The 576,716-nt window shown below is 36.3% G+C and overlaps 1 protein-coding gene across 1 annotated transcript; it reads right to left on the minus strand.

Annotated features, from left to right (window-relative positions):
* Positions 1-186,072: 186,072 nt before the first annotated feature.
* On the minus strand, positions 186,073-434,638 carry DIAPH2 (diaphanous related formin 2). Its single transcript, XM_086470539.1, has 28 exons — positions 434,467-434,638; positions 415,596-415,628; positions 413,034-413,210; positions 411,419-411,523; positions 407,135-407,155; positions 400,287-400,426; positions 399,814-399,888; positions 399,658-399,727; positions 398,307-398,443; positions 397,042-397,150; positions 394,131-394,241; positions 392,176-392,294; positions 391,333-391,449; positions 390,123-390,241; positions 388,737-388,801; positions 386,806-386,910; positions 383,731-384,318; positions 377,519-377,633; positions 349,242-349,343; positions 347,815-347,909; positions 341,741-341,842; positions 333,651-333,890; positions 325,447-325,576; positions 311,209-311,333; positions 287,028-287,192; positions 268,492-268,627; positions 251,334-251,429; positions 186,073-186,744 (listed from the first exon to the last, which is right to left on the minus strand). The coding sequence occupies exons 1-28, from the start codon at positions 434,584-434,586 to the stop codon at positions 186,680-186,682; spliced, it is 3,582 nt and encodes a 1,193-aa protein (XP_086326665.1). The 5' UTR covers positions 434,587-434,638; the 3' UTR covers positions 186,073-186,679.
* Between the last annotated feature and the right edge of the window lie 142,078 nt (positions 434,639-576,716).

The following is a 576,716-nucleotide window of genomic DNA, read 5'->3' on the forward strand; positions in this document are numbered from 1 at the left end:
CAGTAGTTTGCCTAAAGACAAAGACAAAAAGATGAGACAACATTACAGCAGTCATCAGAAAATAAAACTATTGAAAAGAGGAATGGAATGATCTGTTCTTCAGGTCACAATAAATAAGCAATACATTTAAACTGTAGTAAGGAAGACCCAAACTGGATATTAGGGGGGAAAACCCATCCTAATAGCAAGGCTAACCAAAAGGTCTGCTTGGGATAGTTGCATAGTTCCTTGAATAGAAACCTGGTTGAGAATCTCTCTGAAATGACATGGATGTGTCAATCCTGTTTTAACAAAGAGAGCTGCATTAAATGACCTCTTCATGTCCTTTCTAGTGTAGTACTATACAATTAGAAAGGAAGTCAACAGACGTCTAGTTCAGTGGTTTATTTCACTCCCACCTTTAGTCTTGTGTTCAGTTTCTAACTTTATATTACTAGAAAATACTTGATTTTCTCTCCCACTCAGAAGAAAATACACAGCATTGTGATTACCTGAAATATAACAGAGTAACTAAATAGTGAAGGTGTAAAGAATTTATGATAGTGTTTATACTCAGTCACATGACCACATTCACGTTGCTCTTGCATTCAACACTTCACAGATACTGCTATAGCATCTGCTAGAAACCAGCTTTCTGTACTCTCTAAATTCAAAATACTAATTAGAGAACAATAATCTAGCTTTTTGACAGATATTATGCCTTTGCCTTCTGGACAACATCGTACTAGTCATGATAAAAATGATACTTCTCAGTGGGAAAAAAAAAATCATGTAAAACTTAAGACCCAGTGGCCATCTAAATTTAAATTCCTTGCTTTCTTACATTAAGTTCAAGGAGTGGGAATGACTGTTTAGCAAAATACACAGTAAGAATGCAGCTTTTGGGTTTTTGCCTTTCTAGCCACGTATATTGAAGAGAATAACATTCTGTACAAAACAGAATTCAGTTTAAATGGATACATATAAACAAAGTTATTTGTTCTCAATAAAAGAATGGGTTTAATCCAAATAGGTTGGTTTCGTTTTCAGTTCTCCCTATATTTCAGGTCAAGGTATCTCAGAGGCCAAAATTCTTTACAGAATTAGTTAACTGTAAATATATTATCTTACTCTCTTGGTATAAATCAGGGATATAATGAAACATCAGCTACTACATAAAGTGGCTGGCAGGAAAGTTCATCTCATATTTACATCTTTGTATGTGCTGATCCACAATTGCACAAAGAATTCTATTGACTTTATCACTGCAAAGCTACAGATAGAAGTATGCAGCAAATCTCATAATTCTCAGAATAAATACTTTATATATTTTCCAAACTGTTAGTCTTTTCCCAAATCTTCCAAACTTGGAAAATACATAAAACATTTATTATGAGAATCTTGAAAGAACTGGAATACAAGCCAAAGGATATAATAATCTCATTCGTAAACCTTTAAAGATACTACATTCTGAAAACAGTTTTTCTTACTTTATCACTGAGGAAAAAAGAGAATGATACTGGAAGAAACAGAAAACATTAAGTGTTCTTCTATTTTTAGCCCCATATTTTGAAAACAAATACTTTTAACTGGCTCTAATACAAAGATGCTAGTCTTTATGATATTAAAGTCATGTTGTACATCTGGCTATTCATTATAAAACAAACATTGCTGCCCTCCTATTTGGAATGCTTAAAGAAGACAACACAGAATGTCCATATGAGATTTGTTCTCCAAAAAAACAAATGAGCAACATGAGTAAGTGTGCACAAACAGAAATAAGAGTCTGTAATCCACATTTTATTACACCATGAGCTTCAAGAATTTAATTTAATAACAAATGTTAGAATAATAACAGCTTTGGTACTTGAACTTCAGCAAACTCTTTTATGTGAACTACCACCCATTATCCTGTTACTGAAGTAATACATACTTCAAAGTAGACGTGAAGGCACTGAAAGGCACTGGAGTTTGGACAAATTATATTCACGGGTACATGGGGATGATAGGGACTTGAATTCCATCCTAGCAGCAGGAACATTGAGTCTGGAATGAGAAGTAATTCTGTCATAAGAGCTAATCTGCGGTTAGAGCACATGGTTTATACAGAGGCCCTAGGATAATTTATCAATGACTGCATCTGGTTTTATATACAGGTAGGTACAATACCATTGTTATCAACCATTGGTTTATGTACCTTCAATTATCTGATATCTTTTTCTGGATTCCAAGAACTAATCACAATATCTGGTCATGGCCATATTAAGTATCATGAGGTACCAGGCACATGGCCTCAGCATTTAATCAGCTCCAAATAGTCCACCTTGCAGCAATGTCTCATTCTACTGGGCAAGTGAATGGCTCAAGGTATGTTTGAATCTGTCTGAACTGGTCACACAACAGGCAAGTCAGTTGCCTTGAAAATATTTTATGGCTCAGTGACAACACGCATCTGACTGGCACAGAGAGAAGAAACAGTCTTAAAAGTACAGAGAAAGCTTTAACTTGCAATCAGAAGAGGTAAAATGGAATTTGAAAGAAAATTGAGGCCGGTTCCCAAAGCTTCTTCGCATTGCCTATGAAGCAGGCCCACCTTCTTCCATAGTTAGCAGCCTGTTGTAGCACTTGCACTCTTGCCTTTCTTGTGCCAGGAAAAGTATTTATGGGACAACTCCTCCCCTCCCAATAACTTGCATCAGGGAGCAAACCAAGTTTAAAGGTAGCCCAGTGAAAAGCACCACTTGCCTTCCCTCCTCTGCCCATGAAGGCAGAGGCTCACCTAATTCAGACAAAGTCCAGACTGGTTCTTCAGCATAACATTTGGCGCTACCGCAATAAGGAGACACAGAATTAGACACCAGTGGCTGAAAGCAGGGAAGGACTGCTTCCTTCGGTAGCAGCACGTCAGCTATACCTGGGCCATCATATTCCTGTGGACAGGCTTTACTGATAAAAGCCTCACAGCTCCACTTCCAGCAAATATACTTTGTAGAATGTTAAATCATATAAAGGAGAAATTATCATTCTGTACATAAATAAAACCAAGACTTTGTACTTTTGCAAAGGTTCTTCAAAAACAGCAACTCTGAGGCAATGAATATCCATTCACTTTTCCAATGACCTTAGTATCTCCTTGTCTACCAGCTATATGCTTATTCATTATACATTACTTGATTTGTTATTTTCCTTTATACCATTTCCTATTTCAGCCTCCTCATTAATTTTTATACACTTTTGTTTTCATTTGTACACTTTTCATCACTTCAATTTCCTAATATTTCAGCAGTCCAATTAGCTACTTCCATATCTTAATCACACTGAGACTCCTTATTCAGCTATAAATATAATTTTATTACTGCTGTTTTAATGACTAACTGTTATAATAACTATTTTATATAAAATAATTTCTCTTAAAACTTTCCCCATTTCCTTCACTTGTCTGTAATTCTTTCCATCTCTCATCATATTTTATATTTTGTCCAGTAGAAGTTACATCATCCTAAAATGTTTCCTGTACTAAAAACTAATTACCTGTGGAGGGGGTAAACTTTCACTTTGTTTCACCATAAACATAAAGATCAAATATTGAAACAGTTCCTCCACATTTATCAGACTGCCCTAAAGTTGCTAAATGCAACCCAAAATTTGAGACAGATACTATCTCCACATCAAAAGGCATACTCTTTCAATAAATATGAAAGTATAGCCCAGATAGGCATTATGAATATAGCACACAGCTCTGTTGTTGTGAATATCAACATATATTAAAAAATCATGTGTTACTAATACATGAAACCATTAATTCTGAACTGGGAATCCAGCATCATTCTCATCTTCAATTTCTGTAATAGCATATACTTGCAGTGCAATAGATAATATTTACCTCCAGCTTCTAAAATCTTGATCATTTCAGGCAGATCATTAACTCTGCAAGACCTGAGATACTGATGCTTCTAACTATCACATAAACCAGAATGAAAGTCTCCAAGTCAAAGTAAATTGATCTGATTCTGCTCAAAGTATTAAAATCATTTGCATTCTAATTCTTCACATTGTGAGCTACAAGATTTGTCTGTGGTATAGAGGTAGAGATGATAGCAGTCTTCTGTAAGAAAAGCATTCACAAATGCTTATGTCATGTTATACTGTGTACAGAACTTTGATGCAATATGAATCCAAACAATATTTTAGGTCATTCTCATGAAGTTCATTCAAATTCAACAATTAAAATCTATTTTTTTTAATTTCTCTTCAACTGCTATACTTTTTAATGCTATTTTGTTTCTGTGAAGGAAGAATTAAAAGCATTAAAAGAAGTGCAAAGTTACGCCTTTTTGATAGGCTGTGTCTACATAGTGAAATTCACATATAAAGCCTCATCATACTGAACTTCTTACAAGGGGGGTTAGGACTTTTTTGGTTTTGCTTTGGCTTTTTTAACCTGGTTCATTTTTTTCACAGTCCACTAGTTCTCTCTGGTGAGGGAGGCTGTAGTTGTACAGTATCACACTTTTAGAAGTTTATGCCCTGCAACAGACTTAACCTAAGCTCTTCTGACCCTGCACTATTACGACCTACTGCTAGGCTGTCTCTGCTTGTTAAAAAAAAAAAATCTTCCTTTAGAAATGCTTTTTTAGTTCCTCTTGTTATTTTGCTGTCTTTCACTTGAAGAATTCAGAGAATACTGAGTAAGGATGCATTAGAGGCCTGTTTTTATAGGGGGAAATCTTTATGCTTCTTGTTACCCAAAATGGAGAGCTAAATCATGTTATTATATAATACACTGCATCAGTTTAAGACAAGCTAGGCGGACATTAGACTTACTGTTGGATTTTAGACTCAGAAGCATAGACTTTATAAACCAGATCTACCTGTATTAATATCACTGTCAATTTCTACCAGCTGAACATGTGATTGTGTTTTACAAAACTTAAATTCAGTTGCTGATCCCAAAGGATATCAGAAAAATGGTTTTGTCAAGTGTGTATGGTTCCTAAAATCATATCCAGTAGGTCATATCACAGATTTAAGATAAAAATTGATAAGGTAATGTTCTATTTGATCATTTTCTCATTTTCCTTATGAGGAAAGGCTGAGAGACCTGGGGCTCTTTAGCCTGGAGGTGAGAAGACTGAGAGGGGACCTTATCAACACTTACGAATATCTGAAGGGGGATGTCAAGAGGATGGGGCCAGACTCTTTTCAGTGGTGCCCAGAGACAGGACAAGGGGCAATGATCACAAACCAGGGCACAGGAAGTTCCATCTGAACACGAGGAAAAACTTCTTTACCCTGAGGGTGACAGAGTCCTGGAACAGGCTGCCCAGGGAGGTTGTGGAGTCTCCTTCTCTGGAGACATTCAAAACCCACCTGGACGTGTTCCTGTGTGACCTACTCTGGGTGGTCCTACTCTGGCAGAGGGGTTGGACTAGATGATCTCCAGAGATCCCTTCCAACCCCTGCCATTCTGTGATTTGCTGTCTGCCAGAAATTCACTTGCTGTAGGTCCACCACAGTCCAGATACTTTGGACTCCTTGTACAAGAGCTGTGCTGTAACTCTTTCTGTCCACAGCAGTCATTTTGAAATTTTTGAAGTTCTAAAGATCACTAGGAAGAGCAGCTTTTGCACTGACTGGGACATCACAAGAAACATCCACATTCTAGATGCTAGGTAGAGTAAAAGACTATGTCCAGAAAAATCTGAATGTATGAAAGACCTAGGTTCAACTGTGAAAAAAAAAAAACCACAAAATTAACAACTCCAGAATGGTTAACTAATATTTGGGGTTTTTTTCTTCTTTTCCTGTAAGCTGTGAAAGTATTCATCCTCCAAATCCATCCCCCTATGGAATTTCAACATGCATTCTAACAGTACTCATTAAAAACTTACTACTGATTACTGTTTTCCCCATAAGCAATGAGTGTCTGTGCTTGCATTTTGTTCCTATTTCATGATTATAACTATGCAATAATGGTTATATGTCACATCATACAAAGATAGAAGAATTGTTTAAGAAACAGAGTTAAAAGAGACACTCCTCCGCTGCTTACAGAGTACCCTTGTCTCTCTGTATATGTTCCTGAGATGATACTATGATTTAGGAGTTGAATATATGATTGTAATCTTAGATCAACAGGAGTACAATTTAAAACTGAAACAATGGAAATATATTAATATTGATTTAGGAATGAAACACTGACAATGCTGACATATTTACTGAGAAAGGCAGCAAGAATTGCTAGAAGGAGTGAAAATAGATAAAAGCTTGTTTCTCAAATTTCTCTATTTCTAAAGGGAATGAACTTTATCTGTATCCTAAATCTACTCCTCTACCAAATACAAAGTATTTCATACATTTAGAATAACAAAAATTATAACAGAGATCATTCCACTCACAAAGTAAAACTTACAAAGCTATGGGAAGTTATTTGGTCTATTCACAGAGTCCTTCCTGACTCTTCCCAAGGTCAGCTCTGCAAGCCGTATCATTAACCTTTTCTATTATTCTTGCCATGGATTCCCTAAACAACATCCACTATTTTAAGATAGTAAGATTGTTATGGCATGTTCTTCTAGGGAACTAAAATTCTTTGTCATCAGACCATACTGCTGTGGATCCTTAGAGTTGCTATCATGGGTTTGGGTGCCAGGCTACAGACCGTAGGGGTGATGTCTATTTGAAGTAAACATTCATAACACATGATGGCAACAAAAAATAATCACAACAAAGTTGTTACAGCAGTATCTTATTTCTCACTGCAAAGAGTCGTTTCCTGCATGAGATTGTCTTCCAGTCTTTACAAGATAACAAACAATAACTGTTCAGTACTGGTTAGGTGGAAAGAAAAAGATTATAGAAATTTCTAGGCCAAGCCTAGGTAAATATGACCCTTGTATTTCCACTACAGATACCTAGACAATTCCAGCTGTTGAAATTACTGTTAAATATATTTACAGTCTTTGTACAATAAAAAGCTTTATTACTTTTACTACAGGCAGAAGAAAAAAGGCTTTAAATCTTTAGTTCTGAAGCAGTATCTCCTGTCTTAAAAGCAATGAAGCCTTTCAAGGGAAAAAAACAGCATACTCTAAAAAAAGGTGGTTTATGATGTTGTATCTTTGTTGCGATTTTGGTTCATATATTTTTATTAAGTGTAACCTTTATATGTAAATGAAATGATTATCTAACACAAAGTACTGTTTTCATAAAGTAAGAATAGGTTTTACGTCCTAAAAGATAAAGCAGTATAAACCAGTCAGGCAGCTCAGCATGTATTTGATGGCTGTGAAATGAACTATTTGATTTCCTATTACAGCCTTAACACTCTGCACTGTACCATAGCCACCAAACCCATGTGATTAGCCAACTAACCTTTCAAGTTAGTCAAGTAATATAAAGCAAGTCTGCATTTCTAATAGGTAGAATAGCTCATTTAAAAATCTAAGCTTGGAAATAACCCTTACATCATGAAATTTAGAGAGAGAAATAGAGATCACACTGTGAAAACACAGAGAGCGATGAATGTACTCAGCGTAAAAAAAAAGGCTTCTAAATCAAATGTGCTTAGTTTATATGTAAAATATTTTTTTTTCCCTCTCCCTCCCCTTCCAGTGCAGCAGGCCACACCTAGGAATAGAAAGGAAAATTTAAACCTTCTGCTTCCCACACACTGGACCATGAGGTGGAACACAGAACCCTGCTCCCCAGCTGACAGACAGATCTAAGGATGCATCACACTCTTTCATGAATCAGGACACAAGATTTCTGCAATGGCAATCTGTCTGACAACACTAGCGTTGATTCTAAGAAGGGCTTCGTAGAGTCAAGGGAAATAAAGGGAGTCAAGTTTTACATTTTAATTCTGCCTATGGCTCTCACACTATGAAGAAAACAATTAAAGCCATCAGTTCAATCAATAGGTAGCATGAAAGTCTTTTGAAGGAGAGGAGAGGAAAATTTTTAAGATTTGTTTTTCTAATAGTTATCATAACAAAATAAAGCCTAGCAAACATGGCATAAGCCTTCCTCACTTAAATTTGAAAGCAGGATAGAGGTCACCATATACTGTATGTCTATCCTCTTCTAGACAAAAACCTGATCAATACTGGATTTACTGAGAGATGTATAGAAAATGATAAAATTACCTGAAAAATCTAAAAAGCTTGCATATCTTTATTTTTCTCTAAAATTCCTCTTTGGTTCAGCTACATACAGAAGGATAAAGTCTAATTCACTATGGGATCACCTGGAAAGCCTGTGGAATTGTCTCATTTTAACAGGAGTGAAAGTGGCTAACAGCCAAAAAATTCAGACTACTCCAATCCCAGCTGGCAAATTAAAACAGACACTGAACAGCTTTTTGGGTAAGCAGCTGTCGTAACAATTTTTATTAATAAATTGATGAATAGAATTGTTTTGCTCCTAAGCAAGGTTTCTTATTCCTAAATCAATAACTTCTCAAAAAAAAAAAAAAAAAAAGTGATTTTTTTTTCCCCACCGAAAGCCTAGCTACTTGTCATAGAAATCTGAATCCTTACAGTCCATCTATTGGTTACGTCTTGTTAAGCAGGTATACAGTACTGAGCACAATGACTCCTCATTAGATGCCATAAACGCTACAACAACAACAACAAAATTTCTACACAGTGTAAAAACAATCACTACTTCAGCCCTTGTATTTTTTCTGGTTTTACATTTTGTTGTCTTGGACATCCCTTTAATTTATCATTGTGAGAGAATCTGTCAATAGAGGGAGTTATGAAAACAGGATAGGATTGGAGAAAAAAAAAAAAAGATTTTTACCTTGGGTGATTAAATTCTCACTGACATTAACATATGACAACCTGTTAGAATGATTTGTAAGTCTTTACAGTTTTATAAATAGCTTTATCTCTTCATTCCACATGAGGAAAAAGCAAAGTATTATTTATTGTACCTTTCTACCACCACAACATGGAATATTTCAAAGACTTATTTTAAGTTTTGTGGAAGTCTCTTGATGTTAAAGGACTGCAGATACAAGACGATGAAACCTCCTTTATATCTTCTGGCCCCCTGCTGAACATGTTGTTACACACTATTTTGTAAAAGAACTAGTTGTAATCCACACAAAGGAATGCTTTCCTTTTATTGTCATGCAGCTGTAAAGCCAAACCAAGCCATCTTAATTTCATTAAATCATACTGAATTACTTAGAAATGATGAGAATGACTTGTAATATCTAATGTTTGCTCTACAAACAGACTGAATATTTATAATATTTAGATTATACTATGTTATTTATTCTTTTTAAAATGACATATTTGGTTTTGTTTTCTTACTAGAGCATAAGGCACATTATATTAATTAGACTATTTACATGATTTCCTAACTTGGAGCAGTGAAAGTTGCCTTTAGCTAGCAAATAATTGGAATTACAATTGCTGGATATATCACAAGTTTTTTAATTATATCAAGCTTCATCAAGCTCTGATAGGACATTAATAGTTACTTCCCTTCACTGTCAGTGTTTTTTCTCCCCACTAAGCCATTCCAGTGTACTCAAAGCCATAGAACAGAAATACATGACAAGAAACAGTAATCTGCAAATTTTATTCCCCAGACTTCAGGTTTACTGGTACATCCCTTTGGGAGCATAATGACAGAGCTTGTCTTTCATAAAGACATAGGAAATGGATTGTAGTGTAAAAGTTACCATAAGGTTTTGGATAAGCAACCAGTTTTGTTAGAAATAAAAGTGAAGTATGAAAAATACAGAAAAGCTAAAGTAGCAGAAATGTGTTTTAGTACTGTAGAAAATTCTTGCCAACATGAATATTGTTTTTTCTTTGCTTTTGGAAATCAGAAGGGAGTAAGAAGCTCATTAATTCAACATTTCATTTCTAAAACACAGGAAAAACTCAATCAAACACCGCAGTTTTTATGACAAGCAAAGAATCATAAACCATCTCTGATAAGGTGGATGCAACGTAGGTTCATATCAGGCTTGATTTTAATTCATTAATAGGCATTACATAGTTTTAATAAAGCTGTGAATAACCTGTCTTTTTTCCAGTTTAGCAGTGTTACTCCAAGAACTTTAGACAAAAAACTTGAGACCACTATAAAGTGCTTCAGAGGCAGAAAAAAAGCCTGGTTCCAAATGACCACCATAATGAAAGAAAGGGATACACAGACATTACATTTCCAAGCAAAATGCTCCGTGATGTGAAAAGATTCTCTTGTACCTACCTACTTCAAACATTTAGCTATTTCTACAGCAAACAGCAAGCACATATGAAATTTAAGTTAAAATGGGTATCTTACCTCTCTGGACAGAAAAGGCAGAGCAGGAAGCCAGTGTCATCATCCTTTCACTTATCAGAAAGTGCTGTAGGCTAAACACCTTTAGATTGATGAAATATTTAGCCATGTGGGCACTTTTTAGGATTTTTTGCCTATTTCTCATTGTTGGATTTTTTTCAGGTAATAAAAAAAATTGTAAAATGTAATAATTACACACTAATGATTAAAAACTAACCCTTGAAGTTATTTCTTGGTTTAGAACATCATAATCCTGATTCCTTTAAAAAGCTGCAAATAGAAACACCCCTTCCTAAAGTATTATCTGCTGACTATCTGCTAATACCTCTGTATCATCAGAAAATCCAGAGTTCATGGCCTGCTCTGGTGAGACCCCACCTGCAGAGTTGTGTTCAGCTCTGGGGCCCCAAATATAAGAAAGGCACAGACCTGCTTAAGCAGGTCCAGAGGAGGGTAATGAAAACGATCAGGGGGCTGGAGCACCTCCCCTGTGAGGACAGGCTGAGAGAGTTGGGGTTGTTCAGCCTGGAGAAGAGAAGGCTCTGGGGAGACCTTATAGCATCCTCCCAGTGCTTAAAGGAGGCCTGCAGGAAAGGTGGGGAGGGACTCTTCATCAGGGAGGGTAGTGACAGGACAAGGAGTAATGGTTTCCAACTGAAAGAGGTGAGATTTAGATTAGGAAGAAATTCATTACTGTGAGGGTGATGAGGCACTGGCACAGGTTGCCCAGTGAAGCTGTGGCTGCCCCCTCCCTGGCAGTGTTCAAGGCCAGGTTGGACGGGGCTTGGAGCAACCTGCTCTAGTGGAAGGTGTCCCTGCCCATGGCACGGGGTTGGAACTAGAGGATCTTTAAGGTGCCTTCCAGCCGAAATGACTCTACGATTCAGTGCTCACCATCTCCAATTTTATACTCCCACTCTCTATATATCCCATCAGAACCTTTTCTCACTTAAAATCTTTTATATCACACAATGCCCTACCTAGCCCCTATGGTTTGCGCTGATTATAGACGAGGAAAAAGTATAGAAGAAATAGTTGCGGTTTGTTTTTTTTTAAAAAGAAGGGCACAGGCAGAGTGGTTAATCTTTGGTCAAAATTTTGTCTCTAGCAGCATCAGAAAACAACATCCACTGTTGGACCTGAATGTCTATGAACAATCTTTTAAATACTGAGAAATACGAATACACTTATGCAGTTAGTACTGAATGTTCAGAAGTTTTCTATTTCTCAGATGCCAGGAAGCTGCTTAAGATTGGCATTGGGCTGGACTATTTCAGAAAATCCATGAAACATGAGAAAAATTGAGCAAAACTCCAGTAAACATTTTAAAGACTTCTGTTTGGTGAACCGAAAATTTACTTCACCTCTCAGGAGTTATTGTGCCAAATCTGAAGATTAATTTCAATTATAGGGTGAAATTGACATTTTTATTTCTGCTTCAAGTTGCAACACATTGTTGAAGATGAAGCGGTTTCCAAAGCCTTCATTGCAGTTTTAAGGAGAAAAATAACTGCTGAAGTTTTTAATGTTTGTTGCCCATTATTTAAGGGAGTGGCTTAGGAGGAGTCAACAAAACAGGGACCTAGCTATGAGGAAGGTCACCAATTAGGATGAGATACAAACTCAGGCATGTGAATGCATAGGAGCAAAACTCATTTTTAGCCCTCCCAGCCCACAGTACATCCATATCTGTCCATTTTGATGCAATAAATCCCTTCTAAAGAGCAGAACTTGATTTTGAACAATATACTATAAAAATCTGAATGTTCCAAGCAGACAGTCTTACAAATTTTCTTCCTTCTGCTGCAGTAACATTGATGTTCTTTTTTTATCTTCATCCTTTGACTTGACTATTCTGTATCTCTGTCACTAACACCATGTTAAGGAAAAGCTCTGCAAGACAGTACAGAAACTAAAAGGGATTCATGGAAGACAAATGACAACATAATCTTAAACTAGAAAAACACTGCTAAGGATGAGTGTGAATGTGCAATTCAAATTCTATTGCCCAAGCAGCACAATGTGACATAACTTTGAGACAGGTGACTTAGAGACACTGGTGTTCAAATGAGATACAGTTAAACATATATGTAACTTTATATTTTTATGGCTGTAGCTCCAGGAGCAGGATAAAGTGCAGACACATTGCCCATGACAGACTCCAGACCCCAGCCACTGCTACTATAAGACCATCCCTGGTGTGCTGTGAATCCCTTCTCAACTTTAACTTCTTACCCAAAGTGCTTGGTAGGAGCTATTGAAAATATTTGCACTCATCAAGCCGCTCAAGTGTAACACCTTCCAGAGCACTTTGGGAGATGAAATAATTTGCCACAGGAGATTTCTCAAACCTCAGCCTTTGACCAAAAATTTAAAAAAGACATAAAATAAAATTACACTTCAAGGGAAGTGTTAAAAAACAACAACAACAAACCCCTCAACTCAGCACTATGATCAGAATCTTTGCAGTCTATTTCAGCCAGTGGTGGACTGAAAGTTAAGGCTAGGAGTTGGGTAACCTGACATCTCTTTCAGCCAATGTTCACGGACAGTTCATACAGTTGCTCCTCTCATGGACACCCCCCAATGCTCACTGGTGCTCAGACAAGGCCCGCATTTCAAAGATTATTTGAGGCACACTGGCAACATATGCATCAGAGGAAGTTATTTTCTCTGGCTTGCAGATGGGAAAGCTTACATACAGAAAGGCTGTAGCTTAAAATTTTAAGGCACCTGTAAACCGTCAGTGGCCGATCAGGGTGCCCTTTACCCAGACGCCACACAAGCATACCCTGATGACTAGGCGCCATGTCACCAGGCACCACACTGCCTGCACCTTGCTCGGCAGTGCCGGCACCCAGGCAGCACCCACCACAGGCATCAAAGGGACTTTGCATCTCACAGGCTGTATTTTATCAGTACAGACTTTCAAGTAGGTTGGCCCAATAAATGAAGCAAAGACATAGCTGATGAAATAAATGTAAAAGGGCTAAGCAGACACTAACCTCTGCCCCTCTGCCTGCACCAGGGCCTCCAGCCTTCCTTTCATCTGGCAGCCTTCAGTAGTTGCCGTGCCACAAAAACTGTCAGGCAGCCTCCCCCAGGTTCCCTGGGGAGCTCTCCCCCTTCCCACTCCCCCTGTGGCTGGGACCGGCTGCCAGCAATCCTCTCTTCCACATGGCAGCGGCCCCTGCCCTGCCCCTGCCTGCAGGCACTATCTTCCAGAAGCTTCCTGCACCCTGTGGCAGGGAGTGGGGCCTGCCTCAGGGCTGCAACGGGAGCTGGCCCGCAGAAAGAAGCCACCCTTCACAGTTGTGTCAGTTTCTGTGCTGAGGGCAGGAGTGCTTCTCATGGCTCTTGATGTAGGGGGTTGTGTTTAACCATGGAGCAGAAGTCTGGGATAGGAGTTGCATGCATGTGGGGTCAGTGAGTTCTCAATTGTCCGGATTTTGCCCTCATAGTGATGGATATCAAAGGAAAGGCTTCACTTTCCTGTGGCAATTTGAAGATTTGTGCCCTTAGTCTGAGCTCAAAGGGAGAAAAGTGGGAATAAACACTTGACCGTTTGACTCCAGAAGGTCAATCAGCAGAGAGAACAGACTTTTCACTCCAGGCAGTTTGCTGTAGACACCAGCCATTTCTTATCATATTGAGTCAATCAGCAATTTCTTTGTTTTTAAGGATTACAGACACTGATTAAAACAAAGCTCTGCTCTTTTTCTGACAGTCTCGCTGCACAGCCATGAAAGCATTGCCACAGAAGTATTTCTGTGAAACATCATCTTCCCACAAGTGCAACCTCATTTAAATATCAAGGCAAGAGCCCAAAATCTGTGCCCAGCTTTTCACAACGCACGTGGAAGAATCTAGCACAGGATATTTTAAAAAGGCTGAGCAGAGAAAAATGAGGCCTGCTTTCCTTGTTTCCAGCTCAAAACAGGATGATACAATACTGCTTATGTCTTTATCAGAGATTTTTTTTAAAAAAAAAGTATTTTAAATTATTGTATTATGTTATATTCTTTCCACTGAGAAATCAAAACTGACAATACACATGCTCACCCATCTACATGTTTTATCCTAATTAAGTGAACTATGCTGTATTCTATGCATTAATCTTGCTTCAAACAGGCTTTGGGGGAACTACGACCTTTGTTTCTCTTATCATTGGGAAGAAAATCAATGTATTTTCTGCCTTCATGCCTGCATGCATACATGCAATGAAGTTAAGCACAGAGTATTCAGATGGAATCACTCCACTATGAGATTAAAGACATAAATTCAAGATACTAATAATTTTGATAAATAAAATTAAGTAAATAAATAACGAAAAAATCAATAAACAATACACCTGTCATAGGATGCCACTGACCTAAACTCATAAGTGTTACCAAAAAAATCAACATTTTTGTAAGTGTGACATTTCAGTTTGAAAGTTTTATCCTGAACACGCTGATTAACAGCATAAAAAATCTTAAGAGACAATAAACTTTTTGGACCCATTTCAATAAATACACCACAAAGAAACTAGAGGGAGAACTGAGCCTCAGGTAGGGAGGTCACAAGGAACTGTATTTGAATGATGCAAGAATAAGAAAGTGTTTTAGTAGGGATATCTGTAAAAGAGCAACTCAGCAGCTAATGAATTGTCTAGGCTTTAGGAGGAAAAATTTCAGTGTACCAGAAACTTTCCCACTTTTACTAAAGAGTCTATATGCAACATGAAATGTCACCAAGTTTCTCTGTGCCCCAGACCACATCTGGAAAACAAACACAATACTCCACTACCACAACAAGAGGTTGTTAGGAAGGGCAGGGTTATTAAATTAATGGGGCCAGATTTAGGGAGGCAGAAGAATAAGGAATGGACATGCGAAAAGAGAAAAGTCTAACTAGAATTTTTAAGTATAACAATTTAGAACATGAGTAAGCAATAAAACATAGGGGGAAGAAATATATTAAGTAGGGAGACAAAGTTTATTTTGACTGGCATGTTCCTCCGGCTGTGAGAAGAAATAAATCTGATTTGTCCAGAATTAGTCCTGCTATACTGTAGGTTTTGCCCCTGCTGCCAGTCTGATGTTCCTTCACTGATATAATTAAAGAGGTGTTGTAGGCCCTACTTGCTTCCATACTGGGAATAAGGAATAATTGCTGATACAAGCTAACAGCTGGAAATATGTAAACTAAACATAGACTACGCTACTGAAATCACAGATCCTTTTAAAGAAAAAGGCCCATCTGTCAATCAAAACATAAACCCACATGCCATATAGCCCTTAACTAAAAGTTAGGAGGAATAATCAGGGCTGTATGTTATTTTGGGAGGGTAATGGATTAGAAAGATACACTGTTTTAAATCAGTCATCAGCTAAAGGAGTGGCAATGCTTTAATAATGCCAGGATTGGTTTTGTAAGTGAATAGACCAGCAAAAAGCTGGCTGGGTGCACTAGTAATCTTCAAAGCTTGATTGCTTTTTCTGATAGCTTTAGAAAATTAGTGGATGAAAGCATGTGTAATATATCTGGTCTGAGTAAAACACTTGATGTAGTGTCTTACAAAATCTTTACTTGCAAAATTAATTCAAATTGGCTTGGGCATGGAGTACTGTCGCTTGGATTTAAAAATGGCTGGCTGAGTGCAAATAAAGGGTAATGAAAAATGGCAATGTATCAAGTTGGTGGGAGGTGTCTGGTGGAGCTCTGCAGGGATCACTGTTTGGTCCTGTTTATTTAACATCTTCATTAACAATCTGGAAGAGGGAGTGAAACAGCATGTTAATTAAACTGACACATAATAATAAATCAGGAGTTTCTTCTACTACCAGCAGAAATACTTCACAAAAATGCAGCATACTAGCAAGGTTTCAAGAAAGGTTAAAGGTGTCAATAACGATGACTTAGCTGAGATGTTACAATTGCATTTTTCCTTTTAAATAAAATAGTCCAAAATATACACAAAGTGGGAGTCAGAAGCCTACTAACAGTCTACTAATTTACAGCATCATTGTACAGTGTATATAAGCTAAAATAACTGGAAACTTCCACTGAAAGAAACACTTTATTTTTCCCTTAACATTTGCAGTGCATTAGATTCAGTGATAAAGACTGAGTCAGTTCAGTTCACTAATCTGATGGAAAACTAGTGTTTGGGGAGAGAGTTGTTAAATCAGTTTTAGTGGTTTCTACATGAGATTGACTGCTAAATAGAATGTAGAGGAGGAAACAGAGGGACAAGAGGAATTGGTGATAGGACTGCATCTTTTAGTATGATTCACAGTTAAATTGGATTGGATATAACATAAACCACGCCCTTAAGTGTAGTTTTATAGTTTCATACGACAGCCAAAATTCAGCATTTTAGAGTACTGCACAATGGCAAGACAGTAGTCTACTGTTACAACATGCTGCATTTAGTTATAAGTACTTCTAAAAAAACTCAGATAAGTAAACATGAAGTTGTTCACTGAACAGTGAAAAAATTGATCAAAGACTACAGTGAGTTACAGAAAAGAGTTCTCAAAAACAGGCTGGAATGCTAGTTGCAGACACCTATTTCTGTTTTACAAATGCACATAATATAAAGACGGATCTTAAATAATGGTGGTGTTATCTCCTTGCTTTGAATGATTTACAGCAGCTTTTCTAGGCTGGCCCTTGGGCTGCAGTACTGCACTGAATTGTAAATGTAGACTCATTTTTAAAGGCCAGTTTGATGCTGCTTCCTAAAAGGTAAGAAGAACAAGGAGAACTTTTAAGGTCTCGCTTACCACACCCAGTTTAAATTGTGCTGGGAACTCCTGAAGTCCCACAAAACTGGGAGAGTAGTTTAAAGCTATTAGAGTCTCATGGTGTAAAGAGGCTTCCTACACTAGCAGGGAAGGATTGTAAAACAATTAAGGAAACGAAAGCAAAGCTTTGCAGTCCGCACACTAAATGCTTTGCCTTGTTATCTTGTTGTTGCAGCTTTTGGAGGGCAAAGCCCTGTAGTCAGACAGGAATGGATAGACAAACAACTCCATCTGTCCAATGGAACTCTGCTCCAGAATGCAGCTCTGGGAGATTCCTTGTCTTCATTGAATTGATTTTGTCATGCTTTCTGTTTAAAATGAGCATTAATCTAATATGTTGTCCTGGTTTTGGCTGGGAGAGAGTTAATTTTCTTCACAGTAGCTGGTATGGGGCTGTGTTTTGGATTTGTGCTGAAAATGGTGTTGATCCCACAGGGATGGTTTAGTTATAGCTGAGCAGTGCTGACACAGAGTCAAGGCCCTTTCTGCTCCTCACCCCAGCCCACCTGTGAGCAGGCTGGGGGTGCACAAGGAGCTGGGAGGGGACACAGCCAGGACAGCTGACCCCAGCTGACCAAAGGGATATCCCAGACCATATGACGTCACACTCGGCATATAAAGCTAGGGGAATAAGAAGGAAGAGGGGGGACATTCGGAGTGATGGTGTTTGTCTTCCCAAGTCATGGTTATGTGTGATGGAGCCCTGCTCTCCTGGAGATGGCTGCACACCTGCCTGCTGATGGGAAGTGGGGAATGAATTCCTTGTTTTGCTTTGCTTGTGCCCGTGGCTTTTGCTTTACTTATTAAACTGTCTTTATCTCAACGTATGAGTTTTCTCACATTTACTCTTACGATTCTCTCCCCTTGCTGCAGCGGGAGTGAGGAAGTGGCTGTGTGGGGCTTAGCTGCTGGCTGGGGTTAAACCACAACATACGGGAACCAGATAATAGGACGCATTGTTTTGATGTCACATTCGTTAGGTAGGTAAATTTCTACTCATGACCTAGACACTGACCCATCATTCAGAGGTGTAAAACACAAGTTCTCTGAAGCCAGTAGTTACACTGATGTACATGAGAACATTGAAACCCAAATTAATTTGCCAATATATAATAAAATATGATGTATCTATAAAAGCATTCAGTGTGCTTTAGCTGCAGTAGGGAGAAATTCTCTTAGCAGCTGTTATGTAATATGCCTAAACCTCTCTTGCAAGGTTATTGTGAAAAACCACAAAAACATCAAAAGGTTGTTCAGGTGTCAGCTACTGTGTTACACTTTTCTCAACTAATTTATTCTCCGTGGTCTTGACCTGAACACTACAATCCATTAATGGCCCTAGTTTTGTTTAGTTGTACTTTTAATCCTATCTTTTTAAGGATTTCTTTTCTCTTGTTGTTTGGTTGTGGTTTGGTTTTTATTTTTTTAACTCCAGTAATTTGTGAAGCAGCTGCATTGGTCATGAACTACTTGCATTTTATTATACCTACAATGATTCTTAAACAGAAAGAATCTGCTCATGGGAGCGCTAATCCTTCCATTATAGAAATAATTAAGCTCTTTTATTTGCAAGATGAAAATCTTTAGGGAACATATGAAAACTATCAAAGAGCAATTTTTTTTTTTTTTTTTTAAAGAGGAAAAACTATGATATAAACAGACCTGCTAGTGTCTATTAAACTGTGGCATATGGAAAAGCATACAAACACTTACATACAACTTTCTCAGTAGTTCTTCCATTTGTCTCAGGAAAATGCAATTTTCTACAGAACTTTCTTTACAAAATTATGGTGACAAGTTCTCAAAAGATCTTTTCTAAGTCTTTTCAATATTAATATGCTTCCATTCTTTTGTGGTAAATGTTAATCTAAATATTGTAATTCTATCTTTCTATTCTGTAATTATCTATAAACTGTACTTGTTTGCAAAACACACTCTTCCCCAGTTAAATAAAGCTACTTGTATAGATTATTTACTTTCTTTAGTTTTTGTTGTAATGGTTCATTTTAATATATAGCAACTTCTGTTCCTAACCTCTCCTATATTACTTGGTTCTGTATACTGCATTGTATTTACACATCTAACACATGACGACTCAAATATTTTTGAATACTTACTGACATAAAAGTGCTGTCCAATCATCAGCTTTTGACTCATAAAAGATAAGAGGAATATGGGGATATTCCTTGACTGGTCATGCCTGGTGAGGATGCCAAAGGCTAAGGGAACAGCTGAGGTTACTGAATTGTGATGGAGGAATGTTTAGAGGACAAAACCCAGAAAACCATGAGAAAGCATTTTTCTTTTTTTTTCTGCTCACAAGTTGCTTTATATGTGTCTGAGGAGGCAGGTTGCACTGTGCTGGTTTTACATTACACTTGATGCAGCCCTGCTTTCCTGGAGAAGGCTAAACACGTGCCTGCCAATGGGAAGCAGTGAATCAATTCCCTAATTCGCTTTGCTTGCACACGCAGCTTTTGCTTTATCTATTAATCTGTTTTTACCTCAACCCACAAGTTTTCTCACTTTTACCCTTCCAGTTCTCTCCCCATCCCACCCTGAGTGACTGAGCGAGAGGCTGTGTGGGGCTTAGGTTCCTGGCTGGGGTTAAACCACAACAGGCAGGAAGGGAAGTGAAGGAAGGCCTGGTCACTTGCAACAGGATTTTGTAAATGGAGAGAAAAAAATGAAGCAAGTCCAGGTAAGAGGAACAGAGCAGAGGAGATGTCGTCATGGATTAGTAATGCCATGACAAAAGGCTTTGAAAAAATCCCTCACTAAACACTTCTAAAGAAATTAAGTCTCTTGGGGATATAGGTCAGGTTTTACAGTGGAGGAACATTGTTCAGAGAGATCTGTATAGGATCCTATACTTAGAAATTAACTGGAAATAAAACTTTACTAAGTTGTTTCTAATATATTTGTGTTAAAAAATATTTTAAATGCGATTTTATTGCAGGTTTGAGAAAGTAGAAATAAAATGGCAGATAAAATACGATGCTGAGAGACATAAAAACAACGAACAGTGAGAAAAAACTCTCAATTTGCATGTATAGTGTTGGGCTCTGACCAAGCTGTTTCCACTTAGAAATATGCTGCTGGAATTATAACAGACAATTCTACAAAAACCATCAGCTCAGTGGCAAACACAAAGCAATTGAATGTTAACTATTACTGGGAAATGAATAGAGAACTGAAAAATCATTGTTTCAGCACAGAATTCCATTATATGCCTTTGAGTCCTTTATGCATTACAGGTCATTCATATAGTAAAAGTAAAATAGTAAACAGTGAAAGTAGTAGCAGTATAGAAAAGTAAACACGTGGAATGATTTCCATACAGTAAACTGACTAGGGTTTTTTTGTGGTGAGCAAAAAGACCACTAGGTTTTTATCAAGGCCTGTAAAAGTCATGAGGGGCATGGGATCAGTCAATAAGGGGTTATATTCCACCATCTTTTGGAACGCAAGAACTAGAGGGCATCAGAAAAACCTAACATCTGACAGGTTCAAAAACAAGCAAAAAAAAGAAATCCTTAATGTAGCACAGCTCTTAGTATAACACGTAATTTAACGATGAAACTTGTTGCTTCTAGATTCAGTGAATGCTAAGACAATGGGAGTTATACTACTGACTAGAAAAGCGTATCAAACAAAAACTCTACCAGCACTGTGAAATAGAGACGTTCCTTTGAAAAAGATTGCTAGAAGACGGTAGAGTACCACAGTATGCTGCGTTACTAGTAAATATACTTCTCCACATACTTGTTATTGGCCACTGCTTAGGGGCTAAACAATGAAACATTAATATTATATAGGTTGTTAGGGGTTTTTTTATATTTCCTTGTTATCTGCATATTTCACCAGTGAAGTATTTTAAACTGTTAAAGACTTCAAATGCAATAGGAAAAAAAAAATCTGTTCAGTAAACAAGTACAACAGCACTGGAAACTTTATTTACTTGATTTTGTGTTTACCTTTTTTCTGAATTAGAGAATGACGGAGATCCAGATGTGAGGTTGTTGATCATGGCAGTTAACACGCAATTCTGCTGTTGTTCTCTGAAGACCTTTTTTTTGTATTCTAACCTGCAGAGCATCCAACATCTCATTTAACACATGCTTATTAAATATAATTATTTTCTCTATATATGTCAGACTTGTATTCAAATGTTGATTTGGTTGTTGGAAGTCAAGTTAAACTTCAGCTTGCTGAGTTACAAACTGGAAAAAAATAGGATATGATTCTACAAATACTGACCTAACAGGTTTTAAATCCTTCCACAGGAAGGATTCACCAGTTCTGTTAAATGCATGTAAGCTGCTGCATTCCGCTTTTGCAGTTCCATGTATAATCTATTTACAGGCTGAAAAGATAAAAAGGGATGCAAACAAGTATTTCTGAAATCGCATTTTGAGAATATCGTTTAGACTGGTCTCTTCTCACAGGTAATTGATGATAGAACAAGAGGGAACGGACTCAAGCTACACGAGCTAGGTTTAGGCTAGACTTTAGGAAAAAAATTTTCACTGAAAGAGTTGTCAGGCGTTGGAACAGGCTGCCCAGGGAGGTGGTTGAGTCACCATCCCTTAATGTGCTTAAAGGTCATTTAAATGTGGTGCTTGGAGATATGGTTTAGGGGTGTACTTGGTAGAATAGGGTTGATGGTTGGCCTTGGTGATCTCAAAGGTCTTTTCCGACCTGAATGATTCTATGATTCTATTCAAACAGCTGTAGGTGATTATAATAGACTAGTTTGAGAAAGTTACCATCTTGTCAAGTAGACTAAGTGATTGCTTCTATATTCCTCTTTAGTTCTTATGTGTCAGAGTTCCACAGAAATAATCAGATGATGACAAATTATCTATCTAGAAAAATTAAAAGGTCGAATTAGTCCTTTGGTGAACCATTACAGAGAATCAAGGTCTCCAGTTACCCTTAGGAATAAGGGAATCTCAATGCCTTACCCGGTGCATGCAGAACAAAGATAAATTGCTTTTAATAAAGACTGAGAGCCTAGTAGAAACCTGAGGAGCACCACATGCAAGAGTGTAGGACCAGAAGTACCGATTCTGAAGTCACAAGTCCACTGTCATGTCTAAGGCAGATGTGCTTTCATCTGTGTAACAACAGAGCTTGTGTGGCTTTTGAGGATTCCCTCTTCCCTCTTCTTAAAGGTCTTTTTATGGGTTTGCTTTTTTTTTTTTATGATCATCATCATATGGACAATGAGAATCCCGATGAGCATACGAATCATGCACGGCAAATCTGGAGTTATATCTGAAACGAATCTGTGGCATGAAACTTTAAAGGTGTTTTGTCTTACAGCACACAACTATTTGTGATACTTGTCAGTTTGGGGAGAAGAGTTTCCTAAAGTAAATGATAAGCAATCAGACAAGATCAGTGCTTTTGTTGAGGAGCAACTTGCAGCAAGCTTTTCTGTGCTTTAACTGATTTCCAAGACACAAAGATGATTGTATCAGACTTAAAATGCAGATGAGAGACTTTCAAAACGGATACCTGCAGAAACGATAGTAGCTACTCTTTATTTCCATCATGAGCTAAACAGTCTTGACTGTTATACAGAATACTTTGTCAACCCTGACATAACTGAAGATAAAGAAATAAAAAAGTCCTAGAATTCTTTCTATTACTTTAATATATTATAGCCCTGTACACATCCTATGCAGCTCTTGAGAAGGGTACACTGAGGAAATGACTGAATTCTAATACACTCAGCATATGTGACAGGCTTTTACAAAACATCATTATCTTACCAGCCAGAATATTTAAACAATTCATGGCAAACTAATGCAATTTGTGCTGTTATATTCAGTGTTATGGTATGTCAATCTGTGAAAGCAGCTACCAGGGATACCTGCAGTGCTCTGGAGAAAGTGCCCCCAAATGCAGAGTTTCCAAGGTACCATAAGAAGAAACTGCTATATTTAATCTAATTTAAATATGTTCTAATAAACAGTAAATTGGAAGAAACTGACATAAAAAGATAGTCTAGTGTAAAACCACAACCCATTAGCTTTAGGCAAAATTCAATATCAAGCAGCACCCAATAGGCAATGGGTTGGCAATCTTAAATTAGCTGGAATAGCCTTAAGTACTTCACTTCCCTTGGATACTCAGCCAAATAGATATCTGACAGGGAAGAAGACACGAAGACACCTCTTCCAAGTCCCTATGGACAGTACATACTTCAAAACCCTGAAAAGACATCTTCATCTCTCTACAGATTTTTTTTTTAATGGGGTGCAGATTCCTAAAGAAAAGATGAATGCATTCTTCCTTCCCCACATCTAAAGAAGGATGGATTTGACCGAGAGGTTCAACTGTTCAATTTCTAGTGTCTACACATGCTGCTCATAAGATGTACTAATGTCTGGCTTGTTAAATTAACCGCTAAAAACAGTCAATGTTTTATATCAGCAAAATCTATTTTAAAAAAGTGTATTGAAAAAATCCTATTTAAAAAAGGTGTAAAGCTGAATAGAATGTCTCTGAATATTTATCTTTCCTTCTTTCAGTCTCTGAAGCTACACTTGAAATGTAGCAAACAGTCATCTTGTATTCCTGCTGCTGAGGTCAGGCAGAATCTCCACGAAATTCAACATAATGCAAAACCAATTAGTAAAAGTGGGATGTTATTTTTGTAAGCACTAATACAGAATACAATTGACTGTCAGATACAAAAGAGGATAGTGATTTGTAGAGATAAATATGGCTAATAATACAGTGGCTAAACAGAAGATAACGTAGTTGTCTAAGAACTGAATTTGGTATCTAGACTTTCTGGAATCATAGACTCTAAAGCGGATATAATCCTTTCGCCCTTTTATCCGCCTGAATTTAATAGACTAAGTTTAGTATTGTGCAGTTTATTGTGATGCAAAATCATAACAGGAAGCTTTCAAAAAACCCACAGGTATGCCACATATATCACCAAATCCTATTTGTTGTCATATGCATTTAGAATTGAATATTTTACCATAATTTTTTCTGCATTTCAAGGAATACTGCATGCTGCAGCTGTTGCCAATGTTGTGATGCTCATTTTTTTCCTTAATCTCCAGTTTCTGTGGCATGAACAAGTTGCTGCCATCCTTGCCATCCCATGTCATTCTTCTCATACAGACAACAAAAAATTCCATATGCCTTTCCTTTACATATTCTTAAAAAGACATTTATGTCAGTGAGCATCCTTTCAATCTTCCATCTTAATCTCCAATATCATGCTGCTGGTTCCATTTTTAGTATCTGTCCCAAGTAATTTTTGATAATTTGATCAAGGATGCTACTTGGTTTGAGAACAGTTTTATCCAAAGAGTATAGCAGAAAAAATTGTGTCCAAATACTGTGATAAAATCAGGTGCACATGCACACAGTAATGAAAATGTTTGAAAAGTCTGCACTATTGTGACTTTCTAAGTGAGGATCATTACATGTGTCACGTAAATGAATCCTCAAGTTTTTCTCCTGACTCTTAAAGAAAACTTGAATTCTAAGAATTTTTCAGGTACCTGCAGTTTTTAAACACGTGCTAATGTTTTCTGTCTGCTAGACAGCATTATGTAAAGAAAAAATAATGTAACCAGAAAAAGAGGTGAAACTCTTGAGTTGGACATAATATTGTGACAAGCATGTATTTCACTCTGTTATGCACCCTTCTTGATAGGCATTCATGAAACATTAGTCAATAGAAATAAAATATATTTTCATTAGATGATGAAGTGAAGCAAGATCTTTGTCAGGTAAACAGGTCATCACTGTGTCTATTCTGCCTGGAGCATTTTACAGGGAAAAGTCTAAATACAAGATTTTGAAATGTCATAATTACAGGAGGAAGAGGAACATAGAATGAAGCTCAAAGAAACCTTGCATGTCTGTTAAATGATTGCTGTTTATTTCTTTGTCTGTGTTACTGGTTAAGTAGCATCTGCTAAACAAGAAATTGAGAATTTGGGGCATAGTAATTAAAATTCTGAATGAAATATGCACACATAAAGTATTTTATATTGTGCTGCCTGCAGACATATAGACACGAGCATGAAGGAAAAAGGTGAGTTGATTTGGAATTCCCTATCCCTATGAAAAAACCCTAGTTCCTGCATAGTTGTTGCCCAACTGAGATTTTGCCAACTTCAAAACTTTGTAGAAAACCAAGAAGTTCCAGTCATGAACTAACATCCAGATGAGCCACTATACTTCTGCACTGAGAATCAGTACTCTCACTTAACTAGTCTTACCACACCCACATAAGCAAAAGACATAACGAATCTTTGATTTTAGGGCAAGAATAGGCATAAATCATTCTGTTTCAAGTGAATCAGCTTTGTGGGGATTTTGTTGCTGATGTTAAAAAAGAAAGCACAACTGTTACATAGTTGCTGAAATACTGCTGGTAATGTGGGAATTTGCCTTAGTAAATAAACTTTGAGAAGTACACCTGCCCTTAGATTTATTTATTTTGGGGTTTTGTGTGTGGTTTTTTACATGGCAGCAGTGTAATATTTGTTGTCAGTTAAGCAGCTTCCCTCAGGAGAAGTCCACAGTCAGCAAAGCAATGAAGCAGTTGTGTGCAGCTCTAAGTCAGACAGCTAAGACTCAAACAGTGGACACACACATTCCCCTATTGTTTGGTATTAGACAAGTATTAGTTCTATGCATTGCCAATGCCGATGCTTCTAACCCCTGTGAATCAGCTGTTCGAAGTCTCTACAATTCCCTAGTGACCAAGGTAACTTTGGCACTGCAGTAGGTCTGAATCACTGTGTTGACATCATGTGCCCAGATTTTAAGCACTGTGCTCTGACAGCTTGGAGATGCCACAACAGTCTCTCTGGTACTGGGTTTTGTCATCATTTATAACATAAGATTTCTTAAGCATTGTGAAAATCTGCAATGTCCTTAGAATTCACAAGAGAAAATGAATGTGGATTCCATCTCTTCTCACGTGCAGGGTCATCACTGTGGTCACTGTGGACTTAATGTGGTTTCAGCGAAGATGCTCCTGCCTAGATAGGACAAATGTGCTGACTCCCGTATCTAATCCATCTGGAACAGTGAAGTCAACAAAATCTACTCCATGCATGTTTATACTGAAAACATCTATATACAACGAGAATAGAGTAGTAGAGTGCCTTTCTGTGTAATCAGACCTCAGTATAGACTTTTCACAGAATCACAGAATCACAGAATGTTAGGGGTTGGAAGGGACCTCAAAAGATCATCTAGTCCAACCCCCCTTCCAGAGCAGGACCACCTGGAGTAGGTCACACAGGAATGCGTCCAGGTGGGTTTTGAATGTCTCCAGAGAAGGAGACTCCACAACCTCTCTGGGTAGCCTGTTCCAGGGCTCTGTCACCTTCACAGTGAAAGAGTTTTTCCTTATGTTCATGTGGAACCTCCTGTGCTCCAGCTTGCACCCATTGCCCCTTGTCCTATCATTGATCATCACTGAGAAGAGCCTGGCTCCATCCTCCTGACACTCGTCCTTTATGTGTTTATAAACACTAATGAGGTCACCCCTCAGTCTCCTCTTCTCCAGGCTAAAGAGACCCAGCTCCCTCAGCCTTTCATCGTAAGGGAGATGCTCCAACCCCTTAATCATCTTTGTGGCTCTGCACTGGACTCTTTGAAGCAGTTCCCTGTCCTTCTTGACCTGAGGGGCCCAGAACTGGACACACTATTCCAGATGCAATAAAAACTCCACAGACCTATATATTTAACCTAGGACTGGTTTTGTTATTATTTTACATGTTGGTTTTATTTTTTTCACTTCTATGTCTCCTGTGACTTTATGTAACATAATTCCTTTAAAGCATCATCCAAATGAATAAGCAGTATAAAAGTATACCATTGCCTCAAGACTTCAGTTCTCTTATAATTCATTTGAATTGCCCCTGTGCTTTCCCACTTTTCAGAATTTATGGACTTGGGCTCACTGAGTAGCTTTAAAGAATTTAGTACTTTATAAGTTAATGTCCCTACGCAAGAGATATGAAACAAAATGATCTGCCAAAAATCTATATACATTCCATGTATTAAATATCTAGAAAGATGTTGAAAGTGGTATCAAATGGGGAAGTTACTTAAAAATGAAAAAAACTTCTATAATAGCCAAGTACTAAATGAGCAAGAAGAAGCTTAAACCTACATTAAAGCTCATGGAAAAGACAATGGGAGAGAAGCTTGGACTGTACTTGCTCAAATTGTACATGTTGGATAAAAAAAACCCTTTTATGACTACCTTTGGGAACAGAAAATATCAGCAATACTAAAATGCAAATAAATATTGCTAACTGTCCCCAAATTTTTTCTGAAGATGTCATCCCTGAAACTGACATAATGTTGTAATATCTGAGCATTTAATTAGAAATTGTACTCTTAACATAAAACAAGGTACTATACTGTCAATTGGACCTTTTAATAGGTAAACTGGGAGCATAAAACCATTTAGATTTATGAATCAGGTGTATGAACAATGACAGAAGTTAAAGTAAATAGAATTTTCATTAGAAGAGGGTTGAGTAATGAATATTATGAAGAGTATTCCCAACTAGCCTAAAGCCACCCAGTGTACAACAGAGACTTTCCCACTCCAGAAAGTTTTTGTTACATTCCTTGCTTATAAATGTCAGATTAGCATGCATATCCTAACATTTAGATGAGCAATGCAATTTATCTTTTAACTTTTGTGCCCTGAAAACTCCCAGGATAATATTTTTAAATTAATTGCAAGTATGAGAAGTTATTTCTGGAAACACAGAGAAGACAGTATTTCCACACCACTTCATGAGAGAAAGGTATTGAAGCACTTTCAGAGTTCTAGTCCATTGGTAAAATATTTAACAAGAATTAAGCTGCAGGTTCCTACTACAAAGGTCCTCTGAAGAAAACCAGAAACTGAGTGGAATTCCTCTGTAAGATAGCTGCTGTGAGAATTTTTGGAATCTGTCTGTGCAACCTTAAAAATGTTTATCTTGCAATAAAAAGCTCTAAAGTAATATCACTGTTACAATTTTATGAATTATACATTGCTATCATGGGCTTGTCTGAAAATACTGGAATTGCTTCTTTTAGCTAAATATCTGTCTTGAAGTTACACTAAAAGTTCAGCCCAACTATTGAGTTTTTAAATGTTTGACAGGTACTCTTACAAGAGTGCATCTCCAACTGCCTTGCCTGCTAAGTAATGTGTGAACTTCTGTTACTATTTTGGACTAGGAAATATTCTAGGCTACTTGGAAGATTTAATAATTTGATAAATAGAGACAAGTACACTCTGTAACCTCGATAAACATGATTAGTAAGAAAAATATTAGCAAATGAGAGCACAGGATTTTTTTTCCCCCTCTTGAAATTAGCAATTCATATCTTTTTCTGGAAAAATTTTCTGTTTTGATTGATGAGAATGCTTTTTCAACATAATTATGCCAAACCCCCTTAAATAACAATTAAACAATAAAAATCAGATTTAAAAGCAAATTCAAAGTGTGATTTAAATGGGCTTTAAGGGAAATTTCAAAGCTATTAAATTTCTGATTCCAAATAAATTGTTTGTTTGTAATTCCAGTCTCATTTGCTTTCTGCTTATCTGAATGAGAGACTGAAGTATCTTTTAAATGTATTGAGCTGCCTTTTTATCAAAGTACGTGGAAAGACACTATATTTATTCTCTGATACAATTCAGAACAGGAGGCTAAATTTTCAAAAATGATCACTTTGTTTCTTATTTTCTTTTTCCCCTCAAGCTTATTTTAATTAGTTTTAATCTATTTGATTGATAGTGTAACTGAGAAGATATAAATAATTTTGTTTTAGGAAGAAATTCAGCCTCTCAGTCTTTTTCAATAACAAAATTTATCTTCTGTAGAAATAGCAAATATTTTAATCTTATCAAGCAAGTGACTTGGAGTGAAAGAGAAGCCAGGTAACTAAAAGCCTGAAGTTCAAAAAAATTGCTATGTTGGAAATGCCCCCAAAATCAGAAAATGTGAATGCTACATTTATGGATTTAATTAAAGTAACATAGTTAAACACATAGCTAGATGTTTCTGACTTAGCATTCCAGAGAACCAGAGAGATGCAAAGACTAGAAATAATACCCTTATTTATTCTAAAAATCTTTGGCAGTAAGAAAGGGTCACTTTTCTGGTTTCACTTGTGGACCAGAAGATTGGGTTTTTTTTGTATGAGGGGATAAAGTTAAGGAGCTGAGGATGTGAAAATGTAACATTCACAAAATTTTAATATGATAAACTCCTTAGTTTATCTTTCTATGGTAGAATGATAAGAAAAATTAACATAGTCCGGCAGGGTGCAGGTCAATGAATTAATTTCTACAATGGGAAAATGAAACAGAGTTTTTTCAGAAAGTATATGCCTTCCCCAAGGCAAATGGTAAGAATAATAGTAATACATTTTTTGGTCTGAGAATTTCATTAGAAAAAGAAGGTTGTGTTTATCTGAAGAGTACACAGGGAAAGAAAAATCATGAAAAATTTCGTCTTTACAGCGAATGAACAGGAGGGCATCGTGACCAGAAGAATAATATGCAAGAATAACTTGGATTTAAGATGAAGAACATCCAGAAAGAAAGTTATTATTTGCATTAATATTGGAACAGTAAATTCAATTTCAGGGATTCTGAACTAGCAATAAATTTAATAAAAACAATACTCAAGGATGAGTAAAAATATAACTACAAATGGAAATATTAAAAACATTTTAGCCACACAGTTCAAATTGGCAGACGTTAGGTCTCAGAGAAAAACAAAGACTTTATCCAATGAAAACATGTCTGCGGAAGTATGGGAATTCAGTTTATTGTGACTTTCCAAACAAAAAACCTGTATAGACATTCCCAGGAGGAATACATTCATGTCCTTCTATAGGAATCTGTATTTGTAAATATTAATTTTGAACAACTGGTTTGAACTGATCTTACTAAAATCTCCAAGTTTTTTTTTAAAAAATTATATTGAACATGATTTTTTTTATAATTCAAAAATCTGTTTATTAATATGAATTTAAAACATTGCTACTGATATGGTTAACAGTATAGATGTTCCATGACACATAATCTTTATCGGTGCACTATGTGTGATACTTGTTGCTTAGAATGCTGAGTACTATCCTATCAAACATAACAGTTGCCCGTCATAAAGATGCATGTGAGCTAACTTAGCTGCGCTATGTAGCTCACATAGCATCACTTCAAAACATTAGTGGGCTGCTTTATCCAGAGCACAAGTTCTGAGGATATGATAAGGGGAAGATGAAAACTGTGCTTTCTAAATTTTGCCTAACATATGCAGCTGATCAATAATTTGTCTTGAAACCTTTTATATACCAGGCAAGTTTGAGCTTGGTTACAGGCTGTCATATACAAAGCTGCTGTGATATCTGTTCTGTACTGTGTAGCTTGGCTGTACAAGCAATGGAGGGTTTTTTGTCCTCGATATTTTCATTTGTATAGTTCCCAACATGCAGCAGTAAAATGGTCAATAGAAGTTCCTCTGGTCCTAAACATGGCAATGGCAGCTTATTATGTCTTATCGTTTATAAAAAGGAAGGCACCAGAGTTTCATAAATATGAGAAATTACTTTTATTTAGTGTATGTCATATTTAGTGTGTTACAACATTTCCACAATGATAACATTTTTATGTTTAATAACTGAAAAAAGCTGGTGACTGACACCTTAAAAGCTTGGAGAAGGCTCATTCACTTGTAGAAAATGGATTCATTTTTATTAAGTTAAAAAAAAAATATTGATCTAACAGTGATCTTATAATATCCTATAACACCCACACTGCTAAGTCAGTATCATGCTTATATACTTTTAAAAGGCCTTACAGTAATTAAATAAATTCAAACATAACATTAATGTAAATTACCAAGTGATTAAATTATATCCTAACAATTGGTTGTAAATAATTCTTTTTTTCCTTGCACTAAAATACATTTTAGAGACTTGTTTAGAACACGCATACTCTAACCTTGGCTCAGGCTCATACTAGGTCAAAAAGTACAAATATAATTAAGGGGATCCTATTCAGCTACCAAAATCTCATGGAAGAAAAATAAGTAAATAAAGGAATGGAAGGAAATTGTCTGGGAAAACTTGGAAACCAGTCTCTGAAAGCGCAATTGCAGAAACTGTAGGTGCCAGTTATTTCTCTGTAGTGAAACCTGGAAAATATTTACAAACGCTATTTGACTTTGCATCCAGATACTCAGTTCTCAGAAGTATTGGAATTGTTTGGTCAAGGAATATAAATAGTATTATACTCTTTACATGACCAAAGTACAATAGGCAAAATCTCAATTCTATAATAGAATGTATCTGGTTTTTATTCCACTTATCATAATGGAACCGATTATTTACCAAGGATTATATAATTTCAATTTAATTTTCTACTTTTTTCCTTTAGAGTAAAATTCTTTAACATTACCCAAACAAATCAGCAGAAAGAAGGTTGAATACATTCTATTTTTGTTCCCAGAGGCTTTCTGGAAGACTTTGGTTTCAACAAACCAGTCTTTAGTGTTTTGGACTACATGTTTCCTCAGCAATGGACCAGTAATGGAAGACATTTGCATTCCACCTGAAGGAATATGTTAAGACTTGAACTATATTCAAAATATTATCTCTGGAATGCCTGATACCCAAAAGGCAAACTGTTTTCTAGAGTATGTGGTGACATCTCTAGATCTAAAGTAATAGGGAAAAAAAAAGGCCAATCCAGATATGTATTTTCTCATGTCCCTTGCTACCTCCATTGCTCCATAGACAGAAATCATAATTATTCTCTTATTCTGTAGAGTCTTACTGACCCACAAAATCTTCAGTAGCTAGTAGATTCAGTGTTACTCAAGCAACTAAGTTTTTTGTATGTCAAATGCTGTGGAAAGACAGATGTGAAGATGTTTGTCTTTCACTAAGGCAAACTTTGACATAACTTTTGAAGGAAATTGAAGCTGTCACTGTCTTTTTACTACTTATTCTACATAACCACACAAAGCAAACCAAGCTTGTTTTTAATCACTTAGAAGAAAGGCTATCTGAGGTATTAGGAAACAGAAGGGACCCTTTTAGCTGTAAATAAGTTATAAACAAACCCCAAGGTGGAAGGTCTGATTTAGCTTTACAGCTACAATGTTTTGTAAGGATCTAGTTTTCATGTATGTGAAACACTTTCTTATGCTTTATTTATGTCCATGCAACTATAAGCTGGTGGTGTCTAGGTCTTCATTTTCAAAGTGACCTCTCTTTTGACTGTGTTTGTCTTAGGGGCAGGAGGAAGCAAGGAGCTTATATTAAAGTTCTTTAAACTTCGTCTTTAAACTTCCTTGTTACACTAGTGATTACTGTATCTTGCTCTATCATTCAGTTTTAAATGCAGCTTTCTAGCAAGGACATTAATAGTACACAGTTTGGTATGCAAACAATCGAAGTCAAATGACAAGACACAAAGAAGGGTCAGAATTACTCACTATATGAAACTATGAACTGAAATCCCACAAAATTGTTTATCTTGCAAAAAATGAATCCATGCTGTGAGATGTTTTTGTACATTACAGTCAGTTAGGTTTTGTCAGCACCAACAAAATCAACATAAAAATAGAACTTTTGAAGGTGGAGAGATTTCAGAGCAGTATGTGTTGACTTACCAACTGCTTCTGTTATACAGCCAAACTTGATGGATCCACATTCTCTAAAGGAAGCTCTGAAAACAACAGCATAAGTCTCATTGCTTTCCTTTTTTTCCCCCCTCCTCTCGCACACATAGGAGGAAGATCGAATAGTACACTTTAATATGGGCTGGAGTATCTCTTGATATACATTTATAATTTACAGGAATTTAAATACTTCCGAGTAAAGGTATACAGTGTTACCTGATTGAAAATAGTGACCGTATTCCACTGGTTGGTGGAATTCCACTGGTCAGTTGGCCTTTGGACTTCAGAAGAACTTCTCTAGATTTTCTTGGCTAGAAGATACACCTAAACTATTGGAAGTACTCCTTCTTATATCTGTTGTTTTGACCTGACCTTGCAAAGAAGTTTAAAAAGCAAGTATGTATCTCTTCTTCAAAGTATGTATCTCTTCTTCAACTTTTGTACCATTAAAAAAAAAAAAAACCAAAAAAAACCCAACCAAACCCAAGAACAACTCCCAACAAAAAAAAGGGAACACAAAAAAACCCAAGCCAAAACCACTGAAGTCAGTATTTGGTACTTGCAAGTGTGTTATGTTGGAGAATTTCTGAAGATGATACAGACATAAGATTAAAAAAATGCAATTAATGAAATGAAGGTGCACTAACATTTCAGCTGTCATTTTCATACATGATTTATATTTTGCCCACTAGTCAGATGATGGATCAGTCAAACTCTCTTAGCCTGAAGCATGAAAAAGTGGAAAAGGTGTATGTCCTCTGGCTTAGAGCTTTCCCTGGGGTAACTTGGAAAGTGTTTTCTACAGTCTTAACAAAAAGTAGAGTGGGAAAAAAAAAGTAGTTTATCACAGAATCACAGAATGGTAGGGGTTAGAAGGAACCTCTGGAGATCATCTAGTCCAACACCCCTGCTAAAGCAAGTTCACCTACAGCAGGTTGCACAGGACTGCGTCCAGGCAGGTTTTGAGTATCTCCAGAGAAGGAGACTCCATAGCCTCCCTGGGCAGCCTGTTCCAGTGTTCTGTCAAAGACACTGAGGCAGAAATAAAGACAGAATTTAAAAACGTATATTATAAAGACAGAATTAAGAAAAAAAATAGTTGAAAGAGAAATTTTTAATTTCTGTAAATATTTTGTAAACTTAGTGAAAGAATCATATTTATAATAAGGCACTAGAACTCAGAATTGCGGTAAACAGCAGTTTTACCTCTAAACATGAACATAGTCTGATATGGTAGGATTGCTTAATTGCTATGTTTCTGACCTTGTTTGATTAGTTTCCAGCCTGTAAGGTATTGATTTGAAAATGGAAGAAAAACTACCTTGTGTTTGATAGGGAAATATACTGATTGAAGCCTAGCACCAACAAACCTCAGCATGACCTGTTGAAATGACCAAAAAGAAAAAGAACTTAAGAAAAAAAAAAAAAATAGAGAGAGAAAGATGGGAAAGGTCATATTAGCACAAAACTTTCTTCTATTCCCTTCATGAATAAAGTTTTCTGAACTTACACACTGCAACATAGAAATCAAGCCAAGTAAGGCCATTTACTTAGGTTAAAGACAAATATTTTTTATCCTAACAAGCATACACATGTGCTCCTACTTGCTGAATATCAAAGCACCCAGCACAGAATGTCAGGAAAGGACAATGATGATTTTCTCCCATAAGAGTACCTATAGTGAAAATCTGTGCAAGTTTCAGGTAAAAAGAAAAACTTTTGACATGGTGAGCCTTCTAACAACACATATCTAATCCAAAACTCAGACTTATTAAACCAAGGGAGTGGAAAATATTCACATCTATTGCTGGAAGGAATACTGTGCAGTGCTTTCTGTACATCCAATGACTCTCAAAGTCCTATGGAGAAGAATTGATTGAACCAGAAACTTTTCCTCATTTAGATCGAAGCTAAAGAGGGCAGTAAAAAATATATTAAAACCCCAAAAAACCCCAAACCAAACAAAAAAAAAACCATCAACAAAACCAAAAAAAAAAAAAAAAAAAAAAAAAACCAAACAAAAACCCCCAACTTAATGCAATGGAAACAAAGAAACAGAACTTCTAAAAGCATCAAATGAAAATCAGTCTGTTTTCTACACTATCTCTGAGAGTCTGGATCCAGCAAGCAAATCGTTAATATCATTCAATTTTTGGTGCAAAGGTGCATTATGTTATTTGCTATAAAAGGCTTCTCTGACACCTACTACACTAAAAAAATGCATAGGGAAGAATTCTGCAGCTCTGTCAAAAACATGCATTGAAGTTACAGTTTGCGTCTTACGCGCAAACAGGAAACATATCTTCATTACCAGATGAGTTCATAGAGATTCATTTTTTATGCACTGTAACTTTAATTAGAAAGAGTTTTCTTTAATGAATTTAAATATCGACTATGCAGGAGTGAGATTGTTTTGGACTTATATCAAATGCAGATTTAGCTGCTTCCTCATATCTTTGGGGATTCTGAAATTTTAAACTAGTCTGAAATTTCTTTAGAAGTCTTTAAGTGTATTTTTGTAACACTATTAACAGAGTGTCTGTAATTACTGGGTGCTTCCAGTGTAATTATGAAAATGTTCCTGTTACACAGTATTAATTTCTTCCAGTGCTTCTAAGTCTGTGCACTGATGTGTAACACATTCTAACACAATCCACAAATGCAACTAGAAGTGGGCTGAAAATATGTATGCATTACAGAGAGATCAGTGAGGAAGTTTAACTGCATGCTTTCTCCAGCTTAAAAAAAATATCCAGTCTACGCAATTGCTGTTTTTATTTGTACAGTAGTCTCCACTATACTTTCCTAACCTTCCCAGCATCTGCTGTTGGAAGACGTGGCAAAGGTTCATCTATGTTTAATGATACATAGAATCTAGCAACAGCACAATATTGTACTAGTTCCTGTAGAGATTTGGGAAATACGTTTGTATCAATTATGAATTTGATACAAATATAAATACCCGGGTTTGGGGTAGCCTTTCTCTCTAGCTCTTATCTAAAGCTTCATTATTTCTTATTCCCAGAGGCAAAATAACATGCCTATGATGCTTGGCATGTTTCTGAAAAAAGCCACCATCAAACCACCTAAAGAAGTTGTTTACTTACATCCTGAGTTTCAGCACTGAAAGAATTGTCAAGCTTGTGATTGTTTATTCTGTTTTAGGAAGAGAAGATTGAGTGGAAATGCACACCAGCCTTAATGAATAACTCAAATAAGACTTCTGTCGTAATCATCATGGGAGTTTTTACCCTTCCCATATAGAAAAGGAAAAAATGGGCTTTTTTCATTTCAGTTTAGGAAGAAAATAGGTAAGAGTAAATACAACTCTGTCAAAAGAAGCCATGTATTAGAGACTATTACAACCATCAGAAATTGACTCTTGACCCTAATTTCTAGAGAAATTAGCAAAAAGAAAGCAAAAAAAAGGCAGAAAAAAATTACTTTATATTTTTCTGTATTTATAGAGATAGATATGTCACCAGTGAAGATTTTTAAATTCACAGTATTCAACTGGGTAGAAAATTATCACTGTAATACCAACCATTCACTTGGATTGTGCAGATCCTAATATTCCAAACCTGTTCAGCAATTTTGCAAATGCACTTGTACTTGTTTATATTTGAGCAAATGTGCAAGACAGTTACTCCTGAGTCACGTACTAAATACGAGACAATGACAGAATGATTCGATGGAGTGTTCTAAGGAAGAACCTGACTTCTCAGTAAGTAGTGCGACTACATTATTGCTCTCAAAATTATTATTAGATCTAAGCAAATATGACAAAAGAAGTTCTGCAATCAGTTCTCTCCAGCAGTATTTACACAACTTTAAGACTCAGTTTTCTTAAAAATTTGACTAAGCAACTTTTATGGAACAGTCACACACTTAGAAATGAGTGCATTACCATGTCTTCATAAGTCATTGCCTATCAAACAAGCTTCGTTAATAAAGTATATAGATACTGAGTAACAATTTCAAATCAAAATCCATTGATTTGAACTGTCTTCATGGTGACTTTAAACATTTTATTTTGCGACTGTAGGCAATGTGGTCTGTTACAGTTACTATAGAAAATCACTCATTAAAGTACAGGAACATGGTAGATTTATATTGCATGCTGATATGCCTGCTAGAATGAAATCATGTTGGAATATTAACATAGGGAGATTTTAATATAAAAGCTGTAAGTATTGCACAAGATATAGCTAGAGAAATCATACAAAAAGGGATGACTGTGAGCTGAGGCTGATGGACTCTTATTTCACCCTGTATACTGGTAGAACTGCTAAATAAAGTATTCAGCTGGCACCTGAGAACTTCTGCCCCATCAGAAAGTTCTGAGAAGTTTTCATGCACTCACTTAATGTACTTTTCTGATCAGGGTGAGGTGGGGAGTATAAACCAGATTGTTATAACTAATTAGACCAAATCTATACTATGGGGCAGAGCTGCTCCACTGTGCACAGCATAGCCTTAGTTCCTCAGTGCTCCCTGTCAGGAAGAGACATGTGTCCACCATTCTGGCACTTGAGCAGGAGGGAGCAGGGAAGTGCTCCAGCTGGCTCTCTGACAGGAATGATCAAAGAGCTGGGCATTGTGCGTATGCACTGCAAGTGGACACTGGTAGAATGAACACCCTGGAACCAGAACAGAATGGCAATGCAGGCTGCCATAGTAAAAGCTGTGAATTTTGAAAAACAATAACTATTATTATCTTTCATAAAACTCCAGAAAAGTAATCAGTTTAGGAAAAATATATTTTGAATTTTTGTCAGCTCTCCATAACAGTTTTATTGATTTGAACTCTGGTTTGCAGAGCTGACATTTCTATTCATAGGCAGAGGCACAGCAGCACAGATTCCGCTCTGTTCTGAAGACAAGCTTGTATTTTACAGAAACACTTTTAACCCAACCCCCAAATCAACTGATACTATCTATAAAACCAAGAATACCTCCTTATCTTTGGAAGAGTTTAATTAGTAGGAAATGCTACATTTTAAAAAGATAATATATAATTAATAACTCCATAAAGGTGGACAAAGAAGAAAGACACAGTAGTCTTTGTATATCCTTATAAGCATTTAACACCCTATTTATCTAAAATTAACAATCAAATTGTGTAGTAATAAGTGGGAGAAAAGCTCAAACGATATCATCAACTGTATTTTTATTCTCTCATTCTCTCAAGGAAAGATTGTTTCACTGACTGTCTATGGCTTCTTGCTGTGTCTGAATTTTTTTTTTTTAATTAAGAGCTACACTGTCATGCCTAAGAAATATGTTTGCCAAGGATTCTTTTCTTGCCGTTCCCAAGTATGTTGACAAAGAACAATTTCTTAATATATAAAAGATTTATAAATTTGAGATATCTTGTCTAGGGAAAGTATTTAGAAGGGAAAGGCAAGGAAGATGGATTGTTTTCCCTTTAACGAACATTGCAAAAGTTCAAAGATTCCAGATTTAGTAAAGATCCTGTTGAACTACAAGATGCCTTTTGGGCTACCAACAAATGACAGAGACATATTCACAGTGAGGAAAAGAAAACAAGGGTTATGTTGACTTTCAGCCTTACTGTATCACATCCCTGGTATATAATTTTGGGAATAATTCAGCAACAATTCTTTAATTGTTGAAGTTATTTGCTAGTGGAATAAATATACAAGCAGAGTTTCTTCAAAGTGTTTTGAACAAAGACCCCAGAGGTGTTTGTTCTTGGTATGGATTGACAGAATATAACCCAGAAAACAGAAATCAAACAGAAAAATTATGGTTAAATCTGGCATCTGAAGTGGCATATTGGTAGTGCAGGCTTCAAAAGAGCAAGTCTTCTTGTGTCACTTGTGATCTCAGGGTGATATATAAGCTATGGCTAGATACAAGATACACATCATCTGGAAAAGAAGCCAAGCTGTACCTATATTTATTGCTTACAACTGAGTAAGGAATTTATGGAATTCCCCAAGCAGCCAGTGGTTTTGGTTTTTTCATTATAAGAAACCTGTGGACATTTCTGTAGTAGGTATAGTGAAGATGTCAGCTTAGGAGTAGTATTCAGACTCTTAAAAACTGTCAATAGATAGTAGCTGATGACTCTCTTCCAAAGACACGTTTGTTATTAAGAAGCAAATGGGACATATACAGATTTCAGGGTTTTCAGTGACAGGTTGAAAAACTATAGCAATTTTATTTGTATTTCTCTTTCTTTGTTTTAAATAGAAGGTCTCATTGCCTCAGCCAGTCGACAAGGCAAGAAAAGTAATTTCAATAAAACTAGGGGGAATGTTTTTAAAATTTGAAACACAGCCAGTCTGAAATCACGCACTTGATTTGATTCTGGTCCTTTATGCAAGCAAAGTTGAAGGCAAACTTATCAAAACTTGGTGATTTGATAAGTTAAAAAAAAATATTTGGATAATTTATTGCCAAATCTGATTAAGTCAGACTATTGCACTTTGAAGATGAAGACTAAAGATTTAAGAGTGGTATAAATGCATAACTCACAACTCCGTTAAAAAACCAACTACAAAAATAAACAAACAAAAAATTCCAATCACCATCTTTCACTTCACTCACAAAACTTACTATTATCTGTAATGTGAGCCTTTACACCCCATTACTATACTGCTTAGATTTATTTATTGTATGTAATGTTTCGTATTTTGATCTAGATTTAAGTTTCTCTCTAGTTTTCACAGACCGTGCCATAGCAAATGGACAAGCATGAAGACCCTGGCACTCTCTCCAAACATCTCTCTGAAATGGTGAGGACAAAATCAGTACCAAAGAACGGGATCAAATGAAGCAGAGGTTTCTCAGTTAAGACTTCATCTCTGCTCCTTCAGCACATGAGGATGGTGACACTGTCTGCAGTTTCCTATCACAGAACTACAAGGAGATAATGAAAATCTACTTTAGGCATTACAATTCTTTTTTTCCACGCCTTTTACAGACATCTGGGTCAGTAGAAATTCAGTGTTCTTGGAGAATTCCTATTTTCTACTTTGGGAAACAAATAAAGCCACCACCTGAATTTAAGTCAGAAATAATACAAATTCAACATTGTACCCTAAATTTTTGCTGAAATGGCATTGTCAGTCATGGAAGCTGTTCGTATTCAATTTCAGAAATACTGTGTTAATGGAGGGTTTGCTTTACATACAGTGAACTTATACATTTTAAGATAAGGGAACATTAAATCCCACATTTTATTACTGAGAAAAGTTTAAAGTAAAATATACTTTGAACTAATTAATATAATCTTTTAATGGCTAAATCCTACTGTTTTAGCCTGAATAATTATTACCCATTTAGTTTATGTACAGTTCTGTGAAGGGACTTCATAATAAGAGAATTATAGAGAAAGAAGCTGGAGTGAGTTCATTCTCTTTTTGAAACATAACTTTTTGTGCCTATCTGGTTTTCTTTCTCTGTCTCCCCTTTTTTATTTCTTTCATTTTATTTGCACCCTACCTTCCACATTCCTTTTTTATTAAGTTCTGCCCCAGCCCTTCCTTCACAGGTATCATAAGAGTTCAACTTGCAGGGCATAACTATACCATTATTGCCATTAGTGGCAACATGTCTAGAGAGAAAAGACCTGAAGATCTACCATAAAATATCCACATTTTAATTCTAGCCTGTTATTAATAAATTATATTAATTTTTACAACAAAAACAAGGTTGTTTTCACAGAAGCATTTCCCAACTCACCAGAGACATGGCACTATGATTCTCAGTCAGTACCACTATGTCTACATGTATGAATTGTTGAATAAATCTCTTGGACTTTGGAAAGCTGCTTTCTCCCCTCAAGCACAAAGAAAATACTTTCCATACAGACAAAACAAGACAATGAAGTAAAAAAAAACCAAACAAAACACACCAACAAAACAAACGCCTTCCAAGGATCTGATCAAGAACAAAGTGAAGAGGATTTAAACTATTAACATTTTCTTTCCAAAAGATTAATTTTAGACCTTGCTTTCTTTAAAGAGCCAGAATCATTGATATTCCAGAAGCCTCAAATATAAGTATTTGGTAAGGTAAAGTGGAAATACTGTGATACATGGAAAACAAATAATTTTTTTTAAAGTTTATTATTTTTATATATATATGTAAATTTAACAACAAGGAAGATCAGCAAGCTTGAGGGAAAAAGAGAGAGAGAGAACACATGCACATGTGCACAGGTAAGTAATGTATTGTCAAAAATCAGCTTTAGCAAACAGCAAAATTTTCCTTTTATTTCCCTTATTCAGTATTTTATTTAATCCTTTATTTTCATTTCATTGGCTAGTCTAGAACTTCAGCAACATACAATCACATATGGGACAGAGGTCCGCTACTTTGGCTGATACTGGATACCACAAGGACATTTAAACTGCCAGTTCCAAAACACATAATCTTCATTCACGCCATGATTTACTCTACCTGACATGTTATGTTGATATACTGTTGATGGAATCTATAAACAGAGTTCTAAATTTCTTTTTATTGGGGTCTGTCTGTTCAGCTTCAGTTCATGAACAGCTCTGGTGTTCAAATTGCTGTATTTACACAATTTGGGGCAGAGGAGGGAAAAACTTTCATTTTTCAGGAAATACTATCAAGGTTTGCTGTGCAGTAAATAAAAGACAGAAGGTAAGAACATTAACTAGAGTTGCAAATTCCTTCTCAATACATAGCTCAAGACAGATTAGTTTACTTTGTCACCAAGTTAAATGAGTTTAAAACCTTAAACTAGTAGTTAAAAAAGCAAAATTTAAAAAATGGCTTTAGAATTCCAATTCAGTAACTAAATGTGTGCAGGCTACCTAAAAAAAGTTTAGCTAAAAGTCCTTTTTGTCTGCTTAGTCTTCTTTTCCCAGTTTTTCTTGTTTCTAACCTTACTACAGCATCAGTATCTATTCAGCAGTTAATATTAATCTGAAAATTTCCACAAAGCTGCAACAAACAGAAAGGTGTTATATAAGACAAAAGAACAAAAGAAACCCAAATTCCTTATGGTTTCATCAAACCATTCAGGAAATGTACAAGTCTGATAGTTTCTTTAATTAACTTCAGTGAAGTTAAAGAAGTGGAGATTTTCATCCCCTTTTACTTATTTGACACTAACAGAATACACTGACTTTCTGAGCCTAGTAACCTAAGTAAAATCCTTCACCGAAACTAAAAATTCCTAAAAAATAAATATAAGTTCCTGTTGTTAGTGGGACCTGCAGTTTTTCCCTTCATGTGTGTCCTCTGTACTGAAAGCTTTAATAGAAATACATATTAATGAAATGAAACAGTCTTAGAATATCATTTTATACAGTTTATCTTTCCCATTACCACCTTACTGTTATAAGACTATCTGCAATTCTGATGGTGGGCTTTTTCTTCTCAAATATCTTATCTCCTTTTGAATGGCAACTGGGCCAAAACCAGATCTGTTCAAGGTCTCGGTTGAATCTCTACTCCGAGACTCTTGATTTAAAATTACTTTTTTTTTTTTTTCACATTAAAATCCATATGATGCGAGTCACAGGAATATTACAGAATGCTTCTATACACACACACTCACACACAAAAGTATTTATGAGATCAGAATATTTACTGCTCTCCTTTTTGATGGATTTATGAGAATTGTGTTCAGCAGGAATCCTATTGTTAAGGGCATGGTTGTACAAAAGCACCTTGGCAGTTCTCTAACTGTAAAACAACTTTTAAATTACATTGGTAGAAATAGCCCCACTGGGAACACTGTTCTGATGAAGGATTGGCCAAACAATACAATGCTACCATTTGTTTGGTTGTTTATTTTTTTTTCCAGAATCTTGCTCAACATGACTTGAGAATCGGCCTGATACTCATTCTACTTCTGTTTGGGGTTTTTTTTTTATATATAGAAAAAGAAGCAAAGATCTGGCACTCAGTTAAAACTCTACAATTGGAAGAAAGACTAAGCTAACTTTATTGCTTTGCTCAATAGATTTTTACAGTATACACACTACAGGAATAATGACATTAAAGCTTGCCTGTATTGCCCAATATTCCTCATTATATAATCGTTTGTATTAGTTAATTTTTTTATTGCCCATTTAAACAGAAATATTGTATGTCAGTTTTCTACTTTGAGTTTCAGGGGAAATTTCTAGTCTATTTCAAGATTTTTCCTGAATTCAAAACCAACCAACCAACCAAAAAAACCCACACCAAACCAAAAAACTAAACAAAACAACAACAAAACCCTAAAAAACTCCTGAACTTCCTGCAAATCTTTTTAAGAACCTGTAATTTGCTCATGCTTTGACAAGAGATTTGGCTAGTACCATCTTCACATCAATCTCATCCTTTACATCATATAGTGGAAATAATGGAAATCAACCGAAAAATGGACCAAGTTATAAATCTTGTGAAAATGATTGGTTGTGTTCATTCAGGACAGTTTTGACAGACCTTTGCAGTTAACAAGAAACTCAGACCACGCATATAATTTCACTGAAGATGCAATTTTTGCTGAGCATCATAGAGCCCAGAACTGCATGGTAGCCTCCCCTGGATGCTAAAGGCTCATCCAGGTTCATGGTGCAACTAAGGACAGTAAACTTTCTCACTGATGTTCTCAACATTGTCCTACTGTTTGTCAGGAGTCATAAGTGAGGAAGCTGCTTAATTTAAATGCTAACTGAATGGAAAATGGACTAAGTAGATGGGAACAAGGTTCCTGGGGAGCTGATAGGACCTCCACGGTCAAAAGAACACTTGGAAGAAAGAAGCTAGGAGGTTCAGGTTGAAAGAATGCATTATTTGTCAACTGCAATATTTGTCCATTCTCAGAAACGTATGCAATTCTCCACTGAAAAGCATATTCTTTTAGGATTGATATTCTTTTAGGATTGATCTAAATTGGAAATCACAACCTGCTTCTGTTGATCATTTGCTCTGTTTAAGTGATGGTGTGGTTTATTCAGTTTCGTATTTGCTCATAACTTACATAACACAAATGTGACAAAAAATCCCATACATGGTATTAAAAATGTTAAGTTTGCAAAACACATTCTTGGAACTGGAAAGTATAGTATTACATGATCACATGCTTTCTCCTCTCCCTCTCCATAAGAGCGCTGTCCCCTTTGGCCATTTATTGCATAAGATAGACCTGCTCTAGGCTTGCATTACTTGTTCATTTTGTCTCTAAGATTTCCTTTTCATTTATAGAACCAGTCGGAAGACATACAGTAAATAATATGGGGTATTATGGGGGAAAAACTGTCACATGGTTACAGCACTTGAGAATGGCTCTGGGAAACTGGATTCTGTGAGACTTTTCTATGTAAATTTCTTCATAGGAAATCAGTAGTTCTAGTTCTTTTTTTCCCCCAGACTGTTGACTTCATATTTTTGGTTTCTGTGAAAACTCAGAGCATTGATTTAAACACATAAAATCCAAGTTTTCTGAAACTAGCAAAAGCTTTTGACCTCAAAGTTGGGGTTTGGTTTTTTTTTTTTTTTTACTTTCTTATCTGTGAAACAGGAATAGTACACTTCCATCACACAAGAGCATTATGAAAGCACATAAATCAAATTAATGTTTGATAAACACCTATACATCGTATTTATGAGAACTACATAACAGACAATCAAGTAATTAACATTTCCTTCCTCAGATCAAAGCCCTAGTGCTATACAGTAAGCCAGTCGGATGAACAACAATTAACAATAAGGATTAAATGAAATATTGAACCTCTGTTCATTGGGTGAATTAAATTGTCTTGGTGTACAAAAAAAAAGCACAGAGTTTATGTTAAAAATAGCATATGTTTGTGTTACAGCACCATATCAGAATCCACTCGCACAAGGAAGCCCAAACAAGGTTGTACTGGCAACATTAATTTTACTTTGTAATAACTTTTAAGTGCTTGCCTTTACACTTTTAATTATATATTGCAATTTTTTTCTGGGTCCAAAATTGCAATTACTTTCAGTAATCACTCATCGTTTTTTTTTCTGTAGTTTAAGCAGTACCCAGTTGCTATTCAACAACTGTGATCTCAAATTTGTTTCATTTGTATGCTTTCTCAGAACAAAATCAGTGCTATTCTAGCTTAATTACCTAAAAGGTGTTTACATGGCAAATCGTTTCCTCTCTCCTCACATTTTTCTTCTGGTGGCACTGGACATGTGCACAGAGCAGTAGAAACAATTGATTAACGTGGCGATAGTTTCTAACAAGATATAATCAGGAAGAGTTACTGTAACAATGAGATACTGCCTTCCACCCATCAAATGCAATTTCATGCTGCCCAAGAACAGGCAGTATGAAATAAAGCTGGGAATTTCACTGGAAAATACGTAGTCCAGTATACTGATACTAGAACAAGAGTTTTCTTTATCTGAACAGTAATGTTTTTATAAACATGCACGTAACATTCTCACACAAAAGAATAGCACATGTTTTTAAACAGGCAATTAAAGTTCGTGATTCATAACACCACTTAAATCCTCACTAAGCCCTAGTTGTCCAGAATTTATTTGGGAAACTCAGATCATCTTCTACCTCACACAGAGTGCAATTTATTTTCCACAAAATTAAAGAAGCAAGGGAAAGAAAATGTGTCATTATATTTCCAGTCCTTTAGTACCAGAGCTGCCTCAATCTACTTCAGTTGAACTATTGAATAGCTTTATCAGCAGTACATGATGATGGCTTCCTGTAGATCTGGTTTCCTGTATACCATTCTGTGTGAATGCAGTATACATCAATCATCTTACCTTTAACCCACAGCCTGCCTGCATCCTGTACCAAGGAAAGAGAGATTTATGGCAATAATGCAGAGGAGACACTGAGCCAGCTGAGCATTTGGGGATTTTACAGTGTTGGAGAGTTTGGGGCACTTTTGTGTGCCTATTTGTTTTCCTCAACATTTCAGTTAAAATGTTTATTCTTAGATAAAATAAAATATGGATATAATTATATTTTCTCTGAAAAGCATAAAGATTTTAATCATAACATTATACAACATTATGAAAGCATACCAGTTATCTTTTTTAATTAACGTCCTAAAGTGCAGTTCATTTTTCTTTAGCACATCACAGGAAAGTTTGCCACGTATCATATAACTTGCTGAGGAATAAAACCTTCCTTGGTGTTATCACATCTATTCCATGCAGTGTTCTGAAAGTATTTTTCTCTAGTCCATACAAATTATAAACTATCCATATTAAGTGAAACTGTATTTCACAATACCATAAATAAACAGAGGAGTGGTGGATGGCTTGATTAAGAGGCATTCAAATAGCTGTAATCATGAAACCCATGAAGGTGGTTAGATGCACAGATCACAGATACCAACAGTATCAAATGTAGTAGGAGGTATGTGCTAGAAGGAAAACTTAAACCTGTTAGGTAGGAGACATTCCTGTTACTATGATCATGTCCAAAACATGGAAACAGAGGGGTAGATTGTATGTGACCAAAACAAAAAAATAAAGGCAAGATAGGGCAGCGTTGTGGAAACTTTTGGAATATAAGGTATCTGTATAGGACAAATTGGCTTCATACAAACCCAATTAGAGCAAAGCTTCTGGCACTTTAAACTGCAGACCAAGACAGAGATAGCAATTGTACAGAGACCAGAAGATGCATGAAAATGGGCTGTTGCGTTTACCAGACCACCAGAAAATTTCCGTCTAGGAGTTCATGAGGAACTGCTGGTGTAAATTTGGAACAATTTCAGTGTAGCAGCAAAGCTGGATTTTGATCTTGCTTAGTCAGTAAGACAATTTAAATATCCACCAATAAAGCAACAGGAATATAAATAAAATAGATCATAAAAGTGGAAGGAAATTTCACAATAAAGAAATATGCAAATAGTATCCTTGGGAGCAGTGCTATTTAAGTTACAGAGAACAGATGTATCCATAAATGGGTTTTGTTTTGGTTTGGGGTTTTTTTATTTATAAAGCATATAATGGCATGTTTCAGAAACTCCAAGAATAGTTATTGCCATTATACTTGCTGTTTTTTCAGAAGCCAAAATTTATATATGTGCAAATTTTGATTCACAGTAATCCTTGTACCACTCACCAATTTACTAATCTGCTGTTGACCTAGAACCAGATGTTCCCACTTTGAATTATTCTAGACCCAGCTCTCTCTGCTCCACCAAAGAATTTATCATTTTATGCTGTGATGTATTTTGTTCTTAAGTTAACATTAGGCTTGGGGTATAGCTATAGCTAAGGTTTATAATGAGAAAGATCAGAGTTTAGCTGCAAAATCCAGGAATGCTAAATACAGTTCTGTAGTCTCACAGAAAGCTTTATAACACCTGGCTTTCCTCATATGCTATGACAAGAGACATTGAGTCAACAAATATTGGCTCTTCCCTCTGGAACAGCACTTATTTACCGTGAATAAGTCTGGCGTAAAAGTCTCTTCTCACCAGCAATTACATGCCATGCTTTTGTTGGCATCTCCTCCTCATCCTGGAAGTGGGATGGAGTGAGTCAGACTTATAGCTTTTGAATAGATAACAGCGGGCAAATTAGATATGCACAGTACTATAGGTTATAGTTTAATCCATCCATGGATAATTTGTGGACTTCCTATGAAAGAGGAGAGACAGGGCTTGACAACAGAAGGTGAGCTCTCATACAGACATGAAAGAGACTAAAGGTGGAGCTAACAGCAACTACACTAGTGATTCATAGTCCTAATATAGGAGGAGAAAAGAAGATTAAGTTCTGCAGAACAAAATTGATGGACCTTAGATCTATGAAATGAAGAAATCCATATATAAAATTTAAAGATGGTTTCCTGTCACATATTTTAAGTATTGTGGCTTGATGGTGTAAATTAGTTAAATTAAAATCCGTGTCCTGAAAATGTCAGATTATATGCACTATATACTCAGCAAATCTTGTCACTGTCTACTTTTCCTCCATCTGATGCAAAGCCTTAAAAATATGTATATGCTGAAATGCACAGACATATTTTAAAACCTACACAGAATTTGCTACCAAACAAGGGTCATAGAGTCTGGAAGGAAAACCTTGGCACGTTTTTAAAATCTCTTTTGATGTTTCTGTATCTACTAAATTCATTTACAAAGAAAGGACTAACATAGCATGTAAGTAACCCTTACTCTAAACATCTCTCCTAGAAAGAGATGCCCCAGAACTCCTTTTGAAGTAGCAATTTTAAGACATTTCGTTTGGTTCTTTTTATAAATCATATAAGAACATAAGACAGTAAACAATCTCTAGTAAATATTATTCTGAAGAAATATATTGAATATAATGAGCTGCTTATTAATTATTATCTCCCATCTGAGTTGAAATGTAATCATTCTTTTTTACTTCCACTTTCTTGTGAACAGCAGCAAAGAAAAGACAAGCAACTAATACTCTGAGCAAGAAACCTAAGAAAACTTGGCCTTTTGTGAGTTTATGTATCACTCCTGATTCATTCAACTCCCTCACATCTCTACAACCTCTCCCTTTACAATTCCTCAATCTTCAGCTGCCTCAGTTCTCTCTCTCTTCTTTTTCCTAAACTCTCATCCTGTTCCACGTATACTACCAATTCCTTTTTAGCCTGTGGAGTGGCATATACTACGTTTTATTTTGCAGCCTGATGTACATTGACTGGTTAGCTGGCTGCTACTTCTTGATTCTTGGAGAAGCATTACTTCTAAATTAATGGCAAGCAAAACAAATATCTTTGGAGTCTGCACATTTCTGAAACAATGTTATGCAGACCTTCATAGGACCCCATGCCTTAGATCTATGCCTTCTTGTCAAATGTGGCTGAAATCAGCGAACACAAATAAATGTTAATGGTGGGCAGGAGGATAGAAAGAGAAGAGGAACAAATAAGAGTGATCAGGAAAGTAAGGAAATGACTGCATAAGGTATAGAAAATCAAGTCAAAAAATAACTTTTTTTTTTTTCTGAAAACACACATATAGTGCTGTCTGATTCTCCAGTAATGTAAACCTACTCAAGCACATACTAAAATAGAATGAAAAGGAAAGCATTGCTTGGTATTTGTTTTCCTGTATTCATTTTTTTCATGATTCCCCACACTTCAAAATTGCTAAATGGAAAGTAACCTTCCCCCCATCTCCCTCTTCCATCTAAAGACTTCTTTCAGGCAAGTATTTGAATTTAACATCAAATCCCTTCCACTGTGATGCTCACTTGAGTCACACAAGTAGGACTCAAGTATATGCTGAAAGGTATGTTTCTAAGTAAAATGAGTCATTCTCTAAGTTAGGATGACATTGTCAGTTCTTCCGAGTTCATACTTTGGTCAGATATTATAAATCTTGAAGCCTAGTAAAAGAAAAAAATCAGTCCTGAAATAAAAGTAGCAAGAGGTATTTGAAGTCAGCTGAAAATCTGCCATTGACTTCTATGTAGATCAATGTTTACAAATTCACATTGAGATGCTTTTTCAGGGAGAATTATAGAGATAATATATTTTTCTTCATGCTTATATTCTTGATAAGGGTTTTCAACTGAAGTTACAATCAAATCCAATAGACTAGCTAGCTTATAAAAGGCACTTATACATTTTCAGAACTATGAATTCTGACTGAATACCAGATGCTAAATCAGGAAAAATGCCTCTTTAATGATTGCCAGTTGAACAAGAGATCTGTTCAAAGTGGTTCAAATGGCTCATCTGCAGACTGGCTGCTCATTCTATTTGATACTACCACTGTATTTCTAAAATTTACAGCACTTTTCTACTTACTAAAATTCTAGCAGCGTATATTGCTAGCTCATGAACTATCAGAATTAACACCCACTTATGCTATTAAACTTTAAGAATAGAAACATTATCTTGCCTTAATGTGAGTGAAAATTAAATAATATGCAAACAAACAACATGTCATTTGAATACTGAAATAATATTTTAATATTTCCTTGCTGATATGCAAAGCTAGAAGGACTGTATTTTGGTTAAAAGCATTTTGGTATATTCAGGGAGCACTGAAGAAGATGAGAACTAATTATCTTAATAGTGCTGTGGCACTGACTGAGGGCAACTGAAAAGCCTGGCAGGACAGAGAGGCGGAAATGTAAATTTTCCCAAATCTGAGAGACACAAACTTCCTCCTTCTACACAAGGGTGGTTAAGTAGCCCAACAATCAGACGCAAGGCAGTCTCATCAGATTTGTGAGGTAAATCCATCATTCAGTCTTATTGCTGGATTCACACCATATGACCGTTAGTGCGTAAGTGTAAGCTGAACTAAGCAGCCAGCAAGAGCCACGAAATCTTACAGCAGTCACTATCAGAATATGTCTCTTTCTTCCTTTTTTGTCTCCCATGACTACCTCATCTGCCCGGAGATATTATAACAAATGTAATTGCATGCATGTATTTCAAAAATAATTTTTGAAAGAGGCTTGCTGTAGATAAACCAAGAAACAAGGCCTCCTATCTCTTATGTTGGTTATCTATAATTTTAAGAAAGACTCATCTAAAGATTAATAAATACTTTTAAAACAATAAGGTTCCAAAATACTTATATGAAGACAGTTTTACCACAGCTTTTATAAATGGGAAAACTGCAAGACATCATCTAACAACAGACTGTATAAAATATATGCAACCTTTGTTGAACATTTACCCTAAACTGACTTTTCTAAGGCCAAACAGTTAGTGAGAACTAAGAATAAAAAGAAGCATGAAATCCATCAGTCCAAAATAACCACATCAAAGAAAAATTTTAATATTACCACCCCAAAATTGTAAATTCTGACAAAAATACTTTGGAAGCATCAAACCAAAATAATTATTTTGGTTCAAAAAGAAGTTTACTGGAAGGAAAAGAGAAAAAAAATGTTTTAGAAATGCTCAAACATTGAAATTATCTTATTTTTTCCCTATTAGAAAATCTAAGTGCTCTTCATTTCCTCTAATTGGTAGTGTCCACCAAAATAGCTAGTAACTGATATTCTAGACTTGATAAACTAAATCCCAAAATTTGTGGTGGGAAGGTGTATATAGCATATTACTGTGGAATTTAACTGGGAACTTGTGCTCTGTAAACAAACATTCAGCAAGCCTAACTTATTTCCATCTAGACTGGAAGACAGTTTCATAAGCTATCTTTACCCATTTTATTACACACCCATTTTATTATGCACCCATTTTATTACACTCAAATGATAATGCATCAATTCTCTATTTCTGAAACTCAGTTTCAAACTACACACTTCAAAGTGACAGGAGAGGAAAAGGAACAATGTATTTTCTTTACATGAATTGGCTAGAGGCACAGTGGGCAGTAGGCTTCATCCCCTCAAAAGACAAGGTGCAGCTTTTTTATTTGCGACTTACACAAAGAACGACGATATTCTGAGACAGTAAGCATGTGGCATTTTTTGTCCATGCATTACAAAACTGTACCTGTATATCAATAGTTCAACATTGGCAACAGAAAAAATTGCTTAATCTTACCTTGAAAACAGTCCTTTTCTTCAAAGTTAATAGTAAGAAAATGAGGATATTTGCTTTTGGAGTTTCTGTAACTTGTGAAAGTCTATACTCAGACTATTAATTAAAATTTAAAAAAAAATGAAGACATGGTAACAGAAAAAAGACCTGAAAATATTTTTCAGTGCTTTGGTAGTAGCTGGTCTACAGTGAATTAACTGAATTTATTCTATATATTTAACAGCTTCTAATTCACTCTATTTCAGTTTTCTCTGTTCTCTAAATGCAGATTGCTGGATGGTATAAAAGGGAACTAATTAGCTATAAATACCAAACAGCGCCCAAATAAAAAGGTTCATTATTAACATACAGTGAACAGCTGTGCCGTTTGATAAATTGCATTTGTTTCTAACAGTGCTTCTATCCAAACATTTTCTAGATTGGAGAAGGCTTTTATTTTACATGACTGTCTTCCATGAGAACCAAATCTGTTCTATGCATGAAGGGCCATGAAAGGCCAAAGAGGAAAGTGGCTATATTTTTCTAAGGCAAGAATAAAGTTTGTATTAGATTGCATTAATAATAATTTATTCACTAACAACAACAAAAATAGTACTAGAATTGAAAGAATTAGTGTAGGAAGTGATCATTATATTGTGATAGGGACTAAAAATGTTGTGAGATGCCTTTTCACGTCTTATTGTCACAATTAAAAAAAATATGACTGACTTTACCACACTCACTAGATTTAGAGCGATTGAAAAATATTAGATCAATGACTGCAGAGTGTGAGACTGTCATACTTCCTCTGTTGAAATGTTGTAATTCTGAATTAGACGAGAATGTATGAAAAAAAAAAAATCTCAAGAACTAAGTTTTTCAGGAATATCGCATACCTATCCTTTGTTTTCAGAAGTGGTTGATCATGTAGAAACCTGATGCTAACCTGAAATGAATAAAATACAAACTGTTCCATCAATAAAATGTGGAAGCTTAAACCAACATAAAAGAAGCTATCAGAGCTTTAATTTCCTATGCTCACTGATATCCTTGACTCCTAGAAGTTTCATCATGGATGTCTTACTAATGAGATCTAACTTACACTACCGAAATTGCACCTCAAATCCAGACATTATATACGAAATCACATAAACAGATTTTGAAATACACTGGAGTCACAGATCCAATTAGCTGCCAGATGTTCTGAGTCATAATCACTCTGCCCATTTCAAATCCACCACCAGTATCAAAACTTATTAAAGATTAGTTTCAATCCTATTTGATAAACTGTTTGAAGACTTGCTTTTTGTGGTGTAGGCATTAAACTGTCTGGAATTGAACAGAGTATTACAGATTGTGTCACCAAATAGGGACCAGATTTTCAAGTCTTTCAGCTACAGCTACTGGCCTGAACTATGAAATGGAGATGCAGAGACCTCTCTGCTTGGCTGTAAGTCAAATTTATATACATCCAATCATAATGTTTTCTGTCTTTCATGCCAAATTGACTTTGTACATCAGCAGAGTCAATTCTAAATAAAGGGTTGTTAATTTAAAGCTACAATTTCAACACAGAATATAGTGATTTACCTGTAATATTCTGTTAATATGAGCAGTTTGTTCATCCTCACAGTGCAATCCACACATACCCATGATCACTGATACGCTAGGCAATGCTTCTCTAATTTATAGGAAAAAAAAAGATCCTGCAAGACTGTGTTAGAAAATTAAAACAAAATAAAAAGTCATCATATTCACTTGGACTTCAGCTGTCATAACAGATCCTAAATTTGGGACTTATTCATATGGAAGTTTTCTATTTCTTTTGTACCAGACTGAGCATTTTCAAGTTATGGGAATTATTCTCAGAAAAGGAAAGCCCTAGTTGCTGGATTTTTCTTAACAAAAATTGGTATTAGACTTTTTAAAGTATCCTTAAGTTACATAAATATGAATGTACAAAATACAACCTCTTATACATTATTGCCCTCTGGTATTTGTAGTAAGCATATATATCAATATAAGGATAGAATTTCAAGGTAATAGAGATTAGCAAAACACGTAAATTATAAAGGAATTCTTGTATGCCTGTTTTAACAGATATTTTTTACAATTTTTTTCATTGACAGAGAAAAGATTCCATCATTCCATTAGCATTCACATGATTTACCCACACAGCTCTCCCATGTGAGACTGAAGGAATTTAACCTTGAGAAAAGATACGGTAAAGGTTAATACCATCCATATGTGGGATTTTACTGTAATGCCCTTACAAAAACAAACTGTGGAGGTCAAACCAACGAACCAGGAACTGCAAAAACAATACCTCAATTTTCTGCTTGTAGCTATTTTCTTTCCTGCCAAAAATTGCCATTCAGGTCCTTGGGAGGGGGGGGGTGGGGGAGGCCGAGAAAAAAACCCGCAGTTTTAAGAAAGTATGTCAAACTTCAAACCCCCTAAATTGTAATACTGCAAAGGAAGACAAAAGCAGTGCAGCAATCCAGAAGATACAACATTTTTAAGATACTTTTTTGCCAACAGTACCCTCAAAATTCTCATATTGAAGATGTTTCTTTTTTCATTTTTTTGTCCCATATTTTTCCAGTTATTACATTATATCTATATGCGACATTACAATTTTAAGACTGGTTCATGACACTCATTTCCCTTTATCAACATTAACACTTTTCTAGGGGCCCCAACATGTACAAATGCCTATGGAACCGAGTAAGCTGTGATTACAGTTATTACTGAAATAATTTCAGATACAACTGAAAATGTTAGTTATGGTTCTAGAAGCGTGCTATGAAGTTATCCTGTTCTTAGGTTGGTATTTGATTTTTGAAACCTAGCAGAGGGAAAAAGAGCTCTCTAATAAGTGACCTTTCTCTTTCAAATGATCTGCAAAGCCTGAACCTGAAAACATTCAGGACACAGTATGAGGTCCACCTTTTAATTTATATGTTTAATTTCTCATTATATTATTACTCAGCTTTCAGAATTGTAGGCCTGAAATAGAATCCTAAAACTTTTCAAGCAAGCTGTAGCTCTTTGACTGGTTTATGTATTCTTGCACCACTAATGAAAGGTCCAGGAGATAGCACTTTGCTCGCAATTTGATATGGGAATGAAAATAGAATTTCAGCCCTTGAACCAAGCTGCATTTATGTGCAGTGTTGACAGAGAAACATATGTAGACAGGACATAAGGAGTCACGAGGAACAACTGCCAACTAGGCGGATATGTTTTACCTTCTTGACCCCTCAATAGCACAATAGGTTAGGCAGAAACTAAGCAAGAGAAAATTTTGCCCAGGGCAAAACCTATTTGAAAAGCTCAGAATACAAAAGGAAAACCAAATTTTTTCTGCATTCCTAGTCACAATTATTAGAGGTGGACAAGAAAGGGAAGAATAAAATAGATCTGCTTATGAGGCATGGCATAAAAAAAGCATAATATCTTCTACATGACACTGATAGCATCAGCATTTACAAGAAGTTTTCAGTCCAACCCGCCCTCCTGCAAGTAGTGCTATATCAACAGTAATTCTGCATCTACTTGCATTTCAGTAGAAACATAAACCAATATATTTTTAAGTGTAAAACTTAACTAGTACCAGCCACTTAGAATAGCTATCTTTAGTTAATTCTGAAAGAAAACAAGCACACAGACCCCAACCTTAGATATATCCCCTTTTTTAAAACAGGACTAAGACTGTGTTGCTCAAAACAGCGGCAGGTTTGGGGATGAAGCGGGCTTCTAAATGTCATGAAGAGGTGGCTTCATGGGAGAATAAGCTTGCAAATTAGTCTTCACTTTAGAAGTTAATTCCTCTTTCTTCATCTTCTAGATCTAAGACTATTAAACTCTGCAACATGCTACACTTGCTACTTGTTATTTCAGTTACTTGAGCATGGCATGAAATAAAAAGCTGCAAAGGAGCAGCATTGCTACATCACAGAGTTTTTTTTATTGAAATATATATTTCTTAAGACACTAAGTATATTCCAGATTGTATTTTGAAATTAAATTAAGAAAGATATTCAGTGCCTGGGAAAATCCTGGGGTTTGTATTTACAAATAAAACCCCAGTAAAAGTACTAATGTGTATGTTTGAAATAATTACTACATATGTAATAACAATACATAAAAACAACATATATAATAACAATATGTATAATAACAACAATATATAGCTATATTCAATACGGTATCACCAAAGTCACAGACAAGTTGTTGACACTTGCAGAGTACATGCTGTTATCAAGTTCTGAAGCAGTGAAACAAGAGTGTTTCTGACTTGACAGAAGGAAAAACTGTTTCAGCATGAGGACAGTTGGGCATTGGCTCAGGTTGCAGTGCAGTTCCCTTCCTGGCAGATTTTCAGGACATGGCTCAGTAAAGCCCCATGCAACCTAGTCTGATCTCATAGCTGGTGCTGCTTGGAGGAGGAGGCAGGTCTCTTTAACTAGAGACCTCCTGGGATTCCTTCCTACCCAAATTATCTTATGATTTTTCTGTTAAATGTGATAAAGATAAGTAGCCTGGAAAATGACGCATATATTAAATTCTTGTATTCAGTAAATAAAAGTGATGTCTAAAGATGAAAGGAGAAATGGGAAAACCAGAAGGACTGAGATATAGACAGTTTTTAAGTAGGAAAAACCCAAGATTGAAGTATGTAAAAATTATTAGATGCCACAAACTTAAATCTTTCACATCTCTGTATAAAAGTCTGTGTATATTTTATAAATCTGACATTTACAAAGTGATAAATACTGGAGGCAGTCTAATCTAAATGTCTTCCTGGTAGTGGATTACATGAAGATATGACAGATCTTTAAAAAAACCCCAAACAAACAAAAAACCCACCAAAAAAACTCATAAAAAAACCCAACCTAGATCTACTCTGTATGTATTTTTTCTACAGAAGACATGGGGAAAGGTTACATTGGCAATATAGGATTAGGGGGATACATTGATAAAGGGATACATTGCAATGCAATCATTGCAAGAATGTTCCTTTCCATTACTGGAATGATACAATGCTAGCCATTTTTAATATCATTCAGCAGCTCTATTAAAAAAAAAATGATATAAAATTTAGAACAACATGATAGAAATGTTCCTATTGATGGTGACTTGTGTTCCTTTCTTTTTGGACTGTCACAAGAATAAGAGAAATACAGCTGCGTCTCAAAACCCATCAAAGAGAAAATTTTCAAGTGCTTTTGGAAATGTAAGCCATATTTGAAATGCAATGTAATCTATTAGAAATTTATCTCTTACAATAAAACAAATAAGTGGAAAATACAGGTCAACACATGAAGAGATGCTTTTACAGCCCTCTGAGCATGTGAGTTGTTTCTACTGCAAATATTTCCATTACCTCAGTACATATGGATCACTTACAAACACACAGTGCTGTGCAAAATTGGATCTTATGCAGTTTAAGAACTTTGGATAATGATATATCAAGTGGAATGAACGGATCCTGTTATAAAATAGCTGCCTATTTAATTAGCTGTGTTCTGAACATTTGGTGTATTTGTATTTTAGTTAAGACAGTAGCCTCTGTAGAATCAAAAGTACCTTTGTTTTAAATGACACTCATGGACTAGAACATTCCTTGCTTATCTGTGGATCAGAGAGATATTTAGTATACGAGCTCCGGTGAAATAAATGTGAGGACTGGCACTATTTCCTTCTTTACTAACCTAATGCAAGAAAATGCCCACCATAATTCATCACGCTGGGAAAAATCAGTGCAAGAGTTAGAGGACTCAGGACAAATAAGCTTGTCTACATAGAAATTACATCTTTATAGCCCTCTAGGATTACCGTTTAAGACAAGGCTGGTGTCCTGTATCTCCATGAAATACAATTTTCCTCTACTACTAACACCATTTCTAAAATATTTCCAATCCAATTTACACTGTACAAACTTCATGCACAATGTATGACAATTATACGTATATGTAACTTTTAAAATAACCAAAGTTTCTTTTACGTAATTGCAAGACCTGTTAAAACTTTTATTCGTTCAAGGGTTTCCTTCTGGATTGTTATTTTTTTAATATTAGTGTTATTTTTGCTAAAATAATTCTTCTTGGCATTTTAATAAAAATCGTAAAGATGGCGCTTGAGTAGTTTTGTGTTCCATGTAGAATATCCTGCAATTCTTTAAAAGAATTTTACAGTTTAAGAGACTGACAGTATATATGTCAATGGTTCATAAAATAATGCTTTTAAGAAAAATCAGAAATCCATAGAACAAAAATAAGAGCATCCTCAAGTGAAACGAAAAAGCAATAAATTAAAAGCTTTTTACAAGTCATTCTTTTTATATTCTATTTCTTAGTCAGTAAATCAGCAATCCATGGATTTTCACCTGTAAAATACTGCTGCAGGAAATTGCTCAATATGAATTATAAAGAGAACAGTTTAGTTAATTAAAAGTTTTGACTAAGTAACAAGTTACTTAGACAACTAAATCCTAATTTCAAAATAATTTGTCCACTTAGCCTGTCTTATGAAAAATTAATGTGAAAAGACTCATGTAGACTTTAAATCCCTTCGGCAGATACGCTTTTGTTGACTTTAAATGTGTTTTACCCAAACTCATTTGATTTTTTAAACTAAATAATACTGTATTCAAAGGCTTTTAAAGATTATGTTACCATATTCTGAACTGTTCCATGGCTACTGTAAAAGAGAACATGTGGCAAGACACAGCCTAATGACAGCATCTAATTAATAATGGTGTATCCAGAATCTTGTTAAACAACAGTAGAGTCCTCCATTTCTTGAATTCTCTACAAATATGAAGTCTGAAAATCAGTTTTTCTCCAGTACAAAGAGTCACTTTCATTAATGCAACCATCATACAAAGCTTACTTAGTAGAAAAGTGGAAAAGTGTAAACAACTCTTTGCATTCAGATTTAAATGTATAGTATGATAAAACCCAAATATTTTATTCCGCTTCTTCCCCTCTGGCAGAAATTTTATATTGTATGTAGTAAACTTTTGTATAGATTTTATGCTCAGTAGTTTTGTAATATACAGTCAGCTTTTAAAAGGAAGAAATGGTGTGAAATCAAATCTTTTCATAATTATAGACAGCAACTTAAACTGTCCAGTAAACCAGAAAAATCAGTGAACAACAATGGCCAAAGTTCACTTCAGAACCAAACTGTCTGTGAAATTGCAATGCTGGGGGTTTGATCAGTCAACGAATCTGTATCTACTCTACTGCTCCACTAAGAAAGAAATTCTAAAAGTAGTCTAGAAATACAGATAATTATTTGCATTTTAGATATTTATCCAAAAATTGATAACCAAACCTTGGTAAACAGATAACTAACTACCTTTGCAATTTTTAAAGAAAGTGAAATATAACTTCTCATAGAAACATCTATCTAATCTATAATTAGCGGTTTAGTTATAAATACCTATCCTATAAAATAGAAAAGTCACCCACAAATAAGACATCTCCCAAAATCTTGTCTCTTTTTTGTGTATATCAGATGATCAGGTAAGACATGTTACCTCTCCTTACAAATCTTGCCTCATTTATTTTTTAAAGCTCTGGATTGCCTTCTAGATAGAGCCTCCATATGCTTCAGGAGATGTCATTAAATACTCATTTTAGTTCTCTACCATATCAGTCAATTTACCGTTTTGTTTAAAGCAACATTTGACACATTTATGCTAATGATAAATCCTTTTTTTCCCCCAGACACTACTTACTGCTGCCAGCCACAAGAAGGGAAGGAGGATCATAGTTGGTAGCTCTAGGGAAGAGCTTAGGAAGTCAGAGGTCTAGTGAATTTGGCTACCTGGCAGAGTAGGTGCAAGCCAGGATGACGAGGGTGGCTGCAAGACACAAAACCATTACAATACCATAAGAATGTAAGCATGTCCATATCTAATGAGTTTGCTATTGCATGCGTTTAGAACCATGATGTTACTGTGGAATTAAAATAGTGCCATCCCTCCTTTAAGTGGACTTTTTGTTGCTATTGTTATGGTCTACATTAGCTTTACTCTAGACTTCCACTTGCATCTTGTAAGGACTCGATCCTGGTGTGACAGAAATGTCACAGGATTCTATTGCCCTCCATTAGCCCTCTCCCCTGTAACTGTCCCAGTCTTAGGCTCACCAGTTTTTAATAAGTTTTTCACTAGTCCCCCTATCTGTTTGTATCCTAAGTGAGAATGTGTATCTTCCAGCTCATTTTTATGCAGTATATGACACTCTCAAATTTTTGTCAAAAGAAACATAATTGGCTTACTTCCTTTGATTTAACTGAAAACTGCAAAACAGTGCTTGGAGCCAGCATCTTCCTTCTGGAAGAGATGCACTGCTTAGAATGAAATGCTGTGCAAGCCTTCTCCAGTTGTTCTTCACAGTTCCTGAAAGCTTCACTGTTCTAATTCTCAATCAAAGTATTTCTTGGTTTGTTATTCTTCTTGCAATGTATGATGTTTCAGTTGGATTGCAGAATTATTCTTAAATAAAAAAAGTCTCAAACAGGAAGGCTCAACATTTCAGACTTACTATGTATCAGGAACAGCAACAAAGAGAGCAAATATTATTTGAAAACTGCATGTTCTTACATTTGTATATGTATATTTGTAAAACAGATATGAAACCAAGGAAATTGTCATCTATACAGAACTGATTGAAACAAATTGATTTTCTAAAATTAACTTTTGAAGAATTTTCATTATGACCTTACTGACTAAGTGTAGGGATTTTCTGAATCATTAATAGGAAGGGTACTTGAAATTTGAATTACATTTTTACAGACACAAGGCAAAAACAGAAGCCAGAAAAATAAGACAGAAAAATGAAAAAGACATAAAATTAAGTCAGAGGAAATAGCAAGACACTATGCACAATCTGTAAAAATATGCAATGTATGTGTTTAATTCCTCGAGTAGGAAGGAGAAATTTTTTTGTGACATTCAGTGAAATCTAGCAGTTCGTTATACAAAAAAACCCTGCTAGGTCATTCCATATCTGGGCAATGGTCCCATTAAAAAGAAATCATCTTTATGGTGTCTCTATTTAACTCATTTGTAGCAACCTGGGTTCTAACACGGTTCATAAGGGAGAGCTGTAAAACGAGGAAAAACACAGCACAAATTACTCCACAAAATCAGAATTTACAGTAGTATGCATGACCTAGGGGTTAAGGTGTGAGTGTATGGCTTAGAAAACAGAGCCAACCTCAGAGAGGTTTGCATGCACCCAAAGTTGAAACACAAAGGAGCAAATATCCATAAAATTTCCATGGAAATTTTAGGGTTTGTTTCTTTTTTTTTTTCCCCTTAAAAATGTAAAACGACTATAAAGAAAACACTTCACCATAGGAAACCTTTCAAAGCAGGAAACAATTCTCATTTTGCCACCTTAAAAACATGAAGAGTTCAATCATACTGAAACAGAACAGGAAAAACAATCACAGTTGATCCACATTAATATCAAACAATACAGGATAAAAACCCCCTAATAATCTCTCACAAAACAGTGACTCACTCCTCTCTTTATGATGTCCTCCATGCCAAGGTCACAAGTACAATAAGACTCCTATTCCATCCCTTGACTGTCTCCTGATCATTTTAAAGCTTGTTAATCTCATTGTTTGTGAGAAAACAAACATCTACAATAGTTGGGTCTTTGCTTGAAACCTGTTTGATTTTCTTTGACCTAAGCTTAAGTTAATGAAGGTCTGCAAGGAATCATCAAAACAAGTTTCTGTGAATACTGGCATAAATTGAAATGGCCTCTCTTTGTTTCAGGAATGTCCCAGATATAATAAAAGCATTTGTGCTACAACTGCATTACACAAGAACACACATAATATCTCAGACATATCTAACCAGTTAATCTTTATTTTTAACAGATAGAAGGCATCGGCATAAAAGCTGAATTTCTGCCACAGTTTTTCTTTTAAAACACTCTGAAACTAGAGGAGACCACAGTAGAAAGTCCCTATCATGTCTCAGTGCCTACAGATTACCTTTGAGAAGAACAACATCCTACACTCTACATTAGTTTTTCACTATATTCACTGACGCTAACAGAACTAAAACATGCTGATTAAGATACATGATTACAAACAAAGCATATTCTTCTTTGCCAAATTAGGCTCCAAAGATAAAGTTTAAAAATACAGAGTCAGAAATAAGTACTATATAACAAATGTACTACTGAAGTGACATGATTAATTAATATTACTTGTATAAAGTTATTTATTTAAATGTATTTATTTAAAATATTTAGCCAGGAATTTACCATCAGGATTAAAAGAATTACACTTAGCGTACAGCAACAGCATGCTACCATTTCCAGTATCTAAAGGCTAATGGTTTACATTAGGGATAAAACTAAGCACAGTGGATACTATCGAGCAAGAAGCACATGGATGTCACTGAAAAGGAAGTGTTTATTCTGAATGTTATGAGAACTTCCTCACATGTGAAGAAAATAAGGCAAAGAATATAATTCATATGAGAGACCAAAGGCAACGTTGGGAAATTACTCCAAGACAATAGTTCAATACATGGGGACACAATGCAAAGCCTTCTGGCAAGCGCCAAATGGATGACGAAGGTGACACAAAATGCAGTATCTTAGCTAGGTACCTTGGTCTTAAATGAAAACTTCCACCCTGAAAAAGATAATTTCATCAATGAAACCTTTTTCATCATGGTATGTTTGCACCCCACTCTGTGCCACTCTACTGGCTAATCCCAGTATGCAAAGAAACAGAGCAAGTCATGGAAAGCCAACAGAAAGTTTGGCAAGAGCTGGCAAGCCCTCTTAAAAGGTGAATAATGTTCAGCCTGGTGTTTGCCTCAGTGTTCAGAGGATTAAAGGCATGAGTTTCTGGCTCCTTTTCTGCACTCTGGAGAAAGACTTCATATCCGCTGTGATTAAAATGTAAGTACATCATGGGTGTTATGTTCCTGAATAACTTAGGTTTTGTTGTAATGGTTTGCTTACTTATCAGTTTTGAGTAGATAAGAAAAAATTTAGTATAGATATTCTTATATCGAGAGAAAAAAAATCAATATCCTTTCGTTATGGCCTCAGATTATTTCTTTTCAAACAAATCTTACTTGCAATTGTCTGTACCTGGTTTATAGACACATCCTGTATTACCCAGGAATTCCCTTCTAAGATTTTTCATATGTTGTTCAAGAACACTGTCACTGCTTACTCCATAAACTACATCCTTCCCTCTCAAGTCACTATTAGGACATTAAGAATGAGTATGTAGAGTACATACTGTGCTATTAGACAAAACCTTTTTTAAATAAAAACACAGATAGGTTCTCATCAATATCCAAATATTCACCTTGGGTTTTTAGCTGATATCCTGTTGAACAATAATATTCTGCACTTTCAACTATATAGTACAGACTATGTCCTCCAGAAGTATTATACATGAGTGTACTGTCATTGGATGTTTTACATCATCTGGAATAACATTCGGTGACAATTCCTTCACATTAATATAAAAGCAGTTTCTATGGGCTACCCATGCAAGGAAATAAATATGTAAATGTAAACTTTATCTTTCCCCGAGAAATTTACAAAATATCAGCTTTGGCTCAGGGAATGCCTGAATAACTGATTACTGGATGCTTAGAGAGTATTTACAGGGACTCCCACCAGCTGTGGTCCTGTATGTTGTTCCCCCTGTACTCATTGCTGTCCACTGCAGTCTGGAGTCAGAGGAGCAGTGCTTATGCAGGCGGACTTTTGGCTACTTTTCTGTTCAAACATTAATAAACTCATTAACAAGCAGTAGGACAAAAGTGATAAGGGCAGTGAAGTAATGCTGAAGCTCCTTTTGAAAGTGATGATAATTGGAAATACTATTCAGGAACTAAGACAATAATAATTTATACAATAATATAAAACTGAAAACCATAATAAATGTTTAAGTCTTGGATAAGAAATAGCTCAGATTCAGTTGTATCTTCATACAATTCATATTTGTAATGGTATTTTTTCAGACTGGAAACTTTAGACAATGAAGAGAGGGTGAAACTTGTACACAGTGGAAGAGAAAAGGGAATACTTTCAATACGTGCTACCAAATGCAACAATATGATTTGTAGATAACTGGTAATGATGGAGTCTGAAGTCCTGTGAGCAACATATTGCTGCAAAAGGTCAATCAATCAATTTGGACATATATAAATAAAGCTTGAAACTGTTTCTGTTCATTTGGCTACAGTCTCTTAGAACTGCAAGTAAATTGAAAGCGTGGCAAATTCAGCTCTCACGCTGAAGTCAGCAGGAGTTTTACAGTAGCTTGGAAACAAAGGATCAGCCTCCATCTTCTCAAAATGTTTTTGCAAAACATGCAAAGTACAATTCCACTAGAATATTCCCTATAAATATTTTCATTTTCATACAAGCCAATAAGTGTTTCTGATCCAAATGTGTTATGATGCCAGTCTGTAAGGTTTGCACTTTACTTTTCAACTAGCATACAATTTTGCAGTTTAGAGTTTACAATTGCAGTTTACGAAAAAGTTAACCTCTTGAAGTTAATTCAATTGCAAATTCAAGTACACTATGTTCAGTAACTTTTCTGTTGCATGTCATGTACTTTGTATATAGTAAAACTAAGATTCACAATATACCTTTTGTATTTTTTCTTTGTTGGCATATACAGAATAACCCACTTCCGCACAGATTGCCCGTGTAGAATTCAAAGAATAAGAAAGATGGAGACCTGTACTCTTCCTCTATTGCTTTTGTTTAACAAATGATTTCAAAATAAGATAATAAATATTATGTATCTCTCTGCTGAGAAAATCTCTTCTTCATTACAGTTAAGCTATGTAACTCTTTTTAGCACAGTTTTTTTGTAACCTAAATAATGACCCAACTTATTTCACCAGCACCACACTAGGGCATGATGAACACACACCACTTTTTTTTAATATAGCAGACAAATCCCCATTTAAACATAGGTATAAATTATTAAGCAGCACTTGTATAGCATATCATTTTCTGAGAGTGGTTCCAAATGATATATATCACTTATTTTAACAGTTTGGGGTTTTTCTGCCAATTCTGTTTCCCTTGCCTGTGTTCATGTAATCATAACACAATACTGTATTCAGACAGCTTAAAAATTCTATATTCATCTGCTACAACAGGTAACACTATGAAAAGAATGACTTTGGCATTTGTATTTAACACATTTCTAAGCATAAAACTTAATTATCCTATATGGAGATACTTGTCATTTATTAATAAAAGCAATACCATTTATATACATAATTCTGGACATGTTTCAGCCTAGCTTTAAGAAAATTTCACCTATTTCAATCGTTTAAATTCTGTTTTATCTCACAATGTCACCTAGAAGAATTGAGAGAGTAGTAAGAAATAGAGTAGGGAGCTCATAAGAACAAATTGGATTTCTAATTTAAAACTGGAATCAGAACCATTATTCAGTGCTGTATTATTTTATTCTTTTGGAAAAGGGCAAAACCTTTCAGCTTCTAAGTTATATATAGTTTTCTACTTGCCCTCCCTACTGACAAATAGATTAGTTGAGGCAATTTCTCTCCATTAAAGCTTTTGCACTTGACACTATAATGCAGCCACTGTTCAAATTACTCTTTAGGGGAGCACTTTTTAATTCAAGGTAACAGAAGGATTTGCATTTGTCACTTCAGCTAAACATAGCTGTTCTTCCCTTCCTATGTCCCATGTAACTCTCTCTGTCTGATTCCAGCTCAGTCAAGAAAACAAATCATTGTTACGGATTTTTCCTATAACTAAATTAAAATACACATTTGTGCAAACATTTTACAAGAGCTGTGTACGTAGAAATAAAAACTACACACAAGAAATTTATTTTAAGGTTTGATTAAAGAAGCATCAAATGATGTCAACTGTAATGACAGACTAGGCAGCACGAACCGTGTACAGAGCATGAACCAGACATGGGCAGGAGAATAACCATTAGAATGATAAGAAAGATGTTCTTTTCTTAAGAGCTGCCCAACTGCAGATTAGCATCTGTAAAAGCCAGACCCATAATATAATACATAATACACAGTGAGCTTGAAAAGAATTACCCTTAGAATTATATTGTTTTAAAAAAAGGTTTTAAAATAAAAACATAAAGATGACAGAATGACTGTCATTGATATACACAAATATCCTACAAGTACATATATGTTCATGTAAGTATTAACACCAGAACTCATACTCTCCCTCATGGCATACTGGATGACTTAACTGTGCCAACCCTGGGCAAATGACCCAATTGTGGCCTCTGAAAAAGGGTTATTATTAAGATTGACTATGAAAATATGACTTAGCCTCTAAAGATTAGCTGCCAAAACCTTATTTGTTTGAATTTGTTTTCTCTCAGTTCTTACTCAGAGTAGTCATTTCCTTTCTGTTAGCTAGTAGCAGTTGGAGAGAGGTAGTTGACCTGGAACTTCTTGCTGGTAGCAAATAGTGGATTGACCATGCTTGAAAAAATACTTTTCAAGGTTTCTTTAAAAGCAAACAAAAATGAAATATGCGATACTCTCACTAAAACTATATGCCACAAAGTAGAAACAAAATAATGACTTTATCGGTAATGAATTCCATTATTAGTTGTTAGACACATGGAAATGAGCATTTTCATACAAAAATCTTGTGTTAATAGTGACTCCAAAAATGAATATCATCCTAGGCCAATGAAATACATATAACGATTGCACAGTAAATATACAAATAGAAAATTGTACCTGCTATACGACACCTAGTTTAGCAACCAGGCTGCTAATCTAGAATTTGAGATACTTCGCATACTCCACAGGTTTCCTCTCCTTGCTCAGCATCTAACTTAGGTTCAGATGCTGAACATAAATGGGTAAACAATTTTTGATTATTTCAACACATATTTGGCATTGTCGACTTAGTTCTTCATCTTTTTATGACTCTCATTCTCTGTGAAGTAGGGATAATAACCCCATCCTAGGAAACAGAGGTCACAGAAGCACCTAGGATCAGCAGTTTCTCGCTATAGACCACAGTACAGCTATGTGAAATATGATTTCTTGATTGCGATTCAGAAGACGTACCTTATCCCAAAAGAACTGACTCCATGTTTTCCAGTTTCTCCATAAAAAGAGATATCCAAATGTGAGATCAGAGATTCTATCCAGTTTCTTTCAAAAGGCCATCCAAGTTAAGAAAATTAACAATGTTTTTGTGTATCAGTCTTAAATACTAACTACAAGTACACGTTGTCCACAAACCTGGTTCCTATTTCCTTCTCTGCCAGAAGAATCTTATTCCACTTGACATAGGGGTGTATATTGAATAACAAGGTCAAGCTTGAATTCTACTTTTGCATTAAATCATTTTTTTGAGATTTTTGTTAAAATAAATCACTGAATAAGTTCATCACATACTACAATAAGCAGGATTATGTCTTTTGTCTCTCATACAAAACTGATTACAGTGTTGATTTGTAAGAAATAATAAAGAAAACAAGTTTTGCACACCCTAAAATTACTTGTGTGGGAGTGCAATTATTATACGAGATATCACACATATCCCACACTGCATTGCTGTTTACCAGTGCTATTAAGAACAGGTATAAAGGGAAATGTAGAATTAAAAAAAAAAAAAAAAAGAAAAGAAAAAGAAAAAGAAAATATATTACAGTAATTTCATCTATATGCCAGAAAGAAAACACAATGTTTAAAACACTTGAAGCTTTTCTGGTATGTACAAGAAACTGCAAAGTGAACAAGGAAATATCTTAGAAAAAAGTCACATACTCAATAATTACAGGTACTTTATGTAATTTCATTCAAATGTCATATGTAAGATATGAAATATACACAGGCTTATTGGATGAGTGCTTTCTATACCATACCTCTTTTTTTGTTTCCTAGCCCTCTTAGCTATTTCATTAGTATATCAATAGTTGGGAAACTACATTTCTGAAGGAAAATAATACTTATATCAGATTTTTAAGCAAAATGAATTTTTCTTTTAAATGAATTTTCCTTTCATAAAATGTTAAAAGACAAAATTAAATTCTAGTATCATAGCTGAAAGGGTGGCACTTATTTATCATGGAACACAGCAAAGCACATCTACAATGAGCATTTAACTACTAATTTATTATTAAAAAATTATAAAAAAAATCAGAAACCAACAGCAAACTGTTGAATCTTAAGTGGAATTGAATTCCTAAGTTTCAATTTCTTTTAAAACTGTACAAAATATTATTATAAACAGCTTGTTAGGAAGGTTCTGGAATAAACACATTGTAGTATCTCTTTCCAAAATAATGTAAATTAAACTTAGCCTAGAAGCAGGAACAATGAACATTTCAGACAAAAGATATTATATAATTTAATTGTTTACTTGCCAATTTAATCAGATTTTGGAACAAGCAGTTTCATTACACTATTAACTCTCAGGGATTTTGATGATACAGAAGTTCAAAGAGTATTACAAAGCAAGAGACATTAGAAAAGAGATACTGAGAGAGTCTACTAGCAATTCATAGGATATCAGAATGTAATTGGTGTTTACCTTATGCCAGTCAATTTTTTAGGATAAAATTTTGTAATGTTCTTTCTTAAAAGTACTGTTATGTGTTTGCCTTCAATTTAAGTGTGTTTTGGAACCCCAGCTTTTGATAACTATATGCTTTCATATTTACTTCAGCCTTCATTTTACTAGAGATGGTAAATTAAGTTTTTTCTGAATTTTTCTTACATATTACACCCCACCTTCTAATCATACTAGTAGCTCCTCTTTGCACTTATTCTAGCTTGAGTAATTTATTTCAAAAGCTCATGATTAGAATGGTGAATAGAAGTTCATCTGAGTTCATCCCAACATATATCCAAATAAAGAATTTATAGTGTCAGTATCATCCTAATATCCAGGCACATCATAATATTTAATGCTGAGTTGGAAAATATTAACTCTATTTTATAACAAAGGCACAGCAAGGTCAAATGGCAGATTAGACAAAGGGCACAAGCTCTGAAATTATGCAGTACATTACATCACAAATTTTCAGGGTGATGCCTACTCTTTGGAGTGGAGTCCTAAACACTGGCTGAAATGTGCACTTTCCCTTTACAGGTCACAAACATCTCAGAATAGGATTTAAAAGACACCACAGTATGATACTGTCAGGACCTACCCATTGGATCAGCCCTGAGGACAGGATGAGTCTCAGATCCTGCCCCTGGGCATCTTTTATGACTGCAGAATTCTACCCAGAAGCCTCTTTAAAGACAGAGTATAGCCTTGGAGAAATAAGCTATACAGATTCAAGAAAAGACGAGGGAAAATGGTGGTAGTAGCAGTGTAGTTATGGGGGATAGAGACAATTTTGAGCTCTGCCTTACTGAAAAAGGTCCAAGACTTTACTTCCCACTTCCCAAGAGGGGCCACTCTCTTCCTCTCACTGATATAGGGCAAGTGTAAAATACATTCAGACAGAAAAATAACAGTGGGGGAATTTAAACTCTGTACCCTATGAACCCTATATTTAATTCTTTGCTACCAAAACTTGGATCTCTGAAATCCCAAGGTACAGTCTAAACATGGTATTCTCATTCTCTGCTGTTGGGAATTTCAGCTACAAAATATGTAGAACTCAGTGGGAGTCTTGAGCCAGGAAGACTGGTTTGGATTCTTATCTATACATTGAACAGCATCAGAAAGAAGAAATTTAGGGGATTATCAAATGCTTTGAGTCAATGTAGTTCACTTTAGTCAATGTAACTTTGAATGTTTAACACAACAGAGGAAATTTATAATACAAATATAAAGTGAAAGTTACAGGTGCCTTGGTCTTCTGAAATAAGACTTTCATCCTCAAGAAGAAGGACAAGACAGGAGAGTTCCAGTAAGCTGTGAGTGATTACATCTTTCATAAAAAGGTACTTCTAGCAGGAAACAATTCATTGTCCTTTACACAAAAACAGTGGCTTGTGTAGCCACTGAAAACAGCCCAGTCAAAGGTCAGATAGATCCTCAATGTTAAGAAACACCCATGTTCTTACAAAATAACTGTGATCTTTCAGTGTGGAACATTCATTCAGCCTTGATCCTGAATCTTTTTCCGTTTAATATATCCCATTGTGAAAATGAAACTGTTATATCAATAGCAATAAGCCACAAGATTTGTTAATGACAACAGACAAAAAGATGTCCAGGCATAAATACCCCAAACAGTAAAACATTTCAGGAACAATAGAGAAAACAAAAAAAAAACCCAGAAGCCTGGGTTTTTCCCAGAGCTTACTGAGAATCTCAAGGCAGTGGACAGTAGTGCAATGCACTAGATGGTTGATGTTATTGCTTTTGAGGTGATAGGTTTAAGATACCATTTTATTTTTTCCAACACACTGCAGTGGGTATTTTCCAACCATTTGTCTCATAAACTTTTGAAGGTCTTCTTTGATATTTACACAGGTAGAATGAAGGCCTGCTGTGGAGTTCAGGTAGGTATCAATGAAATTAATCATGTCCTTTAAAGGTACTGTCCTTTACACAATGGTATGCATGGAGAATTGCACAAGATATGAAAGAGCTGTTTACAGCAAGCAGTCCTGCAGACTGCAGCCATTACTTGCAGGTTTCACAGACTGTATTTGCAATACATGGATCTGACCACACAATACAAAAGACTAAAATCTGTGCTACCTTATTTTAAGCACATTCAATAAAGTGAAATTAATTACCATTAAGAAATAACAGATAACTCTATCAGTCAATTACAAAAGAAAACCTTCTAATGAAATCTAATTTATAAAGATTTCTGGGAAATAAATAAGACCATTTCCAAGTGGTAAACTTCACTATTGTTATATTCTTTTGCTAATTGCTTTTGCTTTGTTTTAAATTGTTTTGATTTTTCAATTTCAATTAGTATCCTCAGCAAGTGTGAACTCAGACAGCCATTGAACTCAGACAGCCTTGTTGTTTTCTTTCTCTGCTCCAACAAGAACATTTCTACATTTTTATTTTGAGAATGCTACTCAAACAAATTACTGGATTATTTAAGTGAAAGGCTGCTGACGAAAGTGATATTCTTTCCCCCAAGCAGAAACTCTACACATTGACACTATGAAGTGGTATAAATCCATTCAAATTGAAGGAGTTAGGCCTTTTTGTACCAACTGAAAATCTGTATTCCTGTAAAGCAAAGCAAAATTTTCCCCCTGGTCTTTGTCTTTATTGATAACTCAAAGTTATATATAAAATCTATAAGAGAAACATTCCCTAGGACCTTTTTCCTTTTTCCTTCTGTATTCCAAATAGTAGTTCCTTCTGCTCAAAGATTCTCCTGCTTATGCACCCTCAGGTTAAAGCCAACAAACCACACTTAGGATGATCAATCTCAGAAAATAAATTTAGTGTTTATGTTTGTTAATGGTATAGATCAATAGAAGCAGCATATTATAAATCCAAGAAGAAAATAGAAATAAAGCTTAAATACCACTAAAATCCATCAAGCCTTTGATCTACAAGCCATTTATCAGAAACAGTGGCTGTTATAACCCACATGTGAAATCCTATATGAGAAATTTTACAACACCGTGTACATGACTTTAAGAAAGTAAAGGAAAAAAAAAATAAATTTAAGCTTTGACTAGAATTTAACAGGCTTCATAATAATTTCCTAAATTTTTATCCAGAACAGGCAGTAATTCCCTCCCTTTAACAAAAGAAATATGGATTTTTTTAAATGGTATGGAAACATCAGCTGAAGAAAATAACACTGTCAACATCATTCTTAATCACAGTTTGGAAACAGACTATGGCAAAAGAACGCCATTTCTGAAATAACTAACACCTGTTTGCATCTTCTGCAAATATAGATACAGCTCAGTCTTTCTTGAAGTGAGAACTGAAGCTGCAGCACTAGAAGGTACAGCTAACAGCCAAAATAAAGAAGTAGGTCATAAGCTGTAGTGGAATCCTTTTCCAGTAGATATTCTTCATAGCACCCCTTAGAAGTCAAGTAATCAGCATATGTCTCGTGGCATAGAGATGCACATGAAGTAGACGACCTTTGTTTTGAAGTCTGTATTTGTTAGCTTGGCATGCAAAATATTTTATGTGTCAAGAAAGACAGGAGACATACCAATAAATATTTTGTGTTGTAGCCATTCTTTAGGTTCTTAGTTATGAAATTAATTAACACTGTTGAATCTGAGACAGTTTACTGCTCCATATTTGTAAACACGTTAAATTAATTTGGAGATGTAAGATTTTTAGTAATGATTGCATTCTATTTAAAAGCACAGGATCTGTGAGAGAAAATTTTCAACCTTTATATGCAATGAACAGTCTTTAGTGGTAACAGGTAATTTTGACTTTGATCAAAAAGCTCAAAACCCTGTGCTGATGGGAGCAATTTTTAGACGTAATAGTGATGATGGGAGACCACAGCTCACAGTTTTAAGACGTGTTAAACACAAGCCTTACAGCAATCCAGTAGCAAACGTTCTACTAACTTTCCAGTTTTACCACATCACATCCATTCAGCCCCCAATGAACATGTATTCCTTCCACCTTATTTTATAAATACAGTACTGTACTTTAATGATCTCTCCTAAAACATTGTTTGATACACTCATTTGTGTTCTAATACCTACTGTCAGATGGTGTTGATCTAAGATACTCAGTAGTGACTTCTGAAACATGCATTCATGAGTAACACCTCAAAGTAGTAAACAATCCGTTCTTTCATATCCAGACATTTTATCGTGTAAACAAGAGAATATCTTATACTTTCACCAAAATAATCTGCAATTCACATACAGAACACATGAGAATAAGCATGTACTCTTACAAGATTTTGCTGAGGCCAAGGCAAGAGAGAATTAGTTCCTTCAGTCAAACTTCACTTCTTGATTTATCTAGAAATCTTTGGCCTGGAAGTTGAGAAGAAGATGGAACAATTTTGTTTTTGATAACATTCTTCCTGTGACCCTTGTCGTCTGCTTAGTAATTACAGTGGCCTTGACAAATATGAGTTAAGCAGTGTTGCCATGCCAACATATGTCCTCCTCTTTTCAAATATTCTACTGATAACAGAGATGTTGAGCTTGGAATATACTTCCCACTAGTCATACTATTGCAGGGTTTCTTTTGACTTCAAAATTATGTTAAATGCTATGGATTTCACTTCATATTATCAAGTATAAGTATTAATAATAAATGTATTTCCGCTTCTCATACAATTTTTTTCTGAGGCAGAAGAGCATGAAGTAGAGAAATTATGTGATCCACATTGCTGATATTCAGTAATAAAACAACCATTCATGTTTACTGATATTCCAATGTGAAGGATGATCATTCATTTTTCTGGTAAAAAAATGTCAGTACTAAGTAAGTGGTACACCAGGAGTTTGTATTCAGATGATCTTTATCCAGACAAAAAATGAGCAAAAAATAAAAAACATGTTTGAATCTTCAATAGTTGATTTAAATTTCTGAATTGAATCTTGCCAGTATAGCCTTGTAGCCCAGTGAATATGATATTGCTAGTCCTTGTGACATGCCACTAGCTCTGTATTAAGCTAACAAATCAGGCCTTGGGACTTGTCAGACTTTTTCTGGACTTGTCTGGTCCTGCATGGAGACTTTTAGCATGTTTATCTGCGGAAAAACAACTATGAAAAACATGGCTTTTACTTACTTTGTTTTAGCTTTTTCTTAGCATTATAACATTGCATGGTTTAATGCTTATTGTCACATATATTACTGAAGCAAATATATAGTAATAATGAACAGTTACTGTGCAGACTGAGATACTTATGACCCTAGAACAAAATGCCAGAAACAGGAGAACAGGCATGGGATGACAGCAGTGGCCTTGAAAGTACAATCACGGGATAATTCCAGAGACTTCAGAGCTACAAGCAGCTCAGTTGACTCAGTGGTCAATTAATGATCATCAAAAAATGCAACTGGACAAAACCAGTTTTAGGAATAAGTAGAAAAAAGCAAGTGTCCAATATATGCAAAACAAACCATATGTAGTAAATTTGGATGTGACACGGAACTCCACATCAATGCAGAAATAACAAGATATAGAACATATTAGTAAGTACAGTAAAACGACCATGTGCAGAACCTACAGTAACAAGGAAAAAAGCATCAACACCATAGTTCTCCCAGCAAAGGTCATAGGATGCTAATGATTTTCTATACTCTGTGCCCATAAAGAATGCCCTTGACCTTAGGACATTGAGATAAAGTGGAAGGCACTGGAATGTTTATGTGTACTAATTTTAAATGCCTATAATTTGAACGATTAGTATTATCATATCTCAACTAATGATGTTTGTAGTGTTAAGATTTCAATTAGGCTAATAATAAAATTTTGCCTTTGCACATAAAGAGTGTTTCTGTTTTCCTGTTACAAGATTCTGCTTGTGAAATTGATGGAGAATTCATGCAGCATATTCCATAACTTGGATGCAACAAACAGATAACACTAGCAAAGGCTATTGATTATTTTAAAAACCTCTTGGATAGGCAGAAAATTCAAACATGTTTTATATATTATGTAGTATAATGTAGGCCTAAACCTCATTTCTAGTCCTTTCCTGTTCTTTTTTTTTTAATAAAATATTAACACTGTAGAATTAATTACTGTAGAACTACAGTAGAATAACCTGCATGAGCTGTTGTTTTGAAAAAACAGTACTTCCTGTAGCTGCAGTAGCAGTGTTCTAACCAGCATTACCAATAATAAAAGAATACATGAGAAATTTGAAGAGTGTTTCTACAGGCTAAAATAGATCAATCTTGACTAGGTATGCACCTATACATGTAAATAAATCAGTCTGATTTTCAGGCAGGCTTTAAGTAAAATGAGATTAACATAATGCAAAAATAATTCATTTATTCACAAGAAGACACAATTATCATACAATCAGCATTCAAGAATCCAAATAAATCAGCATCTTCATATTTATATTTAAACAAAGAAATCCATCTGCCAATGATAGAAGAGTCAAATACAATTAATTTATTATAGAACAAAAGATATCATTCTGACTATCTGAAAATCAGGTACAAGGAAAGCAACAGAACTAATAAAGACTCTAATGCATGCTTTGATTGTGTCAGATAGAAATTGCATTACATAAGCCAAACAAAACTAAATGACAGGTTGTTCCACACACCGTGGACCCACGGGAAGCCTGCTTTCATAGAGATTCCTGTCTTGTGGTAAGATATGTTGATCTCTAACAAGTTCTAAATAAAGCTTTTCTGCACTGTCGTAGCATAGCAGTAAAGGAATTGGAGCACTTTTGGTTCATGACAGCCCTCTCCCATGTAGATTCTCTGGTGCTATACAAACATAACTGATACTACAGACTTTCTGTAACCTACATGACTAACAGGATCTCTCTTCTCTATGTAACTACTGCTTTTCACTAAACCTGTAGGAATCGAATGTGTTTAAGACTGTAGACACTCTTGTGATATTCACCCATGGACTAAAATGTGAGGGGTGGTTGCAGAAGCACACACATATACAAATAAAACAATCAACCAAACCTAATTTCCTTAGAATAACAAGGCTAAAATACATAAACAGTTACAGGTTTTGGCTGCTTTGGTTACATTTGGTAAAAGTGAATATGAGTGAAAAATATTTGGTAAAATTTTCATTCATTTCAGAGAGAAACAACTGGTCAAAGACTATAGAGACTGTAATGAAATCTCTGTGAATGAGAATAGACAAATGAGCTAGAATACAAACAAGGCAAACTGTAAGCAGAACTCAGCATTATGTTCAGGAAAGAAAACTGTTTTCTTCCTGTAGAACTTTGACAGTAGATGAGTTGCCCAATATGGAGCTGAAGGAGCTGGATCGTATGTATCCTATGAGTTGGGAAAAAAACTGTGATTTTCATAAATGCAAATAATTGTGTTAATCACATTTCTTAGCTGTTGGGAAATATTAAGTGTGGACTTAGTTGAAATCAAGTCAAATTTATAACAGGCTGGGTACAGTCCAAAGCAATTTGTGTGGGCCATCATCTTTTTACCCCAATGTCCCTTCAGACAAGGCCATGATTGTGCAGTCATGTGATTGGGAAGTACTGAGACTGTTCACACTTAGGTACTGTCTTATCAGGTGATGGAGAAAGCATTCCCCCTGCCCTGCCCATAAGGCCTCAGTTGACTCCATAATAGGGAATGCCTTGCTGTGACCAGAAGCATCTTTGGGATTTGTATCATGGGTAGCATTTTGTGTTCAGAACAAACTGACAATTTATGCAGACAAGAAAAACTCTACTCCTCTTAACTGCTTTTCAAGAAAGTATAAATCTACCTCTCCCCTATAGCAGAGATGCAGTTTCATTGCTGTTTTATACTGAAATAACTGTAGGATGCACTCACATAAACATCTACAACAATGCTACTAACTTCAGTGTAAAGAAGCAGTGGCTTTGTCATCGTTCTGTAGCAATATTATAAAAAAATCGTATTTGAAAGGCAAGGAACTCAGAAGGAAGGGGGAGTCTGAAGATTTAATAAAACAGTTTCACTCTGAAATAAAATGCCATATAAACTGATACAGTAATCCTGAAAACAGTCTAAAGAAGTAATCACAGCTGAATCTCCAATCGTCTGTTTTAAAGTGGTAATAATATTCTCTGGGAATGAATACACTAGACAAATATTTCCAGAGTGAATGTCAGGATGTTCCACCATATATTCTCACCAATAAGCTTGTGCTTGTTAATGCAGAAAACATTCACATATATTATAGCTGATATGTCTGCAGTGAGATGTATATATTCCTAGGTATCTCCCGGTATTATTCCAGTTCAATAAAAGGCTACATCTAGATATGTTCCATAAAACTGGAGTTCACAGAGGAATAAGCACATTAAACTAAGAAAGTTCAGTTTAGGACAAAAATATTTTACATATTTTCTTAAAGGTCCTGGGAGGGTTTGAAAAGCCTAGTTCATGCCTGATGTATTTTCGTTATAAGTTTGATTCAAAGTGTTCATGTTTCCATAATGTAAAATACCTCAGGTTTCCATAATGTAAAATACCAGCCAAATTCAATCAGAGAGCCTATTCTAATTTCTGCTTTGCTAGATAATACCAAAGAGGTGGTCCACAGGATAAAATCCTTCACAACTGCATCATATGGCTGGGGGCCAAGTAAAAGAAAACGTAAGCTTCAGGCTTCAATAAAAAATTGAATGGATTTTGAGGCAAACATAGAAGAATTTAATGAAAGATTAAAAAAGATTAATATAGTTTCTAAAAAAAGTCCAAATGACCGCTTTTTGTGGAAATTACAAAAAATGTCAATAGAAGGCAAAAATATCAAACAAAGCAGTTACTTCTGTATCACCATGCACTGTCCTGAGGAGTACCTATCGACTGAAACCCATCATTGCCTTAGGAAATAATGCATATAAATGTTGACCATGGCTAACAGTCAAGAGGCATTTTTGCACATATTTTCTTACGCAGTAGTTGGTAAGTTTTATGTTTAATACATAAATGACCAATAGATTCTTATGGTTACCACTGCATATTTCATGACAGTTCTGAAAATGTTTGATTTCAGATTAATATCAAGTAATATAAAACGAATAGTTTTATAAATTTGGAAACTCTGCAAATACAATTTCACATAACTGAATTCTTCAGAACAGTTGGAGTATTTTGGAATAAGATGTAAGGGAAGAATCTAAGCAGTCTATCAGTTCCTTTCCCCTGTGAAGACTGGGAACTAATAACTTCTTCAACTTCCACACTGTTGTTGGATTTATCAACGGGAGAAAGCTCTCATCTTGAGGATGAGTGCTAAAGCTTTCCAGTCAAAATGAAAGCCTGAAGTTCATACAGGAAACTAATTGGCAGAAAACAGTCATTACAATCCAAGAGGACAATAATTATATTCAGACAAAAACTATTGCTTACAAAGGTAGTTGCCCTCTTTACTCTTTTCCATCTCTGAATTCTTATAGCTTATTTTCAGTTTTGCAATCTAGTTTGAGAACTATTCAATGATACAGGGAATCACAGGTAAGGATTTAAGATTTTTAAGGAATCTCTGTACATTTAATATGCAGAATGAATACATTATTCTGTACAGTATCCTAGTTTCCTCATTTGCCATCATCTCCTGATGTTGTGCTCTTGCCCTCACAAAAGCAACCAGCTACACTGCAATACAGAAATCTGTATTGAATTCCCTGGTATATTTCCTAAACATATGCTAGATTTCAGTGCATATTTTATTTTACAAAGCTTTATGGAATAAGAAGTTGACACTACTGATTTCCATCTGCCATTTCAAACAATAGTTAGATTTCAACACTAAGTAACTAAAATTTTCCAAAAAAAAAAATGTTTAGAAAGTATTAATTCAAGTTGCTAATTCCCTCATAGGCTCTGCCATTTTCAGTGTACTAGACTCCCAGAAAAATAACAACCAAACTTGTTTGGAAATGTTCAGCCAGCTTCAGTAATATGCTACAAACACAGGAGGAGATGCAGAGTTGCATACTGGCACCTGCATCTGAAGACTTATCCTAAAAAATAAGCTGCCTAGACACTTTCCAACTGACCACATCACAGAGCACTGAGTAGAAGGAAGAACACAATGGTGAACATTTACCTCTATCCCAGGTTGTTTCACCTAATCCTGATATAAGGCTATGGAGTTAATACTTACAATTTCAAATTTGAAAATTCTGTTTAAAAAAAAATCAATTTGTTCTACCTGTGCGTCTCAGTGGCACTAGGCTCAAACAACGAGAAGAGTCGGTCACATATTTCTATGCCATGGCTGACATACGTATTAATGGCTTACTCTGACAACAGATAAGTGAAAACTGTCATGATACTGCTACTTCATAACTAAGTTTCAACTTGCTTTTTCTTAATTATCTGAATTTACCTGGTATGCAAATACAGTCTCAAGTCTTGAGTATGTCTTTATGATACAAAGTGCAAAATTCTGCCATTGTCTCACAACAACGTCTGTCCATCCTATTTAGTAATTATCGATGTCTCTCAGCTGATCTGGAAGTCCACAGGACCACTCAGAGATTCAGAGAGCTTCAGATCAATTTGGTTCTAACAAATGACTTAAAAACCCATAGACACTGTATATTTATGATTTATTGAAATCCAGATAAAGACATCAGGAGAGGGACAGTTTGGGACCTTGAGGTTTTATGGTCATCCAAGCATTTATCTATATTATAAACCTGTATTAAGTTTTTCCTCAAAGAAACTACTCTTCAGTAAGTGTAAGTAATGAAGTGCTCTTTATATTTCTAAGATACAGATATTAGCCTACCTTACTTCACATGGCTGACTTTCTTCCCTATTTTCATCCTTAATGATGTCTTCACCAAATGGCAAGAAGTATCTCTTTATTCTTCTTCCATTTCTAAGTTTTCAAAAACATATATAGGTATTAGAATTTTTTTTTTTAATTTCCCATTTGGTATGCTTCCCATTTCATGCACATAGACTTTTCACCTCGCTACAAGAGTTTACAGTACAGTTGTATGAATTAGATGATCATATATATGTAATGTACATCATTACATTATGAAGTGTGGCCAGTACCATCTTTACATCACTGAATGAGCTGGATTAGCAACACCGCCCCCCTCCAACAATTATATACCCTATTTGTTAGAGGCACTTCTCACCACATATGAAAATTACATGTCTATCAGTCAAAACAGGTATGAGTGTTGTACTGTCACAAAACTACCAGGGCAAGTTATTTTTTATTTTTTATATTGAAATACTAATGTTTATTTTTTGTAAATATTTTAATTTTGGTATTACTGCATAGCAATGGGAGCTAAAATATTTGTTGTTACAACAATAAAATAGAAATTATGATAATTACTGTAGTTTGTCATAGTGTTCTCTATAAAATAATTAGTATTTTTTGTCTTTAAGAGTCTGATATTTCTGATAGTAGCTTTCATGATATCTATGTACTTCTTTGGAAATGTTGTGTGCTTTGAATATTATTAAAATACTTATTAGTCAATCTGAAATGCTGAACTAATTCCAGTTAGTGCAAGATAGACTAAAAAAAACCATTTTGTAGGCAACTGGGAGACAACTCTGGGCATGCTTTTTTTTCAGCCAGCTGAGTCTGACACCAGGGTATTTCATTTGATTCTCCTGAGAGAAAAAGACCCAGCTGTGCTTCTCATACAGCACTTTCTGCCAGATGATCCAAAAGACTGGCAATTCCAGAGAGACGGAATGCTTTACATTTTCCTTGACTATGAAGTGTTAAAGTTATACCGTGTCTATTCCAGCACAAGGTGTATCTTGTTATTGCCACTCATTCGGTATTTATTACTAAGAAAGAATTGCACCATAGTTCAAAAAGCAGTATTAGAGAGTCAGAAAATTCCCATAATTTTATTTGGTTTTCTCTGCTTTTCTCTAGTCTAAATGGTAATTAGCATCGTGCACGAGAAAGAGGCAGATAGTTCAACTAGCTTCGCTATCACACTATATTGCTGAACAAAAGAAATAGACTCCATTCTTCCTCCATCTCCCTATTAAATTTTTTCTTTAAAACAGTGGACAAAAAGAACATAGGTTCCTTATTAATCATGACAATATTCATCTGAATTTGCAGTCTTCATTTCATGTACTAAAAATAGGTGAGATTGTGGCCATTCTTTTCAAAAGTTGAATCTATTTGAAACTAATATTGTGCAGGTGAATCAGAGGGGCAAAAAATGTTTGGATAAAACCAATTAAGGAAAAAAAGCCTTGTCAAATGAGGATTTTAAATGAAAAGAAATTAAGTGAATTCAAACTTTCCATCTGAATCTAAATGAAAAAATGCTTTTTAAGAACCGTTTAGAAAAGAAAACAAGGGACTATATTCTTAAAACTGGTATTGGTGGCATGTCTTTTCTATCAGTTCACTCCATAAAGCTATTTCACAGACAGTAAGAGACTCGGCCTCAGTGCAGACCTCTGCCTGCACAGATCTGAGCTCACACTTACTATTTCTGGAGAAAGTGCCCTAGGTGGACTACTGGGGCATGCTTTTCTTATTATCTTATACAGAGTTATTCCACCCTGCATAAATCTTTAAGACTTGGAGCAGATACTGATAGCTACGTGCCCCATTTTCCCAGGTGAGTTACGAAGTTTGTGACTTATTTCCTCTCTGTCTTGGAGATTACATAAATATTTTATACAAATATGTTTGCTGGCTCCAGCTATAAAAATTCAGAAAAATCCATTTGAAATTACTTACAACTTCTTTAACTGGGTAGTGGAATATACACATAAAAATCCGCTCTCCGCCTGGTTCAGAGAGGGGATTTGGAAAAGGATTTTATAGACAATGACTCTCTAGCCTCCTAAGAACTGAACTTAGGTTGCTCACATCTTGGTGAGAGCTCTTACTGCTGATCTTCCAGGGAAAGAGAAAGGATACCTCTTTTTCTAATAACACTCTGTCCCTAAAGCAAAAAAGTAGCTTTCAAAAAGCTACTTTTCTGAACAATTTCAGAAATCGTTCAGGGATTTTGGCCTGTATAGTTTTGAAAGAATGGAAAGATATACTCAATTTTTAAGGTTTCTCCCAGGTTCTAGAAAATAAAAAAGACCTTTGATTTAGTTTGTCACTCTAAAGCATCACAGTTTATCATAAGATACAGTACTGCGCAACTTTTTCCTGATTTCTCTGTGTTCTATTTGTTTCTGACTCTTCCTTTTTTTTGGTTTTGATCTGCCTAGAATTTCTTCTGGGGGCCAAAATGAGAAGCGCAGATGTATGTATTCAGAGGTAAGAGTAACAACTGCAGCACTCTATAAATCAACTGGAAGTGATACGAATTAGGAAGTCAGTCAGTCTGCTACTCTATAATCATTATTGGCCCATATAGGCATCCAGTGCCATATTAGACACCCCGTGGTATCTCAGTCACAGGAACAGGTCTGGAAGATGTGAAATAGCACGTATAAGAAAGCCATGCCTTTTGAGGGCAGGAGGTGGTGGACACTAGACAGCTATATTCAGGCACTGATTTCTTCCCTTTCTATCCTTATACCTCAGCCTTGACACTAAAGAATATAAGAAAATAATCACTAGAAAAATAAAACAGCAATATTTATTAAAAATGAGGACAATTAATACTAGATGGTTAAGCACCAAATTTGCAGCAAAGTCCAAATTTCTAAACCATGTTCCAGAGGAATAAGGAAAATAAATATCTGCATATAGAACTTGAAAACACATGTTCTCGTTAATATTAAAGTAGCACAGTTGGTGTGTGTACATGTATATATATAAGATAGCAGGCTTATTTCTCATATCCTGGGTTTATATGTTAATTATATGGATAGACTTGCATACTATTTTGACATTATGAAGTAAAACATTCCCTTACCTGCACTGGCTTTAGGAACCATATGTTTTTATTTACAGTCCAATGTGAATCTGTAAGTTCCATATGCGCCATGTTTGTAAATATGAATTTATGTTTGGAGAGCAAGTACTCACTTGCAAAGTTTAAAGCAACATATCAGAAGCCTAGAATTTCATTATTTAGAACGGAAATGTAGTAGTTATAATCATGAAGATTATCACGGTCTCAGTATTGACTATTGTCACAGGTAGCTGTGTCAAAGCTCTAGAAACCTTTACCACGTATGTGGCTAGCAGGATGGTGTGCATCACATAAAAAAGAAGGCTGAATAGCTGCATCTCTAGATTATCCTATTGGAATTGAGAAAGAGTTTTGATTGTACCAAAAAGATCTTTTCTAAGAGCATTTTTTTCTATCAATTCCCTTCAGCTCAATATGAAGCTAAGGTATAACATATGCTGTATGCATCATATGTTTGCTTCCATACCCATGCATATTGTCACTTTGTGTTATTCCAGGAGTCTCTTGAACACATGGGAAGCAGAGTTTCAGTGGGTTGGAAATTTATGCTTCAGTAAATGCATTGTCAATTTGGTGACCATCTGTAACTCACAGAATTTTGTTTTATGCTGTGGCAATGAATAAAGTAGATTTTAGATTTCAGAACCGACCCAATAATATTCTGGAAGCCTTATATTTCCTAGGTTTTATAAAACCCAAGTATTAAGCCTTCCATGAGTTCTTTTACTTTAGGTGCACACATGCCAACAGTACAGTTGTAAGTAATTTACAGTTCCTACAACAGAAATATTAACATTTGCAGACCAGTGTGCAGACCAACACAGACAATAAAAGAAAGCAAACTTTCTAGGAGCACCAGGACTAAGCAGCTAATTGGCTTCATATTACACTCTGGAGAAAATAAAATTTTCAGTGGTGGTTAGTTAGTAGACAGAGTCACATTCTGTCTGAATTCCTTCCTCTGAATGCAGATAAAATGGGTATATATACATGAACAATATCTATGACAATGAAGTCGCAGAGAATTTCATCTTTAAAAGTAAAACTTTCAAAGAGCAATTACGGATGAGTGAAAACTATTTTTCAGTTGAAAAAGCATTTCCAGCATTATTTATAGATCTTTTTATCCAGCATTCAGGATGTACATATCCCTCAGTAGCCACCATTCTTGATGGTTTACTGAAACCACTGAAAACAGGCAAGCATGACCACCTTACTCAGGGACAATTTAAAATCTGAATTGTTTGCCATTGTTTTCTTTATTAATAACAACAGCCACCCTCATTGTCTTACTAAAATAGGATTTACAAGTAAACAAACAGATGCAGTTCACCTAATCCATTCCTAAAACAACTCCATAACAGTTTTCTTCCTTCCCGTTCACTATAACCTGTGATGAGGAGATTGTACGAAATTAGTGAACTGCATTCATTATTCACCTGTCTAGGAAATACATTCACTCTCATAAGAAATGATTTTTCAAGAGGGAAACCCATATTATTTTCTGTATCTTTCTTCTAATACAATAAAACATGGGAAAGCCAGAACAGAGTATTTCCTTAGCTGCGTTTGCATAACCTGGGAGAATGTCTTCTATTAAATAATTTCTGTTATCTTTCTCATCTGGTTTCTTATAGGCAGGATTTGAACACTAGCATTGGAGAGGGATGCTAATGAATTCCCAGAAGATTAAAATAAAAGTACAGTAAATAGAGTTACATTTCAGTCACCTAGCTCTTATGCTTACATCTCTAGGTAGAATGATGACCTGTATTAATACAATTTCCTTCCTTCTTCACAGGTTATTATGTTGATTTTAGAGGGTTTGTACTGCTTTCACTATAATGACAATGTTAAAATGATACAATACAAAACTGAAGAGATACTGGAAGCCCTAAGGAAAGAATTCATGTTGGAATTTAACAACAGTTTGTCTTTTAGCATTTACACCGAGCAGAAACATTTCAGACTGTTTAATTTCTCACTTCATCAATTTGCAGGTCATATACATATATTTACCTCTATCTGTACCTATATACTCAAAATATATACCACAACTGCTTATTTCTGCATCAAGGAAATACAGAAAATTGCAACTGGCAAGGGTTGAAATACAAGTTAAACAATAATAATCAAAATAGTTGGGCGTTGAGGGATGGAGGGGAGTCCCTTTCACTAAGCTTCTTCACTATTGGGATACTTAAATCTAGTTATTGAAGTTCTATGTTTGTATTTATTGGTCTGGAAAAAAGGATATTTACCTTGTGGGTATTCTAACAGAGAAACGTTTTCAACAAACCGTTCTAAACTGTTTAAAATTATTTAATAGAATAAAGCATTCTACTATAAAAAAATGAACTTTTAAATTGTATGTTACTCTTCAAAATCTATTTCTATTCCTTGAGAAGATTTTTTGGGTTTTAGATTTCATAGCATTGCTTATGTTAGAAAAAGACACTACTATTGTAGTCAGAGTGTTTCTATTAATCTTCATGTCATAACCATAGGCACAGAAAATAAACCATTCAAAGAACTGAAGGGGAAATTGAACGCTTTCAGGAGATGGCATTTATGTTGTAACCTGTTTAGCTAAGACTGAAACAGAATACTGTATCTGGATTGGTGGCATGTTCCTCAAATTTATAGCATTTATATGTTTCTAAATTATACAATTGCTTTTAGCTGTTTTGAAGAATACTACTTAGAAACGTGGAAAATGCGGAAATTTTAGCTGGTATTTGCTGCATCAGGACAATCTTATAAACCTTATCACTCTATGGATAGGATCTTGTGAAAATTTGCCATATCTTCTGCTACATATACAGCATTTTAAAACTTTTTATTCAAACACACTTATTTTAATGAAACAGGCTAAAGATTTTCTTAATTAGGTAGTGCTCATAATTTTTTTCGGACTTTAAAGTATTTATGCTCAGTATCATTTACTTCAGTGAGGAAGCTGGACTGCCTAACCATCATTACTAGAAAACACTTTCTCCACAAATAAGTCTTTTGCAAGGTCCTAAACTGGACATGTATAGTACCCTTTTATATCCTGGAGAACTGCTCTGTAATATTGGCTACTGCATGAAACATCTGGAAATTCATTTTAAAGTATTGCCACATTCTTTGGATTGAAAAATGTCAATGTTACTCAGCTTAATCAGTCAGACTGGCGTTAGGCTCAAATATAGCTAAATAGCCTAGTAAATATGATTTTTGTTCATATTAGTAGACGGAAGAGGGCTTTGCAATGACCTGGCAGTGCAGGATCTCAATACTTAGATAAGCTTTTCTTGGCCTGAGCTGTTTTTAGCTTCTTTCAACAACTGTCAATCTAGTAGTCAAGTGGCTATTGAGTAACCTGCTCTAGCTTAAGCACTGTAATGACATATAAGGTAAAGGCCTGACAAATACTGAATTCCATACATTCAAAGTGTAAAATTTTGTTTTGATGCAAATTTAAATTATGTAAATGATCACCTTTCCCACAGAACTCTTTCATTCACTTGAAAAGCAATTGTTTCACAGTTTCTGCTAGGTATCAGATCCAATGTGTGGTCTTGGCACACTTTAATTCACACTATATAAAATGTATACACTCTATATCAGATATAAAATGATTAACATTTCCTCATGGTCATGCTTTGTAAGCATCCATTTTTTTAATACTTTTATAAAATAGAACATTGATATGGAAAAAAGGGTTGTTTGCCACATTTTCTGTGAGGGTGTAGCAACGAGATCACACAAAGTCCAGTTCTCTTTATTGAAGTGAAAACCTCCATTGAAACAAAAAGACTGCCATTTGTAGAAGGCATGGATCTGGCTCAGCAGTTGTTGAAATTAAGCAAACACTTGACTTCAAAGCTATCCTAATTTTTGTAAGTGTAATTACGCATCACATAACTAAGCCAGGTGTGCAATATTAACAAGTATGTGAACATTTGCATAAGAAAATTTGACTGTGACATAAAATCTAGACAGATTTTTAAGCGCTAATGAGAAGTCTGTATTCCCTGGATTTTACTGCAAGGCTAGCTTAGTGTTATTGAAATATACTTCTAAATGGAAAACTTCATAAGCAGAGGGAAATGGTGTTTTCTCTAGTTTATCCCTTATAGTTGCTGCTAACTTTAGTACAGTCTTCCATTTCTTAATGACTTTCAAATTTGTCTCACAACAAATTACCACAGGTATGCCTAAAGAAAGACAAAACTGATCACCAGGCTAAAGGGACCAACATTATTTTAATATATCAGTTTGTGCACATTCCAGAAAAACTGGTGAACTATTATAAGTAACAGCAGAAATTATTTACTCTTAATTAAGTATTATACTAATAATGACCATTAAAATTGCTACTTAACTAATCAAATAATTAATAGTGGCATGTAAAGTACATCTGCATAACATTTATAGTGTGGAACACACATTACAGTTGTTGTAAACTGTTGAGGAAAATGTAAGGATGCTGAGAAAAGGGAAGCAACCTGACTTTAGTGTACTTTGTCCTCAATAATTACAAAAAAAATAACAAAAAATTTAATGTATAGCACTATTTTTGATAGCTAATGTCGATGCAATTATTTGTATTAACAATTAAAGTGAGAAATCCCCTTGCAACTCAAAAAAATTACAAAATTAAACAATTTCTGCTTTCCAACTATATTTTATATAGTGCAAGAGAAACTACTGAAAGGAAAGAAGATAAAGCGTATGCATATTTCTACATTTACAATACATTTTAGAGTTAATCTTACAGTATTGTACAACACAAAGAAGTTCCAACAGTACATTTTAAATATGACGTATGCTGCCATTCTACCACAAACATTTTTGACACTTAGAAGGATGTACTCTGAGTCTCATTCACTGAAAAGGTAAAGCTGTTGTAAGAGCAGAGAGCAAAAGCAAAGGTACTGATCAGCACATTCTTACATTGGGAATTTGCGTTTCTGCTGAGACTTCTAAATTATTCAACATTTACAATCAACATGCCAAGATTCAATGGAAATTTCTGTGCTTTTGTAAGTAAATTTCTATCTTACCCAATCATGTCTGTTAGGTTTGATGTGCAATTGACTAAGATTTTTCAAAAAGGTGTCTCTCCAGCTTGTCTGGTAATGCTGCCCCTGTGTTTTCTTCAGAAAAAATTAGCAACTTGCATTTGAAATTCATGTCATAAATCCTTCAGTCTTCAGATTTACCATATATCTTACAACCATATTCTATCTTTACAGTCGTTGGCTTTGATGAAACTAAGAGAAACTACAAGCAACTACAAGCAGATCTGTAAAGACGATCCATTTATTAATTTTAATAAAAGTTATTCTGATCCACAAGGCTCAGACATTGGAAAAAATGCAGTGAGAAATCATAGTAAAATGTAATATTAAATCAGCCTAAAGAAATTCAAGAGAAACCAGAGGGGACTGATAAAATACCTGATTGATAGTGAAGGGGATGATATTTCAAGGTGAGAAGATGCCATGCAATATTGTCCAAGCTCAAATGAAGGCAGAGTGCATAGGTGCTACATAACTCATTTACATGCAGAAGTGCTGACAGAATAACTGGAATTGCAAAAATACTTGAGAAGACAAATCCTGGCATAAATGATTTAAGGTCTAGAGATGCAGTTCATGCTATCCCCTGCTCTGATTCTCGTTTTTGCATAAACACTAAACTATGTAAAGTTCCTAGCTCAGGAATTAATGCTGGTGTAGGCATAGCAGCATGAAGTTATTGCAGACTCCAATACCTACCCATGAGTCTGAATACATAGCTGGGTGACTAAGTTGCACTGAACTTTTTATCCTTTCACAACATTGACATTAGTGGCTAAGTAACCAGCCCATGCAGCCTCATTCTGCATCCTCCAAGCCCTTCTGTCTATGTTTTTCATTGAGCACTTGCAAAAGCCATTCTCATGAACTTGATTGGCTTGTCAAGTCTTCAAGTTCCTGTTTCTCAGTTTTGATGACTAGATCTTTGCTATCATATTAAGAACAGTGCAGGAACAGACTGAAGGACTGACAATCTTTCATTTTTTGAGGCACTCAAAAAATATTTTTTTCTGCCTACAAGTTAATCCTGTTTTATTCTTAGCCAGTCTCTCTAGCACAGTTTCTCAGATGAAAATTAAACTCTTTTGTCAAAGACATAAATACTCTAGCAACTTTCCTGGCAACATTGTTCAAACTCTTTTCTCTTGGGTTGAACTAGCAGATTGTAATTTATCTGGTAGCATTAGAATTCTATAAGCTTTTGTTAAAAAAAGTCGCTACTGAGCAAAAAAAGTAAAAAATCTGCCATTCAGGTTACATAGAATCCCTGACTTTTCCCTGAGGCAATTCATAATCTAAATATAAGCAGTAGCTACTATGTAAAATTCTTCTGTCAACATCAGGTGTGATTAAGAAGGTATTTCTTAAAACAGTGAAATAGAAAATTACAATCTACATTGGCATTTGATTGATGACAAAGAAGAAATATTTTACATTCCTTGCAAAAAAAAAAAAAAGGCTGAAACACAAATATTAATACTATCTAAGACTTCAGCGTAGTTAAATAATTCATGAAAGCTAATTGAATTTTGTTGGTTGGAAAAAGGATAAGATTGATTCAGCAATGACAGATGAGTTAATCCCCTACAGCCTCTGATATGACGATTGCCCTTTTCTATGATCTACCTCCAATTTGTTCCCTAATAACATACAGATCAGTCAGCAAACAGTTTGTAGGGACTCCCTAACAGTTGCTGACCCCAGAATCTCCTTGTGTATATCACAAGGGGAGTGTACAAGTCAGTACCAATTGAAATGGTTAATTTAATACATATTTACTCCATATGTACTTATTCACAGGTAAATATTTTCCTGACATCTCCAACCACCAAGAGCTATTTAAATGTTTCCCTTATACTTTTTGTATATTAAAGTTCTTTTGCATTGTCCTCTTGCATATTAATCTATAAAACAATTTAGCCTACAATACAGCTGTCTTGCCCACAAACATTCCAGAAAATGCAAAGTCGAATGCACATAAATGTCAGGAAATCTGAAGAACAACCAAATCAAATAAAGCTAAATAAGCTGAGGGAAAACAAAACTCTCCCACATCTTAAAATCTAAGTAAGAAAATAAAATATTTTTTTCATTTATGTGAAAAATTTACCCCAATGTCAATATCAGCCTACTGATTTTTGATATACAAGACTGGTAGGAAGAGGAAGACTAAGAAGTAGGATACATGCACATTGCCCTAAATAAGTCTGAACTGTGTATGGTTAGATTTGCCTATGTTCATGTGCAATTTGTCAGCTACACCTACAAATTGCTGTTAAGTCACCTATACCTATACATTTGAGGAAGATAAACAGCTGACAGATTCCAAAAGCAAGTGGAAGTATCAACACCAGATCTGGAAGCACTGAAAAAAGTACCTCCCACTTTTCGGACTATGACATACCTACAGGTATATCAGCAACACAACGAAATTTTCATATACATTCTTAATACCCCTAATTAAATAAAAACTCCGATTTCCAGGAAGAAACTATACAAGCAAGAGTTGTTGCGGGAAAACAGAAAATTACAGTCTGGAAACCATGATTATTTAAACTATCTACAGATTAAGGAAATTTATTCTGGACCTCTCCTACTTAAATCCACAATTCAAATCCTAAAATTGTAGTCACTCATTCACTTTGTGAAATACTGTAGCATGGCAAACACTCTAAACCCAGAATATTAAAAAGGTAAAAAAAATATTAAATTCAAATATGAATTTTTGCAAAATAAAAGAATAGTTGTTCAAAGCACTGGCTGGCCTCAGCTCACAGAGAAAACCAGAGGAGTTAAAGATATATGGTGCTTTGCATTTGGAAGGATTGCACTCAAGGGTAATTCTGATACTACATGCTTGTAAAAAAATTTAGTAAAAAGAGAAGTGGCTAAATATTAATTTGTATCAGTTAAGATTACAAAAGCAACACAAAAGAGAGACCACTGTGAGAAACATCCATCCTCCTTCTGTGAAAATTATCAGGAGGAAAAATAGAACAGCATTAAATTAGATGTGCTGTGATTCTTACAATCCATTCAGAAACACTTAGTCTGTTTAATAGGATTCCTGTATGATCACCCAGAGAAAATACTAAGTACACCTATCTACACAGAAGTATGTAATTTCAATTTATTTAATAAACACTTCTCTAACACACAGACACGCAAACACAAGCACGCATGCATGTATCCATTTGCTTGGCACAAGTTATTTAAACAGTTTAAGACAACTTCTTGCAGTTCTTTGAGCCTACAGCACCATACCAGGTTAGCTTTATGAGTTCTAGTATTTTCAGAAAAAGTGTAGGTTTCTTTATCCAAAATTTCTGAAAAATTAAAACATTGAACCTAACATGTGACCTATTCTAGGTGGTCCTGCTCTGGCAGGGGGGTTGGACTAGATGATCTTTCGAGGTCCCTTCCAACCCCTAACATTCTGTGACTCTGTGATTTTATTGTCATGTACCTATTATTAATAGGCTCTGCTCCAAAGACCGTAGCTTCCCACAACTTTTTAGCTGTTCAAGTTTTTTTTCTGGTTCACACACACACTTTTTTTACCTATTTCCTGGCTTGTCAGTCATATATGAAAAGGCAGAATAATATAAGAATTAAATAGAGACCACTAACTTCCATCAAAATGAACACTTAGCCAAAATTCTTAAGTGAAAGCTGTTGGTTAACACCATTTAGCATATACCAGTTAATCACTAATGTTCTAGTGGAATTTGAGATTGATTTGTGAATGACTCACAAGTGGCAACAAAATAATCTAACACCATCCAACAATTAGGTGGCATAATTCAAGTAATTTTCTGAGACATCTGCTTCATACTCATTATACTACTAGATGAAATGCTCAGGCTTGGTGTTACATCTTAATATTCAAAGTCCAGAGGCTTCTTCAATCGCAGATGACATTTTGCAGGATAATAATCAAGGCAGAAACCTTTGAATCCTTTAAAACAGTTTGATTTTTCAGAGAACGAACTCTAAGGAATTTCTGAAAATCTCTCTATGTTCCTTTCAATGGACCTAGACTAGAGCCCAGAATTAAGTAATTTTTAACAACTCAGTTCCTGTTTTGGACTTGTCGATGTTAAGTTCAGTTAAAGAAAAGGAAAACAACAGGAAGAAACAAAACTTATAGAATATTTATCAACTGAGCAGTTGTTTCATATACTCAGTTCTGTGAAATATCGGAGGTAGACAAAGACCATTATTCTGCACAAAGAAACATGAACCAAATTAACCTGCAGGATTTTTATGAAATATGGGATCAATTTACTGACAAAATCATAATGGCTACATGGGGCTAAGTATCCACAACTGTAACTGATATCAGTAAAATTTCCTTACTAAACCAAGGTTCATCAGTCTTCTGGTTGGCTTTAATGTTGTATTCCATTAGTTTTCCTCACAAAACCAGAAATCCACATTTGCTTTGGTTTAGTTTCTGCTATGAGTAGAAAAAAGCTTATTTTTATTTACATTTCTTTCTGTGAAAAAGAATCAAGGTATCATCATTAAGATGGAGCATTCAGAGTTTACTTTGAAGGTTTCAGTATTTTCCTCTCTCTCTCTCATACTGCTACATGCTCTAAATGACAACCTATTTACACCTGCGTGTCCACATCTGGTCTCATCTTTCAAAGTGATAACAAGCCTGAACTTGTACCACGCACAAAGTTTCTTTTCCTTTACTGTCATGGTAAGCACACACCTTTTTCAGACGGATGCATAAATACAAAATCTAAAAATACAGCCAAAAGTATCAGATAATTTTATTAAGGCAGTATGTGGTTTTATCATGCCATCATGTTCTTGTAATGCCCTGTTAGTTTCTCAGATTTTTTTGATTGAGTCTCTGTCTTCCACCACAAAATCACCTCTACAATTGAGAGAACAGATCAATTTCTTATGAAACGTTCAGGAAACAGAGGCCCAACACGAATGTGTGAGGCTTATTCTATGAAAGAGCTAGAAAACAAACAAACAAACAATCATGCAGAACCTGTTGTTAATAATTTTTATTTCCACATTACTTCACTATAAAAATTCAGTAGTATATTCATTCCTTTAGAACAGTTTAGGAACCTGTTTTTCTTTTGCACTTTCTGGAAGTTTCAGTCTTTGTTTTTTTATTTAAATTAAAATCCTACAATTTTAGAAGGCCTTTAATGAATTCTTTACACAGGCATTAATACATAGTGACCGTATTTCCAAGTACTTCTTCTTCCAATGGCTATCTGCTTTTTTTTTCCCCACTTCTTTTGTCTTGCATATGAATTTTCACTGGCCAACACGTAGACAACCAGCTAAGGCAAGTTTGCTATTTTGAAAAGACATGACTGTTATTTTCTTACTAATTTATTTTTAACATTCTATTGCATAAGCACTCAAGCATGTACCACTTTCTTCAGTAAGTTTCAAAAGATTCAAAGCTATTCATTTTTCTATGACAGAAAAGGATGAGCGATAAATACAGTACATCCTATAACACTAAGAGTACACAAATATTTAGAGACGATTTAGTTTCAGAACATGGAACAATGATATTTGGTAGGTTCTAAATTTATTACCCAGTTTCCCTTATCAGAGATGCTTGTGAATCACAATATAAATTAACTGTCTTCTAAAAATAGAAAAAAAAAAATTAAGAAAAGGAAAGAAATTTAAGATTTATTTTTTCCTAATGCCAGTTGTCACCAGCAGTACAATATGACATGGGCTGAAATCCTTGTGCAATGCCACTGTATAGCTTTGACTTGTACAATTAAAATCAACAGAAAGTTGGGGAACAGTTTTTTAGATGAATAAATAGAATCACTTCTATTTCATCTCTGTTGACTGTCCAGTACTAAAGAAGGTGAAAAGAACCCAAGCAGAAATGTAATGGGAAAGCAAAAAGTAATCCAGTGAAATCCTACTTAGTGGCCATTCCACAATTCCTATAAAGTCTAAAAAAGCTATTGATTACACAGTATTAGCAAGAATAGAGAGTCTTGAGATATAGAGAGTCTTCAGATCTATGCATTTATACACTCTTAGCTACTGCAGCCACCCATCTGTATTAAGATCTTTGAAGTAAATAAAAAATCCATAAATGTTGTTCTAGAAACATGTATTAGCATGTTAGGTGGAAGGCTCTGGATGGCTTTTTCTCCCAAGTGAACAGACATTCTAGTTATAGGGGGCTGCCATTACCGCTTATGTGACACAGAAAATACATACCAGCTGGGGAAAAAAAAAAGAAAGAAAGAAAAAGTTTCATTGTTTCTATCAAATAGCTGTAAGAGAATTTAGTAGGTCAGTAAAAACCTCTGTTTAGAAGGTTCTTGAAAGGGCAAAAGAACAAATTTACTGGTATGAAGACGGAACTTGATGTAGTGGTAAGAACCCTGTTCATTCACATGGATGGCTTTTCTATTTCAGAAATTATGGCCAGAATCAAGCAACTAATATGTCCAATTACGTGTTCTTACCATGGAAGAGTTAAATCTTACTAGATATATGTTTCACTTATCTACTGATTTTAAATCACACTACAGAGAGTATACAAAACAAAGACTTCAGGCTGTTTCCAAGGTGATAAATCAAGCAGTATGACATGTGGCAACAAGTTTACATTGTAGTTATTTAAGCCTTAGAATCTTCTTTGCAAGAGGATCTGCAAACCGCTTCCCCCTCATGGCCCCCCCCCCCCCCCCTTTTATTATTTTTTTTTTAAATGGATGATTATCCAGGATAAGGACATGCAGGTAGATATTTGTACTGGCAAGACTAGCAAAAACACCTAAATGCAAAGAAAAACTTTCCGGAAAAACCACCCTCTGTCATGCAATTCTAAAACCTTCCAAAATTACTGCAGGCTCCTGCCTTGGGGAGGAAACTGGGTGCCGTTGCGACCTTTCCATCAGGCAGGTTCTCGGAAGGTTATATCAAATTTCAGTGCTAGCCCAGTTTTCCTCAAAAGACAGCACCTAGCACTTTCAGATAATTTTTTCTGACATGTTTGCAAAGGTTATGATTAGAATAACCAATAGATGTACAAAATTTTTTTACTGTTAGATACACATTTCTGTGTTGTCAGATATAATATGTATGAATACAACACACACTCTAACACAAGTTATGTCTGTACTCTAGTTCTCGTTTGAAGTTATGCGTAGCTCATACCTGTAATATTTGAATGTTGCATTCTTTTGGAATACAGAGGTTACATTCATAATGTATGTTACCAGGAGCATTTAATGGAGGACACCACAACATATCAAGCCTTAAAACTACAGATGACGCAGTTTTGCATGATGATTCATGTGTCGCATACAGATTCTGTAACTCTTATGCCCTCCACAAAAAAGGCTCAGGTCCCCAGAAGTCAGACTTCAGCCTGTACTGTTGTAAGAGGTTCTTGCTTTGCAAGTACATTTGTGCTCCCTGAATCTCATAAGGTTCCCGTGATCCAGTCGTCCATCTTGCCTAGGTTCCTTTGAGTGGTAGACCTGCTGTCAGGCAGGCAGAAGGTGGTAGACTCCTGACAAGAAAGGGTAGGCCCCCAGACACAGGTATGATGCCAGTGTGCTAAACGTTGTCCACCGTCCAATGAAACCTGTTCTTCCTTCTACAAGTTGTGCACACTTTAAGGAACTTACCCGTCAGCAATAAACACAGCATGATAGAGCCTCAGGCCACCTTTGTACAGAACTACACAGCTATGGGTAGCAGCTGTTCTGAATCCAAGAACAGAAAACAAGTCCAGGATCCTGAATCCTGAAATACTTGCTCTCTTCCCCGTGTTACCGGATGTGGTAAGGATTGTCATCACTACTGCATGCAGGGTGTGACCACAACATGCGCTACCTCAAGGCTGCATCCGTTTATCTGTCGTCAGGGATCTGTTGAGCTCTTTCCAGAATGGATTGCTCCTCTGCTGTCAATTGATCCAGTTTCAAAATCAGAAAGGTTCTCCCATTGAACAGGAAACAACAGTGTGTAGTTTTTCTCATTATATTCCATCATGGCTTAATAATATGAAGCTTTTATATTTCATAAAATAACACCATGGTCATCTAATATCTGTAAAACAAAGGGATCAGCATCTGAAAAATCAAAATGTCCTTGATTCTCTTTTCAGGATCATAAACTGTGTTTTTAAAGTGCAGTCTTCAATCTTAAGCTTCATTTTTTCCATATTTTTACTTCCTAGAACAGTAAATGACTAATTTTGGGGGCTTGGTCATGACAGACCAACGTGGTAAGCAGATAGAATGAAAAGCTGATACCATAAACCACTTTTTTTTTTTTTTTTTTTTTTTTTTTTTCTCAAAAGCCTCATACACTTTTTAAACTGCTTTATTTTTTATTTTCTGGTTGCTTATGTCCTGAACAAATGTTTTTATGAGCACAAAGGGCTGGTTTTAGTGGAAGTCTGGAGGGGTCTGCACAAGAACATTAAACAGGGTTGTGACCCAGGAGACTAAGGTTTTGATCCAGTAATGAGATCATCAGATATACTCCCAGCAGTGTTGCAAATGCGCTGTACAATAAAACAGAACTGACTGCAGCATCAAAAAAAGCAGATCTAGAACAACCATATACACAAAGTGAATAGGGAACATAAGGCTAAAGAAATAAAGGCTGAAAAAATGACTTTCACTCCAAGGACTGGATGATTATTACAATTTCATCTTCAAAAATACAAACTGCGTTAGTAATTTGCATTACAAATATTGTCTTAATATCTGTGCAGTACAAAATACAGATAAAAGGCAAAAACATGGCTTTCAAAACCCTGGAAGATTAGATCGGATCTATTCACCTATGAAACTATATCCCTGATGGAAATATAGGTATAGTTTTTAACAGACAACACATACTAGTTTCACTCTTAATTAAGAAAGTTAGCAGGCAGTAGATAAATGTTGCTACACTTAAAATACACAGATATTTTCAGGGCTATTAATTGTCTTAAGGATAGAGAAAGGGCTGTTATTACAGTGAATTTTTACACTGTGAAAATGGGAATTGTATTTACATATAGAACAATATATTAGTGACAGCTCTTTTACACAGTAACCAGTGGTGATCTGTTGTTGGAACTGTGATTATTGCGAACTGCATCCTGTTTAAGGGAGACTCCTTACCCGTGTCAACTCATCAATTATCACTTACTAAGAGGAGTTACTCCTGTTTAAATGTTCAACATAGACAGAGATAAATTAGCATAATGAATTCTAATATCTCAATAAAGGGCACAAGCCAATAACTGCTATGAGCTATATCCTAAATTTAGCCAGTCCTTTAAAGTTTATAGAGGAGACATATTCAAAATATTCGAAGGAGTAGGGAGGGTGTTTAAAAGACATTTGATTTAGAACAGGCAAGTGAAACAGAATCACTCAGGTTGCTTTAGATTTTGAAGCTGGGATCTGTATACTGCTATTTGCCATTTGCTAGCTAGCAGTTCTTTTGATTTTATCTGAAAACTATAAAAAGGAAGATTTCAATGCTCAATTATTCAAAACTGTTCTCACTGACTGTATGATTTACTGTGCAACAGACAACTCTTGTCAGTTAGTTTTGTGTTTTACTTGTGTACATTTCTATCAGCTGTTTTATCTTTAGCCCAGATTTTTAAAACCACTTTAATAAGTAAAAGTAAAGCCACTTTAACAATGAAGATTCATCTGTTCTTAAATTTATACCTGAACAGCCTGCATCACAGGTCATCAAATACTGGTTATTCAGGCTTTTTAAAAGAGCTGTGATTTATGTTTTATATTATCTGAACTCAAAAGACTAGATGTGTAATGGTTATGTTAGGAACACTAATATTTATTCACACGCTTAAATAGATACTAGTTTGATGCAAAGTAGTACCGTATGAAATATAAGCAGTTAATGAAGATTGCTTCTTTTTAGGGATGAAAAAATAAGAATGTCACATATGGCCATATAATTAGTAACACTCTAGGAAAGTTGGAATTGACATGTCTATGTTGCTCTGCACAACAAAAGACTACTCATCAAGCATAGGGAACATTTAAAGAATGAGAAATCTAGCCTAGCCCCAGACATTATACTAGCTTGAACATATTCGTGTCCAGTATCTAGAGTGAAACTAGCATCAGTCAATAATCCCAGCTGACATTACCACCAGCCCTTGAAATCCAGGCCACTTAACATATAGAAATACATTCAAGTAGCAAATGCGTCTTTTCCTAGTTTTTCACACATGCTGCAGCTGTAGTCTTGAGCATATAGACATGAGCTATTGCAACAAGAACTATGAAGGGGCCAACAGCTTATGCTCATGCCAGTCATCCACTCTCTACGGTTTGGAATGTCCAGCAGTGAACCAGCTACTACTTGGTTAATTCAGCAATAAATAAAACTTTTCAATTCTTCTTTTCCCAAAACCTAGTATCGGTAACACCCAGGTGACCACTTTTTAAAGCAAAATTAAGCAGCTCATAATCCTGCTAGCAGTAGCATTCATTCTAGATCTCTGAATACAGCAATAAATTAACATGAAAACCTTTATTATAAATTACTATAGCAAACACTTAAAGGGAAGACAATCAGAAAACAATGGTGTATGATCATAATTTCTTTTTTACTCAGTAGCTATGCGATCGGACCACTTTTGCCTGGCATATGTGGGACCTAGATTCAATTCTTCCTTTGAAAGTATTAGAACTTGAACCTTCTGTCTCCCAGAAAAACTCTCAAATAACCTTTTAGATTATTCTTTGCTGGATGCTCACAGCCTCTCAAGTGGATGCTTCACAAAAAATTCTTTCCCTAAAGCAGGAACAAGAAGATCCTGGAAATCTTTTCTCCACCAAGATTATCTTAGCTATCAGGCCATCACATCATTTGTCCATTTTGCTTTTTCAAGCATTTTGTACAAAACCTGAACAGCTCAGCTGAAGGCACTGAGACATATGCTTCATTATTCCTATGTACAGGAAACATCCTTTTCCAAAATGTACTCCTAATTCAGCAGAATTAGCTGAAAACTATGAACAGAAATATAGATACAAGTACCCACAAAAGTACTCGTTTTCCAGCACCTATAACTGGACTTTGATTTCAGCTTTGATGTTCAAATCATATATTTGTGTCTAGTCTCTAGCAGTCAGTCTAAAGCTTGTATCCAGATAACCCTCTTGTGAGTTTTGCCCTATGACGTTTGAGATAAACATATCTCATACTTCTTGGAAAGTGAATGTTTTACATTAACTCAGGTGTACAATAGTTACAAAAGCACAGTCTAATGTTGTTAAAGAAATACTTTGACTTCCTTGCTGATAAGATCATTTTACCCTTGCAGAATGTCAACAGCTGATCATATTCTTTCTCTGTGCTGATATTATACTGAGAAATTGACTTTGCCATCTGGCTCTCTAGAATTTTTATCAGGTCTTTTTAATTAGGTTCAAATCATTGATTTCCATTGTTCCCCAGCTTCTGTCTTTTTCAGTACTGGTAAGACTGAATCCATTTCCAGGCCACTCCAATGTCCTCAAGTGGAACCTAAAACGAACAGGATTTTCCCACAGGTTTTCACACATTACATCTGCTAGCAGAAGTCCTGACATGCTTGCCTAGTAGTGCATATAATTCAATTTTTGTTTTATTAAGACATGAGGATGACCATTCTATTAAAAAAATAAAACCAAACAACCTTAAAAACTCCAAATGAAAAATGGGTCCAAGGCTTAAAAAAATAGAGACACCTGCAAGAAGGCTGGAAGGTCAGGTGTGTGATAATTATGTTGAACATACTTAAACCAAAGTGGTTGTAAAGCCTTTCCTAGGCCAGGCCATATTTCTACGCTAGTTTGCTTTTTCTGTTCTATTGCAATGCTAAAGGCATTCAGGTAGCATTTCAAGTTTAGAAAAAATTTATAATACACAAATATTGCTGTATACTTCAGATGCAGACACTGTAAATTCCAGCTCTTAGAGCAGAAGCCCCTGCAAGAGTATTTATTTTAACAATATTTATTACTAACAGTATTTATTATAAACAATAATTAAACTACAAAATAATTTTGGTAATGTTAATCTATAATGAAGACATTGTCCTTTCTAAGAAAAGTCTTTAGGAATTTGTTTTCATAAGGAAAAATTGAAGAGTAGTCCCTAAAGAAATGAAGACTATCTTTAATTTGATTTCCAAAGTATGGAAAATCCAGATCTGAACTTCCCCCAGAATTTAATGGGGGGGTGGGGTGGATAAGGACCATAACCTTAGCTTTGGTTTAAAAAAACCCCAACAAACAAGCAAACACACACCCACAACAACTTGAGTCTGCAATTTAGATGCTGAACACTGTGGTTTACATTTTTGGGTCATTTAAATCATTAATTATACACAAATCTGTATGCATTTTACAAGTAAAATACAGTCAATCCTTTGGAAAGGAGACTAAACCCACCAGTTTGGTGTCCACACAACTAGTTTGTCAAAGATTTCATTTAGAATGATAAAGTACTACTCCAAATGTCACTCACAAAGCACTGCACTCACATATGAGGTCCAAATATATCCAAGATTTCCTAGGCTGTCTCACTGATGACCAAATAAACTTTTGGTATGAAAGCTGATAAGCTATGTTCGCTAGGTAGTAAAGCAATATGTTTCCTGCAGGGCAGGTTCCTGCAGGGCAGTGTTTTAGTTTCTAGTTCAGAGATGAAGGAGCTATCACTGGAACAATATTCTTTCCCTTTTTCCTCCCCTAGAAGGAAGGGCAAAATATAATAGTGTTATATGTGCAATGATTTCCTGGTATATGTCTTGATGCAGTAGATGCAAACAGAACTTTCAGGATGGTCACATAAGCTAGTTCAGGTACTGGAGAGTACTTGTATATTCAGCTAGCAAAATATTTATCTACAGTACTTCTAGAATCAAACACAAGCTACTCTCACTGAAGCAACTACAGCTCTTTAAAAAATTTTACTCTAAGTACTTACTAACCACATATCCACCTAATAATGTATCAAGAGTAGAGTTTACTTCAAAACAAAACAGAGCACCTACAGTGCAGTAAACTTAAGGCATAAGGATTAAAATACGGTGAGACTTTGCAATTAAAGCTGGTCAACCAGCACACATGACTATCCATTGGTATGAAAGGGAAAGGAGAAGGTGCAGAGCAACTTTTGTAAGTTTTAATTGTAAGAAGCCCTTCCACCTACTTGATTCATATACTCTGGACACTTTGATTGGGACTTATTTGCTTGGAGATTAGAGCAAGCAAACTGTAAAGAAAAACTAGGAAATCAGATGAGATTACAATAGGTATGGTGTGTCTCTTAAGTAGGCCTGTTGGTACACTGCCAGGTCTGCTTGATAATCCCAACGTATTTACTTCCATGAAACAGCACAAAGTCATCGACTCAGATTCAATTTGTGAACCAAAATATTCCCCAAATCATTTCCAGAAGAATTCTTACAGGACAACTCTTCTTAATTTTGTATTCATGCAGTTCATCATTACTGTCTACACATTGGGATTTTTATTCTTTTGGACATTTACTCCTCATTTATGAAGAAGTAAATATTGTCTTCTGTCCTGATTGTAACCCTTCTCAGATTACTGTTGTCTGAAATCCGACAAGCACGTTATCTTTTCCATCATCCTGATCATTAATGAACAAATTCAGTAGAAATGGATCACAGGTCCAATTCCTAAGGAAACTTGCTTCATACAACCTACCAAACAAAAGTAAAACACAGATAAGTGCTTGTTGAGTGGTGTCTTCTAACCATTTACACATTAACCTTGGGTTAATTTCCCTAGCCTACTCAGGAGAATGTTATAGAACACTCAAAACATTTTTTTAAAATCAAGATATGCTTCTACTGCTTCTTTTCTAGCCAAAGGTTTGTTATCCTGCTATAGAAGAAAATTAGATTGGCTTTATGAGATTTGTTCTGGACAAACCCATATTGACAGTTTCTTGTTATCTTGTAGGTGTTCAGAAGTAGTATGTTTGCTTTACTGTTTTTCCTGAAATTGAAATTAAGCCAACTCACCTGTAATTCTTTTGCTCTTATGTTTTCAAAAAATCATGGATGCCACTTCCAGTCTTCCACAGTGTCACCTATCCTCCAGCATCTCTAATAAGATCATTGCTAATGGCTCTGAGATTGATTCAGCTATCAGATTAATTTAATGGGGTCCAACTAACTTGAAAACATAACCCAACTATTTTATGTTCTTCACCTATTTAGCCTGTTTTGCCTTTTTGGCATTAAAATTAATGGCCTCATTCAAATAATCACAATTAGCCTTTTTAGTGAAGAAAAAACACACCAAAAACTTGGACTGTCCTAGACTTCTACCTCGGTAACTTTTTGTGTTCACTGAGTAGAGACAAAAAAAAATGGTTTTTTCCTTAGCAGTAGCAGAGAGAAATAATGTCTGAATAATTTCGCTTAGCTGCATCTCATTTTGTACACTCACCTGTCTATTTTTGTACCTATGTATTCACCTTCAGTAAATTCTTGTGTACTTCATTTTTAAGACAATTTGACAATTCATGATTTATCCAAAGTGGACTCCTGCTACATTTTCTGTCTCTCTCTTCTCCTCCCTTCATTAAAAGAATTAAAAATAGTAAAAACTCTTGTTTCTTTGCAGTCTCTCTAACCCTATTTCACCTAGGTTAAGTTCACGTAAAGCACAGTCCATCACTTCCCTAAGTTTACCGAAATCTATTGTTTTATTTAATTATCTTCCCTTTTTTCCTAAATATCATGAACTTTATTATTTCATGATCCATCTTCCAAAGGTGCATTCCATCAGCACATTCTCAATAAATTTCTCCCTAGTAATTTCTCTCCTTTCTTGATTAGCCTTCCTTTTGTTTACTTCTTCAATTTCAGTATGTAACTTTAATCATGCTTTTACATAGTGTATTCTTTCATTTAAAAAAAGTCCCAAACCAGTGAAAACCAGTGTAGTCTGTATTCTAACTATAGATGTTGTGGTAATTGAACTGAACTAACAAACCTGTAGTTTAATGAATATTCACAAGAAATCTCCGAAACCTGGGCTTCTGTATTTGGGGGCCTGTATTAGACGTGCACCATCAGAGTGATTTTACTCTTTTTGCCATACATTTACAGACACTCAAACTCTTTATATGTTCTAGACATAAGAGTAATTTATTGTAAGGGAATATCACCTTACTTGTTTTCTTTGGCAAGATATGCTCTTGTCAAATTCAAATATTTATTCAAGATTTATATCATGTGATTTATTCCTTCAAGTCTCCATATGCCAATTACACCATAAGCTTGACCTTGTGCTAAAACCTTCAGTTCCTCTTCCTTATTGTATGTATACCTCACATTTCTTTCTTGTCTTCCATAGGAATGGAGATACACAAGATGTTTCACAGAGTAATAGTATTCTTATCCTTGTTCCCCTTATGACACTATTATGAATAAACTTCTCTAATTTATAATCCCCATTCACTTAGTTCTTTTTACAGATACAAGTGTTATTTCTTGCTCTAGAGATTGCTCAACCACTCAGAAATACTTTAGTGATTTTTTTTAAATTGATCAGCAATGTCTGTGATGATCCATTGTTAAATGACTTTCACTCCATTCTGTGATAATAAATTTGAAACATATGCCATTTTCTATCCGGTGATGCCTTGTGGTTTTTTTGTCCTAAGAGACAGCTATACTGAGAATATAACACTAGTGCAGCCTTAAGCCAGTTGCTTACATAACTAAAACGCAGGCAAAGTCCACATGTCAGACTTCGTAAGTGATCTAGATAAATTAACTCAGGTATACAAGTACTGTGACAAGTTCATGCTTTTACTGCACAGGATGAGGAGTTCTACAGAGGGCTGTAGAATATTCTTGACACATTTTAGCTAGCTATTATATATGATAAAAGCATAGCCACTGCAACACAGTTAATCTCTTCAACTTCTTAAACAGGTTTTCCACCTTCCAGTGAATTTGCCTATATTAGAGTCAAATAGGTAATCTCAGACAAACAAAAGCCCTCAAGTATTTTACTCAGTTGAGAGCAATAAAGCAAAGCACTCTCACAACCACTTTTCAAGATGGTAGAGTGAAGAGCCAGGCTCTCATCTGCTAAGAAGCTTTCTTTGCTTTGGGGACATCAGTAACATGTGGAGATGGTTTCTCAGTTGTCCCTTTTAATTCATTTTCAGTTTTCCTGCATTTATCATAGTTTACTGTCTTCTCAATTCAGTTTCCTTCATGGCTATCCTACTACCCAGATACTCACAAGAATGAGAAATTTTTCCCCATGATATGTTAACTAACACAAACAATTTTCTTTTACACTGCAGATTCACACCACCATTAAAAACTATATGTTTCATATATAGATGAAAGGACCAAACTGCTATTACATCTCCCATGTCTCCACAGCAATGAAAGTCAGAGAATCATTGCATCCCTACCATGAACCCGGTTTCCTGGAATTAAACAAGTATACTTTCACTTTCTCTCTCCCGTAACGAAAACTATGCTGATGATAAAGGGAGATAGAAACAAACCAAGTAGATAACTTGCGTAGCCCTTTCTTCTTACACCATCCACAGCAAGGAGGCATGTTCAAGGTCAAGCTGTCCACAGGTCTGAACCCAGATTGTCAGGGTCCATAGCTGGGCACAGGCATAGATATAGCACTGACGTTAATATCTCACAGAAACAGGTAACCACGGGTTGATTTGGAGCCACAGTCGATTGCCCCAAGCTCCATACAAACACAACAGCTCTGTCCCAGAGACTACACTATTAATTTTGTGACAATATACTGAGAATTGATTATACAGAGCAGAATTTAGAAAATCCATTTTCTGTAGAAGATAACTAGTACGTTGTTCATTAATCAGTTTCAGAGTTTTTCTGAAGATACTGAGTGTTTTCTGGTAATTTGTTAAAACCTTTCCTTTTTTTTTAATCCACAGTTCTCACCAAAAAAATCCTAAGACCTCAATAGCACCTATTACCTGTCTGTTAGCTTCACATATACTCACTTGGGGATTAGGTCTGCTTAACCTACACTGCCAAAAAAAAAAAAAAAAAAAAAAAAAAAAATTACTAGTTAATGTGCCTGCCTGGAGAAACTATGTCCTGTGTGGCCAGTTCTGGCAGCATGAGTTGAACTCCAACACAGTGTGCTTTGCCAGAAGTCCTGCACTACAGCACCATTCCTTCATCCTGGCAAGTCTACATTATAGTATGTGGCAAGTAGAGGCATCCATATGCTGTTAACCTTTTCAGACCACTAAAGAACAGATGGTCTCAGATTAGCTGTTGACAAGCTGTTAATGTAACTATCCATCAATGCCTTTAATTACAGTTTTCTTGTTTTCAAAACAGCCCATATTGGATTTCTTTTTTTAAAGCAGAACGTAAAATAAACTGCTCTGTAAACACAAAATAGACCTGTAAACACAAACAGACCTAGACAGTGTTTTTTCTCCCCCTGTGAAAACTCCATGTGAACATTCATCTGTATAAAATTATCAAAAGATATTGTAAATACAGGTGATCTTAATGCATGTCAAACACTCCTTTGGACCACCTCTACTGAGGACATAATTTTAATCGTCTGTTCCCAGAAACCATAAATCATGCACTACATAAAAATTTCTATTACAAAAATCTTCCTCCTTAGAAAATGTAATTAAAAAATGTATCATTTTCTGCTTTGGGAAAGAATAGACATATTTCCATAAATACCTTATGGATAAAAAATTACCTCTGCCTTCACATAGTTAGTGTACTGCTTTAGTAAACTCTCTCAGGATACTACAGTGAAAGCTATTTCATTTATATTTTAATTATAGTGAATTTCTTGTTAAATTAAAAAAGTCTTGCACAGATAACAGTTTCACATACCAAACCTTCTTCCTTCAGGAACCAGTTGACAGCCAATCCAATTTAATATAGTCCAAGCCATTTTATTAGCATATTACCTGTGCAGGAAATTCTGTCAGTCAGATGTGCTTTTTCCAGTGATGAAGTGACGTTGTTTCTCCTGTGTTTGATGCTATACTTCTCCCTATTTTTGTGCAGGAAAAGCAGGTGGAAAGACTAATCATGAAGCTCTGTGTCAATGTTTTACTATAATAATGCCACAAATCCATATTTTTTAAGATATTACATCAGATTTTCTAACAAAGACAGTCTGGAATAAGCTACACATTAAAGCACAAAACAGAGTTACTGAAAATGCACAGAGCTTTGGTAAGACTGTATATTGGTAATATGTGAATAAACTAACTGAACATATAACTGTGAAGCCTTTTATTACTATCTATAAGGAACAGTTATATTTACTGTAACAACGTTTGTTACTTTTTTATTTTTACAATTCAGTAAATTTTATATTACAATAAATATACTATTTACTGTAACAACTTTGTGTGATAGTTGAATTCTTACGAATAAGTGTTTCTATTTTTAGTGAAGAAAAGCCTACAACAACTCTTTGCAACAAATTCACCTATAAACTCTTGAAACATGTCTGTATTATAGGAGAAAGACTTACCTTTGCAAGGTGAACAACAAAAAGAAGTCATTTTGGGATCTCTATGATTTTCCTCCACCGTATTACCTGGAATGACAGCAATTTACAGCAAAAATTAGGGGTTTACTTCCATGGAGGTAAATAGTGGCATACAAAATGATGAAAAGTCTGCCAGTTTTCACCAAGCCCACAGCCAAACTCAGAGACAACTCTGCTACACATCAGCTGTATTTATCTGCTTAAGACTACATGACACTAACCTTAAATCCAAAAGCTAAAAATAATAGTGAATTAAAAACTACTTTTCATGTCTGTCTTTCCACCATGGTCTTCCCTCAAAGTCTTCATTCCAAAAATAAATGAAAATGTTTATTATATATGAAGAATTCAAATAAGATCTTTTGCAAAAAGGAACGTTTAGAAGAAGGAATACACTTCTCAACAGACTTTGGAAGTTTCAATACAGTATTATATCTTACAATTAGATAATTAGAGATTAAATATTCCTTAGCTTTGGATACTTGTAAACTCCCATCCATCAGTACTGAAAAAATAACTCTTAACTAGAGGTGAACAAACATGTTTCTACCTTGAGGCTCCTCCATTAAATTCTAGTAGTAGTGAAATGAATATATGGATTTAACACATGTCCCTCACCACTTGAGAGCTGATTAAGCTTTTTCCGAGTCCTTTTTGGGAGAAATTCTTTTGCTACTCTTTAAAAAAAAAAAGATTTGAAACTCTGATTCACTCACAGAACACCATCAGTGTTTTACCTTCTTGCTAATGGCAGCCATTTCCAGATAAGCTAGAAGCATTAACACAGGCTGTCGTAAACACCTATGACTGTTTTGAATAACATTGATTCGGCTCTTGAAATACATAAAAGGGTCAGCTTCTCACACTATTTGGTCATACTCTAGAAAACATTCTACTTCTCACAGGAAAAAAAAAATGTTTCTCTTAGCATATCCAGCATAACTCACCTGTTGTGTGTTGACGCAAGCACATGACAAGAGACATGCTCTTTAATCCAATGTAACATGATTCAGACATATGATAGTACCTGTAGAAAGACAGCAACAATACCATTAGCACACTGAATCAAAGTCTCTTTAGTATCTTGAAATGTAAGTGTTGTAACACATAGCTATGGTGCAGTCCTTTAGGGGATCGGTGTTACAGCAAATTTTAGTGTGCCACAGTAACTACAGCTGAAATCTGGAATACAAGGTGAATACTGAGCATGTAGCAACGGGAGTATAAGCAATCTATGATTTAAGGCTGTTTAGCATTGACCTAATTGCCTATTCCCTTGACAGATGAAGGGACAGTAAGATTAGAGCCAGAAGGGTAAAAGAATTGTTTATCATTAATAAAGGCAATGACACTGCAAGGAGGAAGGGAAGTAAGGAAACAGAACAGGGGAAACTACTCTGTGGTATTTCTCCTGAATTATTTGGAATGTCAAAATGGCAGGCAAACCTGTAGACATTTTGCCTCAGGGTCTACTCTTAGCAGGGCCCAGTGGAAGCAGGAGGGGAAAAAATGTCGTGTAAAAAATGGTACAACAGTACAAAAGATAAAAACCAGATTCTCTCTCTATATATATACATATGCATGTATCTTTGTATACAGATATATATACATACATGTGTCTTCACACATGCTAATCATGTGCCAAATGAACAAAACATATACTTTTCTTTAAATATGCCAATTAGTGCTAAGTGTGGCGAAGAACTACAGAAAATAGTAAATGTTTAATGGGTATTTTGAACCCATTGCAAATATATACTGTCAAGACATGATCTAACAGACTGTATTAATAATGTATCAACCCATCCCAAAGTCTCTTTCTGTCCTGGCCCCTGAACTTTTTCTTCAATGACTGCTCAAAATCAGTTGTAATTTATTCTGATGATTGTACCTTACTCCACATTTTTGAGGCACTAAAGCTATTCTTTGATTAGTGACTGTGGTGTATCTTCATCAGCTTTAAAAGAATATTTTAAATGAGTGTTTACTATGATGGCTCTGACAGGCAATAGCGCCTTTCATGTAAAGCTCATTGGCTCACTTACGGCCCTAGATAGTAAAGGCTGAAAGTCATTGCTGCCCAATGGCTATTTCATACCCTGTATGCAGTGAGTTGATGGGTTTGGTCCAGAGCTTTAGTGGATAAATATCCACATCACAAACTATAGCCAGCATTGGCGTTACCAATGTCATTCTCAGCAGAAGGTCAAGGAGGAAGTTGGCATAGAGACTGAACTGTGTTTGCAAACCTAGAAGGCAGGATAAAAACAGACTAACTAGGTGGTCTAGAAAAAGAACCACCCCTTTCCTTTAGCTGTTTCAGAGCTCTAGGTCCAAGATTCTTAACACACTAAATTCACTTTAAAAAAGAATATACCACTGGGAAGATTTGTAAAAGACAACTAACTGTTGATAAACTGTGAGATTTATTGGCAGCTATGAAATTTAAAGATCCAAGAAGCATATAATATTTAGACTGTTGCAGTCTCCTCAATCAGTCTGTACTTTATAAAATTAAATTCATTGAAATTAGTAAAGGAAACAGCTAATCTGGTCTTCCCATTATCCAACCTTCTGCCAGCACAAGTTTATCCTTTGCTATGTAATGTTCAAATAATGGTACACGTTCCAGAGACATAATTTCCAATAAACTTTTTTTAAAGTATTTTTCTTTAGACTTTGTTTAGCTGTTTTTGTTTAGAATTAGCAAAATTTGAGCTTACAAGATTGTTGGGAACCATATGCATCCACTTTTTGAACAGCTGAAAGTTTTCTTCTGCTTCACTTTCTGCCGTTTGAATACCATGGGGAAAAAATTTGTCTCTCGGACCTTTTTAAAAGATTTGTTGATTTTCAAAGGAGATTTGTAGTGTTTGCACCATATCCTTTAAGGACAGGTTGCCCTTTTTCTGACTCATAGTAGCATTTGTGTAAAATAAACACTGCAGGTTTAAGAAAATACTTTTTTTCGAGTATTTACTCATTGTGCACAGCTCATCCACAAGTTATGCAATTTCTTCCACATACATGATTTTGCATGCATTTTTTTGGACAAAGGTTCAAAGAATTACAATTATATATAGTGTTCCTATCCTGTTTATACAAATAAATGAATGTGTTTCTTGGTTTTTTAGAACTAAACACTAGTGCTATCTAAGTCAGTGGATAACTGATGGCAGTGAGACTACATGACCCTGAGAATGACAGTCTGCTGATTTTTTACATTCCGTCAACTCGGGTCCCTTTTTTTAGAAGTAAATTCTGGACAAATGAGAGCTCCTCAATGAAAAGCCTGTCTGACATAAGTGGAAACAAAAGACCGAGAAAATTTAACAGTGGGTGAATACAGTTTAATACAAACTCTGTCTCTGCTGATATTTCTGCTTATGGGACAATGAGCTATGCTTTCTGCCCACCACTCTGGGGTGGAATTGGTGCTTCAGAAAGTGATGGTTACCTGTATCTCCTTTGGAACTGAGATAATATAACAGCATCCCATGCTAGGAAACGTCTCTTTCCATTGTGGCAGTGTGCTTGCTCTCCTAAATATAGTTAAGGATTAGATAAAGGATCCACTTAAAACACCTACTCCAAACTGTATCGAAATCTGATTTAAAAAGCAGGTAGGCAGGAATAGGTGCAAATTCAAAAGTGAACTACACCACAAATGTATTTTTCAGGAGAAGGCACTGATCTCAAATAGAGGGGTGAATTCCAGTATAAGAATGACTGAGCTCTAAAAAAGGAGTGAACTTACCATCACAACCTGGGCTCCGTAACTGTCCCCCTGCCAAGGTGATGCCCTCCCATCCCCTGCTGGGCCTCTCAGCTGCCACGGATTCTTCCCTGGATTCAAAACTTCAAAGTGCAACAGCCGCCTCTGACTGAGCATCTCCACTGCAGTGCTGACTCCAGCCCCGACACCCAGCCACAGGTCACCTTCAGGACCGCTTCTTTACAAAACTAGCCCTAAAACTGCACAATTCCCTATGTATTTAGTGCAACAAATCAACTCCAGGATTGTTTCCGGTGATCATAAATAACTTGCCAACTAATATTTAGTAGAATTAACTTTAAAATTGCCATGCTTTTCCACTCAAGTCTTTACAGTCTATAAAAGACAGCTATTCAGATTGTTTACTGTCTCTGACAGAAATACAAAGATAAATAGACATTAAAATGTATAAACAAGTTCTCTTTTGTAGGCACTAAGTTTATTTTAACAGTGTCAATAAATGTCTGTTTATATGGGCTTAGCAGTAACTAATGTTCACCAGGAGGTACATTTTAGAAACAAGTACTAGGAAAAACCTCTATAAACACAAATGGGAAGATTCAATGTGGAGTGAAAAATTAAACCTGTTAGGAATTTCCCTTGATTTTCTATAATTGAGTAATTTGGGAAAAGCACTAGTTTCAGTTTTGTCATAGGAGAAATCCAGTTTGTAAAAAGATTAGAAAGGTAATCAATTTACTTATTAAAAATATAGAAAACACGAACGACAGCATTACCGTGTTATTAAAATTTAATTTCAAAACACAATTTATAGGATGAAAACTCCTGTTTCTTAATCATGCTCACTGCCATGAAACAGCTTTAGTAAAGTATATCACTATATAATTTTACTTTCCTGTTAAGAAATTAATTCTGAGTATTACAGATTGCTTGAAATATTATAGTTATATCTCATTTTTATATATTAATCTTCATATATATAAAAATCACATTTTTATATAAAAATCTTTTTTCCCTTTCAGAGACTGGCCAGAGACCTTATATGGGGGGGGGGGACACAATAGAAGACAGCAATCTTCACAGCCTATTTGCATTTCCATTTCACAAACTCATCTCTCTGCATTTTTCTAGTGGCTGCCTTTGACACAATCTTCCTGCTGGAAAATAACTGCCCAGAAAAGAAAAGAGTTGCAATTGAAAGTATTCTAGGCTGCCACCTATCTAATGTCACCTCAGTTGTCAGAAAGCATCCAGTGTCCCTCCTTTTCCAGAAAGCCAGTTCCTTTCTCATCACCAAGGAGTACTTATGGCAGCATGGGTAAGACATGCCAACTCAGTTGTAGGCAAAAGAGAAAATGAGAAAGGAAATATGCAAATTAAGGCATCTTTTCATAGGTATCCTAAAATCACACGACTTGTTGATATTGATGATCCAGCAGTGTGCCCAGGTGGCCAAGAAGGCCAACAGCATCCTGGCCTGTATCAGAAATATCAGCAGGAGCAGGGAGGTGATCGTGCCCCTGTGCTCAGCACTGGTGAGGCCACACCTTGAATATCGTATGCAGTTTTGGGTGCCTCACTACAAGAAGGATGTTGAGGTGCTGGAGCGTGTCCAGAGAAGGGCAATGAAGCTGGTGAAGGGTCTGGAGCATAAGTCCTATGAGGAGCAGCTGAGGGAACTGGGGTTGTTTAGCCTGGAGAAAAGGAGGCAAAGGGGAGCCCTTGTCACTCTCTACAACTACCTGAAAGGAGGTTGTAACAAGGTGGGTGTTGGTCTCCTTCTCCCAAGTAACTAGCGACAGGACAACAGGAAACCGTTGTGCCAGGGGAGGTTTAGATTGGATATTAGGAAAAGATTCTTCACTGAAAGGGTTGCTAAGCACTGGAACAGGCTATGGAGGGAAGTGCTTCAGTCACCATCCCCAAAGGTATCTAAAAGACGTGTAGATGTGGAACTCTGGACATGGTTTAGTGGTGGATTTGGCAGTGCTAGGTTAAAGGTTGAAGTCGATGATCTTTAAAGGTCTTTTCTAACTTAAACGATTCTATGATCTTTGATAGGAAGAGACTGGGTTAAATCTAAATCGATAGTCATATAGCTCAATTAAGGTGAAGATGAATGAACCAGACCTCTTCATTCCTATCATTTCTTCTTAACAGGGATATTGTTCCTTCAGTCTCAGTGAAAACTTAGTTTTAGAACTGGTGCTTAATTTATTGTCAAATTAAGCAGGCAGGATTTTCACATAAGAAAAGGACAAAAAGCATATAATTTAAATCCAACAGTTCTGTTCTCTTAAGATTGGTCTCTCTGCACTTTAAAATAAAAGTCAGGGCATAGTCAGACCTGACAACTAACATTATCTGACCTCTGTATTTGTTTATGAATATATGACATTTATTTTAAAGAGATAGGCCAAGATGATTCAGATGTCACCCTAAATCAACTCCACACCATGATTAACTATTACTGATAAGTGTCGACTATTACAGTAACCCCACTAAGAAAAGGCAAAAATAAATCTCTCCCTTTGAAGTGCAATAGTTCGTTTTTTTTCAAAAGACTCATGCACAAGTGCAGAGAACAAGTGTTTGAGAAATATGGGTGTCACAGGAATCTTACAATATGATTCTACTATCTGCTTAATTGTCATGGAAAATCCAGCAAAAATAACATTGATATGAGCATTACTAAAATTCTGATCACTAATACTCTCAGGAATGGTGTTAACTTTATATGCTAATGAGTAGATAAAGAGAATTAAGATCCCTGAGGGAGAAAAAGAGGTTGACTGAGGTATCAAATGCCCCTAAGACTGCAGTCAAATATTATAGTGGATGTGCTCTGCTTCTGTGAGCTGCCAGACACACTAATTTTTTTCTTCTTGGGGTAGAGCTGGTTTTTTTCTTGCTGTTTTTAGGGGGTTTATATGTGGAATGAATACCAGTGTGAAGAGTTGTTCTTATGAATGTAATGCTTTATTATTATAAATAGTGCTTTCATTAGGGTATTATAGTGAGGTGGTATAATTATAGGTGGGATAACTAACATGGAACATGGAAATTTTTACTTTCAGGGAATGCTTGATATAGGGCACTAAGGAATATTGCCTGAGTATAGTAATACCTTGGTGCTCTCTTTTAGTCCTCATCACTGAAAAAATAATTTATTCCTTCAGGTATTTCAAATCAACCTACAACTGCTGCTGTGAAAAGAAACCCAACAAGGAAATAGGGAAAAAAAATACAACAACAAAAAAGCCAACTGGCAATCTATCTTGTTCCTTAAGCAGAAAACAGAATCAAAGACCACTACTACTTTTCTCTGTGACAAATCAGATCTACTGATAAACTTATTGATAGACAGATATTCTGGCAACAGATTGTCAAAACATGTCACCAGACCACACAAGTAACCCACACTCACTTACAAGATGTCTGCAAAGTTAATCTAAGAACCTGCAAAATATCCCAGGTTTGGAGTATAAATATCTTAGTGATGAGGTAAATTCAGAATGTTTTAAAAGTTATTATCTGTATTTTTAAACACACAGGACCATTAAATATGCAAAGACCTAAATTAAACTTCAACATTAAGACCTATCTCTAATACAAGAAAATACGTATTCACAGTTTCCCAACCAAAAAATACACAGTTACATATGTACTAGCAAGTGCAAATTTGCAGGCTGTTTTTGAAGCAGTAGTAGACATTTGTCCTTCCCCCACGACAAATGCTTGGTGTTAGTTTAACAGCTGAACTCCAGCTGGGACTTTTCAGGGGAAGATTTTGCACTGGTTACTTATTGCCAGACTAAAGATTTAGCTAAATCTTTTCTGAGAGCTTGTTCCATCACCAGATTCCACATTGCACAGCCATTACATGAGAAAAAGTTAAAAGCACATAACCATTAAAGAGTCAAGTTCTGTTGCTTCTCTTCATCCTGAATCCCTCCTCTGTTCCAGCTGTCATTAGGAGAAAGGGGAAGGCCCTTGCTAAGCACACCATATACTCCTACACCTGTAATTGTTTGTTGGTAATAGTAGATGTCGGATTGTTACAGCAGCAAGAAGAGACATCTTAACGATTCTGTGGAGATACTCAAAACCCGACTGGACACAATCCTGGGCAACCTGCTCTTTCTAACCCTGCCTGAGAAGGGGTTTGGACTAGATGATCTCAAGAAGTCCCTTCCAACCTCAGTAATTCTGTAACTCTGTTATTCTCACACTTGAGATTGTTGTTTATTTTGCAGGTATTTCACTTCCATTTAGGTTCATTACTAGGAAGCCCGAGGTGTAAAATGGAAGTTGTATATAAGTAAAAATATCTCTTTCTCCACCCTCTTGTTTCCAGACGGCTGAGCACTACAGCAAGGGGGAAAGAGGGTATGCAGTCACTGCGGGAAAGAACCAGCTAGACTCTTCCTGTGTCTCTGGGATTACGGTTAGGGTTAGGGTTAGTTGGCTAGCTACTCTTGATCCCTATTGGTGTTCCCTGCATGATGTTGCTGCTTTATGTAAGAGGATACTCTTACCTCAAAACTAGCACAAAGGCTTCATTTGAGAAAGAGCTGCATTAAAAAGGACTACCTGGCAGAAGAAGCAAGAAGAAGATATTTTGCTTAGAAGACTTTGGCCTCAAAAGAGAGACTGGGAAATATTTGCAAGAGAGGTACTGGTAGGAGATGGGTATAAGATACAAGGAGGGCAGCTGACAAGATAGAGATTAAAAAAAAAAAAAAGATATATATACATATCCACTGCAGGATCCACGTATTACATCAAGAAATATACAGGACAAACTCCCATTTCTAAAATTCCAAGAGTTAATATAAATGGACATATATGTAATAGAATAGGACATCAAACGTCCTAAGCAATGCATCTGCTCTATATTGAATCAAAATATGTCAATGTACAGGCTTACGTTTCCCTTAGGCCAAAGACTCTTTCAAACAGAATTTTTGGTAGCTAAAGAAATATTTGCCTAAAGCACCTGTCAAGCATCCATTGAGAACTGAATCATGTGATTTCTAAGTGTATATCATCTTGGACTGCTGTCAAGATCTGGTGGTGACCTGAGGTTGAATGATGCAGCACAAGTATATTCTAATGTTGTTCAGGAAAAGCAGGAAAAAGATACTTCACTCAGAAGACCTTGGCCATGAAGAAAGGAAAAGCAAAGCCAAACCCTAACTCAGAAGGAGCACACAGCGCCTATGGCCCAGGAATTCAAACTTTTCATAGCACCACCTGGACTGAATGATGTTGTTGTTCCTCCACTCTGTATCTTCTTATCAGTATCAGCCAGTCTCTCAGAGTAAGACTACAATCTCTGTCTCGGGTGGTTCAATTTTTCCTCTCCAACCATAATCAGGCAGTGTTTTCTGTTAGGTATACTATAAGTGGTCCAAGCTGCCAGTTGCAGTATAGCTAGCCTCTTTTGGCAATGAAAAATTGTCTTGCTCTCCATGCTTTCCTTCCCTCCACCATTCAGGGGCATATTTGGCACAGAAAAGCCAGCAGGTGTACTTCATTGTTAAAAAGACATGAGGCATCAGTACTTTGAAGATGTTAGTGTGATGGGTCTCCCAGCTGCAAATGATGCCGCTCACCTTATTATGCAAAGTGCCTATATAAAGCCATTATTGCTTAACGTCTATGCCCCAGTGAGGTGGTCCAACCAATTAACAAGCACAATATCAGATGAAAATGGACATCAGGCCGCCAAGACTCCCTGCATTCTCATAAAGTTTTTTTTTTTAAAAATCAAAGCCAGATTTCCAAGTCAAAAGCACAAAACCCTTTATGTCTGTCTTAGGTTTACACATCTAGTGGTAAGGAACAGTAATAATCCCCTACCTTTTTTCATTATTTTCTGTGATATGGAAAATACAGAAATTTAACAGATTTATAATGTCAGAAAAGAGGTATCATAAATACATATCTGTCTACAGAATTGAATGTTAAAACCAGCTAAAACAATGTAGCTGTGTTTCAGATTAACAGACTGATACGAACTAAAAATGTTGTGAGGAATCACATGTGAGATACGAGTAAGGAGTCCTTGGACTGCACTGCTGCCGCCGTGTACTTTACTTTTGCATTTGTAAAGGGTATCCTTGCTAACTGTGATTAAGAATAGCAAGAATTTCAGTATTCTTGTCCAACCCCACAGTTGTGCATATCCCAAAACTACTTCTTTCCAGTCCAATGGAGTTCCAGAATTAGAGAATTCAAGTACTGAGGAACATGCCCACAAGGATTAGCTAAACTGAGACAGGAATCCTTTCTGCATTTTGCCTGATACAACTTCTGTTTAGTCTTCAGTTTCCAAATCAAAAAAATATTTTTAAAACATGCAAATGGGACATTCATTAGAATGGAAACTACACAAAGACACCTTCTAGAATAATTTGAAAAAATCAAGACAAAAATTAAATAAAGACTGCACAGAAGTGAAACAATTAAATTAAGAAGATTGAGGCAAAGAGCAGTTTTATATCCCAGTCTAAGCAAGACATGCAGTATGCTGTTTCTGCTCTGATACATCAATGTAAGCACAATTTCACTGAAGATGGTTTAAAAGCATGTATTTCCACAGAAAATGCTTATGCATTTTCATAAATGTTTGCTTTACTCAGGAAGATTTCTTATTATAAACAAACTACTTTGAGTATAATTAGCTTTAAGAACCAAGACTAGGCTTAAAAGACACCAATTTTTTTTGTTTAAGGATAATTTTATTCCTCCTGGTAAAAAAAAAAAAAAAAAAAAAAAAAAAAGAGCAACTAGAAAGGTGGGTATTACAACAGAATCTAAAAATAGGTAATAATTGTTTGAAAAAATGTTCTCTTTTGATTTGCCAGAAGTACTTGTTTTTGAAAAGCAATTCTAAAGGATTTCCTCTTAACTGTGCTTCCTTGAGTGATGTTATATGGAAAATGAAAAAATTTAAGACAAACTTGACACTTCAGTCAAAACGAACACATTCTATGTTCCTCTGTTACAGCTTTTGTGTTTTGCACAGGTGGGAGTTGGGATCTGCGGTATGAAGAGGAAATGTTCAGCTGTAGATTTATAAGATATATTTCAAAAAATCTCCAACAGTGTTGGAAGTGAATTCTAGTTCTTTACTCTTCAGCAAAGTCATTTTATTTCTGAATGTCAAGGCCAGACTCCCCAGTCTTTTAAAAATAACCTGGAATATATACAAAATGTCATCTACATACATGTATATGGCAGCCACACAATATAGACTGTTCTTTAAAAATTCCTTTTGAGGTGGTTTCTCCCCAGATACTGATTTTTTTTTTTTTGTAACAAACTAGTACAGACGTTATTTCAGTGAAGAAGTAGATAATAAAAAGCCAGCTACGGAATTCTGATTTAAGTTTATACAAAGACTAGGACTGAGGTCTCTTTTTATCCTGTAAGAAAGGAACAGTTTTCATACAGATAATTCTTTGTGAATGGATGTTTGAGACAAGCTATATGGGATAACGAATACAAACAACACAAAACAGCTAGGAAAAGGAAGTAATTTTATTCATACTCCAAATATTCTGGTATGTATAAAGACTTATCAAATATAACAAGTTGAAAAAAACCCCACTGTACTTCCATTAATTCACTGACCATTGCAACCAAGAAGTCAGAGTATCTGAACTATACCCTCCCACTTAATGATGGTTGCTCTGCGGCCAGGCTGGGTACTTAGTGCACCCATTATTGTCAGAAGACAGTTGCACTGCATTTGTGTTTTGAAGATATTTGTATTCTTACAGCAACTTGGGATCATAGGAACAGGACCTTATATTTCCTAAATGCTTAAAGACATGTTAAAGAAAAAACCCCACAATTTAAACTTATGACAGATTCATCTTATAAAGAGATACAAAGAAGACATTAAGACAACAACAAGAATCTATGCGCTAACCTGTGTTTATATGAAGATACTCTGTTTCCCTTTCAGCTGTCAGTTGAGTTGGGATGCTGTGTCAAATATTTTGCCTTTCCAGGACAAGATGACACAAACAGAAACTTGTGCTCAGTCCTCCACCCTCGCTAAAAGCCCTGTAAGGCCATGATACCTGGGGAGGGGGAACAGAAGGTTGTTGTGCCAAATTGCTGCTATTAAACACACACTGACTGAAAGGCAAACCTGCACACTGATTAAAATGAACAGGAAGTAACTAAAGTCTGAACAGAGCAGCATGAGCTAGGAAAATGAGATAATCTCCCACTCCAAAATAAAAAAAAAAAAATCGCTCTTAGGACGTTGTGCTTGGATATCTTACAGTTAAGGATTCATTTCTCAACCCACAGGTTATGAAGGATCTCAGTTCAGGGTCTGACATAACATGGACGTTGGCAAAAGGCAGCCATGATTCTCCCTGTATCTTTGGTGTGGTGGGTTGGCCCTAGGTGGCAGGTATGTCTCCACGCAGTCTCACTCACCCTGGTGGAATGAGAGAAAGAATCGGAAGGGCAAAAGTGAGAAAAGCTTTCTAAAAAGTCTTTGGGGTTTATATCATTACTTGTTCAGTCTCACTGTGCTTTAGTATTTTACTCAAAGAAATTTAGGATATCCCAAGTTTGCATAAAAACAGTGCAGATGTGACATGGTGTCTTCTGCTAACATTCAGGAGAAATCTTATGGTTAAATTGACTGCCATGTAGATTAATTCTGCTGTGTGATTTATATAAGTATTAAATAGTCAGCCCTCTGAAGCAGGTTCAGTTAAGCATATTTTTTTCCCTTTCTTCCTTGCCTTGTTTGTCCTCAGGCAATGAGAAGATTGTGTGCATCATTAGGAGCGGAGAAGATGTCAACAGTGAAATGGTGTTCCACATTACTTTTACCACTGATCTCTTATGGTATATTGAAGAAGGTGTTTGATCTCTCTGGACTGTTGGTTTCTTCTCTCATTCTTTATCTGTGCTGAGAGTTGAGGAGACCAAATATCACATTGTTCCATTCCTTTCTGAATGCAATACAAATTCTGACAGGAAGTCACAGAAGTATTTAAGAACAGCATGGGCTGTTTAATTATCCTTTATTGACAAAAATTGAAGCAGCTGCTTACCTTGGTTTTCTGACCAGGCCTTTTGTAGTTGAAGGAAGAGGCATTCAGCTCTTGACTGACAACTGGTCCCCATTTTCTCCACAGAAACTGCAACTGGCCACTTCTCTTGTGCAGTTCCAGCAGGTTCGCACTGTGGTATATAATGGAAGGTGAGAACACTGCTGCACAGTGGTTTTCAATCTAAGAAACACCAACCATAACGACCCATTAACCATAGCATGAATTCTATCTACTTATCAGTTCCTGACACAAAAATTAATTCTAAGTCTCTGCAGCTCTCTATTGTTGTGTGCATGCTTTTGCAAAACTAACAGTATTTCGATGCCATTGAACTCACTACACGAGTCCCATGGGCTCTCAGAAAAAGAAGGTGGAAAAGAGACTGTTGGAACAATCTGTATTATCCATAAACTATAATGGATCCAGCCCACTAGAGGAGTTAAAAGAAACCTAGTGGATCCCAAATCAAGGGAAACTTCTGGGTACATCAACTACAGTAGAATAAATCTGCAGCTGTGTTGGCTATTGGAAGCCAATGGAAGATGTAATGGAAGAACTGATCTGGCCAATGGAAGAAGCAAATTTGAAAAAAAAAATGAATGAGAGAGAGCAGAGTTGCATTTTCAAACCACTGTTCTATATCGCAGGAGATATGTATTCTCTTTCTAATGGAAATACTTGCATGTCATTGGTACATTGAATATATTTTTTCCACTAATATTAAGGTGAATATTTTCACCAATTGGAATTTACTTTACTATTAAAATTAATTATTATATTATAGCAAGCTCCAAAATAATTTTATCATACGAATATATGATTTGTGCTTTACAGTTGTTAATAAATGTGAATTTCTCTTTTTGGACCAACTCTCTTACCCTTTGCCTACTTGTGGTGTTGAATCTGTAGGCATGCCCATAACAAAATGTTACTAGAAATACACCAGCAAGCACTTCCCCCATAACACACCTTTAAACATTCATAAGTAGCAACAAAATTCTCTGGGTGTGTAGATATTCATGAATGAGCATGCAGAAGGTGTTCTGGGATGAGGCTGTGTCTGTAAGTAAGGAAAGCATCCAGTGGCAGAAGACAGCACATCTTCTACTGCCTGTGCACAATGAAAAGGTTTCACCACGTGCCTAGGGCAGAGAAAATCCTAGAGACAGCTTTCAGTGGAATATTTACTCCTTCTCCATACAGGAAAACCTTACCAACCTCATGCAAATCAGTAGGTCAAAACTTTCATCCACTATTTTTAGTATGGTGTGAAAAGGCATTGCTTGCTATTCATCATTGCCAGTGCCTCACTTTTCTATCCCCAGCTCCAGAGACCTGTCTGACAGAATCATTGCCACTTCACATTCTGCCTTATCTGTTCAGCTGAACAGCTTTTCTCTACCCTTGAACTAGAGTGCTCTACCCCCTCCTCTTCTGCCATTGACAGGAAAACATGAAACTTTTGCCAAAAATATCTCCTCTGACCTATATTTTTTTCTATCTTTCTTTACCAAGACTGCTTAAGATAACGTTCATCTTGACACACAGACCCTTTAGGCATGTCTGTGATAGATATTTCTCTGCTACCTGCTTCTCTCATTTCTTCTAATCATGCATATTTGAATCTCCCTTACATCTTATAATAGGCTTTGTCGTGATGCCTTTGCTGCTGTGCTTTGAAACTGAACACTGGATGCCCACTGATCATACGCAACATAGTGGTGCTGACGCCTATTCTGAGGTAGGCTTCAGAGTCTGTAATCAAGATCTCTAAGGATAGTTCTAACCTCTCCATGGCATAAAGCTTCCCCTCCTCACTACTGCAGTTAACAGTTTTACCTTCTGAGACTATACAGAACTTAGAAAGTAAGTGGAGACTGTAAATTCAGATTATTATACATCATACTAACAGAGAAAGCATCTAGACTTACAACTCTCAAAATAAAAAGCAAACAAGCAAACAAAAATCCTGGATAAAAACCTTCTCTCTGGGACCATCAACATTCTGTAAGACCTTGAAGTTTTGGACAATTCTTCCATGGTATTGAAGCCTTGCTGTCCTGATCAGCCAGCAAGGTCTCTCAGCAAGCTTTCTCCCATTTGTTCAGGACTAGCTTTCTCTCACTCGTTCCAATAGCTCCCCAGCTCAGAGAACTTGCGTTCTTTTCTCATCTGTTTTCTCACTAGGCAATTTCCATTGTTCCAATTTAGAAGCAAAAAACCCAAGACGATCACTTTCCTTTAGTTTAACCAGTCTATTTAGCATAGTCAATGCCTTACCAAGAAAAAATTGTATCATGTTATCTCTTCATAGATTATTCTTATATCTGTTCTCGCATAGAATGCATGATCTATGACATAGTCCCAGCCAGCAAGTGGCAGATTAAATACAGACTGAGGAACAGAGTGGTGAATTAAATTCATAAAATAAGTCTGGATTTATAAATTATACATACGTTTCCCAAATTGTCATATCTCCCAGTCTTCTCTCTGCTGTTTGCCAGACTTTCTTCCACCAGTCACTGTCACATCATAGCTTCTCTTTTCTTTTTTATGTCCTGATTAAGAGGACATCTATATTTTCCCTTGAGCTCTCTTCCTCCCAGCAAGATTGTTTTCCATATCCCTACAGAGAGGGGCCAAAAAGGCATTCCTGAGCCTGAGATGCTTCTTTTTCAAGATATATTATGTGATCTAATAAAAAATAATACTTTTTCTTACAAATGTACATCCATGAGCAGAATTCAAATGCATCAATATAGGTTCAGAAAAAATCTACATGAAAAGAATTTATTCTTAGATTACTTTTCAAAAATCAAATGAACCTTTTTTTCTATATGTAAGGGGATTCTATTAATCTTTTGAGGGGAAAGGTTTGACACTCTGAATATTGACAAAGACCATAGATTTTGCAGTTGGAAAAAAGCAAGTAAATATGGAGTGGTTGGATTCTCCTGGCAGTACTGATTCTTTAGGGATGTTCACGACACTTTTGAAAACCATTGTAGTCATGTATACCATTTGCACCCCATGCTCTATTCGAAAACTCAGCCAGCAGAGTAATTAATTTAGAAAAAGGACATGGAACTAAACAGTAGTTCAAAGAGGTTTTTTGGGTTGGTTGGTTTGTTTTAATTTACCAAGCTTTATGTCTCTAGCTTCATTACTTAGCTCTCAACACTCAGAAATTGCTTAAAGAATAGATTCTGCAGCATGGCTCAGTAAAGGGCACACAGCTGCACTGATCTCAGTGGAGACGAGGGTCAGGACTCAGAGGGTACTATCATTTTAGACTGTTGCAGTGAGTCTTGCTAGAGAACATCTATCTAGGATGAATATTGAAGTGCCAGTTAACTGAAATGTAGGTGGATGCAGCACAGATAATATCACTTTATTGATAAGATCAGCAAAGAACCCATAAGTATCATCAGCTTTCCTTTGGGGGATTTATTAAATAATACAGAGTAAAATTTAATTAATGTGAACATTGAATTTAACAGTAGAAATTAGTTTATAATGAACAATTTAACTCTTGAAAACAACTTATTTTAGACTGGCTAAAGTGTGTACAGTGAAAGACTAAAATAAAATCCATTCTGAGAGAAACATGCTGGGGAAGTTGCAGTACTGGCACCTTCTGGATACATATAGCATGGATGAACTGCAGACTAAGAGTAGTCTAAGTGTGCACAGTTTTCCTCAAGGTATCCTACAAAATTCTATTAGGCTAAACAAATGTGTATACATTTTTATAATTTCAAAAGGATCAACATACACTTCAAACTGCTTTGTAATCTAGACACAAATATAGATGGAAAAAAATGACATTTCAGTTAATGAAATCTTGAGTACATACAGAAGAATAGCTGTTACGCATATGGAAGAAAGATATGAGCATATATAGTATATAACACTGACTTTATTTTTTGTGAAATACTGGTATCACAACTTCTGAGGGATGTCATATACATATGTGATATTAGTAAATAGTACATTTATTGCTTTATTACCTAAGAAAACTAGTGTTACTTGAAATCTTTAGACTTCATACATTTTAAAGAGAACGGATGTAATTGTGTAAGACTTTGGAGAATTTTTTAACCATTAAAGATCATTTTCAGTACCTGTGAAAGTTAAGTTTTGAACTTGATTTGGACCTTGGACATTTAATGATTTTTGATTTTCAGTCATTAGGTGTTGCTTTTCTAAAAACTGTGGCTTTTAGATTTATGAATCTTAGGAAACTAGACCTTACCATTTCCATGGTTCATCCATTTCTCTGCATTATTCTCAAGCTAAATCAATCTTCAGATTCATAAAACAAGTCTGTAAATATTAATGCCTACCAGAAGCAGTCTCACCTTGGATAACTACCATAGCAGAAGAATACCGGCAAAGCAACATAATTTTGAAAGTCCTTTCCAGTAAAATTAAGGCTTCTACTCCAAAGCAAGAAAAGAGAAGAAAACACTTATGAGAAAAGATATAAAATAATAGGGAAAAAGAACAGAGGCCATAAGCTGACTGGAGAAAAACAAGAAAGGGGGAAGGTCAAAAGTAAGAAAAAGTGCAACTGGCCAAAAAGATATGAAAGAATAGAATCAAGGAAGGAAGACAGAAAAGAGAAGAAAGTGTACAGCAGTTACAGAAAGAGAATGAGTAACAGAAAGTTGTGGGAAAGGAGAATGAATACAAATGAGACTATATTTGCTTTTTAACAGTTTCTGTAAAAGCATCAATGACAAAGTACATAGTTAAATGAATGAATAAGTATATAAAATGGATAAGACATATCAGTAGAGGTCAGGGGCACACATAATCAGATTCCCCAAGAGCAACAGAACGCCTAGGGATGGTTCTTAATAGCATCACACTGAAACAGCATATATTTCCTTGCATTCCTCCTTGGGAAAAACAAAACAAAACCAAAACCAACCACACACACACAAAAAAAAAACCCACGAAAAAATAGAATTAAGCCTGGCTTGTATTTACTGTCAATACCTTAATTTTAATCTTGGACATGTACCATCCCATAAAGCGATGACAACTGGCATCAAGTTTCTCCGGTTTCTTATGCACTGGTTTATTTTGATTCCTTGGTTTTTCATTTCAAGTTTTCCATTTACTTTAATTAATTTTTCCTCTGATGATCACGTCTCACAAGTGGTTTTTTTTTTCTTGTTTTTTTCTTTTTCTTTTTTTAAGAAAATTTCCTCACCTGGTAGATTTTCTTTTGCTTTCATAGCTTTCTTGCTTTTTCTCAAAGAGAGAAGGAAAGATTAGAGGGGCACTGAGTACAGGCAGGAGAATCGGGCACTTATCTTTGCAGTGATATATTTTTTTAAAAATTTGGAAATCCAAGGGAATTAAAACGAGAGTGGAAAACAACAACTTCTGCCAAGACAGGGAAAGCAAGTGCATGTAGTGCTTCTTCCAGTTTCTGACATGATATGTTCAAATACCTTTCGGATACAGTATGTCAGCTTGTGTTTCACCATATGATATGACATAATGCAACATGACACACCAATTGTTTTGTGACAGAAATGTAAAGAAAAAGAACGTCTCCGCTCTGCTGGTAAAGAAATCATTTTAAGTAGAGAAATAGACAGATTTCTCCTAAATATTAATGCATCAAAGTGTAATGGCCTGAAGAACTTCCACCTTCCTGGAGCTCCTGCCAGGGCTGGGGAACAACTCAGCCATAGTGCAGCTGCGGGCTGCCCCCTTCCCCAGACAGCTCTGCTGGGAGGCCTGAGAGAGGGCTGACCCCCCTTCCTGTGGGAATTGCTTTTGAGTTGACACTCTTACGCTTGGCTCCAGCCTGAACTACAGCACCAGCTGTGTCACAGCCGGGGCCGTGCCTGGCCATGGGCCCAATTGACCCTGACCCAGATCAAGACATGGATTGACTTCCCAGCCTCACCTCGGACCTGCCTCATCACTACAGATTTGGCTGGCAGTCACTGAGATACATCTGACCTTGGTCAACTTCACGGACCTGATCCCATCCGTGATTCACTGACTCGTGCCCAGCTGGACCCCATGGACTATTGGTCAGACCTGACTGCCGTCCCCTGGCATGCCCACTCACCTTGCTTGGGGACTGCGGGATGGGGCCTGACTGTGTCACCACGCTCAGCTCCTCTCCCTTAGGGAGCAGCCGGCTGTGCCCCAACACAAAATGAAAAGTATTCATTCACCCAGGCAGAGCACTGTGCTGTTTAACCCTCTAGGCCCTGATGGTAATTTTCAGTCCTCATATATTTTAACTGTAAACCTTTTAATGTCAAAGCACATTTGTAGGGCCCTGGATGGGTGGATGGCCTTTAATTTTAGACATGTTTTATGTGTTCAGAGTGATTAAAGGAGGAATCAAGTTCAGCTTCTAATGGCTGGAAATTTCATGTGATCACTTTGAGTACTATAATTTTGAAGGTTCTCAGCAACACCCTTTCCAAAGATCTGGAGGTTTGTGTTTTGTTTTTCACTTTTGTCAACTACTCCCTCTTCACCAGGTCTACCTGAACGCAGAAGGCTGCATCTGCCTTCTCAGAGACACAAACTCTGGCTGAAGAAATGAGCGTTGCAGTAATGCAATAACTGGAAGACGTCATCACCTTCAGTTGAATCTATAACTAATTTCTTGATAAAAGAGATAGCACCAACAGAAGGGAGGAGTACACCAAAACAGTGTTACTTCGTGCTGAACTGGCGGGCCAGGAATATTTGTATGTATGAACTGAGAACAGACAAAGTGTCCCACAATACACAGCAAAACAATTCATGTGGCATATCACAACTTAGTGCACTAATTTGTACTAAGACATATGCTCTAGAAACCCCATCAGTTAACTCCAGGATATGGCAGTGCTAGTATTTATATGTTTTCAGAAGTATCAGTCCATCGGCACTTTCAAGTGAGGAAGAAAAAGCAATAAAAAAATAAAGACTGTTTTACTAACTTAAGTTGCTTTATTTAGATTTCTCAAGTGTCGTTCAGTAAACTTCCCTTCTAAATAAAGTGCACGGTACCCTAATGCATACCTTCAGGGTAGATTTCCCAAAGAAAAAGAATTAACATTAAAAAGAGATGAGGAGGTATAATAAAGGAACCCAGGACCTCCTACTTTTGGGCACACCAACAAACACAAAGGAAATAAAAACTTTTCTGAATATTTCAATTCATATTTTGGGGAATATGACTCCTGAATACCAACAGCTTAAGTCATTGATAATTCCAGCCCTGTTTTGCAACAGAGTTTAGTTTAGCTAGTGGATTTGTGGGAGATATGGGAAAGGAACTCCAAGCAGCATTTTTTTGATACTGCCTATTCCCTGATAAGGAGTGAGGGAATGGGAACAGAGTGGCAATAATGCTCTGTGTAGTTCCTGAGCCCATTCTGTTCTCTTTGCTCAGGTAAAGAACTGCTAAGGAATTTCTATAATGAAAAATAGGGTTTGTCTTAACTGACGCTTGAAATTCTTTCAACTGGGGAATTGCAACAGTGCTATTAAAAACCAGTTTTATTGACATAACACATTTCCTAGGATATGCCATTAATCATTTCATGTTATTGTTTCAATAGTATACTTAACATTCAAAATTTAAGCAAAATCCTAATGATACAACTATCAGGAGGAAAAACGTAACACTGAATCTACCTAAGTGGCACTTCTGCTGTGAATGAGTAGCATATTCAGCCTAATACCTATCAGCTGGATTTCTGCTAGTTATTGTGGATTTTTGTTCCTTAAAGCACTGTTTATAACAAATGGAAGGAGGTCAGCTACGTCATTTTGCAACCTACCAGCCTATTCAGAAGAACTGCCTGGATGTAGAATCTTGCCATGTCCTGTTCTCTGGAGTTTTCTTTCAAAATATGTGCATAAACATATCCTTAATCATAATACTAGCATCTGTTTCAGCCCCAAGCAACACTGATTACTATGGTTCTATACCAAAATAACTTAATGAGACAGAAGCTACAGGTTTTACTACTGTTTTCTGAATCACAACCTGTCCTCATGTCACTGGGAAGAGAAGTCATTCTAACTGTACAATGTACAGAGATTTTGAACTTCTAGAAAAGCAATTTATTAATGTGTGATTAGCTTAATTAGTATCTATTACTTTTGTCGGTCCTGACTGTTCCCCCAAAAGCCTTTTTTGGCAAAATGAACAAATAAATATTAGCATTTTAAAGAGCAGAAGGGGAGGAAAGCAATACTGTACATATAAAATGGGGGTTCAGACCTAAGGAAGTTGTCACTGACACAGACTAGAGATTACAGAACAGCTGCAGACCCCAAGCAGTAGTCAGCAGAGTGTAACCTGAAGGGAACGAATACGTGAATAATGCCCAATAGACATACCTCCCCTCCCACTGCAAAATCTGACCCAACTGAAGTACTGTCACTCTTGTGATACCCTAGGTAATTGTGTTAAGCCTTGACATAGGCTCAAAGAAGCTCTGGCCCTGTCTTGCTTATTATGTTCTTCCAGATCCATATTGTCTATACGAGCTTGGGCATCACTTAATGTAAAATAGAATGCACTGAATTTAAAATAGTCCTACAGAGTTTTGGTCCTCTTGTGTCCCTTGTTTCAGGGTAAATCCCATATCTACTCTGTCCTATCCCACTGCTCTGCTTGCCTCCCCATCCTGCTGAAGGCAAGCTGTCACAGTCAGACATGGGATACATAGTCATGCGCACTAGACTTTCCCTTCAGATTTCAAAGATTTTGCCATGAAAATAATTTTGTGGCAAGTGTAATATTAGGGGGTCTATAGAGAGCAGCTGGTTAACATAGGCACCTAAGCCAATTGTGAATCCCATACCACTACCACCACTGCTTTCACACTGTCTTAAGTCAATCTAGAATTGAACAAAGAATACAAAATACACTATAACAGAGCAATAGAAACCAGAAAGTGACAAAAGAAAGGTGATAGGAATGAGAACTAGGTATGATAGGAAAAAAGATCAGAAAACACAAACTGCACTAAAGCTCTTTTTCCTACCAAATTAATCATGGCTATCAACCTGCTGGGGTTTTTGTGGGCTTAGTTTACAAATGCATTAGTTCACCATACTTCTTTCAGGTTTAATAAAAAAAAAAAAACAAAACCAAACAAAACAACTCAAATGAGTAACAGTCAGTTTTGTTGTCTGATAAAAGACTGATGGCCTTAAGCTTTCTCAAAGGAAATTCAATTTAAATAAGGACTAAACTCGGATTGTCAGTGAAGTATCCATCCCCAAATAATTATTTCTTAGATTTATTCTAAATTCCAGTCGCACTTTGTCTTCCAAAACATCATGTTTTGAAGCTAGCTCCAGCTAAATCACAGATAATGTAAGAGTATTGTTTTTCTCACAATATTTCATGTCCCAAAAAGGTCTTTTGTAGTACCACAGGAAGAGAAGATACTGTGAGAAGTGTCAGTAGCACTGAAGAAAAAATAAACACTAGTTTTTTCTTTTAATATTTTGGCTGTATTTCTAAGTTCAAGTAATTAACTTAAGGTTTTCTTGTATCCTTCTGCTGCTTCTTATGTCTAAATAACTTCATTAAAACACTCACAGGTGATCCTTTTAATAAATTTCTAACAAGTTAATATACTTCTTGTAAAGGTGTAACTACAGGTTAGGTTTGGTTTTGATACAGTGTCCAATACATTTTGTGTCTACAGAACAGGAAAAATATCAGATGTAACGAATGGTGATAAACTGGAACAAAATTAATTGAACTCACATTTTTGGACTTCTAACCTTTCATGATCTACTGTCTTTTCAGTCAATATTTAAAATTAATACCTATCATTCAAATGAGCATAAATACCTTTACCCGAGGATCTAATAAGAGAAATGGCAATCATTACAACTATGGGGTGCACAATTGGTCATTAAACAGTAAAAGTTATAGACCCTTCTGTTCAGCCACTATAAGTCAAAACAAGCTGATGAGATTTTTTTAAAAAAGAGCACTACTACAATCACAGTAGACCACTACTGAAGCAAGCTGAGTCAAACAAGCAGATTATCTAATTAATTTATGAGTTCTCAGTTCTTTGTACGTTAGCTGCCTAGAGTAGCTTCTTCAAAGAGGAATTAATACAGGGGATGATCAGAGGAGAAAAAAATCTGCTTTAGAGATGCTCATTCAAGAATATTTTCCATAAATTAACTAATTTTGAAATCACCTACAATTGCAAGCACAGATATTTTTAGCTTTGTATAGGAAATATAATATTGTAGAAACAGCAAAGAAGAAAATGGTCTGTGATGCATCTGTTGGGTTTAGAAACAGCAAACCGAACGGAAAAGGATATTTTTCTCCAAAAAAAAAGATTCTGCCAGTTAGTGGAAACAGTTGTGCTAAGCAAAGTAATGAGCAATAATGCTACTCCAAGGACTACTCTCGACATACGTAACAAATAGATGATGGCTGGTCAGGAAAATCTCCAAAATTAATACTGAGTTTTGTTTTCTTTAAATGTAATGGTGGAGATAAGATGAATATAGCTCAGTCTTATCAACTGATTTAGCTCCTGAAAATTAACTTCTAAGCATACGGTCATACGGTCAGAAAAGCTAATACTTTTGAACAGCATGGTAACAGTCTTGAGTACATGTTAGGGCTCACATAAGTGGATTTCCAGAGCCATAATTTCAACAAATAAATTTTATAGTTTGACTTTTCATCACACAGAAACACAATGAGGATTTCCCGAAAATGTTTTAAATTGTTCCACTCAGTTTTGGAACACAGTGATTCACTTCTAATGGAGGAAGAAGGAATTTTTCTCTTTAAATATAGCTGATCTCTTCATTAACTAAAAATAAAATGGAAACAAGAGAGCTCAAATTCTATCAGGAAACACTGCTTACTACAGGAAAACACAATATAAAAATGGTCCACTGATTCTAGCCTATAACGTATGGACAATATTAGCAAAGCTTTAACCCATCATTTTTACTCTGTTTTTTTGAAAATGTATCCCAGTGATCCACCTCACAATAGTGATTTCCATGAGTGGATTTGGTCTTCCATTGCCCTAAATTCCTTTTATTTCTCTGCTGTCCTAATCCATCAACCAGGCTCCTGATATACCTCCCTCCAAGATAAAGTGATTCTTTTTCCAGAGTCCTTCACTGTGAAAAGAAATACATCAAGTACATGTTGTCTACAGAAGCCTAGCCCCCAGTAAAAGCTAATTTGAACCAAGACTGGATATCCTGAAAATTTTTTGAACCCTGAAATCAATATGAAGCTGCTAAGTGCAGAGGGAGGAAATGAAGCACAGCGGTCTCTGGCTTGCTTAAGGGTTTGCATGTAACACTGCACTTGTTACTCACGCACCATGCTAAGATGTCTATCAGGTGTGTGACCTCCCTAGACCTCCTATAAAGACATCTGCAGAAGGTTCTTTATAGTTATGGCAGCCTGAATCACATTCTGGTGTTGTCTACCTTTTTCTATTGCATATAGAGGGAACACAGTGCAATCAAGATTCCCAATGGCAGCGCTGGAATAAAGTGTTCATCTTAACATTTGATACCTGTGGGTTAGTGCTGCATCCATGCAGTCTTCTACCAAGTTCATAGAGACTCAGTGCAAACACAGGAATCTGCCACCATGAATAAGGCCAGATAAGGATGAGGGACTATAATAATAGGCTAAAAGTATAATTGGATGGTTCCTAATGCACTACAAATACAACCACTTATGATACAATTTATCTGTAACTGGAGTATCATAGAATTAGAAACATAACAAAAATCAATAATTTGTGCTCAAAGGTATTCTCAAAAAAGAAAAGGAGGATAAAGTGAAGATGTTGTCACTGAGAAATTTTCCCTGTAGGAACAAAAGAAAACATTATCTAAAATGTGCTATGGAAATCCTAAAATACAAAAAGAGAATATTATTGTTTAGAAGATCTTTGCCAACACTATGTAAATTCTATCAAAGTTTAAACATTGGTAGGCTTTTTTGCTCATAAATCATTACAATAAATTAGACATGTCCAGTAACATTAAGTAAAATAGTAAATGTCAGAATCATTTGTCACAAAATCATTGTTATCATCACCAGCTGTGGTTTTTAAAGGAAAAAAAAAGAAAAACCCATGACTTTTCTTAATGAAGCACTTCAAACCACCTTGTTCATTTTTCATATTTCAATGAAGATCAGGTTTTACAATCAACTTGAGTTACTTATATTTCTTATTACTTATATTTCTTAAATCAGCCTTGTTTTATAGCTGCTTTCTCCAGCTAGTTCTACAACATTGATATTTGGAAGTACATTCTCACCTGCCTTTTTCTTTCAAAACAGAGCACATATAAAGCTGGTATGACTAGGCAGGTTTTAAATAGCTCTGCACAAATCTATATTTTTTTATAGGAAGAATGCAGAGCACATTTCAAAATCATTCCTTCATGTTCAACAGTATTTCCTGGAAAACTGTACTGAAAAAAACGGAAAAAAAAAAAGAAAGGAGTAAGACCTCACATGGGTCTTTTTACACAATCTCCCTTTTTGTTCTTCTTTTGGCTTTGCTCTTCAGCCTGCAGTTGGCTGCATATTTAGTGCTTCCACTGGGAAACTGAGTGAGTGCTCCAATCTCTATTTATATAGGATCCATACACTTTTCATTATTTAAGCTGTTTTCATACACCCTTCTCCAGCTAGAGCATCACTGGTGAAATAATTACCACCTTCAGTCTGTTGCAGCAGTTAGAGGTTACTGCCTCCTCTAATCTCCCAGAAGAGCTGCTTCTATAAGCAATTCCTAACCTGTTTCTCTTCCAATCAGTTTGATTAGCAAAATTCCACTACTTATGTTCTATTTGTTAACTTGGATCATTTAGTTAAGAAGCATAGAGATAAGAAAATCCATCAGATTAGAAAAAGGACTACCTTCTATCGGGAATATTGACATGAAAAGAAAGAAGTGCTGGGGGAGCAGTAACTGCTTCAAGCTGGTATGACTCCAGACAGAAGAAGATATCTGCATCAGGTTAGCCTGAACACAAAATAAAATACATATACTGGTTTATACTTCATACCAGAACAAATCTGACTTACACAGTTGCAGCAGAATAGACAATATCTGACCTAGCATTAAGTTAGATTTTCATAAAGAGATGATACCTGATCTAGCATAACCTCTTCTGAGACGAAGTTACTCTTTCAAAAATGTTTATAAATATGATTTGGCAGAAAACATTTCTATGAGTTTGGCAGAAAACATTTCTATGAGTTCTGCAGAATGTCTTACCTGGAGTCAGTGTTTCTGGTCTGTGCTCACTGAAAGCACAGTTAACATCCCAGGGCAGTGCAATCCAAGTCCTACAAAAGAGGAAAGAGCATCCATTTCTAAATTACAAAAAGAAAATTAAAAAATTAATTTTTCTATTACTAGAAATATAGCAGGGAAAAGAAAATAAATGATCCGTTTAAGACCCCTTCCAACCCAAACCACTCTATAATTCCATGATTTCTCAAGCTTTGTAGATGTATACAAATGGTCCTTACATTGACCCATGAGCATTTCATTATATTTCCTCTCCCCTGACAGGCTAAGAAGGGGGAGTGACAGAGCAGCTTTGGTGGGCACCTGGCATCCAGCCAGGGTGAACCCCCACAAATACAAATGAAGAATAAGGTAGAGAGTAACACTATTGTTTTCCAAGTTAGGGGACAGTCAAACTCTACCTAGACAGAAGTATTTTAAATAATTCTACCCATTATTAATGCACAAACTGTTTCTTTCCTCAACATCAGGTGCATGCTAGTTTTAATCTACATATTAAATATTATCTGATTTTTCTATTGTACCTACAACATTTATTGGCATACAGTAATTTATAGTTGGTATATTTTGGTTTTGACGCTAAGACTGTGAATAATGTAGAAGTGTTTACTGTAGCTAGTGTGACTTTTGCTTCTTCACAGTGTTCTGATTTACTCTCTAACTTTTTTCAGAAGATCTCTTAGCATAAGAGTTAGCAGTTTTGCACCATACCTATGTCATGTTTTGTTGAATTCCCATCAACATGCTAGTGCCCTGCAGCACCTGGAAATGTGCACTGATCTTCTGCAACACTAGTTTCATCTCTTCAAGACTAAAATTGATTTTTCTCAAACTGGCATGTAAAGATACAAAGTGTACCCAGTGATCCATAGCTCAAGTGAGTGTAAGAATACCAGCATCAGTGGTTGAAGAAGCAGTAACTTTTTAAGTTTTCGCAAGCACCAGTGCAAGAAAAAACAGACAGTAGTGAAGAATTTATCTTGTAAAATGCCAGGCAGTCAAGTTGCTTTACTACTGCTGGAGGCTATTGTCAAAGTTGCTAAGTAAATGGTAGAAATAGTTTCCTCTAATTGGAAAGAGCTGGGATACCATGGTGATATGATTTTTATAGCATACCTAACATAAATAGATAAAAAAGCATTTTTAAACTCACATTTTATCACTGCATGATTTGCCCAATTCTATAGTTCACTGTGAAAGGCTCAAATCTTCCCTTTTGAACACTGAAATAGGAGGGAGGGCATTGGAGTCTCTCCTTGCTCTCCCTCCGACACATAATCCCATCTGTAAGGCCAAGTTTATTGGAGGGAAAGCAAGTAGAAGTTAGAATATGTCATTAAACACAAAGACCGACCAAGTCTTGCACTTGCTCAGCCCTCATTAGTGATTCTGTGGCAACTCACGCACTTCCCTAATGTAGCAGAGCAGTACATATCTCTTGGAAAGGACATGCACAAGAAGCAGTGTCACCAGTGCCCACAGCTACTTGCTACTCCGTTATGCCATGCTGCTTCCTTAGTACATGATCCAATAGAGGATGTGTGGCCTCGGATTTGATTTCACCTGTAGACTATCTGATCTGTTAGTTAAGAAAAAAGTTAAGAAGCTTAAAGATAAAACATTATTAAACACATCTGTGACTTGTTCTGACCTTTCACAGTTTCTCTGAAGTGTGTATGAACAACAAAATTTTTACTACTGATGAGTCCTGAAATAAAAACCTGAATATTACAAACAGTTCACATTTCTAGCTGTGCTGGTTCCTGCAGAGTACGGGGCTTTAAAAAGCCTCTTTATTTAACTCTCATTACATGTGCATAAATGAAGGAGAATTTTCACACGCACAAGGAGAAGTAGCACATAGCTGAATAAAAGACTTTAGACATTATAGCAGCTGAAAGTAGGTATCTTTGCAATTACAAGTGAGAAGTGACCTTTGTGGTTTTAGTTTCTATTTTTTTCTCATTGAATGCGATCTTTCTGTCTTTCTTCTCCTGCTGGCAAACAAGTATTGTAAAAATTTAGGGCCTGACTTTCTATAATAGCTTTTAGAAGGCCATTCAAAGTGAACAGGTGTTGTAGATGTTTGGCATTTTTTAAATTCAAACACAAACAAGCATCTTAGACATATCAGGTCCTGAATAAATTTCCAACATGCAGGAAAGGACTTGGAGGTCAGAGTGGTCAAGGAGTTGAACATGAGTCAGGTCTTGAACCGAAGAAGGTCAAATGCATCCTGGGCTGTATTAACAAAAGCATAGCCAAAGCCTTAAGAAAAATTATTTTTGCCCTCTCTCTGGTTCTTGCAAGATTACACCAGGAGTACTGCTTCCAGTTTGGGGCTTCCCAGTACAAGAAAGACATGGGTAAACTAGAGATAGTCCACCAGAAGGGTATCAAGATCAATAAGAAGCAGGAGCATGACATACACGGAGAGAACTGGGTTGTTCAGCCTTAAGAACAGAAGGTCAAGGGGAAGATCTTAATGTTATCTTCAGCTACCTAACACGAGGGTATAAAGAAGATGGAGTCAGACTCTTCTTGGGGATATATAGTGGTCGGACAAAAGGCAACAGACACCATCTCTAAATAGGGGAACTCTATTCAGATACTGGGAAAAATAAATTTCACAATGACAGTGGTTAAACATCGGAACAGGGGCCCAGAGACTCTGTGAAATCTCTGTCCTTGGAGATATTAAAAACTTGACAAGTCATGGCCCTGCTCTTAAGTGTACCCTGCTTTGGGCAGGGCTAGAACCAGATGACTTTCAGTGGTGCCTTCAAACGTATATTGGTCTACGATCCTATGACAGCATCTTGACCTGATTATCCCTGGACCTGCTAAATGTAGGCGAAATTCAGTGGAGTGCTAGGACATCTGGGAGTAGCCAGAAATTTCACTGTGGTCATGGAACATCTTGATGCTAGGAGGTTAGCTTGATATCATTAAACTGAGGTAAATAAAATTGAAATTAATAAAAGTATTTAATTACTAAATCACAAGTTAGAGAAACAACCATCTCCTCTTCCCCTTTCACTACACTACACAGACCAATACCAAAATGTGTCTTCTTCCTTTTGCATTCATCTGATTCAGTGGTAGATGCTAACCTATGTTCTGTGTTCAATGACAGAGAGGATTGTTTCTCATCAATCTTGTGTTCTCAAAAGCGTGGTTGTAAAGTTCTGAGAGTGCAAATGGAAAATTTGTATGAAATCTGAGGAAATCAATGTCATTCATACAGACATATGAAAACTATATGAACTGAACACAAGTTTGAAGGCTCAGGCTATTCCAGCCCAGGTTTGTGCTGTTCTGACAAAATGATACGGAAAGGAAATGAGCTTTAGTAAAACACACAGATGATTTCAGCTAAGATTTTCTTTAAAACTTTAACGGCATATGTATCTTTTAAAGAACAGATTATGCTAATTATATCTTTTGCTTGCAGCTACTTACCTTTTTCAATAATGCAGTTTCTGATAATCACAATTTCAACTAACTGTTGAAGGAAATACCTCCAGTCATGCCATCATTTCCAGAGTGCTTCAGGCTATAATGCCTAACAGTTTTGTAATTCTATTCACAGAAAGTATAAATCAGGATTAGATTTCAGTAGTCTGCCCATACCCCAACAGCGATTAGCACAGTGTGCAATATGGACCACAATCTTCAGAGAAAGTTCATACAAGTAACTTCACAGACATAGGAATGAATTCTGTCACTGTTCCCTGGTACAGAGCAAAGACTGAATTGTCACTGTGATGGGCAGCATTGCTTTGAAAAAGGACCTATCACGGCAAGAACACATCCAGATGTCCCTTTATCTCAAATGCAGAGATATTAATAGACAACTTAATTTTTACTAAAAAAGACAGCTAGTAACACAGTCTTACTTTTAATTTATGGTTCGTTAGGTCTATTTCTTAATGTGATTAATGACATATCACTACTTAAAGCGTGGGACATTCATCAGCAGAACTGCATGCCCTTAAAACAGGTGTTGAGGGAATTTGAGAACGCTATGATGCAAAGTTTTACTATTTCTATAATAGCCTAAAATGACAAATTACCAAAGAACAAAAACCATTACAATTTTGAAATAGGAATTAATTTTTATGTATTTATTTTGACATATTTTTCTCTAAAATTGTGAGGCTTTCATAAATCTGTATGTGGAGGGCATAAGAATATAGATGTAAATATGAACATAGGAAAGCTAGAGAATCAGAAAAATTCAAATTTCAAAGTTTTCCAGTGCAGAATGTGACACAACATGAAAATGGAACCTTTCTTAAAGCTAGAAACTAGCTTTGGTCAAGATTTGTCCTTCTTAATTGAGGAAACGTGGTTTGAATCTTGATCACTGGGAGAAGAAAATAAGAGATACAAGAAAAAGAAAGAAAACCTAGAATATAACTATATAGAATTAACCATTATGTAGAATACTGACCTAGACCACATTCTACATATAATACAAAAATAATACAACTGGCTTCTAAGCACGTCTGTAATTAAAGTGCGAAAGATCAGTCCCCAAAATCAGTTATTTATTGCACAAAATAACTAATGAAGTAACTGTCCATAGAGGACACTACTGATAAAATGAAGTAGGCCAGATAAGCCAAAGACCCTGCAGACAAAAGCCCTCCAAATTCTCAGAGAAATAGAAAACAGCTGAAAAGTAGATAGGGGCAGTGAGTCTCGTTCCCTAAAATGTTAAGAAAGCTATGAAATTAATTAATTAATTAGAAATAATAGAAGTAGACTTTAGTAATTATAACTTTTTTCTAACATCTGTGCATGTAAGAACATTTTTGATCAGATATCATATTTTAATATTTATGTTTCTTGTTTTACCAGGAGCCATCAGTGACTTTTGCTTTTCTGCTCAGTTCTGCTCATTTTTTATTTTATCTTCCTTCTCTTCCTCAACCCTGATTGTGTGTCTTGCCCTGATATTTCATCTTCCTTTTCATGTATATTGCAAATTCTCTGGAGTAAAAACTTGTTTCTTTGTTATAGGTCTGCAGAGAGCCCTGCATAATGGAGCCACAATCTACAAATGGGGAGTTTAAGTGGTAACATACAAATAAATGAATAAAAGGATGTTTATTGCACTTACATTCCAACAGAAATAGATGATTAATGGATATTAAACACTGAGTTTATTATTTTAGAAAAACAACAAAGGAAAATCCTGTTGGTAAACAAATCTTTAAAAAAAATATTTCAGTACAATCTGTTGAAGTTATCACCAGAAAAACCTCTCAGTTCTGCCTTCAAAGGCAGACCATATTCTCAAAGAATGAAAAAGGAAAAAAAAAAAAGTAATAAGGAGGCTTGTGAATTATGCAGTGCCTTAGTGTCCTAACCATGGTGGAAGACTGAGTCTTTGGAATTGAAATTAAAGACATGTTGCAAAGTTTAACCCCAAATAAATATTTTTCATGGGCCCAGTTTATTCAGACCTGGTCATTATAAAAATGTACATTCATACCAGAATGCAACTTTGTTTTAATCATTGGTAGGGGCTGGTGAAGAAGTGTTAATGTCAAATATTAATAACTCCAGTCTGAAAACTCTCACCTGGATGATGACTTTCACCCATTGTTTCAATTCAGGTTGTGCTGGGAGCCAGAGCCTGTCTGAGACCAGGCAGATCCAGGACTAGGAACACAGAAGTGGTTCAGATCTGCCCTCCTTTCAGCTTCATTAGACTAGACTCTTGACCAGCTAAGGGTCTTGATCTCCAGACAGAGTCATTCTTACTTATAAAACAAAGAATGTAATTTTTAATACACCTGCAGTTTCACCCGATATATCACAAACTGCTTTCAGAACATTGCTGAAAAACAAAACTTTAGCCAACATATCGTAATGGTCCATGTGTTTTTGTTTACCATTTAAAGACACTTTAGCTTTCTGGATTTCTAACACAGTTCTGGGCTACCTTCTTCCAAATGAGTGGTTTTCTTTGTAGCATGATGTATGCTGGATAACCTTGATTGCTGTGCAAGAATGTTTAAGAATGACTGATATTATGCCAAGATAGTATTGGAAAAGCTCTTAAAAAGGACATTTTACTTTTCATATCCATGTTCTTACTTCTGTTTGTTTCTCAACCTGACTTCTAAATTCATCCTCTTAAATATTTCTAAAATAATATTATTCCAAAATAATAATTATTAAACTATTCAGAGTTTGTTTTACCTCCTTAACAACTGTACGTACAAAAATGAAATTCCATCTTTATTTTCACCTCTACTTTTGAGTATTCTTCTCCTCTTTAAAAATAAACAGTCTGCTAATAATAGATACTTCACACAACATGTATTAAGTAGTCTTTTACAAATGCCATTTTATAGCAATGGATTATTGATGACATGCCAGCCATCTAAATCAGAATATTCTTTAACATAGAAGTAGAAGAATACCTTTTTGAGTAATTATAAATATAACTTTGTACTTAATTTTTTGCATATTTAACTTTATAGTTCCATTTTCAGTTATCAGAATCTTTCATTATCTGTAAAACTGGAATAAATCTGCACTTGGTTTAGACTGAAACAAAATAAAAATGGAATTAACTGGAAGAAGTAGCATCAGATACTGTCTTTCACTGGTTGACCATATCTCTTAATGTACAGTTCTACCCAGGCAAGGCCAGAGCTGAAGTTGTACCTGTCTCTCAGGGAAGATGTCCTATTGGCCCAGTTTTCCAGTTTTGACTGGCTGGAACACAAAATCTGTTGCTTTTCCAAGCCATACAACTGGAGGTTGAACATCACTGTAAACTTTTCAAAAAGCCTGAAGTTTGTCCAATTGTATTTGAGAAAGAAACACAACTCAACAGACTAATGCTTGTCTAATGATGCTCACCATCAGCATGTCCTTCTGGACAGTGTCAATCACAGCACAGCACTGTGTCATTTTCCTTGGAAAAACAGAATTCAGAGCAGGTTAACAAAGAAGAAATTACCATTTTTTTGACTTTAAGTCTATTGCCCAGCTTTTATCTATTCAAGCAGTCATGCACAGAAAAAAGAATAATTAGCACAATTTATTTAAGTTTTTGCATATGATAAAAGTCACTTTTATTCATCATTAGGAAAAATCTTCTAGCAACAGAATTTGGATTTACTTTTTTCTTCTCCTATTTGATGGTCTTTAACTGTTTTTAGTAGTCTTCACATTATTTGTCCCAATTAACTCCTGACCAACTTACTATTTTAGAAATGTCAGGCACCTTGTTTTTAATATCTGTTTCCAAGCAGCCAAATGTATTTGTCCTCTGTATGTGATTGCTCCTTTGATTACAGACTGGTCAAGTTTTTCTCTGCCACTACACGAGAAGTACTGTAGAGACAGCATTGCTTCTGCTTGCTAAACATCTGTGCCATGAAAAGATATTGCCTGGGAAATGAATTAGGCATGAATCATTTTTTATATCCCCATATAAACCAAATATGAAATAAATCAAATTATTGTTTAATATACTTAATTATCTTTTAATGTGTCTCAAGTCACATAGCATATGTCCTGTAAAAAGCACTTGGTTTGGTCCTCTGAACATGTCATGTATATGCTAATGATGAGAGATGGCATGACAAGTTCTTGCCAGAGTCAGAATCCACTGGAAAAAAATTACTTCCAAAATAGACTCCTACTCTAAAAAAAATGTGTTAGTACAGGCATATTTCATTTTGAAAAGGGTGCGCTAATTAGAAATTTCTTTCTCTTAATACAGTGAATAATCCATTTTACTGATTAATATTTATCATAGAATTGTTGAAGTTGGAAGGGACCTCCTGAGCTCAGCTACTCCAACCCTCCTGCCCAAAACAGAGTCAACTAGAGCATTTGCCAAGGACCTTGGTCCAGTCTTGTTTTGATTGTCTGCAAAAATGCATATTTCACACACAGGCCATCTGGGCAAACCTACCTGACTACCTTAACTGCAAAAAAGTTTTTCTTCTTACGTTTAACTTGGATTTCCTGTGTCATGATTTGTACCCATTACTGCTCCTCCTGTCACTGGGCACCACTGATGTCTGACTGTAGTTTTCAAAGGGACTTAATTCTAATAGTAGTTTATACAGGAAAAGAATGTAAATAAATTAAAAAGAAAAAAAAAAAGGAATTTGCAGTTCTGGAAAAATGAAAAAAGTACCAAAGTACCACTTAATCCAAAGTGTGTCTTTTCCACAATTGAATTCCTGTTTTTGGTGAACACTGGACTCACATAATGTGATTAACATTCAGTAATAAATTTAACAGTAAAAAGGACTTTGAAAACTAAATGAAATAGCAGTTTATTTGTAAATAATTCAATAGCATTTGTTGGCTTTAAACAAAAATGTGGCATAATCCAAATTATTTTGTGGCCTAATAACACTGAGATCAGCAAATTTCTGCTACAGGAGTACACACATGGTCATTACAATGTATGTTATGGGTAACACTAACTATATATACTTTTACTTTGCCTATATATACTCACACTCATGAGTCTATGTATCTACACATGTAATGTCATGTATTCAGTCGGGCAACATTTGCATTTTCTAAGCTTTCCATTTTTAACAAGCCTGATGTAAGGAACCTGCTAAATGTCTACAATATGTTCACCTTTCACAGCGCATAATAAAGTCAAAGACTCTTACAGCTACTTCATTGCAAACATACTGGCAAAGAACCGAAATGTTTAAAGGAGTGCACTCATCTGAAGGTGGTGATTGAAAGCATTTGCACATCTCAGGAAAGGAGCATTTTACATTGCTTGTCACAGTCATCCTGTCAGGCCTTCATGTGTTCCAGATAACGCCTTTGGTATAGCGTCGTCAAGCGTCAGAGCGAACTTTTGCCATTGACTCTACTGTAAAATTAGATTAATGCATTGTACCCATAGGCTGTTGTATTCAAATGATAATTTTTGCTTGCTTCTTGCTATTCATCAGGAAATAGCCAGCTCCATATGACTCATCATGTTGTGGGAGTTCAATGCCAAGCCTGCTTGCACACAAAAGAAAATTACATAATTACACTAAATTTTGCAAATCAAAAACGTCTTCGTAATTGCCTTAAGATTATTTTATATTCCATTTTCACAAGATGCTTCCCTGTGTAGCTATTTAGCAGGAACATTTAGTATAAAAGTTAATTTAGTTTCTTAAAGAATTAAAGAGGAGTTTTTGGTTCTTTGGGTTTTTTTAACAAAGGATATCCCTGTTATACACATTTCTGAATTCTGGCGTATGTTTTGGTTTTGCCCACATCCTTGACAATCTGATTAAAGAAATGTCGTTAAATTAAATTAAATTAAATGTATACTATTAGGGGGAAAAAAAATGATGACTGCTGCCCTTAACAGTCTCTGAACTAATTTTAACTTAAGGAAAATATTTTAAAATTAATAAGGAATGGAAAAATTACTGAAATATTTTAAATAACATGTTATTTCAACATACAGATGAAAACAGACAGGACTTTCAAAACACCACTTCACTGGAAGAAAGAAGGGCCAGGGAGAAAATTGATTAAAAAATAAAGTTTTTCCACTTTCTGACATTTATTTTTGTGGGTCTTGAAGTCCAACACTGTCAGTCCAGCAATCAGCAGCTATTCCTGACGTGTTGCTTCCTAACTTAACTATAGACTGTCACTTTAATCTCTAGAGAATGTTATTGTCTAGGAAGACTGAACTGGTCAGGGGGAGAAAGAAACCAAGAAAATCACTTCTAATTACTGTTATGTCAATTTGGAGACCGACTGGAAACATCAAAAATCTATCCTTATTTCTTACAGAAGAGTAGAACCAAAAAAAGTCTCAACTTCTTGAACCACAGCCCGCTCTGGTTCCTGAAAATGGCAGTTTCACTGAACAGGATTTCTAGACTGCAAGTGGGGAGAGGTAATAAAGGACTTCTCATAATTTAATGATATCTGGTCACAGAGTTCTGTTTAGCTAGTTCTAATGCTTCAGAAAATTGGATTTTGATGAGGTTTCTGCACCTTAATTTCCTCTCCCTATGCATTTCCTACAAAGGACTATTACAGAAAATACTGCCTGAAAGTTAGCCCACGCTCTGCATACTTCAAGATGTTTTATTGCCTTTGTGAATATTAGACGCCTTGCTTATATTTACCACCTACTAACAGAAAGGGACAGAAAATAAAATACCTGCTGTGAAACTCACCGATATTTTCTCCCATATTTGGCACCTTCCTCTGTGTTTCTTTGAATGTTCTGCAAAGCAGCACTCTCTATTTCTCACTTTTCCCCTTTACCTCTATACATTGAAAGCAGAGAAAGAGAACGGAATTCTTAGCCTAATACTGTGTAGGTGCTAAAACATTTCTTTTCCCCTCTACTTTGGGGACAACTTTGAGACACGTTTCATAGCTGCTTGACAGATCTACAACTCCTCCTGCCCAAATCCTGGCTGAATTCCAGTCTCATAATTACATTCCACCTGCCTAAAATTCTCCCTTTAGTTCAAGTGGGATAGTGTGCCATTTTCTGAGCTCTGTTACTTTGCTTATAAACTCCCACTGAAACTAAAAAGAAAGGCAGGCAGGATTTGGTTCACTAGTCTAAAAACATTATGTACAATGAACCAATTGTTCAGTAAAGCTACCAAAACCATTTCCACAGACCTAGGCTGGAATACTCAATCAAACGCTGCTGCTGGCCACTTAGCATACTGGTCTCTGACAGCATTTAAGGTTCTGTTCTGCTTGATTCAAGGTGGTGTGGAATGAAAATCTTTTGATATGGAATCTGGAACTTATAAGCCAATGCCCAATATAAACTTTGTAATAGCATTCTCCCCTCTGAAAACAATTAAGTGGCTCCATTTTTATTTCAGTTGGGGAAATTAAAAGTTTCCAAAACTTCGTTTTCCAGGAAAAAGAAATGTCAGTCAGTGGTGCAATTTGCTTTTCAGATCCTGATGCAAATCTCTTTCTTGGATTAGAGGAGTGACTTAAATCTTCTAGAAGTTCTAAATTTTCCTTTCTTTATTAACACCCTCCAGTCATGGGAACTTTCATTCGTACTTGAAAAATATTACTAATCATTTGCAATGCTCTAACCCCTGATTAATAAATACTCATGAAACCTAAAGGAGTATCAACCAGTTTAGATGGTAGAAGGACTGACATTTGCAAGATAAAAGTCATTTAACATGAGTTAAATATGAACTATTAAGTAGTAAGATTTTTTGATGTTTAACAATCAAAGTCAGAACAGAGAAGAATAATTAGTAAGAGGAATAAAGGTGGCATCTTGATGCATATGGGAAGAGTGGCTAAAACTATGGATCAAAAAACTGATCTTGGAGAAAGAAAAATCATCAGAACGTTAAAAAAATGAGAAAAATTATGCAAGGTAGATTTAAGACAGACAGACAAAAGGAAGTTAAAAATAAGGATAGCAGAAGAGAAGGCAAATTGACATAATCTCTTTCTCAGGGTTTTGACTAATTTTTTTCCTTTAGCTTATGGCAGAATCATGTATTCAGCATTTTCTTTTCTCTTTTCATCATAGTAAAGATTTTGGTGTTTAGATTTGCTACTAAGTTGTCAGAGTGATTTTGTCAGTAGTTTGCTTTGGTTGCCTCATGATTGCCAGTCTGTTGTGATATCCATTCACACAGAACATATTTGTTTCCTTACTGAGTAGGAGGAATGGAAAGAGGAGAAAAAATCGGTGTGGACATGATGACCTCCACTGTGAATTTTACCAAGTGACTTAATGGTTTCTGTGAATTTGTGTGACTCTCATGCTCTTTTAGAAACAGTGTGACAGACCCAAAGTCTCTACACAGCATGCACCCAAATGATACATTTTCCCCTTTGTTATCAGTGGTATCCTCCCAAAAAAGCACTTTGAAACACGCTGAGTGTGGAGTGTAGAGCTGGCTTGATCTGATGGCTAATAACATGAAATTGAGAGCTGGAAAAACCTGTCTTAATTCCTTTTTTTCTCCACCAACTCTTATGCCTTAGTGAAAGTCACTTAACTTCACTAAGAACCTCCTGTACCTCCAAGGTGAAAAGAAAAAAAAACCCAAACCTTTCCAATTCTAAACCAGATCCAGAGTCTCAGCAACTTTACAAGATGAAGACAAGATTTTTGTCTACTACTTTGAAAATGTAAAAGCTAACAAAAGCTGGATACCTGGAGTTTCATATACTTTAACAAATGGACAAAATGGATATTACAGTCCTCTGTGTGTGTCATTAGTTATATTTCTACTGCAAAAGCACAGAGTGCTAAATTCTGATCTTAAGGACACATTATCAGTACGAGGCAAATGACACAAGGGCAATTACAATATTTATCAACATTCACTAACTGTATACCATACAAAATTGTATCTACACTCAGTAGTTAGTAAATACATTATATCAGAAGTTAGAGCAACCAAATATTTTCCATTAAGCTGGAATTGAGAATTGGCATTAGACTTTCTGCTGTAGACTTTTTTGCAGTTCCTCTAACAGTTCTGTGTGGCAGGACAGGCAACAACTCCTACTTATCCTGGACACTACTGAACCTCCTAAAGCAGTCTAGCTCACTTGCTTTTCAGTTATTAATAACACTTGCATCTGCTGCACCTGATCTTCTCTGATCATTTTGTCTAATGCTAATGTTTTACCTTCTTCTTTTGAGTTATTGAAGATGTTTCCTGATCATATGCAAACTTCAGCTCACTTTTAAACAAGTTACAAGTTTATCAGAAAATGCACTGGATGTCAGGAGAAAATTTCACTAGCAGCAGGTTTTGCAGATGATGAAGAGAGAGAATGCTAAGAAAACCTAATTTACTTTTTGTGTGATGTAGAAGGGTTATATTCCTCTGGGCCTTTATTCTTGTGCATGCCACTTTGAAAATGAAACACACCACATGAGTACTGTATGAAGAAAAGCATCATGAATACTAAGTTAGTCTTAAGTTGCACAGGAATATAAAATGCATTGGTTCTAGTTAAAATCAATTTTGTCTTGGAAATAAGTATTGGATTCACTTTCTCTGTCTCACCAAAACACTTAGACAGATGGAAAATACCACTGTAGCTGCTGTATATGAAAGTGGTAAATGTACAACCAAGCAATCCAGAAATCTTTTTGGTAGTTTCAGTAAAACCCATTTTCATTGTTTCACTGCAAAGGGGGTACAGCCTTTAGAATGAATTCACACTCAATCTGTGATAATTTAAAAACTGAGCAATTCCTTCCCCCCTGTCAGTACTACCAAGATGTAATTCTTAGTAGCAGAGTAGTTTCCAGAAGTTCAGAGTCACTAGTTACTATGGAATTATCAAAAGAAAGGAGAAGAAATGGAGCAAGAGTCACTCACGGAATCCAGCCCGTTTATGTTCTGAGCAGAAATTCTTAAAAAACTTTTCACTTTTCCTTTTCAAAAAAAGTTCAGAAAGGAAAGGGGAAAAAAAATTTTGTATATTGCTGTAATAAATGTAGCAGCTGCTGGATTCTTCATGCTTCCCTTTATATTAAGTTAAAGTACTGATCTAAAATGTTTTAGTAATTACTGACTTTAACTAAAGATACTGATGAGTATTGATGAGATTAGGTGCACTAATAGAACCAAACGTACACTAATAGAACCAACCTTTCACAATCTTTTGAATTTCTTTACCCTGTAAAACTAATTCAAATATTTTTGACATGTGAAAGTCAAGGAACTATAACTTGACAAAGACTTCCAAGCTTTTCATATGGACTTCTTCACAATCTATATGTAAGTGAAATGTACAACTGATTTCTCCTATATTGTAAAATATTCAATAGTATTTAAAGAAAGTTTATTGATAGTATGGATTTTTGCCACTTAAAAAGGGCAGAGTTGGTCAATCTGGGGCTGTAAAACTGACTTTTAGATGCATTTCCTTAGTACTTCTTAGGCAGCATCAACTGTATCCATTATCAATATATTTTCACAAAATAAAAGTACAAGAGATATCATTAGATTAAGATTAATATTATTGATTATGATTTGATCAGTTGAGAAGGAGAGGCATATCTTAACTTCCTTTGCTCCACTTTCATTATATTCTAATGATTTACACATCCTTAAGGTATAGACTGAACATATTGGCTAGGCCTTTTTCTTCAACATCGAGTAACTTTCCATCTGACTTGATGTCCTAGGTTACAGTGTAAGATGTGCCCAAAAAAGTATTCTATTACCATCTTCAGGAGGACTGCAGCCACCATCTTATCGGACTGCTACTGCCACCCAAACTGGGTGTCACGTTGTATTTCTGATTCTGTCAGTGTAAACCAGTGGGTTGTTGTTTTTTTTTTTCTCTGCCTTGTGTTATATATATATATATATATATAAGTAAAGAACTGTTATTCCTGTTCCCCATATCTTTGCCTGAAGGCCCCTTAATTTCAAAATTATAATAATTTGGAGGGAAGGAGGTTGCATTTTTCCATTTCAAGGGAGGCTCCTGCCTTCCTCAGCAGACACCTGTCTTTCAAACCAAGACACTTGACAATAAAGTTAATGTAGCTTTGCAGTGCCAGGTTTCAGATCAAAAATGCTCTGGTAGATTGATACAGCTGATTCAAAATTGCTCTAAAGATTTGACTAGCTACTTTGCACTGGCTGTTTTTTTTGTCTGCTTGTGCCTGTAGAGGTTAGTCTGACAGATATACAAGCATGTAAACTTGTACTGCTGGATATTCCAATAATTGGTAGATCTGGTATCATTACTGTGGAAACAGAGCCTGAATCAGAGGGGAAAAACATTATTCAGAGCTAGCTTATTGCAGGAACTTAAGTTACACCAATAACTACATAGCCTATGAGAGGGCAGAGTTAATTGTTACCCCTTCTTGGCATCAACTGTTTGAAGAGCTGTGGTACATAGAGAGAGACAGAAATGTGTCTTTAAAACATTACACTTGAAAGAACAGCACGTGAGATTAAATATCAGATTGATCATTGTGCTTTAAGAAACAGACTAGAGAAACCAGATAACTGAAAATCTTTATTTTTCACTCGTCTTCTTCCAACCTGTTTTTAGTATCTGACATTTGTTAATGTTTCTTATAGTTAGAATGCTGTGGGAAAGTCTGAGACAATTGCACCGTTTTCATAAAATAAAAGGAAAACGTTAAAATGAATGTTTCTCCTGCAAAGTTCATTGTGTTACCACTGGGTCTTCTGCTTAACTACTAAAGGATGTACTTTATGAAAGAAGATATTTTTTCAGTAGGTTTTAATAAAAGCTGAAGAGTACAAATGTTCACTTTATATAGAAAAACTGGAAAAATATTTAGAGAACTTTTAAACTGAATTTTCCAGTACTACCTTCTCCTGGCTGAGCTAAAAACCTAAAAGTGACAGTTTTACCCTTTATTAATTACGAAATAATAAAGTGGAGAAAAAAAAACCCATACCTTTTTCATGTGTCCATGTGTGTTTATTTCTTAATATGTAATAACTAACTTCCTTACAAGATTTTGTATTGAGTACATCTGTTTGAACTTGACTTCAATCAAGCTATAATTGGGGCAAAACATCCATTTCAAAGTCACTTACTTTGTCCTAAAAGCAGTAAATTATAGGAGGATAGAAAAGCAGAACAAAGACAGGAAGTCTTCAGAAGAAATTGTCAGACACACGTTTCTATACATTTACAGAAGAGCAGCTCATGTAGTACTAATATGGAATTCATAGCTAAATCTCAGATTTAAAAGAGGTCACATACCACATGACAGATTTCTTGTAGAACAATCTTGATAATTTATTCATCAAGATGGTATCAAGTAGGATATGACAGAGGGGAAGAGAAATAGAAACAGAAAGAGCAGGATGGGGAATGGTGTGATAGAATTGTAATATACTGTACAGTTTTTAGAACAGGAGGAGAACATTATTAGTAGGGGCCAAAAATAAAAATGAGAACTAAAAGCAGCCAAAATAATATAATAAAGGAAGCTAATAAGATAGCATCATGTCTGTATAATAATTATAATGACAAAAAACAGGAGTAGCAGCAAAAAGTTGGAAAACACAATACAAAAGATAAGGAATAAAGTGAACTACAAAACTAATTGAAGGGTACATAGCAATAAGCATGAAAATGTGGAGAAAGCATAACATACATTTAGGAAAAAACATCAGCATAGAAGCACTTGAGGAAATCTTCAGTAGTCAAGATGCAGGAATAAGAAAGATGTCATGTTGCTGACAAAATTGTTGAATGAAATATAAAAGGTGAGGAACATGCAGTTAAAAAGAAGGATATATTTGCAGGAGTTAAACAAAGATGAAGAATATAGACAAACAATGTAATCTGCATAAACAAGTGATAAATTAATAGAGAGTTATATCACAAATCAGGAAACTGAACAATGACTTACAGAAAGAAACTACAGTATATCGACAGCATGTATAGAAATTCTTAGGGTCACAAGCAACTAAACAGTTAGTAAAAAATAAATATGGTAACATCAGCTGTGGTATTATTGCCTGAGAAAAATGATGAGATTGTAGTTTTGATGTAGTTCATCTCACCAATCAGTAAAATCATTACTTGTAATAGAAATTCTTAGGAGCTCTAGTCTTGAAAAAGGCAGCACAGAAACATACAGAATTTGCTACTTATATTGCTTAGAGAATTTCTCTAAAAGCCTTTAAAAAATGAGGAATATACACACTGAAAATCTTACTTTAGTTCACTGAAGCTTACAGAAATATCTTCTGGCTTCAGCAGAAACCAGGTTAGATGATCAGTAGAGACTCACTGTTCCCTGTGGGAGTACTGACTGAGAGACAGAACACGGCTGTATTTTGCCCTCCCCAATAACCGAAGTCCTAGTCTAGTGACTCTCAAGAAACAACACACTCACTTGCTTATCCTTCAGTTGTGCAAAATAACTTCAGCTAGCAGTTAGCTTGCAAGATGAGTATGGGGAGCCAGAATTACACAGCTTGCTTCCTAGAGAAATTGCAACAAATCTGTTGTTAAACATGACTGTTGTGTGCTTGAGTTCTGAATAAGATTTTTAAATACCAATTGAAAACACCTGAATGGTGTTGCCTTTTTGAATCAAATAAAGGAAAAAAAAAAAAAAAAAAAACCAAACCTAAGTGCGAGATAAATTGTACAGATTTTTCTCTCCTTTTTTTTTTTTTCAGAAATGGGCCACTTTCAACAAAGTTTCAATCATTTCTAACTCCCAGAATGGAAATTGATTCTGTTTCTGTCAAGGTAGATTTCAACAGCAACTGAGAGAAGACAGAAACTAATACAGTATTAGTTCTTCATGCCTCTGTTATAGGTCTATTCTCTTACAAAGAGAATAGAGCACACAGCACAGCTTGACTGGATGGTCTGGAAAGCAACAAATCGGGAACTTAAGTTCTGACATAAACATGTTGGAAGCAGTTAATCTATCAAATACCTACATCAAGCAATGGCAACATTCATAAATCAGCCATTGAATCAAGGATGCACTTTGTCATCAAAGTGTTCTTGAAAACAGAAATAAATTAACAGTTATCATCTCAGAACTAATAATTTTTTCCCCTTCATAACATATCTTGTCAGGTTTTTTGCAGCCCGGGTGGCCAACTGTATCCAGGGCTGCATAAAAAGCAGCGTGGCCAGCAGGTCAAGGGAGGTGATTCTGCCCCTCTGCTCTTCTCTGATGAGACCCCACCTGCAGTGTAGTGTCCATCTCTGCAGTCCTCAGAACAAGAAAGACATGGACCTGTTCGAGTGGGTCCAGAGGAGGGTCACAAAAATTATCAGGGGGCTGGAGCACCTCCCCTATGAAGGCAGGCAGGGAGATTTGGGGTTGTTCAGCCTGGAGGAAAGAAGGCTCCAGGGAGGCCTTATAGTGGCCTTCCAGTGCTTAAAGGGGGCCTGCAGGAAAGGTAGGGAGACACTCTTTTATCAGGGAGGGTAGTGATAGGGCATGGGGTAATGGTTTCAAACTGAGAGAGGGCAGATTCAGACTAGATACAAGGAAGACATTTTTTACGATGAGGGTGGTGAGACACTGGCACAGGCTGCCCAGAGAGGTGGTAGAAGCCCCATCGCTGGGAACATTCCAGTTCAGGTTGGACGGGGCTCTGAGCAACATGATCCAGCTAAAGATGTCCCTGCTCACCACAGGGGGGTTGGAATAGATGGCCTTTAAAGGTCCCTTCCAACCCAAAGTATTCGATAATTCTATGAATCAGCAGCAGCAACAGCCTAGAGAAGCGCAGGCAAATTTAACACAAATAACAAAGGGGGAAAAAAGTTGACTGCTCATAAAACATCATGGCATCAATCAGCCATTCAAATATTGTCTGGTATAGGGCACAGACAGAGAAGTATCACAGCAGAAAGCCAAACTCTGCAAAGCTATGACATTAGCTTATCAGACAAACGATTGTGGTAACTCACCAGAACAGAGTTTATCTCCCATGAGAACTGAAACAACAGATGAAGAACCTGTTCTCAGTCACGGTCCTTATGCATTCCAGGAACTTTGTGTCTACCACCACCTAGATAATGACAGAGGAAGAAAAATAACTACACTGGAGTCACAGAAATTCTGAATTCTTCAAATTGTATTTTTCATGTGTTGCTGCAAAATAATGGATTTTTAGTGAACATTACAAAAAAGTAGTCAGAGAAGACTGCCAGCTAAACATATTTTTAGATCCATGTAGAATTCAGCGTATGGAGAGACATCCACACAATCCCTTAGCTGCAATGGGACATCACAGATGAAAAAATTGGTAGGTGCTAAATTGTTAGGGTGAGTTTCCTTTTCCCGTTGGAGACTAATGAAGGAAATTAAACACCCTTCATATATAGCCCTCAGTTAGTCTGAGCAGAAACTGTAAGCACAATACAAGAGTAAAGTCTGCTTAATTCCAAACAATAGTATTGCCTGGGCAGAAAGCTATTGTAACAGCCAAACTGATATTTTCACAGATCAAAATACAGCTTTGGTTAAAAATGTATGTTAAAAGCATTTTTAAAAACCTCACGGAACACAAATATTTTCAGACTGGACTGTAAGAACTCTCTCTCTTCCATTGTGGACACTCCAATTAGGTGCTTTGTTGCGTTAGCAGACAAAAACCAAGGCTAAGGTAAGGAGGAAAGGTCAGCAGTTTCCGTCAGTCTCAGCAGTGTCCCACGTTGCCAGCTGAACTGGCAGCACATGCCTTTTCTACTGTAAGTGAATATAAAATCCTTCAGTTTTACTTACAAAAAATGTTGGTGTAAGAAGTAAATAAGAGATAGCAAGATATTGAACTAACCTAAAATTATCTTAGAAAAAGACAACAGATTCAAATGCAAACTTTTTGAGAAGAGGCCAACTGGCAAACCTTTCCTTGGTACATAGAAGTAAACTATTTATTAGTAAAAATGTGGTATCGTGTAGTTCTCTTTTCCTAAAAGTAGCCTACTCCTTAACACCACGTCAAAAGGTAAAACTTTGTGATGTGTCTCTAAAGATGCAAAAGAAAGAATTCTGCACAGAAAGGAAACAAGATCATGACTCTATATTTGGGAAACATGTCAGCAGAGTATACCAGCATGGAAACTCCTTTTTATGCAGAGGTGTAATAAATGTAAAGCAGGATTTTAAGAACTTCTGCAGGAAGGAATTCCTTCCTATATTTGTCCTTCCATAGTTGTCCATGCCTGCCAACATGATGAGTCCTTTTCACAACCCCAAATCCCCTGGATAATGAGGATTATATTGCAAGTCATGAAGGGTAAAGGTAGAGCATGAGACAGCACAATTATCAGAACTTCTAATTTGATCAACCTGTAGAAGATAAATTACCTTCATCAGGAGGTATAATCTAAAGCAGTATGTCTTCATATTGCTTGCTTATATTTTGCATTAGTATTAGAAGAAAGCATGAAAGGAACATAGAAACATTTTACTTAGCTGCAGGGATTAGGTCAGTGTAATTGCTCAGTATACACTCCTCTGAGACTAGTGGTATCAGTGATACAAATGGTGCATTCATCAACTCCTATCTAAATTACTCTTAGCACATTTGATATTCCTGGGGAATTTCAGTCCAGGTTCTTCCACACTTTTTATTATTTGAAGTTTTGTACTGATAGCAGGAAGACACTGTAAAGTTGGAGAGAAGAGATTAAATCAAAACTTCTATGTTCAAGCTCAGTCCTTCTAAAAACCGTAGCCGAGTATTCTCAAATACAATTAAACACATAACAAGACACGATCAAATCCTCTGGACAATAATATTATAGGCAAGACAGGCAGCTCTTTTTAGATAACAGAGTTTGAAATACATGAATTTGATTAATAGTGCATAAATTGTCAATATGTATTGTGTGATCATCATGGCCATGGCCAGTTCATTCCGCTGTCTGCTAACATGCAAACTGTTCCTATGTTGCAGAGGCAGGGGGATCAGGAACAAACTCCAGGCAGCTGGTACTGAGGACTGTGTGGGTAGGCAAAATGAGCACTTCCCACGAGAAATATATGAGTTTGGACTACTGTTAAAAGTTTCCAGTCCATGTTCTACTTCTCATAGTGAATCAAGGCCAGCTTTTATGCAAAAGCAATCAGATGCAAAAGTGCTGGCCAAGCAGATACCATGAATATAAACAAGGGATAGAATGGGTCTGCTGAATGGCTACATTTCCATTCAATTAAATATTCTGGATTGTTATATTGGAATTTCCAGTGAAGTGGAATTACACATTTGAATTTGGTTGGTCAACTAACTGGACAATCCTCTAATGCACCTGGCAGCTGACAAACAGCAAGCTAGCCAGCACCCTGCCTTCCCAACCTCCCAGATTTTTCTGTCTTCGCAGGAAAAAAAAAAAAAAAAGGAAGCATATCAGGGCAATCAACTACCTGATTTCTATTGAAAATATCAACAATCATGTATTCCCAAAAAAACAAACCACCCCACTGATTCTGTGAAATCTGCATTTTCAGTTAAGAAATTCCTTCTCTGGAAACAACTCCAAAAACACAAAACTTATTCTGTGAAATCTACATTTTCTGTTAGAAAATAGCTTTCCTAGAAACAACTTCAGTATAAGTCTCTCTCCCGATTCCAATTCCATTTCACGTGTTGTGGCACAGTAGGAAGTTATGACTGAGGACCACTGCACACATATATTAATCTAGATATTTTGTTCCTGTAAAGGAACTAAAATATATCTGGATTGATTTTTTTCTGAAAAATATTTCCTTTGCCCTGAAACCAGCCACCCTACACAGCAGTGCAAAAATTATCTTAATTACTAACATGGTAAGCAACAATTTTGCACCCTGTTGGGTAGGACTCCAGTTTTATTTTCTCCTCTGACAGGTTGAAATTATTTTCTTGGTTGATAGACAAGAACTCACACAAAGCTCTGTAATTTAATTAAGCTTTTTGGTTCTCCATTAAATATCCAAAAATATGTGTGTATATATTGGTATAACCTCACAATATTTTATTAAATTAATGAGATTATGGTCCTTTGGCTTGGAATGCTTCTAGTAATTAAACTTAATATAAGAATTCTCACAGCTGATCAGAGGTGTGAAAGACATCTTATAATTAAGACATATATAACACCATATTGTCTGTACTGTTCAGCTGCTCAGTCATACATCAACAAATTATGTAGGCTGCTTAACAGTTTGTGTTGTGAATACCTTATTGCAAGAAAAAAACCACAGAAACACCTTGCATTCCTTTTCAAGTAAATTATATTTCCAAGACTTTTTTTCTAATTATGCTCTATCATCAAATTTAGTGGACAAGGAAAATTGATCCAGAGATAATACCTTTGCTATTACCACCAAATAGAATCTTTACCAGTAAACCCAAAGGACAGCTAACATTTAATCACTGACAAATTCTTGCTGTCTTTTAAATGTAATCTGTATGAAGCTTTTAAAATTATACGTATTGATAAACTGATCTTTGACTTAGCAAAATGTCCAGCAGCTTTGAATTCTGAAGGATTCAAAATGCAGCGCACCATGAAATACGCAGCAATAAGTTGTCATTTCATAGTGACATCAATTGTCAAAAAAGCAGTTATTCATTGTAGCCATTTAATGTTTAGTCACTGTAGGAACTGCAGCACTAGCATCCTCCCTTTATAGATTAGTATTTTAGATGTGGGAAGAAACTTGGTATACTTTCCATTGATGTCCAACTACGTGAAAAGAGGCAGATATGATTATGGATGCCTAAAATTGCATTGATTAATTTATGTGCCATCAGTCACTTCTACACCAGTTTCTGATACTGCATGGAGCAGCTTGAGCAGTGAGAAAACAAATATTTAAGCTCTTCCACTAATATTTATAGACAAAATGTCATTTTCCATAAATATTGATTCAGTTTTAACTATTTTTATATGTAGCATAAGTACCCAAAATGCATAAAATTCCCAGAGCTATGTTTTACTGTGTAGGTATCAAAATAGAAATGCTTTTCTTAGATCTTCAGTTGCTACTGGCTGTGAACACTTTAAACTACAGGGAAGGATACAAACCTAAGTTCCAAAATAAGCTTTGAGATCCTTCCAAAAATCTGTGACTTTTAAAACACAGGTGAGAGTTCTACTCGTCAGTAGATAGTAATTCTGGCTTGTGATGTAGCAAGATACAAGCTGCATTATGAAGCATCTAGTTAACAACAGACCCACCTCTAGGTACTGACAGGTTCATAAAAGGTTACTCAGAAACGGTAAAGCATATTGATTATCTTAGAATGGATGGTTAAAATTCCTCAAATTTTCAGTTTCTTTTAATAAAGAAACAAATATTTTGGAAAAGACAAACAAAAAAACCCCAACAACACAATCCTTCCCCCTCCCCCCCAAAAAAAACCAACAAACAAACCACAACCCAAAGCAAAAAAACCCTGTATCTGTGGTTTTCTTCTGAATGTAATAATAGCTATTTCTTCACAAAGGTATGGTGTTTACTAAGAAATCTGCTCCTAGCGTAAGCTATTATTACTTCAGCAGTCTCCAGGCTCCAAAAGGAATGAAAATAGTTTCAGAAATGCAGGATGTTCATGAAACGGAGAAATGGATGATGAATTTGTGCTACTTACTGCACCTTGTCAGTTGTTCACTTTTCATCATGAACTGAAAAGACTGCACAGACCAGCCACTTGGAAGCAGGGCCAGTCGGAGGACTAGGTAAGAGAGGAGGCTGCCTAACCTGGCAGGAAATAAATAACAGCAAAAGAAGCAAATCTGGTAGCATGAACATCTATTATTCATCTGCAGTAATTTGTTGCCTGGCAAGAGCTGACGAATCCAATTTTGAGAGTATTTTACAGTGAGTTAAGAAGTTTACAAAGGAAAATCAGTAAAAATATTCTTTCCTGTTGTAGAAATAAGCTAAAGTCATCACTGGAAAGCTGTCGTTTTTGATAACCTGACTGAGTTAAACAGATCAATGGTTAGCATCACACTAACAGCTGGAGATGGGAATGCTGAAATTTCTTATGGCAAAGGTCTGGATCTATATCTGGGTTTGTGCCAACTTTCTAAAAATTTGGCTACAAAAGGAAGATCTTCCTAACAAATGGAATTCATGTGCTGGTTAATATAGTAGGGAACAGACAGAATTTCTACCTCATCCAGCAAAGCAGCAAACCAATCTCAATTTTTAATTTTTTTTTTCTGTCACGTGGGACTAAAATTAGCACAAATGTTGTTCATAACAAAAACCTAAGTTTATTGATTCTGAGAGTGATGTGATGGTAACTAAATTGAAAAGTTTTGTTCATAAATGCTGACTTGTCAAGTAAAGAAACAAACCTTTTTAAATAAGAAATTAATCACAGTTAGAATTGTAATGTCTAATAAAATAAAAACTCATTTCACTATTACTCTGACTTCTTATTATGAGCTACAATTTATACTATATTACAAATCCTCCTAAAGGTAATAAATTTGACACAGTAAAAAATAATACAAAATCTAATTACATTTAATTTGATTAAATTAGAATAGACTCTTTCTGTAATGTCATTTAATTCAAGACATTTGTAAAACAGCAAAATAACTAACAGTGCCTAACCACACACATATCCCACCCCCCCCCCCCTCCCCCCCCTCCCCGCCTAAAGTTATAAACTTTATCAGTTGTCTACCTTCCTTTCCACCATAGGAGAGATGAGAATGGAATTCTCATGTTCTGGGCCAAATTCTGCCACAGGCAGCCACTTTCTACGCTCCGCTGACCTGAATCTCTGTTACTTAGTTTCATAGTTTTAAAGCCAGAGAAGAAATAGGGCACAGGGAAGGCAAAGCATTTATACTACTTGCTATTTCTCTGGAATGTATGGGAGTCTCACTGCTATTTTTCTGAAAATGAAACAGAATCACACTGCTTGTCTCACCACATTTACCTAAAAGAATTCCCAGTTGACACTAGTAAAACCTTTTCCTTTTCAGGAAAGGAGCTTTGTTCTGGCATAAGCCTGGGTCAGATATTCTGTTCATTGCTGGTATTGCTTGTCTTAATATACATGGGATGGGACAGTCATGCCCTGTATTGCCCAGCTAAGGATATAAATCTTCAGTCTGATGGAGGACCACAGCAGAAAACCTACTGATCTCCTCTTGGGTGTTTTTCGTAAGGCGCAATTTAACCTAGCTGAAACTACTCTGTGCTTTCAGCAGGAATGTTGGTTGCTTTTCTGCAAAGAAGGTTGCTTTTCTCTTCTTGCCAACAAAGCTGACGTAAGTTCTCTAATGATTATTCTCAAAACAGATTCCTCTGAGGAGATTTGATGCTTCCTTCTTGAAGTGTTTTGCTAATCACGCCTTTTAACTTTGTTCACTGAAGACCCTTAGCAAGTCAAAAAAGCTTACCTTGCGTCAAGAAGTTTTTGCATAGGTACCATTAGTAGCTTGAAATGATAAATAGCTTCTGTTGTTGACCACCAAGCAGCCTTTTCAACTATTAATTTCTCATTTATTCACTGGCCTGGGTTTTTTTGATTTGTTTCATATGAGAAGCTAAATTGAGCATCTTACATATCTACAGAAAAATCTGATCAAAGCTCTCGTCCCTTTATTTGCCTTTCTTCCGATCTTATGTGCTGCAGAACTGGCTTTTAAAATACCATCACAAACCAATCATTAAAAAAAACAAACCAAAACAAAAAAACACCTTAGTTTTGAGAAAGAACAGCCACCATTTTTATATATAAAAAATATATATAAAAATGTATTCAACACAGAAAAGTTTAAAGCAGAATTTTAAGTTAACAGCAGTGCTAAGGCTTTCTTAAAGATTTATTCACTTCAATGACTCAGTATCTCATGTTTTTTTCTCATTTTTTTCTGTGCCACAATAAACCAGGCTGTGAAATACGCTTGGTTTAAGTAGCAAAAACATTACGATTTCACATTTAGCAGCATAAAAATTGCCTTATGTTCAAATTCATGCTTCTCAGTAAGGTTCCCAGATACCTTCCACAGAGTGGCAGTTTATTATCAAAACAGAAAAGTACTTCCCACGGGTGTACTAAGGCTTGCCATCACAATCTGCGATGAGAATGTAGAGATAAGAGGTCAGAACCTGAAGCAATTTTGGGTTTGTAGTTTGTATTTACTAAATGAAGTTTGTGGCAATCAGCTGAGATTACATATAAATTAACTTACACAGTTTTGTTTGGTGATTATTAGAACTTTCCAACTTGAATTTATATGTAAGCAACCTCCAGCAAGCCAAAGTCTTTAAGTACTCGCAAAACCAAAAAAGTCAATATTATTGCTCAAGATAGCAAGTTTATTGTGTACATAAAATTAAATTCTGAATGTGTTAACGAGGTTGTATCAGATATTAGCCAAGTTCAATGGCAAAATGGAAAAATTCCAGTTAATGTTTACTTTGGGCTAGAATGGAATTCAAAGTCAGTTTTGCATTTCAAAAAAAATGGATGGAAATTGGAGAAAAATATGAAAGTCTTAATAATTTTGACCAATAAAAAAGTTCATATTTTCAATATATTCATATTCAAACAGATAATAGAATAGAAAAAAAAAAATCAAAAAAACGAAGCAAACAGAAAGCTAGAAAAAACAAAAAACATCTTCCGAAAATTAAACATTTCAACATTATTGACATGAAATCTGTCAATAATTTCAAACGAAAATATAAATAGCTACAACATTTATTTTAGCTTGGTTTAGTTAGTTGTCAAAATGAACATTCCTGTCTTCAAGGAAATGTGTTTTTGTAAAGGACTTTTTTCTTTTAGAAAAAGATTTTAACAGTTCTATGCATAAGATATATAGTTGTGTCTATATATTTCTGATTACAACTGTGATATATGTATGTAAAATTGTGAATTGTATCATATTTAAGTCAAGAAGTGAATTTTATTTAATAAACTGAAGTAATTAAAAATCAAATTCCACCTCAAAGTGCCCTTCTTTGGATATCATTCCTATAGTTACTGTTTAATATGATTTCAATCTTGGTATGTCATATCTGGTTTATAAGAATGGCCTCAAAACATTCTGCTTTACTGTTATAGCTTCATAAATGAAACCTAAACCACACCAATTAATGAATGCTGGAAAGAAAGCTTGTTCTTTGTAATCTTTAAGATAAAAGGAAAACCAGCTTATTACAGCAACACATATCCATTCCAGACTTAGGAAATCTTACCAGAAAACATGGATCATATCTTCATGCCCATTAAAAAAAACATCCCATTTCCACAGGTTTCAGAAGCAGCAGAATAATTTATTCACAAGGGAAGCTAAAGATAAAAGTTCGTGTTAAAATATATTAATTAAAAAATGCATTGTGGAAATAAAGCTTTCAAAACTTGCAACTGTGCTTGGGAAACATAGCAATGAATGACGAATACAAACCTTTTAGAAATGTCACTGCTCTGGAAGTCTGAAGATATCAGAGTGAGCATTCATAAGACGTTTGTTCCTTTACTTCAAGACATGATGACGAGCATTTCTTTTGACACCTTCCTACATGGATATTTGAGCATCCAAGCATTTAAAAACAGATGGGAAGGGGGAGAGGAAAAAGTCTTAATGTGACAAAAATAGTTATTTTTCTTCAGAGTTTCAAGAGTTCTGAACAACCACTCTTCAGTTCTGACCTAACAGGCTTGAAATAATACCCAGCACTAAGCCGGGAAGTAAACATATTTTAGGCTACGTATTGTAATACACAAAGAGTAGCCAGGATGCTCGAAGGAGAAAAAATATTGCTAGAATGAGTTTGCATGTTAGGTTTTATTTATTTTGAATGTTACCTTTATATATCACAAACCCTTATGTGGGTGGCAAGCAGCATACTTAAGACGTTTCTTTCACTTGAAGAAAAAAATGTTAAATTACATACCTCTGAAGTGATTTCATTTATCGGTAAAAATTTCCTAGCAGTAAAAAATGGGTGTAAAGAATGCACCACTTTCCACATCTCATAAACTTTCTCAATATTTAAATATTGTTTAAACATAAGGAAATAAAAGGAATATTTAATATGAAAATAATTACTGGACGTGATTCAGTAACTGAAGAATATTTTGTCTCTCCTTTTTATTTGTCCATTATACCAACTACATCAAGATGGCATATGACCATCTTCAGCATGATGGGAGTGGGAAAATGCAGCAGGAGTGAAAATAGTTAGCATGCACATGCTATCTCTCCCTCCTTTATAGTATTGCATTTGTATAATACTATAGATAGTATTGCAATTACTATATAACTTTACACTGCATGTTTGCATTTATTTAGTGTTGTATATGCAAATACAAAAGCGACCATTGCTAAAGTTCATCATCTGGAACACCCAAGCTCACTGGTGCTAACCTAGAGAAGCCTTATATCACAGCTCTATCAGAGACATTGGGATAAAATCAGAAAGCTGTTTCTTAGATTAAAGCCACAGTACCCCAGGCATTCTCTTCCGTGTACAAAAAGTAGTACCAGCCTAGACGGGTGACCATACAGTCAATGTTCAAACAACGAAGTAACTGTCCACTACTCTCCAATACAGTGAGAAGCAAGGGCTGCAACAGGCTTGCTGTTGCCAAGCCTCATTATAGTGAAGGCAAGTTTTTACAAGTTAGGTACATATAGCAGTCGCTATCTGACGGCTTTGCAAACTTTTCATCTAAATCTTACGGAACTGTGCACATCTGAACTGTCTCTCCCCAACTTTTCTGAACTTTTCTGAAAACTATGCCATAGAGTGATACCGTACTTCAGTGATCATCACTGGGAGGGAGAAACGAGCATGGGTTGTACAATAAGATGGATTCAGCCCACTAAAATACACACTCTTACTGGCACTTTTTTTTCCACTTGGAATATGACAGAAGCATTATACTAACCAGGTCTTTTTTTTTTAGCTCTGACTTTACTGATTGCCAAAGTGGTAAGCGCAATAGCTTGACATATTCCCCCAAACTGCTTAAGCCGTCTATTCAGCAATGTCTGAACCTACTTTCAATGTCGCTTGCACAACTTTTGCCAAGAGAGGAAAGAACCATGACAACAGTGTGTCTCACTGTTTCCTCTCACCTGTAATGACATTCTCTTAAGAAAATAACATCAGTGTCTATCTTTAAAGTATCATTCCCTGGCTTGATCTTTAATTTGATTAGTTTTAAATCCCAAAGGTTTAAACTGAATCCTGTACTTTTGCAAAACAAAGTGATGCTAGATTGCTGTATTAAAACAGATGTTGCTGACCTACAAAGCGATCCATAAGTCATGTTTTTCATTTCTTGTTAAAAAAATGGTGTGATCTTTAAACAGATGCTTTGTTGAGTCCTACAGGTAGCTGCACTTTATTTTGAGAGAAATAATTCCTATATATAGTGTCCATATGTTCCTTTGCTTTCAAAGGATTAGTGGAAATTACGTAAACAAACAAAAAATTCCCACTTCAAACTGCAATATGTAGGCTATCCTCTGCTTCTACATATCAGGCTATCATCTGCTTCTACAGATGCTAGAAAGCCTTCTGTGAAGACCATGAGGTAGAGTCCCATGGTATTATAAAAGTGGTAACTGGGGTCAAAAATCTCTCAATTTACTGCTGACCTTTAGTGTTAAAGCCAATAGTACTTACCTGTGTTTAAAGCCTGGCACATGAATAAGTGATCTGCAATATTGGGGCCTTTTACATGGGAGTTCAGATTTTCAACATGATTTCAGGTGAGCAGTGAAAAAGTACTAATGGATTGAAATAACATTTTTACCCGCAATCACATCTGCATTAAAAAAATAACAACAGCTCCAAGACTGTGAACAACAAGCATTTGAAACATGGGGTCAGGAGTCTTATCACTCTAAGTTAAAGATTGCCCTCTCTATTTTCCTCCAGTACATTGCCACAGAAATTGCAAGATAGTATTTATTTCATCTTTAGACATGTATAAAAGAGGCTCCTATCAATTCCCCCCAGTTCATGTTTCAGATTCTACAGCATTTGATTTCATTTCTTGTATTACTTCTTTTACAATTTTTGCTTGATTTGATTCTCATATTTGTGCCTTGTCAGAATACCATGAAAAATTTGTTCAATTTATGATGTGGGCAAAAAACTTTGATACATCTGACGTTCAATCCTAGCTTAATTTGTAAGTGATAAGTTAGGAGGTTTAATCTCAGTGCCCATATGTCACATCTCACAATCAGATCACATTTTGGCATGAATGGCAGGCTTTGCTTAGCAAAGCTCTAGATTGACATATTGGAATGGGTTTGGGAGATGCTCCTGAGGAAAGTTTATTCATCTTTTATCATTGGTGGAAATATTCATACTTCAGATATCTCATATGGAAAAGCAGCATTTTCAAATCAAAGGATTCTTACGGACATCTATGAAATCAGCTTTTTGTTAGAGTCAGTGATCTATGTATAAGGTTTGTTTTCACCTGAGCCAATGTTCTAAGTAACAGGGACAGCTTCCATTTAGCAGTTTCATAGGTACTGGAAACAGAATACAGGTAGGCAAGAATGGTGCAGGGTGCAAACTTCCATGTAATTATTAGTTTAATAATTTTTTTTCTATTACATATGTTCCTGTGTACATTATGTACAGCACACAGCTACTCAAATGCCATGTTTGAGTATGTTTATTCACTGTTCCAAAATTGGTTGTAAAAATTATCTCAAAAATGTAGAGGAAGAGAACACTAACCCCTAAACCACATAATCCAGTTCCTAACAGTGTAAGAGTAATACGAAGGCCAGGGATTTTTTTATTTAGGGAATGTGTATTACTGTTGAATAAAAGTAACCTGTGCCTATATAGTCTATTTTAACTTTCGTGTATCATGGTGTTTACTCTTAATCGTACCTATTGCAGAGAAGGGTATTCAAGAGATACAGATGCTTTCATTCAGTGCCATTTACTTGTTTGATCATGCTGAAAGCTCCTGATGGGCCTCAGTACTATTCTGTTTCCTCATCACATACAGTTTTAAATCAAATCCCATGTTTTCCTTTCACAAACAAATGCAATGTATTGCAGTGCATCCTAAAACCCAAAGTTTCCACCGCAATCTTCTGCAGCTTCAAAAGCTAAGCATGGCCAGCTGGCTATCACATCTTCAACTCATCCTGAGACAACTCTTGTTAAAACAGTTATTTGCTTAGGCTGGGGTCACAACAGACAGTCTGTGTACTGTTCTCCAAACATCATCTTAGGCCGGAATGGAAACATCTTGTGCCCAGAAATGCCTTCTTATATGAAGTTTTGTGAGGACTCTAAACTCACTACTTGCAATCACATTACAAAGAAATGCATTCCAATTGCCAGAAGTGGACAGAGAATACCTTTCTTCACGGTTGTTTCCCCCACCCAGGTGTGTCCTAACAGCTTTGCAAGCAATAGAAACCTATTATGAGTAAAATACTATGAAATATTATGGCCACAGCATTGGTAATCTGATATGTAACTGCATGATTAAGCAGGCTATATCATTAGCCCATTTCACCACAGAAAAACTTGCCAGTGGTCTTATTTTCCTCCATTAGGTGGTTAAAAGACAGAAGTTCTTTAATTCTAGCTTTTCTGACAGGAGGGATTAAAGGCAGGAGAGCTGGAAAGGGAGACGTTACAAGATCTGACATGATGGATCAAGATAAACTAGAATGTGACAATATGAAATACCTTTAAAGTTTAAGAGAAATTTCTTTTAACAGAAATGTTTTCTCCTTTCTACAGATGAAGCAATGTAGTAGAAAAGTTATGAAAATTAAAAACCTACATGGCATAGCTGATGCGACTGCCGGTCAGATTCTCTTACGCTGTTGCCTGACGGTTAGGTGGTTTCCCGAGTCATGCAGCACTCCTGTAAGCTGTGTAACCCTGCTAGGCAGAACTAATCACAAAGAAGAAGAGGTCTTCATACTCTTTTGTGTATGACTGCCACCATTTAAGTTACAGCAGCTTTGATTTTCTCTGATATGCACTGGGATTGAAATTGGGGGTAAGATTTGTACAATATTGTAGATTCCAATTTTAACCTTTGCTCTAGTTCCCTGATACAGTTCAGGACTTCACACTGCTTTGCAGAGACTACATTTTATATGTTTGTTTGTTTTTTATTTTACCCTTTCCTTCCACAAACTTCCTGTTCAATGAAATCTGATGTTGCCTTCTTGTTTCCTTAAACCTCATAAGAAACCATGTCCAACCAATGCAGCACTTTCAGGAATTCTGTTCTGCCAGCTGCTCAGCTCCATTACAAAAGCACTTGCAGATGTAATTTTTCATTGCTTCTCACATGAGCTCAGCTGTACGGAAAGAGATGGGTAAGAGTTTTTCCCATAGAACAAGCAGCAGTGACTGGGCAGAAGCAGCTGACTATGTGGATAATGATAATCTCTGATACTTCTTCATCATTCCTGGAGAGCACAGCTATCAATCCGTGCCTAATCTAGACAATATATTTCTAACAAAGTCCCCATACAGCAGGAAATGACAACTGCGAAAGCTGATTTATCCAAGCTGCTCTGCTAGTCCCTGCTCCATGACAGAACAGCTAATATGCTGACAGACAGACAGCTTAAGGCTGAGCTGTTACTTGATCTCATTATGTGCCAACTGATGCAAGTTAGCAACCAAAGTAGTACATTATCATGTAGACAAACAAAACTTTTGCAACAGCTAGTAAAAACAGTTTCAAGCTAAAGCAAATAAATAAACTTTCATTCTTTTTTATTCTTGAAAAGTAGCTTAGAAGTTCACTGGTGACACTATAGCTTCTCTCGGAATAATTTAAATCAAAGCTGCTATAGCAGAGAAGTATTTTGAAGAACAGCACTTCATTAGTTTTCATGTAGGTTGAAATTCAAAATTTTTAGTGATTGATTAGACCCAGTTATATCTAGGTCAAAATGTTAAATATAGATGTAGCCTTTTGCCTGAGAAGTGCTTGGAGTGACATTTATTACTGATTCTTGTGCAAAAAAGAACATGACTCCATTGCCTTCTAGACAAAGCAAAGCAGAACGAGATTTTTGTAGAGAAGCATCAGCAGTAATACTCTAGACTGTCAAAGTCTGTGGGATGATTTCACAGAAGCAGTGCTGTCTCACTTCATCCATAAGATAGTTCTGTCTGAAACTTGTAATCTCACAGAAGCAGGAAAAGTAGAGAAAGTAGAGGAGCTCTCTATTTGAATAACATGGGGGGTTGTCTATATTTTTAAGCCTTCTCAATATGATACAATTTTCAACAAAAGTGTTTTGTTTTAGATAGAGCATATTCTGCAGTATTGAATTAACAAGAAAAAGGAAAAAAAATAAGAAACCAAATGAGTGTTAATCCTGGAAAACAAATTAAATATTTACCATTTTATTTTCCCCTGTACATTTCATTGACTTTGAAAGTTAATCCTTTTTCCTGACTTCATTTTGACACTTCACTAGCCAGTGGGTCATCACCTTTCGCTCCACTGAGTAGTGGTTATTTTTCATGCCATCACGGATAGAGGATTCAGACCTGCTTTGTATTGCAGGTAATAAAGGGTAACTATCTGCACCTTTTTTTCTGATGTGAATCACTGTCTCTGAATTGTAGGAACTAAATCTTTGTAACTTTGATGACAGTGGATTAGAGTATAACCAGTCTTTCTCTGGTATAGTTACTGGGGCAAACGCTTACAGTTCACGCATTCCATTTTGTGTAATTACTGTCAGTTTAATGACGAAGATGAAAGAAGAAAGAAGATAGTGTATACCTAATCAAGCAGATAAGCATATGAAGTTTTTGCGTTAAAGATTTAATGGAACAATAGACAATAGAACTTGAAAATGGACAGTGGGCAAAACATGTCCCTTCTGTGACCGCTCATGCTTTACTCAGAATGGCCAGGACAAACACTAAATGCTTTCTCCTTTTTCCTCCATATTTTTTTCTAAAGATGCTATAATGAAAATCAGGGAAATAGGTGGCTAAGAACAACTTCAGGAAATGTAGTTAAATTTCACATTTTTTCCCGTAAGACAATTGTTAAAGGTGCCAGAGAAGATGCACTAGAGTCTGAAATTATGTATGGAACAGAGACAACATAGGTACAATGGCATAAGCTTTGTTCTCCCTGACTGTAATGGCACCAGAAGTAGAAATTAAATCTGCTGTAGTTCATATATTTAAAATCCACAACTTCTATTCTATTTATTCATAACACTGGTGATCACTTTGGTGCCCACAGTGCGTAAAATTCTACATTTCCTTATACTGGAAAGGATCACACACTTAGGACTGCCTCTTACTGGAGTGAGAAGCTCAGCCCAGGTGTCACATCTAAACCCACGCAGGCTGGCTGTCCCTTCTACGTAATGCGTCCCAGCGGGCTTTTCCAGGCCGTACTTTACATGCATTATCATGCTCTGCTGGAAACACAGCAAGCATAGCAGCTTGCCAGAGTAACAGCAGTCGGTTAGGGCTTCTGGTAATAGAGTGGTTCAAAGTTGAAAGGATTGTCTGTATATTTTAACAGAGAGAAAAAAACAAGGTGTTGAATGAACATATTCCACAGAGTAGGAAACATGAGCACGAACCTAGAGTACCACAGAGGGATGCTAATGCAAAGCTAGTATAATGCTACCACCTGCTTCTGGGAAGATTTTTTTCCACCACCCAAGAAAATGATAGGGCCACAAAGTTGTTACGTGAAAGGAGATAGCAGGAAGCAAAAACACATCTTTCTTTAGATGTGTATTAAGATAAAATAGTGATGATTATTGAGACGTATGACTGAGTTACTCAACTCCAGCTATAATTCTGATCTAAGATATAAAACCTCAAACCAGGATTAGTCTCTTAAACTGACAAGGAATTTAAGTTTTAATATATATCCTCCTCTTCATCATTTCCTATTGATTAGTGTGGATGATGTCCCTTCTGTGTGCTGACTATTGTAAATTGCGCTTCCTAATTCCCTTCACTGCAGAGGAGAGTACATACTTACCTCAGAGCTGCTGATCTCACATCACCGGGTTACAACATTCCAAGATAGCCTGTGTATCCAGCTCTAAGGTAACAGGCAAGGTAACAGCACAACAGCAAACTGAGCCCAGGTCTCTCGAATTTCAGGCTGCCTCCCACTTGCTGGCCTATTTATCCATCAGAAAGAAGCACTGGTAAAGAGTCCAAATCTAACCTGATCTTGAAGATGATTATATTTCCTATTTTGTACAGGCAGATTAGTCCACTAAAATGGTGATGGCAATTCTCAACTATATTTGAATATACGAACTAGAAAGGTAAAGATCTGTCACTCATTTTACAAGCCCATGAAATTTCAAGGGGATACAGTTCTAATTACCTCTCATATCCAATTTGCCAAGATAAGTAATAATTTCTACTCTTCTATTAAATGCAGATGTAAGGAGCATGTCAAACAGCTCAAGAGTACAGTACTCCCCAGATGCTACACCTGTTTCTCATATATCATTTTCCTCTGTTTCATCATTTGTGCTTACCAGAAGGTTATGAATAGCTAAGCTCTGCCACCAGGGAAGGTCATATCTGAATGATCCTTATTACTCATTACTGCTATTTACTTACATCTTATTAATAGTCCACAGGCTCTACTCAGGATGTAACTTGGCTAAATGTTATAGAAACATATGGTGAACATCCTCTGTTGAACATTCTAAGCTGAGAAACAGATAACTGGCTGGAAAATGCTATACTGGAATGATTATGAAAACTGGTTGACATATCAGTTCCATTCTCTATCCACTACCTATTCTTACTTCTAAATATTTGACCACAAAACCAAATTTTAGGTTTTAATTCTGTTGGTATTTAAGCTACAGTGATGTTAAAAAAAAAAAAAAAAAAGAAAAACATAGGGATTAGGATGACAAAAGAGAAGTTCAGTGAACAAGTGACAATGTCAAGAGGAGATGAATTGCTTTGGACTTCTTGCATCCCTTGGGAAGGAGCTTCTACCACTCTTTGCGATGAAGTTACACAAAAGCATGTTCACACATTTATTTATATAAAAACAATGGGTCCCTTGTCCTATTACTAGAAACAGTTTCAGCCATAAATCCTCCCTGGATTTTAAACTCATGAACTTCCCCACAGATTTCGTGGGCTTCATGTCTGATGTCAAGATTCAGAGTCATCTTCCACATAATAAACTTAGTTGGATACAGTTGGGTTAGACCAAAAGTCCAGGGGCTTTGTAGTTGCCGTCATTTTGTTCAGACTGATACACAGGACCTGATACACAATTCTGTGAAAGAAGAGCACTACTGTACAATACAGTATTTAGAGCAATATTAGTTATTTACTGTATCTGGTTAGAGCCTCTGAAAGCAGTGGGACCAAAATCCCAGAGATAACTGAAGGCAAATAACGGAGAGGTACACTGTAGTTTTTCTAAACATCAAATAATTGTAAGATAAACCTTCATAAAATATCTTACTGTGTCATTTCTATTTTTGAATGCAATTCTTCACCTTCTGCCACGATGGCTCTGTTTACCAGAGCAGCACTAGTGCTTAAATATCTCTTGTCTGCAACATCTGTTAAGAACTGGAGGGGTTTCAGACTGTGAACTGTAAAGCTCTGATAATAAGACAGTAAGCCTGGCCCAGTGACCCAAAACAAAGGGAGCAATGGATGTAAAAGGGTAATGCTGGGAGAAAGAAGGAAAGTTCTGAATTAACCTGGGATGATTATGTGTTCTGACAGAATGAAGTAACTCCTACTCACTATAGTAAAGCTACATGGCAGGAGAATGGAACAAAAACAGCTGTAGACTTTGCATGCAGTAGATAATAGTGTATCCTCTCTCGCACATGAGCAAGCAAAGCTGCTGGAATAAATTCTGTCAACAGCCACTAAAAATACAAGTAATTAGACATATATTTAATATACTAGATTTAATGCATATTCTTATGGAAAAGTCCATAAAGGTATAGCTTAAAATCACAAAGGAGCATGCATACTTTCTGTAAGATGTTTGTTATGGTTATCTACAGAATATATTATCATCCCTATTACAGCAGCTCCTGGTGTAGCTTTGCACCATCCACATATCACATCTATTAAAAACTATGGAATAGCTGTATAAAGAAGGGGCTTGTTTGTTTTAATCTCCCAGTGTCCATGCTGGCTCTTTCAATTCCTACCCCTTACGGTTAGAGGGACCAACAGAAGCCATAACCCACATATTACTGGGTTCCACTGAGCAGGGATCTCTTCCTTCTCCCAGAAGGAAGATTACTTGTCTGCCTTAGATCTTGCACTTTCACTGGTGTCTCCTGGCACTGTTAAACAAATTTATATTACCTGTGTAGTAGTAACAGTAATACTATACTGTACAAATAGCACCCGGCTGTGCTCCCCAGCTCATGCACTGCCCTGGCCTCTGACCAACATCACCACAGTGAAACGGAGCGCAAACAGAAAACTATGCAAGCAACATAAACATATCTCTAGCAATTGGCCACAGAATCCTCACTGCTCTTATAGGATGCATTCATGCTGCTACTGCTACACAGATAATAGCCTTGCCTGAAAGCAAGACTTAGACATGACACAGATTAATATCTGCACATCGAGAGCCTTCTCTATATGCTTAAAAGTACATTACAATCATCTTAGATCACCAGTGTATTTCTTGGTCAAACACTCTCACCAAAGAAAAGGTCAGTAGGATCCAAAGAAACACATATTGTTTTCACTGGTCAGTTAGGGAGTTTAAGAGTTTTGAGGCAGATCTGGTCAAGACATATTGGCAACAGTTTTCAATGCAGCTAAGTGCTATTAGAACAGTATAGTCAATAGCGCTGTGTCCTCAAGCAAACTTCGACTATTCACACCATTTTCCTGATGACACCCAGTAAGGCTGATAGTACACTGTGCTTAATAACATCTGCCACTCAGGGTAATTTGAAGGTCAGGACACTACTGCCTATTTTTCAGCCTCAGAGATAGCAACGAAGTACTAACAAGCTTTAAGACAGGTAAGGCTGATGCAAGCGAACTTGAACGACACGGCAGTGAAATCCCAGACTCCTAGGTATACATCTCTCTCTTTGCAACGCCAATACAGCCACTAAGTTTGTGTATAACCTATGTGAACACACACACCTTCATGTTCTTGGACTTGGCTTCCTGGCTAATGATCCCTCCTGCTTTTGAGGATTAAACTTCACTGAAAGGCCTATGGAAACGCCAAGCACTTACAGTTCTTGCTGTTAGCCAGTGTCTGAGGACAGACAAAAAGAGTAGCAATACATGTGAATATTTTCAGTCTTCACATGGGGAAGCATGAAAGCCCAATGCAGTTACCGTTTTTGTGGAAAAGAACATAAACAGGCAAAGGAAACTAATCTTTTAGGGTGTGTACTACCCTCCCAGACTGTCATTTTTCCATTCACCCTGTCAATTTTCTTCTGTAAGTTTTAAATGTTAGGCATTGTTAGCCCCAGATAAATATGGTAGCAATAGTTGTAACTTTTCATGGGGAGAAAAAAAAAGCACTGCACTTTGTAAGATTTTTTTCTACTCAGGAATTTATCAGAAGTAATTCTGAACTAGGAAAACATTTCTTGGGTTCTAATTTGAGGTGAGTCTCTTAAAGAAACCAGTCCAGTGTGTTTATTAGAGCTCCATAGTTTGGTTTGCACATTTGAGAAAAGGGAAGTGATGCTTGACTTAATATAACTGTAGTTTGTCAATATTTCAAGATGATAATGGCAGAAATTCTGGTCATCACTGGATGTCAGAGAAATGATGTCTGAGAATGTGAAGTTAGTTGAAAACGTGGATAGTAGCATCAAGATGTGAAAGACACAAAAAGTGAAAACAAAAATAATAATTCCCCAGTGTAATAAATAATACTACAGGAAGAGATTTGAATCTGTCCTCTGAAAATTTCCTTCTGTGACATTCACTTCAGGACACAGGAAGGGACTTTTTCTGGAATTATTTGTACAAATACTTCTAAATAAATAAATATTCTCAATATATAATACCTCTCTTTTCTCACATCCTTTGGAGTCAAACAGTTTGCTATCATTCTGCTCCAGAACATTTTCTGTTACTACGGAATTCCTGAAGCTTGCTGGCTCCCTGTGAATGAAACAGTACCCAGGTCTTTGCCTGAAAGGATCCCAAGAAAGCTGTCACGCAGATGAAAATTTGACAGTTGTCCCATTATCAGTGTAATTACACTAATGTGTCAATGTGGGAAGGAAAGCTATGCTTATTTATTTGAGGAGTTTCTTTCTTCAGTAACTGTCCTCTCCTGATACTACTGCATACCACTAATATCAAATGGAATATCTGAGCCTTATTTTTCAACAGAAGTGCACTGTAGCAAGGTAAAACGTTAAGTTAGGCATGCATAAACGTTTCTTGTGTGAATCTAGCAGAGGATGTCTGACTGACAGGCAGAGAGAGAAAAGTCTATTTATATAAAACCAGGCAGTGTTGATGGAGGCTGCCTCATATTCTGCTGTTTCTTCCCCAGTGCCTTGCCAACAAATCTTATGCTTAATTTGCATGGCCTACAATGGCAGGCAAAAGAGCAGTTCAGACTCAAGTCCATTCAGCCTTTAACCTCTCCTCCAAAACTGCAAACAAGCTTGCAGATGTCTCTGCAAACCATTGGGATTCTCAAATGCTTCACTGAATATTCTCCCATAAGACACCAAAGGTATATTTGACTGTTGATGATTTGACTGACTATCAGATAGTCAGATAAAGACTCCGCATGCCAGTTAGGAGAAGACAGATATCAAGCCAAACATCATCTGTCCAGTATTCAGGATCCTCTTCCTGCACCTTTATCCATGAATAAAGAAAGTCACTTGTAAATGCCTCTCAGCCTAAGGATTATTGTATAAATGTTTTGCTCCCAGTGACCCTTCTCCAGCCAACATGATGAATTCAATATATAAACTAAGGAATCCATACAGTGAAGGATGTATGGATCTCCCCTGTGGTGACAGATCTCAGGATTCGAAAGTCTTACAAGAGCAATTTAGAAGCCAGTTAAGAACAGAGGGACTAACGTTAAGAATCTAAATTTTACCTTCCAAATTTTTTAGGCAAAGAAGGTATAATTACAAAGGGGTTACGTGTCAAAAATGGATGCCCTTATGTGGAAAAGTTGTAAGAAGAATATTACTGTCCAGTAAACCAGGAGAATATGAATGTAGATGGGATGTATTCTCTTAAGGTATCTTTTAATATTGTTATAACGAATAAAGCTGAAACACTGCAAACATTAGAAAGCTGGTTTCTTCCATTTTACACAGTCTAGAGGTCCTTTCTGCCATTAGCCTTAATGTCTGTTGTGATTATGTGGTGTTTCTGTATCTTGTACAAAATATCTGGCTTGAAGCAAAAATATTGTAGTATGTCAAATAAAACAAATTTAATACCAATCAGCTGCACTAATTGGAATGACAGTGACATTCTGCACCTCACATAAGAGTGGAAATACCTCACAGACAATAAGCCTGACATTTGATTTAGATTCCCTATTTAGACTTTATAATGTTCAGAAATCCAACCCCTAAAATTGTGAGCATGAGATTCAAAATACATTAGCCCAGTTGTAGTATTTATAAAATGTCTTAGACCCTTCACACAAGAAATTCTGCTTATAGAAGGACCTTGACAAAGTAGTTCTCCCCTTAGTGTGTAGAAGAAATGTTAAAGCAAAAAAACCCCACTACTGAATTAAAAATAAACATGTTTCCCTTGGTTTCACCTTGAGATTCACTTTTATTTTATAATCTCAGTTTAAAAAACTGGGATTTTTTTTTTCTTTTTTTCTTTCTTTTTTGGAGACCAAGCAAGTAATTCTTTGTCAGCCAGTAGTCATCTGCCTGCAGGAGGAGTCCTTGCCAATTTAGACACATCTATAACCTCCCCAACTCAGGGAGATAAGATTGAGACTAGGTATAAAACCGTTGTTTAGGTTGCATGGTGTAGTCAGTCTCCTGGTAAGACCAAATATCAGGTCTGGTAGTAGTATAGGTAGTTGTTCACTAAAAATCAATCAACACCAGCAAGGAGAATTGCATAAGAAAAAAATTATAAATCCAAAGGAAATGACAGTTGATAATAGCTATTAACTGGATCAAAAGCTGATTTGGGATGGAGGTCATTCGCTTTTCCAGGTAGTATCCATCTTAGAAGACCGATTTATGGTGACTCACAAACGCTAGAAAACAGAACCCGTTCTGGATAAAATAACAGTTTTGAAAGTCAGAATTCTGTGAATAAAACTCTTAGTCAACTCTGGACAGCAATCATAGACTGCATTTCTAAAGAAATCTCTAGAACAGAGACCTCAGTTGTGACACAAACGACAGACTTAGATGAATAGCTTCAACAGCTTTGGCTTTCAACAGGAATCTCATCTGCTGAATTTTCCCCAACATAATTCTCTAAGCACCTAAAACTGAGGACAAAAATCAACATGTTTAAATCTCAGATCTCAATCTTTCTGTGCTTTTCCTTTTCCTAGCAATTAAATAGGATAAACGTTTAATTAAGAAATGTTAAAAAAACTATACTTCACAGAGCTAAAGACATTAAAAACTTACAACGATAAAGAAGTTCAGAGTATTTCTGGCATGTTAGTTCACCGATGATTAAATTGGTTTACATATTAGCTATAGTTAGAGCTGTGCAAAATAGACTTTGTTTTTCAGAAATAACATAGAACTTTTCAATTTCATAGAATTCTGCACTGCCTCAGTTATGGCCTTCATTTGCAGCGCTGATTAAGTAGATTTTTGCATCAAAAATGCAAATGTATACACATTTTTGACGCAAAACACTCATTGCTTGGATGCTGTTACGTCTGGCCTGATACTGGCCTGTTTGTGCTCAACAAATTTTTCTGTGCTACTGAAACTTCACAGTACATTATGGGCTCAGAACAGACCCACTTGGGGATAAAGAAAACATCCTTAAAGTTATGCAAAATATTCATAACAAAATGCAAATACTGTTTACAGTTTTCAGCATCTCAGTATAGCAACTCATATTCTAAACTTCAACCAGCTAGAAGCTATATGGAAAACCTTTTAATCAGTCTCTGTGCTGGATACTGGTATCGTTGTCTTGCACAACAAATGTTGCAAAAATGCTGGGCCCAGCATTAGGTATACAAATACCAGTTTTAGAATAAGATGGTGGTTTTAGATACATTTAACACTGACACATTCAGAATGAGAGTCATTTTTATCAAGAAGATATTCTGAGAAGGGCATTCAGCCAGACAGGGGACTGTTACCTCTCGTGGAGAGAAAACCTACCCTTAAAGGATTGGATTTTAATTCCACCAATGTTAAATTGCACCAAAAATGAATTGGGGACAAAATAATTATTCACATCACAGACTGCTGGGCAGTTATAGATTGATGTATTTACATTTTGCCAGAATAAGCAATGCCTTCTGAGAAATATAAACCTCTGCTTCTTTTACCCTTGCACCATTGATGAATACAATTCTTGCTCACTGACATTCATCCTCTCATCCCTCCATGCATATTTACCTTGCTGTCTCCCTTGCACTAAGTAAAGAGTCTCCCACATTTAGGACACAATGTTCTGTTTTCTAGCATGTTGCATCAATAAACTAATGACACTTCTGTCAGTCTCTCTTGTGGTCAATTCTGCCTCCTCAAGAGACGTCCATAAAACTAACTATTTCTCTCCACAGTACCTAACTCAGACTCACTGGTTCACAAAGTGATTCTGGAGAGTGAGAAATTAAAAACAGTTTTATCGCAAAAGACTGTCAGCTTGTAGAAAAAGAAACACAGGAAGCTATATGGATGAGAACTCCACCATACCAAGATCCTTTTTCAGTTCTGCACCTCAGCTAATAGATATTTTCCAAAGAGTAGAGATTAATGAAGTATGTTTTAAAAGTACATACGAACACGCAAGGGCTTCATCGGGGTGAAATCTACCTGTATGAGTGAAGATGGCTGCATCCATGAAAATTATGAGGACCTCGTCTCACTGTTCCAGTTTGCTCAATTTTGTTTCTCTAGAAAATTCTCCCACACATTCTGTTGGATATTCCTTGCTTCTCCAGTCTGAAAATATATAGTGCAGATGACCACTGATAGCTTCAATTTTCTGCTCTGCAAAAAGTAGCCACCACAGTGGCAACTGAAATTATGTGGAGAGACAAACTAACTGAAAGAATAATGAATGAAACACACAGTGAAAGCACAAGATTTCAGAATTTGCTCCACAGGTGAAAAAAATCTGAAGTTCAACAAGAAACCTTTTTAAATTAGCATCAGATCCTACCTGATCTTCCACATTTGCTCCTTTTTAGACTCAGGCACCTGCAACTGATCCTTCATCAAAGACATCTGATTAAAGCCAAAATGACAGAAAATTATTACTACGTTAGTACTGGGTTGTACCAAAATTGCAGGTATGTCTTCATTAGAAGCAAATACTTTATTAATGTAGGAAAACTCGTATATTTTGTAAAGAAAATAACTTGATGATGACGGATCTATGTTTTATATAATTTGGTTTCTTCATTATACAATGTACTACAGTAAAAATATAGTTTTGCTGTTGCAGCAGAATTTACATTAAAGACTTCCCCAGCTTAACTACATCAGTAGGACTGGTGTCTCTTACCTACCTTGATCAATGACACACATTAGCTGAAGTTGGCAGCTAACGTGTGTCTCTTTAAATGTAATACTGTTCATCCACCTGGCTCAAACTGAAAACCAGTAATGATAAAATTAGTGAGCAACAACAAAAAGCTGTCTAGGTGGATAATCCTAGTAGCAAGCAATATCTAAGACCAATCCTACTATAACTCTTCTACGAAGTATTTTAATAAAATACATAAATAGATTTTATTCAAAGGCCAAAATTTTCTAACAGCCCAACCACACTAAAGACATTAGAGACAGCATTCAATGGACGCATTTTTATTACATTCGAAGTTCTGTTTACTTTACATTCTGGTTTAGATTTTGCTCCACAAGAAATTGGGCTTGATCCTCAGATTTGAGTCTGTGTAGCTGAAGCTGCAAGTCTGGATCATTTTTTGGACAACACAAAGGAACAGATCAAGAGACCTTTTATCTACTATGTCAGTTCTTTGCCAAATGCAGGAATCAAGAACACTCAAGATTTTACAGGGCAAAACACATTGTGAGCTCAAGGCAAACACAGCAACTAAATGAATGGGAAAAGACAACACTTCCCTGATACAGTTCACTGAAACCCATAAAATTGAAGTTTATCCTTATTAAATTGTTCCTTTGTGTAAAAGGGATTATACCACCTATGATTTAGTGCTTTAAACGGTTGCTGCTGTAAAAGTAAGATTACAGAAGTGAAATGATTTAGGAAGAAAATAAAGGACAGATGCAAAAAGGTCCCAAAATCACCTGAAATACTTTTTTGCAGAATTATTTAGCATAGCTATGTTCTTGTCCCCTTTTGTAACTTGTGTCTACTCCAGTTTATGATTATCAGATTCTGGAAAAATTCCAGTTGAAAAAAGCACTAAGTCACCTCACTTCCACATGTACAGAAGTCTTACAATACAGAAGTATTTCAGTGGCAAAGCAGTTTCTCCTGTTTCCACTTTTTAAAAAGTTAGATATCTAATTCCACCTTACACTTAAGAAACTTCCTTCAAATTAACTTTAGCTTCACTTATCATAAAGTGGCACCAGAGAAACCTGTTTTCTAAGTAGATCTGGTTGTTTATGGCACTTCTTAAGTGATTTCTTAAGAGACTACTCATAGCTGGTACATGGTCCGCTTTACAGAGATGTGGGCTGAATTTTGTTAGGGATGTGCTGTGGCAGTAATGCCTAAAGATGACCACCAAATATCAGCAGGCAATAAAATAATAGCTGTTATTTTAAAAATGCAATTTAGACAGTTGGAACCAAGTTCTGGCTGACTGAGCGAATTAACCCCTACGCTTTGCCCTTCCCCCACCCTGGCACCTTTCACAGGCTGCGCAACAGTATTAACCTTATGGACAAACATGCTGGAGCTTTATAGTGCAAACTGAAGGATGAGAGCTGAGCAACACCTTGTGTTAGATGATAAAACTAACCATATGCTGCGAGTTTGCTCCTTTTCTTCCTTAACATAGCAGACTTTTTCTCTCTGTGCTACCAATTTCCATGTTTTCTCTTTGAGGCATTTACTTATTTTCATTACTTTCTGAAACAGCAGCTTTCATAATTCACTTTATAACTCTATTTTGTATGTATTTTGTTCTTCCTCAGTATTTCTTCCCTACCCTTTCTGGCATTATTTGTTATACCAAATGTTGCTTTCCAGTGTACATCATGAAGTTCCTTGAGATATTTTTACCAGTCTGGTTGAGCTGAGACTGACAGCTGATTATCACTGTTCCACTTCCTTTTTCTGTTGATACTTCACTATTAAAAAGTTAGATGCTTGCCTCCCACTCACTTCAGTTGGAGGTAGCTCTTTTCTACCAATGTGTACTTTGAATATCCAGTTGGGTAGGAATGCTATAACAAAGTAATTATTAAGTTATGTTGCTGTGAAGGACTGTAGATTATTCATTTTTGTTAAGTGACTGTAGTGTTCAAACATAATGTAGATGATTCAAAAGGCATTTTCACTATGTTTAGTTAAATTCACAGTAACTAGATACTTGGAAATATTTTCTTCCAAACAGAATCCATGCCAAGTTTTGTGATGAATGACTTATGAAATAATTTTTCACCACCTGACACCACAATTAAGTTTACCTATAAGCTTCAGAATATGAGTATTTAAATGTGGGGAACTAGCAACTTTTAGGAACTAATGAGATGAAAAAATTTGTATCATAAACCAACACATATTCTATCAGCATATAAAGAGTATTAAAGAAAGCAACAAATTTCAACAAACTCATACAATTGATATTGTCCATTTTTAAAAACAATTTATTATGCTTCAAGAAGCAAAACTTACATAAAGTCAAATGTTTATATGGGCACTTGCAGATGGTTTGGGTAAATTTTTTATATGAAGTAACTTTGCTTTTGATGGAGAACTTACCTTTCATAAAAATTCTAGTTATGGATAACTATAATTTGACATATAGATGGGGAATGAATCTGAAGTCCACAGAAAAGCTGCCATTTATTTCATTCAGTTTCAAGAGTACCAGCCTGAAATCAGCAGAGCCAGGCTTAATATGCTTAACTTACACAGCCGCATCCAGATGATTGACTATAATACACATAAACATTACAATAATATGTTAGGTAACTGCTCTAATAATACTAAACTGAAGAGCATTTTGGATGTCTGGCTTGGCATATTAACCAGACCTAAACATCCAAATATGAACTAATTAAGGCTCTCTATAAATTATACAAGCTACATTTTGTATCTTATCAGTACCTAAAAAAAATGATGTGCTTTTGTGTCTACTAGCTCTTGAAGTAGGGTTTTGTTTCCCCTAACATCTGCATTTTTGCTTCTGGTACCAGTAGGTCATAAGAGGCTATAAATTACCCTCATTACCTTAATAATCACAGGATTGCTGAATAAGCTCCATTCCATCATAACACAATCACATTCCAGCATCTGCATCAGGCTTTAAGACTTCCTACCGCTTATGAGGAATAGTGGTCTGAGTCAATCAATACCAAAAGCATTAACATTGTGCAACATATTGTATATGTGGTAGAGACGCTTGCATATCATTACAGCAGCAATGCCTCAATGATAAACTTACGTATCTAAGGTAAATGAATACAAATTTTTGCTTCAAATAACACATGCAGGTAGTAACAACGAAATGTGTTCGTCATATTTCAGACAAATGTATTACTATTTTCCAGTATTTTTTTCTTTCCACTGCAATTCACTGGTCAGAATTCTACAGGTTTTAGAGCTGAGGGAATGTAAATAGATTTGCAGACTAACTGCAGAAATCTGCTAATGTCTTACCTAGGGGAATGAAGACAAAATGAATTTGGACCAATCTATCTAGACTAACTACAACTAAGCTATATTTCTAACCGGCAACAATATCCTGTGATGAGCTAAAATTCTTGCAGTTTTTAAAAAAATAATCACAATCTCAATCATTATCAGTTTATTCTTATGCTTCAAAAATCTTTGCAGAAAAAGCTATTAATTGGGCAGACTGCTTAGAACAGTGTAAGCTGCTCTCTTCCCCCGTAAAGAACTCATTGGCAGACTTCTGCAGTCAGACAACCTGCAAGCCTGATCTTAATTTCTTAGCATTCAAGAACCTGAAGAAAAGTGTTCAACACTGTCCCACACGACATCCTTGCCTCTAAAACTGGAGAGACACGGATTTGATGGATGGGCATCTTGGTGGACGAGTCAACAACTCGATGTCTGAGTGAAGACCAGTGACGAATGGTGTTCCTCGAGGATCAGTACTGGGATCAGTGCTGTTTAACATCTCTGTTGGTGACATGGATAGTGGGATTGAGTGCACCTCAGTAAGTTTGCTGACGATACCAAGTGGTGTGGTTGACATGCTGGAGGGAAGGGAGGCCATCCAGAGGGACCTGGACAGCCTGGAGACGTGGGCCTGTGCAAACCTCATGAAGTTCAACAAGGCCAAGTGCAAGGTCCTGCACCTGGGTCAGGGCAATCCCAAGCACAGATACAGGCTGGGGGGTGAGTAGATTGAGAGCAGCCCTGGGGAGAAGGACCTGGGGGTGCTGGTGGGTGAAAAAATGAGTCTGAGCCAGCATTGTGTGCTCACAGCCCAGAAGGCCAATTGATCCTGAGCTGCATCAAGAGAAGCGTGGCCAGCAGGTTGAGGGAGGTGATTCTGCCCCTCTGCTCTGCTGAGACCCCACCTGCAGTGCTGCGTCCAGCTCTGGGGCTCCCAGCACAAGAAAGACATGGATGTGCTTAAGCAGGTCAAGGGGGGGCATGAAGACTATCAGGGGGCTGGAGCACCTCACTTATGAGGACAGGCTGAGAGTTGGGGTTGTTCAGCCTGGAGAAGAGAAGGCTCCATGGAGACCTTATAGCGGCCTGCCAGTGCTTAAAGGGGGCCTGCAGGAAAGGTGGGGAGGGACTCTTCATCAGGGAGGGTAGTGATAAGATGATGGGTAATGGTTTCAAACTGAAAGAGTAGAGATTTAGATAAGCAATTAGGAAGAAGTTCTTCACTGTGAGGGTGATGAGGCACTGGCACAGGTTGCCCAGAGAAGCTGTGGCTGCCCCCTCCCTGGCAGTGTTCAAGGCCAGGTTGGATGGGGCTGGGAGCAACCTGGTCTAGTGGGAGGTGTCCCTGACCTTGGCAGGGAGGTTGGAACTGGACAATCTTTAAGGTCCCTTCCAGCCCAAACCATTCTATGATTAACAGAATTTTGAAATATTTCTGGAAGTACAATTTCAGTTGGCCATTCTACACTACGACAGCTTTCAAAATCCCACAATCTTCATTAAAGTATAACAGATCAGTTTCAAAATCTGTTATGCACAGTGCCTAATGGAGGTAGGCAAATTTGATTCTCTGTTTTTTCTGTTTGGTTTTAGTACTGTTTACAGAAATTTACACTCATTACATGTAGTGCAAAGGCCTTGTTACAGGTTTGTCATTACTTTTCGCCTTTGTAATCTTGTTTCTCTTCATGACAGTGAATTCAGACATTGAATTATCTTTTTTATTTATTTAGTCTGGATTTTTTTTTGATCTGCAAATACTGCTGTTCTTTAAGTTGATCGATCCTGTATCACTTAAAGTAAATGGACTCCACTTTAATAGGTATGGAATCAAGCCGTGGTGCATTTAAAACATTATTTCTTTAAATTTATTTTATATATGTATATATATACACACACACACACACATTTGGTTAGCATTTGTTTTTATTTCTTCAAAGCAATTCTTCTCTCTTTTTATTACTCTGGCAGATAAAGAATGTTTGAGAAAGTGTGATCATTAACAATTTCTTCCGCAAATGGAATAGCCTTCCGAGCCACTTCAGGCTATCTGCATCACCAAAGTGCTAAAACAGTAACAGCCTGATATTAATCTCTAACGCTACTGAATTGCCAGTCTGATAATTATTCATCAAGTCATCCTTGTACTCTCAAAAAGACTATCTAAAAATATACATTTCTGAATGATGCAAAAGTAACTTCTATAGGTCAGAGGCCCTATGTGGGGTTGGTGTAATGTCAGTGAAGTAGAATTAGTTTACACCAAATCTGACCAATACCTTATTGGGACAAAGTCCTTTCCCCCCCCGCCCCCCCTCCTCCTCTTAAGGACTCGGGCACTTTAATAAGCAGATAAGCACTCACAGGGCTTTTCAGTCATCTGTGCCTCACAGATAATCTGCCCCTTAGGACTCAGAGATCAATTATTTCAATGGAAGAAGGTTGGGCACACTGCCCTTATGAAAACCTGGCCTGAAGACCTGGCTCTTCTGTGCCTCCCTGCGAGTACATCTACAGTAGCATGCTGCAGGCTGACGCAAGCCTGCTCTGCGTGTGCTCTGAGCAGGCAGGGTGAGAGCCAGTTGAAATCAAAAAGATGTGTGATTTTGTTAGCATGGCATCTGAGATAATATCCTTTGCCTCTCAGATGGGTTTCTTAGGTTGGCCTCGTTACTAAAATAACACAAATAAACAGCTTTCAGTACCTTGTGAATTTAAATGGACTAAATTCGTGTTTCCTCACAGTCTAGGAGCAAAAAAAATCCCAAACAAACCCTTACTTGGATTTTTCTTCTTAATCTTAATTTCACATCTATTGAAAGGGATTAATTACGGCCATTAAGTACTTACCAAACAATTCTGAGCAAATCAATCAAATGTTTTTATAATTTTATCACAGCCCACTCATAGTGACTTTATTAAAAAAAATATAGAAAGGCTAATTTTGAGGTAATGACTGGAAGATATAATACAGGGGAGGAGTATAGCTCAAATTTACAGAAAGTGTCCAAATGTAAGAAAGGAGTCTATGTGGCAGAGCCCCATAACTTGCTATTAATCTTAAGTTCACATACAGGTTTTCTTAACCATGTGAGGAAGCAACAGAAATAATTACCATTGAGAAAAACATTAAGGTACCTGCTACTTGTTTGAGGACAAATTCTGCCTGCCAATCTCCCAAAGGCAAAAATATCTGAGAGGATGATGGGAATCCCAGACTCCCACACTACAAAGTCAAGAACATTTTACTGAAAAATGAGGAACAAGAATATGGTATAGGACATCATCACTACATTTTTCTCAACCATGACAATCATAGCATTCACATTTATAGCTGGCACTTAGAAGTTTTCATTTTTTTCATGTTAATCCCATAAGAAAATAAACTTCTACTGCTTCACCATATATGAAATAGCACGTTTTAACTATAGTTCAGTTCATTAAAAATAAAATGGTGCTTTCAGCCATCCCTTGGCATATCTCTTTCGCATATAGAAAGTTACTTAAGGAGTGTTGTATCAACATGGCTGATCATATTCAGTAGAATTCCATCCAATCAGAAACTTTAGTACTTATTGCACAAACTCAGTGCTAACTCTCTACACTATTGTGCAGTTCAGTCTGTTATGCTGATATTGATAAATTCTTTAAGGTGCAACATACAGTTTTGTAGGTAAAAAGTCTGTCAAGTTTCTATTCCATTAAGTCTGTTTTGTGACTGAATGAAGTAAATATTTTGGAAACCACCACCAATAGCTGACTGACTGACTACATGTTTGTCTCAAAAAGTCTACTGGAATCCAGTCACTTAAAATAAATATGGACCCATGTAATCTATTTAGTGATTCCCTTCAATTGTTATTTTCGTAAAAATAAAATGGTATCACCATTACTGAAAATTGTTTTTTTAAATTATATACTTTTTTGGATTATTTTGTTTTTAAAGTCCTCCTCCATTGGAAAAGGCATTTTTTCCCCTAATTCGACTCAAGTATACTTGATACCTCAAACAAAAAAAAACAACCAACCAAACAAAAAAAGATCTGTAAAATGTCAGTAAGCTAACATGGAAAGTAATTTCAGCATTTTATATAACAAAAACAGATTTTGAGATGATGGTACTCAATAGTTAATAATTATCATAAACAAGTAAAACATTGGTGCACCTAGCAAAATCATGTTATGTATATCTTTATTACAGTTTTCAGAATACATGGATTAACAATGGCCAGGCTGTGATTTCATCAAATTCCTATTTTAAACATTACATACAAACACAGAGCTGTTTAAAAAATAGAAATGCATGAGTTTTGTCACCTTTTTTTTTTTCCTCTCCTTTTTTTGGCATCAGGAGTCATATGACTTCCAAAAGGGAAACCAAATGGTTCATGATAGCAGACTGACTAAACTGTAATAGATTATTGTTCACATTCTGTGGCATATGTATCACCTCAAACAGCGCTAAAAGAAACACTACAAGAACAAATCTTTCTCCTTTAACGTTCTTCTAATGACATCAGTGGGTGCTGAGTGACAGCTTGCAGGACTGCAGAATTCACAGGCTTGCACGACTCCCTTTCTTGTGCACAAAAGCAGTATGTGATCTGAACCAGAGACATCTGAAGCTGAGGGATTTGGCTTTATCTGCTTTGATTTTTGAAAATTTATTTACATTTTGTGTGCATGCATGGGCATGTGAGTAGATACTGCAGAAGAATAGATGTAGAGGTTTCTTACAATACTTTAATAACTTGCAAATACAGTATGGCACATAAGAGGTGGGCTTTACATTGCTTTATTGCTTAGCATTTGATACGCCTGACCTCTCAGCAATTTGAAGGCAAACAGTAAAGTATAATTCAGCCAAGCCTTTGTTTAATGGATAAGAAGCAATTTACATATATAGATAAGTTTGCTCCCACATAACTATTACCAGCTTTAAATATTTACTAGCTATATCATTCTCAATATAGGAAGTACTAATTTCACCCATCAAAGCAGGATTTGCCTGAGGGATGCACAAGCCGAACATTGCAAAATTTTCTTAAAGAAAGCTATAGTCGAATTTCCAGAGCCAAACCTAAAACTCAGCCAGATTCTCAGAGTTTTGCAAACCATTTGTATACCGTGGGATGAATTTAAAGTAGGTCACTGATGAACTGTGGTTTGGATAGAAACCATGAAAACACTATGCTTTTTACAGCATTTGTCTGAGGTAGTACATATACCACACACAAAAATGCAAAAATATACAGATATTCATAACTAATTGCATACTACAGAAGGGAACTATGGGAATGCTTGCATTTGTATCTGAATTTTCAGGAAAGAGCAGACAATTTTAGATAATATTTTTCATATTGACCGTGGTTGTCAAAAAACAGAACAAATTATGTAATAGTTTTTCTGGGAATACTTCCTGAAGCTGTCTGTCAATGCCCTCTGAGGCACTAATATTGTTTTGGCTTTAGCATCAGTTCATAATATAATTAACACTTAAACCAAACATCACTTATGTGCTGGGAAAAGATATTTGTTGAATCACAAACAAACATACATGACAAATTGTGTTGCACTTTTTTTCTCAGTAAACTGCATAAAACTTGAGCAAAAAATGTCTAAAGTCTTTACATTTCTGATCTGTACAGCCAGTAGTTAAGCAACAGAGATGTATATTTGTATATGATTTAAACATTTCATTCCCACGTCAACTGCAAATTTAGTTCAATTCATTGCAAAGGTAAGATTATCCTCCTCTTAAATAAACTAAGAAATGTAAACAGTGTAACATCATAAAATAAAAATCTCTTCAGTACTTGCAACTGGTAAAATGTGAATGCAAACAGATGTGCTGGTATATTGTTAACGTAATGTCTCAGAGGACATATAGTGAAACATAATTAGCAAGAAATTTATGTATGAACCCTCCAGCGACTTTCTTTCTGGGATTACTTCAAATACAAATATAATTTAACTGATATATTTCATTTTTTAAAATTAGAAAATAAGGCAAGTGCATTTCTGAAAAAGGTGCTACTCTTCTACACTTCTAGATAAACATGTGACACCTTTGAAAATTAGATCAATAATAAAAACATTAAAAATATTTGCAATTTAATATAGACTGAAAAACTATCAAAAGACAAAGTGACCAGCATCAATTTCAGAAAATATTTTAGACTTCATAAATACGAGCACCCTATATTTACATAAATTATCTTCTAAACTAGTTTTCCTTTGAAAGACACTTTTGTTCTAACAGATATGTCCATTAAATTATATAAATGTTTCAAATATGAAAAAAATAGTAGTAAAATAGAAGCATCAGATGATGTTATTTTGGATTTGCCTTTTATTTTTTTCCTAAGATTTGGTTCTTGAAAATCTGTGGTCAGCTTTCGCAGAGCTTTAAAAAAAATATAACCCATGGAAATGAAAAACTCGTGCACTAATAACTACTGCTACAGTAAAAAGATCCATTGTGAGCTTTTGAGTTTTCAAATATAAAGATTATATCAATAGTTTTAAATCCCGGCAAAACGCTCATTTTAAAATTTGAATTCTAAAATTTGACTTCTAATACGCTGTTGATCGTAGTACAAATTTATATAGATATTATGAACCTAATCCTTTTAAACTGGCTTTGTACATTAACACGTTTTTATAACTGTAAATGTATTGGTTCCAGTTTAAAAAGTTATTCTTCAATACAAGGTTGATGTTGACCTTACATGAAACAGGATATAATCCTTTGTATCTCTTACTGATAAACTGGGAGACAGAATCCTATTGCATGCATTTTTTCTCCTGAAGTACCATACAACTCTTCAGCTTGTTACTAAAAACACAAAAACCCCCAAACAGTTTAGGAAGAGTATTAGCTGACAGCATGCATTTCACTAGGCTTCAGTCATATTCCTATGTTTAGAGATATAGCTATGGAGAAACCCCCTGTTTCCTTTGAAGACAACTTAAAAAAAAAAAAAATTTCAATAGTAGATTGAAAAGAAGCCATATCTTTTCTTATAATAATTGGGTATCAATCACTGCAGTTTGAAATTGTGAGAATTTAATCCAAACTAGGCAGATAGTATTAAGAGTATCTTACCAGAGAAGAACCTACTGTACAAAGACGCTTGGCTCAAGCAGTAGTGCAAAGTTACACTGCCCCAGTACTGAATGCTCCTCTAGAGCTAGCAGTTTGTGCACAGAAAACAATGTGACACCTTACCTTCCAAATATTCTTTATATAACATTAAAAAAAAGTTCCCCATAACACCAGGCAATAAAAGTATTCATAGTAATTCATCAACCAGTGAAAAGCAATACTAATTTGAGAACAAGTGCCATCTACCACATAGCATCCCGTTTTTTTAAAAAATTTCATAGCTGAGCAACGTATGAGCAGTTCCACTGGAACTCCTACTTAAAATCCTCCATCCCATCCAGATAAGCAATGAAACTTTAGTAAAAGGATGGTGAAGACTGACCTGAACACCAAACAGACTGTACATTCAACTAGAGTCTGGGGAGAAAAGGGAACTAGAGTTTCCTATTGAGTGGCAGAACATACACAATGTCAGCTACTAAACTGACTGCTCACCTGAGGTACTGCAGTGCAAGGGGCCTGTATACAAAGTAGAATGGGAGGAGCTTCCCAAAAAACTCCGACTGCTGCAATCATTGATCACTGCTATATAGTGCTCCAGGTAGAAAATTTGTTCTTAGCTGCTAAATGCTCAGCACTAAAATCCACCAGTAGAGATCCCGCTACATATTTTACCTGAGAAACAGAGGAAAAACTCAGAGGCAGTTCTGAATAACTTCATAATGTAGCTTGTCTCTAAAAACCTACACAAAGGTATTTTCAGCATAATTAAAATAGGACAATCATATTTTCCCCCAAGCATCTTTATAAAGCATATATAAGTGCATAATTAGAAAAATCCCTCCTTAGATACAGTTAAAAGCATATCCTGCCCTTGATATCATTTAATTTTGGTAAAATCCTATGCTCTGTTTTATTAATTTATTTATTTTTTTAGCAGTGAAAAGTAACTATACATCACCATATCACCAGAAGTGTAGATATGTGGTATATCCTACTTGCAGCCAAAATAGCTGAATCCACCAGGTTTTACAACTGAGATAAGATTTTCAGCAACTGGACTGGGGCTATGCGTTGCTTTTTTATGGTTACAAAAAAGATTCTGATAATGTAGACCAGCTCATCTCTGAATTTATTAACATACAATTTTATTATTTTTTCCTTTCATGTCCAAATCAGAACTGCAAATGGAATCCACAGCTGTATTCTTTCAACAAATTTGTATTTTCTTACCCACATAAAACATAACCTAGAAATCCCCAACTCCTTTCATGTAAGTTGCCAGCTTTTTTTTTTTTAAAAAAAAAAAGGGAGGGGGGAAGAAAGAACATAAGAAAATAAGATATATAACCTACTGCTTAACACTGTTTACAGATCTTGGTAGTTGGGGTAATAAGACACAGTATGTGGATTATTTAGCAATAGCTTTTAAAATACATAATATTTATACAACTTCTCATTTAATCAATACCAGTATTCCTTTATGATCATTGCCAATTTGTATGATAAACTCCTTTTAATGTATATCCATTTAATTGTAAATAAAACAATTCACTAATTCTTTGGCATCAGAAGAATCATACAGCTGCAATTGTTCCATTGTGGCGAGAACGAGACCTTTCCAAAGTTACTCGTCTGTTATCTGTAACACAAAGAGGAAAAAACAAATCACCATAAGATTTGAAACATGGATAATGCAATGTCAAGAGGTTTTCAAACAGCCCTGAAAATCATTTTAAATGATATGTAAATAAGTATCTAGGAGACTGGATCAGAGAAGTTTCACACTGCAGCTGCCAGACTGAGTTCAAGAGTTCTGCAATCAGCAATAAATTACTTTCTTGATCAGAGAAGCTGGGTGATAAAAGCATTAGGAGAATCCTGAAACAGTCCCCTTGGAAACAGCATACAATAAAATTCTGAGTAAAAATCTTATTTTAGAAACAATTTATGCACAGAAGCTCTGAAACAATACATTTTAAGTTTCATGAAAATGTACTGGCCAGTGTGGTGGTGAAAAGCCTACTAGATGCTACAAGTACAAAAGCGCTAACACTCTTCACTATAATTTGGTAGAGTTAAAAATAGAACAGTTAAATCAGCCGCTTCCTAAGCATTTCCTGATTGTGCAATGTGAACAACTTTTAGTATAAAATATTACACAGTAATTATTGCAATGAATAATAAATATGTCTCTATCACAGGAAAACAATCATGAAGTACCAGCCACATTCCTAAATGACTTTAAAATAAAATTTTAAAGCGATGAATATACACACACACACAAAAGAAAAAAGGGGCAGAAAATTAACCCCCACTTAGTTTTCTAGAGGTTTTAATCTTTCTTTTTTAAAATGTGGTCCTGCAAAACTATTTTTTTTTTAATTTTTTTTTTTTTTTTTTTTTTTTGGTGTGACTGCTTTTCTGTTCTCTCATGTCACAGAGGTTGCTGCTCTTTTTTTTTTTGGATCAGTAGTAGTATTTACACTGCTACAGCATCAGGGTGTCCCAATATATGGCTGGAACTCCTACTCAGTACTGGAATATGATAAAAACCCAGCCACTTCAGAAGCAAAAAGTCTGTCAGACAAACTGCAGGCAAGCAGGTTTTCTCAGTTTTTTTCCAAATGAGCCGATTTAGCTCTTTCTGTTCCCACAGTGCAGCAGACTATAAAACCATGTGTTACTGGTGCTGCTGGAGGAGAGTGCTAAACTTGGTTCAGGCATAAAGCACAAGACCCCAGCACACCTTACGGGTAGAAATACATTCTTTGGAACACAGTGATTCAGTCAGCAGCTTTTTCAGACACCAGGGGAAAGGCTGGACCCAAGATCAGCCTGGAATCTCACTAGTGGTATAGAAAAACCTGAAGGGAGGGTGCAAAGAGGCCTGAGGCAATGGACACAAACTGAGACACAGGAGGTTACTTCTGAACATCAGGAAACAGTTTTTGTACTCTGAGGGTGAATGAGCGCTGGAATAGGTTGTGCAGGGAGGTTATGGAGTCTTCATCCTTAGAGATACTCAAAAACTGTCTAGACAGAGTCCTGGACAACTGGCTCTAGGTGAACCTGCTTGAGCAGAGTGGGGCTGGACAAGATGACCTCCAGAGGTCCCTTCCAACATCAACCATTTTGTGATGTTTGGACCAGAAATGGTCCAAGCACATTAAATAAGGTTCTGGGGAAGACAAAGAAAGTCATCTCTGTGATCTGTTTCTGTACAAAGAACAGAGGGTGCCTGTGGAGACTGCACAGGCTCTGCAAAATCAACCTTCCTTTTCCCTGTTCAATGAAAGTGTCTCCAACACTACAGGGAATTAACGGCTCCTTTAGCAAGATTATTAGTTCTTTTTATAGTTCTGCCTTGCCTCCTTTTCCTAATGAATCTATCCATGCATAAAGTATTCAAATTACTCTAAGTCAATCTGTTTTGCATGGGAATAAATCTCTGTACTGGTTGCAGTGTCACTAGGCAGTGGAAATTAAAGCACAAAAATGCTGCCTAAAACCAAAGAAGGAACATTATCAACTCAAATGTGCTGCTGTTCCTCTGTAACAGTGACTAGTAAAGGATCTGGTGATACTTGCTCTCAGTGGGGAGAAGTGCCTTCACCAGAAGACCATTTCTTGATATACTTTCAAGACTGCCAACTGTACAGGTTAAAAACAGATTAAGAGAGTCCAATAACTGTTTATTTCTTCATACTTGTTTTTTTTAGATTTTTCTCTTTTCTGTGGTTTTTTTTTTTCCTCTTTTTTTTTTTTTCCCTCAACAAGGAGAGAAGAACTTTTTCTGCGAATGGCAGTTCAGATTCTCTTGTAACTGCACAACTGAGCTAGGACTTAAAGAAAACACAAAACAAAATTGTAAAAACTGGAAGCATTATCATTTCCTTCTTCAGCTGATGACAAAGTATTTTCCCAATTATTAGAATTAATCCATTCTTTTTTATTATTTCCAGTTTTTAAATGGAAGTATTATATTTTCTAGAGATAGGAATACAAAGTCTGAAAGATTCAAGAACGACCAGAAAGAACCACAAGGTTCTTCTAATCAATGAAATGCAGTTGTTACGAGTAAGAAACCATGTCAGCATTTGCAGGAGAATTTTCTGCAAAGCTTACAGCATTTTATAGTGAGTTTTACTAAAACAAAGGCTAGTAGGATATAAATTACTCCTTCATAAAATTTTCAGCTCATTATAAAAAAGGGAGGATTCAATTTATTTACTATCAACATGGAAGCTTTAATGTATCTGAAAATTTTATAAATTTTCAGTATAAAGTATTTCTTGTTCTTTACAAATAGACCTATTTTATTCAACAGTGAATCTGCAAGCAACCTTGTGTGTGTGCCTATTTACATCTGGTTAAAAAAAAAGAAGCATTAGTATGTGTACATACATATGGTACATACACAAAGAAATGACTTGTTTCTTCACTAGATGTAAAATGTGCTTGTATATGTATAAATGTATTCGTTAGGTTAAAACAAAGGGTTTCATATTAGGATCTGAAACTGGATTCGGCTGGTATTTCAGTGACTCAAGCAAAAGTTTTTAAAAATCATGGCATTTATAACTGAATGTGTTATGTTGAAAGTATTTCTCCAACAGCTGTATTTACTCTTTTTTTATGTTACAGACCATATTGAATACAACAGAAAGCAAGACCAGCTTATAAACATGACTGAGTATTCCAGCATAAAACTATTTCTAACATCTAATAAATGGTAAAACTGTTCACTTGTATTACAAGAGATGTGGAGGAAAAATAAAAGACAATAGCAGTAACACAAGAGTATTTAAAATTAAGCCAAATATCATTGCTGAAAAGCTCAGGTGTACACTTTAGAAGTACGAAAAAATTACTAGAAAACATGATAATAGTTTCTGCGTGTGTCAGTCATGACTTCTGGGTAACTCATCTACCTATGTAGATGAAAACTTTGTTTCTTACTTTAATGTCAGAAGTCCACCTCCTTTAGAAACAGGACATTTAAGAAACATCCACAATGCTCATATTACAGACACTATAATCTATCTCAGAAATGAATACATGAACTCAAAAGTGGTCTCTCAATTGGCTGAATCGACCTCTTTTGTAGCAGTCAAAGGTAGAGCAATGAAGGATTAAAATGGAAAACAAAGTATACTTTTGTATCATAAAATAATAATAATCTTTTAGCTAGCTGGATCAAATTCAGATAAAGAAAATACACAATTAAATGCTGAGAAATCAAATCAGTAGTTCCTTTTTGGTATATGTAATACTGGAATGTAGTCTTGATCATGCAAACTTTACACCTCCACTGGAAGAAATATATGGACTTTATTATAACAACAATTACTTGCTCAAGTCTGCTTGCACTCAACACAGTACCAAGATGGGAATAAATAATACCTACAACATACAAGATATTTGTAGAGATGCTTTTCATAGATACACATCATTCACTGCATAACATGAACCTACTGATGTAAAAAAAAAAAAAAAAAAAAGGCAAAACCACAAAAAGCTTAGTGTGTAAGTACAATAAATATATGCCATGGAGTAAATGAAAAAAATAAAAAAATATAAACAGTTCTTAGACAATGTATTTTAATTTTATGGAACTTTTCAACTTCAGCCTTAAGATTTCCCCCTTATGCTCTGTATGTATAAAGCATTAGAAATTACAATCAATTACAAGCACACTGGTAGGGGAAGAGGAAAATATTTTTGCAAAAACTAGACTCCGCAAAATGTATTTTTCCTTTCCTTAATCCTCCTTCATCAGTGCTGTTATTAAAAGAGAAGTCTCAATAGCTGCAACAGATTAACTAACTCAGTAGCTTGTTATAAACACAAAACTCAGTTATATTAGGAAAAAAATATTTTGCAGAACTGCAATACTGAGATTATGTGACTTTTCCATTTCACTTTCTTCTTATCCACTCTTCCAGGTAGTAACTTTATGCTCTCCTATTATAAGCCTTACTTTTTATGAGCAGTCAATGTCGGTAATAATATAGATGTTGTGCAATCGAACGGACTAGTTATGACACTGAGATATCTGTTACAGAAAAAGACAGTCTACAAAACCATACCTCAAAGGTACTCGATTGGAATGTGTACTATCCTGTAACAACCACCAAAAAAGTTCTCTGACATGCCTTATATTGAAATTATAGTTGTATTATAAAATGCTACCGGGCTTGGTACCTTAGTTGACTAATTCTCCGGGATTAAATATTTTTCTGTCCAGTCAGTTAAGGCACTAGAAGTGTTTCTTTGTGCCTTAATTACACCAGTCAATTCAAACACTAGACTGATTTTGAAATCTTATTTCCCTGCAGACTTTCCTAGAGTGCTCATCAAGAGCGTATCTAAGTTCCTCCCAAATGTAAATAATTGCAGCACCCTTGATTAGCATTAAAAACCCCAGCAACAATAAATCCCCAAAATCACACAAAACCCCCACAAAACCAACAACCAAACATACCAAACATGACTGGCGCAGAGAGAGAAGGTACCAGCTTGAGTTGACTTGAAAATGACCGTATGAAGAAAGTAGAATATTCAGCAATGAATGAAGTGTTTAAAATTCCATCTTTCTGAAATAATTTTGACTATGCAAGAGAGGCAGAAATGCATGCCGTAAGGGAATCTGTATGGCCTATGCCTTTGGGAATCAATGAAAACATTTACATCAAACATTTATTTATTCATTCATGTAAAATTTTGTTCACTAGGAAATTCCACTGAAACACAACTTGTTTTCATGAGCAACCCAAGAGAAAGTACTCACACAGTCCCAGGTACTTCAGCAAGCACCACGAATTTATATAACATGGAAAACAATCAAAAGAGCAAGATAATTTCCTATAAGTATAGAATGATTACACAAAAAATGAGTAAGCTGGTCATTTAAGAACGTTTTAAATGGATAAACTATCACAACATATGATCATTTCAAGAAGCAAACACTGCATCTGTGATATGGATGACATCAGCATTTCTTCTTTAGAAAAAGGCAGAAATCTGAACTGCACTTTACAAGTGTCACTTTTTTTTTCTGACACAGATGAATAAGTATTTTCTGTATAGTGTCATTGATTAAAATTGGGACAAGATAGAATAAATTTAAATCACTTTAGCCTGGGTAGCCTCTATTTTTCTCCTTGAGCCATCGATGCATAGGGAAAACTGAAGCCAAGTCAGTCATTTGACGTAACAGCATATTATCAATTGCTTTAAAGAGCAATCCATGACAAGAATTAACCTTATTATTTTTTGTTATTGACTGCATGCACCTTCATAAGCTTAGCTTATCAACAATGAAAGGCAAATCTTTTTGGAAATTGGAATTGAAAGAACATAAGACAGAAGCGGAATTGATATATCGCAAAACAGCAGGGAAACCCATCAATCTCCAGCACCTCTTTAACAGCTAGAGCTGAACATTGTTCTGTTATTGCCTGGCCGGTACCTGTGACATGACTAGAGAACACCAACTGAGAAATAAGCTAGTCAAGGAAATGAAGAGCTTCAAAACTGTTGTCTGTGTCTAGAACAAAATCCTTTCGAGAAACAGCATCTCGAGAGAAAATGGCTCTCCTAATCTCAATTCTGTTAAGGCTCAGTCCATCTCTGTGAGATTTGATTTCAAACTGATCTTTCAAAATGTCTGGCCTATGTAAAAAAAAAAAAATAGCAATGAGGTAAAAATCAGTTATGGGAGAAATGAAGCCAAAATAACACCTCAGAAAGGACTATCTGAAATAGACAGTACTTTCCAAAAGATCTTTATTGCAAATAGATAAAACAAGCAAATAAAACAGTTTTCTAACAGGGTTAAGGGAAACTGTAGAGCCAATATGTTTTCTTTTAATCTTTTAGTATTTTAAACAGGCACCCGAAACATGCCTGGCAAAATCTGAACTGGATCCTTTCTAACCATCACACTGGGTCATTTTACATTCATTTGGATTTGATATTTTTGTAAGCAAAAATGCGAAAAGGCCAAATGATATGACATCCTTGTTCTCAGCTTATTTTTTCCCTAAACAGAATCTCTAATTCTTGACAATCAAACTTAAATGACAGCTAAAATGGTTATTTTAGCATTAACTTCAAAGAAAACCTTGAGATTTCAAGCAAACCCTGTAGCTGTGACGTCAAATTCTAGAAAGCCTGTTTTGTTTTGGTTTAGGTCCAACCCCAGATTTTCATGTGAAAGCTGAGTGATAACCTGAGCATATACATACTATATGTTGTTATGATGGAGGAAAAGAAACTTACCCTAGCCCAAAGAAATAGCAGGGGGTTTTGTTTTGTGGTTTTTTTAAAGCACTCAAAACCAGATAGCACACATAAACAGACAAAACATTAATTATAAAGGCATAGTGTTTATCTTACAATAATTTAAAAATTATCTTCTTGACCTGGTTAGTGGGATGGTTACCAATATATTGATGCAGAAGAAAAAAAGTGTTGAAGAGTAACAAAAGGTTTTAGAAGAAATAAAGACAAAGGAAAAAAAAATGGGTCTATGTAGTTATTAAGAAGATCTCTAGAATAGAAAGAAAAAGCATTAAGGAGAATTGTCACAGACTTAAAAGGATGTCTTTCAAGACTGAATAGCTCCTCCTTAGAAAAAAGCAGATACACATATCTCCTGAGTTACCTGTAGAAGTCAGGAGTGTGAAAATTATCACCATAACACAGTAAGCCTTAAGGTAAGATAAATTTGTATGTAGATAGGTATTCTGTTTGAAAACATCTGCTTCAAAAGTGCTAGTCACTGCGACAACACATAGTACCTTCATTTTAAGGTTTCCAGCCCAGCCTGTGTGCACAATTTCTCACTGAGAACATATGTGGCCATTCAGATTCTTTTTAACTTGCTCAATAAAAGTTGTTAATATCCAGAAGCACTGTAGTACAGAGCTAGGTCTAAAATACAGGAAGCTAAAGGATTTAAGTCCTGACACAAAGGCGTTTCACTCAGATTAAAAAGGAACAAAGACATGTCTAATCTTACTGCTGCCACTCAGACCTAGCTTGCTGGGCACTGTTAGTTGTAGCCTTTGAGTCGTAAGAAAATGCAGAGCATCAGTAGAAAAACCATTTATTTATGTTCTATGTATTATACATAAAAAAAGCTTTAAAAATGAATAATGTGAGAAATTTTAATGTTAAATGGCATGTGTGATGACATTTACCATCTCAGTCAATCCTGCTGTTACCACATTCAACAGTATGGGACTACAATAAAAGTAACAACTTTTGCAACCAAAATCTAGTACGTGGACCATCTGTATCACAACTCCATTAAGCAAATAAATACTTATCCTTTTTAGAGCTGAAGAGAATCTAATAAAGCTAAGTATTTATAGAATAAAAATGGATTTGTAAACCTATTTTCGAGTAATCTGTTTAAAATAAATTTTACTATTGCTTCCTTCAGGCCTTAAAGATTTAAAAAAAAATAAATAAAAATGAACTGGGCCAATAAGCTAAGATTCCTTAAAACTTTAAGTGATCTATTTAATATTTTAATTTAACTTTGCTTTCTTTGTGGATAGTACCACCTGGGACAGGAACTGAAAGCCCTTCCACAATGGAATGTGGCTGCAATGGAAAAGCCTTAGTTTGAGACAACACATGCCTGCCTCAGGGGTTACAAGACAAATCAATCTATTTTTCTCCTTTCCTCCAAGGGTAATTGGCCTTGAAAATTACAGAGTACAATGCAGGCACATATACAGCCATTTTCCATTTCTTTTTCAGTTTGAATTCTCAGCTGAGAACTAAACTTATAAAGGTGGGAAAATAAAAAGAAGATGAACAATTCCATCAGTTCAAATCCCCTCCAATAACAAGCAGCACTGCGACCAGCATTTGAGTCTGGAATTTACTGAAAGCTGCTATGAATAGCTGTCATTTTCCTAGTCACTATTTTCTTATTCTTGTTTGTGATAAAATTTACTTGAATTTTTTTGACAGCCTGTACCACCAGCATTCATGGAGATTTGTCACAGAATTTAGTTAAACTGAAAAGTTATAATTATTGCTTCATGTCCCACACAATCTCACAAAGTAATACTGATTTTTATTGCATCCTTATGAAATTGCCTTTTTCAAGCAGCAACCATGGCTCGGAGTATTCCTACAATCCTTTTGCTGTGCTACACACACAATCATGTATAAACTCAGAGTTACAGACTTTGAATACTGTTAAATTGTATACAGTAAGTTTTAATTTGGCTAATAAATAGTTTCAAAACAGTGAAACTCAGACAGTAGCCTTCTTATTTTTCTGATTGCTATTAAAGGTGGTTTGTAATACATTACTCATATCTCTAGAAAGAAACTCTCATGCAAAAATATTTTCCAGTGCATGAAGATGAGTAATCAGCCAAACTACAACTGATACACAAAGTCAAGAAAAACAAAGAAGTTGACAAAAGTCAAAACAACTTAGTCTTTTAAAAACAGTACTAAAATTCCCTTGAAACAGAGTATTAAAAGTGTACCACTAAACCTTTAATGTGAACTTGCGCACGGGGAGTGTGTATACAGGTGTAAAGCAATTATTAGATTTGATATCTGAATGAACTCAGGTTCCCATTAGAGCCTGAATGCTTCAATGACCCTATTATTTTCCTTCCAATTCTCCCAGACCTGATCAACTTAATTATTCTGACTAGCGAAACATTTAGGACATGAATGTATGATTTGTTTTAAACCAAATGAGACAACTGAAAGTACTTCACAAAATAACACAAAAAAAAGAACAGTATATGTGATGAGATGTGTCAAATCCTGGAAGAAGACCATGTCTAAGTAACAGTAACAAAGAAAAAGAGAAAGATCCACTGCAATAAAATTACATTTATTCACGTATTTTCCCCTGAACTTCTAATTTGTAACCTTTACTGTATCTTATGCACAATGAAAAAGATTTACCTTATGAATCAGAGGGCTGAAACAAATTTCAGAAAATAAATAAACTAGGTCTGCTTCAGTAAGGAAAAAACCCAAACCTCAAAACACAGAGAATGTCTCTCTCCTTTCATGACTATATGTACACTTTTAGCAGTTGTCCAAAAGTAAAATTAGATCCTCTAATAAAAAACATTTCATGTCAGAGAGGACAGATTTGCTGATGTAAAAGATGAGTTTCCCTACTTTAATAGTATCTACTATTTTACTGTTAAGGAAAAGTGTATGACATTTCAAAAATACGTATTCAACATTTTGAAAAGATTTGGTGTGATGCTAATAAATCATACTCTTAATAAATAAGAATTTAAAATGGCTTTGAAAATGTCCTATTCCCAGCTATTTACAGTAGTGCCCTTACAATCTGTATTAGCTTTGAAAGGAAGTTGCCTGTAAGGTTACGAACTGGACAAAGAAATAAAGACAGAAATAGGTTCTGAACTTCAAGTACACAAGCAGCCATAAAGTTAGCATCTTCTCATCCAAATGCGTTTGTCCTTAAAAAGAATCAAACTGACATCAAAGTGGTCCCCTTGCCCCTTGCCTCCTTTCACTAATGATATGTAATGGCTGCTGAGCCTGCAATAAATGTGTTTATGTCCAGCTACATTGCCATCATTTTACAATCTAATCTGATACTTTTAAGAAAGAAGAAAGTCGCAAGAGACCAGCACCAGCTTGTGCTGAAGGCATTTCTTGACATCAGCCTTCACTTCGCACTTCAAATGGAAGTATTCGATTTGACAAAACATACTGAACGTCAAGAGAGAAGGCTCTTCACCTCTTCTCCGAAACTGCCTGAGAGAAGTCAATACCAATTCCTTTACAAAGTTACAATCAAAACCTGACAGATGAAAGTCAAAGGGGAAGCTTTCTAGCTATTCCTTACAATATTTTATTAAAGAGTATTTGCCTCAGTAGGATCATCCCCACCTCCACTTCTCATTTTTATCAGTTAGCAGTTTAAATACCAAAAGTTACATCTCCCATGCATGATGCTTTATTCTTTCCATAGAACATGAAAGTAAAGAACTCAAAGACAGGGAAAAAAAAGAAAGTTCTCTTTTCTGCAAAGGAATTTCTTTCAAAATGGGGGTTGGATAACACTCCAAAAGCAAGTATTTCCTGCTGTTTCATGTAAACTGCCTACAACAGTTTTTCTCCATAGCCAGACAACTGACAGCCCTAGTCAAAAGAAAACAATTTTTCTTGTAGCCTGCAAAAGTCTGCCTCCTGTATTTTTTATGCATCAGAAACAAATTCTCCTTTTACATTTATATATATATATAAAATAACACTGCAATAACTTATAGGCTACATGTAAAATGAAATATTTTAAATAATAAAATAAAGGCAGACTATCCATAATTATTTTTTGATTAAATAAAATATCAACATTTTTTATTCATGGCTAGGTTAACATTTACAATTCAGCATTTTGCAATATTTAAATGGAATTGAATATGCAATGAGAAAACTTAAAACTACATCACTCCTTTATGACCAGCTGGCACTGGCTGTAGTCTTCCATGCCCATCTGCACCTTCATCATACAACATTGAAGAAAAGCTCCTGTCTGAGCCTGGCAAGATGATCTCATCACTACCTGTTACTTCTCTACACACCCCAAGTGAGAATAACTAGACACTGCATGTGACTTTTACTATAAATTATTTGCAACACAGGCATATGCAGGTTATGTGAATGTGAAACTCTCGCTTATTAAAAGAATTTATACAATAAAGTAATTTAGACTATAAATGGCAGACTGAGGTAAAATATAACAACTTTTAGGAATTTGGGAGTTTAATTTCTCTCTTGGCTGATGTAATGGGTCTGCGTGGCAAGGTTTTGGTAGCGGGTGGGTTACAGGGGTGGCTTCTGTACGAAGCTGCTAGAAGTTTCCCCTATGTCGGATACAGCCAATGCCAGCCGGCTTTAAGACGGACCCGCCGCTGGCCAAGGCCGAGCCAAGCAGCGACAGCGTTTTTCGCCTCTGTGATAACGTATTTAAGAGAGTGAAAAAGTTGTTGTGCAGCAGTAATTGCAGCGAGTGAGAGGGGTGAGAATGTGTGAGAGAAACATCCCGCAGACACCGAGGTCAGTGAAGAAGGAGGGGGAGGAGATGCTCCAGGCGCCGGAGCAGCGAATCCCCTGCGGCCTGTGGTGAAGACCATGGTGAGGCAGGCTGTGCCCCTGCAGCCCATGGGCGGTGGAGCAGACGACTGCCTACACCCCGTGGAGGGCCCCCACGCTGGAGTAGGTGGATACCTGAAGGAAGCTGTGACCCCGTGGGAAGCCTGCACCGGAGCAGGCTCCTGGCAGGACCTGTGGCTCGTGGAGAGGGAGAAGCCCACGCTGGAGCAGGTTTGCTCCCAGAGACCCCGTGAGGGGAGCTCACGCTGGAGCAGTCGGTTCCTGAAGGACTGCACACCATGGAGGAGACCCACGTTGGAGCAGTTCATGAAGGACTGAACCCGTGGGAAGACTCACGTTGGAGAAGTCATGGAGGACCTTCTCCCGTGAGGGGGATCCCACATTGGAGCAGGGGAAACGTGTGAGGAGTCCTCCCCCTGAGGAGGAAGAAGCGGCAGAAAACAACAGTGTGATGAACTGACCCCAACCCCCATTCCCTGTTTTCCCCCCTGTGCCGCTGGGGGGGAGGAGGGAGAGAAATCGGGATCAAAGTTAAGCCCGGGGAAGAAGGGAGGGGTGAGGGGAAGGTGTTTTAAGATTTGGTTTTATTTCTCATTACTCCTCTCTGAGTTAATTGGTAATAAATTACATTTTCCTTTAATTGAGTCTGTTTTGCCCGTGACGGTAAATGCTGAGTGATCTCCCTGTCCTTATCTCAACCCCACAAGCCAGTTGTTATTTTTTTCCTCTCCCCTGTCCACTTAAGGAGGGGGAGTGACAGAGTGGCTTTGGTGGGCACCTGGCATTTTGGCCAGGGTCAACCCACCACAGCTGATCACAGAAAACTCCATTAAATTCAACCTGAGACCTCAGTGCTTACATAAGACAGAATTTGACTATTTACGTTCATATAAAGCATGAAGGTATAGAAGCAGTCAATGGTGTGAGAGGGCAACAATTTTTCATTAAAGCGCCTAAAATAGTTTTTATTTATTAACATTTGCATCTGAGTGTGTAATTTTCTAAGGCTTCCTGTGCTATTTCAGTAACAACTCTCTCAGATTAGTGGAACCCAAAAATTAACACCTGATCACTCCATAATCCTGACCTATTTTGTTTGCAAAATCTGCCAAGACATCCCTTTACCAAAGTACAGCTCCTTCTGACATAATAGCAAGGACCTCAAAGGAAGAAGGACAGGGGTAGCATGTGATTATTGCCCACACATCTGTTATCCATATGGTTCCTAAGAACCTGTGAGTATTTTAGGACTGCCTTAACAGCCCTTTCGCAAAGACTAAGGGGAAAACAATGTTTAGGTGTGCTATTATTGTCTGCTTTTTAAAAACAGGTCTAGAAACTCTAGGGCTTTTTAAAACCATACACCAAATATAACTTCCAAATGAGTCTGACTACCTAAATGAAACCCTATTTAGAAAAAAAACCCAGGGACATAGCTGTTTCAGAAGCAGAATACCTATATACACATGATAACTTCTCTCCGAGGTCAAGCTTTTCTACCTTTCTCAGATGCATAACTACAAACCCTTCCTTTACTAAACAATGAGCTGTGACAGTGCTGGTGGCCTGTATTATGCATTACGAAGAAGGCCCTAGAAAAACGTTATCAGCTGTATTAAAAGCAAGACCAGGTCTGCCTTGACAGACACTAAAGAACACATCTTATTAGCAACAAGAATATGTAGCAAGTTCTCAATGCAAGTCACAGAATTTTAAATAACTTTTTTTTTTTTATTTTAAAAGAAAAATAAACAATAAAGAGCTAAAAAGACTCTTTTAGAGTTAAGCTCTTCTAACTGACTGAGATTTCTTCATCCCGCTATTTCTATCAGAAACACTCTTGAGGTCACCAATTAACATATGATACTTTATTACAACTCAACAGTGTTGCACACTGAACAAATGTCCAAAATAGAAAACTAATAGGCATCTTTCAAGCTCTCAATACCAGAGCTATTAACTTTTATGAAATTACTTACCACTTATGAAAGGAGCTGCAGAGCAAGCAATGCCAAGGTTAACATTGATTGTCATTGGTTTTGTCAGGAAGTGATACAGTCTTAATTAATATTGCTTACACATTTAAAAAAAAATATTTTGTTAAATTTATGTTGTCTTTTAAGCACTTTTAGTTGAAATCAACTTACACTATAATTCAAAGCTAGGTAACATGAATGAGTTAAGAAGTATTTTTTTGTCAGGTTTTAACTATTATTTTGACTCAGAGATAACTATACCTAAATGCTAACGCAACCATTCATAATACGAATAAAAACATTTTTACATACAAGAATGCTAAGAAAGCAAAATGTTAGTAATGTGCTGACTACACCAGAAAATTAGTCCTTCCTTCACAACTTCAGGCATGACCACCCTCTTTTAAATAACACACTCATCCAAAAAGTTTCTGGCCACAGTCTGTAGTCTTTTCTCCTGGAGACCTTTATATAAACAGATGCCCCTCTGACCCTTTTGGTGTTAAACAAGTTTACCTAATCTTAATTAAGACTGCTGTTTATGGACACCTACCTGTTTGCTGACTTCTACCATGCAGTCTGGCTGCTCTGCAGCTTTACTGCCCTCCTCTTGCTCACTGAAGAACTCTAGCTGTATTGTGCTGGAAAAACACACTTCTCCAGCTCCACTGCACAGTGAGAACTGCTGCTCTATGCTTTTAAGTCTCACTTGGTTATTGCATTGTTTCTCAAAGTTAAACTACTTCATATCAATTGCTCACAATTCTCCTGTGTTCTCTGACCTCTTTGTCAGTTATTAATTTTCTTAATGCATTATCTATCAGTTATTCTTTGCTGACATACTAAACTTACACGATGTTAAAATTCTCTTTAAGATAACACTAATACCATACTCTAACTTCTGCACTGATAATTGAAAATGAGCTGCATATATAACTATGAACAGGGGAACTGAGATCTACTGAGCAGATCTATTCTGAGCAGGAATAGAGTATCTTCTGTACTTTCTCAAGTCTTGCACAAGCCAGATACCACAAATTCTAGGGGACAAAAACAACCATAAGGAATTTTGTATTTCACCTCTTTGTTTAGCTAATAAACAGTCACTAGCTGCTTTTGTCATTTATTTATGCTTCTATCAGCACGAATCTGGAGTGCAATACACAACAAAGGACTGGTTATGCTCCTGTACCGATTACATTACAGGAGAACGTGATTTCCCATGACTGTACTTTCTTGGTTTCAGCAGTGATGAAGACAGAAAGAAAAAAAAAAAGGCATCTCGAATGCTTTCCCTTACTTCATTAGTAGGAATGACAAGGTAAGCCTCATTTCTCTTACTGTTTGTTTCAACTTCCTCTCCCATTCTCAGCCTTTTCATTCACAGAATGTAAAACAAACATTACACACTCTTCAAATCTTTTTGGAGTGGCCCAGTAACTTGCTCTCCACACTGAACCCACTCTACTCATACAACTGTTTTGTTTTGTTTTTAATTTGTAGGTGAATTAGCTTCATTTTAACCTGCTTTTCCCTCTCAGCATTTTCAGAACACAGCTATATAGCCTTTCTTCCCAAAATTTGGATTGGTATCCGCAACATTAAGTAAGCATCCCACCACTCCCCACGCCACTCCAGATATTGAAAAAAAGGAGACAGTCACCCAGTCTTTTTACCTGTCCTGATGCAGTGGGACTAAAACAGCCCACTTATTCAGCTCATGCAATCCGTGTGAATTTAGAGCTTGAAACAATATATTCATATTGCTTGGGCTGGCTGGGAAGCAGTAATGACACCTTACACAAAGATGCTCAGGAAGATTTTGGAATTTAAATTCTGCTCTTCACCCTTCTCCAGACTGAAGCGACAGAAGGGAAGGATAGGGCAAAGGTAGCTTGGCTGCGTATAAGGTAGCAGAAGAGGTTCAGAACAGGTCAATGCTGAGAGTGCATAAAAATGAGCCAGTCATTCAGGGACAAATCTTGGCCTTAAGCATCTTCTGAACACAGAGGAACTGATTTGCTAATAAGGATAAGGGCTGTCGGTAATCTTTTACACTGTGACACAGAAGAGACTTTAGAATCCCACATATCCTCTTAGATGCCTTCTAGCCTTGAAAATAACGTTTTGTGCCACAAAATAAACATTGCTTTTCTTTCCAACTTTTTTTCCCTTTCAGAAATCTAGTTTACAGTACCACTCCAAAACTAGTTTTACCATATAAACAAGGAAATTATTAATTTAGGTGGAAGTAAAGAAAGTCAAGAGACTCTGTCTGGGGTGGGAGAGAGTAGGAAGTTACACATATTTTGCTGCCAGATAAAGTGATGAGGAAAATACATCCTTAATGCCACTAAAATAACATTAATCCATCAGATATTTTTTGCCCAAAGCTGGCAATGTCCTTTAGAATTATGTTTTGCTATATGTAAACAGCTTTAACTACAAGCTACTCCAATTTCATCTGCGGGAATATTTTTTCATGCTTGAACTAGTTTCATCTTACAAATAACAAAGTCTGTGTTAATGGTTTACACCTATTTGTGATTCACTAGGCACTGTGGCCTTTTAACTATCACTCACCTCTTCCTTGTATTGTCTTGCAACTCCTAAAGCCAAGGAATTCTGCTTGCTTCTAAAGCCAAAGCACTGAAAATCATGAACAGCTTGTCCATTGTCCATCAGAAGCTGAGTGAATCAGATTGCAGAGCACACAATGCAAAACCTGCTTTGTTGAACTAAACTTTAGCTCAAAGGACGTGTTACCTTTTTGTTTGTGCTCTCTTTAACTTGATGTTCTATACAGCATTTTCTACAAAACAGGACTGAGATTTTGCTGAACATTGATGATAATTCATGTTGATGTCCAAGTACTTCTTTTGCACCGGATACTCAAGGAAACAATGATATAAACTTAAAGAGTAAATGACATTTTTGAGACTCTTAAACTTCTTCAGCAGCTGTTTACAATGAATGAAAAAAATCAACTAGCAAATTCTCCAATTCACCAACCTAGCATTTCAATAGCAAATAGCCAGAAAAACAATAGTAAATAAAAGAAAGCCTGCATTTTAGCTTAACAAATTGACTTGGAAGTTAGCTAGGCTTTGGACAGAGAAAACTATCTCTACAGACTTTTTCTGGTGAGGAAGGGAACTTTTTAAAATTTTTTTTTTTTTTTTTGAATTCTATGAAAGTTACATCTGTGATTTTGGAATGTCCTACTCAGCAGTAATGGAAAAGCAATGAAAAATTTTCAAAAGCTTTAATACAAAATTTGTAACAGATTTTTTTTTTTCATAAAGTGTGCTGACTGTAGTTTAAGGCAAATAATAATTTCATAAAACAGCATGCTTGCAAAGGGCTGAAAATGATATCTATAATACAGAAGGGAAAAAAATGAGGAAGATGGTACTTTGCATGCTTCAGAGTATGTTTCATATACCTTTTTAAATTTTTTTACAAGAATGCATTTAACTACTCTTTGAACAACCCAGATGCATGAACATTAACAAAGAGTCGAAGTGCTAACTGCAATTTGATTTGTTATGTTTGTTCTGAGTTATAGTTCAAAAACAAGCCTTATGTACTTCAAGTCTAGCACAGCATGAGACAGCCATAATGTCTGGAAGTCCAGTGAGAAGGATTAGTAAATGTCACACTACCTTCAGGGCACAGTAGATCCTTAAAATAGGTAATGATTCAAGAGTTTAAACAGGGAAAGTACAGCAGGGTGCCTTGAACAAAAATCTGCATCAGGCTGAAAGGTCTGTTAACTTAAGCTTAATGACGAGCAAACTAAAAGGTCACTCTGCGTTGAGATCAGTGTGTGTTCAGTTACAGCCGTCTGATGTTACTGATACAATCATTCAGCAGTCCAGCAAAAGAATGATTAAAACAGTTCAAGTCACACAGTGCCTCTTAAAAAAAGATCATGCCCTCTTCTAAGTTATCGTACACATGTGATGCCAAGACTGTTCACAGAAGGGACCTTCTGAACATTAAATAAAAATGCCTTATATGCTTTAAAATATACTTACATTGACGTATGTGTACATAAGCACATTTTATCACTTAGAGAAACAATTGACTGTCTTTTAACATGCCAAGTCTCACTGGAAAAAAATATACAGTAGTTTATCTAAATACCTGATATCCAAGACTTCTGTTTTTTATTTACAGCATAGGTAGCGACAACTTGTACTATGCCTGGAAACTCATGAGCTTTGTAATAATCCAGTAAAAATGGTTATCATCTATATTACTGTTCACATGTGGTCCTTTGAACGTTGATTAGCATATGAAAACAATCATGATTTTGCAGTTTAAAGACATCACAAGCAAATCACTTTCAAACCAGTTGTAAATTTTAATTCTTCTTTAAAAATGCTCTCATAGTAAGACATTTCAAAAACTTTTGCCATTTGAAATCTGAATTTAAAGAAATACAGGTCTAAAAATGTTCTCAAAAAAATCCCCCAAAACAATATTAAAATGAAGTTCTCATATACTGACTAAATAAAGAACCAAAACCTTTTCCTTTAAAACACACTGAAATGGAATATTGAACAATATTCAATACTTCTCCCAAAACGTTTTTGAAACTGAAAAGTCAACTTTAGGTCGACTTTAAATACAAAGACAACTTTAGGTTTAGGGCAACTACAGGATTCTGTGAACAACATGGTTCCAGCAAAGTCTAACTTTTCTGAAAATTTATTTATTTATTACACAAAAAATTAATTTTTCCTCCTTCAGAAGATTTTTAAGCACTTACATAGTTTTCATTTTTTTCTCAAATGCTCCCCATGCACAGTCATCCTTGTCAGCTTTGCAGGAAAGACAGCTGATACAATGGGAGTACTCTGTGCAACAGCTGCTGAGAATATTAGTTTCATTCTCATTTGCCTTCACTAGATCTCTCAACTTTAAGGACGGAGTTAACAGCATACTGCGAGATTTTATTATGAAATATCTACATACAGATTATTTTAACTTTGTACACTTTGGAGTTTCTTAGTTTCTTCTGAGTTTGCTTGTAATCAACGGACTTTATTTTTTCAAATTATTTCTATTATTTTATTTGTGCTTCATAAGACAAGGATAAAAGGTTAAATCTGCTGCTAAATGTCCTTTATAGAGGAACAAGATGTGACAAAGTTTCAGAATCTTTGCAAAAACCAAAATAAAGCGACAGTAACCATCAGGGGTTCATAATTTTTTTGTGCAAATGAGAATACTTAACAGGATTTTAGCCTGCAGTTTGCTAAGGGCTAACTGATAAGAGTCATCATAGAGATAAGTCTCAGAAAGACTGGTGACACAATTTAATATGCAAAACAAAATCCCCTCAAGGTTTCTAAAAAAAAAAAATTAAAATAAAAAAGGGAGCATCTTCACACCAATTTATCACTGAGAAAAATAATTTACATCCCACCAAGCCCACTTCCTCACAATATGACATTTTGAAGTCTCTAACAAATGGATAGCACTTATACTTTTGTAAATAAAACCAATCTTTTCAACACTATCAGTGACCACCCCATGGAGCAGCCCAAAAGAAGACAGGCAACCCTTAGGTTGGTGCAGAATAGCTTTTAGAGGGTGTAGTTTAAGGTCCATCCTGTAACAGAAACCGCGTAGTACTGTGAGTTAACATCCTTGGGTGAGCAAAACCACACCAAAAATTCATTAGATCTGTTCAATTTGAAAAAGGAGGCCTATATAAAACCAAAACCAACCAACCAAAAAAACCCAACCAAACAAAAAATAAGTTAGTTGTCAAAAAAGTTAAGGACAGATTATTCACCTCTTACAGGTGGCATGAAAAATGCTTAAACACACCCTATTCAGAAATACACAACAAAGACATACTCAGTAATAGTGATAGGTTTAAGACACAGGAAAAGAAACGGGTGTGATTATACAGCGGGATACAAGAAATTGTTATAAACAAGCAGGCACCCTTCCAAACACTCAAACCTTGTCTAAAGTAATGAAAAAAAGCAACATGATTTTTGCATCATGGCTCCAGTAGTAGGTGTTACATGTGAACACAGGAGAAGGCAAAAAAAAAATTCACAAAGACAAAACAAACCTTGGTAAGAAACCATAATTCTATTTCCATTATTATTTCCACTGCCGCATATGAGTAATGGCAAGAGCACAAAGGTTTTTCAATTCCCCCCCCCCCCCCCCCCACCAGACAGATGGCTAGTAAATTTATTTCCAACACATCTAAGTGGCAATGAAAATCTCACTAAGTATCTCTAAAAACTCCAAGGTCAGATACACAGTCAGTACTTAAGCAAACCACTTAGTCCCGGATATTCTGGGTCTAATCCACGTAGTTTAGCCAGCAGTTAAGCTGTCTCCTTCTTTCATTCTGAAAATGGCTTAATCATCCAGTCTGGCTTTATGCAATTAAAAATCTCCCTGCCTGTAATTGACAACTGATGTAACTAAACATTAATTCTTATCCTACAGAATTTATATTTAATCTATAATACTAATATTGACCATACTCAGATAACACACTAAAACCACCTATTCTCATATTTCCAATCCCCTGCCTTTGCAAAATTTACTTTTTGTACAAAACCCCAAATTAATTCATATCATACAGCCTAAATATTTCTTCCTTCTGCAAAGCAGAAAATTCAGTTTCTTAATATGTTTTATCTTGCTTTTTCTTTCAGATGACCTATGAGGTGACTGACTGTTCACACGAACTACAAAGAGGTTGAAGGAATTGGACTTGTATGCTCTTGTGAAGAGAAGAGCTAAGGAAGGATCTAACAGCAGCCTTCAGCTGCCTGAAGGTGAATCACAAAACCCGAGTCAAATGCTTCTTGCTCATGGCAGAAGGTAAAACAAGAGACAGCAGTCCAAACCTGCAGCTTAAATACTAAGAAAATAAATTTCTACACTAGGAATGCAGCGCAGCACTAGAATGGGTTACCTAGGAGGTTATGTGGGTTTTCAGGACTTGGATTCACAACTTGCAGCTGACTCCATCTAGCACGGTGATAATCCTGCTTCAAGCAGGAGGCTGTACTAGATGATTTCCAAAAGCCCTTCCAAACATTTCTCACACTCTATCAACTCTCTGATTCTTGGCAAGCACATATCAGAGATTCAGAAATAATAAGTATTAACACTAGTTATTTTTGGCTTGTCATTAGTATTTACATCCACACTCTCAGTAGTTCTAAATGCCAAGGCTTTGGTTTCAGTGATATTTTTTCAAATAGGAAAAGGATTTTTTTGCCAATTTATCATTTCTAATCTGTTTTAGCTTAAGCCAGAACTCTTCAGTAAGACTTCTTCATAATGAAGTACATAATGAAAACAAATTAACATCTATTATTTAGCTTCGTTCTTAAAATAGTTAACATATGCCTACAGGCCAGAGCATATATTGAAAAAGTAAACAAGAGTTATAGACAGGGGATCTTCACCACCCTCTGAGGATTCAGTGATAAGATATGGTAGAACTAGGACTCAGGCTAGCTGCCTGATAAATTCCTTTGCACAAACCCGCTGGTAATGGTTCAGAAATTAACAGATGTAAAATACTATTACTAATGAATTCATAACTACAACAGCCATAGTCAGGTATGATTGAACCCATAATGCAGGCATTTGGGAAGTGCTGCTATGGATTGTGCAGGAGTTCTATGGGTTTGGCCATGTTTACTCCACAGTATTTTATAACCCTGCAACCATGGTGCATGTGCTGGCCACAGCCTAGCTGCGGAGCAGGTGCATTCCTCAGCGAGGTACCCTACTCACTTTATTTAAGGTACCCAGTAGAGAGTAAGCCAGGTCACTTCTGGCTTGTTCATCTGGGTTTCCTTCCAAGTTGCCCGGAGGAACACTATGCATCAGGATGCAGATGCAGTGAACACGTGGAACAAGACTCTTGACTATGCCATCAAACATCTGTCCGTGCCACAGACGCAGCCAAAGGGACTTCAGTCAGCACTGCTGCCGTGGTTTAACCCCAGTCGGCAGCTAAGCATCACACAGCTGCTCGCTCGCTCAGCCCCCCCACCCAGGGGGATGGGGGAGAGGATCGGAAAAAAAAAAAAAAAAAAAAAGGTAAAACTCGTGGGTTGAGATAAAAACAGTTCAATAGGACAGAAAAGGAAGAAAATAACAACAACAGCAGCAGCATTAGAATACATAAAGCAAGTGATGACCCCAGCTTCTTGTGACCCTGCAGCCTTCTCACTGGCAGGGCATGACAAGCTGAAAAGTCCTTGACTTAGTATAAACATGGCTTAGCAACAACTAAAACTTCAGTGTGTTATCAACATTATTCTCATACTAAATCCAAACCACAGCACTGTACCAGCTACTAAGAAGAAAATTAACTCTGTCCCAGCTGAAACCAAGACAACTGTGACGGAGAGAACAGCATCCCTGGATTACGTAAAAGTAAATAAATAAAAACCTCCCGAGATTATCTCCCATCACCTTCAGTTAAAAGCCTATAAAGTAAGTTGTGCGAGGATGAAGAAGGCGGGGAGAAAAGTAGAAGACTGAGAGAACTTAGCTATCCTTCCTTAATTTGATTATGCCTAGATTTCTGATGGATTTCACCAAAGAAACAGAATACTGACAGAATCTGCTCTTTAACAGTAAAGAATAAATCAAGAAGAGAAGCAAGCTTTGACAAATTCTTGAGATGTCACTGAGATTTCTGAATGTTGTGTACCACAGTAAAAAAAGACATAACTGAGGAAAGAGTCAGCATGGAAAACAGAAGGAAATTAGAAAGTTAAAAGAAATCAAAGGGGGAAAAAAATACAGCACTGGCTGCTTTATGAAATACCAAGAGAAAACAGATTTCAGGTATCTGTATGGGGTTTTCATGTGGTGCTGGTTTTTTGGTGGCTTTTTGTTTGTTTTGTTACTTTTTGTGGCCTTATTATAGCAAAGACTGTATCTGTAAGGACAGGAGCAATTAAGAGATGTCTCTCCAGTGTGCATGGACTGAAAACATGAAGCACAAGCCACTTCAGCTTCACTTTGTTCTAAATACATCACATATGCTAAACTTACTTTAAAAAAATTATAGAGCAACTTAAAGGAAATAGTAAATTATGCAGTCTAAAACCATTGTGATAATCTTTCCGATTCTGCTCTGAGTTGTGATATAATTTTCAGTCACCACTGAAAACTGCATCTGCCAAGAAAGCCCTTGTTCAAGGCAGAATTATGGTCCAAACAGGTCCAAAGAGAGGAATGACCAAAACGTACAAAAGAGTAATATGCTGCCATCTTACATGCCCACAAAGTTTGAATATATATGGGTGCTGAAGTCAGAACCCTGATGAGTCCTCTCTGGCATGCAAACAAACCCTTTTCAAGTGAAAGTGCACCAGATTCTCCTGCTCCCACATAAGCAATCTCTGTCTAGTGAGATTTTGTGCTCTTTGAAAGAAATAATGGGAAAAAAAGTCTCCAAATGAATAAAACATTATTAAAAATACCTTTTATTCTAGAAAGTATAACTATTACTTTATATAGAAAGACTATGCATTATCAACAGGAAAGCAAAATAAGATACATAAACTAACTTTTACTATAATACAACAAGAGTGGTTTTGACCTGACTAAATATTTTCCGGTAGCTTCTAGTAAACCTGCTTGTTATCCCAAAAAGGATTGTTATCCCCAAAAGGATTTCCATTGTCATTAGATCTAGAACTTAAAATAATTATTCAGCTTTAATTGCAAACACAGCTTTGCTTGTAGTTTATGGCTTTTTGAAGCTGGACTTCAGAAACTAAAACATGATTTAGATTTGCAAAACTCAGAATCACTGAGGGCTAAATATTGTATCCTCAAGCTCAGCCTAAACACAGAAGGAACAACAAAATACAGGCAAGTAATTTTATTTCTTTTAAAAGGACAGATGGGATGACATATGGGTTCAAAATACAGCAGGAACTTCAAGCCTAAAGCTATGAACACATACAATAGGTACTATATATATATTTATGATGTATTCATTGTATGTATATTATGTATATGTGTACACAAATATATATGGGATGAATATAAGGGATTTGGGAAACCTGATCAGAAATCTGTCACACTAGGAAAAAAAAAGGATGAGAAGTTAATTAATAGGAAATAATATAGCTCAGGAAAACATTTTCATACAGCTTCAGATAAGACATTAAATGGTATGCAGCAACACACATAAGTTAAATAAAGCAAGCAGAGAATAAAACTACCTCCCACATCTTGTAAATATAAAGCCATGCTACGTGGTGGATGAACATAATGTGTCAACAAGAGCAGTCTGGCATGTCACTACACGAGAATGCAAGGTGTAGGGACAATATGGCTCTACATTCGCTGATACCTCAGACATAAAAATACAGAAAACATGAAACAGGCTATAAAAATCTCTTAAATGTTTGCAGTTTAATCGATTTTTCTCTCAGAGGCCCTTGTGACTGAGGAATGAAAACATAACTAATTAATAAAAACACAGCCATTTAAAGTAAACACAATAATAGATAATAACCAGAAACACATGCTTTAAATTTAAGTGGCAGTTTTCTGTAAGGTAGTATTAGAATACGAAAGTCGTCTTTAACTTTAGCTTTCTTTTAAAATAAAGTTGACCAATTCACTCAAACCAATTCTTATTTTATTCTACTGAATGAAATTTTTAACTTTTAAAGATTTCATTATACATGATCTATGCATATGGCTATGTAAGTTCTTTATTAGAGCTTATACAAAAAGATATTCCAAACACAGGACACCCAAGCAACAATCCCCACTCGAAATCACGTACATTTTTAACCCAGCTGAGGGGGGAAAAATTATTAAAATGCAAAGAAGCATTTACGAATTGAATTTACTTTTCACTACAAGTCAGACTAAATTGAAACATGAATAACTGATTTAACACTGAAATAGTATTCAAATATTTGACTCCAATCCCCTATTGCGTCTAAATTCACTCAGAAGTCAAGATTATTAATTCTTCTTGACAGAAAATCAAGATTTAATGATCATCTGATAACCCTTAGGAATTACAAAGTAAACTTAGATGACAATTCAGACAAAATAAAATGATTTTCTATATATAAGAAAAACATCACGCAGACTGTCCTTTGAGGCATTTCCTTTGGGGCAGTAACTAATTTTTAAGAAAATACAAAGAAAGAAAGTATGTTTCAATATGTACAGTAAGAAGTTTACAAGCAAAATGGGGACCTTTATTAATATGTGTGGACCTTTTACCATACTACCCTCTACTTAGATAGAAGAGACAAACAGAACCCCTCAAGCACACTTTCAAAAGAGCCTATAATGGGAAAATGTATGAAAGAATTTTAACCCAATAACCTTGTTGCGATAATAATGCTTTCTTCCAGACAACATGGCTTTCAAGATCAAGCTGTCTGTTCACCAAGCCACATCAGACTAAAATTGTTAAAATAATGTACTTTGTACAATTTTATAAAGAATCTGATTTTGACTTAGTAAAAATTAAATGCTGTAAAGGATTTTCAGGTAAATTTTTAGCTTTCAGGTCATGTCTGCAGGGAAGTAACATTAGAACTAACAGTGGTGTGAAAAATGGAGATGCAGAAACTGCACAGCCTGTGCATTGATTTTTTTTTTTGACCCATAGTTCTCTCTGCCAGCAGAAACACTTTAAAACAAAGTACAAGTCAATGACAATTTATTTATATATGACTGTGCTAATTTTTTATTTTGTATATTGTTTAATAAAATTTATACTTTAAAGCAATTAAAATTATATCTCTCCAGTGTCCATACATTGACTTTCCTTGATGCAGTTACTATAAACACAAAAAATTCAACCAGGGCAGCACTGAGTAAAAGATTACAAGAAAATTTAAGAGCCGAAGTAAGCTCTAAGGGCAGTTCCAGTACATTCTGGCTGTAATAAAAAATCCTGACAGATGCTTCTCTAAAATCCCTTAGTTGTATAAACCTGAACCAGGATTTAGAAGTTCCCACTAATCTGATCTGTGAAAAAAAATCTTGCTAGTGCCAAATCTATTTGTTTTACCCTGACCATTTCAGCAATACATATCAGGTGGAAGAAAGAGGGGTGGGAGCCTGCCCTACTCTGCAACACTTGAGTTATGTTTCAGGGAGGGAGGCCAAAGCAGCTGAGAAACCTTCCCTAATCTCAGGTACTAATATCTAAGTTGTTCAGAAATGTTAATTGCTTGAACAACAGCCACAGCAAAATCTCAAATTTTTGCCTTCCATAAAATCTGTAGACCTATCAATGTGAAATACAAACAAACTTTTATAAAGTACAGTTTGACTTTTTTTTTTTTTTGTAACAGTTCTGTGCAACAATTGTCAAAAGGTTTTGGAGGCCTTCCTTGCATCTGCAGAAATGACAGGTGAAGCTGAAAGGCAAGCCCAGCATTTCCTTTTTCCTTACTGGAATCCTAATTCCTTTAGCATTTTTGCACTGTCATCACATATTTCACCTAAACGTAGTTTTAATAATATGTTTCTGCCATTGGCAAAGGGCTTCCACATATTTCTATGTCATTTTCTATATATTTAAATAACGCATTCAATTTTTTGATCTGTATACAGCTCTTGATTTGTATACATCACTAGTATTACACGGATTGCAGAATACAGACTGAGTTAAATGTGAAAGCTTCTTTTAGTTGTCCTTCATTCTAACTTTGTAAGACTTCTGGGCTCCCTAATGATGCCATTCTTATTTATAAAATCTATTTCTTTGCTATTTTAAACATAAAACTTAAAAGGCACAGTGAAAAGTACTGAATATCTTAAGTGGTATATGAGGAACTTGGGACCTGCAGGAAGTAATTAACTCTTTTGCCTTTAAAGTCCTCCCTTACTCTATCTTCCCAGAAAAAGTATTTTGAGATACCATTTGGCTATTAGAGAGAGTGGAAGAAGGAAAGTTTAAAGGCAGACATAGTAATGATAAAAAAAACCCCACAGTTACCCAGTACCTACACCAAAAACAAATGGCCAAAGTAATTTATTGTTCAATGTGTCAATGCCTTTTTTCTTCACTTAAGGCTTATAATAAAAGGAAGAAAAGCAAAGTGAAAGCTGTTTTAAAAATACATTTAGTATTTTTTTTTAATTTAGGGTTTAGGTAGGTTTTTCAATAAGTATGCATTTGCAGAAGTACATGCACTTGATCTAATCCTAAGAGTTTCCCTTGATACCTCCTCCTCCCACCCCTGTCCCCAAACTGATTCTGAGCTGGATTATGTCATTTCAATGGGCAGTGAGCATTGATTGAAACACAAACAGAATTTGGGGAAGAAATTCCTATGAAAGCTCATATAACAAAATGTCAATCAGCAAACTCCCAACAGAAAATAATTTAGACGGATAATCTGAACGTATTTGCATACTAATCAAGTACCCCTTTAAGAATTAGTACAAAAAGCATACATATACACATATTTCTAATAAAGATTGGTATTGCTGAATCAGCTAAATCAGTTATGATTGAGACAAATCCCATTAGACATGTTTTAGAGAGGAAGGGCTGATGGAGGTGAACTTTTGATAAGAACATAATTTTGTTCCCAAGTAATACAAAAACAAGTTTCAATGCCTGTGTCATCTGACAGATTTCAGCAAAAACAACCACTATCTGTATTTAGCCATGAATTTGCTTAGTCATTTTGGCAGTGAAATTCTTGCTACTTTTCTCTATGGGTTCCTCAATCTCCAAAGCATTTTATTTGTTCATAAATCTACAAAATGTAAGGTAATTATTTTATCTGAAGAGTTTTCCTCTAGGATACCTGAATGAGTAGAATGCATATTCTATTAACAGCTGCCTAGTACAGATGGGTTTGGTGAACAGCGTTGATATAAGGTGTGTGCATCTCCCTAAACTTTCTAGACAGGGCAACTCGGTAGTATATACAGAAATTTAAGTAAGTGTAAGTTTAAGTCAATCTTTCCCCTTCTAAGTATATGTAGCGGTAATTGGGGAGGCAAGGCATTGAAAGTGAATGATATGAGGACACAACTGAGATGCAGGTTGCATTGAATATGTGACACAGACGTAACAAGGAAGTACCTGGGAAGTTTAGTGAGGAATATAAAAATACATAGAAGTTCAAACACGCAGTGAAGTCAGGCTATAAAAGGAACCAAATTTATGACCAACTACAGTCAAAGAATCTGATTTCAGTAACGTTACTGGATAGTAACTTGAGTTCCTAGGAAAACAACATCAATTGTAAGATTTAAGATCATTTTGACATTTTTAATATGGCTTCTTACACCATCAGTGTGAGTGAGGAAAGACAGGTAAGAATATAAAGATGGGAAGTGGCAATGTATGCAAAAGAAAAAAATCTGAAAATATATAGGCCAGAGTGAACAGGAAGAAAAAAATGAAATAAATGCAAGTATTTCTTTAACAGAATGTTGTAATCTTTGCTACTCAATAGCAATACACAGGTGTCACTATATCATCAAGGAATAACTTGCTCAGAATAAATTGCTTGGGTAATATTTTCCCTTCATAAAGGGTAAATATCAAACATTAAAGTTATAGAAGGACCTAGATAAACAACCAAATATAGGAACCTTACAAAACTTAGTATTTACTGAAAAGGAAAAGCAGACATTTTGTTGAAATACTTCTAAAAAACGTTATTTTTCACCTAAACTCTTTCTATACACAAACATTAATCAATATCAATTATGAAAAATATTTTTGCCTGGCAGCGTATGTCTATCCTCTATATCTTAAATTTGAACTATGAATAAGGCTCAAGTTTACACCAACCTCAAGTGCTGGATGATGACGTTTTGCCTGCAAGCTACTTTCAAGTGCGTAATATTACAGATTTTTAAAATGTAAAAATATACAGGGTTCATATGTTAAAAACTTCACGCAGTAAATCTAAGCTTAGAAGTAAAGGTGTTCTGCATAGGTTCATGAACCCTGGTAAGAGTCTGGACAAGAAACTTCCTATGAAAGATGCTTTAAAATTCTTTGATACCACCTTTCCTGTTTCAGCATATAAATCTTTATGTGCTTTAACTCAAAATTGCTAGCAGTTCATGTCAAGACTATTAGAAAATGAGCAGGAAATAAGTTTTGATATTTATTGTACATTTTGGCAGCTGCTCAGGAGAGCAGTGCTTAATCCACCCCTGTTCATCTCATGGGGATACAGGCAGAAGAACCCTTTTTTCTGCATAAAGCGTTAAGAGGATATGTACTGCCATCTTTGCTGGGAACCAGCTTGCCTTACAGCTCTCTTAAACCATAAGAACCACAGTCCTGGTCCTGAAGAGCTTTAAACTTTGCAGGCCAAGCACTTACTCCCCTCCCAGCTTCCCTCCCTTCCCCCCAAAGAGTTACTTCCGGCAATTTTAAATGCCAAAGTTGTAACAAAAAATTACAGATGCTGGCATTTGAGGAATTGATGTAATGGCTGTCTTCCATGCTGCACATAGGAGTGATAATGATAAATGATGCTAACAATTATGCTGTTACTGTTTTAAATTAACTACACACATAAAAATTCCCTTTAGATTCACGTTCCTTAAAACCTTTATATTGGGCTGGTACAAAAGATCCTAACATCTTTAATATTTTAATTAAAATGCTTACCTCATACTACTTTCCTATCTTAAATTCCTAGGAAAAAAAACCCCTACTTCAAGGGCAAAGGCCGAGATCTATGTTTACAAAATATATTTCTGCACATGAGAGAAAAAAATTGAACTCCTTTTTCACTTCTTTTCAATCTCAATACAGAAGATGAAATTCTTAATTTTGAAGATTGTCAATGAAAACTTTCAATAACTGTAACTCATACTATTACCTACAACATAGTCCCCAAACACATTCCCTACAATTTCTTCACTAAGTTTAGATTCCTAACCCCACCTGCTCCTCTGTGCTCTTTCCTATCCCCTCAGTTGTGCTGAGGTAGCTGTTTTGTGTGGTCACAATTTACACAGAACCACACATGACTGTTTACTAAACACAGCAATCACACATCCACCCACACACATAACATCAGCCTGAGATGTCAATGACCAACAGAGCAGGAATTTCACATTTCAAATCATTCATAATTAATAAAAGTATTAGATTATAGAATCCATTATTTCTAGAAGAGCTGTGACCAAACTGCTGATTCCTATATTTACAGCACTGTGTGTGTATGTACGTAGATACATACACAGTACAGTTGCATGTACATATATACACACACACTTTTTTTGTTCTGCCAGACATTATCTAGTTGGTAAAAAGCTGACTTTACATATATATCATTATTAAATGATGCTGAAGTGGATTTTTTTCTCCTTCAGACTGTAGGCATACAATTTATGTTTCTAATAGCAAATTATATTTGACATTTAATTTAAAAAACAAGTTACCATAATCTAGAGCTCTGCTACAACAACACTGATAAAACAATGAAGCTTTCCATAGGACAAACCCAGTATTTTTTAATTTAAGATAATTTTAGTCACAAGTAATTGAAAATGTAATTTAGAATTCATTACTTTGTGTGCTTAATTACAGCAGAACAGTTCCAAAAGATGATGATCCAATAAAGTAATAATTTGCTCTCTGAAACATGGTATCAGAGTAAATAAAATAATAAAATGCAAATTAATATATTTGAATTATATTGAAAACATTAAATGTATACCAATGTGTAATCCAGTCCTGGTGCTTAAGCATTACACCTACAAGCATGTTCTGGCAATTTATAAAACTGAACTATCTAGACAAATCTACAAAACTTATAACAGGCAGTTCTTATAGCCTTAATTTATCATAAGGACAAAAGGTTTTATTCAATTATGACCATGCAATTAGTCCACAACTCTTCTTAAACTAAGAAGAATGTATTTCCTAACCTCATCAGCTGCAGAACACAACTAAGCCAAGGCTTTATCTCCATTCTATATGAATTTTGCACCTCATTCTTCCAAAGGAAAACAGAGGGCATACGTTTAACAAAAATACCTGATTTAGAAAGATAATGAAAACTGTTTTGCAGTGATTGTGTCCAATCCACCTGCAGCTATTTAGCAGCAGAATCACCTGTGACCTTATTGCTCTTTCATAAAGGGCCCAGAAGCTACACCAACTCCTTGCCCATGTTCCTGGAAAAAAAAAAAAAGTCTGAATTAACCTAAAAATTTTTGCATCAGTTCCCAAAGTCTGTATCTTTTCTCTGTCCAGCTTCAGCAGATTGGAAGGTTATCAGTAGCTACACAGTTGATGCAATTAAAGCCTTTGGAACATTTTTGTCTTTAGAATAATTTAAGTGGTTTTACTACAGCTACGTAGAACAGAACTGTCATGCATGGGCCACACAAGAAATTTGCTGTGCTGAGCTACATGGCTAATTTTAAATTCTAGCAACAAACCTGAAATTAAATTTTCTATTTTGGTAACGCAAGATGTCTTACTCTGGCCTGAAATATGGACTTTCCTAATAATTTTAATTCTCTAGGTCACATGTAGTTTTAAACTCAGGATATAATCTTCCCAAGGATGTGTGTCCCTGCAGAAAGACTGTAGTCTCTGTGTATCACATTTGTTTCATGACAGATTATACCTGACAGTACTCCACAAGAATGTCACGTATCACAAATATTGGCAAACAATGCGCAGTGTGAAGGCTGCAAATGTCAGTATAATATTAGAGTTATCACAACACTAAACCACAGCATCAGAAATATTTGGAGAAACACTGTCATGGTATCATGTCTAGTGCACAGCAGTGCTTTCAAGATAAGTTTATTAGGACGTCTTTAAATACTTAGCTTTACAAAACATAAAAACTGTGCTCCTGTCTATTTTCATCTCTACAAAATCCAGCAAGGGGATGTGAAAGTCGAGATGCCCATGGGTTTTGCTATAGTAAGTGACCTTGACTATACCACCATATTCCTGCTCAAAGCAGGAAGAAGGCACTATACAATGTAACAGCCAAATCACCAGGTTTGTGTCTCATCACATTCATACAGCTCTTTTTCACCTCTCTCCCCCCAAAGCCTTAAATACTTCCTTATTTCGGAACTGTAACATGTATTTCATTATGGTCACAATCATATTTTACTTTAAAGCAATTCTTTAACGAATCAGATTATATTCAAAGTTGCATGAAAAAAGTCAATTTACGTGTTTCAATTTAATAATTTTGAGGTTACACTTAAAATCAACACTGTCTTAAAGACAACTTGCTGCCCTTTACATAATATGAATTCGGTTAGAATAAAATTACATACCACAAAACCACTATAGCTTTATCTGCATGGAAATCACTTCCAAACTGAACTTCCTCAAAGAGTGTCTAACATCTTCACTAATTAGCTCTTTATTTGGATTATGAATTATGCAACCAGATATGAAACTGGACATCATTTTATCAACATACTCTGCAGACCTCCTCCAATACAAAGGTAGCTTTCAGGTAATTTTTGTTTCAGAACAACAGAAATGCTAAGATGCAAGTATTTTTCTTTTTCTTTGGTTGCTATAATAAACTCTAGTTTACCATTTAAAAGTATTATCAATTAATTTGGAGAGATTTACTTCAGCTGGAGATGGTGACATGTATTCTGCTGGTCACTGGTTAATGCAGATCTAACGCAGTACCATGTATTACTCCTTAAAATCCAGATTTATAGTCCAACAGAATTACAGTGGTTTAGAAAACATTATCCAATACCACTGCGTAAGTATTATTTCAGAGAAAAATACACGAAAGGATGAAGCAGTATAATATTATTTTGGCTATTTCTAAACTTGGAAGAAAGATGATGAGCAACAAATCAAAACTATCAGAAGAGTGAAGTCACTTTAAATGATCCTTGGTTATCTATAACATCTCTGTCTTTACTTAGTTATCTTAGCGGGAGATAATGATAATTTATGTTCAGATATAAACAGCTATTATTAATTATTCTCCACAAAGAAGCTTCAGACTTCTATGGATAAAACCATGTTTTTCAGATCAAATATGTGAATGTAAACACCAGGTAATTAAGAGTAATTAAAAGTATCTGTGAAGACTAACAAAACTCAAAATGCCTAACAGTCCAATCCTGCCAACCTTGACACTTGTACAGGAATTCAGGTAGCAAAATTTCAAGTAGCAGAGCTATACTTGATAGACATGAAAAGAAATCCTCTGGGGCAGCAAAAAACCAAGGTTGCATGGTTTATTTGCACCTAAGAAATATTTATTTAAACATATCTACATTTTTCTTGGAATAAATTGGGTTACAACAACAAAAGTTTATTTGAACTATATTAGCACTAGAAACAGACAACACAAAATAATTTTCTAATAATCCACATTAAAAATTATCATTAGCTTCGAGTTGTCTGATTTGATTCTTTTTCATTATTTTACTGGTTTAGTGTTTAATATGCATATTATTCAGTAAAAGTTTGACAACAGAATATTGAAGGATATCAAACAAAACCATGAAAAAATTTTAGGCTGCATCTTCCAGGTCTGAAAATATTTAGGGAAAAGGAGGGCTTACTGTTGTGGAAACTCCATTCCACAGACAAATACCAAATGCATTTTCTGAGCTCTCATATCCCTTACCTTGTCAATAAAAGAACTGAAGATAAATTGAAATTTAGAATGCTCTGCCATCCTTAAAAAATACGAGTAACAAATTACTCAAGAAAGATCACTAATAAAATGATAGCTGTGTGAAACAGAACAAACCCGTTTTCATTATAATAATATTTCCTTAATTTAAGAGTGTATGTTTTTCCCCCTGCTGCAAAAATAAATACTTCATTACTTTTATATTGACCTTCTGAGGGGATTAGTTATATAATAGTGATTTTTTTAAAGGCAGAAAAAGGTGAAGAAAACCAACTTGTATTAACTATAAACAAAAAACTGTTTCCCTGATAGCACTCCTCTCAGCACAATCTCACCCATTTTAAAGCAACTCCATGATCCTCCCTTGTCATCTGGAAGGTCATCAGAGGAAAAATCGACCTAATCAGTGAAAGGGTTGCTATCATCTGCCAAAACCCTTTCCTTAAAAACTGGCTTTAGAGCTTGGAGCATGGGCTTTGATTCAGTAGGCCCAACAGAGAAGTGAAAGGTTATCTAGAACAAATCAGTTTGGAAGTAAAACAGATTTTAAAGATCAAGAAATGCAAAGCACACATTTAATAATTCACAACTATTAGACCAAGCAATCACCTTTCCATTGCTGATAAATATTCCCTCTTAATGAGCACTGACTATTTAACAGTGACATGTCTGACACAAAAAGATGATTGCTACCTTTGCACTGTAAAACAGACTTACAATCTCAGCAGACATTTAATAGTAAAATATGTTGTATTTGTCCCAGGATATAAAAGCCTGCTTTCATAAAATAAATTAAAACATAGTTAAAAGAAGATAAATACTACAAGATACTAATACACCTATATTGCCCACTGTATAGCCAAATTAAGAATAAACTCAACAAAATAAAGAAATTTGCAGACTTTTTTGTGGGGGTGGTTTTGGGTTGGTGGTTGTTTAGGGTTTTTTTTAAAGGACCCAGCCAATGACACTTCTGTACTCATCTAACTCTGGCTAGAATCTACAAATAGCCTGGAGATCAAGATGGAATCAGATTACTAAGCATAGGAACTCACTTGAGTGTAAAATATCAATGGATTATTTGGTCTGTCACTAATAGCTCAGAAAATGTTCAATTAAGAAAACCTAAAATCAGTAATATAAGGCATACTGAACCAGCTACTGCTTTGTGAAGGAGTGTGGCGGATTGATTACAGAAAGCTGATATCATTTGAATACTCTTTCCTTGATCAATAACTGAAAGTATTGCAAATATCTTCCTTTATGCCTGCCTAAATGAACAAACTTTTAGAACGTGGAAAGTTTTCCTTTCCTCTTCCAGGTCTTACTCCAAAGACAAAGTTCTAGATCAGGTATAATGACGAAGTGACTAACTTCAGTCTTAAAGCACTTATGGATACTTACATGCACTATTCTGTGAAACTAATATACCTATTTTTACCCACGTTCACAATACTTGCACCTCCTGCCCTTAGCTGAAATAATTTTGTCTAAGTAATGTAACTACATTGCTAAAAAACATTTGGAAGGCAAGCTGGCTAAACTAGTAACCTTATGCTTAAAAATTCCTCAAAAAAACCCCCACAGAAATTAGTGCAATGTGAGAAGACAGCTCGCTAGTAACGACACACTGCTGTGGCAATAGGTTCTATAGATTATATAGAAACAAGTTATATTTTTATTTCAGTTTATGCTGCTGCTTCAGAAATACACTTATATTATAAGGAAAGAAAATGGTACAATCAATGTATAAAGACATAACAAGGAAAAATATACATATTCACTGAACATTTCTCCTCAAAAAATTTCACAGCAAAAAAGAAAAGTAGCAGCAAGAACCTTTTCGTGTAGAAAATGAGGAATAAAGACAAATTGAACTATTATTTAAAGAAATAATTACAATTTGTTACATATTTACAAATTTTTACAGTAATTTAAACATTTTCTTCAAAGCGTGACAACCAGAAGTAAATGGGGAAGTGACATTAAAACTAACAAGCAGCATGCAGTATCATAAAAGTAAGCTTTACAAGTCAGATAAGTTTATAAACTGACAAACTGAACCTACGTATTAGCTTTCTCACACAAATTATTTCACATTCTGGTTTATTTCTCCATGCAGAGTCAGTTTTGAACTAACATCAGCTTAGGAAAAATACATAATTTTATAGCTTCATGGAGTATTTGTGCCAGTACAGAATTTTTATACACGTATATGTGTGTCTTTATAGATACAAACATGTATTCACACATGTATAATATGTATACAAACACCTATTTTTCAGTCTTAAGACCTGCATATGCCCACTATACATCATCAAGATAAAGTGAATGATAAAAAAACATGGTACTTTTTAAATTATAAAATGTTTTGACATTTACTTTAAAAGTGTTTTACCTCTCATATCTGTAATTTGCACCAGACAGGTTGTCTAAGATACCTTCTTAAACATATCAGTCTTGCTCATAAAGCATTTTACTCATATTTGTCTGCTACATTTAAATAATCTGAGGCACTCCTATGTATAACATGAGAGGAAGGATTCCTTCATAATTCCTCCTGAAAATTGCTAGAATCAGGACATAGGCACACTGACAAACATGACAAAGACCATCGTCACCCTCTATGGTTTTGAGGTTGGTATAACAAAAGAAAAGGCATCCAAAAATCCTAAATAATGAAACTAAAGTATAATACAGAACACACAACATTTACTCCATTACTAGGTTTTTTTCCTTTTGGATACCATGAAATTCACAACACTCTGAACAAATTAATAAATTGTTTATTTTTGTCACTATTCTTTAATACACTTCACCTACAAACCATGAAGGCCTTCATTACATGCCAAACACAATTTTCATTCATAAATATATCTGCACAGCTATAGAGTCAAACTGGGCCAGAAACACAGCTCTCATGGTTGACAAATTCTCATCCTTGGACCGTGATGTTTGAGCATGGCTGAGATCACAATTGTAACATGCCTTTTCAACAGCAACATTTCATATCTGTAAAAATTACTCCAATACAAGGCAAATGTTTAATATTACATTAAGATACAGTTTTATAATGAACTGCAGAGTTGGGTTTTCTTGTTACTTGTTTCTGTCTTCTAACCACGAACCCTAAACAGGCTGATATTCTTCTAAGCAGAGAATTTTACTTTTAGACACAGTTCTGTTTACAAATTTCAGTTTCTAGAACAATGTATTTTTAAAGAGTTACAAGATAAGTACTGATCTATGACGGAATCAGTGCTATACTTCTCAATAATTCACCAATGATCAGAGGTAAAACGTGATATATCAATTCACATCTTCTTCCTCCTCTGCTGTGCTGCCATGTGGGCTGCATTTTCTGACTCTTCATCAAGAGATTAAGCAGCCTGTTGACTTTTTTTTAAAACTTTATGTTTGGGAAGCTAAATGCTTAATTGCCAAATATGTTCTATTAAAATTTACTTAAATAATGACTTGTAAAGAGCATAGTTACATGAACGACTGAGTCCTATATAATGGTACAACTTTTAAACATCTTCAATACATATATCCCGAGCAAAATCTTCAATATTCATTTGTGGCATTTAGGCAATATCTAAATCCATATGAAACAACTACTGTCCATTTGAACCTAGAGAAGTCAGGGATTCCCAGTCACTGAGTTTGTACTAAGAAACTCATAAGCCTTTCTCACCCACATACCTATAACTACTACAAAGTCCAGTTTTTGAGAGTACAGTGGGAACAACAGATACTCAGAATTATTTCACTCTATGGGTAATCTGTTGTCAAACTATGGGTAATCTCTTATCTTTTTTTGAAAATAAACAGTCCATAACATTTTAGATGCAGCATGCATAGCATAATTACATGTATAGTTCACTACTTGGAAAACTTCATACCTCTGCTTCGATTATTCTTCTCTAATACTAATTTCTAGAGGACATTTGTAGAAAGAGTAACTAAAAGATACACTCATACTTCTTCAACATAATGCTGCAGTTCTTCTGTAGTTCACAATACACCATTCTTTAAACAGCATGTCCAGAGATCCCACAAGAACTTGACTACCATTCAAAGTCTTATTTTGAGTGTAACTTGCTTTGATATATTTACTGTTGCTAGATAATTATTGCGTTGATTTGGTTTCCAAACTCACAGGTAATATACTATGTGAATGACAAATTTATTTAGTTTTACATCACGATGCACTCTGCTGTTATAATGGCTGTTTAAAACACATCACAACTGAGAAATTCTGTGAGTGCTAAGTGCATAAAAACTAATAAAAAATGAGTAAAAGTAAAGCACACCTTCAAATTTTGCCCATATATCTAAGTATAAAAACACAAACCTATTTCGGTGAAAGTGAGAGCATTCACAAAACAAAGCATAAAAGCACATAAAGTATAGAGAGAGCAAGCCCATACCCTCCATATGTTTTAAGAGATGAGGCCAAATTTTCAGTGTAGTTAAGTCTTATTTCTTGGCAAATGCTTACAAAAACCCACCAGACCCATGCGAAAGCAAGCAAGGCCATATTTTCAGTTACATTCCCTTGTAAAAATGCAGAACTTTTAGAAGAAAACATGCAGGACATCAAGATTATATTATTGTTATTGCACTTTTTATAATTTCTTAGAAGAGATCACCTTGTGCCTTGAAATATGCAGGTTGCTGTCTCCAGTACCAGTAACACATTACAGTATCCAGCCTGGAAAGAACCTCAGTTTATGACTTAATAACTATTGACTTCAATATTTGCAATTGTGAATGCGTAAAAAAACCCAAAGCCCTGCAATATATTATTTGCAGTTAAAATTGCCAGTGTACTGTGAGTAAGTTAAGAAATACTTATGAAGATCAGACATTGAGGAAGATGTATGATTATATCTCTGATGGAAGGAAACGGCACAGTTAGGGAGGACGATTCTGTCTGCATCTTGAGGATGTGTAAAGAGAATTTTTCTGCTTTAATTTATGCTGTTTGAAAACCCTGAACTAGTTTTCAAACTTTATCCTTCAAAGGCATTCTTAATATTCAAAAAGACCTTGCTAATTAACTCCTAAAACTACCTCAAGTCCAACCTGCTTTTCCTGCTCCTTAGAAAAGTTTTAATTACACAGATTAAGCACTGGAATTCCAGCTGTCACCTTCCAATAGCTTTCTTCCTTTTTAAATAAGGTGCTTTTGTGCTGATCTCTCCTTTGCTTTGAGAAGAGCTTTTGGATGGGTTGTTTTTATGATTTAGCAATTCCCTAGGACTATTAAAAATTATGTGACAGTATGGAAAGCACATTTAACCAGTTACAGAACACACAGCTCTTTTCTGAAGTGTTATGACATTCAGCGACCACATTAGGTTTTACCTAACACAGATAAAGAATTATTTGAATACCTAAATGGTAGTTACAGAGAAGATCATGGCACTATCATCACAAGGATACATGGTGATAGGGCAGGAGGCAAAAGGCATGTGTTCCTTCAGTGTGAATTCCTTCTGTATGTAAGAAAAAAGAGCCCTACTCCACCCTGACAGCATTTAAACATAACAGGCTTCCCAGACAAGTATTGGAAAAGGTTTTTTGCTAGAAATAATCAAGACAGCTTGACAGGGAAGTAGACCCTAGTCTATGGCCCTTCTTTCAGCAGAAGGTTGGATCAGATGACCTCCAGAGGTCCCTTCCAGACCAGACTTTTCTATGATCCTGTGAACACATGCATAAACTACCACCACTGCATTTCTCTCCCCTTTCTGTATTACCATTTGGAAGACGATGCCAGAAGAAAAATATTTCAAAGGATGAAGAAGACTTTATGTACGCAATTCCAGCTACCCTTACTGTATGAATAAAGTAGGTAATGCAGTGGCAGCAGCTCCATGGAAATGTACTTAGTTGTGAAAAGGTCTCTCGATTACTTTTCCCAGTGTGCAGGGCTCCTCGTGTCAGGCTACATAACAGGGCCTGCATAAGCATGTATCCGCGTATAAGCTAAGCAATGCAGCAGTAGCTACAATCTTCCACTTACAGACAGTGCTCTCCAGCTGGGATGCTGAGCATGGGCCATTTCCTGGATTTTCTCTGGCCTTAAGCCTTGCCCAGGTCATGAGATGACTACATAGGCCTGAGAGGTAGGCACATGTAATTAGTGAAAGGTGGTGATGTCGACCAATTTTAAAATAGAACAAAAATCATTAGAGATGCCTACAAACCCCTGGTCCAGAAATCATTATTAATACAATAGCTCACACAGAATCTGCAGTAAAAATCTAAACTATTCAACTGTATTTTAATCAGGGTCCGCTAATATTTACTACACTGTACTCAGCAGCCAGTACCTCCCTAGATCCAGCTCCAACAAACTTGCCAAGTTCTCTATGCTTAGGAGATATAATACTTTGTCTTGAAAAACACTGAAATTAAGTACACACCTTCCCACAGTGATGAAGGAGAATTCACACATTTTGGAGTAATGTAAAATTCGCCTGGGGATCGGATCCAGGCTAACTCAGCACTGACGTACAAACGATCCACAGTTAGGTTAATCCAGGCAACTCGCCTCATCAGCTGAGCATTCTTCCTGCCATCACCTTCTAGCTGTCTATATGAATTTCTTGTAAGTAAAACAGAACTCTTCAACTCCCACTAGTCCCACCTTTCTTGCTACATCATTTCTAACTCACTCTGAACAAGCAAGCACCCCACCTGCCACTGAACTTCAGCATTACCTTCAAACCAAGATTTCTTAGAGAAGTTTTCTTCTGAGAAGTTATACATACAGCCTTTCCTTCAAATATAAGTAGACAGATACATCATAATTTTCAGCTACTGTCTATCTATGACAGTATTTTATCTTCATGAGAATAACATAGAAATCAGAAGTAGTTATATTCTACAGTTCAATTATATACAGCCCTTAAAATTGAAACCTAATACAGTAAGAAAAAATTACAGCATTTTTTCTACATAGAATATACTCTTGCCTACTGTTAACAGACAATATAAGAAATATTTTAAAATAGCTTCATATAATGAAAATACATTTTTCTTTACTTCTTGGACAGTTTGAAAACAGGGTATAACTTGTGGTATTTAAATTTTTGCAATTATAAAATCCACTGAAATGCAACAACACTCATGCAACATTAAGCAAAGTTTCATAAAACCTTTTGAAGGCACGGGAACAATATTTTTCAGTATAGAGCAAGAGACTTAAGAAAAAAAAAATCTGTAAGTATTAAACATACATTGCTGCAAAGAGGGCATCAACTGTTAGGTTCCATGGACACGTAACAATGAAATAGATTTTTATCCCTAGGTAATCAGATAGTTACGGATGCAGTAACTAGTCATCTCTATACTAAGGAAAAAGTATACACATTTATATACTTTTATAGGTAGAAATATATTTGCACAGAAGCGCTTCAATACATATTTATACCTTGTAACAGTGTTTCCGCTAATTATTTGTCAAAAGATAAAATTCTGGAAAGCCTGTAGCTCCACTAATATCAGATCATACTTAAGAATGACCATCCTAGCAATGTAATATAAATAATGACACTATATACTTACCATAGAAACTCAAGCATGTATGCAATTACTGCTTGTAACCTGAATCAACTCCAGTAAAATCAGTGTAATGACTGAGTTCAATGGCAGCAGAATCAGACACTAAGACTGCTTTAATGTAAAGATACCACTGCCACTGGAGTCGTTCTGTCATTCAATCTGAAAATTCTTAAGAGACAGAACAGACACCATGCTTGAAATCCTACAACTTTCTACAGAGCAGTGATAGCCTTTGCCAGCCATCAGCTGGATAACACAGCAGGGAAAAAATACCCCAGTGATAAGTAGAGTAGTAGAGCAAATCTTAAAAGATAGACAGGCTGCAGAAACATGCAAGCCTCAAACTGGGGTGATACTGTTATTTAAAAAAATATCTCAATATACACACTAAGTTTCTACCAAAATGACGTTCCCTTGCAGGTAAAAATCCACGTTTGTTAAAATATTTCATATAAACATGACATAGCCAGGATTTCAGACTGATCACAGGTAATGGGTCATTTGCAGCGTGATGCCAGCATGACTGGATCCTGCTCAAATATTGCCTTGCAAAAAACATAATTCTTTCATCATCATCCCTCTTCAAACAAGCACAACCAACTACAGATGTTCACAAGACAGGTATGAGAAAGAGAAAGGAATAAAGCTGATAAAGCTCAGCCTTCCTGAGCTAGACCCTATTTTCTTTTCTTCTCAGCCAGAAAACAAGCAACGAATGGAAAAGAAAAGGGAAAAATGTATAAAGGGGAGTACAAGTCTAGGAAAAACAGAAAGAAATGACTGGGAATAACTCAAATATTGATGAGAGGTAATGAATTTGGCAGTGAACTAGGTATTGCAAGCTGATACTCCACTACAGGCAGATCAGGGGCCCTGGACATAAATTTTTACATTTGTGCAGTAATTATTTCTTGTAAGGGTCAGATACCATCTTAATTTCCTTGCACCAGGTGAGGGAGGTGGAAATTGTATACGTCATATTAAGGCGATTAATTTTGAAATCCCTTTACTTGACACGCAGGCCATTTAATACTGCACTAAACTCCATTTCTGCATGCGCACAGGAAGAAAGTCACATAAAGAATAAGACCAGTCAATTCTTTATTAAATCTTCATGAAGTGTCAGTTTTCTGATGCATCTGTGTTTCATTTTCCTGCCTCTCCGCAAACAGCAAGAAAGGATCTAAAAGCAGTGTAGATCACTCAACATGTTTTATGCCACATGTGATGTCTAAGTTTCCTATCCATAAATTTAATGGAGTGTTTTGATACTTAAAAAGAAATTTTACAGATCAGTAGATAGAAAGCCAGAAAGAATTCAAAGGAATACTGACATATGGGTTATCCCACTTTCAGATCCTTAATGGATTATCAAACTCTGAGCGTCTGCTTCCAAAATATAAAAACGGGATTTAAAAAGTCATAATAGACAAACAAGAAAATTTTATATACTCTCCTAACAAATTAGTACGTCTTTTACAGACTCTTCTTTATATACCTAGAATAATTTGCATGCTCACACCAACTATTCTCTCATTCAGGCAGGCAAGCTACTTCAAAAAACTGAAAATTAAGAGATAGTAATATTAATATATGACCCGGAACAGCATACTTACAACCTCCTGCTACTTCATTAAGCTCCTCTTTTTTAATCTTTACTGATAAATTTCAGTCTGCTTTGCTATAAAAGATTTAAGACTATGAACACAAAGAGTTCAGCCAACTTGAAGGACCACAGGTTTTGCAAGTAAATAAGCATCACGTAGAAGACAAACCAGTTCTGATTACAGTTTTGTGTTTTGATAGCTCATGTCTTTTATCTGGTTTTGTTTGGTTCTTTAAATTGATGACAGGGTGCACAGTTGAGCTTGCAGTTGCGATTAAGAGGTCAAGCATTGAATTCAAAAGTTTTTAATCTACTTTTTTCCTCAACTAGCACTTTAGTGTCCTCAGTTATTCATATCAGCAGGAGGCTATGGGTGAACACTACCCCCTAGTCAAAAATACAGAGACAAGCTTCGTTATCACTTATTGCTTCAAGTAAATAAACTCTATAGGAGTTCAGATAACATGAGCCCATATATTGGCTTTTGAATTCAATAATTGCTTTCCCTTCCCTCTTCTAAACTATCAATTCCTCTTTGAAAAGCTGAAAAAAATTGGGGTTTTTTTCTGGGTGTTTTTTTTTTGGAAAGGGAATCTCTTTTGTTGTTACACAAAAAAAAAGCAGCAAAAAAGGTACTCCCTTGGACAGAGTCCGTTAAAAATCAGATTATTTCCACAGCATTCTCCTATTATTCACCTGCCAGTAAAATATGTACACTCATTGTCTCTGTTTGAATGCCTATTTTTATCTGACTGGGGCTATATGGTCATTTTTGTATTTATTACTGAGTTACCAAGTTTTTTTTCTTCCTTCTTCTAAAGGATGTTTTTCTGTTCTCAAAAACTGGGCCACATGCCTCTGAGGAGAAAGTAGTGCATTATTTCATTCCCACCTTTTCTTCTTTTTTGGCATCTCTGAGGCCTGCTATGCCCAGAAGTGCTTCCACTCAAGCTGGACCATCAAATCAATTATCACAGCAGTCTGCTTTCTAAATATGAATGGCAATGAATGACAACAGGCAAGGCAAACTTTCAGCTTTGATTTGTCATTGGTAATGTAAATTTTTTTTGTTTTGTTTTATAGATGTTTGTTATAGTGGCAATTTGACCAAACTCTTCCCCCTGCTGTCTGCAGCTGCATTGTGTAGATCCTGAGATGAAAAGCTTTACCTTTGCTTAGTTAAAAACACAAGAGAAACTATGAGATAGGGAACCATTATCAAAGTTCTTTTTTCTGCTAATCTTTTGCTACAGTGATTATCATCAATGAAAACAAATGCACAGTAACAAACTGTTTCCATTACTAGGTGTTCCACAATTTCAAGGTGCAATTGTTTTACTGCTGTTGCATCATTTCACACAGATCTCCATTGACAGTAATGTTTAAGGTTTTTGCAGTCAGAATTAGCATGGCCTTGTGACAGTACTAAAAGATTAATTACTGGATAAAAGCATCCATGTATAAGAGCTAAAACATAAGACAATGCAAGAAAACACAGTAAATTACACAAACAAGAGGTCTTACCCCTTATTCACAACCACAGTTTGAAATTGATGGTTTCTCCAATAAAGAATCATGTACTATTTTGTTAATAAGCCAATTAAGCCATATAAATATAAGTGATTTTGAAAAGTGTATTTCTAGTGCTTTCCTTCATTGTCACTACTGGTTCAAAAACATACAAACTCTGGCGTTTATATTAAAAACCTGAATTATTTTGTGGACAACTGATTACATACTATGAAAGTGGATTTTAGACAGCAACTGGGAGACATACTCAAAAACCTCCAGAGTGACCACAGCTGAAAGTCTGCATTATTGTCAGGATATATATTTCAGTGGCAGTATAGAAAAGACTGCATTACCTAGTTTAGTGTAAACAATTTCAACCAAGCAGGCAGTAATTTATATCTGAAGCCACAGACCAAAATAAAAAAAATAAATTAAAAAAAATGTAGGTCCTTTCAAAATACTCTTTACTTGTAGTCAGTTTTAATATTCTCAAAAAGGGAGGTTTAATGGTACCACCTAGTGGTTTCCATGGACATATGGACCAAGCGGGCATCATATGGACAAGCCCTATGAAATCTTCCTGGACCCTTCTGCCAAACCCCAGAACTGTTAAGGACATCTCTTGAACCCTGACTTCAATGCCTTTGCTATTTTAGCAAGATTCTACTCAAGGAAGGCAATCATGCTTTTTTTTCCTGCATAGTATTAAAATCTTATTATGTAAAACAGACTACAACTGATTTCCAAACAGGCAATTCTATTCAAAATTATTTTTTCATACATGCTATTACCTTGACATTTGAAAGACTATGCCTTTAAAAGGCATGAGGCTACAGCAAAATGAAATCTTACAGTATTTCCTTCATCTGGAAATAAGAGTTTATGAAAGACCATGATTCTTCTAGTAGAACAAACAGATTCTCAGCAGGTGAAGCAAAAGCAGTAACAAATCATCACCCTTTCAAAAAACTGTTTTGTTTTCCCTACAGGCCTATTATTAGCAAGTTCTAACTTTTATGCATATAAAGACTGCGTACCTGCATGCAAACATAATCTGTACAATGCTCCATCATATTCAAACTAAACTGATCCAGAAGATTAGTTCTGAAAATGGGATTAGGCCTTACATCCATTATTCTTACATCAAAACACAGCACTTAAAAAAGAACACTTAATACCATAATTAATATAAAAGATAACTATGAAGTAATTTCATGTGCACACGAATACCTGCAGAACCAGTCTCGCAGATTCAGTAAAAGTACAAATGCACAATAGTTTAAAATATAGTTTTAGATTTTCATGAGAAAAAATGGGGTTATACAAAAATGACAAGGTCCGTATCACAGAACCATAGAATGTTATGGTTGGACGGGACCTTGAAAGATCATCTCGTCCAACCCCCATGCTATCACTGATTTGTATAGTCTACAGATGTAAGAAAACTACCAGTTTGGAGAGTTTTCAAAAGTATAGTTAGATTTTTTTATTTTTATATTTATTTTTTTAAAAAATACTTTTATGTTTCTGGTATAAAACAGTGTTTTATTGTGACTGAGGTTTGCATAACAAGGCTTCTATTGCTTCTGCTTAGCCATAAAAAAAGTAAAACCAAGGCGAAGACAATTGCAAACATTTCTGTATGGGGTAAAAAGATTGGCTGTGACTGGAAGAGATAACAGGCAAATTAAATACACATGGAATGGGAAAAGATGGACTTCTCTAAGCACGCTGTAAACACAAATATGGATTAAAACATTTGTAGACAACAAACAGATACGTTCAATTTTGAAGCTCTCTATTATAGTTTTCATGTGCCTATAGATCATTAAATATTTAATGGATGAACTTTGAATTTGTACATGTTATTCAGACTGGTTATTCACTTGCTTAAAATTGATTTTAGTTGTAAACCAGAATCCAGACATGGTAATTTTCTCCTTAAACCATAATGGTTCTTCCTTTGTGTCCCTTCCAATTTATTTCTTTGACAAAATGTTAAAACTCCTACAATGAATTGCTAGAAAATTCTGTGTAGTTAAGAGGACATTTGTGGGTCCCTTTGTTTTTTTTAAACACCCAGTTCTCTTCCGTGGCCAAGGAGCAAGTTCTTTCTGGATCAAATGATTGAGCAGCTTAGTGAAAAAAGGGTTTGCTGCTGGGTACATTTTAATGCTCTCTCAGGAAAGTTGCTCTCACCAAGAGAGCATGTTGCATCTGTCAGCACATTAACTTGAAGACCATGTATTACCCTGGTATCTACCAACCGACAAGAGACACAGTTTTTGGTAAATGGTTGATTTAAACTCATTCTTCTGTATGCCTGCAGCAACAGGTATTTAGAAACAACTCAACATTTTCCTTTCAAATAATGTCAAATCTAGAGACACCTTAGATTACCAGCTGAATCAAAAAAACTTCTTTAGCTAAGGAGTGAGAATACCTCTCTTGAATTTTTAAGATTGTCTTTTGGAATTATGCAACATCCTGAAAAACCAGAATGTTAAAAAAAGCCTGTAGCAACTTTCTTGCACAATATTATTTATAACAGAGCACAGTTAAATACACATATTTCAGAATATACAGCCCTAAGAGATAGTTTACAGTAACCAAAACACACTAGGTTTGCGTGTGTTTTGCTATGGAAACAAAATACTGAAACACAGGAATGTGACTGCAGCCACATCTACAAACCATTTCGTGCTGCATGGAAGAAGGAAAGGAAGGCTTGGAACACTTCCTTTGGTCCTCCCCACTTTCCATATGCCAGGTGTGAATTATGCTTCACAGGATAAATAACTAGTCAAGAGTGAAGAGATGAGCTGCTTTGCAGCACATCCTCAGGCCTGATGGGCTGACTACCTGTCAGATAATGTTGAAAGTAGGATTATGTCTGAAAAGGTTGACAGACCACAGATTTATCTCTCTAAATCAAACACTGTATGTTTTGCTAAACTCAGTGAACTTTAACTAATTAGCCCATCATTACAGTAAATTCATATTGAATAATTTTCAGAAGGCTAAATCCAGAGCCTATACTACTTAACTTGAAATACTGATAGTAGAAGCAAGCTATTATACGAGGATTTCTTCTTAAAAAAAATTCAATTGAAAAAACAGCAAATGCAACCTTTTAATCCTAATTGTTCAAGATGAAGCCCCTGCTAGAAAAAGACACTAAAGAATAACTAAAAATATACATATATATAAATATGTGTACACAAAAAAGCTTACTTCACTAGAACTGAAAGCAGAAATAAAAAGGTTATGCAGTCCTATACACACCTTACTATCCAGTAATTTCTGTATTTCATAACAAGCTCTAAATTAATGAAAAAATACTGGGGAACAGGAATTCCAATTAAAGAAAAGTACATTACAAAGATATTTAAAACTAAAAGATAAATCTGGTGAAAAAAATTATCTTAAAACAGAATTGCAGAAACACTTTTGGAAAATAAAAAATAATTTTGAAGGAACAAAAACATGCCTATCTTCCAGTTTACAGTGGCATGAAAGTGTTCTTGTCAGAACAGCGTATACATAACAAATGCAAGAAATGTTGAAGAAGAAACAGAAATCTTCTGTGCTTGGTAACCATAGGAGAGTTGTTGTTATAACTCTGCCTTGTATTTCTCTGAATGTGCTTTCTTTGTTACTGACTTGTCAAACAGGTACTCGTAAAAGAACACGAAATACAATGCACTAGAGGTGGAGCTGCTTTCTGGCTAAGCAGAGAGAGCTTCAGGGTGGCACTTGAAACAAAAAATGTAATGGGACAATATCTATCCAATCTAAGAGTTCTGTATCTGCTCCTTATAGATTAATATTTGTTTCTTTTGAAAGTGTACAGAAAGGAGGAGGGATATGCAGCCTCCAGTCCTCTCTGCATCTCAGAGAAAACCAAAATTTTTTCAAGCTAAGGAGAAGATTTCTCCTACTACCCACAACAGTTCTTAAAGTGAATCGTGGTTAGGAGTGTAAGGGTCACTCCAGTACAAAGTATCATCATTTGCGTGCACATACTCATCTTCAACAGACAATGACGCATTTGTTTGACAACACTTACTTGTCTTTCAAGTACCTAGTTCTACTGTTTCTGTTCATTATCTCTCAAGATCATATCACTTCATCACTACATCAATACAACCACCAAATTTCTGAGCTCATTTTTAGCAAGATAAACCAGAGTGCACTCTCCATCTCAGTTTCTGATACACTTTATAGAACACCAGCTGCTGATCTGATTTATAGATAAAAGTTCAGCTTTTTTTTTTTTTTTTTAGAAACAGAACTTCTGTCAGTCACTGGTTTTGTAATCAAATAATTGAGTTCGGGATGTCAGCTGCCTTGGGATGTCAGCTGCCTCTAAACTTTCCTACACACTTAATAGAATGATATATTTGATCTACAGTGGTACTTGGTTCTGTATTAAATGCAAACTGTTAACAGCTAGAGCAGCAATTTTTTTCTTTATTGTTTTCAGACTGCTTTCTATTGAGATTGAACTTTTTTTTGCACTTTCAAGCAAAAATGATGTTTTAGGAAGGAATACATCTTCATATTCCATAAACAGAATAATGGAACATAAAATATGTCCCTGAAGCAGAAGCAGCCCTTTTACCGAACACGCATCTGCATTCATGGCACTCCTTGTAACACCAATACAATTATATACAAAAACCTGGTAATGTACTGTGGCCTAAACTTAAGAGACTTGTCTAAAAATGTTGTATAGTTGTAGTCTGAAGAAGTCTGAGCGTTGTTTCTAATTCTGCTTTTTGTCATTTATTCTACAATACTCCTCCTTAATCCTTGGAAGAAAAAAAATAATCACATTTTAAGTAAAGCTCCTACTTTCAGTTAAAATAAGCTGTGTCAGTCAAATTCTTCTGTTAGTCTAAAGCCCTACAAAACCATTTTATGCTAGAAAACACAAACTGTTCCAACAATATTTTTGAAATGTACTCTACCTACTATCCTTAATAGGTTCATTTGTAAGTAACTTTAAAAAACATCCTTAGCAGTCTAAAGTTATGGTCATCGTATTTAAAGATGACAATGTGCAGTTAAAATCCACGGATACTTTTACAGGTTTTATACACATCTATATATGTAATTGCCAAAGTAACATTGCCTTATTATCAATATTTTGCAGAAACTTCTCCCTCAGATTGAGGTTTTTAGTGATACTTTAAGAATCCTCTTGCATCATTTTCCTTTCTGAAATGTTTTAATCTTTTGGCAGCATTAGGATTTCTCCAGTGTACATCATTAAAAGAGGACACAACTGAAAGACAGCTAGCGGGCAAAGAATTTGGAGTAAACATTTGCATTTTACTCTGAGATGTTTTAAAGTTTTTTCCACACTAAACAAGCATCTTTGAAACAAAAGACATGAATATCCAAGCTCACATCGATCTTTCTGTTCTTCAATACAGATGAACTGCAAAGAGACTGCCGAGCATGGGAGATGTGTTTTGGGAACGTGGAAAACTTCAAGACACATCAAAATTTGAACAGATTCCGGACTATTTTTGTCATGTTGTAACTATCTTCTTGGGTTTGCTAATGACTGTATTCATGACTACATGGGCCAGATGACACCTCCAGAAGCTGAAGGCACTGAACAAAGATTTTTGGAGGGTTTGTTGGTTTCTGTTTTTTCTGTTCTTTTTTGGTTTTGTTTTTTAAATTTAAAAAAAAATAAATAAATAAATAAATCCTTTTTTATCTCCAGTTATAGAGACTTTTGACAATTTAAAGCTTTGCTTTCCTGAAAATGCCAACTGATTTTTCCAAGTCAGGGATTCTAGCTACACAGAGAATTGAAAATTATGTTGAAGATGTTACTAGTGACACCTGGAGGGCAGAATGCACTCCAAAATCAGGCACTGGACTACAAGCAAGAGAAGAATTGCCTGTAAGTCAGCATAATAAATGTGGTGCTCTAAGAGGTTTCAAATAGAACAAGAGCAATTGCTTACTGAGAAACATAGGGTGCTTTATGTTTTGTTAGTCATCTCACCTACCCTATAATAATTTGTTCAATGTTAAGTTTTACTTTCATTTATGAGAGCTTATTGTATTAATCCTGAAAGAAAATAACACTGCTGGTATGCAAGTATGAAACAATCACAGGGAATTACAGAACATTATTTGCCAAAGTGCTGTAGGAGAAAAAAACCTACAAAGGATGGCATCTAATGATCTGTATCTGGAAAACTAGGACTGATAATTCAAAAGCAATCTTGATGTTATGTGAAGCTTCAGTGCAAAAAGAGAGTCACACAATTTCAGAAAGCTGTCTGAACATTAAATGTTCTTGTGGTATGCCAGCAAAGCAAAACCCCCATCATTTACGCTATTCTGGAAGACAAACAAAAAACCAACAGACTATAGTGTACTGAAGCCGTTCAGGATATTTTTACCAGCAAATCTGTACGTATGTGCATGTGCACTCCCTCTCACACACACCATCTTACCCCCATATGGCAAGAGATAAATGTTTCAGTGGCTATTTAAATACACAGGTGCTGTTTGCAAATGTGTGGCCTTAATATCAAATGACAAGGTCAGCTATGCATTCACATCAGTCCCTATCTACAGGCTCACCCATACGTGTACTTGTGTGGTGCACCATGCCTTCCTAGTATGTCTTCAATACCTGAAAATTGATACCTATTGAAGTGCAAAATGTTTATATGTTTTTCTCTCTTATGATGTATTATCGTCCTCCATTATACTTTACACAGCCAGAATTAGAGAAATTTTTGCAGACCTTGGATTGTATCTCCATACAATGAAGAACAACACAGGTTTTACATTCCATTGGATTGCTTTGTCTTCAAACGTTTCATTGTTTCAACTACTTTTCTAACAATAAGAGCTCTAACAGAAATGCAATTCCAGAAAACTGCTAAAACAGTTTTTTAAAAGCTTATACATAACCTTAAGTTCTCTCTCCTCACTGCTAGAAAACTTCCCAATTCTTTAACGATACATTTTAAAAGATTTTCCTAAGGAGTTTAAGCACAACACAGAAACAGATTCAAACTCTGTTCACTTAGATGTTACGTTGCTATTGCTTTAAAAGAAAATCATGATTGCCTTCAGTGAAGAGATATAATTTTTTCCGAAATGAATATTCCTTAGTAATAGACTATATTATTTCAACAGAAAATAAATATTCAAAAGTCTTCATAAACATAATTCTAGCTTCCTTCAGAACAGTTATCCATTAGGAGAAGAAATTAAACTTTTAGTAAATCTCCCTTTAAGTTTTTCACTCTAGTAAAGAGGATACAAAAATAAAATTACACTTTTGTCAAATCCACTTTGTAATGAGCAGTGTTTACACAAATAGAAATTATGAAGTATCTGACAAAATTTGACAAAGTTTTTTTTTTTTCAGGAGAGAATCATCAGATTTTTTTAGGGTTTTTTTTTTTTTTTTTTTAGTAAGGAAATCACTAATTTCCAGACAGTTGATTCAACACCTTTCTAGATTTAAATCATCTGCCGGTATGGGTGAAATTTGGTTTTGTTCTCAAAGGAACATAACCGAAACTCAAACTATGCTCTATGAAGCCATAAGGTCCTTTTGTGTCCTCCATCCAGCTCTAGTTTATCCATAATTCTTGCAGAGCTTAAAGCTACATAATTTGAGAATGTAATCTGATTACAAAAGGAAAATACTTTACCCTCCTAAAGTTGGATTATTACTCCCTCTCTCTTTTACTGAGGAAAAAACCCAAATACATTCTCGTTTGCTTAGTCTGACTGACAGCTTCTATACACTGACCTAAGGAACCTTTTCAGCCCAAGAAGAGCCTTCACACATGCCCTGATAAGTGGTGAACTGAAGTTTTACCTTGGGCATTGTCTCATAAACCACCAATATCACTGTAGTTCCAAGGCCTCAAAAAAAAACCCTCACTGTAAACACTTGAGGAAGATGAGCTCCTGCAGGAATGCTGTCTATAAGATTTTTTTTTTCTATTATGTTATTTTAGAAATTGGTTCATTTTAAACCAAAAAAAAAAGTCCTCTCAATAATGGAAAAACTTGGCTATTTTAGTGTGAAATGTTTATTTTTCTTTGTAACTTAAATTTGCAGGAAAAAAATGCAGAAAGGCTGACATTCCACTCCAGTAATATATTCAGAGTTACAGGCACATAGACACTGTTGTACAATTTTATACACCTGACATAATTATTTAAACAGAATCCTCTTCAACAACAGAAGAAATACCAAACACATTAACAGAAAAGGAAGAAGAAAACCCCAGAAATCACAGAGAAAATGAGAAGCAAACATAACATAGATCTGACTAACAACTCCAGCATCACGTTTACCTTCTAGACATCCATCTGGAAGAGACTGTACAGTACGTATATGGTTTTTAAATAACAATACTATGATGTTATGTACTTCCATGAGAGGGTAAATGAGGATGAGCTAATGCACACACTGATAGATACACTAGTTATAATATTCTCACAAAAGCCTATATCGCTTTTTCCTCAAAAAAGAAATCAGAAGTGTAATATGCAGAGATCTACTGAGACAAATACAAACAGCCAGAGGGATGGCATGCCAGCCAGAGGGACCTGGACAGGCTGAAGAGGTGGGCCCAGGTGAATCTCATGAGGTCCAACAAGGCCAAGTTCAAGCTCATGCACCTGGGCCAGGGCAACTGCTGGTATCAATACAGGCTGGGAGAAGACATGGTAGAGACCAGCCCTGTGGAAAAAGACTTGGGGGTACTGGTGGATGAGAAGCTGGACATGAGCCTCCAGTGCGCAACTGCAGCCCAGAAAGCAAATCGCACCCTGGGCTGCATCAAAAGAAGTGTGGCCAGCAGGTCGAGAGATGTGATTCTGCCCCTGTACTCTGCACTGGTGAGACCTCACCTGGAGTACTGCATCCAGCTCTGGAGCTCCCAACACAAGAAGGCCATGGACTTGTTGGAGCGAGTCCAGAGGAGGGCAATGAAAATGATCAGGGGGCTGGAGCACCTCCCCTATGAGGACAGGCTGAGAGAGTTGGGGTTGTTCAGCCTGGGGAAGAGAAGGCTCTGGGGAGACCTTATAGCATCCTTCCAATACCTGAAAGAGGCCTGCAAGAAGGCAGGGGAATAACTGTTCACAAGGGTTTGTAACAATAGAACAAGGAGTAATGGTTTTAAGCTAGAAAAGGTAGATTTAGGTTGGACATTAGGAAAAAGTTCTTTAATACGAGGGTGGTGAAACACTGGCACAGGCTGCCCAGAGAGGTAGTGGCTGCCCCATCCCTGGAGACATTCAAGGTCAGGCTTGATGGGGCTCAGAGCAACCTGAACTAGCAGGGGGGTTGGACTAGATGACCTTTAGAGGTCATTTCCAACCCAATACATCCTGTGATTCTGTGAAATCATATCAAAGGTTATCTTCTGCAGTATGTTTTGAAGAGGACTAAACAAAACTAACTGTTTCAAGCTTGGTGCCTTGTTTTTACAGATATAGATCATTCTAGGGTTTGGAATTAGAGTTACTCAAAATATATCACTATTAGAATTATTATTACATCATCAATATCTCACATCTGTATTTATTCATCATTAAAAATACCTTCACCCTAATTGTAGGATTCTTTAAAAATGTAACAGTATTCAAAAAGAAACAACCCAGTAATACAAATGTATCACAATTAACTAGCACTGATTGTTTTAGGATGAGAGTGCAATTTTGGAACTACATATATTGCAAATGTAACAGCTCAGCTACGCTATGTTGAAGCAATAACGCACAATAATTAGAGGAACCATCTGTGCTACAGTTTCAGAAATGTAATGGAGATATTGACATGAAGTTGTGTTAGAAATGTTGATTGACCAGGTCTCAGTACGTTCCCTGAAATTTAAACTTGCTGGCAGCACAATAGTAGGAAATGTAATCCGACAAAGTGCATTGCCATGCAAAGTCAGACCTGCAGTCTTTTAAGCCAAACATATTATGAATGAATGGTCAAAGATGCTTTGTAGAAAGATGCAAAAAAATCACAAAATAAAGCTAGCCAACAACTTGTCAATACACAAAATACCTTCCTAAAATTATCTTCTCCGAATTCCTAGAAGCGTTAAAGTAATCGAACTCAGGCTGAGCTGACATTACAAAATCTATACTCCCAAATTGGTAAAATTTTTCACTTGTAATAAGCTACAGAGATCAAAGTATGGGTTTTTTTTGGTAGCAAGCCTCTAGTTAACATCATAATAATAGCACAAGTTTAAGCATAGAAAAAAAAAAAACAGACCATATAAAGTCTTATCTATAACTAATTAAGACTAGTTTGCTTCCTCAGCTAAACTGTTCTACTTTTTCACAGGCAAATTCTTCTGTTTCATGATATTTTCTGTTGTCTATCATTGACTTCCATTCTTTGATCCTGCATTTGCAATAGTACTCTCCAGTTCAATAGCTTAAGCATTTATTGCCATATGCTAAAAATACATTAAAAATTTCTCTTTTGCATGAAAATCTTAATAGGAACATTGAAACCTAACCAGTATCACATAACTTACAGCCTGTTTTCATCAGAAATTATTAATGTTTGTCTAAAAACAGTCTTATGTGAAAATTAAGCTAAATAATTGCACAAGTCAGTGAATAGACAAGTTTATAAGGGATCAATTAATAGACCTAAACTGCTCAGCTCTCCCAAATACTAACCTACTGAATGCTACAGAGAACAAATAACCGGGAAAAAAGAAAAAAGTTTCTTCTCTGTTGGTGAAACTTTTAGGGAAAAAAAAATAGTAATACCCTCAAATCAGTCTCAGCTGTCTTACCTAAAAAAGGCATTCAACCAACTGCTGAAGGTGGCCATTACAAAGACATCACCAAACCCAGAATGCAATAAATCTCAACAAGGTATGCAAGGAGCAAACTGAACACAAATAAAACAAGATTTCTCTTTCTCTGCAAGAAATAAGTAAGATACTTAAGCTATAAGGAGACGGAAAGATGGTCTGCTCCAGAGGGGAAAAGGACACAATATGAGGCAATTGCCCAAGGTCTGTAACAACCACAGTATCCAGCAAGTCTCATAATCGCTGAAGTTATACACAACAGTGCTGTTCTAGGTATTTCTGTCACTCACCCTGACATTTCCCTCTCAGTAAGGGCTGTTGCTCTGTTTAGATTAAGCAAACCCATTACGTAGAACAATTCCATCAACTGAACAATAACTCCACCTGACTTTATAAATACACACGCAGAGTAACATTTCTTACAAGCTTCTTTTTCCCGTTTAAACACTGTACTGACAGAACTGGATGCCATGCTTAAGAATGTTACATGTTGCATATGACCCCTTCCTAAATTGAAAGCGACGCTGTATTTTCATAGAATCATTGAATGGTGTGGGTTGGAAGGGACCTTTAAAGGCCATCTAGTCCAACTGCCATGCAATGAGCAGGGACATCTTTAGCTGGATCAGGTTGCTCAGAGCCCCATCCAGCCTGACCTTGAATGTTTCCAGGAGTGGGACTTCTACCACCTCTCTGGGCAGCCTGTTCCAGTGTTTCACTGGAATAATATATTTATTCCTTATATCTAGTCTGAATCTGCCCTCTTTTAGTTTAAAACTATTACCCCTTGTCTATCACAACAGGCCCTGCTACAAAGTCTATCCCCCAATGCATGTCAGTAGTTTAAATGTTTTCCCTAGGTAACTGAGAACTACACCTTTGTGCCTGGTTTGAATGTCTGAACTTTTTTCTTCTTGTACACAAAAATGCATTAAACTATGAATACTGCTGAGACATTTTCCTAGTTCTACTGTAATTATAATGCACCATTCCACGCTAAGCCCCTAGAAAACTTACATGCAAATATAATTTCAGGATTCCTAGAAGATTGATAAAAAAGGACACTATTTAATGCTTTTAAACTTACTTTCTTGATACACAAACAAGATCGTTTTACTCCTTCAACTATTATAAAGAAAATGAAAGAAACGTCTATTGGGTCTTTTGCAGTCAGATGAACTTGCCTTTGCTCCACTGGAGGTCACTCAGAAGCCAACCTAGTTGCATTAGTGCAGTGTTTCAGAGCCTCCAAAGATCCTCTCTGAGCTGGGATCAGCACTGCCTTAGCCAAACCTAAAAAGCATTTCGAAAACTGACTGGCAGTTGGCTGGCTTCAGACTGCCTGGCTGTTCAGCCTGCTTCTGCCTGCAATAGACTCTGGACTTATGTAGAGCTTGTCGCACGAAAAACAGACCCTCTAGAGAGTTAAGTAAAGGTCTGGGCTAGCCAAAGCGAAACTGAATAATTAAATTTATTACAAGCTTAAAAAAAAAAAAAAGCGCTGTCAGAGTTAAGACTGCTCTTTCAGCACCAGTGGAAGGGTATGCTAGCTTTGAAAGGTGGCCCAACAATGGCATTTGTTTACTCACCTGTTAAATGATGGAAGGGGGAGTAGTGACCACTTCTGTAAAGAGCCTTTTGGTTTTCAGATAAAGACAACACAATGAATACAGAGTAATATCACGGATAACCTCTTTTAAACCCACTACTTCTTTGAGTTCAGAATGAACACAGGAAGGTGGGGCAGGAATCCACTAGACTGCTATTAACAAACGTTCCCCCAAATAAGAAGTTTTAAACATTGAGAACCTACTGTAATTGAAAAATAAAAGACGATGATTTCAGACTTTAGATAAAGTACTGTAAAAATGTATGAACAAGTTGCTGGAGAAAGTAGTTAAGACAAAGATGAGGCAGTACGTTGAAGTCACCTTGATTATTTTTTCTTTTTTTCTTTTTTTTTTTTTTTTAAGAATCAGGGATTTAAAATGTAAAAGTAAATAGAGAAGAGAGTATTAAAAAAAACCCCAAAGTTGGTGGGTTACATTGTTAAGTCCATACGTAGTGTCCTCCTACACCTTTCTCTCAGCAGATCTTTTGTACCATTTTTACAAATTTTTTCAGCCTCTTTCTCCAGCAGGGACTGCTTGCTGGTCTGTACTTTTCACTCTGTTGTTGGACATGCTGGCTTAGATCCTTAATTTAACCTGTCACAGATTATTAAACTAAAAATATCAGTAAAGTGAAAAAATTTAATGGTAATATACAGCAACTGAGACTCTGGCTTCTCACACAATGACATAACTGCCTAACTCTAATATGTGTCTATTGCTAAGATGATACCAGTACTTTGTAACTAAACACTTTCATTTTGTGTATGTTGAGCAGAGAATCTCATTTTCTCCTGATAATGCAACAAGAAAGTTAGAATTTCCATTATTTGTTCTGTTATGTCATAACCTCTAGGGTGAATACTGTTTTTGCAGAAAGTAGTCTAATGAAGTTGTTACAGTCAAGATGACAACCACTAGTAAAAAACCTGGGACAGTCTCTGTGCTGAGGTTAGAGGCCTGTCAATTCTACACTACGTGCCTAGAACAGGACGGAACAGAAAGCATTCCTATCTGCAAAACAACCCTTTTGACCTAATGTCAGTTAAATTAACTGCTGCAAAGTCATATACTGCAACACTGATTTTCATCTCTCTCCTTTCCTTTACACTCATTATGTATATATATTAAAATAGTAAAGGAAATGTGCATTACCACAGTAAACAGTACTGTGGTAGAAAATTTTTCATAAGAAGTCTTTCACAATAATTGCATGATAACAGCATCAGTGCTGACAAAGAAAATTCAAATGTCCAAATGCAAATTAAGTTAGCCTTGCATATCATTCATTACCATTCATGCAGTTGGTAAATGAATGCATGAATATCCTTTCTCTGTATGTAAAGGTAGTTTCTCTAACTGCAGCTACCTCATACAGATGTAGCCAAAACTCAGCTATCCACCTCTAGAACTGTAGGCCTTAACATCTAGCAAGACATACCTTACTAAAGTAGAACAGTTTCCAGATTCAGTGTGAATGAAAAAAAACCCTAAAAAATAATTCAGAACTGCAAGTGACTTCCAACTCATACAAAATTCTACCACATGAACTTGGCAGCCTCCTGGGTTACTCTTTTTGAGAGGGTGGTTACTACAAACAATTCCCTAGTTCTTAGAAAAGCTTTGTTTTAGTTCTAAAACGATCTATGTCACAACATAGGACATTCAAAAAGGCTTTTGGAATTTTAAAGGCTTTTAAGACCTTCAGAAGCAACTGTGCCAAGACAAGTCTCAGAAAAAGAAATCCCATAATATACACTCCCTATGAACTCTATAGCTGTTCTGGACACCTACAGAGTCCCGTGATGAAACAGACAAAAACAACTTTAAAGAAATAAATATAACATCAGTGCCAACGTCTGAAGCAACTGGCACAGTCCTGCCACTGGCTGGCACAAGCTCAGTTGCTAAATGATGCAACTTACAAATATCATGAAGCTGCAGAATAAACCTCAGTACTTCCATGTAATTCTCACCATCATTAATGGGCAATGTGGTTTTACTTCCAAAGGAAACAGGCACTCTGCTATGTCTTAAGTCACAAAAATTTACAACATTATATTTTAGGATCTTAGAGCAATTTGATGAGTAAATTAACACCAGCACTGACTTTTTAAAATGCTAAAACTTTCAGTGTAAAATTTTACATAACACTTTTCCAGAAGAACTTACTTTTCATACTATACTGAAATGCATTTTGAAGCACTTACACTAATAAAAGCAAGGGACACATGACTCTCCTTAGCCTGTGTAAGTCACTAAATGCTTTAGATTAATGACAAACTCAGAGGTAATTAGTAACAATTATATAGCACGATCTTTTTGAGGGATATTTTTCAGAATGTGTGTATGCCATTGCCATTTCATGGCATATTCTCATTTACTCAGGTAAAATACTTGTCTGAGAACAAAAAAATAATTGAAGTAGCAAGTAACAACTTAGAATTAAACAAAGCAGCAGCAATATATACAAAATCTGGAGTTCACAATACCATTTCTCTACCTCTGTCTAGTTTACACACTCCATGTCAACATGTGAACATTCTCATGCATATTAAGATGAGAAAATCCATTTGAAAGACAGCTAATTTATTTTCAATACTTACTCCAGAGAAGGGTAATTAACACAATGTCAGAGGTGAAAATTATTGAAATGCACACAATTCTTGAATTTTTGTCTTTATGTCCATACACTTATTGGTCATGAGGCAGTGTCAGAGCCTCCTCATTCCCTGCAGGCTGAAGGGTATTGTATGTCTGAAAACCTGGAGAATCCAGTCTAAGCAGGCTGGAGGTTGAAGTCTGCTTTAGTTCCTTTTCCTCCCTTTTTCACCACCTCTCCTTCACCCTGCCTGTAAGCAGAATTCCTCTGAAATGCCAAGTAAAACCTCTGCATACTACAGCTGTTGTTTTCATGCTAAGCCAACAGAATAATACATTACCTAATGTTACTTCTTTAATTACAAACCACATAAGCCAAAGTGCATACACAGTAAAAACAGATTACACTACAAATACCTACTTTTAAATAGCTTTGGGACTGTTTATGGAGCTCTCTCGACTAAGGTAATTTGCTAAGACTCGATTTGAATGGTATTAAAAATGAATTTCCCTTATACAACTCATATTTATATTTAGAAATAAGAGTGAACTTAAATCTCACAATAATGCCTTGATGGCAAAACCAGTGAATTTATTATTGGTGATCCTTGTTTAGCTCTTGCTATTGTAGTTGTGATAGCTCTGAAGCACTTAGATCATACATGTAAGCCTCATTAGTCCATGATTCCAGACTGCAAGCAAAAAATCCTCCATTACATAACTGAGGTAGCAAAGATGCTTTTAAATACTCAGCTTCTCAAAGTAAAATAACAAAAAATTAAGAGATGATAGCTGAACATAATAGGAATAAAAGTTCTTTACCACTGGATGCTTAAAACGATGACCAAATATGTTTAAAATATATACTGTTTTTTTAAACTTGAGACTAGCGTTTTCATAGTCCACTATGGATACTTGGAACTTCATAACAGATACTTAATGATAAAGATGATGACACACTGTCAAACTGAAAGACAGGAAACACAGCTACTCAAACACCATTTTAGCTAAGCACAAATCACGACCTGTTAAAAGTGCACAAAAGTGTTGATTTTAACACTGGAGAGTCTTCTTAGCAATTCACATTCACACATGTCAAAAATCAGTTTATTTACAAAACTGCCACAGAGGAAATAATTCACAATGCATTCAGTAAAGCAGCTACGTTTTATTTTTATTTGAATGTGTTTTAGGTAAATAAGGATGGTGCACCCAGAAACCTAACTAACTCTCAAGAATTTTTAATATAATCAACTCAAAGGTAAACATAGGAGTCAGACTTTAATTTTAAACATAGCTATATCTTCAAGCAGAAGACCCAAAATTCCTAACTCTAACCTTTTTTATTAAAATTTTGATGAACGTCAATGTAAAACATGCACTTACTTTTTTTTTTTTAATTTTTTAAAAAAGCGTATTTTGAATTAAAGGAAGTGTCTGAACGCCATCTGAGAATTATCAAGAGTCATTAAGAAGTAGTAATATTCCATTGCCTCAACTCCTTTTTATCTTACAGAAAGTAAAGAAGTGGTGGCAGCACTTCAGATGGCTTACATAAAAGATTCAAATTAGATGCTGAAACTGAACTGAACACGGGAGGTTCATTCTTTCACTCTCAAGGTGTGCTGCCAATATTGAAATATTAATGAATGCAGCAACTCTCAACAACTACAAATTCAGAAGTTCCTAAATTGTGCCTACTATGCATCTCACTGTACTGATTTGATTTTGATGCATGGATTAAAAAATAACTCAAAACACGTGTACTAACAGACCACATTAAATATTTGATAAATACACTTTACACCGAAATCTAATGCAGAAAGAACCTGCATGTGTACTCCTTACAGCTGTGCTTTTCTAGTAGCAAAGGACTACAGAAATAACGTCATCTATTATCACTGCAGTTGCAATACTGTGGTTATATATAGGAGAGGGCATCAGTTATTAACATCTCTGAAAAAATTAAACGCAAATTCCATGGCAAAAAATTTAGCAGCTTAACAGGAAAAACCCTAAAGGAATAGTGAGCTTTGCGCAGAAATTTGCTTCAACTAATATTAGAGAAAAAATATTCCTGAATCAGAGTCTTTAATAACATCATACTCCAAGGCCAGAAAAAATGGTCAGAGATAATTGTTGCAACACTAGTGCTGGACACACATTTGAAACCAGGACCCTGTACTGAATGCCACCTAACACCGTTCTTTATTATCCTCTTATTCAAATATGAGCAAACTTGCAAAATGCAAGTCTGGTTTTGGAAGAGGAAGCAACATTTCTAGAAAATTATTTCTAATTATTATTTTATAGCCTCTATAAGCAAAGCAATCTACTGAAAGGACAATCTGTATACTTAAAAATCCAGTAGGTAGAAACAACAACACAGGAATAAGCGTAGGAGAGAGAAACCACACAGAAACATTTTTCATTGAAAAGACTATGTAAAAAAGAATACGTAAGAGCACAACAAAATAAAAAACTACTAGGGGAGGAGAACAGAAATTTTTTATTACAACTTCAGTGACCGGATAACAAAAAGATTTTTACTGGAAAAGTCTATAGTTATAATGCAACCCATTGGAGTGCAGGTTTTCATCTACAGGCTTAGCAAACAAACAAAAACAATGCAGTTTGACATATTTTAAATGAGTTTTACTTTTTCAAACCTGTTGCTGCACTTCAAAATTTTTTGGCCCAGTAGGAAAAGTGCGACATTGAATAGTTCCCGCCGTATAGGGCTGCCATTCTCAATGAACACAGCACAATTCCCTTCCTGTCTCCACCTCTTACTAGTCAGTCTCTCTCTTGCTCTTTAAATATTTTAGAGACATGATCATGTAAACACAAACATATGCTACAAGACACACCAGTTACCTCTGTAAAAAAGCAAAATTGTAGTAGAATGTCACTTGGTAGAATGACACTCTTCTAGGGTAGATGTAGACCTATGGTAACTGGAACTCTGTTATCCAAATGAAATGACCTCTCCTAGGTCCAACCTACTCACCTAAAGCTAGCAGTGAACACATGCCACTGCAGAGGCTTTTCTTTTGGAAAGTTGTGGGGTTTTTTCCTTTTGAACCAAACTGCTCAAGAATGCCGCTAGTGGTGATGCTACTTTGAGTACAGTAACTTTCACAGAGTAACCTGAAATATAAGTAAAGCCAAATTTTCATGGTCTACTCATTGTAACCTTCTATAGGTTTCATTTTCACCCTGAGTAGATGCAAACAGAACAAGCAAGTTTGCAGTAAGACAGATCTAGAGCACGTAAATGAAAAATTACACAAGAGAACTGACTATATCGCTGAGTGGTTTTTAGGGGCATTTTCTGGTCTGTGGTTCTCTAGTTTTGGTTTTAGGTTTTCTGTAGGGGCTAGCTGTTACCAAGTCATTAACAGAATTGCAAAATGTAAGCAAAAGCCATTTTTTCTCCTCACTAGATTTAAACTACCAGCCACAACTGACGCACAAAAATGAAATCTGTGTCCAAGCAGACAGAAAACAATTTTTCTTCTCAGACCATGACAACCACCAAGACAAGTTCGAGGTCAAAACTTTGCTGTACAAGTCTAACTTTTGAAACAGCAGCAGCTATTATTTTTTTCCTGTGTGTTAGGAATACATGCTGATTACAGAGACAGTGCAGCAGGCATATCAGTAACAAATGGAAAACTCCTACGTTGTGCACCGCCTATTGACAGTACTACACTATTTTCTATATGCCTGCCAATCACAACCACACGACCCAGCAAGCCCAGAAATCCACCCGCCTCCTCTTTCCATAGTTTTTATTTATTTTTTCATCTTTCTGCTGAACCAGAGGAGGTATGGAGTTAACTGCTTACTAAAATCTCACTGGATGAAACTCTCTAGAACACTAAGAGTCTATTCATGGTACCAATGAGAACAGTGTCATCATCCCTTCCATTTTTTAAGAAGAGATAATGGAAGTTTGTAAACATGGTCCCTGAGTTTTTAATGCTATAGTTCACCGCTTAGAGATGTCATAGCCATATTTTTCAGTTGGCTTCTGGTTTGTAGGCAAGTCACTAACTAGATGTCATGTATGTTCCTAAATCACACGAGAAAATTTACATAATAGTTTAAATCAGACACTTGACTGGGATTAACATTTATTGCCTCTTGTCTTTACATAAAACTTTACATAATGGTCTTACCCACTTATGAGAAGACTTACAGTTGGCCAGAGCTTGGAAATGGATTACCTAGACCTCTTCTCACAGTAAGTTTCCCACAGCAAATCAACTCCTTAAATTTAAAAGCCAGACCCCACTAGAATATTAACAGACACAATGAGATATCAAACAACAGAAGTCAAAATGACTATATGAAACATAAGAGAAATAAAAGGGATTTTTAATTAGCTCTGCCCTCTATCGTTGCAGAGCAGTCACTGGTTTTAGACCTGGGTTCAGTCATCTTGGCTTTCTCAGCTGCAGCAGCTTTTGCGCAATCTCCTCTGGTCCCTGAGAAGCTTTTCTTTGTCACCACTGGGTGACAAATTTCTCCTCAAGCCACAACAGAGACACCATCTCTCACATTAATATTTTTCAAGATATGGAAAAAACCACATTTTGATCGAGGAGTTCCTTCAGTTCCGAGCTGAGAGCAGAAACAAGCTCTGAATTAAGAATGATACTGGAACTGTAGCAGAATTAATTTCTTAGTATGAACAAATTATGTAACTTACTTTTATTTTTCCCATAAGATCAGGCATATGGCAAATTAAAAATAATTATATAACATCTTTGCTAGCTAGACGAAAGAGGGTAGTAGAATTTGCCTTTACTCTTCTGTTCCTCTAAAAAAAAAAACCAATCAGCCAACATCAATCTAACCCTAGCTCATTGAGGATTAGATAGATAAATATGGCTTATTTATAAAGACAATTCCATTTTGCCAAATCTTTAGCAGCACATATCCAACATAAGCTTTTGATTTTATGCCAAATAACCATAATTTTTCAACTGCATTTTTTACTGCAGGACAAGTTTTAAACGAAAAATTGCAAAATACAGTATACTACCATGAGCTTTGATGAAAAGTAGATGCAGAGTAAATGCAGTTCACAATCTGTGTGCAACTTTCATATCATAAGCAGGGGAGAAGTGAAGAGAGGAAACACTACAGTTACGCTTTTCCTTCTCAAATTTTCTCAGAACTTTGCAGGAAGCAATAATTGCTCAGTAAATCAGACTGAATTCCATACAATTCTACTGTCTCCCTCAAGAAAGTGAAGATACTTTACTGTAATTTGACTTTTATGACTACACACTGTAGCGTTCAACCAAACCAGAACACATCAAGACCAGTGCTTGAAAAGACCATCAGCTATATGCCTAAACTCTTATTGGTGTAAGAAGCTACTATTTTCCACAGCACCACCCACAATAAACTAATTATACTTCTGGTTTTAAAGATTAAGACAAACAGTGCAGCAATGTTTTGAATGCCATTTGAAACACAACAGCAACCCCTGTCATATCTTCGAGCGCACAGTTATCTGAAGACAGCTCTATCAAGTTAAAAATCTGTGATCACAAAGAGCATGTTGAGTTTTCACAGTAGCTCAAGAGTGGCTCAATGGTTTTCAGTGAAAATTGTTGGTACATCTTTGCAAGACAACTTTTGCCCACTCAGTTTATAACTACAAGTTTTTAGAAAGCATCTTACCTTGCCCTCTCGGTGTTCGTTTCCTGCGATCTCTGAATGCTGCTCCTGACTGCAAGGCCTCAAGCAGACTATCCATCACTCCTGTCTCATCACCCTCTGAGAATAGGAGAAAAATAATATTAATCTCAGTTCAATTGAAATCAAGATTTTAGAAAGAAAAAAGTGTTGTCAAGTTTACATAATGCTTCCTAATAAAATACGTATACATTTTAATGTAACAGATGCTCGTCAGCACTTCAGGTATCACTGTCTAGTTGGCGTATGATGCTCTATTAAGCAAAATTGATGCCAATCCTACTGTTCTTTCAACTTAAGAGATGTTGTCTTGTGCATTATTGATGACATCTTCAGCATGCAGATAGCTGCTAGTGAATGACTGCTGTTTCACTGTTAAATTCTTTTAAGATTTCCCTGAAGTAGAAACAGGTCACCTCTTTTTGATTTAATCAACACACATGGAAAACCTGATGAAATGAATGGCACAAAATACCACCAATATTTTATATGTTGCCTCCTGTCTTCATGATGCATTAAATCTGTGAAAAAAACCAAAAAAACCTTATGCGTGTGACATGCGAGGATACATATGCCATGCATGTAATGGTATACCACAGATGATCTTAAGGTAAGGTAAGGAAAGACGAAACTGCATGAGAAATAAGAGGTCAAAGAACTGCCATGTTACAAAACTACTGATGAATGCCTTTTTTTCTGTTCACATGTCTTTATTATAACCCAAAACTAAAATACAGACTAGACTCAGCAGGTAAGTGGACATTTTATTCATATCTGTCAGACTTCAAGTTAATATAAATTTTCCCATCATAGAGTGGGAAGATAATTCCTTTACGGAAAAGATTTACATTACAGCAAACCACTTCTGACTCACACTAAGTTTAGGAGGTTAAATGCACGCTCAAGCTCTCAAATGCTCCAGTTTGAAAGCAGCTTATTAATGCAAAAGGTTTTGCCCTGGTTCTCTATTTCATTTAGATTTATTAGGCTAAAACCAAGCCTGATATAAGAGCACATCAATCCTAAAACAGTACTTGGTTCAAATTTCTACATGATGAACATTGGTGTAAGTACTTGATAAATTTAAATCATACATCAACGTAATTTAAACCATTATGTATAACATACAACACATATATAAAGTTCTCTCTTGTGTAAGATGAAAGGGAGCAGAGCAAGAGTAGCAACCAGAAGACCACAAGACTGTGAAATACAAGTTTTAATTACATTCCATCTAAAACCCTTAAAAAAAAGCTCCTGCAAAATAAGTAAATTAGCTTCTCTCGATTCACACTGAAATATACAAGGCCAGAATCTTGTCTAAAGCATACAACAATTATTTTGCTTTGTCCTCCTTATCCTACATGTGCTTATTAATTGATTTATTGTCAGCTCTCTATTAAATTTATTTTCTTAATCAAAGGTCTGTGAGTACAGTTGGTCCAAACTAATACACATCAAGTTGGTCTGAAACATTTAATGAATTTGACTGTAATACACAGAATTAGTTAATACGTTAGAATATTTTATGCGCAGAAAAATTACAGTATCATTCAATCTTCATTAAAAGTAAGAGTTGGCAGAGTTTCTTAAAAAGGACAAAAATCCTTCAAAACTTTCATAGATGTTTATGCAGCCTTCCACTTCTTTTTTGATGAGTGTGCTATTCTACCTGCCAATTACTGCAACTGCTAAAAACACCCTATTTTTGGAGTATCAAAATATACAACATAAAGACACATGAATTAAGGAAGCTGTAGAATACAGTGATGAGATTTTTAACTCAAAGAAAAATTTATGCTAGCTCTGATCTCAGCACTGCATCTTAATCAAAGTCATCAGGTGATTAAGTGGGATCTAGACAAAGGGCTGCATTTTCAGTTAGCCTCCATTAAAATTCATGGGTTGGTTTGTTCCTTTTATTTTTGGTTGTTTGTTTTGCTTTTTTTTTCCTCTGGTAAGAACAGCAAATGTAAAATTTGTTTGTAAGAAAACCCACAACGTTACCTGGTGAACAAAAAGTCTTCACCTGGTAGTATAAAAGGCATTTCAAACAAGTTTTGAAGACAACAGAACACAGTAATGTGAGAGTATAGTTCTGACAAAGATATTGGGCTAAATTGATGGTTTATGATTTCTGTGAATGCACCATACTGCACTTCATTTGGCTACAAAAGTTTTCTGTTATTTATCTGGTCTTCAGCATTTGATAACAGCTGCTTAGTTCATTAGTGGAAGGTGCAAAAGATGGTCATTAGTAAAATATCTGGCTAAGTGACAACAAAAGGTTGTTTATAGATGGGAAGCTTTAACATTTGAGACCTTATCTGCTGAATTTTTCTGTAAAACTAATTAGCGGATTTGCCATAACAGCAGATGACATATAAACAGGAAATACTAACATTTTGGAAGATAAGCTCAGCGCACGCATAAGATCTGTAATATAAAATAAAGTAATAAAAATAGAATGAGCATGTATAACTTAGGCTGCAAGCCAGGAGCTCTTCACCAGGGAATGACCAAGCTCCGATATAAAGCGGTGACCAAACATACATGATGAAATTACCAATCTGATCAGTATGTTACAAAGTCAGCATACTCTGTTTCCAGTAGTAGTAGTACATAAGCTTGATATGGCATTTCATAGAAGACAGATCACAACGGGAAAAGCCTTTACAGTAACTAGAGAAGTGGATTCTAACAAGAAATGCCTAAGGCAGCACGATTTCTTCAGACTACATAAAGCAGTCCCTGAAAAGAGGTATGACAACCTCCTTCTGTGCTTCGAATCTGAAAGTCCCAAGAGAGAAAACTCAGCCCAACAGATAACTTCCCCAAGAGAGGGCTGTTTTGGTACAGCAGCAAACAGAAAAACATTTAGGCTGAGCTCCTGGATGTATCTTTGGAATCAAAAATTATGTTCTAGAACGTATTCCTAGACAACACTGTGGGAATAAGAAGTCTAGAGATTTTAAGGATGAAGCAAAAAATTCTGAAAGGAATCATATGATATAGCACAGGTAACAGCTGAAGCATGAGTCACATGATCTTTTCAATCCACTCTACCTAAAGCATTAAATTCCAATTCCTTATTGATGGTGTATATTTAAAAAGGGTATGTGATAAAATGGGGAATGAGTCTGCAAGAAACCAATTATAGGCATTTAAGGTGCTGCATAAGTTACAGCATGAAGAACACAATTCTTGGGTATCTGTATTAGTCAACTAAGCCATTACTTTTGAGCAAGCTTTTTCATTCTCAAATGTCTTCTAGTGCAGATATGACCTCTATATTTCTGAGGAAAACTGTCCTTCTAAATAATAATTGCTTGTTTAGAATATTTATCAAGATAAAAAATATATTAGAAAGTGTATGACCAGGTATTACTACTCCGTCTTGATTTTTCTTCATATAACACACTGAATTCAGAACTTTACAATCAATTAACAGTTTAATTCTAACGTAAAGTAGTTCCCAAATACGTAAATATCATATAGAAACAAAGCATATAATGTATTTCCAGAACCTTATTTTTAAACTTCAGCTTATGTAACGGGTCTGCGTGGCAAGGTTTTGGTAGCGGGGGGGGGGGGGTTACAGGGATGGCTTCATTATGAAGTGGCTAGAAGTTTCCCCTATGTCAGATATAGCCAATGCCAGCCGGCTTTAGGACGGACCCGCCGCTGGCCAAGGCCGAGCCAAGCAGCGACAGCGTTTTTCGCCTCTGTGATAACGTATTTAAGAGAGTGAAAAAGTTGTTGTGCAGCAGTAATTGCAGCGAGTGAGAGGGGTGAGAATGTGTGAGAGAAACATCCTGCAGACACCGAGGTCAGTGAAGAAGGAGGGGGAGGAGATGCTCCAGGCGCCGGAGCAGCGATTCCCCTGCGTCCCGTGGTGAAGACCATGGTGAGGCAGGCTGTGCCCCTGCAGCCCATGGGCGGTGGAGCAGACGACTGCCTACACCCCGTGGAGGGCCCCCACGCCGGAGTAGGTGGATACCTGAAGGAAGCTGTGACCCCGTGGGAAGCCTGCACCGGAGCAGGCTCCTGGCAGGACCTGTGGCCCGTGGAAAGAGAGAAGCCCACGCTGGAGCAGGTTTGCTGCCAGAGACCCCATGAGGGGGACTCACGCTGGAGCAGTCGGTTCCTGAAGGACTGCACACCATGGAGGAGACCCACGTTGGAGCAGTTCATGAAGAACTGAACCCGAGGGAAGACTCACGTTGGAGAAGTCATGGAGGACTTTCTCCTGTGAAGGGGACCCCACATTGGAGCAGGGGAAACGTGTGAGGAGTCCTCCCCCTGAGGAGGAAGAAGCAGCAGAAAACAACAGTGATGAACTGACCCCAACCCCCATTCCCTGTTTTCCCCCCTGTGCCGCTGGGGGGGAGGAGGGTGAAAAATCAGGATCAAAGTTATGCCTGGGAAAGGAGGGAGGGGTGGGGGGAAGGCGTTTTAAAATTTGGTTTTATTTCTCATTACTCCTCTCTGAGTTAATTGGCAATAAATTACATTTCTCTTCAGTTGAGTCTGTTTTGCCCGTGACAGTAAATGCTGAGTGATCTCCCTGTCCTTATCTCGACCCCACAAGCCTGTTGTTATTTTTTTCCTCTCTCCTGTTCAGTTAAGGAGGGGGAGTGACAGAGCGGCTTTGGTGGGCACCTGGCATTTTGGCCAGGGTCAACCCACCACAGCTTTCCAAAGACAGACAACCTGTGCCAAACTCAAGCCATTCTTCATATTTTATCCATAAGCAAATGGCATGTGGAGATGGAATGACAATATTAACTTTACAATTTCAAATATTTAGAAACAAGGCAGGAAAGAAACCGTTTCCTAAAAAGGTAAAATTAATGTAAATGTGCCTTTGCACGTGAAGTACCACGGCAGAGGTACTGCCTGCAATAGTAATACACCATCCTTAAGCCTCCCTCTGTAAAACATAAAATAAAGATTTTAAAAAATAATAATACAGGAAGGACTAAAAGTTTCAAGCATAACAGAGTCATGTTATCTCTGATCAAGTCTCCCTTCTGCTTTGTATGTACATTTAATTGCTACCCTCCTTGCATGGAAATCTCTCTTCAACAAGTACTTAAGATATGAAATATATATATAAAAAAAAAATCAAGATGCTTGTTGTTCTTTATGCCTTATGGTGGTTGTACCCACTGTATGAGAATTTGCATAAAAACAGTTCAGAAGTTAACACAGTCCAAAGATAAAGCTCATCAAGCACAGCAGGTCTGCTACCCAACACAAATAAGTATATGGAGCTGACATCTAACCTACCTCCGGAACACAGTAGAGGGATTAAAGTATCTTAATTTTTTAAAACAGTTACTCGAAACAGCCTGCTCCTGCACTGTATTATGACTACATCTGACACAGATGTAGAACTAAGATTCCTCAGTATAGGTAGGTAATTTATTTTAGCATAATCTACACCGGTAAATTAACCATGATGACTGTATTATAAAGGAACAAAACAACTCTTGAGAATGATGAAGAATATTTACTTTATCTTCTTTTTCTCAGAGCAAACACAATCCTTCACCTGCTTCTGCACCCATTTTCTGTTTCAACAGAGTTCCTCTGAAACAGAGGAACCATTTCAACATGGAGATGAAGATAAAACAGTCCCCTTTGCACTCACTGCTAGCACCTTATGAAATACGACCCTGAAGTTCAATTTAGAAACGTTTCTGTCCATATTACATTCCTTTATCCCTTCCTGACAAATCTCACCTAAGCCTCAAAAAGAGACCCCAACACCCATATCTCCCTATATTAAATGCAAAATAATGTTCTTTTCTATTTGTAACTCATGTGATTAAAATGAAAATTGAAGTTGCCAAAAAATATGCAGGTAAAGTATCCTTCTTTTGCTAGCCTGAGGAGAAATAAAAGCTACAGCTGAGCAGGAATAACAGGTTTTAGTGCCTTGTATTATTTTTTTTAAATAACTGCTGCTAAAACTTCATCTTGGAAACTGAAATGTGTTTAGTCTCCTGTAGCCTATGAGGCTTTTAAAGTCATTCTTGCATTTAAAAGAGCACTGCTGAAAGATGACACTAGAAAACATGTGGAAGTGCTCTGTTTAGGGACTAACCTGAACCATGAATGACAGATGTATGTAAAATCAGAGTTCTTTCATAGACTTCACAAACATGGGAATATTTAACTCCTTGGCTCTCCTCTGATTCAGTGGGCATTCTTGAACTTGCTTCTGTGGTAGAGGCTGGCTCTGATGATTTCAACTTCATGGGAGTTTTTAGTTTCTCTCCTCTAAACAATCGTACTAAATTGTCCTAACAATAGGTCCTCACCTTCTTCAAGACGACAAGTAACAACTTCCCTGAAGCCAAGCTCCCATCTCATGAGCTATTTTTAAAATATTTAACTTCTTTTTTTACTCTTTTTTTTTGGAGTAAAAGCATGGAAATATTTTAACTTCCTTTCCCTCTCCTCATTACAGAACACAAAGGAAGAGTTAAGTGAGGTCTTAAAGTAAATTTAGAAGAGGTTTTGTCTAAACATTGCCTCCAAACATCAGCTGTATTTCCATGCACTAAACAAAGTCACATTTTTTCCTAGCTCAAAATGTTCAGTACATGCTAGAGAAGGGATTCAGAATCACAACTTTGAGTTAGACTGGAAGAACTAGAAACTTGGTGAGACCAATTTCGGTTTCTTTTTGTGGCCTCTAGCACATAAAGATTTACCTCAGCCTTCAGCATATTATTGTCCATCAAAAAGGTAACAATAAGCATCTTCTAGCAGATTATTTTCAGGACCTTCATGATAACTGCCTTTTCAGTTTGCACTAGAAAGGAGGCTATTTTGATTAGAACATAAGAAAATCCCAGTAACTACTACTGTTCTTAAATGAAATACAGGAACCGAGATAGCACTGCTGATGGTAAAATGAAACAACAAAATAGCTTAGTCTTTTTAAGTTACTTGAATAACTTAGGACTACAGAAACTGCACTTCACCTGAAGCTGCAACAGAACTCAGCCCATGCATCCAAAACATGATCCATCTCCTATCTGGTTTCTTCAGTTCAGATTCACCACTACGGCTCTGAGAGGCCCTGGGAACATGCTCATGTTTCTGCAGTGTTTTGCTGCTTTCCTTTTTACTTGTCTGCACAGGAATACCCATGTACTTTATCGCTGCACTTTCATTTTCCAGTAAAGGCAATACCCTCATGTACTTCGCAAAACATCTTCTAGTCATTATTCCAAATACACTAATTGTAAACTAATCTAAGCTAATAACAAGTATAAGTATTGCACAGCCATTTGGGCAAAAGTTTACAAGAACCTCCCAGGAAACTTTTCATAAATGTGGGCCCTTACTAAAAGAGTCCAGTCAAATACCACGTTAGGTAACTTATCCTGTCTACCTGCCTGCTTCTCCAAACTGTTTAAAAATTATACTTCCATTCATATGTTGCACCACCCTGTTTTGCTTTGAACTTCAGTACTTTTCATAAGTCTAATGTGTGCCCTGTATAAACTTTTAAACAAGACTTTTTATTCATAATCAGTACCTGAATTTTTAATTGCAATATATTCACTTAAGAAGGTCAGTTTTCAGTGTCTTTTTGAAAGTGTGGTTTTGTGTCCTCATATATTTGCATTTTATTCATTTGCAAAATTCATTTTGCATGCATAATAAGTATCTTCAGGCAGCAGTCCTTCTCACCATTTTGCTCTAGAATACAGCCTCATGACTGTTATTTACTTTTTAATTAAAGGAGAACAAGTTAGGACAGTATGACTGATAAGTGAACCTATACCTCATGTCAGTTTACAAAACAAGGCAAATCCTTGCTTACGTACCAATTAAGCTCATTGTTTATGATAACCTGATCTCAGGCTTAATGAAGTTACTAGAATGAGAAAAAAAATGTGCTTTGTTGTACTGCCAGGTTATTGAAAACAATTTTTGAAATGTGCATACTTTTTCATTTCCAGAAAATGTCACAATGGTCAAGATCTACTTCAGTAGGAATGTATTTAATTGAAATGCATCAGCATTACCCCTGGGGCCTCATTCTGAATGGTCTTATGCCCCTTGCAAGGATGATTCTCACTAAACCAAAAAAAATACTAAACGAAAAAAAATACGCTTTAATGTGAATTATTTAGTAACAAATGGGAAGACATTGCCTCTGTGTGGGAAGGAAAAGATTGTGCAGCTCAAAAAAATGAAAGTAAAATGACCATATGCTACCTAAACTATTAAATGCACCTGTAATCAAGTTCTACCACTGTTTGAAGGCTACGTTTCAGTTACAGTACTAACGAACTTTTAATTTATGTTATTAGCAGATACATAAGGCAGCAAAATAAATGCCTTATTTCAGCATTAGAAAATAATTTTAAAAATTTGCTTATAGTTGAACAACTGCTCCAATATTTTAGTGAAGAAATCAGTCTTGGGAACTCATTTTGAGGAAGTAGGATTTCTTACATATTCTTGCTGATTATTTATTTTTGTACAATTTGTGGCGGTTTTGACTGGGATAGAGTTAATTTTCTTCTCAGTAACTGGTATGGGGCTGTGTTTTGGATTTGTGCTGAAAACAGTGTTGATCCCACAGGGATGGTTTAGTTATAGCTGAGCAGTGCTGACACAGAGTCAAGGCCCTTTCTGCTCCTCACCCCAGCCCACCTGTGAGCAGGCTGGGGGTGCACAAGGAGCTGGGAGGGGACACAGCCAGGACAGCTGACCCCAGCTGACCAAAGGGATATCCCAGACCGTATGACGTCACACTCGGCATATAAAGCTGGTGGAAGAAGAAGGAAGGGGGGGGACATTCGGAGTGATGGTGTTTGTCTTCCCAAGTCATGGTTATGTGTGATGGAGCCCTGCTCTCCTGGAGATGGCTGCACACCTGCCTGCTGATGGGAAGTGGGGAATGAATTCCTTGTTTCACTTTGCTTGTGCCCATGGCTTTTGCTTTACCTGTTAAACTGTCTTTACCTCAGTCCATGAGTTTTGTCACTTTTACCCTCCTGATTCTCTCCCACATCCCAGGGCAGAGGGAGGAAGTGGCTGCATGGGGCTTAGCTACTGGCTGGGGTTAAACCATGACACTATTATTCTTGAATCTTGTAGTGACCTCATTCAATTTATATATAAATTATTCTAAGTCCTAAAACAATTTTAGCCAATTGATGTCAGAAAAAATATTAGATTTCAGTGCCAGAACCAGAAGTGACCAATGTTGATTTTAAATTCATTTTGGGATGACAGGTACAGAGTCAAATAGGCAACAAAGAAACCTCTCTGTGATCCATAACAGAATATTCATCAGATGGTAACTTCTTTATATGAGCCTTTCTACCTTTGAGAAGAAAATTTCTGTAGCTGAGCTTTTCTTATTACAGAATTTGCAAGAAAGAATACTTCTTAAAAATACATTTTATTGTAACACAAAAAACAACGGCATGCCCACATGATAGAGAATCAATTATCTTTCAACAAATGGCTTAAAGAATTCTTGGCCAGCTCCTGACAGCCCTATCAGTATACATTCACTTTTATCACACATCTAATCTCACAAAAGGGAAGTAATTAGTTCAGACTAAACTGTCGAACTTCATTTCTTAGCATGATACCTTACAATACATCCAGTTTGAAAAATAAAAAATATCCTTCAAAGGATCTTTATTAAACTTCATTTTTGTGAATTAGCTTTTTCAATGGGCATTTGAAAGTCAAGCATGCTATTTCAGGACTTTTCCTACTAAAAACATGTACATAGAAAAAGGCCAAGCCAAATGTTAAGCTGTAACTTGTCCACGTTTTTGAATCCTTTCTACACAGATTCCAAACTGGCCCTGAAACCTACATTGTTTCCATGTTCATTAACTAATTTCAGATGGACTGGCCAAGTATGGAATCTGAATATAACACAGACATCAAAACATACCAGAATTCAGAATGTGTAGCCCAAGATGTTTCTGACAGGAAATTTATTGTTGACCTAGGATTTACCTGGAATGTACCATCAAGCCCTACCACGACCACGTAAAACTTCACCCAAATCAGTAAGTATTACAGACTATATTGTCACAAAAATATAGAAGACAGCAGAAACCACACATGGTTTCAGAACTCATTTATAATCTAGACACCAACCGTGAATATAAATTTCCTCATTAATACAGTTACCTGTTTTGTTATACTGGTACAGACCAACTATCAGTTCTTTGACTTTTCTGCAGAGTTCCTAGTTGATAGTTTTCTCATTATATACTTCATTGTCTAAAGAGATTATTTTGTTTTAGCTTTTGATGCCTCTCTGAAAATCATCTTTTATGTGGTAAAGTTGAACACACTCTACTCTCAAGATAAATGTTACCACATTACAGCTCTCACTTTATGGAATGTGACGCCAAAAGATGCCCCTATAGGTTTGAAATTTAAATTTCCAGACCTGTAAAGTCACACTTTTACCTTTATTGCCTATCTAGCAATGTCTAAGAAAACACCAGCCATATTTCTACTTTCTGTTTTAAACAAAAAAATTATATTCCGGAAAAAAGTCCAGAAGCAGAGACTGTTTCTGCTGCACATTTAAAACATGAGATGTAATATGTTTAGAATTTTAAAAATCTTCTAGCCGTGGATTGCACAACTCACCGATAACCAGCAACTTCAAATTGAAAGTCTGATTACAGAACTAACAAAGAACCACTGAAATCAATGCCATACCATTCAAGTTAATCTAATTAGATCTCTAAATTTGAGAAGAAATAGGCTTTTATCATTAAAATAAATGTCCTTTGGTGCCTTACAGAATTTTTCCTTTTAAGTATATGTTGTCTTATCATCAGCCTTTTAAATTAGCTTTAAGTACAGTGATTGCATTGGGGTACAAAACTGCACTAACCTGTCCATTCAGTAAATAGTCTCCAAGAAACCTACTTTTAAGAGAAAAGAATCCAATTGTTCTGCCTTTCTTCACCTGGAATTATCCCGACATCAGATTTTACAGATTCTAGTAATATTTTTTGCCCTGACAAACTACATTATTTAATGAGTTTATTTGGAAGGTACCATATGCCATACTCATAAACAAACATGAATTTTTCCATTGCAAAATTTTAAAAGGTGAGATTAAATTTTAAGTTGTAATTTTTTTCTAACTTCCTGTCCACGCTCAAATCTATTTGCATTTATCTTGAGCTTCTTTTGACCCATATTAATAACTTTCACAATAATTCTGACATCTCCTGCCTTCTCAAGATGGCTTCAAACTCCTGCATAAACGGGTATTAAAATTTTTTGAGCAACACATGCATTATTGCTTTGAAGAAGAAAAATCAAACCTTGTCCTGGTTCTATAGATGCTCATATTTAAGCATAATGTTACATCACTCCAGGTACCCCATGCAACCATTAGCTAATAAATAAATGCAAAGGATTAAGGCTAGGACATTTACAAAATAAGATGTATCTTGTAATAAACTTAGTATGGATTTCTGTTTACGCTAAAGCACACAGAAGGAAGATGTAACAACCAGGAAAGCACAGAATCATTAGAAAACTGTAGCAAAAGTAACTTTCAGGAATGGTATCCTGCAACAGTCACGGCAAGTGTAACAACTGTTAAAGGGAATAAAACAGAACTATTGCTTAGACTAGTATATACGAGTCTGAATAGACAGCATATGAATTGTTATGTAAGAGTACTTGAAAAGGGAAAGTAGGAATACCCATCAACCACTAGCACAGAGCCTCATTTCCATTATATTCATTGCATTAAGGGAGAATGGTAATATTTCTTCAAAACGATTAATTCAACGCTAATTGGGCCTGAGGAAGCTTATTCTATCTTTTATCCTAACACTGGTAGTTAAAAGGTGATTTTAATTGCCATAGTAATCAGATATAATGAAGAGCAAAACTGTTCCTGATTAAATAACATTTGCATCAGAATTGCTGTTATATGCTTTTCAGCTCCTAGAAAGCTGTCTTCAGTTCTTTTTTCCTCTCTTGTACAGATATGCACATGGAAGCATTGCTGCAAGAATTTTGCAGATGTTAAGTCAGATGGAAGTCATGAAAGACTACGAATAAATGTATTGTAGCCCAGTCTGCTACAGCCCCCAGAAAATAGAAAACACTGCTGCAAAACAGCTATAAAGTTCTCTTTCCAAAGAGCTAGTGAATGCTAAAAAAGGAACTGTTAAGCCCTTTTCCTACAGAATTCCTCCCGTAAAATGAGAAAGAACAGTTCATGATTTAGACTGTCACGTTTAAGATCTCTAGGTGTGTGGGTAAGTCACTTAAGTCTCTCTATGTCTCCATACTTCACCAGGAAAACAGCCATACAGAAGTACCTTACTAGTCCAGGAAATATAACACACAGATACATAAATAATAGCAGAGTGAAAAGAACACCAAAAATGACCGAATATTCATTCCCAAGCCCTACAGCTACAACGGAGGAGGTGGAGCTGACCATCCACAGTAGTATAATGTCTCGCTACGGTTTTCACTGCACCACAGATCACAGTGAGAGATGTTCAGGCACTACATAATGGGAAATACGTATTACTAGTAAGAATTTTTTTAATGGAGGTTTTAATATCAAACAATAGGTTTCGCTATAAATTCTTTTATGGTGTAGTTTTAAATTAACGGTATGTGAAACATACTTTTTCACTAAGAGCAGTTTAAAATTTATTCTAAAAACAGCGCAAATAAGAGTAAATTGCACAATAATACAAAAATTTATTTCTCCTGGCCAAATTCAACCGATTTAACAATTTTGATAAGGTTTTTAACTGTAATTTTTAATCAGGGTTTAAACAGCCACTTTTAAATGGATATTAATATCTTCCTCAATACTGCTTGAGCATGTCATAAATAAGGAAAAACGGTGTTAAATTCTGAAAATGTTAAATTCTGAAACTTTGAGGTGTTCCATAAAGTTGTGCACTACATAACGTCACATCCATCATACTGTTTTCCATAGTCACAAAAGTTGCCTTTGAATCTAGCTATTACACAGCCTTTTTTGTCCAAAACATCTCATTTGTATCATCAATTTTACCCCAAATAATGCCAAATCTATTGACTACAATTGAAGAAACAACTTCCAATAGAACTGACTTCAAGGCAAACTACAGGCTCAAAAGATCTTAGTCTCATTTAATATTTATTTTGATTAACTGAGAACCACTTTCTTTATGTGTTACTGTGCTTATTTACAAAAAAATATACACACTGATAATAATAAATTTTTCTTGAGGCAAATAGAACATTTTGCATAAGTTCCTACTGTAATTTTTCATTTAACAAGGTATATGTTGATTTTGTCATCTATCAGCCCACTTTCAATTTTGCATGAAAAAACTTACATTTCAAAACGTGGACCTATTTTAAGATTTAGACTTACGTAAGTTTGTATGATGCTGTCCAGTGTAAATCATTTCAAAGTTTATACATAACTGAGAGCTTTTCTGTATTTTAACATTCATCTTTACTCCACACATTTTGGGATGTTTACCAGGATTTATGTCAGCTTCCACACAGTATTTTTGTGGCATCTCAGTACAAAACACTGAACAAAAAGTACAAAAGTACGAAACATCGAACTGAGTAACCTGGTCTTTAAAATATCAGCAACTCTGAGGTTACTTCGTAACTAGTTATTATACAGGACAGTTCTTGATTCTGGCCACACTGCAGTTTTCCACTCTCTCAGCTCCACCAAGAAAAAGGTATTAATTGTAATTTTTAATTCTACTGAATTCTGATCTGGATTCTGCAGTGTCCACAAAAAAAAGTTGTAGCTGCGTAACCAAGTAATAGTAAAAAATACCTATTATAGAACTACAGACTAAAAGTCTGGGCAATGCAGGAACCCTATTGCTCTGACCTGAAAGGCTGTAGAAATGCATTAGAATTCTATTATTGAAGATATAGCTAGAGAAGTAACTGAAAGAGAGATAGGTTAAAACACCCTCTGGGTGAAAATCACCTTGTCAAAATGACAGCTTGAGAGGACATCTGCCTCCTTCCTCTAAGTCTTCTTTGTCACATTCACTTAGACAAATTCACAAACCCTTTATACAAGCAGCAATGAGCATACAGAAGTAGACGTATAAAAAAAATGGTTACTTGGCAAAAACAGTTAATTGAATATCCACGTTGTGGAATTCAGTGGGGATGGAGCTATCCCCCTGACTATCTATCACGGCAATAGAGTTGTAACATGTGAAATGGGTATTTCAATATATTCAAAAATTGGAAAAAATATTTTAGAAGTATTAAACTAACTTTGTGTTGCTGGTTTAGAAACATTAGTTATTTAAATGGCAGTTTCGGTGCATTTGGCCACGTGCAGTTATTCATATATTTCCAGTTTCAGTAAAATAGAAGTATCATGCAAAACTAAACTTTAGTTGTATCTGTTGATAGGAAAAGTCTTTCATGATGAAAAGCAAAATGCTATCACTATACTGAGGCATCTATGTTACTGCTAAGCATGGCCTATACCTCACCTGCTTAAAAAAGTAACAGATGTAGACAGGTATGATCTCATCGATTGAGCTAAAGCAATTTAAGAAGGCATAGCTTCAACCTGTTAGCTACAGCCCTTAAACACAGACCAACTCACTGACTATAGTATCCAAGTGGGCTTCTCATTCTTTTCAACAGCTAAAAAAACCTCAAAACACATTAGGTTACACTGTCTTAAGTGGTAGCTTAAACCTATCTCAGCATGTCTTCAAGCACACTGGTAGAGGGGAGGGTGATGATGGGATTTTTAGGTTGTTCTTAGCCCACTCACAGAAAAGTTCCTGTCCATACTACAAAGGACTTTTTGGTTAGGTGACAGATATTAAAGAAATATCACTCAAATGCTGAAAGAAGGGATTAGAAAAGTCTGATTAGACATCTCCATGAGCTTAACTTCACAAAATACAGAAAACGTATTTATGCATCATCTGTGTTCAAATTTCGTATTTTGTTTACAGTTAATCTGAAATTAATAGAAGAATCTTTATGTGGTATGAAACTTAGGTTTGTCATCTATACAAAGCAACAGAGTTGTTCACTAAAACTTATACTACAGTATATTCCATGAAGTGTCACTGCCACTTCAAGCAAGGCCAAAAATAATAGGATTTGTGGCACCACTGCAGAAACTCTCCAAACCAGCCCTAGGGAAGTCACTTTAAAAACAACAGAAACCAATCAAATAAACAGCAAAACTCTGAGGCTTTGCGGCAAAGCGATGTACACAAACACATGAGAATTTTTAAAAGTTTCCCACATAAGTAGTTTTGCTTTCTGTCATGGTACTAAAATTGCAGCACATTAATACAAATTCATTTTTAAAGCCAGAATGCAAAGAATGAAGTATTGGGAAAAACGATTTATCACAATCAGCAAATAAAACAGCAAATCTAATTTATGATTTCTTAAAATAGAATTAATACTATAGATGAAGTGATCACAGAAGAAAGATTTTTCACTTGGAAATAAAACTTGATCTCACTTTGTCCACTTCTTTCTTTTTACAGATTTATATATGGGTTGCCCATTTTCTCTAAATTTAAACTGTGAAATTACTGAATAGAAAAAAAAATCACAGAGTTGTGATACTTGTACACATACATCAATAAAGATAAAGCAGAACTACCTGCTGAAATCATTGTAAATATGATACAGTCAGACAAAGTAATGCTTAAATAGATGATATATTTGTAAGATACATTGATACAAGTGTAAGCACAGGTTCTAAACAGAAGTGGTTGCCAAACAGAAAAGGGAGGTCAGCTGGCTAACATTCCTGGAGGGCTGGCTGTCCACACACAAGTCAGATTTTCACTAGTGATGGCGAATTTATGGATACGTCAGAAATACTGTCATTCTAAATATACGTGACACCAAACAGTATCGTAAGTATTACGTACAAATATTTTTGCACTACCACATTATCAGTGATGGAAATTCTGACTGGTATCTTTGTCTTTTCATGGCGCTCTGTTCACCACCACAGTCAACCTCCTACATGTTGGAGTGGGTCTGTTTACTTGGCCTAGTATTTCTCCAGTACTTCTCATCCTTGTAGTAGCTGACGTAACGGAAGCTGTACATACGGCCTTGAAAAAGGCAGTGTTATTTCTAAATTTACCCCCATTTGATTAATCTCCAGCATAGCACTATGTTAGATTGTCATAATTTAATGGTTTACTGCAACATCATCCTTACATAAAGTTAATGCATCATCACATCTTCCATAAAATTCACCATAACCAAAAAAGAAACAGCGTTTTTCCATAAGTATGTACCTGTTAAGACTGGACAGCAGATAAAAAGGACAAGAGTTCTACAGCCGGGTCACATTAGCAGATTAACACAAACTCATGGAAACTGAACAAAAAGTTGCAGCCTCAAGTAATCTCTTGCACAATCCAATGTACAGTATTGCCACCTCTACTTGCCTTCTGGAGACAAAGAGGTAAAGCCTGTAATTTACAACCTTCTGGAAATCTGCACAGCATCAGTATCAGGACCACCTGATTCCTCCTGCTTTCTTCGCTCTCTCTCAGAGTGGCCTCATGCAAAATACAATATTCTCACAGCTGACAAGCTCAACACGTTACTTTTTATCATGATGAAATGTCACTCTGTACTTAGGCTCCAAGCTCAACCAGATTTTCCAGCTCCTAATAGGACTGTTGGGAGAACATCCATCATAACATGGAGCCTCCAAGCCCGAAAAGAAAAACATTACTTGCCACACTACCTTGATTATAGAGATGTTTACAGAATGAAATTAACATAAAAGCAAGTAAGATACTTCTTCTTAGAAGTAAATCCATATAAAAAAAAAAAATCAACTGCTACAAATGAAAACAATCCAATAATTCACCATGAAATGCCTTGAAAAGAACATTACACATATTAAGCGGCAGATACGGAATTACACAATCAGGTAGGCTAAAACAAAACAGAATTTTCAATGAAAAAGTCAAACTTTTCTTCACCTTTCAAAACAGACAGCAAGTATTTTTCATATTGATCAGGAATAGCTTTCAGTTTATTACTCCTTACTTTCTTTTTCTTTTAACAAATCTCTCTACTAAAAACGATGCCTTACCTTTGTTCATATCAATCAACTGTTGCTTCTTCTTCTGTCGCTCCAGTTTCTCTCGTTCAGCCTTCTCCTTTGCCAATTTGGCTCTCTTTGTTTTCTCCTCCATTTCTCTTCTTTTGTTGTTTTCTTTTAACGCCTCCTGCATTACATAAAATGAACATGGGGTCCATATACTGAGGAAACCCAGAAAGAATAACAAAAATAACCTTGGCTGTACAGATATTGTATTTACATCCAAAGACAGGGAAAAGAAACAGGGACTGGCACCCAATACTTCAAGCATCTTCAGAAATCTTAGAAGGAACATAACTTACCATACTATTTGTACACATTAGCATTATTATATAATCCGAAGAAAGAAAATTGAAATAGCTTTGCACTTATGCTGAATGAAAAAGTCCCAAATTGTTCAGCAGCAACATGTTTGTGGTGTTTTTTTTTTTCTATTAAGACATAAGTCTTGCTTAAACCTCTATCTTGCTGTTAGGAAGGATGAGTTGGGATGAAGCCAAGTTCCCAGTATAATGGACTTCAATTACAGGTAACTGAAAATCAGTTAATAAAATTTAAGCTACAATTCCTCAAATATTTTTGTTGAAATAGCCAAAGAAGTCTAGATCACTTAAACACAGAAAACACACCAAAAGTAAAGGAAAACAGTTGAATTTATAGATTAAAACTCTAAATCTAAAGTCTCTGAGTCAATTTGGTTACACTACCAAATTAAAAACTACAAATGTAAGAGAACACCCCTTGACTGAAAACAAAACAAAAACCCAAGCACTTCCCATGATCTTGCCTCCATCCAGTCTAGAAGATCCCCTCCTTTTCCAAATGAGATTAATCTCAACTTCTTGCTGTGGTAGGCTGACCTCAGTTGGCTGCCAGAAACCCACACAGCCACTCTCACTCACCCTCCTCAACAGGATGGGGAGAATAACATGACAAACTCACGGGTTGAGATGGAGATCACTCGCCAGTTACTGTCATGGGCAAAACACTTGGGGAAGATTAATTTATTGCCAATTAAAAGAGAGTTGGATGTTGACAAAGACAAAAAAGAAAACACCTTTCCCTCCCTCCCTCTTCTTCTCAGGCTCAACTTCACTCCTTCACTCCCAACTCCTCCATGCTCCACCACACACCCCGAGCGGTGCAGCAGGTACGGAGGGAATGGGGGGTTGCAGTAACAGAATGTTAGGGGTTGGAAGGGATCTCTCTGCCACTCCTTCCTTCTAACACTTTTCATCTGCTGCACTGTGGGTCCTCCCTGCAGGCCACAGTTCTTGAGGATAAACCTGCTCCAGTGCTGGTTGTCTCCATGGGCTGCAGAGGAATCCCTGCTCCGGCACCTGGAGCATCTCCTCCCTCCTTTCCTGACCCTGGGGCTCCCAAGGCCGTTTCTCACACTTTCTCCCCCCCTCACTCCTCACTGCAATGCAACATTTTGCCGTTTCTTAAACAGGTTTTTACACAGGCTTCGCTGCTGGGCCCAGCGGTGCCCTGCAGTGGGGCCATTGCAGAGCCACTCACAAGCAGCCGTGCCCGGCTCAGGGCAGCCCTGACTTATCCCCGCAGAGAAGGCCCCTGCAGCCCCCAGACATGTAAACCCATTACACTTACTCATCACTCCTTTTCACAAACACCTTCATAACTCCTTTTAAATTGCCTGTGCTCTCAAAAACAAGAAAGATTTTAATTCCCTTAAGCTGTTCGTCAAGATCCTAAATTTCTCCTTAGTTTCGCCTTCCATAAGACTCATTTATCATGAAGAAATTCACTAAAATCTTTCATGATGGAATTTCACCTAACATCACAGACAGACATGATAAATGTTAAAGTAATTTTCTTATTTATATTCACAACAGCTACAAATTTATTGCTCCCTTTCCTCTCCAACTCTCAGTATACTAACATCCTCTGCCTACAAGCACTGCAGGTCTGGGCTTCAGGTGATTCAGGGAGTCTCAACACCTTATGTCCGACAAGTAGTAATAACAGTAAAGAAGATACTGGATCCAAAAAAGGCCAGAATTAACACGGCATGTGCTCATTAATGATGTTTCAGCTTAAAAAGCTGAGCAGCCAATGCTTTCTAAGCACAGGGCATAAGATAAATGGTTTCCATGTCAATGTTTACTTTATTTCCTATGCAATTTAATCATGCCTTAACAACTAGGAAAATCACAAATACAAACAAAGAAGAAGGTTTCTTTGTATATGTCTTCGTAAATATCCACCACATTATACCTGTTATTATTCCACAAGTAAAATTTCCTTAAGAAATTTGGGGCAGACTCGTATTATACAGTTCTATATATTCCTCAGAAATTACATTTCAAATGTATATAAACGAAGATGACTACCTTACTGTGTACATGCTAGGGAGAAACTACAGACAACGACTGCCACTTTCAAAAGAAAATCCTATCTAAAGCACCCTGAAGTGTCAAGGTTTATATAAATTATACCAGTATTTGGTAATCCAAGACTCCCAAATGCCTCCAAATACAGAATATTCACTCAAGCAAGGGACAGCATATTTCAGCATGCATAAACCACTTCAGCAGCTTACTGAGGTAAAATACAGATAGGCCCTTCCTTAATAGATGATACCATTTTGCAGAGATGCTGGATACCACAGTTACCAGTGATGTTACTTGTGGATGCACTTGAAAATTGGACCAAGAACTGCATTTGCTGTACTATCACACAACCGATCACACTGAGAAACACCTTTTCTTTCAGAAAAGAGAAAAGAGAATTAAAGAAGAAAAATCATTGTTTTATCCTTTTTGCTTTTGGACAGTTCTGTCTTGGCACATTCAATCACACTTGACAGATTTCATTTTACTGCAACTTCACAGGCTGTAATGAAAGTAAATGCTCACAATCTTATGAGAGAAAGCAAATAAGAAATGTCACGGCTGAACTAGTAGCCCACTAGCCATTGACATACTATGATTAGATCACAGATTCTCTCACATTTTCTAACAGGAAGACTACAGTAGACAGAACTAAACAAGCTCTAAAGTTACTGTATCTGGAAATTTACTTTGAGGCACACCCTACAAGTCCTAGCTGAAGGGAGATTATACAAAAATACAGATTGCAGTTCATAAAACATGCTGGCTAGCACTGATAATTCAAAAGCCATTCAAAATAATGGTTTAATCTTCCTGAAGAACAGCAAGACAGCAAAATACTGGTAACTGTGTGAGAGTCTTATCTTCATCTACCTATAGCCATCCCTTCATGTACATGCATATCTACATACAAACAAAAATAAATCCCACCATCCCAACATATGCAGCACAGGAAGCACAAAGAGGTCAGATAGGCCTGTCCATTATTTCTTCAAAATGCACATTTCCTAGTATTTTATTTTCTTCTAGGATGTAAATGCTTGAGGGTATCTTCACATACTAAAAGAGACTAAAGGAAGAGTCAGGGACAAAACCAAAAATCTGTTAAGCGCTAACCTGAAATACCAGAGCTTTTTCCAAACAACCTGTTGCTGCAACAGGTATAGGTTGCAGCAAAAGGACACTAACACCCAGCACTTTCTGCAGTGGTCAAAGTGGGCACTCCGCAAGACAGGAGAGAAAAACCCCAGCAGGGCATTACACCAACACGCCTCTGGGGCTCTCTGTCTCTAGACTGGCTGTTTCAGAACTAATAGTGCAATGCAGCACTGCACACATACAGCTTCAGATGCATTTTCATAAGAATAGAAAAGGGTTAAACTACAGAAAAAAATGTGTCTTACCCACTCTTTGCTTTGCTGTAGTAGCCCAGTAACTGCTCGGTAACAGCCTTAGTATTCCGGATTATTATTTAGTGGATTCTTTCCTGCCATCCCCAATTCTCTTGAACCACCTATCCACCCAAACAGTTTTATACCACATTCCTTGAAATTTAATGTATCTTCTTTTCATCTACATATCAATTCAAAATTAATATTGTGGGGAAGGAAAGCAAGAAATATCTATTTGAATCATCACTATTGTTTAGTGCCTGCAATCCCTTTCCTACTTAACGTATCTCGAAACCAAACGGCCTTGCATGTACTCGTTGGTTATTACTCTCCATCAAGCAGTCCGACTCTTAACCATTTCACATTTGTTATGTCATTTACCACTGCACATATAGTCAGAGGTTAATGAAAGCCTGAAATAAATAATTATCAAGAACATACTCCCAGTTGTTTTCAGGTTCTCTGCTGAAAGCAAAATACATATATATTCATCTGTATTTATAAACATACTTTATATTTGAACTAATAATTCAACAAATTTGATGATAGTTTTTCAAAGCTGATTGAAGTCGACTATAAATAAAGGTAAAGAGAATTTTGACTGAGATGCTCTGCCTGAATTATTCCACTAATCCTTTGAGCTTCCTCTTCCACAGTTTTACTTCAAAGGGTTATTTTTATTTCTCATGTGTCTTCAATTACTTCATTACTTACTATTTCCTCACTTTCTAGACCTCCAGAATGTAGACAAACCTAGCAATTTTCTAATACAAAGGTGACATGATTCTGCACCTGCCTTACCAGTGTTATTTGGGCCTCACCAATCTAAAGTTAAGGCTTAAGTTGAAGGAAATCTGGATATCATCTCATGATATTCTTTCTGTGTAGGTTTGCAGGCTAGACTACCTAAAAAGGCGGAGATCAGTTTGAACACCGAAAAAATAGCCCTGTAATTGGCATTTCTCTTAAAGGGGGGGGGGGGGGGGGGAATAAGCAGTTTTGTTACTGCAATGTAGCTCAACAGTCACTAAAGTACATACTAGTGTTCATAGGTATACACTATGCAACTATATTTATTCCCTAATTAAAGGATAAAACCAAACTAAAATAATAGTTACAAATCGGACAAATGTCACAAAGTAAGAAGCAATCCACAATTAAAAATAAAGGCCTTCCCAACAGCTTTGGAAATCATTCTGAAAAGTATTCATACTGTCTTTATAAAACATGTACGTGCATGCAGAAAATAAAATAATTTTCAGGTGAATCTCAACAGACAAAAATATTATAATGTATGCAACACCTTTTTTTGATGTGTTATTCACATCCCCCTGTATTTTTGGTTGGTGCATAACAGCACTCAGTGCTAATTCAGCTGCAAATTAAAAGTTAGAAAAAGTCCAAGTGTGGTTTGTTTTGGGATTTTCTTGTTTGTTTGTTTAAAATAAAACTAAAACCAAATTACTGTCTGTCCTAGCAGAGAAATAGATTCAGCAAGGAATATTATCTCTTGTTAAGGGAGCTAGCTGAAGGGGCACATAGCTTGATGTTCTCCCTTGTGTTTATTAGGATTCACTGAAGTAAGGCTCTTGTACTCAAGACTGCCAGTTTATAGCTTGGCTTCCTTAAGACGCAAATAAAAAATTAATGCATCTCTTGCATTCTGTACATATCCGAAGTTTTGACAGACAAACAGATATTCACACATCAACACGGTTGTAAATAGACTCTCAAAGGTAAATTATTGAAAACAAGAAGAAAACAAACTGTAATGCACAAATCTCCTTGGATATTAAAGATGCAGTTAGCTACAGAGTGGTCATGCACCAATAATGAATGCTGCCTGTGATCCCTCAGGCCTTCACTAAATTTGCCTTGCAACTGCAGAATATGTGCACTGAAGTTCCAGTGGAAAAAAAAAAAAGATAATCTTTTTCAGTCATAATTCATTAGGAACAACAAACTCAGATTAACTGGAAGTTAATCTTCAGAAATAAAGTGAGTTAAAATACAGCAGATTGAGCAATCAGTTTACATGTAAAAGAAAGACCTTTCATGAGTACTCCTTGGAGGATAACATATTTAAATACATTGTTATCCTTATGAAAATAATAGAAAAGAGATGCAATGAGCTGGTATTAAACAACAGCAGACAAATTGAATTTCCTGATGGGTGGTCATGAAACAGTAAGCAGAAAAGATTATGTTTGGGATACTGCCCCATGGTTCATGCATCAGGGCCACTACATCTGACATGAAATGTCCTTGTCATGCCATTGCAGATTAAGATTTTTGGCAAGCGTAGCTGCTGTTGTATAGTCAGGTAGGGAGAAGGGTTTTGCTGGTGGCTTATGAGCTTTACTGCAAAACCACTTAAAACTGCCTAGCAGTATAAGGTCGAAGAGGTTTTCAGTGTTTACTGAACGAAGTTTAAGGCTAACAATGAAAAACTGTATTTTATGTCTTAATTACTTAACAGTATACATTTGAATAATTACTAAATATCCCTCAAGTGGACAGATTTGGGACTGCTTTTATAGCTCCTTTAAATCAATATTTGAATACTACAATAAACATGTCTAATTCAAGTTGTTCCTGAAAGAGACAGAGAGCTGAAGTAGACAACTAACAAAACTGTATCATTGTCATTACAGGGGAAAAAAAAAAAAAAAAAAAAAAAAAAAAGGATCACCTCTCCTCCATTCCCCCCTCCCAAACCAGCAAAACAAACATTAGCTGTTTCGGTACAATCCAAAGACAAGAAACCAAGGCCAACACCAGATGAATTATTGTTTTGTTCAAAAAGTGATCTTTCTGGATCAAGGAAGAGACAAATCAGTAAGTTGGCACGTGAAGCCTTGCATCATCATGCAAGCACAACCCTTTAGATTCCTTAACAAAAATTCACTCTAAGGTAAATCTGTTCCTACAAAAGCCTAAATCCAGTAGGAAAAGTGAATTACTGTGAGTTTTTTTTAAACATCAGGACCTTGAATATGATGTGGGGAAATTTTTTTAAGTTTCTGGCTAGAAATTCTTGACCAATTTTAATAGAGGCTATGAGAATTATATACAATGCAGTATATATTGATATAAAGTACTTAAATAACAGAATAAAACTGCCTGGGTTTGAAAGATGCTTCCTTCAAAGCAGGGCTGATGGATTATCAGAAGAAAGTGTCCTAGAGGTTATGTGGCATTACAGTCCAAGAAATGAAAAATGTGAAAAAAAAAAGCCAACATTGAAGGGATACGCTTATTCATCTGCAACTTTTTCTTGAGGTTTCTTACACCTTGCACTTCATGCTTCATATTATATTTTGACAGGATAATCCAGTTCCATTAGCTTGGATTTTCCTAAATGCGGTAAGGAAGCAAATATGAACTTAAGGAAGTGTATGAACTATAATTTACTACAACATCAGCAAGCTAACTGAAGATGCAGTAATGCAGTGATCAATTTGAAATCACAATTAAGACAAACATGGATTCAAATTCTCTAATTATCTTAATATGATATATGAACAAACTTAATGATGAGGCTAAGACTATATGAAACACCCTTGTGGAGATTTTAGAGAGAAGTCAGATTCCTTCTAACCCATGATAGCTTTTTAGAAATATGTTAGGTGCAGATGTAAGCACCTGTAGCCTGTAAGCATATTCTACCAAAGGGTCTCTTTTAGACTTAGGTTCTTGCCAAAGGGAGTCATTTAAATCTACTGGTTTACAAGAGGTTTTCAACATCTTTGTCAGATTCACAGCTTAAGTATTGTGGTAATCAAAATCCCAAATTATGCAGGTGGAATGAGGATTCAAAATACTCATTTAAATATTATAAACTTCCAAGATAACTCCTGGGAATAATGACATTACTCAGTTGGACTCGCTGCCATCAGCACTGAAAGGAGAGTCCATTTAAAACTATCAAATGGAAAATTCTAAAGAAAGATTTTTAATCCCATTCCTTTTCAAGATTAGGAAACTTAACTTCATAGTTTCCTCTAGACCATATTTTCCCATATTATTTCTGAAAATACTACTTAATCAAAGGCGTCACTACTGTGAAATATAACTTCTATTGCTTTTACCTCATCCACATTGCCACAGAAAAAAGTTAGACCTGTCAGAAACAACTCCCAACCCCATCTATGCTGCCTGTTATTTCTACAATTGCCTACTTTTAAGTGCTTGCAAATGCAGTGTACTGTAATTCAGTTGATTTTTTTTTATTATTATTTATTTTTACATCTTTTGGATTTCTTCCAAGAGAAATGTCATCCTTACCTTTTATATCATGAACACAGTAGCTACTTATCTAGCAGTACTAACAGCTTGTTAATAAAGTCAATGAGTTACCACTTCTATGTGAATTCTTTTGCTTCTGATTCCATTACTTATAAAATTTCCTGACTTACACCTAATTCCTGATTTGTTCAATAGCATGATCAAGATAAAAAAATTCTCCTCAGGACTGGCTGGTTGTATACGCTCAGATGAGAATTTAGAGAGCTTACAAAAGGGTCTTCATGTGGGGCTTTGGGGGCAGGGGGAGGAAAGGCTTGCTATATACTGCCTGTTAATAAGGACAATGTTTCACTTTTGATATTCCCTCTTGGGAAATCTCACTGAAGAAAAGACTTCTTGCTCATTATTCTTTATTTTTTCATAGCTTACTGCTAGCTAGAAACTGTTATCTTTCAAACTACATTAAACAACTGTTACTTTTTAGGCAGAAGGGAGAAACTGTATTCCCAGACAAATAACCAGGGAGAACAATGAATAAACACAGTCCTTCTTTTAAACCACTCCTGAATTACAAACTCAATTTATGAGTTTGAAAGCTGGGAATTTAGCTTGACTACGTATTGCATTTCATACTAAATCATACTTTTATTATGTATTAATTTATGTATTGTATATTCATTGATTTATATTATTGTAGGAAATGACCTGCTGCATTCAAGGGACACATCAAAAAAAGCCAAAGGAAAAAAAAAAAAAACAAACCATTCCTGAGTCTGTAGCTTGAAATTTACTTTGAAGCAAGTTAAAAGCAAACAAATATCAGAAAGAAGAAAAAGGTCTTACAGGTACATTCATCCTTAAGATGCTGAATCCACTGTGATGAAAGTGTTTTCTTATGAAGGCAACACAACAGATGTTTTGTTTCCTGTCTGGTACAGGGCACCAATCTTATAAAAATCTTTAAAGACCAGAGTAGTGGTCACCCACTAAAAAGTGTTTAGTTTACTGTTCATTTAATATGTCTTATCATTTTGGGGAGATTTTCACTTTCTGGATCTTGTATTACAGGGTTACTGTAAAAGATCCCAGCCACAAAGTAGTCATCAATCAATAGTCAGTGGTGATACAAAAGAGCAGTTTATTTCACAGGTCTTTTACAAGAATCCATCTCTCATACTACCACTTAAAGAGTTACTCACATCTGCCTAAATATTTAGATACACTAGAATACAAATCTTTTTCCCTAAGTACATTCATAATGTAATTTCAAGATTTAATTCCTTATTCAAAGAGCTGCATTTACACAAACGTGAGGGAAGCAGTCACCACTGATAAAACTACCAGGTATAAAAAAATATCACTTCACTGAAGGAAAAAGCTTCTCTACATTCCCTAACAACTATATCCATAAATGCCTGCTACTGCTTCAAATTTTACTCAACTATTCTTATAGATATTATTACAACATTGGTTTTTTAGACCCAAAATTCACCTTTAAGACTATCTGCATTAAAGTTGGAGCCCACAAGGGAAATAAAATCTGAAACATTTAAGAAGCACATAAGAAAAAACACTTTCTAATGCAAAAGTATGTACTTCATACAACTTCCATGAAGCACACGATCTGATTAAGAGGAAGCTTACATCCATTTTCATGTTCACATAGGCATGACGGATTTGGTGGGTATTTTTAAATACTCTAGCTACAACAGAAACAAACGTTCAGAAAGCGATAGATTAAAAATGTTTCAGCTCATTTGATACAAACTGTGTGAGACAGCAAGTTAAAGTGAAGCACCAAAACAGAAAAGAACAAACTGGCATCTTGCTTCAGGCAAATGATTAATCATTATTTGATAAGAGCCTGAAACTATATCAAACCAAAATGTATCAGGTTGCAATTGTCCTCAAGGACAATAGAAATTTGTGTTTACTTTCAATGGAAGAAAGGACTAAATCAATAAAATCTAAACACCATTTCTTCTTCAAAATAGTCCTAAATATAAAAGGCGTATTATTATTCAGTGGATCTAGTATTTTAACTGCAAAGAGAAAAAAACAAAAGAAATCCCTTATTGCTACTTTCGATTCAATTTCTCTGTAACCGTTAGCTCCAAGAGAAAAATACTTTTTTTTTTTTTTTCCTCTCTCCAGGCTTAATTTTGAATCATGTTCCATTTGCAAAAGAAAGCAATGCTGAAGTGCTTTGCTTATTCCTTGTGATATGCCTTAAATACAATGAGGTTATCAAGACATACTTAAACACAAAATCAAAGAAGTAAACATAGACAGGTGTGATGTGATACAAGTACCAGGAACGATCTAGTTAAAAGCTCACTTCAAAGCTTTAAATATTCTACCTAATCTTGGCGGGGGGGGGGTGGGGGGGGGGGGGTGGGGGGGGGGGTGGGGGGGCGGCACACGGAGCAAGCAGCAGTACAGCCATGAGGGGACCGTGAAGGGTAAGATTTCTAACTGTAAGAGGCAGAGGTGTAATATTTCATTGTCTCACTACACCTCTGCCTTTGATTGTGTTTCCCGCAAAAATCGTCAGAGAAGCCTAGGAACAAAATGGGAGCAGATACAGACTTCTATTTGCATCTCCAGATTCACTATATTGCAGCTCAATGAACTTAAATGGCTCACAAGGAATATCTGGTTAGATGATTGGTTGGAGGTGCTCTAAGTTTATTTGGCTATTTGCAATCCTGTCATTGCAGCGTTAATGGTGTCACTTAGACTGTGAATTCCTACCTATGCAGTGCTTTTTTCTCCTCCTAACATCACAGAGCAGCCCAGAAAACACCTACTCTCTCTCACAGAGAGGTCAACAGATGTGGATAAAAATTAACTACAAAAGATTTATTTGGTACTTAACTGGAAGCTTTGTATCTACACAGTTTTAAAGACATAAAACAATGAACAACAAAATGTCCATAAGTCAGTTTCTGGGGTAATTGTCTATTGCTGGGAAACATATAGAAAGTGTTCCAACAGCAATCACTATGTCTCACAAAGAAACTGAGAAAGGTCAGTATCAGCCCACACTGCCTACTCATAATTTCCTTTCCTCCTGTTGTTTAGGGATAACAGAATAACAACTTATTTATATGAAAATTTTGTTGGAAAATAACTTGAAGAGAAACTACTGGACTCAAAGGAATATCTCTGTATTGCTGATACATTTTGGTTAGAAGAATGAAAGATGAAAAAACAACATTGACTGTTCCAGAAAATGTTTCTCTCATATACTCCACATCTTGTCATTCAGCGTAACAACTTCTGAATACTTAGACCATGCGGAGGTACATTTATTAAATACGTTTCTGTCCAGTTTGCAAAAGGCAAGCAATTAGAAAAGATGATGCATGCATGTATATTTTTTATTTCAAGTAATAAAATAGGCATTATTTTCATTCAATATATGGCACTTCCTCTAATGATCATCAAAAGACCAGCTGTTTTCTTAACATTAAAATAGCTTAATAAGAGCATTACGAGACAAACACGTATCAAGCTCCAAACTTACTTTTATGTCTATGTATATATACACATACAAACACACACTGAGAGTTTTCTCTGTGACCTGGGGATGTGCCATTCAGCGTTTATTTCTGGTTTATTTCTTTAAAAACATTCATATGTATTCCACCTTTTTCAAATACACTAGCTGAACTGCATGGTTCTATATTGTTATCTTTAGTCACAAATGAAAGAAAGAAAAATGGTCATAGCAATCAACTTAGTATTCTCATTTTTACATAGCAGAATTGTATGCAGAATCACAGGTTAAGCAAAGAGAAATACAAGTAACAGCTGTTGTACAAAGACAATAGGAGACAAGCGAAGATTTTCTGAAGGGCCTTGGTGAATTTAAGTGCTCACAAAGGCCAATTATATCGATTTATATACATTGTAGTTTCAATTAAAACATGAAGCATATGTAATATACAAGTATATATGGATATATGAAGTATATGTAATACAGAAGTATATATGTATTGTTTGTAACTGACCTTCAAGGGAAACCTTCTCAAAGCACAAGCATCACCCATCCTGCCATGCAGGAGGCTGCGGAGGTGGGGCAGGGGCCAGCTTGGCTGAACAGGGAACACCTGACAGACCTCTGACACAAGACAGAAACACAGAAGAGTGGAAGGACAGCTATACTACCCAGGAGGAATACTGCCCAGGGACGGAAGTAATTCTAAGAAAGTCAAAGCTCAGATGGAAAAAAACTGATGAGCGATGTGAAAAGCAACGAGAAAGGCTTTCACAGCTACAAGGACAGACAAAGGAAAATAAAAGAAAATGTACGTCTGCTGCTGAATGGAGCGTGGAACCTAACATCAAAGAGGCTGAGGTACTCTGGGCCACCTTCATCTCAACCTTTGCCATCACTGTCTCACAGGCAGTTTGGGCAACTCACTGATGGCATTGCAAGGGCTTATTTCATCAAAAAGTTGTGGGACTCAAGGGACACCTCCAATGCCTGGAAAAGACAAATAATATGCTCATCTTCAAAAGAGCGAGGAACGCTTGGTGAACCACACACTAGTCAGCCATCGCTTCTGTTTTCAGGAAGATCACAAAGCAATTCTTTCTGGAAGCTACTTCCAGGCACATAAAGGACAAAAAGGTGACTGGAAACAGCCACATGGAACTTATCAAGAGTAAAGCGTGCCTGACCAACCTGATTGCCTTCTCTAATGAGAGGACTGGCTCTGAGGATGACGGGAGGGCAATGCATGTTGCCTACTTCGGCTTTAGCAAAGCCTTCAATACATTCTCTTGCAATCATGGTACCTTCTTCCTATTCTTCAAAACTCACTTGGGCAAGGTCCCATCTGGCTTGAACTAACTTCTACACTAGCCCTGATACGAGCAGGATGTCAAACTCAATGACCCTCTTAGCATCTCTCTCCAACCTAAGTTACCTTATGATTCTACGGCTTGTGTTGTCATCATAAATGTTCACACCAGAAATGTTAGCAACAAAAAGACAAGAAGCAATCTGAAGAACTTCTGAACTTGTAAGTTAAAACTGCTACTAGCAGAAGAAACAGGCTTTACCAATAGACAGGCATTAGCAATAACATAGGAGAATGACAAACAGGAAGAAACAAGTCATCAACACTTCAAAATATCTGAAAATGCACTTCAGACATTTACCAAAATACTAAAAAAGTTAATGGGACCTTAGAGGAAGCAGGCATTACAATTGTCTGAATTGGGCAAATTTAATAAATAAGCATGCTCTAGGGAATATCTGGAGATGCTGTATATCCTAAGTCTTTTCTGATTGCTCCCAAATTCTTATCAGTAGTTGTGACTTTTTTACAGTAAATTCCACAGATTAAACGAGTTCCAGTGTCTTTTTCCTTTTGGGAAACTTCTCACAAGCAGCAAAATGTTGCAGAAAATCTTAATTCTTTTCAGTAGTTTTTTTCCTTATAGAAAAAAAATAAATCACTGTACTGTGAACTTTTAATGCTTGCCCTAGGCCTTCCTCAAGTGTCTGGAAAAAATTAAATCCCTAAACAAGAATCTTTATGCCACTATAGTCTCCAAGGTTCTGCTCTACTGGATAAAATAAGTCAACAAATTCTCAAAAGACCTAATTACAATTACTACTACTAGTACTGTATATATCTGAACAAGTGAATTGACTGAGGCACAAATGGTGCTAAGAAAAAGAAAGTGTCTCTCCTTAAGCTACATAAGCCTCCTGTTTCACTTTTTATATTGAAGCATTACTATTTCAATTAGCATGCATCATACATATGGTCAAACTTAATTTCCTTATTTAGTAACTTTTCTTAAAAAGAGGCTTAGAAGGTAAAAGGACAGATAAAAAATTTAAAGATCATAGCACGAGATGCATATAATAAACTATTTACATCAACATGTAACATTAGAACAACATCTGAGCAAATTATTTTGTCCACTTTCTAAAATTAGAAAGCCATGCAAGAAATTAGCCCTACTTTTCAGAAAGACTACCTGTGGTATGTCTTTTCTGTTTGGAACACAAGTTTAATATTCCAAACCAAAACAGAGAACTAGACAGTTCTGTCCTGATAAACTAGATTAATTACAGAGACTTAGTCTTTGCGATAATTTGCCATCCTAGAAAAGCATTTTATCGCAGGTTGTTATTATAAGATAAAATGTAACTATCATACAAATATCCTAAGAAGAACTGACCACACATAGGTTTTTAGAAACTTGAAAAGCAGAAAGGCCCTCAGTCCCTGAAACACCTGGGGGATTGTGACTTTTGCTGGGAGAAGGAACAGAAGTTTGCATCTATAATAACTTCCTCTTAACACAGAAGACACTTGATGGCAATTAGGTAATAAGACAATTATGTCTTGCAATGCATCAATTTGATGAGTGTATTTACATGACAAGATGAAGAGTTTTGATGAGATGTTATCAGAACATGACAACCTCACACCAAGGATTGTCGGAACATATACATGAGGTTATAGTGATCCTCAGTAACAAGCAAGTGACCACTAGTTTATGACTAACTACACGGTGCCTACCAGAAGGAGGCTTTACTCTTGATTAATCCATAGCTACAACTTGTATCAAAAATTTTAAAAGAAAGTCTGATTTAGTATATAAATGAAACATAAAAGATGGGTTATATTTGAAAAAAGCTGAGTAGTTACAATCTGCCAAAAATATAGAAAACCTGCTTGCTCAAAATCAAATCTGGCAGAAGAAAAGGATTCAACTACAGGGGGTATTTTATCTGTGCCAAACACTTTCACAACAGCCTCTTCCCCTCCTATTAAATAACAGCAATAATAATAAAATCAAGGCAAGTCTCCTGTCCGCTCTGAGTACTAAGTAGTAGTCAGAACAACACAGGTATTTGCACAATCACATATAAAGAGCAAACAAAATAAAGGAGACTCATTCAAAGGAAACCCAGATAATATTTCTCAGTATGACTAATTAGGGTAGTTATACAATTTACACCACTGCTCCATATCCATGGAGAAGTATTTGCAGAAGTAAGATTCATACACATGTATACAGCATTAATAGAGGATTATGTGTAAATAATAATTAACAGTAGTTTCCACAAGCAGTCTCAATACCTTCATTACTCCAATTACTATAGCTGTTTCAGTGCTTAAAAATAAAGTCAGAACTGTCCTAATCTTTGACATGTTCCTAAATCAGTAAGTACTGGGTATCCGAATCTTTGTTACAAGTACAAATGAAGTGAGTTCATCTAGAAGAAAAATTTATTCTTAATTCAAATTAAAATTCCTCTGTGACTAAATAGGCCACGTGAACAATCTAGATTTGGAAGAACGTGAATAAATGCTCCTAAAACATGAACTCATTTAAATTAGGTAAACTAGCAAACGTTTTTTGGGGGAAAAAAAAGTTACGACAGTTCAGGCCAAATAAGAATCATCCCTTAAGTACAGGCATCAAAAACGCACTGAAACCTAAAACTAGACAGGCTATTCTCACAAATACTTTTTATGAAATTCAGCTAAGTTTGGATTGCCTTTTTTTTTTTAAAAAAAAGCAACCCTCCTGCTGGCCACCGTCTAAGGTTTTTGTATAGTACAGGCTTGCATTACAAGGCTTCTACTTAGCCCTAAACACTACTAACATAAAACGTAAATATAATCCTAGAAGTTGTTTTGCAGAAAAATTAAGGTCCTCACGGGCAAGTGGCTGAATGAGAGGCAGCAGCATTGCCTTGCAGCAGAGAAGGTTGAATCCATACTGGGCTACGTAAAACTGTAATAAGCACGTTGAAGGAAGCAATTCTTCTACTCTACTGGTACTTCCAAAGTCACATCTGGAGCTCTGCGCCCAGGCTGGGGTCTCCAGTGTAAGACAGATATAGTCACACTGGAGTGAGATAACAAGACGATGAGGCGGCTAAAGAACATGACAGAAGTTAATTTGTTCATCTGTAAGAAGAGAAGGCTCTGCAAAGACCTAATTGCTGTCTGTGGCTAATGGGAGAGTGTAGAGGAGACAGAACTACATTTTCTCAGAGGTGACAGAGAAGCGATAGGACAAGAGGTGACGGAAAAAAAAGTTAGAACACGGGAGGTTTTATTCAGTTATTTATTCTCCTACTACAAGTGCGATCACACACTGGAAAATGGACCGAGGTTGATTAAGGCCCTGTGCGATCTGCTCTAACTTGATCTTGCTTTGAGCAGAAAGTTTAACTACATAATCTCTACATAATTGCATGAATTTAGACATGGATAGCCAGCAACATAGTGTTGATATTGCATAGCATTGCACAGAAGTTAACCAGGATTCTATCTTTGCCAACAGTGGAACTTAGATCATCAGAAGATGCATTCGCTGCATGTCCATCTGTTTGAAATTTTGGCACCACAAATCTCGTGGTGATCCCTTCATAGCCAGTATTTTTAATCCAAGACTTTTTATTCAGTTGTCCCTTTGTTCTTTAAGTTATCAAAATAATGGACACAGGTAAAGCATTAACTATCATAATCAGACATCATATAGGCATTATATTAAAGGCTAAAGGATGGAATAACTATTTCTACAGAATACAACATTAATGTAGGAAATGAAAAAATATTATACTTGAAACTCAGAGATGTGCCCTCTGTATGAAGATATACACTTAAATCTCACAGAATTCATTTTTCCTTAACTAGCAATCAATAACCACAGATAAAAAGTGGTCAGCTAGATTGTAGTTCATCGCCTTATCAAAATGATCAGCAACACCAGAGTTAAACTCAGGCAAACACAGTGAAAAGAACAAGTGTTGTTGAAAACATAACATGAAAAAATGTATCGTTAATACTACATCATGTAGTCCAAAGTTCACAATACTGAGAAAAGTCAATAGTCAAATTATTATCCCTAACATTTTTTAAAGTCTTAAGTACAGCTTTTTGCTGTGAAATAACAACCTTCTACGTATGATTCAGTAGCACCCCCAGCACTGAATTCAACACCTCACTTTTAAAGAATTACTTACAGAAACTCATTCTAAAGCTGAAACAATAACAATTTCATCTGTTCCTGGAACTGTTTATTTTCTGCTTTTCATTCACTTGGAAAGGCCACAAAAATATTCCAGCTTTATTATTAGAAGAGTTATTGCACTTCATATTTAATTTTTTACATTTAGCAACTGAAATACCACTTCCCCACCCCAGTATTACTCAAGTCACTCCAAAGAAACATGTGAAGCTCTTACAAATGTTCTCCGTGGAGATTCAGTTATAACCACTGAAGAGCAACAGGCTATCAGCCAGATCTTTAGGAAGTCAAAAGGAAGAAAAATAAAAGTCAGCAAGTATTTTCATTCTAATTCACCTTCTAGAAGCCTTCTAGCTAGAGCCCTCTAGCTCCTGTCACCGTCACAGCAGTTTAAATACATACTTGAGGACAGATTTTCATCACAGTATTTGGATATTGCTAGTTTGAAGTCTGTTTGAAGTAGTTAGATTTCCAAATTCACTGAAAACATAAGCACTGGATTTATGAAACAGTAAATGCATTGAAATATCCCATGAGAACTATTCCTGTTCTTGACAAGTCTTCATGCAGATGTGTTGGCTTACTTACTAATTGTAAGAGAGCTGGGGATTTGCTTATGGGGAAAAAAAGAACCATTTCAGTCAATTTAAAATAAATAGTTAAATATTTCATACTAAAAGTTTTCCAACAAACTCGGCATGAAAACAATGTTTCAAAGTAGTTATTCCTCCAACCCACTGAAACAAGTCCTTATGATTACATGATAAATTAAGCCAACTACTTGCAATAGACAGATCAGTGAGCCACAGCAGTATGGTAAACAGCGGTATTTCCAAGTGATGTTAATATTCTCTAGAGACACAACATGACATTCTAGGCATCTGTTTTCCCTCTACGCTTCCTACGGTGCAGTTAATTATGGCTCCCAGACAGCCATTAGGAAAGATGACATTAACACCATTAAAAAACTTCGATGTTTAAAATGAAATTCTTAAATTTCTTCATAAAAAAGCCACACCCTGACACCAACCATTCTGGATGACCGAAAATAGTAGGTGTAAGTGTCTCAGTGAACTTCATGAGTTCTGTCAGCAGCACAGAGCTCATCTTAAAGCCTCAGCTTTAGCATCACAGCATCATTAAGGCATCAGACAGATTCTAACACAACATAAATGTAGACATGTCCATTCAGGTCTTGATTTTAACATGTTTTTCAGTATCACAGCCGTTTGCTGTGCATCAAACAACAGGCAAGTTTTTTAAAGGAGGAAAAATATTTTCTAATTATCCATATGTCTCAACCTCATTGACAGTTGAGGTGGCAAATTACAAACTGGAGGACAATAGCTATCCATGAACAAAATCTAAATAATTCTGGAAATATTCATGCAATTTCCTGTCACAGAACAAAATATAAAGTTAACTATTACACAAGAAATAGAGAAAATAGGAAAGAATTAAAATTGGGATAAAAAAGATGTAAGAATATATATAATATTTCGCAGACATTACTCACCAAAAACAGAGTTCTGAAGTTGCTCAGATCGCCAAAGAATTCTTCTATGCTTATTGCTTTGGGATCAAAGGTAAAGTATTCTCCCAAATTTTCATACAATTTAGTCATGTTGTTGTGCATGTTGGACAATTTTTCGTATTGCTCTCGAGCACTCTCAGCAAAGCTGTAAGGTTTTGTTAAGGCAAATGATTCAAATGTAATCCAATCTAACAGTAAAAAAAAAAGAAAACTCAGTACAAAGGTTAGAACTGGAAAATTTGCTGTTCTGCTTTCAAATATGATATTTTTATGTATTAATATTTACATGTCCGCAAGTTCAACATAAGGTGGTGGTATACTTTTCCATTAAATGATCCCTTTCCAATGGAGAAGATTTGCCATTAACAAGACTATACAACTGACTTCATAAATTTTCCAAATACCTTGAACATCCCTCCTCTAATTAATGATTAATTTGGTAAAATACATTCTATGAAAAGACATACTGAAAATTAGTTCGCTGTGAGAATCTGACTATGATGTCCCACTCTGTTCAAGTGATATCATGTCCCCCATATTACGTACATGTATTCTCTATGTGCAAGTTGCATTGTGCGTAACTACCAATGACAAAATTATACAGTATGACATTTCATTTTCTTTGCCTTCTATTACAGATGTTGTCTTTGTGGACTCTTTAATGCCCAGCCACATAGCTCCACTCATGCCTCAGGCCTCCTCTACTAGGTACACTTACTTGGGGCACACTTTCAACTAAGTAATTTCACAGAACTTATAAAAATGTTATATCCACCCACTTGGCCCTGTTAAATGACAAACAGGTTTGAAAAATTATTAGTAAGAAAACCAGCACGGAATAACAGAAGTCTTTTTTTCCTTTAAGAAGTATGGAAGTCCAGAAATGAAACTGAGATTGACTTCCATCCCAGCAGTCATCATTAAAAGTCTGGCATAATCCTTTTAAATCGAAAAAAGTGGCATTTTTTTTTCCCCTATATGAAAATAAGTATTTTTAGAACAACTCATTTGCAAATACAGCAAGGGTACAAGCTACTCAGGGAAATATTAGTTTGCCTTGAAGCAGCTACGTTTTGGCCTGCTGTTTTCTTCTGTGGTGGATTTTTATATCCACAGAGATACAAAGTCGCAAAGCGCTGTAAAAAAAAACCCAGCAAGTACATGATTAAACTAGTTCTGCTGATACCGAACTGTAGGTGATGAAAGGGCTGTGCTGTACATATAAAACCCAAGAACAAAAGACACAAGTTATTCCCTGAACTACAAAAATCATGCAGCCTGGCTCCCTGTGGCTTTTACTTGTAACAACTCTCTTCCATGTGGATTCTGACTCTTAATACAGCAGAGCGCATGCTTCAACCTTTCCCCATACTTCAGACTCTAATGTGAGACTCTGCCTCGTATCACATTTCTAATTACTCAGTATTTTTGAGGTCCTTATCTCCGCAGAATAGCAAACAACCCAGAAAATAATTAGGGGAAAGAGACATACAAAGAACTCCTATAAACCATTTGGTTTTGAGATTAGACTAAACCCAATTTTGATTCTTCAGAAAACAGTCAACAAATTGCAGAGTAAAGAAAGCAAATTCAGGCAGATATTCTACTCGTAACATTTCTGTGGTGTTTGGATACTGTTGTGTACTTAAAAGGCTGTCATTTCACAAGCATAACAAAGCTGAAAATATCTTCCATTGGAAAACGGTCTAATAATTCACCTGGATTTTCCTGCTCTAACTTATGCGAGGGTATGTAAATAGTAATTTAAGAATTGTTTCTTAAAACTATGATTGAAAACTTTATATAAAATAAATTTTCCTCCTAAGAAACTTATTTTCCAAGTAATCCTCTCTTCTTCATTAAAGCCTCAGTAGCATAAAAGGAGAGCTATATTCTTTTGTTAGCTCACAACGTCCATTTGGAATGGCAAAAAGTAGAAACCAACCATGTGATTGATCTTAATATATAAATATCAAGATTTTGAAACAGTACTATCTGCCTATATAGTTTCATACCAGTGCAGACAGTAGTAATACCTATATTTTCGTTTTATTGAAATGAAGTTTAACCTGCTTGGTTAGAATTTCAAGCTTGGACTGTTGAATCGTTGAATTGCTTATCTTGGTACAAGACAAACTTGGTATAGTTCAGTCTTCAATGACATTTAACTGTACAAAAGGAAATGAAAATTTAATGGCAAGAATACATTAAATAGATTATAATGGCACATTACTGAATTATTGAGCACAGACTAAAATTTTTAGTAAAACATGGATTGACTTAGAGTCAGCAGACTACTGTCTTGAACAACTTACCAAAAGTACTAGGAAAAAGAAATATGAAGGTATATAATTATACAAATTCACCTGTGGTTCCTTTAAAAACAACCTAATATAATATAATAAATATAATAAAATATAATGTCAAATTAATATATTAAAATTGAAAGAAAATTCTTAAATAAAAGAAAAAACCTTCAAACATTCTAGATTTGAAATTAATTCTTTGAGACAAAGCTCCCAGAGTGAAATTCTTCATTCAGGTCACACATTCAACGTGAGAAATAACAGCAGTAAGCACTACAAAAAAAAAAATCAATACTGCTACTAAAACTAGAAGATTTTTTTAAACTAACACTGTAGAAACATATACTGTAATTTCAACATTATTGTTTTTTATCTCATAAGTATCAAACTGCAAATAAGAAATACCATTAAACAGATGGCTTGCAAGACAAAGGACTGTTGGTAAGATGGACGAGTATGATAAGCAAAGAGAGAACAGAGTATTTTAACTATACTTAATTTTGAAGAAAACAAGTCAGTGCTGTAGATACAATAGTTTCCAGTCATATACCATGTCTTATTAACAAAGTTACTTTGTCACACTCTATATGCTTCATACAATCTTCATACTTAGAGAATACTAATAACTTGAAACATCACCTTGAAATGTACTACTTCAAGTCACTGCAAAGGCTTAGCCAATACAATAATTCCAGAGAAGCAGTGCCATACTTGCCTACACTATTTCATTAAAAAACATTATTGAAAAATCTAAGCTACCAAAACATTGTATAATAGAAATAATTAATTCCGACAATTTTCATTAATATAGATTGAAGCTCACAAAAACTGTAAACAAGGTTTCATTCTTACTATTCTGAACCAAGACAAAAATCACACAACTACCAAGTGTTAAGATGCTTGTTCAACTAAGAGAAATTACTGTATTCACAAGCTTGGTTGTTCTCATAAACAATTTTTTTTAAAAGTTTCTTTCATAACCAAAGTGTTATTTCCGTTTAAAATTTACACGTCTTCTGAAAGTGCTATCCTATTTCATTGGTTTTAACATATCACCCCGAGATTAATAAATAAATAAATCACTGTTCAGTAACCATACCAAAAAGTAACTGTTGGAATTAATTATTAGTATAGGCTTTACCATGCAGCCCAGTAAAATCCTCTGCATGTCATGTCTCCAAAGAAAATTAAAGTGCAAACAAATAACAAAAGAAAACTTCATGTCTTTTAAATTACAAAGATGCAATTAAATGTAGACCATTAACTCCCATTATCCTTACAGCTTAGTGACTTTTGTTGTCAAATTTCAGTTATCTACTAATTCTACTTTTTCCTGTCTCTTCTGGCTGGGAAACCTCCACCTTTTTCTATTTTTTTCTTTTCTTTTCCTTTTTTTTTTAAAAAAAAAAAGAAAAAAAGGATTTTGTCTATGTGTTTGCATTTCAGCTGCCAATTTAAGCTTCCATCCAGTTCTGTAGGTTGCTTGACAATGACCACCACCAAGAAGGGAAAAAATGTTTTGACAACCAGATGGATAAGGATTTCTGTAGTGAGAACATTAAGTGTAGTGTCACTATCAGAACACAGGTAAATATCAGTACAGCTGTAGAAAGCCAGCTGTAATGACTGAAGATATTTTTCCAGTAAATAAATCAATGATTTTTTACATTTTGGAACATGACCAGATGACTACAGTTTGCTGGCATTTCAATGCAATGTCTAAATCAAATCACTTAACTAAGCAAGTAATGGATACAAATGTTACCATGACACTATGCCTCCACATTATGTCAGAGATAATCACTAATTTCCATCAGTAATACAATTAAATTCTTTATGTCCATATCAGGACCACTACCATGGTACCTCCATGCTTTCTACTGGTTTCTTCCATGTAAACAGATGAGAAAAAAGGATCAGAGAAATCAAGGTTAAAGACTTCAAATCAACTGTAGGGAAAGTCATCACTTCTACCATAACATCTGCTATGAATTTAACATCAACATATCAACAACCTGAATAATACTTAAAGTACCTCAAGACACAAAAAATGCACCTGCTCAAAGGCAACACCTATTACTGTCAGCTCTTACAAAGAAAAAGAAAGCCAACACTGACAGGTTGACAACAATAAATGTGCCACAGTAGTTACAGCACTCGTAATTCAGCTGTAATTATCCAGAACGCACTGGTGTTCCAGCGCTTTAGAAGGCCCCTCTCCAGGGCATATAATCACTATAAAAATGGAATTTAAGAGATGTTCACCACAGGTCTGAAACAGTAAAACAAACAGACCACAGAGTTTATGCCATTGATACTTCCAGAAGAAGAGCAAACACACAGCAAACAAAAAGGAGACACCTGCCCAAAACTTAACACTTTCCAAAAGCATTTCAAAGACTGGACAGAACTTATTTTCGACATGACCTTCCAGCTACTGGTTACAGGAAGCTGAAAGCAAGTGAAAGCAGCATTCCATTTGAACAGTTTTTCATGTAGTGCTTGATTCTCAAAAGTTTGCGCTGACACAAAAAAATTCACCAAGAAAGAGGCAGCGGGCATTATGCCACAGATGCATTAACACCTAACAGAGAGCAAACCACAAGGACAATAGAAAATAAAGGCCCACTGGGAGTAGAGATGAAAGATGTTATAATTTATAAATATACTCAACCTAAACAGAAAGAATCAATGTATTTAGCATATTATATAAATTAGCACTATAATGAGGAGGTAAAAAATAATCAGCCTGGGATTTTCTAGAAGTCTGGAAAGCAAAGTCACCTAACTTTATTTATTTAAATATCTAATCCACTTATTTTTCAGCTAACTTCAGTTTTACTGAATAGAGCAAGGTTTCTTATTCTACTACCACACTGATCCTAATATTCATTACGAACAAAAACTGTTCTCAAAAGGCAGCACAGCATCATCAAAAAACAGAAACATGCTTTGTCATAAATCTCCATATGATTTCCTTTAAATTTGCCCACACCAGTCTTAAGTGCATTTCTAACTGTTTGATTCTACAGTTTCATTTTATATGACACATTGGTTTTAGAGAAAAATTATAGTCAACCACAATATATAATTTACAATAGAAAAACTTGTAATCCATTTATTATTTCCAATGTAAATACATTTTTTCTTAAAATAATGCATTTTTGAAAAATAGTGTTTTGTTTGCACTGAGTGCAAAATATCCATGAACTATATCGTTATGCAATGATAAAGCTCAGAGACTCCATAATTCTAAATACTGCAAGACTGAAAATATATGTCAATGGGCACTCTTTCATGATTTACTAAATTTACAATTTGAAATAATTTATTGTTAGCTATTCCAAACTCTCGAGTACTCATTTACTGTTCTGATAATTGACAATTTCCATCAGAATGTTCTGTGTGTCACATAATACAGTTTAATTAAAACTGGCTTATTAGAACTCCATAACAAATCATATGTTTGAATGTTTCTCTCCCATCCTGAACAGAACAACGGAATTAATGTCAGCAGTACTTGAAGCAGGACGGAACACCGCCACATATCATAATGTTACTTTATTTTTCTGGAAATACATATACACACTAAAACTCTTTAAAGGGAGAGATAATATCTGGAAGATCTGGAACAACTAACATACCAATAGTTCATGTTCTGATAAAATTACAACTTCATTATTACTCCAATGCAGAGTATATAAAATTTAATGGCATAAAACCGGTCTATTTTCTTTACTGTGGATTCTTCTGTTTTGAAGAAACAAAAGTTAGTTTTACTTCAGTTAACTAGTTGTCATACCAATCTATAATGTGTTACTGCAGACATTGTCAGAAAATTGATAAATGTGCTGAAAAACTGCCTATTCAAAAGGCTTGAAAGTAAAATTGTTGGAGCCTGAAGTGACAGGGTTGGGGGAAAATTAATTAGGCAGAAATAATTTTGTAAATAATCACACAACAGCCGATTTTGTTTGTATGCCTTTATGATGTATTAGATAAAGCACACGAGAGTGAGATTAAGAACATCTGTGACACCACTCATCATAAATGTTACATTTTACTAGTATCAGTGTGTGGATCACTAGATTTATTTGCAAATTGACCTTATTCACAGGTGGCACTTGACATCCTCAGCAGTAAGAAATTAGCACAAGTGGAAGCTAAGTGTACAGCAGAGCAGAAATCAGAAGACTGTGTCCACCGATAGGTCTGCATTTATTTAAAGGTTCTTTACTGGAAATTCACAACCTAATGCATATTTGAACTTCTCTATTTCCGACTGTGAATCAACTGTTGAGTAACAGCCAAGCTGAACTTAAATGAGTGACTAAACACTGGAACAGGTTGTCCAGAGAGGTTATGGAGTTTTGGAGATTCTCAAAAGCCACCTGGACACAGTTCTGTACACCTACTCTAGACGGCCCTATATGAGCAGAGAGGTTGGACAAGATGACCTCCAAAGGTCTCTTCCAACCTCAATCATTCTGTGAAACGGGAAATCCAAATGAACAAGTCTTTGATTACTCTGTTTATACATCATTTCAACTTCAAAATATAACATCTCAAATAATTTCTTTCCCTCCAAGATGGATATATACTGCAACTTCATTTCATTAAAAGAAAATCCCAAATTCACAAATAACTTTTACACACTGTACTTCAACCAAATATAGCTTTTCCCACACTAAGCATGCCAGCATTAAACCAGATGAAGAGAATTGCTAAAGAGAAACACGAAACACTAAGAACAAACCAGTTGTCAGGATCCTCATATAAACACCCCTTTTTAAACTACCTTGCTGAGTCGTTCATTATTTCAACAAACCAAATGGTCTTTACTATTTAAACTTGGTTTTCAATAAAATGGATTATTTTCATCATCATCATAATTTCACAAGGTACTAGCAATTCAGCTAAAGCAAGTAAAAGGACCAAATAATTGAATGTATTTATCTGCACTGGGTTTGAGTTAGCTTTCTATCCACACATAAGCCAACTCCTTCTCTGACTTTACAAAAAAGAACCAAACCCATGCTTTAAACTGATTTGTGAAAATAATGTAATACCTTGGCATGATCATCTGAAATTAAAGCCACAAGCAGACTGCTGGCTAATCTATTGCCATACACTGTTCATAAAGCAAAACACTTTTTTTTTTCCCCGTGGGTACACTTACATACTACTAATATTAAAGAAAAACACTTCAACAAGAAAACAAATATTTTTGTCATGACTTCCAAACAACTACCACTAAGTGTGAAAAGTTACTAAAAATATTTCAATTATACAAACTGCATCCTGTCATTTCAAAACTCTTGCATACCACTTCAGAGCAGAATTCTGGACCAAGGAACCACCAAACTAGGCTAAAAGTATGTTTTATATTGCTAGAAGAGAAAGTTTGATTCAATAGCGTCATCATCCTTAATGAAGGATGTACAGGTGCTCTTGGATTGTAATCTCCAAGCTCATTCATAATAGATCATTGAACTGGAGAAACACAAACAGAACTTATTAGCTGAAGACAGAAATTCAGCTTTAATAGCAGTAAGTCATTTACACTGATAGCTTTATTTTCACCTGCTATCAGTATGTAAACAGAAGCTAACAACTTTATCATTCACATTACATACATGATGTTTCTCTGTGACTACACAGAAGACAAGACTTCTGGAGCATAAACAGATAATTATGAATCACAATTATATACCTAATCTTTTCTCCCTGTTGAAAGCCTTCGGAAAAAAATCTCAAAATGAACTGCAGGATTCTTCATTACAATACACTTCATCTACCCAAATGAGAACCCAAAGAAACCAAGACCCACAGAAGGAGCCCCATTTTATCTTACACAAAATCATGTACTTGTAAAGAGCTTAAAGATTCACTAATAAAACACCCATAAAAAACTCATAATTGCTTTGTAATTAGAAAGCAAATTACCTCATTATTTAGCATTTGACAGAATAGCCAGGGAAAAAACCCTGCAAAAGAAGAGTTCTCAGCTACCATACAAAAAAGACGTCCATTCCTCTCCCTGGCCTTCATTCCATTAGTACCTGAAGAAGTCATTAACTATAAGAATTATTTAATACAACTGGATTCACTGTGTACAGACATTATTTCAGTGTTTGTGTTCATGAAAGTGAAGCACAGAAATACCATAACCGTCTGATAACAACGCTGAGACCTACTCTTTCTTCCCAAAATGCAGAATCATGCTTAAATTCATGTTAATTAAGATGAGGCTTTCTGACTTGTCCCTGAATGGCCATAAAACTTTAATCTTGATAAATAAACACTAGAAAAATCTGTCAATGTTTACTTACTCCTAGCTCTAAGCAATCATACCAATTCCTAATTTCATGCATTCAAACTTCTCCATAATGAAAAGACCATTTCCATTGATTCTACATACACCACTTATTATGCACAAGAGAAAGCTTATGTCAACATAATTTCAATACTGCCTTTCTTATTTATATTTCTGTTAATCAGGATGCTTATTTCTCTAAAAGTCCCATAGGAACCCTCTAGACAAAAACTGATAAACAAGGGCCTATTTTATAAAATATTCAGTCCAAGGAACAAAACTCCACAGGCTGTTTCTAAAATTGATTTGTATTGGAAAAGTATGCTCAAAGACTTACGGTGCTGATTCAGGAATTTCCTGTGGAGCATGAAGAAGAAAACTTTAAAAGTAAATAAGAGCACTCAGCTCCTCAAACAGAAGACATAAAACCCCAGCATTTATAAAGCCACAGGTTAGACAGAAGAGAAGATCTTGTCTTTTTTAAATAAAAATACTTTTAAAAACTTGAAAAACTCCAAAATTAGAGCTAGATATTAACTAAAACACTTTTTTTTTCCCCCCAGAAAAAGACAGGTGATGACCTCCGAAGTTAAGGGTTTTTTTTCCATAATTGTTATGCAGAAATAATCCTCAAAGTCCATACACCCATTTTTAACATAGGACAGAGAGACCAAAGCAATTTCTAAAAGCTCTAGAACTCTTGAAAGCAAAACAAACGTTCCAGCCTGACAAAAACAAAGCTTTATTCCCACTGATGAAGTCATCGGAATTTTGAAACTGCTTTTGGAAAAGCATGCTGAGAGGAATTTACTGACACTGCTTGACAGGGGAAAAACATCCTTTTAAGAGAATGGCAAAACGCCATTCACGAATGAAAGAGGTGGACTATTTTGCTTCATCTGTTCTGTAATGGAAGTTGAGAGAGCTGTTAAAAATAAGGAAAAATATGCTTATATCAGATGAAGAATACAGGTATAGATGTAACTTCACACCCAGCATGTATCAGTTATGTGCTTCATGATCTTCCCTCGCAGTTTTTAAGCTCTTTTACACCTACGGCATGTACTTCAGCCTGATGACGGCATAAGGAGGGGGTACCTGGATACTGTATGACAAGACAGAAGACAGGCAAAACGATTCTTATAAAATTACCGAAGAACGTAAATAATTCTCCAGTTTATTATTCTAGCTTGGTAATGCTTTACATGTTACCTTCCTATACTAGTACAGAAGTCATAGACCTTTGCTCAGATGCTTCAAAGTCACAGACCACATTTTTGTCTGGAAACCCATACTGAAAAGTCTTAAAAGACGTCACTCCCTACATGCTTAACGCAGGTGCTTTTCCAGCACCTTTTACAACAGAAATCTAGTTCTTTACTCAATTCTTATCTGTGATATTTTGGTTTAAAAATAATTTGAAACAATACGAAGAGTGGTATTTGTAGCTTTTTCAAATTTGAATCTCTGTCATTTTTTGTGGTGGCAAACAATTAATTAGAATCACTATTCATGCATTAATTAGAAAGCAACACAGAAGACATGATAGTCAAGAATATATCAAACAGAAAACGTTGCAAGAGTAATGGTTTTCTAGTATATCTTCCCTGGAGAACAATTAGATAAAAATCTGTTTAGATGAGTAAAAACAAGAAAGAAAACAACTAAAATGCAGCTAGTACAAACAAAATGATTCTGCAAAATTTGTTTTCCATGTTACATTAAAATTAATTAAATGTGACTTTCAAATAGCACAAAGTATTGACAAATACTGTTCTAACAACAATTAAAACAAGAACTAGTTTTTGATACCTATTTCAGCAAAGCCACAGTAAGGTAGCCACTCCTAGACATATTATACTGGCTTTGGAACACACAATGAGATGCCTTAAACAATAATTACAGCTTTGTGTGCCCTAAATCTTTCAAGGAAACTGCAACCACATCCACTTTGTCTTTGATCATGCAGTTTTTCCTCACTTCACCTGGATTTAATTAAGAGAGGTATGTTTGAGCTGTCAGTAGTACCCTGTTTTAACAAGCTTCAATCAGTAGATCTGATGGTTACTTCATCTAGATAAAGTTTTTTGGTAAAGTGTGGGGAAGAAAGAGAAGTGATTCCTTATATTTCTAGGTTTCCTTTAATGCATCAATGTCAGAAGTCCTCATTTTTTTGTTTTTAGAAATCTCAAAAAAGTTCAGATCAGATATTTCAAGAGCCTAGATGTTCAAAATCAAGGAGGAAAAGGAATGATTTTATGTTACCTGATAGAAAAAGCCTAGAATAAATTTATTCACACTGATTTTTTTTTTAATATGCAAAAAACTGTTGTAATGAAGTGTTCACAAATTCAAGAACAGCAGAAAATGAGTGGACTACACTCTAAAAATGAGAGTCTATTTTTCACCCAAGTAGTATTTCGAATACCAGTCGCATACTTAAAACCACACATCATATATGATTTGAGTAAAATGGTGCATGTCTTTTCCCTCCTTTTTCCTCTCCAGATATGGTTTTAATAACTTATTGGGCAGTTATTTGCTTGGAACTCACCACCGTATGCACAAAAATAGCTTTGGTCCAAATGACTGGGCTTAAAACAAGGAAAAGGCAGGAAAGAGAAGTAATCACTCAAGTTTCTATCTCAGTCAAAAAACACTTTTAACAGATATTTCTTAAACAAATGTTCTGGTCAGACAGAAAAGCAAAGAGGACAACCAGGATCCGAAATGAAAGTTTCCTATACTCAAACACATCACTTTAAAAAAAAAAAAAAAAAAAAAAAAAAAGAGTACACCTTCTCAATGAAATCCTTCCCCTCCAAAAAGTATTTTTAACTTCTTTTTAGGAAGTGGAGACAGGTAGACGGTAAAAAGCAGTTCCATCAACACCAACATTTTTCATAAAGTAATGTTTCATGACAGTTTGGTTTTGACATCTAAAGCTGAAGGAATTTATAGAGTGCAGTCTGCCTTTAATGTCAGATTTTAAAATAAGCACACAGCAATTAGAAAATGGACCTCTAATGAATTAACATTCTAGTAGTACACAATTCTTTTCTAAAACACCTTTTGGTGATCTGGACAAGCACCATTTCCCTGAGACAATTATTCACAATCAAGAAGCCTTTAGTTTTACACGTATGCAAGTAGATTTTTGTTCAAAGAATGTTACTCTTTAGAATCTCCTCAACAAGCAGGCTTTTCCTCCTACATAATTTTTCATGTGTCTATGTAGATTACTGTCAAAAAAAATTTCTCTCACTAGATGCTTTTCCCCAACCTTTTTATACCTTTCTCTCCTTTCTTGTATATAATCCTCTCTCAATTTTACTCAGTATTGGCTTTGAAGCACAATTGTAGATGCAGTCTTTAAGACGGAGAATAGAATGGAGCTCCCCCATGTGGTAAACCTACAGATTAAATCTCACAGATTAAACAACCGAAAAAATCCAACACAAATCTGTAGTCAAATGTCTGGACTTAAACAGATAATCTACAAGAGTTTGTACCACATAATTTACAGAATATATGTTTTTCAATCAATAGAAATTAGAAAAATAAGCTATTTGGAGTTCTTAACGGCCAGCCAGCTACCTGTTACATATCATTAGGCCTCCCCATTTGTAACATTTTCCAATTTCTTTTTTTACTCATACTATAATGGAACCTACAGATTATTTGTACACCTCTGTTCACAGGATTTATAGTGTATAGCCCAATATGAAAGAAATCAATATACTCTTACATCCCTGCACATCAGGGCTTTCCTTCTTAAAAATAAATGAAGATCTTAATGTAGAAACATACTGTCGATTGACAGTTTGCTTTATATAACACTATTTTCATTTATAATTTTCCATGGTTATTTTACTTTGAAATATTAACTTCATGAAAACTGTACCTTAGTCCAGATCAGTTAAAATTCAAAGGATCATTTTCCAAAGCGAGTAGTCATTTCTTTTACTGATATCAAACAGTTGTAAGAGAAATTAATATCATGCACCAAAACATGACACAGTAATAGGTGATTTTCAAGTTCAACCTAAGTAATGATTATACCTACGTAATCCTATAGCTATCACCTGGAATAGCATGGACATGTTTAGTTTGTTTTTTGAAAGATGAACCAAATACAAAAAAATAAAGACAGAATGTATGATAATAAAGGAAGTGGAAAGCTCTTTATAGAGCATTGTGTGTTGAAACAGGCAGAAATACATTTTGCAGATGACTCAATTCTTTCTGCAGACATCTTAATGAAGGCCAAAACAAGAAGGAAAGAAGAGCCCTTTTAAAGAGCAACACTAAGGTAACAAAAAATGAGTCTCACCTCACTGAAAATCCAGAGGAACTGGGTAAATTCACCATCTGGGAAGAAAAGTTCTTCAAAAAAAGCTTCTAATGGACATAACCGAGGACATACAAGCACCAAATTTTAATTTAATTCATACATTGAATATTAGATGAAAAGTCATATGATTTTTCATTACGAAAGATGAGTTATTAATACTTTTCTTTCCTATTTTTTGGCTCAATATGCTTCTCCTTTTATTTTCATCCCCTCCAGGCCCAGTCACTGTTCTGTGCCTGCCCCCACAACCTGACACATCTACTTTCAACTCCATGTAAAACAATCTGCAAACTTACCTAACTTCTTCAGTATATAGTATCTACACAAACAGAACTAAAAACTTGAAATCACCATACTTAATATGCTCTCTCTATGCAAGAAAATACAGAATATAGCAAAATTCAAATTGACTAATTTTCTTCTATGAGGTACTGTGCACATATGATCTATACTGCATTTCCAACTGTCTGTGCTTCTCTGGTTTTTACCTTATAAAATGAGAGAAGGTGACATACAATTCTCTTACCAACAAACTATATCCTCATAAGAGAACGTGTCCACTGCTGTTTTTCTCAAACAGCATCACACACTTTTCCAGAGTTATTCTCACACTATTAAGTCCTGATTCCTGATTACTCTCCAGGGCCCTTTGGTATTTCTCTCCCTTGTGTTTGCATTATTTACTGAATCGCTACCGGAGAATTTAACTGATACACTCTTTGCCTTTTGTTACAGACTCTTCCTGAAACTATTATATAAAAGCGGACTTCACACCAGCCCCTGAAGAACCTGACTGATACAGTACTCTACTAAATATATTGCTACTTATCAATATCCCTTGTTTATGCCCTTAAGACAGTCTCTACTCTGTGAGGCTACTCTTGGCCAAGCACTGAAACAATGATTTACTAATCTCTCTCTGTTGGCTTGTACTGTATTTTGTTCATAAGAGTGGAATATCTCATGATCAATTATGCAAGTGTGTGTAGAATTCCTTTTTCATCAGTGAACATAAAGATATTAAAATACAGGAATATAAAAAAGGGAAGAAATCCAGATACCAAGCAAAAGCACAGCAAAGTATTAGGAAAAAAATAAACACCTGGAATCTTGCCAGATTAGATTTAACCAATTTAAAGTTTTCCAAATTCTATTTCACTGAGCAACATGCAGACTGTATCAAATTAAACAATTAACATGAAATATCTCAACAGTATCTCTGTTACTTGACCGTGTGTAACAGAAAGACTAACAACTCTTTTGATGCATAGTGCACCATGGAGGAATATACGGAATTTCAGCATACCTTAAGGAAAATCTCATAATTTGCATGATGAAAAAAAAAAAAAAAAAACAACACAAAAAAACCCCACCCACACAAAACCATCCCTATTTATTCCAGAAAGCTTCAGTATACCTCACCAAAGCTGAGAAACAGAGGTAGTGAGACAAAGGAGAAGGCTTTATATAGCATGTTTGCTCTGGTTCAAGATAAACCTGCTACTCCACATACCCTGTGAGATGCCCTTCTATCCACACCGGCTGATCAAATTTACAGATTTAATGTAGAAGGACTGACAGTTTCTTCCTCCACTATTTCTCACAGACCTCTTAGTGTCACACTTACTCAGAAGAAATAAAGCAGAGGGCATAAATATGAAAGCTAAGATTATGGTCAAACAACCTTTATTACTCAACCTTTTTCTGTCAAAGAAAGTGTTTGAAAAAAATATGCATAACGTTATACTGTCTCTCAAGTAGTAAGACTGGACTTGACCAAGAAGGAAGATACCAAAGGTTTTTTCTACAAGGTTAAACACATCTTTCATTGGAAAGTCTCTTTAATTCTACAAGGGTTGCAGCTTAGCAACTATGGATGCTCAAAGCACATTAGTAAACGAAAGAAAACAGAGTTTCATTTAAAATGGTAGTATAAAAACCTGTATAGCAATTCTGAAACTATAAAATATAATACCTCCTAGAACTCCCATAAGGCTTGTAACAGTATCATGACAAACTAACGATTTTTTTCCACTAATTTAGGAAAAAGATTATTTGGGAATACAACTAGCAACACTGCCATTTATTGTATTAAATAACAAACCAAACTAAACTGTTTTTCAGTCAGGATCAAAAAAGGAGACTCTTTCTATTAGGACAGTAAAATGACTTGCCTTGTTTGTGCAATATATAAGTTAACTTTGAACAAAGATTCATCTTTCATAGCTTTCATCTGCTTCATATCACAGTAAACACAATGGGAAAATATGTTGCAGGTCTAGAATATTTACACGTGGTAGAAACGCTATATTTAACCTTATATTAATTCAATGATGTCTTCTAACCTTCATGACAAATACCTAGCCATACAAAACACGACACCAGTCACGCAAATATTTCAAAGCAATTTTAGTGAGGGATTAATTTTTTTTTCAGGGTGAAAAATAAGCTAAGTGAAAGGATTAGTAAATGCCACAAGGCCATACTGACATTTCTCAGTGGAAATGAAATTGAATAGCAACAGTTCTATCATGACTGTCACTGAACAAGATGATCACCCAAAAAAAACTACAGCTTCTGGTATTCTCTCTGTGAGTGCTGCTGCGCTGCTCAGGAATGGGATCTTCAGGACGTGTTTCTGTTACTGTGTCTTCTAACTGTAATAGGTCCCAGACGCATTTCTGACCTGCTGCTTACCTAACTTTTAAACTGCTATGTATAAAAAGGCCGGTCTGCACAAGCAGATAAATTTATATGCTGGGGAGACACACTGTCTAAAGACTAAGTAAACAAATTAAGTACATTTGAGCTCAACAACATCAAATAGCAGTCCTTTTTTCCCCTAGCTTAATAACATCAATTGAATATAAATAACTAAACATAGCACAAATTGCCTGTAATCTGATTTTGAACTTGGCAGGGTCAGTTCTTCAATAGGATTGAAAATGCTGAGATGCTACAAGCTTGAACAATTAGCAATGCAAAATGGAAAAAGCAAACACTGTTTATTCATTGATGCCCTGAATTTCCTAAAAAAGCTGCTAGTTTGGAAAAGAAAAGCAGATTACATATATGTTCTAATTCTTCCTATCTTCTATCACAGCACTTTCAGAAGTGGGATTTTCTGCCTATGCTGATGAAATACATCAGACCTTCAGATGTACTTCTAAGAATTACAAGCATGATCAGTTTAATCAAGTGTGTCTTGGTTGCTTTAGCATACCCATTTAAATATGATACGAGAGTTCAGAGATAAAAGGTTTTAAACGTAACCTCTCATAAAACGATTTCCTTTTCAAAAGTGCATTTTAGCGGTTCTTTCCTTGCATTTGGGGCAACATAAAATAATATAAATTTGAGGTGTACATACTTGGTGGCTGTCAGTCAATCAGCCAGGCAACTCACTGAAATCTCAAATCTGACACTCAAGTCACAAATCTAGCTTTCTCAGAGGTACATGAAATTCAAACAGAGCATCCTGGATGCAAAATTTAATGTACACCAATCACATGATTTTTTGGTTTTTTAGTTTGCACATCATGTCAATCAACTATGCAAATTTGAGTTCAAAGCCTACAGAATATGTAGTAGAAGGTGCAAGTTAAGAGCACTTCAATATCTCATTAACAATTAATACAAATTGACCTAAGTCTGTAGTGTGGGGAAAAAAAAAATTATATTCTTATTACTTAAATGCACATTCTACTTCAAAAAATTCCTTGCAACATGAACAATTTATACACTTGGGACTGCACTAGGATAACAGAAATCCAGAGAACTTGAACATCAAACAGAGAAAAACTTGCTTACAGTCAAAAGTAGGCCTACACATTAATCTGTATAACTGCAATCCTAAAGAGACATATGCAAGAAAAAATAAATCCCATCTTAAGTATAAAGTGAATTGTAAAGCAAAAGAGGTACAACATAATAGCACTTATATTCACTGCTCAAAGCACTTTCCATTCTAAAAAGTACCCAGCACATACTAAGAATGGCTTACAAAGAAGGAAAACGTGTTACCTTCAGGCAGAAAGAAAAAGTTTTCATCTTTTTGTCATGCCGAACTCTTCCTGCCACTAATAAGAGTATCTCTAAACCTTGTCATTCTGACACTGTGCCCCTTTTCTCAAAACCCGGATTCTCAGTCCTCATCCTTCCATCCACTGGCTACTTTCCATTCTCCTCTTACTATCCTGTCCTCCAAACTTTCTCTAGCTGATGGCACTCTTGCTTTCCTTTCTGTTATTTAACACATCTGACTAAAACAGAACAATGAAATGATATTTAGGAAAAATATTTTATCTGAATAAATAACCATTATTTTCCCCAAATACCTCTTTCAGTCAAGAACTGCACTTTCCAATGAAAGCGTTCTCAAATGCCATTTTTGTACATAGCAAGAACAAAAATTTATATAAGTATTGTAAGACAATGCACATGTATAAAATTGTCTTAAGGATTATACATGACCTAGAATTTGAAAAATTATCAGATGGTTCTCTTTTCCACTAAGTACCAAAAAATGCCTCTACATTTAAAGAAACATTCAAATACACTCAGGCAATACACAGTTACTTCAAATGTAAGGGTATATACGAAAGTTTGAAAGTAGAAATTTTCCCCCTTTGGGGTTATTTTTGAGAAGCCCCTAGTTATAAGCAAATTCAGATACTGACGTACATTCTCAAGCAGAAATGAAGGCACTAGTGCATTTCAAATTGTTTGAAAAACAAAACCAGGCTTTCCTCAAAATGACCTCAAAATACTTTAAGTGCATTAAGTGCATTATTCTTCCATAACAAGCCAGGAGGAAATCCCAAGTGTTAACAGATGACAAGAGTGTTAATGCCATTAACATTCCTTCAGCACTCCATATCAGTGTGTAAACGATGTTCTGCTGCTCAGTCACTCAGAGAGGGAAAAAAAAAAAAAAGGTTCACAACCATTTCCAGATGCTGAGATTTTGATTCAGAATATTTTTGGTTTTCCCCTAGTGGCCTATTCTAACAGATTCTGCGGTACAGTGGTTCGTACAAGAGAATTATCAGTTGATGTTTACTGCACATTAAATATCTAACGTTCTCAGCACATAAAAGTCCCACACAAACTTCAAGCAGGCTTCTCCCCAGATCATTTCACTACAAGTGAAGTAGACCAAGTAAGGAACTAATAAAACTCATATTTAGTTGTGAAGCAACAGTCATTATTAGACAGAACTATGAGCATAAATACGTACATCAAGTGAGAATATATGCCTTTTCAGCAAGGCATCTTTTTTATTTCATAAAAAGGATTCTGTTTTAATGAATGGTGTTCCTTTCTGAAAATTAAAATTAGTTCACAAATGCCTGTTCTATTTAACGATAAGACGAACGCACACTGCTTTGAAATTTTTTTCTTCCACACTACTTTTTGTTCTTTCATTCATAGCTCCTTAATTTTGCAATTCTTTAAAAATAAGCTTTAATTCTTCACATGCACACAACCAGTTAGAAAAACTAAGTGGCACCATTTAGTGCTCTAGTAGGAAAAAGATTTTAACAAGATCAGGCATGTTAATACCTCTTACTAGGGTAAATGATACAGCTGAAAAACAGAAAAGCTATACCAAATCTTCATTTAGGGTCATAATAGTACATCTAGGATATATTACATAAATAAATTACTGTAAGATTGTTTACAAACTATGTAATCATCCCAAAGCAACGTAGCAAGATGTCATTCTCTCTAACTAGGATAACAAAAAAAATTAGTGTAATGCCCAGCAATCAAACAGCGCACCCTCCTGCCACCCTAGCTCTACCGCTTCTCCCTCCTCCTCCGAACAAAGCTCAAAGCTCCTGCCTATGTTCTAGAGGAACAAGACACTGCCAGTGAGGGGGATGTCCACACGTTGGCAGGGGGGAAGAGGTGGTATTTATTATTTATTATAGTTCTAAATCAAGATTAATTAACTCTGTACAACCATCCACTCATTCCATCTGAAACAGATTTTCATTCTGTTGTCTTTAATCTTTCTTAATAACACTTAGAGTTAAATCCCACTAATCTGAGTATCTTCCTCAATCCTCAACTAGACACATCACTACAAAGAAACCAGCATATACACCTACAGCATGTAAGTACAAAACTCATCGAGTTTTCCACTTTAAAAAAAAAAAATCTTCAATTAGAGGCACAAACATAAATAAAACAAGGAGTAAAAACCAGATTTGTCATAGCCTGTAATTACTTTTCTAAACTGTCGAATCAGACTCCTCAGTGCTACATGAAGCTGGGCTAAGTATAAAAGAAACCCACCACATTTAACATTAAACGGTTTACAATTTGATCTTCAAGTAAAGTAGAATTCTAACCATGGATGAGATCATGAAAAAGTTGTCTCAAGAACCACACACAAGTTATTTAATATAGCATGAAAGAATAGTTTAATCTCTTTTTGGTGGTTTTCTTTGGCAGTTTTCAGGTTTGGGTTTTTTTTTGCTTAATCATACTATACTCTTCTTTCTGTTATAGACAGCTGTAATCCTCATTTTGAGGTCCACTATTTCTGGTGGCCAACCACACAGGTCAGCTTTATGATCTCAATGACTTCAGTGTGCTGTAAGCACCTCTTAAAACTTAGGCAATTAGATACTTATAAAAATCCCAATATAAGGCAGACAAACTAAAATCCTAGCATAACAGCAGGATCACAACTATAAAAGTCACTTCAGAATCCCACAGAAGTATTTCCATACAGTTATCTCAAAAAGTCCACAGTGTCCACTACAAACAACATAGACACACAAAACGCAGAACTGTGCCCCAGCAAGTAGTGACCATGGAATTAAGTTTGAACTGTGTTTACTAATTAAACACAAAGTTCCACTACAATGATGGTGGTAACAAATGTTACGTGTTTTACTCTTCACGCCTATGATGCTACAAAATTATTGAAACACTGTGTTTAGTTGAAAGCAGTATTTCCAATGCATATTAAAACAATACAAGTAAAGACGGGGGGGGGGGGGGGGGTGGAATTCTGAAACTGAACAAGTGAATGTACTTTATTACTGCAGATAAATTTAAGTAAACTGATCACAGTATGACAATTCTTGCATAGAGAAAAACATATCTACTAACAAACAAGTTTCAAAAAGCTTCAACAGTTTTTAAAGTGTCACGATGGCTAGAAAATGAAACCACAAGGAGTCAAATCACCATCATTATGGATATTTGAGAGAAAAATCACTGGTAGAATCTATTACAGATATAGCGGAACTTATACCAGTTGAATTTTTAAAGTCAAGATTGTATACCATCATAAAATACATGTTTCTAGTTAAAAAGAGGATATGAAGTTGATAGTGGCATTATTTGCTGAGACCGTTCTATTATGCTTGAAACCAAATCAGATGATCATACTGTATCTTAGTTATGAACTGCTTACAAAACATGGCACTCAACCTACAGCTACACCACCTGAACCTATTATATTCATTGACCTGGTGAGACCACATCTGGAATAGTGCGTCCAGTTCTGGGCCCCTCAGGTCAAGAAGGACAGGGAACTGCTTGAAAGTCTCCAGCGCAGAGCCACAGAGATGATTAAGGGGGTAGAACATCTCCCTTACGATGAAAGGCTGAGGGAGCTGGGTCTCTTTAGCTTGGAGGAGAATGAGGGGTGACCTTATCAATGTTTACAAATACATAAAGGGCAAGTGTCAGGAGGATGGAGCCGGGCTCTTCTCGGTGACGGCCAATGATAGGACAAGAGGCAACGGGCATAAGCTGGAGTACAGGAGGTTCCACATGAACATACGGAAAAACTTTTTCACTGGGAGGGTGACAGAGCCCTGGAACAGGCTGCCCAGAGAGGTTGTGGAGTCTCCTTCTCTGGAGACATTCAAAACCCACCTGGACGTGTTCCTGTGTGACCTACTCTAGGTGGTTCTGCTCTGGCAGGGGGGTTGGACTAGATGATCTTTCAAGGTGCTTCCAACCCCTGACATTCTGTGATTATAATTGGAAAAAAAAATAAGACCCTCTTAAGCAGGAAGTCACACTGACAAAAGAACGGAACCAATTCACGTGAATATCTGCACAGTTCTAAAGAAAGTGATGTAAAACAGTGTGCTTCTGTTATCAAATTTCTTCATTTAGCTGCCTACAGTCTTACTTTAAATATAAAGTGTTCAGATAACATTAACCCATTTTCCTCAATTCGTAACCAATAAAAATGTATTAAAATAAACTTTTGATATATATCAAATCAGCAGACTGCAGTCAAAACTACAAGATTTTAATTCTAACAGCTTTAATTCAAAGTTTTTTAATCAATGAGGTATATTTACCTGAACATATTACTTCTGCAATATAATGCAACTTTCCAGTTTGTGGAATAGTAACATACTACTCTTCCTATCTTTGTATTTAATTCCTAAAGTAGTTTCAGGCTGTTTTTAAGCACTCCAGAGTTACATCAAGTAGCATGCACCAAGATGAATAATTGTGTGCACTAAATAAAAACCTGATTATGTGAAATCACAAAGTATTCTGCTTAGAAATAGGTCAAGAAAACAATCCTAGATTAAAATGTAAGTAGAATTCCTATTCGTCTTTTTGTCACTCTCAATGCCAAAAACTTATTTGTTACAAAACCTAAAATTAAGAAATTTCTTTCACAATATTTGACTTTATATTGTGAACATTAATTCATTTTATTATCATGGATTAATATTATGAATTGTATTTTTATTGTAATCGATCTCCAATCTTAGTATGACACTAAGCAATACTCCTTTCATATTCACTAAAGAAAGTCTCATCCACAATTACTGGTAAACAGCTTTGTTTATGAGCAGGAACAGGAAGAGAAAGTATGCCTTTAATCATTATATAATTCATGAATCTTAAAACTCTCTACAGAGAGATGATTTATGTTCAGACACGTCTCAAATTTTCTGAAACACTCAAGCAGAGAGATGTTCAGCCTGAAATTCTTTAACTTTCTAATCTCAGTATGTGCTATCAACAACAATTCTTCAACAAGCTGACAGAAACAAAAGAATTACATACTGAAGACTAAGATGTCATTTTTCCCTCCCTTAACATTTCTTCTTCAACCTAAAAAAAAATATGGGAGTGTAGAAAACTTAAAAATACTTAATGATAAGCAGAAACAAATTTCATCACTTGATATAACTGGTGATGATTTTCTAAAAAGGAAAAACACCGTTTATCAGGTCATCTATTAATTAAGAAAACACAAATCCTTAGGCTGAATCAGTTCATTTCTTATAGTCTTACCTATTTTGTCAAGCCATCAAATTCACTAAAGTGATAAAAGCTGTCAGACGTCTCCAGTTCAGGGTGCCTATTTTAATTACCAAGAAGTGGTAAATCTAGCTTACATCAATGTATGTGCACTGAAGCAAGGCTGCTCAGGAGACCTTCAACAATTTTCAAAAATTTCATAGGATCCTCGTATTTTTGCCAAATCAAAAAAGCATTAGTACTTTATTTTTTTAATGTTTTTGCATTGTCAGACAATCTTTAAGAAATTCAGGTGATAAACCGCAGAGCAGAAATTGAAAACCTTACCTACTTGGCTCTTTTTTTTGTACCAAATCACTTGAATGATGCCTATCATTTTTGTAAGTACAGTGAATACATAGGTAGAAAAAAAACAAATGGCAAAGTATTTACTCAACACCACTGAAAAATAATGTATATAATCTATAAAACTGAGCTGTCAAGCTTAAGAAGAAAACACAGTTGCAAAAGGTGCATTTCAACATGTTGGTTTCCTTTATGAACAGAAATGGAGCTTACTCAACAGTGTTCAGCCTATGCACATGAAGACAAAGCAAAGGACAATTACTAGGGAATAATATAAGAATTTAGGATGTGAATGTATCTCAGGGAAATAATAAGCTGCTTTTTTTAATAGCAGAATTGATAAATGTGATTACTAACAAGTCTCTTAACCTTGCAAATGAGAAAGAGTGGAAGAGAATATGTCAGTAACAAGAAACAATTTTCCACTTAGTCATGAGTCGTCTCCCTTAAGCTACTTCTCCGCAGTCTTGTCGGAAACTTAAAATAAATCCATACAGAGAAGATACTAAATATCTTCTTGTGAATTTGTCACTGAATCCATTCAGATGACTAATCCTCCTAAAACTTCCTTTCCAAATATACAGTAGTTAGGAGAACCTCTTTATTACATCCACTTACTAAATGTGATGAGCAGCTACAAATGCCTCTAGACATCAATTCCCTTTTTTTTTCCCCGCCTTTGAAAAACCCACAAAACCATGACTTTGGCCTCGTTGAAGTGAATAAGAACAGAAGTCACACAAACTATCTGAGCTTCTATAAATGCAAAGTGCATTGGACGTGACCATATACCATACTCCAAATACTTCCATATATATAGAACTGTCCTTTGTGAAAAATAAAGCCTGCAAGTTTCTTTTAAAAAAAGAAAAAGAAAAAAAAAAAAAAGGACTTTTACTTCGTTTTTCCTCACAGTTTCGTGAGCTTCTTGCATCTACAGTACACTTTTATTTGTTACTTTATACTTTTGAGCAAAAGTAAAGCTGGATAAATGAAAAGTTTGGAAGGAAAACGTCTAGACAGATATCATATGTTATTCTCCCACAGATCTTATTACTAGTGCTTAAATAACCTACAGTCTCTGTTCCCTACAGAAATAAAAGGACAAATCACTCTTCAGTATAAAAAAAAAAAAGTATTTTTCCTTCAAATTAATTTGTTAAAAAAATTACATAAAAATCATTAACAAAATTAATACTCTCCCCTTCAAATAAGACATCCAAAGCTAAAATAATAAACACTCTCAACTCTACCGCTGATAGTTTTCTAGATTGAAATGATTCAACAATTATCATTAAATATCATTCTTTACGGCAAAAAAACACCATACTACTGTCTTTATGAGCGGTCAATATAACTACTTCCTTCAAGAAAGCTAGGGGGTTTCCACCTTGGAAGTTTGATTATAAATTCCTTAAGGTACACTCAGTTATATGTTTTCTTACATTCAACATGTTCTGTAACGCTTTTCTCTGTGCTAGAATAAAAGCATGGAATAAAAACTTATTTTCAAGTGCTGTATATACTTAACCAGATGATCAGAATGTTTGGATCACCAACGAAGACACGCAAAAAGGATATGCTCATCTTTTCTACAAACTTGTCACGTTCATCTTGTGTTTTAGGGAAATTCTCAATGTCTTTTTCTAGGCGCTGGATCTGATGGTTCATTGAATCAAGGTTGCTCTTCAGAGTCTGAGCTGAAACTAAGAAAAAAATGACAATGAGTATAAAGCTTCCAGATTCCAGAAATGGTATTAGAAGGGAGAAGAAACAATGTCTGTATAAATAGTCTTAAGAAGAATGATTCCATTAAGTAGACTCAAATTTTTCCAAATTACTGCTCATAAAAATCCTACTGTTCACAAAAATTAAGTGAAAATATCTAAGGTAATAATACCAAATCATCATATTTAATGTTGAAATGTCACCACTTAATTCTATCATTAGTTCAAATTATTCAATTTCTATTTAAATTTACTGGTTAAAATTCTAATATTTCATTATTTTAAATCTAATTCAAAGATTAAGAAGTAGCTAAAGTTCAAAGAGATTTTACCTTATTAATGCATGTACTTGGTTAAATGAATGATTTATTAATGCATTTACCCCGTTACAGAAATAATTTAAGGAACAGACATCGAAATAAGATCAAATATTCTTCTTTTATTGAAAAGAAACTGGTTTCTAGAAACTAACATCTGTGAAACCCTCTGTTAACATCAAAGATAGGTCTGAATAATAAAAGCTACTGATAATTAAAAAGTATTAAAGGGCTCACAGTACAGTACCAGGAAAAAAAAAAAAAGAAAAAAAAAAAAAAAAGAGAGAGGCTACTCTAAAGAAACACTGCTTACTCTGTCATATGCTACTTTAATGTAAACTACTATTTCTGTAATTTGTATTAAACTACTACTAATTGATACATCATGAGAGGAAATCTGCACTGGAAATCATGACATCACAATTTTGAAGGTGAAGCAATATTATAGCACAAAGAAATTCCAGAACTAGAGACGCCCCTGGTCAAATCATAATAGTAAAACAAACTGAACAAATAATACAAAGTTTTATGACATAGTCCATAAAGTCCGCTTATCATTCTCAATTTAACCACAAACAGCAATTTGACAAGCACTTCCTCTCAATTTAAAGATGCATTTTAGAACTAAATTCTATCTTCTGCTCTTTGTCTCCTCTTGCATAGTTTACAAATATGTGCTTTCAGTAACAAGCAATCTCAACACCACCTTTCCCCAAAGAGCACTGCAACATTTGCACCATTTCACGTCCTTCCACAAAACTGAGTACTGAAAATTTCAAGTACACTTTGTTTTATAGGTGATTTATATTCTACAAACTACTTAATGTTTAGTGACAGTGCATACAATCCTGGTCAATTCTTAAAAAGGCAGTGCAACAAACAACTTTTGGTATGTGGAACTAGAGGTGAGAACATCCAGCACATTAACTACTGTTTGGTGACTGGCCAAGTCGATGCTCTCTGTTGACTGCAGGCAGCTGCTCTGCAAAGGTAACACCGTGGAGTTGCATCCCAACTAACGCAAGGATTCTTTGTGTCATCAAGATAAGCACGACTTGTTTTTTTAATAGGTTTCCACTTTTTATTATTTTTTGACCGTGTGCCACTTGTCCAAAAATTGCATAGAGTATTTTCAAAAGGATGGTTGTTTTTCCTACTTCCTTGTAATTTAAAAAATTGTGCTGTGACTACCTGCAAGTAGTAGCAGGAATTTGATTCAGAATGGCTTGAAAAACAGTACAAATAAAACACCTGTAAATAAGCTGCTCCCAGTACAAAATCAATTCTATATTCTTTGTAAGTAACGATTCTTATCACTATAACACCACTGATTTAATCTTTCACAAGCATGTTCAAATACACAAGGCACCAATACAGCTGACTATCACAGACATAATCTTGATTTTATTTTCAATGTTAACTATTTTGGGCTGAGTAGCAAAGGAACTACTAATCATGTAATCTTAAAATTATAGGGAAACAGCTTTTTAAGCTTATCTTAAAGAGGGGGGAAAAAAAAAATTCTATACTGACCACAGCATCCTAGTTACTATTAACTTAACATTTGAGAATTAACCTGAAAATCAACCACTAAAGTAGTCTGAATATTAAATATTATTAAAGCTTTTAGGTTGTGGTTGCATTAGTTTAATCATTTGACATTATTGTCAGAAAAGGAGCACACACTTTTACTTGAACTGAAAAAATTGAATTACCATAGTATTTTTACAGGCTGTTATGTAGTTGGATAAGGAGACAAACCTTGCATTGAAGTTAAATGCTAAAACTGAAAAATAAATTAGGAGGATGCAAATGGTAATTTTGTTGGTAAAAAGAACAGCAGCTGTTAAGTAAATAGGCAACATAACAGACAAAGTTTAACTGGTTTCAGCAACTTGAAAATATTCAAACGCATGACTGCTTAGCCAGAATAGTAGTTTATTTGTCTAAAATTTAAAAGTGAAAAAAAAAATTCAGCAAGTAATATCAAATAAGAAGTCTTAGTCTCCGTGATAAAAATGAAAGAAAAGCATTGTCAGTAACTGTTTTATAGAACTAAATTCAGAAGTTTAGATTAGGTGCATACTGACTTTGAAAGTACGAAGAAACTACCCAAGCAAGAAGGCTGCGTTCAAGAGCTCTGCTTCACCTAACTCACTCCTATATTCACACTGAATTATCAAAAAACATTGCAGGATATGCATTTATATGGGTTGGCTTTTTTTGCCTAGCCTAGGCAAATGTACAAGTTTCTGTTCAAACAATTTGTGAAGCTGTTGTTCTGCAAGACAAGCTTAAGATGACTACAGAACAGGAAACATATATAGACTGTAATAAAATATCTGCATTTCCTCCCATAAACCATTTTATTAGGGATTTACTGCTTCAGGAATATGAAGAGCAGGCAACATGAATACCTTTTACTCTTTCAGGGAAAATCATATGAATTTCTTAAAAGTGTCAAAAGGTTTTAATTTATGAAAGCATAAACTCTACTTGCATTTTTTGAAACCATTCCTTAAATGCACATATTAAACAGACTGTCTCTACCACTATACTCCTCAAAGCTGGTGATCACAAGACAGAGGCTTGTGCACCTTCAATTTGTCCATCATGCCACATGGAAATTAGGCATCCTAGTAGAACTAGTCTAAAAATCTACACAAAAGGTAGCAATTGGTCTTCAGTGTCACACAAGCACCGTTCAAGAACTATTACTGAGAAAGCCTCTCTGTAGCAGCAATTACAGTACTATTCCACTTAATGTTGCAGTAGGAGAGAGCAACCAACTAAATCCAGTACACAAATATCTGATTTAAAGATAGGAACAATGAGGGAAATACTAAAAAAGAGGGGGGAAAAAAAACCCTACTGGCAACAACAACCAGAAAAAACCCTCCATAAGCCCCACACACTCTAGAATGAGCAATCCAAAAAAAAGTAAGCAGCCTACAAGAATCACAGAATCACTGTATTAGCAGTAAAGATAAAATATTGGCAACATTTCAAAAGTAAAACAAATCAATAGCAATAAACAACCCACCTCACCACCCACAGCTTTATATGAGTTAAGATCCCCATCCAGAGCAGAAAGGCCAGCATTTAAGAAATGGGAAAGTTTGAGAAGTCAAAAGAATGTCAAATTTGCTGACACAGGGAATAGCGGAGGCAGATGGCATAAACAAATTTAGAAAAGGATTATTTAGATTCATATACAACAGGTTCATAAACTTTAAATGGAATAGGAATAAACATTAAAAGGAATAGGCAGCGATGTAACACTTAATACATCTCTAAGAACATGTGCAGATGGTGGGGAAACAGAGTGAAGGAACTGCAATGTTCTCCCTAAACAGCTTATCTTGCTGCCAGCACTAGACAGAGCATCAGGTTGTGTGGACAACTGGGCACTTAGTACATTCTTATGTCTTAAGTCAAAAACCCACATAAACCCTAAAATCTATATACAGACCCATCTTCAAGGCCAAAGAGGAAAAAAGGCAGTGAGATTTCTCAATCTGTACCAAACTCGATCAGACAGACAGGCCCTTTATTTAGCAATAAGAAAAGGCTGGCTTGCTGCAACTCTAAGACGGAAAGAAATACAGCATCTTTAATACGTGTACCTCAAACCACTATAATAAAAGGATTTATGAGACAAGAGGAAAAATCCAATACCAGAAATTAAACATATATGTTTCAACAAACTAAGGCATTATCACACAGAAATACTATTAACATACAAGACTAATATAAACAATGTGAATATGAAGTTACACGTATTAATAAATTGTCAGATTATTTTTCATGTCAGTGGAAGACCAATATAAGCACCTAGATATCAATACTCTCTCTTCACAAATACTGAATAAAGCTCAGTTAATTATGCATCATTAACTCTATGACTGATTAAAATATTATTTTATATATTATGACTTATTTATAATAGAAATCCACAGTCATTGAAGAGAAGGCACAATGTCATTTTGACATGAAAGATGGTAATTTTTTCTTCACATTACTATTTTCCCTATATTAATTCCTCCTCTTTAAAAAAAAATCCCATCCACTTATTTTGGAGAAAGCAGTTGCACAGACTGCACGCTAAGGAAGGCTTAGTGAATGTCTGGTAGACCACTTTAGTCCTAGAAAAATGCTACAAGCAGTTAATCTCATGTTAATGTCAAACGCTAGCTAGTCCCCACAGTCAAGCTAAGCATTTTATATTTACAGTAATAGTAGCAAAGGACAGACTAATCCTTTCTAAAGTAAGATTGCATCAGACTAAGAGTTCTCCCCTACAGCAAGAGGTGAAATGATACATATTGATTAGGTGCAGTATCTCTTGCATAATAAATTCAAAGGGTCTCCGATCACGATGCAGAGCAGGGATGAACATGTCCACATTTAGTAAAAACTCTAAAGTGAGAGTCAATGATACAAATTACTTCAATAAGCAAAAGCAAGTCTATATGAAGCAAATTAACTAGTGGATTTGAAAGTCTAGACAGTATTTGTACTCTAACTGCATTCTGAGCATACTAATGATTATTTATTTCTCATTGCCTGAGGGAAGATGGAAGTATCTTTCACAGAAGTCTGAAAAACAGTTTGAGGGGAAATGGGTGAGCAAGTACATAATCTGCAGGAATTACAATCATTGATTACTCAATTCATAGCACCGAGTAAGTTTGTATTTACTACAAGAATAAATGTTCTGTTGGAGTGGGGTGAACAGTGCTGCTGCAGTCTGCTTGAGGATTCGCAGCAGCTCAGTGTGCGTGTGTGTATCCCAGAATATGCCTGTATATGTGTCTGCGTATATATATGTACATACATACATGGTAACTATATCTCACAGGTATACATACATACAAACACGTTTATACACATATATTGTGATACAGATGTACCATGATATGTATATCTCACAGGCACATATGGATAGGTACATACATTTACATGTGTGTATACAAACACACACAGATACCTATCTTTCTATCTACCTAGCTCTATGTTACACACCATAGTATGCCTGTATCACATGAAACCAACCATACTTGAAGCTTCATGGCTGAACAGCTTCCAGACTTGAAAGCAATACATGTTATTTAACACGTTAACATGTTATTTCTGAATATTCGTACCCGGAATCTTTCCTAACACAACTATATTGCCTGCAGGACACAAGCTATGATCAATCATGTTGTCACACTTTGATATACAGACAAACCATCGTACTAAAGAGGTAAATCCAGTATTAGAAGCATGATTCTGAAAAGCATGGTACAGATACAGCTTCAGTCAGAATTCCGAAAAAAAAAAAAAAAAAAAATTGAAATACCGCATGCATTATTTCCTTTATCAGAAACCAGGTCTTCACTACATACTAGCGTGTTAGACCTAGAACAAACTTCAACAGTAAAAATAACTCTATATTGAAATATTTTTGCCAGGAAGGACACTGATCAGAAGTTCTGAAGAAGAAACTAGATGAACAGTCAAGACAGGTGGGATCAGACAAACTCTTAAGATTACATCCAACCAAGCCTACTATCGATAACAAGCAAACACTCCTGTTCCCGGAGGAGTGTTTTTAACACAACTTAGGCAGAAGTAAAGAAGTATTCAAAAGCACATTCTTAGGCCAACAGGATCAAAATTTCAAAGCAGAGCCCCCACTACGGTAAAAGAAATTATTATTAAGTTTATAAGCTCAAAATAAACATTAGAAATGCTTACGAGTGGAGGTTTAAACACCTTGGGATCAAAGTGAAAAAACTAGAAAATATCTTGACTAGCTAGGGCACGTCACCATCCTCCTCTTCCAAAAAATGGGTAAGCTTTCTGACACAGACTACTTATGCTTAACAGTCAATACATACAGAACTTTTTTTCCTGTAAACCTTCCACAGATTTTTCCCTGCATCTTTTAAAGTTTAGGAAAAACAGTAAGTCTGCCCAAATGATAATATTTTGTCTATATATTATGACAATGTACTGTAAATTAAAATAGGTAATTTGAAAAAGCTTTAAAATAGAATTTTTAACAGATACATTTCACACATAGATGTGCCTTTGTACTTCTAATTTGCATGCTAAGATTTCATTCACCAGCAGAGTCTCTGCATTTTAGTTGCCTTATCACAACACTGATATGCAATGGTGAAGGAAGGCAGTGACACAGCTATGCTTTATCACTTCAGACTTCTTCAGTCACATCATTATCTTAGTTAACCAAAGATAAAGCAATTGTGCGTTGATTCTATCGTCCTGTTCATCTGAAGCAGAGGTGAACCAGATAAGAGCACCTTGTGACAAGTCCAACCCCAAGCAGCTCTTGGTTTTAGAGTTTAATGAGCAATTCAGTCTAAGACACTAATTATTTTTCAGTCTGAGATGATGTTTAATGAGGTATGTATGTGCAGAAGCTCTACATTGCAATATTGTTCTCCATCTACAGAGGGAAAGGAAGGAGACTTAATCCTTTTCCAAAAAAAAATCTCAACTGGGGTCAAAACCTAAAATCATCACAATACAAGTGTTTACAAATGTATATGACATTTTCATATGTCTATCACAGAAAGAAAACAAGCTAAATCTGATACAATTTAAGAAGAGGATGACACAGATTTTAAACACACATCTGGTAAAGAACTATAGCACACAAGCTAAAATGTTGAAAAGCAAATTTCAGGTACAAACTATGAACAGATTTTCAGCTTCTCAGAATAACAATAACAGCCATCTAAAGTGAGGAAATTTAATTTAAATATTACACACACTGAAGTGCAAATGCCATTAACAAGCTTGCCTTGACAAGTGAGACAGTGGGGGAAAAAAAAAAAAAAAAGAAACATTGCCTCTTAGGCCTAAAATCAGAAACGGCATAAGCAGCATGTTTTCTCTCCTCTGGAGCTGTGGAAATCACAAACAGTGCTCATAATCCTGAAACACTTGATATATGCACAGAACAAAAAGATAAATTTCTGTGGGTAGCTTATATTTAATATCAACAAATGTACAGAACTCTGTACTCTGGTTTAGGGAACGAATCTACTTGTCTCAGTTCCAGCAATTATGTGCCTATGTACATGTTTGAAGAATAAAAGAGTAATTCTGATGCAGGTAACACAACTTACAAAGACATTAAGAATCAATTATAAGTGACAAACAGGGAATTAGGAGCCCAAAATGCATTACCACTATCACTGCCAACATGAGTCAGTTGTTAAAACTCCTTTCCAAAGCACAAAACAGTATAAAAGTCATTGACGTCCTAAGTGATATACCCAAACATGAAATCCCTTCTTTGCTTTGGACAGATCATATTATCATTATTGACTCAAAATTGTTTACTTAAGATCAAATTAACTGGCAGCAAAAAAACAGTTTTCTGAAAAACAAGAAAATCTCAGCCCATATGATTCATTCTGGTTGAATCCTGACAAGTGTTACCTGCATAAATTCTGTGTGTACCAACCTCCTTTCCACCTAGCTTTTCTGGTTTACCTCACTGAGTAAACTGTAAATTGTAAAATATAAGCTTTAGTAGTTGAATGTGAACTGACTTTTCATACTATAAATAAAAATCTTTTAGAAAACAGATGTCCCAAATTCAGAAGCATAACCAGAAGTATTAGAGCCAATTGGTGAGAATAGCATCGAGTTCAGTAGCATTCTCCTGGCAATGTGGATATCTCCGCCAGAGCACTCCAGAAATTGACCTTACTTTGATGTTAATGTAATTAGAAGTGTCTTTCGAGATCTCAAAAGTTAGTTTTGAAAACAGAGCTTATAATTACAAAATCAGCATCCATTAAATGAGCATACTGAAGCGCAACTGCCTGGCAAAGGTATAAAGCAAACTGAAAGTGAGGCAAAGGAAAGAAGCAACTGGACTTTTAAATTTTATTCATTACATCCAGATTTGGAAGTGTTAACAGAACATGCTAAGTTCTGCTGTGTTTATTTCAAAAGCCCTTATTTTGCACTGTCACTCTTTCTCCACAGTTCAACTTTGCTTGGTTTGTGTATCAAACTGATACACACATGCTGCAATCCACCACGAAGCAGCCATGGCACTCTATACTCAGTGGTGCAAAATGGCAGAAAGTAAGGAACACAAAGGAAGAGAAGGAGTAAAGCTTTTGTAACACAACCTATCTGTTGTTATTAAAAACTCACTAGAGAAAGTGTTGAGCAGCTTCATCCAACAGACCTCCTTTCAGGCTCTCAACTTGTACCAGGAGTTTGGTTTTTCCAATGAACTGAGGTGCAAGCCATGCTTCCAGAGGTCTAACAACCTTTCTTATATCAGTGAAAGTGCAAATTCAAGAACAGATAAGGAGGAAAAGAAAGAAGTGCTGTTTTGCAGCTTTCACCTCTCTCTAGTGGCTTCTATTAAGGAATTCTAAATGGATTACATAATTTGAGAAGTCATTTAGAGCAGTCTTAAATCTGAATTGGTTTAACTACAGCCAGAAATTCTTAAATGCTTTAATTTCTTTAATAAGCACCAGCCCTTGAGAGTCATTTGGACTATTCTTTAATTTTGCCCTTGATATTTATACTTCAGGGAGATAAGTCAATCCTTAAAATGCATGCCATACAAATAATTTTGTTTAATGTAGAATCCAAATTGTAGCTTCAAAACATAGCTTCAGAATCCAGAACGACCACAATTTGGCGTACCATTGATTACACATTAGAAGACAGCAACTAAATAAATCCTCAAAATTTTCACAGACTGGGAATATTTAGTAGGCAACTTTGCAGAGCATAAGCCAATCCAGAATCTCCTTCAGAAATTGCACCTTGGAACTACAAGACAAAAACTATCTGACAAGTTTTTGCTGCCTTGTCTTCCTCACTGACACTTGTCAATGAAGAAGAACAAATCTGCTGAAAAACTTTTAATGAGATGATGCGTAAGCTACCATCAGTATGGCAATGCTATATGCAAATACAGGAGTGTTACTAGAGAAAGGAGTCTTCTAGTATTTAATGTGCTTAACTGTGTGTTTACTACATTTAGAAAAACACATCAAGACAGTTTCTGGCATTTCAATATTGCAGTTTATGTGAATGAGAAGAATGATAGAAGTCACTACACAGTGCAAGACTGACTTTTGATTATGACGCAAAATGCCAACTTCTGATTCTGTTATGGAGGAAAAAGTCACAGATGCAGGCATTAAATTTCTCACGCCAGAAGACATTGTCTATTTTATATCCACTGATGTGCCAGATTGGGCAAAATCTGTTTCAGCAATTTAAACTGTGCAAGGAGGAAAATAATGCAGATCTCTTTGTAAAAAAAAAGTTTCTTCTACTGCAACAAACTATAAAACTTTTGTTTGACAAAGAAATGACTACTACTTATAAGCATGTTTTAAAATGCTATACTCTAAAGCAAAAATGGCACAGAATGTTTTAAAATATTTTCCCCACTCTAAAATTATGGCATTAAATCACAGTGAAGTACCTGTACAGAATTTAATAATTATTACAAATACTGTAAGAAAGTATTTTTAAGCATACACATTGTGCATTCCACAGTGCTTCTGATTGCTAATGTCCTTTCTAGACAGATGCCTCAACCATCAGAACCATATGCTTGCAAATTGAAGACATAAATTTTTTTGTGTCAACACGAGTCAGAAATCTGTGCTCCTGTTATTAGTACTTTCTAGTCTACTACACAGACTAATTCACACCCTCCAAGGCATCTTTAACTTGATTTTACTCAAAATGCTCTGTGGTTTTTTGAACAATACTTTTAAAGGAATTATTAAGTGGTATGCCTTTATATCAGGCACAGGATTCTGTATGTTAAGCACTGGAAAACTCTCTCATTGTTTCTGAAAGACTCTTTATTATCTATATTGCATTCAGAGTTAAACTCAGCCCTTCGCTTGGAGTTTAGCTGTTCTTGGGAGTCCTACATAACTGCTCAGCTAACCCCAAAATCCATACTTTATCTATACATTCGAGGTATCACTACCTTGTCCAGCATGTCAGGAGAACATATAGAACAGCCAACGGCCAACTACAAATAACAGCATTCTATATCCAACTGATTCTGAAGCAAACATCAGTGGGACAACACAAGCTCATAAAACTTCGTACGACTCTACATAGCCTATAACTCCCACTCCTGGCAGACAAAGCCAGCAGGTTACATAAGTATCTCAAGAGCCATTAGACTTAGGAGGAGCTGGACACAATCTTCAACTGGTAAAGATATGGTTATGTTTTATTTTAAATACAGGCACAATGTTTGAACCATAAACTGTGATTTATAACTGTTACTCTTTTAAAATCTGAAATTAAGTTGTTATTATGAAACACATGGCTAATGCTCCTCCTTAAAGGAGTTTCAAGTTTAAAAACACATATCTTTTCCAAGGAATTCCAAATTGTACTTTTTACAACATGACTTTATCTAAAAATCTCAAACTTGTTATCTGACTTTAGTAAGTCACCTCTTGATTTTGTTTTGAAGTGCTGTTTAACTGAACCCACAGAAAGGGATGTGAATTTGTTCAGGTAGTTAACAAAATCACACATTATAAGGTGGTAAGAGCAAACACTATGAAAAGCAGCAACTAGAATAACAAGTAAAATGAACAAGGCAGAAATATGAAAAAGAGCCTTTGCACAGTTTCAACAGCAGGGGAACAAGAGGAAAACGCTGCAGACTCGGGGAAGGTAAGTGAATATTATGTCCAAAGAATCCAGTTTGTCACAATCTTGTGATTCTTTTATTGGTTTTCCTTTCATACAGTCTGCTTCAAGTTAGAGGGAATGCTTTTCCAGTAATCTCTTGATAGTTAATCAGTCTGACCTTTGCTTATACTATCCAGAATAAAACTGTTTCCTAATTTATTTTTCACTTTTCATAAACCTCTAGGTTGATCTTCCATCTTTAAAAAGATCAAATATTTTACTATACCTAATATCAGATTATTGAAGATTTTAGTACATGCATGGGCAGTTCATCTAATCCCATTGACCTTTCCATATTAAAATCCAGTTTTATGCTTTATCTGCTATTTGTTACAACAAAAAAAAAATCATCCGTTGTTCAGATGCTGGTTCTTTATTCTTATATGAAAATTAAAGCAAAACAAGACATTATTTTTGTTTACACGGAACTGAAAAAAATACACCCAAGATTTATATGAAGTTGATTGTGGTAAATCCTGCATTTGGAATTTTATGTATAGTACAAACTGTGAGGATGCCTTCCTCCCAAAAAGTAAGAAGCATACAACTCCATCAGACTGTGACCCATTTAGCTTATATTTCCTTATTTAAAATTCACACAGAGATAATATTTGCTGGTAGACTTTCTTCTATTTTACATATAACTAACTGATGCCAATGTCCTCATATCTGTAGCAAATTTTTTCCAAAAGAAGCCTCCTACAGGAAAAACAAACTTTTCTACCCCTGAAACCACTGGTTTATAAAACATCAAACAATAGGAAGTGAAAATCTTCTCTTCCACACAAAGCATGTTAACTTCCTACACAGAAAAAATGACCACACGTGACAGAGCAGATGAACATTACAATTAAACAAAACCCAAAAATTACCATGGGGAACAGCTGAAGCAATTTGCACAAATCACGTTTATTCTGCCAAAAATCTGCTTTGTTACGGAAAGCAAAGAAGGGCTGAAAGAGAAGTTTTGGTCATTAAAAATGAACAGTAATTTATGCTTCTGATAATAAGTCAGAGCTGTTTATAGGAAATGTAATGAGCTTTTATCTTACAAAATAAATTACAGAATTTAACTGCAATAAAACCTTTTCCATATATATTCTAAGCATCAGGATTATAAATTTCTTTGCTCCCATTAATATGCTTTTTCTCTTTTGGATGCTATAGCTTAAACAAACTTTACTAATTCTTCCGGTTTCATTCCCAAAGTCAACTTACAGAACATAAGAGTCTTTGAATCAAACTATAAAAATCTCAAGTGTTAGCCACAGGAGAAAAACTAATAAAAGATCATCAAATGTGCCTGGAAAACCATAAAGCTTTGTGAAAAATTTAACAAGAGACGCAGGAAGAAAAAGATTAAACTTAAAAAAAAAACACCTCCAGAAAAGAACCATCAAGTGGTAGAAAACATTTCTGGAAGGGAGATAAGATGACAAACTGCTATTTGCATAAATAAAATTAACCATTATGTTACTCTGTCATAGGTCCTTGTGAACACACTGGCCAGACCAGTGACACTTACTGAGTAAGGCTGGTGGAGAAAAGAAAGGGGAAAAAAAGATCAGTTTGAGGAAGTTTTCTGACTCCATATCAGAGGTCGGGAACTAACATTGACAGCAAACAAGAAAATTAATAGCAATAGTACAAAGTCTTCGTGTAATATCCATAGTAGTGCTCAGATGTAAATAGTCAGCTGTACGCTGTTTAAGCATGCACCTTTACCTATACATATGTGTATTTATTTATACATACGGTACATTCAAAATGGTAATGTACAAGGTACCTCTTTAGTCTCTTCACTGCCTTAAAACACAAGACCATCCTCAAGCTTATATAGACAGATCAGTTCCATTTTGTCAATGGGCATTCCTGCCAATGAAGTATTCCTCAGAAAAGAGGAAATTGAAGCACGGAGACATTTAATCAAACCAATAAAATTTAGTTTCTATGCAGAAAAAAAAAAAAAAACAACATTAAAAGATACTTGCAAAGTTTGAGAAGCAGCAAAAAAATTGTACGGCAAAGGCAACTACATAAATCTGTGAATAAGTTAGAGATGAAATATAGCAAAGTTAGGTTGATTGATGAACTGTTCCCTAAGTCCTTGGGGAAACAATAGTTCTGCTCTCACTAAACTGAAGTTTAAGACAGAAGACAAGCTGAAGGAAAGTGATGGCCTAATTAAAAAAAGTACCTATCTAGCAGCTAACCATGGCACTGAAGAGAAACACCGACTGATAGCACTGAAAAAAAAGGAGACAAAAATTTGCAAGAGAAGACTTGGACAGAACTAGTGGATATGTGTATCCAACTTCTTTTCATCTCTCTTTTCCTTTATATTCTTGTGCTCCCCCAAGGGTTTATTGTCTGATTAATCAGTAATGTCCAATCAAAATATACCCGTTTGCTTTATCTTCACCAACCACTACCACAGCGCCTTCACTTTTGATAGCTAAACAAGTGCGCCAAGCAGCACAGCATATTGCACGTAAAAAATCCAACAAATAAATTAAGTTTACTATCACACTCACCAGGCTATACTGCTGACTGACCAAGACTAAAATCAGTATTAATCATTGACTGTTATAATGAAACTGTATATTTCATATAGAGTCTGGGATCTTTAGAAAGCATATTCATCACTATTCAGGGGAAACACACTGTGTCTGTATGCACGCACACACGCGGGTGTTCACTCTCAAGCAACAAGACTTCAAAGGCTTAATGGTAAATTAAATATCACCATCTTTACACTGCTTACACAACTTCCAAGACGTGGTTTTGTAAGTACTTCACTGAAAAATGCTGCCTTATTTCCACAACCTACTTCAGAATAAGAGAAGTTACTTTATTACTGGTTTTCCCCTTCTTGTTTTTTTCTCAGGTCAATAAGTACCAGAAAAGCAAAATCCACAAGGATTATCAATGCTTACAGGTTATATAATCCTGTAATCTAAAATGAAGTGGGGGAAGTATTTAATGTCAAAGCAAAGAGCTATTACCAGAGCTATTATCTTTAGGTGATTTGTCTATTTGCTTACCTTTACTTGCACTCTCAACATGCTGCAACTCATCTGGAAATTTTAAGATGTCTCGGTAATTCTCCTCACATATTTCTGCCAGAAAATGCAATAGGGTTGTTTTCTGATCTGACGATTTAGTATCTCTAATCTAAAAAGTGAACACAGGAGAAAACAAAGACAAAAAATATCACTTTATTTTTTTGCTAATATGTTCAAATAAAATGAGTATTGCAGAAGTAAGCTCATTAGCAAAAAGTTACCTACACCTGTTGCCTGAAAACGAAACAAGTTATTTAAAAAAATGAAATGTGCAATTCCTTATAAGTTAAGACTACAAAGGGAATCTATGCCTATGCTGTATTTTTAAAAGAAAAATTAAATATGCTGAGAACAAAACTTGAAGGCAGTCCATGAAGTTCTGACATTTTAGCAACATCAGTTCAGAAAGCTTACTGTGATAAAAAACCAGCTGTGAACAAAGATTAAACAGAACAGAATTTAGTTCACTTCATCAATGCCCCCCACCGTTAGATTTCTAAAGGAATCCCTCTGAAATACTGCACAGCTGGACAGCATGCTAAGAGTCAGCATTTGCTCTTTTACCTGTCAAGAAACTCCTTGTCATAAATCCACATTTTTAACTGAAGCAAAATTGAAAACATGCTGCTTTATCCTGAAGACTTTCAGATAAATTCTATACAAACACATGAAATAAATGCACCCTGCCTCCTGCAATACAAAATGACAACAGAAAAGCAAAGGCAAACCTAAATTCCAGTAAAGAAAAGTTAAGGCGTCCCATTTTATTTATGAAAAGCTGCATAAAAATTGTGCACAGTGTGAAGAAACAGGTAATTGCATATTTTCACTACCCTCTCAACTGCAGATGCAATTGTTAGCGGTCTGAAATACACTAGGCTTCTTGAAGGTGATAAGACTAAGACCTCCTGTTCTCCGCTAACCGAAGTGCATTAACTGCTAGAATCAGTTTGCTATTTTAAAAAAAGAATTCTGAAATCATTGTTAAAATACAGGGCTAGTGGCAAATTTCCAAGTACACATCAACACTTGTGGCTAAATCCCGCAAAGTGCATGTGTATATGCAAAGGAACACCATGAACTTAAGAGAATGAGAAAAAGAATTTAAGGCCAAATTTAGTTTCTCCATTTTTGTGCAGCTATAAAGAATGAATGCATGAGTTGATTGAAGATTTAGTGGGAGCAGAGATTACCCCTTATTTACAAAGGCAGTAGAGAGAGTAGGAGCATGCAAGAGGTTGAAATGAGTGTACTTCGCTTTTTATAAAGAATTAGTATTACAATTATATAAATGTAAAGATTTTTTAACCGCATTTTACTAACTCATCTAGTACAGTTCTTATACAGAAGTAAGCTACAACACACACAACAAATGAAATCAAGGATTTATTTAGGAAGAATACATAAATGTGCGTGTAAAATCTCCTATTTGTTTTCTCATTCTCTAAATCACTAGAAGTTCTAATTCTATAATCCTCATGACAGGCTTGCCATCGATGTTCAATTTAATACAGCCCTTTCAGCTTTAAGGATTACCCTGTTAAGAACAAATGAGTGCAGTCAAAAAACAGGCTTTTAAAAATATAAGGTATTTAGGCAATTAAGAATGCAATTTAGTTCATACTGATTCAGTGATTAAAGACTAAACAATGCTAAGTAATGGTATGCAGTTAAAAGGTTTTAATGTGTTATATACATGGAAGTTTTTCCAACTTGAAAAAAATTGTAGATTTAGTGGCTAAACATCTGCACAGGAAAAAGAAATTGCATTTCAATTTGTCTGTGAACAAGAACTGTGGGATTTGCAGTCTTTGATCTCTCTGACATCATCAAGTGGATAAAGCGTTGGTTTTTTTCTAAATGGACAAAATTATTTTGCCTTCAGATTACAACCAAAACATGTTTTCTCACCAACAGTAACATCATATTAACAAGAGTTAGTATTAGCACCTGCTGAGTTGTTTAAAACCTGTAGTAAATATTCGTCCAGTTCTTAAACTGTGTCAAATTCAATACTTTGTCCCAATCAAGAAATGCGTCTCAGCTACATTCATCCATATTTTCAACAGCTAAGAGACACAATGGATAACATGTAGCTCTGTTTGATCTTTAGAATCAATATATATATTTAAAAAAAAAGTTCTAAGTCTCCTAAAATAATGAGAAGATAAGACAGGTGGGTTTTGAGTGTAGGTTGGCAGATATAATTTAAATATAAAAATAGAAATGAAAGATAGGAACTGGAATGCTGACAGCAGCATGGCTCTGTCTTTACTTTCTCTGTATTCACACAGTATACTTGTATGCAGGGTAAATTTTTTGTCTCCTCTTTTTATTATTGGGTAGAATTTAATTTTTTTACTTTATGGAAAAGACAATTCTGGGTATTTGGAATTTAAAAGTCATCTTTTAAGAAAGTGAAATTTGTTTTTCTCACACCAAGTTAAAGTGTCCCCAGTTTCCCCTGTCTCTCATTTTTTTGCTAAAAGCTTGGTTCCACCTTTACAGTAACTTACTTGGTATTGGAAGGTTGTACAGGTCTCCCCCAAAACCTTCGTTTCTCTGGGCTTGAGAAGCCCAGTTCCATCAGCCTTTCCTCAGTGCTCCAGCCCCTGACCACCTTGGTGCTCCTCCACTCAAATTTATCAACAAAAAAATGTTTTTTGTACAGAATATTGAATACCATGTTCCATAAGCAAGCCAGAAAATTCTGAGTTAAGCGCAAAAAAAAAAAGGCACTACCCATGATCTCCTGACTCTGCCCCCACCAGTAAAGCCCAGGATGCCACCAGCCTTCATTGCTGCCAGAGCATACTACTGACTCATGGTCTGCCACTAGGACAGACTTCAGGTATCCTGCAGAGTCGCTTCCCACTCTTAAGACAACAACTTTGCAGCAATTTAAGCCTGCCCCAAGTGCAGGACTCTGCACTCAGCACATCACAATATCACTGTGTAAATATAAAATCAACTTTACAGTACTATTATTTTCCTTCAGCCTAAAGCTAAACTGTCCTTTTATAAGCAAGAGTTCTGGAAAAGGGCAAGTTTAAGACCCTAGACTCAGAAGCAAAATACACTTAGGGTCTCTGTTACAAGACAGCATCTAGCATTCAAGACTAAGCATCTAGTTTCTCATCAAAAGACTACTATTAAAAAAAACCCCACACTCAGGCTGCTGACATATAGTCAATGTCTTCTCAACTAAAGAAATGCTTTATTTGGGTTAGCAAACTAAGAGCAACACACACACACAAAAAAAAAAAAAAACCCACTAATTTCCACCCCCCCTTTTCATTCCTTGCACTTTTACTCATTACTTTCACAGACGATAATGGTAGTTAAGATTTACAGTAAATAGTGATTAGAACTTTTTAAAAAAAATACGGTGGCTCCTAAATACATCTTAACAAACAATTCAATCAGAAACAGATCTAAATTCCAAGTGATATTGTGGGTTTGTATGGGAGCCAAAACGGAAAAGTAACATCCATTTCAGAGTCCTAAGTGTTCCAGCCTCTAGGCTGTAGGTACGTAGGGACATAGGCCAGTGCAAAAGAAAAAGGTGAACTGTACAAAGGGTTACATCTGCAGAAGTAGCCAGAATCAAATTGCTAGTACCCTAGGTATGTTAAGCAAAAACCAAAACCAAATAAAACAGGTTAAAAAAAATTATTTTGCTTCCCACCTAATAAATACATGTACTGGAATACAAGCTTGTGAATCCTAAAAATCCCTGCCTTTCAAATGTTTTTGCATTATGTCCTCTGTGTTTTCACCCTTTTAATTCTCAAAAGTATTACCATATTAGAGAACTCATAATGGCTCTCAGACCTGGTAAACCAACAAAACTCACTAACAGTAACAGAATTCAACATTAGGAATACAAATAATTGCTTTACTTTACATATTTGGTAGTGTTTACACACTGTAACATAAAAGCTTTTACAGAGCAGTGTCTGTACATCTGGCATTTGCAAAACATTAACAACGCATGTCACTGACTTAAGGTTTTCCAAACCTATTTATTTTTAAAGACAACACTAACACAGTCGTGTTAAAATTTTCAAATGCAGGTTTGATTCCACGGCCTTTCTTTACCTGAGAGCCAAAATTTGGGAATAACACATTTAGTAAAAAAAAAAAAAAAAAAAAACAAACAAACACCACCAAAACCACCACCCAAAAAAAACCCCCAAAACCCCCCCAAAAATCACTAGATCACTAGTGATCACTACAGAAAGCAGCTCCATCTGAATGTCAAAGCATCAATTTGAGTGATCATTGTCTGGGAAAGGATTAAAGACTAATATACACAGAGCATAATACAGTGCATCCATTCAAATCGAGTAATACACAGAGTAAGACGTTTAGGCCTGTAGCTCAGAAATAACATCAATACAACAAAAATCTCCCTTTACATGTAGTATCTTGGTAGAGCATTTAAAATATGTAAATCATACCATAACCCACTTACAGATTTTTTTTTTTTTTTTTTTTACAGGTACTTTTGGATTAGGTTTTTAGGTGTACAGCCAAAGTAAGGAAAAAACTATGTATGTTTTAACTATGCTACAGTGATGTTCGATCACTATAGCTATAAAAAAAGCTTTCCATAAATTTTTATAAGATTTTATAACTTTTCATATCCTAGACATCTTTCCCACCTTAAAAGAAAAGGCGCTGGTAGATAATTAACTAACATACACTAGTAACACAATAGTATTTATTACATAAAATACACAACGATCCACCTAGAATACTACAAAAGCTTTATTAAAACAGAGGGATGCTTGCTGTTAGTCTTTACATTAACTCACCACAAAAAGAAGTCGTACCCTACATATATCTAAAGCAAACCTCATTTCTTTCAATTAAATTTCTATCTTGCGTAACTTTACAGAACCTTGAGGTTTCTCCTGTCCTTGATAAGAGATAGTAACTGCTGCAGTAGGGTTCAGAACAGCAGTTGCATCATTCTTATACAATCAAACGTAGTAACAGATAAAAAGATTCACCTTTAGTGAATTAGTACAGCAGCCTACCTGAACTTCACCACTTCTTTTGCCACATCTACGTTTTCACAGAGCACTTAACACTTAGGCAATCACGAATGCTCTAGTGTATACATCAGACTAACTGCTACTGCTTCCAGTCTTGATACAGTACATGAATTCTAATGTGATCTCTCTTATTTGAGCAAAATTAAGTCTCTGTCTTCTGTCAAAGGTTGTTTACAAATAATTTCTTCCTTCAGTAACATTATACACTGCAATATAACACCCAGAAAGATTATCTGGTTTTAAGGATTTGCAATTACTATACAAGCATTTGCTTTTTCACTATGACCAGACAGGTTTGAATTCGTGCTTGCTTTTCTTCATTTTTCTTTATGGTTTTTTAATAGAAGTTATAACTTAATAACAGATTTCTGTATATGAAATGACCAGCTCTGTTTTAAAAACATTTATTTTACAAAACCATTTATCCCAGATCAATACCTGCCTTTTTTCTTTTCTTTTTTTCAAACCATATAACCTAAATATTACATCTACTAAAGAGACAATTAATTTTAAGATTGTTCAAGGATGAAAAAAAAAAAATCAATTAAAAAACCAATTAAAAAATCAGATTTTATTGACAAGTGAATTCATCATGTTAGGATACCTCATCATGAAAACAACCCTACGTGTATTCTGCACATAGAAAATGTGTACATATACACGTGTCCTCCCTGGCTGACAGCTGGCTCAAAAAAAATTAAAAGCTTTCTTATCATGGACAGAAAGTCCACAGACATTAAAGATAATATAAATTGGTGGTCTAAAAAAGAAATACCACTTATTTCCCTAATTGCCCTCTTCAGCCAAGAAATATAAATTAGAAATTTTAATTCACAGCAAGGTTTCAGTAAACAGGGCAATACACTTACCCTACCATGCTCACACATGCATAAGTTTTCATTTTCACAGTGAAGGCCAATTATTGACCAACGATCATAAATTTTGAGACTGTTTGGATAAAGTAATAAATCTGGCAAGTGGCTAGACAGGTATTAAACCAGGTGCTTATAAAAGATATCAGCACTCGATATAGTTTAATATTTTGTACTATTCATAACAGCTAACAAAGGCCTGTCAGACTGCAGTGTTAGTTAACAACACAAAGCAAACAAAGCCATCTTAATATGATGGGCGAAAAATGGGAGAGCAGAGTTTGAAAGCTATTAAACAAAGGAACCAAATGCAATTATCGATTGAAAATAACCTATTCATAAAGAGTCATTACTCAAACATAAATTTGCATTCTTAACAGTATTTTTTTAAAAGTCCATTACAAATACCAACTGTGTAAACATCTCTTATTTATAAAATTAAACATCAATGGAGTAAAAGGTTACTTCTCTAAATATGATACCAAAACATAAGTACAGGTACAAAACCATTGAGAAAAAATAAGTCTTGCAAAAGCACATTGTTATACTAATCTAATTCAAATTAGAATGGCAAATACATAAAGCAATGAAAGGTTCAAATAGCAGAAAATATCTTTTAACTTGAGTTATAAACAGTAAATTCAAGCTGCAGACAACGCACATGTCACACTGTCCAGAGAAACTCATCTACATTTTCATTAACTGAGTTTGGAACTTATTCACAAGGTTTAATCAATATGTAGAGCTATTAATGATACATAGATCTTGGTAAGCCTTCTTTTTTTGCTCCAACCATCACTGTCTCTGTGATTATCCGATTTATAGACATCACCTCATAACAAAATATACCTAGTACCTTTCATTACAGAGAACGTTTAAGTATTTTCTCTAAATCTCACAGGAGAAAAAAAAAAAAAAAAAAGAACACTTCCCTCAGAAATATCGCTCTTGAAAACAAAAAAAAGTTAACAAATAGATTTTCTGAGGGCAAGGCTGAATTAAATAGCCATAGATTTTTGTCTCTATTTTAAATGGAATTTAGATGTAAGCAGACACAGCTATGCTTCAGCAATTACTCAGCTGAGCAGAGAACAACTTTCAGCATTCGTCAATCCACATCAGCTGTGTCAACATCTGTGGGATTTGCATTGACAGCAATGCATAAATCTATCACCTGGAGTGCAAGAATACTTTCTCAAATCTATGCTATGCCAGAGTGCCATCCATGCACAGTCATCATGTCCCCTCCCCCTCATTAACAAGTAGTTTTCTACTTGAAACATTAATTTCCCTTTAGATTCCACTATTACTGACAAGAAAATGCAGCATCAGACCTATGAAAAAAATCCTTCAACTTGGCCTCTCTTTAAAAAAAGCTACTCAAGAATGAAAGCTTTTGCCAGGTGATGGTTTTTATTTTATTGGAAGTTAGCAACATGTTTGCATTAAACTACACCAAGCAGAGTCTTTCTCTACTGAAATATGTCAGGTCACACTTCCTGTGTATTTGAAATATTTTTCTCCCCCACGGTTAAATGTCCTTGAGGTACACATCAGATTTCCTCATGGTGCCCAACAGAAAGGACTTGAAACCTGTATCCTCTGATTAGGCCAGACAAAAAAAAAATAACTGAAAAATTCTGCTGCAAGATTTATGCTAACTTTCCTTTTTAATCTGTTTACAAATGTTCCATCTGCTTTCTAAGGTCTAAGATGGTCATGGTCAGGTCAAAGTCTTACACGCAGTTTACCATATAAACAAACAAGCGCTGCGCATTAAATTCTGACTGCTATAGATTATGAAGTTCTCATTGCATCCCATATTTTGCCACTACAATTGAAGTTAAACTTCGGTTAACAACGTTCATCTTTAATCCCAAATACTTACTTTGGTGACAGTGCTTGAGAGATAGCTGGGTAGAAGATGGGAAGAAAGACAAGTAGCTAGAGCTATTTAACACATTCAGAGCTCTATTCAGATCGAAAAAGCCATTCTACTTGAATACTCCAGAAAGTCTCAGAACAGACTTACAATTAAACTGCCTTAAATCGCCAGTGCACTGAGAAAGACAGCTATAGCAGGTGACCATCCTAGAAATGCTTACTCTGTATTTGTCTACCTGTTATTAAAACAGAAGTGCAGTCAGTAAACTACACTGATTGAATGTTTTTCGCTGTTCAGGGCACTCTCTCAAGTGTCATGAGTTTTATGAATCTGCACTTAAAAAGTTTTATAGCTTCATCTTACCTTGCAAAGAAAACTGATGTTAAAACCAAGAGACTGTGCGTTTCTGGAGCCAGAGTTCATGTAGTTTCCAAGGAACAGCACTAACTCCAAAAGCTTACTAAAGCTTTCACTCTTCTTCAGCTCCTCACAAGCCAGTGTAACTGCCATAATGTCAGGTTTGATATTGTTCACGTGCTCTTCAAACATAAGCCTGAAAAGGATCCCATTGAGACGTGACCGCAACATTTTCACTGAACTCATCTACAAAATAAGAAACATTAAATTAGAACAAAACCTGAAATGCTTATTTATGCAAAATAGCTTATATTAAAAAGCAATATTGTGCAGCCAGCAAGACATCAGTTTCTATATGTTTTCATTGCCTATCTTGTATTTCCAGGAATCCGCACCTGCCCACAGGTATTCTTCCCCAAACCACACACTTTGCCTGAAAAAATTCAGTGAAGCAACATTCCGAAAATAAGACTGTGCTTTGTGTTACCAAACTATTCAACTTGTCAATTCCAAACTCACCGGTAATAAACGCACACTGACAAATCCCTTCCTTGCAGCAAAGGAAATGTAAACCAGTTCTACCAGTTAACAAGAACTGAAGATCATCCTGAAGGTACATTTGGCAAACTCTTCATTACATCTCCAGTGAAGTTACCCTTGAAATCTCTTACCAATTTCCTAAAACTAAGCTTCTCAGTTTTTCTTCCTTCAAAAATGGTACAACTGCCTCTCAAATGTGTGTTCTGATACCAGCATAAACGCAAACAGCTACACTTCAGTCTGATTAAGCTAAAGAATTATACTTTCCATTTTCAGACTCTTACCAAGCTGACACACAGCTCTCAACTTGCTCATGGTCATGGGGAGAGCAACAGGGGAGAGACACAATGAATTCTTAGGGAGCCTTGTGGAAGCACATAGGAATACCTAAGTGAGTTTGAGACACAGGAGGTCAGGATTCACTAGTCAAATACTTGTATATTAGATGTATCAGATATTCCTGATGTGATCTATTAATTGTGACACTTCCATACAACATCAGTGCTACATTTAACAAGGTGTTTATTCTTGCAGTTTTTAAATAAAATGAAACCCAAACCGGTTTTTGTGCAGTTATCTATCTACACTTACAGTAAGTTATAAAATAAATAATATGAAAGCTACCAGTATTGATAACTACCAAATAAGCGCAAAAGTATTTAAAGATAGACTGTGGTATATATTTGATCCTAAGACTTTTCAAGTTCACACCATCAAAAAGCCTCAATCTGTGTATCCCAAAGAATAATTAAGATTCAGAAAGTGAATAAAGAGGTTTTGTCTGAAATTGATGACAGTAAGTTTTATATGAAAAGCAATATACCTAGAGATATCAAAGTAAGGATGTATTTCTGGAATACTCTATCAGTACTGACACCACGACATCATACTTTGCAGGCAACATACTGCCTGCTTTTTAACTTCTTGTCTTCTTGCCCTTTTAAACAAATTTTGTAAAACTACTGCTGAAAATACTATCACCCTTATGTTTCAGACACCTTGCAAAAGGCAGTATACAAATAATTCCTTCGTGATCTGGTAAAAAGACGGGAGGTTATAAATCACAGCGTTGTAACATGGTAAATGACAGAGATACTGAAAAGTAGCTGCAATAGTGATTCATTAGTTTAAATCCCCAAGACCAATTTCATTAGACTAGCTACCAACATGGCCATGTCTTTCATGTTTTTCATAAGTGATTAGTTAAATTTCCTTCTACTTAGCAGCAGACTAACTTACAAGAGATATTTAAATTTAAGAGAAAAACATGTACCGAGAATTTTTGATCCACTTAAAATTTTTCATTTAAATGCAAGAATAATTACCTTCCAAATCTAACTCCTAATTTTAATTAGCAGAGTACAGAAAGATTTCTCCCCCTATGCACTCACCATCAGTGGTGTTCCTGAAGCACTTCATCCCCGTGCAAGAAAAGCTCTATGTGATAAATTACAGATCTTGACTATCATAACAAAGATATTTATGTGCTCCTGTCTCTGTTGCCCAAAGCTTTACCATGGCTCTTTGAGGAACCATGATTTTTCTACTAGTGTTACCTACTAGACAGCTACCAGAAACAGCAGCAGTAGCTTTCACAAGAAAGACTTGGGTGGTCTGAATAATAATGAATTCACACCAAAATGAATAAATATGAAGGCATTCCAGGTGGTCCCAAACAATTCATATGACCAGAGAAAAAGGGAGGCATTTCAGCATAACTTGTGATCTTTTTTTTTATACATCTCCATTGCCACAAATTTCTCTGTAAGCCTCTATAAGCCAACATCATGAAAAGTCTTGAAACATCATTCTTCTAATCATTCTGTATTTCAGAAATATCATACTGAAAACATCTGCCTTGAAAGGATCTACCTTCAATGAGTTGCAGTAGATGGAAATTAAAATTAATCTCATAATTTGCTTCAACTTTTGTAGAATGATCTCAAATTACTGTTTTGACTCAAAATAGCACAGGAAAAAAGTTGTCAAAAGCTTTAGATCCTGAAAACTGAGCGCATCAAAACACACATAAGCCAACAGAACAGTGTGGTTTAAACATTTGTGAAGAATAATCCTTTACGAGACTTCACCAATTTGTACGTACTTACTTTAATACTGTGATGTGTCATGGAACTCTGATTATTTATTTGCTTTGCAAAGTAGTTTGATGACCAAACCAGCAAGTAAGTTTTAATTTCATTTGCTGATCTGTATAATAATTTAAAAGTATCTTGACAATTTTGTAAGAGCTGTTTCAAGTGGGTTGTTTCCTTAGAATTCGAAACGGTTTTATATACATTATGCTCTTTACATATCAATAGATTTCTAAATACACATGTTCAATGGCTGATAAACATATTGAGCTTAGAGGAATCTTCCGAAAATAGGTAAGGTGTAAAGATTATATACACTTAGAAAAAGGTCAAATTGTTTATAGTTCTACAAAATTAATGTCAAAGGTCTATAAGAAATAAACCATTCAAATAGGTTCATGGAACTGCAAGCATTATCTTCCACTACGAACAGTTAAAGCAGCAAGAAAATGGCTTTTCCAGCTAACTGTGCGCACTGGACTACATGTCATTATTTCCCCCCTTCTGGGCTTTCACAGAGGTCCTGGTCTGAATTCTCTCTCTCATCAAGTTCTTTATTCAGTTCTTCATTCTTTATTATCATCATTCAATACTCAAGCCCTGTATTAAAACTAGGATCAAAGGTTATTGGAGAAAGGCAAAAAGCACAATTCAATTTGCCTCACTACCTAAGGAAAAAAGCTGACATTCCTATAATAAAAATTTGTCAACTTACTAAGACAACAGTCTCTTACCTACAGTATATTAAAGTTGTCTTTTTTTTTTTTCCTAGCAATGTTCTAGAAAGATTAATTCTTCACCAGCTCTAGAAATTACAATGAGGCAAAACAAGTGGTAAATAAATCAATTAAAGTGACTGAACGACTCTAAACCAATGCAGATGTAATAAACTACAATTCTTCCCACTTTGTCTACCTCCCAGCAGCGACTCTTCAGGATAGCTAATCCTGGTTATACAGCCAGAAAGGATCACAGAATCTGCAAGTGTCTACAACTACTCAGGGAAGCTTATCCTCTTGTATTAACAATGAAATTATCGATAACCCAGTTCTTCACAGATGAAGGAACTTTTGCATTCACTAGAAACCAGCAGAAAACCCCTCCCACTTTTCCAGCACACACCCTAGAAAGGGAAGTTCTTTGGTCAGTTCTAGTCACCTGTTTTGTTGGTTCACTACAGAGTTATTAAACAAAATTTGCACCACATAATTGTGGGGTGATCTTTTTCAAAGTGGTAATATTCTTAACTCAACTTCAAATCTCACAGTTGATGGTAAAGTTTTCTCCATTTAAATACCACTAACACTGCAAAAGATTTTTTTTCAGCCTGTCCTCTGAGTTCACAGGAAATGGTTGGTACTCACACATCATAGGATAGATGACACATGCTTTTATAATACTTAAAATGTTCAACTGGCACTGAAATCGAAAGCCAGTATCCTTATGGAAGTTGCAGTTGTTCCCGTGCCATTAAAAATGAATGCTTAAACGCAACTTTTACATTTAAAAATCAGAGAACATTCTGCCTTGCTTATTTAACGTTATACAACTGATTCAGTTAATCTATTTTTCTTGCTCTACTTCAACATCAACACAGACATTTCTTTATACGAAGCTGTGTTGCCTTTTTTGATCCCAGGATATAACTTCAAAAACAGTTCCAATAACTAATATGAATATATAATTGATTTTAGTATTTTACCTAAATGAAAATGCAATTCTAATTTTTATTTACATATCAGCTGAATATTAAATTAATCATTCTCTTCTAATAAGTTAATCATTTCCTAAGTATGGGTTTTTTCCACACAGATTTTAAACAACTTATTCCAACCTTTGTTAAATGTGATGGGCACAGTGATTATCCAATTAACATATCTTAATAATTAAGATATCTAAATTTACATACAAATAAGGGTATACATTTTAAATACTAAGATAGTGTTCCTGTCTTCTATTCCTAAACACATTCTTCCTAACATCAAGGTTAAGACTACTATTAATGCAAAACTCTGAAATTAATTTGACACATGGTGAAAAAGGACTCAAGTCAAGTAAACGGCCTCAGTTCAGCTGCATTTCTTCCATTTTAATGGATTGTCCAATTAAATCAAAACTGGAAACAAAACCAGGCCTCTAAAAATAAGACAAAATCACTATCCATAAGGAAATGTAGTATTTTTTTATTAAACCAGACGGTAAAGTTGACTAAGCAAACAACCTTCAGGAAACAGTCCCTTCATAAGGCAAACATCACCATTTGGAGATGTTTAATTAAGCAGTTTTTTCTAATTAACATTCCATTAAATACTTCAAAATTCTTTCTCAACTTTTTTGTATTCCGTTATTCCTCAAAAGAACTGTATTGGGTTTCGTGGCAAGGTTTTGGTAGTGGGAGGGGCTGGCTACAGGGGTGGCTTCTGTGAGAAGCTGCTAGATTTAGTTTTATACCCTACATCACCCTACTCTGATTTGATTGGTAATTAATTAAACTAATTTCCCTAAATCAAGTCTGTTTTGCCTGTGACAGTAATAGTGACAGTAACAATGAGTGATCCTCCTGCCCTTATCTTGACCCATGAGCCTTTTGTTCTATTTTCTCTCCACTGTCCAGCTGAGCAAGGGTGGTTTTGGTGGGCACCTCGCATCCTGCCAGGATCAACCCATCACAAGAATGATCCAACAAAAAGGTGATCACGACTGTATTAGTACTGTTAAAAAATAAGGATAATTTTAGGACTTTTTCAATACAATCGAGTGAAAAAACAAGGACCATTTAGTCTCAGTCCAGTAGTAATCATAAATCAGATAAACACATGATCCCCAGGTATGTAAGACAATCGATAGAGATGACAGAGTTTCCCAAGAGACTTTCATTTATAGTTGTATGATTTTCTGGGAAACTGCAAGCAGAACAAGAATGAAAGATCACAAGAAACAAACAAATGATACCACTATATAAAAAGACTGAGGAAAAATATAAATACTAGACTTGGCTGATAGACATCTGATGGAAAAAAGAAAAAAAAACAAAACCAGCAAAACAACAAACTATTCAACAGAAGCAAAAAGCCAAGGCTACTCCTGTCAGTTCAAGTGGGTTTCAGATATCTATCAGTAAAATATAAACTGACATGAATTCACACTCTGGTAAAAAGGGTACTAAGGACACTTACTATCTACACATACTTAATACACACTACTTGTATATTGGCAACTTCAATACATGTTTCTGTTCTACCACTACATTTAGACAAAGTAAAAGTACTATTCACTCTAACCTCTGGTCTTCTGAATTGGAGGTAAACAACCCTCTGAACATAAGAACAAAAACATCTCCAAGTGTTCTCATGTATTTCAGGTTTTAGTATCTCAGTACTTTACATTTGACGACTGAAAATTTATGTTTTGCACCTTTATACTCATTGTGCAGCCAACTCATACACAAACAGTTGAACTAGAGTATCAGTTACATTCTTTCACTTACCAAATTCATGCTCATGAAGCTAAATGTGTGGCAAAGAATGATTTTTTTTTTGGCAAGTTTTCTTTACTTTACAAAATAAATTTCCACTGTCTTCGATCAGCCTTTTGATATCTATAATAATTACACCTAAAATTTATTTTCAGTCTTTCATTTCCAGCAGCATATTAGCATACGCCTGAAATGAAATGGCCATCAACTATAACCAAATCAGTGCAAAATGCAAAACTTGATCCTGCCTGTCCTATGCGTGCCAAAATTTCAGACTAGGTGATTAATGAAGTTGCAGAGATGAATGAATCTCTCAATACCTTCTGCGCAGAAGTGAGACAGCCAGCACAATATCTCTGCATAAGTGGTGAGATAAGAGTTATCCCAATTCCTAGAAACCATATGCTCCTATGCGAGCCTAGGCAAAGCACAGGAACCTTGGCAGCAACAGAATGAACTTTGACTAATTCTGTTGTACTGGATCTGGCTGGGATGAGCTGTTCTTCAGAGCAGCCTGTGTAGTGCTCCATTTTACGCTTGTGACCAAAACAATGGTGTTAACACCCTAATACTTTAGCTACTGTGAACAGTTTGCACAGCGCCAAGGCCTTTTCCACTTCTCACTCTGTACAACCCAGCAAATAGACTGGGGGTGTGTAAAGGGTTGGGACAGGACACAACCAGCTGAACTTCCCAAACTAATCAAAGAGATACCCCATGCCATATACTATCATGCTGAGTAACGAAACGTGGAGGAGGGGGGCTTGGGCAGGTTAGTCATCGTTTGCTCAGAACTGGCTCTGCATCAGTCTACACATGGGAGTGATTGCCTTAGTTTTACTTCTTTGTGTTTGTTTTCTCTCTTTCTTCAGTTCTTAAACTATTTTTTTTCCTCAAACCATGAGTTTTCTCACTTTCACTCATCCTTTCTTCTTCCCCCATCCCATTGAGGACAGGAGGGGTAAGTAAGCCTCTGTGCAGTGTTTAGCTGCCTACCAGGGTTAATCCACAAGACCTGTTTTCTTTATAGGTGCTCTTGACTGCTACACTGAGTGGTAGAGGTTGGAAGAGACCTCTGGAGATCATCTTGTCCAAAGCCGCTGCCAAAACAGGTTCACCTACAGCAGGTTGCACAGGACTGTGTCTAGGCAGGTTTTGAATATCTCCAGAGAAGGAGACTCCACAGCCTCCCTGGGCAGCCTGTTCCAGGGCTTTGTCACCCTTAATGTGAAGAAGTTTTTCCTCATGTTCAGGTGGAACTTCCTGCGCTCCAGTTTGTGTCCGTTGCCCCTTGTCCTGTCAATGGGCACCACTGAAAAGAGCCTGGCCCTATCCTCTTGACAACCGCCCTTTAGGTATTTATAAGTATTGATACGGTCCCCTCTCAGTCTTCTCGTCTCCAATCTAAAGAGCCCCAGGTCTCTCAGCCTTTCCTCAAAAGAAAGATGCCCCAGTCCCCTCATCATCTTCACAGCCCTCTGCTGGACTCTCTCCAGTAGTTCCCCATCTCTCTTGACCTGGGGGACCCAAAACTGGATACAGTACTCCAGATGTGGCCTCACCAGGGCAGAGTAGAGGGAGAGGATGACCTCCCTCAACCTGATGGCCACACTCTTCTTGAGACACTCCAGGATACCATTGGCCTTCTTGGCCACAAGGGCACATTGCTGGCTCATGATCAACTTGCTGTCTACCAGGAATCCCACGTCTTCTTCCACAGAACTGCTCTCCAGCAGGTCAACCCCCAACTTGTACAGGTGCGTGTGGTTATTCCTCCTTAGGTGCAGAACACCATAATCCATTCCAGAAAAACACCTAATATGTACTTACAGAGATTTTTATATTATTACTCACCAATAAACAGATGGTAACTTTTTTCTACTGCAGGTCTTGCAAAACCACTAGCCAAAATAATTTAAATCCAATTCTTTTTTTTAATCTATTTGACAAAATAGAAATCTCTAGTTAATTATTGCACTAATACATACCACAACTCCAAATTGTTCCGGCTCAGCAAGATCATTATATTCATCCTTTAATTCAGCTAAGGCATTAAGTTCTTTCTGCTCAGGAAGATTCTTCACTAGATTCTAAAACAAACAAGGCATTACATTAAGTTTGTTATATCAAACCAACTGAGATCTTAAAATAACACGCTTAAAATATCGCAACATGGAAATGTATGAGGAAATTACGGAAAGCTTATTTATTTATGCATCTTTAACACTATATAAACATCACATCAAACCAGTAATTATTTAATACCGATATCAGCACCCCTGTTACAGTCTCTAATTTGAAGAATGCTTTCTCATTATTAAAAAGTTCGACAGACCTCCTCGATGCTATCACACCCTGAAGAATTATAATCTATCTTTTTTTTTTTCTCTCAAGATTGCACCTTGCTCATTAAGTTTCAGTCAAGAAACAACGGGTCTGTGTAAAGACAGACATAACTACCTAAAATAAATTAAAAATCTATATGCATTCAAAAGAGCTGTGCACAAAAGTCACTTAAAAACATCTTACACAAAAAAAAAATTGTACAACACCTCAAAATTGTACAGATCATCTGCACATATATTGGAACTCAGCAAAAAGGAGAACTTGCTTGAAATCTCATCCATATCCCCAAAGAAAATTTTATGATTTATTATAAGATTTCAAAATAGAGATATGCTAAATGTACAAAATATTTATATTAAGGCTGAAGAATACTTTAAGATATACTCAGTAAAAGTTTAAATTGCATTCGATTTTGATATATACATTAGTTGAAAAAAAATTATGTAATTCTCCAAGGAAAAAAGTATACATCTACATTCAAGCAAGCAAGAGTCAATAGGCTTTTTTTATTCAAAAATGTTCATAAATATTAAGATCAAAAAACCAAAGTATTAAAATATTTTTAGCTGATACAATTACACTACGGCTATTCACACACAGAAGGCGCCCTTTACTTCATTTCCAATCTCCACTAATCACCTTTGTTCATATTAAAGACTTCTCACAGGAAAAATTGAGAAAAAAAAAAAAAAAAGAGTAGTATTTTGGATACTGGATATGGGATCCAAAACACTGTAGCAGTTTGGAGGCAAGTGTGATTTTTGTGGAATTTCAAAGGGTGCCAAGGCATGGGCAAGCACTAGCCACTGAAGAAATCAAAAAGACTGACTGTCTGTATGCTGGTTAATTTACAGACATTTAACATGCATATAGGGGGCAAAGAAGTAGTGCAATTTTGTTATTAATAACTTTTGAAAAAATCAACGTGAGATCCACCCAACTCCACAGAGTAATGATTCCTGTACCATTCTACACAAACACAGAGGTATTCAAGAGATAATGGCTAACTCCACGTTCTTCCACAAGAAGCTCCTACTTTATGAAGCCAGACTCCGAAACTTGCATAAGTAAATGGTAGGACCACCATCAGGATTAGAGGTTTACTTCCAATAAATGTCTACAGAATTGCAATTCTATAGGATTTTAATTACAACGCAGATTTTAGTGAAGATAAGGTAATGTGTTACAGTTAAAAATATTAAATCTTTTGATACTTTCTTCTAGCCATAGAAGTAAAATATTTCAGAACATCTGCCTTTAACTTGGTTAGGTTATTAGCACACAAGTTCTCCTCCCTTCGCACCAGAAAAGCTGTGTTGCCATGCGTTCCCATAAGATATGATTAAAAGAGAAAGGACGTGCACACTGACACTATCAGAGAACCGATAATGACTGTTTAGGTTTATGTCACAAAAAGACTCTGATATGAAAAAAAGTTATGCGCCTTTTACAATCAGAAAAGCAACCAGCACTATAGAAGTGTATTTTTTCCAAATACAAAAAAAAAAAATCTTAATTGGAGAAAACCTGTACCATTAGAGGTACAGATGTCTTATTTTTAGAACACCAATCTTGCCATCACTCTTGCAATATCCTTACTCATTAGGATAATTTGATTACTGATCGCTCTGCCAGGCTTGATGAAGTAGGCATTAAGCTACAACTTCCAGAAAGACATCAGTCTAATCTGTCAAATTTGCAAGTGATACCTAACTTAATTCTCCAAGATGAAAGAATCAAACATTTACCCATCTTAATAAGGAAAAGTAAAGATGACAAGCAGTCTCATACAAAACATCCCTGTTACAGAAAATTTTTACACTTTGGAGCTACTGCATGTCTTCGCAAGCAGAGTTCAATATACTTGACAAAGGTAAGAATCAGATTCACCTCGATGTCATACAATCAAGCTATAGCCTCCATGCTTAACCCTAAGCGTGCTTCCTTTCCTATTAACCCATACACGTCCCACAAATTTCTACTTCAAAAAAAAATAAGGATCTGTAAAACATTCTTGCTCATTCGATTGACTGCCTCATGCTGGTAAATATCAAAGACATTGACTAACTGAACTTAATTTTTCTTAGCCTATTTTCATTTGGTAAGCTATTTACCAAATGCTATCATCAAAGATTTCACAGTATTTGTCAGAAATGTGTATTTCACCTACACATTAATAAACTTAGTGCAAAACATTTATTTTTTCCATCAATGCAGAAATGCATTGTACTAGTCCTAAAACTACTTTTTTTTTTCCTAACTATGTAACCAAAATCTGTTAGCATGCTTTATCATTTCTTCTTCCTCATCCACACCCCTTTACAGTCTAGAGCTAACACATCAATTCATCTTACCTTCAGTTTCTAAGAAGGAGAGTTTGGCTATACTAGCATTGCAGCTCCCTATATATATATACTTTTTTAAAAAAAAAAAATTTTCATGTTCACTTTCATTAATTGTATTGAATAACTGAAAATGAAGCTAAAGCATTCAGTGATGACATACTCAAAACCTTGTCGAAACAGTTTCATAACGTATTCTTGATGATGTGGGTTCAAATCAAAAAAGGGTAAAAAAAAATGGTTTACATAAACAGAAAAAGAAATTGAAATCTAAGGCTAAACATGGCGTTTGACAACTGTATGTTTACAAGAATTTATTCTCTCAAAGACAGACTGGGAATTGAGAATATTTTTTCCTGAAGTGTTTTTCTGAAGGAAGAGTTAAAACAGTATACAGTCCACCAGGTATTCAAACTGATTATTCCAATTAATTTCAGTAAGCATTACAACGTAAGTTTGAAAAACAGCAAGCAGCGAGGACTTGAGAAGCATAACTGAAAACGCACTTTTCTATATGCTCAGTTAGCTTTCACCGCTTTGATACTTACAACAAAGCAGTTTCTACACGTGCATTTTTATAAAGTACAAGTTTTGCTAAGCATGAAAGAAAGCAAGGTTTGCTTTGTAAAATTTTTCCCATCGGTAGTACTGACAACTGTTAAACTGGTAAATAAGTTAACTCAGTCAGAATACTAGAATAAAAATAAACCAGGACAGACTAAACATGAAATAGATGATACAGGCCACTTAACCCAGAAGAGATTCTTTCTATGTTCCTAAAAGTATTCTTATAAAGGTATTGAGGTACTAGCTAAATCTCCCTGCTATTAGAAACAACTCTGCCACACCATTCCCTTCAGAAATGGACCAATCTCCAAAGCCTCAGGATTTTGAAGATTATAGGCAGCTGAATTTCTAGGTAGTTTCATTCATGATGAATTCATACAGATTTATTCTGGTGTTAACATTGCCTTTTACTCATGCAACTTCATTTTTCTCCCCAGTGCTTATGCACATTGCTCTTCTCCCCATATACGTATAATGTAGTCATATCCCCTCTCAGCTATTTATATTGCTAAGCTAATCAAGCCAATCTTTTCCTAGCTTCCTTATGTAGACTGTTTCTCCATCCCTCAATCATCTTAAGTGGTTTTTAAATTCAGCTTCTTCATTTTAAATTCGTTTTTGAGAAATGTACTAAGTATTTTAGATAAGGTCTTAGAAGTGCATTATTCAAAAGCATAATAATTACCCTCTCTGCTGGAAATACTTGACATGATACACCTTGCAATCACATCTGCCTTTTTTATAGTATACTGAGTCTGGCTGGGACAAAGTTAATTTTCTTCATAGCAGCCCATACGGTGCTGTTTTGACTTGCAACCAAAAGTGTTGATAACACACCAATTTTTTAGCTACTACTGAACAGTGCTTGTGCAGCCTGAAGGCCTTCTCCATTTCTGGAGAAGACCAGTGGAGGGCAAACTGCACCTCTCTGCTCCAACAAGTGGGGCAGGGCAAGTGGTTGGGACTGGGCGAGGGCTTCGCTGCTCCACATGCAGCTACACCACAGTGGTACCTATACTTGTCCTGTTGAGCACAGACTCACTATCACTTCTCCTCACTCATTTCCAACTGAGAAGCAACCATTACAACATTAGCTTCCAGAAATTCACAATCAACATGTAAGACCATGACCACCTACTTAAGCATAACACATTACATCATATTTCTATTAATCTAAGTCTCAAGATACCTCTGTATTTGTTGTAGAGATAACTATACCAATATGAAACTCTTCTGTATTTGAGGTATTCAGGGTGGAGTTTTTTTTTCCTTCCTGCTCATTTTTAGTTTTATTAATCCTGTAGGCTTCTCAATCAAATGATCTGATATCCTTGATCAATAAATACAAACTCAGGACTTCTTACTTATTCCAAATACTACATACCACGTCCAAAACTTTTTGTAAGAAGACATACTCAGCAGTCAAAGATAGTATTTTTAGCAATGTATATATTAGAAATGCTAATCAATGTCATGTCAACATGGCCTGAAGAAGGACAATGTAGTGAAAGATATCAAATAAAGTCAGACTGGAAATAGTTTCCCATCAAATTGGAACTTCGAATAACATTATGCATTAGCAATTAAAAAAATCAGGCATTTTCCAAATGAAGTATGAATGAAAATTTTGGATACCAAATATGTTTTTCCAAATACATTAGTTTAGGTAATATAAGTCTCAGAACATGACACTGTAAGAAAATAAAACAGTATGTAGTGCTGTTGAGTCCAATAGTTTGAGGTCTATGAGAAAACAGCAGCCCTTCCTTTAGAGCCTCAAGAAAACAAAGCTCCAGATATATAGGAGTGCCTTGCTGACACCAGAAAAGCTGCAGACAAAGGAGAAGCAAATTTAATTGATAAATTTAATTCGTTTTACACTGTACATTTTGCAACATAGTAATTTTATTAAAAACCATTTGTGTTAGAATTCGGGGTTATGAATTACATAACTAACTGCGAAAAGACCAGGCAACTCAGTCAGCCCAGTGTAACTGGAATAACCATTTTTCAGGTCCAAGAAAGGAAGAAGAAATTAATTTAGAAAGCCTTGGGGAGAATGGGACAGGGAAGGACGAAAGGATAAATTGAGGCCGAGTGTGTTAGCTAGAACCTGAATCTGTGTATGACATTTATACAAACCAATTCAACACCAGTATCATTGCTGTGCTACAACTCTATATCACTTTAGGTTTACATGTGTTCTGTTGCACTCTGTCACTCCTCAGAGATCATGAGGAACAGCATACACACTTGCTCTCCTCCTACTGTGAGGAAATCAGAGAGGGATGTAACAAAGCTGTATTCCACACTTTCTTCTCTCCAGCTGACAGATTTGGGGCTCAAAGTAAGACCAAACCAGCTTGTGAGCAGGTTTGATTTACAGACGGTTTTTGGGTTGTAGCAGTATCCTGAAACATTTAGGTGAGTTTCATCTATCACTAATGACAAGCAGAGTTTTTGCCACAAGAAGCCTGATGAAACTGCATTATCTACCAGCGTAAATCTGGTAAATACTTGTCTTCAAAACTGAAAACTATTATCAGAGATTTCCTTTTGGAAAGGGAAACTTCATAAAGTAAGAGGTTCAAAAACACTTTTGTTAACAGTGTCTTTTTAAAGACAGTTTTACCGCTATATGTGACCATATTCAACAGCAGAAGAAAAATAAACAAAAACACAACTGATACACTTGTAGCTGATATTCGAGAAACTCTACACTATTCTTACTCTTGAATTCTTACACTTTTACAGCATTTTTATGTGTAAAACAAGCTATGAACAAAACCAGAGATATTTCCACATACCTGGATCAAGGATTCACTCAGCTTCTCTTCATCAACCTCTAAAATTATATTTTTTATTTCTTCATAAGGCAAACGGAAAGAACCCAAAAATATTGCTGAAATTCAGTAATAAATAATTAGAATCAAAAAGGTCAAAAAGCATGATAGGTAGCAAACTTAATTTCTAAATACTGACAAGTCATATCCTGATCCAAATTAAGATGACTCACTATTAAGAAGTTTCCTATATAAAACAAATGGTAGATGAGGCACACTGTTACAGTTCAACCTACAATTAACTTAATTTCTAAGAAATGAAACTATGACAACACTTTTAACAGTTTAATCAACCTCAGTTGCTCCCTAGCAGTATTATCTCTCTCAAATTCCTGTTTTTATGACTGGCAACATCTGCAGTACTACTTAAACAGAGCTGGGAAAAGACAAAAAAAAACCATACCCTAACTCGACCACTTTTTAGGGTAACTAAGCTTATACAAAAGACAATGTATATTGTATACCCTTCAAAACAGTTCTCAAAGTGATTTGATCTCAGATGTTGTAACATCTCAACATAGCCCTATTCATTAAACTATAAAGTATTCCTTACACAGGTGGATTAGCATGCTATTTTAATGCAGTGCTGTACATTCAAATGAACTACTGCAGCTGATTTTCCTGCATCCATGTTTTCATAATTTATAGTTATATATCACTTGTGCCATAGTTCATTTTCTGCTCAAGAAAACATGCTCATGGATGTGGTAATAAACAATGCACAGATTTGGTTTTACACGCTTCATTTGCCACAGGCATAGTTGGACTAGTGACATTTTATGGTATTTCTAATTCAAATAAAAGAATCTACTACTCTTAATGACTGATCAACCTCCATAATTAAGGAGAGAAGCACCATGTTAAAAAAAAAAAACGCACAAAAAACCCAAGTAGAGCGGTTTTCCTTACAATTTATTGTGACAGTGTTTGCACCTAACATCCTATTTAATAATATTTTCTCTTTAAAAGCCCAACCCCTATCTAACTATATCTCCATTACTCTAATCAGAAAGAGCCATTAGGAACAGACTCTCAACCCCAACCCACAAAACATAGCAACACTGTGCCCTTCCTGAACCAGTGATTATCATTTAATTCTACTTCCAGTCCAAAGCAATTAATGAAAGAATCAACTTTTTGTTAAAAAAAAAAAAAAAGTTCATTAACATTTAAGTCTACAACATTTTTCCATGTTACTTTAAGTTTTCCCAAGTTGCACAGTGAATTCAAGTCACATGTATATAAAACACTTCTGAACTTAGGACTCATGTTCACTTTAGCCAATTTTTAGAAAAAGAATATTGCACATGTAAACAAAAAAGAACTTTTAAGAACAGTCGTGTGTGTGCATGCTAATTAGATATCCACCTAATGCATTTCACATCACTTACATAAATTTTGTGCAGTTTTTCCATCCAAAATTCTTAATTCTTTAACCTTTTTCTTTGACTGAATGATTTTCTTTTCTTCTGATTCTTCTACTGCCTTTTTAGCTGGAAAGAATGCATTTATTAAATTCTGATTCATTATTATAACTGTTCAGTCTTAACAGACCAATAGCACCTCAGCTAGAAAGCCATAACAATGCATCTATTAGAATCAGTTCAAGGCAAAACGAATGTATCCAAAAAACCAAGCAAATTTACAAAATTAGGAGGAACATGAAATCAAAATGTTAATATAACAATGATCAGTTTTGTCAAGCAGTATTGAATTATGTTTATGTATTTTAAACCCACAAAACTTATTTTCAGCTCCAGTTTCTCCCAAGCATTTTTAAAAAAAAAAAAACACAGTGATTTGATGTTACCTCAAAGCACGTGAGTGCCCTCTGTTGAAATACCAATGACTCAAATACCATTTGAAGCTCTTAATCCAAAAACAGTAAGATAAATCATCTGATATTTATCACACTATACAAAGGTAGGTTTTTTTCTAATTATTTATGTTGTGACTGGTAAACAGTGAAACCAAATGAGACATTACCATATACTTTAACCTGATATATTTTTAATTAGCAAGGATACTAGTCTTACATTCAGTACTTAAAATGATACAGAAAGTAACATGGTATTGAAATATTTAAAATACATGCTGATTTTTTGCATCATTTAACATACCTAATTTTCACTGAATTTTCTTACATATTAAGTAAACCCATTACCAAAGATTTATTTCCTTTTAAATATCACATAACATATCTTGCACTGAAGGAATAAAAACTTAACATGCTTAACATTAATTAATGAACATTTTAAGTCATTCAAAAGTAACTGAAAAACTCGAAAGTCAAATTAAGAGGAAGTTTTAAGCAGACTACATATGTCTGTCTTCAACAAGCACTGTTTTTTGCTGCACTAATCTCGTCAGCATGGGTTTCAGTACAGGTATCTCTTAAGGAAACATGTGAATTTTTAGTGTGAAGAACTAAAACCAAAATCCTCAGTTTCAACCTCTTAAAAAAATAGAATAAGCCAGTTATTTTTCTCCTTATACACATTACCACTAGTGTGTACAGTGTGGTATCCAGCATAAAATAATTCTACCGGGTTTATACCACTTGAACAATCAGTTTACCTTGGGCTTTCTCATAGCAGCATTAACTAAGCTAGTACAAGATAGTTCCCTCATGCCCAGCTACCTCTAAAATGCATAAATCAGAAAATGCTAAACAGAAAAGATGATTCAACAACAACGCAATACTCGCTCTTCCCTTGCCCTGCCATTCCTCTGCAAACTGAAATATATAATATGACCAGCTTGATTTATATTTGTAAAAGGACAGAGCTACACATCAACTTGGTAACACACAGATAATTCTCAACATTCCCACCAGCACTGACCCTTTAACTATAATGAACTAGCATTTAAAACCATGAAGTGACATTCGATGAAGTAATCACACTCTTAACAACAATTGTTCTCAATTAAACAAGGAAATAAAACCAGGTGCTCAACAACACAAACAAAAGATACCCCCAAGAGTTAAAAATTAGTTGTCCCATGAGACATGAATAAACATTATGAGTTCTGTTAAATGAACAGAAGCTGTAGAAAAGCCTAGATTGGTGCCTGTTGAGACAGGTGGGAGAAATGATTCAAGAAGATGAGTGACCTATTTCAAACTTCACCTATTTAACAATTAAACCCCCTGGATTTCCATACATGATCGGGTCTTTAAAATGTTGAACAACACACACCCCCACAATCTGCTCACAGAGTACTATACTTGTCACAGCAGCGTCAACCCTAAAGACAAAGATGTTCTGTAACCAGCTAAGATAACACACACACATTTCAGGGTGTAATCGTTTCAGCCCTGAAACTGCAGAGGTAACAAAAATAATAAGTAGTAAATAAATTTAAAAAAAAATAAAAGAAAAAAAAATAAACAAACCAAATATCACCCCACACAAAGGTAGTATTTTTCCAACAGCGGTAATTCATGTACATCTCAGACACAGCAAGTGTGAGAAATACCTTTGTGAGCAAGAGTTCAAGGGCAAAGATGTTACACAAGCTCAACTCAAAACATGTATTAAGTTGCTCAGCTACTACAGTATCAAAAAAGGAGAAGTGGTTTTGGGGGTTGAGTTTTTAAGTATTACAATATTTTATAGAAAGAGACACACAGAGGATGGGCTGGGTCACAATCCACAACAGTAACTCTGCCCATACAGGGCAAACAACCAATTCTCATTATTATCCCTCCTCACCTGTTCCAGATGGCACTGCTCTAGTCATTATGAAACTAGTAACCATATTTAGACCATAAAAGACCAAATGTTCAAAAGTTTTGTGACAAACCATGGCTAGTCTTACCTGCTTAAGTCTGAAGGGCTCTAACACCATCACTTATAAATCACCCATTTTATAAATATTTAATGCCTCTGTTAGATTAAAACTTTCCCATTTGCAAAAGACCAGAGATGTTCTTTCCAAAGGTTCCTATCTTTTTAAGTACAAAACTTCAAAGACTTCAAGTTAGCTTCATGCTAATTCACAAAAAACATGGAGGAATACTAGAAACAGATGCTTAACGTGACTGCACCAGACACAATATAGCATCAACGCCAGTCTTACCAACCTAAGACTCATAGGCAGAAAGAGACACTAAATTAGTAGAATTTCTTCAAGACAGTTTGACCTATGCCTGAGATTACATTAAGCATTAGAGAGCTATCAAAAGCCATGCTCTTCCCTCTTCTGCTAGTGCCTCTCTCCCTCTGATCACACAGTCCATTTTAGCAGTGACTTAACTGTGACAGCACCATTGATTACAGAACTTAAAAAAAAAAACACAACAAAAAAAGCCACTTGAAATATTTCAGAATCAATATCTATCCCTGACCAACCTCCCAACCCTTTTCAAATACTCCCCTCACAAGTGCCTCTTTAAAGACGAGGCACGCTTTTCAGTTTGATGCCACAGAACCAGAGGAAGAGATTTAAAAAGGGGTTTATACAGGTAGCTCAAAAAAGCAAAATGAAAAAAATCAATCTGGAAGCGAAAGCACCTGTATTACTCCATACAGACCTTGGGAGCTTGGTGCTGTGCTTATTCATTACAGCAGTTTGATAACTGTGCTGGCTTACATCTTCATGAAAAATCAGCCTTTTTTCAAACCAACAAGTCTCACAGACAGTACCTAGAGCTAGTGACAGTCATACCCAGGTTTCCATAATAAGGACGGTCGTATTCTAGGAAAAAAGGTGTAACGGAGAGGAAATTTACTTACATCTGACCACAACAACTGTTTAACCAATAGGACACTGAAAGAAACAGGCCAGCTGTACAAGCTCGAAGCTTTTTTCAACAGGGTCCATCTCCTATACCCAAGTCCCTGCTGAGCCATTCACTTCCAAGCACTGCTTAAGTCTGCCTCTCTTGTTTTGGAATACCTGATGAGTTCTTTCCCCACCTTAAATATGGCTTGATCCAAACTCAACCTTCCAAATTCATGGCTCACCTATTTAATTTCCCAGAACTTACCCACTACTCAAGCTTATGTCAGTCCTCCACTGCATTAACAGCCCTGGAATGATGGCAGAATCCTCCAATAAGTGCTTATGCCTGTCCAGGTACTCTATCAAGCCACTCTTTTCAAAAGTGACTAATATCTCCTTCGCAATTTCTCAGTATGGAAGTCCAGAAGCCAAAGTATTTTGTCACCACATGAAAGAAGCATGCGTACCAGCAGAGTTCAGACTCAAAAGGGCCTGTCAGGTTGTCCTCTTGTATTTCAGATCACCATGTCTGTGACAACAGACAATGCTAATGCACTTCCGTTGCGCTGATGCAAAGCATCTTTAAATCTCCTACTCTACATCTCTGTTTTTCTTCTTGAAAGTTAATCCCTTTTCAAATAAATTTATGTAGATTAATATCTGGATTTACCTGGAATACACATACACACAAATATATATATATATATATGCACACACACAAACAGGCACTCATACACGTGTAGACTTTTTGTTTTGACAAAGAGGAGAAAGTGATACTCCTGGTTGTTCAAAACTACTTCCCCATTCAGCTGGGAAGCAGTTATAAAGAAGCAAGCATTTCAACAAAAAGAAAAAAATCCAACAATAACTAACAGTCATTGAGATGACAAAATACCCACTAATGCCTAACGACCTCACACCACTTACACCTATAGAACGTTCTGGTTGGTTTTACTTTTCTTTACCATTTACCTCAAGCAGACAGGAGAGGAAAAGAGAGAGAGAGTCACTATCATAAAGCAAAAAGGGAAAAGATAGGTTCAGTATACGCAGATATCTTTTCAAAGACCAGAAAACACAGATCTAAACATCAACATTACATAACCTACCTTCTTTTTTTTTTAAGTAGATTCTATTTTGTTAGTGATTTGTTTACCAATGTTGGAGGAAAAAAAAGCTGATGCAACATGCTGCAAGGGATTGTTTTCTGTTTATCTTACATTATGCAACGCATGTGCAGCTCAAGTGTGTACCTTTAGTGATACCTTCAGCTGGGAACTAATTTAATCCCTCAGAAAGTGCACTGCTTGAAACCCATTTAGGGTCTCAAGAAAAAATGACAACACTAAACAAAATGTTGTATAACCCTAAAATATATTAAACAAGACTAATGATAATCCTGGGAAAGAACATACACAAACATGTTGAAATACTTGAGAGACATAATTAAGAAAAAAATTCTACCATCAGTACTTTTGTAGCAAAAAAAAGTAAATACACATGGCTCTTGAAGATTACTGTTCTACACCTGCTCATTAATTTAGCTACTGAATGGCATTAAAAGTCATCATGACAAATTTTTAGAAATACATCCAATTTCATTCTATGGTACTGGAGATGCTAAAGCATTTTACTCTGAGCTGAAGTGTCCAGTTCATATTAAACTTGTCTATTTTTTTAAATAAGCAGTGAATAATTTTAGTAAAGAATTAACAGTAAAAACTGTCACTCATGAATATGATAAGGATGAAATTAAAGGGAGATAAAAAGAAGTACATCAAATTACATTGTGGAGAAAACAGAGATTTAGGTGAACTTTAGCCAGCCTGACCCTTAATCTCCAATTTCTATCAAGTCTGTACCCAGAGTGAACAATCACCCTTACATTGTCATGGGAAATAAATGAGTAATTTCATCTTATTTCCATCTGGCAAGTGGCTTACCAGTTGCGTTTACTACTATTTGGCAGCAAAAGTAAATATACAAAAGAAACTGTTTTATCATTCCCTTTACCTGAAAAAAAGATCTATGTCTAGTATAGAAGAAAAAAAAAAATTAAGTGTGCATACAGCTGCATGGGATGTAAACTATACATACAAGAGTATGCTTGAATAGCTTTAATTACACTTACAAGTTCACTCAAAAAATAACCCATGTGATACAACTTGGTATTAAAAAGAAATAAGGAGCTACGAATGCCACTCAAAGATTTAAAGATATTTTGTAGCACAAAAATTCAGTAAATTCTATATTCTTGAAGCCCAGCTAAATCGATGATATTGGGAAGCTACCAACAGTTTTCTGTTTCTGTGTTACTTCGAGACACTCAAGAATGGAAATAAAAGTCAAAGCAAGGAGGAGAGGGAGGAAAGCCAAACATAATGTAGTCTCAAATTTGCATTTGCTCTCTTCCCTCACCAATACACCAACACCGAGTCTTTCTATTGGTCTAACCACGTAATTTCCACACTCAAAAGCAACAGTGCATCAGTGCAACCAAGTTAGGCCTAGTTAGCACAGCTGTTAGCATAAGCCCATGAACTTCCACCGATCACGTTTCAGCAGGTGACTTATGACCGACCTCTTCTCTTGTTCTAGACAGCAGAATGAACTCTGGCAAGTTTTCCATGCTCAAGGAAACAGACAGCCAAACTGTGCAAATAACCTGTCGATCATCAAGAAATATAAGTGTGCCCAGAAGCACCCTGAACAAGCAGATCCCTGACAACAGCAACAAGTCAGGAAATAACAGCGCAAGCTAAATGGACCCCTGACTGAGTAGATATTCCCTATCCAAACCTACGACAAATGAAACTAGAGAATATCCAATGGATCCCAGAGGAGAGACTCTGAGAGATGCCAGAGTTTGCACAGCTGAAGCCACAGGTTCTCTCCTGCACCACATGATCTCTCCTGCAGAACATATATGTCATGTAATTCATGTAAACAGAGATTAAAGCGGTTTAGTATTCAAATTCATTTATAGTCTCCACACCATCATTTGGTCTTAAACTTTGACAAATAGCAAACCATTTTTCTCCAAATATCTAGAGATAAATGCAAGAGCATGAACAGAGGCTAGCCACAACTCCTGTCAATTAAGTCCACAGCTATGTGATCTTATGTTTATTCCCAATGCCACCTGGCATTTTCCAGTTTACCTACAAATCACTCAGTTATCAATTCATGAAGTAAAATTAATTAAGCACTCCTGCTGTCACTCTGCCCTTTCTGCAATCAGAAGAGCTAAATACCTGGTATAGCATTTTAAAAAGAAAATAAATAAGTAAAAATAAAATTTTATTACAAAGAAAGCAAGCAATTGATCAGAAAGTGGATCTTAAGTTTGAGCTCTCAAGATGAAAAAATAAAACTGACGGGAAAAAAACATGGAACCTCTTGCAATCTCCTATGTTTTTTGCCTAATTAATGTAATCAAGCTGAAGGAAATGACATCAACCCAACAGATTATGCTCTGGGGGAAGAAAAAAAAATAAAATTGTAACCTAGTTTTCAAATTAGTTTTGTCAAAAAAGTAGCAGGAGATCTATATTCTTATGATTTTATTTTATAATACAAGTGATTGTTATTAGATTTGACCACCACATTTAATGACTATATGAAATATTATTTCTTTTATTAAAATTGCCCTAAAATGGTTGCAACTAGTCTTATTTTCAAGTGCAATTTGAAAACCTGCATGAGGAACTTGTGCAGCAAAGTTGTACATTTAAAGCATACTTAATCAACCACTCCGTATTGCAGTTTTTTCAGCTTTCTATCAATGTCTTGAAATCAAGTAGATGTATGGGTCACAAATACTTTATTTTAAAAATACTTTATTAAAAAAAAAAAAACCAAACCACCAAACAAACAGAACTGATTTTACCCCTTTCTATTTACCCAGCTAAAAATCCAGTATGCAAATATTAACAATTCATCACATACAAATGGTCACAGAAATACATGCAAGCACTCCTTCCGAACATTAGAAATCAAACAACAGCAGGCAAACAATGATTAAACTGAAAATATCCTCAACAGGCCTACTTAACTGTGTCAAATGATGTGCTGTAAGAAGATGGAATAAAAGCCAGTAGCCTTTTCCATGAACTCTTTTCTCACATTCCCTTCATGAATATTTATATGGAAGAAAGCCTCAGGATTGTCCACCCCATTTCTCCCTTTGTCACTGCTTCAACATCTGCAACGTTACACACGAACATGCTGGTCTTTGCTCCAAAGAGATGTTGGGGTTGGTATCCTTGGTGGGTTTTGCTGGGCACTGAGACGTTACAGGTCTTTGCTGCCTATATAGTAGTACTCAACTAATGACTCAAAAGATCAGTCGACGCATTTTAGAAGTAATATAGTAAGTTATATGGGTCAGAGAAGACATTTGCCTATAAAATAAAATGCTGCCTATAATAGTATTTCTAATTTAAACAGTCACATGTCCCAGTTACATTTTTTCCTCTGTTATCAGGTCATGATCATCTCAGAACTGCGAGACAAGACAGAATCTGGAAAGTAATTATAACTAACTGGTACGCCTGTTATCCACACAATCTTCAAAAGCAAAAGAACAGCACCAACACACAGACAAAAAAATAATTTCAAAGTAAAACAAAATGTCAGAAAAACTATCATATTTTATCAAGATTTTAATAAACTCATTTTCTGTTATTACTATGACAAGTCTAGCAAACAAAAGTCTTTTCATTTATTAGTTCAGCTCTTGTTCCCCTTGATTAGGCTTGTAAAAGGCACATCTTTTCCAATAAAGTCATTTATGGGAATCACATTTTCGAAACGAATTTTAGAAATAATGAAGCTAAAAAAAATCCCAAGATCCATAAGCCTTTACACAGTCAGATTAATAGATATTGCTGTTTAACGAAATAGACTAAAATTTTTGCAAAAACGAAGTGCTAAATTGATTTCTTTTCCTCTTTTTATATTTGGCATATAAACCTCCTGACTAAATACTAAACACTAAGTAAAACAGACGTTTCCAAATGCATATCCCAGTATCCTCTCCCTTTCTGAAATATCTCTCTACCTTAAAGGTTTTAAACAAACATACATGAAAAATTGTTTCGTTTGTACATACTTAAATCCCAAAACCCTGTTTGTTTGCAATCTCCCAGATCTACTGTATTTTTTTAAGTGTGATGTGGTATATCCTGGTTATATGCTCTGACCTATACAGTGAAATACACAATGTTTCTTTTCCATTGACATAGTACTTAATTTGATTTAATGTTTAGTAAAAAGAATTCTATTCTCCTACTGATTGGAAGTTTAAAAAAAATATTGGTAATTAGCTGCTATTTATTGTTTTATTAAGCCAGAACTCAAAGGGATGCTTTCATAGGCATCAGATCCAAAGCATAACTTCACAGGGAAAACTGACCATATTAAAAATAATTGGGAAAGTATCTGTCTTAATAGATTCCATTAATTTCTATAACCAGTAAGCGGTGTCCCACGAAGCTGACTGGTAATCACAGCTTTGACAGCTGATAAATACAAAGAGCAACTTTTATCCTTATTTATATAATGTTGATAAATCAGTCTTCCATAAATAAATGCTTGAAATTGTGGCCTTGTGATGGACAGTATCAAATAAATCTCATTAGCTGTATGTAATCTATAACAAACATGCCTTTGAACCTAATCATATGTGGGCACAAATACTTTCGCTACATGTCAGTGACAAGAATATAGGCTATTGCAACCTTTACGTTAGAATTAACTGACAGTTTTAACCAGAGACGTTAGAGGACAGAGACTTGTTTGGAACAGCAACTGCCACACCACAAGCTCTCACAGGGAAGGCATATTGCAGCTTTCCGCATTACACTCATTCTGACTAATGATCAGTCTAACTAAGGTCATCCCAGTAGAGTTTCAATACACTGTGACAGTGAAACATTTCTAGCATATTAATGTAACTCTCTGAAAAACAAACAGTAATTGAGATGATTCCATACTAACACAACCAAAATCGTGAGGTCCCCCCCAATAACTGGGGTAGATCAACTGACACTTATTAGACAACAGCCATCATTCTCTGATGTATTACTGTTTGTCTTCCGTGTATCATGTACCATTTTGGTCTTCCCCTCGTGGTCTTTGAAAACACAAAGAAAGTAAACATAAATTAGTTATTAATGAGACTTGCAATGACAGAAAAAGGAGGCAACAGACCAGGAAGACCAGCAAGCAGCAGGACTGAAACACTACAAATGTGTAGTTTTCCAGAGATGATCAATGCCATAGGTTGTGAATGCTAAAGACTAGGGAAGCTGTAGGTCCTCTCCAGAAGGGAACAGGAGAACTGGTCACGAGGGATATGGAGAAGGTTGAGGTTCTCACTGACTATTTGCTTCTGTCTTCACCGGCAAGGGCTCTAGCCACACTGTCCAAGCTGCAGAAGCCAAAGGCAGGGACTGGGAGAAGGGAGATCTGCCCACTGCAAGTGATGAGCAGGTTTGTGACTATCTAAAGAAGCTGAAGGTATACAAGTCCATGGGACCTGATGAGATCCATCCACAGATCCTGAGAGAACTGGCAGACCAAGTTGCCAGGCCACTTTCCATCATATTTGAGAAGTCATGGCAGTCTGGTGAAGTGCCCACTGACTGGAAAAGGGGAAACATCACCCCCATTTTCCAAAAGGGACTCTGGCAACTACAGGCCAGTCAGTCGCACCTCTGTGCCTGGCAAGATCATGGAGCAGATCCTCCTGAAGGCTCTGCTATGGCACACGGAAAACATGGAGGTCATTGGTGGCAACCAACATAGCTTCACCAAGGGAAAATCCTGCCTGACAAATCTGGTGGCCTTTTATGGAGTTACAGCATCATTTGACAAGGGAAGAGCAACTCATATCATCTATCTGGACTTGTGCAAAGCCTTCAACACTGTTGTGCACAACATCCTGGTCTTCAAATTGGAAAGACATGGATTCGACAGATGGACCACTCAGTAGCTAAGGAATTGACTGGAAGGTTGCACTCAAAGAGTTGTGATCAATAGCTCGACGTCTAAGTGGAGTCCGGTGACAAGCAGCGCTCCTCAGGGATAGGTATTGGGACCAGTGCTATTTAACATCTTTGTCAGTGACCTGGACAATGGCACTGAGCGCACCCTCAGCAAGTTTGCAAACTACACCAAGTTGCGTGATGAGGTCAACACACTGGAGGGAAGGGAGGCCATTCAGAGAGACCTTGACAGCCTTGAGAAGTAGGCCCAGGCCAACCTCATGAAGTTTAACAAGGCCAAGTGCAAGGTCCTGCACCTGGGTTGAAGCAATCCCAAGCACAGATACAGGCTGGGCAATGAGTGGATTGAGAGCAGCCCTGGGGAGAAGCACCTGGGAGTGCTGGTGGATGATAAGATGAACATGAGCCAATACTGTTCATTTGCAGCCCAAAAGGTCAACCGTATCCTGGGCTGCATCAAAAGAAGTGCGGCCAGCAGGTTGAGGGAGGTGATTCTGCCCTTTTACTCTGCCCTCGTGAGACCCCACCTGGAGTACCTCATCCAGCTCTGGAGCCTCCAACACAAGACAGACATGGAGCTGCTGGTGCGAGTCCAGAGGGCCATCAAGATGGCCGGAGGGTTGAAACACCTTTCCTACAAGCACAGGCTGAGAAAGCTGGGCTTGTTCAGCCTGGAAAAGAGAAGGTTCCGGGGAGACCTTATAGTGGTCTTCCAGTACCTGAAGGTTAGAGGGGACTTTTTACAGGGGCATGTAGTGATAGGACAAGGGGTAACGGTTAGAAGCTGGGAGAGTGCAGGTTTAGACTAGATATAAGGGAAGTTTTCCACCCTGAAGGGGGTGAAACACTGGAACAGGTCACCTAAGGAAGCTGTTGATGCTCCGTCCCTGGAAGTGTTCAAGACCAGGTCAGATGGAGCCTTGAGCAACCTGGTCTACTGGGAGGTGTCCCTGCCATGGCAGGGGGTTGGAACTAGATGATCCTTGAGGTCCCTTCCAACCCAAAGCATTCTATGATTCTATGATAAGATCATGAGTTCACCGAATACAAAACACAATGAAGACTTTACCACATATAAAAATGTGACCTCTGGCTTAGAAAAAAAAAAAAAACTGCCAACTGTTGGAAGCTGGGAAGTATCACTATTTAGTTTATTCTATCTATGTACATATGGAGACAGACACTTAATATATATTAATATATATTTACTCTTTTGCCTAAGCATCAGCTCTCAGTCACCTGCCAAAGACAAAACACTGGATTCAATCAGCCTGAAGACAACCCTGTATGATTGTATATGTTACTACCACCTTCTAACAGATTCACCTTCAAAAAGCTTTCTTGGGACCCAAGAATCTCGAAGTGTGTTGAAAACACCCAGGGGCTCACTGAATACATGTGCAATGATTATCTGCCTTGAAGAGGTAAAAGATAAATTACTTCCACATTACAGGATTAGTCTTAGGGGACCTACCAGAGTACTACATTAAGCCACTTGCGTTGTAGCAGACTAAAAATAGTCCAGAAGCACACAATTACCCGTCTCTCACCTTTACCCACATACTCAGGTTTCACTGTTCACCTCAGCTTGTTTTAAGCATGTGCACATACAGAATCCACAGTATATTCTAAATCTAGCAGATGTAAGCTATGCTCTGCTTACCTTTATATTACCAGCATAAGCAAAATTTAGCTAAAATGACTCATTAAGAAGGCAGCGTCTCCCTGGTAATGATTCAAATGTCTTAAATGCAAAACCAAAAAATGTCAAAAGGAAAACCTCTAAACTTTTTCCACACATACTACTCTGCAGAATACGCAACTAACAGATAATTCCACATCGACTTAAAAAAATCTGCCAGATTACCATGTGGACTTTTTTGCTTTTAAAAAGTCTTTAAGCCATACATTTCTTATTGATCTGCCTCTTCACATTGGGAAATCAAATGTAAAAAACCGTAACAGTATTTTCAAATAATATATATATATATAAATATATATATACACATACCCACCTTACAGAACAGAAAAAGGTATCTGAAAGAATGAAGTTTCAGAGATGTTTCAGTTTCTCACAACTGCACAAGACACAACATTTACAAAGTATACAAAATTTTCATTTCAATTCTACATCCTTTAAAAGATCATTAACAAGTAATTCAATAACTCAACAAAATTGTCAGCTTTTTATCTGTGTTAATACCTATGTACCTAGTTATTTTCAATTTATCAATGAATTCAGAAACTTAATAGCATGACTGTTACCTTCTAATCCTTTAGATAATTTAATTTGTCTTTCTCCAAAGAACCTTTATTAATTTAGATAACAGATCTGTCCCTTCTCTATGTATATACGGCAGAAATTCTTGCAATGGCAGATATAGCCATACTAATAGCACTACAGTCGAAACAACTACCAATAAGATCAAAGTAGCAATCTCAAAAGCAGATGAGGAATTTTTTTTAATTTGTTTCTTTTGGTCACCAATAAAGGAAGAAAAATCCGTTTTGCACATAAAACCAACAGGGATGGAGAAGGAAGCATCTTTAGTAATTACAGCATCATTGTAGGTCAGCACAACATTTTGTTCAGACCACATTTTGTTCAGCTTACACTTTTATGGAGAAACATCACATTGTATTTTATATAAGAGAAATTTGAGAGTAAGCACACTTAGGAAGTAATATAGTATCTACTAGCTATGGTTCTATTGCAAAATGGAGGGAATATCTCTTTAATACAGACTTAGAATTATTTTACAAGTAAGGCCATAAGTTTTGCTTATAACTACATCTTTGTTTATGGTGTGTTTTTATTTATTTAAAAAACTAAACTGTTATTCCTGGAACTCCGCTGGAAGCTTTCAGGATATTGAAGCATAGGTGCATAGTTTATTTAAAAGTTAGCAAGAATTTCCCTGGTAAGTAGTTGATTGTCATGGTGTAACCCCAGCCAGCAACTAAGCCCCATGCAGCAGCTTGCTCGCTCCCCCTGCAGCAGGATGGAGGAAAGAACTGGAAGAAGAAAAGTGAGAGAACTTGTGGGTTGAGATAAAGACAGTTTACCAGGTAAAGCAAAAGCCATATGCACACACAAGGCAAAACAAGGAATTCATTCCCCACTTCCCATCAGCAGGCAGGCGCGCACCCATCTCCAGGAGAGCAGGGCTCCATCACACATAACCGTGACTTGGGAAGACAAACACCATCACTCCGAATGTCCCCCCTCTTCCTTCTTATTCCCCCAGCTTTATATGCCGAGTGTGACGTCATACGGTCTGGGATATCCCTTTGGTCAGCTGAGGTCAGCTGTCCTGGCTGTGTCCCCTCCCAGCTCCTTGTGCACCCCCAGCCTGCTCACAGGTGGGCTGGGGTGAGGAGCAGAAAGGGCCTTGACTCTCTGTCAGCACTGCTCAGCTATAACTAAACCATCCCTGTGGGATCAACACCATTTTCAGCACAAATCCAAAACACAGCCCCATACCAGCTACTGAGAAGAAAATTAACTCTCTCCCAGTCAAAACCAGCACACTGATTTGTTTTCCATCCTTTCCTCCAGACTTTTTTTCTCCTCCCACCTTCACTTCGGTCACAAATTCATAGCCACCTGCATGACTTGACTTCAGCTGAAGAACCCGCACTAGAGCTTCCTTCAACAATATTGAGAAAGCTTCCAGAAAACACAGCTACAGCTACAAATAACACATCAGAAGCAGAAGACATTGTTTTAAAACCATCCAGCTTGGAATTATAGCACACAGATCTACAAGCGACAAGTGATTGACTGCCAACTCATTATCAGTGTATTTTATGTATATGCACATACAGATACCAATATTTACACATGAAAGTTAGGTCACACTTTAGGAAAATTTCCAGCAGATAATCTTAACAGTTCATTTAACAAAAAATTACTGTAAAATCCATGGAACGGGCTATTTAATCATGTTCCAAGTAACTACCTTCAAATTAAATAGATTTTTCTAGTATCTAACAAATTCCCTTGCAACAAAATACTTGAAGAAAAGTGTCTTTTGCGGGTTATTTTTTCTGTTTTGACATTAGAGAAAGCACTCTTTTCATCCTAAGCCTTTTTGCCTATTTATACAGAACGTGTTTTATTCCAGGAATACAGTTCTTTATTTCTTTATAAACAAACGAAACCCGTTTCTTTTTTCTGTTCAACACAGATTCTCTTTTCTGTTCAACTTCTGAATTTCTTTTTCGATGAATTCATACAACAAAATACTCTCTGTAAGAGCATTATAGATCAAGACTGCTTCCTGAATGTATTCATATTTCACGCTAATTAGTCTTTGCACACAATCCCTTTCCCTGGTGTGCCTAGTACGTCCTGTGTCTGTGTCCTCAACTGCTCGTTAAATGTTCTATAGTTTATTTGAGCACTGCATCACTGAGACTGAAATAGACATTTCAGAATACAAAACTGCTTTTCTTCCTCTGCTGTACTTTATAAAGCTACTACGAACACTAACTCTCTTTCCCTTAGAAAAACAAGACATATAGTAGGTACAGAACGTACTAACTACTAACAGAGTTATCGCACAGCAGGCTGGAATTCCAAAATTATGTATGTGGGTAACATACATTTCTCTCTGTATGACAAGTAGTGGTCCTTACTCTTTTCTAATAGGGACCTCTGAGACACCAAATGCAGAAAAAAAAAAAAAAAACACCACCAAAAAAGCCACACCACACACCCAATGCATGCCTTTGAGAATTTACCTCCCCTTAACTTTTCTTTATAGTCAGAATTAACTCTTCCATCCTTCCTCTTCAAGATTTTAATTTTTAAATTCTAACAACTTGGGCCTAACAAATTAATACATTAATTCCATAAATTATCACTGGAAATATAAGACATTGTAACTAAGACAGCTCAATCACATTATTATTAAAAACACATACAAGAGACTTTTTAAGACAATACACAGCTGTTCTCCTTCCAGTATTGTTACTTTCCAGCCTTTAACAGAAAACACTACAAGTTCACCACAACTCCCACAGCAATGACACTTCCTGAAAACCAGTTCTTAGCATTTCTAGTATCAGCTTTTCATGAATGAAATAATACAAGAGGTTCACCAATTTATTACAGTTTCAGAATTACCAAACAGTTCCCAAAATTTACATATTTAAAATTACTCAAGCAGCAAAATTATCATACTCAAGCAGAAAAACTTATAGTAAAACTATCATAGTTCAGAAAAAAAAAAAAAAATATCGTTCCTTAAATTCTACTGCTGAAGCTTTTTGTCAAAATTACTAATTTAAACTTGCATAAAGACGAGTAGCGGGGGTTTCTTTATGAACACTCTTCAGAAAGACTTTTGGTTCCACAGCTTTCTTGATCAAATGGATGGTCTTACAGCAAGCATACATGTGACATCCTCTACAATCTCAGATTCACATTTAGCACTAGAACTGGCAGATAAACAGCATGTATCTGTACAAGTAATACAGTCAAGAATAACTAGCAGCTTTTCTTATTTTGTATCCTTGCTTCTCCAGCCTCCAGTGAGTAAGATTAACTTGTCCTAGTGACATTTCAAAAGGGTTAAGCAATGTCAATTAAACTAAAATTGAAAGAGTTGCCTCCACATTACAGCGTTTGATCTGGATTTAGAACAAATATAATGCTGATTTTCAAAATGAACTCAATTTCTATAGGAATTGCGTGAAATGATGCATTACAATAGACCTCAAACCAGTCAATGAATAAAGCTAGCAACTTTCATATCTCAGACCTCAAAGTATTTCCCACCTGTCTCTTAATTGGAATATAATTAACTCACAGACTACTATTTGTATTTCTGAAGCTGCCATTATTACATTTCTTTGCATAATGTTGTCAAGGGTTCAGTCTGGGCCGGCCAGTAACGAATTCCAAGATGCTCTCTGTTAACCCCTCTCCCCTCCCAAAAGGGAAAAGGAAAAGAACAAGGGAGAGAGACTTTACAGTTTGGAAAAGAAAACTGAAACAGCTTTAATGGAACAATAACAATAAAAGAAAAGATAATAATAAGAATAAGGAGATAATGAAATATATACAATATGTACAAATATATACAACACCAATCCTGAACCCAACTCCCCCCACCCTGATGACAATACATCACCACCACACTGCAGGGCTGGCACTGGGGCAGTCCCAGGCTGGACTCGGCAGCAGACAGGGACGGGATGCAGGAGCTGGACTCAGGCACTGGATTCAGGGATGCACGGATCGGGATCGACGACAGAAGAACAGAGAGTCCTTCACAGACGTTGGCCATCGAAGAAGAGAGTGAGACCCTCGTGACCTCTCAGCTTTATACTGAATATGACGTCTATGGGATGGAATACTCTGTTGGTCAGGTTTGGGTCACCTGTCCGGTTCGCTCCTCCCTGCAGGTGCGACCTTTTTCGTGCTTGTGACCCTTTTCACTCCCGACACCTCAACACGGAGTACAAGATTTAGCAGTGACCTTGGTCACTACGAGAACAAGTATAAGCAAAGGCCTCTCTGCATCCCATTCCCATAGTACGAACTATAAACATCAGGCCTTATCACTGCTAGAAGCAGTCACTGTCTGGAAAAACATGCTGCTGTTTCAGAAAATGCCGTTAGTTAGAGGAGACTTAACTGAAAAGTAAAATAACTGAAACAGAATTAGTTCTGTTTTAACCCAAACCAGGGCAAATACTAACCAAGATAATACCCAAACTACTCAGTTCAAACCCTTCTGATACAACACCAACACACAACACCAAACTCTAAAATATATACTAACTTCTCCTATTGTATATGTGAAGAAAGCAAGCTCCAGGAATACCAAATAGGAAATCAGGCAACTTGCATGTCTGACCTGCCCTTGATTAATTTTTTCCCTTTTGAATATACCACAAAGCTTTTAAAAGAAGAGTCCTAAGTGAGACATAACTGAAGCATACTACAGCCCAAGATCCCCAATAAAATTCCTGCACCCGTTCAACCCTAAGGCATGATCACTCTGAAAGCATTATTTACGTAAGATTTTACAGGAAAAGGTGGCAATACACAAAACAAAAATAACAAAATTGAGACTTATTGTAACTTCTAAGAAAGTCTAAATAATTTTTTTTTATCTGTGATATTCTTCATTCACTGTCACATGCCAAAAACTCTACAGTCCCAAACCGGGGAAAAAAAAAAAAAAAAAAAAAAAATTTCAAGCTTCCTGTATATTTCAAAAGAAAGTCTTCACAAAATATCAGTGCTGCCTCAGTTTAGTCCACCATAGGAAAAAAAAAAAAAATTGTGGTCAAAATATTAGCATCAGGAAAGTAATTTACGAAAAGAAAGCCTTCATTGTTCTCAGTAATATTTACAACAATGCCTATCTGTACATTTCATCATACAACATTGTGTTTTATCATGTAGAATTAATGTTAAATGCAATCAACACGGAACTGTCAGGCACTCCCAAGTAAAGTGAGGAAGACTTTATTACAGTGGTTTTTAAATACAAATTTGGGGTTGAATATTCAAGTTCTAAGCTACTTCTAGCAATTAAGTCGTATAATTGCTAGTAGTCATACCAACAGATATGACATAGTATGGTTTTTCAAAATAAAATATATATTCTTTGTGACTCAATGTTACAAATTACTTTCCATATAAGAAAAGGAATCATTTAACTTACTGAAAGGTAAGTGTGCTAAAATGCTATTTGGAATTTACAAACATTGCCTTCTAATTGAAAGCTTTTGTTTGTTTTTGCCCCTTCAAAATGCTATTCTCATTCTCATCCTTTTGTACTGTGATGAATGAAATCAGTACTCATGCTCTTGAAATAAAAGACACACACTCCCTTCAACAGGAGCAGGCGCTATCAAACAGCTACCACTTGCACAGTGGCTTCCTCACATGAAAAAAATTAGACAGGAACATACATACAAGTAATTCTTGGAAAGCCTCATTTGTGATTCTCCTGAACAATAGCCCGGCTGCAGCAAAACTACAGGCAGCATTCCTAGGGTCTGTTTGGAAACTGTACTCCTCCATGGAAGTATTGAAATTTTATCAAGTCGAAATATTAAGGAGTCAACTTTGCATTTAAGCGTTAGTACCTGATGCAAAACTGAATACTAAGAACACATGCGTCTTTCCCTCCCCCTCCCTTCTTTTTTCTTTTGATACTCTAAATGTAGCAAGACTGTCTATCATTATCTGGTACAAACTGCCCCTGACAATTCCAGGCAAAAAAGATTTTATTTCATTGGTAATAATTTACAAACATTTTTTTCCTTAATCAAGAAATATATTCTTATGCATTCACTGTGATCATTGTTTAAATAATTCTAAGATCATTAAAGAATCAAAAAATACATATAAAAATATATAAACCAACAGATATAGACACACCTATATAAATCTATGCTAAGTGGTAATAATTTCAGGCATCAGTTGCAAACAATGCAAAGCTTTTTCCACCCCCGAGTCTCACAGTTTACCTATACAATAAATCCAGTTCAGAAGGAAATAAAAAAGATGAAAAATAGCAAACTAGTAACTCTTTGTTTTCTTCATGGTACTTGAATTTATTCTGCTGTTGAGAAATAACAACAATTTCAAATGCACTGAACGATGAAAACAAACCAGCCTGCTTCGCTTCCATGTGAAGCTGAGATATAAAGACTGATTACTTACATGTGCAATCTAATTAAATTAAAGTCCTGTAAGACACAGAAACATTTGGTGACCCTACACTGCCAAGTACTACATTCCTTTGGTTTGGATTCATATAGTTCTGAAAAGAAGAGTGCAAGGAGGGAAAGAAAACAAATATACACATCCTGAATTAATTAGAAGACCAAGGGAGCCACCTGCAGTTTGCAATCCAGAAACAAATACATTATGAGTTTGGGGTTCCTTAATTTTTATTTCACCAGAGCAATGCATATAGTTGAGCTCGTGCAAAATATCTGTCTAACACTAGAGATTGCTGTTTTAAACTGAAACTTGCCTTCTCACACCTACACATACAGCTCTCTTACAGGAACTTTGGCCAAAAGCTTGTAAAAGTTTAATTTATCTGCTGAATTTCATCTGGGCTTCTTAGCATACCAAATTCAGATCCATTCTTTCAAAGTACTAATCCCTTTTCCTTTTCTTTATAAGTACAAAATGTAAATGGACTGCTAAGTTTTTCTTCAAGTTTAATGGTGCACTGACCTCATTCTTCGGCTGCTACTTATCTCTTCGTTAAGAAACAGCTGAAAACTAAGATAAACAAAACTTTTTTCTCCCCACTAAGAATGTTTCATTACATCAAGCAAAGACGAATGGCTGATGAAGAACGATGTATATTTTACATTGTCATTTGTCAGTTAAAAATAACAGTGAATATAAGCTTTGTAATATTCAGAAGAACACTGCACAGAAGTAGAATCAGTCTTGAAATATTACATCACTTTGCTGGCAGAATAAAAACTTTAAAACTGCATTTAATGCATGCAACCTTAATTATTTCAATAGGATTGTTTGAAGCGAAAAACATTCATCCTGATAAAAGAAAGAACACTATCCACTTCAGCAGACTAACTGGTCACAGAGTGGGTTAAAAATAATAAAATTAATGTCAGAAAGACATACCTGCTAACCATTGAGGAGGCAAGGCGAAGGAACAAAAAATTAACTGAGTCAACACTGTCTACTGACTTACATTGAAACTAAGCTGTCTTACTTCCTTTCTCCTTCTCCTCAGTATCTAGCAGAAGTGTAAATACAAAGAGTGTAAGTTACTCTAGAAATTTAAAAAAAAAAACCCTGCAAAACAACAAACTATCCTTGAAGAACAGGTGGTTTCACAGAGGAAAAGAATCACATACCATTTTCTTCAGGAGATCAAAAATCAGCCTGCTTTATATCAGAGGAGAACACAAAAGACTTTGCTTTAAAATGCCTTTCCTGACTAGGTGATTTGGCAGTCCGTTCTACATTCCCTTCTTGCATAAAGTACCTTGCTCAATTGAAATGTACAATAAGGTTCAAAATGCAGGAACTACTGGAAACATTCAACAGCTCAATGACTAGCAAGAAAAGGGCCTCAAAGAAAACTCACTGAAAACTGCACATGGGCATTCCACATGTGGACATAACTTGAACATCTTCTGCATGATGCCAATGAGTAGGACTACACTACTTGCACACAGATATTACAGAATTAATATGTATCACCAAAATGTGTTCAAACCAGAAGGGCTGTTTTAATTAAAGCCTAATAAAAATATACCAAGGACATCGCATCTTCCTGGTTTCTACGATCTAATTTGTTCAACACATGTGAAGAAACTTAATACAGACAGTTACGTCTTCCATATTGCTGTACTATAGAACTTCTTGGGGAAAAAGAATAATTTCAACTACTACAGTAGGCAAGTCATTCAAATTTTCTGGCATGTTTTCTTAAAGAAAAATCGAAATTTAAAGTATGATAATGTATTCTTGTGAATGCAGCAAGCAAGGGAAAATAAAAGCTACAGTGGGTGGGAACAGCAGCCCACCTACATTCTGGCCTTTAATTCACTACTCCAAGAAAGTGGACATTTAGACTTCTTATGTCACGTATCCTCAGAAAGTAGGTGGCAACCAAAAGACTACCACAGCTCATTTTTTAATAATTCACTTTAATTAGAATGTAGTCATCCGAGTACTTTAAGGCAGTGAAGAATAACGTACAGAAATTTTACCAGGACTGAAGGAAGTCTTGATAAGCTACCCCAATAAACAAATGCAAACAGAAGGCACTAGTCAATGATATACCACTAGAAAATAATTGTTAATATCTTTTAAATAGTATTTTACCAGCAAGCTAGAGCATCCCCAAGCAGACTTAAAAGGAGAAAAATCTCCACTGTAATGCCATACAGCTTGTGGAGAAGAACTCGAGAAGCTGATGACTTGTTGCAACACCATTTGACCTGCACTTTTCAGGGGGACACAGGATGGGTGAGCATAACATAAGAAAAAAGAAAGGGTGGGTGACAAGGAGTTTATGTTTCAGTGTTGGTATCAATATAACTGGAATAATGGTGTTTGCTGTACACTGATTAGACTTAACATTTCGATATATAGTAAGTGTTGAAATATCCATAGAAGGTTTATATACTTTTTGTTCTTGAAAACACTGAGTGCAACACCTGCATACATCTATCATTCCACCTGTATACAGTAACAGCCAGTACTCCACCTTCATCTATTTTTAGAGCCAGTCCCCTTGCTATTTCCGACAAATTTAAATATAGCATTTACCTTATAATGTCTACAACAAACTCATTTGGGTAAGGATTGCCATCTGCTTACAGTGCTGAACAAGTACAATTTCCTGAACTGTTTATAGTCTAACCTTTATAGCCTTAAAAAGAAACTATTTACCACCTTCAAATAATCGTTACTAATAATGTTGACAAAAGAGGATGTTGATATCGTCACTGTAGTTAGTATTATTTAAACATCGCCTTTTTCTTAACCTCATGATGTCGTATGTTGTGTCTTCCTCAGAAATAATGTTGTCTCCCTGGATGACTCTTCAACTTTTTTCGTATGTTTGCTATCCTCTTTCTTAAATTTTTCCAATAACCTTTTCATACTACTTACAGTTGCCCATTTCAGCCCTCTTCCTCCTCAACCAACAAAACAAGTTCAGATACTGAAATCCCGGCACTGAACAAGTTAAAACTCAATTTTAGTTAATCCTATCAATGTTTTTACTAGTCAATCAATGTTTTACTAGTTTTTCGTGATTACTAATATATTAAAACTGAGCTACAGATGAGTCCTAAAGGTTGTACATGGAGGGAGATATCAAAGGTAGGACTGGACAGCCATCTAAGTTTTCATATTGTAATTACTAAAACAAACCCATATTAAAATAAGCTGTTTAATATATTTTATATTACATATATATTACTACTTTACACACAAAAAATAAAAACCTTAATATTTTGTTCACGTTTTCTTCAATTATAGTTTAAATGCAAGTTTGTATTTTCTCTTGTCCTTTCTCACTCGAACTCCCATAGCATGAGAAATACTACTCTGTTATTAAAACCTTACTTCAATTTTGAAAACATATCAAAATGATGGTTGAATTGTATTTTAAAAGTCTAATCATAAAGAACCAACAGAACCCTGATCGAAAAGTCTTCCCTTGAGGTAAGTTGGATGGATAATGAATTCTGTACTGGAACAATCCCAGTAGTTACAGACTATTATGTACTAATTACTACCTTTACAGATCTACTGTACACATAATTAATTTCTTCAGAGCACCACTATCATTCTTGACTGGCAAAATACACAACCTAAATTACAAGAGCCAGAAATTAACATGATCCATTAGGGAGTAGGCATTAACTTGCTTCATAGTCTTTTGCAATTAGACTATCAATCAAAGAGTCAAAAGCGATTTTGATAGCAGCAGGCCTGATAACTTTGTAATAATGTGACAATACTCAGTGTATCTGAGGCTCCAAGCATATGATATATCATAACTTATCTACAGAGCCATAACATTTCAATCCTTTACTTTCACCTGCTAGAAAACGCCTCATACAATTATATACGTATTTAATATTCAAAAAATTAAAGACCAACATAGGGTGTTTTAAGATCATATTTCACAAAGCACCACAGACATTGCACTGCTGCCGATGGTGTTCTCTTCCCTTACACTGGTAGCCAAAGACAGAATTTTATGCGACAAAAGCAAAAAATTTAGAAAAGTAATGTCCTAGCTGCACAACACGATAGGACCTGCTTAACAGCAAATCTTTGAAACTATTTAAGCAGGTTTTTGCCAAGAACACTAACATTTTAAACACTTCATTTTCGTTGCTGGTCTTTTTAAAGATATTCTGCAGAAATACAAACATACACACCCCCAACCCCACCAAAAAGCAGTAGCCCAAGCTTCCAGAGATGTATAACCAGACTGGATTAATATACTAAGCATAATTTCTTGTTCAACTTCATTACAATATTCCTCTCACTAGAAAATTACTATTATTCTAGAATTTTGATAGTGGGATCATCTAAAGATACCAACAAGAAGGCATTCTCAGTTCACAATGCACCCCATTATTTCACTGTATTAACAGAAATTAATGACTCCAGATTGCATAACAGATTCTATGTCATCCAGCTAAGAAGGATTCTTCACTGAGTTTATTTCACTTTTTTAAAAAAATTCCTTTCCAGTTTATGGAATATTAAGAAAATATTTATGCGATCACACAAAGCTTAACAATGATCACATAAGTTTTAAAAAGAAAAAAACCCACTATGTAAAGGTTATCCTATTGTTAAAAAAAAACCCTCATCTTGAGACTGTTTGCATGTAAGATTTAACCGTTTTAAAAATAAAGATTATATGGTTGAGCTAACAGTTCCTCAATAGAATTCCCTCCTCTTGCTATTTAAATATCAAAACACAAATCAATTCATGATGATAATATTTTGTAAACCAAATACTACTGAGCACGAATTTCAAGCCATGACAAAAAAACTGTAAAAAGATGACGCATGTTCTCACCAGCAAAATCACTCCTTCACTTTAAAGCAACACACGATTCACAAAAAAATCTGGATGATACTAGACTCTCTCTTAGACTGAACCACTTCAAAGAAAACGAGTAACTGACTGGAAACTAACACCACCTTTACTTTTTTCCTCTGTGCAGCTACACAAGGAAATACACATCTATGTGTTTCATGGCCACCCACAATGCAGTAACTGTCCTACATCTTAATATGGCCCAGCTCATTACTGACCACCACAGCTGCCCGTTCATTTTCAAGTGTGCCTGATCTAGAATATCATTTACTTGCCAAAACGTTTTTTGAGACTATAACCATTGTTTCCATCTCTGCATCTGGAAGCATAATTCCAAGCTCAAAACACTCATCTAAGATCTTTAATGAAAGCGTAAAGCCCTAGAGTCCATTTCTCAGAGGCTCTGAAAAGGTATTCAGATCATCTGTATTTCTCTTGAAAAATGGAGAATGTACTTCCAGACTGTACTGAGACAGCAATAATTACATCTCAGTCAACTTAGTTCAAACTCCAAGATCTCAAAATCCTGTGAAGTCTGAAAGGGAATACTTTTTAACATTTCCATTGCTTCCTGTACAACAGATGTTTTCGTAACCATGCTCACTAACTGACTTCACAGACCTAATACTGCAGTTTGACTGTCAGCAGATGTGAACCTAACTAAATACATTATACATATTCACGGGGCACCAGTATTAAATATCTAATGTTACAGTAGCAAGTAAAGATTTAATCTCATGCATACTTTTTAAAATAAAATTTGTATCTAAGTGTATTTGAAGTAAAATTATTTTACCAGTCAGGGAGCATTCCTGTTTGTTCCTGATGCTCTGTGATTAAACATTCTTACATTTTACAAGCAGCTAACTGATGAATGCAACAGTTCGTTAACTAATGAACGCTGTGTTTCAGAAGTATGTTCTTATGACACACACACACACACTTTTAGTCTCCAAAAGTACCGCTTCCCTGTAGCTTTCGCTGCCTTCCTTGAAAACAGGTGGTACTCCGATAACAAGGCAGTACATAATTTAGGGACAACCAAAATGAAGTTTAGTAACTTGGAGCATTTTAAAACAAAATTACGTTAAATGAGGAAAAACACCAAAGTTTCATTCTCACTGTGCCAGAAAAATCATTAATAGAATTCAGAGGTTTAATCAAATTTCAGTGCTGCAACCTATATGGAATTACAAATTTTTAGTAAGCGTGTATATTGCTATCATTTGTTTTACTTCAGTTACTATTCCCATTGGCATTCCAAAATGCCGTGAAATACAAGATAGTAAACACCAAGTCATCACAATTGCTTTTGGCAATTGTCAGTTTTCTTCCACTTATCCATTTATTTGTTTTACGTTCTGATTGTGCTATCAAGAGAATACAAAATGCATTTCTATTTGTTTATCATTCTCCTATAATGCGTTAGGAGACCACAGCAAGAAATGGGACTAAAGTAGAAGAGAAATTTGATCCTAGATAATGCTTAAAATAAGTATTTTGGGGATTATTAAGCGGCCTGTGGCTGTTAAGGTAAAAGGTGAGGAAAAATCATGAATACCTTTTAATGATACTGTTTCCAGATAGCAGTTGCAGAAAAACGTTGCTTGTGGAATGCAATTATTTAAGCCTGTGCTGCAATAAATGCTCCGAGACTCGACTTCTAGTAGGTTTTCAAGTCTCAGGAAAAACTTGAACCCAAAGACAGGCAATACTAACTTCCTCTACTAGTCAGCCAAATAAGATTTTAATATCCTGGGTAATATCTACTAGCAGTCTTCCCATCCTTTGTTATGGCATGTTATTTTCTACAACCATTAACGGAGAACAAAATAATGAAGAGCAGGAAAAATACCTGCAAGGCTATCACCACCATAAGCTATCTGGCGAATTTCTGGTTTTCATAGTTTTAGAACTGTGCGACTACATCAACAAGAATTTCTTCTCATATGAAGCCGACAGCTGTGTCAAAATTTCAAGAAAGATTTTTCAGCATTTTTAATGAAGAAGCTTTTCAGGAATTCAGAAACATTTCTTCACATTTCCGATGAAAGAAGACAGCTCTCAAGGCAGAAGCTTGTCCTTTTCATTAAGAATGGTTCAATTCCATTGTAAGTGTTATCTGCTGCTAGGGGTTCTATCCTTTAAAGGTTTTCCTGTCTTGCCATCAGACTAAAACCAGTGACAAAGTCCACATCATTTTAACCTCACTGAGATGCTATAAACCAAGGGTCTATCAAGCTTCACTACGGAAAAACATGTTAAATTACTGCAGATTACGCTTTTGTATTACTGCATGTATCATCTGAACGTTCACAGCAGAAAGTGGGAAGCATTGTAAAAGCAGAATACTAATGGCTCAAATTCAGTGACTACTGAAAAAAGCATGAGCTCTGAGTGAAAGAGTCGTATATTTATCTTACACAACTCACAGCTATAACTAACTCTTTGAAGCGGTTTCAAAAGAGCACAGAACAAGAACACATCCAGAAATAACTCAAGGAATCTACTCAAGAAATGTTTCAGGAAAGTTATGGTCCTCAGAGACCTTCCTTAAGCTGAGTTAACTTTTCAAACACTGTATTAGTATAAACTGCAGTTCTTACCCCTGAAAATGATCCAACAGCCAGGATATCACAAGTCTCTGTGCAATGTAACTTAATTTTGAAGTAATAAAATCCTCAAGTAATTGACAGAAGTGAAAGCATTCTAGTAATTCGAATTAAAACTGAAGACTCCCTATGGTTAAGATACAAAGCATCACATGAATTATTAATTCTCAAAACCAAAAAGTTAGTGAAAAAAAAAAGACAGCAGCATAAAAATGCTTACAGCCAGTACACACATTCACTTCAAAATCATAAATGTGTTTGCTTATTCAGATTTGGCCTATGAACACTTGATATATCCTGACTCCGTCCACCTTCAAGAAGGTGTATCATGTTCTAACTGCGTGATAAATGAACAAAAGATTTGTAGCTAGACGAGGAATTCATTCTTTCAGTATCTACCACTTCCTAGACTCCAATTTGTTGGTTTCCTTTCTAGCTCCTAGGTAACCATACTTCAACAGTACTTGCTTCTTTTCAGTGCCTGAAACAAATAACTGGTATATTGCCATATATGAAATCCCGATCAACTGACCATTAACCATGGATAATGCTGAAAAGACTTGGAAGAGGCTGTGTGCAGCTTCAGAAGTACTCAAAGACCATTTGAAAAGCCAGAAAGAGCAGAGGGTGGTAGTAAAGTATCAAAATTATAACCAATACTCTGTTGTTAGTAACTGCATTCCCAAATTAAGATATAAATATTATCATCATAACTCTTACTCAAGTGCTTGATAAATTAATGATTTTTTTTTCATCTAAAACCAATAGCAGAAGAGCTATTTACACAACATACTGAGCAGCCTGTTACACTTGACAGAAAGGTCCAGCATAGTTATTATTCTCCCTGTATTGTTCTCTCTAGTAGTCAATCAGACCCATTTCACACTATGTTCCAAGAAAAATTGGTAGACTATCTGACACTTTCCCATGGTATCATGCGAACAGTTTAAAGAGTGTGCACTCACCCATTCAACCCTTTGAAAACTAACTTGCATCATTCATTGCAGTTTAACTGTATATAGCTTTGGGAGGAGGATACATCAGATTACACAACACAAATTTAAATACTAAGTAAAGGAGTATATTTAAAGACTTTTTATTAAATGAGAGCTGCATATAGTATTCAAAAATTTTTTTTAAAAAAAAGGAAAGGCTAAGGACACAAGCACAAGAACTTTGAAGAGAACTATGGTTTCAACCCACATATCAAGAATCATGACTGTAGGCATATTGTTGAGTTCTGACTTTGTGATTCAACTGCATATTGTAATTGCTACGTTGAAGATTTTGATTTAGCAGAGTGATACAAGCAAGCATATTTCTGTTACACAACAAACCCTCCACGTGTGGAATACCTAGAAGAATCTGACAACTTACAGCTCCTGCAGGTAGGAGTATTAATGCAGATGAGCATGATTTGGGGATTAGAGTTTAAATGTAATCACAAATTAAGTTGAAAAAAATTTACATCCATCTGCAGCACACCCTGCACTTTTAAGAGGTATTATTACAAAAGGTTCCTAGCCTTATGCTGTGAAGTGAGGGAGGAGCAATTCTTGTAACAGACTGCCATGCTTAATAAAAATGTACATTTTAAATCATCTTCCTGCTACAAAGCCATTATATGAATTCCATGGTATTGCACAAAGCATAGAAGAGGCTGTCATCACGCAGTTTAAAACTCAACAAAAGGTTAACACAAAGTAAAAGAAGAATATACCTTTCATCTGTGTTCCAAAGGTAAGCGCCAACTTTGCAAACAGTTCCGGGTTTTCATATTTATCTTCTTCAGCTTTTACCCAAAAGCTGTTTTCTGCTATCTCTTGAGGCTCAATCTGAAACAAAAATGACATCTCCAAAGTTAATAACTAGTATCTGCAATAGCCAAATTAAAGACAATGCTAGCAGACTTTTGTGACAATCAGACTGAATTAAGTTTAGGTTTGTTCCAGGCATTACGTGCTCTTAAAGATGTTTCCTGAACAAAACACAATCAGATGAACTGCCCTCTATTTACACAATGATTTTTATTATACTTCTCCTATTCAACAAGCTTTCAAACATGCTTGATAACCTATTAGCATTTGGGTTTGAAATTGTTCTACCCTTCCCTTGATTAGTTTCTAGACAGTTCCCAAACTCTTCACCACTGATTTGCATCAGTGCTACTTGAGAACCGTAGAATGAACAGTCTTCTTACACTGCCAGAGTAAGGGATACCTTATTTGCAAATGATATGTCAATACAGACCTTTCAGTGACTCAATATTAAGTCTGTAGGAATAATAATATTTTATATATCAGAAATAATTTTATACTTAATATCACTTTTTTTAAAAAATAGTTTTCATTTTTCAAATGTAAACACAGACTTCATTGCAGTACCTTAATTTGATACCGGCTATGTTAAAAGCCAGTACTCTGCAATATAGAAGCTGAAAGTCAATTTTACTCTTCATGAATGACTCAGACCATCTATTTTGTTTTCAACTGTTCCTCTTCCAGTTTTTAAAGCCTTATCAATTCTTGTTTATGAGTTTGTTTAAATGCTAATTAATTTTCAAGGGCTATGTAACTTCAGAAGTATATGCAGGAAATTTACCAATACTGTATTTGCAAGCCTCCCTACGATTTCACTGCAACACATTGGTCCTCCTCCTTTTACCATGTGATCAATCTGTTAATGATTACCTGCTTTACCACCAGCTACAGGCAAGTCATTTTTTAAAACTACCTTAATCTAATACTAATGGTGAAAACAATTACAACAAACAGCACTAAATTAAACAGTAAGAATTTTGTTCCCAAAATGATGTCTCTTTAAAAGTGATGATCAAAACCACTTTCCTATAAGTATGCAGGAGTCCTTTGGCACCATTCTCAGAGCACTTAAGCAAAGTGTCTATCTGCAGTTACTTTCCATTGTCATACACAGTGGTCAGGTGTACACTTTGCAAATTATTTCTACACATGAACATAACTGATTACAGTGAAATTGGCTACAATGACAAATACGTATTATAAACCAAAAAGCTTATTTGTCTCTATGTTACAGGATAGTAATCCGAGTATGTTTCACAGTTACAAAACTTGTGCAATTGACTCTGGAATTGGCTATTACTTAACAAGGACAACTGAGTGTAGGGTGCATAAGCTACATGTACAGCAGAAATTCTTCTTTGCTTAAGTGAGATGCTTAAATGAAGACACAAATTAATCGTAGGAAAGAAGCTATCCTAACCAGACAATGCAGTGGCAAGCAAAAAATGAGCAGCAACTTCAGGAGAGAATTATATTCTTAATCACATACAAATTCCCCGCCCTGCCCCTTAGGAAAACTAGTAAAATATAAGTCTGTGATGAAACCTATATTCTGTAAGAAAAAAGTCCAGATAGAAATACCCAAACAGATACAAGGGGTAAATATAAAAATCTAGAAGTTACAGATCATGAGAGAAGCTAACTGAAATAATAGCCACAAAATGTTTTCTCAAAAAATACATTTTCTAAAACATTAGAGCTCCATTTAAAAAAGTAAGAAGAACAATCTTTAAAAAGGAAAAAAATCCAGAAAATAGTCTGGTAGAAGCTTTGAAGAGAGTAATCTTCTAAACAGAAAGAAGACAAGGACATTCAATGGTAAAATATCTTCAACAGACAATAATCTTTTCATAGGAGAAGTGACTTTTTTTTTGTAAAAGGGTTCTGAACGTTACAAAATTGTGTAATACAAATGATTAATAATACCACATGAATTAAAACAACTGTTGTATGGCTAGATGAATTTCAAAGGAAAAACACAACCTCAAATCTCTGGATATCAGCACTGGTTTCAAATTTAACAATTACTGAAATTAATACGCTAAAAATATGGTTGACTATTTTGAAAATCTGTTTTTAAACTACTACTGCTAGACACACTTTCAGATTATTTTGGCACATGTCCAAATATTTGAAATCCAGTGGCAAAATTCTAAAAGTAAGTTGTAAACATTAAGGCTTCTGGTAAAAGAAACTATAAACTGACATGTTATGCAATTCCACACAGGTTTTATCTCAACCTTTTAGACTCCTCCTTCCAAAGTTGGTGGGATTAATCATTCATGATACTACTCTTATTCGTTACCCCAAAGAAAGAGTCATTTCCCTATTCAACATTTCAGGATTTAGAGAAGACAAAAACCTAAGCTCATTTTTTATTTAGAAAGACAATTAAGATAACTTATTTGAAAAAATCAGAGGACAGACTAGTTCCTCTTCCAATAGTAAACTTCTGACATTACTAGATCTTGAAAGGTTTTGCTTGAAGTGGTGAGGCTATATACTCAGAAATGATACAGAGCAATATAACTTGAATCACCTGAAAAACCCTGTGCGAAAAACTAGAAAGATTTCCAAATACAGTCCAGCGCCGTTGCCCTCAGATCATCCATTTTACATACACTTTTAAAATTGAAATTCCATTGCGTCTGACAGGGCAGATCAGCTATGTTAGGAACTTGATGGACACACGATCCCATGTCCTGACAATATTATGAACACAGTCTGCAAAGGCCTGTTATTGCTATGCAATGATGTGATTCATTTCAGAGGCTTCATATGGAAAAGATATAGCACCTTCAGCCAGGAGCAACATCCAACATCCCATGTCATCCAGCTCCATCAGGACAACATAACAACCAACTTTACAGAAAGCTATGTTATCTACATCCATACAAATTTCCCAACAGTTTTACCAGCTGTGAAACATCCTGAAAAAACCTGCACTACTTCAGAGTGCAATTTAAATTACACATTCAACAGTTGTTCAACATTAAATTGCAACTTACAGTCAGCAATGACCACCTGTAGCCACTTAACATCTTAACTTCATCAACAATTTGAGTTTACTAAGCTCTTGGTACCAACACTCTATTGAGACAGAATATGGTTTCCAAGGGAAGTGCGACACTAGCTGCTCGTAGAAAGATTTAGTACCTTGACAAATATGTAGCAAATATCCAGCCAAACTACACTGAAGTCCAAGCTACAGCTCAAACCTGATGGCATGCACTATATAAAAGGTCCTCCTTTGATTTGCCTTGATGATTCGGTGACCTCTGTATTTTCTCCTACAGCAAACCTCAACACATCTATCGTGTTTTATACCACTAAAAAACTGCCAACCACAAACTCCTTTTAAAATGTGATGGTTTAGTTTTGATGACAGATGCAACTATCTAGTACAACAAATTTATTCCCTTTGAATGGAAGGAACAGTGGCTATACTGATCAAAAAGGGATTTTAAAGCAAGAGGTATGCAAACACACACCTGAGTACTTGCATACCTTCTCTTGTCTCAGAGTGACAAATTAGATTGAAGTAATAACGAGTAACTGCTCTTACAGGCTAGTTTGCAAATCAAGAGATAGTGCTTGCTGTTTACTGCTCAAGTAAATGTTAGTATTTTAAGATGTTTCAAATAACAAACCTTGATTAAAACCATGTTAAGCCTATGCTGAAGCTCACATTCATTGGAAGTTGGTGCCCCAACATTTCACCTGAGCAGTCCCATAGCTCCTCCCAGTGGCCATAACCCTGCCCTCTCATAATACTAATTTGAAAGAACCTGTAACATCAAGAGTAATAACTTACCAGTACCATTATAGCACAGATACTAACATTTTCTGAACTTACAACTACATTTGACATCATGAACTTAGAAGGTTCTATGTGAACTAGCATTCTGTTATCGATGTTTGAAAACTGCTTTAAAACTACTCTTAACAGTTTGGATTTACGTGCGCAACTTTATGCAAAGCCACAATTCCCATTCGCTGCACCTAACAGAACAGTGTCCTCTCTTTTCATTTGGGTAATCACAGTTTTTCACTCTGCTTTGATACAGACCAACAATACAAGGAACCCTGCAGAATATGAAATTCAGTGAGCATTCACCCACTGATTATACTCCACATCCTTCAGACAAGACACAGATCTCCTCTCAGACCCGCCCTTATGACAGGGCCAAAAGAGAAAGAAAACACAGCAGTTACCTATTGGCACCTCCTGCTGTCAATACATAAATCCACTGAGCTTAGCACACATTCTCTGAAAGTTCTCATGGGAAGAAACCTCCCGCTCAGCAATGTGTAACCCACAGACCTTTCTAAAAGAATTCGGTATTGGAACTAAGTTAGCTTCCTGGAATATTCATCTGTCAAACACCAAAACACCAAGTTCTGCCAACAAGAATCTCACTTAAAAATTCATTATAGTATACAGTATCAACTACAATTGTAAAGGAAAGGAGAGGGAAGGAATATCAGCTTCAAAACTCTAATAAAGCCATGACTAATTCAAATTTAATATTAAACCGCATACTGCTAAATCAAATGCAGTAATGATTTTACACAGAACTAGACAGTTAAACATTCATTCTAGTAAAAATTTCTTCAATGCTTACAATAAAAACTGAGGCTTAATAACAACATTGCCTTTAGAACCTTCTGATAAGTTTTGCAAGCATCTCAACAGGGTAAACACCTGCCTTTCTCAGAGAAAGAAAAATGCCGTTAAAGTGTGTTTTGCAGTACAGCTATCACAGAGAGGCAGGTAAGGTAATGAATGTCAAACTTGCTTTCAAACTTCCAGAATACATCACAAGAACAAAAGAAATGTGATCACAAAATAATTGGCTTCATTTCTTAATTAGGTGCTTTAATTTATAGTAGATGACTATTTATTCAGAGGACTGATCTTAAAATAATTTTTAACCTCATGTCAAGACATTTACCCTTAAACAGAAAATTTTAGTAGTTTATGTCTGTATACTTACTATCCTGGGAAGTATAGTTATTCCTGTAATTAGGAAAAAATGTTTTGCCAATGACCTCCCATCCTTCTATTTTTAAGCTAGTCAAGTTTTTAAATTTCATGCAAGGCTTTCAAAATGAAACTAGATAACCCAATGAATTTCCACCATAGTGGTTTCACTCATACTTCATTTTTGCAAGAAATTAATAAAGGCATAACCAGAACAATTCCTGCATTGTTCTGTCGAGAACATATCAAAAGGTAAAATTAGTCTCTGAAAGCCTGATCTACTTTCGACTTAGCCTCAACAAAGAAAGAAAAAAAAAAATCGTGTAACACACAATTTATGGCTCCCACAGCTTGCTTCACCCAGAGAACACAGGACTAAAATCAGTTCTGCTTTGCATTGTCTTCCAAAATTCCACGTACCCATTCATACCAAGGTTTACTGTATTTTATACCTAGAGACTCAAGTAAAACCTCTTAATACATCTCCTTTCTCAACATTCTCATTTCTCATATAAACCTACTTCAATTAAGCAAACAGCTGTACTTATCCCTTGACTCAAGATCCTTCTGTCAACTCCTAGATTGTCAAAGTTCTAAATGCCAGTCTTCCCAACAGTTTTCCACCCAATTGTCTACTTTAAGATTCATTTGCCCTGTCCTAAAACCCAGCAATACTTTAACTCAACTTTTTGCTGAAAAAAAAAAGTAGTAACATGATTTATAAAGTAAACATTTTAATTGTTCAATAACTTAAACCTGCTTTAAACACAACATTCTACCTTTGAAGTGCTCACTTAGCAAGTCAAATACCAATTACAGCTGAAAACATGTAGAACTTCGCTCTATACAAAATCGGACAAAATTTTGACAGCTGTTAGCTACAGGCACCCCCAGAATATGGAGCGTTATGGGCTCCTGGCAACATTAAACACCTGGAGCTTACTCCATAGCATAAGGTGTCTGAAAACCAACACCAATTGAATCACAATCACTGAATCAAAAATGTTTTGGAATTAATTCCCCAAACAAGAACACTATTAACAATCTAGTGTAAACCTAGCCCATTACCTCCTTCTACCTCAAAAGCCACTTTTTAATCAATGGGAATAAAAACAAACATTCTAATACCTTTGACCAGTTGATTCTCTTCATTGTAACTTCCAGCTTATACTTTTTCTTCTCCTTCATCCCATGTGGTAAAGCTGGCATGACCGGAAAGGGAGCAAAAGGAAGACCTCCAAGCGCTGGTGGCATTGGAGGCCCACCAAAAGGTGGTGGTGGAGGAGGAGGTGCTGCTCCACCAGGTAGCGGCGGCGGAGGAGGAGGTGCTGCTCCACCAGGTAGCGGCGGCGGCGGTGGCGGCGCTGCTCCACCAGGTAGCGGCGGCGGCGGCGGAGGCGGCACTGCTCCACCAGGTAGCGGCGGCGGCGGCGGAGGCGGCGGCACTGCTCCACCAGGTAGCGGCGGCGGTGGAGGCGGCGGCACTGCTCCACCAGGTAGCGGCGGCGGCGGTGGAGGCGGCGGCACTGCTCCACCAGGTAGCGGCGGCGGCGGTGGAGGCGGCGGCACTGCTCCACCAGGTAGCGGCGGCGGCGGTGGAGGCGGCGGCACTGCTCCACCAGGTAGCGGCGGCGGTGGAGGAGGTGTTGCATTTTCACCTGGTAGGGTTGGAGGTAATGGTGCTACTTCTGTCAGTTGACCTGTCACGCCTGGACCCTGAAATACAAGAGAGGAACTGTCTTCATTAGGGTGGGGAGGAGGTTTAATATGAAGCCCTGTAGTCAACTGTGCCTCAGGAAAGTGAGCAATTCAACCATTCTCCTATTTAAATAAGAAGCAATAACAATAGATTATACCATGTACCATAAAACTGCCAAGTAAACTGAACAACCTAACACTTTTATAAAAACAAATTGTTTCCATTTTAAAGAAAATTTAATAGTAGCAGTAACATTTCAGTGAACAGAACAGCATTTTATTTCTTACCAATGCACAAAACATTTATCCCACTTAGGATACTCTGGCAAGATAGGGCATCAGAGATGGTAATGACCACGCTAAATTTTAAGACTCTGCTGGTGGAAAAATTTCCACAGAAATACTGCAGCAGCTATTGCAGTGCAACAGGTTACAGGACCACAGTTCATAACTATCCTGACCACTTGTTTGTGGGGGGGGAAAAGCCCCAAACAAACATGCTTTCTCTTAAGTCTGTCTGCAGTTGTTTCTGCAGCGATAGGAAGAAACAAAATTGCAATACACATTCTAATAAGCTGCAAAAGGAACAATAAAGAGAAACAGCAGCAAATTAAACCACCAGAGAGGTTTCTGTTGTGGTAACACAGCCCTAGCCTAGTATAAATTCCTCACAGATCTTTGTCCATCAAGACAATCCGTTAAAACACTGTATCACGAGCTATGCACAAACCGCCATATGAGCTCAAATTCTATTTCAACTATTAACTAATTTTTAATTACAAAATTATTATAGGCTGTTCATTTAATTTTATTTGCATAGTATTTCCCTAGGCAATTATTTACTGTTTCTAGTTTAAAGGAAGCAAGAGTTCATAAAAAAATAAATAATCAGAGAAAAATCTAAGTCTAAAAATAAGTGCCACAGTTTATTCTATGGGGACCATAACATGAAAGAAAAGGTGTATGTACTAGAAAGTTAGTGTGTATCATTTTAACTGTACCATTACTGTGAATAAGCTGTAATGTCTGGATAATCTGAACTTTGTTAGAATCGATGTAACAGCATTAATAATTAGACTAAAAATAAATTTTTGGCTTTGCACAGGGCATGTGTTCCTCTGGGCCATGAACTACTACACAAGTTGTAATGCAACAGTTGGGGAACTCATTAAAACAGACTGTCAAATTTCAGTGTAACATTATCGTGTAGATATTTGTAACAAATATTAAAGTTTTTAAGAACGAAGTGTGAACAGAAGTGTTGGTGTGTGAAAACAGAATAGGAAACCATAAGACACCGCAGGTTACAACTATGTCTTGTGTTAACAGCAAAGGACACAATGAACAGCAATCCAACTGTTAAATGCAATGTAACGTGCTTATGCTAAACTGAGAAGGCCAGTGGTCAGAAAGGCTATAGCACAGCCAACTTGCCAGCAGAAGACCAGCATCCTGAAAGCACGATGATGGCAACCAGTAACAGCACATCACCTGCTATTCTTCCTCTTACTATCCAAATATGAAGTGAGACTATATGCATTAAGATATCCACAATGAGGAAAAACAGCAACAGGCAGATCGTGCCTCGCATTGAAGGAGTAGGAAGTAAGACAGGCTCCGGCAAAAAGATCAAACCACAGTATCTGTTGGTTCCTAAAGGGTATAAGACCTGTCTGAAACCAAATTCATTGTCATCGAACAAAAGAAACCCAAGAAATATTGTGAGGACTCAACAGGCAGCACATCTCGTCCTCTCTGGTTCACCCGTCATCCTAGACAGATCACTTGGAGATAAAGTTTTGGTGCTTTTGAGCAAAATTCATGAGGAAATGAATGCAAGTGGAATCCACTTTGCTGAAATGAAGTATCACCTTCTACCTCCATAAGATCTTCCATTTTTTGTTACATTTACATATGAGACTGCATAAAGCTACTGTAATACTCATTTTAGAAATTCCTAGTCCAATATCCAGAGTTAAAAAAAAACCCAAACCAAAACAAACTGTTGTTATCAGTTGCATGCACATGCTGACAGGTATGTATATTCTGTTTGCATGCACATGCTGAAGTATATTTATATTGTGCACACACAGCCATCATGATTTCCACCTTCACAATTCAAGTACAAAGCCATCCGAAACAAACACTTTCTGCAAAACATACAGTAATGTTAAAGCACAAAGAAGTACTTGGAGGAAAACAACTCAGGCTGGATTCAAACTTTTCATAGCCTAAAGTAGTTTTTTCCTCAATAAAGCAACTATCTGTCAATATTTGATATTCAACAGATGTTGAATATACTACTATTCGAAAAAATGTTAGCTCCGTTAACTGTACTTAATAGTTTATGCTGGCTTAAAAACAAATCAATACAACTACAACATACATTACAAACTCCACAGACACAATGCTCCTACATAATCTCTTTTCAATTCCTAAAAAAAAAATAAAAATTATAATTAAAATTCAACTACTGTGTAACTTACTATGATTTAGTTTTATTACCTGGGTTCGTAGCTGTTTGATTTCTGTTTCAAGTTCTTTGATTTTCTCTTCTCGTTTCTGAAGCTCCGCTTGTGCCTCCTGTCGAGCTGTGAACTCTTCATCAAACTGCAAGGATTAAGCAACACAGAAATGTTTGTCCATTTATGTCTACACTACATACTATACTTTCAGGAATTCTTCGAACAGTATCACAACTACAGCAATAGATGTACTTTTAGCTTTTTAAAAATAAACTATTTTTCCAGTAGGTGTTCTCCTACCACATAATTTCTTCCATAAGTCATGACACAGATCCACTCAGATCTAGCTACTTAGTACAGCTCTAAGTTCAAAAGGTTTCCTCCCCTCCCAACAGAATATTGCAGACTTCTTAAGCTAAACTCAAGTACACATCTCATGCAGCAACCTTAAATCTGAAGGAAGGCGTGTGCAGCTTCAGTAGTATCATCCATAAAGTAACATAAGAAAGAAGATATCCAAATAAGTCAGTGATCCCTTCAGTCCTGATGTCCCCATATAAAATAGAAGTCCAGATTACACCATGATTGTGAGAAATTTGGTGTAAATTTTCATCCTGCTACTGTTTGCTAGGCTTGAGAGATTATTAGCATCTTTAAAAGCTTCTGTAATGCATTCTTCCACAGGACAAAGCAACTTGTCACTAGAAAGAACATATGCTGACTGCCACTAACAAAGTACATTATGATAAATAACTCTGCCAGGAAAGTATCACAAAATTTGCTTTCTATAAAGCTCAGACACCATATCTCCTATTAAAAATGCATCCACACTTAACATTGAAGAGAGAAAAGCTAATGACTTTATTCAACTTGTTTGAAATTCATAATCATCATGTTCAAGAACATGCCTGCCTTTTGGCCTAAAAAGAATCCTTAGACCAGACCAAATACCAAATTTTGAATGCTTCTAATACACAACATGTTATATGAACTTTAGTGCTGTTGCAGCTAACACAGTACATTCAGCATTTCATATCCTTAGGCAGGATATGATGAGCTGAGATTAACAAATTACCTATTAAGATAATCTAGGAAACAGAAATTTCATTAACTTGAGAAAACATGTTGTAGCAAGATACTTTCAGCACAAACTCCAACAGCGATAAAGCACAAGGGTAAACATTACTTCAGAAAGACCCCCCAAAAAATGTATTACAAGAAATACACTGATCTGGAATTCTTCCTATAGAAATAATTTTAAATGTCTAACCTCTCCTGTATCTACTAATAAACGAAAATTGCCCATCACCCATAAAGGGCTTAGTTATGAAGTTCCTAATAAAAGAGAACTGGACCAGAAGAATAAATCTGTTAGCAAAACACATTCCAAAATGCACTATAAGATTCCTAAACATGAATAATAAGGAAATAAATTGCTCTTCTTCGTAAGATAATAATTTACCATGGGCATTATAAAGAAATAAAGCAGTATTTTAATGTTAGCATCTCTTTGCCTAAAGAGTCATTGCTTTTTCAAACACTGAATGACACCGCTTTTCAATAAGTTTCTTCGGGTTCTAAAAGAAAAGCTAGATAAAGACTTATGAATATTTTCCCTCCAATTTTTATTTCTTTTTAAGCATATACCTACACTTCAAGTATTTAACTATGACTAAGTATTTCAGGACAAAATAGCAACAAGTGGAATTTTTCCCATCTCTTATCTATGACAGAGGAATACAACTGAAGATATGTACAGCTAACACTATTCAACTGCTTTTGAAATCAGAGTAGCCTGGAATCTGAGCCTTGTACATGCACAAAAAACCCTAAAACTCAGAGAGCTACTAGATGTAAAAGAACATCCTGCCCGTAACATACACTATTTCCCAGTTTCCACTAAGTTTCTACTGTGAAATAAGCCTGCCAGGCTTCTGTTCCATACTGTAAAAAGTGATGATTAGGACTTACCTTTCTGGAAAACTCTGCTGCTTTCTTTTCACTCTCTTCTACTTTAGCTTTGTCCACACATGCATCTAGAATATAAATAAAACAGCACATGGAAGTCAAGTAAAACGTATCACAGCTCTGAGGTGCCTTCTAATCATAATTACTCTATGACCCCATGACACAAAAGCAACTGTCAAAAAATACAATGTATTACTAGGTTGCTCTGACCAAACATTTAGTGAATTATTTTGATGAGCAAAAATCTGTAAATATAGAAAAAGTGGTGAGGACACATGACCAAGGAAGATCTCTGACAGATCTGAGTTTGCATGCCCTTCTTTTTCATATAAATTACTACTAAACAAGAGATTAAAAAAGGATTTTTACACTAGTATGAAGTAATAGTTACTTCTGAGATTTCAAATTAGAAAGCCTCCTTTCCAGATTAGGAATCCAAAAATCAAGTACTTCTTTATTTCAGTAAAATTATTTCGTGAGCAAGGAGAATTCGGACAGACTGTGAAGCACAGATTTCCTCACTCAACAATGGTACAAAGCACTTCTATTGACTTTACATGCAGTGAAAAACTCTAACCATTTTATAAGTGGGGAAAAAGCCAGTAATCATATATCGTAGGTAAGAATTGGCATGGGGAGACAAACCAGTTATCCCTAGTAGTAGGAGGTCAAGGGCAACAGAAGGCAAGGTAAAGTAAGATCACATGATCCCATTCCTAGACTCATAAGTGAACAGATAATCAGAAATTCTTCTTAGATATGCAGTATACCTTTCAGAAAGCCATTTCCACCCCCACACACACCCCAAAGTCAACCTGTACAACACCCTTTCTTTGCTCCTTCTGTCTCATCACCAAAAAGAAGTTTTCCCAAATGTGTTCTCCAAGCACAATTACTTTCCCCCATTAAATATTTACTCCAGAGATGCCCTTGCATTTAAAGAATACAATCTTAAAAGCATAAAACAACACTTCTATATGATGCTAACTGCCACTTAAATCATACATACTGAGTAGTTTACTTTAAACTAACCTCATATATTTGGAAAATATTACTGAAAATATTCTTAGAAGGAAACATATAACAATTATAAATCCACTAACTATTAACGCTAACGTAAATTTTGCTATTTTTAACTGACCTGAAACTCACAGAATTTATGAAGAAGGAATTTTTTATTATTAAGATTATCATATATTCAGTTATAAGTCAAGAAGCAAACTTCATCAGTGTCATTCTATTAACGGCTGCAGAGTTTGTTCTGGCTTTCTCCGTAAGTACACCTACTCCCAGAAAACTGAAAAATTTCACACAGTTAAGTCTAGACAAAATACACAGAAAAATGTGCACTTCAGTAAAACAAAGTAAAATTGCTTATAGTATACAAACCAACAAGATGAGTAAAATCCACATCCATTCTTCCTCTACATTTAAAATCCGGGTCCATACCACTGCAGTGCAATACTATCTGTGATACGCATTCTTCTATTATCTTGTAATACTGAGGTCTAACAAAGAACACATTTTACAAGATAGTAAGAACATGAACAATCATTTATGCAACATGAAGGTGGGGAAAAAAGGGGCAACTAACTCCTGATATATGAATTACATAATTGCTGGTAAAAGGATCAAAGTAAAGGACTTCTTTGTACTCTGCTTAATAAAGCACTGTTGTCAGTTTCTCAGAAGGATATCTGAAGAAGTTCTAGACTCCAAAAAATATTCTGCACTTTACATTTATCCTTTGCCAGTCAATAATCAATAAAACAGACAATGCCTTTATTATTTTCAATATCCGCTGAAAGAATTCCATCACTGGCAACAGTAACAGTATTCAATTACTTAGAAAATGAGTTAATTATTAACTTAATTACATGATACACATCTCTACACAACACCACCAGGAACCTCTAAGATTAGGGGATTCTGTGCTCAAAATTGTTATTTCTTACTGGAGCAACATATTACACATCAGCTTCACATATCGTTGAGCTCTCAAAGTAGAAAACCCTCAAATCTAAATTCATGATATTCCAAACTTTCAAATTAAAAAAAAAAAAAACTAAAAATCTAAAAAGCAAAGATTTCTCAGGTTGTATTTTACTTCTTTATTTTATCATCTTGCACATCAACTGTTTTTATCATCCCTTTACAACAAAAATATTACTTCTTAAAACAAGCTTTTGTATGGTGTACTTTGACCCTCTAAGACACTATGAGATGCACATAAGAAGCTTACACTGAAAAGACAAGATACAAGGCACTGCGGAAGTATTTTCAATTATTAGTTACAGAACTAACTTCCAAGTTCTTTGAAGTCATGAAGCTATCAAACTTGATTAAAAGTGCTCAATGAGTTAGGAGATTTTGGGATAAGGGTGTTAGAATAAGGTTCAAACCTTTGAAATAAGCATTGTTATATTTAACAGCTTTTCAAAATTAACATTGAGCAGAAAGAAAATAACACATCAGTTACAGAGCAACTACTCATACATGACTATGAGCTACTCAGTTTACCAGAGTCTTGATTTCTATTCTTCTCCCCACCCCCTCCAAAAAAAAAAAAAAAAAATCAAACCTGACAGCTGACATTTACCTGACATAGTAATCACTCCTGATGAGAAGGAAATGTTGGAGAATTGACAAGAAGTAATTTTCAGAAGAAGTATCTTTCAACATATTATACAGTAGATGAAATACTTCATTCACATCAGTGCAAACATTGTTAAGGAAATATAAGGACTTGAAAAAAAAAACCCACCCCACAAACAAAAAACCCACCACCATATCCCACACCCAAACAAACCAACCCAAAACCAAACCCACAACGTAAGAAAACACCCACCCCATGCCCAGTTGCCTGGATGTTGTTCATATTGTTCTTGAAGAAGAAAATTACCCATCATTACCTGTTCTGTAATGCAACAATATTACTTGTTAGTGATTTTATATTCCTCTCATTGCTTGCATCTATCCTCCACTGCTCCTCAAGTACCAGGCACTACTCTTAAAAACTGCATGTAACCATTCTGAAATTACGTAACTTTAAATGTACTGCTTCTTCACAAGATGTATTATGCCTTCTCTAGTTAAGTGCTTCAGAACCTACTAGAAACATTGCCCAACTTATTTATCAAAAGCCATTTTTCTTCCAATTTATAATCTTCTATGAGTGCAATTTTATATCTTCACGTATTACAAGCCTGACTTTAGCTTCATGAATGTTATTTATGAAAAATGAATTCAGTTCTCAATGACTTACATATGATAAGCGATTTTAAGTACTAATTTTCTAAGTAAGTTTTTACCAAAAGACAAGCTGAAAGAAATCTGCTTGAGAAAGTCCTTGACAAGATACACAACCATGATAAATAAACTGCATGCAGAGCATTCTAACTTAGGTTCAATAAAGTTATAATACCATTTCTATAAAGGATATTCCATTTCAGCTCTGATATCATTGAGACGATGTGACAGTTCAATTAAGTCTTCTTCTTTGTTCTCATCAAACACTTTCAGCTGAATATCAAGCTCTTCATTATCCTTATCTTTCAAGCCCTATTTTTCAAGGAATAGTATATCTTAATTTTCCATTTTCAAAAGCAAGAATTCCCTCACTTCGAACATTGTATTGACAAAATGTAAGTCATTAACCTCTAGAACAGGAGTAAGCTGTATCTCAGTTTATTACCATTGCATAGCTGAGAAAAATTAAGGCAAAATATCAGCAAATAGAGCAGGTATGGGCTGCACAACAAACATGAAGCCTTTAACTGAGTTGAATTCTCGTAATGGGTCACAGTTACCAGTTTATGCTTGTTAATGTCAATGTCAATGGTTCTTTAAAAAAAAATAGCATAAGGATATTTCAAAACATTAATGAAAGTGAACTTAAGGCTACAGAAGTGTAAAGAAGATCTGCTTACAATTTCTTTTAAGTTAACCTAGATCGTAGCATAAAAACAACCATAGTACAATGAGAAATACTAGAGAAGTAAAAAAACAAAACAAGAATTACTACTTGGAGCAGGGAAAAATTTGGTTTTTCTTCTAAGAAACACAATTTTTTTTTTGTTCAAGAAACTAGCATTTATCAATTTATTGAAAATTTACCCCTAAGCAGAGATATGTGCATGAACTCTTCCTAAGATGCTTTATCATTAAGAAAGTTGCCTTCTAATGCAAAAAAACCTTCTCTACCTCGGACATTCACTCCCTGCAGAATTAGTCATCTGAGCTCAATGTGTATGTTGTAATTAATACCTTACAAATAAACAGAGCAAGATAGCATTGACTATTTTAGTTGATATTACAGTTTACATGAAATATTAATTAACCTTACTAGAGACAGAATTTTAACACAATAGCATTTTTGAAAAGATAGTTATCACTAAATATTAATTGCTTTTAAACTCATACAGCTGTACATCAGTACGCTCCAAAAAGTTTATCATTATTTATTACAATTCATTTTATTGGCAACTAACTAACCCTCAGTTCTTAAGGTTTAATCATTTATCGATCGTGTAAACTAACTTCCAGTAGATTAAAAAACCTAACAGTACTGTAGAACAACTGGAAGCCTCAAGAAAAGACACACACTAATGTATCTACATGACATAAAACCTAAATATATACCCTAAGAAAAATTAACCTACACACATCAGTAAAAGCTGAAAACTGAAGGCTTTTATTCCTAACAAATGTTGATGATTCAAAACTTCACATCTGAGAAACTGTAAGAGTACAAATTCTGTTTCAGACAAATGTAAGCAGGTACCCTTTCCCTCATCTTTTGTGAGAAACTGCCGAGTAGCTTAATTACACAAATTCTTGATGTAAGCATTGGAATGGTTTCTTGGTTAAGAGCTATAAATCTACCCTTAAGTCACAAATATTCACACACAACTACCCATAAAGGCATACTTCTGGGCAGCTGCATGAAGACATGCAGTCTTGAAGAGAATGAAGGAGTTAATTTTTTTTTCTTAAAAACTCCAAATGCATTTTCAGAATGCAGATTAAAGAAAAATAAGATTTCACAGAAAACAACAGGAACGGCATATACAAAGAAAGTTAATACAAAATTGGTTCCACCGCCAGACTCACATTCACTGCATGTGCTTTGAGCTCATTACACTAAATTTGACTACCCTAATTTAATTCATAATATACTGACTTGTTTCAACTACCATTTTAGTTTACATAGCTAATGAAAACCTAAACTTGCAACTATGCAGACTGAAAGCAGATTTGGATTGATAGTCCTTACCAGGTCTGACCTTCCCCACCCCAAAATCTTTCACATCTGCTACGCTCAGTAAAACAATTTGGTTATCTTCAACAAGCACAAACAGTTGACTCGTGATCAATTCCTATATACAAATGACTTACAGGCAGTATTTTCTTCAGGCCACAACGTAAAAACTCATTTCTCAAGTGTATCCTGAAATCAAGATCTTCTGGAGATGTAACAAGGGCATTGATGAGCTGCATACAGGCTACCTGTTATTTGAAATACAGGCAAAAACTTTAGTACGTATAGAGTGAAAATAAAGACTGTATTTGGCTATTTCATTTTAATTATAAAACCAAAGGTCAAGAGATAGATACTATCAATTATGCGGCAAACATGCAACACTTGTCTTTGGTTAATTTAAGCAACATCAAATATTCCTCTGTTTTCATATCTTGAGTGTTTCTGTCACGTCACATAAAGGATCATACTTCATTTCAGAAAGTTATTCCCACACTACAGTTCCACACTCCAACTCATTTTCTTTCTCCTCAGTAGTCGCCAATTTCAAAACAGCCTGTTCTTACAGTAATCAAAAACTAAAAAAAAACCCACCACACAATTAAAAAAAAAAAAAACCCACACCACGAACAGGCATACACAAAATAATTCACAACACCAGGTGTCTTTACTCCTGCACAGCACTTTTGCAAAATGCCTGAAGTCTCGGGATAGTGGCTAATGCTTTAACTGAACAGCTGTACACTTTAATTGATTTACTTTAAAACAGGTAGACAATAGCATAATGCCAAAAGTGCTGATCCACATTAAAAGACTAAAATGGGACTCCAGGGAAAAACAAGTTGGGTAAAAGATGTTAACTGCGAATAGAAATAGCATTAGAGTCGAAAAAAATGAATAAAAATCAATAGCTGCAGAGAAAAAAGTCAGATAAAAGCACCCTTCCTGTTTTCATTACATTCATTATCTAGTTTTAACAGAACACCTTATGGAGTCTTAAATATCTATAAAGCACTCTTTCAAAAGCACTCCCTTTATATAGCTGCACCTTCAGACAGTGTAGTATCATCATGCTCACTGGAATGATTTTGTTATTTTACTAGTATGACATGACTTAACAAGCCAAAGTACATGTCCAATCTGAAATTAACAGAGAGAAGAGGTGCCATCTGCTATGATTGCCTTTGCCAGAAGAGACTCTAACTTAATGGCTTGTGCTAATACATTACAAGTAAAGAACTATTTTGTCAGAAACAAGTTAATGAGTCTTGCAATTGTACCTTTACTGACATGGGGAGGGGAGGGGGTGGCTGGGAGTGGAATGGGAATCTTGTGTGGTTAGTTTTGTTTGTTTTAAATCAACAAGGTCATAAAGTAGGAGACAACTTCCAACACTAATTCTGTTGTAACAGCCATATTAAGATTAGAATGTCATTTATAGAAACTTATTGAACATCATTAACTGCTCAGCTCTGAAACAAGAAATACTGGCGGTAAACATAATCTTAAAACAACTTAAGCTGACATATACATGATCTAATAATGGAAAAAAGGTATCCCTTCCATGCAGGTATACCTGCCCTGCTTGCATTCTATTTTTCTCTGTCTTTCAGCCATGATAGCTGAAGTACAAATTTTAGCATCACAAAATTTGTATAAATACTGTATTATGAGAAGGAAATAAGTCAAAGTAATCCTTTAGCAGGATATTCAGCCACTTGTAAGTCTACGCTAACACTTGCAGTTACCAAAAAAAAGCAAATATAAAGGCTTGCATTCTAATAGCAACCAAAACTCCTGGGCTATTCAGGTGTCTATCTTCAGCTGACTGTAAAGCCAGTAAACCGAAGGTGAAAGCTTTAAAAAAATATACCTGACACTGATCAGCGTTGACTGCGGCTTATTTCTGTTTAATGGTAGAGGATGGCTGTTAAAAAGATGGTTATGTTGGGTGACATTGAGCCTTAAATATCTAAAACTAGCAGTTTTACTCCCACTCAATTTAGTTCTCATATTACTAAATGATTAATGAATTATCACTGTCCTTATGCCATTAATTTTTTAAAGAAGGGTCACCCGTTCAGTTTACCAGAGATAGGCTAGGATTTAACCTAAGTTGTCATTATCAGAGAGAATAACAACAAGTTACCAAAACCTTTCATAGCCAAATAAAACTTTCAACTGCAGTTCCTAGAAAATTTCAGTACAAAAAATCCCCTTCAAAATATGTTTTCTTTTAAGGAAGAACTATGCTAATCTATTTCTTCATTCAGTAATACTACAAAAAAGGTGAACAATACTGGAAGTAAGTTTCTGCTACAGGTAGTCCAAACAGTAAGATAAGTGTGTGCTCAGTTAAGGCATTCCTGTTGTGATTCCAAATTAAACTCAAATATTCACTTCAAGAGCACAACACAACCTTGCTCTGTCTTTTTACAAATGTATTACTTTGATGGAATCAGCTCAAAGCCAGAAGTATAGGAAGTTTTGTTTACTCTGGGTGGGGCAAGACTGGGTGGAAAGGGGGTGTTCAAACAAGCAATGCAACTTAGGAGTACTTCTTCCCTAAATCCAAGAGATACACAGAGAGCACTGCCTCCAACTCCTTAAACTCCAACTTCCTCAGAGCTCCAATAACAGTAACAAAAACATTTCAGAGGACAGACTGAAAGCTGGATTTGTATTGGTCCATTAAACCACACAAAATTCCTGGTCAAGAAGATTAAGCAGTAACTAAGGTAATACAATGCTTTCACAGATTTATTACCTAAGCATTACACCTGGCATCCAAGAAAAGGAATATCACTAAGATCAAGACTTTTTAACTCGATTTTTGGGACAAGAAAGTGAGTTTCTTTGTTAACAATCAGAAAATCTAGTATCAGCAGGCCATTTCTATTTATTTTTCCTCTTTTACTGAACACTGGAGTAATAGCCCTAAAAGATTTTATTGGTAAATAATTAAAAGATCATAAAATAATGCACAATCTTCTAGTATTTTACTTTTATTTCTGAAGTATTAGTAAGCATAAGAAAAAGTAGACCCACCTGCAGCTGTAAGAATTCATGGTTTTCCAGTCCTTCAACAATCTGAGAAAAACGTTCCCTATTGTGCCTTTCAGCAGCAGTTGTTATAGCACCTAAAAGCTTGTCCAGACTAAGAGAAAGATAAACTGTCAAAAAGCATACCACAGCCAACTTTATTCATTCACACAACTCAAATACCTTCAGAAATTAGTGCATTAAAGACTTATCTACACTAATCTATATAAAGTTGAACACAAACCAAGCAACAAGTGTTAAAATATCTACAAGATTAACGTTGAATTAAAACAAGCTGAATAAATCTCTAAACTATTGTGACATTCAGCGAAGAAACAACCAATGAAGGGGGGGGGCGGAAATCACTACTTTTGCAAGACTGTGCACTAGGTACCAGCTGGCATGTTTGACACTTCAAAATTCTAATAAATTGTCTTTCAGAAATCAAAATATTTTTATCTATTTATTGCATAGGAGACACGGAGCTTGCCATTTTTAACCTTCAGTAAACTTAAGACACTCAATAATTCAAAGCAAACTTATGCAAACTGATTACGCTTGTTTTAAAAGGCTCATAGACACTTGCTACATAGCTCCACCACTTGAACCACCCAAAACTTCAACTATAAATGTAAACTTTTTGCCCCTGTCAAATTTGTTATCTTTAGTTAGAGAGGTTATAGTTTAATAAAATCCATACATATATTTATTATATACTATTACCTACTAAACTAATGAAAGATCTTAACATGTGGTGTCAAATCAGTAATTTTCAAATATTATAATTTCATGTCCCCTCCTCAGGGGAGATATCCCAATCTCAATTTTCCCCACAATAATAGGCTCAGTAGTGCCCCATGCTAACATACACTGTTCTAAAGTGTCTTTAAATCTGACAGCTTTCCTTGTGGCAATTTAAAAGCTCACAACTCCTGATCATGCTCATCAGGGATACATGAATACACACGTATTTTTTTCAGCAGTCATTTATGAGCAGTTATGGCTCATTGAGTCTTCTTTAAGTAAGCAATTGTAGTCTTTTCAGACCTATCACTTAAGCCACAGTTTGAAGACCCCTGCTCATTTGCTTTTGTTTGATCTCATATAGGATTAATGGATCAGAATAGGTCAAAGTCTCTTTTCATCTAAACTATAATAGGAAAGAAAAGACTTAAAAGGTTACATTTGTTTCACTGACAAGTTCTCACCTGTGTCCAAACCAGCAATTCATGAGCATTCCAAAAAAAAAGTTGTTTCAACATCTTACTTACATATTTTCCTCTCCAACAATGCAGATAGCTGAAAGTATTTTCACTGTTTCAGTCATCATGTGTGGTTGCTTTGGATCAATTGCTCTTGATAACAGCAAGAGACTTCTTTCATCTCCTAGAATCCTTTGCAATCCGTACTTAAAGAAACAAAAAGCTTACAGTGAAAAGACTGTATTTGCCTCGAATACTCATCATCATCTTTGGGCTTCAGATCCTTAGGAATCCTCACACCCGCTCCCCTCCCATATGAAGTTTGGCAACACTCTAAAACCTTCTGGTTATTACCACTTGGGGACACAAGTCGGTCTTCCTGGTCTTACATTTAAGACTTCCTCTTAAGAGAGAGAGTCAACTCCTAAGAAAAATACCGTACTTTGCAAAATCAGGTATCCACCAAAAGACAAATCAGTTTCTATTTTCCATCTGTATCTGAAACACCTCAACAGTATGAAAATTTTGTCATTTTTTTTCCCCCACTGTAGCTCTAACAGCTCCTGACAAGCCGAAATAATATTTTCCACACAATGACTGATAGAGGTTTAAAATCTTTTCTGAAACAACTATCTTTTATTTATGTATATTCTATTTCATCTTCTGTACAGATAAATAAAAAAAACTTACGCATTGGCATTTAAGAGTAACTTTTTTTTTTTTTCTTTTCCTTAACTACAGGACAGTTGGTAAATCAGATATCTAATTGTATGAAGTTACCCTATAAGTGTAGGAATAGCAGGGGGGGAGGAATAAATCATTGTAACAACACTTTGGATTTTGCTATCAATGAAACAAAATTACAAGTTTAACACATCAACTTCTATAAACAGTACTCACACTTTGTGAACATGAGTAACCCATATTAGAAACAAGTTAGGTACAACAAACTAGACCTAAGTTTTATCCTTTAATCACTACCTACCAACTTAAAAACTGTAGCTAAAAAGATATTCAATCATACACAATTTAAAATAGGGTGAGCAGTACATTATATTAACACAAATAATCATGTATTGAAACCTGAATTTAGAAAGAAATATTTTCAAGTTCACAAGCAGTTAACTCCTGAGTTCACTTACCTTAAACCCATACTATCATCCACTGTTTGCCAGATAAAATACTTCCAAAAATCAACAATATTTAAGAAAACTAGGACAAAATGCATATTCAGAAAGGTTTACGAACAAGACTCCAAACAAAAAGTTACGCTAAGTTTAAGACGTACATTTCCAAAGAGCCAATTGACACCGAATATACAAGCTTTCCTTCCTTTTCTGAGATTCAACATGCTACTTAGATCTCAAAGTCAACAAAAACTAATCATACTACAAGTATTTGAAATTAAAATATTTCTTACTTTATTATTCATAAATGCTTTGAGGCACTGGATAAGTTTATGTTGATTCTTCTTATCAATACTTTCTTGTCTTGCAAGGGAGAAGGAAAATAATGTAAGTACAAACAACCTTGACAAGCTCTCCCACCCGTCCCTTCAAATGATCCAAGTCCTTACTGTTTCTTGTCCAGAAGCTTTTCCAATACATCCAACAAAAGTCCAAGACCTTCATGTCCAAAATTGTTAACCCAGCTGGAAAAGGAAAGAAAAATGCTTTTAATTACTTCTTAATCAAATTTAAAACTTGCAAAGTTATGTCTCCAATACTGCTTGTACATCTCTTCATAGATGCTGCTTTAAATCTCACTTCCCAGGAAGATGTGATCAACCATTAAGACAAATGCTTTGTTCCAACAACTAGAAATTGTTGAGAACCCCTGTGAAAGGTGAGAAGATAATGCAGACAATTGCAAACATTTCACTTATTCTTTTCTAGTGTGCTGAGAACTACTTTCCCATGCTAATAAACTTTAACATAATTACTCTGGGTTTTTTTTAAAAAAAAAAAAATTTAAAAAAACTCACTCCACAACTCTTTATTGCTTAGCAAAAACAGCATGATGAAAGCTACGGCAGAAACTACTACTTACCTGACTGGGTTACTAGTTAGAGACACTCTCAAAGATTCTAGACAATTAAGAAGCTTTTCCTCTGAAATTCCAGACCGCAATTCATGAATATATTCTTGCGAGGACAGCGTGCATTCATGCTTGCTGTTTTTCAGTCCACCCTATCACAGAAGACAGAATGCTGCTTAATGTTACATTAACCACAATACAGTTTAGACGATAACACGTACAGGCTAATATTTCTGTGTGAATTTTAAAATTACCATTTTCCCTGTAAAACTTCAAGGACCCCTGACTTGACTTTGATTTCTCATATGTGTTTAGGTTTTGCATCACAAAGGTAAGTATTTTTCTGGAATCTTCTTCACTTTTTAAAGTAAAGTGCATGTACTGCGTCTTGGATATAAAAAGTTAATTCCATCATTCAGCTGTATTAACAACATGGTTCACTGCTACACGCTCTCATTTAACATCTATTTCACAACACAATATTAGAAACAACCATAAACAGAGAGACACAGAAACCCCCACAGTTCTTACGAAGCTTGTCTGATCATTCCCACTGTACCTGTCATCCGTTTCAAAAAAGCTGTGCATTACCCAGTATGGACATATCCTGACTCTCAAATTAATTCTCTCTTCTCCAAAAAAAAGGAAGAACATAAGCCTCCTTGAAAAGGAGCTGGTATCCACCAACTGTTAAATCAGTAGTTTTAAAATCATGCAACCGCATGACTCGCTGATTTCTTGCTGCACCACAATTCCGTGTTTGGCCACAGAGATCTCTAGAGGATCTTGTTTGCTACAAAAGAACCATATGGAAGATTTGACAAAGAGCTCATCTGCTTGCTGAAGTGCCATTACAGAAGAATAACTACCTACAAGGTATTTCAGTGTTAAAATACCTGATAATCAGTTTTTAGAGCTGTAATATTCAAAAACCATGAACAATATACAAAACATTGTACCAAAGGGTGCAACTAATGTTTTGTACAGCTCTGACAAGCTGCACAAAAGTAGACTTATCTCAGAACAGTGGTTACGATTAACACGCAGTTCCTAAAGCTCCTTAGGAACGGTCTGTTGAAGAGAATCTGACAAACATGTCACAAGTGTAAAGGCAATAGGAAAAGTGCCTGACCTAAAAGAGGATTTCTATGTATTTGGTTTTAATTATATCAGGAACTTCTCCAACTACTGTAATCTTCTAATTGTCTCTTTCAAAAAGTCACACTTTTTATGAAGTTTCTGGTTTACTCTATTCAAATTCTTACTGTTCATTTTCAAAAAATGATGCTAAGTCTGCCTGATGACAAAATGACTTGCCTACATTTAAGTTAATGATTTTGACTTATATACATTCCAGTATTAATACACGTAACAGAACTACATAAGTGTTCACAATATACTTCCACATTGTTTGTCCTCACCTCAACAAAACAAAAATCTGACACAGATTGTGAGTGCATTAAGACAACAGTGTCCTCTGGACTATGTTAACTTTGAAGATGTTTCTTGCTGACATGCATAGCACCTTTAGCTGGACAACACATGCCAGTTATACACCAAAGGACCAAGACAAAGATGAGTAGGTCGAATACAAAGGAACTACAATCTGTCACTATCAACCTTCTAAACAAGGAGATGATCTTCCACAGAAGGAAAAAGTAATACATGGGTAGAGGTTGGTGAGCGGTGGACATCATGTACCTGGATTTCTCCAAGGCTTTTCATATGGTTCCCCACAGCCTCCTCCTAGTGAAAATGATGTGTTAAGGTCTATATAAGTGGTGTCTCTGGTAGGTGGGGAACTGGATGACAAGCCACGCCCAGGGAGTGGTGGTAAATAGCACTTTTGCAATCTGGCAACTTGTCACAAGTGGGGTCCCCCAGGGATCGATATTGGGCCCAACACTGTTCAGTGTCTTCATAACTGATCTGGGTGATGGGATCAAGAATACCGTGATGAAGTTTGCTGAATATACCAAACTGAGTGGGAAGTGGACACTTCAGAAGGGAGAGTCACCCTGCAGGAAGACCTGGATAGGTTGGAAGAGTGGGCTAATGAGAACCTTACGAAGTTCAACAAGGACAAATGTAAGGTCCTGCACATCGAAAAATATCATCTAGGAGTGCAGCACAGACTGAGACCTATCTGGCTGGAGAAAAAGCTCTGTGGAAAGCAACCTGGGGGTCCTAGTGGACAACAAGCTCTAGAGGAGTTAACAGTGTGCTGCAGCAGGAAAGCAAGTCAACAGGATGCCAAGCTGCATCAACAAGGGCATCACCAACAGGGATAAAGAAGTCATTATCCTGCTCTACTCAGTGCTGGTCAGACCACACCTTGAGCACTGCGTTCAGTTTTGGTCCCCACTATGCAAAAAAAAAGATGTGGTCAGGCTGGAGAGGGCCCAGAGAAGGGCCACAAAGATGATCAAAGGACTGGGAAGCCTGCCGTATGAGGAAAGGTTGAGAGAAGTGGGTTAGTTCAGCCTTGAGAAAACAGGGCTTAGGGGAGACCTTATCACCACATTCCAGTATTTAAAGGGTGGCTACAAAGAACACGGAGACTCCCATTTTACAAGGAGTCACTTGGAAAAGATGAAGGATAATGGGTACAAGTAACTCTTGGGGAGATTCTGATTGGACACAAGAGGAAAATTTTTCAAAATGAGAACAACCAGCCATTGGAATAAATTCCCCAGAGAAGCGTTGGATTCCCCAACATTGGACACTTAAGATTCAGCTGGACAGGTTGCTGGGCCATCTTGTCTGGACTATGCTTTTACCAAGAAAGGCTGGACTAGGTGATCCTTGAGGTCCTTTCCAACCTGGTATTCCATAATTTATAAGAGGGGGAAGAACTGACTTTAAATCAGATAAGTATATTAGCACTATGTATTAAAAATCATCATGGTTCAGAAAAATCATCGCTCTGAAAGACCATAAGGTAACGAACTAGAAAACAGGAACAACTTTATGCCGTTCGTTGTGTTGGATGGAAACTGGAAAAGATTGTATGTAACTAACGTACACCATCTACACAATACTGGATACAGTTTTTGTCATTTCAGACGACAGCCGTTTGTTCTGCAAATCCTAAGAGTATAAGAAGGGAACAGAAGCAATTTTATAAGCCACAAAATCTATAGAGAGATGAGACAATGGCAACTTCAATCAAATGTCATTACATGTTAAGCTAGACCCTGAAAAGCACTCTACAATTCAAGAGTATTTGCTTTTCCAAAAAGATTATTTCCTGTCCTTAGCCTTTCCACTGCAGTCTGCTGCAAGCTCCAAAGGAGATTCCTATTCAGATGAGGCATTTAGGACCTTTGCTATGTCTTCTTTCATATTTAAACCAAGATGTGCTCTGGCTGCCTCCTCTCTTGATGCCTCAAGGACATTAGTGAGGTCCCACTCTTCTGTCTAGCCCCTGGTTTTCAGAAGGCCTATGACTCCCCTCAAAAACAGTTAATATATGTTAAAAGTTAGAGGAACTGGAAGCATGATCTCCTAAGCCTCCTTACCATGCCTTACAGGACAGGCATACTTATTTTCATTGTTTCTGTGACTAAGCACCTTTAACTGCATAGCAATAAGGAAACATCTCCTCTTCTTTTTTTTCCAGTCTTCAAAATAAGATAGTCATTAAAGATGGCTAATAAAAATCCATTCTCAAAACCTTGTACCTAAATACTCCAGTTCACACTAGAGAATTCTCAGGATTACTTTCTGTTATTTTCTGCAATTAACTTTTCAACCTAAATCCACTCTTACTTCTAGACATGCTAATTGGAGTGCTACAACCAGGTGTTATTTCTTTTATTTCCCTATTTAAAAAGAGTTTGATCGGAATACTATTTTTAAGTAATACTAAGTAATACTATGCCTTTACATAGATCAAATTTTAATATATACATTTCTTATTTACTTTGAAGTACAAGGTCTCAGTGAAAGATATGCTTTAGGTGAGAGCATCTAGTAAAGACAAAGGCAAAATCAAAATACAAAGAAATTCACGAGGGTTAGGTCCCACACCAGAACTTTCAGAGATTAAATCAATGCGTAAGATCAAAAATCTTAGAAATTACTCGATGACCAGTCACCTTCGCCATATTAGAATTAAAGCATAGAATTATTCAATCATGAGAACTCAAATGAAAGCCTGGACAACATATTTAAAATTCCTTCTCTAAGGAAGTTAGAAGTGATAAAGTTTTAGTGAAAAATTAAGTGTAATGGAATTCCTGGATATCTCACCAAAAAAAACACAAGTATATTAAAAAAAACTCGTTTGCTTTCCCGTGAACAGAGTAAATTAATCAATTCAAACCTGTGTGTAGGACACATTTCAGATTTTAAGACACAACAGTGACAGAGAGGATAGACATCTTGCAATGCAGGACACAGTGAAAAATAAACAAGCATAGTTCTCTCTCTACACAAACTTTATTTTTATATATTTAGAAAACCAGGCAACTATGAAGTATTTTAGAGGTTTCTATTACAGTTTAATCTACTTTACTACAGGCGATTTCAAAGTTGTTAACAAGACAAATTTCTCACCCAGGACTCAACAAATGTCCAGCTTTACACAGTACTCAGATGTGCCATGAGAGGCCTGTAAACAAGCTTGAGAACCAATATCTAACAAAATGGAAAAGCAAAAGCATTTTGCCCTTCATGGGGAAATAAGGACATATTCTATCTATCTGGTGGTAAAGGACTCTGGAGCACACCTGAATCAAATGGATGGGCTGTAACAGTTAAAACACGAGATCAGAAAAACATGCACAAACTACTCCTCTTTGAGGCACCAAACAATTCAGACCTCATTAAGGCTCAAGCTAAAGCCAAGTTCATCTGAAGTTACAAATATACAGCTTCCATGAGACAGTGAGAATGTTGGCAGCCAGTACAATGAACAGAAATCTCACAATATCATAGGTGGTTGCTTCTATTCAATTCACTATACTTGTTCCACAATTTAGAAAATAAATCACTTGTTAGACAGAAACAAGTAACTGGTACCAGCATAATTATTAATCAAATGGAAGTACTAACTTATACTTTCCCCCTCGCTAATGACGAACTAAAGAGTTTTTGCATACTGTCTATTAACACAACTCTGTTTCCATCTCAAGCAAAGAAACCACTATATTTTCGTTAGACTATAATAAAGTCAGATAAGACAAGTTGTGGAGGGGGTGTTTTTAGGAAAGCAATAAAAGCATTTTCAATGCTTTTTTTAAAACCACATATACCCTCGTTGCACATTTGACTTGGAAAAGCAGTATCCTTGTTCAGGCTTTGAGGAAACACTCTACCAGGTCCTGAACTAGAAATGGAAGTTTACACAGCTCATATCCACATCACCCTGTAGATAGTAGCCAGACACATTAATTCAACCCATTAAAAACAGAACTAACAAGCTAATCCTACTTTAGACATCTATGCCTTACAGATAAACAGAAGATGCACAGCTGTCATTTCAATGCAATTATCACTGCAAGGAACAGTTATTTTACAAGTGGCTAAAATGACAAGCAAGCACCAGTGCTTGAGATCCCAAGAAAAACTCAATGTCAGCAGATGCAATAAACTCCCAAAGGATAAATCCTATAAAAACATATACTGAGAAGCAGCAACCAAGATGCATGCATTCTTTACGTAATAATACACAGAAGCCATACTCCAAGAGTGGCATTTCTTACTTCATTTTGCAAGTTATCTGTGCAAAGACATGATTTTAATGAGTAACTATTCTTGGTCTGCATCAGACCCTGAATTAAAAGGCATGGGGAAGAAAACATATTACAGTTTCTCCACTACCCATTCTGCATATACCAGTTTCCCTTATGAAATAATCTCTTCACAAAGCAGCTGTTCAGGCCAATTCATATCAAAGAAATTACATGGCAGCAGGAATTATTTGAAACTGGTTTTAACACAGTGAACTGGAGAATTAATAGTTCATCCCATCAAAAATCAAATACCTTTAAATACTTTCATTGTGCTTACGTATTTTCTCAATCAGCATAAAAACCAGTACTACGTACAAAACTAAGTGAACTAAACTGGTGAATTCAGACAGAAAGGTCTGTTTAAAGACCACTCTGAATAAAACAAAGCCAACAGCAATCTCTTTATCCGTATTCACTATATTCTTATATATTTAAGTGCATCTGAGGCAATTATTAGACAGTTAACTCATAGGTCGCTCTTTATTATTTTTACTACAAAACACAAGAACTGAATGTGACTCAAGTAGAAAAACTTGCAGTATCTGAAAAGCCCGTTTTGGCTGCAATCAAAAGTAAAGTCTATCCATAATTAAAAAGAATATCTTTGCTTTCAGCCATCATTTAAAATGTGCATGTAATTATTCCCCCAAAACCCCTTTTTACCAGGAAACAAAAATTTGCTGAATTCAGTCCAACAAATTAACTCCCAAAAAATGGTTAAAAAAAAAAATCACTAAAGTCAATCACGACAACATAAAACGTAGCTGAGCACTTGAGAGAAGAGTTGTGCTATGAGTGATCTCATCTTATGCTTATTAATTGACCTTCTGAATCCTCTGTATTACATTTGTTTCTCACAATGAACAGATGAGTTCTCAAGTGAGTCTAAAGTATATAGAATTAGATTTCTGAAAAAAAAAAAAAAAAACAGATCCCTCAGAAGCGCAAACAATGATCATATACTGGCAAGATAAACATGATTGACGTAGTTGATAACTATTTTGATAAAACAAGGATTCAGTTATGCCCACTGAACTTTTGAATCCAAGATAAAAGTCCAATATATTCCAGCCTAATCTCTAAAAACGGAAGAAAAAACAAAACTATCATGTTCATACTCACCGGAACTTTACTTCCGACTATCTGCATGCAGTGGTCAGCCAAGAGAGGTTATTGTGTAAAAAAGATAATAATAACACATAAATAAACACAGCAAAGTACTTAGTAGGATGTAGCATCACACAAATTTTTCAGTGTTTAATCATTAGTAGCAGTTATATTCTTTTATCGAACTGTTTAAGAGTTACAGCTTCTCAACAGGAAAACAGTAGTTCTACTGTAGTAGAAGTAATCTAAAATTCTTATGTTCTGCAGCTGAACCATCAGTATTTTACACATTTACAAACAAGTAACTAAATACCTAGCTTGACATCTACGTCTTGAAAGATTAAGAGATGCCATTTTGTTAAAATTACCAGGTTAGATATTTTATATATAACACTGAGAAAACTACAGAAAAAACTAACGACATACTGACTTCCTTGTACACATAACAACTTCATTTATTATGGAGCTTTTGATCTATTTAGATGATGTCATCACTGAATTTAATTAAGTTTTCATAATCAAAAACATAGCCTACAGTTATAAATCTAACTTGCATTTCAGAAAATCTCATGTAGCATTTCTCTTCAACTGCTCAGTATGGATGCTTTTAATTACATGGATAATTATACAGTGATTTTCAGAATGACATCTCTTTTTTTACCATGGAACAGCATCTCTGAATATTCATGAACAAGAAGTTGACTTTACACAGAAGAAACTGCAGAAAGGCAGAACACCTCTGCCCTGTTCTATCACTTTGCACAAATGACCATGTTCCTGTGAACACCAGGACTATCGATTTCCTCTTAAATATTGTAGGCCTCTTCTTGTCAGCTATTTGCTGCAACCTCATAGCAGCCAGTTTATTCAATAACCACTTTGATCTTATTAAGAGCCTGAGACAGTACGATTTTGTTCCAAGATCTGAACTCGATTGTATCTCTACCTGCTTCATTTTCTACTCTTATCACTTCCATTGTTCTTTTAGGTAGTCTTTCAGAAGACAGAAGTCCCTGCAACTGTTTCACAATCACCTCTTCTCTCCTCTTCCTGATTAAGCTTCCTCCAGAAGCAAAAGATGGACTGTCATCACCAGACAATCTCTTTTCCTAATTTACTGCCACCTCCGCTTACCAATGTTCAACTCATTCAATATGGCATGAGATGTGACCAAGTTCAGTACTAATACAGAATTCTGAGCCTTCACCATTTCCCAAGCACTATTTCCATGGACAACAATCATTCTCTTTGAGTGAGAGAAGGAATCAGAAGCACAGATAATCACTTCACATGAAAGCATGCAGCTTATTAGCTGCATCCCCCAAGGGAAAGAAAAGGGGTTTTTTCATCCATTGAAAGCCAAGGCTTCTTTCTCACTCAGAACTCTGAAGACAGTATAGTGTTTCAGAAAAGCATGGTCAACATACTGCAGATGGCACACAAGGCAGAGAAAATGAAGCACCAAATTTGAAAATAATTTGATTAAGACAACATCAGCAAATGAGAGTGATATTTTCAAATGAGTGGAGAGAGCTCAAAAACCTAATAAAAACAAATGTGAAATGAACTGGAAGAAGTCACATCAACTGTTAAGTGTGTTTCATGACCTCTAAGCAAAAGAAAAGGCCTAACTATTTTCAGTACGAAAAAGGAAGCCAGATGGACAATTATCTGTGACCAAAGAAAAAAGGTAGAAAATTTTAAGAAAAATCATTCTGAATGCAATCAGCATTTTCATGGAAGACAAGCCCGAAGATGGCCTGAAGAAAAGCAGGTTTGATGATTCATGATGCAGTAAAAATTGGTTAGAGCTTGAATTGAACTAAGCAGAATAGTAGTTTAACTAAACAAAAGACAAAATTAACAGTGAAAATGCTTTATTGTAAGATCCCAATCAACATTTTGCAATTGAGCTCTACTTTTCATATTTTTTAAATCAGTTAAGATGCTAGCTATTTAAAAGCTAAATTATTCCATTCAAATGCTGTGATTCAATTGCAAGAAGGAGTTGCTGAAGCACACAAACTTCAACAGGAGCTCTTTTTCCATTAGGAAAAACTTTTTGCGTATGTATAAAACATCCATACTGGCGCTGACTTAAGTTCAAAGAGCACATTAATACATGAGGACATCTGGGGATTCTTTTTATTATTTTTTTTTAATTGTTAGTACATTTCGGCAAACATATCTTCAGTTCTGTTAAGTTTTCCATGCTGCAGCACATATGGTGGCAATAATGCAATCTGTTAAGACATGCAACGGTAGCCATGCTTTTCTTACTCAGCTACAAAATTATGGTACTTGAGGCAGCTATATTTCATATCAGTATATATAGAGAGAGATCACCATCATCCAACTATGCTTTGGGAAAGAATTGCAAGTACTTCCATCACAAAAGTTTCTACTTCTTCAATAAACCGGTTTTGCTTACTACAAAAAACTTAAATCTTAAGATTGATCATGAAGTGATGACAAAAATTTTACAGCACATAATCAATAGTTCCCAAAGATAGTCTAGGTAAAGTATATTAACAGGAAATTTCATATTTGATGCATAAGCTTGAATAATTCTCCAGTATCTTGTACGTTTAGCTAGACCATGCTTTAAGGACGGGATTCCTTCCATGACAGACTAAAGGACTGTGGAATTTTTTAAGATGAACTCATGCAGGAACATCACTTCTCTCAGAAACAGAAATCCCCATTTTCACATTATAATGCAAGTTTTTCCTTACTGAAGTTTATAATGTTTAATGCAAAGCATTGGCATTTAATAATTGTATGCCATTGTAGCTCTAATTCTTTGAAATTTAACTCTGCAGAGATGATTTTAAAAGTTAAAAGACAATTCAACTGTACCATTCATTAGGCAGACACCAACATAATCTTATTTGCCAGTTTATTTCACTAAGAAACACAATTACTTAATGCTATCTGTATTTAGCACTCCAACTCAGCTCTGTAGAACTGCTAGCAGTGCTGCCATTACGTATTTGAACAACTATTCCACACATAGTCTTCATTTCCAGTAACCTTTTATTGCACACAATAATTTAAGCATGAAAAAAGTTCTGATTCATCCTAGTTGCCAAATAAAATCATACACATTACCTAATTTTATTAAAGAACTAAGCTGATAGCACATTTTATCACTTGAAGCATACTGCAGCCCCTTGGATACAAAGATACCCACCACCACCACCACTTCTCCCCAATATTGCAATACATTCAGTTCCTCAGAATTCACCAGTAGCTACTTTAAAATTCTTTATACAACAAATAGTGACACAAATCAGGACAAAATCTGTTTCTAGGGAAATCACAACATATATGTGTATCTCTGTTTCATTCAACATCCATGAATTTGTGGCATATTCTTTTTTCAAATAGTAAGAACTATATTTGCCATAGTGAATTTTTAAGAGACAAAAAGCATTACTGTTGCATTTTATAACTAATTAGTACTAGTAGTCCCACTACTGTTAGTCCCACTGCACAAAATAAATTGCAGCTCTTCACTATTTGAAATTGTATTTTCCCACCCCAACAAATGTGGCATTCAGTCATTCTCTTATACTTCTGGTACCCCAAAACAGACAAGACCTCAAAAATTCTGCACGAAGGATCCATCAACTAAGGGGTAATCAATCAACTTAACTACAGAGAATGATCAACATGAATGAAAGGTCTGAATACATTTTTTTTCTACTCAAAATACACTTTGAAACCCATTTTTTCACTAAAGGAAATAATTTTATTTACCTTCAGAACATTTCTTAGCAGAGTATTTAATGCAGTCTTCAAGTCCGATACAGTACTCAACATACTCAAATTAAGCCAAAATACTGACTTGACTTCAATTTTAGATACTTTCAATATTTTGATTCCCTGCTTCTAACACTGCAAACTGTACATCTAGTACATATGTCATTACTGAAACCACAAAGGCATGCTAATCCTTCCAAAAACTTTCAGTACCCAAAATTTGTAAGACGAATTCCACAGAAATACGCTCAGGTTCCATCCATTACTCTACATTATTATTGGCTTTGCAATTTCTTATGGTTTACAAGAAAGCATGAAGTTTTTACATTGCCCAATAACTGAAATACAAACTAACCCTTCAGACGCAGCTGCAAGCGTTTAAAAGTTTATTAGTGAGTACAGATTTTTTTTTTTTTCTGCCAGTCTTCGAAGTTAAATCCAGACAAATAACCTGAAAGTTTCAAGCTTGAAAAGCGTAACACTTACGAAGCTAAGCTTCTTACTTTCGTCTGTCTTGGAGAGGTGACTACTTACGGATTTGGCAGTTGCAGAAATGTACTGGACAACCATCTCCCGTTTTGTGGTCAAGTCTTTATCTCTTAAAGGAGCTTTACGTTCTTCATTTAGATTCATGTCCTCCTGTACAGAAAGAGAGCACACAACATCAAGATTGTATTTCCCACTTTTTATTAGTCTTTGTTATTTTTATACTCCTTTTCTTAAACAAACGGCTCATTTTTAAACAAACAAATTACTTTTTCCAGCTTATCTGCATTTCAGTTTGTTTAATCCTGAGCTACTCAATTTTGTCCTTTAATTCTGTCACTTCAAGTGTTCACTGTTTTCAAGACTTCGTCAAAATTGTAATTGCATCAAGGGTAGTTACCATTAGTAAAATTAGGCTCAAGAAATAAAACTAGAGGACAAACACAAAAATTCTACACCTCAAGTTGATCACATAAGTGTTAACTCTTGTGAAGTTCCTGTGTTTTTTATAAAAATCTTATCACAACAGACACCACTCCTGCATTATCTATGCAGAAGGCTGTTACCACATAGATTATTAGCTTGTGGCAGGAGTAGATACGAATGTGTTCCAACTTACGTATTTAAAACAAATGTAAAAATCCAAATATTCTGCTAGATTAAGATGCCTCTTTCCACTTAACAACTGATTAAACATAACATGTAGTCATTACTAGTCACAACTAGTCTTGCCATTAAAAGTCAAAGTACTTCAGATTAGCAGACCACTAAATGTTACTGTAGTGACTTATTAGCTACCAGCTTATTCAAAGAATTATGAGTCTCTGGAAGGCAGATCTATTGTCTGTTTCAATTAACATGACTTGGAAAATTTAAAAATTTATCCCTTAATCCAACATGCAAATCAAGGAAGTACTGATTAACAGTTATCCAGTCTTTCAAAAGAAATTCACAACTTCATTGAACAGAGTAGTTACACAACGGAATGGGACAGTTCTTTGGCCACAGTGACTATACGGAAGTTTACAACAATTTTAAAGAATGATACAGAAAACAGCATTTTTAACAATACTCGAAACACTGCATTTCCTGATACTTCATGTATCTACACCAATGTGCACGGCAGAACTAATACACACCTACTTCAAAAGTTTGTTTCTGTTTTACTAATAGAAAAGCTTCCTTGTGAGTAGACTGCAAACCTTGACAAGTGACTCTACATATAGATTCACAAGACATACAAAACCTCAGTCTTCTACACATTAAGATTTTATTAATGGAAATTACTGTTTTCCAAAGGTATTTGCTTAAGTTTATTAAAAACTATCCTTCAACAGCAGTATCTAACTACTGCAACAAAGGTCTACAGAGGTTAGCTTAATGAAGCAATCAACAGCTTGGGATTTTTACTTTTGTCTTTATGCCTTTGTTTTCTCTGCAGAAGTAAACCAAGTAATTTAAACATATATAATACTAGGATTCTATGAGTGACTCAACTGTTTATGTGCCAATTGAGACAGGTCTATCAGGTCTATGCTATGTTACACCATCCCAAGTAGTTAATACTTCCAAAATTACAACATTTGAAAATCACTACTACATCACACACGCCAACATGAAAACAAATTAAAACCTCATAAAACTATGTAGTACATCATCTTACCATCATTTTTTCAAAGAGATCCATAACTTCTTTTTCTGATAAGTTCATGCAACGCTCATCAACAAGTGCCTGGGCAAGTGGGATTTCACTTATAGAAGGTTGAGAATCAATAGGATGCTGAATGAGAGGTTTCTCTTTTTTCACTGCTGATTTTCTGAAGCTTGTTATTCTGTCACGCTGCAAAGACATCCATTTAAAAATAAGTAGAAATAGAAATATAGGAAAGAAGCATAATTACATGGCAGTAATACACACATTTTTAGTTAATCCAAGCAGCAGAGTTAAAACTCAAATTGAACTGTAAGTAAAAATACTCTAACATTCAGAGATTACTTTTCATAGAAAGACAACAACATTTAAGGTAAATTCATGACAGGTCTCATGCAAAAGGGATATAACTATCTCTCACAGTTTCAAAAGCATACCATCTATGTTAAACTCTTAGCATTTCAAAACTCTGAGTTCATCTTCTCACATTACTCCCTAATTATCCTGATAGTGAATAAATATGGTACCACAAAGGTAATGTCCAAGCGTTCCTTCACCTGAAGAGCTATAAGTCTTTGGAGGACAACTGAAAAAGCCAGCGTTGGGAAGGAGGTACTCACAAGTTCATCAGGCTTATTAAAAAGTCCTGCTAAAGTAAAATAAAGTTTGTAGAGGAATTAATGCTCGAAGTATAGTTCACAATTCCTTGAAGTGTTTTTTGAGTACGGACTCCTGAAATTAGTGCATAATTTTAAAAAGCCAGGTAACGGATTACTCACGAAGCAGCCATCCATAGTTAAATACACATAACAGACATTAGTGAAAGCACATCATACAGTCTGCAACGACATTTCACTGGTTAAGGCTGACTTGGTTTATGCCTTACACCAAACCCCCCCGCCTTTTTTTTTTTTTTTAAGCATGCTTGCTCAGTTAATTTGTTAATATTGGAAACAACCAACAAGAGCACCTTCCTTATAAGGCCATTTATTACTATATTATTAATATATAACTATTCTGAATACAATCAGAATTTTTTTATTTAATAATACTCTTTAACTATATATATGTTCATTTTGAGAACATTATGTCTATAGCAATTTTTCTAAAGTAACTCTTTACATCAACAAATACTAGTGTATTTGTTTCAGGCACTGAACAGCCTTATGAAGACGTGCTTTCATCTAATAGCAGCTTATGTAGGGTTACCAGTATCATTCATAGCAGCTATTGCAATCTCTACAAAGACATGTAAACCAAAATATATATTTTCTATAACTAAACAACTTCTGTGAGGTGTGAAAAGTTTAATGGAGTATTTCATTTGTATAGAATTTGGATTCATTTTAGACTAGGCCAGTCAGGAGTGGAAAAGTTTGACCAAGTGCTGTGGAATACGGGGAATAAAGGTTCCTTCTTTTTTTCGTTGTTGTTTTGTTTTGGGTTTCTTTTGTTGTTTTTTGAGATCCTACAAATTTTTGAAGGAAAGTATCCCTAGATAAGCTGCATGCCCTTTGACTTTTTTTGGAGGTTTTCTTTGTTTGTCTGTGTTTTGGAGGGGAGAGGGGTTGGGTTTGGGTTTTCCTTCTTCCTTAGGAGTCTTACATTTGTGGACAGAAACACATTACCTACAAGGATACTGTTAACGTCTTTAACAAGACAAGAATATTATTTTAATCCCATTTTTTTTCCTTATTAGAATAGTTTACAATACCTTTTTTGAAACTAAAATTACGGCATAGCCTATTGAAAAGGCCAAAGTAACGACATAATGCCTGACACGCAGTATCCAAAATCAGCCAATATACATCAAACGCAGTTTTACTCTTCACTTACATTAAAAGTCCCATGCAGCAGTCACAAAAAACACATTTAAGATCCATTTCACCATACTGCGATCTGTTTAAAGTATACCTTATTAACAACAAATTTGTTTAATCAGATTGCAATGGTGAGATCACCTTAAAGCCATAAATTAATCTTCTACATGATCACTAGGTACAATTTCTTCATTTCATATAAGTGATGATTAACTAAGTGGCCAGTGTAGTTTAACTATTATATACAGTAAATAAAATTTTATAATTTTACTGAAACAAATTTTGGTATGTTTCTGTAAAAATACTTTGCAACAGGTTTCAAAGTATTCAGAACTACAAAGTTAGTGCTACTAAATACAAATTTGTTGTCTGATATACAGTACATGCTTATTACCCAAAGTGATTCCACTTGAATCACGTGGCAACTAACTTTTAAGAACCACTGCAGATCCTTTACTGTTAAAAAGAAAGTCAAGAGAAATGACACTTGAACTGTTGAATAACAGTTTCAACATATCCACAGCATTACTAAAGTATTTAGAATGCAGTTAAAGAAGCTTCTCCAAATAGATATCACCAATTAGTCTTCTTCAACTGAAGTTACAAATTAAGATCTTCAGGAATAGTAACTCAATTTTCCAAAATCTAATGCCTAATATCCTTATAAGAACATGTTACATTGTCCACAACATTTAGTAAAACAGCATGCAGCGTGGAGTTACCATTGCAAATTAAGATGTTACAAAGACCTTACCACATCATCTGCCAAAGTTTTTATTTGAATATTCTATTAAAAAAAAACACACACACATAAATCAAAGAAAAAGTGTTATCTACTGTTTCAGAATAAAGAAGTCTATATTTCATGTATTCTAACATTAAAAAGCACTTCAAATTTCAGTAAGTGTTCTAACAAAACTGCAGCTAAATCAGTTCACCTTGTCTTCTATTTAACTAATGAACCCAAAACCTGTATAGCTCTAGCACCCCCACTATTTCACAAAAATACAGTAAGACCTCTTTAGAAATTTTCCAAATCAAACATGGACTACTGGGCTTCAAACGGAGCCAGCAGATTGCTATATGACATTCTCAGTTTTGACAGAGTTTTTGAGACTCAGAGTTGAGGAGAATTTCCTGTGCCCTAGCTTCTTGAGCCTTCTGCCAATTTCTCCTTAACACCAAGTAATGGGAACTGATAGATTTAACTGGTTAAAGCCAGTGTATTGATGATGCACAAACCAGTCACTACGATCTCTCCCTCCCTACTACCCTCTCACTTTTTCCTTAACAGCAGTAAATTCCTGCTGACAAAGATCACCAACATTACATTTTCATCCATGGCCAAAAAAAAAAAAAAATCAATTTGTATTGCATACCAATATCAATAACCATATCAAGGAAGCATTCTATTAATAAACATTGCTCAATTTACACCAAGCAGTCATGAACAGGTAATTAAGGCCTAGAATTTTGGGGAGGTGGGGGGTAGGGGTGTATCCAAGACAAACAGAACTGTTGTATATGAATAAGTGTGGTAGTTGATCCATAATGACACAGTGCTGCAAGTCACTCGTTAGGAAACAGTGACCCTAATTTCTTGGGCAGAAAGGTTATAGCTTCTTTGGTTATGCTCTCACCAGCTGAAATGATTAAGGTGCTTCTCTAGTCAACATCCCATACCACTCTGTATTGTTAACACAGTGGATGAGTTCAACATTACTGGAAATGAACCTGTAACTGTTCAACATACACCACATAGCATTTTACTTCCTCTCAGTGGAACATATTAATACACCATGCTCCTTCTAATTCTACTCTCTGTCTCTTGGCTTCAGTTGTCAATATTGCATTTCTGAAACAAATAAACTTGCAAGACCATACAAATAGTGGAGGAGGCATCAAGGTGGAAAGGAGGGGCGATGTACTCACACTTTAACAGTGTAACGAAGATAAGCATTCAGAGTATCCAGGACACTGGGGTGGACTGACCCTGGCTGGCGGGTCAGTCCCCACCCAGCCCCTTGCAGAGCAAGAAGAACTCAGCCCTCACCACCAGCCGACCAATACCTACCCCTGAGCAACTGCTACTTCAGAAAAAAAAAAACCCTCCCCACCCTGCCACCCATGGTTTTATTGCTGAGCATGATGTTATACGGTATGGAATATCTCTTTGATCAGTTTGGGTCAGCTGTCCTGGCCGTGTCCCCTCCCAACCTTCGGCCCACCCCTGGCAGGGTGGGGAGGTAGCATGCTAAGAAACAGTAAGCTTTGACACTAGGTAAGTGCTGTTCAGCAAAAGCTAACACACCAGTGTTTTATCAACACTGTTTTGGTCACAAATCTAGAACACAGCACCACATGGGCTGCTATGAAGAGCATGAACTCCATCCTAGCCTGACGCAGTACAGACAGCTAGGATAAAAATATTTTTCTCTTACTACTCCAGATGTTGACACCAACCTTTCAGCTTCCTAACTGCCGTATCTCAAACATCTTCCTTTCAGCTACACCTCTCCTGTATTTTCATTACCTGGACTTAGTATGCACATAAAAGAGGACATTATACTCTAATCTTCAAATCAAAACTAAGGTGTCCTTTCCCTGGTAAATGGACCTTTTCTTTTAATGGAGATTATTGAGCAAGAAGTCCAAATGAAGTAAAGCCTAACCATTACTTCAACCCAGAGACAGGTATGTAAGCAAGAAGTTCTAAAACTCTGTATCTGTCTTAGCAGTCACTTGTACTAGGAATATTTTTTTTTTTTCCCCTTTCTCATTTAAGTACTGTCAATCTCTCCCAGAACTTGAAACAGGATAATCTGCTCCATCTCTAAGTTTATATTTATTGCATTTGTCACTCAAATTCCTCTCGGCAAAATACAGAATACTAAAGCAAGATACCACACAGCATTTTTTCAGACAGCTCAAGCGCACTTCCCAGATCTCCTTATGGTGCATAAACTACACTGCTGCCAGTAGCTACTCAAGATAAGCAACTTATTTAACAGGTAGAAGAGAAACCACAAGTAGCTGGAGGCACAGGCAAGGTAGTTATGTACCTGCAGACTCTCACTGACACATAATTTTGACAGTCCCTTACACTAACCAGGGAATCACGCTTCCAGTCTGATTTAAGAACATAAATCAAAAGTAGTTTCCCTCCCCAGCAGTTTTTGTAGTCAGTCCTCTAGCATTACTCTTTCAGCCATCTATAATACAGCCAGAGCACCACAAGATTAAAAGAAACCCTTTCCCAGCTTGTTAACAACACTAACTCCCCGATTCTAGAAGCAGCCCAACGGCAAAGGCTTTTCAAAAAACCTCTGTAATAAGATATTAGCAGATAAGGGCTATCAAATTCACATATATAAACACAATTTAAGACAGCAGCATATCACCTCTCTCTCCTAGTTTTGAATATCAACACAAACCATGGAACTTCATCAACTCTTATATCAAAGAACTATTTCCTACTGATTTACTTAGTTCTTCACTTTGAAGACTTGACAGAGCTTCTCCCTTTTGAACATAGTCTTTCCAATCCATCAATAGTTAAAAATATCATTTTCTATTTACTCCTCACAATTTCAGTTTAGTCTAAGTATCCCACTACTTGCATAAGTACTGCAGATGATGACAATATGACACACAAAAATCATAGCATATACTAATGCAACTACATCACATTACTATCTTAAAAGCTCAGTCTCAGCCATGCTATTGGTCATATGAATCACAGAATGGTTTGGGTTGGAAGGGACCTCAAAGATCATCCCGTTCCAATACCCTGCCATGGCAGTGACACCTCCCACTAAAGCAGGTTGCTCAAGGCTCCATCCTACCCGGTCTGGAACACTGCGGGAGGGAGGGAGGGAGGGAATCCCAGAGGAATTGAAGTCTTGTACACAAAAACAGTAGACAGATTTTCACTGCAGTCACTACATTTATTGGTATAAAAATCACTGTTTTCTCATCCAAGCTCAGTTCAGGCTACTGCTGTGCAAATGTCAATGTTGAAAGAATTAAACAACTTGAGGTGAGTGCATTAACTTTTAACGCAGAACTCACTATGAGATTACTTTTTTAAAAATCTTTTTCTAACTTATGTATTAAGAAAACCTTCCAAATCACTTGACCTGGCCATGAGTTGTAAATTAAGGTGCATTTACGTGGGCTGATTGACCATTCCATTACATTTCAGTATTACTTTGCCACATACTTAATTGTTACACTTAAGACTCTCACTTCCACCACAAAAATAAAATCAAAAGCAACTCACGTTTACCACAGGTATGACAACACAATGATCAGCTGGGTAACTTCTAAACGTAACAGCAATTTTCACTGCACTGCACACTGCTCAGACAAATCATGGTGTGCAGCAACACCCAGTTCTGCACATAGGCTACAACTTTACGTAACAACTCCAACTGCTACTACCAATCCTAATTTTCTAAGGGTAACAAACAGACACTTGACCTTCTCTTAACCTTTTTGGGTTTTAACCTAAGATTATATGACTGTTTTCTAAAATTTACCTGGACTTCAACACCTTCAAAAGCCATTGTAAAACTTCACTCAAGGTTAAGTGTTTTTTAACTGGCTGCAAATAAATTTGCATACAACCAGGAAGGGAATAACTTCCCATATGAATACCTGAACCAAGGGAGTTTAAAGGGACAAACCCCAAAACTGGTTAATATCTGAAGTACAAAAAGTTGTGTGCAACTCAAGTCTAGGTCTTACAGCCACTAAACAGAATTCACTCCTGCAACCTCTGTTCTTCAGTACAGAGAATGAGTAATGTTCCCATTAGACAATTCAACCATCTGTTAACATACTCAATTTTGTAATTAAATGTAAAAAGGTATCTAGGAAATTGTGAAAAGATACCCAAGTCACATTAGCTGATGTGCAGAAACTAAAACTGCACACTCATTTAGGACTTTCAAGATCTTTCTCCATGACAAAGTACACCTGTCATTACTAATTAAATTAGTAAAAGTATAATTCACGAAATGGTTGCTTTATAGTAATTTTTTTGTACTTCAAGAAGCATTCACCGTGCTTTCAAAAAGAACTTGAAATTATTTGTAATCTATCTGGTATATCAAAGATACTTGAAGTAAGGAACACTAATAGTTTCGTTCTGTGGTTGTACATTTCCATTTGGTCTATGTGACACTCCATGGAAAATTCTGCTTTACTTTGCTTTGCAGTGTTCACTTCACAATTTTTTTTTTAATACACATTATTTAAATCATTAAACTAAGGCTCAATCTGTAACCTAAATACGAAGGTAAACATTCCCTGGGGCACTACAAAGTGAGACTAAGGAGCATGTGAACACCTTACACCAGGCTGCCAAAATGAAGCTGGAAAGTTCTTCCTGTTGACAGCACAGTCAGTGCTCTCAGACTGGAGGACAGCAGCCATCTTCCCAACCAGGAAGCTGCTTGGTTTTCCCCAAGTACTCTTTTCTTCCCCAGAAGACTGACCATCCAGGAATGAGCCATACCAGCAAAAGTTGTCAAACAACGCCTCACACTAAATAAAGCTAGAGGGTCACCCAAGTTGGTAATTATTAACAGCAGAGGGCACCAACTCATTAATCATAGTGCTGGGAGACAAAGTGCCTCAGCACTGCTCCCAAACAGGAGGGAAGGGAAAAGAGGGCAGAGGCGCGTTAATCATACCGGACACTCGCCCTCACAAATGCCATTGTCTGATCCTCAAAGCATGAGGGAAAGGGGCACCTCCACACTGTGCCTCTGCGCAAGGGGAACAGAGAGATCCTAGGCAGCAGTCTGGTTGACTAGAAATGGAGGTTGAGAGAAACTGAACCAGCTTCCTCATTTTTGTCCAATTGGCAGAACACATGACACTCCAAAAGCAAATGAACTCTTCAAAAAACTGCATTTTTCCAGAAGAGTTCAGAGAAGCCCTTACCAAAAAGCAATTTGATTCCAAAGTTGGAAAAAAAAAAAAAACCTGTAAACACATGTAGATAGCCTTAATTTCAACAATTTTGTAACTGAAGATACAAAGGAGTCAAGAAACACAATTCTACTAACATTTTTTTTATTTGTAAATAAAAAGCTCAAACTGCCATCACCATTTTGAAAAGTTTGTTAAATAATTTATTGGTGTTCATTGACAAATAAGCTTTAAAGATCAGAGAAAAACCAAAAGCTTCTTCCGAAAGCTGCAGTTCCACATCAGTCTAAGCCAATAAAATTGCTGGTTGTGAGACAAAAGGGCAAGGGTGGCACCGGGACAGTCAGCAGTCAGATCAGCTCAGACTACTGCAGAAACAATTTTGGAAAGCCTATTGGAAGGGCCAGTTTTCACATTAGACAGTACAGAGGCAAATAAAGTAAGTTTAGCAGTAGCTATGGAAAATGCCAAGAGTCCATCAAGTCTCTGCACCAACTATACCAGATAAGTTATCATCCCACTAAAGCAGCACAGGATCAGAGTTTATAACAGTCATGCTCCATAACTGGCGAGTTCTTTTTAAAGGTCTATGTACAGCCAGGATTTGTTTCTTATTTTGATATCTAGTAAGCATAAAAGACAGGTTTTCCTTTGAGCATCTTGGAAAGATGTCTTGTGACAGTATAACTTGCTTTTCATTACAGATGAATGAACTGTCTCTCTTCAGGATGTTCTACAGCTTTTAAATTCCTCACTCAAAACTGTTGAGCAATAGTTTGCTAGTTAAAACTTTTACAAGTTAGACTTTTGAAAGAGCCAAGTCATAATTCCATTCATAAATGTCACACAAACAAGTATTGCAATACTGCTTTTATGAAGTGCACACTAGCCTCAATATGCAGGTTTAATGTTCTAAGAGATACTTAACTAATCAAGATTTTTAGAAAGGTTTACATGGCAAATCCTGCCCTTACAATAAAGACTTAAAACCTTTTCTTTTAGTTTGAACCTTCTGGTTTTATTCGAAGTTCTACTCACTGGTTTTAGTATTCAATTTAGAAATGCATGTGGCATTTCAACAGAATGTTTTATAGGAGACATCTGGGAAAAAAAAAAAAAAAAAAAAAAGAGAGACAAGAAAAACAACAATGGCAACTCTCACAAGCAGTAAGTAGGTACACAACTCCACGGCTACATGTCCTTAAGGCCCCAAAAGGTATAATTAAGAATCTCCCACTTTAAGGATTCTGGGCAGCATGGCCAATTTCTATAAAACAAGTGTAGCAACAGAAACTGATACAGAGTTTCTGCCTCCAGGAAGACCTGACACATTACATGCAGTGTCCCAGTTGCACTAGAACAGGTGAGTATTTGCATAAAGTAAAGGAGGAAGTCGCATTTCACACTATGAAGACAGCACACGGGACCGACCACTGGTCAGCAGCGTAAATGGGGAAAACAAGCAAGGGAATTCTACTTCTTCACGTACTTGAATCATCAGGCTAACACTGTTGCTATACACTGTTGCAACATACTTTTGGGGGGGAGGGGGGGGGGGCCACTGCCAAACTAGCATTGCATTTATTTTGGGCTTAAATACTTTCAAATATAATAATTTTGCTAATGGATACTTCAATGGTCTTTCTTGAAGAATGCTGTATTTAATAAAAAATACAGTTCAGATAGTTCAGTACCAATTACATTTCGTGCTTTGCTTGATAAGAAAGCTTATTTCAAAAAAGCTTCCTTTAGTAAAATGCTAGTAGATTACAAGTGCATTGGAAGAATTTCAAAAATCCTTTGATACACCTATGTAGCTTTCTATACACATATTTGGTGCCTGTAAAAAGTGCCAGATATACCTTATTAGACAAGAACCCATCTGCCCAAGTGGTTGCTATTGTACCGATATAGGACAGGATTTCTTGTAAGTATCAGCACATTCTGTTTAGCGCATCTACAGCACGCAAATCAGTACATCTGGAAGAAAATTAGAATCAGTGCCTCTTCCTAGAAAAATAGACTGAGATCACTTACTAAACTAGCCACTCAAATAATCATTGGATCAACTTCCAGGGTTTCATTAAAAATGAACGCAGAACAGCTCCTAGTACAGTAAATGGATGGCTGAGCTGCTCACTCCACTGGCTGCATACCTGCGGCTGCTCTGCCAAGTGGGCTGTCAGTAGCATAGTCAGCCCTGTACCTCTGCTGCTCGTTTTTCAAATACTCAATTGTTTGAATTCTGAATTTTGAGTTTTTAGGGAACTTGGCTTTTGCTTTTTTGGTATAATATTGTTGTGAAGTGCTTTTGAAACATCCTAGAACAGCTAAACTGGAAAAACTATGTCAAAACAATTCTTGACATAGTAAGTGCAGACTTTATCTCAATTTTATGCTTAGATTCAAGCAGCGGATTTCATCTCTTTGCTTTCAATGTAGCAGCAGAACAAAGGCAATTTTGCTAGATAGCAATACTTGATGTACATCAAATTGCTGTTCATCTTCGTTCCTTGGTCTGGGCTGTCCTGGGTGCAAGTGGCTGATCTTTCCATTCAGACACATTGTGGAGCTGCTCAGACTGAGTGAAAGGTATTATAAAGCTACTGAGTTTGGTCAATAAAGTATAGTGAGAATAGGCCTCCTCCTTTTATACCTCAATTACTAAAGAGACACCTTTTTATTGTGACAAGGTTCATCTTCATTCTTACTGAAATGCAATCTTAGTTTATTTTCACCCTTTCACAGGCAGGCACAGCCCTTTTAACTACAATTACATGCTTTGAACCTGGGACTAATCTTTTGTTGAGACCTAGGTTTTTCTTTCAAGATGAGAAATGACCAGTTACCTTGACAGTGAGAGACTACTTTTTTTAATCATTCTGAAAAACTATGCAGAAACTGTTCTGAGAAAGTGATTTCAGAAAATTCTTCAGTACTTTTGCACAATTTTTTCTTTCATTCCTGCTTACTTGCTTCCTATTTCACAGTGCATGCAAGTATAGCCTAATACCATATACAACTGACAGGCTCAACTTTTATATACTTTCCTTCTTGTTATACACAGAGAGAGTTCTGGGAAGATTCTCAACTCAGCATGCTGTTGGTTTCATAGAACACCTCTTTCTCTTGTGGGTACAGTAAACACTGAAATAAGTGTCACAGTTCATGTGACCTCCTCTGCTACCATTTGAGGAGAGGGTAAAACTGGTAGAACATATCTGTTGGGAGAGCACAGATATACTTAAAGAGGCAGATCCACAGCAAGGTGCAAAAGCTGACAGGAAGTCTATACTGTGAAGAGCTTCACTGGATACTGAAAATGGAGTATTTTACCTTTGATAGACTTTGAGGAAGTAAGGACATGTATTTGCTTTGTTGGGTTGTTTCTTAAATAGTAAGAAAATCACCACAAAATCCAAACAACCAAAACACAGCCCACAAAGGAACTGGCAGTGGAAGGGATGCAGTGAGCCAAAGCAGCAGGAATTACTTATGAACATTATTCATTTTGTCTGTACCCAGCAGTCTTGGAACATATGGTCACAGGGATCATGTCAACAACTTCTTAGAATAATATTGTCTGTCTTCCAAGACACAGACTTCCTAGCAAAGAGCAAGTATTTGATCCCTACATTAAAAAAAAAAAAAAAAAAAAAAAAAAAAAAAAAGTGAATGGTAAAGTTACTTTTTTCTCCCCTAATAAGAAAAAATGTGATACTAAAACTTGGAAAAAATACACAATGCTGCTGCCATAGCAAGGAACTTCAGCTTTTCCTTGAGGCACAGAAATTCTAGATAGAGTAATTTCTGCGGGCATGGACCACAATGTAACTCAATAGTCAAAGCACATTGAGCTAAACTGAATTTATAGCTGTTGTGATACACACAAGGGCTTTCTGTTCCTTTGCGTATTCTTTCCTGTTTATAACAGCTTCTTAGGAAGATTATTTGTCCTTCAGGGAAGTAGGAAATGAAGGTGCATGTGAATAGGGAGGAATTATATTGTACATAATAATGAGGAAGCCAATAGTATTATTTGACTTCAGTACAGGTGAAACTCCCTGTTGAGAAGTAACAGAAATTCATGAGGATTACAGATGCTTGTAACAGGTCATGGAGAATCTGTTATCTTTTGCTAAAGGAGAGAGTAAGCAAAAAAGACGGTTTATCAAAATACTGGTGTGGTATGTGCTTAGGCTACCCATGAACACGCACATGAATTTTATGAAGGTTTTCTCATAAATTCACAAAACAATTGTTTTTAAATACAAAATGTTAACTGATGGGATTACTGCTTATCTTGTAAATCATTCAGGAATTAGTTTGAATCACAGAATACTGCAAATTAACTTTAATGGATTTAGGAAAACTGTCTTATCCATCCAAGCTTTATCCGAAGCTCAAATGTGAATGTGCATTTGTAAAATATGAAAATGAAAAATGTGTATCTGGTTTATGGATTGAAACTTTACCAAAGCTTACTACTGTACTCTTTACCTATCTAGCCTGGGAATGCCTCCATCAAACTGTAAATAAACTTAAGAATGAAAAATGAAACTGCATTCCTGGAAGATGGTAGAACAATAAAGAATGGAGGACTGTAAAGGTTAGACCGACTACAGCGGACATTGCTTGGCACATTTCTAGCTCAGCCAAGAAATTGTGTGCTGAATCAAAAGGAGTTTCCTCACCTCACTTTTTTCTGTCGATGAGAATAAAGCAGTGGAAGATCCAAGAGTCACAGAGGAGTGGAAAGGAGGAACCGAAGCAGATCTAGTAAACTGTATTGCCTGGGAGCAACAGCTCTTGCTGCCCCATTATACAGTAAGAACGGGGGAAAAAAAAAAAAAAAAGAAAAAAGAATCTGGTTGCGTAAGAATTAAGACTGGCAGCAGTACCAGAAATAAAGCACTGTATTTACACCAAAGTCAGGATAAAATCAGTTACTAGGTGCTTCAGTGCTGAAGATCTGGTTGTAACTTCTCTGTCAAGTACCTTCTACTAATCTGTCATATTCATTAGTTTGAGCAATCTGTGAGTGGCTAAGGCTTTTATAAGCAAAGACTTCCAATGATTATGAAAACAGCTCTTATTGTATGTAAGTTTTACTTCAATGTATACAAAATTAGATAGAAATGCTACAATATGGCTTACAAAGAGGGACAGAAACAGACTGAAGGATCTCAGTTAATTTGAGTTCATGTGCTAACTTTGAAGTTGGCCAGCTGACACAGGTTTACCCTTTGAATTTCAGATTTTTTTATTTAAATCTCTTGTTTTAATGTACCCTCTAAATGTGGCTGGTACAAAAATTAAAATTTACATGGCATCAGTGTATATGCTTAGCTTGCCTTCTTTATGCAAATACTTACCTATTCTAATGCAACTGGAACACCCCGTGTAACTACCTCAACTATGAATAACTGTTCTCATCTCCTCATGCACAATTACAAATGCAAACATCCAGCACAGTTCTATTATGAAGCCACAGTACTTTAGAAGTTATTTCAATTTTATAGGTATAAAAATAATTCACAGCAGGAGAATAGGAAGAACCAAAATGTAGATAGGAAAGCAGGAAGCTCTCTATACTGTACAAGAACTAACTACTTGTATCTGCTGTTAGGAGTCGATTCTGATTAATCTCATGTAGCTTAGTATTTGTTCCTCACAAAGCTACATCCATTAAAAAAAAAAATCCACAGGCATCTTTAAAGTTCATATTCTAACCATCGTTAGCTTCTACCATATCAAGAAAGAATAATAGACTGCAGAACTAACATTTTTCCTGACCAAAGTACTTGTGTCTTGTTCAACCATCCCTGAGACACCAACATGAATGTATCCAGAGCCACTTGTAAGCACATAACTAACTAGCTGTGACAAACAGGTATATCCTGCAGAACATTTAAGGTCTGTGGTTATCTCCTCTCACGTTCATGCCTAAATATGCATTATGATGCATTTTTGTTTATGTGATCCCATACAGGACAAAGTTATTAACATTTGACTAGCTAACCCCTGAACAAAGAAACAGGAAAGAATGGGCCTGTGTACCTTCAAGCCAACTTGCATCCATCAGTACCTTTACTGCAATTCCCTTGGCCTATGTAACCTAAAAATCACAGTTGCTGCTTTAGTGGCTGTGCAGCTACAGCCCTGTAGGTCCAAGTGTTGGCTTTCTATAGTATTATTCCCCGACTGTCTCAACTTCTTTTATTTAGAAATTTGTTCTGAACTATGAGGTAGCACCACTCTGAAAGTTTCACGTTCCTCAAGCAAGTTCTACTGTATTTATTCTCACATAAAAGCATAAACTAAATATGTTAATTTGGTTTTTTTATAAAGAAGAAATAATACTTCATATTTCCACTACAATTAGGAGACTAGTAAGAGTATGTATGTTAAAAATATATATACACACAAAAAAATCACCAAGGAATAGAAGGCAGGATTCTTTCCAATTATGGTTTTTTTTAATCAGTTGGTGCCATTTACACTTACATTTTACACTTTCAAAACAAGTTTAAACACACTTCACTGTTATGAAGTATAAATTAAAAACATTTTTCAGTCATAAAAACATTTTTCCATCTTTGATGTCCTCTATATCTGATAAAACTATGCAAAGAACACTTACAAGCATCGAACATGTATCACATTTTCAGCATACCTAACACTTTCTCCAATTAATTACTCTGAGGATTACTAAAAGGACCAAAAATGGAACTTTACAAGAAAACCACCTGTCACATGCATCACCTTGAACTTCCTCTTCTCCCACTCTCCCCTCGAACAGTCTGAAATTAATACAAAAATTCAGTTTCCTGTTTACACGGGAAGAGCCCCTATCTATTAGAAACTCCTAAGAACATTTTTGGTTTATGTAAGAGGTGTGGTGATATTACAGTATGCACTACACCTTAACACCAAATATTACCACACCCAGGTAGACTCAAGACCTTCGGCAGCTGTATCAAACCATATAACATTTCCCAAATGTGGGCTTGTTCCAGAATTGAACTTCCAAGGTATTTCTCAATTTCTATAAATCATATGAGTTTATGGTTTATATCACAATGTAAGTTAAAGCATCACTTAATTGTCATAGCAGATCCTTTTCAGATCTGCCCATGTGCATACAATGGGCTGCTTTCACACCACATCCAACTAAACAGCTATCACGAGAAGATGGCTGAAAAGCAGACTCATTCATAATTTAATAGTACTAGTGGATGAACTTAGACAAATCAATAAAAAAGAAGGAATTCTAGTGTGCCATAACACTAGTCTTACTAGTTCTAGCAAATAACCAAAGAAGAACAAATAAGAAAGGAGGATTTTCAACTGGTTCAGTTTATGGTCTTGTTTGTCCCACTACCACAGAAAAACTTGAGTCAGCAGAGCACCAAGGTGGGTATGAGGATTGCTTAAGCCCACACTGCTGCCTCAAAACTTTTCTCCAATACATTTGACAGTTAACAAGTAGAATACATTTGTTTTGCAGACTGTGTTAGTACTATTTTTGTCAAGCAAGATCCCGCTTATCTACCTATCAGGAAGTTACATTTCAAAGTGGGAAACCTAGAGGTGCTCACTCCACCAACACTGTAGGAAAAAGATACTTGATTCACAAGATCTTAAGCAAAAGATCAGTTTTATACAAGAATAACATGCAAGTTTAAGACAAGTTAACTTTATCTACCTGCAACTTCACAAATTGCTATGCAAATCTAAATAAAACCTTTCAACTGTCAATCTTCTGTCAAAATTATCTGCTCTACCACCATAGCCCTTTATAACGAAAAACTTATTTCCTCAAAAAAAAAAGTTACTAAATGATTAAATACTAAATGTAAAGAATGACCATGATAAACAAGTTGTAAGGAACTATGTAAAAACATTTTTTAGTAATTTCCTAATTTCTTGTGGTTTTAAGGTTGAACAAGTAAACCGATGAATAATAACCAACTGAAATCGTCAGTTGCTTCAGCAGCAACTGCTACCTCCTGTTCTACTTTACCTCTAAATTTGGACAGGGATGAAAAGAATTAGAGGAAAGTCACTAGCCATTATTGCTTACTTCTGAAGAGCTGCAATGGATGCAGAAAAGATTAAGTCATCTTGTAACTCACGCAACGTTTTTAAGCCTATCTTTTCCTTCTACCGGGTCATGAGCAATCACAGCATCATTAAATGATTTACAGGCTATTTGTAATACAAAACCAAACGTTCATCCTCAGTAACTTGGATATTCAGCACCACAGTGCTTAAAATCTTAGAAAACATCACTTCTGTTTGCTATGTACACTGAAATTGTCTTTCACATTGCCTAGGTGGAATCGGCTCTGTTTGCAAAGCTTCCTGTACCGTACAGAACAGCTCTACAGTTCTGTGTTACAAGCAGCAGTTCAGGAAGTTTAATTACCACAAGCAGATAGGCTTATCACCGGATCTATCACCTCATTTAAACAGCAAGGATACCAATTCGCATTAAAAGCTAAAGCATTTACCTAAACTTCAGCACCAAGCACGCCCTACTCTACCAGATTAGCAGCAGTCCCCAATCAGTATACTTTTCAGCAACAGAACAAAATTTTCCCAAGACGTTAATTTTCAGTAATGCTGCACCCTCACTAACTTCACTTGCTGGATTATCTTTACTTTGACCTAGTAAGGCCAAGAGTCTTCTACAACACAAGCATTTCAGTTCACTTCTTCCTCAAACGCTTACTTGAAGTAAGAACCTTCTGCAGGCATGCACTGATTTTACTCAGAGAAACTATGATCTCAAATGCAGTACATTTCGTTCGTTTGCCAAAAATCTCTGCTCAATCTGACTCATAGCTCACGTATGCACTATCCAAACACCTAAACAAGTCATGTGTCAAGAGCATGTTATCTCTCCACAGAAGAATGACACCAAACAACCTTAGGAGTCAAAGGTGATGGTGCAATGTAGGTCCTGTAAGCACACAGCCTATCTGACCGCGACTGATACTACTGACACATCATTTAAAGCATTCGTTAACTCCTGCACTTATATGGGTGGAGCAATGTAGCTGGGATACCCATCCTCCCAAGCACACTCAGTTTACTTCTGTTTTAAAGCTAACTGATAAAGGCTTTTATTTCACTGTTTGACACTAGTTTACGGCACATTAGTCAGAATGTTGAGTTCATAGCTTTTGATTCATCTCAAAGCTCACGGGGTTTAAAAGCCTTCCATATTAAGCATAAACAGTTTCTGCTTTTAAAACAAAGTGTGCTTACTCGATGAATCACCCAATCCACTTGCTCTCCAATTAAACAAGCTCTCCCTCACTCCTAACAATTTGTTTTTCTGTGTTGTACAACATCTTTCTCCTGATCTGCTTTCAAAGACAACACCACACTCAGAAGACAGCCCCTTTCAGAAATTTCATTTGTAGTTAAGTGGCGTGTCTATCACTGAACAACCATCACACAAACCTGAATTGAACTTGGGGGTAATGGAGCACACTTTTAGCGCTGCAGTAGCCACTATATGCACAGAAATATTTCTACTTATGCTAATACTAAGCTAACACGATGTATCATTAATCTTAACTGAAAAAAAAAAATACCCAAAAACTATTGACTTTATTAGTTTCCAGTTAGCCAGCATTGTAACAGTCAGGAAGCACCACAAATCCTGTTATAACACCTCTTTTCAAGTACTGACTCATAGAATCACAGATGTTTGAAAGGGTCTCATTCCTTCCTCAGTTTAGTCCACACTCCTGCCCAAAAAAGCAGTGTCAACATCAAATCCAAACCTGCCTGATGAAGGTTTATCCAGGTTTTCAGGTCTTGAAAGCCTCCAAGGATGGGAATTCCAGTGTCTCTGGTCAACCAATGCTTAATCATCCTTCAAATTATTTTTTCCCCTTATACTCAGTCTCCTCTCTAGTGATCTCTCCTGCTCCTTTTTACGACCTGTCTCCCATTCTTCTCCCATGAACTTATGTAAAAAGCCTGGCTTCAACTTCTCAGCTAAAAAGATTAACAACTTGATAAGACTTTGAGTTCAGCAAAGCTACAACAGCTACGTCAAATCAGACCCGATGCTTTAAAGCACTTACCGATTTACTAGGTACCCAACAGAATTATACACTTCCCATTTGATACCGAAGTGCTAAGGAGAGCAAACAACATCTAAGTTAAGCATTAACAAACACAGGAATCCCAGCAATCTCCCTGACAACCTAAATTTATTCTGTTTCCCCTAGTATAACAAGCATACTTTTAAACAAGCAAAACAAGCACACTGCCAAACCCCGTTAAGAATGTGACTGCTTATTGCCATCTCATGCCAGTCTATTCTAAGGGCTGGCATGAGATCAGATGATTGTTTGCCAAAACAATTTCATTTTTTTCTGCCCATTTCATTGTAAACAAAAATAATGATAAAACCACCAGGCACTCATTCCTACCTCCAAGTCCAGCAAAAAATGAGGAAAAAAATAAAAATTAAAAAAAAAAATTAAATCAGAGCTCTTTCAGCAGCTTTGGTGTGTCAAAGGTAGTCATAAGACAGACACTGCATTTTAGAAAAATACTCCAGTTTACACACTACTAGTATAAAAACTGTAAATAAATTCTCATTGTGCAGTTCTGTCACATTAAACTTGAATGACTCAAAATTACCTAAATCAGAAAAAAAAAAATTAGTAGTTCTAATACAGCCTATCTTCAATTATTTGTATGTGCACATTCACATCAATTATCTTACAGAAAAATACTTTAAACCATCATTTTCTTTCCTAGCTCAGACCCTCTCTTGATAGCCATCTTGCTTCCTGTCAATCAGGCATGAATCCCATTGATCAGGCTTCAGTCCTCAAGAAAAAAACAATACACAAAAAACCAACAAAACACACACACCAACGCACCAAACCACTATGCTTCTGCACGCCACCTCTTACTTTCAGATGGAGAGCATGGGGAAATGAAAAACTTGCACCTTCTTCTTCTTCTAGAATCTCCTTTCTCCCAAAATAATTATTTCAGCTTTCCCAGGTCCCTGTCATCCAGAGCCATTTTTAGTCTATCATATAAAAATCATTCCCCTAGACTTCTTCCCAATGACTTGCCTAATTTCAGCTGCTATTCCATGAACTAAAAATAAATCCTCCGTTACATGTAGTTGCATGCTCCCACCAAGCCCTTGTGCAGCACTCTACTTGATGTGTGAAACAAGATCTGGAAAAGAGACACACTCCTCTCAGCACACTGCAGAGTTCCTGACAGAGGGCAGGTTGATTCATCTAAGTCACTCTACTGAAACTTGATGAATTATAAGTTATGAAGCTGAACCAAGAAAATCTCCACACCAAACTCTGAGAAGCTTTGTATACAAACTCTGACTAACTTCACACTTGCAGAAACCATGTGGCTTCTCTTACAGAAGTCCCAAATACATCTTCATCTTATTCACATACTGAAGAGAACAGGGACGAGGTACAAGTAAGGTTACTCTCCAAGTACCTAAAGATATTGCCAGCCTCAATAGAACCAATTCCTCATTCAAAATTCAAGCCAGCAAAATTTAGTAGGATTATTCTGCTACATAATGAGTGAAGCCTTTCCCTGATAACAATCTTGTTTTTCCTTCACAAACCTATGGCAGTAATCACTAAATCTGGCTGTCCACTCACACTGCAACTTAAAACATACCTGAATCCCATCCCTTTTCTTCCTCAGAAGTAAATCCCTCTTCATGTCAGTTTTACACACCATTTGTGTAAAATCTACTTTCCCATTCAAGTCATTCACTCTTATCACCAGAGGCTAGTCACTTTATCTCAGGGCAAAACTACCTTTCAGAAGGTATCCAATTCAAGTAACATACCACTACTATGATCCATGTTGCTGCTGGACTGTGATCATCCCCTCAAGAAACAAAAGCATATGATTGCATCCGGAGTCAAATATTAACATAATTTACTTTTTTCACTAAATGTAACAAAAAACAGTCTACTTTTAGTGATTCTGGAATAACTGTAAAGAACATGCAATGGAAATAGTTGTCCTGTTCAATCCAATTTTGAGCTCATTTCACTTTGATTTTTTAAATTATGTATTTCTTTCAGAACAAAGTGTTCTCCTCTGCTAGAGCAAAATTCAAATTTGTGTCCACATATAGTGCTTCCAATAGAAGCACTTTCCTGTGTGATTTTTAAATCACTTCCCTGCAGGCATCTAGAAGCAGCCTTCCTAGCTTCTTTAGCTAAGAAAAAATAAAGGTAGTATAAACATAAACAAACACCTTGTTTATATAACGTTTATTTATATTTATGCTATGCAAGGAAGTATGAGTTTGTTTCCAATAAAACCATAAAACAAAATAAGTCACTGTATTTGGTTACCTTTTGCTAAGATATACATGGCCACTTTTAATACAAGCATATTTCCAGTTATTCAGTATTCTGGCTTTCTGTCATCCTTTTAAATAATTGTAACTTTCAGTAACTTTTCAATGCCTCATAAGTTACAAATTTAACACCTTCCTCACATGCATTCTAACTTAGCTTTCAGTGACAAAAGAAACCCCGCCATTCTCAGGCTGATCAGTCAAAGGCTCTGCTACACTATACTCCATAAAAGGAATACAAGGTGGGGCACGTACATATTGACTTAGTTTTACCACTATCTGTGAAAACCCTTGCACAGATTAAATGAAGTTTGTAACTAGCACTCTATTCAACAACAACAACCAGGTAAGTCTTAAGTGTCCACTACACTGCTGCTCTTAAAAATGCATCAGAGAACTGAGCTAAAAGGAGTTGATTCAAAGTTAAAACAAGTAAGTTTAAGTAACATAAGTAAACAATTAAAAGTAAACACTGTCATATTAACTGGTTTCGCTGCACTGCGTTTAAAAACTGAGATACAATCCAGAGCTGCTGGCTTTGAAAGGTACCCAAGTTTCAAGTTATGAGGTCTATAAGTAGAAATACCTTCTTTTAAATCAAAAAGCACAGGCGTAATGAACAAAGTCTACAGTCCTAATGAGTATTTGTGTGCTCAAAAGCATGTCAAATCTTTCAAAAAAGACTAGACAATATCCAAATTTTTATATTATTTTCACATCAATTCAGAAGTTCACTAGGGAAGCAGATCGTTTGCATCATAACCACCAATATTCTGGATGCGTCAACACAGACAGAAAAAAAGAACAACTCCGTGACCTTTCCCTCAAAAGGTGAGCAGAACAGAAGTTACACCAACAGGTCCTGCTTATAGAACAACGTTGTCACCGCACCTCTCCCCAGAGGGACAGCCCGAGCAGCGCCGAGCCCCGCCGTATCACACCCCTCACGAAGACATGGGAATTCCCGGCTCCTGCCAGCGACCACCCCCGGCGCGTTACCACAGCCAGGCCCGCAGCGCGCCGCACGCCCCCCTCCAGCTGTCACCTCCCTCTGCCAAAGAGCACCCAAAAACCGTCACGGAAGCTCACAGATTTAAAAATAAATAAATAAATAAATAAATTTTTGAAAGCCTTTAATTCCCGAAAGCCCGGCACCCCCAGACCTGGCCGCACGCCCCTCCGCCCCCCATTCTCTACTTGGGAAGCAACAAAACGACATCCGAGCCTCCTCCTCCCCCACCTCCCTCTTCGTCCACTGCCCCCCTTCCCAGCCCCACAGCTCGCTCACCAGCTTGGGTTTGTTCCGGCTCTCCTCCTCCGCGGCGCGCCCACTCCGCTTCGCGTTCATCCTGCCAGAGCTCAGGGGCTCCTCGCCGCCGCCCGCGCCCGGAGCCGCCTGACCCTCCATCCTCCCACCGGCTCTGTGTCCCGGCAGAAACCCCCTCTCTCACCGGGGCTGTACCCTCAAGGCCCCATAGGACCGACACGCACCACCGGGCGTCTCCCCGTCCCCTCCCAGCCGCAGCTGGAGCAGTTCCTGGTCCTGCTGCCCCGCCGCCTCCTCCCAATCCACCGCCTCACAGACGCCGAACGCCTCCACGCATGCGCGGCGCCCGGTCGGCGTGATCGCGCATGCGCAAGAGAGGTGCGCATGCGCCGTTCGGAGAAGCGGGGGCAGAGGTGCGCAGCCCGAAGGGCGGGAACTGAGGGGGGCTGGCGGTGCCCGGGCAGGAAATGGCGGAGCTCGGGCTTTGAGCAGGAACGCCCACTGCAAAGGTGAAGTGGGAAACAGAACTGAGCGGTTCTGGCTTCGGCAGCGCGGGGCCGGCCTCTGTAGGCGGAGTTACCCGCAGGGCTCCCGGCTGAGTCGTTCCTCAGGGTGCTGGGAGGAGGAGAGGGCGAGGCTGGTGCTTGGCCGTCTCCTTTCGAGCGGAGTTGGATGCCCTGTGGGCTGCCAGAGACCTGAGGCGGCCAGAGCCGGCTGTGGTACTACGGGCTTTCGAGAAAGCGGGACGGCCGGCGACGGCCACGGCAGGACTTGTGTCGGAGAAAAGCCTTGTCTGTAGCTGGTCTTCAAGCAGCAGCTGCTGGGCCTCGTGTGCGCAGTGCCCAGGCACTTCACATGCGGAGGGTTTCCAAAAGGTGGCTTGGGATTAAGTACACAAGGAAACCCCTGTATTGTATTTTAGAGGTAGAATTTACACAAGGTACAAGGGATAACCGTGGTATTTCAACTAAAATGGAACTATTGTTACCACAAACAGAAGACTTAAAATTGTTTCTTCTCAAATTTGAGAACTGCAGTCCCCAATATCTGAGTCATCTACATGTGCTTGTGGTTCACGACAATGAAAAATTGCTTAAACTGTTTCTGTGGATTAGAGAATCCCTTTGACTGAGCCTCACTGTATAGACTGAAGGTCTCAGCGTGGATGTATCAGTGTGGACAGTGGAAACAAGGATCACATGCCTGATTATTAGAGGGCTCATGTTGACGGATGTCTTCATATTAATACAATTGTTGCTTTAAAAAGAGAAAAAGATACATTTTGTGTTGGTATAGCTGAATCTATGTTTAAGTTATACTGAGAAAAGAGTCGTGAAAACAATCATGATCTGCTGTTTTGCTGGAACAAGGGAGCCCAAATTTAGATGCAAGCATATTGGTTGCCCTCTAGAAAAAGGTCCCAACTCAGCACTGCAACACCAGTAAAGTGAATTTTCCCCATCTCTGTCTAACACACAAATAGTTATAGCATGGCTGAGATTCATGTAGCTGTCTGAATTTCTTGTGACTCTCTGAGGCTTACCAGAGTACTGGATGAAATAATACAATTTTTTTAAATCCACCAGTGAAAACCTGTTGATAAAATCTGACAATACCAGCTTTCAAATAAAATGACAGCTCTAAAACTTGCAGGGGTCTTAAAACCTGAGTAGAATATTTGCAGCAGAAGTTAGCATGTTACAAAATAGGCCAGCTCCATCAAGCTGCTCGGTTCTAAGCTTTCCTTTGGGATGCACCTCTTCTTTTTAGTACAAGTTTTCCTTTTAATTCGTTTTGCTGATTTTAACAGTAAGTATTTGAGCAGTTTATCCTATCTTAACCACACATAACTGGAATTATTAAATTAATCAAGTAAATTCAAGTGAATTTAATCACTTTGCAGTGACGGGTAATGTTGTTTCCAAGTACCTCAGTTTACATTTTACAGTGCATCATTCTACAGCAACAGTTTAACAACAATTCACCAATGTCAGTTTAAAAAAACCTGCTCAGATCAGTTCTTTTCTTCTCTTCAGTTAGCCCTAATGGCTGTTTTGGTTTTGTGTGCTGTCTTTATTTGTCTGTGTTAAGCAGCCTCCATAACTGGACCGGAAAAGTCAGTCATTCCAGAGTGGGCGAAAATGGAGAATAGTCTCCAACAGCCTGACATCTCTGTGCACAAATTTAAGAGTTTTTAATCTAAACTCTGTAGCAGTAGTTGTTCAGCATAACTCTCAAGCACTCAAGAGCTTTTTTTACCTAGATTTTTTTAATTTGCCACAATCCACAATACTACTGCTTTAGCCAAGTCTTCTTCAGTAAAACTTTTACATTGGACTGGCCTTTTAAGATTCCAGAGCAGCAGGCAGAACATTACAAAAATACTTTGCTGTATGAGTGAAAAAAAAGTACACACGGCAGAAATAAAGAAAATTGAGCAAATGTTATGTACTCTTAGTTCCTCTTTTCCTCCTTCTGTTTGCCTACTCTGCTGGGAGAAATGGCTGGTTGGTTAGTACAGTTATTGTCACTTTCTTAACTCCAATATTTTGCAAGTCTCTACATAGAGTGCTCAGCTGTGACTTAAAATTGTTGTTTGAGTTGTACAAAACGTTGCTACAGGGTTTTCTGGAGACCTGCTTTTGAATAGATTACTATAAATGAAGCATCATTAGATCTGTTTCACAGCCTCCTCAGCAGAAGTTAAAGTCTACCATGTTCCTTTTGAAAATGTTTTTAGTCATACTCCAGCATTTTAGTACTTTTTTTTCTCCAGTTTCCAGCGCTGGGAAACAAATATTCCATGTATGAACTGGGGACCTATAAGCATCTAAACTTGGCAGGCCATTCTAAGCAAAAGGAGTGACATGAAAGAGTGCAACTATTTTCCAGTTAGGAAAATTTAAATGGAAAATCCCACACCAAAACAAACAAACAAACAAAAAAAAAAAAAAAAAAGAAAGAAAGAAAAAAGAAACAAAACCACAACTCTGCTTAAGGCAACGAGATGAACCTCAGATCATTTTGGCAGTCAGTTTGCAATGCAATATTTTGGCCTGTCTCCGAGAGCAACATAGTATGGCCTGAGGGCGGAAACTATTAGTTGTGCAAACTGTTAACTTGGCTTCATCTCTAAAGAAAATGTATTTTAAAACTAAGCATTTTACAAAAATCTTTTCACAACATTAAAAGCGTGGTAACTACAAAAGGCCCCTGCTATGCAGATGCTAACATTTCTCCTCCTGGTTTTGCATGTAATCTCAGTCACATTCAGGCACATAACCACAACAGCTAACGGTGATGGAAAACTGCAAATGTGCATCTGTAAAAAAAAAACCAAAATCTCACTATTACCTTACAGCAAAATGATCATAGACTGATAGGCATGAGATAATTGTAGCCCCCCCAAAACACATACTATTTTATAACTGAATTTGAACGAAACAGGCCTTTGAATATGACTGACTGACCCAGCAATATAAGAATGTACTGCTCTAGCACCTTCTGAACAAGTAAAAAGTACAACTGTGTGAGGTTCCAGAAGACATGCACTCCAGGTATATCTGAAAAAGAAAAGGCTTCTGGGTTTATGAGATTTTATAAATTCAGTGATAGAATTTCCATTTGCCAGAGTAGGCATAGGCTGCTGCATAACAGCAGCAGTTCTAAAGCAGCTGTAGGCGACTGATCACCAAACCAGCTATTCACATTTCAGTCCTTAAGAAATGTTCCATTCTCCAGGTTTCTAGTATTGAAGAAGAAGAAAGTTAACAATGTCAAAGTCTTTGTCCTGACTGCACTGGGGAAAATTTTAAAAAAAAAAAAAAAAAAGAAAAAGAAAAAAAGGAATTGTTCTGGATACTACCACAAGAGAAAACATACAGTATTTAACTTAACCACAAACAGGAAGCATGCTGCTAAGTCACCCAGTAGTACATTCCCTGGCTTTTCATCGAAAAATTCTATATCATTAGCACAACCGCTCCACCACAGAAAACATACCACAATCCTTCCACTGCTCCTGTTGAGCTGTAAACTTTCTCCAAATTGTCTTGTCTGTCTTCCTGATCAGTATCATCACCGCAGCCAGTTTTTACTCTCCTGCCCTTTCCTCCCTTTTGCAGTTTTAGATGAAATCTGTTTACCTTTAGGAACTTAAAAAATCCCCAAATTTATCTTCAGAAGGAAGTTTGTTTAATATTGTTTACAGTGCATGAGAATGTGGTAAGTAATAAAAAGAAAATCACAGGGTATATAGCATATCTTAACAGGTGGGAAAATAGGGTTAGAAGTATTAACTACTAAGCAATGCAAATCAATGAAAAGCATTATTTACATATGAATAGATACTCCCTATTGACAAAATAACCTCACTTTCTAAAAAATACTCTCTTTGACTACTAAATAAATACGATTTATTTGCAAACCTAAGTCCAGAGAAAATCCACTTACTGATAAGATAATTCCAAGAATTAGTTGTTTGCTAAAGCTTTATTTAATCTAAAACTATAATTTCTTGCCCTGTTAGAGGCAATAATTGTACATTCTGTAGTGTTTCTGTAAGTTAAGTCGGAAGAAGTTACTATCATATTTATACAAAATCTGTTAGTGATTTGTATGTTAAAACATCCTGTGTTAACCATTAAAACAAAGTGACATTTCATGTTACAATCATGAATGGCATCACAAATGTTAGTTAAAAGCACAGCTAATTGAACAATTGTATAACTGGATGTGGAGTAGAGCTTCAGCAAGGTTAATTTTCTATGGCTACAGCTATATTTTGTTTTTAACCAGCTGTGAGGTGGCTGCACAACAGTTATTAGGCTATAAACTTCAATTTTAAGTTGACTTACACATTTCGCCTGTACTTACTTATCGGAAGAGGGAGCTGACAGCTTCCCTCCTGTTGTTAACAGTTTTCATGTTGCATATGTTAGCGAGGTAATGATCTCTGTGGCCACAGTAGTCCTATAGTTCAACTGTATTTACTATGTCTAGCTCTAATTTAAAACCCAAAGCACTGGAGCTAGATGAGGTATATCATTGTTAAATCATGCATTAGAAGTACAGAGTCTACTTGTGTCAAGGCACTTTCTTCATTAAAGTGACTTATATAAATCCAGAAATAAACTGAGTAATGGTTTCAATCTGAAAAAATCTTTCTTAATTTTAATGTGATCCAGGCCAGGCTCCCCTAATACTTAGGAATCAAAACATCAATGCTTTTTAGGTTTATCTTTTCCAATGTGTTAACTTTTCTGTTACAAGCATTTTCCCTTTTTGAAGCAATCAACTAATTTAGGTGAATTCTGTTTTTACCATTTTCTGTATTTTGACCACTTAGTCTGTAATTCTAGATCACAACTAGGTTTATCTTTTCCAAATGATTTTTTACTTTCAGGTTTTAACAGAAGAGTAAGAAAACAGTATTCATGCTCCATTCATGTTTTCTAGAAACAATACATGTATGAAAAAATTGTACAGCATTACTTCAGAGGATGATGTAAAGAAATAAGTGGGAAGAAATCCCTTTTCTTGATTTTGGGCTTTTCACACAGGAAAACCAAACCAAAACAAACAGCTGATATATGAAGTAGCTAATATACATGGTAATTAGTTAATAATTTATTCTCTTTTTTCCTCTTTGTTTTTAAAATACCAATATAGTCTTACCTCGTACAAGATGTAGTTGTTTGTTCAAGTGCTATCTAAACTTTGCATCTAGCGGTAATTTCTCAATATTGCTGGCAAGCAAAATGCTTTTTTTTTTTTTTCTTCACAGGATAATTCTAATAGTATCATACGGAACTTCTTGGGTTAGTACTCCCATTTTTTCCCAACATTTTATGTTCAGGGGCACAACTATGCATTGTTCCATGTGAGTAAAAGACAGTTATGTCTCATAATACTGAGTTTTCCCAGCCTGAAAGAAATGGAGATGATCTATACAAAGAGAGAGAAAATGTAATATTGCCACTAAATACTATGTCTCAGTTTTCAAATGTACATTTAATATTACTTATATGTACTACTTTACCATTTTTAACAACGTAGTACATCTTTTTGATTTAGAGTCAAATCTCAGTAATTATTGTGGATTTGAATAGAGTATTTAAGGTCTTAGTAAAAGCTACTGAATGTTTACACTTTTTCTGTCATTACTGGTATTTTATACACCAAGCACCTATGTACTGGCTGTGCCTGACTGTGTAATTCAGAGAGCATGTTCTGTCATTGCTTGCTGTTCTGTGGAAAGCAATAGAAAAGATGTTTCTTCAGAATGTAGCAAATTTTTCCCCTCTAAGGCTGCTGGGAGATTCTGTTGTCTGTTCTGCACGTCTCCCTACAGACCCATGTCTGAGTTGCACAGCTTACCGTGCTGTGGTGTGTTCCCCAAATTGTTCAGAAAATGTCTTCTGATGTTCCTATCTCACAACTCAATTTACTTCTCAAACAGTTCAATATAAACTCATTTTATTTACTACTCCTTTTATTTACTACATAGGTTCACTTGGCCACATTCAGCACTAGAGACCTTTCTATTTATCTTGCTTTTCTACATCGTCACAGCTTTTCACAAAAACTAAATACCCTAGTGCAACCATTCTCTAGCAAACACCTCACACATGCCTTATAATTACCCAGGGCTGGTCAGAACAGGGCAGAATAGAACTGGTTATTTAATGATTGGGCTGCTCTACATCGTAACTTCCCTACTTTGTTTATTTTGTCTACAAAGAAATCTGTATTGTGGGCAAATAGTGCTTATAATTTCTGCAAGTGATATGAAAGCTTAGTAAATAAGAATTCTACAGTACAGGGAATCATTATCAGTGCAATGATTTTACATGTAACTCACGATAGCCTATAGTCTATGTAGGTTTCTGGGTGGACTTAAAGTTCATTTTGATGGAAATATACACGTGTTTAAGGCATTAATAGATGCTAATGGAGAGCTTCCAGGCAAATGGACAAAAATAGGCCTGATTAGAGCTAATGATCACATTAAGAAATCTTTGTTCAAGTTGTTAAATGGAAGAATAGGTAAAAACTCGTGGAATTTTCACTCATGGTAATTGCCTGTCCAACACATTAATAATCATTTACCTTGCTAGAAAGAGATTGATTTTTTTTTTTTTTTAACTGTTCTTGTTCATGGGTGTAGCACATATCTTTATTGGTGGTATATACACTGTACGGAGGGATTGCCATCACCAGATCTGCATCAAGGTTTTTTTCATAGCTATGCTAACTCCACTAAAAGCCATTTTTGGGGAGAATGGTGGGACACATTTTAAAAGTGCGTCCTTTTACATGAGCTAACAGTGGGATTATTTAAGCAGCTTCTTTAAAGAGAGGTAAACTTGTTCTGTGATGGAATTATTTGGTAGGTAAACTAATACTATTTTATTATAGAAGTTCTTCACAGTATTTGAAGGATTTACTTCAATACCTTGAAAAGCAGGTATTGCAACTTTGAGGAACGAGAAGAATTACCCTGAGCAGGAATGTGTTTGGTGTACTCCCTATATTAGTTTTAGATCACTTAGTAATTGTGTTTAACTTAGAAGAATCTTTAATAACTACCACTGAAATAAACTGTATGTCTTGCTTTTCTGATGGAATAACCTGGCTCTGAAGTCTAATATGCTTCCTTGTCATCTAGCACAGTTCTAGCAAGATGATATTTCATGAGGCTTACAGAAAACAAAATATCTTCTCTTGTTTTACATTTTTGGTTTGTTCTGAATTATTCTTCATTTTATGCCTGTTAGTTCCTTAAATATTGCTTACAATGAACTTGCTTGTGAAAAGCAAAATTCTGGAACATGTAATCTAAATTCTTTGCTTGTCTGCTTAGTCCTTTTTATAAATGAGTGAAGAACAAGTATGGTAAAATAATACCACCAGTGAGAAGCAAGATTAACTCTGATCTTATCCTCCACATGCACAATTGTATATTTTTAGTTAGGCAAGTAGCTGAAGATGAGTTTGAGGCTCAGCCCAAAAGAATGTGATTTTTCACATGATGAGAACACATATTAGATTTCATTTAGCATAAGAGGAAGTGACTGTTAAGGTGGCGAGTAGTATATATTTCCCTCTCTTTATCCACATGCAAAGTGTGTTTGTTCAGCAACCTTAGCAATATTATGTGATACAAAATTAATAGATGAAAAAGAAATAGTTTTCTACCAGAGTACTCTACTGAGCTAATTCACTTCTTTGTAGCATTCCTAGCTCTGACATAAGGAATAGGGGACAAATATGGCAGCGAAAGATTAGCCAACTAGCAGTAATATAATACCAAATCCTCATTACTCTCACCTTTAACTCTCCACTAGAAGTGCTCTGATTCATGACATATGACAGTTTATACTGCAACAACTCACAAGATTTTTATCCTTTCCTGTCTACCACACTGACTTAGGGAAGAACACTGTCTGCACTCAGGCTGCCACAATTCACAGCCATGTGTTTTAAGATCAATTGAAATTGTGCAGAAAGAGCAAGGTGTATAGGCTGGGGGCGAGTTAAGCTTGTCAGGCAGATCAGTGTATGTTATTGCCCATTTCTGGGTCAGAACCCTTTGACATTGTGTTCTTTATTGAATCTTCAGTGATGACAGTATGAATAGAAAGCTACCAAACCAAAATGCTCTCCTTCACATACCTCTCTGGAGGAACATGATCGCAAGCATGACAGATGCTTGTTCCGTTGCTTAATGCATTAGAGGATGGTGACACAACGCTACAGTGATAAGGACAGAACAAGAACTGCAAGTTTATTGCGTAGAAGACTAATATAGGTTAAATTTACAGGAATTATTACTATCCATTTTTTAAAAAAATTATTTTTCTGACAATCTTACAATTTCAGAATAAAAATTGCATAGAAATCTGTGGATGAAATTGTCCATCGAGAAGTTATCAGGAGGAAGCAGTTAAAGACCAGAGGAAAGGGCTTTGTAACCTGTGTGGACAGCTGGAGAGAGGTGAGACTATCCAAAAGAGTGCCTGAAAAAGAATCAGGAGCAATAAGAGGAAGCTAAGAGAGGGCAGTGAGGTAGCTATATAGTCAGCTGCTAAAGGTGTCTAATGGCATAGGAAAGGTCAGGGTTTCCCAGTTTGGCTAGATCATTCCAGATTGCACTGAGGGTAGTTTTACTGCAGCCTAAATAAGAAGTGGAACTGGCATGGAGCTCCACAGCCACTGTCTCTGCTGAAATTTGGGGTTCTGTGGTCTAAGTCATGCTTACTCCATTTGGGGACTTTGCCTCTTTACATCCTGCAAGGAGTTTTGAGCCTCCCATCCCCTTAATAAGGACATAGTTTTAGCAACCTAAGGGCATTGGAAGTATACATGGGTAGGGGACTGCTTATGTGTAGGTAATAGTTCAGTTAGTTCTGGTCTTTGCTGTGAAGTTCTTGCTTTACTTTGACTTTTCTATGTATAGTTCTACTAATGGAAAGTTATTAGCTGGAAGCTGCTTCAAAGAAAGAGCTGCTGTAAAAAGATTTTTTTGTTGTTGTTTCTGTCTGTTACCCTTTCCCGTCTCCTGGTGCTCCCTTTTGTGTACGGCAAACATTTGTGTGACTGTTGTTAAGTGGATTGCAAACGTGATCTGTGTTAAAATTTACCTTATTTAAAAATGGTTGGTTTTACCTTGGCTGAGTTCCTTGATCTTGCCTATTATGCAGTTTCAGAAATACCTGCACCAGTACAAGATGCAAGATAGGTAAGAAGGCAGCGTAAAACCTCTTCCCCATTCAGCTGTCCTTTTCAAGAATCGGGCTCAGCTGCATCATCTTGGCTCAGGCTGCTGAGGAAATTGCTAAATTTTGAGGAACAGCTGTGAGAAGGCCTGTAAAACAGAGCTATGTGAGGTGAAGAAACAAAATTACAGGCTGAGGTAGGTTTTTTGGTGGTTTTAAGGATTAAAAAGGGAAAATACTAACATAGAAACATATGAAATCGTAACTGAAAAGACTAGGGACCTGAAGATAGACATGTAGCAATAGTAAGGCTGTGTTATTACAGACCGTGAAAGTTATTTTTTTATCTTCCAGGCTTTTGTTTGTTTGGCCAGCAAGGATTCTTTCGTTGTTTCATTAGGCTGGTGAGTGTACTATTTTTAATGAAGTAACTTGTTAAATCCAAGCTATGTTTTATGTGGGTTAACTTCTAAACTACTGCTTTATGTTTTTAAGCTGTATAGATGCCTTGGTTGTGTAGTCCTTGTTCATGGCTGAAGTGCCAAAAAAAAAAAAAACAAAACAAAAAAACCAAACCCAAGCAGTGATGGGGTGTCTATTTTAGTAGTGCTATTGGCTTGTACTATGTAATTGTAGAAAGGGATGTGTTTTGACTCACTTTTATGGGAAATACCAAGATACAGTGCTTCAGGTTTCATGACAACAGAAGAGCTGTTCTGGATTTAATTCTTTTTAGACAAATTGCTCTATGTAATTGTCTTGGTTTGAAAGACAGGTGTCTGCTGAGGAAGGCAGGAGCCTCCCTTGAAATGGAAAGTGCAACCCCCTTCCCTCCAAATTATTATAATTTTGAAATTAAGGGACCTTCAGGCAAAGATATGGGGAATAGGAATAACAGTTCTTTACTTATATACATAACACAAGTCAGGGAAAAACAAACAACCCACTGGTTTACACTGACAGAGTCAGAAATACAACCTGACACCCTGTTAGGGTGGCAGTAGCAGTCCGATAAGATGGTGGCTGCAGTCCTCCTGAAGTGATGGATGTAGTTCTGTTGAAGCAGTGATCTTGTAAAAGGGTCTGGTCTTCCTCCGAAGGTCCAGTGGTAGGTAGGTAGGTAGGTAGGTCTTGTGGGGGGGAAAGAACTCCTCTGGGAATCCAGTGGAAGAAGGCTGCTAGGGTGTTCGAGATCTCAGTTTTTATTCAGCATGGACTGCTTGGCTCCTTCCCCCCGGGCGGAGCATCTCACAATGGGATGGGGAGTCGTGAGGCAGTTCCTTGATGGGCCATTAACAGGAGATAGTCCAGGAGCGAGTTATCTCTGGGTGAGGCGATAAGGCGTTGTTGTGCCCATTAACAGGAGATAGTCCCGAGGGGGTAGGCAGGGAGCACCGCCCCACCTGGTCTCAACAGCTCCTGAAGATGGTAATAGAATACTTTTTTTTGGGCACATTTTACACTGTAATCTAGGACAGTAATGATAAATGTTTTTGTTTATTTCTGTTCTTTTTGCATCTTAATGTAGTATCTTAAATAAGCTGGTGTTTTTAGATTATCCTGAGTTATAAAAGACACTTGTGTTTTTATTAGTTATTTTCTTTACCCCTGTTTAATGAACCTAATGTAGCTGTAAAATGCTTAATTTTCTTGAAAGTTTTTAAGTAATTCATAGAACACTAGTGTCTTAGGATGACTCAAATTTCCCTTTTCAACCTTTGTGCTCTAATAATGTAATCTTAGTATAATTTTACTAGTTATGGTTAGCCAGTTAATTGAATGCCTGAAATTACTTCTCTGAAGTAAATCTCCACTTCAACAAAGCTATTTCTTTCCCTCTATACCTCAAATAAACAAATACATGTTCCAAGACAGTATCTATAGTTAAGAAACTACTTAAAGGTTACTGAGAGACTGGTAGTAGTCCACTGAGCTAAAACCCTGGGTTAGTTTGTAAGTATAGGAAAAATTGTGAGAGTTAACTTAGTAAGTTCAAATTCTGTCCTCAAATAGTCTGGCTGCAACATCATTGCAATCAAAGGAAGATATGGGTGTCTGAAAGTACTATGAAAGAGTCTTCCCTCATCCCACCCCCCCACCCCCACCCCCCCAAGAAAAAAGATGAAAAAATATTGGTAGTTTTCTCATCTCTCTCCAGGGTACAATTTAATGTGATGTTTTCTTTTGGGGTCTTGAATGACATCTAGGCAGACATGAGTCATGAGTAGGTCTGACTGTGCATTTACTGAAAGTGTAGCAAAGCTGTTTACTTTTCAGGAATAAGTTTCTTCATATTGTGCATAGGTGGATGCTAGAACATGGTGGCTTCTCTGGATTGTACGAAGCACGATATGTCTTGGATCTTTTCTAACAATACAAAACTGCACTTAATTCTGTTTGGAAGCTGGTTAAACAGGCACTGGCTGTAAGCGTGCTCAAACAGGCTAAGGCAGAACAAGTATCTTGATACACAGTAGTATCCAATGCTACCTATGTCTTACTGAAAAAAAAAACCATCAGTCAGCATATTGCTAATAGCAATGACAACATGTTGCTTAGACTCTGAACTGATTAATCTGGGTTCTTGTGGCTCTCCTTACTATTAAGGCACGCCTGAATCGGCAAACATGGTACTGAGTGTGCTGGAGGCAGTTTTGCAGTGCTTCCCTTGGAGTACCTCTTCTAGCACATGGATTTGTTGGGTTTTTTAAAAGTCTTGTTATATAGATTTGCTTTATGACCGAAAAAAAAATCAGTAAAACTAGGCTTCAAAGCACAGTACCCATGTTCTTCTGTGTAGTTTTTGTGAGACGAGTCATTTAAGTGAGATGAGTCACTGAATCGATGCAATTACATAGCCATTTGTTTATGATTATATAGACTAAAGTTAAAAATACTTTAACCATATGAACGTTTAGATAAGGGAGATGACATAATTGCGAACAACTCCCAGCTTTTAACAACTGGGACATTATTTTAAGTTTTATAATTAGCTCTGTGGTTAATTGTGAGTCTTGGGCTTTCTATCAATTATGTCACACTCACTGAGATCCTCAACAGTACTTTCCACAGTCTTCAATAATATCTTACTTATTGTTATAGGAGAGCTAATCAACTGAACATTCCTCTGCTGCTAAATACAGCCAGCAAGCTGCTTATGAGTCAGGACTCTGACAGATAATTCTGCTGCATATCAGTGAAAACTTTACTGGCTAGCTGTCATGTTCCTTATGGGAACAAATACCAACTTCTTGGATCTTATTTTTCACGTTCTAGGTTCGCATTCCAGTAAGCAGTGTTTTCAGTGTTCACTGTAGTAAGCTTATGCTTGTAAAGAATTAGAAAACCCCCACAACTTCATCGTGCAATCATTCTGGACTGTAAGACACAGTAAGCTCAGAAATTTACAATGTTATATCCGTGGTTGATTAGTAATTAGGCTTTGAAATATTCATGGAACTAATTTCCATACAGAGCAGCAGGTAAGAGCAAGTTACTGGATAAGCACAGTGATATGTAAAACTAGAACTATAAATTTTTTTTACAGCAGTTTTGAGAGTCTTGGGATGTTATTGCAGTTTTTTAGGTGGGAAAAATACACTGTAAAAACTAACATTTGTAAATAAAGCGTTATATGATATGAATATTATTATATGAAATTAATTTCCCCCTATAACACTAGTATGGGAAAAACTGTCCTGTCAGTTCTTGGTTTATCTCCTGCCTAGTATCTTTTCCTCTTTCAGTATAAAGTATAAAATAGAAAGGGAGCTGCTTGTCAGCAGCTTCTTAGAATTCCTTAAATTTAAAACCAGCTTTGAAAGGCAAGTAATCACTCAAGTATGTCCAATGCGTACACTTATTTCTGTATAAGTATTTTAATACTTAAATTAAGATAGCATAATAAGAAACTTATCATCTCAGATTAGTGGATCAAGAGTACTCTGTGACTAAGCAGCTGTACACTTGACTGAGATAGAGGAAACAATTACAGACCAGCTACTTGAACCTTGGGCTTTTACAGTGTGGCTGCCCTGGCAGATGGGTTATATTAAGCTAATAATCTTTTCATGGAAGCAACAAGAAAATCAGTGATTGGCATGTTTAAAAAAAAAAAAAAAAAATCCAGCCTAGAGCACTATCTGGGAGATTAAAATGCCAAGATCAGTTGAGCAGAATGCCAGAACTGGCCTTCCAGCACCAGGATGAATGCTCTTATCGCAGGGATGGCAGGTACCAGACACTTCATTCTCAAGATGGGAAAGCTTTTCTCAAAACTGATGCATCTTCTCCGAAGCGTGTCATCCTGGTTCACATATCCCCTGCTGTTCTAGGTACTGTTTGTATTGCTGTGCTTTGACTACTGCTCTTCCCAGATCAGACTTCTGTTGACAATCTGTCAGCACCACTGATTAAACACTGGCACAAAGAGGGTTAGTACTTAGCAGAGTGCTTCCTGTGCTTTGCCATTCTACAGTCTAGAAACAGTTTGGTGTGTCCGCCCTTCTGTTCCAACTCTAAAGCAATAAAGCAGAATGTATATAATCTTGGTCACTGATAATTCACGATTTTCTCTGTTTATCTTCATGTGTGTAGTTCAAATGCAGATTTCAATGCCTTTGGCTGTCAGTTTCTGCACATTGTATTTACTCATTACATGTAGGAAACATAATGGAGTAACTATTGGAACTAGGAGAATACAGCAATTTGATGGTAGTCCTAGGCTTATATATTCTTATTTAGAACTGAAGTTAATGAAGCGTTAAAGTGATGCACAGCAGCCAAGATTATGCTAATCTGGTTTTAGTGACGTGAACAGGAGAATTTTAGAGCTTCTTTTTTGAAATCAAGTATCCTGTTCAGACAACTGAACAAAGGAATAGAAGAGTTTGATTCTGTGAAATGAGATGTATTAACAGCATTAACAGTTGCCTAAAACACATTCCTATGTTGGCAGTTTTTATTTTGCATAAAAAGATGGTTTTAAAAAGGTATGCAAAAATTAACTTGAAATTAAATGTCTGGTTCTAAAATGTACGTTAATTATTGAAAAGGTAAAACCTATTTGATTGTATAATCATTTTGAAGAAAAAATTGGACGAGGTAGTTAGCATATGTAGCATCTTTAGAATTTTTTTTTTTCTGTAGAAACGTCTACGTAAACAACTATGTTGTGCTTGTATGTTGTCCTCTTTGGAAGTTAAGTTATGATTCCAGTGTAATGGCAGTTATTGGGAAGTTAGGGTCATATGTTGCAGGTGTCGAGGTTGTTTTGAATCTGCTTCATTATGTTGTACACCTTTTGGCAAAATAAGTCGTAACTGCAGGAATTTTGTTTCTGTGACAGTAACTGTTCATAGACAGAAAGAAAATTAGTGGACGTGCTGAGTTCATTACGTCTTGTAAGTGGCAGAGCTAGTGCTTTCATCTATGTTATATGAATCCAAATTACCTACTGCCATATACTGTCTAATGAAACTCTTAATCAGATGCCTAAGCTGCATTAGAAGTAATTTTTATATTTAATGTTTAGAAGTAATTGCATTTTTAATAAAATATAAATGTCAATAATTAGATATTGAATTTGCAATACCGTTTGTCTATGTGTCAGCTTGCTTTTTGTAGCTCTAGATTTTGTTTGTGAATTTGAGTGTTCTGAAGAATGACAGCCTTTAGTTTAAAAATGTGATTTAAGATCTTGTGAGTACTTGTTCCACCTTGTTGATACCTTCTACCATATGCAGTGACTTCTGGATGCTCAGAAAGAAATCAAAATTTTAATGGCTCATTATTGGCTTAAAGATTCCCTACCTGAACATTTGCTTTGTAGGAGGAACTATGTATTCTATACAGTAGGGCACTTAGTCATATTGCCTCACCTTTTTTATAAGCTTGGCTTTATTTTTGGCAGTTTTTTCGATCAGTGAAATAATTTATACCTAGACACATATTGTGCTGTTCACATTGTGGAGGGAAGAAAAGCTAGACAGACCTAAGGGACAGGAGTTAAAATTACAGAATACAGATGTACTTTCTGAATATACAGTCGGTTCAAAGGAGAAAATTCTAATGTACTTCTGAAGCAGGAAGGAGAAGAGTTTAATAAATGTAAGGTTATGGAGCAGTCCTGTTTCACTGGGAGAGCTCACGTTCCAAAAAACCTCAAGTTTTCTAAGCCGCTGGCTAAGGGTGAGATAGCATATATACAAAGAGGGAAGAGAGAGAGAGAAGAAAAAAAAAAAGTCAATTTCAAAAAGTGGGTTGCCTTTTGACCTGAGATCTGTTAATCTCACAAGTTTAAAATCTGTGCATTTTTAACATAATATAGAGTAGGAAATTAGAGAAGTGGTAAGAACTTGGGATTTTTGGAGTTTAAAGACCACGTGGTTTACTTAACAAAGAGATTTGGGTGGAAACGATTAAAAATAATAATTCCCTACTCCCTCAGTGTAAATTTTGAAGTCCAGTGGATTGGAGAGGGGAGTTTCTGAGTTGATGTTTGCATTTCTGCATTTTAAATGAACTTAAAATGTGTTAAAACTCTTGGCTGGTATGATTGCTGTCCTTTAAGCAGAAATCTGTTAATTTTTTTTTTTTTTATTGCACATGAACAATAAAATCATGGCTTTCATTAATTTTTATTGATGACTGCAAGTGGTATGCAGATGTATAGGGTATTATTTCTGCTTCTCTGTACCTACAACTTGACTAAATTTGCCGTTCAGCAACTTGTAGTGATATCAAACATAAAAAATAATAAATTGTATATATTATTAATGCTGGTAAGATACCCTGTAAAGTCTTATAGACTGGAGGCGTTCATTAATGGATGGTCTGTTTATGGTTAAGAGCAAAGATAATATGTTATTGTTTAAGGATGTCTGCTAGATAGGATTTATTACCGCAACATTTATAGTAGTTTTCAGCCTCTTTGTTAACAAACTTTGTGTGGTGATTAAAGTATAGTTTGAGTCAGAGTCCTTGATTTATGGTCATCAAGGGGTCTCAGCTTTTTGAGTCAGTGGGGTGTGGTGGTGGCAAAAAACAGCCCTCCAACTCATTTTAAGAACTAAGTGCACCTAACAAGATGAGGGTGGAGAAATGATAATGAGTTATGGGAATTAATATGTTTCTGCATGAGAACCTGTTTATTATGTATCCAATGTAGTCGGTAGCTGTCACAGGTTAGGTGTCGGTTGATGGTGAGAGAGCTCTCCTGCGCACCTGGCCGTCAATGAAGAATGTCTGCTTCTTAATACTACTTTCGTGTTAAGAAGTTTTATTCCTGGTTTCAGTGACAATAGCACTAAAATACGTGCTTCATACAAATTAGAACAACCTGGAACACTAACAAAAGGTTAGAATTATTAATTATATTGGTAAAAGCTAGTTCATTTAGGAGTCTCTCTTAATTAGTAAATGAAGCATTATTGCTATATCCTCAGGTTATCTTGGAACTATAAGCAGTTTACTAGGGCAGACACTTCTAAGAAAAAAAAAAATTTGTGTTCCTTGATCTTAACATACTTCTGCAACCTTGACCGTTCTAGTGAATATTCTAGTGCTTATTTTTCCTGTGTAGTACATGGCCAGTAGCCATGAATAAGCTAACTTAGCCTGAGTCATGTGATGATAATAAGTATTTTACCATCATATTGGTATCTTGTTTCAGAGGTGGCTTTATCTTAGAGTTTACACTGGTCTGAGTTGTACTGAACTGTTTCTTTCAAGGGCTAGTTAAATTGCACTAGTGTGAAGTAAAAGCTTGTTTCATTTCAGAAATAGGTGTTTGCTGACTCATCATGGGGCAGCACTGTTCCATCCTTGAAATCTGTTTGTTCTACCATGCAGCTGCTGTGAGCTAGGCATGTAGCTGTCATCACTGTTCAGAAAGCTGAGGGAAGGAAAAATGGGAGAATGGGAAAAAGTAATCTCTGAAGAGTTAGCGATCCTGGGAATGTGTGGGCTTCCCACTCACTCCTTTGCATTATGAAAAGGTTATATACCTAGCCAGCCCTTGGCTGCAGTTTAGTTTTACCAGCTCAGAGCTTCTCTGGTTTTTGGCTGCTCCAGGCATTTCTCATTTAAAATTAATTAAGCAATTTGCTGTATTCTGCCTCTAGTGAAGCCAGTTCTCTCATGAAATGGCAACAGCAATGTGGGGGCTTGATATAACTAGCACACCAAATGCATTTGATTAGCGTCACATTAATAACGTCATCACTGTAAGGGGAGACAAACGAGATATCTTGGAGGAAAAAAAAAATACCTTGAATGACAACTGTTGTAAGCACAGGATAGACCTATGTGAACAGTAAAGAACGAGTATTCATAGAAAGAGAAAGCTTATGGATTTTATGTAACAGTTTTCCTGGGTTTTTTTGGGTAGTGTTTTTGTTTGTATTTTTGCTTATGATTGAGTATATCAGTATGTGAAAACAAGTGCTATCTCAGTAGACAAATTTAAGCTGTTGTTAGTCACACTATGAATAATGTGACCACGGTTTGCAGAAAACAGGAAACAGCTTTTTGTCATACTTCCTTCTTGGGGGAATGCTTCATCATGACACTGCTCAAAATTAAACGTTAATTTTTCAGCTCTGGGAGACGCCCAGTGTTGCACGCTGAAGACAGCAGCTATAAGCAAATCAGTCTTGGTTGCTAGAATGACAGGGTTTTTTCGCCGTCAGAATAATTGACCAATTATTCAGTTTATTCTTGTTGCATGTACAGGAACTAAAAGGAAGATTTCAGTAGTGCCAGTGATTTTTATAGCAATTCATACATTTATAGATAGCAGATCTTTGGGCAATGGCATCTTACGAGAAAAGACGAAGTGCTCTGTTTGCTGCAGGATCAGCGAAGACTTTTTTTTTTTAATAAAAAGAAATCTACGTATAATAAAAATGTGACTTTTAAGCTGCAAAATAAAGATGTCATTGAGCATAAACTTAATTTAAAGAATTGAAATAACTTTTTTGTGAAAATATTCTGGTTAAAACAGTGTTTTCCAGTTGACAGACAAGTATAAGCTCCTGGAATGCTTCTTAAAGAAAGGTAGGTTTCTGCAGTCAGTCAACACATTTTTTAATTTTTTTTTATTTTTTACCATGTAGGGTCTACGCTTCAATTTGAAACATTTTAGATAGCAAATACTTGTGGCTGCGGGCCTTTGGCTCACAAAGACCTATATGTTAGCTGCAGATACATGGTAAGAAACAGTCTGTACAATCTCAATGGCAATTTCAGATTTCTGTCTGATCCAATTTGTGCATCTGTAAAGTGAAGGACATTGTTTTAACTTTCATTGGCAGCAGTGGTGTAGCAACGATAAACACCAGGTTTGCTTTGTGAGTCTTGCATGTAGCTACAAATGAGTAGTGAATGAAAGGGAGGTAGCCAGCATTTACTGATGGTAACCTTTAAAGGCTTAGTGATGTCTGGTATGTTAATTAGAATGTGAGCAAATTCAGTTAATGATGTCCCACTCCATCTTTCTGAAGCTGAAACACAGACCACACTGACTCATTATAGACACTCCCATAAAGCTGTTAAAGGGAGCTGCACTAGACCTCTTGCTGCACGGAATTCCTGAAGAACTCGTTTAGTGGGGGTCAGGAAGAATGTTAAGCTTCTAGGAGAGATTTTGAAAGCCTAATGGTATTTATGAAAATTCTAAAAGTACAATATTCCATGAATGGAAAAGTGCATTGGTTTAATTAGAAAATACTATATATACATATTTAATTTTTTATTTAGTTTCTGTTTTCCTGAACACTCTCCTTAATCTAATTCCTTTTCACATTAAGACTGAACAAATACTTTTCACTTTGGAAAAAAAAGTGCACGCATGCTTCTTTCTACATTGGCTTTTTGCAGATAAGGCTTTTACTTTCCAGACCTCATTAAGCAGTCAGTTGAGCAGGCTAAATGAGTGTTCCAAGTGGTAATGGATACTTACTCCATGTAAGTACAACAAGATTATGAGATACTAGAATGCTGAGTACTTAACTGGCACAGTATCATTTATATTACAAACAAATGCATGAAGTAAATAATTCGGGCATTTATGACAGCAACATGATCTCCTGCCTGTTAATAGGGCTGATCTGGGTCACTAGTGAGGGGGTTTTGTTTTCTGCCTTGAACTTTACATCTTCCATTCCACAAACCTGAGAGGATCTTAACCTTTCCTGAGAGTAAGTGCATCCTTTTAAGCCTGAACAGAATATGAGTAGGAAGAAAGCTTCCAACAAAACATACTTGTGAAAATCAATTTGCATTATGTTAACCCAATTTTCACACATGCCAGGTTCTTATGTTTGAGAGTTTTTTGTAATATTCTAGGTTGTTGTTACAATGCTTAGATAATATTGCAAAACTTGCCTTGATTTCTTCAGGCTCAGATTACAGTAGTTGAAATATAAGTAAGTTCAGATTCAAATAATTCATGCTTTGAGCGTAAAGAAAGATCATAAAAATAAAACCAAAACTAGGTCTGTAAAACAATAATTAATCTTAGGAGCAGCTGAGTTTGTGAAGCCTGACTTCCTTAACTGTCTTGCTCCCTTGTTCTCAGATCTAAGGTATAAATGCTGAAGTTATTCTATCAGATGAGGCACTTAACTCTCTCCCATACAGGTTCACTGGTGTATAAGGGATACATTTTTACTGTTGCTTTTTCGTTTCAATTTACCGTGGATATCTTCTTGATGACAGTCTTCAAAGATCTTAAAAGCTATCTTCTGAGATCTCTTTCTTAAGTTCTACTGTTTCCCAGTGCTGCAGTCAGAAATTGGTGGTGTGGCTGCTGGCTTCCATAAGACTCACTTTCTGGCTATACAGTATGTAGTTTGCCAAACTGCAGTTGGCAGCCATAGGAAAACTTTACTTTGTATTGGTTGCTGTCTCAAAAATGATGAAGACGTAGAACAAAAGATATGTAGAACTGCTGGGAGACTAGTCCTGTACACTTGACCAGGGTGGATGCTTTAACTAATTGTCCTGGTTTTGCTGGGATAGAATCTTAGGCCAGCTGTGGTGTGCAGGCTGTTAGCAGTTCCAGGCTGGGCAGGTGCTTAGGCTGGGGTGGGGATGGCAAAAGCCAGGGCAGCTGACCCAAATTGTCTAAGGGGTGTATCCCATACCATGAACTTCATACTCCCTATAAAAAGGGGATTTTGGCTCAGGATGGGGAGTTTTTCCTCTTCCTGCTCCTCCTCTGGCTTCTCCTTGCTCCTGAGGACTACTCTCCCATCGATTGTGACTGCTGCACATTCGTTGGGCTGAGTGTAACTTCCTATATTTTTGTTGGAATTGATGCCATTTCATTAAATCTGTTTTCACTTCAACCCAGAGTCTCCTCTTCTTTTCCTGATTTCCCCCTCCTGGCTGGGGAGGGGTCATCAGGTGACAGAGCAACTACTATAGTTTAGCCCCAGGTATGGGCTAAACATAGATACCAGTCAACCATATATGACAAAAAATATACTGCCATACAAAGGCATAATGGCACATAACAAGTGGATAAACTCAGCTGACTTGCATGGTGCAGTGAGGGAATGCTGTGTTAGATGAAGAGAAAGGGGATCAACTCTGTGTTTACCCTGATGTGTTGCCATGAGGTACTGTCCCACTTGATGCTGCACACTGATATTTAAAAAGGAAGAAAGAGTGAACTGCATGGGTCTAATATGTGTAGATGAAAATTGCTACACTGAATGAATCCCTGAACCGTATTGACCAGATTTTTTTCTTTACAATAATTCATATACATAGCAGTAAAAATATTGGCAATTATGCCTGAAAATAACAAAGCTATTTCTTATCTGCTCAAGATCTGAATGTAAATCACCTCTGGACTATATATATTTCTTTGTAAGTGTTAAGTAGTCATATGATGAAAAATAAAATCTGCTTACTCTAAACAAGTTACACAGATAAGAATGTAAGTATGTGTTCTGAAGAGCAAGGTTGGTTTGTGATGCCTTTTCTACTGCACTCCAAGATGGAAAGAATCACAGAATGGTTTGGGCAGAAGAGGCCTTAAAGATCATTTAGTTCCAAGCCCCATCCAACCTGGCCTTGAACACTGCCAGGGAGGGGGCAGCCACAGCTGCTCTGGGCAGCCTATGCCAGTGTCTCACCACTCTCACAGTGAAGAATTTCTTCCTTACATCTGATCTAAATCTACCGTCTTCTGGTTTGAAACGGTTACCCCTCATCATATCACTACACATCTAGTGTATAGATGCTTCTTTTAAGTGGTGAATAACCAAACTCATCGAGTTATTGCTGGGTCCCTCACGTGCTTTCTGGAGTAGTGATTAATATCTGTTTTGTAGGCAGTAGTTTCAGAGATGTTTAAAGCTATTCTGAATAAGATTGCCTTCTCAATTGGCTACTCTAAATATGAGCCATTACCATTGACAGAAACTGGATAATGTATGATGTCTGCTTAAATGATTTGTTGCACTTGCAGGCTAGCTCATTTTGTTTGAAATAATTTCTTTTCCTCCCTTGCTGATTAAATAATTTCTAATGCTAGCTTGTATTTGCATGTATGTTTATAGGATAAAATTACTTTAATGACATGGAAAAAGGTGAAAATTGGAAAAAAAAAATAACATTTATGATTACACTCACTCATTGGATCACTAACTCAAATTAGGTACAGCAGATTTATACTATGTATCATGCATTTATAATTTGCACTAGAAAAAAAATTCTCAGGTGCTGTAATTTTCCAAACCAGATCTTTCAGCCATATGGAAATGTAAATTGCAAATTCAGTGCACAACAGAGTAATCCCTTGGTACAGAGCAACCAATTACATTAAGCAATCACAATTAAATATGCTTAAATCTCTTACAAAGCAGGTTTATATCTAATTTTAAGTAGTAAGTAAAAATAATTCTGCAGTTACAAACTGGCTGTTACTTACCAGCACATTAATATAGACAGATTTCTCTTAAGTTCACCTAGGATAATGGTGATGTAAGATAACAGCTATAGTTCCTTCCGGTGGAAGTTAACCAGGACTCAGAAACAGTGTTCAACATCTTAATCATTATCTTGCATATAAAACAGCTCAGCTTCTGAGCTTTAAGTATTGCCTGGTACTGGGGAAGGCATACTTCCCCCTGCCTCCAGGCTGGAACAAGTCCCCAGTTGTGGTAGGTAGGTACAAGGTAATTCTTCAGAAATGGAGGAAGCTAATGACGCAAAAGGATAATTTTAGCACAGAACAAGGCTGGCTTTTAAATAGGCTACTGAAGTGGCTCCTGAAAGGCAAACCAAAACAAATTCTTGAGCTTTCTAATACCTCAGCTTGCTCTGCTCTCTAGCAAGTTCACTGATGTTTCCTTGACCATAACTTATGGAGATTTGACAAGAGTTAGGGGCTACAGCCCTATCATTTTAAATTTCTCCAGGTGAAAACCAGTTCACAGTTGAGTGTTTGCTAGTTATTTCCGCTCAGCTCTGTTGCATGCTAGACTTTTCAGTTGTATTTAATGTTATTACCTGTTGCTCTGGAGATAAACATTAATTGGAAAAGGAGCATCATCCCTGTACACTGGTGATTCTGTGAAATACAGTTTTAAATGAACCTGCCTTTTCATGACCATGCTGAAAAGCACCAAATGCTTCCAGGTTCTTACAGTATTTTGTACTAGATTGCAAAATGGAGTGAAATAAATGTACTTTAAATAAGAATTCTGAGAAAAGTTCAGATGATTCCTAACAAGAGGCAATAGTATTGTAGCAAATTTAGTGAAGTAAATAATTTCAGAGAAAGATACTTTCTATGAAATAATCATTCCTAAATATTACCTAAATATGATTAAATGTGATAAACATGATTTCATCATCAGTTTAAGTGGTTTATTGCTTTATCATGTCAAACTCTTGCTAGTGATGGAAGATCATTTTGGTCTTTAACTTTTTTTTTAATATTGCAGCTCCAAAAAATCTGTGATCTAGACTTCAGACTTCATGAATTTACCCTTATAGTCTAATATTTTTGTACTAATTGCATTTTGGGGTCTAATTTGTGCTATGAAACTTTACTTTCAAGCCCTACTAGAAATTGCTGTATTTAAGAAATAATGTTTTGCAGCATATAGTAGAGGCTTAGTATAATTAGATGAAGAATTTTTTTTTTTCTTTTCTTTTCTGAAGGCTGGAGTAGAAATGAATCACAAATTAATGGTATGGGGCAGTGTTGCCTTTTTAGGTATTTGAAAAGTCAATGAGGTAATTGAAGATGAAGCTGAGAGTGCAATAAAAAGTTTCTAGAAATGGTCTCTGACATTTGGAGACCACTAAGTCATTACAGTTAAAATATATGTCACTAACCCGCAGTAGTACACAGAATGTATAGTTTTGGAAAGGTGGTGTATCTCTGAAGGGAGGTACATATGGGTTACAAAACCATCTTTGTATTGAAGAGACAGGAGTGTGTCAGGTTTTATCCACATACGTTTATCCTCTACACAGAGAACACTGATTTCTGTTGAAGAAATTCTGGATTTGACCTTTGTCAGCACAAAATAGAAGTCCAGTTTCTACACATTTCAAAGAAGTAAGTTTTGGAAATAGGCACATGAGTAAGAAGAATGAATGTGTCTGCAGTGCCGAAATCATCTGGCAGTACAAGCTCTGTGGAGACAGTATTATATACTCTGACAGATTTCTAAGTGACAGCGGTAAACAGTTTTGTAGTTATTAGCTGAATCTCCTTTCATACGGTTCCTCTCTCTTTGTATTTTAAGTCCTTCAGTCTCTGCCACTACATAGTGCTGTTGATGTGTTTGAATATATAGTTTAGGCAGGGAGTAGAAGCAAGACCGTTGAGGCATAACTTCAAATTGGAAGTAGATCTGTTGAAACTCTTTAGTCCATCCCAGTTGCATGATTCCATAATTCTTCTTAATTATGGATGCTTTCTTTCCATTATATAGTGCCTAGGGGCAAAAGAAAGGTCTTGGGCTGTGCTTAGTCTTTTCCCAAAAGGTCTCAAATTTGAGTGCATGAAAGAAAGTTAGTCTTAGAAAGCAGAGGTGACATAGAGTCTAAAATCATACAAATGCTTGTTGTTAGGGTGACAGTGCATCATAGGTATGGAAACACTGTGGTCATGATGCTAGGTAGTTCTCTTCAGTAAACTTTTAACTTGGATCCAGACTCATTTGTGTAAGTGAAGTCAGTGCTCTGACAAAGCAGTGAAGCCCTCTGTGGCACAGAACTGCATAAAGAAATAAAGAACAACATGGATTAGGAAGTTTGCATGAAATACTGTATTTTATCATAACTTTCATGCCTGACCCTCAAGTTTTCCACAGTTTTTGAAGTCCAGACCTTGGAACTTTCCAAATTTTCCGGGAATATAAAATTACATAACAAATAGGATGGTTGGTTGTGTGTATGTGTGTGTTTACTTCTACATGTATAAATCCAGCACGTATTTTTGCAAGTCTCAGTGTGCTATTATGGAGATTAGTAGCATCGAACTACCCCATTGTTTCCTGAGCCTACAGAAAGGACATTAGAGCTAACACTGATTCACGGATAACATTGTGATTTATGTCCTCTGGAGCAGTGTTAGATAGGAAGTGATGGTGTAACAGGAAGACAGGCATTGTATGAAAACATCCGTAAGTGTGTAATTAGAGGAAAAAGCTGCAAAAATATTTTATGAAAGATATTGCTGTATACTTCTGTAGAAAAAGATATTTATTATTGCACACAGCTGGATACTGTAATTGTTGATAATAATGCAAGTGACTAACTTGATCTAAACCTGACCTTTTAATTGAACCTAAGGACTCAGGGGAGGAGGAAAACGAACTTGCAGATACTGACAAAAGTAGCAATACTTTGGTGTAATCCTGGCCAGCAAAAGAAAGATGTTGAATGTGAACAAATGGAAGTCATTCAAACTTATTTAAGCATGTTGTTTCCTCTAGTATTCACAAGCTCTACATGCTTAACACTAGTGTTGTAGAGTAAGTATGATAATGTTTTGCCCTACGGTGAAATCTAGTAAAAGGACATGTGGCAAAGCAGTTGCATAGTTGTATTTTGTGTTGAAGCATTTACTGAACTTGACCTAATCAAAATGATGAGATGAAGTTTGTGTGTGTATTTTTTTTTTTTTTCTTCCCCTTTCTTTTTTTAATGGCCAGTGAAGGACATGTGTGAATATATTTAGCTGAACGCTGGAAAACACTTTATAATGTACTTAACCTTGATCACCTTTTTGACTTGTTTCACTAAACAGCAGTAGTACTGTATTATGAAGCAAAATGCCGAAGTCGCTGATAACTCTTAAGAAGTCAAGGTTAATTCTTACTTTGTCTGGTATGATAGGCTTTGAAGGCTACAGTTACATTACACTAAACTGATTTTCGTGTGTGAAAATAAATTCTGTCTTTAGCTAGGAAGTTTATCCTCCTTACTATTTGGCTATACAAAATATAATAGAACAGTTTGGGGCTGTTCTAGCATACATTTCTGTAAGACACAGCTCCTGCTGAAGTACGTGAGAAGTCTGAAACGTGGTTGTTTCTTTTGCTGTCCAGTCTGGGACTAGTATTTGCAGTATTGAATAAATATTCAATCCACATGCTGTATGGATGTATTCTTCTGTTCCACTCTTTCTTTCATGTTTCCACACCCTTCGAGGTGTAAACAGTAGAGCATGTGCTTAGAACACGTTCTAAGACTTAAGTAAAAATTTTGGGCTTCACAACAGGTCCAGAGGTGTCAGTGTCTTGCTTGTAATTACAAGCCACCTCTAAAGAAAGTGTTTGTAGTACTGTTATGTAGAGATTAAATAGTATGCTAAGTTGTGGTGAATTTAAGGACAGTAGATCTCCCTTTTATTTTGTGGGGAAAGAAAACCCAACTAAGAATGAAGACACTTGGTGCATTAATTTGTTACTTCACTGTCTTTTTCAGTAAAGCTACCCATTTGCTTGTGAGCTGGTTTCTGACATGATGATAATCTAGCCACGTAGTCCCTCTCCCCCCAAATTCGTAGTAATTTGGTTTAAGTTTTGCATAGACGACGATTGCAGCACATAAATCATCAGCGGATATGATGCTAGCTGTTTTCCCCAATTTACTAATCCGAGTAAGTTTGTCATAATGAGATTTGTCCTGCAGTTCTAGGAGTTTAGATATCAAAACCAGCTATCTGTCATTACCAGAACCTGACGGCATTTGCATTTGAAATTATTTCTTGTTTTGTGCTTCAGATGAATTTTTCAAGTTTTTCAGAACTCAGAAAAACACATACCTGTGCTACCCAGGATTTCTGATATTTTTTTAAATTATTATGATTTTATTTTAATTTTTCTTTGCTATAGCTCACTTAGACATACATGATAACTGAAGTAATCTTTAATTGCAATACCTTAACCAAATTAAATCATGGATATGTGGCCTTATTGGACTACAAGCAATCTGTGGATAGATGTTGAGAACCCTTATTCTGCTTGTACTTTTTTCCCCAAACTTTAAACCAGTACTCAGAACCAACAAAAATGCAGACAAATATCCACATACTGGTACCTGTTGGTGTGACAGTTCTTCTGTTCAATAGAAGTTTTACTAAATAGTATGATTAACTTAATGCTCAGGTTTTACACACGGTAAGGAAAAAATGCTTTTTGAAGCTTTCTAGCTCAAGCTTTCTGATGTAATTAATCATCGTTAAGAAAAACAGAATGCATTTTGTCCAGACAAGGGGAATTAACTTTTTTGTTTCCCTTTCAGCAAGAGTGGCACATTGAAGGCTTATGCTTTTAATTATTGAACTTGGGTATCTAGGATTTGTCTCCATTATTCTAAGATATTACTCAGTCATCATTGGAAAGCGATACTTTCACATAAAACCATCCACAGAGATATTGCTGAAGATAACTTACTGTTTTCATCACATTGTACTTGAACACACTCATATTAACAAAACCTTTTTCCCATGACTTGCAGAGAATTGTACGTTGTAACATATAAGGTGGTAGGGTGGAGAGCAAGATGTACTTGTGCTGCATAATTTCTTCATCTAATTGCTGTGAAAAGATTAAAATAAGAAATTAACTGAAGCCAAGTAATTTAAACATCTTATGTGACTAATACTTGTTTCTATATGGAGTGTGATGAGATACATCTGTATGGACTTAGCCTTACCCTAGTTATCAACTAAAATGCCTGTTTGCATTTGTTCTTACAACTCTTCTTTGTATTCTTCCTAATGACATAGGAGCTGAGTGGAATCCTTAGTTTCAAGGATGTCAGTCATAGCAGGGCGTGAGAAGAGATTGCACACTCTTCAGCTTGCACTGCTTGAAGGTTTGGGATGGGGGTAGTGTTGATATCTTAGTAAGTAAACTGGTGAATAGATTAAACGTGATCACTGGGAAATAGAACGTCCTCAGATATATATATCCACTTTGGTTTTTGAAGTATAGCTTTTCTTCCTTGGGCAATTAGACAGAAGAAATAGCCTATTAAAACTCTTGGGAAAAGTGCTGTTTTAAAAAAACAAAACAAAAAAACCCAAAACAACAACAACCAAAAAACAAATAATAAGCAGTTTGCATGGCATGCTAGCTTACTTAAAATCCAAGTAGTGAAAATAAAATGAATGAAAATTGAACCAAAGCTGATCTTGTACATTCCACTAAAGCTGGCAAATTCATTGCTGAGAAGCTGAGAATAGATGTGTTTTCATACAAATGTTAGTTGGATGGTTTTGGTTGAAGGAAGGTTAAAGATGCCAGCCAAATTCCATGTTAGAAGGAATGAATGTCAGGAAAAACTCTCTCTTCCTTTTTTTCTTTCGCCTCCTTAGAGAGCTTGTCCCTCTGTTCTTAATTTAAAAAATCAAATTCACAGAAAGTTACCAAGGCAATATTATAATGAGAAATAGTGTTTAGCCCTCATCTAAAATCATTAAGCCTGTCTGAAAATAAATGTGCTCGCTTTACAGACTGAAAAGGTGAAGGCATAGCTACACTGAACAAAATGTTGTCCGCAACTGAGCGCTACAGCAATCCTGATTTAATAAATATACTGATAGATATGTAGGGAATAGTCCAGTAACTTGCTTGAGCAACTTCAGAGAAAGAACTAGGAAGGACTAAATCATCCCTTCATCAGTGCTTTCTCTTACTTACTGCCGTTTATAAGTCTTGTTAATGAAAGTTTTGTGAAGAATACTTATGAAATGGGCTCAGATGTACAATGCTATGAACTGGTAATAAATTCTTCATATTGAAGGCTAGGGTTTTATTAATTTAAGCCTAGTTTTTGTTTTGTCTGATGTAATCTAATGAATGACTGTGAATTGTCAGCAATAACTATAGGAGGAGAAATCACTGGGACAAAGCATTTCTAGATCTCAAAAAAAAAAAAAAAAATAGAGAGAGCAATTAATGACCATTTAAACTTCCACATATACCAGAAAAAATTCTAGCATGAGTGCTTATGCTCCGTAGAGAATTCCTGTCATCATAGTCCAAGACGGAGTTACATTTGGACTTGTAGTGTCACTGAAATGGGATTCACTTATCCAGGTCTTGTTTGTTGTTGAAGGTTTGCAGCAAGTTGTTAGTAGTATGACCTCTAAAAATACTGTTTGTAGACTATTAGCAGAGTGATAAAGAAAGGCTCATCTGTCTGGTATATGAGGTTGATTAGAAATAAAGTTAGAGAAAATTTGGGATAGCTTTGTCTCCCCTTGCTGCTTTTGAGCCCAGAGTATATATGTGTTTATTGCAATTGGTAGTTGTGCAGGCACTGTTTTATTTGAAGGAAAAAGCAAATGAAGCTAGTAGGAGAGTAGGTTGAAGAGAAGAAACATTATTGCTGAAGTTGTGTGTTTCCAGTGTTCGCAAACAACACACTGCAGAGAGTACAGACATTAATTAGAGGAGTGAATGCAAAACAAAAATTTGAAGTTGCAATGCAATACAAGAGGGTTTTTAATGCTGAAATCTGTTTTGGTTGTTCTCTTTTACCCTTGTACTGCTACATAACTAGACATCAAATGTTAGTCTTTCTGTGATTTCTGGAAAAATTAAAACTTGAGGGGGGGAAAGTCAAGTCAGATTTGTTTTTTAAATATATGACATTAGTCTCAATTTGACTTCTGTTCTTGAATTGTTTTGCTTTTAAAAAGTGTGATAGGCTTACGGCTTTCTACAAATTCTTACCTTGACGTGATTTCTGAGCAGAATTTATTGCTTCAATTTGTATCCCTTCAACTTGGAATTTGGAAGCATAATTAAGGTGAAAACAAGAAAGCAAGGAATAATTATGGGTTTACTTCACTAAATGTTTCTAACTGGCACTGTGATCAGGGAAGACCTGAATTTTATAACATCTTAAAAAAACCCTAGACAACCACAAACCAAACTGTGAGTCCAAATAAAATATTCGTGACAAAATTAAACTCCCTCTCACAGAATGTTGCCTTATGTGTATCCTTCTTCACATGGCAGTGCTTCAGTGGGCTCCAACAGCAAACATCATCTGATGAGAGAACTGCAGCTCTCTTTGGTAGTTTCAGCATCTATGCTGTCCTGTACAAGTCAGTCATAGCTTTAAAAACCTTAATTGCGAAAGTACTTTTTTTTTTTTAGCTGAATCATAAAACGCTCAGACTTATGGGGGTGCATTACGGTGACGTTGTGATGTGTAAGATTTGGGAATGTGATGCTTCCCTCTACTGGCCGACCCATATAGAGTAAATTTTATTAGCCGGTGAAAAAAGCAACACAAATATTTTAAAAAGAGCAGCCTGTGCTTAGGACTGAGCTAAGAGGATTGGATTGTCATTGCAGTCTCTTACACACGAAGAATTAAATCTCTTACCTGCATCACAAAACAGATTTATGTTGTAAAGTGACTAAAATTACATCAGTCAGTTTTGGGAAAAAGTACACTAATATTATAAGCCACTTCATGTCTGCTGGTAACACTAATGCTAAGTATTTGCAGTACATCACAAAGAGCATGCAATGAAGTGTTTGAATTTTGCAAGGAAGACTTTTATCCGGTATGGAACCCGTGAACCATATAGCCTCTGACTGATATTTAAAATGGACTTATTTTTCAGTTTAACTTTAGGAGTTTAAATGCTCCTTTAATTTCAGATGAGAATTTGTGTGTAAATCTTGTTCTATGAGTTGATGCAAAAAACACACAAATTTCGTGGTTGGTCACAGTGTCTAAGATGACAAGAAGAAAGGCTTAGCTTTTAATTGCTGTATTTTCTCCGTGAAATGTGTTACCAGTGATGTTAATATTCTAATTAATATGAGTATTCAAAGATGCTCAGTACAGTTTAAGACTGCATTGTGTGTGAGAGCCTCACACTGTCAAAGCACTTGCATATCACAGGGCGTTCTTTAAAGTGATTAAGAGGCTTCTATGTTTGTACCAAAATTTCTTCCTTCCTTAAATGATGCCATTTTGCTTCTGTAGTGTGTAGTGTTGCAGATCCTTCACCTTTGTAGCTAGAGATGAGCAGCTTGTTGAGAGATCTTTTCTTCCCTTTAAAATGTAAGTTCTTACATTAAATTGGTTGTGGCTACTAAGAGGCAGCTCAGGTTGGCTCCCCTGAGATCCACAGAGACTGAAGGTCTTCACTCAGGACTGTACATTTGTTCAGCTGGATCCACTGCACATTCATTGTGTAGCTGTTATCCTGTAGTAACAGGCAGAAGGTTGCTGCTGGTGTTGTGGGTGCACATTTAAAAAAAAAAAAAATTACTTTACCAGGAATTGCCAAGGAAATTAGTATCTCTTGCGGTGGGTTTCCACTTATTTGTTAAATGCACAGAATTGCACTTTCTCACTAGCAGGTGCAAGATACAGAAAAAGATAGAAACTGTCTTCTGAAAACTTTTCTTGCAGCTCCCTAACAGTGAGCAAGCTGGCGAATTATGTAGCTGAGTTTAAATTCTTCATATGTCAGTTTTCACATGGGAGATCTGAATGATATTTCCTGCTGAAATTTGACTTTTTTTTTTAAAAAAAAAAACAAACAATTGATAATTAAACCAACTTCTGCTTTCATTCTCTGCTCAATTGTTCCAGGACTCAGTAGCAGGCATGTGTATGGCTACAAAATATATATAGGTGTTTCCCTTATTTGTCACTGTGGTACTGGACACTAGTCTTAGCGCCACTTACCATAAAACTACTACTCTTGAATCTAGACCCAAGACTCCATTTGAGTAACAGCCAAGAAAGAAATATTTTTGTGAAGTGTGATCCAACTGTTTTTGTTCCATTTAAACACCTTCCCATACAAACTTGCATATATAAAAAAGGACCACTGACATTAGAACTAAAAAAGTATACTTGCAGCAGGAGGCTGGTAGTACCTCATTTGAAACCCCTATAGTATGAATCATCAACTCTGCCAGGGTTTTATAGCTGAAGAATGCTAATATTTCTTCGGAATGCTTTTCAACATTGAGTCTCTATAAGATATGCAGTGGAATCCTATCGTTCCTGCAGCTTAAAGTCTTTTAGAATTTCATTTACTTGTTCAAAAAAGCCAAAGCTAGTGTTAGCATGCGTTTATGATAGAGTTTGAATACTTCAGAATTTCTAGCTTGGCTTCTTAGGTTTCTTACCATAGTCTAAAGTTAGGAAAAAGAACCTTGTCAGGAAAATGAAATCCTGAATAGCACATCCTTATGGGTTTCAGAAATTGTAGTTGTTCCCCAGGTGGCAGGCAGAATTGTGTAATAAGACAAGTTAACTGACTGTAAAACTTCAGTAGAAAGGAGAAGCTCAGATGGTAGAGAAATTTGTACCAATCCTTAAAACATGGAGAGATTTTTCTCTTCTCAAAGCAGGTGCCTAAAGTGACAAATGAAAGGCTTTGGACAAACCACAGGAAACTTGACCACAGTCTGTTTGCCAAGGAAGTGTAACCTAGTCACTCTAAGTGGATGATGCAAAATAATTAATGTTCTGTGCAACTTCAAAAGCTTCAAATTTCAAGCAAACAGTAGAGTTTCTAAAAAAAAAAACAAACAAAAAAAACAAACAAAAACAACAACAACAAAAAACCCAACCCACAAACAAAAAAAAAAAAAAAACCCAAACAAAACAAACCCCACCAACTAATAAAAAAAACCCCAAAAGCCAAAAAAACCCCCAAAACTCCCAAAAAACTTCATTCAACATTTGGATGAACTCATCAAAGTTGGAAGCACTTGGCTTTGGGGCAGCCCAGCAGGTATGCCACAGGAGAGCCAAGTGAATAAGCTGATAATGAAGTGTATCTGATTGTTCTGTTGATTGGAAGCCATCTCTATGAAATACCTTTGGAAAAGATTGCTGGCTTGGCCACAGATTTCATCTGAACTACTTTAGCCAGTTGTTATGATGATGTAAACACTTTGAACCTAAATGATACTTAAAGTGATTTTTTTTTTTAATATTGCATTGTTGTAACCAAACTAGGATCAAAACAGGAATCAAAATGATAGTGCATTGAGAGGTTTTTGTTATCCAAAATTAGTAGGCTAGTGTGAAATAGTCTAGGAAATAAGAGATAAGTTTCTGCAAAGACTTTTTATTTTGACAGCTGAAAATAAGCTACAAAGCTTATGAAGCTAATAGCTATAACATAGGCTCACAATTTCTTTCGTTTCTATTGGTCACAACTTGGTAAACACTTTGACATATTCATGGCTTCTCTTACCTGCTGAGACTGATTAATAGTTAAATATTCCATGGTGATAATATCTTGATAAATACTTGCTGATAGTGGTCTGTTGATTAATATAGGTACATGATCATATTTATTTGACATAAGTAGTGTAGATTTCTGTACAGAATGAAAATTGGTAAATACTGAAGCTGCCACAAGACTTACCTTACTCCTTAAAATGAGAATAAATGCTTTTTAGAGAACTAAATCCTGACTCTTTTAGGGTACTTGTAATTCCTATCTCTACCAAAGAGAAATAGAAGAATTTTTTGTGTTGTTTTTGTCGTCTTTTTTTGTTGTTTTCTTCCAGGTGACCTTATAATACTCCCTAAGAAAGCTCAATTCCCATGCCTTTTATGCATCAGTTTGCTACTATGAGACAAAATTACCATTGAAACTTTCCCACTAAAAGCATCCTTCTATAGTTCTACAAAGGTGCAATTTAGATAATCTGCTAGATCATTTTTGAAATCCCTGAAATCTTGCAGGTTATTTTGGCTTTCCCCAGCTTGTTTGTTGAAGTCCAAATCTTTTTTTTTCTTTTTAGTCTTTCAAGGATGAAAGCAGTAACTTATGTTAGTTAAATATAACTGTAAATAAGCTTTATGTGAGGACCATTAGATGCATCACACTGCATATATAGAGGTATGCTCTCTAAAGGAACTAACAAATCATTTGCATAGTTAGTACATGAACACTGAAAAATTGTATGCTTGATGATTTAAATTCATACGAAGAGATTGTATTTATTGGATTAGTTTCTCAACAGGGAATTGTATCAAACTTTCTTTGTAAGAAAGCCAGTCCATGAGACACAAGGATTATCAGTTCATGAACTGAAGGTAATTTGTTTTATCATAACTGTTTTTACAGAAGAATTACCTGATTATAAATCCTTGTGTTGTAGATGAATTTTAAACTCTCTGCAGTATTTTGTGATAGATTCCTTATCCTTTTGAGCTTGAGCTTTAAGGCCGTATATAGGAATACAAGAAACTTATTCCCTTCCCTTGTCCGCCCTCTCAAAAAAGGTTAATGTTGTAAGAAACACTTCTTGTAGAGCTACATCTTTTTAAATACTCCCTGTCTCCATTTGCTTCCTACTCAGTACTTTGTAACGCTATAGTTCTCACCAGTGCATAATGAGTTTCCTTCCCCTCCCCCTTTTCTCCCTACTGTCTTTGAAATAATAACCAATAAAAAGTAACAACCTTAGAAGGCAGAATTTTTTGTTTATTTTTGAAAAAATTATTCTGTCATCATCTGGATGACAAACTCTATGCATCATCTCCTAGCTGTACTATCAGTAAGGAAGATGGAAATGAGGAGAAAGTTAGCAAGGTGTGTGAAGAATATTTGTGGAAATAAGATCTTGGAAATAGGACAATAATGAATAGAAGGAAAGGGTAATGTAGGCATGTGAATTCTAAATGCTTTTCAACCTGAAAAAACTTTGGCTGCTGCCAATATATTTTAACTGATTTTTATGTTGCTACTGAGGCAAAGAACATTATTGGTGATATGACATACTTTGAGTTTGAAAATGACAATGGTGAGTACTTTGAAGAGACTTGCTTCATGGAAATTGCCCTGCCCCCCCGCCCCCCCCCCCCCCTTCCCCCTTCCCCCCTCAATTTTGCATCAAAGGTTGGGTGACAACCTCTTTGGTTACTAAAGGTTTTTAAAGTGCACTTGGTACTAAATATCAAGACCTGGTTTTGCTTACAGTGTAAAGATCTTTATAGGAGAGGGAAGACATCAGAAGACAAAATAATTTTATGATTACTTACTTAAAATTGAATGGTTTGGAGCCAGGCTTTGTTGTCTGTATTCATATGGTTCCTTGATATGGTAGCAGCCTTACACTGTGACTTTTTTTACAGAAAAACATTATAATTTAGAATGAACTGTATGAGGATATGCTGCTAGTGCATGTGTGTATGTGCACGTGTGCATCTGTTACTGGATTTCAGAGTTGTTTTTAATTGTCTGGAACTTCTGAGGTAAACACTTTTTTTTTATCTTGAAGGTGGGGTGGTGGTGGTGGTGTTCAAATACTTCTGCCCTGATGTTCAGCTACCATGAATCTGAAAAATAATTAGGCTTCAAACTGTGTACTTGAAATAACTAACTGAGGGTTTAGGAAAACAAATGTTAGCAAAAACTGTTCTGTGAATAAATGTTAAAAGTAACTTAGGTGATCTAATTATATTGTAATTTACATTTTTAATGCAGAACAGAACATCCCAGCTTGAATTGTGTCTAGATTTCCTGCCGAATTTTATTGGCTGGAGTTAGTTCCTTATTGCAATACACTTTTAATCCCTCTATTTTCTCTTAGTCCCTGGAGGTGTAACAATGCCTTGTGTACTCTTTCTGGTCAGCATGATGAGGAATTGCTAAAATACTTGTCATAAGGGTAGGGATAGCTTTTCTTGTTGAAAGTTTAATTTGGAAGCAATTGTCAGGAAAGCTTGCCTCTGAAATAGCTGTTACACTTTTATAAGGAAACTGGAATTGCTACTTCCACTTTACACTCTCCCAGGAGCATCCCAGTATGGACACACTGATCCAAGTGCCTGTTAAGCCATTCTTGAGAATTTCCCTTTGGTTGAGATTAAAAGTGGATGAATACTACTCTTTCCAGCTGTTGTACTAGATGGTACTACTGTGTGTAAGACCTGATTATACATAGTCCCTGTATTCTCCAAAATAATGCTGAACTTATTTTTATAAATTGCCAGTAAAAAAGTTAAATTACCCTGCCAAAAGGAAATTTGGCCTGTGTTTAGAAATTAGCAATAGTCAAAATAAGAACAAATGACTTGCAGTTGCAAAAATGATGATCATTAGTAGTCCTCCTTAATGGTGGAGAAATTCTTTTTTTGTCAAAGTTCTTGTCAGGTTGGCATAGCTACAAATAAGCGTTATAAGACCTTAGTGAGAGTGCCAAAACTGAGCTTGAAGTGTGTAGGGGAAGTTGTGTACTTTGTTTTCATAAAGACTAAATGGCCTTTTAAAATTTTTAAGTAACACTTGAGCCACTCTGAGTTAACTCTGGAAACTGTAATTGTTAAAGGTGCTTCTTAAGTATACATAAAATTTTGGAGGCCACCTTAAAATATTCATGAATTTATGTGGTGTATTATATACTGAAGAAATACAAGTTAATTTTTTTTTATTATTTGTATTAATAATGTAATTCTAATGTTGACCAAAAGTTTACAACTTGGTGTCAAGACTGTCCTTCAGCTCTGTAAATCTTCTGCTTGGTACTGACAAGCCCATCTTCAGTGTGAATATAGTCTACTGAAGTTCTGCAAGATTGGGAGTCTCATGGGATTTCACAGAAATGTTCAGAATTTAAAACCATAGAGCAGTGAAACAATATATAGGAACTAAAGACCATATGGGCTTCAGCTGGAATTGTGTTCACAGGGAAGGGTCCAAAAATGGGAATTGTATTTGCCTGTTCAGTTCCAGTAAGTGAAGGAGTTGCTGCACAAGCTTATTTGGTAGTGTGAGGTAAGTTAATGATTTGTCTTCTACTTGGGCAAATTACTAGTACTTTAACTTTCTTTCACTCTGAATGTACTGAATTTTTTTCAGTTTACTGTAACTTGTCTTCAGTTACCTGGATTAAATAGACTTAATGCATCATGTGATTGATGAGTGGCTAATGAGTGAATACATCTATATCAATAACATACTGTATTTTTAATATAATTTTTGTTGAGGCTAGGAAAGCATCTGTTCAGACACAAAAAATTGGCTACAGTTAGCATGTGTGAAGATACAACTAAAATCATGCTTAAGCTTTCATCTCATCTTTAGAGGAGTACAGGGATAGGAGGCATGATGATGCAAAAAGTGTTTGACCTTTCACTGACAAGCCTTACTGAGATTCTCAGGAAAGGTAGGCACTGGAATAAGAATAACTGTAAAATTTGATTTTTGCTGAGAGCCTATTACTCAGTCTACACATTAGGATTAGATAGCACAGGAAGAACAGTGAAAGGAAAGTAAAAAAGAACAGCTCTGTAGAACTGCAGAATAATACTATAGATAGGCTGCAAGATTAAAGAGCTGTCTTGGCATGTTACGATTCAAAGACCAGCAGCCTCATCTGCCTTTCTGTCCAAAAGAGATTTTTCTTAGGAATTTCATCCTCCAGATATCATACTATAACGTGGGTTAAATCACTGTGTTTTGTCTCAATTTTCTTCAGTATTTTCCTCTTATCCTTTTGTTCTATCATTATCCCTTTTATCTCTCTTGGCTTGGCTCTAATTTCTCACACGTGATTATTGGAGTAATCTGAGAAACATATACCAGTATCGGTTGGTTGGGTGGGTCCTCTTGTTCATATTGACATGCACAACAGTAGATCTCAAAACTCGGAGGCTAAAGTCTCTGTGTGGTAGATGGTATCTAATGCTGGGCTGACCAGTATTGCACTAAAAGTCTCTAAGCTAACTGTAGAACATCTGCAAGTCATGTTTGCTTTGGTGGAGCTTTGTGAGGCTTCAGCAAATAAGGATGTAATGTTCAGTGTGATGAAAACACAGTGGGCTGTAATATTGTGCATTTGGGAAAAAAAACATAGTAACATTAATTCATCAGCTTATTGCCTAGATGTATTGAATAAAAAAAAAAAAAAACAAACCCCAAACTTGGCTCTATCTGGTAGCACTGTAATACTTATGAAAACCTATTTTCATAAAGAGTAGAAGAGGAAAATCATTCATTCTGTTCCCCTGAAGTAGAAGGGCACTCAGTGGCTGGTGGTGAACCAGCAGTTCCGTTGTGGAGGGGAGCTTTTATTTTATTTGCTATTAGAAAATTTCCTTGTTCAAAGTCTCATTTTATTGTGTGATGAGAATTCAGCAAAGGTTTATCAGTTCACTTCTCAGTTGTGCTTGAGAAATCTCTGTTAAGGTCTGTCTTGAAAATGTTGCATTCTTTTATTCAGGGAGATTTTGGTGGTTTGCTGTGCTGAATCTTATTAGAAAATGAGAGCATTACAGGATACTTTGACTTCCCCCTATCCTGTATTCAGCAATCCACAAATGCTGACTTTGTTTAAGGGTGATCTAATCTTCTGTGCTGTGAAGCTATTAAATGGAGGGATTATTTGCTGCACAATTGATAATTCCTGCAAAACTTCAGTTCCTTTACTACTCTTTTTAAGATTAAATCATTGTCTAGTATCCCTTCCTGCTCCCAGGTAAAAAGATGTAATAAGGGATGATACTTTATTGGAGAGTTAATTGTTCTGTTCGGACACCTTTGGTGCAGGCCATCCAGTTCTGACGGTTTTTTGTAGCTTTGTTTTTCATCCCATCCCAACACATCAAAGGTGGAATCCTAATTTTGCTACTTTTAGCAATAAACCTCAAAATAGTTACTCCCCTCTTCCTATGGAGTCTGCAAACCAGATATATATTCCCTTAAGTCCCATTGGTGGTTCTGGGCTTTTTATGGCCTGAGCAGTGGAAGCAGCAATGAGACTGTGCTCTGGACAGAATTTTTGAACTAACTGATGAGAGGTTTGGGGTAGCCTGCAGGCATAAATACATTCATCAATTTAAGTTTTGGTCAAGTAAACATGCCCTTAACTTCTGAGGGTGGTAAATTATTTCCTCTTTTCTTATGTAGCTTAATCTCTCTCCTGTACCATCAAATGACAATCTCGTATGTTATTAATCCCATTTAACGTTAAGCTGTGCACGAAGTTCTGCTGGCTGCCAAAGTGCAAAATTATCAGAGCATTGCACATGGCTTGTGATGTGATGCTTGACACTCTCTCTAAGGAAAGCAGAGAAACTGCGGAAAGATAACATTGATTTTAACTTAATACTTGATCTCTGCTAGCATTTAGAGGGCAGGAAATTCTTCAGGAAGAAGTAAGGGATACCTAAAAGTAACATAGGAAAGTAGCTGTTGAACCGTTACGAGAGGACTTGCTATGTGTAGTTCAGCATGGTGTTTATCCTTTGAGAGTATATCCTTTGAGGTTTTTTGCCTTGAGAGTAGCTGGAAGAGATTATCAGTATCGGAGCTTCTGTGGTAAAGCTGCTAAACTTGCTAGTGGTTGCCTGTAATTCTTCAAAGAACTGTTGTAGTTTAACAACGATGAAAGCTTCTAGTTTACCCTGTGCTGTGTGTGTGCTCTAGGTCATGACTGAGCCTGCTGAGATGGAGAGGGAGATTGCACCTTGTTTAAGAAAAACTGACAAAAATTTGCATGTCGTTCTGTCAAGGTGACTAGGACAAGCTGATAAGTAGGGAGTTCAGATGGGGGATGTGCCTGTCTGGAGTAGAGAGCACAGTGGGATACAGATCTGTCAGGAGGAAGTGATTAAAAGGCACTGCGTGGCATCTTTTTTTCATCCATTGAGGTTTTCTGGACTGGAGGAAACAATGTACCCTGCTATATCTCTGTGGACAGAGGGGAGAGAGAGTCTTAAAAACCTTGTGCTTTGGTTTCTGTGATCTAGAAATTCTAAGCTTCTCTCTATTTAGAATTTTCTTGTTCTGGTTATTTTTTTTTAAATTATTTTTTCTAATAAAATAACTGGAGTTCTTATTGTGTGGTGTGCTGGTGGAAAGCTAAGGGGAAAGTAGCTGTACTTCAGGCACTGGTTGGCTGGCAGTCCTACTGCAGTGGCTATATGAGCTCTAGGGTCTAGCTTATACAAAACAACCTTGTCATCTGAAAGAGCTGGCTCACAATACTTGCATCAAAATTGTTTTATGACCAGTGAAAGATTACTGAACTGTCAGCCCTAAAATGTTTGGGTTTGGAAGTCCTTGTTGTTGTTGTGCTGCATGATAGGGAGAGTATCCCAGTGTTACATACCTGGATTATGTTAAAGAAGTAGAAAAAGCTCCCTGGAAAAAAATTAATTAAATATTTGTTATGTGCCTAAATGTGTGAAGTGAGAACACTGTATTAGAGTCCTTATATATAATAGTGAGAAAGTGGGGCAGCATGTATGAGGAACACAAATAGCATAACTGTCTAACAGCTTCTATTTTTGAAGCTATTAATAACAGTCCAGTTCCTGTTTCCTGTATATTTTAAGCCAAGCAGCCTTTATACGCACAAAATCTTAGTGTTCTTTCTCAACGTTGACAGGGAGCTTGCAAGTATTGGGTAGAACGTGTCTGCCCAGTGCCTTTTCTCAGGATTCTTGCAAGTCTGGCCTGTAGTCAGCAGGGAGTCAAGCTGATTGCAGGAGAAAAGTATGTGATACAGATAAGTGTCTGAACACCTTTCTGCCTTCTAGGTCAATACTCTTACATATGTACCTCTTTTTAGATAGAATGTTGGCTGTAGCCAGCATGCCTGTTCCTCTCAACTGTTCTTGTGTCCATGACTGAAAACTTGTATCATAAACTAACTTCATTGACACAGTGGTGGAATCACAGAATGTCAGGGATTGGAAGGGACCTCGAAAGATCTTCTAGTCCAATCCCACTGCCAGAGCAGGACCACTTAAAGTAGGCTACACAGGAATGCGTCCAGGTGGGTTTTGAATGTCTCCAGAGAAGGAGACTCCACAACCTCTCTGGGCAGCCTGTTCCAGTGCTCTGTCACCCTCACAGTGAAAAAGTTTTTCTGTATGTTCATGTGGAACCTCCTGTGCTCCAGCTTGCGCCCATTGCCCTTTGTCCTATCATTGGCCATCACCAAGAAGAGCCTGGATCCATCTCCTGACACTCACCCTTTATATATTTATAAACATTGATGAGGTCACCCCTCATTCTCCTCCAAGCTAAAGAGACCCAGCTCCCTCAGCTTTTCGTCAGAAGGGAGATGTTCCACCCCCTTCATCATCTCTGTGGCTCTGCGCTGGACTCTTTCAAGCAGTTCCCTGTCCTTCTTGACCTGAGGGGCCCAGAACTGGACACGCTATTCCAGATGTGGTCTCACCAGGGCAGAGTAGAGGGGGAGGAGAATCTCTCTCGACCTACTGACCACACCCCTTCTAATACACCCCACACCCTTCTTGGCCGATTGTAAGTCTGCTTCTCTAGTGCCACTCTTCAATGTCTGTCTAGAACAGGGAGGGTTACTGTATAAATGGAAGGAACTAGTTATTCTAGATTTCTTTATTTTAGAGAATCTGAGTGGGATTGAGTAGACTCACTTTCTTAAAAGATTTCCAGTTAATTGTAGATTTTCTTATTTATTCCTGTTATGTTTACTTGTCATCTATTCTGGAAGCTATGTGGATTTTTACTGTACATATTTTTATGAGGCTATTATTTCCACGTATCTGTGTTACTTCATTTAGTCTTTTTGGATTTTATCTACTACAATGATTTTATTTTTATATTATCAGAATATAGTATAGTCTCTTCCCTGGTTTTGGAATCTGAAAATGTATGGAAAACTCTAAAATCTTGTTCAAAATATAACTGAACTTCTCTGGTTTATCAATCAGATAATTACAGGCATGACTTTTATCAGATCTTACTCCTTGTTTTTATTTCTGTAGCCTTAAAAGCTTCGTTTAATCATTCTCAATAGACTGAAAAATAGTTTCCATGTAAGCTAATAAATTTGGAAGCATAGTTTCTAAATCCTTTAACTGATCTTGCAAACATGTTTAGGATAAATATTGCTCATCTAAAAGTAGATATTGCTAATGTATAATAAGAACTGCATAAAATAGCTGGAAACTCTTGTTTTCATCTTGAGAGAATCAGTGTAAATAAGTCAGATCAGTCATTTTTATTTGGGCAATAAAAAAAGCATATGTTGTCTTGCTTTACCAGCTGTCATAAAATTTTGGAGAAAAAAGTTGTTTCCAAGCTTTCCAAAGGGAATACTTTGTAGAAGTATTTTGACCTTTTAGCTTACAAAACCAATTTACTTCCTTTTCCCATAAACTATTTTTTGGCTGAGATTCTTCTACAGCAAAGCTTTATTTACAATGAAAAATACCAGCTCTGAAGAAAATAACTGGACTGCCTTCTAGTGGTTTTAGTTATCATAGGTTGCTCTTATAAAACCCCTCAACTCATCTTTTCAAGTGGATCATATTGTTCCAAATTTAATATGCACCCCCAATACCCAATATTTCTTAATGTTCAACAATTTTAAGTGCACTTCAATGATATTTGCATTTTAAGAAGTACAAGGCAGATTTTATTAGTCACATAATTGTTTGGTTTTAATCTTGAGAAAAGACCTTTTGCTTGTTTTTGTTATTTTGAGTCTTGTTTAGGCTTATACTGCTGGATCAGGAGATACTAATTTCAAAATAGATGGCTTATTTTTCCATTCTTGTGGATAGTGTTTAAAAAACCAAAACATCGGGTTTTTTTTGGTTGATGGCTTGTTGAAGTGGTACCACTAAGTAACAAAAGAAAGATGTGTGACAACAGAACCATTGAATCAAATATTAGGATAGTTTAAAAATTTTCACGTGACAAAGTAGGAGGAACATAATATATTCCTAATAATATTAAATTTGATTTGTGTCATTAGACACCAGCAAGAGTAACTTATATAAATCTAGTGAAGACCTTTCTATTGTAAGGTGTAGGGGACTTGAATGTATTGCTTTAATTAAACAAACAGACCTAATTTTTGGAACACCTTATCAAATTTCCTTGTTGCTGTAGCAAGTATTTAAAATATTATTATATACTTCTCTTCTGCTATATCTGCCACTTGTCAGCAGAAGATATTAAGATCCCTGTAAATAGATGTATCTTTTACTGGATGCTGACTTTAACCTACATACAAGGATATATGTTTGTCAATATAGTCTCCTGATGTAGTTCATCTTCATGTTGAGTTAATAGAAATCCAAACCTATCATTATCATCATCATTATTATTGCTTCCCAATTTTGTGTAAACTTCTGTGAGGTATTTTGTTTCTCACTGGCACTGAAACTTACACTGGGGAGAATGAAGAATTTTTTGTTGTTGTTGTTAGCATGATATAACAGAAATGACATAATTAATATCTTGAAATCAGAACATCATAGGAATGCTCTCATCTTCAGTACAAATCCTAGAACTGACACTTTTTTTGAAAATTCTTATTGTGAAGAAAAAATTACTTTTTTTCTCAGATTCAGATTATCTTCTAGAAATAACATAATTACATATGCCAAGACCTTAATACTCTTTGCTGTGCACTGATATTAAAACAAAAAAGATGAAATGACAGCAGGGCAGTGTCAACTTTAGTCTGCAGACTTCTTTGGAGCTTGTATTAAAGGCAGTTTTCTATGCTAACATTGTGGAGGTACAACCGAAGAGCTATGAAGACTGCTACAGTTGTAGCAAGATAGGTCAAGTGTGCTTAACAAGAAGGTGAATACTTGCATAATTAACCATTAAGTAAAAGGATCTTCCTTTTGTCTGGGTAACAGCCTTGCAAAGATGCTGAAGAAAGGGAACTGTAAATGATGAACTGTGACACAAATTGAGGTCCAGTAGCCTTAACTAAAGGGATAAACATATCCAGAGATGGCAGCAGTGCTCAAGGCCGCTATAACTTAGATGGTGGCAGAAGAATCTTGAATCGTCAAATTATGATCAAGTTTCTGAATGTGCTGACCATTGGGGAAGATTTATAGTGCTCCATGTGAAGTACTAGTGTACATGGACCCTTTAATCTCTGTCATTAAACTTAAAAAGGAAGCAAGGCAGTCGCTATCTATGCTGTCCAAGCTAAGAAGCATGTAGAGGCAAGCATGAGAGGTATTAAAAATGGTCCAGCTATTTACTAATACAATAAGAATAACATTTAGAACTGGAGGAGGAAAAGCAACTCCCAATGGTATCAGAATTCTTGTGGTAAAGCACGGCTGCTGGCTGTTACTAATAACTTCAAAATGTGAAGCTATTGGATTTCAAAGGGCTGGCACTGGTTGACACTTAATTCAAGCTCTTCAGTATTTTCTGTAATCTCTTCCTTTTGCTCTTTCCTGCTGCAGTGTGTGTTCCTCTTCCTTTCCTGTTTTGCTACTTACCCTACCTTACCTTCATTGCAGGCATTGTTGTAAGATGTTGTAAAATAAAATATTTCACATGAATGAAATGAAAGAAGATTCCAGTCTCACTTCTCTGTACTACCTCTCTTAGATTTAACTTGATTCAATTATAGCAATAATTTGTCAGTAACTGTTTACAACAATGCATGTGTAATCTAATTTTGATTTCACTTCAAATTTTGCTTAGCTGTTCAAATTCTCAAACACTCAAGCTCAGATGCTTCAACAGACTGACTTGAAATCTCTGTGCTAGTGCTGTAGCACAGAAGGTTGCACAGAAAGCTGTAGCACTGCTTTCCTTTAAGTGTCCAGAAGACTACTAACACTTAGTGGGTAACTTCTTACAGCACAGAAAAAGTAATAAATGTGGTCTACTTTGGCAATTAAAAAAAAAAAAAAAAGATTAAAAAAATCTTGTGAAGTATTATAGTATTCCAAGAGTTCTTCTGCATCTCTAGAGAATTAGGGTAGAGAAATCTCTGGAGAACTAAGGTGAGAGGTTAAAATCTTTCCTTCGTAAAATGTTCAGCTACCTGACAATGATCAATTAAATACACAAACTGGAGGTAGGATTAAACTAACCAAAAAGTTAGTTTAAAAAATAAGCTTTAAAGGACTGAAATAATTATTGACTAGAAATTCTTCAGGCACATTAAGAATGTATTTGATAGTTGCCAAGGAAACATAACCTTCCCAGTGAGTGTATGCATTGCATGTACTAAGTAACTGAAGTAATTCTGACAATGACCGATCCACTTCAGCATACCTATTCTTCATTCAGCTTCTGCAAAAATTACAAATGTGTTTACATCCAGCTATGTTAGTATATGCTATATATGCTGAACCATTAGCGCTTCTTATCTGGTGTTGCAAATAGATTCAAAACAAAAGCAGGATATCGGTGTTTTCTGTTTGAAAAATTGACATTTTGCAATGAAATGGGCAGCGAGTGCGTGTCTGGCTGGCCATTCCATCTTGGAGAATGTAGAGGCTAGTACGGACTCAAAAATTGGATTATGTTTATGCCACACATTGGTGTAGCACAGAAATAGTGGATTGAACCTAGACAGTCTAGAATAGCAGCAGAAAGTCTTACAGTGCTTGCTGTCCTTAACTTGGGCATGTAGAACTCTCTGTACTACTGTAGCAAATGAAGCATGAACTTCTTTGTTTATTTTTCCTGCCATAGGTTGAAATGGAAGTGTTGAGTGGAAGAAATTCTTTGTTCAGATAACCAGAATCCACTTGAAATATAAAGAATTCGTACGTTACAAACATTAGTACCAAGTATCAATTGATGATAATGGAATTAAGAGTTGCCAAAGCACAGTTGCCAAATGGATCCTCTACCAAAATAAGTGACCTCGGTCCTTGAAATCGTTAAGTAAGGTCTAAAAGAAGAAAAAATGCCTGTAACAGTGGCAACATCAGAAAGACAGGGATTTCCAACTCTGCATGTTCCATAGTGCTGTAAGTGATTCAAGGTGACCTAATCTGCACGGAACTTTGTTAGGCAAAATTAATGTTTTAGACCCAAATTAGTATTGGAAGCTTTTATATATAGACACAACATACTTTAATACTCTTTGAGGAGGCTAATGTCAGGACATGAACAACTTGGAGCACAGGTTGCAGCTGTGGAAAAATTGTCTTTGAAAACTTGAATTTCAGGGTGAAGCTGCTGTAATTGTGACTCTAAAAGCAGTGAAAGACAGAAATGCTCACAACACTATCAGGTGTGTAATGTGATGTTTGGTGAAGTTGTTGAGTGGATCATCTCCACAGGATCTTGGGATCTATAGGGTGAGCCCTTGCTACTACATCCTAGGCAGGAAATACACTCTTACTACTGAGCGAGTACCATAAACCTGTGTATAGTACAGTGCTATAGAGGTCATTTGTCTGCAGTCTTAATCATATGAATTCAAGTAAGTAGGTGACATATGAATTTAAGTTCTCCTGAGGAATATTAGAAAGACTGAATAATGGTTATCTCTTGCCAAATAGGCTTTTGCACAAATTTCACCTTGCCTGCAGAACTGATTTTTCTACATTAAGGAGATTATTTTATAATTTAGCAGTACATAATTCTTATCTCATTTTGATGTTGGCATGTGGGTGATTTTTAAATAGGTCTTGCTAAGAAATGAAAGCTAATGACTTAATTGAGCAGTGGTTGAAATAATCCCGAAAGATGTATCTTTACATTGTAAATTAATGCGTATTGTTGTCATTATCTTATACAAATGATTGGGGGTTTTGCCCTGCTTTCTAGGCTCATCTCTGTTTTATAAATCATAGCGAAAATTCAGTGAAGACCTCCACATGTTGTAATCTGCATGAAATATGCTTGTATCCATTATCCAAGTACAATTGGAAAACTGATCACAGCTCTTGCTTGCTGCCATGTTACTGTGATATTTGGCAGCCAGAATGTCATTTCGAAGGCGGAGAAGGAAGTGACTGAGAATGGCTTGAATTAAATATGAGCCTCATCTTTATGGAGGAGGAGTCAGGAAGAGATTGAAATCATGTAAAGCCTTTCCTGAGGCACAAAATCTAGCTAGAACTAAATTGTTAGGAAAAACATAACTTTGTCTGAAGTTATGAAATGCAAGTGGTATAACTTTAGTCAAGTGTCTGTGTGGTTTTTGATGTCGTTTTCATACTGCCATATAAGATAAAATACATCATGATTTGGGACTTTTAGCTGGGGATTTTATGAAGCAGTTGCATACTTAACTCTTCACTTTCTATCTAGTGCTTATGGCCTGGGCATTGATGTCTTGGTGATGGAAAGGTTTAAAAAACCATGATAGCTAGGCAGTTAAATGATTACAAATCAACCCTTGAATAATTGTCATATCTTCTCTAACACAAGCATCTTAATTTATCTTTGTGTGAAGCAAGCAGAAAGTTTTGTTTTGTTTTCCATTGATCATAATTAAAGAAATCTTCAGTACATGCAGTTGGATGTGGAGGGAAAAGGCAAGCGTATCCTTGTATGTGGAATTGAAGCCTGTCTTCTCTTTTGGCTTTTTTATTAAAGAGCTAATTAATAACAAAAGTAATATAAAGAGTCAGTGAAACATACAATAGTGTTATTTAAGTCATATATTATTGTAATGAAAAGCATTTTTATACAACTCCAAAAAAAAAAAAAAAAAAGAATTTCAGAGCTTGCTTTCATCATAATGAAGTTTTAGACTGAACTCGAGATCAACTTAAAAAAAAACAAACCCACAAAACAAACAAACAAAACCCCAAAACCAAAACAAACAACAAAAACCCAACTAAAAATAAAGTTTAGTTTAGCAAATATTAGTTTAAAGTTCAAATCTGCATGTTAACATTTCCAAAGAGACAAACCTGGTTGTACTTGGTGTCACTGGTGTAGAACTATTCGTTCATCTTAAACTTTGAAACTATGGGCAAAAATGAGGTGCAGGCAGTCTCTGACTTTCAGTGGAGAGATTTGGCTTGTGACTTACCTTTTCTGTTCCTCTCTCAGCAGCCCAGGCATCCCCTCCTCTTTCAACAAGCTGATGCTAACACGGAAAAGTAATAATGGGGATTCATCTGCTCCTATGGCCATATAATTTGCTGTTAGGGGAGTTGGTAAGAGTGTATAGCGGAAAATGAAAGAAAACCCAACAGTAGTGGCCTAGCTCTCTGAAACAATGCGTAAGTATTTTATTTAGTATCTGTAGAAAATCTTAGTCTGTGAGGTCACTGATGAAATGCTTTTTTGATAAGACTTGTATTTATCCGGAGAAATAAACAAAGAAAAAGTGTTGTGAATAAGCAACAAGCTCAAATAACTTCAAACAGTTTGAGAAAAGCTCTTAATGGGAAATGTGATATTGGCATTGCTGGCGATTAACTTTTTAAAAAAAATTTCTTTCATAATAGAGCTGGCTTAAGACCTCCTTTTTCACATTCACTCAATATTATATTTAGTTACAGTTTCTGAATGTCTGCATAGACATTTCAATAGCATCTCATTTCTCCTCCCCGCCACCTCCCCTCACCCTTGGATTCCTTAGAATTTCCTGTTCATGTTACACCATCTAAGTGCATTGCATGACATGCAGTGCTGTATTTCCTGCTATCAGGAAGGAATTTTAAAATTAAATTCCTGTTATCATTACATATAAATCCTTTCCCAGGTTTATTATACTTTCTTCAGGCCACTCTCTTGGTCTTCACTTGTATCAAACCTTGATAATGTAAATGTATTTTAAATGAGTACTGATGTAAGTTGCTAATGGTATATGTGCCGTCAGTCCTTTTAAACTCTTACTCTACCTCTGGTATAATGTAAATAAGGCTACTGCCTTCTACAGTGGAAATGTTATGGATAATCAGTTTTGATAGTCAGTGAGTTTAGTGGCTTAGTGATAAATATGCAGTCGCTTTTCTTAGGTGGGGATAGGGATCATTGTGTGACTATACTGCGTTATTTCCTCACTTCTGTGTGGAATACTGGCAGGAGAGTTCAAGATTTTTTTTTTTAATTTTTTTTTTTTTTTTCCCCTGACTCAGGAGGAATAGAGATTTTCTGTGGAGGAAATGCTAAAATTGTGTGTGGATATTTTTGGTTGGTTTTGTTTTTATCCTGTATACCAACAAGCCTTTAGAGCTCAGGAGAACATTCACAATCGTGACCTACTGTGCTGGTTTTGGTGGGAGAGTTAGTTTTCTTCACAGTAGCTGGTATGGGGCTGTGTTTTGGATTTGTGCTGAAAACAGTGTTGATCCCACAGGGATGGTTTAGTTATAGCTGAGCAGTGCTGACACAGAGTCAAGGCCCTTTCTGCTCCTCACCCCAGCCCACCTGTGAGCAGGCTGGGGGTGCACAAGGAGCTGGGAGGGGACACAGCCAGGACAGCTGACCTCAGCTGACCAAAGGGATATCCCAGACCGTATGACGTCACACTCGGCATATAAAGCTGGGGGAATAAGAAGGAAGAGAGGGGACATTCGGAGTGATGGTGTTTGTCTTCCCAAGTAATGGTTATGTGTGATGGAGCCCTGCTCTCCTGGAGATGGCTGCACACCTGCCTGCTGATGGGAAGTGGGGAATCAATTCCTTGTTTTGCTTTGCTTGTGTGTGCAGCTTTTCTTTATGTATTAAACTGTCTTTAACTCAATGCACAGGTTTTCTCACTTTTTTCCTTCTGATATTCTCCCCCATCCCGCTGCAGGGGCATTGAGCGAGCAGCTGCATGGGGCTTAGCTGCTGGCTGGCTGGGGTTAAGCCATGACACCTACTGAACACAGAGCTCAGAACTCAGGTGTTTTACAAGGCAGTCTCAGATAGTGGTAGTTCAGTCAGACACACACACAGAAGCGTAATAGAGAAGTGTACTGAAAGTAACACTTAAGTCAAATAATGTTAAAATTATGTAGTTTAAATGTGTGTTGCTGATCTGTTTCAAAAACCACGTATAAAAAACTTAACTGGATTTATTTTAAAATGAGGTTATTAAAAAATGGGAACTGAACTCTTAATATGATTACAAATGTTACACGTGTCCTTGGCAATGGAGGGAAGAGGTATAATGGCAGGATGAAAGGTCACTGAAGCCTGCCATATACACACTCGTGCACATGTAGTTTTCTCTGGGGAGAAAAAACAACTGTGCAAAAAATTTTTCAAGCCGATTTATTTGTTTATTTCATCCTTATCACTTCTGCAGTGGTTTTGGGTCTGCTCCTGTTGTAAGCAAGTCCCTGGCTCTTCTCTGGAGTCTCCTACTTTTTTTTTTTTTTTCCCAGACAGCAGCGAGTCTGTTCGGCTAAGAGAAGCTGCTGCAATGTGGAGGAGTGGGAAAGAAGAAAAACAGCAATCAGAAAGCCTGCAGCATATGAGCAATCTCCTCCTTCGGCAGTGTTCTCCTTGAGCTTTAAGATAGCAAGCTCCAAGGAAAGGACAACAGGAATGGGCAGCTGTCATTTTTTACTGCTTAGCCACAGTCGTTTTAACAGAAGACAGAAAACAGTACATCAGGAGTAAACTAAAACCAAATTGCTACACCATCTGTTATGGTGGGAGTAGCCATATGGAATAAAGATCAAAGGGTGTCGTGTTATGGTTGTTAACTCTTTGACGACATCCACGTTGTACTCAAACAAGTAACTGAAATGAGGTAGCTAGTGATGATCAGTGCCTGTCTTGTTGGAGTAGGATGGAGCTTATTCTGCCATCTAATCAATAGTGTCCGAAAAAATTTTAATGCAGTACATGGTATCTGAGGGCCCAGCTTTTCTCAGACCAATGGTAATCAGGAGTGGCAGGGGGGGGAAAATTCTAGGGATAGATGGCAGGTGTTGCAGCGCTGCTCCATTTCACCACCAGCCTTAGCTTCAGAATAATCTATATGTGCTAATCTAAACTAGGAGGAGAGGAAGTAAAGGAAGAAGTGACTTTCTAAACTACTAGCTCTGAGTATGCGGAATACACAAAAGGCAAGATGATAACATAGAGGCGGATGTTAAACTTTTTGATTCTTTATTGTAAGCTTTGCTCACTTTTCATATGTAGCTGCATTTTGTCTAACTGAAGGGAATATACTTCGATTTTTAAGTTAGCTTGCTAGTTTGGCTGTTACTACACTACAGTTCCTGCAAATTTATCACTCCCTTTTGACAGGGATTAGGATACGCTATAAAAACAAACATGCTATATGGTGCTGCAGTCCCTTACTTGCATGCAGTTGTTGTGGAGGAACTTAAACAGTTTGGAAGAGGTAAAAATAAAGGATCTTGTAAACTTAGCAAGATTTTACCAAAGGATCTTGTGCTTTTCCATCTATTGTAAAATGTGAATAGCAAAAAGATTTATTACTCTTATAATGAAGTCTCTGAATTGGTAATAAACAGGAAAATTTGTATTGTTATATGTTGATAGTCTCTGCAATGAAAATGGTAATATATCCATATTTCATGTGATGGCAAGCCTGAGATACATTAAAAATTCCTTCACTAAGAAAATGCGGTGCTTTTTTTGTGGGGTTTTGTTTTGGGATTTTTTTGATACCTGGGAGCAGTCTTATGTCAGACTTCTAATATCTAAATGCTGTGGAAAATGACCTTGTTATGGATGTAGTGCTTACTGTTAATCTGGAGATACGCTGCTAAGTAAGCATCTAAAGCATAGTCAGATGGCCTCATAGCTCAGATTTTAATCATATTACTGACTGGCTGTTGTAGTTACTCATCCGGAGATCCCAAGGCACTCGGGCAATTTGTACATAATTGATTACTTTGGTTGCCATTGTTCAATGGGTCTGTTCAATGCCATTTTCTGCTAGATGGTAACTGAAGCACTTCTGTGCTAATGACAGTGCTACTTTGAATATCAGTATAATAAGAATGGGAACCCACTGATTGTAGGAAAACTGAAATGAGTATTTAGTGTGTCCTAGAATTTCCAACACATAGTGAATCGCGATTCACAGATATTAAGACTGACTTTTTTTTTCTTATCAATTAATGAAGGAAAATGAAGGCTGGGCTGGTGGAAGCATGTCTGGCTCTTTTGGGAGCATCAGAAATAATTCTAAATATTTTATATAGTGTAGCCAAGAGAAACTTCATTTGCAATTAAAAAAATATAAATCAAAAGCACTCTCACTTGAGTTGAAAATGTAAACCTCATCTGAGTGTTATTTCATATTGATATTCCATTGTAATAAATCAAACTTAAATTTTCATACTTAAAGGTTAATCTACCTTAGTTTTATAAATTAATTCAGACTGGGACTTAACTTCTCTTGATTGACCCAAATGAGAAAGAAGGTGGAACAAGATTAAGGCCATCAGGGTAGGGATGTGAGAAACCTGATGGCTTTGGTTGAGGAAGAACTGATTTGCAACACCAAAGTGACAGCATGTTCTAAAGTCTCTAGGCCTCTAGTTTCGTTTTTGTTTTGTTTTCCTTCCTTCCTCTCCCTGTAAAGGGTGGCTTTCAATGGGCGTGTAATGTAGCCCGTGATTAGGACAGTGATGGCATGTGTAGCCAGTGATTAAGGAACCCCATGGTGAGAAGCCCCTTGTATGCTTAGTTGTTACTCGGTGTCACAAGGTCATGACAAAGAATGATATTCCGGCTTCCATTATTACCAGGTTTTTTCCATCCATAAGCCTAATGTTTTGAAATAGCAGGTATACAAGCTGGAAGATTTCACTGTGTCTTTTGGGTTTTGTTGTTGTTACTGTCACTCAGGTGACTCTCAAGGTCTGACTAACTGGGTTCTTTCTAATATACAGGCTGTGTACCTGTGCTTGTAAAAATTCAAGGTTCACTTTGTTAAATATACTTACATCTAACATTTGGTATCAGAAAAGCTTAAAAGAGAAAGTTTAAGGAATTAATCCCTTTAGTGTGTTGGGGGTTTGTTTACTTTCTTAAACTGCACAGAGTTTGGCCTCAAACTATAAGTGCAATCAGAAATTAGAATAAATTCTGATGAAATTTTATCCGCAAGCACAAGTCTTGCCCATAAGAGTCCAAGCCATAAGTTTTACTCTCAGACATTTCAGGCTTGTTTGGACCAAGCTAATGGGAAATAAGATGCATAAATCCAAAAGATTTTGAGGCAGTAGTAAATCCAGCAAGTGACATTGTGAGCATGCCAATGACTAGGTCTGGTGTGTAATGAAGGGAACATCCTTATACTTAAGAGTTTCTTTTCTTCCCTGGATTGCAAATTTGTCGGTAGATAGAAGTTGAAATATTCATACTTGTAGCTCAGAACAGTGTATCTAGCTGCAGAATATGATCTACTTAACTCACTTGTTGTCATGGTAGCATTTTGTATATGTAGGAGTCAAATGAATGCTGCAAAATACATGTTTTGAATGTGTGGGATGGAATTTCTTTTTGATCAGAAAGGTAGTTTGCAAGCAGGAGAATAACTGAATGCTGAGGATAGTTCTTGGGCTGCGAGAAATCCATTGGACTTTCTTAGATGCATTTGAATTTTGGGATTTTTAGGATTTCTGTTGGGTTCTGGGGGGATTTGCTTGCATGTTTGTTTGTTTTAAACACTACTGAACAACAAGATTTTTCTTTGTTCCATTCAATATAGAATAAAACTGACTTGTTGAAATCTCTTTTGTTTCAGGATGATAGTTTTCCTGACAGCTGTAACCCAACTAGTTTTTTTATAAAATACAGACTTATTAACTTTAGCTTTTTCTTATGATAATGTCAGGTTTTTTGCACATAATGGTTATAGAGCAGATGCCTGTCTGTCTGCCTTTCTGCCTGTCTTTCTTATGGAAAAAACAACAAAAGCAGTTTTAAAGGCCATTTTGAAATATTTAACATACGCAGGATGTATAATATCAATATGCAGAACAACTTCAATTCAAATATCTTTGTAATGAACTTGAAATATCAAGGGAGTGTTACACAAAAGGTAATCAAATTGTTCATCAGGACTGGTTTTCTAACTGGTTATAATTAAAACTTTCTTTTTTCCTGCTTTCTTATGTTCAAAACATGATTGATTGTATCAAAGTTTCTCTGAACTAAATACTTCAGCCTTGGGGTTAACCATGTTTCTGGATACTTAATGTTATCCAAAGAAATGCGGGAAGCAAAGCAAGACAGGAATGCTAGTCACTTTGTGAAATGAAAAATAATATTGTCCTGGAACAATTAATTTTCCATCTAGGGATGCTTCCAAAATTATCAGTTAAAGGCCGCGGATAAATGGAACCAAATGATTTTGTATAATGAACAGAATGTTATCCAGGTACAAAAATAACTCAGTTTTTTTAAAACTCAAAATTATTTCTCAACTTTTCTCAAGCTAGTATGTTGTAAATGCTATTAGAGCTAATACTGCAACAAGAGGTTACACTATGGAGTTTCTAAGCTGAGGCAAGTGAGAAACCCATGGATTTAAAGCTGTTAAACAACTACTGCATTTCTTTGTGATGCTGTAAGTTCTGCCATAATGAGAACAGATATAACTTCAAATTAGATGTTATTATTCCTTTCTTTCACCAGCTTTGCTTAATGAGGTTGATGCATGTAATGTAGAAAACATTAGTTGTTTCTAAATCCAGAGTTATAATCTAGCAATCCAGTTCCCACACTCATGACCAGCTAGCTGGTTTGTTTTGTTATTTATCAACCCTGACTGTATTTTAATTCTGCAGTCCTGGCTAATGATGCTGGACTTCAATTTATGCATTTCCAGTAAGTTTCTTGAAATTTTGGTTGTCATTTTTGTAAAAATTTTCAAAAATACAGTTATAAGCTGTGTAACAACAGTTCGTATTGAATCCAGTGCATAATATATAGTCCTATATTATTCCTTGCTCAGAACAGTTCTGTTGATAATTGCCTTTGTAAGCTTTTGTTTGTTCACTTGAATATATCTGATGGGCTTGGCAGCCTGTTGTGTTTCTGTTCAAATTAGGAATTCCCAGCAATAAGCTACTTATTACAATTACTAAAGCATCAGACAAACTGCTGCAAAAAATCCTAATAATTAAGCATTTCTTATGTGTTTCAATACGATGATCATCTCAGGCTAGAAACAGTATCCTCTGAACTGTATGGTGGAATAAACTTACTGTTGGGTTTCTCATAGATTTCAAGAGCGAACATGAACAAATTCTTTGTTTTAACTTAATATAATGGCACATTTCACTAATTTATTCATTTTGTTTACAGTCTTTTACATTACTCTAATGTGAGAAGGTATTCTGTATGTTATGAACATGTCATGTTGATTAATAGTGCTAAAACTCGTAATTGGAAAATTGAGTCCATAGTTGCAAAGTTGGAGTTGCAGTGATTCTACTTCCAGTCTTGTTACTTCAGTAACAAGTCAGTATAAGAACTTTGTGATGCATACATGTAGATGTATTTAGATACATCCCTTCCTAGAAAAAGTTGTCTTATAATAATGTAACTCCTGTATTTTTGACTTACTGAGAACATCAGAAGCATCAAACAAACAAGTGTTTAAAAATGAGGTAAATCTGAAAATAGTGATTACTGAAAAGCAGAGAACTATGAAATTCTACTGAATCTTTACCTTCTGTGTTTACATGTGGCTGCGTTTTTTTCCAAGGTACTTAATGGAATTAGGTCCCCGTGTCGTGTGTTGATGATGTTTGTTTGTTTGTTTGTTTGTTTTTTTGCAGGGGGTGGGTGGGGGGAGCAATAGAATAGCCCAAATTAAAAGGGGAAGAAAAAATACATTTTCAGGGTGAGTACTATGTTGAAATTTCCTATTATCTAGCCATTATTTTGACAATATCACATATGCTGGGGGCTGTGCTGTAGTTAAAATTTTCCTTAAATAGTATGTTTTGTGGCTATAAGTGGAAGCAAGAAATGTTGATTCATCAGTGGTGATACTTATCTGAGTTTAGGCAGCTGATGTTTCAAGTCCCAAAATACAAACAATGCGGTAACTCATTTTGTTAATCAGTCAGGGACAAAATGGATTGGAATTAGTTTCTTGTTAAACAGTTTATGATCCCTTGAGCAGTTAAAGCATTAAAAGCTGAACGTATCTTTACCACTTGAATGGTAAAATTCCTTGAATGAAAACCCAAATCAAATTTCTGCCCTGCTGAGAACTAAAAGTTGGCCTAAGCTATATAGCAGATGTTTGTGCTATGCAAACAAAGGACTGAGAACGGATGAGAGAGACTGACAATGAATGCCATCAATACACAGTTTTCACTGATTTGATAGTTTTGAACAATTGTTTCAGCATCTAGCGTGCATAAACAGTCAGGGTTGTTTGGGATGTATTTGTTACGATGCAACAGTCATTCTGGGTAAATGAGAAAAGCATAGGCCTTCGGTTAGGCAGTTTCTAGTTGATGCTAACCAGCAATGAAAAGAAATCTGTCCATCTACTTTATTTCAAGTCCAAAACCAAATGCAGCTGCCAATATTTAAGTTGATCTAGGTGAGGGACGACGGATACAAGTCTCATCAAGAAAATCCCAGTAGTATGGGAAGAAAAGAAATTTTGCAGTGAGGGTCATCTGTGCTGGAACAGGTGCCCAGGATGTGAAATCTGCATCTTTGGGGAAGTCAGAACTTGGCTGACACGTTCCTGACCAACTTGCTTCAAAATTGAAGTTAGCCAATTTTTGAGCCATGGTGTAGGAGGGGGCTGCAAATCAGCCAGATGATTGACATTCTGAGGTCATCTTCCCAAACCAAACAATTCTCTGATTTTTATGGGGAGGTTCAAAAAGCGCCTTAATGGTATCTGGATCACCTTTTTTTCAAGCTGTTGTCTTTTCTGCAATAAAGGCATAATTCAATTTATAGCCTTAAAATCTTAAAAGGCTAATGCAGTTTTTAAAGATAGTATCCAACTACATAGAATAGTAGCTATTTTTTTAATATAGATCTGCTAAACTCATCATTTGAATTGGAAGTGATAAAAGGTGAAGTTGACAAGATATTTTCTTTCATCTCTAAAGCAACTTTGATTCATATTTAATGGTAGACTTCTTCATAATGCTGACTTTTTTGTGTTAATTCTTTATCAAATATGTATTTAAATGGAGGAATTATTTCCTTCTCTTAGAAAATAAAGAAGCATTGACTTACTGTGGTCATACCTGTAACTTTGATTCACATGCAGTATTAGAAATTTCCTATTTAATACTTACAATTGTATTGTAAGATCTGAAGACAAGTGCACAAGCAAAAGTGAAACCCTGAAAATAGGATCACTGGTGTAGTGAAACTACTGAGCTAGAACACAAAATTACAGATTATGTATAAAGAAAGTGATTCATCTGGTATTTGAAATGCTGAACAACTGATAAAGCTGACAGAGCATCTATACTGATTTTCTAGTTTTGCAAATACTTAATGTGGCCTCTGTAGGAAATAGTCTAAGCTGGAATTGAAGAGAAAATGCTGAGGCAATTTTATCATGGTAGGGTTTGTTGGGTTTTTTTTGTTGGTGTTTTTTTTTTGTAAAGAGATGTTTATTCCTAGTGCAACCACCAAATGCATACTTGCATGCAGTTTGGAGTATCTTGTACAAATTCCTTCATAGTCAAAATCTGGATGAGCAACAACCTATAACTGCTACTTGGGAGACACTAAAGAGGAGAAAAGGGAGAACTTCTGCAAAAAGATGCATAGTATATGGGATAAAAACTGTCAGGCTGACTTGGGAACGAACTAAGATTAACATTAGCTTTAGTCCTTTTAATACCTTTTAGTACTTAAATTCTTTACACAGATTGCAAAATTGATCCTTTGGTTTTTGTAATATGTGACTATTTTGGTCTGCACTTGGTAAACTATTTTGGTTCTTGTTCTTTAGATTTAGTCATGGAACAGGGTGTTGACTCTGAATAGAGTACAAGCAAAGGGGATGCAAAACTTGCCTTCCTCCACTTTCAGCGTGACACAAAGTTTTTAGTACCTTGGCTATACATTCCTGTTTTTTTCTGTGAAAATGTGGGATGAACTTTGAAAGTATTTGAACTGAGCTGACCATCTGAACACTTCTGACTACAGTCAGTATTTATAGTGCCTACTGCCACTAATTTTGCTATGTAGCAAAATGGAGAGGTTTAGTCGCATTTTCAGTAGCTCAAACAGTAACCGAAAGAGCAATGTTGGAGTGAATGAGAAGCCTTCTAGAAAATGTCAAACTTGGTGAGGTAATTAGGCTGTTTCCAGGATATGCAGACACACACAATAGTAATTCTACTGTTAAAGTAATATGTATATAAGGAGTCCTCTTGTTGTTTCAGACTAGTTATGTAAGAGAATGTCTTCCAAGTTGTCATTTTATAAAATGACATTGTTATTCCAACTTTTAAAGAAGTACCAGCAATTTAAAGGAGTTTCATAGTTATCTGGCTGCTGGTCATTTAGGGAAAATTATGGAATGGAAGGAGGAAATTACAGAACGGAACAGAAAGAAATATCAGTTACTAAGAAGTCACAAAATAGAGCATGAAGAGTTTTAGCCATCCAGTTACTGATGGAATTTTTACATACACTATTGAAAAATAACAAATCAGAAAGCATCTACTATGTTTTTGTAAAATCCTTGGTAAGCACCTTTGTCTTGTTTTATCTTAATTTCAAAAAGGCTGTAGAAGAACAAGATGACCAACAAAAATTATAAGATACAGAATGCTTCCCACAATAGGAATGTGTAGGCAGCATAGCATTTTCTACTTATGCAAGACACAACTAATTATATAATATTATGGAACCTGTAAATCAATGGCATAGATGAGTTTTTCCACTGTCTTTTGCTGTACAAGAATTATGGCACTATCTGAAGGAGAGCGTAGGTGAAGGACTTGAAACAAACAGAAGATGGTTCTTGATGCAATAGGTTGTCAGGCTGTCAATGTGTGGGACTTCTTGCTACAAGAAGTTATTGCTGTTAAAGGTTTACTTAGTTTAAAAAAAAATAGGAATAATTAATTATTGGTATGAAAAAACCCACTGAAGTGTTAAAAAGAAATAGTAAAAGCATGTCTGGCTCAGGAAGCATGGAGGAGGTGATTGAGGCACTTGGGTTGTGACATTGGTAAGCATTTGATGTTTAACTTTTGCCGAGGATTTTACTGTTCCATCAAACTCTCACACCTTATTTAATAAAATTTTATAATTATTTTTCTAGAAGACTTCGGGGAGGGGGGGGGAAGTGCTATAAATAAATTAAAATGCTGAAGTAAAGGTTTTGCAGTATTGCATCCTTTGCAGTTCTGGTAGAGGTAAGGTCTTCAATTTCAGAATGGCTCTGATAAGTGTCTCCTCAGCCTTGAGTCAGATAACAGAGAGAAGTGTAGAAGAGAAACAGGTTATGAATCCTGTGATACCTGAGGTGCTACAGAGATAGTTGGGCAGCAAGTACTGACAGCTTACTTGTTTTGTCCTACACCTTCAACACTTCTCAAGGCTTTTCATTTAAAAATGCTTTCTTTGTTAAATATGCTTTCTTTTTATCCAAAGAAACATGAGAAGATTTGTACTTAGCTTCTTTTGTCTTGTTTTTCCTCTCGTGTTCTGCAGTGTTTCTTTTATTGTTACTTTAGGTGCTTTGCAGAAAAGGTTGGTTGCAGATATTCCTTCCAAACTACTAAGTAGAGAACTCAAAAGATGAAGGCTTCTAAACTATTTCATATTTTTTATTTACTATTACAATTAAGTGGATCTACTTTTAAATTAAAAGGAAAATGTATTGTAAATATGGATACATAAAACGTATTAACGCATTGACCTCAGTTAAGGAATCTCAGAAATTTTTAATCTACATTTAATTGAACTGAAGACACTTGGTCTCTCATTTTGAGAATGAGAACAATGTTTTAAATAATTTGTACAGCTTCCATCCTCCCCAAGTGCAACATAATGTGGAAACAAAGGTTTGGACTTGTAAAGAGATCCTCATATTTTCAGTCTCCCCTAGAGACACTATCTGAATATGATGTTATTTGGCATGAATTTTTATTACGTGAAGTTACTCCTGTAGGATAGATCATAATGTAACTTGCTTCTTTACGGTAGGTAGATGCACAGTTTGATTCATCAAAATTGCAAGTTCTTAAAAATTCTTTCTCTTTCATTTTCAAACTTAGTGGGTGTTTGAGAAGGTGGGAGCTGTTATTCTGCACAGTATGAACCTCTTGGAAACACAAAGTAGCACAATTTAAGGCTGGCTAAATTAGCTGCAAACACCTATGTAGGTGGTAATGTAATCTTGCTGCTTGTAGCTCCTTGCTGATTATTCCCCCCCCCGCCCCAGCTTCCAACATATATACTGACTAAGGTGAAACAAGTATCTCCTCACAGTCGACTTGAGTGGAGAACCACATCATTTTTTGGATTCAGTCTCTGAGTATGACTTCTGTTAAATGAAAGGACTATGTAATGCTGTCACAGATAATGTTCTGTAGCTAAATAGCAAGGTATTCACCAGAAAGAGTAATTTAAATTGAGAAAGAATGGTGCTTATTCTGTTAAATGAAGAAGTGTTTAATCAGTGGCAAGTTGATCATTTCGAGGGGAACAGTTGAGGAAAAGTCCCAGCGAGTGGGGAGAGAATGAGATGAATGCCTTGTGGAAAGGTGCAGAACACGACAAATTCTTTCAAAAATTTCAAGTGAAAATGTTTAAAGTTATGATTAGTGAGAAGTGCAGTTAATAAACATCCAGCACTGATACGGTGCAGTTCTCATATGTCTTTTAAAATATGTGTTTGATTGTCATAAAATTAAGGACATTCTAGAGGTAGTAATTCTATTTAATTGTTTGTGTTGAATTTCTTACGGTGGTTCAGGTGAACGTTAGATATGTTGTAATAGAATCTCAATTACTTTCAAGTGCCTACCTGAGGAACAAATATGACCTAATATTTAGTCTCTTTGACTTGATTTGTTCTGATTTTTTTTTTTCTCTCCTGTGAAAACTGTAATTTTATCACAATTAAAATTTCCAATTTCCCATATTGCTATACGGGAAAAGAGAAGAGCAGGGAACTTCAACTTTTCTTTTTTGCGTAAGTTCTTAGAATGTAACAGCTTAAATTTGTCAGCTTGGGAATGTTGTAAATCTTTGTCATGTGCATTCTGATGATCCTAAGGTATTTACTGTCGTCTCCTGAAATGACCACACAGAGAGCTGCCAGCAGCGGCATTATTTTAATTTTGTTTTGTGTTATATTTACTTTTGAAGACTGTTGTAATATATTTGTTGTTTTATTTATGTATGCCAGAAGTGCAGGTCTCTTAAGCTGAATGTTTTGCAAAAACTAAATTAAAAGCAAGTGTGGAATTTTAAATTTTTTTTTGTATTGGTACATATTATCGCTGCCACAGTTGCCCTTCCAAAGCTAATGAAGTTAAAACTGACGTGTTTTAACTCGGACTGCTTATCAAAGCATCTTGCAAGGACACTTGCAATGGTTTGATCCTAAACTCTAGGTAAAACTGCTGTAACTTTGTCATGGTTGAACCCCAACTGGCAACTAAGCAGCAAACAGCCATTCACTCATTCCTCGCCCCCACAGTGGGATGGGGAGGAGAATCAGGGGGAGGGGGATGGAGGGGGGGGGGCTAAAACTTGTAGGTTGAGATAAGAACAGTTTAATTGAAATAAAATAAAATATAATAATTGTAATGAAAAGGACAAAGAGATAAAACACAAGACAGACAAGTGATGCCCAATGCAATTGCTCACCACCTGCTGACTGATGCTCAGCCAGTCCCTGAGCAGTGATCAGCCCCTCCTGGCCCACCTTCCCCTGGTTTATATACTGGGCACGATGTCCCATGGTATGAAATATCCCTTTGGCTAGTTTGGGTCAGCTGTCCTGGCCATGCTCTCTCCCAGCTTCTTGTGCACCTCCTCGCCTGCAGGGCATGGGAAACTGAAAAATCCTTGACTTAGGATAAGCACTACTTAGCAACAACTAAAACATCAGTGTGTTAACAATATTCTCATATCCAATTCAAAATACAGCACTGTACCAGCTACCAGGAAGAAAATTAACTCTGTCCCAGACAAAATCAGGACAAACTTACACTGTTTGGGATAGAATGACATAATCATGGTGCCAAACTGACTTGAATTCCTTCTCTGATGGAGTGGCTTTGGGGTTTTTTTTTTCACCCTTTACTGAAGCCCTGAGGTAGCTCACTTTTTTGGACTGCTGTGGACTTCCTCTTGTTTTCTCTCAAAGCACAACAACCCCTCCTGCAGCATCTTTTCTCTATGTATGGGCATAGCCCTTTTCTGGCTGTTCTTAGAGTACCCAGCCCCATCCTTGCTCTACAGACAGAAGGATATTTTGGTGTGTTCCAATTAGTCTTCCAAATAATTTCTCTAATAAAGGAAAAAGGAGAAGAAGAAGAAGAAAAAAGCCAACCTAACCACAAAGTAAAACTTGTTCTCTGTGAATGTCAGTTTAGGCAAGTGCTAATAAGATGAACTTGTATGATTCATCAATGTTAGGTTTTTCAGAGTTGTTCTTTAAATTGGAGACTGAAAGAATTCTCAGGGCTGGCTGTAAAGGCTTACATTTTTCTACCTCCAAAATGAATGGAATGCAATTCAGTCTCCATTACTCTTATTCACTGGAATCTGCCAAGACAGGAGCCAATTAGTGTTGCAGATGATGCAAGAAACTAGACTGAGACCACCAAAGGGTTCCATGTAGATCGTGGAACATCCTGACTTCGTAATGACCTCCTGTCATTTCTAGTGATGGTGTGACTGTACAGCTAGTTTTATTGAAGTGAGAAGCTTTGTGATTCTGTTATCGTCCTGAAATTTCCAGCTTTCAGGTTCCTTGGAGTTAATAGGCTTATAAGTATGTCTAGAAAAGGAAAAGTTGTAGAAAGTTTGCAGATGGCTCATTATAACATTATTGTAATGACCCCCGACAGAGTAGGAATAAAAGAGCTCTACTGTCTTAACTTCAGTAATAACTGGTCACTTAAAACAGTGTTTACTGTTAAGTGACTTGCCACTAAATATGTATGACTCTAATTTTCCACTTAATTTTTTTAAAGAGGTCTTCAAATGGTTAAATGTTTTCCTTAACCTTTACTGCAAAGATTTAAGATGAAACTTTTTTTTCTTACTGAATAAATATCCTTAATTTTTCCTCCGCTTTAATAATTTTAAGGAGAGACCATCCCTGATACCTGCCATTATCTCTTATACCTCTGTTTGGACAGACAGCTAGGCTATCTTTTAAACTTAGTGAGAAGTCTGGTTTTCACTTAGCCAATTTACCCTTTGTCACGGTTTGAGGCTGGGCTGGCCACTAACAAATAGACGCTCTCTATTAACCCGTCTCCCCTCCCAAAAAGGAAAAGGAGAGAGAAGAAAAGAGAGACTTTACGGGTTGGAAAATAAAACTAAAACAGCTTTAATGAAACAATAACAATAAAAGAAAAGATAATATTAAGAATAAGGAGATAATGAAATACATACAATATGTACAAACATATACAACACCAATACCGAACCCAACTCCCCCCACCCCGATGACGATACATCACCACCACACCGCAGGGCTGGCACTGGGGCAGTCCCAGGCTGGACTCGGCAGCAGACAGGGACAGGATGCAGGAGCTGGACTCAGGCACTGGATTCAGGGATGCACGGATCGGGATCAACGACAGAAGAACAGACAGAGTCCTTCACAGACGTTGGCCATCGAAGAAGAGAGTGAGACCCTCGTGACCTCTCAGCTTTATACTGAATATGACGTCTATGGGATGGAATACTCTGTTGGTCAGGTTTGGGTCACCTGTCCGGTTCGCTCCTCCCTGCAGGTGCGACCTTTTTCGTGCTTGTGACCCTTTTCACTCCGGACACCGCAACACGGAGTACAAGATTTAGCAGTGACCTTGGTCTCTACAAGAACAAGCATAAGCAAGGGCCTCTCTGCATCCCATTCCCGTAGTACGAACTATAAACATGAGGCCTTATCACTGCTAGAAGCAGTCACTGTCTGGAAAAACACGCTGCTGTTTCAGAAAGTGCTGTTAGTTAGAGGGGACTTAACTGAAAAGTTAAAGCACTAAACCAGAATTAGTTCTGGTTTAGCCCAAACCAGGACATCCTTCATGGCTGAGAGTTACTTTTATCACTCTGAACTTCCATTCAGGTTATATTGCAGTGTTGGCACTGTGACGGCTTTCCTGTAGTGGTTTGGAAGCAGCACAGGTTTGCGGTTTGTGATTAAGCAGCTGCTCAAAACTCTGTCAAAGACCAACCTTTTACTATCTGTTGTAAGGTGACTTACATTTTGCTAATGTGCACAAGACAATTTTTATTTCAGTATTTTTGAGGAGCCTCGTGACATCATGTAGAAAACCTGCACTGTCACCCAGGACCCCTGTAGCACTTATAATAGTGTGTCTTTTTGTTAAGTTGGAATGATTTCATTCTTCTGTTTCCTAGTATTTAATTATCACTATTCCTGTTTGGTGTTAGCCCTGAAGTGGATTTGTCTTCAGTGGTAGAATGAGAGCAGCAGTGGAAAACTGCACAGACTTGGTTTTTTCTCTATGGACTTATAATAAATGACCCCATGCTTGATATGCTGATTCTGTCTAGAATTTAAAATCATCTGACAAGAACCTGTAGAGCTTAATTTTCTTTAAACTGTTAAATGGAAATTTGAACATGGGGAGTGTCTCTGGAAGCGGCATGAAATGAAGCACTTAGCAGCAGAGTACCTACAGATTCGGAAGCTAATAGATTGTTATCTGCTGCAATTTAAAACCCTGAGACCAAATAAAATTCTAAATATGGATTCTTATTCCTGTGAGCTGTTTGAGCGGTCTTTGCTAAATTGTTCTGCACATAATTTAATGTTCATCCTTTTAACTTTGAAGATGTATTGCCAAAGAATTACTCATACAGTTAAAGAAAAAAAAAATCAGGGAGTGTAGCCCATAAATAAGCTACAGTCTTACTTCCCTTTCCAGGTTTTTCAACAAATGATAAAGGGTATACTCTTCAAAAATGCATTTAACAAAAACAATCCTTTCAAATAATTTCTTGTACATACAGCTATGGCTTTTAATGACCGTTGCAGTAGGCTTTTTCATTCTACTTGAAGTGCATTTATCTTAAGTGTTCTTACTGTAGATTCCATTGGTGTCTTTGGTCCCGATTGGTGGTGCTTAGCATTTTAGGTGGAAATGCATCAGAGTTGGAAAGCAAGTTTAGTAAAGTGAGAACCATCACAAGCAGTGTTTATTATAATTAATGTCATCTGAGAGTATGCATGACAAGCAAGATATCATAATTAAACAATTTGCTGCAAATTGTGGAGGATGTTTACTTCAGGACACATTGCTTTTATTTTCCTAATCATGAAGGACTCTTCACTGGACAGCCATTTGTGCTTGGACTGAAGTTAATTGATGTTCTTGTTTTCATTATTATACTGAGATGAGATATTCACAGCATTACACATTTGTTTTGTTGTGTCCTAGATTTTACTGTTTCTCTAAAAAGACACTTCAATTACTGATTATGTATTTGTGGCTAAATTTCAGGCTCCTATTCCTAGAACCATGCAATATACCTCAAAAGTTAATTTCAGTGAACAGTCCTCAAAATATCAGCCTTTCCTTCTAGGGGCTAAGCAGACATCCAATACAAGTTTCTGCACTTCTAGGTTCTGTAGGACTGGATTATCCTTAGTGTTGGAATGCGTTTCCCAATGTCTCAACAGAAAATCCTCTGCTGCAATTTAACCCATTGCTATCTATAATGCACAAAATTAATATATATATTTGTTTTTTGCAGCAACCTGTTATGTGTTTAGGCAGTTATCACATGCTTCCTTACATTGACATTTTTTTCTTGGAAAGCAATCCAAATTACGAATTAGTAATTACATGTGTCATCTCAGCATTTTTGTAGGAGAAATGCTCCAAAGTAGTTCATCATGCTCCCATGTTGCTTGATGCTTGTGTGACTGCAGTGGTTTTTGGGAAACTTGAGACCTGTTCTACCATGTACTGAAAGCCTAAATACATTTGAAGTCCTTACAGCCTCCTTGAGGTACCTCCTGTATGATTAGGAAAGTAGGATAAAGAGATTTTCAGTGGTTACTTCTGTAAGAATTTTGAATGTCAAAAGGAAAAAAGATGCTAGGTACGTGGGGCACCTTAGGATCCAGAAGCAGCCCCTTCAAGCTGGGGTTAATTAAATAAAAAGGAGAGAAGGCAACATCACTGGGAGCCTGCTGAAGATGTTGTTAAGGGGGGGTAAAGTGGAAGAAGCCAACATACTTGGTTAGGTTTATTTAATGGTTTTATGCATTGTATATGAGAGATTGAATTACCAAATCCTGTAGTCAGGGTATTTTTTTCATGTATTTTGGGGGATACAAAGCTGTATAAATGGAAGAAGAGAAAACATGCTTGGAATCAGTCTGATTTCGCAAAAAAACTTGACAAGCATAGATTGGAAAACAACTGATGCTACAAGCACTATGAAAATAACGTTTGATTAATAAATAATATTGGCATAATTGAGTTTAATTTACGGTAGGGGAGATTGCAGCACACTCATAAAAATACTTATTGGGAGATGAAAGTAGCAAAATAAACGAAATGGTTTCTCTCTATTAAGTACATTGAAAGAATTTAAGTATTTGAAATGGTTTTGAAGCATAAAGTAACATAGAGACCAAACATATGCTTTAATGAAAGTACTTATCTCGCCTCTCTTGTGGAACACGTTTCTGTTTAAAAAAGATTAGTGCAAAAAGACAGACATTCAGAAGGACAAAGCTTAAAAACGTTCCTAAAGCCTACACATTTGTTGAGTTTTGTTGTAATTCTTCCAAAACCACAAAATAGAACTTGACAGAGGCAAGATACTAAACCACCCTGAAAAATACCAAGCAATGCTGCATATAGAGGAAGATGAAATAAAACTGCAATACAGAAATTCTATATTGGCTGAGATTCGATGTTGCTTTCAAAAGCTGCATAAAATTGAAGCCATTACCTTACACTTGCATTTAAGCAGGGGAGTTGTAAAGCTAGACAGTTATAAAGCTGTAAATTTTAATCAGACAGGTAATGTTACACATTATATGAAGATGACTCAGTTTGAATACAAAGTTTGAGGAAATGTTTTTAAAAAATATGAAGAGATACAGTAATAAAGCATTGGACTGTCGAGATATATAGGCATTTGTGTCAGCGTACAGAGATCGTGTCTGCAACTGCAAGTAGCCTTTTTTTTTTTCCCCAGAAATTTACCATCAGGAGCTCTAAAACATAGTATTTCCAATAACATATTGCCACTTCTTACCTCCTCATAGAAACTTATAGTTCCTGTCATTTGTTTCTAGGTATTTTTCAGTGCTTGCTGTTATTTACTGAGAAATCAAAAGGAATCAAAATTATACATAAACGATTATTAATACATGATTAGATGACAAGTCTCTCTTTTTTTTACCCTGTAGAAGTGTTCTTCTGAGAACACGGAATAAATGAGAACTTCAAGTATTTGCTTCTAACATAGTGGGGCTTTTAAGTTATCTAAATGACATGAACTGCTAGAGAACTGCCCTCAGGGAATAGAAGAGCGTCACTCCCAGTGACAACAGCGTTTCCAGCAGTCTGAAGGAGTGAGGCAGGATAGGTGGGTGTCAGTTGAAATATTGTCTAGGTGAAATATTTCTGAAGTAAGATATGCTTTTTTTTAATTCTGTCTAGTGATTTTGAGTGGGGTTTGGGATGGGGCAGTTGGTGTTTCGATTTACACCTGTGGCATTCTTAGACAGTAGTTGACCTTTGTCACAATCGAGTTAAAAATAGATAATAAATATATATATTTAAAAAAAAAAAAAGTACGCGTATGATCATGTGCACAGTACTTCAGATTTGTCAATAAAACATTGTTCATCTTTGGGCCTGCAAATACATACTTTGCAGTTGTCTTTTCTTTCCCATAGGCAGGTCAGCAAGGAGAACAGGCTGAGAGAACAAGAGCCAACCACAAGGACAGAGAAAATCTTTTTGTCAGGTAGGAGTAGTGGAGGAACGGGGACACAAGGGTTCAGGCTATACAAGGAAAGGAATGATAATTGTGTTTGTAGGTTATTGCATTCACAATTCCAGTTATAGTTTTAGAGAACAAATTTTTTTTTTTTTTTTTTTTCATGAGAACTCAGTGGGAAACTATAAACTATCTTCACCACAGCTGACAGTGAAACGTTCATATGTGGCAGGAGTCAACTGGAACATCTTTTTGACAACGATTAAAGTAGTATCACCCAAGGTAATTAATAAGGTTAAGGTAAAATAGCTATCTTTTTCCTACTGGAAAAATAGTGTTATAGTCCTATTTATTTTATATTCTCTTCACTCTTTACAAGTGCATACTGAATACACAATCCATAATTCAACTACCACACTTGTTTTCAAGCTGTAAAATCCTACACAAAGCCAATAAGTACAAAATTATGAATCTTAGAATTGTATTCTGATATTTGTGTTACAGACTTTAGAACTCATAGACCTGTTAAACTGAAATATCAGCCTTTCAACAGCAACCACTAACTGTAAGCTGAACTACTTCAGTAAGAGTAAACACAATAAAAAGCCTCATGATGAATCTCTGAAAAGTTCATTTGATGAAATTCATAAGAAATACACTGAATTAAAAGGAATGAATACTCCTGCATTACTGATAAAAGCTAACTAATTTTTTTTTCAAGTGACAAGAAGAAGCTATGTCTTGTTATGGAAGTAACAATACAAAATAAGCACCCCGAAAAACATCAAGATCTCTGTAAGGAAGTTCAGTCTTCTGAACTGATGAAAATGCTTTCAAATTGAAAGTAGGTTGAAAAGCCTTTTCAAGATTGTGCAGCTGTTCTTGTGGGCAATATGAGAGGTTGCTGGGGTATTTTGGTGAAAGGGTCAGTTTATAACTATGAATTATCAGAATTTATACATCAGTTGGACAACTGAGCCACCTGGGATTTATGGCTAGTTCCTCAGTCTCAGATGAGGAAAAGGATTTGGCTTAAATTGGGTCAAAATTTCAACATTGAATCTTTTTGGCCATGATAGAGAAGAAACATACTCTACTTATTTAACCTAATTAAAGTGAAGAAAAATATGTAATAATTTCCTGAAAGCACTGGGAAAAGGAGGTGGCCACTTATTTCAGAAACACTGAAGATGTGTTTGTAATTCAAAGAACCAAGTAATCATGATAGGGTGAGACAGTTAAATGTGAAAAGGAAGTGTATAGTGTAAAGGAGGTGTATATTAGCACATAGGTGCAAACCAATTCCTCTTCTTTGGATGACCCTTCATGCAAATGCCATTTTTATGGAGTAAGCGTGGAATAATACAATAATAACTTTTGTAAGCCACACAAGATAGTGAATGAAGCAGATTAATCACAAGCATTTTAGTTACTTTTAACTGTATTAGCATTAGTTGTCGATATACTGCCACAGTCCACCTAGACGGCTGAATCCTGTGCTTAGTGTTCTGCTTGCTTTTTTGTAGAAATTATACCAAGGTTCTCAACAAGTAAATTCAATACTGGAGATGTTCTAGAAGACAATCAAACCGACTATGTGACTATTAGCAACTACTGTGATGAAGTAGGCATAACTCTGTGCAGTAAGACAGTGCAGGTGATATTGCTGCATTTGAGGTGGGAAGGGCACGCTTACTTGAAAATAGTTCTAGTTTGGTCCTGTAGGTTCAAAAAACTTATAGTGATTAGGATACACCAGTTGTGTTACTTAAGTACATGTTCTGGTTAAATCCAAAAGGAATCCAGATTAGTGTGCTTAAATCGTTTCAAGATGTGGACCAATGTGTGTCTACCAGTGGGAATGATCAGGAGGTACATGTCTCACTCCTGTGAACTAAAAGGGAATGTAGGTGTGCCAGTCTAGCAAACACATTGATATCTCTAGTGTGTTAGAGACCTCTTTGTGTCGTTAAAGGCATTAATGGTAAATGCAGTTATCCAAGTTATACTAGTCTGAGCCTGAACCTGTGACAACAGCATGGACAAGTGAGTGCTTTGGATGGCAGCCATTTGTGTTTTTTTTTTTTTAAATTCTGTACCTGCTGTCATAATAGTTCAAGTAAAAGCAGCACTTGTTCTAGGTGTATGTGTCATGGGCAATCTGTCCTGAATTGATCTTGCTCAACTAAGCACTGTTTAATCTAGCCCTGCAGTGTAATCCTGTACGCACGATCACATTGCAGAAATCATCCCAGTGGATCAAGTCGATGTGCTTACTAGCTGTTTTGTTAGTGTGTTTAGCTTGATATGTGGTTACTTGCTTTTGCCGTTAGACAAATGTTTCTGAATGGGTCATGTGGAGCTCTGCAAAAGTGAGTTGGCCATAGATGCAGCTTAATATTATTTTAATAGTAGAGATTTTAACCTTCTGTTGAGCACATGTTCTCTTTGGTTTATGTCCTTATTACAGAGCTAGATAATCTTCTTGGATTTAAAGGAACAAAACATATGAATAAACATATTCCTTTTTTATGCTTCTATTTACTTTACTAGTTATGATCAGTGTGGCTAGTCTCGGGTCGTTGATCTTCACCTGCCTTAGAAACCAAGAGCTAAGATGCTGTTCTGTGTTCTCTAATAGAGTAACATCTGTCCACTGATGACAGCTCCATCGACCTTTTCTGTACCTGTTTTCTTCAGTTGGGCCAGTTAAGAATTACCAGCAATGGAGTGTTCTTGTTTATATTCTTTTTATTCCTCTAGCAAATACTAAATGTGTCTCTTCCTCCCTAGGAAGCATGTAGTTCTTCCCTGCTAATGAGATTTCGCACATTAAAGCATACTGATAAGAGCACAGTAGAGCCAAGATTACACATCTGAAGCTGTTCCTGTTGCTAGGAAGTGATGAACCTGCTATCTAACGTGCTGATTTTCCTTCTGGAACTATCCAATGTATGCTGTTAAAGCTTTCCTAAATTTAAGCCATAAAATTAATTTCTCACTTGTCAGAGCCAAAATCTAGAGCACATTACTACGTTGAGTGAGCTTGGAACAATACTTTCATAGTTAAATTAACGTAGATGGTAAATACGGTAATTTTTCTGGAGTACACATGAGGTATTTTCCCTCTGCTGTAGTATCTCACCTGCAACAAAATTTAGAGGATAGTTCCGATTGCTTTGCTGATTTTCCTTAGATGTCGGATGATTTTGGACAAGCTCTCAATTTTTCTTCCCTATTCACCAACTTGAGGATTCTCATCCCAAGTCTTATTGCCTTTGCAAGGAAATTTTTCCTTGGGAGGTACTATTTTGAGCACAGATCTTTGTAAAAATGGGAATTATTATCTGTGACTAATAACAATCTCTATGGAGCTTGTTATACAATGAAGACTGAGCATGTACTTGAATATATTCCTGTGATTGTGTGCAGCTATGAGTAGCTTAAATTTCTGAAAGTTGCTGCCTTATCAAAAGAGGTGCAGTACTGTTTTTTGTGGTTTTTTTTTTTTAATTCTGAAATAAGGTAAATTATTTAAACTACTGCTATTTGAACTCAAGTTCAGTAACACTTAGATGAACTTCCATGCAACAGTCTAGAAAAATGTGCAAATTAAGCTGCTCCTTGAACTGTTCTAGCAGAATTTTAATCATCATTTGAATGGAACTTTATATAGGTAAACTGTGTTTCTAAAATAACATTTCTTGGGAAGTGCCCCGTAAGTGTGCAAATACCAGTAGAAAAGATCTGACTTGGAGCCTTTGTTTTTCTCTTCCGCCCCCCCGCCTTAATTATTCTTAAACAACAGTTACTTGTTTGGTATAAATGTTTTGAGAATTAGGAGCCCTTTCTGTCACAGTATGGAGGCTTCTAGAATAGTCGGGGCTTTGCAGGAAGGTCAGAGTTAGGATGTTTTCTTCGGTAATATGGCTGCATTTCATATTCTAATACCTATTCAAGAATTTGTATTGGAGAAAACTTAAAGGCAAGGTAATCTGTGGAAATAAAGGTTGTAGGACTGGTTGTTGTGTAAGCGTGGAGTTTATTGCTCACCTTGTTTTCTGTTGATTTATGTAGGTAATAATATTAATGCCATATCTAGTCATACTATATATAAAATAAAAACTCTAACAATAAAAGAACCAAACCAGCCAACTAACCAAAACCCACAAAAACCAACCTGTGGATGGCACGGTCCAGTCTATCTGTCATGTAAACAGTTCTGTATTAATTGTATTGAAAACAGAACTGGAAACAGTAATCTCTTGAACACAGAAAGCTTTCCTTTTGTGTAGTTATGCTAACTGATTTATTAATAATGGCAAAATGTAGCTATAGTTTGATCAGACTTTACTAGCATTGCTTATTACTCAAGGAATGCTGTATAATTGAATTGTGTTGTATTTTATAATAGCGTGACTAAACTGTCATTGTCAGGCTGTTGTTCTCCCCCCGCCCCACTTATGGTCGGATTGTTTATGACATACGTTATCGCTTTGGTGTTTCAAACAGTAAAACTGGATTTCATTGCAAAATTATGATGAAGTGTCTCTTATGTACCATGAAATGAATTACTCGCATCTGTCTTCAGAATAATTCTAAACTTTGTCTACTTTTGAAGGAGATACCGGTTACTGTTGTGATGGGTTGCCAATACAAGGTAAGAGACCACAGACAGTTTTTGTAGTCCGAGTTCTACTGAGAGATTTGCCTGACCTTTAATTGATATTACTAGTTTGTCTGCATGAAGGTTCTTGCAATAGATACTCTGGTTTCCCCCTTCATTAAAGGGAAGTATCAGTCTTGTGGATGTGTTACTGTAGTGTAGAAGTTACAGCGTGACGCCTGAAAATAAGTTGCTGCTTTTTCAGTGCAGGAATGTAGCATGTTTCAATAAATTTAGTACATTATGGCATGCAAATTTGTACAGAAGGTAGAAACTGCTGCTTTTGATTTGCTTCTATTAAGTCAGTACTGAGGATGTAAAATGAAAGTGTAAGTAAGCAGGAGATTGTTACTCAAGATAAGAGCCACAGCTGAGATTGCAATCAAGCTGTCAGTAGTGATAGCCATAAACAACTTCTATACTAGGTAAGCCCAAGAGAAAATGAGGATGCAGTAGGATGTTACTGGGGCCATGTGTATTTTCTGTAGAAATTGCACATTAGACAGATTAAAGTTATTTTGGAGGGCCTGGAATAATGAAAAAAGTGCTTGCTTGCTTCTTCAGTAACACATACTTAAGATCTTGTTGACAGCGCATTAGTGGGAGGAAAACTGGACAAGCACTGATACTGCCACCTCATGAGGTACCTAGTGCTGTACTGGGAGATAGGATTGTAAGGATACGGGTGCTGCTGGGGGTGGTGGTGAAGGATGGGGAGTACGAGCAAAGGGAAAGTAATTAGGAAATTGAGAAGTAGTTTCAAAAAATCTGTAAAGATTTGATTGCCATTTGTGTACATTTGAGTTCTGTCACTTCAGAATATAAACACAGCATGATTATTGAGAATTAAAATTTGTTCCTACCATGAAGCAGAGTTAAAAAGCAGTGTCATTTGAATTGTGAAAATTAGACAATGATTTTGAGAAATACGTCATGACATAGAGCTATCAAAAAATGGTAATTGAAGAAAAGAGACCAGGGAGAAGGTTATAACTGTATTCTTAACTGTATGAAGTTGTCAAACAGTAGAATAACTTAATTTTAATGAAGCAACAAGACTCCACAGAGGGTGATGAACAGTCAAGTAAATAATGTCAGTTTAATATAGGTTCTAAAGTTTGCAGACCTTGTTGTAAAGCTAGATTTTGCTCACCTCTGTATAACACATGATGGTATGTTAGCAGCAATACCATATGTCTTGGACTGCACTACTGATGCAGTGAAATTACAGCATAGGAATGCAGTGTTACACAAAAGTAACTATGTGGACTAAATTTTGTAGTTCTCCACTACAATGAGGTTAAAAAAAAAAAAAAAAAAAAAAGGCAAAACCATGAAACAGGGGCACTAAACTGTACAGTGAATAAGCGGTACATAGCTGGTCTCTACTCAGAGGTGGGAAGGTCCTCCATTCCCTGTACGGTTTCTGTCAGAGTGCTGCACCGCCTAAAGTGAAGAAAACTCTTCCAGCCTTGAAATTTTATTCCAGAGTAGGATGATGATGTGAAAGGAAAATTGCATGAGACATTAGAAAACAGTTTAATTCATTAACATGGTGAAAATCCATGGTACTAATTTAAGTACCTGCTAAGTGTGTGCTGGACATGTAAGACTCTTCTGACATGAAATTAATCCAAGCAGCAATTCAGTTTTATGTGACCATGTGTCTTGTCAATGAGACTCCAAGCAAAAGAAAAGGGGAAAAAATCAGGAATTAGATCCAATTACCCTTTGGCCTTATATACTAATAAACTGAATTACAGAATTTGAAGAAAAGAATAGGGGGCATTATTTTCAGCAAAACCAGTTTTCAGCACTTTTTAAATATATATGCTGCTGTGATGCAACTATGAAGAAGGAATTATGCTTTATAATTCTCTCATATATCAAAACTAAAGTCTTAAAACATTTGTTAAGTTACTGCCATATGCAGTGAACTCTTTTCGGGTTGGATGTACTACATAACTGAGGAGACATTGATTTACCATTATGTCAAGCTATGCTTACTTTAATTAGAGTGTTTCTCTAGCAATAAGAAGGAAAATAGAAATGTCAGTAGTTTTGCCATTTATATTGATTCATAACTTCTAAGGTTGTGATTTCTGACTGCAAGACACAATTATGTCCCATGTTACCACTGAATCTCTAAATTTTTGTCTCCTAGGCACAACCAAATAATTCAGTCAACTTCAAAAAGTGCTTGAACTTGACTTCTCCCTTTTTTGTGTTATGTCTTTTTTGTTTTATCTTTTGTTTCATCAACTCTGGGTTTTGTCTCAGATTTTTTTTTTCTTCAGGATAGCTTCTGTTTGCAAAGAGTATTCTGAAATATTCATGATCATATAGCAAGATTGCTGAAGTCCATTTTTAAAAACAAGTGAATATAACTGAAAGAGTTAAACCCCTGACAATCCCTGACTAAGATACATGAAAACTTTACTTGTATTTTTCCTGAGTTTTTCTTCCCCTGCAAGGATGATTTTAGCTATTTGCTGAGCAAATCTGATAAATAGATAACATCTTGCCAGACATTGAGACATCTCTAGTACACAACTGATTGTTACCAAAGGTTGCATCAGAAAAGGGGCCCAGGCTTGTGCTCAAGAAGGAGGATTCAACCAGTGGACAGGTGAGGAAGACTATGTATGCTGGGAACTCATCACCATAAGACTGCCCTTCTCAGGAAATCTGATGAGTATGTATGATTTTTGTGTATATGAACTGATGTGTTTTGCTAATGAGCACGTATGGAAGGAGCTATCCCCCGTGCTGCCCAGCGCCATAATAAAAAATACCTGCTTGATAACACTGAGTTGTTGTTGAGTGTTCTTTGATTCGTAACCTTTCAAGAAATGAAGATAAGGAACAGTTTATTAAAAATATGTGTGTGTATTTGCTTGATATTTTGGAAAACCAGGCATTTTCAAAGTATTGTTCTTCAACATTTCTTTCAAAAGAACTTACATTTGTAACAGTTTCTAATAAATGACAAAATATTTCACACCATGGTGCATTATATTCAGATATTTCACATCATGATGCATTATATTGAGACAGTCATCATACTAAATTAGTGTTTTAATATTTGTAGATGTTTGCTCCAAGGAGTTGAGAGGCATTGTGTATATTGTTTCATACAGAGTTCAGAACAACTGAAATCAGTTACTTACAGCTGAAAAAAGTGGTTCCACAGTGATGCCTATGAATAAATGCTATTTCTTCTGCAAACATACATTCTCTTATACTTTGACTTCGTAGTAGTATAAGCATGTGCTTGGATGGCTCTAAGAGTGAGTTTGGTTTTGGTTGTTTGTTTTGTTTTGTTTTGTTTTTAAATGCGGTGATACTGAAGTTCGGGTTTTGGCTGCAATGCCATTAGTCAGATGTTCTTTTGCAGAGTAAACACCATACAGAAACACAGTTAACATGCAAAGAAATCTGTTATGCACATTGAAGTTAGTAGTTATAACTGAGATAATAAAGGGAGTGCACATCATGACAGTACTGATCATGTGCTGTCAAGCTGCATAATTCCACCTTATGGCTTTTCATACTTTAAAACACTAATGGGACACATGCAGACCCAGCAGTGTTTTGCCAAGACTCAGTTATGAGGCATCTGCTGTGGATCACCCTTGCTCTAGTAAAGATGAACTCTGACACTGTTTACTATCAGCTTGCTCTCCTTAAAGTGACTTTAAAAATGTTATTATAGGCTTCCATGTATGTGGTGCAGTGACTAAAAAATCTAGTTCGCTGAGTTGATTTTTAATTTTTTTTTTTTCCCTTGCCTTCCCTGAGAAGTCACCTGGGGAATGACTGATGCACAGTCTTGTCAAGCTCTGAAAGATACCTTATAATTGCATTAATTCAAAGCTGATGCTTTCAGTACGTACTGGTTGAAATTTAGGAAATCGGTCTACTTTCACGAGAAAAGAGTCTCTCTTGACTTGCAGTGCTAACAGGAGATGAAGACAGCAAAACTTATTTTGGCTTTGCAAGACGGCAGATGAGGTGGAAAACACAGGGGAATATCTCTCCTTATTTCAAAGACCTTTTTTGCACAGATGCCTTGCAGAACAGTGCTGTTTATGAACTTAGAGAGGGACTGCTCTGACAGTGTTAGGGCTTGAGTTTATTTTATTATGTGCCTATTTTGATAAATTACTCATTGATGCCCTGAGAGTATTTTCTCTGATCTGTTCTTTTGTTTTGTTCTAATTATGTATTTTAACTTCCTTTTGTCCCTAAATCCTCGAAACGGTTACACTCTTATTGTCCGTATATCTTTTTAATTGTTTATTACACTGGCTGATAAATAATCATATTGTCAAATCCTGCTTGTCTTAGTGGTTTTCAGCTGGTAGGAATACTCTGGGTAGCTAATTAAACTATGATATATAGGAAAACTTATTATGGATAAGGAGAACAATTGCCAGAAACTACATTATGAAACGTCTGTCTGTTAAAGTTGACTAGCTTAAATATTATCATGTCGAACGAAGAATCAATGTGAGATACCGGGATGGATTTTAAGCAGCAGGATACAACTTCATTTAGCATTATAGTTTCTCTCCCACCTCTTACAGAAATCATTTAACTCATTCCAATCTACTGGGCTCCAAATGTGCCTAGGAAACTTCACAAAATTCACAGAAACCTGGTGAGAAATTTCGGCTTATCAATTCAATACATTTCTAAGAGGCCAAAGATCTATCACAGCATTCCTGATTTGTTCCACAATCGTGAGATCAGGTCTTCTAACCCTTCTGATCCTTATGTGAAGAGTTACCAAACAACAGCAGTTGCCTTGCCACTCAGGCAAAACTTGTGGGTTTGTGTGGAGGTTTATGCTGTTTGTTTGTTTGTTTGTTTTCCCTAATTTGGCATTAAACCAGAAGTCGACTTTTGTATTTGACAAATGAGTCCTGTTGCTCTGAAACACTTGGCTCCAATGAATTGCATTTTGCTTTGATTTTTTTCTTGAATATTTTGCAGAGGTAAATTGTAATTCAAGAATGGAGGAATTCTCCGCCCCAACGCCCCCTGCTGAGTACCTAAACAAGGCTTCTCAGCTCATCTTTTACCTAGCACTCCTGGATTTTTATTTTATTTTTATTTTTTACTCAATAATACCTGATACAAAAATCTCAATGTGAAATAAAGTATGAACTTGATATTGCAGTATTCCAGTATGTTCAGGGGCTACAGTTTTAAGACTATAGGCACCAAATGCCTGGGGTTTTCTGTGGGTTTTGTTTTTTTTTTTTAACTCTCTTTTTCAAGCTGGATCAGACTGACCTGGTAAACCCTCAGTGCCTGGTGGAGCAAGAATGGCAAGTGAAGCATCTTTTACCAGATCTCAGGCTGCTGAGGCTGGTGGCAGTGCAATAGGGCAACTGTCTGTCTGAGATGCAAGTGTCTAGGCCTGGCACTAGCAATCTCTGAGAAAGCCAGGTATATTCAGCTGATATTTGTTCCTTTCTTGTGTTTTCTGTCAGAACCTGTGTCCTGGGTTTGGCTGGGATAACTTTCTTCTGATCAGCTGGTATAGTGCTGTGGTTTGGATTTAGGATGAGAATAATGTTGATCACAGAGGGGTGTTTTAGTTATGGCTGGGCAGTGCTGACACAGAGTCAAGGCCCTTTCTGCTCCTCACCTCACCCCATCCCTGAGCAGGCTGGGGGTGCACAAGGAGCTGGGAGGGGACACAGCCAGGACAGCTGACCCCAGCTGACCAAAGGGATATCCCAGACCATATGACGTCATGCTCAGCATATAAAGCTGGGGGGCAAGCTGACAATGGCTACTGCTCAGGAACCGGCTGGGCATCAGTTGGCGGGTGGTGAGCAATTACATTGTGCATTGCTTCTTTTGCATATTCTAATTCTTTTATCATTATTATTATTTTCCCTTCCTTTTCTGTCCTATTAAACTGTCTTTATCGCAACCCATGAATTTTACTTTTTTTTTTTTTTTCCAGTTCTCTCCCCGCTGGGGGAAGCGAGCAAGCATCTGTGTGGTGGTTAGCTGCCTGCAGGGTTAAACCATGACAACTTAATACATTCAAGTAATGCATGTACTGTGCCATATTTCTGTACTAATCTATTACTATGCTGGTTTTGGTGTTTTATATATAGTACAAAAATTACAACCTTTGTTTGAAATTAAGTCTGTTTGACCATATAATTAGAGGTCCACAGTTTTTACATGGCCAGGTTTCTAGCCTAGCACTAATATTAGGCCTTAAGTAATTTATGGCAAGTTTTTGTTCATTTCTTTCTCTCAACTAAATAGTATTGTAACCTACGTGTGGTACTGTCTTCAGTGTATTGCCATAATCTGAATGGGGAGCATATTTATTTGGTTTCATTGCACAGATTCTGGGTAAAAGGCCACCGTAAACTCTCCAGCGTCCTCTTCGTATTTAGATATGATGACATAGTTTGGAGTTTCTTTATGTCTGCACGCCTGAGAATGAGAAAGACAAAAGATTGTTTTATACAAATATACTTTTAAAGATGTTTCATAGTATGCAATTCTGGAGTCTAGCCTACTCCCTTCTATCAGTGTGTGGAAGGATGAGAATTGGAAAAGTAGAGAACACTGGAAATGCATTTCTTCATCCTGTTCCCACCACCTCCACCCCACCCAAAGGAAAATAATCCAACCCTGTTACCATGGAAAAATCAACACTGTAGAGGACTGTTGGATCTACAACACCATTTTTTTAAAACCCAATTGGTTGCAGCTGTACTGAGAGGGAACAAATGTTTTGCTGCATTTGCTGCCAAATAATAGATTATATTTGGAAGCATAAGACTAATGAAAAAAACACAGTTCAGAAACCTAGTGATTGCAAAGCTTCAGGCATAAGAAAGGAGCCTGTTAGCTTTCTTCATAAAGCATACTGGGCTCTAAAAATTTAGGTTGGTTTTTTATTTTTTTTAGATGCAGTGTTAAGTTATATATAATACTGTTTCCTGAGGATTCAGTTTTTCACTATGGCAGTGATCCCAAGCTTCATGCTTCCTGCTGGCTATAATTTATCTATTTACCAGCAGCAGTCATCTGCTTGGAAAATCATTATCTCAAACTTGCATGGAGGGGAGCAGCAAGGCGGGAGAGGTGACTAGAAGACAGCCTTGTCCTGTGGAGGCATAGCAGGCATGGTGTTCCTGATACTCTTGTATGTACAGTACTGGTGGACAGCCACCTTCTTTGCAGACATAGAAAAGTGACGTTTCTCTGAGGTATTACCATGCAACAAATCCCACTGAGGCATGAGAGTCTGAATTGCATTAGGCTTTTGGTGTCTCAGAGTGTGCTGTTCAGTAAGGGCATTTCTCCCTGCCACAGCTTGCAGGACTATTAGCTAACTTACTTGATTGAACTTGTAGGTTTTGGCAAATTCAAAGACTGGACTTGCTGAAGTTCACTATTACTGAGTAGATTTACCAGTATTTGGCTTTCATAGAAGTCGAAAAGGGTTTGACATCAGTCAGAAGTGATGTGATCTGTAAGTTAACATGTTGCTGCTCACCAGCTGAGATTACCCGCTCTCCACTGCAGGGCGACTTCAGCCAGCACTCTCCATTTTGTACATGGAACACTCCTGGCACTGCTATAAGGCTCAGCTGAGGACCAGCAACTGTGGTGCTTTTACAGTTAGGTCACCTTAGTGGTTTTACTAGGATATGTAGAATCTGTAGTTTCATTCTTTGAAATTATTAGATATTAGAGTGAAAAAAAGGAAAATAGTTATTCTATTAAGGTCCTTATAATCAGACATAAAAGTTAAGTGTATACCACTACATTTTGTGAAAGCAAACAAACAGGTTATCCATTTATCAGTCATCTGTTCATTGTCATGGTAGAAATATAGATTTGTACCTTTTCAAGATGCATAATTGCAGACCTGTGGCTTAATCTGGCATAGGTGAATGGAAGCACTTTCTCAGTACTTCTGTAAGAAAACAGTAAGCTAAATCAATAATGCCATGTGACATAAAGAAGAAAGAAATATCTTTACAACCTCAAGCAAGGCTTTAGCAATCTGATCCACACTCATGGTATTGAGTATATATCAAATAGCTGGGCAACAAGCAGTAATTGATTTTACAATATCTGACCACCTGACACGAATGTGTATGTGTAATATAGTCAGGTGGCATTCATGCAAACTTTTTTTTATGGAGTTGCTGGTAGCTGGTAAGATTTTACTAAAACATGCTGTGGTTTATGAGATTTTTTTTTTTTTTTTTGCAGTTTCTTGGTAATGAATGATGTAGGAATTTAAACCATCACCTTTAGAAATAGCCATCTGTTACAAAATACATCGCCGATGTCTCCTTTAGCAGCCAAACACAGTATGATACAAGTTATTGTTACCCATGACAAGGAGAACTAACCAATGGACTTGTGTTACTTACTACACTAACATTATCCTTAAAAAGCTGTGGTTTTTCTTCTAGTGGATCAGGCATTCTTAGAGTGATGTGCACAGCAGTTAAAAACAAGGAGAAATTGCCTTCAGGGATCTGGAGTGCCTGGGAGTTGAAGGTTAAAGTTGCAGCTTTCTATTGGTTATAAACAAAGAGGGGATTTGCACTTTGCCACCTCAGCATCTGTGGTCAAGCTGAAGCCTGTTTGGCAGCATGATTTTAGGTGGGTTAGTAAAGAAAACACACACTTTCCTCCATAGTAACGAAGCATGTTTTATACGAGATGTTGTTGGACATCATAAAACATTTGTTTATATAATTTTTTTAAAATCACCTTCACAGAAAAATGTACTACTTTCCGTCTTTTACAAGCTAATGTATATTTGGATTTTTAAGCTTATGCTACTCCCAGTATGTATAGAAATATTGTAGATTTGTATAAAATAGAACTGTTAAAAAAGCAGAATATAAATAGAATGCAAAGACTTTTTTTTTTATTACTGGGACACCTATTGAGTATGGACATTCTGCTGGATTTTTCACTTTAGACAGATCACTTTCTAAAAGGAAATTCAGATGCTGAAAGTTTGCAAGTTGCAAATACTTGATTTGTTTCATCATCTATAAAATAGTATATTTTGGAATGAATTACATTTTAGTTAGTGATCTGTTGATTATTCTCATGAATTTGAATTTGCTTAATGATATCCTAATTTTCCAAAGATGTCCTGGGCCCTGCTAGTACAGGGCCTTCAGGCAAACACAGTCATAAAAATGCAGGTGTGTTTAGCAGACATAATAAAGCTACGATGAAAGTGCAGGTGTGCATAGCAGGTTTATCAAGTGATGCTTCTAGAGTAAAACAAACTATGTCTTCATATGAGTTAGGAGGTAATCACTAGTGCTGTCCCTTTCTGACTGCCCTTCCTCCACCATTTCTCTCCAGCTCCAGAGTGGCTGTGCCATTTTATTGCAGTATGCTATGACTCACTTCCCCATTTTATTTTCTCTCCCAGATGGTATCGTTTCATCTCATGCTCTGAAAGTGACAAGTGACACTGTCTTTATTGTATTAGGCTGTACTAGCTGTGATGAATATATCATCTGTGTTGCAACTTTCTTTGTCTCTGCCTTACACAGCAGTGGGTGGAAGAAGAAAACACAGGGAAGCTAATAAAAGGCTTCAGATACTACTGCTGTGACTTTGAGCATGAAGGCACTATCAGTAATATCATTATTGGTCCCCATGTAGTAGTGCTGATAATGGGTTTTTTTGGGGGTGGTTTGTTTGTTTTTTTTTTTTTCCTACTGTGCCAGGGAACCTAGAGGCGTACAGCTGACTCACTGGCTGACGTTGTCATTTTGGCACACAAGCAGTTTGTAAAACGCTGCCAGTTCTGTATTACTGTGTTGGATCTGTTTGCCCAGAGCTTTTAAATTCCTTTCCAGAGCTGGCAGTTTTGGTAGAACTGTAACCTATGCATCCCACAGCACTTGACTTTTTAAAACTGTGAGACACGAAAGCATTTGATGTGTTGCCAAAATGAAAAATATTCCAAGACCTAGTGTGAAAGGTTTATTCTTTTTATGCTGATGTTATGATAGGCACTGAATGTTGTTGAGGAGGGGAAAAATGTGTTGCAAAAGACCTTCCCACCACCACTACAATGCATGCTATATTTTATTTTTCATCAAGATTTCCTGTAGCTAGCTGATTTAGAAATGGTTTGGTGGGTGATGAAACAGATCTACATCTGTGCTTGGTAACCAGGGAGACCCATTAAGATATCTGCATGTGGCTGGATCTGATCTTGACTGGGGAGTACCTGTACTGCATAGTGGAAGGGATTATAGATGGAATAGGACCTCAAAATAAAACACACAGGTAACAATTGGATTAATATCTGGCTACTGTTTTTTGCTAATGTACACACAAGGTTTATTGGCCAATAGCCTGGTCTTCAGCTCTGGAGCAGTTTTGCTGTATTGTGCTGCTCTTTCTACAACTATCGCTGGCATGCAAGTCCTGAGAGCAACATACCTTCAAGTCGGTACGAAATATTCACAGACAAAATGTTATTGGCATCCTAAAATAATTTTTTTATACTTCCCCTTCTGTAAAGACCTTAAAAAGACAATTTTCCACCCTGAACAGTGTTATTTTTCTGAGCTTGCTTTTAGTTGAAAGGGACGTTCTGTAGGAGTTTCCACTTCCATTTGCGTGTTTGTTATCTACAGTGACTTTATTGACCACATAAAGAATGATCATTTTTCTTTAGTAGCTTTTCAATAGAATTTTCTGAAGCTTGGGTTGGTTTGGAGAGGGAAGAGGGGTCAATATAACAAAAACCTCTTCCAGGTGAATAAGCGTATGTTCTTGCCTGCAGTAACGGTTCTTTAGCAATTTCCCCTACATAGTGAACTAATAAAGACCTGGAGTATGTTTTTTTTGTACCTAATGATTTTCAAAGATTTTTCAAGCTTTTAGCACTCTATAGTGGTGATTAATTTATTAAGCAGGTCTCATGGCTCAAATCAAGAGGCTATTCCCTCAGTAGAATATAGTGACATGAGGCACTCTTACTGTTTTGAGGTAAGTGGAAATTCACCGTCAAGGTTATGCATGTTGCAGAAAATATGCTTCTAAATGCCTGCCCTGCTCTGTCATGCAGGACTCCGCTGTTTGTTCTGACTGGTGCTGACTCAGGATCCATTTCTTCGCATTCCTTCACGTAGCAGTTAAGTCAAGACCCAGCCATCCTTAACTTTAAGGCACTCTCTGCTATTGAGAATAGCTTTCTCCCTACCGTTGTTTTCTTTGAGGAATTACAATTGGAGACCTGGACCAATTGTGGAAGACTGGTAAAGATGAGAGGGGGAAAAGTAGCACACTTGCGTATCTCCAGGAGCAATTTATCCTGCTTTGTTTACTATTCAGCTTGGAAATGGTTACACATAAACAGGAAAAACTCTTTTGTTCCAATTGCAATGTCTTCTAAGGCAACAGAAAGTCCCTGTGGCTGAATTCTAGGGCCCAAAATCTCTAGACATCTGCTAATTTCACTTGCTTTGTCAGACCAGAATGAATTTGACCATGTCTTGATGTACTGATCGAACTTCCCCCCCGATACATGCTTATTGTGGATGGAACAAGGTCTCAAGTGCAGCAAATTCAATTTACTTTGCTTCCACTTTATCTTGAAAAAAAACAGCTCTTGCCTTCAGGTGAAATTTGAATGGAAACAGGGGAATGTTGGTTTGTGTTTGGTTTTAGTTTTGTTGTTTCTGTTGTTTTTTTTTTTTAAGGAACAGGACAAAAAAAAACCATAACCAAAACCAAACACCCATAAAGTAGAAATTATGCTTGAATGCATATATGACTTTATCAGTTTTTTATGTAAGAACATCCACAGATGCAAAAAGATAATTTTGTCTGAAATGTTTTAGGAAAGCTTAGTTGGCTTTTTTTAGCCTTTATCCATCTTCCAGGTTGTAGGAGGTCTCTTTATACTATCAATATTTTAACTTGTCCTGTTGCAATGTTCTCATTAGCATGAAAACCTCAACTGATAAATCTGGAGTAACTAGTTAATATTCCATGTACCAGACATAATAATGAATTACTTTTTTTAATGTATTGCATTCCTTTCTTAAAATATAGTTAAAATTCCAACTGCTATATTAAATTCCGCTAAATAGTTTTGTAAAATAAACCATGTATATCCATGTATATACATTACTCGGATGTCAAAGATGTGTACACAAAAGTTAACCAGAGAAGCACCATTCCATAACAGCTAGGGAACTAGAGCCAGGAGTGAAGCTCTGAGTCCCCAATGAGCTTTGAGGTAATATTTTCTGACTGTAAATCATTTGGAACTGTATGCGTACAGCAGTGTTATTCATTGGTCATCTTTGGGCAGAATGTAAACAGTTCAGCAAGAGTGCTGTATTTTCAGTAGTTTCAAAATATTGATGTGCAGTTTGGGGGGAAAATCTTTTCAGCTAGTACAGAGAGTACAGCATATAAAGTATATACATATTAAAAGCTATAATAATATTGAAAATAATATTACTATAGACTAATATTATGGCTTTTTAAAATATAAGAGAAAGTTATACATTAATTTCATACCAGGCATACAGTTTCCTTTCAGAGTGAGCAGGAACTGTATCACGTGTGTCAGAATCATATCTGAGATTGGTTATAAGAATCTGGAATGATCTTGTTCATATGAGTACACCAGTTCCTGAACAACAACAGAAAGACAGACAATGCAGACTCTTTTTTTTAGAAATCATAAATGGGGACTTCACAGTTAATGTTTTCTAGCAATCTTTGCAAACTATTGCAAGAAAATTAAGCTTAATTTAGTTTAAGCAATTGAAAAATTACTTGCCTAAGGTACTCCATTGTCATGAATGATGCTGCCCTTTGGCCTGTAAACTAGGAGTAAAATAACGAAAGAATTCAGATCATGGAAATCAGGCAATCTTTCTCTTTGTTTTAATAACTGTGCCTTGGAATCTCATTCTCACCTTTAACAAAGGTTCCATATCAACACAGAGACAGCACATGGCCCTTGAGGGTGGGGTGTGGCCTTAGCACCAAGAGGAAAAATAGGATCAGGAGGTAACATAGTAGAGAACTGAAGAATATTTTATTACCTGATTCTTAAGACCTCCCTGGAACTTTTAAATTATTTTAATAAACACAAACAAAATGAAATTTTAGGAAAAAATTTTCAACAAAGAATTAAATGGATTAGTTAGCGAACACTTTTGTAGCTGGTTTGATGAGGTAAAATCATTGTTCAGAGAATTGCAACTTTTTTTAATATTATTTATTATTTCTTTTAATTGACAGCCTTGCGCTCTACCAAAGATGCTTTTGGTAGCATGATGGAAGAGACTGATGCCAGGTAAGCAATGTTTGATACTTATCTGGAATGCGAAGACTGTAATGTTTGATGGGTTTGGTGATATAGAGATTTGGGCCCGAGACTTGAACCCACAGATGAGATGTGGGGATTTTTTCCCACCATTAGTTCAACTCCTCCTTTCTCTCAAGCTCTCCAATTTAGCTTGTACAAAAACCTATTGACTGGGATGGTCAAAAACTAGTTAGATGTTTGAAATGATTATGCCAACTGGAAATGCTCCCTTTTTTTTAACAATTTTTTGTTTTTTCCTCTCCAACCTCCCCCGGCGCTGCTGCTGAAAGATCTTTGTCCAAGTATATAATAGAAACAAATTGTCAAACCATGGAACACACAATAAAACAGATTTTTATTCCAGGGGCTGTACCAGAGTTGAGTGTTCAGCCTCCTGAGAACAAATGACTGTCTTGATTAGCAAGCAGCAAGAGTAAATATGTAGACTAGAACATGATGCTGAGGACAGTGTGTTGCCAACGAGCTCTAGTCTAATCAGATTTGCTTCAGAAGTGTGCTTCTCATACAAATGAAAATGGTAATGTGAACACATCCTTAATATGAAGCATGTGTATTTTAAGTAACTGGTTTAAGAATTTTTGTCCATCTTTGAATTTTTTTGGGCTCACAAATCTGTTACCAATAGCTTCTGGAAATGACTGCAGATACTGAACAGATGATAAATCTGGTCTCCTGCATTTTTCAGGCAGACACGAATGTCTGCCAAGCCAGCACTGAGCCAACCAGAAGTTATGGCAATATGGGCAATATGAAACAGAATTTGAGTTAACATTAGCAAGCCTTTCAGTAGGTTTATTGACTTGATTTCTGTATTGTGCTAACTTAATCCATACAGCTTCCAGTTGATTTGGACTGATGACTGCTTTTGTCTGCAAAATGCTTTCCAGACAATGCAGACTCTTTTTTTTAGAAATCAAGCCAGCCAATAAACAGAACCACAGGTGGAAAGTGTGACTGCTGAATGAAAACAGCAGGTGAAAAGGTGATTGCTAGAGGTTTGGAACTCTAGAGAAAGGAAAAAAACAGATTAAAAGCATAGTTAGACCAAGGCCATGAGAAGATAACCAATTCCGGTTTCTGAAATGATGCCATTAGTCTTACAGTTCCAGAGTGAGATGACTTGGCCCAAGAAAGTTCTGGGAGCGGAACAGTCCTTTGTTTCTAAGATTAATTTGTTATTCAAGTTAGTGGTATGTAGAGCATTCCTGATCTTGTACGGGGCTGAAAACTTTCTTCATGCATTAATTATGAAGTAAATCTTACTGCAGTGCTATAAACACCATCTCTAGGCAGAGACCTCACAATTGTCTTCTGTGTGCCTATGCAGCATGATAATGGAATAACAATTTATTGTACCCAAAGCAAGCCCATACATAAACCTTTTTGGAGCAGGGGTGGTGGTGTTCGTGTAGGTGATGCCACCTATGCGGTTCCACCATTTAAGAGAAACAATAATGTAATAAAGGAGAACCCAACCACTGACCCCACGCCCAGGAGTTATTAGTGAACTGGACAGAGATTCCTTAAAGTATGAGACTACAAGAAAATATGAACTACTTCTGACCCATTCATACTAATATTTCAGAAAACACCCAGAATTAACAGCAGCACTGGTATAAATATCTGGCAAGAAAAAGGTTGTTTATTGTGTAGCAAAAGTAGAAAATACGTCTTTTGTGGCCTTGTTTCTTAATGTACATATAAAAACTTTCTACTTCATTGTTTAATTGCTTTGAGCAACATGAGAACACTGGTATTTTGTATAGCTTAGTCAATCGAATTACACGTGAGCATTATCACAACTCTAGGTTTTACAAATTTTTAGAGGGAAAGGGAGAAAAATGTACAAGTTAAACCTTTCTGCCTTTGAGGGCAGGGACAAACAGATGTAAAGAAGTCATTGACAAAATGTTCTGTTCAATTGGACTAGTGACAAATCACAGTTGAGTGGGAGTCATTGCAATAAATCTAGTGGGGCAGTATTCAAAATACAGTCCTTTCCTGTGAACGCTTTATCAGTTTCTCCGTAGTCAGATGTAATGCTGAAATAAAACCAATCTATATTTGCAGTCTTGAATTAGAAGCATAAAGATACTGCAGTTGTCACCATTTGGTCTTGGGTAATGCCCACGCAGTCAGAATCTGATGGCCAGAAGTTTGAGATGAGTCTGTTCAGGTCTTTCCTTACAGGAAGCTCTTCAAAGATCAAAAGGTTTTTAAAATGAAAAAGACAGATTTATTAAACATTGAATTACCTAACTTTTTAAATACATTATATAGGTGAGATAGAGCACAACAGGAAAAGATTTGTGAATATCTCTCTGTGTCCCCTCTGGCTTCTGCTCCTGCATCCTTTCAGGACAGGTCTTTGCTCCAGGCCTGGTTTCAGTCAACCTGTTCCTTTTGGGAATAGTGGCAAACTCCACACAGCCTGGTTTAGTCATGGGGACATGTTTCCTTATCCCCAGTGAGAAGTGTGTGTTTTCCCCTACCTTTCCCAGGAAGGGGAAGGCAAAGTCCCTTCTTGAGCCTCAGGTTCTCAGCACCATATTGTGACTTTCTTCCCCAGCACACCACATAATTTCTGGAATCTTATTATTCAGTTTTTCCCCAGGAACAGCTGTAACACAAGAGGCCTGCCCCTATGTCCTTCTTTTCTTGGAATGTAACACAGACATTGAGGACAAACAGAACTGGTTTGTTGCATTTAAACATTAACATCCATCCGGTTGTGCAAAAATAAGCAGTGGACAAATTAATATGTAATAGATGACAGCGATGAGATATTTCAGATGCATTTTAAATTAAAAAAAAAAAATGCAACTAACTAGACAGGTTAGACAAACATTGAAGAAGAATCATTTTCTCTTCTATGAGAAAAGATACTGTCTACAGGGAGAGCCTGGCCTCACTGCGTAGTAGGGTTTGAAACAGAATGGAAAGAAGAGGTAAATTCCACAGGGTGTGCTTTGGCAGAATTATGAAATAAAAATAATGTACTGGGTGGGAATACTTTTTTCTGTTACAAATGGTTTGAAACAGTGTTGGGGTTTTTTTGGCCAACTTAATACATAATCCTGAAACTATGATGTTCTTGGGAAAGGACATGCTTCAACATCTGTCTTGTTAGAGGATGCTACTCCTCTCAAAGCTGGTTTATTTTAGTTTGGTGTGACATTAGCTGCAGGCTTTTCAGCAGTACAGGCAGAATTTGGTTGTTCTGGGAGGAGAGGGTCAGGTACATAAAACCCCTGCTGTGAAAGTGAAAAGGGTGAGAAATAGCAAAGCAGGGTAGAGAACTGCAAAAGAAGAAGAAAAAGCTGCCAAAGGTGAAATTTCCGTTTTGCTGCTATGTGCAGAATGACTGTTGCCTGCTGCTTCTAGAAGAGAGTCCTCTTTTTCCAGCAGTAGTGGCTGCCCTCGCAACATCCTGAGCCTTCCCAGTTAGCAGCAGCGGTAGCAGCTGCCAGCCTGACACTGCAGTGCTCTGGTTTGGAAAAGGAGCCCTTTGCTCTTTTGCTACACAGCAGCACTCTGTGCCCGAAGGCGTTTAACATCATTGCTCTCACCAGAGGTTTAGTGTAGAGAGGCTTCAAAAAGGGCAAGAAGGAGGATCTGGGAAACTACAGACCAGTCAGCCTCACATCCATCCCTGGAAAGGTGATGGAACAGCTCATTCTGGACACCATCTCTAAACAGGTGGCAGAAAAGTGGATTATCAGTAGTCAGCATGGATTCACCAGTGGGAAATCATGCCTGACCAACCTGATAGCCTTCTATGATGGCGTGACTGTCTGGGTGGACGAGGGGAAGGTAGTGGATGTCGTCTACCTTGATTTTAGCAAAGCTTTTGGCACTGTCTCCCACCATATCCTCATAGGTAAGCTTAGCGAGTGTGGGATAGACAAGTGGACAGTGAGGTAGATTGACAACTGGCTGAAGGACAGAGCTCAGAGAGTTGTGATCAGTGGTGCTGAGTCTAGTTGGAGGCCTGTGACTAGCGATGCTCCCCAGGGGTCAGTACCAGGTCCACTCTTATTCAACGTATTCATCAACGACCTGGATGAAGGGACAGAGAGCACCCTCAGCAAGTTTGCTGATGTTACAAAACTGGGAGGAGCGGCTGACACGCCAGAAGGCTGTGCTGCCATTCAGCGAGACCTGGACAGGCTGGAGAGCTGGGCCGGGAGGAACCTCATAAGGTTCACTAAGGGCAAGTGTAGGGTCCTGCACCTGGGGAGGAATAACCCCATGCACCAGTAAAGGCTGGGGGTCGACCTGCTGGAGAGCAGCTTTGTAGAGAAGGACATGGGAGTTCTGGTAGACAGCAAGTTGATCATGAGCCAGCAATGTGCCCTTGTGGCCAAGAAGGCCAAGGGTGTCCAGGGGTGCATTAAGAACGGTGTGGCCAGCAGTTTGAGGAAGGTCATCCTCCCCCTCTACTCTGCCCTGGTGAGGCCACATCTGGAGTGCTGTGTCCAGTTCTGGGCCCCTCAGATCCAGAGGGACAGGGAACTACTGGAGAGAGTCCAGCAGAGGGCTACTGATTAAGGAACTAGGGCATCTCTCCTACAAGGAAAGGCTGAGACCTGGGACTCTAGCCTGGAGAAGAGAAGACTGAGAGGGGACCTTATCAATACTCGTAAATATCTAAAGGGTGGTTGTCAAGAGGATGGGGCCAGGCTCTCTTCAGTGGTGCCCAGTGACAGGACAAGGGGCAATGGGCACAAGCTGGAGCACAGGAAGTTCTGCCTGAACATGAGGAAAAACTTCTTTACCCTGAGGGTGGCAGAGCCCTGGAACAGGCTGCCCGGGGAGGTGTGGAGTCTCCTTCCCTGGAGATATTCAAAAGCCACCTGGATGCAGTCCTGTGCAACCTGCTCTAGGTGAACCTGCTTTAGCAGGGGGGTTGGGCAAGACGATCTCCAGAGGTCCCTTCCGACTCCTGCCATTCTGTGATTCATCTTGGCCTGTGAAAGGACTGAGTCTTGTCCTGAGTCGCAAGTTTGTTAAGCAACTAAACCAGATACTTTATTCTTGTTTCCTGTTTCATCGCCAACACCTCTCAGTTCTGTTACAAAGACTCCATGGAAACATGCTCAAGTATTCACAGCTATGAACGGTGCCTAAAGAGCCATATGATCTGATGCCATAGTAGTTGTGTGTGATTCGTAACATCTGAGATACATTTAAGATACATTATGACTTTATAATTGTGTGTAGTGGTCACAAAGTGACAGAATTCTAAGTTAATGATAGCTACCTTATTATTTAATTAATATATTAGGTTTTAAGTAGTGCATTGCTTAATAAATATTGTGGTCTCTTAAATTGGTTATGTCTTGGGCTTGCAATTAAAGAGGGAGAGTCAGACCGTTAAATAGGGCTGTATGTTGCTTAGGCTTAAGCTGGGTCTCAGAAGGGATGAAGCCATGGAGATCCCTCAAGAAGAGCCTCTGAAAGCAAATTGACACATTGGTAAATAGGTAAGATTAAAACCAGTGTATTTGTTTAACTCTCCAAAGAATTATGAGGAACTATGATTTTATAGTGGCAAGTGATAACCCACTTGGGAAACTAGATGCTCCAGTTGTAGAGAACACAATGTTGGTATACTGATGTTAACATAGCAAATGTTCTTAGGTCACAACAATGAATAATTGTTTTTGTGCTATTGTCTTAATTTTGCATCAGTATCTTGGCACATCATGCAGATGCTTTGAACAGAGAATAATAGTTTTCTACTTCTATAGTCCAAGTCAAGGTTAAAGAGCAAATTCTTAACACAAATGTTTCATATAAAATTGACTTGCTTCATTCTGGGAAATCTGAGAATAAACAAATTCTAGCACAAGCAATGCCTGTAAGTATTTTGTTTGAAAGCTTTCACCTAATCAGAAAAAACAGGTTTGAAGGAAACTTGAGAGGTCATCTAATCCATTGAACTGTCTCATAAATCTTTCTCTCTGCTTAAAAATCTCTAGTGAAATAGTTTCCAGAATTGCATGGCATGATCCTGTTCTTCAGTAACTTACAGTGAAAAAGAATTGCCTACTTCTGATTCACTTCCCTGGCAGCAGTGAAAAGTCGCCATTCTTGTCCTACTCAGCGGTTATGCAAGTTGAGTTCTCCTTTTACCTTTCCTGTAGCTGTTCTTACAGATTGAAGTTTATTAACATGTTTTATCAACGTAAATACTATTTTTTCCCTTTTTCTCCATAGAATATGTTTTCTAAAAGTACCTAATTTTGTTGCTGCGCTTGTGAGGATCTTATATATATGCAGATACTGACACTACTGGGGAAGGTGGAAGGAGGATTGCCTCATGTTTTGCATATGACATTCCTGTTTATATCTGCTGATATTCAGACATTTTTGGTGGTTTGTGTTGGTGATTTTGTGTATTCATTTCTCAAGCTAGTTCTCATTTTGAATTAGTTCTTTTGACTATTCTTACTGAAGTTTAATACTCGATCCAGTTTTTGAAGTACAGTCTACTCCTTCTGCAGCACCTCTCCCACCCATGCGGTCCCGTTCCAGGCCTCTTTTTTGTGAAATGATACAACTTGGGTGCCTACCTCTAACTCATAACCGCTTCTCTGGAATTGTTAAGAGTAAAGATTGAATGTTTTGTATCTGAACAAAGGGAAGGTGAAAAAGACTATGAAAGGTACAGGTATCCTCATTGTATTTTCTATGAGGGATGAAGGCATTACAAATAGGCTAATGTATTGTATGGCTATTGTATCATCCAAGAAAGGTAGGGGGATTACAGTAGAAAACTGATCGATACCTATAAAGCTCCAAGAAATGTTTTTTGTCTTTAAAACTGGTGCAAGTTGAAAACTTGCTGAGCAAAAATGTTTAGAAATAAGGGCAATAGAACTGGCAGGAGTGTAGCTAGCCTAATCAATAATAAAAGGATAATCTGTCTTTCTTTGTGGTACACAAAGCAATAATCTGTTGTTCAGATTGATTAAATGCCTCAGCTCTGCTTTGATTGTTAATCAATCTCTAAAACAGCTTATTGTGAGTATAATACAAAGTGGTAGAGATTAGGGATAGCAGTGACAGCAATATTAATAGAAAGGCAGAGGGAGTCCTTTTTCATGATGTGAAAAAAGCTGAACTGAGGTGGGGTGGTTCCTTTCTGTACAGACTTTCTGTGGCTATACCTGAGTGGTTTGACTGCAGCGCCAAGTTGCACAGCTCTAAAAGGCGGTCTAAAGCCTGAGTTTACACAAATCACCGTGATTTTGATCTCTGATATGCAAATGTAGGAAGTGCCATTGACTTGACAGACAAAGAATGTGAAGTATGCCGCCTAAGAAATCAGGAAGCTCATGGCTAGAAAAAACCTGACTAGTCACCTTTTGGAAACACGCTTTTGTCTGATTTGTTCTTTGCAGGAATAACTTGTTTCATTGCTTAATTACACCCAAGCTTATTTGAACTGTGGGCTGGCCTAGGCTTTCAACTTTTATGCTTTTTAAGTATGAGGTAGGAAAAACCCTCCTATGTATTTTGCACCCTATGCTTGGGGTTATGTAATTGCCAGTGGTTTTTTTCAGTATGTTAAATAGAGGGTGTTTTCGCTTCAAGAGACAGGGCAAAAAGCCAAAGTTTAAATTGTCGAAATGGCTCATTACTGTCTGAAAGGGGGAATCTGGGAATTTGGGTTTTTTGGGTTTTTTTTAATTTGACTCAAATATGCCTGTTTTATTGAAATTTATGAATCAAACTTTATAAAATGCGGAATCTCTTAAGACCTTGAGCAATAGCCCTTAAGTTGGCCTTCCTTTGAGTCCAGAGTCAGACCAAATGGCTTCCAGAGGTCCCTTTCCACTTATCTTATTCTGGGACTCAATGATTCAATGATATGATGTGGAATAAAAAATATTTGCGATGTTAACCTTTAAATAGATTTGGTGCAACTGATGAGAGTAGTTGAGTTGGTATTTATTTATCTTTCTCTTCTGGAGGGTTTTCTTTCACCAACACTTAGAACTCCTTGTAACATGAGGTTCTCCATCATGCTGGCTTCTCGTGACTGCCAGTTATTCATCTTGGTTATCTGAGTCCTGCAGTATTTGGAGGAAATAAATGGTTCTCCATTATGGGAGTAAGTCTAGTCTTACATATATGCAACAGATGCATATTTGTTCATTTCCATTCTTTTAAGGTAGCACTAAATACCCACGTGTGGCTTACAGAAAAGGCTACCATTATGAAAACTGATGTTAGGTCTTCAGAAGAATTTTCATCTTTGAACAGTGTTGACCTGCATGACTAATGGTGCATTATGCTGAAAGTATAAATGTCATTGTGTTCTCAATCTTGACTTCTTTCCAGTTGTGTTGTGTTTTGGGTTTGGTTTTGAAATAATGAAGCTGGTGATAAAAGATGCCTATAAAAATTCTGGCAAATTTATTACTGAACAACATGGGTTGATTGATTTTTTTTTTTTTGGTATCCAGCTGGTCATTAGGCCTTTGCAACTGTCAGTGTCTCATGCAATCTTCTTTAATAGCAGCACATAATTAGGTTTATGCTGTTCAGAGGCATTTGGGGATGGTGGTGGTAATATTCAAATCCCACGTCAAAATCCCAAGGAAGATATCCTAGGGACATATACCTAAACCTGCAATTATGACTTTTAGTCCTAAAGTCTGTAACTGTTGATTTAGGCACATGAGCTTTGAACTATGGTATGGAAATTTATCAATTAAGAATCCATAGGAGTTCTGGAAGGAAAGTATAGATGTCTCTCCAAAACGTAATATGTCACCTTTTTTCCCCCATGCAGTCTCACGTCAAATATTGAATTTCTTCTTGACTAGTTTCTCATTTAAAAAAAGATAATGAAAATTATAATCTTGACATTGCTTTAGTAGGAACTAATTATCTCCATTTTTAATCTTAATCCAGAGCCCTATACTTACAATCTATGTATGTGTACTTCACAAAAGTATTTCCTTAATGGCCCTTACAGGATGGCAGTTTTCTTGTGGTTTTGGGAGGTAATTTTGAGGTGGTTTTGTTTCACTGCACATATCTGATAAATTATTTGTGTTTAAAATTACCGGTCATATTGGTCCCAAACTCCAAAACTTTCCTGTAATTCTGGAGCGTCAGAATTCCAAGTGTATTTCATACTTCTTCATTGTGCAGGATCTGAATCTGAAGCTTTGCCTCTGTAAATGCAACATGGTAGCCATCGTTGGGAAGGCCATTGGAGAGTGTTGGTGTTACTGTAACTAGGACTTCATCATAAAAGTATGAATTTCTTTCAGTTCTTTTAAAGAACAATTTTTGAACAGCTGTCTTCCAGAGGTGTTCTGGTTTGCATATGGAGTTGGACAAATCAGCTATTTGATTGTAAAAGAGGCACCCAGCTAAGTGAGGGGCAGGACTTATTGACTAGATCTAGCAAATGATTTGCTTCATGTGCTGCCTGTATCCCAGACACCACTTCATGATGAATCGATTAAGCAGTCCATGTGCTGAACATCAGCCTCTGTATTCTGCTCTACAGTCAGCCACAAGCAGCTGACCAAACAGGAATTCAAAAACAAAATACACCTTGACAAGTGAAAAATTCATGTTCTGCATTAAGGTTGTTTAAAGCTGGAAGTGTCTTTGAATTTAGGCTTTCACTTCTTCAATAAAAGATCACAGTTCCCTTTTTGTTCTCTGGCATTATAATCCATTTGAGGATTCTGTCAACACCACTTTCAAAAACTGCATAAACCTGTTAAGATTTGTAGGAGAAAAATCAATACAAGTTACCTTTTACTCATAACTTGAAGTTCACAACCAGAGCTTCCTCCAAGAAATATTTAGTACTAGAAAAGGAAAAGCAGACATCTGTTTCTTTATGGTTCCTTATTGAAAGCAGTTAGTGGTACCACTATAAAGATTGTTTTAGGCCTAGATCTTTGTTCAGTGATTATTTTGGTTATCTACTACTTGCTCTAACTGACCAGAATGTAGGGACACGTTTGACAGGACAGAGGGATAGACACCGAGAGAGTGAGTGCAGCACTTGAAATGTTGACTAGATAGGAAGAGTGTTGGCTTCTCCCAAAAGAGATCTGTCAAGATTCATTGCAGGATCTATTCCTTACCTTCCTCCTTTAATTTCCTGCATCATTTAGCCAGTGTTTTCTGTGGCAGAACTGCTCTGCACATCACTGCTTCCCTTTATGTTTATTAATAAATAGTGGCTTCTGCTGTACAAGATTTTCTGGCATGTAGTTGTGAATATAATCTTTCTTGGTTCCAGATAGAAACTAAAGACAACTCCCAGACCTCTTTATAAGAAACCAAAACCTGTTAATGATGCATGGGAGACAGCCTGTAGTTCAAATGACAGCTCCCCACTGTGCTCCTTCCCCACCACTCCCCACCCCCAATGTAGTTTAAGATTAAACTCCCTATTCTTTATGTTCATGTTTTATGGCTTCTCTCTGGAACTTATCTCCTCCAGCCAAATTTCCCCATACCTCAAACCACCTTTGTGTAGTTTCAGGACGTAGGGTGGGGGGGAAATAAGAATGCTGCCTTCTAAGGTCAATTGAAAAATCATGTGCTAACGTACAAGAATAGGTAAGAATGTCTTATCTAGAGCTGCGCTCTTAAAAAATAGTACTAAATATTTTGAGCCATTTAAATATGTGCACCAAGCTCTATATGCAAAGTTATTAAAATATCAAGGCCCTACAAAGACCTTAAAAGGACTTGCTTTCAAGTTAAGTTTAACAGAGTTAACTCTGAATTGAACTTTTTTTTTTTTAAATGCTCAACTATGAAACGAAAATGAAAAGATATACCCAATGCTGTATCTTGAAAGCCTTGAAAATATCCCCAGAGGTCAGCACAGATTGTCACCTTTAACATAATTATTGATAGTTTGAGGTATGTTCCCTACAAGACCTGAATGGGAAGCAATAAATCAGAATATTTATTTTAATTTAAAATTAAAACAAGGTATACCTTTAAAAAGTATATCTTTTTGCCATCCCCGCACTGATGTGCAACGCCATGCTGGGGTTTTTTTTCAGTTACATATCTGAAACTCCATTACTCTGGTCACGTATGCTCACGAAATAGATTAATACGATACTTTGCTTTCTTTATAAACACACTTGTTGAAGAGAGGTATGGAAGACTCAGAATGTGAATTATTAACAGTCTTTCAGACATGGAATCGGTTTTGCTGAAAAACGGGAGAACTGGAGAGCTGAAGATGGACGGCTGGTTGTTTTACGGATATTTGATCCTGTGCTTTGTTTGGAGGTCATAATTACTGCCTGTAGCTGCTGTCTGTTCCTTCATTTTAATTCAACAGAAAAGAAAATTTTCTGTAGTGTAGAGATGGTATGAAAAATTGTTATAATCGAAGCATCTTTAGCACTAGTTTGTAACGTGATGCTCTTCAGATGTGTTCCATTAATAGTTTCTTAAGAAACAAAAAAAAATTGAATCATGTTTCAAAAGCCCAGTCTAGTCTCTTTACTGATGTTCTTGACATTATCTCTTACACATGCAAACTAGTTCTACGCAAGTATTAATTGGATCTTTAGGGGAAGATCAGCAGAATTTCCACTTTCCAGCAAAAGCAGATGCTACAACTATAGCCTTATCCTAGATCACTGTAAGAATATTAGTCATGGGAATTTCACCCTAAAGAATAAGGCCTGTAAGAACCTTTATCTTGTGGTTCTCCATGTTCATACATTTTGCCATTGAAAGGAACCTAGAGGAATATATGCCAAAAAGTGGGCTGAAATAAATTTACGTTTATATCAGTGAAAGTGAAAAGAAGCTTGTGCTGTGTGAAGTGTCCGTGTTCTAAGAGACTATTGTTTCATGAACTCCTTTTGCCAACATTGCCTTAATCTAGCAGAGCTGATTTGTATTACCTGTAATATTGAGATTGATTTGTTACTAGTGGCTGCTTCTGTATTTTTAAGATGTTGGTTGGATTAGTCTTGTTCGTATCTCTCCACTAATATCTTAGGAGACTGCAGGCTGTTCTTGTCTTCTGCTGGCAGAGAAGGTTATTTCCCAACCTGCTGCTTAAAGTTCTCCTCCAGAGTTTTTTATTTCTAGTCCCTCAGTCTAGAGGAACAGTCAATCCACTGAAGAAACAAACACACAAACAAAAATCTGCTGCCCTGCAATCAAAGCAGCATTGCATTTCTTTCAAGTAAGGTGAAGACCACCTTCTTGTAGGTAAATTATTTATCAGTAAGCTCTTTGAGCCGCTTGGGAATGGACCCTGTTCAAGTTTGTCAGTTAAGAAGGAAGCCTCTAGAGTGATTCTGAGCATCTTTGAGTTTTTCGTCATAGAGTGGAGTCAGCTTTTCGGCTGGTCGTTATTGCCTTCTCTGATATATCCGGTTACTGGATGTTTAAAACTTCAAGTGAAGTAAAACTGCTGAAAGAACTAGCCAATACACTCTCTTTTGATAAGTAGTTTAGCAACTACCATAACTGGACAGAGAGAGAGAGAATTTCACTTTTGTGCCAAAGAAAATACAGGCAGAAAGAGAGGTCCTTCCAGAACAAGCAAAGTATGGGAAGGTTATGGAGGTGGCTGAGAACGAAGAGATCGCATTTGTTTATGCGCTGTTTGGAAGTTTGTATCTCTGCTGATACATTAAAGCTATTTTGAAATGCTCTCACCACTTCCATCCCAACCCCAAGGAGAGGGAGCTGATTTGTGTGCTTAAATAAAGAGTATTGTTTACACAAAAAAGACATTACACATCAAAATTCAGGAGTGTTATGTATTAAGCCCAAGTGCAAGACATTAAATTTTATTGGGAAGCTATGAAGTAAAATTAATTTACATGCTAAATCGCTATTATGATGTTTTTAGGACATTATCAAAATTTACTTACTGATTAAAACAAAGAAACCTGTTTGTTGAATGATTGAACTTCTTGCTGCCTCAGAAGTCCTTTTTATTCCTCTTTGAAAGGTATTTACTTACTTACCTGACTGAATAAGAAAAATTATCATAATTGATAATGTAAGATAATGATTTTAAGTTCTGTTGATGCATTACTTACAAAATGTTGTTGTTTGAAATCACTGTAAGCAGTCACTCCTGATAAAAGTAGAAGAAAATAAAGACAAGGAAGAAAGAAGATGTAAACACTAGTGGTCTCCAGTAAGACTATTGATTTTTCTTGGGCTGCTTGACAGGTAAAATGGCGAAGCAAGATGTCCAACTTCAAAAACACCAGTTGAAGAAAATACAAGAATGCAACAGGGGAGGAAGAAAATTATGAATGCTTTGTTAGAGAGAGGAAAAAGTCAGTCCTGATCATTTTCCATCATTTTCCTTTTGGTTCTGCAGCCATTTAGTAAGCATTTGATAAACACCCATTTAGCTGTAGTAGGCAAAAATCATGTTTAAAGTCTTGGTTCATGGGTCATCTTTCAAAGCATTACATCTTAATAGTTAAAAACTTTATCAAGTTCTGTACTACTGTTTAATGTCAAGCAATTCTCAGAAGAAAGCGTGGAATTTCGTTCTGAACAGCAGCACATGTAGCAAAGAGGGTAAAATGCATATATATTCATTTTATAAAAATGCCACTGGAGATATTGGTCTTGGAGGAGAAACACATTACTCCAAATACTTGTATTCAGAATAACAATGAAACCACCCTCTGAGGGTTTCTGTGGCGTTACACGTGAAATGTGAATGCTATTAGAAGGTAGGAAGGGAGAACACATGCTTTATAGTGTTAAGTCATGTGCGGGCTATGACCATATACATAAGGATGTTTCAGATGGAAAAAAAACAGGATGTAAGCAAAAATGGCACATGTAAATTCTTTTGAGTTTAAAAAATGCAATCTTGCTTATATACAAAGAATTCACAAGTTCTGTTTCTTTAAAAATTTGGTGAAAAATGAGGTGCAAATGAGAGATGGAGAGAGGCTTTTGCTGGTGGGTGCCAACCTCTTTAAAACCGCCTTCAGCCACCCCTACAAAACACTCAGCTAGTCTGAATCTCTTTTGTAGTCTCTTGCTTCTTTCTCTTATACACATTTGTATGCAAAGCACTATCCAGCAACGTTTCCACTTGTTTCTAAGTTAAATTACCATAGCAGATTTCCACATGCCTTTGGAAGGTGACAGAGATAGCAATTCTGTTCTCGAGGCAGGTACTGTTTCGTGAAAGTTCTTTACTATTTATTGCATCTATCCCTGGTGGAAGCTTGCAATTACTATCCTACTTCCAGCAACTCTTTTCCCGAATCATGACAGCTCTTAATTATGTGTGAAAGTAGAAGTTATATACAGAGAAACTTCTTAGAGTGAATTACCTAGGAGATATATGCAGGCTTAGAATGGTCTTCAGCAGGGCTATTCTTCTTATGGTTCTCGTTCTGTTGTTTTTGCTTCAGGAGCTGTGAAACTTTGCCTGTCTTATGATACCAGAATTTATATTGGGAAGGAACTTCTGCTCCCTCCTTCCCAAAGCTTCTTTTTTTTTTTTTTGGTAGTCAGATTTGGCCCTGTCTATATTTCTTCTTGTAAATAACCCTCTTGCAACCTACCGCTGTCTTCTGCTGAGCGTCCTGCTCAAGGAAATGCAAAGAATTAAGTAACAAGCTTTCAAATTTTTGATCAAGCTTAATATGTTAAATCTTATTATTCAACGACACAAAATTTATTACCCTTCAGTTATAAATGTTGCATTTTCAGTTTAAGTATTTATTAGCAAAAAATTATTAACGTCCACGCTTAGAGAAATGTATCACAATGGTAGTCATGTTGGAGTTATTTTCAAGATAATTTCAAGCCTGCAGAAGTCAACATCATTTCAAAGATGTCCTATTCCAACTCATACTAAACCCAAGATTTTAAAGGATGTCCAGCTGTGAGACCTTCTTAATGAATAAGAGAACTGAGCCAGGACAGGTGTACAGCTTCCTGGTCCAGAATAGGTAGGGTGTTAGGAACTCTGCCATTTAATATAGGAGAATGAATGTCAAGTCGGTTGCCACAAAAAGGCAAGGAAGGAAGTTGAAGTCTGGTCTCTTATCCTGTGGAAACACTCTATTGGGCTGTTACAAAAAGATTTTATCTCTTAAGAGATTTCTGTTTCAGTGGAAAGTTTGGGCCTTAAAATTGTATCAACATTTCAGAGAAACTGTTTTCTCTGAAAACTTCCAGGAAGCTCTCCATGTTGTACAACAATTAAATTGTATTTTTGGTAGTTTGTCATTTCATGTCCAGTCTCTCTTTATTCAGGATCATTCAATTTTGGATAGTCACTCTGTTTTTTAATAAACCTTTCTTAGTTTATATTTTAGCATGAGACTTATGACGGCTTGAAATAAGCCTCATTCATTAAAGGTAACCCTGACAGCACAAGGTACGTCAAACTATAAAAAAGTTTCAGCGAAGAGATTATAATTGGGGATTGTAGTAACAACTTGGTCTTGTAGACTGACTGTCCATGATGACTGTTCTCCCATCAATGTTCTACAGGGAACAGCTACATGTGCGATGCTAGTTCATCTTTGTTTTCTGTTTCTGCTATTAAGCCATCAATATAACTGTCAATAAGGGCGCTGGCCGCTCATTGGAAATCTTACAACCACAGACAGTAGGGAACGTTCCTGTAAAAAGACACTGGTCTTCCAGCAGCATTAGAAGTAAAGTTTCAGAAAGCCAGGTAAGCATTTGTGCACTGCAGTTTTTCTGCAGTAGGGCTAAGTGTTACAGGGACAAGGTCATCCTGATGCTCTCAGTGGAAGGGAACAGCCTAGCTGCTTGGGGGACTAGAATTACAGGGCTTTTATTTCTGCCTAATTAGCAATATTACTTTATATTTTGCACGCCCTTTTGCATGCATTAGGAAAAAGTCTGCTGGGAGCTCATTATGTTACCAGCCCTGTAGTTATAGGCTTGCAAAGCTGTAGCTTAAGGGATGTGGGAGGTGTGCTCACTTGAAGAAATTCCATATCCAGACTGAAACACTGCGGAAAACTTGCAGGAACTCTGCAGGATGTCTCCTGTGGGGCATGCTTTATGCTGTCCTGCGTGTTCCTGCACAGAAGTTGTCCAAATGAATCTTCCTTAACATATTTTCACTTTGAGATAATGGCTGAGGGCAGAAATTTTGCTCACATGTCATCTGTTAATGAGTCTCTAACCAATGAATGGGTTTGTGAAGAAAAAGGAGCCAATTGAATCTTGTTTAGTCCTGCCTTGGCACAGTTTTTCAGAGCCCAGTATAGTTCCTGTGACTGGCATATTCTACAATTAGAATTTAGTGTGAAGGGTTTTTATTTTTTCTCCCCTTGCTGGTGGAGAGAGGGTGAAACATGACAGAACTACATTCCCAGCACACTGCTATGCTAATACACTCAAACCTGTGCTGCTGAAAGCAAGACAAGAAACTCTAAAGAAAGGATATAGGGCAGGAGCTTATGACAACACTTTGAGGATGATACCATGAATATTTGTTGCAAGAATGTCTGTCTGAACCCAAATGACTTCACTTCTTTTTGAGCTTTCCTTTTCTGAAGGCTGAATCCTTAAATCAAAAAAGCTGGCACAACATACCTGATGGAATTATTTTTTATAACAGAGTTAAACAGTTAAAACTGAAGGAAGTATTGTGTCATTATTTTCCGGCTGTTACGGAAGTATGTGAGCATCTGCTCCTTAAAAAGTGTGTATACCTTTACCCAATGAGGATCACAGAGGATGTTGCTATGTGAAGTCCCAAATGCTAGAGTTGATCAGCACTTTAAGGAGAAGTATTAGTCAGAGCTTTATGAAAAGATGCAATCAGAATATCATGTGCTTTCCCCAGTTGCTGAACTGCACCCTTCTTCCTCTCGCTAGCTATGAGAGAAATGATTTTGGATTTGTATAGTCATTTTGGGGCACCACACACCTGGCATCACCCCCATTGTCCTGTGGAAAAAAAATCACTTTCTAATTTAAGTGATTACAGACATAAAATGCTGTTATCAACTTACCTTTCCCTGAAAAACCAGTGCACAGACCCCAGAGTAAAAAGGGACAGTTTCATTCTAATAGAACATAGTTTGAAAAAGAATAGTTTTTAGTAGTTGTAGTTTTGATTGTATCTGCACTATGATATGGTGATATGTTTTAAAATGTATAGCATGTAAACATACTTTATATAACATGTTCAATTAACAATACCCATAAATATAAATAGTAATTTTAACTCTATATAATTTTGTTGTAAGAGTTTTTTTTTCATTTGTGTCAAAAAATTGTGCCGATGAGAACAGAACACTTAGTAGAATTGTAGAGGTGTGTGTCAGCATGGGATTTGTTCTCATCAACATGAGCTGCCCCTTTTTGCAGCTTTCTCTTGCTTATATCACTTCAACTTCTGGCAAACTGAGGAACGCTCACTTTTTTCAAGTCTGTTAGTGGCAACTGACTTAATTGCTTAGAAAAATATCTTTGCAGGGCAAAGCAAAAGCAGACAGAATGCTCCAAGAGTGCAGAAGAGTAGACTCCTGACAACAAGAAAAATGGCTCAGAAAGTAAACCATTTCCATGTGCTATTCTTGTGTTATTTAGTGTGTATTTGGTGTAAAGAAAAGAAAAAACAGAAAAATTCTAGCCATGTCACCTTCGGTGGTGCAAAATTTCTTGTTCTTGCAGGTTGAGGGAAAACCATGTTGTGAGATTGGATTATAAAATTTCTGAACATGAGAGTGCATTAATTTCCACAATGTACTAAGTATGTCATTCTAACATGTTCCAACAAAAGACCTTTGGGGTTTTTTTAAACATTATTTGCATATTTCTTTTAGAGTGGGTATTCCTTCTTCACTTCTGCTCTGTGGTTTATAGGATGCCAACGCAATCTTTTATAATTAGCATGTCAAAGATGGAGGATAGCTGCCAAAATGTAGGGTACAGTGTGTCCTAAAGTATTTATCCATCTTTATTCTTACAGCAAAGTGTTCATTGACTACATGTATGACTGGGCATTCAATTAGGCTTACTTACTGGCTTTTAGATTGCAGAGCTGGCTCATCCATAAGTGCTGTCGCTATCATGTCAACGTGTGCAAAGTCCTCTGCTCCCTGAAAAATGCATAATCTTAAATTCTAGAGCTGTTTGGTGATATTCAGTAAGCTAGGATGACTGGGTTCAGTTAGACATGTGAATGAAATGATAGTTTTCATTTTTATAGCTATTACAAAATTTACTACTTTTTAAATCAATTTTTTTTTACAGATTTATCACGCTGGTTACTACTTCTTTCTGTCCATGTATGGGTCTTCCTCAGAACATGTGGTTATGTCCTCAGTCATCCTCAAGCGCTTTTAATTATCTAGCAGATTTTGGAAAAGTCAGAGGTGGATTATTTTTCCCTATAACATATGAAATACCATCTCAATTCTTTAAAACAATCCCCTTGTCACTTGTCAATAACGCAGAAAATCATGGCATAGTCTTCAAGTCACAGAAAAAATATCAACTTCTGATTAACATTAATAATTTTTAAAATCACATTATTTTTAATGTCTTATGAAGATACCAACTTTTAAAGAAGTAATTACTTAATAAGCAAATTAATACTTAAAGGAGCAGAACATAGATATTCTTAGTTTCAGGATAATGTAGATTTCTGAGTTCAGACCTGGAAGTAGAATTCAACTGTCAAACCTGAAAAATGATACACAGAAAGGAGTAACATAAATTAGCATCCACACGCGCTGTCTGAGACAGGCTGTGTGAGATCTTTGGCTGTTCTAGACTACTGATCTCTGTGATAAGCTATTACAACTGTGATAATACGGTATCATCAAAGAGTTTGGACAAGGAAAAATTAGTTTTACTGTCTGACTCTTTGAGAAAGAAATAACTCGGCAAAGTCCCATCCTTTTCACCCAATATATTTGTTTTCTCTGGCTTAGCCTTGATTAATTTGCTTTTTGTCTTGAGATTTTGATTTGACTTCAGAGAAAAAGTGCACTTAGAAGTAAGAGGATGGAATTAAGCTGGAATGATGCAGTAGATACTTGGGAATCCTGGCAACAGAAATCCTGTGGATTTCTACAATCCAGGGCTAATGAAAGAATTCAAAAATGCTGACTGAAATGTATGTCACATTCTGCAAGACACTGATACACTTCTGGAGCTGCAATGCTACCTGCTTCCTTTTCTGATTACTGCTAACCATTCCAAGCTAGATAATCCTTTAACAGAGAGGTCATCCCATGTCTACCTAAACAGCTGTTCAAATGGAATACCTAATTAACTAGGTATCGAGCAGTGGCAATACCTAACATAAGCACGTGGTATAGGAATTATCTCCATTAAGGCATATGTAATTTTAGGTCCAGTTAAAAAACTTTTTGCATAAATCTAGTATCAATATTTATTAAATGTATCAACATTAATAAATTTGTATTTATATCTGATAAAAGGAAGCAAGCATATTCTTAATGTTTCAGAAAATTAGTTGAAGTTCATAGCAGTCAGTGGGTAATCTACTTAGGAACTGGGTACATTTCTGAAAGAAATTTCTGAAAGAAAGCATAGATCGTAGGAGTTGCTATGAACTAGCTTGCAAATTATTCCAAAAAACCTCATGTACTTATGAGGCAGAAGAGGGAAAGTGCAACAAGAGTAACAAAAATTAATAACAAGAGTTATGACCAGTTGTGCTATCAGTATTTATTCTGATATAAACCACAGAATTTCTAAGCCTAGGCACTGTCTGAGCTATTGAGAACTGGCATGCCAAGAGTTGTCATCTCTCTTTGTATTTCCGAGCAACTTGTCCTAAATACGTACTTATGTCAGCAGCACAAATATGTGCGTAGTCAATTAAAATGCTTTTCAATTTTCTTAAAATACTGTAAATTCTGCCGTGTTGTTTTTCAGCTATCACCTTCTAAAGATGAAAAAGCTACTGAAAGCACCCCTGTGTAGGAGTACAAAATTTTTTCTCATCCCAGTGGTGACAGTTTCAGTGGCAGGAAAAACTAGAGCAGCTTTAGTACCAGCATTTGCTGTCTGCCCTGCTGAATCGTGGGACCAAAGTTACAGATGTAGGGTGGGTGATGGGTCAGTGAAACTTGTGAAGCCTGGGTACAGTCACCTCCTAAAGTGAAGAAGACATCAGACTTGAACTTAATAGTTGCTGTTAGGAAATATCTTGGTCAGCTAATGGCAGCAGAAGATTGAATTTCAACATTGATGTTCAACAGAAGAGTAGTTTGATTTTCTTATTTTACTTTTAGCTGGTTGCAAAAGGACAATCTGTTTCCATGGAAGACTGCTGGAGGACTCGGCAAATGTTTGTTGGGGGGCAAGTCTCATTTTTCATCACAACTTCTTCGTATTTTCCCTTTAGGAAGCAATATTGCACAGTTCTGCAAATCTTGCCCCAGTACTGTAGAAGGATATATTTGGAGATTGTGGAAGAGGAGTCTCAGTGTCCACAGATACTTATTACCACAGAACAACTGAAATACTGACATTAATAATTTTTCTTTTAGGAGTATACCTGACATCAGGAGCCCCACTAGCTTTTCAGTCAGAAGCCAGGGGGTTGATAAGGAAAATGCAAGTAGCAGGTGACAGCACATGCATAGACTACCTGCATACCCCGGGACTGAAAGATTCACCAATCGGGTCACAGTATTGCTCCTGGAAGCTAATTACTGCAGTTTAGGAGTAAAAAATGAAAATTTGTTCACACAGGGAAAAAATAATTGCTAGAACTCTGTTTTGTTTGGTCACAAATCGTTTGATTTGGGGATGAGCAACCTTAGTATTTCTGGTTGTATTAATATGACTGGCTTCTAACTGTTCAGTCTGTGGGCTTTAGAAGAGGTTGGGAAGCTGGTGAGAAATATGCTGTCACACAATGCCTGAGTTATTACATAGATAAAATTTACCAACTTCCCTCCTCCAGTTTATCCTATTTGGAAAGATGCATGAAAAATAAATGGCTGTTTCTAGTGAAAGCAAGTGCTACTTTGTCTAGAATATGCATTCTGTCATTAAAAGATTTACAACATTAACCATTCTCAACCACTGTTTGGTGGTTATTCTCAGCCTGCTGCTTCTCTCTATTTTCATTTTTTGAACCTTCCTCATTTGCCTACTGGCTTTTTTCAGATAATCTAGAAGGTGGAGAATGACCAGACAGAACTCAAATGCCAATTTGATGTGCTTAATAGGTGATTAAAAAAAGAGCCAGAGAATCTCTCATGTTCACGCACAAATGCTCTCTCTCGGGTTTTTTAAATTGAGTCATAATTGCCTACACCAAACGCTGTCAGTACAACAGGACAGAAAGCAGTCGGTTCTTCCTAGCGTTATATAAAGTTGTCATTTATATGACAATGACAATATTATAATAAGCAATGGTAAAGAACTGTTGCAGTGCTTTTGCCCATTTTCACAGTAAACCATGACGTTTCTGTTGCTTGTAGTGTATATCTCTTTTCTAATAAATTAAACTTCTCTTGTAAGGAAAGAATTCAAAACAAAGCAGTAGGAATTTAAGGACAATATATATAAGGCAAATGGATCTGGATTTCTAGAAACATTTATATCAAACATGCACATTCCTGCATGTGGTATAGCCATGTATGAAAAGATTTAAGACTTTCATGTGAAACATGAAATTGAGTGTGTTGTTTCTACTGTGGCAAGCACTTTAGCAGATGCCAACATCCAGCTGTACATTAAAAGAAAAATTTCATATAAAACATTCTGAATTCTGTATATAATATATACATACAACACAGTATGCTGACTTCCCTAATTGTTTGTGATTTCATAGGCAATATAAGGCATAATTAATATTTATAGTGTTTGAAATCTTAGCATTGATTGCTATCACTGACTTCTGTAGTAGTGGACAACAGAATTCCTACTGGTTTCTTTGCTTTCTCATTAACATTCAAATTACTTTCAGGATGATTATCAATGAAAATCGACATTGTATAATCTATCTTTGGAGCCACTGTTGCTTTCAGTAAGCAATTATGTACTTTTAGCTCTCTGTAACCTACAAGGTAATGCTTCTGAAATTCTGTATTTCGTAACTGTAGCTGAAAATCAGTCTTCAGAGTCCCAGCGTCTGTGGCAACATGTGCTCATACATTGATTTGCTGAGTCAATGTTCCAGCTTTCTGGTTCACCTCTTTTACTGAGGTGATAACAGCTTTTCTGAAGCTTCTGCAAGAGAACTGTCTGCTTTCTCAACCAATGACTCATTGTTTTCTATATTATGCTTTAAAAATTTCACAGGGAACAATCCGTCCCCATTAAATAGACAGAACTTCCCTAGGTTGCTCATATGCCTCCTAGTGCTATTATTTTTTATTGTGATCTCACTGCAGCTATCAACTATGCAGACACTATAGTAAGAAAATACATTCAGCTGACACACAAGCAGAAATCCACTTGACTGCAAGCTCTGTAAATCTGCCTTATAAATGCCACTTGCCTTTATAAAATATTAAGCAAAACTAGAAATGTTGAAAATCTTCTGGAAAGCAAAAAATGCTAGAGCATGGAGGAGGAAGGGTTAGAGAGAAAATGTTAGATGCATGTGTTTTCATAAACTGAGGTATTGCTTAGTAACTTAAATAGGAACACGAAGGTAAGCATGTTCCTGTGGATGATAAAATCTCAACGTGGAAATTATTCATTATATGCCTGTAATAGTAAACTCGTTTTCTAAAGTAAACTGCATCCAAAGAGACTGATTTGCTTGCAGCTGTAGGCTGTCTGTTTGTACTTCCTCTGTGTGTTAAGTAGCATAAATATTATTTAAGTGGTGGGATTTCTTTCTTTTTTTTTTTTTTCTTTTCCCCCAGACAAGTGAAGTGATGAAGACTGACAACTACAAATTGGCTATTTCTTTCAACTTTGTAAGTATCCAGTTTGTGGTTGATCATTTGAAATTTAGATTTGGTGTCTGGGCAAGTCACAAGGTTGGAAGCCGAAGAGAATGGCTTCTGTGCATAATTAACCCCATTCCACAAATCCCCAGTCACAATTAGGTCAGACATAAGTAATTCGTTTTCCTTGGCATGACAGCTTTGACCTACACAGTAGTTTTGAAGATAAAGTGATGAAAATCTGGAAAAGTTAGTAGCCTTACTGTGTGGTTCCTGGGAGGAGACAGATATTGGGACAAATTAATGTCCCAACGCAGTAAGCATTCATTGTTCACTGTTCCTTCTAAATATAGTTTAGCTTAATAATGTGTGATTTCCTCATGGGAGGACATTGCTGTGACTTAGTACTTTGAATTCCTTAGCACCATTTCTCAAGATTCGTTCTAAGGCAAAGGTACTCCTTTGTTTGTTCTGCACTTCTGCTGTTTCCATCAGCAGTCTGTAACCCGTTTAATCCAAGACAACTTGTTCCAGCCCCACACCTGCCACTGAAAAACCCTGTTCCCTTGCTGCTCCTAAGCTGGTGCCAGTCACCCCACAGCAGGCTAAGCAAGCAATATCAGAAAATGAATATGTGAATAAACTGTGTGCTCCAACCTTGGCTTGAGCTTCAGACATCGGCTTTTGTATTTCACATAGCACTGTGCTAAACTGTCTGCCTTTGTCATGGAAATCTTCCTATTTGGGGAAATTACATAATAATCTCATTCCCAGTATGCCCTTGAGTTTTAAAAAAAAAAAAAAAAAAAAAAAAAAATGTTAGCGTGCTATTCAGACCAGAATAGGGTAAAGATCTCATGAGCAAAGGCTTGGAAGTTCTGTGGTCTGTTGCATCAGTAGCAATACAAGAAATACTACATTCTGGGGATTTGGAGGTTGTTTCATATGTCATGTGTCATATTTAACTAATTTAAAGATTTTGGAGGAAAAAAATAGATGACAAACCTATCTTTTAAGCCATGTCTGCTTTTTTGAATGGTTGTTTTTAGTTTTTCAAGTTGGCTTCTATTTTGACTAATCTTCTGAGCAACCCTATTCTGTTTTTCACTAGACACATTTTATTCAAAATACTGAATCTGAGATGATAATGTTCAAAGCAGGAATACTATTATTGTGGTTACAATATAAATATCAGTATGTTTATGCCAGTATCCGATTTCAAAATTGCCCTTATTTTTGCAGGAGTAATAAATACAAAATAAAGGATTTTTTGCAGAGTTCTATGTTTAGCAATACTGATTATGTGCTTCTTTATACCAGTAGATGCTACATAAAGTTATGATGTTCAGTGCTTTATGAAAAAGTAAGCACGCTCTTTATTTTGTAAGAATGTATAGAGTTAACTTTATTTAACATCCCCCTTTTTTAAGTGTAAGTATAGCGAAGATAGGAGGAGGTTTTCAAAACAGGGACTTTGGTAGCGTGACTTGGGCAATTTCAAACTCTAAAGGTCAGATAATGTAATTATACGATATCACCGTGTATGGGCACAGGCTTAAAGTGTTTCTGAAACCAGCAGTGATTGAATAACGTGGTATTTCACTCCCTCTGTTATAGGCATTACCTAGAACTTCAATTCCTTTTTATTCTGTGTCTGGTTCCTAGCTCTGTTTGAGTAGTCATTTCCCGCATTTGTTGAAGACAAGTCCAACCTTGCACCACTGGGCCCTTGGCCATCTCCCTCAGCAGCTTTTGTGTTCAGCAGCAGCAGTACAGCTATGCGCATGGTTTCCATCTCCTCATGGATATTCCAGGACTGAAATCTTCAGTTTTGTGGAATGACAGTGAACTTTTTGCCCTTCAGGCTGTGAGAATATTTGACACATCCTCTAAAATAGCAGACATGCTTGAGAGTAAACTGAAGTTGCCCATCTGCTTTTATGCTCTTATCTGAATTAAATGTTTCTCAGCAGCTTATTTATCCACAAATAAATAAATGGTAGTGCTGCGCTTTAGTAGTGCTCTTCCTGTATTCAAATGAAAACAGCAGGAGAGACACAAAAAGGAGGGGAAACTATTTGTCTTTTTATTATGAAAACAGTCTCTAAAGCTGCATGTCATCTCTGGGGAGGGCTGGGAGGCAGACCTCTGGGAATCAAGGTGTGATTTGACTTCCACAGTACAAAAACATTTCAGAAACAGAATTACATAAATAACAAGGAAAGACATTAAGTCAGCTGATGCCATAGGCAATTCTCCCTTTAAAACTTAAGTAGTTTTGTCTGTCAATTTGTGGGCACTTCATGGTTTTTTGAAGACGTGCCATAACACCTATAACTTAAAATCACTACAGAAAGACTGTTTTCAGTCTGCGTGAAGGTCTAATACTCTGTGCAGCACAGCTGATGGTGATAAGGGCTGAGAAGTTGTGAAATATTTAGTATTTAATATTTAGTATGTTCTTCCTACTGACAGGAGAATTACATGGCAATTGCGTAAGACTCTACAGAGTTCAAAGAAAGTCTTAGATGGATTCAAGTAGTGTACACTCAACTCTTCAAAATGTCGTGACTCAGTGGGATGTCTGGTGGCTAGACTATTATACCTTCAAGAGGCATCTCTGAAAATCTGGTAGCAGCACAGCAGTATTCACAAGGCAATGGAAATTTTAAATTTATTTTTTTAAATTTCTTACTTTTAATATGTTTTCCCCTCACAAATTTAATTCTTTTCTCTGTGAGAAGTTGGACAAAATCGTAAGTTAACATGTGTATACTTGTAACTCTGTCTCTTTTTGGCTTGCATCAAAATAATTTTAATAATGCCACAACGTAGAGCACTTGTACAAATTACCCAGAGAGATATGTGTTGAATTGTTATGAGACTCTTTGCATTATTTACATCATGCTGTTCTGTCAGTGTACTAATACTCAAGACCGTTTATATTTCTGGATTAAACAAATATGTAAATCAGGTGCATATATTCCTAGGAATGCAAATGTCTCTAATGAGGAAAGACAACAAACTTTAAAACAAACAAACAAAATAATAGAATATGATAAACAGCTCATGTGAAAGTGGGAAAGAAATGATGCTCAAGTAAGTGGACTAGAGCTACCAAGCTGTAATCCTTGCCCTGGGATTGTTTAATCAGCTCATCTTCAAGCTCTGACAGATCAATTGTTTCTTAGCAGGGAGAGAGATGGGGAAGAATGGCAGCCAGCCACAGTTTTCCCATAAGAAAGCAGGAAAACTTCTGGCTTCCCTCTAAGTGGCAATCTAGAGAGCTGAGAGGATTGAGTTATTCTGGATGAATTTGTTAACTCTGGTAGAATACCACTCTGAAAGTCCCCAGCTCTCTGAAATACTTTATATTGTATTAATTAAAATAGATGTGTGATTTCAGTGTGTAAGCACAGAATGGGAATAGCATCATGGTGAACTGAGTTTAAGCATTAGAGAAGGATTTGAATGTCCTTCAGAGAAGCATTCATCTTGGATTTCATGCAAAAACAGTCCCCCGATTTAGTAAGGATAAGTGGTGTCTTAGAATCATAATGCTCTAGATTGAGTATATGTATAGTGGGAATGTTCTTTATTGTGCTGTGTTTGTGCTATGCTTTTTATTATGCATTGCTCACTGAAAACTTTATCTTCCATTAAAAGCTGAATGCCATTCAGAAGTGCAATTAAACAAAATTTGCTCACTAAAAGAAGACATAATTTATTTCAAGCTGGCTTCTATTTTGAATTTTGATGGCTTGCTGCTAAATATGCAAGCTTTCTTCTCTCTGAAATTAGTTCAGTATCTAAAAATCTGAATTACTTGGTAGTTCATTTTTCATCATGGAACTTCAGCCCCCAACATACTGGTAAGCATGATATTTCTCAATTAACAACCATCTTTAAGAAGACCATTATGGTAAAATTAGCCTGAGTTCTCAAAAATCTATGAATTCTGAATACAGTATGCGTAATAAGTGGGGTAAAATGTTTTAATCAACATTCCTCAGAAATCCTTTAACTGCATATTGTATAGAACTGTTGCCTTTTCTATTTTCAGTCTTTTAACTAAAAAAATGTGCTTTGTGTCTATCATAGTAACAATGTCGGCTTGATTCTGTACTGTGAAAGCACCACATTCATGAAGCCTCTGTCTCATTTGTCTCTGTCATTATATATCTGGTCTTGCTTTAATACATTCTCATTTGTTTGTACTGGCAAAGTTCATGGGTAAGGATCACCAGCAGCACAGCAAAACCACCTTGAAAAATGCTGTCTTGATTTTCCCATGTGCTACTTAATCTGCTGTGCAGCTATAGATATTAGAGTGCTGGAGAATGAGTACTCTAAGCAAAATTATTTCCTGATAAAATCTGTCCCAAAGTTATGCCAAATCCCCACATCCAAAAGTCTACAAAAAGTCTAAAAATGACTTACTGTTAATTCGTGGTAATTTTTTGAGGATTAGAACACGTGGGAGGGCGACTTTGGTAACTTAAACTTCTGTTAACCTAATTTCCATCATAAAGGAGAAATGGTTTGCAACAAAATCAGCTAACGCAAAATTTATTTCTTCCCAGTATTACACTTCCAACAGCTTTCTACTTTTCCTTTCCTACATGTTAACACCACGTAGGACATGTTAGCTTTGTACTGCTTGAACTCCGAACCCTTGTCTCGGGGGGTTGAGGAGGCTGTAATTACTATGAACTGCTGGTGCTGATGGTGAAAGAAAACACAAAACTCTCAGTAGAAGCTGAACTGGGACTTTATTAAATCAATACCTCTAATACCTCTAATTGATACCTTGGCTAGGTCTCCAACGGAGCACGAGTTCAGTGACTTTCTTAAAAAACACTGTTCACTAGATACACATGAAATTGATTTTTAAGTCGTGTACGGTGGCTGTCCATTACAGTGCCACCCAGAAATCTGAACTGTCAGGTGCCTCCAAGTCTTGTTTATTTGGATGAGTGTTTTAAGTACTTCCAGAAATTATGTGTAGTGTATAAAAGCAATCTTCAAATGTAGTCGTAACACAGAGTACTATTTAAAAGAGTCAGACTCTCAGTCTATATACTCTTTACTCTGATTTTATATGAAAATGTAAGAAAAAAGAATGCATGACAAAATAGCAAATGCATTAGTAGTTTATGGTAGTAAACTTGTCTGGGGGAAGAGAGAGCTTATTACTAGCTTTCCTTGGGATCTGCAACTTTTTAAAAGAGAACTTTCATGTCAGGAATTTTTTAATCGTTGTATTAAAAACATCCTCCCCCCTCTTTCATGTTCTCTTCTTGGGTTCAAACTGCTCACTGCAAATATAAAATAAACTGAAGATAACCACAATGGAAGATGTGGAATGAAGCGTTCTGTAAAGAATGAAAACTGTAGTAAACAGCCTACCTTTTCATACTGTCTGAAAAATTCTTGACACTATATTTTTGTGAATTATAATTTGAAATTATTTTTTAAGTGATACTTTTTTACCAGACAGCTGGTGTCATTTGTGCCACAAGTCTCATGTGATGTACTACGTTGTAAAGTTGTCAGAGTAAGACATGGTTTTTAAAGCTACAAGAGTGAACAGAGAAGATAAGTATCATCTTTGTTCCTCTCTGTGATTATTTCAATTTTTTTTCTAAATGGCATCATCTATTTGCTTTTTTTAAAAATAATTTTGTCTTATTGACAATTCTTTTTTTTTTTTTTTTTTTTTTTTTTTCCTGGAGGCTCCATAGGCAAGTATAGTTCCTAGCTGTCTGCTCTGTTCTCCTCTAGGACAGTGGGAAATAAGTTTTTTCCTTACTGAGTTTGTTCCTCTCTCTTTAAAACTAATCCTTACCACACTGATTTGACCGGCTTTTCAGACTTCACAAGCTTTCTGAAAGAATGCAGAGAAGAAAGGCTATATGAGAACAAGGAAAGCAGTGTATTTTGATTTCCTTATGAAATCACTATGATTCATTTTTCTAGATACTTCCTGCCAAAAAGATCTGAACAGGTATTTAGCAGTGGTAAAGGTAAAGTCTTTGTGGATTTAATTTATTCAGGTTTAAAAAAATGGACATTACAATATAAAAGTTACTGAATAAAACCCTGCACGTGAAGTTGCAGCACGACAGTTACCTGGAAAGTTAATGAACAATAATTAGTATTGCAGAGCTGAGAGACTGAACTAAAATCTTCTATTTTGCATTTGATGGTTAATAACTTGCTTTTGCTGTTGTTTGAATTTTCATAAAGTTCTGTTGGTGTTTATCTTTCTCCCTTTTCTGAGAATGGATTCTGTTCCATCTCAGTGTTTCCTGTCACTGTGAACTATAAATATATAATCACTTCCCTCACAGTTTTGTAACTTAAAGGAATTCTGAAAATCCTTCATTCTCAGAGATCAAAAGCTACTGTGAACCTGAGTAAGCCAGCTCCGCTAGAGCTATCTGAACTAATATCAGTTGACAATCTACCTACCAAATCTCCTGCTTGTCTGAAGTGTCTGTGAGCCAGTGAGTTAAGTAATGCTACGAATTTGGTCGCTATTCTTATTTTTCACCTAGGTGTTACCTCTGCTTCTTTACCCTTGATTGGGGTCTCCTCTGACCAATTCTACTTAAGAAGCAGCAGATGTTTTCTGATCCCACTGTTGCCAAGCGGTTTTGAGTTCACTCGGTTTTTTTTTTTTTAAGGAATCATTCCTTAAGTAGAAGTAAGTGGGAACAAGACCGTAGTGCTTAAACAGGGCTACAGCTGAGTATGTTTCCTTCTGAGCTCAGGTGACTTGTGACCTTTAATTTCAGCTGGAGCTTTGACTATGATACTTGTAAAAACCAAACACACGCACACACACTGGTCCCCAGAAGAAAGTGATGCGAACTTACATAAAAAGGGCAAACTAACACTTATGAAGTCAGCAAAAGGAAGAGGAACAGAAGTCACGCATATAACTTTTTGCTTTGTGTCTTGTCTTGGTTGCTCTTAGCCTTACCTCTGAAGAGAAAGGATTGTTGAAAATATTTTGAAGCTCCTCCTATTGTAATCTTTATGTTCCACTGCATTCACATTGCCCCAGGTTGTCTCAGGACAAACTTAAGTTTGTCTTTGTTTCTGTGTGTTTGGATCCCTGCTGTAAGTTTTTTGTAATTCATATTAAAACCAGCAGGACAAATAAAATACAGAAAATGCAGAAGGAATTAAGGGGAAGCTCAAATGAAATGGACTTCCTACACAATAAAGCATTTCCCCTGATACTGGTGAATGCAAAACTTTATATATATAATTACAATTTTCTTTTTACATTATGCAGCAGTTTTCAGCAGTATGTACCAAAATTATACAGAACCACAGTTGACAGTGATGGTTTTCCAAGCAATAGGCAAAAAGCCTAACTCATTTTTGAGTGCAGTCTGCATAAATCTGAATTGTATGCATTTCAGGGCAGTTCTTTATTCATTACACTGTATTTCAGAAGTTTAATGTGACCCTAAAACACAGTTGTTCTTCAAAAAATGTGGCTTTAGGTTGGGATGTTCGTTAAGTTGGAAAACTGAATTGTAAATCTTCCCAAAGTTGAGATGTTCCCAGTTTGAAAGCCCTTTTTTATTTTAAATGGTCTTTTGTGTTTCTTTCTGCTATGTTTTAAATGTAGATGAGGAACTCGCCCAAATGGTCTTCTTTCAAATATGGCCTTTTATTGCTGTATTATATCTAATACAAAGTCATATGTGGATTTAGCCGGGAGATACAGTACTGGATTGTACTGCTCTGTCTGACTGCCAGCATCATTCTGGTAACAACAGCAGTACAGCCAAAAAGCGCTGTCCACAGCTTGAGCCTGATTGCACGCTCTGTCATAGAGAAAGTCAAGAGAAATACAAGCTTTCATTTGTGAAGCAAACAAAACAACGCTGTATGTTCATTTCAGCTGTTCCAGTAACAGCAAAATAACCTCAGAAAATCGAAGAGGAATCAGCGCAGGCTTCCTACTGCTTGCCCACTTCATGCCTATCAGTCAATTTGTGTGAGGAAAAAAATACTGTATAAAGAGTGTCTTCTGAAAAATACTTACGACGTACTTATTCCAGCTTATTTCCTTACTTTATTTCATTTTGTTATTGAAAGAAAAGGCTGACATATTCCTCTGTGGCTTATGTCTTTAGAAATATTTAGGGTAGTCCCACTGATTAAGATTTTCATATTCATACAGAATGTAATTGGCATGAAATTGTAAAAAGAATGCCATCCTCTGTTTTGGCAATGAAAATGCAGAATGAAGAATTCGAAATGTACGTCCTCCATCTATGTTAAGTACATGATGGGTTAATCATTATCTTACGAGTATGACTTACAGCTCAAGGGAAAAGAAAAAGAAAATAAATACCATGCTGTTATTTTTCTTTATTATTGAAAGACAGTCCATGGTGTCAGTGCATGCAGGGAATGTTGGACAAGTGTTTAAAGAGATTAAGCTACTGTTTGGGAAGGATTTTGAGAGAAAACTGGAAAAGCTATTATACAGTGTGCTACTTCATATTTTAGAAGGTTATAAAAACTTACAGAATAGGTAACAAGACTGAGTAAACAAATACTGTAATGCCTTCTGAACTACTAGGGTGTTTGGCTAAATAAGACATAAGCTTTTAATTTTTAATACAAGTAAACTTTCTTTCAAGTACCGCTTTTTGTGATACAGCAACTGCAGATCATAGAAAAATATGGCTGAAGTAAGCTTTTTCAGAAGTCATCCAATTTATTCATCTCCCATAAGAAAGGATCAACTAAACCATTTTATGATTAGCATTTGCTCTGTTTTCTAAATATCATTGTTTAGCACTTCAGTCATTTTAATAATTCTTCGTAGGGTTAGGTTTTCCTAAGACAGTACAAACATAGGCTTTTGGTCTAGTGGCATTAGTGCTTGTTTTCCCCCTCCATTTTCTAATGGGCTGATGTAGTGATCCCTGCATTCCCCCTGCCCAAATTTCCTGCTTCCAATAAGGTTTTGATAGTTTACATTCTGTTCTAGTTTCCTCTGTGTTTCTCTCTCACATTATTCATTCATATTAAGGTAGATCAAAACCACTACACACTTTTAATTGAGTTTGGTGTTTTGTTTTGTTTTGTTTTTAATTTCAGATAAATGAAAAACTCGTAACTTTATCCAAGTCAGTTTTTTCTTCTGTTTCCATTCATCCACTCAGGAAAAGACTTCTGTTATTAGAGGGAGCGTCTACTGTATCTTGGACAACCTCACTGATGATACACGATGTGACATGGTGGGGGTGGGTGTCTGCGGTGCGAGCTTGTGTTCTGCTTCTCAGTTGCAATGCTATGAACTCTGTCTAAATGAGTTTCTTCCAATGTCGTAGTCTTTGGTTTTTTTTTTCCTTCCACACCCCTGCCCCTTTCTGGTTTTTTAACCTCTAAACCAGTTCACCACGATCATTGCACTGGCCTGCAAACACATGATGGTTTGGGCTTGAAGAACTTTCCATAGGAAGTTCCGTAGAGTCTGACTTGTTAGACTCTATCTTAAAGGGTACTTAGTGAAGTGAAGAAGAAATGATGCATGGAAACGTCTGATTTTTTTATGTTTAATAATCTTTTGCAACAAACAAATTAACATTTCTAGCTACACGTTACACCTGTTTTTGAAAACAACCAGTCACTAATGAAAAATTTTGTTTAAAATGAGTTGTCTCTGATCCTAGAGTGAAATCAGAATTGTGGACAAGTCTGTTACTCTTTTAGTGTCTCTCCCCTTTTACCCCCCAGTCAAATCTATTTAGAAATGTGTCCTCTGTGAAGCTCAATAACGACGGAGAAGTTCTCTTAAGAAAATCCTTACCCATCACTTGTGATCTGTATGAGGAGGAATGTGATGGGCGAAACAGCAAGTTTGACAAATCCACGGAAGCAGAGTGGAAACAGCAGCAGAAGGCAAGGGTAGTTCTGTGGGAATGAGACTTTTTCATGTTGGGTTTCAAAGCCAATGTACTGTTATACTCAAATGGACCTATGAGGGCACCTGGGAAGTATCAGTATACTAATGTGGGAAAAAAAAAAAAAAAAAACAAACCAAAATGGCACAATTCTTCTACTTAAAGGCTACCTTAAATACTTGTCTCTAAAAGTAATGTGTCTGCCAGTCTTTGCATTAAAATTGGGATTTTCTGTTTTATAGGTTTTATATTACTGGTAGTAATTATATTGTAATGACTTCTATCCATTAGTACTATGGGGGAGTTAAATCAACTAGAGTGTGCTCTGCTAACAGCCATGAAGTCCTAGGTCACTGCCAGTTTGTTAACGTATTAAAGAATGTCATGGTGGGTGCATTTTTATGTCAGAAAGAGTTGCAGAGTTAAGTAGGATAACATTACTGTGTCAGGATAGTGGGAAAATAAATGCATAACAGCTGTTATTAGACACTGTAAGTACAAAATAAATCTGTTCTCAAGAACACCATTGTGAATGAAAAAGGGGAGAGAGAGAATAATCCCGTGCTAGTAGCATTTGGCATAGCAGGGTAAGCTTCTTTCCGCCTTCTTTCTGATGTTTTTTCAGGATTTCTCCAGATAGACTAGGGTCTCTTACACAGAGATTCTTACCTTGGCAAAAAATTCAGGTGTACAATCTTTATTAAGTTGATTTTTACCCAGGATTCAGTAAACTGCAGGAAAATTAGTACTTAGGGCAGATTTGCATATTATTTGGTTTTGATAAAAATGTTGGGTTTGCAAAATCTTCTAGAACCTTCAGGAAATTGGAGGGGAAAAAAAAACCAACCAAGTTACCTACATGCTTCTGTTCTATTTGTAATTTCTGGTACTTTTAAATTGACGTCTGTATGCTTCAATTTTTAGGTACTGCACTCTTGTGCTTGATCCACTGCCTTCTCTGGTTTCCAGAAACTGGTATGTATGAACTTGCAGTAAACATTTAAAGTGATTAAAGCCCTGTATGGGACAGTGTGAAAATCTCTCTTCTGAATTAGTGATAACATGGGAAGTATCCAAAACAAGTCAGTTCATGGAATGCATACCTTTGGGTTCCCAGTTCCCAAGGGAATATATCAGAAGACAAGCTACATTACGAAGTTAACCAAACACAAATTTGTCTTACAATTTTTCCATTCCTTCAAATGGGACATGAATATTTTGTTTCCTAATCTGCACAATTACCCTGGAGCTCATGTTGCAATGTGTCAGTGCAATGACAGCTTCGCCTGAATGACAACTCGCAGCTACAGTGAAAAATGACAGGATTTGTAAACCAAGGATGTTGAAAGAAAAGACTGGGTTCTTGAATGACTATTTTGCAGTTAATCATTACTGTGTTTTACAATACGCCCTTATACGTATTTCAAATGGATCTAATTGGCATGCTTAAATGGACTTGTAATGGCAGAGTATGCTGTGCTAGCACCCGCTAACATAGTATTGTTGATGGCAATTAGAAGATGCTCAGAGACATTGGACTTGTGCTACAATGCCATCCAGTAAAACCAAGTCAGCAGTAATGGCTCTCACAGTTTGTAAACGTCCACCTCCGTGGCAGGCTTTTTTATCATGCCTCTAGTAGTCACTCGGACAGTTACTGTCACTAGCCTTTTTCCTAACAGAGGCCTTATTTTTCCTGTAGCATAAGCCATGACTTGTCTCCCTGGATGTGCTTTTGTGTGGAACTCTCATATATGGTATTTCATTCTACTTATCCTTAAGTTTCTTTAATGGCTTCTTGCTTAACAAAAAATGTGAAATGAGTAATTTACACTCCTGAGTGCAGGAAAGGAGTTTGGGGCTGAAAGCTGGCTGGGAAGCTGTCACGTGATTTTCATCGTCATGAATGTAGCTAGAACTCTGAATATAAATGCCTGTAAGGTTTGGTGTATTTTAAATATGAGGGTTGGAACTTGAACTTGTATCTGTGCTATACATTGACTGTATTTAGTTTCAGCCCTTGGGAGAAGGGATTGACTGTGGAACGTCTGTATGGCAGCTTGCACGAGCCTCTATTTGTACTTGCAGACTAGGGGAATTGCTGCAAAATATGTATCTAATTCTAATAGTAATGTGATCCCCCTCAAAATAAGGAAAATAACTCCCAACACTGTAAGTGCTTTTGAACACTTTCAAAATGTTCAGAAAGTTTTAGGGTGTAGTGAGGCAGAAGTCTTAACATAAGTATGCTGCAGACATTAAAAAGACCAATGCTGTTGTCATGCTGATTTAATTTTTCTTTCATTGTATAAATATATAGAGAGAGTACATAAAAATATTGGAGATGATCTGAATTGGTTCATAAAACCTTGCTGGTTTGCAAATCATTACGATATTTTAACTGCATTGTCTGGTTCTGAGTTAGTACCTGGAGGCATCCTGCATTATATTATACCCTGGAATGGCATCGGAAACTTGTGGCTATGCAGTGCTGTTCCAGAAACATGGTGTTTAAGGTTGAAGCAACAGAGCAACTTCTGCATAAGATCTCTGGTGTGAAATTCTGGTCATGGTAACTTCTGTAGCTTCTCCTTTTCTTAAATAATGCTGGTGCTTTTGTCTTTCCACTGCACTTCAGGGGAAGAAGCTTTTTTTTGACTCTCTACTTTTAGCTTAGCTTCTTAGATTCTCCATGTTTATGGCCACTGATTTTCTTGACGTGTTCCTGCAACACTTAAGAAATTCTTCTCTAATTACTCATGCCATATGTATTTGGTACCAAAACACAGAGACTTTGAAAGGAGCATTGCTTTCTAGAAAGTGTAGCCATCTATACATTTTATTCGGTATATATAGATATCCATGGTTGGTAAATATTTGGTATATTGGTAGTTGAAGAAGGTGTCTCTGAAAAGGGTGATGATTTTGAATTTCCAGTAATTGAGTCAAATATTTCACAAACATTAAATTACCTTAATGAATAAATAGGGTTTCTAATGTTCAACAGTTAATGACGATGACAATTTGTTTTCAGCAGTTGAAAGGCATTTAAAATATTCCAATATTTTACTGTGTTAATGCTTAAATTATATTACTTGGGATGATAATAATAGGACTTTTAACTTGTATTCCTGTTACTTATATGCCTGTAAGATTTCCCACAGACTTTTAGCACTAGCCACTGCGGGACAGCTGACTTTACCTCGTTACTGTTCTCAAGATGCGGTAACTCATTTTCCCCCCACCCCATGCTGCATATACTTTTCATGTGACGGGTTATAAAAACTCTCATTCTGAGAACTCAGTAATCCATTTTTCAGTCCAGTTGATTCAAAATCTTCTGCAGTCACAGATAGTATTGCCTGGGCGTTTTACATAAAGCAAAGCTGATTTTACATAATAGAAAGAGAATATATAATGTACGGCAAATGGTATTTGTGACCTTTCTGCTCCCAAATTCTATTACCTGAAACTGAACGAATTATTTTGGATTTTTTTTCTGTTTGTGATCACTAGTCCATGTTTTTCCTATGTCCCAGGATAGCTGGTCAGAAATGAATGGATCTAAGTCTAGTGAGTCCAGCAGTTACCAGAACTACTTTAAAAGTGTTTTTTAGAATTGGTGCCATGACTGAGACTGCAACAAAACACCCAATAAAATACTGTGTCTTAAGAAAAATGTCAAGTTAGTGTCATAGAACATTCATTTGATGACAGGTAACTTAATGTAAATACATGAAATAATTGTCATCAGCTACATGAAGATTAATAGCTTTTCCTGAACTAGCAGGCTTTTCCATAGAAAATGCTACTATTTTGCCAGTTTTCCCCATTTTTTGCCAAATAAATTTTATAATGGTCATAAAATGCGATGTCTACTTAAGCATTATAGTACTAACAGAGGGCATTTTCTTGTGAGGCTATAGAATTGAAATCAATGACATTGTTAACTGAAAAATTGTTTTATAGCACTGTCACTTGAAAGAAATGCTGTTTCCTTCTATTCCCCCACACAGCTAAAAGTCAAAATGTGTGGAATCAGATGCACGTGGATTGTCAGCATGTGTGTGGCTGGAATTTTATGACCATAATGCTACCTTTTGCCATAAATACCTAAATGTAGATCTGTATCTGTCACCGTAGCAGACTGGGACAAAAGGCTGCCACTTGGTATGGCAATGTTTGAGTGGAAACGTCAGTTCATTCTGTTCTGGTGCCAGCACTATCACATCACAAGGACGTGGCAGGAGAAAAGTATCTACAGCACGTTGTTGGTATAAAAGAAAGGTCAAAAGCACTTAAGAAAATTACAATAGTTTCAAAGCTTTTTGTGATGAGTTGGAAAGTGTTTCCCCTCATGCACAGGTAGAGGGAGTAAAATGAAGGTAAATCTTGTAAACATGAAAATTACTGAGGGTTCTGGGCTGAGATGAATTACGTGCCACCTAAATACTTCATATCATATTTGCTAAGTTGGTTTGCAGTTCAAAATAAGTTGTCTGAAATTTTTACTAGAGGTGTAGTGGATGTCTGCATTTCATCTGACACACTGATAGCCCACACTTAATGAAAGTAACATTTCTAGTACACCAGTAAACTAAATCAATATATATTCACAGAAGGAATAAAGTAACTTTCACGTGTGCTACTCACTGACTATCTTGTAAACATCTGAGCATCTTATTTTTGTTACTCCTGTTTTGTGGAGAAGCAGCGCTTATTTTGCTTTTTGTAGCTAATAGTAATTTAACAGATATTAGCTGGCAGCATTTGAAAATGTACTCAGTTCTCTAGATCTCTTACTGTAAATTTTTCTCCTCAGCCTCATCAGCAGAATGATCGTGATGCCACATTTGTCCTCAGAGCGCGCTTTTTTGTCAGAAACCTGACAATTACTTCAGTGTATTTGTAAGAATGCTCCTCATATAGACTATCTTCCTCTTTCTTGGCTTTCCTCATCTAGCCTTTGCTTTAAGTCCATAGCAAACAGTCATACAAAGTAATGTTAGAGTTCCCATTTTACTGATGATACTGAAAAACATCTCCCTGTGAAACACCAGGAAAAACATACTTTCTTTTGTCACTTGGCTTTCTCATTTTATGTCTTATGGAAATAGCATCTGAATGTTTTGGTGTGGGACACCCTGTGGACACCACAGGAGTGTGCCCAGCACCAGGGTAGCAGTTCATTCCTACATGTGATTAACTTGTTCCATTACAGTAAGCAATGCAATTGTTGTTGACAGACTGACTAGAAAATTGACAGCTGCACGCTGTTTCTTCCACACTGTGATGTGTACTGATAGTCCATACGGGTGTGGTGTCAGGGCCTCACTGGTGGATGTTTCGGATGGCTTCGATATTCACGACAGGCAAATCCCCAAATGAGCTATGGAGGTGACCTTAAATGAGTTACATTTCTTGACATAAGGTTCTGTAAAAATCTTGAGTGGCTAGGTGGCATCTTCTCAGCAGCCAGGCTAGTGAGACTTTTCACTCGCTGCATAGCGGCAATCATCTTGTACAAACGTGTTCGGAGTATCCTGAATAAAGCCTGATGATATGTAACAAAGAACACGCTTTGCTTTTAACCTGCATAGGCCTTTTAATTTTCCTCATAAGAAGAAATACACGAATGTACTTTCACACAGCTCATTGGATTACAACTTGAACAGTATTTTAGTATTTGTGTCAGTTTAACTGAAGGTGTCATCACCGAAGTATTGGGACCTAGTAAGTGCGCTAGTTAATGATGCATAGCTTTCTGGCTGGGCTGGAAAGAGATTTCGCTATTCCTGCCGAGTACAGTTCTATTCACTTTTAAGGCCAGCTGATAGTAAGTAGAACACTGCCACCTTTTGGTTGTAAAGAAAAGACATACAGTTACAGAAGGAGCATTATGCAAGTTGGGGATGCTGCGGCAAAACTACTTGATAGCATATTTGTTTGTAACGTAACTGCTTGGTAATGGTAGCCCGGCTCAGTGGAGGTTGCAGGCGTCCTTTTCTTTTGATTGTGTGTATTTCATAGAATGGTTTGGGTTGCAAAGGACCTTAAACGTCATCTAGTTCAACCCCCTGCCATGGGCAGGGACACCTTCCACTAGACCAGGTTGCTCCCAGCCCCATCCAGCCTGGCCTTGAACACTGCCAGGGAGGGGGCAACCACAGCTGCTCTGAGCAACCTGTTCCAGTGTCTCACCACCCTCCCAGGGAAGAATTTCTTCCTAATACCTAATCTAAATCTCCCCTCGTTCAGTTTTAAACTGTTACCCCTCATCTTATCACTACCCTCCCTGATGAAGAGTCCCTCCCCACCTTTCCTGTAGCCCCCTTTAAGCACCGGAAGGTCACTGTAAGGTCTCCCTGGAGCCTTCTCTTCTCCAGGCTGAACAACCCCAACTCTCCCAGCCTGTCCTCACAGGGGAGGTGCTCCAGCCCCCTGATCATGGCCCTCCTCTGGACTCGCCTGAGCAGGTCTATGTCTTTCCTGTGCTGGGGGCCCCAGAGCTGAACGCAGCACTGCATGTGGGGTCTCATGATGTGTTTAGAGAGCGTATATTATGCTACATACTAATTATGTTTTCCTGAGGACTGGATTACATATGCATTGTGAAGATAGTATGAAGGCTACCATGGTTACCATTGTGCACCCAGCAACTTATTTTATACAGTGCCAATTAATCTGAGGTAATGCTTGAGAGAGAACTACATTGAACAAGGAATGCTAATGTCTCAGCTGAAAGATGGAAATTAGATAGAAAAGCACAGCTTTTATTGAAGATTATATGTCAGGGTCAGCATTTATAAATGAATCCACCTGTAAGACTAAAACCAACAGTTCCGTCTGACATAAAAAACCAGTATCTCTCTAGGCCTAATCAACACACAACACACTGCTGCTTTATCAAGGATGTTCTCTGAATATGGTTTTTCTCCCTTCTCATGATTTTAACGCCGTATTCCTGCAGTTTAGACTATAATTGGGGATTATTGCCATGTCAGAAAGAGGATGCAGTTTCATGTTGCACAGACATCTAAACTCTACTTGGGTTACAGTTGCTAGGGACAAATCTTATGCCTCTGGCCAAAGACTTCCAGATGGCGTGGACTGAGCATAGTACAGCTCTAACTCTTTCCCGTTCCTGGCAGCTCAGTTTCGCTCATGTTATGTTGCTGACATGGCTTCCTAGTTGACTTGTCCCATCAGTGTGAGGTGTATGGCAAAATTAACGTGCCAGCTGTACGATCTTACCTGTCCTTCTTCACGTGCCCCTTTTGCATTGGGACAAATCATTTTAGCAGACCAAGAGAATCTGGTCTACTGCATTGAGATCCAGATTCCTCCCCAGTTCTGCATACAAAACACCGCTGCTGTAGTTTCTAGCTGAGAACTTTGAGGAAGGGTCAAGTGAAGACACTGGATAAACTCTTGACAAAATTGCAAATTTTCTGCTTGGATGTTTTCACTGGATTCCCTGTACCTATTTATATCAACACAGCATAAAAGGATTAGGAATACCTGCAGAACAGTGATGTGTAGTATCATGGCCATGCCTCTTGGTGCTTTTTTTTGCTGCCGTAAGCAGTCTTGTAGAGTTTTGCTGTTGATTCTCGCTGCAGCAGCTGTAAATACTTAAGCAACAAAGATCTAACACACCCCTCGTGAAGCAAAACACTTAGACTGACATATCAACATTTTAAAGCTGTTTCAGAACAGGAAGGTGCAAACTTTGAGATTAGTTTAAAAATCCTTTTAATCCTTAAATTTGATTCTTACCATTCTGTAAAAATGTACATAACATTCAACACTGAACATTTAACCTTTAGAAGAAATTCTGCCATTTCTTTTGATTCACCAAAGTGCGTGAACTGTTGGATTTAAGTTATCTTGGCTAACTTCATACTGGAACAGATGAGGGAATCCTTGTATTGCACATTCTGCTGGCTGAGCAGCATCCTGTTCTATGGGGCTGGCAATTTTTGGCAAAAGAGTAATGGTAACAAACAGCTGGGAGGCAGTAACTTCAGCTTCCACAGATGTTCCAGCAGTGAATAGTTGCCCGAGGCAGAAGCTTTGATGCTTAAGTGATAGAATGTTTACCTTAGAAACTAGAAATTAAGCTGCTAAAATGCACAAGCACCTCTTCCAAGCATTATTCATTAACACAGTTCATTGGCTTATGTGACTTGTGACTATGTTACTACTATTTTTCATTAAAAACTGATTCGCTGTACATAGTAAAGCACTTCAATGAAAGTAGAAATAAAGCATTTTCAACAAAATTCCCTGAAAAAAGAAAATACTGAGTTTCAGTAACTTTTCACTCTTCAGTGGTAGTCAGTTTTACACTGATGCCACAATGTTCTTAATACTCTAGTATTGTGACTGAAGACACTCAACTCCAGGATAAATCACTAGGCTCCTTTTACCATGTTAGATGATGACCATCTCTCCTGTAATGCTTTGAAATGTAACAGGCAGGAGCACCTGTCTGCTAGATGTAAATCAGAAATATTTTCTGCCTGCTTACTGGTACTTTAACAGAGCCTTGAGATTCATATACATCTTTCTTGTGTTTCTAAGAACATGGCTTAATCAATGTTTTTGCCAAAGCTTCTAATCAGAAGTAATTGTTCACTCAAGGGGGTATAACGGAGAAAGGTTGCAATGATTTATGATAATCAAACATAATTAAGTTTCTTACAAAAATTGTTATATATCATGCAGACGTTTTCTTTTTTACATTGAGGAAACTTTCTTCTAAGGTATTTTTGGAAGAAATCTCAGGTTACTAGACAAATACATTAGAAAATTATTAGCTGCTGATTCAGATCCTATGTATTAATCTTTGTGTGGAACTAAAAAAAGAGCTGCATGGATGTGTGTAACAAAGTCAAGGACATTTCGTAGCTCTTGAAGCAAGTTCACACTTAATCATCAAGTTCTCAGCAAAAATATTTCTGCAACCTGTGTCAGTGGAATATATACAAGTTTAGAAAGGAAGTTGACAGAATTATTTCATTATTTAATTTCAATAATAAAATAATTGAGTTGTCTAAATGCCTATCAGAGGAAAACTGATGGAAATAGTCGATCTGGAATTATGCACAGAAATTTTAGCTTTCCATTCTGATGAAATCTGCATATTCTCTGAACTCTTCTTTCTTGGTGAAATGGTTGCTTTTTATTAGTTTTTGTTATAATGCTTCCAGTTAGTGATTTCATTTTTTGCGAGGGGAAAAAAAAAAATCATGTAAAAACCTTTTGCAGGTTTCCCTTCAGCTCTAGCAGCAGGAACAGTTGCCTTGTAAAGAAAAGACTGTATCTGATCGAGTAAACAACAGAGGGCTCCAGGTAGGTCAATCGTTGCCTTTGCTTGTAGGGCTGGAAACAGCAGTTATGGTAGCAACATATTTCGGATATTGATACATCAGGCAAGGTGGATAAGGCGTTTTTCAGAGCATCTGTTTCTTTGGATGGATGGACACACAGATGGAGCAGTTCTGAGTGACTGAACATTACTGAGGTTATTCAGCAAGCTGGCACAAATTTGTTTCTCCGCTAGGAAGCCTGCAGTAGGGCTGTAGGCCATTACAGCTGAAAACCTGGAACTAAAAGGACAGAAGGTAAGACGGGAATAAAAGGAAAACTATATTAATTAATATTATTTTTAGAAGATTAACTTTGAAATTAAAATCTTAGGATAACTAGTTATAGAGGAAGTTTACACATTAAGAAGAAGTAGGAAACAGTATAAAAGCAAATTACTCCATTTACAATCCAAATGAAAGTACATAAAATGCTTTTTTTTTTTTTTTTTCCAATTTGTGGTACTTTTAGAAGTTAGGACTCATCCTACAAACACAAATTGTTACAATGAGACCAACAAAACAATAGTAGTTGCTGGATGGTAGCTGTTGCAGGATAGTGTCATCTGAATGATACTCAAATTAATGAAATGTTGAATTACTTACCTGTTGGACACCACACTGAATTATCCTTTTGAAGAGGGTAGCTATTGCTTCTAACAGTGTTAGCATATCCCTCCCACCCCTTCTGCTTTACCAATTTATAAATTCCCTGATTTCTGGCAACTTTTGTTTTTGTACTTAAGCTGTATAATTTAGCATAGCAAATAGCTGAGACTGGCAAGCAGTGGGTAACTGGTAACATATCCAGCAATTTCTTTTATGTTTCAGGGTAATTGTAAGCACAGAATAAAACTGATGATTTCAGCATTTGTAGGAATAGTCACAAAAGTTGAGTTTAATTTTAGATTTTATCTATAGTCAACAAAAAAAGGATGGTACTCTGTACTGGTTAACCTCTACTGAGGATGGAAGGAGCCAAGAACTACCATAACTATGCTTACAAAAGCTTCCCAGGAATCTCTTTGTTTTGTAGAACATTGTGTGACTGTGGGGGAAAAAAGTTGGATTTGTGTATCGCCTGCAAGCTCATCACTTCACTGTTGAGTGTTTTATTTATCCATTCTCTGTGAATGATGCAGTTTGTTGTCACGTTTGATTGTTAAGACTTTTTACAAGGTCTTTTCAGGCACAACACCATTTGGAATAACTTTAAGGTTATTCTGTCCTTAAGGCGGAAGTAGTTAAGACTCTCTCCTATTTCCACTGGAGTGTATGTAATGTAGAGGAAGACAGTGTTGCCAGTGAACTGAATTCTTCAGTGTGGAAGAAAAAGAGAGTCCCAGTGAGCAGACTTTTGCTCATTTACTCCCTGCAGAGAAATGACATTTGCTCTCTACAGCATTTTCTCTTGAGAGGACCAGTTATTGGCTTATGTCACAAGCAGTCTACCGTTCCTCAGTGATATATTCCTTAAGGCATACAGGGATCACTTTCAATACTCAGTGATCCAAATTCAACTCTTATTGATTGTAAGAATGTGCTGTGGTTGTGAGAACAGAAATTGTTCTTGTGTACCTGTTAAAGTTCATCTGGTTTTCCTTCTGATGCAGTGCTGTTAGGTGTTCCTCCCACTGTATGTTGGGTGTGTCTGTATGCATGTATATATATATACGCTCATATGAACACAAGGCTTCAGCGGCCTTTTACTGTGAATAGGCTGGCCCTAATCCTGCACAGTCCCCTGCCACCGATATAGACTTGCAGAGTCTGTCTGGATAATCAGAACAGCAAGGGCTCCCCTTCCTCCTTTCCCTACTGCAGCTGGTCTGAGGGTCAGTAGCAGACAATATATATAAATGATAGACAATATTGCTAATTTTTTTGTTGCTCTGAGGATGATTAAAACGATCAAATTCAAGACACGTTGAGAGGGAAAAAATTACATTGAGAAAGTGCTGTAAAATTTGATGGAAAGCATATTGGTTTCTCCCCACATCCCTTATATCTCCGTTATTGGAGTTTACTGATGACATTAATTTTTTTTTTTGTTGTTCCTAGAATGAAACTTATATTCTCTCTCCTGTGTAACGTTTTAGTATTTCTGCTCTATTTTGCTTTTAGAAGGGGCCTTTGCTGAGATTAACTGTATAAGAATACAGTAAAATAATTACATGCTTTCATACCTGTTGGTGTGAGCAAGCCCAACTTGGGTTGGGCTGTGCAGCTGAATGTCAAGAATACAGATGGTATGATACAGTCAGCTAGAACTCAGCTTTGACTGGCTCTGGCATTCTTATTATTGAGGTACTTCTGTATTGCAATACAGTTTTGCCAGGATTGAGCATGAGGGGGAAAACCAAATAATAATAAATAAAAAAACTTGAAAACAATCTCAGTCAAAAAAAGGGGAGACAACCCATTTATGAACTTATTCCAGCCTGGCCTCATGGCTTCTTTAGCCTTCCTGGTTAAATGTGTTAAGCCAACTGTTCTGGTGCTTTACACAGTACGTTAAACAACTTAATCATACTGTCCTCTCTTGCATTAATAAATTTAGCATTTGTATTCCTGAAGCAGCTGTTTTCTTCTCTTGCTCTATTTTAGTTTTCTTCAGAATACAAATTCCAGCTCATTTCCATTTTTTCCAGACCTAACACTTTAAATGTTTTATTTTCCTGTTTGTTTGTTTAACCCTCTAGACCAAAAATTGAGTACTTTGAGGACCACTGTTATATTTTTCCAATAAATATTCCTTTTGTTGTTAAATATTTCCCAGTATTCTTGAACATCCTTCTGGAAGGAGGGTGTTCTGTGACAATATCTTTGAGACAGAAGAGCTTGTTCATCTTAAATTTTACTCAATTGATTGCTTTCATGAAGAACTAATTGCCATGTTTTCACAAGTAAGGACTCATTCTGGATGCACCTCAGTTTTAATACATCAAACAATAAGATAGACTATACAGATGGAACTTTTAAAATGGAAATTAATAAGGTGTATGCTTTAGTCTTCTAAAAACCTCAGACCCAAAATATCATGAATTTGGCCGTTTCAAGTTTTGGTCAGAGTTGCAGATACTGATCAAATCCCACCCGTAGCTGCAGAACTCACTACTGTACAGTGACGTCTACTTCTCTTTAAAGCCTGAAAAAGATTGCTTAAAGGGAGCAAGTTTAAATCTCAGGCTTAGATCAAATGCTTTAAAATTAATATTATCAAGACTTTTTTTTAAACTCTGGACTTGTAAAGGTTATCAAGGCAGGGGGTTCACAAGAAGATGGGATGTGACACAGCCAAGACACTGATCCCAGCTGACCAAAGGGACATCCCGTACCATATGACATCCTGCTGAGCAATAAAAGCTCAGAGTAAGGAGGAGGAAGGGAGGACACTCAGACTTACGGCATTTGTCTTCCCAAGAAACTGTCACATGTGATGAAGCCCTGCTTTGCAGAACAGTGGTTTGGGAAGTCTTACCTGATCCATCTGAAAATGCCATTGCAAGTATCCTTGTGACAAACTCCTGTTGTCACCCAGACAGCGACCAACCACCCTGCTCAAGAGGTTTGATTCCACCATGTAAGTGTTACCATATGCCAAGATGATGATTAGTTTTATTATTATAATTCATTTAAACAAAGAGTCTTTCCGTGTAGCAAGGGGGTAAGCATAGGATGAAGCTGGGGAACTACATAACAGGTTAGAGATTCATTTTGCAGTACTCATTTGCTTTAACCTACTACAGAAGTAGACTGCTGACTAGAACTTAAGATTTTGGGTTTCTTATGTGCGTACTACAGTGAGTGTTATATGGCAATGTCTGAAAGTGCAATATATCTTAAAACAGGAGGGAGCAATTTAGAAAGAATTGCTTGTAGCTTTTTATGTTTTAAACACAGCCTTCCTTGGAGTTTCGCATACTATTGTCAAGCCAAAACATCATTTTAACACTGTAGGAATTAACACAACAAGTTCCACAAAGACTCGAGGAAGCTGTCTAAAGTTCTAACATTAGTAATGCTTGAGGAAAAACTTCTGCAAACACTGCAGGATACTGCGAATTGCAGCAGTGGAATCTATTTTATTTTAGCTGACTACAATCTAGTGCTCTACTCTTATTTTTCCTTAGATCCTTCTTTTGTGTGCTACACAAAGGAAATCATGTGTTTTATTACCTTTACTGTGCCAGAAAACATGCAGAATAAGAATGACTGATGTTCTGTGAGATTTCTTATCTTTCATGATATGATTTCTCTAACAGCCATTCTTACTCTTCTCCCTACATATTTTTGGTGCTGAATGCAATTCATCATTTCACATCTTTTTTCTTACTGCCATTCTCTGCATTTTTTACTTTTTTCTGGCTTAGAGGACAGCAAAGTTGTTGTAACAATCATTGTTAAGAAAAGGAAAGGCAAAATGAGAGCTTTAATTATTGTTACTACAGAGCCATTTTATCACAGCAGATATTATCAAACCTTTAATACAAACCTACACTTCCTTTTATCAGGTCATTATTAAGGAAAGCCTTGGGTCTGGGGGTCTTTCTCCCCTTCTCCCCCCCACCCCCCCTGGCAGTCATGGGGCACATGCATGACTAAGACACAGAGAAGAGTGCAGTCTTGTCAAAGGAGGACCATACTTGGAAATGAAGGACTTGTTTGTTATTTCATTCTGTTTGTTAATTCCTTGTTTCCTGTGCTGAGAATTCCCGTAAGGATGCCAGTTGCAGGGGTAAGGTTTTGATGCTAGCTGTTGGCTGGACAACTGGAACTCCTCCATCAAACTTACTTTACAATAAGCCACTTCATTAACCATAATTTCATAGAAACTATCAGTCTGTTGCACTGAATTTTGCTGCTGATAAAAAGGTAAAAGCATTTTAATTATATTATACTACTTATGGATGACACTTTTAACAGGACTGAATTTATTTAAAGATTGTTACAGAGGGAGAATGACAGTGTTTACACTGAGGAGGTTAAAAAGCCCAACTTCCAATTATAAAGTTGCTTTGCTGCCTTAAGAGGTCACTACCTATATAAAGAAGTTACAGCAAAGAAAACGAATGAGTTGAAGTGATTTTTATAGAAGTCACACAGCAGGTCAGCGGTAGAGTGAGGAATAAATTTCAAGTCTCGTGAGACCCAGCGCAATGTCTTCGCAGCAAATTCTGCTGTTCTAGAAATCTCGTTACTTGCTGAGCAGACCAGAACAATGTAAAAGTTGGGTTACGCACACTGTGCCAGTTGGCAATCGCTGTGCTCTGTTTGAAAAAAATAACAGTACTGTATTAAATCTAATTAACCCTCACCTATCTCTGATTACAAAAGTATCCATGAAAGATGAAATGTCATCTATACGAGCATTTTGTGATTTCTTCTGAAATAAACACATCTGGAATCTAGAGTTACGGGAGAGCAGTAAGGGCTCGCTGGCACAGACAGCAATAGAAATCTATCACATACACCAGAGGGCTGGGTTGGGAGGGATGATTCTGCCTGCTTCTCTCAGGTTCCCTGGTTCACAAGATTTGGGGAGTGCTGTTCTTTTTTTAATTGGGGAATATTGGCTATTATGATTTTTTTTTTTACTGGCTCTATTCTTTGTTTCAAAATCATCCCATTATCTTTTCAAACAAATTTTTAATTTTTTCCCATTTTTTCCTTCACCACCTGTAAATCACTAATAGTGTGATGTTTTGTTTTCTTTTTTAACCAATGCTCAGAAACAAAAAAAAAGTAACGTGATTATATTACTCTAACAATTCTGCAAAGAACACTTTAAAGTTATAGGAAGAGTTGCAAATGTATTACTCTATTTGTACAAAAAATATACACAGATTCACTAAAATAACTTAAAAAGGAAAGCTAAAATTATAGTTCCTTTTTACAGACTTATAGGACACAGTCTAAAGCACAATGGATAGAAAAGCTTTCATCATAAGCACTTACTTGGGGAAAAGATCTGGCACAGACTAGGTGATTAAGAGTCTAATACAAAATGTGGAAAAGCTTGTCTAGCTTTCATTAATGCCATCTTCTCACTTTGTCTCTATTCCCTCCCTGAAGGCCAATCTGTAAGTGTAGATAGACAACTGCAAAGTAATTTGCAGCTGGCTGACAGACTGTAGAAAAACATCCTGAATATCTAAAGTTTATACGGAAAAAATCACTTCTACTACACCACCAAGGTCACAGGACACTTCAGAAACAGACCAGGATAAAAATACTCAACGATAGGTTAGACTACTCAAAAATGATGACTTTCTTAATTGGAATTAAGACACATCCTTTTGTATCGTATGATCCATACAGGGCTCTCTTTATAAGGAAGAGCTTTTCCATGTACTAGTGTATCTGAAGATCCTTATGGCATAGATGTTTTGATGGATATACTAAACAGCTGGGATAGAAGAACATGGAGAATATTCATTCTAGTGCAGTTGGAGATGGCCCTAGTCACCCACAAAAGCATGGATGAAAAGAAACAGTTTTAATAGTTAAGCTGTTTAAAGCTTAGTTTAGCAAAGAGGTCTCTAACATTTCCTCTGTGCTTCCTTTCTCAGTACCATAATGAACCATGTTGACAGGTAGGGATGAAAACTGGGTTGCTTTTTTGATAACCGTAATTACTGGTGGTAACAGACATGACCAGTCTATCCGTAAGTTATTTCGTGCTTTGTAATGCTGTCACATATCTAAAGTGCAGCAGCATTAAGAAGTTTCAAGTGAAAGATGGCCCACACAGATTTGAGATGTTAGTTTAAATTCAGATCCTTCCCACATAATAAAGCTACACGCAAATGTACGACATGGAAACTGTTAAAATTTATCGCCAGTAATACTACACATGATGTTATTTGGCACCTAGTGCAGAACACACTTGTGAAACAGGAATTACCATCTAAATGACTAAATCTCCCACAGAGATGATGGAATGTATTTATTAAGGAACTGACAAGCTGATAACAAAGAGTGATATAACTGTAACTCCAGGTTTGTCAATTTAAAATAACAATACTAAATAAAGAACACACACGAACATAAGCCTTAGCTATTGTACTGGGTGGATGTGGCAAGGTTTTGGGTGCTGGGGGGAATGGTGCTGCAGGAGGGGTCTCTGTGGGAGGAGGTCAGGGTTGCTCAGTGCTGGGAACAGCTGACTTTGCAATGGACCCAACACGGGATACAGCTGAGCCCAGCAGCAAACCTGGTGGTGCTCTGTGAAAGTGTACTTACAGAAGGGCAGAAAATACCAGAGAGCAAAAGAGAGAGGAGGGAACAAAGAATGAGAAGCAACAGAGTGAACTCCAAGGCCAGAGAAGGGAGGAGAATGAGCTCCATAGTGCTGGAGCAGAAACCCCTGCTGCAGCCTGTGGAACACCTTTTGTTGGAATAAGTGGATATTTCCTGAAGGAACAACTGTCTGTGGAGAATCCATGCGGGAACCAAGGCAAAAGGTAAGAAGGAAGGAGCAGCAGAAAGAGACCGGTGTATACTGACTGTAAGCTCCCACCCCACTAGTGCTGCTCAAGGGGGTGGTGGCAGTCGAAGAGTTGGGGGTGAAGGAGTGAAGTTGAGCCTGAGGAAGGGGTGGGGAAGAAAGATGTTTTAATGTTTGTTTTTATGTTTCTTATTACCTGAATGTATTTTAATTTGCATTAGATAAAGTCAATTTTCCCAAAGTCAAGTCTGTTTTGCCTGCAACAGTATCTGGTAAGCAATCTCCCGGTCCTTCTCTTGACCCACAAGCTTCCTTGTCCATGTTCTTCCTGTTTCCATCCCTGGTCCTGCTGAGGGGGAAGTGAGCAAGCAGCTGAGTGGGAGTTTGTCCGTTAGCAAGGCTAACTCACCACAGCTATAGACAATTAATGGTCAAAACTTCATTCCAAATTAGATTATGAAGGGAATGAGGTGATAAATGCCTGAAAATGAGATTTTCCCAGCAAATAATCACATCGTTCTAGCAATCAGGGAAGTTGTTCTACCTTACTGTAAAAGGAGTTGAAATACTGATTCAGTGGGCTGTTAGTACATGAATTTATTCTGTATCTACATTCTAAAATCAAATGCTCATCAAAAGAAATGCATTACACATATAGTACAAGTCCTCTCCAAAGAAACGGTGCAACAACAGACTCCCCTTCATGATCATATCCACAAGTACAACTGCAGCTCTTTTGCCTGATGGTCCTCAGATTCCAGTGCTGCGAGTCTTTCCCAGTTCAGCACTGCTGAGCCAAGCACTCTCCATATAGTGAATTACTGATTTCACTCCCTTTTTACAGTGCACAAATAGCACCACAAAATATAATAAACAATGTAGTTTTTATGTTTCAAACCTCTGCATTTGTTTAACTCATTGCAATCATAAATTGCTACTCTTGAGGAATATGTTCCAAGAGGCCTAACTATGCACTTTTGAAAAGAAAATTAATTAATAAAGTATTCATAGCTTCTCCCCTTATAGTCTCAGTGCAGGGAAACACGATTCTCCACGGTGTGACACAGCTGTGTACTTTTCACAGTGATAATGGTGAATGGTAGAAGGTGATGTTTGAACTACCTACCAGCTTTCCTAAAGAGTGGTGAGTATTTTCTGAATCACCTCAAAACATCCTCTTTCAAGAAGTAGGACACCTAAGTAAGAGTTACAAGATCATACAGCATATTGGTGCGAGGGTGTATAGGGAAAGATGTGTTTGATTAAGTTAAAATTAATGACCTATATGCTGACAGTATTAGTAGTAACTTCTGACTGAAGAACTATGTGCTACTCTGCATCAAGGAAATTAATGTTGAAATGAAGTCATCTTGACTTGTGTTGGATTAGGCAGATTCAAGATCTAGGAAAAAATAAATTTTGGATACTCATAAATTATTAATTATAGGGGCAGTTGGAGTCTGTAAATAGTTCACTGGTCCAAGAATGACCACCTCAGCCTTACAATAATCAAAATTAAAAATTATCGAAATATTGTCTCATTTTGTTTTAAGATCTTTAGGCATCCACAGTCATTTATGTCCTCCTGTAAAGCCACTCATAGAACAAGTAATCTAAGGCACATTAATGAATCAACATATCTAGGTGTAATTCATGTCCAGGCCTACAGGAGGAGATGTTGTCATTACATTTAATTTTCTGTTTGGAAAAATTAGACCAGATTGGAATACAGTGAAATTGGAACTGAGAACTCACAATGAATCAGTCTATTATTATGTCAGACGTTATACAAGCGTCATGAGGAAACACGAAAAGAAAAGGTGGTTTGTTGGGGGTTGGTTGGTTGGTGTTTTTTTGGTTTTAGCAAACCACAGGTGTGAATGACATGTCCTGGAATTTAGACTGGAAACTGCTTCTTAACTATTAGACTAGTGAGGAAGAATTACCTCTGAGGAGGATGAGTAAGAGCAAAATTCATTAATTTACAAAGAAACATACCACTTTTTATATGATACGGTTGCCTACAGCAATGAAGCACCGTATTTGTGATCCAGGAAACCCTTTCCATCTCTGTGTTTGTAATGATTATGCAGAAATTCCTCCTCAACAGTGAGTTAACAAATATGATGTATTGTCAGGATCCTGAGGAGATTATCTTTATTTTAGTGATGCTTATAGGCATATGCAATGCCATCTATCCTGAGATTATACTTTTACAAATGTTAAATCTTCCAGTTATTTGTATGTGTTTCCTTGGTACATTTTACTTTTCCATGGCAATTCATACGAGCTGTGTAACATGGAGCTTAAACCCAAGCAGAGGTTACTGCTATGAGCTAGTGGTACAGATTCCACTTTTCCCCTACTGCCAAGGAAAATTTAGTGCAGTAGCTAAGGCTGAACCCTAAGAGGTCATTGCTGTCACCGAGAGCTGGATGTCAGATTACAGCGGGAAAAGGTGCTCTTCAAAGACAGGGAAAATGTCTGGAGCATGTTCTTTCATTTATTCAATCAGGAAGAAACTCCTTAACTTTCAAGAAACAGGAAATTAAAAAGAGCTCAGTTGTACCAGTTTTTACCCACAGGACTTCAACTGTATAAGGCTTGGTGCAAGTTTGAGAATATAAATAGATTTGGACTGCAGCTGCTGTTTTATTTTTCAGTGTTTTGTTCCAACTGCTAGTAGAGAAGGGGGACAGATATAATTTACTATATTCTTATTTCTGTTGTACTAGGAATTGCTCAACCAAACACTACATATATACACACACCTGGCAAATGAAAAAGACTTTTGTTTCTGACACAGGGCTTGTATTAAGTCTTTTGTCACATTTTCTGGAACTAATCAGATGGAAACATTTATTAATATACCTAATTTGAATATTTTTCAAAGTAAACCAAGAAAATGCAATTTTTCTAATGTTGTGTGTCAGCTACAGTGTTAAGAATGCAAATTTGGTGTTTCTCCTGGCTATCAGGTCAACAAACTGACAAAATATGTCTGAATGATGGAAGTATAGCACAGCTTTATGTGCCTGTAGCCCCTATATATATATACACCTAAGGAGGCTTTACAGGCAGTCCTTAGCCAGCAGGCTAAGATAGATAATTTCAGGACGTATCTTAATTCAGTCTCTAGTGTCATCCCTGAAAGGACCACATTAGATATTACAAGATGAATTCTCTTCTGTTTTCTCCTGTCTCTCCTCAGGGGAGGTAACCATGGCTCGGTTCTGTTTCCTGCCATGTGAAAAAACGGCAAACCAGACCACAGGGCTGCCCAGTAACTGTTCAAGTAAACATAAAGAAAGAAAGGCTAGGTGAAGCTGTTGTGAACAGAAGCTGAAAGGAGTGACACAGCCACGAAATTGCTCCTCTGTTCTTAGACTGGCATGAAAGGAGAAGGAGATTTTTGCACATTTGCTCCCGAAATCTAGGTGGCCCACTGAGAAATTTAAAATAGTAGCATAAATGGACTAGGCTTTAACTAATTATGCCTGCATCTATAGCTCCCAGAGCTTTTCAGTTAAACAAAAAGATGAGAAAAAAAAGCCTATTGCTGAAAATGAAACTAAGATTCCAGAAAAATAATGGTTGATCAGTAGTGCTGTAAGGGTTGTCAGTTTGTGGGTGTGTAATCATACATAAACACAAGCATATGCATATGTCTAAAATAAAGGCAAACCCTTGCTATTGTAGTTGGCCAGGATTTTTTCCGAGATTAGTTTCACCAGAAAGTGACAATTTATTAGAAGTTTTTTTAAAAAGGTCAGTTTCTGATAAAGCTTCAGAAGAAAAGTTATTTCAGGTCCATCACGAATGCCTGATAATGAGAGACCTATCAGGGTGATTCTTGTGGCATTCATTAAGGGGTAGGAGAAGCAAGATCTTAGGTCTGATTTAGTGACTATTCCTGTCTTCTTCCTCAGAAAACTTCAGGTTAGTAGAAATCCAGAAAGCAAGAGGAAAATAAAATAAATTTCTGCATGGAAGTCTTGCAGCAATGCTTCTACCTCCAGTCATAGTTCTACACGAGCATAACCCCTCTGGACAGTATCTCCCTCACTTTTTATCACTACCTGAGTTAGTTACGTTACAGAAGTATTATTTTCAAGTACAAAAGCCTCTTTACCAGTGAAAGTGATAATTTTATGAATGAATAGGGAAGTATCAGTGAAGACAGAGACACAGCCACACACGTAACCCTCAGGTAGTAGTTAACTTTTACATGGATTGTAAAATGCCTTCCCCTTCCCCTTCCTTGGTTCATTCTGTCCAAGCGGATTTGCTCTGTACTTGCTGAAGTTTTGAGTTCTGAAGCTCTCAAGTTTTTCTTGTGGAATCAAAAGTAAAATCCATTGCCTTTGTGTCTTACTATAAAAATCCTATTTGTGACTGGAGAGAGCACAACTATGTCATTAAGATTGCAGTCAAAGTCAAGTGCTAGCACAGTGTGGCTCATTAGACCACTGCAGCAATGAACTGTTCCCTTAGACAAGAGGCAAATAATAGATTCAGGTATAGATTTTTCTCTTATTTCATCTTTGTTAGATATCTTTATTTTCAGAGGGAGTCACGTAATGCCTTTGACTTTTATCAGTGTAAAGCAAAAATACTGGTAAAAGAAAGCGCCTACTACGGTTTTGCCAACATCTGAATTTTTGTCAGGTGTCTCCGTATATTTGATTTCTGCTTGTAGCAGCTGTTTCAAGTCAGAGACAGGCCTTGAGCTGTATAAATTAGTACTGATTCGTACCTCAGTAGTTGGGACACATATGCATTCAAACAAACATAACATCCAATTCATAGGTCATAATTGCACTGTGCTTAGCTTTCTAATTACAGCACTGCAGTCTCATTTATACGCAGCACAGTTAATAGTACTCCATCTTTTGCTAGAGATAAGAAGAGGATGTCCTTATATAAAAAATCAGAAAGTTATCTTGCTGAAGAAGCAACAAATTAAACCAGCTTTACAGTATAAACCCCATATAGTCTTTGCATCAGGGATAGGGAATACTTTGGGACATGTCTTAGGATATTACCAGTTTAACAACCACAAAAAAGTCCACGTGCCAGTGCCAAAAAATATCCAAGACAGAGAGCTGTAACAGCTTGCTTTCACAAAGGTGTCAAGGAGGCCATAACAAGGTATATTTCTTCTTAAGTGAAGGGAGAGATAAATGCCATGATAAAAGCAGACATATGAGCATATATTATTTGTTGCTATTTCCACACTTAACTAGAATACAAAGCAAGACAAATAACTGAAAGTTATGCTGACAGAGTTATAGAAGTTTGTAAAAATGTCAGTTATCAAAAGTCATGTAGGTCTCTAGCCATGGTATGAACAATTACAAATTCGTACCATTTTGTATCAGTGCAAAAATGGAAGTAGTGAATGGCAATACACTTTTATAGAGAAACACCATCAAAAGGTGTTGGTTGCCTACTTTTGGGATTTTAAAAATGCTCATAGGCAACCTAAGTGATGCACGGATGCAATTTACCTTTTTTTTAGGATGGGCGTAGAAGCTCTTTTAATTCTTTACTGCTGTTTCTTCATTCTTTCTCTCCACCTCTCTTGTATGTTGTGGAACTCCCAAACTCAAATACAACATGAAAGAAATTGAAGTGTACATGTCGTATCTATGTAACTGAATAGCTGTAAAGGATTTTAAGGGCCTCAACTTGTATTTTTTGAATACCCAGATGATGGAGACATACACTACATTGTCATACCTGTGTCCATCTCAAAAAAACCAAGAAAACCTTTTAGAATAAAGTGAACTTTGTCTGCAGTGGGGTTTGGCAAGTGTTTCTGACTGCTACAGCACATTTGTAGCTAAACTGACAGTGCAGATTCTCTAAACATCCAAGCATAGCCAGGTTTATTACATCCTGGTTCTTGATGTTTATAAATGAGTCTTGCTCCTCTCTTATAAAAATCCTTGTAGCAGAACCAAGTACTCAGCAATTCTATGACAGGAGACACTATTATTTTTGAAGCACAACTATTTTTCTACAAATTATCTTGTTGACAAGAGGAAAACCTTGCTGGAGTTTCCTGCTACGTTACAAAACAACCCCCACTCTATCATTTGCAATTTTAACGTGCTGTGCTTTTGTGGAGGAAAGAATGTTATAAGTTGGCTTATCTATGCCACTTGATATCTTTGCGTATCAAAAATATCAAACTACTGGTCAGTTCTTGAAAGCAATTCTAGATCTGCTGAAAGGCTCAAAAGTTAGCTTTTGTCCCAATTTTGACCAATCTTCAGATTGACATCTTTCTCAGTTTAAAGGTTTAAAATGTCTCAGACTGTTGCTATAAGTTTTCCATTCCAACAGAAGACAAAAATCAAGATCAATGTATGTGTTGTATAAGATTTAAGCTCTATCCCTCTGAATTAGATTAAACTAAAATCAAATTGACATTGTTGCTTTAGTTTTAAGTGCTCTGCTAGTGGATTCATGTTATGAAGCATTACAGTTTAAGCCCAGAAAAGAAAACAGTGTTCAGTTTATCTGCT

The sequence above is a fragment of the Leptosomus discolor genome, chromosome 9 (genome assembly GCF_034619465.1).
Source record: "Leptosomus discolor isolate bLepDis1 chromosome 9, bLepDis1.hap2, whole genome shotgun sequence".
Lineage (NCBI taxonomy): Eukaryota > Metazoa > Chordata > Aves > Leptosomiformes > Leptosomidae > Leptosomus > Leptosomus discolor.

Excerpts from the sequence above, each read along its gene's own strand:
- DIAPH2 (XM_086470539.1), bottom strand. The coding sequence starts at position 434,586 with ATGGAGGGTCAGGCGGCTCCGGGCGCGGGCGGCGGCGAGGAGCCCCTG. Across the intron at positions 413,211-415,595 it reads AAACTTTGGCAGATGATGTG|CGTGACAGAATAACAAGCTT; the intron begins GTAAGGTCTTTG and ends ATGTCTTTGCAG. Across the intron at positions 398,444-399,657 it reads AAGCATTTATGAATAATAAA|TACGGATTGCAAAGGATTCT; the intron begins GTAAGAAATATT and ends TGTTTCTTTAAG.